Source organism: Astyanax mexicanus, chromosome 20, assembly GCF_023375975.1.
Source record: "Astyanax mexicanus isolate ESR-SI-001 chromosome 20, AstMex3_surface, whole genome shotgun sequence".
NCBI classification, from domain to species: domain Eukaryota; kingdom Metazoa; phylum Chordata; class Actinopteri; order Characiformes; family Acestrorhamphidae; genus Astyanax; species Astyanax mexicanus.
In genome coordinates this window covers 21,754,848-22,261,034 of record NC_064427.1, presented here as the reverse complement: position 1 = coordinate 22,261,034, position 506,187 = coordinate 21,754,848, and the positions used below count along the sequence as shown (strand labels likewise).

At 39.5% G+C, this 506,187-nt stretch overlaps 23 protein-coding genes and 1 long non-coding RNA gene across 40 annotated transcripts in view; 13 read left to right on the top strand and 11 right to left on the bottom strand.

Moving 5' to 3' along the window:
• Window positions 1-4,212: 4,212 nt before the first annotated feature.
• On the bottom strand, window positions 4,213-15,201 carry adrb3b (adrenoceptor beta 3b). The gene is made up of 5 exons (XM_007254968.4): window positions 14,978-15,201; window positions 9,830-10,203; window positions 8,673-9,025; window positions 7,770-8,262; window positions 4,213-6,058 (listed from the first exon to the last, which is right to left on the bottom strand). The coding sequence occupies exons 2-5, from the start codon at window positions 10,198-10,200 to the stop codon at window positions 6,046-6,048; spliced, it is 1,230 nt and encodes a 409-aa protein (XP_007255030.3). The 5' UTR covers window positions 10,201-10,203; window positions 14,978-15,201; the 3' UTR covers window positions 4,213-6,045.
• Window positions 15,202-24,993: 9,792 nt separating this feature from the next.
• On the bottom strand, window positions 24,994-39,437 carry anxa4 (annexin A4). The gene is made up of 13 exons (XM_007254967.4): window positions 39,254-39,437; window positions 36,356-36,402; window positions 35,144-35,231; window positions 33,657-33,751; window positions 31,975-32,088; window positions 30,983-31,073; window positions 28,918-28,997; window positions 27,996-28,052; window positions 27,571-27,664; window positions 26,976-27,071; window positions 26,706-26,764; window positions 26,459-26,581; window positions 24,994-25,202 (listed from the first exon to the last, which is right to left on the bottom strand). Exons 2-13 carry the CDS (start codon window positions 36,362-36,364, stop codon window positions 25,143-25,145), a joined length of 966 nt encoding a protein of 321 aa, XP_007255029.2. The 5' UTR covers window positions 36,365-36,402; window positions 39,254-39,437; the 3' UTR covers window positions 24,994-25,142.
• Window positions 39,438-40,808: 1,371 nt separating this feature from the next.
• On the top strand, window positions 40,809-76,238 carry aak1b (AP2 associated kinase 1b). Of its 2 annotated transcripts, none has more exons than XM_049468369.1 (21): window positions 40,809-42,335; window positions 45,287-45,405; window positions 46,222-46,330; window positions 50,973-51,115; window positions 52,382-52,503; window positions 52,812-52,893; window positions 53,994-54,126; window positions 54,573-54,676; window positions 54,876-54,961; window positions 55,648-55,817; window positions 56,358-56,437; window positions 56,561-56,833; window positions 57,305-57,480; window positions 57,693-57,961; window positions 58,152-58,232; window positions 60,305-60,364; window positions 60,467-60,571; window positions 61,189-61,281; window positions 61,827-61,937; window positions 62,049-62,150; window positions 71,499-76,238. In XM_049468369.1, the coding sequence occupies exons 1-21, from the start codon at window positions 42,173-42,175 to the stop codon at window positions 72,077-72,079; spliced, it is 3,162 nt and encodes a 1,053-aa protein (XP_049324326.1). In that variant the 5' UTR covers window positions 40,809-42,172; the 3' UTR covers window positions 72,080-76,238. The 2 variants fall into 2 exon arrangements, with proteins under 2 accessions (XP_049324326.1, XP_049324327.1); XM_049468370.1 differs by lacking the exon at window positions 71,499-76,238 and adding an exon at window positions 63,379-69,898 and having other exon boundaries at window positions 40,811-42,335.
• Window positions 76,239-79,150: 2,912 nt separating this feature from the next.
• antxr1b (ANTXR cell adhesion molecule 1b) lies at window positions 79,151-129,110 on the bottom strand. Of its 2 annotated transcripts, none has more exons than XM_007255028.4 (19): window positions 129,024-129,110; window positions 126,165-126,388; window positions 111,042-111,113; window positions 110,331-110,402; window positions 108,541-108,622; window positions 107,817-107,850; window positions 107,580-107,659; window positions 106,226-106,294; window positions 105,725-105,805; window positions 104,729-104,789; window positions 103,845-103,943; window positions 101,531-101,600; window positions 99,598-99,835; window positions 94,954-95,049; window positions 94,636-94,680; window positions 92,407-92,502; window positions 91,465-91,632; window positions 87,341-87,421; window positions 79,151-82,902 (listed from the first exon to the last, which is right to left on the bottom strand). In XM_007255028.4, exons 2-19 carry the CDS (start codon window positions 126,308-126,310, stop codon window positions 82,414-82,416), a joined length of 2,079 nt encoding a protein of 692 aa, XP_007255090.3. In that variant the 5' UTR covers window positions 126,311-126,388; window positions 129,024-129,110; the 3' UTR covers window positions 79,151-82,413. The 2 variants fall into 2 exon arrangements, with proteins under 2 accessions (XP_007255090.3, XP_049324329.1); XM_049468372.1 differs by having other exon boundaries at window positions 99,757-99,835.
• npffr1l1 (neuropeptide FF receptor 1 like 1) lies at window positions 128,798-133,230 on the top strand. Its single transcript, XM_007255027.4, has 3 exons — window positions 128,798-129,237; window positions 130,757-130,856; window positions 130,993-133,230. The coding sequence occupies exons 1-3, from the start codon at window positions 128,958-128,960 to the stop codon at window positions 131,795-131,797; spliced, it is 1,185 nt and encodes a 394-aa protein (XP_007255089.2). The 5' UTR covers window positions 128,798-128,957; the 3' UTR covers window positions 131,798-133,230.
• Window positions 133,231-135,131: 1,901 nt separating this feature from the next.
• bmp1b (bone morphogenetic protein 1b) lies at window positions 135,132-187,908 on the top strand. 2 transcript variants are annotated; one of them, XM_022680717.2, is made up of 20 exons: window positions 135,132-135,551; window positions 142,423-142,518; window positions 144,572-144,745; window positions 167,464-167,581; window positions 168,374-168,552; window positions 169,221-169,326; window positions 171,644-171,768; window positions 172,109-172,224; window positions 172,833-172,935; window positions 173,112-173,228; window positions 173,668-173,813; window positions 175,397-175,592; window positions 175,928-176,053; window positions 176,725-176,885; window positions 177,642-177,822; window positions 178,496-178,621; window positions 179,415-179,542; window positions 183,986-184,199; window positions 184,489-184,739; window positions 187,229-187,908. In XM_022680717.2, the coding sequence occupies exons 1-20, from the start codon at window positions 135,215-135,217 to the stop codon at window positions 187,361-187,363; spliced, it is 3,135 nt and encodes a 1,044-aa protein (XP_022536438.2). In that variant the 5' UTR covers window positions 135,132-135,214; the 3' UTR covers window positions 187,364-187,908. The 2 variants fall into 2 exon arrangements, with proteins under 2 accessions (XP_022536438.2, XP_049324328.1); XM_049468371.1 differs by having other exon boundaries at window positions 176,722-176,885.
• On the bottom strand, window positions 161,713-265,398 carry prnpb (prion protein b). 3 transcript variants are annotated; one of them, XR_007427345.1, is made up of 3 exons: window positions 265,177-265,397; window positions 261,844-264,345; window positions 161,713-162,273 (listed from the first exon to the last, which is right to left on the bottom strand). XR_007427345.1 is itself a non-coding variant. In XM_049468373.1 (3 exons), the coding sequence occupies exons 2-3, from the start codon at window positions 264,342-264,344 to the stop codon at window positions 262,344-262,346; spliced, it is 1,920 nt and encodes a 639-aa protein (XP_049324330.1). In that variant the 5' UTR covers window position 264,345; window positions 265,177-265,398; the 3' UTR covers window positions 260,460-262,343. The 3 variants fall into 3 exon arrangements, 2 of the variants coding, with proteins under 2 accessions (XP_049324330.1, XP_022536894.2); XM_049468373.1 differs by lacking the exon at window positions 161,713-162,273 and having other exon boundaries at window positions 260,460-263,386; window positions 263,468-264,345; window positions 265,177-265,398; XM_022681173.2 differs by lacking the exon at window positions 161,713-162,273 and having other exon boundaries at window positions 260,460-264,345.
• On the bottom strand, window positions 188,574-197,901 carry trim69 (tripartite motif containing 69). Its single transcript, XM_007254966.4, has 6 exons — window positions 197,207-197,901; window positions 196,169-196,264; window positions 194,720-194,953; window positions 193,360-193,382; window positions 193,135-193,250; window positions 188,574-192,200 (listed from the first exon to the last, which is right to left on the bottom strand). The coding sequence occupies exons 1-6, from the start codon at window positions 197,780-197,782 to the stop codon at window positions 191,656-191,658; spliced, it is 1,590 nt and encodes a 529-aa protein (XP_007255028.2). The 5' UTR covers window positions 197,783-197,901; the 3' UTR covers window positions 188,574-191,655.
• pcna (proliferating cell nuclear antigen) lies at window positions 216,514-221,078 on the top strand. Its single transcript, XM_007254965.4, has 6 exons — window positions 216,514-216,951; window positions 219,130-219,227; window positions 219,387-219,454; window positions 219,558-219,752; window positions 219,863-219,986; window positions 220,587-221,078. The coding sequence occupies exons 1-6, from the start codon at window positions 216,731-216,733 to the stop codon at window positions 220,661-220,663; spliced, it is 783 nt and encodes a 260-aa protein (XP_007255027.1). The 5' UTR covers window positions 216,514-216,730; the 3' UTR covers window positions 220,664-221,078.
• Window positions 229,743-246,121, top strand: kcnip3b (Kv channel interacting protein 3b, calsenilin). Of its 2 annotated transcripts, XM_007254963.4 has the most exons (9): window positions 229,743-229,805; window positions 235,682-235,832; window positions 242,338-242,462; window positions 242,576-242,645; window positions 243,513-243,583; window positions 243,778-243,885; window positions 243,966-244,070; window positions 244,470-244,532; window positions 244,855-246,121. In XM_007254963.4, the coding sequence occupies exons 1-9, from the start codon at window positions 229,800-229,802 to the stop codon at window positions 244,900-244,902; spliced, it is 747 nt and encodes a 248-aa protein (XP_007255025.1). In that variant the 5' UTR covers window positions 229,743-229,799; the 3' UTR covers window positions 244,903-246,121. The 2 variants fall into 2 exon arrangements, with proteins under 2 accessions (XP_007255025.1, XP_049324339.1); XM_049468382.1 differs by lacking the exons at window positions 229,743-229,805; window positions 235,682-235,832 and adding an exon at window positions 239,064-240,853.
• Window positions 248,112-254,593, top strand: rassf2b (Ras association domain family member 2b). 2 transcript variants are annotated; one of them, XM_007254961.4, is made up of 10 exons: window positions 248,112-248,292; window positions 250,067-250,174; window positions 250,276-250,351; window positions 251,213-251,358; window positions 251,460-251,554; window positions 251,789-251,931; window positions 252,174-252,327; window positions 253,144-253,265; window positions 253,768-253,865; window positions 254,094-254,593. In XM_007254961.4, the coding sequence occupies exons 2-10, from the start codon at window positions 250,116-250,118 to the stop codon at window positions 254,158-254,160; spliced, it is 960 nt and encodes a 319-aa protein (XP_007255023.3). In that variant the 5' UTR covers window positions 248,112-248,292; window positions 250,067-250,115; the 3' UTR covers window positions 254,161-254,593. The 2 variants fall into 2 exon arrangements, with proteins under 2 accessions (XP_007255023.3, XP_007255022.3); XM_007254960.4 differs by having other exon boundaries at window positions 248,149-248,292; window positions 250,038-250,174.
• sprn2 (shadow of prion protein 2) lies at window positions 255,751-260,132 on the top strand. Its single transcript, XM_007254959.3, has 2 exons — window positions 255,751-255,927; window positions 257,686-260,132. Exon 2 carries the CDS (start codon window positions 257,702-257,704, stop codon window positions 258,134-258,136), a length of 435 nt encoding a protein of 144 aa, XP_007255021.2. The 5' UTR covers window positions 255,751-255,927; window positions 257,686-257,701; the 3' UTR covers window positions 258,137-260,132.
• A 424-nt stretch (window positions 265,399-265,822) lies between the features above and the next one.
• Window positions 265,823-285,548, bottom strand: si:dkey-81j8.6 (serine/threonine-protein kinase 10). Of its 2 annotated transcripts, none has more exons than XM_049468366.1 (19): window positions 285,197-285,548; window positions 282,713-282,877; window positions 282,023-282,071; window positions 281,546-281,695; window positions 281,377-281,449; window positions 280,078-280,272; window positions 279,760-279,934; window positions 278,462-278,801; window positions 277,257-277,559; window positions 275,110-276,713; window positions 274,854-274,984; window positions 273,572-273,695; window positions 273,286-273,465; window positions 272,104-272,233; window positions 271,340-271,464; window positions 270,193-270,378; window positions 269,428-269,553; window positions 268,440-268,553; window positions 265,823-267,826 (listed from the first exon to the last, which is right to left on the bottom strand). In XM_049468366.1, exons 1-19 carry the CDS (start codon window positions 285,344-285,346, stop codon window positions 267,701-267,703), a joined length of 4,446 nt encoding a protein of 1,481 aa, XP_049324323.1. In that variant the 5' UTR covers window positions 285,347-285,548; the 3' UTR covers window positions 265,823-267,700. The 2 variants fall into 2 exon arrangements, with proteins under 2 accessions (XP_049324323.1, XP_049324324.1); XM_049468367.1 differs by having other exon boundaries at window positions 277,257-277,556.
• A 2,504-nt stretch (window positions 285,549-288,052) lies between these two features.
• Window positions 288,053-300,334, bottom strand: letm2 (leucine zipper-EF-hand containing transmembrane protein 2). The gene is made up of 11 exons (XM_007254956.4): window positions 299,987-300,334; window positions 297,951-298,010; window positions 297,330-297,759; window positions 296,155-296,298; window positions 295,703-295,840; window positions 294,618-294,821; window positions 294,381-294,500; window positions 293,540-293,659; window positions 292,363-292,467; window positions 292,091-292,156; window positions 288,053-291,236 (listed from the first exon to the last, which is right to left on the bottom strand). The coding sequence occupies exons 2-11, from the start codon at window positions 297,995-297,997 to the stop codon at window positions 291,183-291,185; spliced, it is 1,428 nt and encodes a 475-aa protein (XP_007255018.3). The 5' UTR covers window positions 297,998-298,010; window positions 299,987-300,334; the 3' UTR covers window positions 288,053-291,182.
• A 2,994-nt stretch (window positions 300,335-303,328) lies between these two features.
• nsd3 (nuclear receptor binding SET domain protein 3) lies at window positions 303,329-330,164 on the top strand. Of its 3 annotated transcripts, none has more exons than XM_049468364.1 (24): window positions 303,329-303,750; window positions 307,714-308,823; window positions 310,000-310,159; window positions 310,593-310,747; window positions 311,292-311,631; window positions 312,109-312,341; window positions 312,590-312,689; window positions 312,830-312,930; window positions 313,251-313,296; window positions 313,580-313,710; window positions 313,922-314,047; window positions 314,329-314,455; window positions 314,737-314,934; window positions 315,188-315,367; window positions 318,527-318,550; window positions 320,847-321,003; window positions 321,552-321,754; window positions 321,868-321,980; window positions 322,933-323,202; window positions 323,421-323,537; window positions 323,729-323,870; window positions 324,151-324,257; window positions 324,428-324,632; window positions 325,195-330,164. In XM_049468364.1, the coding sequence occupies exons 2-24, from the start codon at window positions 307,759-307,761 to the stop codon at window positions 325,509-325,511; spliced, it is 4,617 nt and encodes a 1,538-aa protein (XP_049324321.1). In that variant the 5' UTR covers window positions 303,329-303,750; window positions 307,714-307,758; the 3' UTR covers window positions 325,512-330,164. The 3 variants fall into 3 exon arrangements, with proteins under 3 accessions (XP_049324321.1, XP_049324320.1, XP_049324322.1); XM_049468363.1 differs by having other exon boundaries at window positions 318,401-318,550; XM_049468365.1 differs by lacking the exon at window positions 318,527-318,550.
• Window positions 330,165-333,638: 3,474 nt separating this feature from the next.
• Window positions 333,639-340,407, top strand: plpp5 (phospholipid phosphatase 5). Of its 3 annotated transcripts, none has more exons than XM_049468378.1 (8): window positions 333,639-333,849; window positions 335,132-335,244; window positions 336,174-336,282; window positions 336,383-336,473; window positions 337,367-337,430; window positions 338,150-338,274; window positions 338,508-338,678; window positions 339,957-340,407. In XM_049468378.1, the coding sequence occupies exons 2-8, from the start codon at window positions 335,174-335,176 to the stop codon at window positions 340,124-340,126; spliced, it is 801 nt and encodes a 266-aa protein (XP_049324335.1). In that variant the 5' UTR covers window positions 333,639-333,849; window positions 335,132-335,173; the 3' UTR covers window positions 340,127-340,407. The 3 variants fall into 3 exon arrangements, with proteins under 3 accessions (XP_049324335.1, XP_049324334.1, XP_007255015.3); XM_049468377.1 differs by lacking the exon at window positions 333,639-333,849 and adding an exon at window positions 333,856-333,944; XM_007254953.4 differs by lacking the exon at window positions 333,639-333,849 and adding an exon at window positions 333,856-333,983.
• Window positions 340,408-342,478: 2,071 nt separating this feature from the next.
• On the top strand, window positions 342,479-356,351 carry ddhd2 (DDHD domain containing 2). Its single transcript, XM_049468362.1, has 17 exons — window positions 342,479-342,584; window positions 344,686-344,859; window positions 345,729-345,922; window positions 347,234-347,323; window positions 347,540-347,654; window positions 348,034-348,123; window positions 348,254-348,395; window positions 349,327-349,535; window positions 350,309-350,376; window positions 350,534-350,677; window positions 351,457-351,543; window positions 351,978-352,103; window positions 352,534-352,689; window positions 353,168-353,273; window positions 353,409-353,555; window positions 353,967-354,111; window positions 354,462-356,351. The coding sequence occupies exons 1-17, from the start codon at window positions 342,557-342,559 to the stop codon at window positions 354,538-354,540; spliced, it is 2,100 nt and encodes a 699-aa protein (XP_049324319.1). The 5' UTR covers window positions 342,479-342,556; the 3' UTR covers window positions 354,541-356,351.
• LOC111195058 (uncharacterized) lies at window positions 349,530-353,490 on the bottom strand. Of its 2 annotated transcripts, XR_002651449.2 has the most exons (3): window positions 353,401-353,490; window positions 352,549-352,687; window positions 349,530-349,747 (listed from the first exon to the last, which is right to left on the bottom strand). It is a non-coding gene; the product is annotated as an uncharacterized LOC111195058 (long non-coding RNA). The 2 variants fall into 2 exon arrangements; XR_007427344.1 differs by lacking the exon at window positions 349,530-349,747 and having other exon boundaries at window positions 352,150-352,687.
• Window positions 356,352-366,241: 9,890 nt separating the features above from the next.
• On the top strand, window positions 366,242-415,290 carry tacc1 (transforming, acidic coiled-coil containing protein 1). 3 transcript variants are annotated; one of them, XM_022681172.2, is made up of 14 exons: window positions 366,242-366,449; window positions 389,069-389,172; window positions 396,996-398,094; window positions 398,858-398,893; window positions 402,238-402,298; window positions 405,426-405,549; window positions 406,929-406,981; window positions 410,379-410,507; window positions 410,634-410,710; window positions 410,821-410,864; window positions 410,984-411,144; window positions 411,267-411,373; window positions 412,361-412,481; window positions 412,725-415,290. In XM_022681172.2, exons 1-14 carry the CDS (start codon window positions 366,376-366,378, stop codon window positions 412,791-412,793), a joined length of 2,259 nt encoding a protein of 752 aa, XP_022536893.2. In that variant the 5' UTR covers window positions 366,242-366,375; the 3' UTR covers window positions 412,794-415,290. The 3 variants fall into 3 exon arrangements, with proteins under 3 accessions (XP_022536893.2, XP_022536892.2, XP_007255013.3); XM_022681171.2 differs by lacking the exon at window positions 366,242-366,449 and adding an exon at window positions 384,157-384,798; XM_007254951.4 differs by lacking the exons at window positions 366,242-366,449; window positions 398,858-398,893 and adding an exon at window positions 384,159-384,798.
• A 1,974-nt stretch (window positions 415,291-417,264) lies between these two features.
• On the top strand, window positions 417,265-422,633 carry si:ch211-113d22.2 (uncharacterized). 2 transcript variants are annotated; one of them, XM_049469115.1, is made up of 3 exons: window positions 417,265-417,363; window positions 418,550-418,663; window positions 420,829-422,633. In XM_049469115.1, exons 1-3 carry the CDS (start codon window positions 417,315-417,317, stop codon window positions 421,029-421,031), a joined length of 366 nt encoding a protein of 121 aa, XP_049325072.1. In that variant the 5' UTR covers window positions 417,265-417,314; the 3' UTR covers window positions 421,032-422,633. The 2 variants fall into 2 exon arrangements, with proteins under 2 accessions (XP_049325072.1, XP_049325071.1); XM_049469114.1 differs by having other exon boundaries at window positions 417,268-417,363; window positions 418,523-418,663.
• A 1,553-nt stretch (window positions 422,634-424,186) lies between these two features.
• On the top strand, window positions 424,187-478,619 carry loxl2a (lysyl oxidase-like 2a). Its single transcript, XM_049468656.1, has 14 exons — window positions 424,187-424,359; window positions 431,091-431,385; window positions 432,480-432,655; window positions 457,135-457,343; window positions 459,640-459,856; window positions 463,289-463,472; window positions 468,172-468,323; window positions 468,411-468,578; window positions 472,883-473,048; window positions 473,790-474,030; window positions 474,682-474,797; window positions 474,982-475,118; window positions 475,484-475,595; window positions 477,013-478,619. Exons 2-14 carry the CDS (start codon window positions 431,121-431,123, stop codon window positions 477,078-477,080), a joined length of 2,211 nt encoding a protein of 736 aa, XP_049324613.1. The 5' UTR covers window positions 424,187-424,359; window positions 431,091-431,120; the 3' UTR covers window positions 477,081-478,619.
• Window positions 478,620-485,782: 7,163 nt separating this feature from the next.
• On the bottom strand, window positions 485,783-497,175 carry LOC103047729 (plectin). Its single transcript, XM_007254946.4, has 9 exons — window positions 496,288-497,175; window positions 496,121-496,176; window positions 492,893-493,210; window positions 492,784-492,797; window positions 491,877-491,903; window positions 491,411-491,471; window positions 490,763-491,062; window positions 489,751-489,804; window positions 485,783-489,610 (listed from the first exon to the last, which is right to left on the bottom strand). The coding sequence occupies exons 2-9, from the start codon at window positions 496,137-496,139 to the stop codon at window positions 488,328-488,330; spliced, it is 2,076 nt and encodes a 691-aa protein (XP_007255008.3). The 5' UTR covers window positions 496,140-496,176; window positions 496,288-497,175; the 3' UTR covers window positions 485,783-488,327.
• A 79-nt stretch (window positions 497,176-497,254) lies between these two features.
• r3hcc1 (R3H domain and coiled-coil containing 1) lies at window positions 497,255-502,761 on the bottom strand. Its single transcript, XM_007254947.4, has 7 exons — window positions 502,613-502,761; window positions 501,763-501,889; window positions 500,811-501,486; window positions 500,076-500,251; window positions 498,920-498,990; window positions 498,368-498,463; window positions 497,255-497,470 (listed from the first exon to the last, which is right to left on the bottom strand). Exons 3-7 carry the CDS (start codon window positions 501,342-501,344, stop codon window positions 497,361-497,363), a joined length of 987 nt encoding a protein of 328 aa, XP_007255009.3. The 5' UTR covers window positions 501,345-501,486; window positions 501,763-501,889; window positions 502,613-502,761; the 3' UTR covers window positions 497,255-497,360.
• A 2,155-nt stretch (window positions 502,762-504,916) lies between these two features.
• The window catches only part of golga7 (golgin A7), a 5,377-nt gene continuing 4,106 nt past the window's right edge, over window positions 504,917-506,187 (bottom strand). Inside the window, exon 6 of the mRNA XM_007254945.4 lies at window positions 504,917-505,987. The gene's annotated coding sequence lies outside the window, so the exon portion shown is untranslated. The remainder of the gene's footprint in view (window positions 505,988-506,187) is intronic.

Here is a 506,187-nt window from a genome sequence, read left to right as displayed (position 1 = left end):
TTTAAACACCCCCAACTCCAGCTCTCTCTCACACACACACACACATACACACACACACATGCACACTTACACTCACAGCACAGTGTGATTGAATAGAAATACAGTCTGCATGATTCACTGATTCAGTTCAGCTCTGATTGACAGGGGGAGGGAGGGGCACGGGTTTACTCTCTGTCAGAGGATGAATCAATACTGATCAGAAATGATAAGTATAAAGTATAAAGATCATCTGCAGTTTTTAAACAGTATGTTAATTTAAAAATGTGACATCTGGGTTTTTTTTATTTACATAGACACTGTTATATTTCACACCATTAACATTAGCTACAGCTCTAATGTGTAGATTAAAGCTAAACAACTGACCAAATGTAGCCACTGACTGATGAATCACTGACTGAATCATTATCAGACTGAATCATTAGCTGACTGACACACTGACTGACTGAATAAATCACTGACAGTGTATGTGCCTGTCTTATTAACAGACTGAATCACTGACACATGAGTCACTTAGGGCTAAATGACTGACACAAGAAATACATCACAGACAAACTCATTGACTGACGAATGATTTACTGACCATCACTGACTGAGTGACTTATTAACTGACTGCCTCTTCGAGTAACTGACTGAAAAACTGACTGGCTAATTTATTTACTGACCCCCTCATTAACTAACTGACTGAAATACTGACTGACTGACTTATTTACTGACTCCCTTATCGAGTAACTGACTGAAATACTGACTGACTTACAGTATTTACTGACCCCTTCATCCATTAACTGACTGAAATACTGACTGATTGACTTATTTACTGACCCCCTCATCGACTAACTGACAGAAATACTGACTGACTGACTTATTTACTGACTCCCTTATCGAGTAACTGACTGATATACTGACTGACTGACTTACAGTATTTACTGACCCCTTCATCCATTAACTGACTGAAATACTGACTGATTGACTTATTTACTGACCCCCTCATCGACTAACTAATTGAAATACTGACTGACTGACTTATTTACTGACCCCCTCATTGATTAACTGACTGAAATACTGACTGACTTACATTATTTACTGACCCCTTCATCCATTAACTGACTGAAATACTGACTGACAGACTTATTTTCTGACCCCCTCATCAACTAACTGATTGAAATACTAACTGACTGACTTGTTTACTGACCCCCTCATCGACTAACTGACGGACGGAAATACTGACGGACTGACTCAACAGTGATTAACTGACTTGCTTACAGAGTCACTGACTGATAGGTGTCAGTGTTCTGGGTGATGAACAGTATACAGTATTATTACTGTAGTATCTCACAGAATCTTTAATAATCTTTCCTTTAATAATTATTGACATATACATATTATTAATCAATACAATTATTATAAATACACTGTATTATATTTAGTAAATCTGGGACATTTTTAACTTTAGCCACAGGGGGCGACAAAACCCCAGTTTTATAACCAGTACTCACACTCAGCACTGCTCATACAATCAGAACCAGATCCTCTAGAACAATTAATATATAAGTAATATATTTATTTTATATGTTATTTAGCTTATTTTACTCACTGCTATAATTATTTAGGTATCAATTACTGAACATGGCTCCTGATTCAGAATCTGCTCCTCTAAACAACAAATAACATCTTTTAATCAACAGCCAGAGCTGAGTGGTGCTCAGGAACTGGAGGGGAACTGGAGGAGCACTGTGGGAACACTGGTGGAGCAGGAGATGATGGGGATAAGCTGCTGATGGTATTCAGCTGAAGCTCCGGACTGAATCAGGTGCACCGCTGTTCCCCAACAGGTGCCAAACATGGCCTGATTATTAATAACGAGGGCAGTGGGAGGTGCTACCTGAGGACTCAGGGGAGGAGCCTGAGTGTGTGGTAGTCAATCAGATCTCTGTACTCCTGCTGCCATCAACATACAGAAGTTAGAGTGTGAGGAGAAGATGTTTGTTCCTCTGGCCTGAATGGGTCTTCAGGGACGGGGTAACTGGATGATAACATCCTAGAGCTTCATCAATCAGTAGAGCTTCATCAATCCATCTGTTCCTCCCAACAAAGTTCAACAAAACAGAGTCCAACAGAGCTTTACCTATCTAACTCATCCTAAAGATAATTAAGTTTTTCCAACACAACGTCCTAAAGAAACATGTTTTAATCAATTCATTAATCCAACTCATCCCAACAAAGTTCAATAAACCAATAGAACTTTACCAATCCAACTCATCCCGAAGGTAATCGGCGGTGTTACCAATTCAGCTCACCCCCCAAAAAATCTGCAAAACTTCATCCCTCCAACTCATCCTAAAGATAATCAACAGAACTTTACCAATCCAACCCATCCTAATTATAATCAACAAAACTTTACCAATCCAACTCATCCTAAAGATAATCAACAAAACTTTACCAATCCAAATCATCCTAAAGATAATCAACAGAACTTTACCAATCCAACTCATCCTAAAGATAATCAACAAAACTTTACCAATCCAACTCATCCTAAAGATAATCAACAGAACTTAACCAATCCAACTCATCCAAAAGAAAAAGGTTTAGAGGAGCTTTAAAATGAACTGAATTTTGCTTTATTACTGTGTTACAGCATTTTTACTACAGTAGCTCTGTTATAGGCTGATGTACACCTCTCTGTCACTGTATAAAGTTGTATTATTGATAGCTTTATAAGCTACAGTGATTAGTTTAGAAGGAAAGCTCCAGCAGCAGTGTCTCTGCGCTGTCTGATGCAAACTAATTAAGAATCTAATCTAATCTAATCTTCTCTTGACCTGGTTGTTGCTGAATGTCTCTGGAGCACTCTTGCTGTGCTGAGAGTCATGCCTGAGTGAGTGATTAATTTATCTGACTGACTATATATTTCTGTATTTTTATTTTTCTGTATTTTTATCATAATATCATAGGGAAAACTTTGTTATAATTTAGAGTGGTCAGTGTACAGCTTGTATATCAGTTTAGATTTACTGTTCTCTCACCTCAAAGTGAACATGTACAAACTGTGCCCAAAGTGTAAATATTTACTGTATTATTATTATGTAACACTGTTTTAATCCTCTTGAGCATGGAATTCACTAGAGCTTCACAGATTGTTACTGGAATCCTTTTCCACTTTTCCATGATGACATCACAGAGCTGGTGGACGGATGTTAGAGACCTTGTGCTTCTCCATCTTCCACTTGAGGATGCCCCCCAGGAGCTTAATTGGGTGTAAATCTGGAGACTTAAGCCCTATCCGGACAGGATTCGTTTCTTATGGGGGTGTCTATGAAAAATATTTTACACTTTTACTCAGTGGAACAACTCTTGCATCTGGACTGCAATTGAAAAAACAAGCGGACCAGTGAGTTTTTTGGTTTTCTTGGTCACATGACTTTGCGTTGTCACGTCATATCAGGTTTTGCACATGGACACTACAGCAGAGAAGAGACTCTGGCTCTTATTTTTTTTTTTTTATATTATTCTCTCAGCTATCTGGAGATGAATATGTATTTCCTATACTGAGAAATTGGTTCAGTAGCTCCTCCATTTCCACTCGCTGTTGTGTTTACATGGATTTGGATTTGTGAATAAAATCACAAAGGACCCCCTATAAAAAAGAAGATTACCCCAGAACCTCCTGAGAAACTAATCCTGTCCAGATAGGGCAATACTTGGCCAGTCCAGCACTTTTACCTTCAGCTTTCTCAGCAAGCAGTTGTGATCTTGGAGGTGTGTTTGTGTTTGGGATCATTATCGTATCGCTAAACTGCCATGCAGCCCAGTTTCTAAAGGGAGGTGATCTAAAGCTCTGCTTCATGATGTCACAGTAGATATTGAAATGCATCAACTTCCGAAGAGGCTCCCTTCTAGGACAGTTCCATGCAGACAGAGTTAAAGCAGTGTGTGCAGTGCTTTATGGTCTGAGCACTGCAGACTTACCTCCCACTTCTTCAACCTCTGCAGCAAAGCTGGCAGCACTCATGCTTCTATTTTTAATGCCATCTCATCTATAGAGCAACAATTTTGTTACTGATATCCTCAGAGAGTTATTTATCATGAGGTGGCATGTTAATTATTCTTTTGCCAGTATGAAAGAATTGAGCATAAAACACCAAATTAAACTGCTCTGCTCTCAATTCACACCTGACACCTTCTAACACTGACGTCACATGACTTTTAGGAACATACATTTATTATATACATTTTACATTACAGAAAATGAATTAATACATTAATACACTGTATATATTTTAACCTAAAACAAAAATAATAATACAGTCTGAAATAACAATGTCTAATACTGTTTTCCCACCTGAACATTTAACAGTTTTCATTAAATTACACAGTTTCATTGTTAAACAGTTCAGGTGGACATTCATTTACTGTAAAATTACTCTGCCGTTCTGTTTTCAAAGTCTGTCCTTCATCAGTGGAAGTCAGTCCAATTAAAACAACCGCAGTGATGCTACAAATAAATCGAAATAAATAACTATAAGGCTAATACACGGTGCTCACCTCACTGAGGAGAGATTTTATTTATTCTATAACATTCGTCTTTGTGCGGTCAGTCACTCCCAACATTCCTTTATTTATATTTCAGTAATCTCACAAAGTGCTCTATAAAAAAGTGCAATCAAACAAACTCGTGTCCAGCAGGTACCAGATCAGACCCAAACAGAGGTGAGAGATGTTTCTGCTGTGTGGGGAAACAGGCCGATTTTAATGCTTGTGAGACTGCTGTAATTGATTATTAGTTATTGATTATTGGTGTAACAGAGGTTCTGCTTCTGTCTGTTTCTTTAAAAGAGGAAGCTGGGGGATCTGTATTTGAAGCATGTCTCGATCAGGCTTTTGGGGTGTGTCACTCAGTGTTTGAGGCGTGTCTTCAGGCTTTGGGGCTGGGTAAGTTATTGAGGCATGGTCAGGCTTTGGGGTGTGTCATCAGGCTTTGGAGCGTGTCCCGGTCAGGCTTTGGGGTGTGTCGTCAGGTTTTGGGGCATCACTCAGTATTTGAGGCATGTCTTCAGGCTTCGGTCTGTTATTGGGGCGTGTCCCGGGCAAGCTTTAAAGTGTGTCATCAGGTTTTGGGGTGTGTCCTGGTAAGGCATTGGGGTGTGTCACTCAGTGTTTGGGGCGTATCTTCAGGCTTTAGGTGTGGTCAGGCTTTAGGGTGTGTCATCAGGCTTTGGGGGCGTGTCTTCAGGCTTTAGGCGTGGTCAGGCATTGGGGTGTGCCACTCAGTGTTTGTGGCGTGTCTTCAGATTTTAGGCATTGTCAGGCTTTGGAGTGTGTCACTCAGTGTTTGGGGTGTGTCTTCAAGCTTTAGGCGTGGTCAGGCTTTGGTGTGTCATCAGGCTTTGGGGCGTGTCTTCAGGCTTTAGGCGTGGTCAGGCACTGGGGTGTGTCACTCAGTGTTTGGGGCGTGTCTTCAGGCTTTAGGCGTGGTCAGGCTTTGGGGTTTTTCTTCAGGCTTTGCTGTGTAGTCAGGCTTTGGGGCGTGTCTTCAGGCTTTGGGGTTTGTCATCAGGCTTTGGGTGTGTCTTCAGGCTTTGGGGTGTGTCATCAGGCTTTGGGGCGTGTCTTCAGGCTTTAGGCGTGGTCAGGCACTGGGGTGTGTCACTCAGTGTTTGGGGCGTGTCTTCAGGCTTTAGGCGTTGTCAGGCTTTGGGATGTGTCACTCAGTGTTTGGGGTGTGTCTTCAAGCTTAAGGCGTGGTCAGGCTTTGGTGTGTCATCAGGCTTTGGGGCGTGTCTTCAGGCTTTAGGCGTGGTCAGGCACTGGGGTGTGTCACTCAGTGTTTGGGGCGTGTCTTCAGGCTTTAGGCGTTGTCAGGCTTTGGGATGTGTCACTCAGTGTTTGGGGTGTGTCTTCAAGCTTTAGGCGTGGTCAGGCTTTGGTGTGTTATCAGGCTTTGGGGCGTGTCTTCAGGCTTTGGTGTGTGGTCAGGCTTTGGGTCGTGTCTTCAGGCTTTGGTGTGTGGTCAGGCTTTGGGACATGTCCCAGTCAGGCTGCAGGACAGGGTCAGCTTAACGTCCTGTGGGAGAACAGTGATGAGCTGTTTTGGTTTAATATCATGTGACATCACTACAGCACATTTAATAACATGCATTAGTGTTCAAGATCCTAGTTTTAGTTTAATAATAGGGAAACAAAGTTGGTTGTAAAGTTAATATTTAGTATAATGTAGCGAGTGGAGTGTTGTGATTGGTCCAGATTGTTATTTTATGGATTTATATTATATATTTTTGAGTATAGTTCAGGGTGATATACACTGCTGGCTATATGAGAGCTGATCTGGGTGGCGGTTGGCACTGTATCAGCTGTTGTGGTTGGTTTATGCTCTGCCGGCAGAGGAACCATCACTTCCTACAGCTACAGCAAAGCGCCACTGCAAACCACATCTACCACCCACTCACAGCACTACGCCGTGAGAAGAACAGACCGGTGGCTTTCCCATCCACACACTCCTGCCATCACACACTCGGCACAACCCACACACCTGTCAATCATCTATTCACAATAAAACAATGTAAACAAACAGTACAAACTATACACACAACAGTACAAACAATACAAACTGTACAAACAATACAAACTGTAAAAAGAGTGCAAACAAACAGTACAAACTACAACAATACAAACAATACAAACAGTACAAACAATACAAACAGTACAAACAATACAACAGTACAAACAGTACAAACAATACAACAGTACAAACAGTGCAAACTACAACAATACAAATAGTACAAACAGTACAAACAATACAAACAGTACAAACAATACAACAGTACAAACAGTACAAACAGTACAAACTACAACAATACAAACAGTACAAGCTACAACAATACAAACAGTACAAACTACAACAATACAAACAGTACAAACTACAACAATACAAACAATACAAACAATACAAACAGTACAAACAATACAACAGTACAAACAGTACAAACAATACAACAGTACAAACAGTGTGAACAATACAAACAATACAAACAGTACAAACAATACAACAGTACAAACAGTGCAAACTACAACAATACAAATAGTACAAACAATACAAACAATACAAACAGTACAAACAATACAACAGTACAAACAGTACAAACAGTACAAACAATACAAACAGTACAAACAGTACAAACAATACAAACAGTACAAACAATACAACAGTACAAACAGTGCAAACTACAACAATACAAATAGTACAAACAATACAAACAATACAAACAGTACAAACAATACAACAGTACAAACAGTACAAACAGTACAAACAATACAAACAGTACAAACAGTACAAACAATACAAACAGTACAAACAGTACAAACAATACAAACAATACAAACAGTACAAACAGTACAAACAATACAACAGTACAAACAGTACAAACAGTACAAACAATACAAACAGTACAAACAGTACAAACAATACAAACAATACAAACAGTACAAACAATACAACAGTACAAACAGTGCGAACAATACAAACAATACAAACAGTACAAACAATACAACAGTACAAACAGTGCAAACTACAACAATACAAATAGTACAAACAGTGCAAACAATACAAACAATACAAACAGTACAAACAATACAACAGTACAAACAGTGCAAACTACAACAATACAAATAGTACAAACAGTGCAAACAAACAGTACAAACAACACCACATCATATACAGAAAATCAGAAATAATGAAAGTAAACAATACTATTGTAATTATTGATCATTTTACTTACGTTACTCCACTGCAGAAGACGGTAGTGCTGCTCTGAGGTTGCGTGGTGTTTTGGGTTCTGTCGCTTTGCAGGAATGCCTTTTGGTCTGAGCAGCTCACCCGGACCGTCCCAGATTTGGACAGGCAGGGGCAGCGCAGCCTGAGCCGCTTATAAAGCCCGGCCAGGCCGGTCCGCTTGGGCTTTAGGAGGTACAGCAGGCTGTGGAAGGCGGCGCGGTAGTCAGAGCTGTGGCAGTAGATGATGGGGTTCAGGCCGGAGTTGATGTATCCCAGCCAGTTCAGAGTCATCATGTTCCTCTGCAGGTCGCCGTCGTCCTCCTTTGCCTCAGTTCTGCTCGCCGACCTAAACGTCACCACGATGTTGGCCACGAAGAATGGCAGCCAGCACAGCATGAACGCACCCATGATGAAGCCCAGTGTCTTCAGGGCCCGGTGCTGGTGAACAATATTTCTGGATGACCTTCGGTTTGGATTCTGGGCCAGTTCTGCTGCTCCTGTGCTCAAAACAGTGACATATAAATATGACATACAATTTCAAAGTGCTTGTTATATTGGGTTGCTTAGTGGTTTCTATGCATAACTGGCATGGTACACCAGGTGGTTGCTATAGTGTTAAGTAGTTTCTAAGGTGTTGGTGGGTGGTTGCTAAGTGGTTACTCCTGTATTCCAGGTGGTTGCTTTGGTGTAGCTAGTCATTTGCTACAGTGTTGTTATGTGGTTGCTCAGGTATTGCTAGGTGGTCGCTTTGCAGATGCTATGGTATTCCAGGTACTTGTTATGGTGTTGCTACATGATTGACATGGTACACCAGGTGGATGCTATGGTGCTGCTTAGTAGTTTCTATGGTGTTGCTATGTGGTTGTTTTAGTGTTGCTTTTACTAGTGAGGTTGCTGGCCACCCTACCTGCAGACGGTTCCTCTGCGAGTTGGTAATCGTCGCTGCTTCTGAATCGCTGCCTGTCCTTAGCGATCATTTTCACCTGCCGGTTTGCGATGATAAACACCTGGCCGTACACGAAGATCATCACCAGAAGAGGAATGTAGAAGGAGATGATGGAGGAGACGATGGCGTAGGATTCGCTGGGCATGAAGTCACAGCACCTTGGGTCGTCCAAGCAGTTTTGGGTTTTGTCTGAAAGATCATCGGGAGCCCGGAAGTGACCGCCCATGATGGGGACGAAGGAGACGAAGACTGATATTGTCCACACAGTGCAGACAATGAATCTGGCTCTCCACTTGTTCAGAAGAGCCTTGTACCTGTAAGAAAAAAGGTGCAACCTTCAACCATTTTGAACAACCAATTGGTTTGCAGAGGTTTGCCCCGTTTACAGTCCCATCATGAGAATCCACAGGAGTATGAATGTATATGAGATTGATAATCATTTGTGGTGTGCTAGTTGGAAGAAAGGAGTTGTATAGGTCTAGGATAGTAATGTTAGGTGAGCTAACTTAGCCTAGCTGACTCTGTATGACTAAATGAATAAGTGAGGGGGGCTAAACTGCTGTAGATTGAATAAAAAAAACTGTAAGACTCTCCCTGTCGAACCCTGAGGGAATTGTGTGATCAGAAATCTGATCACAGGTGCTCACAGGAGACTCACAAAGCTATGTGCTTTGGCAATCACCTGTGGTTAGTCTCACCGGTCCGAATCAGTTGATGAGCTTGTTTACTTGGAGTATTTTCCATGTCGATTTGGTTTGTTTTCACACAGGCAAAGCCTACATACACCTTGTTGAGTGTATAATAGCTTAGCATGGAGCAGCAGCAGATTAGCATTAGTATATAGCTGTAGCAATTATCTGGATAATAAATCAGTATAAACTGCACCTGAACAGCCCCTTAGCTCAAACAGTATACAAAGTATACAGTATTTCATAGTCCGGTGGGATTGAGACTAAATCATGTTCTCACCACATACAGAATACAGAATTTAGAAATGGACAGAGACTATGTCCTCTTGCTTGTCTCTGTGCAGTTGTTTTGAAAATCTTACTTTCCCGGACCAAACAGTGCTAACGTGAAAACCCCCTAACACTAGTTTTCAGGTTCATATCACTTACCGCAGCGGTCTGGTGACGGCCACGTATCGGTCCACAGCGATAACGCAGAGGGTCTGAGTGCTGGCAGTCACACACAAGACGTCCACCGAGGTCCAGAGGTCACAGGCCCTCTTCCCGAGCAGCCAGTTTCCGGTCAGCAGCATGGTGGAGCCCAGGGGCTGGACCACACAGCCCACAATGAGGTCAGCGCAGGCCAGAGACATGATGAAGACACTGGTGATGTTCTGGAGCTGAGGGGTTCGCATCACAGCCAGGATTACCAGCAGGTTTCCAGCCACAGTCATGAAAATGATAAGAGCTATGGGCAGGCCCAGGAAAGACTGCAAGGGGTTGTGGTATGGGGCTGAGTTGGAGAAGTTGGAGACGTTCATTTTCTACAAAAACAGGAAAAGAAAAGAGTTTTCACGAAGTACTCAATTGCAAGCGACTGTACAACAGCCTGTAAGGGAAGGTGGTGGTGTTATTCATTATGCTGCCAGAACCACAATAGTAAAAACAAGTAAAATTGCATTTTCTATCATTTTGGACACAGTTCTAAATGCTGGGGTCCCTGTATTTTCTTTTTTAACATTTCACAAACAGATCTAAACTGTCCTGAATTCCAAGATCACTGTGCTCCTTTTTTTAGATTTTGAAACAGTTCTACATTCTGATTGGCCTTTATTTTGTCACTGTAAATTTATAAACAGTTCTAATGTTTAGAAGTTACAAAAAAGTCCCCCAATCTGAGAGCACTGTATTTCCTGGGTGTAATTTCGGAAGCAGTATGAATGTGTTACCTTGTTTGTAATCAATCCAGACTGTTCTCATACAGAGTTCCCCAATGGTGGAACAAACTTCCGTCCACTACCAGATCATGAGCGTTCCTTACTATCTTCAAGAAACTCCTGAAGACAGAGCTCTTCAAAGAGCACTTACTCTCTTAACACCTCTAACTAACTACCTACTTCTAATATAATTTCCTTCTCCCCCTACTCTACTCCTCTATCCTATTATTTCCCTTTCACCTCCTTTAGGTCCTATCTAAAGATGTTTTTACCTTTAACTTCTATTACTTTTGTACTTCACTATTGTAAGTCTTTTGGACAAAAGCGTCTGCCAAATGTAATGTAATGTAATGTAATATGAACTCCACTGAGCACTAAACTCCATCTTTTCCATTTTTGAAACAGGTCTATATTGCCATCACCCAATGCTTTCTACTTTGTAAAACTTTTCCAGGGACCTGTTTTCTCTCGTGGTATTTTCAGAAACTGATGTTACTGTCAGCTGTTTTTGTAATTTTGGAAAAAGTCATACTTAGATAGCAAGAAGAATCCGCAAAGCTTCAGTGGTATATGAGATCATTGACTGAAACTTGTCATCAGCCATGCAGAATTGAGCCAACTGTGGTTTATACTTTGCAACCAAGGGTGCTGGTGCTCAGGCTCAGGTTCAGGCTGATTCCTATATTATACTTGCATTTATGGTTTTGGCACATGCAGAACTCGGACCAGAACCTGTACATTCTTTGCCATTTCAGGAACATTCTATATACTGAAGTCCCTGTATTAGTTTAATATTTCTAGACCAGGGGTCGGCAATAGGTGGCCCGCGGGCCAGATGTGGCGTGCAAGCATGAAGCGTCTGGCCCGTGAGGTTGTTTGAACAATAATGAACGATAAAAAAAATGCTTCTCTGGTGAGCTTTTGTTTACATTCCTCCCCTGTCTCTTTGTTGTGCTCAGCGTAACTTCCACCCGTTCTTGGGCTCCCTATCTCCTTATTGGACCACGACCCTAATGACACGGGTTCGATCCCATGTGAGGAGTGGTGTGTTTATTAATTTCTTACCTGCTTTGAATTCAACTGTTCTGCAATTGGGTTCAACAACCCTCTGGGCTGGAGAGCTACTAGTCTGTAGCACTCCATCCCATTACACTTCATTTTACAAAACAGATTTTTTTTTGTGACCCGCCACGTAATGGTTTGGAAACTATCTGGACCATGGCCAAACTTAATTGCTGACCCCTCTTCTAGATCCATACGTTCTCTATTTTGTGATTTAGGACACAGCCCTTCAAGGACACTTTGTTTCTGTAAGTATTTTAGAAATAGTCCAAACCAATGAATACGTCTTTGTTTGTTTGTAATGGAATTATGAGTCATAAAGAACATCCGGACCAGACGCTTTCTGATGACTGACTGGTCGTGCAGAAATGAAAGTGTTGGGTAACTGGGTGCTGTGGGACTCTGTGTTGTGGGCTATAATCGGGATTATCTGGGTCACGGTGTCAGCAGATTTTCAGAGCCGGGAGAGTTAACAGCTCGTTCCTCTGAATCGGGTATCAGATAAACTGGGTTCTTCTGTTGTGAAAGTCTGATTGTAGTTTAGCTAAGGTTCACCCACAGCTCTGCAGCCAGTCTGACTCCCTACGAGTCGGGTTCATCTGCACTCACTGCGTGGAACTGATTACAAACTGCATCTGAATAGTCTGATTACTATCTCTTTATGTGTAGAGACTAACCCTCAATCAAAGTAGGTTAAAGGTGCCACGACAATAGTCTGAACCAGAGAACCATATTTGGTCTAGTGAAAAGAGTTGGTGTTTGTGGTGTTTGGTCCTGTTTGTTTACAGTGTGAAACACTTTTTTGGACATTTCGGACTTTTAGACCAATTGTAGAAAGTTTATGCAGGTGGTGGTAAATAAGGTATTAGTGCGTTTTTAAACACCTCAGTGTCACTGCTGCACTGAGGATAGTTCAACAACAGTATCCCGTGACCCCCGATTAAGGGCTAGAGCAGGGGTCAGCGATAGGCGGCCTTCGGGCCAGATGTGGCCCACAAGCATGAAACATCTGGCCCGAGAGGTTGTTTGAACTATAACGATTAATAATTTTTAAAAAATCCTTCTCTGGTGAGCTTTTGTGTACATTCCTCCCCTGGCCTCCCTGTCTCTATATGAGGGTGTTTTTTCCCGGCTGTGACCCAATTTACTAGCCGGGGCAGTGGTGGTGTATTGGAGCACGACCCTGACGACACGGATTCGATCCCGCGTGAGGAGCAGTGTATTTATTCATTTAGTTTTTCCTTTCTTCTTGGGTTTACCTGCTTTGAGATCAACTGTTCTAAAATTGGGTTCAACAACCCTCTAGGCTGGAGAGCTACTAGTCTGTAGAACTCTTTTCCACTATTACACTTTTTTTTCCAAAACAGAATTTCTTTTTTGTTGCCCGCCACATAATGGCTTGAAAAATATCTGCGCCGCGGCCAAACTTAATTGCAGACCCTTGAACTAGAGGATGATCAACACTATAAACTATGCAGAAACAGATTAGGGCATCTGTCTCCAACTTTACTTTATCTACAAGGTGAAGCAGCTGTAAGTAGGAGTGTGTAATAGAGTGGAGGACAGTGAGAGATTAAACACAGTGTCGAAAAACTCCAGCAGCACTGCTGTATCACATCCACTCACACCAGCACAACAGACACTAACACCTCATACACCACCACCATGCTAATCACTGCAAATCACTGCAGTGCTGAGAATAAATGACCCACCACCCAATAATAATAATAATAATAATAATAATAATAATAATAATAATAATAATATCAATAATAATGATAGCTGCTCTGTGGTGATTTTCTAGAATAATAAAGTATACAGAGAAACAGATACAGAACTCTATGGAACTACTAATCTCTGGAAAACTAATCTCTGGAAATAGTACTAAAATTAATACTTAAGTAAAAGTACTGGTACGCTCACATTCACTTAATTATTGTTTCTAATGAAATTTCTAATTAAAGAAATACCCGAATCACAGTAAAGAGTTTGTTAATAGAATTAAAAATTGCTACCGATTCACTCGAGTAACTAAAGTATAGTCTACAGCTAGACTGCAGTTTTCTACACTCTTAAAAAGAAATATATAATAATGGGTCCTCTGAACAATCCTGTACAAGAACCCCTTTTGGAATCATGTTTGTAAATAAATAAATAATCGCACTGTCCTTGCGTCAGTGTTCCAGAGCAGTAAACAGGTTCTGTAGCAAGACCCACTTAAAGCCCAACTGAACCTTCTAGAACAGCACATAAACAAAAGAACAATTAAACAAAGCTGTTCGCAGAGTTTCATGTAAAGAACACTTTTCCAACTGTGAAACATGGTGGTGGATGGATCACATTTTGGGCTTGTAGTGCTGCCAGTGGCCTGGTGAACATTAAACTAGTAGAGGAAAGAATGAGTTCAATGAAATATCAGCAAGATCTGAAAGTATGTTGAACTCCAGCTGTTTCAGAAGATTAACTAACACGTTCACTTGATTATCAGTTTTGATGAAAGTTCTAATTAAAGAAATACCCGAGTCAGAATAAACATTTTGTTAATAGAATAAAAAATTGCTACTGAATCTTTTAAGTAACTAAAATATAGTTTACAGCTAGACTGCAGTTTGCTACACTCTTAAAAATAAAGATAACACAAATGGTCTTCTGAACAATCCCATACAAGAACCCTTTTTGGAACCATATTTATAAATAAATAAATAATCACATTTTCCTGGCGTAGGTGTTCTAGAGCATTAAACAGGTTCTGTAGCAAGACCCACTTAAAGGCCAATTGAACCTTCTAGAACAGTACATAAACAAAAGAACAATCAAACAAAGCTGTTCGCAGAGTTTCATGTAAAGAACACTTTTCCAACTGTTAAACATGGTGGTGGATGGATCACATTCTGGGCCTGGTGAACATTTAACTAGTAGAGGAAAGAATGAGTTTAATCAAATATCAGCAAGATCTGAAAATAAGTTGAACTCCAGCTGTTTCAGAAGATTAACTAACACGTTCACATGATTATCAGTTTTAAAGAAAGTTCTTATTAAAGAAATACCCGAGTCAGAGTAAACAGTTCGTTAATAGAATGAAAAATTGCTACCGTTTCGGTCAAGTAACTAAAGTATAGTTTACAGCTAGACTGCAGTTTTCTACACTCTTAAAAATAAAGATAACACAAATGTTCTCTGAACAATCCTATACAAGAACCCCTTTTGGAACCATGCTTATAAATAAATTAAAAATCACATTGTTCTGGCGTAAGTGGTACAGAGCATTAAACAGGTTCTGCAGGCTGAGTGTAAACTCTGAGGGTGTAGTCAGACTTACCGGGCTGCCGTCGGTTTCATATCACCGGCGTTCTCCAGCCGGTTCCTCGCTCTTATTGTTCTGAGGGCCCTGATGAAGGAGATGGAGGCGATAGGAGCGAGGGTTGGGGTTTATCAGGCATGGTTATCACTCTGCCGGGCGAGTGATCAGCATTTCCAAGGCGGTTCTGCGTTTTGTGATCTGCGGCTGCAGTGTACACAGTGTTCTTACATCTACATCCTGTGGTTTCTCTGCTTGAGCAAAAGTTCATCCAGAAGACAACCTCAGCTGCCACTCTGCTATAGCTGCCACTAAGCTGTAGCTGCCACTCTGCTGTAGCTGCCACAAGAACACAGGCATTATTATTAGCAAGGAATAGCCTATGTAGCAACCACCTAATAACACGACAAGACATATGCATAGCAGTACCTTATCAATAGCTTAGCCACCTCTTAGTAACCAACCCTTCACGATAGCAGCACATACGATAGCAACCACCAAGCAACATTTTAGCAACAAACAGTTACGCCATAGCAATACCTTAGCTAGAGTACCAACAGCTATAACATTGCAACACTTTAGCAACCACTTAACAAACCCTGGGGAACCACTGCCTATACCATCACTGAAACTTTTGCAACCACCTAGTTACAGCTTAGAACCCTCTGCCAACACATTAGCAACCTTAATAACCAGATATAACATTGCAACACAACAGCAACTACTTTATAAAATCTTCACTACTTCACTAAAACCTTTGCAACCACCTAGTAACACCTTAGAACCCCCTGCCAACACATTAGCAACCTTAGCAACCAAATATAACATTGCAACACAACAGCAACCACTTAGGGCGTTTTCACACCAGCACTGTTTGGTCCGGTTAAAACGAACTCTGGTCCGTTTGTAACTTTAGTGCGGTTCGATTGAGCAGGTGTATAAACAGTAATCGCACTGGGGTGCGGATCAAAAGAACCGGACCGAGACCAGCTAGAGGAGGTGGTCTCGGTCCAGTACCAAACGAACTCTGGAGTGGTTCGCTTTGGTGAGAACGTGATCCGGTCTCGATCCGACCCAGCTATTAAATGTAGTCCATTTATTTGAGCTAAACGGCTGATATAACGCAGTCTAAACTGATATATTAGCCAGATAACGCTAATTACCACAGCTAAGAACAAACGCTGTGTCCGTGCGCGCCGCATTAGAAACGCTGTGTTTAAAAGCGCAACGTTTCAGCGTTCAGTGTTAAAACACATATATGCGCTGGAACACAGAATCTTCTCGCTATATTTACTTTTTTTGTTTATGTATATTTAATTCCACGCCAGACCACGCTCTGACCAATCAGAGGACACAGCCCGCTTGCGTGTTTATTGGTGCACATTTTGGTGCGTTTACATTTATGCCTGTGTGAAACTAAACAGAGGGAGAAAACGCTCCAAGTAAATGTCGTTGCATAAGCAAGATAACATTACAGAACAATTCATAAACAAAATAATAACTAAGCAAATGTGAATTTCATGCAAAGAACACATTTCCAACTGTTAAACATGGTGGTGGATGTATCGATCACACTCTGGGCTTATACTGCAGCCAGTGGCCTGGTGAACATTTAACTAGTAAAATGAGAAATAAGTTTAATCAAATATCAGCAAGATCTAAAAGCACATTGGACTCCAGCTGTTTCAGATGATTAACTAAGGCCCGATCACTGCTGGTTCGAATCCTGAATCATGCCTCTTCTCCTTTAAATAAAAAATAAAAATCACCATATTGATCATCACCATGTTTGTAGCTGTGCTGTGTTTCTAATATTTATTATATTACAGTCTGTATTGTAAATATTATTCTGTATTAATGAAAGTGCTTTAAATAGTGCAGTTAAAGGCAGAGACGCTGTGGCTGCACTTCCTGTGGAGCTGTGGGGACTTCCCCTCTTTAACTTCACTCAGAACAGGGTAGCTCCACATTGCAGTGAGGGGTTGATGGGTGTGGTCCTTCCACAGAGCTTTCAGGTGCTAATACTCTCAGTTCGTCTGGGTATTACATCTATAAACTTCCATAGAGATCTGTGTTGACATTTGTTTGGTTGTGATGCAGTTTATTTTAAGAAGAGCTGAATATAAGTGTGAAAACTTTTCACACTTCTTCTCAGTGATAAAACTCTTGCACCCGGACTGCAATAAAAAAAAAACAGAAGGAATAATGAGGGTTTTTTTTTTGGTAGGCTTTCTCAGTCACGACATTGCGTTCAGTAGCTCCTCCATTTCCACTCGCTGTTGTGTGACAGTGGACAAATAACTGTTTTATTAAATGCGAGGAGACAAAACTTAGAGATGTGCTTATGGACGGGACTAAAATTACCAGAGAACCACAAAGTTCAGAGGACGTCTGAGGAAAACACATACATGGTCGTTCCAAAAAGGAATAAAATAACAGAGGACCCCCCATAAAAGAGAAAAAAGACCCCAGGACCCCCTGAGAAACTAATCCCGATTTGCAACATCAAACTCTCTTAGATCAAGTGTAAATATCTGAATTCATCTCACTTTGACATTGTGATGACAATTTAATGAGATTATTCAACGTAATTCAGTAAAATTTTACAATAAGGGTCACAAATACCAATATTTAATTAGTAAAGACATTATTAATTAACCCTAGTTATGAAATTATTAAACATTACTAACATTACTTGTAAAGCTTTATCAAGATATAAATAATATTGAATTGAGACATTAGTTAAAAAATGTCAGTTAATACTGATATTTGTTGTGCTTTTTAAGCAAATTATCTGCGAATACACTCTTATACACTTTTAGCTAGAAATATTCATTTTTAATTCTCATAATAATACTTTAATAATCTCTCTTTTCTGTCCGTGTGTTTATTTACCTTCCTCTGCAAGTGCCCCCTTTTGCTTACCTGTTCTTTTAGCTCCGCCCCTTGTTACCCGGTCTCAGGTGTTTCCTGTTTCCTGTCCCCTTCTGTGTGTATAAAAGGAGTTGATGTCGCAAAGCAGCTTTACAGAAATTTGATAGTAGGACAAAGAACAAACATTGAATTTAGAACACAGAACCCTAGTGCCCAACAGTGGTGCAAGTGGAACTGATATAAGTATAATAGTGGAGGGCAGTGTCACCGTTACATAAAAACCGACCATATGGATTTAGCGGGTCACCCTTGGGCTGGATGCAGGCTGGCTATCCGTCACGCTCCCTTTGGGACCTCGCAGGATAATCAGAGGCCTTGAGGCCGAAGAAGGCCTCGGTCACGGCTCTCTAAGAGGTCCCTAACGGTTGGGGCTCTCGGCTTCGCTCCCAACCGCGGGGGAGGCAAGGCGGACAGAAACGCGGGCTGTGAGGACTCCTATTTCTGGGATTACGTGGACCTCCTCGCAGCCGCGTCCAGTTTGGAGGAAGAGGAGTACCCTCCGATGCGAGCCCACTTGCCGCTTCCTCCGGGGGCTGTCCTGCTCCAGCTAGCTTCTGAGACTAACCAGCTAGCACCTCCGGCGGCTGCAGCTCCAGGTTTATCCACGGCTAACGCAGTTAGCATCTCCTGCTACCACGGCTCTTGTTTCTTCGGCTGCTACGGCGCTCTCCTCGCCGGCTGCAGCGGCGCCCGCTTGTCCGACGGCTGCAGACCCAGCTTCCATGGCAGCCACCGAGCAGCGCTTCGAGTCACACGCGGCGGCAGCAGATCTTCGCTCCAGGATTTACATGGCAACGGCGCTACACTCCACTGCTCCTGCCGCCCCGGAACCTGAATACGCTGCAGTGAATTTTAGTCAAATCTCCGTGCTCTCTCCAGCAGCCCGAGTCTCCACGCAGACACCTACTGCCCAAGGGTCCAAGTCTGTTCACGTGAGTGTTACTGTGCCAGCGGTGCCCACCGCCAATGTGACTGTGCCAGCGGTGCCCACCGCCAATGTTCCTGTTCCAGCGGTGCCCACCGTCCATGCTCCGATGCCAGCGGTGCCCACCGCTCCTGCTATGATGCCAGCGGTGCCCGACACTGTCCATGTTCCTGTGCCAGCGGTGCCCACCGCCCATGTGCCGATGCCAGCGGTGCCCACCGCCCATGTTCCTATGCCAGCGGTGCCTACCGCTCCAGCGCCGACGCCAGCGATGCTCGTCATCATGCCGCGCCTTCAGCTCCAGCTGCCCGAGATGCCGCACTGCCAGTGCCTACTGTCCGAGTCGCTGCACCGCCAGCTCCTGCTGCCTGAGTCGCCGAGCCATCAGCTCCAGCTGCTCGAGATGCCGCAGCGCCAGTTCCTACTGCCCGAGTCGCTGCACCCTCAACTCCTGCTGCCCGAGACGCCGCACCGCCACCAGCTCCTGCTGCCCGAGTTGCTGCGCCTCCAGCTCCAGCTGCCCAAGCCGTCGCGTCGCCAGCGAGGCCCGTCACCACACCCACGCCAATTCCTGCACCCAGGACTTTGCCCAGGCTGGCTCCACGAACTACCCCTCTGACTTTAGCCAGTCCTGGGCTTCCCCAGGTCTTTCTTGTCCCCATGTCGCTCCCCGTTCTGGTCCCTGTGTCTGTCTGTGTGCCTGTTCCTGTCACCGTTTTCGTGTCTGTTCCTGTCAATGTTTTTGTTCCCGTTCCCATGTCTAGTTCTGTCCTGTTATGTCTCACGTCCAGTCATCATCCCCTGTCCAGTTTCCTGTCCAGTCTCCTGTCTCGCCCAATGTCCAGTCTCCAGTCACGTCCCCGGTTCAGTCTCCTTTCTTTGTCCAGTCTCTTGTCAAGTCTTCTGTCCAATCTCCTGTTTTGCCTCATGTCAAGTCCCCGGTCTTGTCTCTTGTTTTTCCCGGCCTCTCCCCGCCACCGCCCCCCCGGGGTTCGTTTTGACGCGCCTCCGGAGCTGCGCGTTTAGGGAGGGGCTTCTGTCATGCCCTCGCTATGTTTCCCTGTGTTTTTTCCCGTTTCCTAGTGTGTTTCTCCAGTAGTTTTCCGTCACGTGTGTGTAATTTGTAGCTCCCCTTCCCCAGGTGTTAAGTGTTTCATGTTACTATTTATAGCACTCTTTAGTCCATGTTTATCCGTCGGTCTTTGCACCTTCTCACATTGTCTGTCTCTTCACGTCATAGCTATAGTTTTGCCACGTTTCGTTATTGCCCTTCTCCACGTTTCTTGTTCTTTGTTTAGTTTGTATTATTTGTTTATATTCCTGGTTTTGTATATATTTACGTATTTATCCTTTGTATATATTCCCTAGCCCTATTTTGTTATTATCTGTTTAGTTTAGTCACTTATCTGTTTTACGTTACTCCTTGTTTGTTTGTTTATGTACATATATATATATATATTTGTTATTCCCTTATTTGTTTATTTGTTTATTTGTTATTTATTAAAGTCTTGTTCTTACCCGCGTATAAATCCGCCTCCCGTCTGTTCCACCATTACAGGCAGTACTGATATACAGTATTGTGCAAATGTTTTAGACACCTGTGGGAATTTTAAGTAAAAAAAAAAGCTTCTTATCTGTGAAGTATGTTTATTAGCGCAGTAAAACACTAAATTAGCATTACAATAAATACAAACAGCAATTTTACAAAAAGCAATGCTATTACAGCCCTGTTTCCTTAAAACAATTTCTAATATCTCCTCCTCATCTGAGTTTAATAGAGTTATTTCTAGTTGTTTTAAACAGTTTTCCCCAACTCTAATTCTGTAAAAATGAACTCTAATGCTGTAATCACTCTAATATATCATCTTTACATTCCCACATAAAAACTACATTACAACTATCAACTATCAGCTTCTCATTGCATTACAGTGTTTGTACTGGGACCTCCTGCTGCTTTAAAGCTGTGGGAGGTGGAGCAGTGAAAGCCCATCACTGCTAGAGAACAGAGTGACATTTTCTGACTGAAATTGATTTTGAAATGTGACAATTGACAGTTTTTAATTAGATATTTCTGTGCCAGTTTAAATACCACTAAGGTGGAACAAATGATTCCAAGAAAACATAAGAAAATCTAAAGCTGGATACACTGTATGTCCAAATGTTTGAATAAATGGAAGAATGTAACTTCTTTATGTTACACCCATTATTATTATTATTATTATTTTATTTTATTTTTATTATTATTCATTTATTTATTTATTTTGTAGAGTAGACAATCACAATATTGTTTGTAGTTTTATTGTTTTCTTTATTGTAATTTTCATCCCTATACAGGTACACCACAGCAACAATGGCAACGTAGCAATTAACCCATTACCATGGCAACCACGTAGCAACACCTTAACAGCAGTTAGTAACTCCTTAGCAGCCAACAACTGTTTGGTAACAACACCCTATCAACAATATATCATCACTTTAGCAACCAACACCTGTATCATAGCAACACCTTTGCAAAAAACAGCAAAAAAAAATTAGATTTCCCTGGACAGTAGAGAGTTACAACAACAAAAACAGAAAAAAATGTATACCCTTAATTGCAGAAAAAACTATAAGAATAAGCATATTATTATTATTTTATTATTAATATAGAATTGAATGTGCTGCTTAATGTAAAGCATGTGAAGATAAATGGTTAGGGTTGTTTAAATTCTAAAGAAATAAAGGCTTTTTATTAAACTAGAATCAGATTAAACCGGAATCCTGCAATGATTGAATCTGGATTGTATTCACTTCTGATTGTAATCTGGTTTATGGATAATGCTAATTGTTTTTGAGGTTCTTCAGTGACGTTTGAGCTGCTGAGTGTTATCAGCCCTCGCTGTCTGATCTGTGGGAAGGCAAGCAGATCAGCCGCAGTCTGATTATATAATTAATCATTTACATATCTTGTTGTGGTCGCTGTTTACTGAATCTGCAGAGCTTCACGCTGGTTAAATCGAAAGTGCATTGAGGACATTTTCCCACTCAGGTCAGAAGAGTTTGGAGATCGGCTGCATTTTAGTTTTTTCAGCTCCACTGATAAAATAGGATATTTTGGTGGATACGAGAAGATCAGATACAGAGTCCTGCCAGAGTCCTGAGAGAGCACAATTGGCCTTGCTCTCTCTCATCACTTCAAAGGGTGATGTCGATCAGCACAAGGCGTCTGTGAGCTGATGTATCAGAACCGAGTTTCCTCCGAGCGCGCTGTGATGCTACTCTGCAATGCTGCATCAGCAGCAGTTCAAAAAGAGGCGGAGTCTGACTTCATATGTAACGGAGGAGGCGTGTGCTAGTCTTCACCCTTCTGCTGTTGAAGCATCACTAGTAAAAGGGGGAGTCCTAATGAGTGGGTTTGGTAATTGGCCGTGTATGATTGTGGAGAAAATGGGATAAAATTTTGAAAACAAAAAACAAAACTAAACAAAACAAAACATGATATATATATATATATATATATGATTCACAACCATATTTCAACACCTTAGCAACCAACACTTTTATCATAGCAACCACTGCGCAACACAATAGCAAACAATGACATTATCAACAGTGTAGCTCCACCTTAACAATCAACAACTGTGTCATAGCAACACCTAAGTAACCAACCCACTGGACAATGCCCACAGGAAGCTGTTGGTGGACTGTGACACTGAGGTGTTTAAAAACTACAAAGTGATTGTAATAATGATTGATTTACAGTACATGGTGTATATTGCCAGAGTTGTGAGTTTCTTTGATTTTACCAAATTGAAAACCTCTGGAATATAATCAAGCCATCAAACCAACCTGAACTGCTTGAATGTTTGCACCACAAGTAAAGGCATAAAGTAATCCAAAAGCAGTGTGTAAGACTGGTGGAGAAGAACATGCAAATATAAATTAAAACTGTGATTAAAAACCAGGGTTATTCCACCAAATATTGATTTCTGAACTTTTAAAACTTTATGAATATGAATTAGTTTTTTGTATTATTTGAGGTCTGAAAGCTCTGCATCTTTTTTGTTACCTCAGCCATTTCTCATTTTCTGCAAATAGATGCTCTAAATTACAATATTTCCATTTGGAAGAAATGTCTGTAGTTTATAGAATAAAACAACAATGTTCATTTTACTCAAACATATAACTAAAATTGCTAAATCAGAGAAACAGATTTTTTGACACATTGTACATAACAAACAGATCTGTGATTGGAGTGTAATTCTGTTTCCTCTACAGTGAAAAGCAGGAGGAGACTCAGACTCGGGGTGGGCTAGAGATGGAGAGGAGGAGGGACAGGCAACAGAGCTGGAGATGCAGTTAATAGCTGGGTCTTAGTAAGTTATAAATACAGATACTTATATTTAATTATCCGGTTTGAGGAAGATTTCATGAGTTTGGTTATTAAACTTTTACAGTTGCAGTAAAACTAGCTGACTGACATTTATATTCGGTTGTACAGGAACAGGAACTCTGGGACATTTACAGAGGCATGAGAGAATTAAGACGCCACCCAGTGGCAACATAGCAAACCTGTCATTAAAGATCATCAGCCTGATAATTTTGGTTAAATTCTCTAATATTAAATTATACAAAAACAATGCAGTATTTATGCCTGATACGATTTCAAGCACCCCTAAAGTGGATCATGCCCTTCTATGTTAATAAGTATTTCTCTCTCCCTTACCTGCCTGCTGGATCATTATGGTCAGGTGTGTCTAAGTTAAGGTACACAAGCTGCTCGAGCTACAGTATTATGTGTAAGTAGCGCTTTCTTGTTAGCTTTTTTAAATATTCACTTTAAACATAAATTTCCTTACATAAATAACTGGCAAGAATTTACTATCCCACCTTAAAATCTGCTAATTTACCATTCCGCCTTAAATGCTGCTGTGGTGCAAAAAAAAAAGCAGTCCGGGCTGAAACATGAGTGGACGCAAAAAGTTTTACATTACATTACATTACATACAGTGCAAGGACAAGGTGTTAGGTGTTTCCAATAAAGTGGCCAGTTAGTAAAAAGACAAGTTGGAAGTGGTTTAAAATAAAGTGGCCAGTGACAAAGATAAGGCGTTACGTCAGGGGTGTCCAAACTACGGCCCGCGGGCCATTTCCGGCCCGTTTCCTTTTTTGGAGCGGCCCGGGTATTTTAAAAATAGAATGAAAGTTGGCCCGCGTTTAAGCAGGTTTTTATAATGTGAGATTCAAAGTTTGAACGCTAGGTGTCAGAAACGGGCCAAAGAAAGTCTAAAAGCGGAGAGGGTGCGCAATTCTAGCGCAGAAAAAAGGGGCAAAGAGTGTAAAAGTGGAGAGGGTGCGCATTTCTAGCGCAGAAAAACGTGCCAAAGAGTCTAAAAGCGGAGAGGGTGCACATTTTTTAGCGCAGAAAAACGTGCAAAAGAGTCTAAAAGTTGCTGTAAGTAAGGAGTTTAATATTAAGAGACATCATGAAATTAAACATCAATTTGAAAAATCTTAGTTTACGCAACACTGTCAAATATAAAGATAGTAAGTCAAGTAAAATGGTGTGTAAATGAAATAATCAGGAAAAAAGTATTATTTAAATTGGTATATTTCATTATTTGTTGTATTACAGAGTCTGTGGCCTGTGACTTCAAATATATTTCTCCTTCTGGCCCCAAACAAAAAAAGTTTGGACACCCCTGTGTTACGTGTTTCCAATAAAGTAGCCAGTGACTACAAGGACCAGGTGGTAGGTGTTTCCAATAAAGTGGCCAGTGAGTACAAGGATGATGTGGTAGAGGTTTCCAATAAGGTAGCCAGTGAGTAGCCAAACCAAATGTAATGCAAACCACTATATGGTTATATAATGTAAGTTGGGGGGGGGGCTTTTAGTTTAATAAGTTTAATTAGGTTAATTAGACTGTGTGTTTGGGGGCGTGGAGTTTTTGGGGGCGTGGTTCGTGTCTATACAGCTGAACTGGATTTACAGCAATGACTCTGTGATAAACAGGTTTACAGCGGAGAGTTCCAATTAACATAATTAAACGAGTCAATCAGGACGTCACGTTAAACAGATTGCATTCTGGCTAATTAAACAAATGCACTGAGGGTTTATTAATGACCGTCTCGAATCCGTACAGACTGGAACACGACTCCAGTGTCGACCTGCGGAGAAAAAAATCACCACACAGCCGTGTTTACAGCACCGGTCTTATTTTATTGGCATTAAAAAGTGTGAGAATCAGAGGAGCAGGCTGAAATGTGTTTAATCAGGCAGGAAGTGTTAGTTAGCGACGTGCTAATGAAGAGGGTCAGGGCTGAAGCTGATCGTCGACACATGATGGATCAGATCTCTTTTCCACAGAGCTCAAGCAGGATCTTACGGTAATCACCTGACGTATCACCCTGCAGGAAAACAGCAACAGAAAGGGTTACAACATACATACATGCATTCAATGTATTTATTTATTTTCCCTACATTGTAAATGAAAACTAAACTGATCCAGACTATGAAGGAATACATGTAGTAACTTAAAAGTGTTAAACAAACCAAAAATACTCTGTGAAGCATTTAGGTGATCTAATCTGGGGAGCTGTTAACTTGTGGTTTCTGAGGCTGGTAACTCTGATGAACTTATCCTGTACAACAGAGGAAACTCTTGCTCTTCTTTTCCTGTAATGGTCCTGATGAGAGCCTGTTTCATCATTATGACGTTTTTGAGGGTCTTTTTGTGACTGCACTTGAGAAAACATTCACATTTTTTTCTTTTCGGATCGATTGATTTTTTTTACTTAGTTGAATAGTTTTTGCTTTCTATAACATGGATTAGAACAGTTCTCAATTAGAGCTATTCTCTGTATACCAACTCTACCTCTTCACAGCTTTACAACTGATGCTCTCAAACACATTAAGGCGAGAAATTCAGTTAATTAATTCTAAACGATTTTGCTCCACGATGTGAAGCTCAAGCTCATCCAGAATCACCATCTCAGTTGATTAGGTTTAGATCAGTGGAGGACTAACACTTTTTTTTTATTGTTACTACATAATTCCATATGTGTCCCTTAATTGTTTTCATGTTTGTTTTTTTTCCCCATTTTCTCTCCAATTAACACGGCCAATTAACACGGCCAATGAACCAACTCACTCATTAGGACTTCCCCTATCACTAGTAATGCCCCAACACACCAGGAGGGTGAAGACTAACACATGCTTCCTCTGATACATGTGAAGTCAGCCACCGTTTTTTTTTTGAGTTGCTGCTGATGCAGCATTGCCGAGCAGCATCACAGTGCGCTTGGAGGAAAGCGCAGCGACTCGGTTCTGATACATCAGCTCACAGACGCCCTGTGCTGCAGACATCACCGTGGGAGTGATGTGGGGGGAGAGCGCCATCTACCCACCCGGAGGGAGCAGGGCCAATTGTGCTCCCTCTGAGCGCTGGCAGCTTGATGGCAAAGCTGCATGAGCTAGGGTTCGAACCTGCGACCTCCTGCTCATAGTGGCAGCGCCCGCCTGTTTTCATGTCTTTAATGAAAAATGTCTTTTACAATGTAGAAAATAAATTAAATAAAGAAAAAGAAAAACACTGAATGAGATAAGGGGGGGCTTTTGACTGTACTGTATGTGCAGTTTTACAGTGTTGTAATTGAAGCTTCACCTTGATGAAGGAGTGCAGGGATTTTCCGTATGTCTTCAGGAACTCAGCTTTGATGTCCTGCATGTCGATCTCAGAGCGGGAGACCATCACTCTGATCAGGATACTGTCTGTAGTACCTAAACCCTGCAGCACAAACACACACACAATAATAAGCTAATGTTGTAATTATTAGACACAAGGAGAAGTGAGGAGAAGTTGGGAGAAATAAAGAGAAGTATGAAGAGAAGAGGAGAAGTGAGGAGATCACCTTCATAGATTTATGGAGTCTCTCAGCGAAGAATCCCGGCTTACTCTTAATGCATCTCACTGCAGATCAAACACACAACATTCATCACATTAATAAAACAGCATAAATATTCATCAATTACTATTACTACTTTATTATAATATTTTTACAATAATGTTTTATAAGATCGGGTTGTTTGGGTTCAGTAAATAAAGTTATGTTGATCTCCTTAATGCACTTTCCATCCTGAACCCCGCCCACCCCATTAATCAGCCAATCAGCACCACCCACCTATAGCCAGGAAAACCTCCTCCAGGCAGCCGGACATCTCCCTCTTAATGCTGTCTTCGATATCCCGACCAGAGATCCGCTTATACTCCTCAAACACTGAAACACACACACACACACACACACACACGCTCAGCTACACATACTGCACTTACACTGACTCACCACAAGGGGGCAGCACACTTTCTTTATTTAAGAGGCTTTTATACTTAAAGACTGTTTATATTAAGGATGCACTACAAAAGGCAAAATAAGCACAGAACAATGATTAATGTATTGTACGTGTTTGTTAGTGTGTCTGTGGGGAATCTAAACATGTTTAGTGTTCAATAAATAATTTACAATTGCCTTTTCTTTAAAAGCCAAGATGAACTACATTTGGGGCACATAAAAAATGGGTTTGGTATCTGTATTTAACTTCAGGCCAAATGCTTTGTTTGGTTCAGTTTTGTTTTTTATCCCTCAGCTTAAAACTACAAAAACAATAACAAGCAAAAAATCCCTAAATTCTGTGTTTAGATGTGCCAAGCAGAGTCTAGCTTGGGGTATATATATATATATGTATAAACACAGTGTGTGTGGGTAGTGTGGACAGTACCTTTCAGTAAATGATTTCTGTTCCTCACACACAGAACTGTCAGAAACTTCACCTCATCTGTACCCCAGCGGGCCTCACCTGCCTCATATATCTCCTACACACACACACACACACACACACACACACACACACGCACATGGATAAATAAAACATAGACTTTGTATGAGGGAGGGATCTGTACCTTCTGCAAGTCAGCAGATGGGAGAAATATGTAAGAACTTTCAAATAAAGAGTTTTGCTCTTTCTTTTGCAGTTAAGCATGAACTAGCTACTAACACTAACATAATGTAAACACCAAGCATAAACATGGCACGTGCCCAGAAACAGATCGTTTACATAAAAGTGACATTACATTCATTACATTTTGTGTGTGTGTGTGTGTGTGTGTGTGTGTGTGTACGTGTGAGTGTGTAGTACTGGTTCACCTTGGCATCCTGTGCGGCTAAAGCCTGATCTACTGTATTGCTCTCATCCCGACCTGCCTGTAAACAAACAAACATTATAATAAAATATTTAGAAGATATTTTGTTTCTTATCTCCTTCCTTGTGTGTGTGTGTTTGTGTGTGTGTGTGTGTGTTTGTGTGTGTGTGTGCTTGGTGGTTAAGGTGAGATCCTGCAGCAGGTAAATGATTATACAGGTGCAGTCAGTCGTTCAGGAGCAGGAAACACACCTGTACAGGTGAGCGGCTGCAGAACTGATTTACAATGCAAATGTACAGGAGCGTCTCGTCCACTGGGTTACCCAGACAGCACGGCTACAGCTTTATTACACTTTAATATACTTTATTACACTTTATTATATCTGATAAATCACCTGTGGTAAAAAAAAAAAATCATAAACTCAATCAAATATAAAATAAAATGGCACAGTCAGAATACACCTGTATCCATCTTTTACCTTCACTCTCACTTTACACACAGCAACAGATATTCTATTCTCTATTTACATACTCACACATTATTTGAATAATGAGACTCAAAAACAAAATTCATTTTCCATAATAAAGCCTATGATATTTAGTCACTAGAACTGATACTAATAGCTAACATAAAAAGACTACACATTAACTACAGGAACATTTAAGGTGGAACTGATTAATTCTGTCAGACAAAAAGGAGGAAGTCCTAGCTGTTGTTTATGCTGAGAAGTTTAACAAACATATTTATGAAACTGTAACAGTTCTATATTCACACTGTAAACACACACATGCAGTCCAGATAAAAATCTGCTTACTGCTGGTGAAAAGTGGGAACAAGTGTGGAGGAGGAACTTAAGAAGATGCGAATGATGGTGTGTGTGTGTGTGAAAGATGATGTGATAGTGTGTGTGTGTGTGTGTGTATTACCGTGAGCAGAGACACCAGCACTCTCTTAAACATTCCTGATGTATCTCCACACACATCATCTTCCAGACTCTTCCCATACTCTACCATGGTCATAAGAAAATCAAATTAGTACATTTACATATTCAAATATTAAAGCCATTACGCAAAAATATATCCCAGACCTCAACTAACCAGCAGCCAATGAAAAATCCCACAGCAGCACTATCCTCAATATACTGTAGTACCTCTCAGTCATTTTGACAGACTGTAATACACTACAGGAAGCATAGGAGTCGCTCGATAATGCCCAATAATGTTCATATGATCCACACGCTCATTCTGACAGACTGTAATACACTACAAAAAGCATAGGGGGTGCTCTATAATGCTCTATAACAGGGGTGTCAAACTCATTTTGCCCGAGGGCCACATGGGATATTGGCTGTCCTCTGAGGGCCAGATGTAACTTATAAATGTAATAAAATGTAACCAAATGTAATATAAAATGAATGTAATTACTCCTTAATGTTAAATAACTCTCAATGGAAAATTTGTTTGCTTGTTGCTCTATTAACATAAATCCTTTTAATTTGTCATTTTATGAAATCCAAAAACTCCATCAATCAAGAACCAAACTATTCAAGTGAATAGAAATGACATCAAATACAAGTTATATTAACTTTGATCAAAACGTTTGATACTGAAAAGAGGCTTAATAAATATAAAATTAAAAATTGTTAGCTGTTAAGAGCATGTGACAGATTTAGCATTTCCTCAGATTTAGCAGTTCCTCATCCAACCACTAGTCGGAGCTGCAGCAGCAGCACAAGCCCGGAGTCTATACTGAGTCAGAGCTACAGCCCAGCCACGGGCTACAGGACTCAGCTGAGCCAGTCTGGAGCGTTTTTACAGTTTTTAAAGTTCTTTAAAGTCACTGCTGGGATTACATTATAAACAGGTCAGTTAGCGCGCTGCTAACCTCATGATGTTTATAACTAACGTTACGGAGTTTAGTGGACACACCACGGCTGCAAGGTTAGACTGTTGAAGGCTCCTGAAGACAAATAAAGGCTATTGGAGGTTATTGAAAGGGTTATTGGGGGCAGAAATCAGTACTGGCTGGTTAGATAAGTGATTCACCTCCTCGTCCTTTGCTGCGGTGAAACTGTGACTAGCGCTGTCACAGTGTTGTTTATTAACCTCATTAAAACAGATTTTGTCAGGTATTGTCTTATAAATATTTACACATAACTTATATCTCTCCTAAAAAGCGTTTATTTTGGTCAGTAACACTCTTCGTAACACAAAAGGCATACCGGTCTCTCGCCTTGAAGCACAGCCGTCCGTTTGCATCAACTTTTCTTTTTCTGGACATTATGGGATAAACATTTGTATGTCTCAAGTCCACCCGCGAAGTTACGCCTTCCCTCCGGCAGGGTTTCCACATCAATGACTACACTGCCGTGTAGTGGCAGTAAGCCGTAACTTCGCGGGTAACACAATCGACAAGCATTGTGGGAAATGTAGTTTTTGGTCAAAGCACGCTTCTGACCCATTTATTATAGACACTAAGATCTTACAAGCTCTCGCGGGCCACATAAAAGGACGTGGCGGGCCACATTTGGCCCGCGGGCCTTGTGTTTGACACATGTGCTCTATAATGTTCATATGATCCACACTGCTCATTCCGACAGACTGTTATATACTACAGGAAGTGTAGGGGCGCTCTATAATGTTCTATAATGTTCATATGATTCACACGCTCATTCTGACAGACTGTAATACACTACAGGAAGCATAGGGGTCACTCGATAAAGCCCAATTATGTTCATATGATCCACAGGCTTGTTCTGACAGACTGTAATACACTACATCAAGCGTAGGGGGTGCTCTATAATGCCCTATAATGTTCATATGATCCACAGGCTCGTTCTGACAGACTTTAATACACTACAAGAGGCATAGGGGGCACTCTATAATGCTCCATAATGTTCATATGATCCACACGCTCGTTCTGACAAACTGCAATACACTACAGGAAATGTAGGGGGCGCTCTATATTGCTCTATAATGCTTTAATATTTACCTTTATTATAGGTAGCAACGAGGGTTCTCATTTCAGAGCTGGTTCTGGAGGCAAGAATCTCGATCAGACACGCCTCATCCGTCCCAGCGCCCTGTATATTGATATAACACACACACACATTATTGATATAACAGACACACACACATTAGTTAAATGTCGAACACTGTAATTAATGTGTAACACTGTTAATGTGTGATCACTGTTTAAACACTCCAGGTCTGACAGTTTGTAGAGTGACCCTGACAGTAACTGATAAATAACAGGAACTAAACTGAACTACACTGGAGTTTTAATAGAGTGGAGCTTCTCTACAGTTTAAAGTTTACTTTATGATCAATTTCTATTGATTTTAGAAGTATGCAAGGCTTCCATTGTTCTTCCGCACAGATACGAGCCAACAGAATTCCAGATAAAACAAACACAGTCTGCCTCAGACCCCCATGACCGATAAAATACAGTATATGGTAAGTTTTAGGGGATTCGTCCAAAAACAAGCTGATGAAAAAGAATCAACATTTGAGCGCATCCAATGAATAACCATATATAGACCATTTCCTAATGAATTTTTTATTTTAAGGGTTTTCATTAATAAAGAAATATAAGTTTAAATAATATATTGTATATTTGAGAAAGAATATCTGATTTTACCCCAAGTGGGTCCTTGTTTCTACACTCATTATTTATTACTGTTTCAGCTCCACTGATCACATGTTTCACTCTGTAGTTCTGTATCTGTTTCTCTGCTCTCTCTGTTCTTCAATACTCCGGACCCAGAGGCTAGAAAAACACCACAGAGCAGCTATTGTTATTATTATTAATATTTGGGTGGTGGATCATTATTATTCTCAGCACAGCAGTGATTAGCACTGATTAGCATGGTGGTGGTGTATGAGGTGTTAGTGTGTGTTGTTCTGGTACGAGTGGATCAGAAGCAGAAGTGCTATAGAAAAATAGATAAATAGATAAACAGACAGAGAAATATCTGATCTGACCTTAATGGCGTTTCTCAGCTCGTAGGCGTCGTAAACTGGTGCTGTCATCAGCAGTCCGATCACCACCTTTTCAAAATTCCCCGTCAGCTCCGACTGCAGATCATCAGCCAGCTCCTTTAATCAGACACAGCAGATAATCAGCAGAATTAGATGAGTTATCAACACTGCCACTGTTTTCCTGTCTGATTATAACACCTCATCCTCAAACACCAGCCGAGACTGAGCACTGACACTCAAACGAAGAGCGTTTTCACAACAGCACTATTTAATCTGGTTAAATTAGATTCTAGTTCATGCCCAGCCGGATCAAGACCCTAGAAAGGAGGTTCCAAACCAACTCCGAAGTGATTCTCTTTATGGTGAGAACGTCATTCAAGCTCGTTACAACCCGAATATCAAAAATACTCCTCAGGTTTTGGGCTATATTGCTGTTCAGGTGCAGTTTAACCTGATTTTCAGTGTTAACGCAGTTCCACACTGCACAAATATACGCAAAACCAATGACAAGCAATTTAGGCAGAAACCAATCACATTCACATTCAATACAGGAGACCCCGCCCAAATATTCCACAGTTCAGTGCAGCACTATTTTGCTTCCATTCAACATGGCAAATGTCATGGGACACTATGCTAGTTCCTGTACCATTACTTTTGGCATGTCATTGCATTTAGCAGAAAAGAGAGAGAGAGCCCTGTATTCAGCACATTCTGATCCCACCCGAATGACTCACTGTTTCTGACCACACACACACACACACACACTCATACGTACACACTCTCACACACACACTCTCACACATATACACACACACAAAGACACACAAAGACATACACAAATACACACAGACAAACATCAGCCGGGCCACTCCAACACATACTCTCCATAAACTCACCCAAACACACACATATACACACAAACACACACAGACACACACTTTCTATTCACACACACACACACACACACACAGTCCATACAGACTGTCCATTAATCCTCATTCTGTTCAACCGGTTACAGTTTAACACACTTGTTTGGCTCTCTGAGAGTAAATGATTAACAGGTATAGATTTTTTAAACCTCATCTGGATCCATAAATGTATAAAAGCTAAAAGTGTTCCTCCTGTTATCTCCTTTCTCAGTGAACTGCAGCTGCAGAGTGAACCCGGAACCAGTAATACCTCACCATAAACCCGCCACAGCAGCTCTGACCAGGATCCTTATCTCCCATCATTAGCGGCTGAACTGCGTTTACTGTGTTTACAGCATGGCTAAGGCTGTCGTATATAAATACTGTACCATAAATCACTCTTACACTGAAGCTTCTCTCACACCTAACCTGGTCTGGGTCAGAGCCTGCTGCCACAAACCACAGTCCAGTGCTGGTGATTCTGTATCTACTGTAACTATAGATTAATCCTTATTTATAAACACAAATAAAAGAAATCTGTGGAGAATCTGTCCAGGTAAGAATTACTTCTACATTTTGAAGCACTTCTGTCAATAATTTATCTATCATTTAGTTTCTCTTTTGTTTTTGTATATTCTTTGTTTTTATTTAACCTCAACACTTAAATACTACTGTGTTTATTATCATCTTGTGGTTTTGTCTTATAATTTTGTACTTTAAATTTGAAATGCTGGAAAGTTAAATACGTTAATAAAAATGGCCAGCAGTGTCTCTCACCTTCCCCACGGCTCGTTTATACGACTCCTTTATCAGCTGCCTCTGAGCGATAGTGCGGTGCGGAAGGATGGAGATGATCGCAGCTTCATCAGTACCTGAAACAAAGAGGATAAAATATGATTATCTGTAATGTATGTAATTTGACTTGTAGGTAATTTGGACAGTCTGAGGTATGGTCAGTAATTCGGATGGTCAGTAGAAGCGTCAGTAAGTAATAGTTAGTAGGAGAGTCAGTAGACTATGCAGTCAGTTGCAGGATCAGTAACTTGGATGATCAGTAGGAGAGTCAGTAGCTTGGATGGTCAGTAATTTGGATGGTCAGTTGGAGAGTCAGTACCTTGGTTGGTCAGTAATTTGGATGGTCAGTAGGAGAGTCAGTACTTTGGTTGGTCAGTAATTTGGGTGAGCAGCAGGAGAGTCAATACCTTTGTTGGTCAGTAATTTGCATGGTCAGGAGGAGAGTCAGTACTTTGATTGGTCAGTAATTTGGATGGTCAGCAGGAGAATCATTAAGCTGGTGCAGAAAAAGGAGGGTAGGCAATTTGGTACTTTGGACAGTCAGAAGAAGGGTCAGTACCTAACCATAGACCATGTTAGCAACATTATTTCATTTTCAGAACATGTCTAGGCTGAATGTTCAGTCTCTGCTATTTCCCATGATTCACTGCTTCCCACTGACTGGCCTGTGTCCAGCTTAAACAATAGCGCTGAAACTGAGGCGTTTGTCTCGGGACAGAACTGACAGCACCGGCAGTGCTCACCTGGTTATCAGATAACCCCGTGACCCGGCTGGCACTGACAGTGTGAGCTGTGTATCAGTTAATTCACCTCACACTAAACTCAGCTGATGCCAATTACCATAATCTAACCTCCTCACTGTGCCAGCTCACAGTGCCCGCCGCGGTGTATGCCTGTAAAACACTAAACTTTTACAGCTGAGCTAGGATTTCCCAAACAGAGTCTAGAACAGGTCAGTAATCTGGGAAGTTTGAAAGATGGTCAGTAATTTGGATGAGGTATTTGGTCAGTCAGAGGGTAAGGTATTGGTTTAGTCAGTATGAGGGTAAGTAATTTGTCACAAAGAGTCAGTAATTTGAACAATTAGTAGAAGGATTAGTTATGTGTATGGTCAGAAGAAGGTCAGTAATTTGTAATGTCAATAGGAGGGTCAGTAATTTGTAATCTCAGTAGGAGGGTCAGTAATATCTAGAGTCAGTAGGAGGGTCAGTAATTTGTAGAGTCAGTAGGAGGGTGAGTAATTTGAACAATTAGTAGAAGGATTAGTTATTTGTATGGTCAGAAAGAAGGTCAGTAATTTGTAAAGTCAGTGGGAGGGTCAGTCAATTGCAACGTCAGTAGGAGGGTCAGTAATTTGTAAAGTCAGTAGGAAAGTCAGTCATTTGAACAATTACTAGCAGGATTAGTTATTTGAATGGTTAGAAAGGGGGTCAGTTTTTCTGGCGAGCCATCATTGTTATGTTCCTCACCTGCTCCTTTCATGGCTTTCCTCAGAGCTTCTGCATCCTGATCAGGGTTGAAGCCCGCCGCCTCCGTTACAGTACCGCGAGAACCCAACTGCAGCACAGAAACACACCTGAACCGCCTGCTCACAGTCATCACTTACTCCAACACCCAATTTTAGTTATCTATATCTAGAGCCTTTAACTGTGCACTGTGCAGGATTTAGATAGATGCAGGTTGATTTAGATAGATAGATGGACAATGCCCCCACATCCCGCGGGTCAAAGGGCCAGCAGTTCTTCACGGGAATAAACACGATATTCCTTGCTGCCCCGCATATTTACACTAAAAATATCCTTAGGATATAAATAAGATGCACACTAGACGTGTGTAGTAGCACAGAGACGATAAATGAAGGTAAAAAAACTCGAAAAAACACACAAAGGAGACGGAGCTACTGGAACAGGCAGCCACTCGTGTCGGCGCCGGAAGTGAACACATTTATGGCGTGTCAGTGTGTCTTTGCTATCGTAACGGTGGGAAAGGTACACATTGTGCAGCTAATTGTTATCTAATTAATAATGGGTGTGTTTTGGGCGTAACATGAAATAAACCAATCACCAGCATATCACTTGCCGTTCCCTTTAAGAGCCAGGTGTGCTCTGTCTTTGGCGGATTGCTATTTTAATGATGCAGTGCTTCTGTGTTTTCCATTGCCAAGATAGCAAAATGCAATCTTGAGGTGAACACACCTCTTTTTAGACCACCACGCCCATCAGTATATTCAGAAGCTTCGTTGATATTTAAACGATGCAATCGGAAAATGTAAAAGATAGTGTAAGATAGGGTTGTGGCGTGTTTTTAAACACTCAGTTGCCTAATCAGGTCTCAACTAAGCCAGACTTTTCACCACCCACACTACACCTAAATAACACTGACTTTATCCGAGAGGATTTGTATTTAAACAACAATAGTGGTAAGATAATAATTACAGTTACTTATCAGACTGTGTAACTGAGAAAAACAACAAAACTTGAATTAAAGTATATAATTTTGTCATTTTATTACTTCTACTTACGTAAATAGTGTTATAAACCAGATAATCATGTACACAGATATTTATATTAAAAATATAACTGTTAATAGAACTTCATACTGGATAACCCAAAATTCCCATAATGGAAAAAACAAACATGCATTTATTTCCAGTATGTACAGTAGATGTGGAGGACACTCACTGCTGCCATGGTTGCAGGACCAAACTGGAAATAAACAGCTGGAAAATCTGGAGGAGAAAATAAAACATCTGTTTGAAAAACTGCTGCCTTACAGGAGTGTAATATTACACACAATACATCAGATATACAGAGTTTCTTGTCGTTTTAGTTTTTCGTATTTTTTATCGGTTTGTATTTATCATGTTTTATAAACAAATAAACAGAGAAACAGTTGTACAGCTCTGTTATTTAGATATGATAAAACTTCTAAATAAAATAGTCATATTTTTGCTCACAATCAAAACCCTTGAACCTCCCATTTGTACTGTTTAGCACATTTCTGCATCATGTGACTCTGCCAGGTGTTTATTATTTTTCTTTTATTGGCTAAGAAATTGAAGAATCTACCAATAGAAATGCTTTAGAATTGCTTTTGCTTTATGTTTAATAATAAATGGATACAGCAAACATAATAAAGAATACAGCAGTGCTGCTGGGGTTTTTAAACACATTAGTGTCACTGCTGCAGTAAGATTAGAGCACCAACATTTAAATATATAATATTAATATATCATATTATATTGTAATATAATATTCTAATATATAATGCTTATATAGAGTCATTGGTGTGTAGCATCACTGTTACATCACTGTAGCAAAATGACCCGCTGACCAGCGTAAATAAATAATGCTGCTGCAACAAATTGACTGGTTCACCTTTACCCCCCATTAATGAGGAGAAACTTCCCTGTAATTACAACAATATCCTCTCAGCTTACAAACACACTATACCAACACACTACACACACACACACACACACACACACACACACACACACATAAACAAAGAGACTTCCCTAAAGGCCAGAGGGGCAGCTGGTGAGCTAATTTTGGACAGCAGAGTCTAAACACACATATATAATTAATAACACACGGTATAGCTATTATACACCCACCGGCCACTTTATTGGAAACTCCTCCCCTGTAGAGAGTATAGATCACCTGCTGAAGCACACCTGTACACTGAAGCCATCAGGTAGGTGTTTTCAATAAAGTGGCAACCAGTGAAGCACAAGGTAGTTACAGTTGGTGTTTCCAATAAAGTGGCCATCAGTGAGTGGAGCACAAGATAGTGAGTAGGTGTTTCTAATAAATTGGCCAGATAAGGTAGTGAGAAGGTGTTACAAATAAAGTGTCCAGAGAAGTAAGTAAGTAAATGTTTCTAATAAATTGGCCAGAGAAGGTAGTGAGTATGTGTTTATAATAAAGTGCCCAGAGAAGGTAGTGAGTAGATGTTTCTAATAAATTGGCCAGAGAAGGTAGTCAGTATGTTTCTAATAAAGTGTCCAGAGAAGGTAGTAAGTAGGTGTTTCTAATAAAGTGGCCAGTTAGTATAGAGTTTAATGTCGCTGTAAATAATTCACAACTTCTATTCACATATATATATATATATATATATATATATATATATATATATATATATATATATATATATATATATATATTTATATGTATTATATATATATATATATATATTTATAGTAAAGTGTACAGAGAAGCTAATGAGTAAACGTTTCCAATAAAATGGCCAGAAAAGGTATTGATAAGGGGTTTCTAATAAATTGTCAAGAGAAGCTAGTGAGTAGGTGTTTCTAATGAAATGGCTAGAGAAGGCAGTGAGTATGTGTTTCTAATAAAGTGGCCAAAGAAGGCAATTAGTAGGTGTTTCTAATAAAGTGGCCAGTTAGTATAAAGTTTAATGTTGCTGTAAATAATTTACAACTTTATAGAAATTAAACAGAAAGTGTTGACAGATGTGCTCACGTGATCACACATAAGCTATTAGCTCGCTCGTTCAAAAACCACTTGACCGTCGTTTCTTAAGACCTTTAACGTATAAAGTACGATTAATTTTGGTCAGTAACTTAACGTTTAATCATACCTACAACATGTCACGCTAAAATAAATAAATTTGACAAAACAGCACATTGTTCGTGAACTCTCCGTTCCACCTTAAAAAGCGATGTAGTTACAGTACATACGCCGTTACTTACCAGAGTTTAAACGCACTATAACCGCTGCCCATTTTAAGGTGGAACGAATCATTCGACGACAAACAGAAAGACAACCTTGACCACGTATATATTTCAGTGTTTTAAGTTTTTGTTATTTTTTAGAATCTTACCTGCTTTTGGCGAAGAAAAAGAAAAGGGTTATTTAGTCAGAGATGAAGCGTGACTTTAAATGTGTTTTTTTTACTAAGCAATATTAGCTAACTAGCTTTAACTAGAACCGTTTGGTGAATAAATATCAGCACTTGCCAACAGTTAGAGGGTCATGAGTTTAATAACTTGCTGTGAGCTGCTGACACAACTCTTTCTTTTTTGTATCTACTGACTGGCATATCTAGTGTGCTGGTTGCATAGAACGATAAATAAAATGAAAAAGTTATGTTTCATCTGCTATTTTGTTGCAACACGCTAACACGGTTTATTTAAGTACATTTTACGCACTGCTTTTTGGGGCGGATTGATACTGGAAACACACAAAAAAGCCTAATGATACAGAGTTATATTATTAAAATGCATTTATTCTTTTAAATGATCAAAACTAAAGAAATCTAAGATGTTCAGATTGTCTTTTATCTGCAAAAGCATCAAAACAAGATTTCTATATAAGATGTTAATGGCTACAGATGTGTTATTCAGACTGAGGGATAGAGAGTGATAGTTTGAGTGTAAGTGTAAACAGTATTTTTTTTTTCCACGACCTTTAACTTTAATCCAGCTGTTTAGAATGAATCATGTTAGTAATTCGTGTTTATAATGAACTGTGTGCCAAAACACTCCACCTTATACAGTCTGTATGTGAGAGAGAAAAGAGAAAAGAAGAGTAATGAAGAGCTCAGCAGTATCTTACCTGAGGAAAAGTTCTGGAGAACTTGTGGATGAGCAGCCGCACCCGGTGGAGAGGGAAATGGAGTGTACTCCTAAAGGAGGCTGGATTTTATTTACTCTGTGTGTGTATCCAGTGAGTGTGTGTGTGTGTTTGAATATGTGTCTGTGGGTGTTGGCTGGTCTGAATCGTATTATATTTCATTTCCTCATTGAAACTTACGGCCTCCACCTCTCCCCCAAAGCCTACCTCCTCCAACCCCTTTCAAACATTCCCCGCCCACCTCAGCTGTGATTGGTTAAAATTGTCCCAAGTCCTCACTCTGATTGGCTCGCCATTCATATACAAAAGCTGCCTACGCAATGGGTGAGGGTGGGGCGTGTTAGAATACGGGTGTAAAAGAAACTTTTAAGATTCATTGAACAAATATATAGTACTACATTTACGTGAAAATGTTATTTTTAAAAGCTTTTTGTTCGAAATATGTTAACATGTGTTAAATGTTTAAGGGACATACATGGCGTGATATGTACAATTCCTGCTTTATTATACATGACATGTTTTAAATGTAAGAAAAAACAGACACAAACACACACCAATGACTACTTTACATTCTGGTTACAGTCTAATTACAAATAGGTTGTGCATTCAGTACAGCCACTTTTACCTGATTTAGACTATCTGAAAGCCTATTTAGAAATCTGAAAACAGTTGCTGTAATACAGGGGCGTAGCAGCAAATTCTGGGCCCTGTACACTCTCAATGTCAGTGGGCCATGCCAGTACACAAGGAACGTGAGCAAAAAAAGGTCCACTTTTCCCACCACTACCCCGCCCATGCTTTTATAAACTGTATTTGACTACTGTACTATACTTATTTACTATAGTTCTACTTATACAACATTGTTTGTAAACAAAAAACACATGACACGTTTCAATAAATAGTGTATATAAAAATACTAAATAAAATCTACAGGGGAAATCTTGTCAAACGTTTTTTTACAGTGTAACTGTGTGTCTAAATAGTCATATTGGAAATTGAACCGAAAAGGCATTTTTACCCATCCATTTAGCATTAAATTTTAATGGGTAAATAAAACAATACAGAGTAAAAAGTGTGTTTTTACGGAGTCCCTAAAGTTACGTGTTTTTATTTTTTTGTGCTCACCACTTAGTAAGTGGTGCTCATCGCTTATTATATGATACTTAGTATGTGGAGCTCACCACTTAGTATCTGGTGCTCACAACTGAGTATGTGGTGCTTAGCATGTGGTGCTCACCACTTAATATGTAGTGCTTAGTATCTGGTCCTCACCACTTAGTATGTGGCGCTCGCCACTTTTTTCACCTAATAAAAATGCACCAAGTCTCTTCAGGCCCTAAATCAGTAACTAAATGTAAAAATACTGTAATGATGGGTTCTAAGTTCTGTTTTAAGACCCACTGTCCGGTTCTGCGCGAACCCAGTACAGCTGTGTTGCTGTGCCGAACATCTGGACTGCATTAATGCGCATCACACACACATCTGCTTGGTTCCGCTAATCTACAGACGCTGCGCTGCGCTGCACCGCGCATGTGTGTGATCTGTAGATCTGCGCTGCTCCAGCGCCCCGCCGGACTCTGACTCCGGCTCCTCTCTCAGAACCGCCGCAGCGCATCAGCCCGACCACAAGCTCCAGAACCAGCCCGGCCCGCTGCATGACCCAGCCCGCGCTGAGGAGCCGCAGTACACTGGACTCGCGCGGATACGCGCTGCACTTTTTACGGGTTTAGAGCGGCTGTGTGGGGCAGCGCGCTGTGAGGGCTGTTGGCTGCGGGTAGCTTCAGAGGCTAGCTAGCTAAAGCGCTAACTGCGATTTATCGCTTTAAAATCGCATATTTAAGTCGTTTTTTGCGAAACTCTGAGGTAAATGTCGTAGTTTAGAGGCGCGTGAAGGCGTTGTTAGAAGTGTAGTGTGTTTATGAGGGGCGGTCGTTGTACAAATCGTGTCATTTTGCGTGATTTTGATGGGGTAGAAAGCGTTAGGTGTTAGCTAAGCTAACTAGTTAGCTAGGCAGTTAGCAGCTAAGCTAACTAGCGTTAGGTAGCTCGCGAGCCCTGTCAAAACTGCGCTTTGGCTAGCCGTTAGCTTGCTAGGTAGGTTAGCTATTTTAGTTAGCCTAGCTGACAGATTTGGGGGTCGTTAGCAGATTATATATTAGCTAGTTTAGTGTATAGATACATGTATTGCTAGTTTATTAGTTGTAGACATTATTAGATCAGTGTAACCATTTTTACTAATAATTACAAGGCTGTAAACGTTTATAAGCTACATATATACACGGTTTTAAATTATAGCTAGCTACACCAGACACAATTAGCACTGGCTAGCTTATAAACAGCTGTTTGAATGACTGGCACAGGCCGAGTTTACAGATCTATTTCTCAAAATCTAAATAAAATAATTGATCACAATTAATGCTGATTATTTAACACAGCTGCTGACATCTCAAAAAACATGTTTAAGCTCATAAAAATGCAGGTAGGTTAGTGTCTCTCTTATCTGCAAAAAAGAAACACCAGAAAACATCAACATCAAGCTAACTAGCTAGCTAGCTAACAACATCTGGATGTAACCTATCTATCTAGCTACTGCTGGACAGATGTTGGATGGCAGTGGTGAGAAACACGGTGACCTTCTGCATCTCTTGTGTCTTGAGGGATTTCTGGACACACGTATAAATACACAGATATATAACCTAAACACTTGGTGGCGGTTGATGATTCAGCTGTAGCTCCTGCTGATTCAGCTCAGGGGCTTTAGGTCATTTGTTTACATACACACATCATACACAACAAACAATATACACGCACACACACACGCTTAGACCCCCACACAAATTCAAGAACAGGGTTCTGTTTTTGTTTTGTTTTTGTTAATTTTCTTCAAACCTAATTTGCACGATGAAGAAGTTCTTCGACTGCCGTAGAGAGCTGGTCAGTTCGGGCCCCGGGTCCGGAGGGGCTGGCGGGTCTGGAGGATCGAGCAGCGCCGGGGGAAACTTTATTGGACGTAATTTCACAGTGGGGCGGCACCAGGTGACCGTGGAGGAAACGCTGGCAGAAGGTGAGTAGGACAGAAGTTAAGTGTAATCTGTGGACACCTTAGGGTAATAATATCACAATATTTTAGGTATTCTCTGCTATAACAAAATATTAGTAATTTTTAAGTTTATTTCAAGAATATACTTTAACAAAGTATATTTTAACAGTCTCACACATTCAGTAGAAACCAAAAATCTATAAACTTTTGTCTGTTTTGTAAACAGACAGTAGCAGTCACCAAAACACTGGTTTTATATTAAAAAAAAAATAATAGTAACATATTTATTATGTAACAAAATTAAAAAATGAACAAAAATGAAGTAATGTAACAACAGAAATCATGTATATAAATGCAAACAAACAATTAAAAGCAAATACAGTAAATAAAACCACACATATATCACAATATGGTGTATTTTTTATTGTGTAACATTTTTTGTGATATTGTTTGCTGATTGGTTTGTATGTGTCCATGTGTCAGACATTGATGTGTTGTCATTTCAGCACCTTTTCAGGTGTTGTGCTGATTTCTTCCTCCCTGCCAGAATGCATCTCTAACCTGGTCTGTCCTGTGTAACAGATTCCCCTCTAAAATTTTTTATTTGTGTTCATAAAAAAGGGTTAATCTACAGTTACAGTAGATACAGAATCACCAGCATCGTAATCTGTTACACTTATTCTGCTGTGAATTGCACTTGCATATTGCCAAATGGAGTCTGATTTCAGCACAACATTGCAGTATTCTGCAGTAGCTCCATGATTTCTGAAAGTGAGATTGTCCAGTTAGTATTTAGAAGCTTGTTTGCTCTTTGGAATCTTGTTTTGTGAAGATCAGGATGGATGCTTGCTTCAGGTGGAGATTACTAATGGCCTGTAGAAAGTAACATGATTTTTTAAAATTATTTTTTTTATATTTCCATTTTAATTTAATTGTAAAGTAGTGAGTTTTAGATGTTGTAGCTGGATTGCCTACGGACACTTGAATACAGATCTTTGGCACTATGCTGGTTGGATAAGTCTTGATATTTGAACCTAAGGTGAAAAGTCTAGAATAGCATCTTGACTTGATCTTGAGTTATGTTCTGTAAAAATCATTATTTTGACTTATTTGATTGAATAATTTTAGTTTAGGTGCATCCCCTGCTAGAACACACCCTCACACGACTTAAATGCAAACAGTAAAGTCTTTCATCTTTAATGAAACTCTGTATTTTAACGTTAACCCCACTGACCCTGACTCGTCACTCATAAATCAGTGTTAATATATATGACTGGGCCAGCCCAACCACCCCCATTCACGGGGTCACATTGGGACATCCCTATTAAACGAGTACTGAATTGAGAGTTTTGTATTTTGTACTGGTACACTGATGTATTGTTATGAATCATAAAGTGTGAGTAAAGTGTCACGTGACCCCGGCGAGTGGTCAGAACAGCTTTGGCCTAAATCCTCTCTCTGAAATCCCTCGCCTGCTGCTGAGTAAATATTCAGCTCTGAGGGACTGCACTCATTCTATTATATTATTAGTTTTGTAATATGCATATGGAGTGTGTGTATATTGTGTGTGCGTGCTGAATGCAGTGTGTATACAATGTTTATATAGTACATTCAGGATGGATACTATTGCAAAATGTCTTCTATCTGTCTGTCTGTTTATCCATCTGCCTGTCTGTGTATGTACCTCGCTATCTGTCTGTCTATCTAAAATAGGTAGATATACTATATAGATATACATAGCCAACTATCAGTGATATTATAACACAGTGGAAGAGACTGGGAAGGACAGCGACTCTGTGCTCTGTTAATGTTAAATAAGAGAGAGGGGTCAGCAGATGTTGAGGAGCATGAGGAGCAGTGCATAATGAGAAACCAACTTTCTAGAGCCACTACATCACTACACACCTCCAAACTTCATGTAGCTTCAGATTAGATGAACAACAGTAGAGCATAGAGAGACTCATTGAATGGTGAGTTTCTATGACTGAGCAGCTCCATCCAAACCTCACATCACCAAACACAGCAATGCAGGCTAGCGGAGGATACTTTTAGAAATAAAGTGCATGCTTTGTTCAGGCTGTGTGTGGTGCATAGATATTATTTTCAGAGAGTATTTGGTGTGTGTACAGTGTATTGAGGGTGTGTGATTCTGAAGATCTCTCTGACTTTTTCAGTGTGCACTGTATGATCATATAAATTATATTTTCTGCTGTTTTTTCATCGTTTTCTTGTTTCTCAGAATCATGTTAATTTTGTTTTGTGACAGTGTGTTTTTGGATAGGCAGTGGGTGATCGTGTGATTGGTTGTATTGTTTGTTTGGTGGATCTTCTGTTTAATTTCATTTTCATGCCTGTGGTACATAGAAATAACCTGTTTGTACGTGTGCTGCATTTTGGAAACACTGGTTTATCAGGTTATCAGGCATGACTTTTATATCCGTTTACAATTTTGTAACTTCTACATTGCTTTCAGCAATAAAAATTGAAAAGGCAACAAAATGGAATGTGCGTACAGTTATACAGATATTTTTTCCTCGTGTTTGTTTGCAATATATTACTTATCCCATGATATGTGGATATAACTTTAATTATCTTTGCTGTCATCAGAATTTGTTTTTTTTTATCTCAGCAAGTAGAGCCCAAGAATGAGCTGGTTTGTTGACTTTCTTGTAAAACAGCATTTTTATTTAATATGAATTATATGAATATTATAATAGTTAAAATCGAATGCTCTTTAAAATAGTGCATTTCTCTTTTAACACTATTCTTGTGTCATGATAATAGTGTCAAAAAAGGTCTTAAAATGACAACATTGTTTATCTAAATTGATTCAGAATCAGTATATTGTGCAGACAAAAGTAGCTATCTTGGGGTCTAACTAGTATTTTTTGTTGCTATATTTAGTAAGTAAGAATTGTTGTTATTAATAATATTTAAAACGCGTATTTTGTTTTATTACTGTGTGTTTCCTGCAGGTGGTTTTGCTATTGTGTTCCTGGTGAGGACCAATCAGGGCGTTCGCTGTGCACTGAAAAGGATGTACGTGAATAACGAATATGACCTGCAGGTGTGTCGTCGTGAGATCCAGATCATGGTGAGTGTGTGTTCTCTGTCTCCTGAGCTTTCGTGCATTCCTGAGCTCTCTCTCACCTGAACTCTCTCTTATCTAAGCTCTCGCGCACACATGAGCTCTCACACACCTGAAGACCAGTTTAAAAGACCCATCACCCCAAAAAAACATTTTATAAAGAATTTCTCTTTCAAGAACTACTTGAGCCACTTCTGTCTGAACTTGGAAAAGCATGCGGGCTGATGTTCATCCAACATCCTGATCTTAGTAAGGCTCTTGAGGCTGAATGAAATCAAATCCTTACAGCAACATCAAGTAGAAAGTCTTCTCTGGACCTCTCTAACTAAAGCAGGATAAACTCTTTTAATGCCCTAAGTTCAGAATACAGCATTGAAGATGAGTCTTCCAGCATGACAATGACCTGAAACACAAAGCATATCAAGGTTCAAGAGAAGACAAGCCAATCTCCAGACTCAAACCCAATAGAAAATCTTTGGAGGGAGCTAAAACCAAGCGACAGCTGAAACCTAAAAGATCTGGAGAACATCTGTAGGGAGAAATGGGCCTAAATCCCTGTTGCAGTGAGTGCAAACATAGTCACAAACTATTCTATTGTATCAAATACTTATTTTCTAGATTTTATTTTTATATTGTCTCTCTCACAGTTGAACTGTACCTATGATAAAAATCACAGACCGTGCAAAAGCATATCAAATGCTTATTTTCCCCCCTTTTTTTCTGATATTGAATGTATAATAGATAGTTTTGTATATGTTTAGTTTATTATTAGATGATTATTCGTATTATAATGTTAATAATATGTAATGTGTGTGTGCACAGAGGGACCTGTCTGGCCATAAGAACATCGTGGGTTTCCTAGACTCCAGTGTGACGCAGGTGGGCGGAGGAGACGTGTGGGAGGTGTTCATCCTCATGGACTTCTGCAAAGGTCAGTTGCTTCACAGCTTTACACCACGACTTTCTGTGTATAATGTAGGCGTGTCTGTTGCGTTTCTGATGGTTCCAAGGTTGGCCCTACTGAAATTTAAATGCAAGTAATGTCTGAATTTCTCTTTTTATAGTCACAACAATATAAACATTTAACTTGTACTACTATTACAGCAGTAATATATTGATTCTGTCCAATTTGCTCCTTATTTTGTGAGGCCTATTACCCCACCCACTATTATATTAGGACTCCCCCTACCTCTGTCCCTGATAATTCCCACTCTATGCGTTTGTGTTCATACTGCTGCGTGACGCACTGCATGCAGAGGGGAGATGGATTTCAGTGCAACACCTATTCTTCTTCTTCTGGTTTGTTTAAAGAATGACTCAGCTTCCTGTAATTGGTCTGAAAGACTGAACCATTTAGAAAAAACATGATTCAGTAGATCCCTTTTGATGGGACTCAACTCTGGTGCTTTGGTCTGGAGTACAAGGATAAAGCAATGGTTTCTTAGGTTGGCCTACCTGAAATTTAAATGCAAGTAAAGTCTGAATTTCTCTCTTTCTAGTTATAACAACATGAAAATCAAATAATTACTACTATTACAGTAGTAATAGATTGATTCTGTGCAATTTCCTCCATTTTGTAAGGCCAATTATTCCACCCACTTATATATTAAGACTCCACCTACCTCTGTACCTGCTACAGTTTACTGTTACAGTAAATAAATTAATTTCCAGTCTGAACGTTTGTGTTCATACTGCTACGGGACACGCTGCATCAAGCGGAAACGGAATTAGGTTCAAGCCAAAACTGAAAAGCTTGAAAGTCTGGACCAAAATAACTGGGTTAGTTATTTATCCCTTAGATTATCCCTTAGAAAAAAGGCCTATAGCAAAACATAACTGATCGATCCTTCCATCCTTCCGTTTTTGAGCATTAAATATGTAGTATAAAATATAGATAAACTTGTGGTCTGTCCCAAAGTATTATATATTTTTTTATTTTTACTGTTAATAATGGCTGTTAGACAGTCTTCAGTGTTTATTTATTAAGAGGTGTTGCTTTTAGAATGTTATATACTGTATGTTATGTTTTTTCTGCACCTGAAGGACGAAACCACTAGAGGGCACCAACTCCTCAATATAAACAGTTTCTTCACTGTATCACGTGCTTCTCTCACCACACATTTCTCATTAGCCTCAGTGCGTGCCTAAAAGCAGGATGAAGCATGCAACTCCTCCTGAGCCCCCCACACACCCACACACACACAAATATATTTGTGCCAGTTCCTATTAGCAGATATTGTCCTTAACAGAATCCAGGAATTCCTCTCCCTTCTGTTAACACTCTGACCTCAGACTTGTTTTTCTTCTCCAGAAGTTTCCACACACTGATGTGGATTTCATGGTTATTTAGCGTGTACAGAGTGCGTGTTTGAAGTGTGTTCAGAGTGTGTGTTCGGAACCTGGTCACATGTTCAACAAAACAACAACAGCAGCAGCAGCAGGAGAGCTCGGGGTGGAAGTAATTTACTGCAGCAGCTTTAGAACTTGTGACAGTTTTACAGTAGCAGAAAAACACATTCCTGAGGAACCGGGGCTCTGCTGAGGTTCTGCTGTGTGCTGCAGTAAGAGACTAAGGGACTTTATGATGTTTACTGAAGAATCACTGAAGGTTCTGTGGGTCTGGCTGGAGTTGTTCTGTCTAATATTAATCTATAGTCTCAACACTGGGCACAGCACCTCACACCACCTCACCTTGGCATGTGAGGTTGCTAATTGGACCCAAGAGGTCTTGCAACATGTGTCATGGTCCAGTGAGTCGTGGTACCAGTTATTTCGGAGTGATGTTAGGGTTTGTGTGTGCTGCAGATCCCATGGATAAAGCCCTGGATCCTAGCTGTTAACAATGCACTGTGCTTTCACAGTGTTTCCACTGCTTTCACTGGTGTAACCTGCATTTCTCATTGTCTCTCTATCTCTATTGAGTGTTGACAGTATTGGATAACAGGCTTTACCAATGATCTTCCTTTAGCTCTAAATGATGCAAACGTTGTAATGTTTGCAGACGACACAACTGTGTCAATGTATGCATCTGCAAAAACACTAGTTGGTCTGACAGAGACATTAAATAATGTGTTAGAAGAAATAGAGGGTTGGGTAAAACAAAATAACTGGTCCTTAATTGATCTAAAACTGAAAATATTTTATTTGGTTCCAAGCATTTCTTAAAGCATGATCGGGGCAATTTGTTGTACCCAGGGCTAATACGAATTCCTTTCAACGTACAGTTCGATATAGAGCAATCACTGCATGGAACAAGATTCCAACTTTTATAACTGAAACAAATTCTAAGATCACCTTCAAACACGTGTAAAGAAGTATTTGGGAAAGGTTTATTGTCTTAGATAATTGTTTCCTATTTTTTAGTTTTTGCATTCATGTATTATTCTACGTTATGTGTGACATTGTCTATTTTTTTATATATGGTGTGTTTTTCTTTGTTGTGTTCTTTCCTTGTTTAAGCCTTTGTAGGTGGACTTGATAAAACTTTGATAGAATTATTTATTGTTATTGCTATAGGCATTGTGTTTTACTGTTGTAGTTGTTATTGTTATTATTATTATTATCATTATTATTATTTTTAGCAGGACCCCAGGAAGAATAGCAGGGGCATCTGCCCAAGCTAATGGGGATCCAGTAAATAAATAAATAAATGAATAAATAAATAAACAGTCACGTGTGTTTAATATACTTATCGTCACCACAGTGCTGCCATGTTTAAGGAATAACTTGCTTTTATAATCTTTGGAAAATTTATAGCAGTAAAACTGAAGAAACAGAAGTAAGTGAGGAAATTTCAGTTTCAGACAAGCTGAATTAAGGATACCAGTGACTACTTAAATTATAAATTATCATCTGTTTACAGTACTGATAAATATGCCCTGATTATGACAAGCTAACATCTGCTGCATCCAGACCTGTGACGTTACCTGAATATTACAGATACAGATAAATACAGATATCTTGTCTTTATGGGTTATTTTTGTTACACAAAGCTCTGCATGTATTTGACCAGTATATTTATGATATTTGATTTTAAGAACAAGTTTCAGACCCTAAATCTTCTCAAAACTCTGGTAAAACAGTGTCTTGGATATCAGAGGGTGTATTCATAGCTGTTCAGTGCAATAGCTTTATATGAGGGAGTTTTCAGAAATGTCCAGAAACGTGTGCTTAGAACAGCAGAGCAGACTTCACATCCAGACTGAGACCACCTGTTTGGGTAGTACCAAATTTTTGATCCGTGGTTCACAGATTGTATTCACACCTGCTATTTTAGTTCAGACTAAACGAGGTAGAAGGTGTGAAAGCAGAAAGCGAAAAGTGTACAGTGGTGATCTTTCTGATGTCTTCTAGCTGCTGATATTTCCATAACATTAAAGCGATTGGGGCCGTGTTCTGGCTGTTGTGAAAGTGTATATAACCTGGGGCTTGTATGTTAATGGAGACGAGAGTGAGACAAAAGGTAAAGGGGATTAAACAGAGAAAGCCGAGAGGAGAAAGCAGAGCCTCTCTCTGCGGATCATTACTGAGAGTGGATCTTAAGAGCTGAACGGGCTCTGCTGAGTGTTAATGGACCCTCAGCTGCTGCAGTTTTGAATGCTCTGAGGGCTCTACAGCTGTGAGCAGAATAAAGATCTACATCCAGATTTTAGATTTTTGCTGCAGCGAGACGATTCTGAGGCTCTTCACTAGGGGTGTGCCGTATCGTATCGTACGTAATAATATAGCCAACATATTTGAATATCATGAACGATATTATACCCTGAAATATTGTGCCATATCACCCATCCCTATTTATCACATCAGGGTACTACTTTTTCTTTTTTTAGCAAAATAAAAATTCACACTGTTCTCATTTCCCATTATATATCTACTAGAGACATATTATATCTGTCCAGTATAATTTATTTTACTTTAATCCTGGATATACGAAGATATTTGGAGTGCATTATTATTAGTCATGACATTCTGGATCATTGGCTTCTGTTAAAATCTGATGCAAATCTTGTATTTTTTAATATCTTAGATAGTGGTGTGCCATATCATATCATATATGCATTAATAAAATTACATTTTCATTTTGTTGCAGTAGTGTCTTCTTGAAATTAATATTATTTCCGTGTTACCGTGAAAATACCATGAATTATCGTGATATTATTTTAGGGCCATATTGCCCACCCCTACTCTTCACACACACTCGCTCACTCGCTCTCTCTGATCACTGATCAGAAACTGTTTTAATGTTCCTACAGTTACATTGCATTAACACTGCTGTAAACTCTTCGGCCTGCTTTAAATATTGTTGTGTTTTATTTTAATAGCTGAACTTTGAACTTTACTTGATTAAAAGTATGTACAGTACCAGTGAGAATTTGGACACACTTTCGAATTCAATGTTTTATTAAAAAAATTAAAATAAATCATAGTAAATGTATAGTGAAGTGATTCAGACTATGTAGAAACACAAAAGAAATCAAATAAGTGTTAAACAAACCAAAATACTCTGTGAGCTACCCTGCTAATATATATATATATGTGTGTGTGTGTGTGTGTGTGTGTGTGTGTTTGTGTAGGGGGTCAGGTGGTAAACCTGATGAACCAGCGTTTGCAGACCGGGTTCTCTGAGGCCGAGGTTCTACAGATCTTCTGCGACAGCTGCGAAGCCGTGGCTCAACTTCACCAATGCAAAACACCCATCATACACCGAGATTTAAAGGTACACACCCACTAACACACACACACACACACACATATTGTGTTGTGAGGTTTAAGCAGTGTTGGGAGTAACGGCGTTGAAATTACTTTTTTTCAGTAACGAGTAATCTAACTAATTACTCTGACTGTAGCTATAACGCCGTTACCATTTCTGACACCCGTTACTGCACGTTACTTTAGCCGCTCAATTAACTTTTTTTTTTTTTTTTTTTTTTTTTTTTTTTTTTTTACTTTGCCTTGCCCTGGCTAACCCCTCCTCTTTCCGGTGAACTTGAGCTTCTGGCCGCTGTGCCTGTAGGTTTACGTGGGTTGGCGTGGTGAAGTGAGGCACAATTGTGGCGATTTGCGTGCTCTAATCAATTCAGTGATTGCCGTGGACAGGCCAAGTTCCGATTTAAGGATGTTAAGCTCTTTTTAGCTGCTCCGGTTTTTGTGGTTCTGCTGTTTCTCTTTTGGTAAAGCTGTTTGATCCAGTTGTTAAACTGTTTTATTAATACCATTTTAACAGTCATTAGATAGTTTTTTTTGTCTATTCTTTTGTTTTGTTTATATACACATTTCCTTTGAGTGTGGCTTGGTTTGTTTAATTTCATCCCCAGGCACGTTTTTCAGTTTTTTTCCGTTTTTTTTTTTCAGTATTACAAGTCTTAGTAATTTTCTTTGGTTGTGTGGAGAATTTCATTTTTTTTTTATTTGTTAGATTAGATTTTTGTCAACATTTTGGGTTTATTTTCGTTTGTTATTTTTCTAATAATAGTAGTAAATACATAATTGATTTTCTTTCTTTTTTTATGGGCGAATAACAAAAGTAACACAATAGTTACTTTTACTGGTAACTAGTTACCTTTATAGTGGAGTAATTCCGTTCATTAGTTACTTTTTTGGAGAAGTAACGAGTAACTATAACTAATTACTTTTTCAAAATAACGTGCCCAACACTGGGTTTAAGTGTGTCAGGTTGTAAGTGTGTAAGGTTGTAAGGTTGTAAACATGCACGGTTGTAAAGCCTGTGAGGTTGTAAGCATGTGAGGTGTAAGTGTGAGAGATTGTAAGTGTGTAAGTATGTGAGGTTGTAAGTGTGTGAGGTAAGAGTGTGAGGTTGTAAGCACGTGAGGTGTAAGTGTGAGAGATTGTAAGTGTGTAAGTATGTGAGGTTGTAAGTGTGTGAGGTAAGCGTGTGAGGTTGTAAGCATGTGAGGTGTAAGTGTGAGAGATTGTAAGTGTGTAAGTATGTGAGGTTGTAAGTGTGTGTGTTGTGCTGTTTCAGGTGGAGAATATCCTGCTGCATGAGAAAGGGCACTATGTTCTGTGTGATTTCGGCAGCGCCACCAAGAAGTTCCAGAATCCTCAGAGTGAGGGCGTGACCATCGTAGAGGAGGAGATAAAGAAGTACACACACCTTCATTCTACTGTTCTTCTTCTCTCCTTAAAATGAGCTTAAATCAGTGGATTTTAAAATAGCACAGTCATATATCAGCAAGTATCTGCTTAAACAATATGTACACAAGGCAGTTTTTGATGATTTAAAAAAAAAAATGTGTGTAAAGACTTTAGAGTGTCCATGTTCTTATGAAACTAGGAAAAATGCTCTGTATGTACAAAGAGTAAATTACTGCATGATGTTAGGGTTAAAATTTCCAGATAGTATCATATTATTAATATTATTTGGTACTGTGTGTGTGGGTGGGCACGTGCAGGTATACCACTCTCTCCTATCGAGCTCCAGAGATGGTGAATCTGTATAATGGGAAAATCATCACCACCAAAGCAGATATCTGGGTCAGTATTATCTCCATATATTGAGTGATTTGTGTACACTACATCAATATCAGATTATTGAAGTTCTCGTAAACGTGCTGAACTGTTAATCATGAAAATCAGAGTTTCTGTAGTGATGTGATATAATATATATATTATTGTGGGGGAGACAGAGTGAGAGAAGATGAATCACTTCCCCCGCAGAGTATCCCTGTCAGTCTGGCCTCCGCACAAAGTAATATCAATATATAAAATAAACATAATATGTAATTTATTGCATGGAGAACGATCCCTTTCACAATGAAATGTTCAACACATTTTGCGACACCTCAGTAATCTGTTTAGTAGCTCAGTAATCGTGTTTATTTATGTTATATGATATATATACTCACCATTGCTTAGCAACTCGCCAATTAAACCTGCAAAGTTCAGCACAGGAGGAAGTCATTGCCATCAGTCTCTTTACTGATAAACATGCAAAACAGAAATGATGGGCAGTGTTTGTTTTTAGCTTGGCTTTTTTTTTTTTTTTTTTTTGCTTTTTTTTTTAATCATAATTTGTTTAAAAAATTCCACATACATTGTAGTGGCCCAGGGAACCAGGAGTTTCATAATAAAAGTCTAATTTGCAAATATAAGTTTAGATTATTTAATGCAGAGTCTCCATACTAATAACATTTTGTCTTTTTTTTTTACCTAAAATTAAGATCAAACACCTAAAATGTCGGATCTAACTGATGGCCATTAATCTTAAACAAAGGCTTACTGTTGCTGATTTCCACAAAAACTCCTCTTTGCATATAAAGAAATATAAACTTCTGTTATTAAGGTTGTTAGGACTGGGAATATGGTGTTTACATCAGCACTGCTTAATCAGATAGCTGCTGAAATCTGATAATGTTTTCACACTATGAGCACTATGAACTCGTGATGCTCATTGCAATCATACACCCACCAACAGCCTATTTTCACTCCTTCCTCCTGCATCATTTAAATAGCAGCAGTGCTTCTGATTGTATCTATACTGATAGGCATGGTGGTTCTGGTGTATTGCTATCTTGGTAACAGAAAACACAGGTCTTATACCCCTGATGCTTACTGATTGTGTGTTTGTGTCACAGGCTCTGGGCTGTCTGCTGTATAAGCTGTGTTATTTCTCGCTGCCGTTCGGAGAGAGTCAGGTGGCAATCTGCGACGGAAACTTTACCATCCCGGACAACTCGCGCTACTCTCACGACATGCACTGCCTGATCCGTGAGTCCCAACCAGAAACTTCTGCTCAGTTCTTTTCTGTTTCCTCAGAACAGATGTCAGAGCTCATAGATTTCTATATATTTGTATTTACTGCGGTGGAGTTAAAGGAAATTACACTCTTGGGCAGTAGGGTGAGCCAAACATGAAAATTCTCACACAGTGCTGCTTTAATTAAGTTACAATTTTTCATTAAAAAGAGTGTCTGTGTAACTACGAATCAAAACAAATGAATCAAATTGAATCATGTATAAATAAGTCTTTAACTGAATCATTTTAATCAGACTGAATCAGATCATTATCTGCTTCTGGGTTTTGCGGATTTATTTTTTTTGTATCCCTGATTTTCTTCCTTTCATCTCTTCTCCTTGGTGCTCTCTCTCTCCGTCTGTCTGTCTGTCTGTTTCTGTGTGTATGTCTGTGTGCGGATGGTGGTGGTGGTGTATTAGGCTATATGTTGGAGCCGGATCCTGATAAAAGGCCGGATATCTATCAAGTGTCCCACTTTGCTTTCAGGCTGGCCAGACGCGACTGTCCGGTCCAGAATGTGAAGGTCAGTCTAATCCTGCTGGTTCTGGTCGTTCGGGTTCTGTATGAGTTTCTAATATGATTAAAGTGATTGCTATCTTCTCCAGCTTTTTCCAGCTTTTCTCCAGTACTCTGGCATTGGTAGATGTGCTGCTTTGCTGATCTGCAGTTTTCTGATTCATTGTAATCCGCCCCTGAAATGTCTGTGTTTCCATGATTCCCAGAATTCCCCACTCCCTAATAAGCTTCCTGAGCCGGTGAGAGCGAGCGAGGCGGCAGCCAAGAAGAGCCAAACACAGACCAAGGCCAGGTACGGCTCCCAGCTTCTAAAACAAAGTAAAACAAAACATCATGATTCAATATCAGTATAATTTCTTGCACCCATAAACACTTGATTTATGGCTCGATTACCTGTACAGGGATTAAGCCTGTTCAAATACTATACTGACCCGTTAATGGAAAATTTTCATTTAAAATGCTACATCCAGACTATGAAGAAACACATAAGGAATCATGCAGTAACTTAAAAGTGTTAAACAAACCAAAATATGAAATAATATGTATTATTTAGGTGCTCTTATCCGGGGATATAGGTGCTCTTATCTGGGGATATAAAAAATAATAAAATAATGAAGAAACATAATTGTCCAAACTTCGTACTATATGTTAAAAAGATTTTGAGACAAATGTTTCAGACACGTTAATTGTTTCTTCTAAAATGAAAGGAATTTTTAAAAGTTTATACTGTTATAGAATCCCAAATGGTTGTCATCTGATCCAAGCTTTACATGTGATTATGGAACAAATAGAGCAGAAATGAGGAGCAGTGATTATAGTTTGTTTTTTAATAGACTTTAGCAGAATTTGCATTTGTTTCTAAAATCAAAATAATAATTAGATGCAGGCCAAATATTTAAAATGACCCGGGGTCTTGGGTAAGGCAGCTCTACAGATATGGACTGTAAGACTGTTGTACTAACTGTGAATTCTCTACAGACTTACAGACCCCATCCCCACCACTGAGACCTCCATCACCCCCCGGCAGCGGCCCAAAGCCGGACAGGCCCAGCCACAGCCTATAGGGGGCGTCCTGCCTATACAACCTGCTGCCCTAACGCCCCGCAGGAGAGCCAACCTGCCGGCCCAGAGTGCTGCGCAGTCCATAGGTACCAACACACGCACCTGCCACATCGCCCTCACCTGCCATACACACAACTGCCACATCGCTCTCACCTGCCACACACACAACTGCCACATCGCCCTCACCTGCCACATTGCCCTCTCCTTCCACACACACCTGCTGCATCGCACTTACCTGCACATTGCTCTCTCCTACACTCATCTGCCCCATCATCCTCACCTGTAACACACACACCTGCCATATTGCCCTCACCTGCCACATCGCCCTCGTCTGTCACAATGCACTTACCTGCCAATCGTCCTCACTATTGCACACACACCTGCCACATCGCCCTCACCTTCCATATCACAATCACTTGTCATATCATGCTCACCTGCCATATCACGCTCACCTGCCACATCGCCCTCACCTGCCACACACACACACCTCCTACATCATCCCCACCTGTCACAAACCTTTAAAATCACCTCCACCTGCCACACACCCCTTCTAAAATGCCCTTACCTGTCACACACACATCCCGCAACCCTTTAAACGTTTGACTAAGCTCTTTTTCTCTCTCTAGCTGTAAATTTGGCTCAGCCGGCCGCTGCACTGCAATCTCAACTCGCACAACCACAACCTGCCCCCACCCAGCCCAAACAGGTGAGCTGTTCCTGAATGTGTGTGTGTGTGTGTGTCTATAGGTGTGCTCACCCTGTGAGTGAAAATCTAAAATTGCTGACTGCTTCTTTTGCTTGTTTGTCTGTCTGTCTTTTGTTCTATCAGCCTGTCTGTCAGCCTGTTCAGCCGGTCCCTGTTTCAGCAGCAGCAGGAGGCGGAGCTCCAGCAGTGGCTAGCCCCGCCCCCCAGATAGCTACAGTGGCCCCTTCGAGTCCAGCTCCGCCCACGGCTCCTGCACGCACCGCCCGACGCAAACAAACTGCACAACAGCAGCAACAACCACAGCAGCTGCCACAGCAGCCCCCACAACAACCACAGCAGCCACCTCCATCTGCCCCCACTCCGGCCGTCCAACCGCCGTCCAGCACTGAGGAAACGGTAAACACATATGTGTGTTACAAATTAAAAACTGAAATTAAATATTTTTTTTTTATCCTAGTTAACCCTCACCTGCCACACACATACACACATACCTGCCACACAACAATCACCTTCACCTGCCACATAGCCCTCACCTGTCACACATTTGCCATATCACCCTTACTTGCCACATCAACCTTATCTGCCACACACACCTGTCACACCACACTCACTTGACACATCACCCACACCCACCACACACACGCCTGGGTTAAAGTAAAGTACTATGTATTGTTACCACTGAAGCGAGTGTGTTACAGCCACTAGCTGAGCAGGCTAAATAAACAGCGCTGATATCATACACACTTTTGAAATTTAGATAATTAGTAGCCTACTTTAATTCAAATTCACATCTGTCTTATACATTATTTTTTTTATTTTACTTAATTCTATTGATTTATTTATTTATTTTTACCTCCCTTCCTGCAGCCTGTGACGCCCGGTCTATCTCAGACCCCGCCCTCTTCCCCCCGGACGGCCCAGAAGGCGGGACACAGGCGGATCCAGAGTGATGTCACACACAGCTCCATGTTCGGAGTTCCCGTCAGCCAATCAACGCAGCAGCTGCAGGCCGCCAGCGCCGAGGCTAACCTCAACAAGTCCAAGTGAGAAACGTGCACTGAAAATTTTTTTTGTTGCAGTAATATATTCTTGAAATTAATAAAGTATTTTTTATTATTTGTGTTGTATCAGCAAGAATATTGTTACCACAAACATACTCTAAAACACTGTGATATATATAGATATATATAGAGCCGTGTTGCCCACCACTAATATCTACAGTACATATTGGTGTTACGACTCTCTGCTGTTGCAGGTCAGAGAGCGCCACTCCGTCCAACTCTCCACAGTCCTCTCAGCAGAGCGTGTATGAACCTGGCCAGCAGGGCGGCGCTGTAGCCCCCCCTTCCACCCCTGCCGCCCCCTCTACTCCTGCCACCCCCGCTGCCCCCCAGCCGGCCCCCACGGCCGTGAGTGTGAGCAGCCCCCCGGACCAGCCCTCCTGGAACCCCTTCGGAGACGACAACTTCTCCAAGCTGACGGCCGAGGAGCTTCTCAACAAAGACTTCGCCAAACTCGTCGATGGTAACACTCCTCTACATATATCAGTCATCTCAGTGTATCAGGTGACATTCCTGAACAGCCAATCAGATTTGTTTAGCTGTTTTGTTAATCAGAAATACTAAAATAAACAGGTGTGATGTGAGGTGAAGATCTTAAATTTTAAACGGAACAGTAAACGGAACTGAAAATAATTGTGTGTGTTTGTGTGTAGAATCTGCGGAGCCTCCCCTTGTTTGCACAGAGGAGCTTCTTCCTGGACTGGATGCTGTTGAACCCATCCCTCAACCTGCAGGTAAATTTACAGTACCAGTCAAAAGTTTCTGAGTTTCTTTCTTTTTTTTACATCGTAAATGTAATATTGAACACTATATTAAAGCTGTACAGGTACACATGCAGAATTATTTAGTAAAAAAAAGTGTTAAATAAACCAGAATATGTTTCATAATTTAAATTCTCCTATATAGGTCATTTATCTTTGAGGACAGATCTGCACACTCTTGGTATTTTAATCTCAGTGTCTTCATGAGGGAGAGTCACCTGGAATAGTTTTCTCAGTGTCTTGAAAAAGTTTCTGGAGGTGCTGAAAAATAGTTGCAGAAGCTCCAGCTCATCCCTATTAAATCACCTCAAATCACCATCTCAGTTCATCAGGTTTAGGTTTTACTGTTTACTGTAGGAGAGTTTACGTAATTCCATATGTGTCATTTAAATATCTTCATTATTAATCTACAATGTAGAAAATAAATTACCGTATTTTTCGGACTATAAGGCGCACCGTATTATAAGACGCACTATCAAAGAACGCCTATTTTCTGCTATTTTTCCATACATAGGGCGCATCGCATTATAAGGCGCGTTAAGTGACACTAGAAAGGGTGCCTATATCAAAGTGAACAGGGGTGGCGCCATGTTTCCCTTCCCCCACCGGGGGTGGTCGCTTGCCGGTGGAGCGTCTCCGTATACAAATCTAGCTCTTTCAAAGTCAAACGAGTGCTGGATATTAATCTACACAGATTCCTCTCCTGAAAACTGTTTATTTGGGTGAGTAACGTGCTTCAGTTTATTTACAGTAAGCTTAGATTTCCAGATGTCCACTAAGGCTTGCTGCACCAGCGTTAGCATAGCTATCCGCTAGCACGCTAGCTAGTCACCTAAACTAGTAAAGTTAACCCAAATTTAAACGACAGCGTTACACTGAGTAATCCTGCGTGTTCTGGTAAGACAGTGAGATATTAGCTAGCGATTCGTCCCCCGTAGCTTGTTTTAACACGGTAAACAAGCAGATTACAGGCTGATAAAACTCACCTCTGAGAGAGTTAGCGCTTAGCATCTAGCTAATGATAGCCAGGCAAAGCAGCACAGACTTACAGGCCGATAACTCACCTCTGAACGGTGAACGCTTAGCGATTAGCATCTAACTCTAATAATACTGCTCCAGCAGTATTAAAAGTGCTAAATTTAGAAAATACTGATCTCTGAACAGTGAAAAAGCTAGCTAGCTAAGCGGTTAGCATCTAGCTATTGCTGCTCCAGCCTCGGAGCGGCACGGCTCTGCACGGAGTGTGTGTTTACTGCTCCTTACACCTGACGGGTAAAATTTAGATAATACTGATCTCTGAACAGTGGATAAGCTAGCTAATGCTATTTGCTGCTCCAGCCTCGGAGCTGCACGGCTCTGGACTCTGTATAGCACTGAAACTCTGTATAACGCTGCACGGAGTGTGTGTTTACTGCTCCTTACAACCTGACGAGTAAAATTTAGATAATACTGATCTCAGTGAATAAGCTAGCTAGCTTAGCGGTTAGCATCTAGCTAATGCTATTGCTGCTCAGCCTCGGAGCTGCACGGCTCTGGACTCTGTATAGCACTGAAACTCTCTATAACGCTGCACGGAGTGTGTGTTTACTGCTCCTTACAACCTGACGAGTAAAATCCATACAAAAGGCGCACCGTATTATAAGACGCACTGTCAATTTTTGTGAAAATTAAAAGTTTTTAAGTGCGCCTTATAATCCGAAAAATACGGTAAATGAAAAAATACTGAAGAACACTGAATGAGAGAAGGTGTCCCAACTATAGACTGGTACAAAATGTGCAAAAGAAAATCACAAGCAGCGTATTTAATATAGTGGTAAATATGAAGAAAATGTTCAGTGTGCACAGATACTGAAATACTCCATCTGAGGAAATGCTGGAAGCACAGATACCTCTGAAATTCTTCTGTTATGTTGGTTATGTTTTTTCAGTCTCTGAGGTAGTGCAGTGGTTTTAGGCTGCAAATCAACTCAAAAACTCAAAACTATGAAATTATCCTTTAAGTAACTTCTTAATTATCTTTACCATCCCTCTTTCTCTTCCTACAGCTGAAAGACCTGCTGATATTCTGGGTTTGGACGGAGGTCCTGGGTTGTTGGCAGTTCCAGGTAAGTCAGCTGTGTGTGTGTAAGGGAGGAGGACAGTGTGAGATCAGTGTAATTGATCAGTATATGTAGTTTATTGATTATGATTGATGTGTTTTGGTATAGAGAAGCTGATCGAGGGGCTGAAGTCTCCGGACGCATCTCTGATGCTGCCGGATCTGCTGTCCATGTCTGACCCGTTCGGTAGCTCCGTGGAGGACTCCAGAGACGGTAAAGCACGACACTAACCTCGGGACTAGGGCATGGGAACGCCCACAGCTGTATAAGTTGTGAGGTGTTTGTTACCTTGTAAGTGGGTTTGATAGAACACGGGTCAGAGTGCCGGGGATGTCTGGCTAGAATTGTCCGTGTGAACAGCGACTAGTGACTCTGTTTGAAATCACATCCTGTCCTAAACCCTCTGTAAGGTGCGTCGTGATGCTCTTTGCTAGCCAGCATTCTATTTTTGCAACTTCCACCTGCATAGTTAAAAATTAGTACAGTGCGTGTGAATATATCTTGTTAATTGGCAATCCGCCAAAGTCAGAGTGCACCTGACTCTTAAAGGGAATGGTAAATGACTTGCTGATTGGTGTGATTTAATTAAGAGAATTAGTGCATGCTATTTGAACGTTTCGAGACGTGCAAAGTGTACTTTTCCTGTCGTTACAATAGCAAAGACACACTGACACACCCTTAATCAGGCTGCTTGGTGCACCTGTAGATTACACTGAAATATGGCTTTTGGTCTCTCTCTCCCTCTTTCTCTCTTCCTCTTTCTCTCTCCCTCTTTCTCTCTCTCTCTCTCTCTCTCTCTCCCTCCCTCTTTCTCTCTCTCTCTCCCTCAGGTCTGGTTGCTTGTGTGGACTCTTTGATTCCTGGGCTGGAGGCTCCTCAGGTTCATCCAGTGCAGATGGACGCAGGTGCAGCAGTAATAACAGGTAAATACAGGAGCAACATTAGAGCGGTTTAATGTAATAGTTTGCAAAGTTTTTTAGGTTTTCTCAGAAATTTTGTTACATTTTTTGGACTAAATAAATCCAGCTCATTGGAGTCACTAAATCATTTTAAACTTTTAATTTCAAACCATCTTTCGTCCTTTTGCTTGTCTTATTTCCTTTTTTTATCTTTTTATTTGATCTCTACCATTCACATTATTGTTTGATACAACCAGTCTTCTATTATTTTTTTGTTTTGTGTTCATTATTATTTATAAATTTAGCTTTTTATTGATCTCTAAATCTCTAAATTACTTCGATTTGTTTATGAAGTTTGTTATTATAGGTTAACATGATTTAAAAGTTGATTTTTATGTTAAAGTTAAAAATGTGAAAATATGTGTAAACTTCAATGTGTCCCAAGGTGAAAATAAGGATTGATTTATTGATATATTGATTGATTGGCCTGGGCAAGTGAACAATGTTTTATAATCTGGAATTTTAACATATTCCATTAAAAATCGAATTTCTTAATTTTCTGCCTCCAGACTCTCTGGTTGGTGAAGAGTCTCTTCTGGGAGGTCCTCTCACATCTGGCCCCGCCCCCTGCCTAGATGAGTTTGCACCTGTCTCAGGAGGCTCCTCCCAGAGCATGGCAGGTGAGGGGAAGATTGCTTAGTGGGAGAGAATATTACTCACACTTATAATAATAGGAATAATAATAATAATGTCATTATTATTATATAAACATTATATAAATTTTTGTGCAGACTCGTCCTGTTTGATCTCCGGCTTTGATGCTGCGAGCCCTGAGAAGAGCGCAGATGATGAGTTTGATCCGATTCCAGTGCTGGTTTCCAAAACCTCGCAAGGTAATCAGATCTGCTACATCACACCTTCCTAAACATCTCACATTAAATATATCATCTCATCTCATGATGAATAAATTTACAGCTCTGGTGTCTAATACAGAGCTGTCAGTAGAGATGTAACAGTGCTCTCTGATTCATTCTCAGCTGAAGGAATAAATAATTCTCCAAACTGGGTTTCTGTAAGTTTGACGCTGTCTCCGGAGTTTTAGCTTTAGCTGCTCGCATTCGTAAATACCTAAGATACAAACTCAGACTCGTAGTGTGCGGTTTGGGACACATCCATCTTTAAAACTCTTCAATTTGTAAACAATGACGACAATTATGTGGAAGGATTTCTGGCTGTTGGGAGTAAATGACTAGACTACTTATGCCTCCCTGTTTAAATAATAAAACTACATACAGCACCACCTAGTGCACTGAAGTAGCAACTTTTCCTGTTTGCAGTTTAAACCTTCATGCAGTCTTGTTGTTTAGTCTTTAGAAGGAGACTTTAGGGAGGCAGAGTTTCATAAGCTGAGTGAACATGCTTTTTTTGCAGCAGTATTGCTCCAACTATTTAACCTACGGCAGTGTAGACTGCATGTGTAAGACTTGTGTGTCTTGTGGAAGAAAGAGTGTAAAGAGCTTAACCCTATTAACCAGATTCCCCTCCACAGAGTGCATATTATAGCCAACACAGTGAGTAGCTATTAGCACAGCAACACAGCAGAGCTCACAAACATCACTAACCACAGAAACCTGCAGTGAATGCAGCAGATTAATCACATTTAAACTTCACCCAAAGTAAAGCCACTGGAATCACTCTTAGAAAAAACAAATTTATTGCTGGATAAGCAGCACTTTTTTACTTTGGAATCATCTGTTCCCACAAGTTTTCACCTTAGTGCATCATTACACCACAACTGAACATGACATAATCTTAAAACTGTTGAATAAATAATCAAATATCGTTTTTGATCAACACAAGGAACACAGGAAAATAATAGTAATGTTTATAGTTATTTTAGTGTGTAAAAATGTAAAGTATTAAAAGTTAAGGTGATGAACTGGAAAGCTCCTGAATTAAAGAGAAATTTCATTTGCGTAACTCTCGTTTTCTTTCTTCTTTCCTCTCTGTCTTTCTTATTCTCTTTTTATTTCTCTCTCACTCTTGTTCCTGCCCTCCTGCCTCCCCCCCTCTCCTATGCTCTTGCGCCCCCTTGTGGCTGTTTTATTGTTCTCCTCTCAGGAGGCTCCTCCCACAGCTCCAGCGGCGGTTCTGAGTCCAGTTTGCCGAGCCTGGCCCGTTCACTGCTGCTGGTGGACCAGCTGATCGACCTGTAGATCCGCACAGCCTGCAGAACTCTTCTCGCTTCTCCTCTCTTTATCTGTCAATCCAGCCATCTATTATCCCATCCCTCCATTCATTAGCCCATTCAATCTTCCGTTCTTTTGCCTGGCTTCCGTCCAACACCCGCCATTATCCCTCTCTTCCTTTTTTCTTTTCGCCATCGCTGTATCACCTTCTGCCTTTTCTTCCTTTTCTTATTCATCTGTTCGGGTTTCATCTCGCCTTCATTTTATCTTTTGTTCATCTTTTCATCACAGACTCGTTTTAGGTTTGTGCGCCACCTGCTGGGTGGTCACAATCATGTTCGTAATATATGAGTAAGGTTGTTTGGTTTCTGAAGAACTGTAGGATATATTTGTATTTTTCATATTTGAGTTGTGTTGGCCACAGGAGGTGTGTGTGTGTGTATTGTAAGAGTGTGTGTGTGTAAGAGTGTGAGTGTGTATTGTAAGAGTGTGAGTGTGTAAGAGTGTGAGTGTGTATTGTAAGAGTGTGAGTGTGTAAGAGTGTGAGTGTGTATTGTAAGAGTGTGAGTGTGTATTGTAAGAGTGTGAGTGTGTATTGTAAGAGTGTGAGTGTGTATTGTAAGAGTGTGAGTGTGTATTGTAAGAGTGTGAGTGTGTATTGTAAGAGTGTGAGTGTGTATTGTAAGAGTGTGAGTGTGTATTGTAAGAGTGTGAGTGTGTATTGTAAGAGTGTGAGTGTGTATTGTAAGAGTGTGAGTGTGTATTGTAAGAGTGTGAGTGTGTATTGTAAGAGTGTGAGTGTGTAAGAGTGTGAGTGTGTATTGTAAGAGTGTGAGTGTGTATTGTAAGAGTGTGAGTGTGTATTGTAAGAGTGTGAGTGTGTATTGTAAGAGTGTGAGTGTGTAAGAGTGAGTGTGTATTGTAAGAGTGTGAGTGTGTAAGAGTGTGAGTGTGTATTGTAAGAGTGTGAGTGTGTAAGAGTGTGAGTGTGTATTGTAAGAGTGTGAGTGTGTATTGTAAGAGTGTGAGTGTGTATTGTAAGTGTGTGTGTGTGTGTGTATCGTAACAGTGTGTGTGTGTATTGTAAGATTGTGTGTGTGTATTGTAAGAGTGTGAGTGTGTATTGTAAGATTGTGTGTGTGTATTGTAAGAGTGTGAGTGTGTATTGTAAGAGTGTGTGTGTGTTGTTGTAAGAGTGTGTGTGTGTATTGTTAGAGTGTGTGTGTATTGTAAGAGTGTGTGAGTGTGTATTGTAAGAGTGTGTGTGTATTGTAAGAGGGTGTGTGTGTGTGTGTGTGTGAATTGTAAGAGTGTGAGTGTGTATTGTAAGAGTGTGTGTTGCAGTGCTGAGCTAGTTAAGGCCGAAACATACTTCACACAAATATGTGAACGCAGGTGCTTCAAGCTACCTTGATTGGGATTTGTGTGTAGCTGCATTCTAAAATGTGTTATGATTCATTTTATAAAGCAATCGAATCTGCATTCTCAGAGGAGGCACTAGGGGGTGCTACTGCAAGAGCCAAGTTGGTTTATATTGCTGCTGTGCTTTTTGCAGTCAACTGTCGTAGTGGAATCCTATTTAGAGACACTATTATTTGTCTAGAGAAGGAAATATGGATTTCAGCTCATACAGTGAGTAGCTATTAACACAGCAACACAGCAGAGCTAACAAACATCACTAACCATAGAAACATTCTGCAAACGCAACAGATTCTAGCCCCTCCCTTGATCAGTATTTGTGATGAGCTCCGAAAACACTGATCGGTCCATCTCTAGATTTGTGCTCTAGCGCCCCCTTCTCAGCACTGAGTGCTTTTAATTGTACATTACCCTAAAAAAATACCTTTAGTAAGAACATATGTTGAGTTGTGTGTGTGTGTTTGGGTGAAGTATGTTTTGTGCCTTTGGCCCTGAGAGTAAATCGTGCCAACAAGTGAAGCTTGTTTTTGAAAAGACACAGGTGTGTTATTGTCACCTGTGTGAAGATGAGCGCATTCTGAGCCAAACATGTCAGGGATCAGTGTCAGCTTAGCATTAGCTAGTCTAGTCCCAAAGTCAGCAAGGCAGTTTCGAATTTGAGTAAAAGAAAACCTAAAAACATTTGGAGACGTTGACCTTCATGAGCCAAATGACCATCCTTTCTTTCTCGATTTGCAGCAGTTTAGCTCTACCATTCAACCTATAGCAGTTTAGATCTCCACCCATTCAGCCTACAGCAGTTCATAGCTTCATGTGATCAACCTACAGCAGCAGTTTAGCTCCACCCTCAGTAAAGTAAGTAAAAAAAAAACAGTAGGCTTCAGTATGTTTAGTTTGCTGTAAATCGACAAAGAATATTTGTAATATTTTCCTGTTTATTCATTTTTAAACCTTATAAAATCTGCAAAAGCCTTTTATTACACCTGTAATGAACATAAATCAACATTTATTCAGACATCAGTCATCGTAAAGGCTTAAGATGGAATAAGCCGTTAAATAGATCCCTGCGTACGTTTAGCTGTAACTTAAGAAAATCTTAGAAAATCAAAATGAAACTTTTGGCATCCCGCAGATTTCTACAGTCAGAGTCTTATAAAGCCGTTATAAGTGTGAGAATTAAAGGGCAGTGAGTCCCAAGGACTTTAATCATTTCCACACAATCATCGTCATCGATCTTCATCATAACTTCATAATCATTATCACCCTGCCTCCACCCCTCCGTCCCCTGTAAATAACTCTATTGATGTTGTACGTTGGTCCAGAATTGTAAATGTAAATTGATGTATATCTGCAATATCTGACCCCGCCCCCTTTAGTGATCTGTGCCCCTGTGTATAAATCAGTCTGCAGCTCTGTTTACACGGCTCAGCTTTACACTGGGAGCTCGGCTAACGGAGTTATTCAAAATAAGGTACAGGAACACGACAGTACCTATATTTCATGTCTGAGAGTGTGGGAACCTGTTGAGGTTCTCCACGTTTTCCACAGGCTTGTACAATCCGCACCACTCAAAACGACCTTTTTGAAATACAGGTTTCTTTGAGTTTTATATATTAGAAGCACCACTTTCAGTTCCAAAATAAAACTTCATAAAATATTAAATAAACTAAAGAAGTAGCTGTTCTGTAAGGTTTTGGTGAGAATAGATAAGAGCACTTTTAAAAGTACTTTTAAAACATGCATTGTGGTGCAGTCTTAATTCAGAGTGTATGAATCTGGTGATTCTAGCAAGAATTCCCAGCCAGAAAAATGTCCTGGGACCTACCAGACCACTTATTTAATCATTTTAAATGAATATATGTGGCTTTGCAGAATGGTAGAATAACATTATAAATATTATAATAATAATAAATTTTATAATGTTCAATTAAAATGTTCAAAAGGTTTAAAGATGTGGATTAAGGAACTAGAAACATGATAGAAACATCATATGAAGGTTCTTTCCACAAACAAATGGCTCCTTTATGGAACTAAAAGTGGTACCTATGACATCACCTACAGAAGAATTTTTCTTTTTGAGAAAAACAAAACCCAAGAAAGCTCATTTTCCACATTAATGCCACATAGGAAGAAAGTGTGCTCTGTTTAAAATGTCTAGAGAAGTGGATATGAAGATTTCTTAATGCCATCACTTATAGAACCCTTTGTAGAACCTTAAAGATATAATTGAAGGTATATGACATCAATGTGTAAACATTAATAATTCCACTGGCCCCACCTCCCTGTGTAAAACTGGCCCCGCCCAAACAGGGCTGTACCGTCCTGCATTCCTGCCCTTGTAGTAAATGATACAACAAATTGCTTTAAAGAAATATTTGATATATATGGTTAAGATTCTATGTGAATATGAATAGAGTGTAAGAGAATGAATGTATGAAATGAGTATCCATATAAATATAAATACAGATATATGTATATCAGTCATATAATATTGAGCAGATCTTTATTATCTTGGTCTTTATGTGTTGAGCCGTGTTTGCGAATGTAAAAAAAAAAAAAAAAATCCTGTTTTATTTCTTTATTTGCGTTTCCTCTGTGCTGCTGTTCCGCGAAAATGGAAAATGGGAAAAGGACAATCTTTATCCGGCGGCTGATTTTCCTTCTGTTGGATTTTGTTGGTTTATTTCAGTCTGTGGTGATGCTGTGTGTCTGTAGTGTCTGTAGGGGGCGCTGTGTAAACCCTTACTTGTACTGGGACAGAGGACGACTGCGGTACTGATTGGGTACCGATACGGACCATGTGAGCAGGAGAGAGAGAGAGTGTGTAAAGGTGTACGGAACTTCTCGCTCTCTTCCCAGCGTCTCTCCTTTACCGTCAGTGATCAACACGGCGTAAACTGGACGGGGAGGGGCGGGGCTAATGCTATGGACACACCCACGCTCGGACGACTGGACATTTGTATTGGTATCTACAGGAACTGTTGGGTCGAGATGATCGGAGTTTGTTTTGTTAATGGGGGAAATGCTGCAGAAGCTGAAACTGACAACGTTCTACAGGAGAACCTTTATTTACAGTATGTAAGCAGTACTGACCTGTGCAGAACCAGAACCAGAACCCTGAACTTTGTTATTACGGTTAACAGGGAACATATCAAAACAATCAAATCAATTCAAGAGAGTATAAAATTGTGTTGGGCGAATCAGTGCTGCTGCCAGTGCTGCTGCCAGTGCTGCTGCCAGTGCTGCTGCCAGTGCTGCTGCCAGTGGTCATATGGCAGTAAGAGTGCCAGTACTAGTAATGATGCCAGTGCCGGGTATGTGTCAGTGGCGGTATCTTTTTGCACATTTCTCTCAGAGCAGACGCATATCAGAACACAGCCCTGCTTTTGATTATTGAATTTAATCAAAACAATGTATTGATTGGTGTGTGTGTGTGTGTTACATGAAAGAGCTCTTAAAGATGTTACAGGCACCTCTACTATAAGCACAGCCTTCTCCTTTCTTCTCTGTTCTAATCGTCTTGTTCTTTATCTTCTCTTGAACTCATTTCTTACAGTATCTTCTCTTCTCATTTCACCGGATAGCTCTGTCACTCACCACATCTTGTCTGTTCTCATCCTGTTGACTCTCGTCTCACCTTGTCTCTTCTCTTCTTTTCTCGACTCATTTCGGGTTTTTTATATGGTGTCTCTTCTAGTCTCATCTCATCTCAACTTTTCTGTAATCATCTCTTCCTTCTCTCTTCTCGTCTCTTGTTTTCTCGTTTTAACTCGTCACACCTTTTCTGTTTTCTGTTTTCTCATTGCTTCTCATTTCATCTCTTCTCTTCTTGACTCGTCATCACATTTACTCTTTACTTATCTTGGCTCTTCTGGTCTCATCTCATCACTGCTTTTTCTCTTTTCTACTTGTCCCATCTATTTTCTTTTGTTCTCATCTCATCTTCTCTTGTCTCAGCTCAGCTTGTCTCTTTTCTCCTCTTTTCTCTTCTCTGCTCTTTTCTTCTCAGTGGGAGTAATAATGTGTCTGAGTGATGATGCTGAACTGTACATGTATAATGTTAGCTAGTCATAAACTGAGCCATTGATCCACATTATTGATCCTGATAGATGTTAATCATCTTTGATCTAAAGGGTGCTTGATGTTCTGCTGCGGGAGCTCTGGTCTCTCTGCTGGTTTTAACTGGGGGGGGGTCAGGATTCACCAGTTTCCTCTCGTTCTACAACCAAGACATATGTTTCCTTTAGTTTAGCTAATACTGGAGCTATGAAGCTGATGTTGCTAACCAGTTCTACATTTATATGTTAAGTTTCAGTCTGTGTGTTCAGTATTTAAAGAAACGTTTTGTTTGTTTTTTGCCCAAACGATCAATTTCAGTGCATTATTAATAAAACATGAAGGGCATGGACCTACAAAACCAGGACCTTAGCATGCAGCCTTTAGCCTTATTTAGCGATATAGCTTCAGTGCTAAAACTAAAGTACTTCAGATATCATTCATATCTTCTTGGATGATCGATATTGATGATGATGATGATGTAGAGATCTGAGAGTGGGGGAGCTGGTGGACCCTGATGTTCCTCCAGACTGTGGTGTTAAACAGTGAGTGTGCTGTAGCTGGTGCAGATGAAAGCGTTCCGTATTGAGGAGATTGAGCTGGTGTTCCCTCTGTACAGCTCTCGTTAACCCTATGCAATCCCGCCCATCTGCTCGTAGAAGCTCCACTGTAGTGCAGTAGAGGTCTTGCTGGTAGAGTTTTGACTCGTGTAGTTGTGCAAACGTTCCCAGGTTTCCTTTCGTGTGCTAAAGCTCTTCATGTTGGGAGGAAAAAATAATAATAAATGCTATTTATTACGCTGTTGATCGCTGGGGTTGGAACGGTCTCTGGGCTTCGTAGCAAAAATCCCCCCGAAAAAAGCCCCGCCCCCGTGTTAGAGCAGAGACGACTCCATGTGCACCTTCTATTTTTGTGAAAAACAAACAAAATAAACAAAGAAAAGGGGTGTTCAATAAACATGTACATGTGAAAGTAAAGTCTGACTCGTCTTTAATACCTTTGTTTTTTAATTCATGTATTATATCAAAAACTTGTGCTTCATTTACTGCTTTATACATTGTAACTTGATATAGATTGATATGAACAGTATGAAAGCCACTGCCTTTGCTGTGCATCCTCGGTTTTGAACAAAGGTTTCCTTAGTACTTAGTCAAAAAAAACAATTATACACCTGGATATTATTTTTTGTTGTTTATTTATTCATTAATGCTATCTAGCCTAAGGACTCTACTACTCTACTAGGAATACTACTGAGAATAGTCCACCAATCAGAAATATCCAGCAGTGTCTTGTGGGTGGCATCCTATGGCCAGAAATGCTGAGAGTAAGGTAAACATGTGGAGATGCTCTAAAGTCTGGTTCTACTTTAAAACATTCATCCACACTTTATTTATTCCACAACATCACTGTGCTCTCACTCTAAATCATGATTATTATTCATTGTTAAGTAATTGACACCACTAATATAAATACAATTTAATGTTGCTGATCCTGATGCTGATATTTCTTAAAGAGAGCTCTTAAAAACTAAACTGCGTCCAGAAGTATGCTTAAGGAAAAATATTTGTAGTTTAAGCACAAGTAATGCTGTTAAACAAATACGTTGTGTGGGAATAATTAGCCCTTTATGTTTTTTTTTTTTTTTTTGGTACAATTAAGAAAAAGGTGTCAAAAAACCGGCTGTTTGGGGATCGGTATTGAATTCATGTATGTTGGCTCGCTGTAGTCTTTAGGTTGCAGTTTTATCATGTTAACAATAAAAACAATATTTTTTTTTATGCGTTTACATTCCTGGTAACAGCCGTTATTATTCCAGGTAAGCTTTACTTCACCACACGCTCTGCTCATTATCTCTGTGCTGTATGATGATTTCTGCCAATCTCCTGTTATAGTGTGAATGCACTGCTCTCCATTATAATTGCTTTACTTGTTACTTACACACACTTCTTCTAAGCCAAGCCAATAAACTGCTCTGAAGCCTACAGAAATAAACAGTTTTACATGCAAATATCCCTCAAACAAACCCCCACTCTGAATGAGTTCATCTCTCAAACAAACCCCCACTCTGAACGAGTTTATCTCTCAAACAAACCCCCACTCTGAACGAGTCCATTTTTCAAACAACCCCCACACTAAACAAGTCCATCTTTCAAACAAACCCCCACTCTGAACGAGTCCATCTTTTAAACAAACCCCCACTCTGAACGAGTTCATCTCTCAAACCAAACCCCCACTCTAAAAGAGTCCATCTTTCAAACAAACCCCCACTCTGAAGGAGTCCATCTTTCAAACCTCTACTCTGAACGAGTCCATCTCTCAAACCTCCACTCTGAACTAGTCCATCTCTCAAACAAACCCCCACTCTGAACTAGTCTATCTCTTTAACAAACCCCCACTCTGAACGAGTGTATCTTTCAAACAAACCCCAACTCTGAACTAGTCTATCTCTATAACAAACCCCCACTCTGCACAAGCTCATCTCTCAAACAAACCCACACTCTGAACGAGTTAAGAAAACTCATCACTCTAAATGAGTTTCAATTTAGCTGATCAGTCTCTTCTTTCCTCTCTGTACAGGTGGTCCAGTTGGAGTGAACGGTTTTGTGTCAGACGGTTCTGGAGGTCCAAGTTTGGATCAGACTGCTGATTGGACGAGCCTGGCTGCTTTAGAGGATGCTCAGGCTACTTTGGCTTCCTGTGTTGACTCCATGCTGCCCCCTGCAGGTCTGGAACAGCGCTGCTCCCCAATAGACATTTTCTCCAGTGCTCCTTTCCCTCACGATGGGCGGGATGTGTTCACTAGCGCCCCCTTTCCCCAGCCGCAGAGAAATGCAGCTCAGGACATTTTCCTCCGGGCGCCATTCGGACCGCGTACCGACTCCTCCCTGCAGTTTCGGACTCAACCTGCGGGCGGAGAACCGGGTCTTGTGGCACACCCCCCGGTGTGGAGCCACATTCGGCCACCGCGCTGCCCTGATGCGGGCATCCTACAGCAGCCAATCGCAGCGCACCGCGTGGTGTCCAGCGTGGGTCAGCAGGCGGCGGTCAGCTCTGTCCCCGTCGGCCCGCTCCACTCGTGGACCATCGGACTTCGAGCCGTGATGGACCCGTTCCTATCTGCTCCCTTCCAGCCCAGAGGAACCCAAGGGAAGCCTTAAAACATCAGTCCAGCTAAAAACCCTAAATGCAGTCGAGCAGCTGATTCATGTCTGGTGCCTGAGGTTAGCATTGTTTTAGTGTGGGCGGAGTCATAGCATCGACCACACCCACTTTACTGATAGACTCTCTGGTGTTGATAATTGACAGTAGGTTCAGTGAAATGCAGCCAATGAGAGATGATAAGGGGTGTAACATTGATGGTTTAGAATACAGTTAGCGTCCGTTATGCTAATTGGTGGGTTATAAGCTTACATTATGAGCTACATTAGCGTCATTAGTACACATTAGCCTCATAGATCAATGACAAGTGGAGGATTTTGGCATGCAGTTAGCATCATGCTAATTGTTGGGCTATTACTGTAGCTTCCATTAGCAGACACATTAGCCTCATAGATCAGTGTATGGTGAAGGATTGTGGCATGCAGTTAGCACCATGTTAAATATTGGGCTTTTAGCTTTTATAAGCAGCTACATTAGCCTCATAGCTTGGTGTAATATGGATAATGTAGGTATGTAGTTTGCATTGTGCTAAATGTTGGGCTATTAGCTTCCATAAGCAGCTACTTTAGCCTACAATAGCCTCTTAGCTTGGTGTAATGTGGATCATTTAGGCATGCAGTTAGCACTATGCTAATTGTGGGATATAAGCTTTCATTAAGAGCTACATAAGCCAAGATTAGCCTCGTAGCTTGGTGTAATACAGATGATGTAGGCTTGCTGTAAGCACCATGCTAATTGATGGGCTGTAAGCTTTAATTAGTAGCTACATTAGTGTAGATTAGTGTCGTGGATCAGTGTAATGTAAAGGATTAAATATGCGGTTAGCACTATGCTAATTGGTGGGCTGTAAGCTTCCATTAGTGTCTAGCATTAGCCTCATAGCTCCAGTTTTAATCTACAGAAGCTTCAGATCAGACGTGCCTCAGGTGGTCGACTATATTGATGGGGGCTGGGCGAAGGGGGCGAGATTTAGCTGAATTCTCTGTTTGAGGGGGTGTTATGGGCAGTGCCTACCTCAGCTCCGCCCCCCTGCAGCACTTTACTCCTGCTTCTGCCAATCATACACACCCAGTACATCTCACACAGCCTCCCACAGAACTGATCAATAATACAATCGCTACAGGTGTGGGAATGGATGAGGATGGGGTATGGATGTGTTCGTTGGACAGCGACGACATGTGGGTATAGATGGTATAGATGTGGATCGAACGTTAACATTCGACGGATATTGAAGGGAATAAAAATGAATTAATTTGATCCTGTATCAATTGATGAGCTTCAATTAAAAACTAAAAGCTTCATTACTATACTAATACAGATACAGTTGAAAGAAAAAGTATGTGAACCCTTTGGGCTTACTTGGATTTCTGTATAAATTGGTCATTAAATGTGTTCTGATCTTCATCTAAGTCACAACAATAGACAAACACAGTCTGCTTAAACTAATAGCACACATAAAAAGTATATGTTTGCATGGTTTTATTGAACACAGCGTAATAACATTTACAGCACAGAGTGGAAAAAATATGTGAACCTTTGGATTTAATAACTGGTTGATTCTCCTTTGGCAGCAAAAACCTCGACCAAACATTTCCTGTAGTTGCAGATCAGACCTGCACAACAGTCAGGAGGAACTTTGGAGCATTCCTCTTCACAAAACTTCAGTTTCAGTTCAGCAATATTCTTGGGATGTCTGGTGTGAATCGCTCTCTTGAGGTCATCATGTCACAGCATCTCAATTGGGTTGAGGTCAGGACTCTCCAGAAGGCCCAGTATTTTCCACTGTTAAGGCCATTTGGTTGTTGATTTACTTCTATGTTTTGGGCCATTGTCCTGTTGCATCCTCTATCTTCTGTTGAGCTTCAGTTGGCGGAGAGATGGTCTTCCTGCAAAATGTCTTGGTAAACTTGGGAATTAGCTCTTAGAAAAGTCATTATCCTAGGGCAGGGGTCTTTAATTAGAATTCAGTACGGTCCAGTTGGAGAAAATTTTGTCAGTCCAAGGTCCGGACAGTAGCCAGTGTTAACTTGTGCATTTTATATATATATATATATATATATATATATATATATATATATATATATAATAAAATGCCTCTCGGGACAGATTTTTTGTACATTCCTTCCCTGTCTCTCTCTCTCTCTCGCACCTGGCGTGTCTTTAGTTTCCGCCCGTTCTCGTTTTTCCGCCAGTTCTCAAGCTACCTATCTCTTTATTAAGTCTGATTTTCCCGGCCGCAGCGGTCTGCACAGATCTGATTGGCAGAGGGGAGCACTGGATGTTTTAGCAGGGTTCACCGGGCGATAAAAAAAGAACAGCATCTGGTTCATACACAGCACTGAACTACAACTTTACACATGCTTGCTGGTGGGAGATAAACTGCATGCTCTTTCAGGCGACACGCCCCAAAGCGACAAGAGAAAGGGTGAGAAAGTGATTGGGACCAATGCTGCGTCGTTGTAGTGTGAACAAGAAATGTTACGCTGCGTTAAATGAACACTGTCTAAATTAAATCCTTCTCAGCAGTTTTTATCGGTTTGGGTCCGCATTGGACAACGTCTGGGTCCGGACCTGGACCGCGGTCCGCCTATTAGTGACCACTGTCCTAGGGGTTCAAATACTTTTTCTACCCTGCACTGTGAATGTTAACATGTTGTGTTCAATAAAACCATGCAAACATATAATTTTTTGTGTGGTATTAGTTAAAGTGTTTGTCTATTGTTGTGACTTAGATGAGAACACATTTAATAACCAATTTATGCAGAAATCTAACTAATCCCAAAGGGTTCACATACTTTTTCTTGCAACTGTATGTATCGCTTTCAGACGATACGCACACTTTCACTATCTGTAAGAGAAAACAGTTTTGTGCCATTTTTATTAATAACTGCTTATTAAAACTGTGTAATAACTCCTCAGTTGGGCAGATATATAATAAGAACATCTTGAGAAGCTGTTCCATTCTGTGATCAGTTATTACATATTATTGATTACTGTGCTGCAGGCCTATGGGTCTGATGTATTATATTATTATTATTATTATTATGGAACGATATATATATGCGGTGTATACCCTTTTTTATTATTTGTTAATGTGTATATCAAATCTGTATATAAATTATTTAACCATAACCTTATATATATCATTAGCAGTATTGTACGCATGTAGCCAGTGCTGAAACATGAAGGAAAATGTGAATATGAAGAAAATGCTGGATATTGTTTGTATTTGTATTGTTTTTATTTTTTTTATGATGATGTAATGCTGTACTGTGGCCGTGGGCTTGGCCGGCTGGTTGTCAGTAGAACCGGTACTGTAGTTGGAACAGTAAACAGAACCGCAGTGAGATTAATGTTGTGTATCGGGACTTAAAGCAATAGTACACTCGAGGTTCGCTCTATAACACTATAAAGTTTTACCACAGTTCCATTATCGCTGTTTATAGAACGCTTTTGAGTTAAAGAGGCAGTAAAAATATGATCTGTGATTGGTTATTAACACTCCGTCAGTTAAAATATTTCCATTTAATGGAATTATTGCTAAAACACAACACTACAACAGTCGAGGAACTTCATTACCCAATAGTAATCATTATTATAGAGGTAAATATACATAAATACAAAAACAACTATCTGTAAAACTGTATTTAGTACAAAACTATTGATTTTGTTGGATTGATTTGGATTCATTTAAAGCGTAATGAAACTATTGATGATATGAGGTTAAAAAAATGAAACATGGCTTATTGTAAGTATCAGGCTGGTCATTATTATCCTTCAGGTTTAGATTGAGACAAATGCTTTGGAAGCCAATAGATTTAATGAACTTTAATGAATTTTTTTGAACAGATGCCAATTACATCACACGGTTGAAGCAAACTTTGGTATATTAAACAATATCTGTGGCCAGAAGAAAGCGTGGGTTTGTAATGCTGGTCACAGAAAAACGTACGAAACCATTCTGAGTTTGTACCGCAGGACCGTTTGCCGTTGGCGTTCTTGTATTGAGAATGTTTTGCGACTTTGGACGCTGTGAGTTTTCTGTGCCTGTCTCTGTTTTTATTCTACCGTATGATTCTTATCTGGTCAGGATGTTCCTACTCATCGCTGTATTGATGATACTGTGTTCTGCTCAGATAAAGGCTTTTCAGATCAGAACTCTGAGTGTTGTCTCTTTTTTTCCCTGAAAAGCAGGTCAAAAACAAACAACCATCTTCCCACCAAATACGAAAGATAACAAACAGGATGAAAAGTATTAACATTAGCATTAGCATTTCTAAATGGAAAAGGGATAAAATATTGTGTGTAATGGTACCAGTGTGCTGGAACGACCATCACTGCTAAGCCTAATATATTCATTCAAAAAACTGGGGTGTCGGATCGGGAGTGTGTGGAGTTCTTCTTCTGGCCAGGAAACTCAGAGCTTAGTAGCTCATTCACCCATAGTAAAACAAACTAAGAAACGAAGGAATAAAATTTCTGACAGAATACTCTCTCTCTCTCTCTGACTAAACATAACCTGGAATTGGATTCATCCGCTCTGAAAGAAGATCGCATCACACCCGCCCAGTTTAAAATGATTCTTCCGCATGCTCGGTGCAATTACCCATTTTCACCAGAGGGGACCCTAAATCCCAAAACTTATGGACATGAGCTTTAAGTAGGGGAACAAAGTATTTGTCCTCTTTATTTCACACCTCTGGGTACTAAAGATACTAAAATGTGTGATTAATATGGAAACTTTAACTTTAATTGGTGACATATTGGTGGTTTTATTTAGCAGTGTCACTAATAATGAGGTCAGAAGGTACATTACTTTTTATTTATGCAAAAATGTGGATTAAATCTCCTAACTTACTCTTAATACACTTCCTGTTTCTCTCTTGTTTTCTCCTTTATTTCTGTCTCTCTCTCTCTCTCTCTCTATCTGACACACTGCTGAGCTCTCTGTTGGTTTTATAATCGTTTTTAGTTCAAACAACAAACACGTTTCTTTTTGGAGAACCTTCAGAACCCTGCGGTTCTGCTCGTCCATGCAGAGGAGTCAGAAGCTCATATTTGCAGAGCGCTGAGGTACAGACGGAAAGTTCCAGAAAACCACAGAACTGACTGCAGCCAACGATCCAGCATTACTCCACCACCCAGACATTCAACCCATAAACCCGACCCGCTCCAGCTCCAAACCACCGTCCGGAGAACCAGGGAACCGGCGCTCGGCTTCACACTGATCACACTGCTCTTACATAACCATCTAACCCTCCAATTAGACTGCAGAACCCAAACTACCGACTATAGTAGTGTATTAGGAAAAACATACAGAACCAGAACCTGGACTCCTGAGCCAGAACAGTGATTTTCATAGACCCGCCCTCTTCTTTAGAAATCCCAGACCAAACATTTGTCTCAGACCTCCTTCATTGAGTTTAAAGCATAGCGAATTTTCCTCCAGTATTATCAGTTCATCCCAGAGACTGTAAAAAAAGATGGACGCCGTGTCGCCGTTCTCATTCATTCAATGAAAATGAAGCCAAAATCTTCCGCCATGTTGGCGATCCTGATACCCGAGTCCGTGCAGTAGAGACCAGAGGAGGGAGAAAGACTGTGGAGACCTACTCATTTAAATAACCCCGCCCCTGAGGGCTGCCTCGAGGTCACAGGCTCCAGAGCGGAGCGGAGCTGACTGTCTGTTATTGGTCCCGCCCCTAACCAGCCCTCTTACAATAACCACACCTGTTTTAAATAGAGCTGAATAACGTTTTAAAAAATGAATTCTGTGGGGATATTAAAATTTGACAATATAAGCAGAGGTTACAGTAGCTGCTGCATTTAAATAAAGGAGGTAGAATTACAGTATATTAGAAAAAAACGTGATTGAAAGTTGTCTGTTTTGCCATTAAAACCTATGGGAATGTGTGGGGTTACACAGCTTTCTGAAAAGAAAGCAGGGGGCGCCCGACCTGTGGTGGCTTTACTCTTGAGAGACGATGCTCTGTCCAGCTATACACAGTCTATGGTTCATCCAGTGAAGGTCCTTTCACACCAAGTAGGATTTTTTTGGATGTAACAACCATATCAACATTTGTTTCGGATTCAGTATGAAGGTCATCATTAATATGCACGTTAAATTTTTTTAACACTTGACGTGCATTTTTCTTCCATAAAAATCAGACTCAGTTTAAAAAAGTCTTGAGAGTAATGTCTCAGTAAAAATGCCAAAAAAAAAATAACATTTCCATCTGGAAAAATGGGCGGGGCTGTTTTGTAATTGAAACATGGGCGGGGCTGAATATCATTCTACAACCAGCCAGCGGAGGTGCAAGACCTGTGGGGGCTCCAGTTTTGGAGACGCTGTGCTGTAAAAGCTATAGTGATTTACAGCCTGTGGTGTTGAAGTAGAGCAGAGGTCAGTTGGTGGTTTTGCTGCTCTGAACTCCTCCCTCTATAAAACTGTGGACTGTAATAAATTTAATCTGCTGAAATATAACAAATAAAACACTGTTTACTGTTTACTGCACTTTCCTCAGAACTCCAGGATCAGAACATTTATCTGCAGTCAATTTATCTACCTATTAATATAATATAATATAGTTTAATTTATGTTATTCTTCTATTGGTAAACTATTTTATATTTTTTGTCAGGTTTGTGCCCATTGGTCAGTTTGTAAGCTATGCTGCTCTTGGTCAATTTTAAACTGTATTATTCTCTTATTGGTTTATTTCTAACCATGCTGTGCTCCTATTGGTTGATTGTAAGCAATATTATTTTCCTATGAGTCAGTTTTAAGGTGTGCTATACTTATTTCCTACTATTTATTACCATGGCATTGGCATTGCATTGATTTTACCCATACTCTTCTCCTATTGGTCAACTTAGAGCAGCCCACCGGGAATTGTCCTGCGGATTCCTGAGCAGACTGCAGGATCAGGGTTTAAGAAACCACAGGAGGAACAGCAGCTAGAAAATAGGATGACTAATAACAGTAAAAATAAAATTATAATAAAACTTACCAGACTGCTCCTTTAAACTTTACAATCAACATTTAATTGTTTTTAATAAATCAACACCTGCATTTTAATAAAAAAAAACTTTTATTTAGAAAAAAGAATTGTACACATACATTCACTTTGAGATCGGTAAGAAAGTGTGTGTGTGTGTGTTTGTGTGTGTGTGTGTTGGGTCAGAACAGGAGTGTGTAAGTCATGCTCTTCGTTACATTAATGCCCCATATTGCACAAAGATCCACACAGACTGAATTAACACTTAACATCATCAGACTCTGCAGAGTCCAGAAGATAAACAAGTCTGATCACCTGATTTAAAGGAACAGTATGTATCAAATAACATCAAGCGTGTAAAATAGCTACTGGAGTCCGATTTCAAACACTGGAGAGAGTTGCTCCCCCGCCTTTTCTCCTCCCCAAGGTTGCCAGGTTGAGAACACTGAATCTATTTTGCGAAGAAGCGCAAAATAAGATTAAGAACTTTTTCAACGGTGACCGACAAGTTGATCTAATAAGCTAATGGTGTCTGCTAGCAGTTCACGTTAGCATATTGTAGCATGAATTGTGTTAGCCAGTCCGCAGTGGGCGGAATCAGAGGCTAAAACATAAACATATTTCTGCTTTGTAATGAGTCAACAATTCAAAGATACTAATTCAAGAAATGCCAAAACTAGCTTAAACTTAGCATTAAACTCTATCCTTATGATTCACATCATTTAATCGTTTAGTACACAAAATAACATACATACTGGTCCTTCAAACAGGAAAACATCATGGGATAAGTCGTAATAGAAGCCTTGTTTTGCTGTTTGCATCCTTGCTGTGCTGAGCATCTGCAAAGCCGCTAATAATAGAGATAATTACTGCCATATATACAATATACATATATATATTACAAGCCTGAAAGTTCTACAAAACTTCAAAGGTAAAACTCCCACCATTTATTTCTACATCTGTACGTTTCTGCTGCTCCCTCTGTTCTGTAACGATGTTCTCCTGGTATAAAGCAGCGATAAAGCAGAGCCTTGATGATCTGATCTCTCAAGTAAAATAGGATTAGCGTATTGCGTTCGCCCGCAATTCTATACATCGTCTTTATTATAGCACTGTGTGAGCCGAGCTGTTTAACTTAGAGAACCGTCACTGACGTAAACATTCTCTTCACCTACATCATTACACAGATATTGATGTGGAAAATCGTTCATGTGTAAAACCTTAGTCAATTCCCATCGATTTATCAGTTGTAATAATGATGTTTCTTTTAGAAACTAATGCTACTACTCCATTACTCACGTTCAGAACCAGCAGTAAGACCTTACCAAGCTTTATTCTATAACAGGGGCGTCCAGCTCTGGTTCTGGTGGCTCAAAAACCAGACGTGTGCTTCAGATAAAACGATAGACTGGAAAATTCATCACATACAGATGTGTTGGATTGAGTTAAAGCCGAATGTCTTGTGACTTGTAAGGTAACAACAACATTATTATTCGTATTCTCATTAATACTCAAGGGTATCCAGGGTGTTGTACCATATGTGAGGAATAGGTCGCGTAAGCACTCTGTTTCAGCTACTGCATGTTGCTATTAGTGATTGCTAAGACCACACCCACCTGCAACAACATACTCCAAAAGATTTTAATATATTAAGAGAAACATCAAGAAATAGTGAGAAACCTAAAGTTTGTTGCGTTGGCGCGTTTGTCAACACATTTATACAGATTTAAACTGATTGATTCTGAGAAAACATTCAGTGCTAAGGAGAGTTTGATACACTAAGACCCATCTCTACAAAGTTACAATAGAACTGTTATACTTTGTTCTGAATGTTTGGTGTGATTGTGGCCCAATCCAATTTCTAATTTGTACAGTACCCCTTATTTTGGAGTGTGATATTTACCCTTAGAACAGAGTTGTTATAAAGAGAATTACCATTAAACATTTAAACTACACATTAAACTATGGTACATAACTCTCTGTTTGGAGTGTTCCTTTAAAAAATCTCTGTGTGAAGGATCATGTAGCTCCAACATTTCCCCTAACCTACCCCTACAGACTAACGAGAATCCGGACCCCCTACCTCTAGACCTGAACACGCAAAACTGAGGGGCAACTGGGATTGGGCCTTAAAATTAATCCAGATAAATAACCCAACTATCCCACCTAGTTGACTGAATTATATTAGTTGCCAGCTAGGTCTGGTCAACTCTGACCTTCCAGAACTGATGCTGGACACCCTGATTCGTCTGATTTGACACATTGACATTTGTTGGTAATGTGACATGGACTTTGGTTATTACTGAGGATGTGTTGCAAATTAGTAAAATAACTCGATCAGTTGACTGAAGTTTGACTAGTTGGCAGGTCGCTACAACTGCTGTGCTCAACTCTGGCCTACCTTATTTAGAAATGAGTTGGAAGGAATTTACACTTTTTTAAAGTCTTAAAAATGCTCTAGATTTGTTAAAAAGTTTAGATTTTGAGTTGATGTTCACCGGAGAACACTGAGCTTGTCCAGACTGTTGTCTAAACAGGATGAAAAGCGCTGAAAAGATGGAAAGTTTCTGAAGCGTTCTGGTTTTTAAGGTAGATTTGTTTGCATCAGATTTGACTGAACATGAATTGAGTTGAACTTTTGTAGCAGAGAAGTTCCATATTAAGACAGATCTTTACAGAACCTAGACCAAATCATAAAACACCAACTACGCAAATCAGAAACGTTTGGTAGTGGGTATAATATGGATTTTAGCTGAACCACCACCACATTTCTTATGAATATAAAGTTTTGTTTGATGTAGCATTAACTTGATTAGGTGCCAATTAGTTAGTTAAATAACTCGACCAGTTGAGTTAATATGTTTCCAGATGTGTTCAAGTGTCTTCAAGCTGGGAAACAACCAAACTGTGCTCAACTCTAACCTTCGAGAACTGACCCTGGTCTGATTTGGAATGTACAGGAAGACATTTTTAAAAAGTTTTTTTTTTTTCAAATTCTCAAAAATTCTCAACCTTTGGCAAATTGTTTAGATGTTTAAAGAAAGTTTCCACTGGAGGTCCAGACCAATGTTCAGACAGGATGGAAAGCGTGGAAAGTCTCTGAAGCTTTTGGTTCTTTAGATGAATTTGAGCAGAGAAGTTGCGTATTTTGGACGGATCTTTCTAGAACCTCGTCCAGAACATAAAATCCCATCCATGTCCTGATCTGAGCCGATTGGTGGTCACATGATTGGTGGAGAACTTGGAGAAACCTGTAGATGGGTGGAGTAACTCGGACTGGATCCTCCAATTGGGTTGGAGAAGTTCCTCATTGTAAGATGGACCCTGCAAGACCCAATCAGTCCTGGAGATCGTCGTGGGAGGGGCGCGGTGGAGGGCGGGAGGGAGGAGGAGCTCTGCCAGGTGGGGCAGAATGAGGGGGCGGGGGCAGTGAGCCAGTCACTGATAGGGACAGACAGGCGGTTGGTGGAGAGGGGGGCGGGGCCAAAGTGAGAGTGAAGGAGGCTGGTGGTAAAGCTCTGGTGGGTGGAGGAGTGTAAGGGGGTGGACTAATGGATGTTGGGGGTGGGGTTAGAGGTAGGGGGGGCAATGAGGTGGTGGGGGAGTGGCAGGGGTAGGCGAGGTGGTCAGGGTAGTTGCAGGGCGGGTCTGTGGAGTGGGTGGGGTAGCAGGGCGGGGTTGGGGGCAGGTTGCTCTTTGGTGCAGGAGGGGCAGAGCTATGGGGCAGGCTGTATATGTGTCTGGATTGGTTGTCGATGGAGCTGTTGTTGCGGGGGTACCGAGGGGGCGGGTACGATTTGACCCGGGTGAAGTTCATACAGCGACCCTGTGGATCAGAACCAAAGACAACAGTCAACTCGGTTGTACACGGATCTATGGTTCCCTGAAGAAGAGGTAGCCAAGTCTACAGACCAGGATCAATCTTAGGTTTAGTCTATAGGTGAGGATTAAGCTTAGTTTAATCTATAGACAAAGGGGTTTTTAATCGTTTTTACTGCATGAAAACCTCAAACATTCTTTTACATTTGTATGTTTATTTTGATCAAGATTGAGACACAATGCTGCCAATCAGCACTTTAGGGACTGTAACAACAATACCGGATGAAACAAATAATGAATATTTTATTAAACATTATCAAAATGTGATCTTGTGATGTCAGCAATAAAGTACAACCATCTCCAGAAGCTTTGCAATACCACTTACAACTTTACTATTGTACACAACACAATATTTACCATGTCCAGAAGCTCCGCCCACTTCTCTAACGGACTCGGACCAAACTGGGATTTAAGATCATGTGATTGTATCAGTCAATAAGTCCGATAAGTGTTCCAGAATGTTCTAGGCGAATTGCTCAATGTTTTTCCTAATCTCTTAAAAATGGTTGAATTCATATTATTTTGAATTCATATTATTTTGAATTCATGGATCTTGAGTTCTTGGTGTTTCTTCCTTCTGCTTTTAAGAGGATCTTCTTCAGGTTCTTTGAGTTTCGGGTCATTTTTGTGGTTGTTCTTCTTCTTGAACAATGCTTGGAATTCCCTGGGTAGTTATATTGGACCTTCCCGTTTTGAGTCTTGCTTCCATTTAGTGTTCTTCTCTATTCTTCTCTAGTGTTCTTCTTCTATATTTTTTTACCAAGGTTATCTTTTGAACTTCTCACTGCTGTTAGCTGCTGTTCTCATCAAGTCTGATAAGTTGGGATATGATTACACCAGTTACCGTAGCATGGTGATTTTTTTGGTTTCTTTTGAAGAGAACAAAGAAGCAGTTAGTTGAAGTTTTAGTTTGAGATCTTGTCAGTAGAACTTCTGCTACAGTCGGCTCACTGTTGTTTCATTTCTTTTCTCTATTAGCGCTTGCTTTCATCTCTTCCAGCTTCTGAAAGAGCCTTTGTTGGTTTATCGGTCTCGGCTTTTTATATTCCGGTCTGATCTCTGGATTCCTGCTTTATCCGCCGTATCTCAGAGCGACGAGGCGGTCGGGCCGCAGGGTGAGTGTTTTGGGTCGAGTCGTGATGCATTAAGCAGATGGCACTGCATTCCTATACGAGCAGCATTATCTACAGTCGGCTTCAGCTTCGCTCAGAATCCTGATTACTAACATCTGGACTCTTTTCTCCTCTGGATTACCTAGTTCAGCTCGGCCCGGCTCAGCCGGTTCTGCAGGGAGTCCAGGGAATGATCTAATGGAGTCTCGATGGGGTCTGTTTTCAGCGTGACGTTTGGAGAGAAATAACAGCATTTACTGTAATACCCAGTGGGACAACAACACGACTAAAACGCAGAAATTAGATGCTCACAGAAAAGAAACCAAGATAAAGAATAGAAACAATAAATGATTATGAATTTATTCTGATATTTAGGGTAATATTTATTGATCTACACGAACAGAAGGCATCTTGGCATGGAGTTGTAGAGGTTCCTAATGTTCCTCCTGTGATAATCCATCCCATAATAGTTCCAGTTTTCTCACACAGTTCCTGCAGATTTTGGATTTGTGACACGTAACAACATACTTAGTGGTTCTTCTTCTCATGTTTTTAAGAGATCCCTCTTCCTTTTAGGGAGGTTCTACTTTTCAGTAACAGTTCCTTCTTACTTCTTAGTTCATTTTTTTCACCTTTTTAATTCTTCTTCAGGATTTTAGGGAGGTTCTTCTGTTGAGTCCTGTTTTTTGGTAGGTGTTTTGGTGAGGTCCTATTGTTTTAGTCCTGGTTTCTTTTTTTGTAGATCTTATTGGCGAGGGTCTCCAGTTGAGCCCTGATTTCTTTTTGTAGATGTTATTAGTGAGGTTCTCCTTTTATATCTTGGTTTCTTTTGGCAGATCTTTTGATGAGGTTCTCCTGTTACGTCTTGATTGATTTTGGCAGACTTTATTGTTGAAGGTATCCTGTTGAGTCTTGGTTTCTTTTGGTAGATGTTTTTGATGAGGTCCTACTGTTTTAGTCCTGTTTTTTTTGTAGATCTTATTGGTGAGGGTCTCCTGTTGAGTCCTGGTTACTTTTGTGTGGATATTTTGGTGGGGTTCTCCTGTTGGGTCCTGGTTTCTTTTTTGGTAGATGTTTTGGTGAGGGAATCCTGTTGAGTCTTGATTTATATTGGAAGACCTTTTTGGTAAGGGTCTCCCGTTGAGTCCTGTTTTCTTTTTTGGTAGGTGTTTTGGTGAGGTTCTCCTGTTGAGTCTTTATTTATTTTGGTGGCTCTTATTTCTTTTAGTAGATGTTTCTGTGAGGCTCTTTTTTAGAGTTCTGTTTTGTTTTTGACAGTGTTCTGTTGAGTCTTTATTCTTTTAAATGGTTCTTCCTTTTAGCTAATTTGGAAGTTCTAATGTTTACTGTTTTAGAAGTTCTGCTGCTTTATTCCACATCTCAGTAAACTGAGGAATTATAGTAGAAGATGCAGCACTGCTGATATTAGCAGTTCCCCCACGGAGGTAAGGGGTTCCACTACTCCTGAGATGTTTTAGTTAGATAAAACAGAAGGCAAAACATACATCTGACTTCCACTATGCTAAAAATTGCATCCATTTTTTCGTTTAAAAGAATCGTACATGGTGTGAAAAGGTTTTATGTGTTTATTGATAAATTGATCCCTGGCAAATTAACTTGCTTTCATTATAAACTAATGTTCTATTATGTTCTCCTCTATTGAAAGCTTCACGAGCTCGTCCTATCTGTTTAGAGGATTCCCTTTTATTTCCATTTACTCTCCTACCCATCATTTCCTAACAATGCTGCAATCATTGATATCTGATTTCCGCAGTAAATGATGCGCAGAGATGAGCCGGAGTTTAGAAGACTGTGTTTATCTTCATCAAAGGCAAGAGTTAAAAGCCTCTCATCATTGTCGGGGTTAAGAACCAACCTCGAACCAGGAGAAAAGCTGTCCTCACATGTCCCTCACGTCTGATATATAATTTTCCCGTCAATAAGAGGGAATAATGGGGCGGACAGAGCTTTTATACTTGTCCTTTGTGTCCAATCAGCAATCAGCCACTTCAGACAACTCCAGCTCGGCAGTGCTTTAGTCCACGTGAGTGTAATCAGACTCAGATGTTGTGTTATGAAACGCTGTAACGTGTAACGCTGTGATGTGCTGGATGGTTTTGTATTGATCAGTTATAGCAGTAAAACACGTTGTCCACGTTGTTTACGATGTTCTAAACAGGGATGGATTATTGAGAGTCTTAATCTTAAGATTTCACCACCACCAGATGTTTTGGCACCAAAGACATCATGTGATGAAGTGTTTCAGATGTTTAGTTATTTAATCCCATTCTTTATCCATTTTTGTCTTCCCCCCTCAAAAAAATAGAGTAATATTATCTGTAATACTGACTATTCTGAGCACACTGTGTACAACAGTCTATTTTTACTACTTCTGTCTTTAATCTTCATTGTTTAAATAGCAACGGTGCTTCTAAATATATCTACATTGATGGTCGTGGTGTTCTAGAAATGAGATGTATTTAGGTAAATATCTGGAGTATTGCTATCTTGGCAACGGAAAACACAGGTGCTCCACTAACGGAATACAACCTAGAAAGACGTCAACAGTCAAACGTTTATTGCTATCTTGGTAACACAGGCATGTCACACATAGGTATTAGTGAATATAGTAGTGAATATAGTAACTCTGTATTGTACAGAAGTGGGCGGAGCTTCTGGCCATGGTGAACTTTGTGTTGTTTGGCTTGTGTTGTTTCAAGCAAGTAAGTTGTAAGTGGTATTAGTAAATATAGTAACTCTGTATTGTAGTAGAGAAGTGGGCGGAGCTTCTGGACAGTGAACATAAGGCTTCTTTTGTTTTACGGTAAAGTTGTAAGTTGTATTAGTGAATATAGTAACTCTATATTATAGTAGAGAAGTGGGCGGAGCTTCTGGACATGGTGATTATAAGGCTTGTGTTGTGTACAGTAAAGTTGTAAGTGGTATTAGTGAATATAGTAACTCTGTATTGTAGTAGAGAAATGGGCGGAGCTTCTGGACATGGTGAACATAAGGGTAGTATTGTGTATAGTAAGGTTGTCGTCTGCAATCAAATGAAAGCCAAATTAAATGTGAGAAACACTGATTTTTTTTATTTTGTCATCTACGTCTGATTGAGGATTGTATTAATCATATGATGCGGTTCTGGTGCTGGAGGCATGTTGAACTTCTCTCTGAGAGTGTTGACCCTTATCTCTGTCCAGTCATTTCCCAGAAATCAGCGTGTAGCCTATAATTTGGGAACACTCAGTGCTGATTGGCTGATTGGCTTACCTTCTCTCCGGGCTGCGGCCTCATCACAGAAACACGATCATATCCTCTCCTCAACCACACCAACAGAGCGTCCAGCTTCCCCTGCAACACACACACACACACACACACAAAATAATTTTATTCTTTTGACCACTTTTTATATTTATAGAACTTTTACCCACACAGAAATCATATTTTTAGCTTTTTCTTTAAAGAATCTTTAAAACGAGAAAGAAATAATGAAGCTTCTGCTGCTTTCAGAACAACCCGGCCACTCCAGAATCCACACCTCAACGTTACTGGAACACATTGGAAGTTTGAGACGATTCTCATATTATACTCAGCAGTCGGGCGTCTTCATGTGCGGTAATTTTTTGAAGAAATTTTGTCTGCATTGTAAAAAAAAATGTGTCAAATCTGTTTTTTTTATGGCAGCTAGAAAAAAAAAACAGTTGAAAAGTGTAATTTTCCATAAGATACAAAATAGTAAATCGCTTTTTTTTACCTTTTTTTCCTGGCTCTCGAGATGCCAGAAAAAATATTTTTTCTGTAAAAGCACATGACCCAAAAAACTGTCTGTTTAGCCATTTTTTCAGACAACAATATTACAGGGACATACTGTAAATATTTCCTGTAAACAAATACATTTTACAGTGTGGGTAGCAACCACTTGGGGCACCAAAGCAATAACACCTTATCATCCACAAGAACATGCCTAACACCACCAAAACAGCCATTTGAAACACCCTAGTAACCACCTTGAATATCTTAACAGCTCTGTTCTAACACACAAACAACGACTTGGAGCACCACAGCAACTGGCAAGCAACACCCTAGCAATCAACAACAGCACCACGGCGACTATACTATATGGTACTATTATTAGCAACACCCCAGCAACCACATGAAAACACCTAAAAACACCATGGTAACTGTAAATCAACACCCTAAAAACCGCCTAAGATACTATAGCAACTGCATAGCAATTCCAAAACAGACACTTGGAATGCCCTAGCCACCAACTGGAAGGCCAAAGCATCTGCATAGCAACACTGCATTGAAACACCCTATTAATCATCTTTAATATATTAACAGCTGCATGCTAACATCCTAACAACCACCTGGAGCACCAAGGCAACTGGCAAGCAACACCCTAGCAACTAAGAATAGCACCACAGCAACTGCCTAGCAACACTATAGCAATCAACAGCAGAATGCACCTAGCAGAGAGCCTGGAACACCCTAGGAACCACCTGGAAGGCCAAAGCAACTAGATATCAACACTCTAGCAACCACCCTGAAATAGTTAAAACTGCACAAACACTGTTTTCTTCAGATTTCAACAGTTCTGGGGTGATTGGCTGCATCAGTGGGTGATCTGTTTGATGTTTAGCTGAATAATGACTTTCATACTGGTGGCGGTTCCGTGCGGAGCGTGCGCTTGTTACCGCAGTGACCTCCAGAACTCTGGCCCGGTTTCAGAAGCAGTCTGCCTGCCACAAACAGCGCCGTCCAATCAGATCTGACTCGAGCTCTGAGCTGGATTACGTGTGGAATGTGTTGAGCATGTGTTCGGCAGCGCTAACCGCTACCATACCACTCCCAGTTTATATACCGACCCACTACCAGACCAGTCCTCCCATTACACCACCTAGCTCCATCCTGCACCACAAGCTCAGACACAAAGTACAAACCAACACAGACCAGTACAGACCAACACAGACCAGTACAGACCAACACAGAACAACACAGACCAGTACAGACCAACACAGACTAGTGCAGACCAGCACAAACCAGTACAGACCAACACATACCAGTAAAGTCAAACACAGGCCATTAGTGACCAACACAGACCAACACAGACTAGTACAGATCAACACAGACCAGTACAGAAAAACACAGACCAAAACAGACCAGTAGAGACCAACACAAACCAACACAGAACACTACAGACCAACACAGACTAGTTCAGACCAACACAGACCCGTACAGAAAAACACAGAACAACACAGACCAGTAGAGACCAACACAGACCAGTACAGACACACACAGAACAACACAGACCAGTAGAGACCAACACAAACCAACACAGACCAGTACAGATCAACACAGACTAGTACAGACCAACACAGACCAGTACAGAACAACACAGACCAGTACAGACCAGTACAGATCAACACAGACCAGTACGGACACACACAGACCGGTAGAAACCAAAACAGACTAGTACAGACCAATACAGGCCAACACAGACAAGTACAGACCAACATAGACCAGTACAGACACACAAAGACCAGTAGAGACCAACACAGACTAGTACAGACCAACATAGACCAGTACAGACCAACACAGACTAACACAGGCCAGTACAGACCAACATACAAAGATTAATTAGTTTAGAGTAATGATATGGATCATGGCTGTATTTCACTCAAATCCTTAGTTATTGGCATGAGAGCAGACAACCAAGCACCAAGCCCGCAAGGGTTGATAAAGTTTAGCTATGATGCTAATAATCCAATTTAGCAGGTCTTGTGTGTTAGCCCTGATGCTAACTGTTTTTCTGAGCTGGATTAGAAAAGTTCACTTGAGTCCATAGTTATTGAACTCAGCATACTGGAATGCAACTAGTGGCTTAATGCTAGCTAATAGCTAGCTAAACTAGCCAGGTTTAACTTGTGATGCTAAAAGGAGATGCAGCAGTCAGTTATGACAGTGTTGGCGCAGTTTAGCTATGATGCTAGCCAGCCTTAGCAGGATTGGAGTGTGTTAGCCCTGATGCTAACTGTTTTTTTGAGATTGATTAACTGTGCATGGTTGTGCAAGCTGTTACCAGCTTATTGCAAACCTCAGGTGGATTTTGAGTGAAATTAAAATATAGAAATTTTGTTTTAGAATTATATCAGTCATTCTATCGCGATAAATATCGATGTTGTATTATTGTTTAGCCCTGTATTCAGACCAAACCTGCTCTTCTCACATCTCAGCTTTAGATTTATGTGAGGATTCAATGAAATTCCTCTTTGACACTTAAGATAAATAAACCCGGTCCATTCCAGCGTCAGTACCTGTCGGTCGCCTCGTGTCCCGGTCCGAACCGTCGCTCACCGGATCCCAGAGCGGGCCGTAAAGCTCTCAGCACAGAGCCAGAGGTATTTGTTTTGTTGGGACGAGACCCAGCCCTGCAGATCCAGTTCCCTGGGGTTAACCCAGTTCAGCGTCTGCTTCCAATTACCCCCCCCCCCCCCCCCCTCCAGCTGACAGAGGCATTATACAACAATGCCTGAACCTCGGCCCAAACCCGGCGCTCTCCCGGGCCCGAAGCTCCAGCGGGCCCTTACTGACCCACTCACTGGCCAGATGATGACCACACCGCTCACGGCCCCGCCAAACTGCTGCAGTCATCAGTGCAGATGAGGTGATGCTCATTAGCCTGAATACAAGACCAGAACCAGAGCAGAACCGAGCCGGCCATGCTGTCCTCATCACGCATTCTTCACCAATCCCAGAAGTTCTCTTTCTGCAGGCTCACGAAAGCCCTAACGAGCTTAATGTGTGTGTTACATTGTATTCTGTACTGTATTTAATCCAGTTAGTTTCAGTTTCACATTGCAGTTTAGTGACTTTGTGGGTCTTACTATACTTCAGAATTCATTGGTATACACTGATTAGTTCGTAGAATGTAGTGACTTTAGTGAGTTCCCTTGCCAGTTAGGTGTTGTGCCGAATTATGCCTTCTTGCCAGAATCGCCTCCTATCAAGTGCAGGAGCACACTATATAAATAAATGTTAATCTACAGTTACAGTAGATACAGAATCACCAGTACTGTAATCTGTTGTACCCATACTGCTGTGTGACACTCATTCGGCACAACACCACTACTTTTTGTTATTTTGTTTTTGTTATTTTATTGTTTAGTCAGAACTCTCTCGGACTCTGACTGCTGATTGAGAAGCAGCATAACCTACTGTACTCTCTATTTCGAACTCCGGCTACTGATGGAGAAGCAGCATGACCTACTATACTCTCTCTCTCTCGGGCTCCGGCTGCTGATGAAGAAGTAGCATGACCTACTGTACTCTCTCTCTGACTCCAGCTGCTGATGAAAAACACTAACATGGACCTGCACATGAATAGCTGGTACCTTAATGGGGGAGTACCACTTCTGTGGGCGGATGGGTTTGCGCATGCCGTTGTTGAGGGTTCGGGTCGGAGGGAACTCAAACTCCTCCTCGGGCATCTTCACACGGGCATTCTTCGGCAACTCCAGCTTCGCCCCTTCTTCTGTAGATCCCTTATCTCCCCACCGCACCTGTACCACACACACACACACACACATCAAATGATTTATACACTTACACAAATCAGCATAAGAATAAGAGTAAGTAACAATGAGGATCTGGTTCCAGCATTTTAGCTCCACCCACTCCAATGAATCAAGCATCCAGAAGGTCTGGTGTCATGGTGTTTGGAGGTGTAATTTGGTACAATGATGCAGGAATTTTAACAGCCTAACGTTACTAAGGTTAACAAGGTCCTGCATCCAGTGACTCTACCTGCACTGAACACTGAACACAATGCAGGACAATGCTCATCTACACACTGCTGCTGCTGTGTCTCAAGAGGTTTGAATCTTGAAGACACTGAAGATACTAAACCATGTCCAGCTGCTGTATCTCTAGATCTATCACTGATTATAGAAAATGTGTGGGATGTTATTCTATTGGACGCTCTATCAAAACTCCTGTACTCCTACCACACAATCTGCAGCCACTGTGTGAGAATATTGGAGCTGCATGAAATGGATTATCACAGGAAAACCATTAGGAACCTCTACAACTCCATGCTAAGACGTCTGGCATGTTGCAGCGTTACACATACATTACACATGCATTGCACATGTGTTACACATTACACTTCTTCTGTATCTTTAGATCAATAAATATTACCCTAGATATCAGTGTAAATGTATAATTATTTATTGATGCTGATCACTTTTATCTTCCTCCTGGGTGCAGATATTTCTGGTGCTTACTGTAGTGCAGCAGTACTGTGGATATGGGCTATTTAAGGTGTTCAACCTCACCTCCATGCGTTTAATGCCGCCGACTCCCCTCCCCCCATAATAAGAGGCGTCCACTGTCGGCCACTTCTTCTTCGGATAGCCGTCCTCCTCTTCATCCTGCAGAGATCAGAATGAAGCTCAGATAATAGAACTCATTACTCACAACTCCACAGTCCTGCTCAAGAGCTCTCAGCATCTGATCCCAGCACTCCAGATCAGAGCCAGAAGCTTTACAACAATCAGAACACACTCACACTACTGATACATCAACTACCGGTACGACTCGCCTTAAATTCAATGTTTTTTCATTATTTTGAAATGTGCTGCATTGTAGATTAATACTAAACTCTTTAAAGAAAAACATATACAATTATTTAGTAAACAAAAAGTGTTAAACAAACCAGAATAGGTTTTATATTTTACATTCTTCAAAGTAGCTCCCCTTGCTTAGACGACAGTTTTGCACATCTCTGCTGCATTTTCTCTGTCAGCTTTATGAGGTAGACTCACCTGGAATCCAGGCTTTCAGTTAACAGCTGTGCTGAACTCATCAAGAGTTAATTACTTAAATTTCTTGTCTCTTAATGTGTTTGAGAGCATCAGTTGTAAAGTAGTGAAGAGGTAGAGTTACAGGTATACAGTGAATAGCTCTATTTGAGTAATGTTCTAATCCATATAATGGCAAGAACTACTCAAATAAATAAATAAAAATATTCAGAAAAAGTGCTAGAAGTTTGAAAGTATCCTCAAGTACAGTGACTGCGAAGACCATCAGAAATGGTATGATGATGAAACTGGCCCTCATCAAGAGTGCCCGAGGAAAGGAAGAGCAACTATAGGCAAAAATAATCAATAAAAAACACTAAATTTAAAGATGTATCTAAACCTTTTTACTGGTTCTTTTACTTACTTACAAATTGAATATTATTAATATTATTATATTTTAGCTTTAATTAACTGTTCGCCCATATTGAAAAGCATTAATATTAAAACTCTGGCAGTAAATAAAAATTTTTATGTGTCCAGATTCAGATTCCAGATTCAAAGGATCAGGCTCAGGTTTACCTCTCAGTTCAGCCTGAGGCGTTTCTTCTTTCCAAAGATCTGGCAACCCATCCTCAAAGAGGAGGATTATTAAATCACACATTCCAAACCGTGTCCCTGAATTCCCTCAAACCTCCCTCATCATCCTCATCCTCGCCAACCATCACAACAGCAGCACATCTGGATCATTCCTGCCAGATCATCACCATAATATTGATATTAATGTGAGGCTGAGTGTGATTGAAGACTATCTCACCATCTCTCCCTGTTTAACTCTCACAGCGACGCTGACCTCACCTCTCAGAACCGCATGAGTCTGGGTTACACATCAGGTACTGATCCGGACAGGAAACCAGAACCATAAACCCCGACCAGCAGCGTTTATACAGACGGGAAGTAAAATACTGCAGATTCAGTAAAATAACACAAGCCTCATCATCAGGACACTCGGAGACAAGAGTCTGGAGTTCCTACCTTTCAACAGCTTGAGTTCAGGAGTAACAAAAGTTGGATATGAGGTCCTGAGTTTCACGTTTCAAGATTTTTATATTCTTGGCTTTAAGAGTCACAGTGTTTTAGAGTTTTACGGTTCAGAGAATTATAATTCCAATAATTCCAATTTTCTGTTTATAAATTTAGATTTTTGGAGTTCCAAATGTTCCAAATTTTAAATAGTAGAATTCAAATTCATTTTTTTTGTTTAAGAATAACAAAGAGTTTTGAGGGTTTAGGGATTTAAAATTCCAAATTGCAAAGACCTTGGCATTTTGAAGTATAAGTATTTGGGGATCTTGGAATTCTAGAAAGTCAAGATTTTAAAATGATGAGTTCCATAGTTTTATGATTTTGATTTTTAGTTTTATGAGATATTTAGAGTTGAGAGTTTTTGAGTTTAAGAGTTTCTAATTTTAAGAGTTTCTAATTTTAAGAGTTTCTGAGTTTACGAGTTTCTTTTTTCAGAGTTCCTGATTTTTAGAGTTTCTGAGATTTAGAGTTGAGAGTTTTTAAGTTTCTGAGTTTTAGAGCTGAGAATGCTTGAGTTTCAGAGTTGAGAGCTTCTGAGTTTAAGAGTTTTTGTGATTTAGAGTTGAGAGTTTTAGAGATTCTGTGTTTGTGATTTTTAGAGATACTGAGTTTAAGAGTTTCTGAGTAAGTTTAAGGGATTGGGGGCCTCAGGCAGTGCGAGTGATCTCAGCAGGGTCTTACCGAGCTGTCCTCCGGCGGTGGCGGAGGCGGGGGCTCGTGGATGATCTGGTGGGAGAAGAACACTATTAGAATTTGTGCTTTATAGAGTTTATACTTAGAGAATTAACTATAAACTCATCAAAGTCTTTAAAGCAGCGATCAAACATTTCAAACACCTTCCTTGCAAAAGTCTGTTGAGAGCATTGGCTAAAAGCACTGTATTTGGAAATGCTGGGGGAGAAAGGAGGTGGGCTATTCCGAACAATGTCGCTACAACCCAAATCCATTTAACACTGGATTTCTCCTTTAACTGGTCTGACTGAGAGGAGTTTAACTGACCACGGTGCAGCAGAGCGGCCAGAACCACCAGAGCAGAGCTACGGCCAGCAGCAACATCAGGATCAGCAGAGCAATGGCCAGAACCGTCCCGTCCACCTGCAAGCAGAACACACACAGATACACTCTGCAATAACACACAGGACTTCTACACACACTCTACAACACTGGAACAAACAGAAGAACATTTTAAAGCAAAAGTTTATCTAAGAAATCTAATTAACACACATTTCTTCAAACACAGAGTACTGGTAATAAATCTGGAGACCAGGCAGGAAAAGGAAGTACTGCATTCTGGTGGTGACGTTCCTGGGAAGCCCTGCTGTGTGTGGGTGAGCATTATCCTGCTGAAAAATGCTATCAGCTAGAAGATCTTCAATGAGACGCAGCAACACATGCTGGTCAAGATGTTCTGCACATATCACTGAGCTGTTAGTGTTCCTCCTATCAATACTAGGAGTGACCTATCATCAATCACAACAGCAGTTTGTTGGGGCAGTGTGTCGCTCCACAGCAAAGGCAGGATTGAAGCATCACAACCTCAAGATCTCCTTACTCAAACCTGATCATCATATTCAGATCCCAAACAAAACCTGCTAAAGATGTCCTCCATGTACCATGCAGCTTGATTTAGTGTGTCTTTGCTATCGTAACAATGGGAAAAGTACACATTGTGCAGCTTGAAATGCATAAAAGGTATGTACTAATTCTCTTAATTTATCAGGGGTGTGTTTTGGGTGTAACGTGAAAAAAAAATCAGAGTGTCTTTTGCTCATCATTCCCTTTAAGAGCCAGGTGCGCTCTGACTTTGGCGGATTGCTATTTTAACAGTGCAGCTACCTGGATGTGTTCAACGCTTCTCAGCAGAAGAAACTGTGCTGTGAAGGAGCTCCAGCAGCTCATGAGCGTCTGACTGTTGACGACGTTCTAGGTTTTATTCAGTCAGTGAAGCACCTGTGTTTTCCGTTACCAAGATAGCAATACGCCAGAAATTTACCTGAACACACCTCATTTCCATATCACCACACCTATCAGTGTAGATATATATTTATGAGCACTGTTGCTTTTTAAACGAGGCAGATTGAAGGTGAAAATAGCCTGTTGGTTAGCAATAAGCATCGTGACACACCTTGCACAGGGTGTACCAAGAAGCTTATTAAAAAGGAGGCAGGCTATGCGGAGTCTACAGTGCCCTCCATAATTATTGGCACCCCTGGTTAAGATGTGTTCTTTAGCTTCTCATAAATTGAGTTTTGTTCAAAATAATATAGGACCACGATGGAAAAAAAGAGTAAAATACAACCTTTAACTCAAGTGAATTTATTCAGTAGGAAAAAAATCCCACATTAAGAAATAATTATTTAACATCAAATCATGTGTGCCACAATTATTAGCACCCCTGATGTTAATACTTTGTACAACCCCCTTTTGCCAACAAAACAGCACCTAATCTTCTCCTGTAATGTTTCACAAGATGGGAGAATACAGAAAGAGGGATCTTTGACCATTCCTCTTTGCACATTCTCTCTAAATCATCCAACGACCTGGGTCCTCTCCTCTGCACTCTCCTCTTCAGCTCACCCCACAGGTTTTCAATGGGGTTGAGGTCTGGGAACTGAGATGGCCATGGGAGGAGCTTGATTCTGTGTGCGGTGAACCATTTCTGTGTAGATTTGGCCACATGTTTAGGGTCATTATCTTGCTGAAAGACCCAGTGACGACCCATCTTCAGCTTTCGGGCAGAAGCCACCAGATTTTGTTTTAAAATGTCCTGGTATTTTAGAGCATTCATGATGCCATGCACCCTAACAAGGTTCCCAGGGCCTTTAGAAGAGAAACAGGCCCACAGCATCACTGATCCCCCGCCGTATTTCACAGTGGGCATGAGGTGCTTTTCTGCATACTCAGCTCTTGTGTTACGCCAGACCCACTTAGAGCATTTGTTGCCAAAAAGCTCTATCTTTGTTTCATCTGACCAAAGCACACGGTCCCAGTTGAAGTCCCAGTACCGCTTAGCAAACTCCAAACGTTTGCGTTTATGATTGTGAGTGAGAAATGGTTTCTTCCGTGCATGCCTCCCAAACAGCTTGTTGGCATGTAGATAGCGCCTGATGGTTGTTTTGGAGACTTTGTGACCCCAAGAAGCTACCATTTGTTGCAATTCTGTAACAGTGAGCTTTGGAGAACTTTTTATTTCTCTTATCATCCTCCTCACTGTGCGTGGTGGCAAAATAAACTTGCGTCCTCGTCCAGGCTTGTTTACCACTGTTCCAGTTGTTTTAAACTTCTTAATAATTCCTCTGACAGTAGATATGGACAGGTGTAGGCGAGTAGCCATTGCCTGACTTGTGAAGGTCAACACACATCTGCCTCACTTGAATGGTATGTTCCTTTGTCTTTCCCATGTTGAAGATAAATGGCCTCTGTGTCACGTCATATTTATACCCCAGGGAAACAGGAAGTTGTGAATTACTAATTAAATGTTCCTACATACTCTGATCAACTTCGTAAACTACTGTAGAAGTGACAGAAATACTTTTATTAAATTTATTTCCTAAGAAATGTTAGGGGTGCCAATAATTGTGGAACAGGTGATTTTATGAAGAATAATTATTTCTTAGTCAGGGATTTTATTTCCCCCTTAAAATTTACTTGAGTTAAAGGTTGGACTTTACTTTTTTTTCCCATCGTGGTCCTATATTATTTTGAACAAAACTCAATTTATGAGAAGCTAAAGAACACATCTTAACCAGGGGTGCCAATAATTATGGAGGGCACTGTATGTATTTATATTTCTATGACATTATCAGTACAAAGATGGCGGCGCCCAGAGATTTACCTGCAGTATGGTATGTAAACAATGTTTTTATAATCTTCTTGTGCACTTTTTCAGTTATTAATGCCTTGTTTTAAATGTCAGGGCTCTCCGGATTCTGGAGCTTCTTTGAGCCTGGATAACGTTGTACAAAGTTCTGGGCAAAAAGTACAAAATTACTGTATGTCAGAAAGCTGTGGGAGGGCGGAGGTGTGCTTTTCAATGAAGGTACATTTTTTTATCATGTTTTACTACACCCAAAGTCCATTTTACACCGGAGTTCTCCTTTAATTGTGGTCGTGTTGTGTTCTGTGATGTTCACTTGTGTGAGATTTTTGTGTCTGTTTGCTGCCAGACAAAAAGAAAATTCCCAGTGTGGATTATTAAAATGAAGTATGAGTATAATAGATGGCTTCACAGTGTGTTGAAGGTCAGGTATTGTGTTTGTACTGAGAAAGGCTTTAGTGAATGGTGTGAAGACTGATAAACACTGATAAAGCTGCCCTCACACTCCTTACACTCGTCTCTATGTTATTTAACATGCCTTTACCAAAACACAGACACACACACACACACACCCCTGTGCAGTGTTTTCCCTGCTATTGCAGACCTGCTGCAGCTCATGCCAGGTATACTAATAATGAACGCTACAGACCTCTGCACCCTCCCACTCTTCTAATTAGTGTTAATTAGTTAACGAGTGGAATCAGGTGTGTCATTAGTGTCATTATGTAATTTCTTTCTTGCTTTCTTCTGTTTTTTCCCCCTTTCGTTTAAATGTAACCACATGCTCCTGCGTTTGGGTTTGTTAGCCCCTCCCCCTCATCTGCCCCCTGTTTTCGGTTTCAGTATTTATACACTATGTGTTTGGCACTGTTTGTTTGGAGCTAAGTTCTCTCCTGAGCCTCTATTACAAATAAACTCTATGAACAAAAGTATTCGCTGTTTATTCTTAAATCAGAGGGGTTTTAAAAGAGTTTATCCTGCTTTTGTTGGAGTAACTGTCTCTACTGTCCAGAGAAGACTTTCCACTAGATTCTGATCTCACATTGCTGTGAGGATTGGATGGCATTTAGTAGGGCTGCATGATATTGGTAAAATTTTACAGTGCAAAACCAGAGGAAAACAGCAAAACAACAGTAATCGGCCCTTTCATCAGGCATTTAAATGGCTTTTTAAAAGGTAAATAAGAGATTTTTTTCTGGGAATAAAAATGTGAATTCAGCTGTAACTGGAAATATCTGTGCAAAACTGTGCTGGACTGAGACGCACAGCGTTCGACACGTGCATTTACAAGCACGTGCCCAACCATGTGGATGGAGGCCATGCGGTTACCTCGCATTTACTCCCCCTCCCCCTTGCGCTTCCCAGGCAGCAGCAGCCTGTCACTCACACAGACACAGAGACAGCGCTGTGTATCTACAGTACTTTTTGTGTCAAGAATCAAAACATTGCAACATGACGTGTTTGATTTGTCTGAGTGACATTGCTCATTGCGCACATCGCGATGACTATGCTTAAATGATATATCGTGCAGCCCTAGCATTCAGCCACAATTCAAGTACTGGATGAAGCTCCATCATTCCAGAGAACACAGTTTCACTGTTACACAGCTCAATACTGGGGGTATATAACCCTCTAAAGCTCAAGCTTGGTATTAGACATGGTATGAGCTAATAGAGTCATATTTATTTATCTGGACCTAAAAGAGGTTAGCTCAGCAGGGAAAACACTGCACAGTTTAGGGGCGGGGGGGTTCAGCAGGGGTTCTACAGGTGTGGAGTCTGGGTTCCTGCAGGTGTAGAGAGCTGTGGACGGCGGTGGATACTGACTGTGAGCTGTGGGCAGACTGACGCTGGAGCTGAGCTAGTGGGCAGTGCGGCGGCGGTGCTGCTACTGGTACTGGTAGTAGTAGTAGTAGTAGTAGTGCTTGTGGTGGTACTGGTAGTGGTGCTGGTAGTGGAAGAGCCTGGAGACCGTACTGTACTCACACAGCGCAGTGTGGAGATGGTGATGGAGCTGGAAATAAAGCTCAGACCGTTGTTCATACTGACATGGAGGGAGGCGGACCTAAAAGGGACGAGAGACAGAAAGAGAAACAGACAGGAAGAGAGAGAGAGAATAACACACTCTAAATGTTGGTGTTCTGATATTATACACTAATAAAGCACTGCAGTGATTAGCATGGTAGTGGTGTATGAGGTGTTAGCGTGTGTTGTGCTGGTACAGTAAGTGGATCAGATACAGCAGTGCTGCTGGAGTTATTAAACACCTTAGAGACACGGCTGCACTGAGAATAGTCCACCAATAGTGTCCTGTGGGCAGAGGACATTACCATGCTAATCAGTGCTCTATCTAGAGGAGGATGTACATTCTGTAATTATTATAGAGTAAACTATATGATCAAGTTAAAATAATGTCTCCTCCTCTGGCTGCAGATGAGGCTCAGAAACAAACATATCTGATGTTTATGATCTAGTAGATGATGGATGAGTAGATGTCTGTGTAAACAGGAAGACATCACAAAACGCAAAGAAGCCCATCTATAAATCAACTGGATTAACCCCGCCTCTCACAGAGAGAGAGAAAAAAAGAGAGAGAGTGCAAGTGAGGAGGGGAAAGAGAGATGCTGATTGAGAGAGGAAATCTGGATGGGTTATAGAGGAGTTTATTGGAGGGGAAATGCAGGATCTCATTCTGGCTCCTAAACTTCTCTTTCCACTGAGCTGCACTTAATAACAGCTACACTCACTTATACTGAGCTACAGTGAGTTATAGTGGGCTATACAAAGCTACAGTGATATATAGTGAGCAATAGTGAGCTAGACTAAGCAATAGTGTGTTGTTTTTGTGAACTGTACTGAGCTACAGTGAATTATAGTGAGTTATCATGAGTGATCCAGAGCTATAGTGAGTTATATCGCACTATACTGAGTTATTATACTAAGCAACAGTGAGCTATACTGAGCTATACTGAGCTATAGTGACCTATATTGGGTGATTATAGTGCCCTATACTGAGTTATCAAAGTGAGCTATATTAGGCTATATGACCTATACTGAGTTATTATAGTGAGCTATATTAAGCTGTATGACCTATACTGAGTTATTATAGTGATTTATTATAGCTATAAATGGTCTATATTGAGCTACATGGAACAATACTGAGCTATAAATGAGCTATACTGAGCTATGTTGTGCTGTAGTAACCTATACTAAGTAATTACAGTTAGCTATAAATTAGATATAGGGTAGAATGCTGAGCTAAAGTAAGCTATTATGAGATATATTGTGCTATAATGACCTATACTAAGTTATTATAGTGAGCTATAAATGAGCTATATTGAGCTACATGGGACAAAACTGTGCTATAAATGAGCTATACTGAGCTATGCTGTGCTCTAGTGACCTTGACTGAGTTACTACAGTGAGCTTTAAATGAGCTACAGAAAGAATGCTGAAGTAAAGTGAGCAATACTGAGCAATAAATGAGCTACATTGCCTTGAGGTGCCATGAGTTAAATTAGCAATAATAAGCTATATTTTAGGTTTAGGGACTATTTTCTAAGTCACTTTTTAAGCCATATTGAGTTATATGACTCTCTCTAGTCATAATGAGATATATGGGTCTGAGTCTTTGTACTACTGTACTTGCATAAAAATACTGTGTGTCAGTTTGATCTATAGGAGAATCAGTGTTTAGGACGGTTTCCAGGTTTCTCAGGATCTCCTAAACTACTGTTTGTAGTATCTGACCAGCACTTACGTCCCCTCCTCCTTCAGCACCGGCGCTGGACAGAGCAGATACGTATCCTCCACCAGCAGCGGCCTCTTCACTGCAGAATACACACACACACACACAAACATCCATCTATTAATAGTCAGTGAAGGCTTTATCCAGAGCGCAGTCTGCAGACTCACTTCCTGTGCATCTGTTTGGAGACTCCAGCAGAGCTGACTCAGCTAAACCCAGCTCACATCCACCCCAAACACAATCCAGACCAGTTTCAGCTCATATTTATAAACATCCATATCAGAAATCAGAACATTTCAACAACCCTTTGTTTCTACACCCATTATTCATCTTTCTTCAGCTTCACTGATCATATAGTTCACTCTGTAGTTGTATAATAGTTACAGACTGTAGTTCTGTGTCTGTTTCTCTGCTGTTTACTTTATTATTCTCCTATATTCACCCTGTTCTTCAATAATCAGAAACCATAATATAGAAAACCACCACAGAGCAGTTATTATTATTATTATTTGGGTTGTGAGATAGAGTAGTGCTGCTGGAGTTTTTAAACAGTGTAAACATCACAAACACATTGAGTCTGATATTTACTTTAATATGTGTATCGAAATCCAATACATATCCTATTTGTTGCAGTGTGACTCTGTCTGATCGTAACTAAAGCTTTTTTTTTACTTTTACACAGAGAAAAGACAGATATCAGATATGGGTCACATTAAAAAGACTGTGTGAACGTAGTCTTAGACACTCCTACCTACAGCTGCTCCACCCTGTAGATAAAATAAAGTCAGAGACAGAAGATTATTCTCAGATATTCCCAGCAGTGACTCTACGGGGTTTAAAAACTCCAGCAGCACTGCTACACACTAACATCACACCTTAAACACCACCACCATGCTAATCAGTGCTAATCACTGCAGTGCTGAGAATAACTTCCCACCACCCAAATAATAATAATAATGTCAAATAATAATAATAATACTAATAGCTGCTCTGTGGTGGTTTTCTATCCTGTGGGTCCTGAGTATTGAAGAACAGGATAAAAGGAGGAGAATAATAAACTACAAACTGTCCTGTAGTCACAATTCCTCAACTTCTGACAATCTTAGAAGGAATAAAAGCAGCAGTAGAAGCTCTAAGCTTCTGAAAGTGTGTTTTTGCTGGCCCAGTCTCGGCCCAAATTCCCTCCTGAAAGCTGATCTTCACTAATAGCTTTAGCAGATGGGCGGAGGAACACAGGCAAACTCCAAAAATCATTAGGACACTGTGAACACCGCAGAGGGCCAAACTCTCCACCACTCCACCGTCCAAAACAAACCCAGCCTTCACCACCCTGCCTCGAGAAAAACACCATCCAGCCCTTCATCCACTAATATACACCCACCCATCCACTGGAATCTGCAGCGCTGCACTGAGAGCACAATTTAGCGGTTTAATAATCCCTTAGATCAGAGATGATTCGCCCATCTGCTGGAGAAGAGACTGGAGCAGGAGACGGAGGGTTGTGGGTTGGTTGGTTTCGTAATTGCACGATTAATACGATACTTTAAATCTGAATATAAAAAAAATACATAAATACATACATCAAATATTTGTGGACACCCATTCTGTTGAATGCATACAGTATATTCAGCAACTCAGCTTTTTAGCTACCCATTGCATTGCTGACACAGATGTGCAAATGCAGTTAATGCACACACAGACTCAATAATAGGACCTAATAAATAAACATAAACCTAATCTAATGCCAGGCCAATAGGTTGGAGAAGAAGCTAGTGTGATAACTTTAAGAGAGAGAGCATTGCACAAACACATAGCTTGTCTAGACTAGACTGTGAAAGCGAAGTATTGCCAACTCAATAGGACTCTCTGAAGTGAATAAACATGTGTAAGTCTGTTGGCTCCATGTCTAATACCAGGCATAAGCTATAGATGGTTTTAAACCTCCAGTAGTGAGCTGAGGAGCAGTGAAAAAAATGTGTTTTCAGGAATGATGGAGCTCCATATAATACTTTTGTGATGGGATTTTTGTATGGGGAGTCACTGAACGCAATCAAATCCTCATCAATCAAGTAGAAAGTAGAAAATCATCACTGGACAGTAGAGACAGATACTCCAACAAAAGCAGGATAAACGTTTTAATACCCTTCATTTCAGAGAAAATGATGATTAAGGAGCTGCCCCAATACTTTTGAACATATAATGTACTAAACTAATGAAGATTTGAAGAAGTTATGAGATGCTTTCCAACTAAGTTATTCTAGAATTAGAATTAGCCCAGGAAGAGGATGATGTGAGGTGAGGAAAAGAAGTGGTGAGTTTTGCTTACTGATGGTGACGGTGTCGTTGATATGGAAGCTGCAGAGTACCCGACTTGCATCCCGCGTGGAGAGGAAACCATTTCCCCTGACTACCACATCAAAGGATTCTAGGACAAGAGACAAAAAACAAATAGAAAATCTGATTATCTGGGGTTTATCTTCAGTAAACTGTTTGCAGGATTTCTTGTGCATCAGCTTCAGAAGAGGCTACCTACTAGGACAGTGCCATGCAGACAGAGTTGATGCTGTGTGCAGGGTGTATGGTCTGAGCATTGCAGGCTGACCTCCCACTTCTTCAACCTCTGCAGCAATGCTGGCAGCACTCATATGTCTTTGTTTTAAGGCCAATCTTTGGATATGAGACTGAACACATGGACTCTTTCTGGACCATCACATGGACGGTTTCTTTGGTTTATCTGTGGAGGAATGTTCTGAGTAGAACTTGTTCTGGGAAACTGCTGTATGATAATGGACATCACACTGTATTTCAGTTTAAGGGTGTTAGTAAATTTCTTATTGTCTAGGCCATCTTTATATAAAGCAACAATTCTCTTTCTCACATCTTCAGAGAGGTCTTTGCCATGAGGTGGCATGTTGAATGCTCAGAGAACTGAACCCAAAACATCTAACTAACCAACCCTGCTCCCCATTCACACCTGAGATCATATACAGTAAATCTAAACTGCTATATAAGTTGATCACTAACTACTGTAACTTATATCCAAGTTTAATTTCTATAGTGTTTTCCATGAAAATATTTATTAACATATGTACATAAATGTGATGGTGGGCTCAGAGATGAATAATGATACTCTGATTTTTGCTGAATTTCTTTTTTATAGAGTTTACACTGTATTTTGCTTGCTCAAAAGCAGTATTTAAGATTTCTGACCTCCTGCACAGATGGTGGATGGCTCAACGGCGAGGATCTCAATGCAGGACCTCTTCAGGATCTGGAATAAAGAGAATATATGAATAGAGATGAAAGGTCTGCTGGGTTATCGGCTCTCTCAGAGTGTCTACTAAAACTGAATGTTTTATACAGTGATAATGATTCATCCTGCTTCCTGTTTACAGAAGATGACAAATATTTATGGGGTGTTTATTGTTTACTAACCAATTTTACAGTATATTTCCCTGGAAGTTTTTAAGCAATTGTAACAAAACATCTGTAAACAGCATTTTCTGTTTAAAAAAAGTAGCAGTGTTCTTTAATGTTACAAAAATACACAAGTTATTATGCTGATATATATGATTGTCAATTACAGTTTATATATTTCAAACAAAATGCAAAAATATAATAAAAAAAACAGTAATGTTGTGGCAGTAGGAGTAAATATTTAATAAATATTATAATAAAATTACAGTTTCTACAAGTTGCTACAAGAAAACATGTTACTGGTTACATTTATTTATTTAATAGGGTATGAGTGTATGTTATAACTTGTTATAACTTTTAAAGTTTTGAAGAATTATTTTGAAGCAAAACTGTAATATTTCCAACTCTTAGAGCACTATTTTAGTGATCTATAGGCAAGCCGTGCGCAATGAACCTTGATTGAGGGCGTGTCGGTGTGTCTTTGCCAGCGGGAAAAGTACATCTTGCGCCCCTCAAAATACTGTTGACGTCTGTCTAGGTTGTATTCAGTCAGTGGAGCACCTGTGTTTTTCGTTGACAAGATAGCAATATGCCAGACATTTACCTGAACACACATCACCACGCCCATCAGTGTAGTTATATTCAGAAGCACTGTTACTATTTAAACGATGCAGACGAAAGGTATGAAACTAGACTGTTGGCGGGGTGTAAGATAGAGCCTATTATTTCCACACTAAATAGTGTATTTTAAGGTAGTTAAAAGTGTGTATATGTGTGCCAGTCACTTACTGAGTCAATGACGCCCTGCAGAGCCTCAAAGCCGTCGTTCACAGGGAAGACGTGCTCTTTACTGTCCGCTATCGTGGCCAACTATGATTAGGAGAAAGCAAATAACAGATATCAGACTTCCAAACATCAGATATCTGTGTAAAAGTATCATTACTAGAGCAAGGTACTGAAATTCAGTACTTTTATTGTAATTAGTGAATACTGCAAATGAACATCACTATACTTCCTCTCCATGGATCCTAAACAGTATAGAATAGAGCAGCCGTCTACAAGGAACATGTGTCACTATTTAGAACCATTTACTAAAGGTTTTCCAGGTTTTCTGAGGAAAACTTCAACCAGTGATTTTCACAAAATGTTTTTTCATAGTTGACTTCTTCAAATGACTTCTTCTCTATATTTACTAAAGTACCTCTTAAGAACCCCTGTGTTAAAAGTGTAGACAGTGTTAGATAATAAATCTGAGCTGGTTTTTAAATTCAGTCTGTGAGAGAAGCTCACCTGAGTTTCATTAAAGTCCTTCACTCCCACGCAGTACACTGTGGCTCCCAGCTGCCGCGACCGATCCGCCTGAAATTTACACATAGATCCAAGATTAGCACAGGGTTCTAGCAGATATGCTAACTTCTAAACTGCTAAACCACTAAACTGCTAAACCAGTGCTAAACTACTGAAGTGCTAAAGTGCTAAAATGATAAACTGCTAAAGTGATAAACTGCTAAAATAATAAACTGCTAAAATAATAAACTACTAAACTGCTAAAGTGCTAAACCGCTAAAGTAATAAACTGCGAAAGTGATAAACTGCTAAAATGCTAAAGTTATAAAGTGTTTAACTGCTCAACTGCTAAACCGTTAAGATGCTAAACTACTGAAGTGCTAAACTGCTAAAATGATAAACTGCTAAAATAATAAACTGTGAAAGTGATAAACTGCTAAACTGCTAAAGTTATAAAGTGTTTAACTGCTCAACTGCTAAACCACTAAGATGCTAAACTACTGAAGTGCTTAACTGCTAAAATGATAAACTGCTAAAATGATTACCTGCTAAAATTATAAACGACTAAAATAATAAACTGCTAAAATTATAAAATACTAAACCGCTGAAGTGCTCAACCACTAAAGTAATAAACTGTGAAAGTGTTAAACTGCTAAACTGCTAACATTAGTGATAAAGTGCTAAACCGCTAAAGTGATAAAATGTTAAACCACTAAACTGCTAAACTAATCATACTTCTTACTACTAAACTGCTAAAGCACAAAAGTGCTAAACTACTAAAGGGATAAACTACTAAACTGCTAAAGCACTAAAGTGCTAAACTACTAAAGGGCTAAACTACTGAACTGCTAAATTACTAAAATACTAAAGTGCTAATGTACTAAGTATTAAAGTGCTTAAACTACTAAACTGCTAAACTACTAAACTATTAAACTGCTAAAGCGCTAAAGTGCTAAACTGCTAACTGCTAAAGTGGTGAACTGCTAACTGCTAAAGTGGTGAACTGCTAAACTGTTAAAGTAATAACCTGCTAAAGTGCTAAAATGCAAAACCGCTAAAGTGATAAACTGCTAAACTGTTAAAGTAATAACCTGCTAAAGTGATGAACTGCTAAACTGTTAAAGTAATTACCTGCTAAAGTGATGAACTGTTAAACTGTTATAGTAAAAACCTGCTAAAGTGATGAACTGCTAAACTATTAAAGTTATAACCTGCTAAAGTGCTAAAATGCTAAACCACTAAAGTGATAAAAATGTTAAACCACTAAACTACTCATACTGCTAACTACTAAGCTACTAAAGAAATAAACTGCTAAAGCGGGGCTCCTATATTTGGGTGATGAGTGTGACTCTCTCACCTCTCGCGCTGCCAGGTCAAACTGAGTCTCGCGCAGTTCTCCATCCGTCAGAGCGATGATGACGCTGGCCATGCGGTACACTGAAGAGGAGAGAGAGAGTATATCAGGACATTTACACGATTATTGATCGCTGTATAAAGAGTATATTAAACATTAGTATTATTATTTTTGCTCCAAGTTTCACTTACACACCTACATGTACACCTATAATAACAGTTAATGTAAATTTGAACTCACCATCTCCTGTAGCGTAGTAGATCTGCTCACTGGCCTTAAAACATATTACAGTAAATTTACTCATTACAGTAAAGATATTAACCTGTTAAAAAATGAATCACTCAGTTTACTGACAACACATATACATATATAAATCCATCTTTTAGTCTACTGCAGTTCAGTCCAGGTGATTTTTATTATTTAAGCAAAAATCCGAGTCCGAGTCAAGGGTCATTTAAGTGTGAGTACAAGTTGCATCATGAGTCAATTAAGAGCCAATCTGAGTCAATGTGAGACTTTATTAAGTGCCAATTTAAGGTGAATCATTTTAGCATGAGTCAAGTTTCATGTTAAGAATCACATTGTCTGTTTAAGTTTGAGTCTGTGTCTGAATCAAGCTGAGAGTCATTTAAGCAGTCGAGTCAGGAATCAATTAAGCACTAATCTAAATGAGCTCTAGTTTAGACTTGAGTTATTTAAGTGTGAGACAAGTTGAGTAATGATTTATTTAAGCAAGAATCAGACTCAAATCATAAATCACTGAACCAAGTCACAGTAATTTGAGCCGGAAATGGAGTCAAGTTGAAAGTTAATTAAGTGCAAGTCCAAGTTGAGTCACAAGTAATTTAAGCACAAGTCAATTAGCATTAATCCATAACAAATGGCGTAAGTCATTTAAACAAGATTCAAAATCGTTTTAAGTGTGAGTCTGTGTCTCGAGTCTGTGTTGGACTCTCTGCCTCACCTTCTCAAAGCCCTTATGCATGAAGGTATCTCCTCCCGGCAACACCTGCATCAACTGTTCCAACCCAGCGCTGATCTGATCCCTACAACACACATATGCCCACACATACATTATATACACACAAAAACACACACACAATACACACACACACATTATATACACAAACATTATATATACACACACATAAACACATACACACGTTATACAGACACAAAAACACACACTCACACGTAAACACACATACATTATATACACACGCATATTATACACACACACAAACACAAACATATATACACATACACAAACCTTATATACACATTATACACACACAAACATTATACACATACACATAAACACACACATAATACACACACAAACACATACACACATTATACAGACACAAAAACACACTCACACGTAAACACACATACATTATACACACACATTACATACACACACATATTATACACACACACAAACACTAACATTATACACACACAAACACACCCATATAAACATGCACAAACCTTATATAAACACACATGTGAACATACACCTTATACACACACACACACACACACACACATTATACACATACACATAAACACACACATAATACACACACACTCCTGGTTTGGATGGATTGTGTGGCAGCATCTGGGAATATAATTATCCTGCAGGAACTGATTCCATAATAAATTAGAAATGAACTGTCAGAAAACATTCAGCACTTTCCATAAATTCCTTTCTGCACTTTCGGAAAAACTTCGGTGTTGTGAAAGTGGTGGTGCTTGGCAGAACAACACAAGATTGTGAAGTTACATTCCGTGTCAGATTAGTGTGATATCTGTGCGTTATTTCTTACCATCCGGAAAGACTTTTATTGTTATTGAGACCCAATAACCATATAGGGACTTTATATAAACATGGATGCTGTGGTTCCACTTCCTTCTTTTCAATAGAAATGAAGACAAAAACCTGTCCACCATGTCAATCAGCACAGTCAGAGTCAGATTTAATTCCTACTCAATTTGTAGACCCGCCTCTTCTCCCAGTCTCAGACTGCCTTCATTTAGTTTCCTCTGTTTACCACTGAGAATATCTAAAGCTACTATACTCCAGTTTAACCCCTGAGCTGCTGCAGAGAGTCAGAACTCACCAGTAATCATTAAAAGGGGCATATTGTACCATTTAAGTTAAAACAGGTCTATGTTCTGAACAAAACACAAAATTACGATCACATAAAGATAAAGATCTCACTATCTTTATTCTTAGTCCATTTCAAAATGAGCAGTGTAATGGCTTTATTACTTTTATGCAAATAAGCTGTTGCTGGCCATGCCCCATGTTTATGCTAAGCGTCTACCACACATTAGTGTTAGCCTGTGCTAAATGGCAAAACAAACAAGCTAGTTCATGCTTAACTGCAATAGAAGCACAAAACTCATCATTTGAAAGTTCTGACATCTCCCTCATCTACTGACAGTAGGTAAAGATCCCACCCTCAGATGAAGTCTGCTGGTTAATCTTGCTGTGTACAATAAGGGAGGAGGCTCATAGGAGCATATGATTCCTGACACCAAATGCTTTCAAGTGATTCACAGAAAACAGATGAATGGGAAGTGTTGGTGTTTCAAATGTATATACAGTCAGTGACCCACAAACAATGAGTTTTACATAATATGTCCCCTTTTTTACGTGGACCACAAACTACATAAATGTGACAAATCCAACACGGATAGCAGAATAAGGTTTATAAACTGATTTTACTGAAATATATAAAGTCTTGCCTGTTATCGGTTAGCTCCATCAAAGTCCGGCCCTCCGTTGAAAAAACGATAAAGGACATCCGGAGCTGAGGACTGGAGAAAAAAAAAAAGAGAGAGAGAAAATAATTACTCATCTAATGTCTCTCTGCCACTCATTCAGCCTACAGCAGTTTATAGCTCCACCTATTCAGCCTACAGCAGTTTATAGCTCCACCTATTCAGCCTACAGCAGTTTATAGCTCCACCCATTTAGCGTACAGCAGTTTATAGCTTAACCCATTCAGCCCACAGTAGATTGTCCCATGATGCGATTATTAATTATTGGGAATAATTAAAGGTTAAAGCTGGATTGTTCCTCAATTAACGTGGTGATGGATGGCAGTCTGAACCCCTGCCAGCTGTTAGAGGTATAAGGGGTCAATCCTGCTGCATTTTCTCCTGCAGATTTAATTTTACTGGAGAAAATTGATTTCCTGTCTCCCACTGATCAATCCAAACTCTATTATCCAACCAAAAGTCACAGCAATGTCAGTCTAACTACACTGATAAAATGCTGCATAAAAATAAAAGAATAAAATATAATATATATATATATATATATATTAGATTACCACTATTAAAACCAGGCTCTGATAAACAGAAATAATGTAATAAATTCATTTATATATTTTAAAAAGAAGTGAACAGTTAAATGCTGTGTACTGTGTTCTGTTAGTGGATGTGGTTCCGTACCTGATGAATTTGTGCGTCAGGTGATCCACAAAGTAATAAATCTCATTCCAGTGGTGTTTCACACTTCCAGACCTGTAAACCAGAACAGACAGATCAGTCTGTATCACTGCGGCTCATAAATAAATAATAATAGCCACCATAATTACATAAACAGTGCATTTTCTGAAGGTTTATAAAGCTGTATAATATAAAACTCAGACCCTTTAGTCTAATTGTCTCCTAAAATGAAAACGGTTGAGTCCAACAAAGCAAGAGAAGACTATAGATATGGAAGACAAAGAAGACCTTTTTTTCTGATTGACTGCGACAGATATTCAGGAAGTCTGATTATACTCTGGAATTGTGGTAGATTGGTCTACTGTTTAGCGACACCTGCACAAACATAAAACTACCTCCACCATGTTTGGAAGCTGAACTTTATTCTGGCTAGCTCTCACTGTAAGTTGCAGATAATGAAACTACCTCCACCATGTTTGGAAGCTGTGGAAAATGCATCAGAAAAAAACATTTGCCTGCCACTGTAGGTGGGTGTGTTTGTTTTTTGACACTGTATGAACTAAAAGGTTGTTGTTTTTTTTAATTATGACTTTTTGAGTAAAAGGCTTTTAACACGTTTCCACACTGTCTCTCTTTGTTGTAAAGAAGATAGAAGAAGCTGGAAAACGTGGATTATATTATAACTGTGTTTTTTTCTGCAGTTTTGATCTCCTGACCCTACACAGCAGCTCGGACAATACCTCAGTAATGAACTAAAAACCCCATTTGAGCCCATCACTACTGCATCACTTGAACAGCTCAGGGTATGGACAAGGACAGGGTAATCTCAGGTCTCTGGAGCATAATAATGGCTATTGTTGAGTCAGAGCTGATCATTTCAATCAATCTTTATACAGCTAATGCAGCAGAACACAGATATCAATCTATTGTAATCTGCTGTAACATGTAATTTAACATCAAACTGCCTAAAAATAGAGGAACTTTACTGCATTTTACTTTGTATCATATCCTGCCTAGCCCTCACTGTGAGTTGTAGATGATAAAACTTGAAACTACCTCCACCATGTGTGGAAGCTGTACTTTATCCTGGCTAGCTCTCACTATGAGTTGTAGATGATGAAATCTGAAACTACCTCCACCATGTTTGGAAGCTGTAATTTATCCTGGCTAGCTCTCACTATGAGCTGTAGAAACTTCAGTCTTCAGTTAAAATCTGGAGGAACATCTGCCTGAGTTTGGTCAGAATTGGTAGACAGCTTTGTTATGGAAACACAAGAAGATGACCACAAGCACATTCTACTGGAACCAGTTTAACCACATAGAATGCCTGTGTCACACTGAACTGTGTGCTGGTTTATTATGAGCCACTGTAACTTATAGTATATCCTGTATGTTCAGTAGGTCCCCTTTATAATAGGTGTCTATAATTACTGTGTAGTTACACATTAGAAATCCTGTGATAATAAAAAATGCACACTATTACTCTATTTCACTATTAAATGTGAAAAACACACACTATTAAATGTAAAAAACAAACAATATCACACATTAGAAACTCTGTAATAACTAAAAAACACACATTATTATTCGTGAAAAACACACTATTAAATGTAACAAACACACTATTACACAAAAAAACACAAATTATTACAAGTGAAAAACACAGTACTACATGAGAAAAACACATTAATACAAGTGAAGAACACGCTACTAAACTATTATGCAGAAAAAACACACACTATTACACACTTTCACAAGTAAAAAACACACAACTAGACATGAAAGACAGACACTATTACACATGAAAAACACACACTTACATGTGAAAAACACTATTAAATGTAAAAAAAGACATTATTACAAGTGAAAAAGTCGCTACTACACATGAAAAACACACATTATTGAAAGTGAAAAACACACTACTAAACGTGACACACCATTACACATGAAAAACCCACTTTTACACATGAAAAAACAGACACTATTATACATGAAAAACACACAACTACACATGACAAAACACTAGGGCTGGCCCGAATAGCGTTTTTTGAGCTCCGGATATTCGGCACTGATTCGAAGCGAATATTCGAATATTCGTTTTTAAAAAAAGAGGTAAAAAAAAATAAAATAAAAAAAGCAAATCACGGCCCCTTTAATCCACTGAAAAATGTTCAATTTGCTCTGACCGACGAGACATATTCACCCCGGATTTTTGGTGTTTTTATCCCGGATTTTTGTGTTTTCACCCCATATTTTTTCTGTGTTTTTATCCCAGATTTCTTTGTGTTTTCATCCCGGAATTTCTGATGCCCCACACCGCGGCTTATCCGCTGCCTAAGCAGGCTAGGAGGCTGCTGCTGCACGGTTTCTCCGCTGAGCAAGCCAGCCCAGTAAATTGCTGTTTGTGTTTTCACACTTAGGCTATTTGCTTAAAAAAACAAACAAAAAAAAAACGTTTGTTCAGGAAGTATTTTATATTCTTAAACATTGTTGATTATATTAGAGGACAATCATTGTAAACTGTACTTGGTCTATTTCGGTTAAAGGATTGTGCAGGGCATATTACTGATTTTGTATTTTTGCACTTGGGCTATAAGCTCAATATTAAATATTTCGTTTGTTTAGAAATTATTTTATATTTTTAAACCATGTTAAATTATATTAGAGTAGAGGAAAGTCATTGTTAATGACGTTATTGTACTTGGTCTATTTCGGTTTAAGGATTGTGCAGGGCATAGCCGTATTACTGATTTTGTATTTTTGCACTTGGGCTATAAGCTCAATATTAAATATTTTGTTTGCTTAGAAATTATTTTATATTTTTAAACCATTTTAAATTATATTAGATAAGAGGAAATTCGTTCAGACATCATTTTTGTAGGCCAGGCTTTTGTAACCGATTTAGCCCCTACTGTTGCCACATTACCCCTTACGTTTTATTACATAAATCAGTTTCGAAGAGCCTGCATTTTTTTTTATCATGTATAATAGAGGTCTGCGCGAGACTGATTTTTAAACCCACTCTTCCACGATCCCGCGTTTCTGTCTCGTTACCGCTCCGCAAAAAAATTGCTTCTTTTAATCCCGCGCCCGCCCACCACATACACATTTCTGCCGCTCCCGCCCCACGTTCCTAATATAAATTAAATAAACTACATTTAATGCTTCAAATTTACTTATATATTTATTAAAACAGCAGCACTGAATAGTGCGGTCCCGTTCCTTACCCCAGTCCAAACACCATCGGTGTGTGCGTGTGTGTGTCGGTCCATCCTGCGCGTTGAGAGTTTTCTTTAGGTTTTTTTTTTTTTACAATTATTACAGTTTTCTTAACTATTTATTAATTTGCTCCCGCATCGTCTGGATTAAACTCCCGCTCCAGCCAATAACAGTTCAGTTCTGTTCCGCGCGCAAGATATTCTGACGGGACCCGCGAAAACAGAAGTGGTTAGAGTGAGGTGGAACTCTGGAAAGGAGAAAAAAAACGAATATCCGAATACCAAAATTAAAAACCGAATACCTACTCAACGAACGAATATCCGAATACCCGAATATTCGGGTCCAGCCCTACAAAACACACATTATTACAAGTGAAAAAACACTATTACATACACATAAATGACCTAAAATACGCACACTATATGAAATCTGTAACAAGGCATATTTCACTGGTATTAAACTAGTTACTACAGGGTTATTACTGTGTAACTACACAGTTATTAGAGACTCTTATTATAAAGTGGATTCTAGGTGTCTGCTGAGAGGTAGTGGGTGCTTTTCCATTGTATTTAAAGTCTAAATTTAACGGTTTGGGTCTAAAATAAAGCGGGTCTGTTTTGGTGCTCTGAGCCGGTCCCGCTGCTCCAGCGTCTGGCGGAGGTTCTGCGGTTCAGACGGATCAGACGGGAATGTGTGCTTACGTAAGAACTTTCAGACTCAGTCAAACCTCACACACACACACACACACACACACACACTCAGACACTCACACACTCTAGAGAATTAGCTGTGGGCTATTATTACGATGCTAATGTTTTCAGCAGCTGCAGATCCAGAAATGAGTGATACAATAGCTTTTACAGTGGTGGCTGCAGACGCTAGCGCTAATGCTAACCAGAAAACTGCAATCTGAAGCTCTGCAGCCACGTCCAAACTATTTTGTGGCATCTGGACCAACAGCCTGTCCAGCATTCGTTAATAGCTACTGCTGTGAGCAGTTCTTAATGTGTGACCTTTAACACACATACCAACCCAAATCAGAATAAGTTGGCGTTTGATTGCATTATTTAATTGCATATGATATGAAACTTACACTTATAGATCTTACACCCTGTTAAAAGTGTGTCGTGATGCTCATTGCTATCATACACCCTATTAACCCCGTCTATTTTCACACCTTCCACCTGCATCATATAATTAGCAATGGTGCTTGTGAATATATCTATGCTGATGGACGTGGTGGTCTGGAAATGAGGGACAGATAACGAGGGGGCGGAGTAAGTGTCTATAATAAGTGTCTATAGTTACTGTGTAGTTGTACATTAAACATGAAAAACACCCATTAGAGAATTATCTGTGAGCTATTATTACGATGCTAACGTTTTCAGCAGCTGCAGATCCAGAAATGAGTGATACAGTAGCTTTTTCTGTGGCGGCAGATGCTAGCGCTAATGCTAACCAAGGGGCGGAGTTAGAAACTAGACACAGGTGTGAACACTGAAAAAAGGATGGGCTAGGTCAGAGACAAGACAGCAACAAAACAGAGCCATGTGCTCCGAAGAAACATACAGACAATACAGAAACAGACAGACAAAAAAGATGACAGGAACAGAAAAGACCAAGAAAAAGAGGAAACAGAGGTGTAACAGCTGGAAAATCACTGGTATAAAATAAACAAATACTGCTTTTTCTGTAATAAACTCAGACATAGACGCAGACAGGCACTGTGAGGGAAGCTCAGGGGAGAATTGTGGGATATGAGCTCTTAAAAAATAACATTCCTGAGGAAATAGTGCTAATAAAGTTCTGAACCTGAACCCGATCAAAACATTGACATCACAAAGCGAGAGAATTCCTCAGATTGCGTAAATGTCCCGGGACCGTACGGGAATGTGCTCAGGGTGACAGTCAGAGATGAGTGATGAGATCAGACTGAAGCTCTGGATCAAAAAACGCTGCTTTACTTCATCTGCACACTTATAAACAACCACTCCAAACAACGGATCTTTAAACAGCACCATTGCAGATCCACTGTTCACTTCATTTCTGTTAAAAAAAACTTTAAAATAGTAAAGAACCTTCAAATGGACATCTATCTCTACTGCATAAAAGGTTCTTCTATTGTTTTAAGCTATTTGTGATGCATGGACATTGCTAGAAAAGATGTGGTCCTGAGGACAGAATAAGTTGTTCTTAGTTCTTAGTGTACTTTGTTTGCATTAACACTGCATAAAAGAACCATGTTTTTTCTGTATTTTCTGAGAATAGTCTGTACCAGGAACATGTAGCACCTTTATTTTGAGGTGTATTTGGCCATGTAAACATCTATAAACTAGTGATTAGGTGACAAGTCACTTGTTGACTATTAGATTGACTATGTCCTTAAAATGGGTATCACAGTAGAACTGTTGTTGGCTAAATAAAAAAAACATTTTTGTTTCGAAAACTTAAAATTGGTGAAGAACCTTTGCATTGGCATGTTTGAACATAGTAAAGTCCTTTACACATTTATTCCTTTTGCATTTTTTTGTGAGCAACCAATTGTTTTTGTATGGTCTCACTTTGCTGCTTTTGTAATGTGTGCAGCATGTGGTTTAGCATTGTCTTGTTGAAAATGCATTCATTGACTATTTGTCCGAGTAACCTCCTACAATTTAAGGTTCAACAAAATGTTTTTTTCGAGTGCTGTTATTTCTCTTTTTTCCCATTTTCCAAAACCCACACATTAGGACACCCCCTATCCCCCAACACCAGGAGGGTGAGGGCTAGCACATGTCTCCTCCAATACATGTGAAGTCAGACTCCGCCTCTGCTGCTGATGCAGCATTGCTGAGTAGTTTCACAGTTTCACGGTTCCGATACATCAGCTCACAGACGCCTCGTGCTGAGCGGCATCACCCTTTTAAATTATGAGGGGAAAGAGCACCATCTACTGTACCCACTCATAGAGAGAGCAAGGCCAATTGTGCTCTCTCAGGGCTCAGGTAGCCGATGGTAAACAAAAACTACTTTATACCGAAAAAGCTTATAAAACAAATTGCTAGGCAAAAAAGTAGTCAAAGAAGCAAAACAGGGTCGTAAACAAAAGGTCAATAAACAAAAGAAAAAATGTGAGGTAGAAAAGCTATGAAACAGATTCAATACTGGGCGAGGAGTGAGTGAGTGCAAACAGGGGCTGTTTATACTAGGGAGTCCAGGTGTATGTAATGATTAGAAGCACGGCGAGCTGGAACACTGATGTGTCAGATGATCCGGCATGTCCAGAGGGTTGAGCACAGGTGCATTCTGGGAAATGCAGGAGTTTGCAGTCACAGGAGAACTAGAGTCAGTGGCAGGCAGACAGACAGTGACAGGACTGACATTTAACAGGAATGACTTCAAACCTTATACACTATGGTTCTACACATATACATAATTTATATGCTTTTTGCAAAAATGGTTCTTTGTGGAGCCAGAAAGACTGTAGCTTTATTTTAAGAGTATGCAACACTATTCGCTTATGTCTTATTGTTCCAAAAATTCCTGTGTAATTAACTTCAGTACAGTTTCTGTTCTGAGTTCTGAGGCTGAGCTTTCACTTCCTGGCATAAACAATAGCATCACAGTGCAGCGTTTCCAGTTTTTTTCCCTGTATCTGGACAGAGTTCAGGAGTATTGCGTTAGTTGTTAACCCTCTGCAGTGCTGCGTCACTCGCCTCTTATTCAATAGTTCTGGAAAAGATTATATCATTTAGTAAAGCCGTCACTGCAGTCCAGACTTATACAGTCCCACTGAACCCATAATAACTGCACCAGTCCCTCTGCCCAGAACGTCCAAACCCATCCAGCTAAAGCTCTGCAGAACCTGCCACCTATCCCAGCTCTCCCAGCTCTGGTACATGGAATTATAATAAAGAGCCCCTTTGTACTCGTCACATTAGTATATAAAACACAACCATTCCTGCATTACAGACCTGCTACATATTCCAAACACAGTTCCAAATGTTACCATTCCTTACACATAACCTATACGAGATGTTTAGGCACTGATTATACCAAGCAATGAAGTTATGAGGAGTTTCTTTAATATTACTAAATTGAAAAACCTCTGGAATATAATCAAGATGATCACGAGCCATTAAACCAAGCTGAACTGCTTAAATTCTTGCACCAGGAGTGAGTAGCATAAAGTTATCAAAAAGCAGTGTGTAAGACTGGTGGAGGAGAACATGCCAAGATGCATGAAAACTGTAATTAAAAACCAGGGTTATTCCACCAAATATTGATATCTGAATTCTTAAAACTAAATTCTTTGCATTATTTGAGGTCTGAAAGCTCTGCGTCTTTTTTGTTATTTCAGCCGTTTCTCATTTTTTGCAAACAAATGCTCTAAATGACAATATTTTTATTTGGAATTTGGGAGACATGTTGTCTATAGTTTATAGTTTATAGAATAAAACAACAATGTCTATTTTACTCAAACATATACCTATAAATAGCAAAATAAGAGAAACTAATTCAGAAACTGAAGTGGTCTCTTAATTTTTTCCAGAGCTGTATTTTCTGCATTAATGTTGCATCACAGAAGTTACTGACCCAAACTCCCCGTACCATGAACAACCTGACTACCTTTAATCTTGTTGAAATACTGATAACAGTCTGGATGTTTCTTTCCTGTCTTTTTTTTTTATTTGGTCTTGATTTTTTTTTTTTTTTTTTCAATTAAAAAATCTTTAATACTGATTAGTCTGACTACAATAATCTGTGTGTTCACTGTGTGAACACACAGCAGCACAAACCCAATTTTACATCAACAATAAACAAAATACTAAATAAAACTAGAAAAGGCAAAGTTCGTGAACGAACTTTAAGTTGGCTTGGAAAAGTACGCTAATAACGTTGAAAAGTTAAAATGGTTGCTAAGTGGTTGCTAGGCAGTTGTGATCATTTCTAAAGTGGTTGCTAAGCGTTTGCTAGGCAGTTGCTAACGTTTTCCAGGTGGTTGCTTAGGTGTTGCTAAGCAGTTGCTAGGCAGTTGCTAACGTATTCCACATGGTTGCTAAGCAGTTGCTAACGTCTTCCAAGTGGTGGCTAAAGTGTAGCTAACTGGTTGCTAGGCAGTTGCTATCATTTCTAAAGTGGTTGCTAAGCAGTTGCTAGGCAGTTGCTAACATATTCCACATGGTTGCTAAGTGGTTGCTAGGCAGTTGCTAACATTTTCCAGGTGGCTGATAAGATGTTGTTAAGTGGTTGCTAGGCAGTTGCTATAATTTCTAAAGTGGTTGCTAGGCAGTTGCTAACGTTTTCCTAGTGGTTGCTAAGGTGTTGCTAAGTGGTTGCTAGGCAGTTGCTATCATTACTAAAGTGGTTGCTAAGTGGTTGCTAGGCAGTTGCTAACGTTTTCCTAGTGGTTGCTAAGGTGTTGCTAAGTGGTTGCTAGGCAGTTGCTATCGTTTCTAAAGTGGTTGCTAAGTGGTTTCTAGGCCGTTGCTATCGTTTCTAAAGTGGTTGCTAAGCAGTTGCTAGGCAGTTGCTAACATATTCCACATGGTTGCTAAGTGGTTGCTAGGCAGTTGCTAACATTTTCCACGTGGTTGCTAAGATGTTGTTAAGTGGTTGCTAGGCAGTTGCTATAATTTCTAAAGTGGTTGCTAGGCAGTTGCTAACGTTTTCCTAGTGGTTGCTAAGGTGTTGCTAAGTGGTTGCTAGGCAGTTGCTATCATTACTAAAGTGGTTGCTAAGTGGTTGCTAGGCAGTTGCTAACGTTTTCCTAGTGGTTGCTAAGGTGTTGCTAAGTGGTTGCTAGGCAGTTGCTATCATTTCTAAAGTGGTTGCTAAGTGGTTGCTAGGCCGTTGCTATCGTTTCTAAAGTGGTTGCTAAGCAGTTGCTAGGCAGTTGCTAACATATTCCACATGGTTGCTAAGTGGTTGCTAGGCAGTTGCTAGTTTGCTCTAGGAGGAGATAGTGATTAAATTTTGCGAATAGAATAATAATAAGAAGAATAAGAAGATTACGAAGAACAATAAGTTGGCTTTTCCAAGCCAACTTAATAACATTGCTGTTCTCATAAATGAGCTGTTGACACACCCTCACAATGTGAATGAGCAGGACAATTTTCCCTGGACATGTCCAGGTAGTTGCACCGTTAAAATAGCAATTTGCCAAAGTAAAAACACACACTTAAAGGGAATGGCAAGTGACACACCGATTGGTTCATTTCATGTGTCCGAAGCACACCCATGATTAATTTTATCACCCTGTAATTAAAGGAAACTTAAAAACATCTGGGAAGAACAGTATTTTGTAGGTAATTATTTTATATATATCATTTAAGCCATGCCAGCTATTAATTTCTACACTGTAACAAATGCATCACACCTCTACAGATTATAATTTTATATCTATAACACACCAGAACCATTAACAGCCTTGTGCAAAATTAGATCAGTTAGATCGGTGGAATATACTGTTTCTAGTCCAACATCTGCTTTTACAATTAGCTTTTCATGACAGCGAGTGTCAAATCCTGCATAGTCCAGCCAACCTCACAGTGTCAAATATATAACCACATATGCACACACACGCAAGAGCACATTTTCTCAGTTTTCGGAGTGTGTGTATGTGTGTGTGTGTGTGTGTGTGTGTGTGTGTGCATGTGTGTGTAAGAGAGTGCTGTGCTGCAGCTCTGCAGCTCGGGAACAGCTGGTTCTGCTGGAGAAGAGGTTCAGAGACGCTGCTCTCATCTCTATTTATCTCAGACTGTTCTCATCTTTATATTTACAACCATATTTCTAAACATTTATACATTATTTACTCACAGAAATATAATTTTTTACATTTTTTCGCTCATTCTGACAGACTGTAATACACCACAGGAAGTGCAGGGGGCGCTCTATAATGCTTTATAATGTATACATGATCCACATGCTCATTCTGACAGACTATAATACATTACAGGAAGCATAGGGGGCGTTCAATAATGCTCTATAATGTTCATATGATCCACATGCTAATTCTGACAGACGGTAATACATTACAGGAAGCGTAGGAAGGGCCCTATAATGCTCTATAATCTTGATATAATAAACACAGACATTCTAACTGACTGCAAAACACTACAGGAAGAGTAGGGGGTGCTCTATAAAGCTCTATAATGTCCATATGATCCACACTGTCATTTTGGCAGACTGTAATACACTATATAAAGCATAGGGGGCACTCTATAATGTTCATATTATCCACGTGCTCATTTTGACAGACTTTAATACACTACAGGAAGCATAGGGGCTGCTTTATAATGCTCTATAATGTTTATTATATGATCAACACACTCATCCTGAGAGACTGTAACACACTACAGGAAGTGTAGGGGGTGCTCTATAAAGCTCTATAATGTCCACATGATCCACATGCTCGTTCTGACAGACTGTAATACATTACAATAAGCATAGGGGGTGCTCTATAATGCCCTATATTGTTTATATGATCCAAACGCTCATTCTAACAGACTGTAAAACTACAGGAAGCATAGAGGGCACACTATAATGTTCATATAATTAACACACTCATTCTGACAGAGTGTAATACACTACAGGAAGCGTAGGGGGTGCTCTATAATGCTTTATAATCTTCATATGAACCACACACTCATTCTGACAGACTGTAATACATTACAATGAGCATATGGGGTGCTCTATAATGCCCTATATTGTTTATATGATCCAAATGCTAATTCTGACAGACTGTAATACACTATAGGAAGCATAGGGGGCACTCTATAATGCTTTCTAATGTACATATGATCCACACGCAAATTCTGAAATACTGTAATACACTACAGGAAGTGTAGGGAGTGCTTTATAATGCTCTATAATTGTTTATTATATAATCAACACGCTCATTCTGACACTGTAATACACTACAGGAAGCGTAGAGGTGCTCTATAATGCTCTATAATATTCATATGATTCACACTCTCATTCTGACAGACTTTAATACACTACAGAAAGTGCAGGGAGCGCTCTATAATGCTCTATAATGTTCATATAATCAACACACACTTTCTGACAGACTGCAATACACTACAAGAAGTGTAGGGAGTGTACTATAATGCTAAATAGTGTTCAGATGACATTGTGACAGACTGAAATAAATCTAAATCTTAAAGATATTTAATCCAGATATTGTTTTCAATCGAATTGTAAATGATTTTACTAAATTAAAGCTCTTCTTTTGTATGCGGTGTTTTGTTTTAGCAGCAGCAACATCTCGTACTCTTTTCTAATTTCAAACGTTCCTAAACGAGAAGCTTAATATTTAACTGCGGAGTGTTTTTTAGTGCTTCTGGACTCATCATCAGTCCAGCTCGATTTATTCCGTTGTTTTCTCTCTGTTGTTGTTTTTTATGGTAAGCGGTTCCATACGCCGCGGTGCAGCCGGGGACTGAAGCGTTCTTTTCTTTAACGAAGTGGATCTGCTTTGTTCTCGGCTTCTAAAAAAAGATTCGAGCCTTCGCTTTTTCGTACACTGATCACACTCCCTGCAGCTCCAGGGTAAACACAGCTGTTTATTATTCACTATGTTTATCATCTTCGTTAATCTGTGCTACAGTTGCGCCATGTTTTTCTATACGCTCTATACTGCATGCTCTAACTGTGCGGGAAATTAAACGCTTAGAGTTCCTGAGGGTGTAAATCTGCTGCATGAATGGAAAGTAATTCACAACAATGGAGCTCATAAATAAACACTACATAGACTAAATAATTGCAACACCTGCTGTGCATTGTTTCTTCATGAAATTACCATAGGCATAAGGCACAGTGCCAATTTGGTTCCTATTATGTTTATCACAGTTACTTATGTTGAATTCGAGTGTCGGGAATTGGATAATGATATTTGTCTGACTTACAGCCCGTAAAGTTAAAGAAACACAAGTTTACAGGGCTTTTCTCCACAATTAGGAAGGCCATTACCCCACTCGCTCTTTAGTACTCTCTCAGACTCCGGCTGCTGATGGAGAAGCAGAATAACCTTCTATACTTTCTCTCTCAGACTCCGGCTGCTAATGGACAATAAGCATGACCTACTCTCTCTCTCCCGGACTCCAGCTGCTGATAGAGAAGCAGTATGACCTACTCTTACTGTACTCTCTCTCTCGGACTCCGGCTGCTGATAGAGAAGCAGCATAACCTACTGTACTCTCTCTCTCTCAGACTCCAATTGCTGATGAAGAAGCAGTATAATCTACTGTACTCTCTCTCAGACTCCGGCTGCTGATGGACAATCAACATGACCCACTGTACTCACTCTCTTTCTCGGACTCTGGCTGCTTATGAAGAAACAGTATGACCTAATGTATTCTCTCTCTCAGACTCCAGCTGCTGATGGAGAAGCAGTATGACCTACTCTACTCTCTCTCTCGGACTCCAGCTGCTGATGGACAATCAGCATGAGCTACTCTACTCTCTCTCTCGGACTCCAGCTGCTGATGGAGAAGCAGCATGACCCACTGTACTCTCTCTCTCAGACTCCGGCTGCTGATGGACAATCAGCATGAGCTACTTTACTCTCTCTCAGACTCCAGCTGCTGATAGAGACACAGCATGACCTACAGTTCCCACACTTCTGACCAGTTAGTGGTGGACCCTCTGAAGTCTGTTTTGAAGTTCTGAAGGCTCTCCTGCAGCAGTTTTCGGTTCTGAATCATCCTGAAACCCACTGACCCAAATTACACAGCTGAGCTTTAACTCCCGCGGCCTGTCCCACCTCTCACCTCTTTAAAAGCCCAGGACATGATTTATGATCCGAAAGCGCCGCTGGGTCAGAACCTTAACCCAGGCTGGTGTTTATCACCACAGACCCGAGAGAGTTCCTCACACTGTTCTTCAGAACAGCCTTAACAGTTCTGCTCTAAATCACTCAACCCGGACTAAATATTTACAGTACAGAACCACAGTGGCTTACCAATCTACGTACTGCTGTGTGTACTGCTAGTTAATTATATACAGATTTCTGTACTACTGTCCTCTCCTGAACCAAAGTCCTAAAACTAACTGATACAGTACATAACTATACACACACGCACACACTGTACTTAATACTAACTAGTAATACACTAATCATAATTAACCAATGCACAAGTAAAAGTAGTGCAGGACACTAGTTCATAACTCACATGTACACAAGAACACAATAGTGAATAACAATACACACTAGTAGTCTTGGTTTAAATAATACAATGATATTTTGATTAGGAAATGTCTAGAAATGTATTTTACTCATATACTGTCTAAGACTGTTTCATTTTATACAATATAAATATATATTGGTTGTTTATTGTCTTTCATTCATGTCTTTCTTTTACTTTTCTTTTTTCCTTTATTTTCTTTTACTTTCCTTTCCTTTCATTTTCTTTCCTTTATTTTCTTTAATTGCTTTCCATTTCTTTTATCTACTTTCCTTTCCTTTTTTATTTATTTTTCTTTTATTTTATTTTCCTTTATTTTCCTTTTATTTTATTTTGCTTTTATTTTATTTTCCTTTACTTTGTTTTGCTTTACTTTTCTTTTACTTTCTTTTCCTTTACTTTCCCTTTCTTTTATTTTCTTTTACTTTCCTATAGGAAAGTGTAGTATATTTTCCCTTTCTTTTATTTTTTTCTTTTCGTTGGATGGATGCACCAAATATTCATCAGCTAAAATGAATATAAAGAGTGAATCATTTATAGCAAAGTTTCACTAATTTTAAATCATTTTTTGTGAAATCAGACTGTTGTGAAATAAAAGATATTCAGAGTTGTTAAAATATTTTACAATCATAGTTTTGTTATCACTTTGAAGTCAATCAGTTATGAAGTTATGGCTATTCTTAGTAATATATATATATATATATATATATATATATATATATACATCTTAATATTATATAACTTATGTCCTGAACAAATGAGACAAACTGTAACAAATCTGAATATATCAATATGATATACTCCCTTCAAGAGGAAAAACTTCATAATACAGCCCATAATAATATTTTACTACTGATCCAGCTGATTCCTCACTTTCTCAGTGATTCATTTTTATACCACATGGAAAAAACCCTCATAAATCAATATAAACACAGAGTGTTATTGTAATAGCGTATACCTGCCACACGTGTCGCTGTTCTGCCCTTTCAGTCTCTATATACATTACCTAAACAATACATCTCACCTGCCTTAAATTCCTCTCTCCTCCTGACCCCTGACCCTTACCTGTCTGCCCTCTCACCTCCTGTCTGTCCTCTTACCTGTCTAACCTCTCACCTTTCTGTCCTCTCACTTTTCTGTCCTCTCACCTGTCTAACCTCTCACCTTTCTCTCACCTGTCCCCTCAACTCCTGTCTGTCCTCTTACCTTCTACCTGTCCCCTCACTTGTCCGAACCTCACCTGTCTGACCCCTGACTCTTACCTGTCTCATCCTCACCTGTCTGACCCCTGTCCCTCATCTGTCTGACCCTCAACTGTCTGACCGCTCACCTTTCTGACCCATGACTCTTACCTGTCTGACCCCTGTCCCTCATCTGCTGACCCTCAACTGTCTGACCTCTGACCTTTCTGACCCCTGACTCTTACCTGTCTAACCTTTCACCTGTCTGTCCTCTTACCTCCTGTCTCCCCTCTCACCTGTCTGTCCCCTTAACCCCTGTCTGTTTTTTCAACTCATGTCTGTTCCCTCACCTGTCTAACCCCTCACCTGTTTGACCCCTCACTTGTCTAGCCCTTCGCTTGCCTCAACCATTATCTATTTGACTCCTTACCTGTCTAACCCCTCACTGGTCTGACCCCTCACTTGCCTCAACGATTACCTATCTGACTCCTCATCTGTCTAACTCCTCACCTGTCTGACCCATTCTCTTTTTAAAGTAAAGCATGTGTAACTGAACTTACTTGTCCAGAACAAAGTAGAGGTCGAACCCGCCGTAGCACGATGACCCCGCCTCCCAACGCTGGTATACCTGTCCATCAGCTGCTCCGACCAGCAGCACCAGCAGCACCAGCACCCCAGCCAGCCTGGCCCAGTACACACACACCATCCCAGCTCAGCGACCAGCACAGAAACCAGCACAGCAACCAGCAGCTCAACTCTGCACCCAGAAACTTTCAGCTGCTCTCTAAAACAGAGGGAGGAGAAAAGAGAGAGAGAGAGAGAGAGAGTGAGAGAGTGTGTGAGAGAGAGGCAGAGAGATAGAGATAGAGACAGAGAGGAAGAGTGTGAGAGAGAGAAAGTGAGGGAGGGAGGAGAGAGAGAGAGAGACCTTCCTCATTAAAAAACCCTAAGACCTGAGAGTTACACATTCAAAATAAACAATATTCACAGAGAGATAAATACAGACATATTTCATTTTAATTCTAAAGGCATTTCTGTTTACACATTCATTGCAGACATTTTTCTACACACACAAAGAGCTGCTGGATGTTAGACACCTTGCAATTCTCTATGTACCATTTGAGGATGCCCCACCAAAGCTTAATTGGGTTTAAGTCTGCATATATAATTAGACATAATATCACCTTTATCTTCAGTTTCCTCAGCAGGGCAGTTAGAGTTGTCTTGGAGGTGAGTTTGTGATTAGGGTCGTTATCATGTTGAAAAACTGCCATGTGGCCCAGTTTCTGAAGGGAGGGGATCACACACTATTTCAGAATGTGCAGACCATGAGACTAACACCACCACCATGCTTGACTGTAGGCAAGGGGCAGTTTTGATCTTGGTACTCCTCACTAGAATGCCGCCACACATGCTGGACTTTATCTAAGCCAAACGACTTTATCTTTATCTTGATCCTGTCAGATTACATGGTATGGTTCCAGTAATCCATTCTCTTGGGCTACTCATCTTTAGCAAACTGTTTGCAGACTTTCTTGTGCATCAGCTTCAGAAGAGGCTTTTTTTCTAGAACAGTGCCATGCAGACAAAGTTGATGCAGTGTGTGCATGGTCTGAGCACTGCAGGCTGACCTCCCACTTCTTCAACCTCTGCAGTAACACTGGCAGCAGTAATATGTCTGGCTTTATGTAGAGCAACGATTCTGTTTCTTACATCCTTACAGAGAGTTCTTTGCCATGAGGTGGCATGTTACATGTCTAGTGGTCAGTATTTTTGTGCATTATGGAGCCAAACGCTACATACGTGCTCAAATGGTAATTAGACTTCAGTGTTCAGTATCCTCATAGGAGGCTTATCCTGCAGAAGCAGGTTAAACTCTATTTAATATCCCTGAGAGTTTATTAATTAAGCTTTCAGCAACAAATTATAAATAAATTAATCAGATTAATACAATCACACAAGAGTAGAGTAAATACACTCGGAATACCTGCAGCTCCATACTCCCTCTATCTCTCTCTTTATTCTAGTTCTGCACCAGCGCCACACAGTGGACACCAGCAGCAGCACATATTGCACATTATACTGCCCTTTAGTTTAGACAGACAGACAGACAGACAGACAGACAGACAGACAGACAGACAGACAGACAGACAGATAGATAGATAGATAGATAGATAGATAGATAGATAGATAGATAGATAGATCCCTGTCCCTCTCTATGAAAACACTGAAAGTAAGTTTGTCCTCATTTATTTCAAGCTGCAATGGAATTATAATTTAATACAGATAACAGATATCCTATTAAAAAAAATCTGTAACATCTGTAACATTACTGTTACATTTCTTTTGTGTGTATTAATGTGTTCTCAGTGCTCAGATGCACTGCATTTTACCCAGATTTACCAAATTCATTCAAATGCACCCAAATTCACCAAATTTCACCCAGTTCTGCTGCAATTCTCTTTCAGGGGACAAACATCAACATAAACATTAATACATCTAAGGTGGACTGTTTACAGTGTGTCCAACAGCCTCGGGATGGACATAGCTCATCACAGTGTGTGTGTATGTGTGCTCTCATGCGCTCGTGTTTTTGTGTGTGTGTATGTGTGGGTGACGTATGCAGCAGCGTGCTCTGAATGGGAAGCAGCAGCAGTTTGCGCTCTCGCGATCAGCACACACTGGAATCCTGCAGCAGGTACATCAGCTCACATTCACCTGTTTATTTACCAGCATTTACTCTGGATTTACTGGTGGTCATTGTTTCAATACAACTGTGTTTATACTATGTTTATGTACAGTGTTTCTGTCCATATTGTTCAGGTGTAGTTGTGATTTCTTGTGTGTCAATTCTGTTCATTTTTACTCATTACTGTGAAAACTTTATTCTGATTATCTATCTTTTTATTGTGCATGTGTATGTGTTTGTGTTAGGTTTGTTTATCAGTGTAAATTTTAAATCAGTGTCATTGTTTCTTTGAGTGTATTGTGATTGTCTTTGGATGTATCTGTGAATATTGTGTGTTTTTCTCCATATTGTGTGTCCTCCTCCATAATCATGGTTATTTATTGTGCTAGTTTATCTCTGCCTATCATCTGTAATTACTGTGTTTATTTATCTCTGTTTATTCTGTTTATTACTGTGTGATAATTGTGTTTAATTATCTGTGTGGTTATTTGATTTTTTTTTTTTTTTTCATTTTATATTTGTGTTTGTTGTGCTGTTACTTATTTTGTTTTATTTTTCTGTCTATTGTGTTCATTGTAATCAGACAGATTGGACATTCAATTATTAAGGCTTTTCTACTCTCCCTCTCATTCTCTCTCTCTTTCTCTCTCTCTTTTTCTCAGTGATGGATGCGAGTGAGGTGAATTGGACGGGGGGTGTAGAGTCTAATCTGACGCTGCTGCCGTATTACCTGCACTCCTCTGGGATGGCGCTGGGCTTCATCCTGTCATATCTGCTGGTTCTGCTGCTGTGTGTGGGCGGGAACGGACTGGTCTGTGTGGTGGTCCTGCGGAACAGGAACATGCGTTCCGTCACCAACCTCTTCATCCTCAACCTGGCCATCAGTGACCTGCTGGTGGGCGTGGTCTGTGTGCCCACCACGCTGATTGACAGCCTCATATCCGGTTGGTCTGCTGATTGGATAAGAAAGTTTTAGCAGATGATAATTAGTAAATATGAGAGATCAGAGATTTTTGACTTTCCTCTAAGTATATTGTGATGCTACATAGTGATGCTGCCCTCTAGTGATGTTGCCTAGTGATGCTACCTAATAATGCTTCCCTACTGATGCTACCCCACTAGCGATGCTGCCCTAGTGATACTGCCCAAGTAATACTGCATAGTGATGCTGCCTAGTAATGCTGCCTAGTGATTCTGCCCTATTAATGCTGCCCCCTATTAATGCTGCCCCCTATTGATGCTGCGCCCTAGGGATGCTGCCTAGTGATACTGCCTTAGCGATGATGCCCCATAGTGATGATGCCCCATAGTGATGCTGCACCATAGTGATGCTTCTAGTGATACTGCCCTAGTGATGCTTCTAGTGATGCTGCCTAGTTATGCTGCCTACGGTTGCTGTCTAGTGATTCTTTCCTAGTGATGCTGCCCTAGTGATACTGCTCTAGTGATGCTGCCCTCTAGTGATGCTGTGTAGTGATGCTGCCTAGTGATGCTGTGTAGTGATGGTGCCCTCTAGTGATGCTGCCTAGTGATACTACCCCAGTAATGTTGCCTAGTGGTACCACCTAGTGATGCTACCTAGTGATACTGCATAATGATGCTGCCCAAGTCATGCACCGTAGTGATGCTACATAGTGATGCTGTCCTAGTGATACTGTCCATAGTAAGTCCTACGGGAAGTGGGTTGGGTAGGTTACCTTTCAAATTGGGGAGAAATCAGCATAAAATGTTAAAAAATTTAAGATTAAAATAGATGCAGGGTTTTGGCGTCATGTAAGATGACAATGCAGTGAACATCGCAATGTGACTTGTGCAGGGTGTAAGATAGATCCATGAGAGTCTATTCACACCACACCTGTAATCATTTACATATCTGCCTGAGACAGATCTGCATGCAGCAATCTGATGTGTATTATTATTATTATTTTAGCGCCTTATAATGCCAAGCAGTTTTACCTAAGAACCTCACTGCGGCTACCTAGCAACTGGCAAGCCTATGCATAGCATACACTTCACTTCACTTCACTTTGTTGCTGGAGTTACAGTCATTTTTCAGGTCCTTTTCCTACAGTCTGGTGAAATAACGAGTAGTTCAAGTAAGGCACATCCTGCTGTTCTGGCCAATTTTCTTCACCAATTTCTTCCACTCTTTGACACTTTTTGACATTTTTTGAGATACCCTGTGAACTGACTGCTCCTGTGATCATCGGGTAATTATTCCTTTGACACTTAATAACAGCTGTTACTGTGAATGACACGCCCCCACTCAGCTTGCCAATTATCGCTCTCACCCTCGTTAGATACCTGAGGTGTAGTGAAGCTCACAGCGAGGTGCAGACACCCCTCAGCCAGGCTTCCTCTTTTCACTGCACGGCTCTGACATGACTGTACTAAAACTTTTGGACTGGTGTGAATATTAATGCACTGTGAAAATCAATTATGTGCTTTAATGTTTTTTTTCAGGCTGGCCTTTTAGTCAGACCACCTGCACCCTCAGCAACCTGGTCCAGGGCATGTCCGTCTCCGCATCCGTCTTCACACTCGTCGCCATCGCTGTGGACAGGTAAGAATTACTACCCATACCTTATTACCCTATTACACTCAGTGGCTACTTTATTGGAAACACCTACTTAATACCACCTTGTGATTCCACTATCAGATCACTGACTGTTTACATCTATTGTTTCTGTTGGTTGCAGATATACAGGCATCATGTACCCGTTCCGTCACCGACTGAGACCAATGACGGCTCTCTTCGCCATCTTCTTCATCTGGCTGCTAGCGTTCGCCATCATCTTCCCTTCGGCCACCACGCTGACTGTCATCCAACTGGAGGACACCTACATGATCCAAGACAACCAGATGTACCCGCTGTTCGTGTGTTACGAGGACTGGCCCAAAGCCGACATGCGACGCATCTACACCACCGTGATCTTCATCCACGTCTACCTGGCACCACTGGCCCTGATCAGCATCATGTACGGATGCATTTCCGCGAAGCTGTCGGGAAATCTGCAGCACCACGGGGGCTCCGAGGCCCGCAGGGGGCGCTCCCGGCGCAGGGTAAAGGTCATAAAGATGTTGATCATGGTGGCAGTGTTGTTCATGGTGTCATGGCTGCCGCTGTGGACACTAATGCTGCTGACGGACTACCAGGACCTGGACCAACAGCAGATCGACTTCCTCAGCAGCTACCTGTTCCCCGTCGCTCACTGGCTAGCCTTCTTTAACAGCGGCGTCAACCCCATCATCTACGGGTTCTTTAACGAGAACTTCCGCCGTGGGTTCCAGTCTGTAGTTGCCTGTCACTCTTGTGACACACCAATGATTGATATGCGCTCAAGAAGGTTTATGGTGCTGCCATCCAACCGGGTGTCCAGCGCTAACGGAGACGCCAAGAATCAGAAGAAAGAGCCGAGAGGACTCCCACTGCAGGCGATCCTACTGGAGGACCTGAACAGGCTAACAGGAGTCAAACAGATAAACAGAGCCTGGGCAGAGTGAGAACATTTTAAGTTTTACCAAATATACCTAAAATCAGTCAACAAGCTCCTACATATTGGGCAGCAAGTAAACAGTCAGTTCTTAAAGGTGATGATTGTTGTTGAAGCAGAAAAAATGGACATGAAGTGAAAGAATCTGAGACAATTTAACCAGAACCAAACTGTGATGTTCTAGACATTGACTGGGTCATAATAGTTCTTCAAAAAAAGGACAACCTCTGAACTTAAGAACTAGCAGCTACAGGGATGTTATGGGTGCTCAAGGCCTCCACCCATCTTACAACTTACAGGACTTGTAAGTTAAATGATCTACTGTAATGTAAGTTAATCTTGGTGCCAGGTGGGGACACATTCAGACTTCATTATAGGACATGCAGCTGAAGTTAATCTACACTCAAAATTAAACCATGCACAAAAATCTGGAACAATATTTGTCCGATTGGTGGAAAAATTGGTGGACAGTCTTGGTTAGGGTAGACAGAAAGATGACCAAAAGCACATTACATTAGCTGTGCACACAAAAAACAGGGTTGGTTTCTTGGACAGGATGTTTTTTACGTACAGAATGACGCACATTTCCAGAGATGCGAGTTTGTAATGTAAATGACGAGGAATAGCTGCCAGGTCAGAGCAGATATAGCAGAAATGGTGAGTGGCATCGAGGCCTCGAGTGGCCCCAAAAACACTGCAGGAGTCTGGAAGCCCCGAGCCCCCTAGCCACCCTGCTGCCATTTAGCCTGCCATTCAGCCTGCCAGTCTGCCGCTGTGCCCAAGAATGCCCCCCTGCCACCCGTCCCAAAGCACTGTTCCCTACTGCCAGAGCTCCGGACCTCTACTGCACACAACCAGAACAGAACACAAACCACCCACAAACCACACACACATATATACACACACACACTAACACATTTACACACACACACACAGCACGCCGTCCTCCCGTCACTCAGCTTAATTCTGTAACCCGGACACAGTATTATAACTCACTAAACTATATGCTTAACAATCACTGGCCACTTTATTAAACACAACTACATTGTGTTGAATGAAATTCACTGGCCACTTTACTGGAAACCTTTGAGCACAGATTGATTGGCCACTTTATAAAAAAAAAAACTTCTTATGCTTAAAGCTCACTGGCCACTTTATTGGAAACACCTCTGCTTGTACAGGGATGTATTTGTTAATCACGCACACGCAGGTTCCTGTACTGTGTTAATGTAAATACGTGTATAATGTATATTGAGTGCACTGTGTAAAGCGTTGTTATAGTGTATTGTTATTTATGTTTATGGGTTATGGATTGTGACAATGTGCAGAAAGATGTGAAACAGGGTGATTTAATGTATAATCTGTTTGTTTTACTGTACAGATCATTTGGGTTTATATTGTCTCTCTCTCTCTGTCTGCAGTAAAATGTTAGCATTGCTAATCGCTAAACGCCTCGATTGTGGCTATGTGAGATTTCTGTCAAAATAAAGGCATCACATACAGACACAGTGGTGCAGTTCTGGGAAGGTGGTTTAGATTCTCAGAGAAGTTATCTCCTATACACACATGGTGCTAATCTGAACCTATGCTAGTGGGTGTTTGGTTTCCTCCCAGAGGAAGATTTTGCTGCTCACGTGTTGCTCTTTAATGACACAAGAAACGTAATTTTTGATTCTCACGTTGGTTTCATTTAGAAACAAATGACAAATGTTTCTTCTAAAATTGCTTAGGAAAAACAGCATTTGCCAAAAATGAGACATGATATGAGATACTTCTGAGGTTAAAGGAGTAAAAACTGATCATTTGTCTTCAGACACAAATGAGATCTGAGGGGATTAACCTGAGTATCAAAGCCACAACCTCTTCATTGATAATATCCTAAAGCACAAACAACAATTACATTCCTCTTACTAAAACTCCTTGGCCACTTTATTGAAAATACTACCTTGTGTATAATAACTCACCCTGGCCACTTTATTGGAACCACCTACTACCTTGTGTATAAAAACACACACTGGTGGCCGCTTTACTGGACCTACTACCTTGTGTTTAATAACTCTCCCTCACCACTTTACTGGAAACCACAACTTAATAGCACCCACTGGCCATAGATCTACCTGGCGATGAAAAAAAATGTACCTTTTATTTCATCAACAGAAATAATTTTGTATAATAAAAAAATCATATTGAAGAAATAACAGCGGAATTCTTAATTCAAATGGCAGCAAATATTTTAGAATGCAGTATACTGTAGCATCAAAATAAAAAAAATACTTTGAGTGTCTGAATGAGAAATAATTGAGCTCATATCAGACTCCTCTCTTTAGTAAATTATTGTGTTTTTATGATTATGATTGTGGCAAACTAGAGCACAGTGTGAGACTTCCTTGAGATTTATGTCTAAGCAATAATACACTCAGCAAAGCAATAATACACTGTGCTGAAGATCAGCACAGCAATGCCAATATTACAGGTTATAGCACAAACCTCAAGTGCATTATTGCGATTATACCACAGTTCCATTATCACTGTTTATCAAAAGATTTTGAGTTAAACAGGACGAGAAAATACGATCTGTTTGGTTATAAACACTCCGCAAGTTAAAATAGTTCCACAGTTCCAAAACTGTGGAAATCTAAGCGTGCTGTAAATAAACGGATAAACGGAAGCGCTTTACTCACCCAGATAAACAGTTTTCAGGAGAGAAGTGTGTGTGGATTAAAGTGCTCGGTTGAATGAAAGAAAATGTTTTTTTTTTTAAGAATTAAAGTTTTGTTTACTTCTTGTTGGGGTCTCCCCACCCCCCCTGTACGAGTCCACCTTACAATCAGCTTAAAATACCCTATATTAACTGGAAAATATATACACTTTAGCTTTTATTTTAATAATAACAACTCTTAAAATGATATTGGTGGCTGATAATGTGTGTAATAATGCGTATTTTCGAATCGCTGGGCTTATTTATTTGTGGGATCGCGTCTTTGCCTGCGCCGCCTAATGGAGACATGGCGTTTCTGCACTGTGTCTATGGGATCCAGCACCTCCCAGTGGTGTTTAATGAAGATAAATATAATACTAGATAAAAATACTAACATAAAAATGTACCCCCAAACTACTACCCAATCACAGAGCTAAGAGCAGGACAGTAGCCAATCTCAACAGTAAGTGGCCGGGGTTTGAGTCTTTGTATCTGAATGCAGGTGTGAAATAATTAGGATTTAACTATAAACTATATTTGATTAAAAAAAAAAAACGATTTGATTAACTATTGATATAAACGGGAGTTTACCTTCAATTTCTAAATTACTATCCAATCACAGCGCTGGAAGCAGGACAGTAGCCAATCCCAGCAGCAGGTGGGCGGGGTTTCTCTGAGCGCAGGTGTGTGTGTTGTGGTGTGAGTACAGGTGTGAAGTGAAAGGTGAGTATGCAGTATGTAGTGTTCTGGCTCTGTGCCCCCTGGTTCTGGTTTTGGTGGTTCTGCTGGTTCTGGACTCTGAGGCAGCGGGAACTAGCAGAGGGAGTGTCCGCCTCCCGCCGCCCCAAAGCCCGCCCCAGTCCCAGCGCCGCCCGGTCCGGCCCAGCCCAGCCCAGCCGGGTCTGCCCAGAGCTTATCCGAACACATGCAGCAGCCATGCAGTCCCTGTGCTGGACCGCTCTCCTGCTGCAGCTGGGCCTGCTGCTCGGTACCGGGCTCGAGCTGCCGGTTTGGTCTGAACCCACTGATACCGAGGAGATCGACTACAAGGACCCGTGCAAAGCCGGTAAACCAATCACAGCCCTCCTCCTACCACTGCCTATACTACACTGCACTGTGTGTGTGTGTGTGTGTGTGTGTGTGTGTGTGTATGTGTGTGTGTGTGTGTGTGTGTGTGTGTGTGTGTTCCACGTGACAGCGTGAGAACTTGGAATAATAATAATTTTTCATCATACGGCTTTAGATTATTTAGATGTTTAGATGATTGGTTATCAGACCAGCTCAGATAACAAACTGCATGTACTGTAATATTAAAGACTGGAATCTGTAAAGTTCTTACTTGTATTTTTTATTTCTGGTAGTTTGTTTGTGTTCGTGTTTAACCCATTTAAACCCTCTACTCATACCTAGCTCTTCACTCTCAGAACTACACTACTAATACATTAATCTGCCTCAGTTTGGATTTATCCATGTAACGCATGTTTAAGTCTTTTTTTGTTTTAAAAAGTTAATTTAATTTTAATTTGGCTTGGTTTGGTATAGCTTTGTTTTGTTTGGTATAGATTTTGTTTGGGTAGGATTTGTTTTGTTTTGTTTGGTATAGATTTTGTTTGGGTAGGTTTTGTTTTGTTTTGTGTGGTGTAGTCTGATTTGGTGTAGTTATGTCTTCATTTTTTTATATGCTATAAATTTGGTCAGGTTTGAATAAATTTGTGTTTTTTTGTGTATTTTGCTTTGATTTAGTATTGGTATAGATTGGTTTAGGTAACTTGTTTGGGATAGTTTGGGTTGGTTTTGTTTTGTTTTATTTTGTATAGATTTGTTTTGTTTGTTTGTTTGCGTCTTGGTTTTTTGGTATAGGTTTGATTTTGATTTCGTTATGTATTTGTTTGTGTATATGCTATACATTTGGTCAGGTTTGTATAGATTTGTTTTTGTATGTGTGTTTTTGTTTTGCTTTGATTTTGTATGGGGTTGGCTTGGTTTTGGTTTGTTTGATATAGATTTGGGTCTGCTTGGTTTTGGTTTATTTGCTATAGATTTGGTTTAGGTTGACTTGGTTTGGGTTTATTTGGTATAGTTCAGTTTGTTTGATAGGTTTGTTATAGGTTTGAATTTGCTTTTGGCTAGTTTGGTATATTGTTTGGAATAGGTTTAAGTTTGCTTAATTTTGGTTTGTTTTTATGGACTTGTGTTATTGGTAAGAAAGTTGAGGTAGTTGAGAGAGTACAGTTTGATTGACACATTTGTTGCTAGTTAGACTGGTGTACCTGAGTTTGATGATTAAGCTGGTGAGATGGTTAACCTGTGAGGTCAAACTAGCTTAGTCAGGTGGGTCAGGCTGGTAGATCAACTAAACAATTGAACTTATCTGATTGAAACTGTCTTGCTGAAAGAAACAAGCTGTGCAGGGCTAGGATAGTAATTCAAGCTGTGCTAACTTAGTTTTAGCTTTTTTTTTTATTTGTTTACCAAATGACTGACAGCTTTTTTCTGTGTAAATTTCAGAGGAAGTTATCTAGCTACTTGTGATTTGAGAAGCACTACTGGGGTGAATTTATTAGAAATGCACTTCTGAGATGCTTGATTTGTGTTGATTGCATGTTTGCTTTGTTATTGTTTTTCTTAAAAAGCAATTCAAAAAAGTGTCTAGGAGATGTAATTTATTATGTAATTTAACACACTTGCTGTATATAAAATATTACAAGCAGTACAAAGAGTTTCTGACTGAGAGAAAGAGCAGAATTAGAAGAACCTGAAATCTAAACTTGCCAACAGCTAATCACAGCAGCTTCCCCCGCTACAACTGTCAGGTGCTAATAAATGTTAATGCTCTTTTTATAATTTGAGATATTCAGTGTTAATTGTGTTTGAGCTTGTGTGCAGTCAGCTGAGGTCACATCCTGCTAATTAAACCTGGCTGTTTTATAAATATTCGGAAAATGACCTTTTTAAATCATTTTTATCAGATGTTTTCACAGAAGCAGCGTTTCTTCAGTAATTCCTGTGATCTGTTGTGAATGAAAGCGGCTCAGCAGATTAAAGCCATGCAGCTGGTTTAGCCTGTAATTTAGGTCCTGTATAAATATAGCTTAGCGATGGCTAACTGTATTGTTATATTGAAGTTCGGTACAGGCGGAGGAGTATACACAGTGTGGGTCAGCAGTGCGGGCCTGAGCAGAACCGGGTCTGAAATACAGAGTCTACTCTGCTAATCACCAGATTTTCCGCTCGCTACTCCGATCACTCGGCCTGTCTGTTACTCTACTGGTTAGCCTGCTGTTTCTCCCAGGAGTGGAATGTCACTTTTAAAACATTTAATGCATTTAAAGCATTTTGGGCATTAGATAACTTAAATGCATTTTTGTCTTGCTTTTCAAACAAAACAATACAAAAACACAAGACATCACTCAATGCATTCACATCAGCAGTGCTATTCTAATCATACATTACCTCAGCAGTGCTATTCATATCATAAATTTACCCCAGCAGAGCTATTCTAATCATACATTTACCTCAGCACTGCTATTCGAATCATGAATTTACCCCAGCACTGCTATTCTAATCATGAATTTACCTCAGCAGTACTATTCTACTCATGAATTTGCTACAGTAATGCTACGCAAGTCACATGTAGGTAGCTAGCTTGAAATCTACACTGCGAAATGCATTCAGTTTTTTGGTAAACAAACAAATGCTAAGGCTAAGTTATCTCAGCTACACAAACATTACTATCCTAGACCTGTATAGCTTGTATCTTTCAGCTGAAAAACAGGCAGTTTAAGGTAGTAAACTGATAGTGAGTATAATGAGCCATTCTGTACATTTTATTTGGTTTAATTTATGTGAGGTGAGAATAAAAATAAACTTAAACCTGCCGTTTGTTGGCTCTCCCTGCCGCATCTCTCCCGCAGAACCTGCATTGTTCACAGCAGCGCTCTAATTCAGATATTAATATGTATATCATGTTTCTTTTGCAGTAAGAGTTTATAAACCACTTGTTATAGTCCATATATGAAAGCAAAATATTATTTATAATTTTTGGAGGATAGAGGCTCCAACAGGGTTTATACTAGAGCCTCCTTTCATTTGTTTTCAACAGTTTTCCCTAATACATTTTTATCTTTGTACTCTAACATATCATAATTACATTCACATAGATGAATATTCACTATATTATGACTCATATGCGTTCTTTCCTAATTTTGTTAGTAGATAAAGAGCTGGAGCTGGAGCTGCCGTGGGGAGTTCCTGTCATACACTGTGGCCGTTCTGTTCTGTTTACCCAGAGAGCCATATCATTATACTTGTATACTGGACACTGAGTACTGCAATTACTGCAAAAAAAGAAAGTGATGTGTCTCTTAGCCATGAGGACAGAGAGAGATTCAGGCTTCAAAGTGTTTCTTATAATTCTGGCAGAGATTTTACTGCATAAAAGTCTTAAGTCTTAACTTATTCACATGAAAACAGAGTATAAATTAGTTGCAGCAGGATTAAACAGATTAAAACTTTTTAATGAATTGTTTTAATATTTAAGGTGTGCCTGTGGGCTGTGGTCAAAATGAATTTATATCAAAATATTACTTCACACAGGTCAGTAATTAACAAACTACGTAAATAATTAATAGTGCACTTCTTAAAACTAGAAAGTTTCTATTTAAAGCAGTTTTTCAGATCAGTTAAAGTTTTGGCTCATAAAACATTTATCTGCTTTTTGATCTTCAAAATAACAAAAAGGAAAAAGTAGAAGTAAGGAAAATAAAAGAAAGTTTCACTTTAACAAAACTTTACATACAGCACCATATTATGCTTTAAAGTATTGTAGCTCCACCCATTCAGCCTACAGCAGTTTATAGCTCCACCCATTCAGCCTACAGCAGGTCATAGCCCCACCCACTCAGCCTACAGCAGGTCATAGCCCCACCCACTCAGCCTACAGCAGTTTATAGCTCCACACATTTAACCTACAGCAGTTTATGGCTCCACTCATTTATTCTGCCTACAGCAGTTTATAGCCCCACCTATTCAGCCTACAGCAGTTTATAGCTCCACCCATTTGCCCTACAGCAGTTTATAGCCCCACCCATTTAGCCTACAGCAGTTAATAGCTCCACACATTCAACCTACAGCAGTTTATAGCCCCACCCATTCAGCCTACAGCAGTTCATAGCTCCACCCATTTAACCTACAGCAGTTTATAGCCCCACCCATTCAGCCTACAGCAGTTTATAGCCCCACCCTTTCAGCCTACAGCAGTTCATAGCTCCACCCATTTAACCGACAGCAGTTTAGGAATTAGCATCATGTCTAATGACTTTTGCCATGCTCCACTGAAGCTAAAGAATGCTCCACTGACCTGTGGGATATATATGAGCGGGGTCTTCCGAATTGAATGTGGATGTGATTTCATCCAAGCTCACTCACAAGATAACACCTCACAACTTATGCAGTCCATCCACTGAGTGGGGCATGGCACTTGATGATCGGTTTACGTCTCATGAATTTTGGCGGTGTATTACACGTAAGCAGTATGCTGTAGTATAATCACAGTAAGATAAGTGTGTGTGTGTGTGTGTGTGTGTGTGTGTATGCATGTGTGCATGTTTGTGTGTGTGTTTCTGTATGTATGTGTGTGTGTGTGTGTGTGTGTGTGTATATATATATATATATATATATATATATATATATATGTGTATATGTGTGTGTGCTGCAGTGCCCCTAGTGGTGAACAGGGGAAACTGCAGGTCTGGGCTGAAACAGCTTTTCTGCACCAGTTCACTTTTTGTTCAGCGGATTTACTGCAGCTTATCCTGGCAGGAGGCAGAACTGCAATGGAATTCCATACTCAGTTCATTATTTATTTATTTATTTATTTATTAAATATTCCTTAGTTATTGTTCATTATGAATGTTTTATTATATTCTCTGTTTTATATTAAATACTGAGTGTTTTAGAAACCAGCTGCTAATCTCAGAAGAACTGTGTGTGTGTTTACACTTTAGACACACCTTCTAATTCAGTGTTTTTATTTATTATACTTTCCTACATTGTAAATTTATAGTGAAGTGATCCAGATTATAAAGGAACACATAAGGCATCAGTAACTTAAAAGTGTTAAACAAACCAAAATACTCTGTGAAGAAGCATTTAGGTTCTCTTATCTGGGGAGCTGATAACTTGGGTTTCTGAGGCTGGTCACTCTGATTAACTTATTCTGTGCAACAGAGGAAACTCTAGCTCTTCCTTTCCTGGAGCGTCCCGATGAGTGCCAGTTCCATTTTCATAAATGGTTTTGTTGGTCTTTTTTCCATGTGAAGATACTATCAAAGTTCTTAACTGACCTTTATTACTTAAAGTATTTTTTTACTTAGTTGAGTAGTTCTGTTTTTTCATAATATGGATTAGAACTTTACTAAAATAGAGCTATTCTCTGTATACCAACCCTACCTCTTCACAACTTTACAGCTGATGCTTTCAAACACATTAAGAGACAGGATGGTTACGATGGTTTTTCTGTGGCCAGGCATTCCTGACTGGCAGACCTTCTAGTCTACTATGTTGCTTATGTTGCCTATATGTTGCCTTTAAATAATTATAATATAATTTAGATGATAATGGTAATAAAGCATTGCACTGCAACCCCACAAATGATTGCACTTAGAATTTATAAGTGAGTGGGACACCCACAGCTTCCAAACCCTGTTTATAATCATAAAATAATCTGAAACTCCCTTTGAAATCCTGTGTATAACCTGCTGTTACTCACCCCCTCAGAGTGGCGTTAATTAAAACTATCCGCTTTGGGCTTATTCAGTGCTGGTTTCTATGACAAAAACAAAAAAAGAAATTTTGGCTAAAATTCTGTCTTCAATTGTTGCAGCGTACAAACATAGAGCATACAGATCATATAATAGCTTCATGATGCAGTTACACCCTTTTAAAGTTAGTATAGTTAGTATATATTAATGACTAGAATATCAATGCTGAGGTAAATGTATGATTTGAGGAGCACTGCTGAGGTAAATGTATGATTAGGATATCACTGCTGAGGTAAATGTATGACTAGAGTAGTAATGCTGAGGTAAATGTATGACTAGAATACCACTGCTGAGGTAAATGTATGATTAGAATAGCCCTGCTGAAGTAAATTTTTAATTAGAGTAGCACTTCTGAGGTAAATGTATGATTAGAATACCACTGCTTAGGTAAATGTATGATTAGAATAACACTGCTAAGGTCAATATATGATTAGAATAGCAATGCTGAGGTAAGTATATGACTAAAATAACCCTGCTGAGGTAAATATGATTAGAATAGCACCGCTGAGGTAAATGTATGTTTAGAATTGCACTGCTATCATACTGGTTCAGATAAGTTTTGATTATTGTCTCCTCAGTCTCTTCCACTCCTCCTCTGATTGGTTCCTGTATCGAGTGGTTGTCTGGGTGAAAGTCTCTGGTTCTGGTGTGTGTAAGTGTTGATTGAAGAAGGAGAGAAACTGGACTATTTTCTTTCATCTTCACAAGAGCCAATCAGAATCTGTTTCAATCATAGTATTGTTCTCTCTTTGACCTCATGTTGCTCATGTGTATCCCACACAGTCCAACACACTTACCCTCAGATATCTGGTGTCTGACGTTTATTTATTTTGAAGCCCTCCAGTTAGCATGGCACTAATTTCAGGTCAAAAACATCACACAATTTCCTGCACGACTAGGATGCCTTTCAGAAAAAGACTAGTCAAAGTTTCACTAGTCAGACTAGTCAAAGGAACTATCTATCAAATCCAGAGAGCTATCCAAAAAAATCTTGGAAGTCAGAGAACCATAACTAAAAGTGATCATGGATGTCATCACCTTTCATCTGATAGTAACCGCTTTTGTTGGAACACTCTCTGCGATGCTGATTTAAAACTGTCCTCGTTTCTGTTTCAGCCGCGTTCCTGGGGGACATCGCTCTGGACGAGGAGGATCTTCGCTATCTCAGACTGGACCAGGCTGGACCGGCTAGCTCTAACACCACTGACCCAGGTGTGTGTGTGGGAAACATATGTGTGAGTCTGACAGTAGTAGTGAGTTTATCTTATACAGGTTGGAGAGTTTGACCAGGCCAATACCAATCCTAATCCAAACCCAACCAGACTCATCCAACCCAAACCCAATCAGACCCATCCATACCTAGACCCAACCAGACCCATCCATACCTAAACCCAACCAGACCCATCCAACCCAAACCTAACTAGACCCATCCATACCTAAACCCAAACAGACCCATCCATACCTAAACCCAACCAGATCCATCCATACCTAAACCCAACCAGACCCATCCAACCCAAACCTAACTAGACCCATCCATACCTAAACCCAAACAGACCCATCCATACCTAAACCCAATCAGACCCATCCATACCTAAACCCAACCAGACCCATCCAACCCAAACCTAACTAGACCCATCCATACCTAAACCCAAACAGACCCATCCATACCTAAACCCAACCAGACCCATCCATACCTAAACCCAACCAGACCCATCCATACCTAAACCCAACCAGACCCATCCAACCCAAACCTAACTAGACCCATCCATACCTAAACCCAAACAGACCCATCCATACCTAAACCCAACCAGACCCATCCATACCTAAACCCAACCAGACCCATCCAACCCAAACCTAACTAGACCCATCCATACCTAAACCCAAACAGACCCATCCATACCTAAACCCAATCAGACCCATCCATACCTAAACCCAACCAGACCCATCCAACCCAAACCTAACTAGACCCATCCATACCTAAACCCAAACAGACCCATCCATACCTAAACCCAACCAGACCCATCCATACCTAAACCCAACCAGACGCATCCAACCCAAACCTAACTAGACCCATCCATACCTAAACCCAAACAGACCCATCCATACCTAAACCCAATCAGACCCATCCATACCTAAACCCAATCAGACCCATCCAACCCAAACTCTTCCCGACCCATCCAACCCAAACCCAACCTGTAAGAGCCATAAAGCAGAAAATATAGATATGTTGAAATATGTACAGTTTATATTTTATTTCCTTCTTAATTTATGTCATTGTGTAATTCATAATTCTAAGAAAATGGTTATTAATGCAACAAATGTTGACGCTCCCTCAGAGTGACGTAACTGAGCATGTGCAGCACGAGTTTAGTCAGAGCTGCAATAGATACGGGAGCATATAGTTTTCTTACCATACGTGAGTTCATTTGAAACCTTTTGATTTTCTAAGTAAAGACCCTAAATTTAAAGAACTTGTGTCGTGCGCGTAAAGAAGTTTCTGTGTCTGCAGCTCTAAGTGGTACTTTTTGAAACTGAAACTACACAACCCAACCCATCCAACCCAAACCCAACCAGACCCATCCAACCCAAACCCAACCAGACCCATCCAACCCTAACCCAACCCAAACCCAACCCGACCCATCCAACCCAAACCCAACCAGACCCATCCAACCCTAACCCAACCAGACCCATCCATACCTAAACCCAACCAGACCCACCCATACATAAACCCAACTAGACCCATCCATACCTAAACCCAGCCAGACCCATCCAAACCTAAACCCAATCAGACCCATCCATACCTAAACCCAGCCAGACCCAGCCAACCCAAACCCAATCAGACCCATCCATAACTAAACCCAGCCAGACCCATCCAAACCTAAACCCAATCAGACCCATCCAACCTAAACCCAATCAGACCCATCAAACCTAAACCCAACCAGACCATAAATTAACAGTACTTACAACAGAATATCACAACTTAATATTAATTGACACTAGACATTATCCGTAATTCGAATTTAACCAAAATATATAGTGATATGTTGACTTGTAATCCCTGTATCGTTTTGCATATCTTGCTGCCAAGTTCTTGCTCATACGCAGCACTCGATGCTGAGCTACAGTGAAGAATTGGGTTCTCAGGGTTGCATGTGTTTCTGTGAAGCTTGTCCAACTCATTTATGGTAGAGCAGCCTTGTGGGCGGAGCTTGGTGTAATCAGTGATATGTTTTCTGAACGTTGTACTAACGTTTCTCTGCTGTAGAAAACACAACACTAGGATACGGACCCACAGAGGCTAACGCTAACAGCAGCAGGGGCAACGGGTCGGTCTGGGATGGGACGGATCTTCCCCGCAGGAGGAGAGCGGCCACCGCCCGGTCCGAGAGGGTGTGGCCTGATGGGGTCATCCCGTATGTCATCAGCGGAAACTTCAGTGGTGAGACCTTCACTCAGCCAATCAGAACAGATCTCATTTGCATGCTGATTTGCATGGAAAATAGTGTCAAAAACACTACAAGTGAAACTGGTTCTGTGACCTGGTACTACTGATCAGAATATCTCCCCCACATCTTTAAGACTAGACTGAAGACATTGCCCTTTTAAACTGAAAATGTTTTGGGGGCATATTTCCTATTGATTTTTTCCCATATTAATATATTTGGTAACATTTTACAGTAAGGGCACATTAATTAAAATGATTTATGACAGAATGTCTCAACTAGTTATTAACTGACACTAGTTAATACATTATTAATTATTACATATTTTGGTAAAACCTTCTATGGATGTAATGTCTATTATACTACATAAGCATACTCAGACATAATGCATTTATAATGCATCATAAACAGGATTATACACATATATAAAAACGTATGACAAATTATAGACATGTTTATCAAGCATTATAAATTGTGATATTAATGTTTTATAATCCGTACTTGTTATATGTAATCTTGTAATATTTAAGATACACTACTCACAAAAAGTTAGGGATATTCAGCTTTAGGGTGAAATTTCAGGACGAGCCTAAAATTCATTTAAACCTTTACAGGTGAACTTAATGTGACCTACTCTAAGCTTTTGAATGCAAATGTCCAACTGTTAAATGGTTCAGTACTTTTTGCACAAGTTGCTGTTCTCTAACGAGGAGCTTAACCGCAAAATTCACAACAGGTGTTTGATCCTCGAATGGACCAATAAATGTCTTGGTTCAATTAGAGCTGGTGTTTAAACAGCTGTCCTCATCATGCTGTTCACATTTTGACATCATGAGACCAAGACGACACCTAACAATAGATCAACAGTACCTTGCTATTGCGATGCTTCAAACGGGACGTTCTCAGACCGAAGTGGCCACTGAGCTTAGAGTGTCACAGAGTGTCATCAGCAGGTTGCAACAGGGATACAGAGAGACTGGAAGAGTCACAGAAAGGCGTAGAAGTGGACGTCCTTTGGCCACATCCCAGGCTGATGACCGCTACATTGTGAACAATGCCCTGAGAAACCGGATGATGAATGCCACTCAACTCCAGGCACGTTTAAGGGAGGTGAGAGGCACTCAAGTGTCACGTCAGACCATTCGAAACCGTTTACATCAGCATGGTCTGCGTGCTAGACGACCTGCAAGGGTACCTGACCACACCACCAGGCACAGGCATCATCGTCTGTGTTTACTGAAATGATTCATAATCAATGACGTGTGATGATTCATAAACAATGACGACTATTAATGATATTACTTTTTGTTCTATGTGATGATAATGTGTACTGAACTGAACATTTTACCCTCAGTGAGCATCTCTGAAATGCTGAGTGAGAGTTTTCTCTATCTGGCGCCAGCAGTATGTGTCTGTGTGTGTGTGTGTGTTAAAGGAATGTACGTCACAGCTGTCGTATCTACAAGCCCTGGCGCCAGGGCCATCTTCCTCTCCTGCTTGCAGTATTTTGAGGACCAGCCTGAGATGCTCACTAAGGGATTATGTCATATCACATGTCAGAAGAAGTTGACGTGTCACAATGGTGGCACTGTGCCCATAATTGGGAAAGCAAGATAGTAAGGGTGGGGTATAAAGAGAGCTTGGCACTCTTGCAAGGCAGGAGTTCACTCTGTATTCATTACGTGTGGCTTCTCAATAAATCTTGTTACTCATTCTGATCAAGACTCAGAGACTCTGAATATTTCTTTCTTCCTGTCATTATTTTCCACCACAATTTGGCGTCACGGAACAGGATGAGCATGGTCTTGCGGCGGAGGGGGAGAGACTAGCACCTGCCGAGGACGCTCTCCAGCAAAACAGCTGGGCCCCAGAAGCAAGGGAAAATTCCACAGAATAAGGACAAAGTACCGCGGGGGTAAGTGCGGCCTCTCCCCCCCCACTCGCAAATCCAAGCCTCATCAACAAACATTGGTGGTGAGTGACAGGTTAACTAATTTACTCATTAGGGAAATTTTGAATGTAAAATTTGTTCTTAAATTAATTTACTCCCCTCCATCCTTCCTTCAGCACTCCGCCCTGGACAGTGTATAGTTACATGACGGTGTACAAGACTAGCCTGGTCGTGAGGCCTTTATTGATGTATGTAAATATATCTTTAAAGTAAAGAGAAGACTAGCCTGGTCGTGAGGCCTCTATTGATAGACGTGTCATTAGAGTATAGGTCCCGGGACCGTGGGGAGGAGTGCATAAATAATACTATAATAGTACAGGGTACTGATTGTGTATTAAGCAGGGATAGAAGAAGGAAGGTGAGACGTGATTATTGGGGCTAAATTACTCTGAGTCATTAAAATCGAATGAGAGAACAAAATGGGATCCCAAGTAACTAAAGAATTGAAACTTAATCCAAAAATTCATGATACAGCTCTTTTCAATCAAATGAGCCAAGACTATATGTGTATGTCTGTGTGTGTGTGTGTTTATGTAGTGTTGTTCAAAAGTTTGGAATCGTTAGCATATAAACACAATATACATATATTAAAGTAGGGCAGAATATTGAGCCATGCTGGTACTCTTCAATGTAACATGTTTCATTATCTCTATGGAGAATGCTGTAGAATTCGGAGGATGGCAGTTTAGTGAATATGTGAGACTGCTTCATGTTTAAATAGTAGTGATGAGTTATGTACAAATGTCCACATTGTGAAAGTCATCCCTGATTGAAACAGAAAAGAGATGAGGATTCCAGGCTTTTGATACAATGTGTGTGTGTGTGTTTCTGCGTGTGTTGAATAAAGCAGTGAGAGAGATAGACAAAACATCTCTTCTCTGCTATCTTCTATCACATTTGGTGTGTGTGTGTGTGTCTGTGCGTGTGTGTAAGTGTGTATGTTTCTAACATTTGTCTAACTCTGATATTCTATAAGCGAATCTAATGATGAATATAATGTGTGTGTGGCTGTGTCAGAATCGCTCCCTATTCCAGAAATAGTGCACTATATAGTGTAAAACCATTTTTGCAATACTGTTTAAAAACCGCAGCAGTACATTCTGTTCCCTATATAGTTCACTATGAAAAACCTAATGCATCACAAAATTTAGAAATTCCAAAATATACTATAATGCAATGCAGTGCTGTTGTATTAGACGTCCTCAGAGCAGGACAAACATGGTTTATTGTTTGGTTGTTCCATAATTCGTTTAGTAAATAGAAAATGCTACATAGTGAAAGAGTTAATGAGTGAGCCATTCTGAACACAGCTTCTGTCTTCATGTGGTTGAGGCCTTTTCTATTATTATTCTTTTTTTATTGAGACTGATTTCAGCTCAGTCTCAGCTGAATGAGATTTAAAGAATACACATATCTAATTTCTCTAGTGGTTCTCATGTATCTCAGTCTATGCTGATCTTTTGATTCTCTTAATGAGGATGGTAGATTTTAGAAACCAGTAAGGAAAGATCTTACTTTCTTTGGAAAGCTTTAACCCTTATGCCCTCCTCGGGCATTTTTGTACATTTTTTTCACCTTTTTTTTTTTCATTTGGTGATCATTTTGGCTATGTTGCAGCTAGTGGCATGAATTTTTGCAGAAAATCTGCTTTTTCATTAAATTTTTGAAATCTATTGTCTTTTACTCTTACACGTCATTCATACTCTCTGGATGCATTTTGCACCCTCTGGACACCTTCGTGGCAAAAATGTACACGCACCAAAAAACTGCTCTTAAATCATTATACATTAATTTTTTTTTCTGCTTTTTTTTTCATAAATCACTTAATCAATTTCAGACCTACTCAAAACTACCAAACATTAAATAATTTTCAGAATTTTAACCCTTTAAATGACAGTTTAATTATTTGAATTATTGCATTTTGTTTTGCAAAAAAACACGAAAAATGTATTATTTTCCATAAAACAAACAGTGGACAGATGGGGAATTGGTGGTAATTACAGTCTTGGATATGTCAAAGATTAGCAACAAAATTGTTTTGATTGCATTATTATTTTTTATGTAGTGCCAGATTTCAAATTTTGCACCCTCTGGACACCTTCGTGGCAAAAATGTACACGCACAAAATCAGCAATAAAATCCTCATATGTCAATATTTTTTTTGCTTTTTTTTTCATACATCACTTAATCAACTTCAGCCCTGATCAAAATGATCAAATATTCAATAATTTACAGGATTTTAACCCTTTAAATGACGGTTTAATTACATTAATTATTAATTATTCATTAAAAAACCCACAAAAATTTAATTATTTTCCATATAATAAATAGTAGATGGATGGGGCATTGGTGGAAATTAGAGTCTTGGATATGTCAAAGATTAGCAACAAAATTTATTTGATTGAATTATTACTTTTTATGTAGTGCCAAATACTCCCTCTGGACACCTTCATGGCCAAAAATGCCCCATTGACTTCCATTGAAACCACATTTTTTTATCTCACTGCAATTACAGTATAAAACCATGCATTCTGAAATGTTAGTATTTCATTTTGAAGAAAAGTAGTGATATTTGACATTTTTACTGTATTCCATTAGATTCAACAATTTTCCCATTTTAGGCTGATGAATTAAATTCTTGTCATTTTGCCAGTTATATTATGGAGCCATGTGACTAACAGGGGACCCCCTAGAGTGTGTGTGTGTGTGTGTGGGCCTGTGAGAAAGATAGAGATAATGAGAGTGTGTGTGTGAATCTGTAAGCACACACTGATATTTTTGGGGTGAAAAAAGGTCACCTTTGATGGATGTCTTTGAAGAGGTGATTGAGTAAAATCATGGCCTCTTGCCTTTGATGTAATCAAAAACAACAACAAAAAAACTATTAGTATGTTTATGCACCTGGCTGCTTTCACAGCCAAAGATAAACGTGCAGTTTGGCTGAGGGGTCATTTCATAGAGAGCAGAGAAGGAGAAAGACCTGCAGGAAAAATGAAGAGACATTTTAGTACAGAGGAAGCATTAGAAATGGTCATGCAGCCTTTATCTACAACCGAGCTGCAGGAATACTCTGAAGAAGACACAAGCTTCGACGCGGAGTCTAACACGGAATGGTCACTGGAGTCCTCCATTTCTGAGAGTGCCTCTGACCCTTCCTCTGAAAGTGAAGAGGACATTGAGGATCCTGCCCATCTTAACAGTGAGTGGACAGCGAAAAATGGGCAAGTTTGGTCTCCATCTCATTCCAAGACACTGCGCTACATTCAGGCACCCAGTGGCATGATTGCAGGGCCCACAAGATATGCCATAACCAGAATCCATGATGTGGCATCTTCTTTTGACCTTTTCTTCACTCCTGACATGATCCAGCTGATTTTACAAATGACAAACCTGCATGGGAGGCGTTCGGTGTCAGGATGGAGTGATGTAGATGAAACAGAGATTAGAGCATACATGGGACTTCTCATTCTGGCAGGTGTGTACCGGTCCAAAGGAGAATCTACCCGCAGCCTGTGGGATGACCAGAATGGGAGACCAGTCTTCAGAGCCACCATGTCCCACAAACGATTTCAATTGATAAGTGCCAGCCTCCGATTCGATGATCGACTCACCCGTCCTTGCCGACACAAAGAGGACAAGCTTTCTGCTTTCCGTAATATGTGGGACAAATGGGTGCAGCGTCTCCCACTCCTTTTTAATCCAGGGGAGAACATCTGCGTCGATGAGCAGCTTGTACCTTTCAGAGGCCGCTGCAAATTCCGGCAGTATATGCCCAGCAAGCCAGCGAAGTATGGGCTGAAAATCTGGGTTACCACAGACGTCGCCACATCATATGCCTGGAGGTGCCAGGTGTATACTGGAAAACCCGCTGGTGGAGCTCTAGAAATGGGCCAGGGAAAGAGAGTCATCCTGGATATGACTGAGGGGCTCAAGGGTGTCACAGTTACTTGTGACAATTTTTTCACTTCCTACTCACTTGCCCAGGAGCTTCTGAGGAAGAAGGTGGCTCTGGTAGGGACCATCAGAGCAAATAAGCCTGAGCTTCCCCCCAGATTGAAGCAGACAATTGTTCTTGGTTGTTCGTAGGTGGTCAGCACCTACAGCTGTAGGAGGCGGACCTCCCGGTGGCCTCTTGTCCTCTTCTTCAATTGCATCGATATCTCCGCCTTCAATGCTTTCGTGCTGTTCACTGCTGTGGTTCCCTCCTGGAACCAGCAAAGAACATTCAGACGGAGGCTGTTCTTAGAGGAGCTGGGGAAATCCATGGTGTCCTCAGAAATTGTGCGGAGACGGCACCCTCCACGTACAGCAGCTGCTGCTGCCATGGTGGTGGATTTACAGGCCCCTGTTGCTGCTCATACAGAAACAACTGATACTGCCATTGGCACTACTGCCACCAGAAAGAGAGGTGTGTGCTGGTTGTGCACAGGCCTAAAGAAGAGGTCCCCTACCACCTGCACCAAGTGTAACAGGTGTATTTGTAGAGAGCACCAGGTCACATGCTGCAGGGCCTGCTGGTCTGCTTGAAAGGAACTAAGCTAAACTTTTAGGAGCAAATTCAGAATTCTAATTCCATTGTACATTTGTGACAGCAATGCCAACAAAAGTGTTCTTTCTTTCTAAACTGATTGCACACACACACACTCTAGGGGGTCCCCTGTTAGTCACATGGCTCCATAATATAACTGGCAAAATTACAAGAATTTAATTCATCAGCCTAAAATGGGAAAATTGTTGAATCTAATGGAATACAGTAAAAATGTCAAATATCACTACTTTTCTTCAAAATGAAATACTAACATTTCAGAATGCATGGTTTTATACTGTAATTGCAGTGAGATAAAAAAATGTGGTTTCAATGGAAGTCAATGGGGCATTTTTGGCCATGAAGGTGTCCAGAGGGAGTATTTGGCACTACATAAAAAGTAATAATTCAATCAAATAAATTTTGTTGCTAATCTTTGACATATCCAAGACTCTAATTTCCACCAATGCCCCATCCATCTACTATTTATTATATGGAAAATAATTAAATTTTTGTGGGTTTTTTAATGAATAATTAATAATTAATGTAATTAAACCGTCATTTAAAGGGTTAAAATCCTGTAAATTATTGAATATTTGATCATTTTGATCAGGGCTGAAGTTGATTAAGTGATGTATGAAAAAAAAAGCAAAAAAAAATATTGACATATGAGGATTTTATTGCTGATTTTGTGCGTGTACTTTTTTGCCACGAAGGTGTCCAGAGGGTGCAAAATTTGAAATCTGGCACTACATAAAAAATAATAATGCAATCAAAACAATTTTGTTGCTAATCTTTGACATATCCAAGACTGTAATTACCACCAATTCCCCATCTGTCCACTGTTTGTTTTATGGAAAATAATACATTTTTCGTGTTTTTTTGCAAAACAAAATGCAATAATTCAAATAATTAAACTGTCATTTAAAGGGTTAAAATCCTGAAAATTATTTAATGTTTGGTAGTTTTGAGTAGGTCTGAAATTGATTAAGTGATTTATGAAAAAAAAAGCAGAAAAAAAAATTAATGTATAATGATTTAAGAGCAGTTTTTTGGTGCGTGTACATTTTTGCCACGAAGGTGTCCAGAGGGTGCAAAATTTGAGGAGGGCATGAGGGTTAATTTGACAAACTTAATATTGTATCTATTACGAGCTGCAGTGAATTGGGTCTCTCTTTCTGACTTTTAAACAAGGAGACATCAGATGTTTTAAAAAAAAAAAAAAAAATGGAGCTTTTTGTTTTGCTTTCCATATGTTTTCTATTTCTCGCAATGAAGAACTTGCTTGCATATTCTTGGCTATATTTTGAGTCCCCATCAGAGCACAACAATATAATGTTAATGTTTATACAGTTTAGAAATATCAAGCATCGTTTGGCTGGAAATAATTTTTGTTTTAGTTATTTCATGAGGCTAAACAATTTTTAACCATGTTAGAATTCCTTTCAGGATTTCTTTTTTATTATTATTTTTTTCTTTTAAGGTTTTTTTTGGAGGGATTTTTCTCTTTTGACTGATTGTTGCTCAGTGCTGTTTTCTGGGTGTTTGAGAAGGCGGGGGTGGTGCTCATCACAGGAGTTTTGACCCTCAGAGACAGGGTCCTCTGCAACAGTACTGTGAACATCATCTGAACCAGAGCACTTCATGAGGAGAGTCTCAGATGAGAGACTGTGTTTGGTCCAGCTGTCGGTCGATGGCTGGACTGCGTCTTCACCGGACCTGCTGTGATTGAAATGTTACAGCACTGGTCCAGGAAACTGGTTTCAGATCTGGAAGAACTGAGCGATCAGAGACCGCTTCAGACAGCACCTGCTCAACCATCAACACCACCCACCCCCAGCAGCCAATCAGCCCAGTGGATCCACCCCTCAGCCTGAGCCAGCAACAGAGACGTGAGACCAGATTTTTTATTTTTATGCCTGTTTACTTTTTTTCCATTAAAAGGAGTGATTTTATTTAATTTTTGATGTTTATGCCTCATGTAGAAAATGTTTGGTTAAACTTTAAATCTGGTGGTGACTCAAATTATGACTGTTTTACCTTTCTTTTTAAGGAAAAAAAAAAGGGAGGTTTTAGCTTTTTTTGTTTCTCTTTTAAATAGTGTTTCTCATCAAAAACTTTGATGAATTAAAAATAATATCTAGTTCAGGAAAAAAATCTTTAATTTCATTGTAAACAGTAGCCAAACATGGTTGCTGGGCAGATTAATACATTAGAGGCCTATCACACATTGGCCCTCAATTTTCACTGGAAAGTTTTTTTTAGGTTTACATTATGTAATTTATGTTGCCTAATGACTATGATTTGTATAAAACATTTTTAATAACAATCATCTCCATTAAGGCTTATGTAAGGGAAGTTGTTTACTGGCTTTTGACAAAATTAATACATATAAACTCAGATGTAGTTGTAACTAGCTAAAGTAACCAAGCATGCTGGCTTAAATAAAAATCAACCATTTAAAATCTTATTAATACATCAATGTAGACTATCAACTACAAAAAGAGCTTTGCTTGCTCCAAAAGTTTTTAAAAAATATATATATAGGGTAAGATAGAAATCTTTCTCTTATATGTGCATTAATATTAATGCTAAATTAATTCAATATATATAATAATAACTAGCTTGCTAAACCACCAGCTAACAGTCTTGCAACTATGCCAAACAAGTGAAACTTAAATATGTTTTTATTTTTTGCAATTAATTTACAGGTAGCACAGTTCGCAAAAATATATATTGGAACTGAACAAGGAAAATAAATATTAGGCCAATAACTTCAAACAGGACCACTGCAGCTCATAGCTTCAAAATCACTGTCATAGGAACTAGTTAGTCTAAACTTAGGTGGACCATGCCTACAACAGCTTGTGGACACAACTCCACACACATTTAAATTCTAACATCAGCCAAATGTTTTTAGACTCAAGTTAACAGATGGAAAATAAGTTTACGAAGGATATAGAGGAAATGCACTGACTGCATCATACTCATCAGTGTTTTGGAAGAACTGAACTCTCTACTCAATAACTAAAATAAAAAGGGGGTGTTTTATGCTCTTTGTGTGTTCGCCCTCAAATAACAGCACTAATCAGACTAAATATTCTGAACAATGCTTTAAGGATTTCTGAGTATGTGTAAAGTTGAGGATTGTTTGTCTACAGATTGGCATTAAGAATTTTGGCACATAACAAACTATTTTAAAATAAATAAAACTAAGATTAATCTGAAGTGCACAAATAAGTTTTAGATGTGCTTCAAAGGAAGAACTGGGTGATCCCTGATGGATATAAACTGATAGAGAGTTACAAATCTTTGGTGCATAAATACAGAATGCAACGCTAAATGTTCTCAACAAATGAGCTGGAATTGTCGATCTGTCAGGAGTCCTGATATATACTTAGCTGCTAAGCAGTTAAGAGATTTTTACACTTTTTACACTAAATGAATATTAAAATCCAATCTAAATAATCTTCTCTCTTTTTTATGTGTGTGAGTTAGAACTGTAGCTGCAGCATTTTGACCACGATGTAATTTGTAAATTGTAGAGAATAATAATTGTAATCCAGAGAATAATGCATTACAATACTCTAATCAAAACAAAGGTGTAGATCAGCTTCTCAGCATCTAGTGTAAGAAAATGTCTAATTAATGTATAAAAAATATATACATTATTGTGGTTGAAGATTAAATTAGACAATGTGAAAGGTTAAAAGAAAATATGAAGGCATTTGATAAATAAATGTTGAGACTATGTATTCTATAGTCTAGAGCGAAAACAGTGACAATGTTGAAAAACATTGACTTGATTTTAACACTTTTAAACTTCATGTTGTAATTCTGGAAAAAAAAAAAGAGAAAGTTAATGTAGTAAAATTTGTTTATGAATCTTCTCAGATCCATGGTGGGCATGACGAGGCAGGGAGAGTCCGGCGTGGGGACTGGTGTGCAATAGGCCCCAGCATGTCCACAGCTGAGATGAAGAAACACTTGTTCTCATACTCTGTATGCGGACACTTGTCATTACTCCCGGGGCTTCTTAGGCGTTATGTAGACCATCATGGAATCTTGGATGATTCCATTTGGTCTAGAAGGGGGGAGTGAAGGGTGTGATTGGAGATAACCACACCTTTAACCTTTACACTCTTATTCTTAAATGTTTTATACATTTATATATACAGTTATTATTTTTACTGTTCACTTTATAATTCACTTAATAACCTTATGATCTTTGCTCTCTTTTTAACTGTCACGGCGACACAAGGCTTTGGAGGTTGTTTTTACTTTTTCAGGAATCAGGAAGGTCAGAGTGTTTTCATCAACAATGAGAGCTGTGAGGAGAACGTGACCCTGAGTGGCAGAGAAGCTTCACTGCTGTTCTGCTGTTCTGGGACCAGTGCATATGAACTAGGAGACAACAAGTTATCTGAGTGAAGTGCTGGAAACCTCTCCTCAGATAGCCAGAAGATCTTTCCATCCACTCTTTTCCTCTGTCTCATCTTCTCACAGACTTTAGGACACTTAAGGACTGTCTGCTGTGTTCATGAAGGACACAGTGCTGAACAACATCATGATAAGAACTTGTTGCTCAGACAGGCTGGAGCTAATCACGTCATTAAAACTGGACAACATGCTGTTAACTGGACTCTGCTGACGTAATCATATTGATAAGTTCTGTACAATCACATGTCATTTGCAAAATGTATAACTGCTTGGATGAAGTATGAGGAATTCTCTCTGGCCCTCGACTGGCTTTAGTTTATTTCTTTCTTTCTCTCTCTCTCTCTCTCTCTCTCTCTCTCTCTCTCTCTCTCTCTCTCTCTCTCTCTCTCGCGCGAATGTGTTGACCTATCGAGATTTTATTTGTTGATGTACTTTTACTCTTTTCTAATATATATCTATTAATTTTTGTTCCGCCATATGCAGAAGAAAGGCCAGTTCCTGCAAGTTACAGTAGATACAATAGAGTTAGATACTGCATTTGGGCTAGACCGTTTGTTTAATGAAGGTAAATAAAATTAGCTGTAAAAAGAAAATTTCATTATTGATTCAGAATCAAAGGGGGGAGTGTGATGGAAAGTGTTTACTGAAATGATTCATAATCAATGACGTGTGATGATTCATAAACAATGACGACTATTAATGATATTACTTTTTGTTCTATGTGATGATAATGTGTACTGAACTGAACATTTTACCCTCAGTGAGCATCTCTGAAATGCTGAGTGAGAGTTTTCTCTATCTGGCGCCAGCAGTATGTGTCTGTGTGTGTGTGTGTGTTAAAGGAATGTACGTCACAGCTGTCGTATCTACAAGCCCTGGCGCCAGGGCCATCTTCCTCTCCTCCTTGCAGTATTTTGAGGACCAGCCTGAGATGCTCACTAAGGGATTATGTCATATCACATGTCAGAAGAAGTTGACGTGTCACAATGGTGGCACTGTGCCCATAATTGGGAAAGCAAGATAGTAAGGGTGGGGTATAAAGAGAGCTTGGCACTCTTGCAAGGCAGGAGTTCACTCTGTATTCATTACGTGTGGCTTCTCAATAAATCTTGTTACTCATTCTGATCAAGACTCAGAGACTCTGAATATTTCTTTCTTCCTGTCATTATTTTCCACCACACACTCAAGTGTCACGTCAGACCATTCGAAACCGTTTACATCAGCATGGTCTGCGTGCTAGACGACCTGCAAGGGTACCTGACCACACCACCAGGCACAGGCATCATCGTCTTGCATGGGCAAGGGAGCATTTACACTGGACGAGTGACCAGTGGGCCTCAGTGCTATTCTCTGATGAAAGTCGATTCACGTTGAGCAGAAATGATGGCCGGCAACGATGTTGGAGACGTCAAGGAGAGCGCTATGCATCAGCCACTGTTGTTACCAGACGAGCTTTTGGAGGTGGCGGTGTTACAGTGTGGGCAGGTGTGTCCAGTCAGTACAGAACTGCCCTACACTTTGTGAATGGTACAGTGACAAGCCCGTACTACCTGAATAACATCATTAATCCAGTGATTGTGCCCCTACATGAACAACACAGGCCTGATTTCATCTTCATGGACGACAACGCTCCAGCTCATCGAGGTATCATCAGGGAACGGCTGTTGGAGACTGGTGTACCTCAAATGGAATGGCCTGCACTTTCTCCAGACCTGAATCCTATTGAAAACCTGTGGGATCAGCTGAGTCGCCTTGTAGAGGCCCGAAATTCTGCACCCCAGAACCTCAATGACCTGAGGGCTGCCCTTCAAGAAGAGTGGGATGCCATGCCTCAGCAGACAATAAGTTGACTTGTGAACAGCATGAGACGTCGTTGTCAAACTGTAATTGATGCTCACGGGCACATGACAAGTTATTGAGACATTTAATTTTTTTTAATGGGGTTTACCCACCATTGTTGTTAACTTTTGTTTCAATAAATTGTTTGATTTGAGAAAATCACTAGCGCATCCTTTATGATATGATATCACTGTAGTGTGAACTTTTCACATTTTCCATAAATTTCACCTGAAAGCCAAATATCCTTAACTTTTTGTGAGTAGTGTAAGTATAGTTTTATGTTTTTTACTTTTATTTATTGACTTTTCACAGCTAACAGTATACAGTTAACACCCCTCTTTCCATTCCTGTTACACCAACTGGAAGTGACATTTTAATAGATGACAAAATACACAGTCGCAAAAAGTATTTAAACCTAAATTTTCTATATACAGTGCAAAAAAAACACAAAAATCCAGCATATACAGAAAGTGTTGTCACCCCTGAATTTTGTCCAAAAATGAAGTATTTCTCCCAGAAAATTATTGTAGTTACACACGTTTGTTATACACATGTTTATGTCCTTTGTGTGTATTGGAACAACACAAAAACAGAGGGGGAAAAAAAGGCAAATTTGACATAACTTTACACAAAACTCCAAAAATGAGGACAAAATTATTGGCACCTTTTCAAACTTTGTTTCAAGCATGTGATGCTCATTTAAACCCACCTGTGATAAGTAACAGGTGTGGGTTATTGAAAAATCACACCTGAAATAAGATAAAAAGGAGAGAAGTTGACTCAATCTTTGCATTGTGTGATCTCCAGAGATCTTGATGTTCTTTTGTCCCAATCAAGTTCCAAAGAAATTCAAGCTGTCCTGCAGGTGCAGGGTGTATCAGTGTCAGCTTGTACTATCCGTCGACATTTGAATGAAATGAAATGCTATGGCAGGAGCTTTTTGGTAAAGCGCATCATTCTACATTCTACAGAATGAGGCCTACAAAGAAAAGGACCTACAGTCAAATATGGTGGAGGTTCAAATATGCTTTGGGGTTGTTTTGCTGCCTCTGGAACTGGGTGTCTTATGCCTATGTGCAAGGCATCATAAAATCTGACGATTACCAAAGGATTTTGGGTTGCAACGTAGGGCCCAGTTTCAGAAAGCTGGGTCTGCGTCCTAGGTCATGGGTCTTCCAGCAGGACAATGACCCCAAACATACTTCAAAAAGCACCCGAAATGGATGGAAACAAAGCACTGGAGAGTTCTAAATTGGCCAGCAATGAGTCTGGATCTAAATCCCATTAAACACCTGTGGAGAGATCTAAAAATTGATGTTGGGAGAAGGCACCCTTCAAATATGAGAGACTTAGAGCAGTTTGCAAAAGAAAAGTGGTCCAAAATTCCAGTTGAGTGGTGTAAGAAGCTTGTTGATGGTTATAGGAAGCGATTGATTTTAGTTATTTTTTTGTAAAATTATGTCAAAGTTGCCTTTCTATTCCTCTGTTTTTTGTGTTGTTCCAATACACACAAAGAAAAATAAACATTGAGAAATACTTCATTTTCATTTTCGGCCATGACTGTCAAGCAAGTTGTAAATAAAATGGGATTTACATTTCTGTTATCCGGAAACTACCTTATATTTATAAACCTTAGTATATAGCAGTCATTTGTGATTGCTGTGATAATTAGTTTGTGGGGAGGTCTCAATAAAAGATTTCCAATAAGAATAAAATTTGGCTGTTGATGCTTGTAAAGTATACTCAATTTTTTCTAACTTTAGAATGAACATAATGTCTTTGAGCCAGGAGCTAACAGAAGGGGGCTTGTGAGATTATATTCTACACCAGGTTATACGGGAAGCAAAATTTTTAATATAAGTTGCAAACTGGAATCCAGAGTCCCAAAAATAGTGATAAGAAGAGATGGAGATATGTTGACGCTGATGATTTTGGACAAAATTTCGAAAATAGAGATCCAATAGGACTGGAGTTTGTGGCATGCCCAGAAAGTATGTGACAAATCAGCAGGAATGACACCTTACCAATTAAGTCTGATCTATGTGAGGATAAATCTTGGTAAGCCTAGCTCTAAAATAATGGACGTATGGAGCTTAAAATGGAAATAATGGAGCTTAAAACGTGCGCAAGATGCTGATGTGTGAACTCAATGTTTCTGTTTCTAAACAGAGCTGTTATCTTCATTAGTTAACATATAGTTGTATAATTGAGAAATGTGACCTTTTGGAGTATGTGTTAATTCAAATAGGAAAGATAAGTATAGTTAATAAGTGTTTCAAAATTATTATTATAAAATTATAAAATGTGCTCCCATCACATTCCTGTTATCTCCGGTACTCACAGAAGGCGAAAAAACACACACAGGCGCCAGGACCATACTAACCTGCGGCCACTAAAACAAACCACGCCCACTACTACCTCATTCTCTGTTGGGCTATGGAACTGCCAATCGGCTGTTAACAAAGCAGACTTTATCGCCTCTTATGCAAATCATCTGGCCTTACAACTGCTGGCCCTGACTGAAACTTGGATCAAACCTGAAAACACTGTTACTCCGGCGGCTCTTTCCAATAATTACTCCTTCTCCCATACTTCTCGTCCCTCAGGACGAGGAGGTGGAACTGTCCTATTAATCGCTAATGGCTTAAAACATACTCCACTACTACCTGCAAACTCATACAGTTCATTTTGAGTATCATGCCACACTGGTTAATACTCCAGAAAAACTTGCCATTATTGTTATCTACCGTCCTCCTGGACAAATGGGCGAGTTCACACACGAACTTGACATGCTACTGTCTTCTATCCCTGAGCAAGATTGTCCCATGCTCATTCTAGGGGATATGAACATCCACAACGACAGTACCAACTTTACAGACTTCTCATCCCTCATGCAGTCTTTCGAAATGGAGCAGGTCCCCAGCCCTCCAACACATAAAGCTGGCAAACATCTAGACCTGATTTTCACTCGTAAGTGTGACACCGACTCTTTAACTGTCACTCCTTTGCACCTCTCAGATCACTACTTCATGAAACTCAATATTCATATTTCAAACAAACCCACGGCTACTCCTACGATGGTCTCGTTCCGCCGAAATTTACGCAGACCAGTTCTCCTCGCTGGTGACTGACAACATGCCCCCACCAGGCTAATTTTCATCACTCAATGTAAATGATGCCACCGATACACTCTGCTCCACACTAAGCTCCTGTTTGGACAACCTCTGTCCTCTTACATCTCGAGCCATTAGCTCTAGCAAACCGCAGCCATGGCTAAAAAATAACTCACTGAGGGAACTACGTTCCAAACTCCGAGCTGCCGAAAGAAAATGGCATAAAAACCAAAAACAAGCAGACCTAAAAAACTACCAACTGCTCCTGGCTTCCTTCTCAGCCAGCATCACGACTGAACCCTCCTCCTCCTCCTCCGGCTACATGCCTTACTGCTGAAACACTTGCATCATTCTTTACTGGGAAAGTGGCAGCTATCAGCAACCAGTTTACTGATGTAACATGTAGCAGTCCTACTACATGCTCTGCAGCCCGGTGTCCCTCCACCGAAGGCGTTGCGCTCTCCTCGTTCACTTCTCTCACTGAGAACGAGACACTGGCTCTCCTAACACGTAGCCGTCCTACTACATGTCCGCTTGACCCAATTCCCTCAAACTTACTACAAACCATCGCACCTGCAATCATTCCGGCTATCACTCACACCATCAATGCCTCTTTAACTTCTGGTGTTTTCCCAACTGCTTTCAAACAAGCACATGTGACACCACTGCTTAAAAAGCCTTCTCTCAACCCCGCCCAGGTTGATAACTACAGTTACAGTTACAGTACAGTTTTCCTACCATTGCTTTGCTGATGACACCCAGCTATACCTGTCATTCTCACCTGAAGATAACTCAATCTCTGCACGGATATCGTCGTGTCTCTCTGACATATCCTCTTGGATGAAGGAGCATCACCTTCAATTAAATCTCTCAAAGACTGAACTTCTGGTTATACCAGCAAAACCATCTTTTCAACACAACCTCTCTATTAGCATCGACTCTCTCTCTCTCACCGACAAAGGTTGCTAGGAACCTGGGTGTTATGGTTGATGACCAGCTCTCCTTCACGCACCATGTGGCCTCGGTTGCTCGATCCTGCCGCTTCGCGCTTTATAACATCAGGAAAATTAGACAGTTTCTGATGCAACAGGCCACCCAACTCCTGGTACAAGCGGTCGTCATCTCACGCCTCGACTACTGCAGTGCCCTGCTAACTGGCCTCACGGCCTGCGTAGTAAAACCACTCCAAATGATCCAGAATGCAGCAGCACGTCTGGTCTTCAACCAACCAAAACGGGCACATGTCACCCCGCTGCTCATTGAGCTCCACTGGCTACCAGTTGATGCTCGCATCAAATTCAAAACTCTTACAATCGCCTACAAGGTGATGACAGAACAGCTCCTTCCTACCTGCACTCACTCCTGAAGGCTTATGCTACCTCCCGGCCGCTGCGCTCCTCCAATGAACGTCGCCTCGCTTTGCCAAACACTCACACAAAGCAATCCAGACTGTTCTCATACAGAGTTCCCCAATGGTGGAACAAACTACCTTCCACTACCAGATCAGGAGAATCTCTCGCTATCTTTAATAAACTCCTGAAGACAGAGCTCTTCAAAGAGCACTTACTCTCCTAACACCTCTAACACACTAACTACTTCTAACCCCATTTCCTTCTTCCCCTCCTTCACTTCTCTATCCCTTTATTTCCCTTCGACCTCCTTTAAGCCCTATCTAAAAATGGGTTATCTAAATTCCTATTACTTTTGTACTTCATTAGTGTAAGTCGCTTTGGACAAAAGCGTCTGCCAAATGAAATGTAATGTAATGTAATGTAGCCTGCTTTGTTAAGGAGGCTCTGCATGATTTAGGTACTTCATCGATCACTAAAACACATTAAATAACTCTCTTTCTGTTATTATTATACGATTCTCCTTATTAAGAAAGCTGAAGAGGTTGGAGATAAATTAGTTTTACATAATTATTGTTTATTATCTCAGTTCATTCTCTTCAGCTCTTTGGGCTGGTATCTCAAACATTACATTTTATTAATTTAATTAAACACAAAGGTTTTTATATAGTGCTTTTTACAACAAATGTCACAAAGCAGCTTTACAGAGATGAGATGAGTTACACCACAGTGAAAGTGGCATCAGTGGCAAAAAAAAAAACCTGAAAAACTAAAAACATCCTGAATGAAGATGTTTCACTGGTTGGAAAGCCTCCGAGATTATTTCCCTCCCATGAGAAGCTGCCAGTCAATAGGTCAGAGCTGGCACTCCACTGCATTTCACACTCAAATATCTTACTGTAAATTCTGTTTTAACTCATCTGCATGATTTCGTTACTTCATCCATCACTGAAACACATTAAACAACTCCCTCACACAGCAGTTCAGTCAGACTCAGCGTTCACTTTCATCGTGTTTATTATTACATTGAAGTGCATAAAATTAGTTGCTATAAGTATAATGAATTTTATATTTTCTATAGAATTAGTTTTACATTTTCTCAGGAAGGCAAACAACAGTAAATATTAAAGAAACAAACAAATTTACATATCTTCCTTGCTGAGTTTGACTCTATGTGAGGTGTGAAGAATAAAGACAGGATTAAGAGAAAAGTATTTATTACACCTCTTTAATCAGGATGCCGTACGGACGGATGGACTCTTTTGCAATCTTCTTTTTTTCTTCTGCTGTGGCATTGCGGTCAATTTTAATGAGCCAATAGTCTTTCACTTTTGTGTGCTCTCTTTTCTCAGGGTTGATCCTGTTCTGCATCACAACTTCGTAAGTCTTTCCATCTGTTTCAGATGTGAACTTCTTTTTCAATGCGTACTCTTCTGCAGTTTTGATATTAGGAGTGGAGTAGATGCCGTACCCGTGCACAGCTCCTTCCCCCGGTTTATAATACCCCTCAGTGATTCTTATGGCTCCCTGAAGGCCGGTCCCATGGAAGCTCACAGGCCACTCCCCGGTTGAAGAGTTGTTCCTCCATCCAGGAGACCCCAGCCAGGTGTTTCCTTCAGGGTACCTATCCTTCACCTTCAGAGCGAAGCGGTACCATCCCCAGGGTCGAGTGTACGGCTCGTCACCACGGTAGCACTCTGATGGGTCTTTTGAGCCCCTGAAATCGTAATTATACTCTGGGCTGAAGAATTCCTCTGTTTTTACAAACTTCTTTTTCAGAGCTGCGAAGTCATCTGGACCAATGTCTATAGAGTTTTGTGAAAGGAAACGTGCCAGAGGCTGAAATGTCTCAGGAAAAAAGATTGTAGAGATGAGGTTTTCAATGGTCAGTTCGTTCGGTGAAGTGAATCCATTCAGGCCGAAGTCTTGGACGGCTGGTTGATCATTGCTGGTTGTCAGACTGTTGAATCGAGAGATAAATGCTGGGATTTCTTCTCCTGAATATCCATCATCTGGGAAGCCTCCAGCCAGACAGGGCTTCACCGTACACCCAGTGAGAGCAGAGAGTGCCTCTAGAGCAATGTTCTGGTCCATCTCTGGAACAGTTTCTCCAACTTGGCCTGCAGGCAGGAGTGTGAGAACTCTGATGTACAGTCGGTGGGCTCAGCTATTTATATTCTCTCAGATGCAGCTTTACTTCTTCCAGTTTCAGTTTCATTATGTGTACATGCCTCTTATGTCTCCCTTCCCCTATTGGGAGTTCACTCACTGTTACAAAGGGCTTGGTGTTTGTGTTATTATTTGAACTTTATTAAACACTATTAATGCTGAATGTCACACTCTTTAGTCTCTCTGCTTTTTGATCTTCTTTTTGTAGCGGCTCAGTGGTTTAATACCTGGTGCTAATTGAGATGTTGAAATATTTTTTAATTGGGCGCCAGTTATTAAATTAATTTAATTAGATTAATTAATTAATTAATTAATTAATCAAATTAATTAATAACACAAGACATCTCAGGGTGTGGTTTCTACAGGTGACAGAAATTTTCATAACCAAGTTATCCAGAAAAACACACTGAAATGACAGGTTTTGTAAAATAAAAGTATTTATTAAATCACACAGATATGAGTAAATAATTCATTAAAAAGTCATAAATGTAGCCATTAGCTATCAAATCATAGTGTAGAATGATAAATGAGAAATAAAAGAACAAACACGTTATAATGCTGATATGAAAGGAATAAAGATTAATATAACTATTAAGTGAGTATTTCTAAATAAGGGTCTAAGGCATTTTAAGTCTACGAAACCAATTCTTATTTCCAACCAAGCAACTCAAAATGAGTCATCTATACTAAAGACGCTCTATTAAAGACCCGACCAAACCATGACCAACAGACACCATCTGCCGAAAGATTAAACCCAGCTCTGCCTTACTCTGAGTTGTTGAAGTGGGCCTTGGTGACGTCCGCCTGGGTTGGTCGTCTGATGCTTCACCCCGAAAAAGGATCACGTGAGCCTGTCTGCAGGGTGGTTTGACTTCCTGTGTCAGCACGGAGCCCCATTAGAACCCACAGGATAAATCCCCACTCTCAGCTGGCTTGCTGGTGGCCTCCGGACCGCAGGTTTCTGGGTTGGATCTGGCGGATCTCTTTTTCAGCTGTACTTTAGCTAAACTTAGATGGAATAATGCTTGGCTTCGTAGATTGTAAAATAACCTTAGATATTTTAACTAGGATAGCTAATAGTATTATACTTGAAGATTAAATGCACTAGTCTAAGAAAACTAACTTAAGATGACTAAACTAACAGTCTATCCTTTCTCCATCTCTGGGCTCCCTAACCTCTCTCCTCTCTCCTCTAACTGTTTTCCTCAACTCATCTTCTCCAACTCCTTCTCTAACTGCTTCTCCTCCAACTGCTCTGACCTGAACTCCCAAAACTCAACTGGAAACTCTAAACTGGAAACTGAACTGTGTCTGCCCAGTTTAACTATTAGTCTCTGTGGCCTGTTTGGCCCCTGAGCTATGATTGGCCCTGTGGCCCAAGTGTCTGTGTTTTGATTGGTCTAGGAGCAATTTCAAACTTTGGTGGGGAAGATGATCTTATTCACAAAGGGCCATAAACCCCCCCCCCCCCTCACATGGTCAGCATGCATCAGCTAGTGGTCTATTTTTCTAATAGACCCAACCAAAAGAAAACTCAACTAAACAGTGGATCAAAATACATTTTTCAGCATATCAGTTTGTGATGATAAATTCAGGAAACAACAATCTTACAATTGAATCACAATAAATGTAATATATATATATTGCCCACAAACAGTTTTGTAATACTCAAGATAATCTTAGAAATACAATGATGGATGGTACTCTGTCAGAAAGAGATCAAGAGTCATGATATTATTTAAACCCAATTAAATCACTTAAAAGAAAATACATGGTTAAACCACTGATAACCAAATAAAGCTAAATTATCAAATGCTAGTTAAACCTTGTTGATTCAGACTTGAATGTGTAGGAAAATTTAAATCAGGACACATCCAGACACATATACCATATACCAGACACATATACCATTATTTAGTAAACATTCTATAAAACACCTTTTTTATATAGTCAATTTATATGTATTTTAAGCAAAATCTTCTTAGTGAGAAATTTCTCCCCCCTCTGCTGTGTTTAGATAAGCGGCTGGCATCGGAATTTACGATGGTGGGGGAAGGAGTTCTTTCTGCACCCCACAGAATTTGAGCCTGCAATGTTGAAATTGGAATCCCAAGCTTAGAACATTTCTCTTAATTTCATTAATCTTATTTCTAAGTGATTGCAGAAATAACTAGGCACAAACCCCTAAATTGGTACAACATTTGGTGAATTAACAATTTCCAAGGCATTAATTAAGTTTTGACACTCTCTTAAGTCCGCAGTCCCGTCCTAGTGATGGTGTTGCAAATGTTCCAAATGTTTACATTAACTCCGAGGTTTATGACTTGGAGGAATGTAAACAGAATTTTACCCTAAACTCGCATTTAGGGCTCTCGAGCGAGGCTGAGTGAAGAAATAGTCAGTAAATGTCATTTTGAAATTTAAGGTTGTTTGAAAAAGATTACTCCAAGGTTTTTTTAGAGTGTTCTTCTGGGGTGATTGTAAAGTTAGAACATTCCTTTTAGACCATAAGATGGGGGTAGTGTGTGTGTGTGTCCAAGCCATGAAGAAATCCTCTGGTTAATCCACTACATTTTACTATAGCACAAACTATGTGCAAAGTCAGCAGCATGTCTTTATTGAACTGGTTTTCTGGGAACATTCTGGGAAGTTTCAGGGGATCTCCAGAATTTGGATTTGAAATGAAAGTGAAAGTTGTTTAGTTATTTTCAGAGCTCTCTATATGTGTTGCGAAAATTATGGAATGTGGCAGGAGGACGCTCTCCACTTGGACAGCTGCAGCTCGTCTGGCAAACGTATCCAGCAGTATTTAAGCACAGATTTCGCTGGCCATAAACATGTTAGCCTCCGGGCTAGGAAGCCTGTGGGATTTTAAAGTTTCAGTACTGGAGCAAGTTGTGGCCTGTCATGTGGCCTGGAACCGTATCATCTTTATTGAAGAATCTAGGTTCTGTTTGAGATCTGACAATGGTCAGATTTGATTATAGATGCTTATAGTGACGCTTCAATCCTGCCTTTGCTTTGGAGCGACACACCGCCCCAACCAACTACTGCTGTGATTGGTGATCTAAGGAGCATCTCATATGACAGTCGGTCACCCCTAATAATGATACGAGGAATACTAACAGCTCAGTGATATGTGTAAAACATTCTGCAGACACATGTACTACCTCTTATGGCAGAACTTCCATCTGATAGCATTTTCTTTCTGCAGGATAATGCTCACCCACACACAGCAAGGGTTTCCAGGAACGTCTCCAGCAGATTGCAGCACTTCCTTGTCCTGCCCGACCTCCAGATTTATTACCAAAATGTTGTGTTTCTCCAGGCAGCCAGAGGGCGATCTTTAAGCAGGCCATGCGTCACTGGGAGAAACACACCTGCGTCACTTTCACTGAGCGAGCCGGAGAGGAGAGCTACATCGTCTTCACCTACAGACCATGCGGGTGAGATACACCTCACTGTTTAAAAACACAAACACACCTGTGTATCACACAGCTGCTTATCAGTACATACACCTGTAAACACACACCAGTAAATCCTGTACCTCACACACCTGCACACACCTGTCTATCAGTACATCACGCATACCAGTACATAGCCCTGTATACAAACTCCTGTACAACACACAACGTTTTATCAGTACATCACACACATGTATAGACCTGTGTATCACACAGCTGCTTATCAGTACATACACCTGTAAACACCAGTAAATCATGTACATCACACACCTGCACACACCTGTCTATCAGTACATCACACACCTGTACATTTACATCCCTGTACCTGAATACCAGATCATGTATAAAAAATCCTGTACAACACACACCTGTATTTCAGTACTTCACACACCTGTACATTTACACCCCTGTACACCGGTGTACATCAGTACATCACACACCTTTACACACCTGTACATTTACACCTCTGTACATCACACACCTGTACATCAAATACCTTTACACCTCTGTACATCACACACCTTTACACACCTGTACATTAACATACCTGTACATTGACACCTCTGTACATCACATACCTGTACATCACACAACTGTACACACCTGTACATTTACACCCCTGTACACACACCTGTACATAACACACCTTTACACACCTGTAAATTTACACCTCTGCACACCACACATCTTCACACACACACACCTTCACACATGCACACACTTTAACACATTTACACACCTGCACACAATCACACTCATTTTCTTCACCCACAGCTGTTGTTCGTATGTGGGGCGGCGGGGCGGGGGTCCTCAGGCCATCTCCATCGGCAAGAACTGCGACAAATTCGGCATAGTGGTTCACGAGCTGGGTCACGTGATCGGCTTCTGGCACGAACACACGCGACCCGACCGAGATGCACACGTCAGCATCATCAGAGAGAACATCCAGCCAGGTAACACACACACACACACACACACCTATACCTGTCTGTACCACACACCTGTGGCCAAAAGTGCGTGGACACCTTTGATTCCTCTGAAATTTAGGAGAATGATCTGGAAAGACCTTACACTAGATGTTGGAACATCTAGTGATTTGATTGAATTCAGCCTTGTGAGGTTGAGAATAAAAATCAGGTCAGATTAGTTCTGCCACTACAGTCATAAAACCAGGCATGGGCTATTAGGCACTGTGGAGCAGAGGAACTGTGTTCTCTGGAATGATGGAGATCTATCCAATAAATTAGGATACAGAAAGGAGTTGGGATGGTAATTGTATCCACATTGCTAACCCGGGACAATACTAACAGTGCTAACATATAAAAAGTGCGACATATTTTGTTTGGATTTGCCACAAAACCCTTGGAAATGATTGTCAAGTTATTTATTTATCTTTATTTATGGTAAACTCACATCTTTAGCTAACTTCATTATCTATAAATGTGGTAAATTAAATTTATGGTAAAATGATGGGGATATTGTTATGTTGTCAACTGTTTCCCAGATTCGATTTCTAAGGTCAATGAAACGCAGCACGTTTCTGCAAATATAGATCCATCGCTGTAGGTTTAAAGATGTTTGTGTAGTTGTGTAATTGTGTGAGCGTGTGTGTGTGTTTCAGGGCAGGAGTATAATTTCCTGAAGATGGAGCCGGGGGAGGTGAATTCGCTGGGGGAGGTGTATGATTTCGACAGCATCATGCATTACGCTCGCAACACCTTCTCCAGGTGTGTGTGTTTGTATAAGTGTGTGTGTGTGTTTGTGTAATGACAGCATTCTTACACCTTTACACAATCACATCTTCACTCACACACACTTCTCTCACACTCAATCTGCCAAAACAATGTGACAGTATATTCAATTTCACACTCACTGATGGGATGGACTGAATTTACCTGAACTGTTTTTAACCCTGTAGTTCCTCACGTTCCTCACTTTAGTGGTCAGCCCTCTTCAGTTTATTATTGACTGTATTGTGCACTAGTGCTGTTTTCTAAAGGTTAGGGATGCACAGATATTATGTAGCTAAAAAAAACAGGTCAAATAAGGGACAAGACCAAATAATTCATTAAATCGAACATTACACAACTCATTTAATGTAATTTATTTAAGTCATACTGCAGTGTTTACGCCAGGATTCTTACTACAATCCAAAACACGAAAGAGAACTTTGACCTGCCATCAACTAACACAGAGTAATCCAGCTCAAAAAAAGTTAGCAGTTGCAGCTAACCCTCTTCAACCCACGACAGGCTGCTGTGTTAGCATTGCTAGCATTGTATATATATATATATATATGGAAAGTTCATACAGCTTTAATTCAGACTGATACAGAATAGCTAGCATTATGTGTATGTTAGCATTGGAGCTTTTATACTGACTGCACCCAACTGTTAGCATTACTGCTAATTCCCTCAAACTCAACCATTGCCAGATGCTATATCTGTTAGCATTACAGATTCAACCCTGTGCAGCTTCACTCAAGCATTTTGCTTCTAAATGATGAGTTTAAATTAGTATTATAATATTTGATTCAGAGAGAAACAGAACAAGGAGGATCATGGTAAATGAGCCATTTGGATGACACCTTCCTTTTTGTGATGTCACAATAAGGGAACCTGCATAGAACCACTCTGTCTCCATCCCTCGCCAGCCTCCACCAGAGGACCTCAGACTGTACACAGCAGGGATAGCCAGCAGACTTTGTCTAAGGGAGGAATCTGTACCTACTGTCAGTGACTGGTCAGCTTGTTCATGTTTTGCTTTTTAGCACAAGCTAACACTAACATATGGTAAACGCTGAGCCTAATCATGGGATGTGGCCAAGAACAGGTTTTTTTTGCATAAAAGTGGTAAGATTAGAGCTGGTGTGTAGAACACAGATGTACTGTATTCTAGTTTGTGTAAAAAGAGCTATTATATAATTTCAGTGCATCTCTACTGAAGGTATAACATTTATTATATTTATTTACTCTTGACTTTTGCTTCTTGCTGTAGAAAGAATGGTCTGAACTTTACAGCAGAAAGTTTCTGTATTTCTCTTGTTTTGTTGTTGCAGCTTCACTACCTGCACCTTTCCTACCATGCAGTGTATACTAAAGCATAAGCCTAGCGACAGCCTAGCAACTGTCTCGGTTATTATAGCAACCACATAGCAACAACCTTGATCACTGTCTATGTCTCCACCTGTGCCCTTTTATATTGTGCTGCTCTATTTCAATAGCTCTTTTTCTGCAGTAAAAAAAAGTGAGAAATGTAATAAAAAATGTTAAATTAAAATAATTATTTTGATGTTCAGTTGAGTGAATGTATAAGGAGTTTGTTTGAAAAAAAAAAAAACAGAAAAAGAGTTTAAGTAGAAGGAATAGCAGAACCAGGTTGAGAATTTCAGACACTCAAGCCCCTATTTAATTGATCTATAGTGAACAGTGCATCATGCAGCTTCACTTATTGCATGTCAAAGTGTCTTTGCTTTCGTAACGATGCGGCTCAAAATGCACAAAAGGCATGTACTAATTCTGTTAATTAATTGTGAGTGTGGTTAATTTTGGGCATAACATAAAATAAACCAATCAGCGTGTCTCTTTCCATGCTCTTTAAGAGCCAGGTGAGCTCGGACTTTGGCGGATTGCTATTTTAATGGCGCAGCCTGGATGTGTCCAATGCTTCTCAGCAGAAGATACTGACCTGCTCGTTCACACTGTGAAGGTGCACCAGTAGCTCATTTACGGGAACAGCAGTGTTTTTTTGTATTTAGGATTCTGTTTATTGTTGATGTAAAAGTTGGGTTTGTACACACTTTTACACACTCTGTGTGTCTGCAGTGGCAGGAAGGCAATGAACATCTGACTGTTGACGTCTGTCTTGGTTGTATTTAGTCAGTGGTGCACCTGTGTTTTCGATTGCCAAGATAGCAATACACCAGAAATGTACCTGAACACACCTAATTTACAGACCACCACACCCATCAGTGTAGATATATTCAGAAGCACTGTTGCTATTTAAACAATGCAGCTTTAATTTCTAATTTTCTGTTTTTAACAGAGGCATTTTTCTGGATACGATTCTGCCACGCTATGATGTAAATGGGGCCCGGCCTCCGATTGGTCAGCGGACAAGGCTAAGTAAAGGGGACATCGCTCAGGCCAGGAAACTCTACAATTGTCCCAGTGGGTGTTTATTTTTTGTTTGTTTTTACATCCATGGATGCAGATTCTTATTATGTAAGATTGATTTTAACAGAGTAAGAGTTACAACAGTCTCTATACCCAGTACAGTACATTATTTATATCAATCCCTCAGCTAAATTAAATTAATTAGCATTAGTCATTTACGGTACTTACAAATACTGCACGCTTGTAGGAACAGGCTTGTTGTTTTATTTAATGATTGTGTTAATTAGCACTTAAACTTCATTTATAAGCAAATGAGCAGTCAATTTATCATATTTCAGATTTGTGATCTGGGGTAAAGGTCTTAGAGATGTTGTTTGTTTTGTTTTGTGGTCAGAGTGCGGTGAAACTCTGCAAGAAAGTTCTGGGAACTTCTCGTCTCCTGGGTTCCCCAACGGCTACAGCGCATATTCCCACTGCATCTGGAGCATCTCCGTCACCCCAGGCGAGAAGGTACAACAGAGCCATTAACACTGCAGGAGATCCACCTCCCAGGAGAGATCAGATTCAAGAGATCCACCATTCTTTAGTAGAGCTTAGCACATGAAGCTTCATAACTTCCTAGATATTACGTCCTGGGAATCCTCTGCTCCATCAAGTTTAGATCCTGGAGATTCACCACTTATATTTTTTTAACTCCTGGAGATCCACTACTACAGAGAGATTAGAACCTATGTATCCAACATGAAATCATGGGAATCTACTACTCTATAGGGTTTACTTCCTGGAGATCCACTATTCTATAGTAGAGTTTAGCAAATAAGGATTCACTAGTTCCTATATATTATTAGGACTGGAGATCCACTGCTTCATCAAGTTTATGTCTTGGAGATCCACTTCACCATAGAGTTTACACCCTGGAGGTCCACCATTCTGTAGTAGTTTAGCACATGAGGATTCACCACTTCCTAGATATTATAAGAACTGGAGATCCACTGCTCCATCAAGTATATGTCTTGGAGATCCACTTCACCATAAAGTTTACATCCTAGAGATCCACCATTCAGAGTGTATCAGAGTGTAATCTGATAATTTATTTGTCTTAATTTTTTATGTATCAGATCGTCCTGAACTTCACCTCCATGGACCTGTACCGGAGCCACCTGTGCTGGTATGATCACGTGGAGGTTCGAGACGGGTACTGGAGAAAAGCTGCTTTGAAAGGTTTATTTTTTCCCATTAGCATTAAATTAGCATAGTTTTAAAATCAAATAGGCCAACATTAGCATCGAATTAGCATCGCAGTTCACCGGACTGACCTCACTGCTACCCCTGACCGACTGACCAACTGCCCTTTGATTGTTTTTGTGGTTGTGTTGTTTTGCTATGTTACTCTTCAGGTCGTTACTGTGGAGACCAGCTTCCAGAGCCAATCATCTCCACAGACAGTCAGCTGTGGGTGGAGTTTCGCAGCAGCAGTAACTGGGTGGGGAAGGGATTCTCTGCTGTATATGAAGGTACAAAACTGCCTTATATATCAGTGTATATCCAATACATATCACCATATATAAGGGAGAGAGAGAGAGAGAGAGAGAGAGAGAGAAACACTATGACCAAGAATTATGCACGTTTGTTGTATAAAATTACTGTAGACTGTAGTTCTGTTTATGTATTTCTTGCTGTTACAAGTGGATCAGACACTGCAGCAGTGCTGCTGGAGTTTTTTAAAAGTAAAGTAAAAGTTACTACTTACTACTTACAGGACATCAATCACATTCCCCCACCCACAGAATGCTACTTAAAGGTGTTTAAATACTCCAGCAGCACTGCTGTATCTGATCCACTCACTGTACCAGCACAACACACACTAATACCACCATGCTAATCAGTGCTAATATGCTAATAATAAATAATGTTAATGTTAATAATGTTAATAACTGTCTGATCTGATCTTAGCAATTTGTGGAGGGTCTGTTAAGAGGGACAGTGGTCAGATCCAGTCGCCAAACTACCCCGACGACTATCGCCCGAATAAAGTGTGTGTGTGGAAGATAACGGTGGCTCAGGGATTCAACGTGGGGCTTCACTTCCAATCGTTTGAGGTGAGGGATAATTTTTGACCAAATCCTAAGATCAAATACAGGACACAGCGGTGCTAGAAAGTTTGTGAAGAGTTTTCGGTATTTCTGCATAATTATAACAGCATGTAAACCTTTAGGATTAGCAGTTAGTTTGAAGGTGAAGATCACATGGTCAAGAAACAAGACTACTGGAAGAGTGATTTGTAGACGGATGAGACCAAAATAGAAAGTTTAGGTTTAAATTAAAAGTGTTACACTGCATTCCCATCTGTAAAACATGGTGGTGGTAGTATCATGATTTGGGGCTGTTTGCTGCATTTGTGTCAGGACTGCTTGCCTTCATTGATGAAATAGTTCATTCTAATTATATCAGAGAATTCTAAAGGCAATGTCAGAAAATCTGTCCATTAACTGAATCTCAAGAAAAGGTGGGTTATGCAACAAGACAGTGACTCTAAGGACACAAGTCGTTCTACCAAAGAATGTTTTAAGAATAAAATTAATGTGTTGCAAAGGGGCTAACCTTATTCCAATGGAAATGTTGTGGAAGGAAATCCACCTACATCCTATAGTTAAAGCTGTCCTGTACAGAGGGATGGGCTAAAAATCGAGATGAGTTAATGGTGCAAAGGAGGGAAATACACAACGGATACTTAAAGCAAAGCTTCACATACTTTTACCTTCACAAATATGTAATATTACAGTTAGTAACCAATCTGATTGGTTGAGAAGTGATCTAGCCGTGATGATATTTCGTGATAACATCACGGCCTTCTCACACTAAACTTGTATCTCTCCGCCGACGCGTTGCCGAGTAACGGCGTAAACACACAGGACACCCGCAGCAGCGTTAGCTTAGCACAGACTAGCGCTCAGCCGCGGCACGCTCGCCTGCAGCGCTGGCTCGTCTTTCGTGGAAAAAAGGGAACGAAAATCGCTCGGTTAATGCCGTCTTACAGCCAGAACGCTAACCAGCCAGGCTAGGCTAAGCTAAGTTAATCCTGAGCTAAAGCAAGCTACGCTAACCTAACCACAGTCCAGCCAGCTAGTTAAAACCAACACCACCCAGGAAAATAAGCAGAAATGCTAAAATTCGCGGCTTTCACCTGAAGACGACTCCACGGAGCAGGAGAGGAGAGTATTAGCGTTATTTCACGCTCCTAACGTTACCATCTTCACTATTCCCAATTTTGCTTTCAAGCTAACTTTCGTGGTGTTAGTCTGCCTGAACCATACACTGTTTTGTAGTTAAGTTGTGGTGGAACTACTTTTTGGCGGAAGGCTCAGTCCATATTAAAGCATATTCAAACTGAATTTCTTAAAGTTCTTTGATTTATTTTCTTTATTTATTTAGTAAAAAAAGAAACTGTTGTATAAAAGCAATAGAACACTCGAGGTCGTGTGTTATCGCGAATAACATCACGGCTGTGATTTGGTCGCAGATCATTGTTATTTCGCGATAACACACTCCCTCTCGTGTTCTATTGCTTAATTAGATCATATCCTCAATAAATAAATAAATAAAAATAAATGAGCAAATATAATATTTGTCTAATTGTCTAATTTGTTGAACTTCTTGACTCTGGTAACGCATGATCTCTCAGGTTGAGCGTCACGACAGCTGTGCGTACGACTATCTGGAGGTTCGGGATGGAAATTCTGAGAGCAGCCCGCTGATTGGACGATTCTGTGGCTACGACAAACCTGGCGACATTAAGAGCAGTTCCAACCGGCTGTGGATGAAGTTTGTCTCTGATGCTTCTGTCAACAAAGCGGGATTCTCTGCTAACTTCTTTAAAGGTCAGAGGGTTACAGTAACAGTTCAGCACAAAATCTTATTTATCTTTGCGCACCGCCCCCCAAACCCCTGCAGAATCACTGAGTGCCTTCTTAGCCCTTTCTAAGGTGGAACTAAAGGTTCACATAAGCCAGATTAACTGGATTTGGGTTAAGTGGTGCAGCAATTACATGGTACTTGAAGCTCTCTCTCTGTCTCTCTCTCTCTCTCTCTGTCTCTCTCTCTCTCTCTCTCTGTCTCTCTCTCTTTCTCTGTCTCTCTCTCTCTCTCTCTCTTTCTCTGTCTCTCTCTCTCTCTCTTTCTCTGTCTCTCTCACTCTCTGTCTGTCTCTCTGTAGAGACGGATGAGTGTGCCAGGCCTGATAGAGGGCAATGTAAGCAGCGCTGTATAAACACTCTGGGTAGTTATCGCTGTGGGTGTGATCCAGGATTTGAACTGGCCTCGGACCGTCGCAGCTGCGAGGGTGAGTGCACTAAATATCAGATATTTTAAACAGTTTTCTACACTAATCTCGAGTTGTTTCACTCTAATATACAGTTGCAAGAAAAAGTATGCGAACCATTTGGAATTACTTAGATTTCTGCATAAATTGGTCATCAAATGTCACAACAATAGACAAACACAGTCTGCTTAAACTAATACCACACAAAAAAATCATATGTTTGCATGGTTCGCAGCACAGGGTGAAAAAGTATGTGAACCTTTGGATTTAAAGTCAACTATTCTTGATTGTAGGTCTTCTGAGAGCTATTTTGTGTGATGCATGGTTTGCATCAATGAGTGTCTCTTAAGAACAGTAAACTCAAAACTGTTGTGTGTTTTTGGCTCCAATCAGCTCTTAGAAAAGTCATTAGCTTAGGGGTTCACATATTTTTTCCCCTCACTGTGGATGTTAACATGTTGTGTTTATTAAAACACAATTTTTTTGTGTGGTATTAGTTTAAGTAGACTGTGTTTGTATATTGTTTTGACTAAGATGAAGATCAGAACACATTTAATGACCAATTTATGCAGAAATCCAAGTAATCCCAAAGGGTTCTCATACTTTTTCTTGCAACTGTATCATCATTACATTCACACAGATAAGCGTTCAGTACATCAACTTACCTCCAACCCTGTATTTGACCCCAGCAGCTGCGTGTGGGGGGTTTATTACGAAGCTGAACGGCTCCTTCAGCAGCCCCGGCTGGCCCAAAGAGTACCCCCCCAATAAGAACTGTGTGTGGCAGCTGGTGGCGCCGGCACAGCACCGCATCACTCTGCTGTTCGACAGTTTCGACGTGGAGGGCAATGATGTGAGTTATTTAAGAATATAACATTAGCTCCACCCATTCAGCCTACAGCAGTTTATATACCCACCCATTTAGCCTACAGCAGTTTATATACCCACCCATTCAACCTACAGCAGTTTATATACCCACCCATTTAGCCTACAGCAGTTTATATACCCACCCATTCAACCTACAGCAGTTTATATACCCACCCATTTAGCCTACAGCAGTTTATATACCCACCCATTCAGCCTACAGCAGTTTATAGCTCCACCCATTCAGCCTACAGCAGTTTATAGCTCCACCCATTCAGCCTACAGCAGTTTATAGCTCCACTCATTCAGCCTACAGCAGTTTATATACCCACCCATTCAGCCTACGGCAGTTTATATACCCACCCATTCAGCCTACAGCAGTTTATAGCTCCACTCATTCAGCCTACAGCAGTTTATAGCTCCACCCATTCAGCCTACAGCAGTTTATAGCTCCACCCAGTCAACCTACAGCAGTTTATAGCTCCACCCATTTAGCCAACAGCAGTTTATAGCTCCACCCATTCTGCCTACAGCAGTTTGTAGCTTCACCCAGTCAACCTACATCAGTTTATAGCCCAAACCATTCAGCCTACAGCAATTTATAGCTCCACCCAGTCAACCTACAGCAGTTTAAATCCCCATCCAATCAGCCTACAGCAGTTTATAGCTCCACCCATTCAGCCTACAGCAGTTTATAGTTCCTTGTAGCTCCACTGCAGGTAACATTTCCTCTGCTGTGTTTCAGGTGTGTAAGTATGATTATGTGGAGGTACACAGTGGTCTCTCTTCCGACTCCAAGCTCCATGGCAGGTTCTGCGGTTCTACTAAGCTAGACCCGATCACCTCCCACTCCAACAACATGCGGATCGAGTTCAAGTCCGACAACACCGTCTCCAAACGAGGCTTCAAGGCTCACTTCTTCTCTGGTGAGCAGAGAAAGCTTCTAACAAACCATTCAGCCAGTTTCCGTCCTCTCTCAAGACATTGTTATACTCTGTCTGTCTATCCGTCCATGCATCCATTTGTCTATTTATCAGTCTGTATATTCCTACACCCATTCGTCCTTACATCCATTTATCCTTTTGTCCGTCCATACATACTTACATTTGGCATCCATTCTTCCATACATACATCCATCCATACGTTTGTTCATTCATCTGTCAATAAACCATCCAACCATACATGCGTTCATCTGTCCATCTGTCCTTCCACCCATCAATCCATCCATCCACCCCTGATATCAGACCTCTCTCCAACTCTCATTATTCACCTGGCCTTACCATGAGTAGGTTTCCACTGACCAGTGTTCAAACAGACTCACTCACAAGATAACACCTCACAGCATATACAGGTGTGGACGTTCCCAAGCGAAGCTGTCCCAGTTCTAACTTCTGTTTTTTTCCCCACCCACTAAGCTATAATCCCTGAAGGGGGCGCTATAGAGCTGCAGATTAAACAGCTCCTCTGACTGACAGGCAGACAGAGAGCACAGGCCTGTGATTGGTTAAGCCGTGTGATTAAAGCCCAGTGTTGTGTGAGAGAAGATGCTGTCTGACATTTCGGTGACTTTTTGTTTTATTATATATTAATTTTCTGCAGATAGGGATGAATGCTCGAAGGAGAACGGCGGCTGTCAGCACGAGTGCGTCAACACCTTCGGGAGCTACACCTGCCAGTGTCGCATCGGATTCTCCCTGCATGATAATAAACACGACTGCAAGGAAGGTATAACCCCCCCCCCCCCCCCCCCAAACATACACACACACACACTACACACACACACACACTCAAACACACACACACTATCTATAATAATCCTGTAATAGAGAGGGATAAAGGTCAGATTGCTTTCTGCTGTTTGTGTTTGAAATAGAAATGAAAGAGATAGCTGCTTTCCTAAATTCTTGTCATCATTCAGTGTTTAAAATTCTTTACAATTTGCAGGAAAAGGACAGAATATCAATATCCACAAGGTGGTGCTATAATCAAATAAATAGTGTAAACCTGCTCCTAGTATGTGTTAAGTTAGGAGTATTTTATTCTTTTAAGTTGCAGAGATGCAATTAATTATTGCAGTATTGTGATACTTTCATTATCATGATGATTCTTTGCTTTTGCATTTAAGCCTTCACTTGTTGAGATTTATTTTAGAATATTTTTAGTGAAGTACACAGCAATAAATAGTGGATATAGTAAACTAATGTCTGAAAGCAGTGTCTGTTTTACAGTCTGATGCTAAATAGTACAGTAGAATATGCTGAATAATACATAGTGGATACTAAATTATACAGCGTGGATACAAAATAGATACATAATAGAGGAAGAATAGTGAAAAATCATAGATGCTAAATAGTTCATAGTGGATATTAAGTTATTCAAACTGGATACCAAAGACTGTACAGCACTTCAGTTGTATTGCAATTATAATGTAACATCTTTATCATAGGAACAGAAGAACTTGATTGTTTTATTGTCTAATTAAATCAATTAAATAATTTGTTTGTTTGTTTGTTTGCAGCCGGCTGTGATCAGGTCATCACCAGTGTTTCCGGCACCATCACCAGCCCCAACTGGCCAGATAAATACCCCAGTAAAAAAGCCTGTAGCTGGGCCCTGTCCACCACACCTGGACACCGCATCAAACTGGTACATCCAGCCTCATAGTCATAGTCTCTCTCTCTCACTCCGTTTTCTCTCTTTGGCTTTGTCTTGCTCTTTTTCTCTGTCTCTTTCTCTCTCTCTCTCTCTCTCTCTCTCTCTCTCTCTCTCTCTGTGTCTCTCTGTCTCTCTCTGTCTCTTGCTCTCTCTCTCTCTCTCTTTCACTCTCTCACTCTCTCTCTCTCTCTTGCTCTCTCTGTCTCTTGCTCTCTCTGTCTCTTGCTCTCTCTCTCTCTCGCTCTTTCTCTTTCTCGCTCTCTCTCTCGTTTCAATTAAATTCAATTCAATTCACTTCAATTCAAGTTGGCTTTATTAGCATAACTGTTTTGAAAACAATGTTGCCAAAGCACACAAATGTCAAAAACTAAACATATAGTAACACATCAATGAAAATATTAACAGAACCATCAATAAAAAGAAACAATGAAAATAATAAAAACAATAATAACAAAAGTAATAGTTCTAACATAGGACTAGATTGCACAATCCCTTATTGATTGCACCCCTGAGATTTGAGGTGGTTTGATGCAGTAACCTGTAGGAGGTTAAGAAATAAGGTGCTGTCTGTGTAACAATAGGGTTTGGAGCTTCATTGGAGTCATCAGGTGGGCACCCTCCTTCACTGGTGTTTCGATGACAAACCCACTACACCTCCAGAGAGCTCATCGGCGACACCTGGCGTCCCAGATGTGCCCCCCTCAGCTCTTAGCCCTCCTGCGTCACAGATGCTATTTTGGGGCCCAGGTGGCATCTTTCCTCTTTAGCCAGAGCCACCGGCTTGCCTGCTCCGCTGTGCTCGAGAGGGCTCTGATGGTTTGGCGCTGAGTATGGCCTCGAATTCCCAGTTCCCCAAGAAGCCTGGTAGTCGTTTTTCCCACGAAGCCTCTGCAGCCAACTTCCACTGGACAAACCTTGGCTTTCCAGCCACGTTGCTCAGAATCAGCTGCCAGTTCAGCGTACTTAAGGCTCTTTCTTTCGTAGGCCTCCTCAACAGAATCCTCCCAGGGCACAGTAAGCTCAATAATGTAAACCTTACGCAGTGATGTGGACCAGAGCACGAGGTCTGGTCTGAGACTTGTACTGGCAATCTCCACTGGAAAGCATAGCCTTTGGTTTAGGTCCGCCGCTAGCATCCAATCTCGTGCTCCTCCCAACTGACCAAAGTCTGATGCTGTACTGGCCTTGGTCTTGTTTGGCTTAGCACCTTCACGGATGAAGTCTTTTGCAGTTACACAATGGGATGGTGCAGGTAGGGCATTGACGGCTGTTCGTCTAGCGTCTAGCGTAGCTGCAAGACATTTCAGAACTTGGTTGTGCCGCCAAGTGTACCGGCCTTGTGTCAGGCTTGCCTTGCAGCCAACCAGGATGTGCTTAAGGTTTGCTGGAGATGGACAGAGTGGGCACGTTGAGTCTTCCCCATACCATTGCTTCAGATTACTGGTAGTTGGCAGGACATCATATGTTGCTCGCAAGATAAAGCTGATGTGAAATGCTTCCATGCTCCACAACTCCTTCCAAGAGAATCTTCTTCTCTCCACCCCTTCCCATCTCATCCACTGACCCTGCTGCGCTTGGGAGACAGCCTTTGCGCACCTTGCTGCCTGCTCCTGCCGGCGCACCTCCTCCACAACTAGACCTCTGCGCTGAGATGGAGCTGCCTTGTACCAAGATGGATTACTCTTTCCCAGGCCAAAACCTCCTCTCCCCTGTTGCACATGTCCTACGATGTCACGATGCCTTAGGTCTGCCTTTGCTTGCTGTATAGCTAAACTTGCGGACCACTTCTTTCCGGTCACGAGGGTCGGCGCTGTTTGGGCTACACATGGATCCTGGGATTCTAAGAGTGTCATCTCCAGCCTTACTTTAGAGCTCTTAAATTCTTCAGTAAGACTGGACACAGGAAGTTCAAGAATGCCTTTTCCATACAGCCCTACGTTGCTGAAGCATCTGGGAAGACCCAACCATCTTTTAGCAAATGAGCCAATCAACCTCTCCAATTTTTCTACCTTTGAGATTGGGACCTCATAGATGGTAAGAGGCCACATCATTCGGGGTAGCAGACCGAATTGAAAGCACCAAAGCTTTAGCCTGCCAGGGAGTAGGGACTTGTCAATACTCTCCAGGCCACTAATTGTGTCCTGCCTGATCTGGTCCACTTGATCCCTGTCTTTGAGGTTGGCGTCATACCAGCGTCCTAGGCTCTTTACTGGCTTATCAGACACTGTGGGTATAGGTTCCCCTCCAATATAAAAATGTTGCTCTGTCAACTTGCCCTTGACCACTGATATGCTCCTGGATTTGCTTGGCTTAATCTCCATCCTGGCCCATTTGATGTTCTCCTGGAGCTTTTCCAGCAGACGCCTTGTACATGGCAGGGTTGTTGTGAGTGTGGTCATGTCATCCATATATGCTCTGATAGGAGGGAGACGAAGGCCAGCTTTAAGCTGCTGACCTCCTACCACCCATCGTGAGGCTCGGATGATGACTTCCATTGCCATGGTGAAAGCCAGTGGGGAAATGGTGCAGCCTGCCATGATCCCTATCTCTAACCGCTGCCATGCTGTGGTGTACCTCTCAGTGGTGATGCAGAGCTGTATGTCCTCAAAGTAGGATTTGACCAGAGTAGTAATAGCCTGTGGAACACTGAAAAGATCAAAAGCATTCCACACAAGACTATGAGGAACAGACCCAAAGGCGTTTGCAAGGTCCAGGAACACAACATGTAAGTCACTTTGCTCCTTTTTAGCGACTTGGATTTGATGCCATATCATGTTTGTGTGCTCCAAGCAGCCTGAAAAGCCTGGGATCCCTGCTTTCTGCACAGTTGTATCAATGTATTTGTTCCTTTCTAGGTAACCAGCCAGTCTGTGAGCTATGACACTGAAGAAGATTTTACCTTCAACGTTCAAGAGGCTGATGTGACGGAACTGGTTGATTTCCGTTGCATCCTTTTCTTTAGGGATTAGGATGCCCCCTGCCCTTCGCCACACCACTGGTATTGTTTGCTTCCGCCATACCACCTTCATCATTCTCCAGAGAAACCGTAGGATATCTGGTGCATTTTTATAAAGCTTGTATGGGACTCCATTAGGCCCAGGGGAGGATGCAGCTCTTGCTCGACGCACGGTTCTTTCCACTTCACTCCACTTGGGAGGATCTATGTCTAGCTGATGTTCCGGAGGGAGTATTGGTGGCATATCCGCTGGAAGGGTACTCTGTTTGCCACGGTAGCTGTCAGTGTGGATTCTTTTCAGATGCGCTTCGAGATCTTCTCTTGATACTTTTAGACTGCCGCTTTTCTCTTTCTTGAAGAGGCTCTTTGCAAATTTGAAGGGGTTTTTAAAGAAGCTCGATCTTGCATGCTCCTTCCTCTTACGCCTCCTTCTTAGGTTCTCAGCTCTTCTCAGAGTTGACAGTCTGCTCGTAATTCTTTCCTGCAGCAAGTTTAATCCCTCCTTCTCCTCTTCTGGGGCTTTCCTCCACTGTTTCTTCAACTGTCTTCTCTCCTTCACCAGTTGCTCTATCTCCTGCTGTCTCCTGGACTTCATTGTACTGGTTGATGATGTCTTCCTTTCTTCAATGATTCCAAAATGCTCCACACCATAGTTGTATATCAGATCCTCCATCTTCTCCAGCTTCTTAATGGCCGTTCCCTTCAGTTGTTCCAGAAGTTTGCTGATGTCCAGATTAACCGCATCCCACTCTTTCCTCTGACAGGATTTGGGCCACTTGATTAGTGGCTTTCGCCCCAGGATCTTTGTTTCTGTTGCACGCTGGGGTAAGCTAGGCTCTAGGTGCTCTATTGTGCTTGACCTCTCTTCCTCTGCAACAGGGGGATTGACGTCCTGCAGACTTTGGTTTTTGTCCTGCTGCTGAACTTCACTTGACTGACTCGACTTGCTTCGCAAGAAGTAGTGGTCGATGCAAGGTCCCTGTCTGATGCCCTTCAAGCACTTTTTCCGCCCTTGATGTATTCTTAGGCCTGCAGTTGATGTCATTTTGGCCCAGCCACAGCTGCATCTTTGAAATTTGATTCCTGGGGTAACAGTCTCAGGTGGTGTGTCAATCATCTCTCTCATTGTACTTTTCGTTCCTAGGTCGATTGCCGGGTTGTCTACCAATGAGTCATCTTCCGCCCCCGCTCTCGCTGACTCTGGGGGTATTCTTCTTGAACTTTTAGAAGCCAATAAGTGGGTGGAACCTATACGCTACTGCCAGGTTCCTCCTACCATAGGTAGCTAGCCTATGGCAGGCCCGATGGGGTCTTTCCCTCCTGCCAGCTGTCTCTCCAGGCTGTCACTAGGTCTTTCCCTAATAATAATAATAATAATAATAATTTGTGTAATTAGAATGGACTAATATAAAAATGTGATTTAACTGTTTATAATAATGAACTTTTTTTCTCTCTCTCTCTCTCTCTCTCTCTCTCAGGCGTTTAATGAGATAGATATGGAGAGTCATCTGGAGTGCTCGTATGATCATGTGGAGGTGTATGATGGTGGTAACGGGAGGGCTCCCAGTCTGGGTCGGTTCTGTGGGGGTAAAAAGCCTTCGCCGGTCTTCTCCAGCATGAACACGATGTTCCTGCGCTTCTTCTCTGATAACTCCGTTCAGAAGAGAGGATTCCAGGCTTCTCATAGCTCAGGTACCTCGTCATGATTGAGTGAACTGATACTGATGCTTTATTAAGTTTAATTTATGTGAGCAGAGAGTAAAAATGAACTTAAACCTGCCGTTTAACAGCACGCTCTGCCAGCATTGTGTACAGTGGCGATCTGATTTGCATATTTCTCCCTCTATATCCCATAATATCATCCAACCTTTCAATGAATAAGTGTGAACCCTCGTATCTCCAGTGTAAATCTGTGTTGGGGGTAATGGGGATGCTATGTGATCTTTGGCTGATGTATGGGTTTAATGTTCTTGTTGATTAGAGTGTGGTGGAGGTCTGAAGGCGGAGGTGAAGACTCGGGATTTTTACTCTCATGCTCAGTTCGGGGATAATAACTACCCCGCGGCAGCGGACTGTGAGTGGGTGATCTCGGCGGAGAAGGGTTACGGGGTGGAGCTTATCTTCCAGACCTTCGAGCTGGAGGAGGAGGCGGACTGTGGATACGACTTCGTAGATCTGTTCGACGGATCCGACGCTAAAGCTCCACGACTCGGACGCTACTGCGGATCCGGGGTAAAACTGATCACTGCAAATCACCAGAGATCTATAAAGTAATAGAGATTCAGAATTGAGTAAAAGTAAAAGTCTTTCATCAAAAAAGTGAGTTGAGTAGAAGATGAAGTGTTCTCTAAGCTCCACACTTGAGTAGAAGTACTTAAGTATTCCATATTTTCTGTACTTAAGTAGTTTATTGTAGAATGTAGTACTGAAAGTAAAATTACAGTACTGTTGTAATAGTCCAGTAGATACAGATACAGTATTTTAGTACTTAAGTACAGTAGTGAAGTAAAAATAATACTCCAGTAGATACAGACACAGCATTTTAGTACTTAAGTACAGTAGTGAAGTAAAAATAATACTCCAGTAGAGTACAGAGACAGCATTTTAGTACTTAAGTACAGTAGTGAAGTAAAAATAATACTCCAGTAAATACAGATACAGCATTTTAGTACTTAAGTACAGTAGTGTAGTAAAAATAATACTCCAGTAGATACAAATACAGTATTTTAGTACTTAAGTAAATTAGTGAAGTACCTCTGAGCTTTTATTATTATTTAAAGATGAGACAAAACATTATGATCATTATGATGTACAGTAATACGCTGCTGTTCTTTGATGTTCATTGGTTTAAAAGTATTTAATTTGATATTGAGACACCTGCTCATCTTTATTGTTTATTTTTCTGAAATTAAAGGATTTTATCCTGCTGTTGTTAAAGTAACTGTCTCTACTGTCCAGAGAAGTCTTACTCTTAGATTTTTGTATTAAAAAAACATTGCTCTGAGGATTTGATTTCTTTCAGCCACCAGAGCAAAAGTTAAGGTGAGCTCCCCCAACTCATCCCTGTCTCTTGATGTACTGGATGGAGTTCCATCATTTCAGAGAACACAGTTCCACTGCTCCGCAGTGTTCTCAATACTGGAGATTATACCCTTCTAATACTCTTCTTGTATGACTACAGTGACTAGCCAAGCTGTGTGATCCCTGGGAGAAGTGCATTCAGACAATAGTTCATCCTACTGACCACTTGAGGGCAGCATTTACCATTATTACTTTTTAATAACGCTATAATGTATTCTGCCCAAATGTTTGTGGACACCACTAATAATGAACATACTTTTCAGTATGTGGCAGTCAATAAAAATACAGATGTTCAGCTGCAAATGCACACACACAGCTTGTCTAGTCTCTGGCTGATAAACCAACATGAAGATGTTGTCATATACTGTCCCAGAAACATTACACAAAACAATATTACTGTGATATTATTTTAAGACACATTATTTTATGTCACAAATACAATTACAATAAAACAGCTTAATTATAAGAAGCTCTGTCAATAGATTAGGAGTCTCTGGACATGAAAAACCATGAAGCTGTTGGCTCCATGCTAAATCTAGTATAATTTGTGAGCAACAGAGGGGTATAAATCCATCAGCAGCCAGAGTCAGAGAGAGACTACAATAGGTCGTGCTGCTTCTCCATCAGAAGCCAGAGTCTGAGAAAGAGAGCGAGAGAGAGAGAGAGAGAGAGAGAGAGAGAGAGAGAGAGAGAGAGAGAGGACAGTAGGTTATGCTGCTTCTCCATCAGCAGCTGGAGTCTGAGAGAGAGAGAGAGAGAGACTACAATAGATTGTGCTGCATCTCCATCAGCAGCCAGAGTCTGAGAGAGAGAAAGTACAGTAGGTCATGCTGCTTCTCCATCAGCAGCCAGAGACTGAGAGAGAGAAAGTACAGTAGGTCATGCTGCTTCTCCATCAGCAGCCAGAGTCTGAGAGAGAGAGTACAGTAGGTCATGCTGCTTCTCTATCAGCAGCCAGAGTCCGAGAGAGAGAGAGAGTACAGTAGGTCATGCTGCTTCTCCATCAGCAGCCAGAGTCTGAGAGAGAGAGAGAGAGAGAGAGACTACAATAGATTGTGCTGCTTCTCCATCAGCAGCCAGAGTCTGAGAGAGAGAGAGTACAGTAGGTCATGCTGCTTCTCCATCAGCAGCCAGAGTCAGAGAGAGAGAGAGAGTACAGTAGGTCATGCTGCTTCTCCATCAGCAGCCAGAGTCTGAGAGAGAGAGAGTACAGTAGGTCATGCTGCTTCTCCATCAGCAGCCAGAGTCTGAGAGAGAGAGAGTACAGTAGGTCATGCTGCTTCTCCATCAGCAGCCAGAGTCTGAGAGAGAGAGTACAGTAGGTCATGCTGCTTCTCCATCAGCAGCCAGAGTCAGAGAGAGAGAGAGAGTACAGTAGGTCATGCTGCTTCTCCATCAGCAGCCAGAGTCTGAGAGAGAGAGTACAGTAGGTCCTGCTGCTTCTCCATCAGCAGCCAGAGTCCGAGAGAGAGAGAGAGTACAGTAGGTCCTGCTGCTTCTCCATTAGCTTTTTCTAGTTTTTGATTCTAGTTTGATTTTAGAAAAAGCGAAGATTTAAACAAGTGTCTCAATACTTTTGATGTCTACTCATCAACTATGGATTTAATATGAATATCGTAATTACTCTTGTTATTTTTCAGCCCCCAGAGGAAATCTACTCAGCCGGCGACGCCATCGTTCTCAGGTTCCACTCAGACGACTCCATCAGTAAGAAGGGCTTCCACGTTCGCTACACCAGTACAAAGTTTCAGGACACACTGCACACCAGTAAGTGAATACCAGTTCTCAAACTGGGGGAGGAGCTTCGGTAAAGAAGAACACAGCACGGATTTTAACTGGTTTTAACACTTTTAGCTCTGAAAGGAGGGGCGGAGCAGCCATAAGAGGGCGGGGCATGACCACACAGTGCCCCCTAGCGAGTCTGTCAAGGTTTATGTATAGCATGATTTTAAACTGATGGTGAGTGAGCGAGTGAGGGATGACCCATGTTGCTGATAAATGGGCGGAGCCATGGAGTAAGCACCCAGACCTCTCCAGGCTCCGCCCACTGCTGTGTTTCTTAATAGGTACTGTTGGGAGACTGGAGCTCCGCCTGCCTCTCTCTCACACCTCCAGGATCTTCTGCCCAAAGATTGAGATGTTTGAGAGTTTTTTTTAATTTGTGAGATTTTCACATATTTTTGGCTGGTTTATAAAAATCTCCTGCACTTAAACTGAGAGAATTGTGATCAAACACACACTGATCAGTGTTACAGGAAAAAAAGAAGGATAATCAGTGTTATTTTAAAGAACTAATAAAAAAAAACTCTTTCAAAATTAAGCTGCCTTGTTATTTATTTCTATTAATGTTTATTTATTTATAGGATGTAGTTGAATGTTGTGTGTAAAATACTGAATTATATCAAAACATACAGTACCAGTCAAAAGTTTGGACACACCTCTTCTGATTCAGTGTGTTTTTCTTTCTTTTTATTGTAAATGTTATTGTATATTTTAGGAACACATGCTTAATTATTCTGTAAACTTAAAAAAACTGAATATGTTTTATTCTTTAGATTCTTCTTTAAGGACAGATCTGCACACTCACACTTGGTATTGTAATCTCAGTGTCTTCATGAGGGAGAGTCTCCTGGCTGGAATAGTTTTCTCAGCGTCTTGAAGGAAGGAGTTCCTGGAGGGGCTGAACAATAGTTGCTGCTTTTTTCTTCACGCTGTGAAGCTCCAGCTCATCACTAATCACCTCAAATCACCATCTCAGTTCATCAGGTTTAGATCAGGGGATTAATGTGGAGGACAAACACTTTTTTACTGTTTACGTAATTCCATATGGCCCCCTTAAATGTTTTAATGTCTATAATATTAATCTACAATGTAGGAAATACATTAAATGAAGAAAAACTAAAAGAATTGGACATTTCCAAACTAATAAAAGCTCAGACCTGTAGAATAATAGGATCTACAGAATAACACTGCTGAACTCAAGAGTTTACACACATGCTAATTTTATTGAGTGTAAAAAAGTGGAACACAACCGTACAGACAGTATATAATCACAATACTGGATCTATGATACGACTTTACTGCCCCCTACAGGAGCAGCTTTCAGACCAGCAACAGGTCTTGCCTGGTCCACTACATTCTGGTTTACATTCTGGACTACACTGTTCAAAACATGAAGGGAACACCTCAATAAAGATTAAAGTTAAAAGCTTTATTGAAATAAATTTGTTTAGTTCGTTCATACCATTTTTGCTTCACTACATATTTTGAATGAGTTCAAAACTTTTACTCTAATTACTTGTTTATGTGCTGCGTTGTTACTCGTTACAATTATAAAAATGTTAGGAATCATTCCAAACCCACATTATCACTGTGATCAAGCTGATCTTATAAGAAGACCTTGCTGCTCCCGTTCTGCCTTTTGCACTGCTTTCTGCAATAACTTCATAACAGTACATTTTACAACAAAACAAAGATTTTTTTAATACTTAAGTACTTCTATTTGAGTGTGGAGCTTAAAGAACACGTCTATTCTACTCAAGTCACTTTTTTAATAGAGCACTTTTATTTTTTATTTTTTTTACTTTTACTCAGATCTCTGATGAAGTCTGGATCTCTAGTACTTTATACTTGTCTGATCGTGCTACCAGTTCTATTTTCGACGATATATATTGCGATATTAAACAATGCAGGGGCGCGCTGTCTTGCGTCTGGAGCGATCAAGAGCTTAAACAGCACCGAGCACTCAAAACCCCAGGAAAACAGCAAATCAAAAGTAATCTGCCCTTTAATCAGGCATTTAAATGGCTTTTTAAAAGGTAAATAAGAGTGTTTTTCTAGGATTAAAAGCCTGAATTCAGCTGTAACTGGAAATGTCTGCGCTGCAAAACTGTGCTGGACTGAGGTGCTCAGCTTTCCACACGTGCGTTTATAAGGACATGCCCAACCATGTGGATGTAGGCCATGTGGTTACCTCGTGTTTACCCTCGCCCTCACGCTTCTCAGGCAGCAGCAGCCTCTCACTCACACAGACACAGAGACAGCGCTGTGTATCTACTTCTTGTGTCAAGAACCGAAACATTGCAACATTACGTGTTTGATTTAATTGCCTTAGGTGACATTGCACGATATATTGTGAAGAAACAATCAGTCAGTCGGGAGCGATAAGGAGAGAGTAACAGTCTGTTGCATCACCTGCTAAACCTCTCTCTTTTGAGGGGTGTGTCTTGTATCTGTTGTCGCCCTGGATCACCTGTTCTCTCGTTCATTTACACCAAAGCAGATGAACTCAATTTAAATTACTAATGATTCCGTACTGGTCAGATTAATATTCCTAAAGTTTAACTGATAAATTAAACTGTGATAGTGTTCCCTCCATTTCTTTGAGCAGTGTGTGTATATATTGTGTATATATATATTCCTAGTTTTACTTCAGAGTCAAAACCTCTTCATTAGAAACTGAAAATCTAAATCCATCACAGCTGTCAGTCTATTAGTGATATTAAACAGTCTGTTCATTCAGATCAAAACACAAATATTAAAAATGACGCACAGTTTAAAAGACGTATGACACAGGGATCTGACATAATCTGGCCCAGGACCAGCCTGGGAGCATTAATAATAATCATAATCATAATAATAATTAATAATTATAGAGCATTTTCATACATAGAATGCAGCTCAAAGTGCTTTACAAAAAAATGAAGGTAATTAAAAAGGTGTAAAAGTGTAGATGTCCCAATACTTTTCTCCATATGATATATAAACAAATACGGCACAGATTCTATATTATCTATATTCTAACAGTCTATGATTTTGAGGCACAGCGGTGAATGCCCATCACTGATAATTGAGTATACTACCCATCAGAAGTTTGGGTACACTTCATTTTTCACTCATCGTAACCTGACCTTTAAGACAATGCCCATTTTCAGTTCTTCCCTTGTTGTGATGTCAAAACAAGGTCATGTGTTTAATCCATTTTTTTGGGCCAAAAAAGCTTCAGTCCGTTCTGGTTTCTTACTGTGTTCTTTAACCCAATTCCTCCCTATGTTAGTTTAGGCAGTGGTAGGGCTTTATTTTGGTGGTTCATTTTGGATTCCTCATAATAACATTCAATTAAATGTCTGAATGTCTATTGAATGCAACTTAACTCATAGTTGAATGTCAATGATTCTCAACAGAAACTTTACACCATGAATCAACCCAAAAACCTAACCCTAATCCAATATTTAATCTAAACATTACATTTTTAGGGTAAGGTTTAGGGTTAGATTTAGATTTAGTAAGAATAGAGTTTGGTTAAAATCCTTTACTTTCATGTTAGGGTTAAGTTGCATTTGATAGACATGAAATTGAATGTTAGTTAAGCATCTCTAATAGATGATCCAAATAAAGAGAATTCTAGCCAGTTAATAGCCAGTAATAATATCCAAAATAATAGTATACAGTACAAGCCAAAAGTATAGACGCACCTTCTCTTTTTCGATGCATTTTCTTTAGTTTCATTATTATTTATACTGAAGGCTTCAAAACTATGAATTTACACATGTGGAGTTTTATGTACTTTACAAAAAAGGTGAAATAACATATATATATATATATATATATATATTAGTTTCTTTAAAATAGCCACCCTTTGCTCTGATTACTGCTTTGCACACTCTTGGCATCATTCTCTCAATGAGCTTCAAGAGGTGGTCACCTGGAATGGTTTTCCAACAGTCTTGAAGGAAGGAGTTCCAAGAGGTGTTTAGCACTTGTTGGCTCTTTTGCCTTCTTCACTATGTGGTCCAGCTCACCCCAAACCATCTGGATTGGGTTCAGGTCCGGTGACTGTGGAGGCCAGGTCATTTTTTGTTAAGTAAATAAAACTCCACATGAGTTCATTCATATTTTTGATGCCTTCAGTGAGAATCTTTTATGTAAATAGTCAGGAAAATAAAAAAAATGCATTGAATGTGTGTCCAAACTTTTGGCCTGTACTGTATATATGATAAAATATTATATATTTGAGAAAAACCATAGAAAATAACAAAACCAAGTTTCAGAAGATGACATTCAGAGTTTAGATTTTGGGCATGAAGACTTTCAGGGGTTCGTTCTCGTGCACTTTGTCCAGAAAGCCCAGGTTGAAGTAGGGGTAGAGCGTTTCGGTGAAGGTTTCTCGGAAGGTGTAGAGGTGGGTCATGCTCTCGGCGTTGTAGAACGAGACCAGGCCCCGCCTGTAGTCCAGGTACACCCCGATGCGGTCCAGCTGCTCATCCAGCGACAGGACCGTAGGGGGCGATGTCCCGGCCATGTACTGCACGCCGTATGACAGTGAAATGGTCCAGAAGCCGTTGACTGGCATGGCCTTAATGACTCCTTTCCGGGGGACGGACTCTCTGGCCACGCCCACCGTCCACACGGCGCTGCTGTAGACCTCGATCTCCCAGTAGTGTCGTCCGTGGGTGAAGCCCTGGCTGCCGAGCAGCGACAGTGCGGCGTTAAAGCGTTGCGGGTTGTCCTGCACTGAGCTGTTGAAGGTCTGGTACCGGACGCAGGTCAGAGATGGGGTCAGGCTAAGCCACGGATTCGCCGTGCTGGAGTTAAAGGTGATGGCAGACGGGACTGCACACAATAAATGATAAAAAAAAGTGTTAAACAAACCTGAATATTTTAGGTTTTATATTTTGCATTCTTTAAAGTAGCACCTCTTGCTTAGATTAAACAGTTTTGCACATCTCTGCTGCATTTTCTCAGTCAGCTTTATCAAGTAGACTCACCTGGAATGTAAGCTTTCAGTTAACAGCTGTGTAATTCAAGTTAATTACTTGAATTTCTTTTCCTCTTAATAAAGTGTTTGAGAGCATCAGTTGTAAAGTTGTGAAGAGGTAGAGTTGGTATACAGTGAATAGCTCTATTTGAGTATCGTTCTAATCCATATCATTGCAAAAACTAAAAATTTAACTAAGTAAATTAAAAAATCCCATAACGAAATGAAGGTCAGTCAATCAGAAACATTTAATAAACTTATCCTAAGAAAGTAACCTAGTGCAGTCGCAAAGACCATCAATGACCATAAGTCATGATGCTTATTGTGCTTGTGAATACATCTACACAAACCCAACTTTCACATTAACAATAAACAGAATACTAAACAAAATAACATTGCTGTTCTCATAAATGAGCTGTTGGAGCTCCTTCACAGCGTAAACGAGCAGCTCAGTTTCCTCTGCTGAGAAGCGTTGGAAACGTCAAGGTAGCTGCGCAGTTAAAATAGCAATCCGCCAAAGTCAGAGCTCACCTGGCTTCTAAAAGGAATGATAAGCAAGGGACACGCTGATTGATTTATTTCATGTTGCACCTAAAACGCACCTGTAATTAAGAGAATTAGTACATGCCTTATGCATGTTTCGTTTCCACGCAGAGTGTTTTTTTTCTGTCGTTACGATAGCAAAGTCACACTGACACGTCCTAAATCAAGCTGCATCAAGATAGCTAAAATAGGTCACTTAGTGTGTTATACAATGGGTCATTAATGGCCACTCTTCATTGTTCTAACCTGGGTAGATGCTTCCTTTTAGGGATTTCCAGACCCGGTACTGCAGGGGTCCGGCGAACCGGCCCTCACACAGCTGAGGGGGGGTCAGCGCCGGCCTCTCGAACTTCAGCGGCTGCCTGCACCACAAATAAAACAAGAAAACAGCTCAGTAAACACTCTTAGCAACTCAGGAAGCATAATGTGAATGATTCGGTTCTGGTTCTGAGAGCAGCAGGTCCAGCTTACCTCTGCAGCATGGTCTTGATATTCTGTAGAAAGACAGGAAACAAAGCTGATTAGTTTGGCTCGGGTTCGAGAAAAAACGAAAGGAGACGTTTTTTCCATATGAGATCAGACCTCACACCCTCTCTCTTTCTCTAACTCTCTCTCTCTCTTTCTCTCTCTCTCTCCCTCTCTTTGGAAATCCCCCTCTCAGGCTGAACTGGGCTTTATCTCCTGTATCGGCAGAGATGATTACATCATTAAATGGGATCCTGCTGTTGTTCGTCCTCACGCACAGTTTCCCCTCTTCTGCTCCAATAACGTCAAAACCCACAAGACACTCAGCAATCTGTCCAAGTGTTCTCATTGGCTTAAAACAATACACACATTTACAGCCCGTCCTCTAGATCAGTGGTTCTCAAACCTTTTATACTGTGTATCATCAATGACCAAACTAAAACTTCCAAGTAGCTCCTACAATCCATTTCACAGGAACACAGTATTATAGACGTGTAATCGACATAAACACATCCTTATATATTTTTCCAATTGTTCTTCACATATTGTGTGGAGCTTTCCCGCTTTTACAGTCTGTATAGTAGAATTTATGGTAAGTTGTTTAATTGATTATTGTTTTTTGTTTAATACAGTATTCCTACTGAGATGTAGACGCGCAGACAACATACAACATCAGCAGTGCAATGCAATTTATGCATCAAGATCTATTTCAAACTCATTATATATCTCTGGACAAAAATATGAAACCACTTAAAAATTATGAGTATCTTTGATTTTACCAAACTGAAAACCACTGGAATATAACCAAGAGGAAGATGGATGATCACAAGCCCTGAAAACGAGCTGAAAGGCATAAAGTTATCCAAAAGCAGTGTGTACGACTGGTGGAGGAGAATGTGCCAAGGAAAAAATGTGATTTAAAAAAACAGGTTATTCATCCAAATATTGATTTCTAAACTCTTAAAACGTTATGAATATGAACTTGTGGGGTTTTTTTTTGAGTTGTGAAAGCTCTGCTTTTTTTTTGTAATTTCAGCCATTTCGTATTTTGTGCAAATAAATGCTCTAAATGACTATATTTTTATTTGGAATTTGAGAGAAATGTTCATTTTACTTGAACATATACCTATAAACAGCAAAATCAAAGAAACTGATTCAGAAACTGAAGTGGTCTCTTAATTCTTTTCAGAGCTGTTTATACATAAATGAACTAATTTCCTATTGGCTGCCCTGTTTTGTCACTCCCACTGTCACACAGCTGCTATATGATTGCTATGGGATTCCAGGTGGCTGCTGTGGTGTTGCTGAGTGGTTTCTAGATTGTTTAGATTGTTGTGTGTGTGTGTGTGTGTGTGTGTAGACTGACCCTGAGGAGTGTGTAGGGGTCCTGCTCTCTGAGTTTGTCCTCTATGTCTGCGAGGGCGCGGCGGAGGCGGGATATTTCCACGCACAGCAGAGCTTTGTGCTCGTCCAGCCGGATCAGCTCCCGCCTTTCCTCCGTCTTCAGCTTCACCTGCAGCAGCTTCTCCTCCTGGTACAGGAACTGATGCAGGTCACTGAACTGGGCCTCGATCCTCTGCTTCAGATCCGCCGTGTGTTCCTGCAGAACCACAGAGCACAGCTAGAACCTTACTAGGCGGAGTAATAGAGCATCGTTTTAAAGCAGATTAACTTTTAACTCACAGTAAGAGCTAGCAAGACTAAAGTACAGATTCCAAACATAGAGGAGGTAGTTTAATCATCTACAACTTAGAATGAGGGCTAGCCAGGATAAAGTACAGCTTTTAAACGTGCTGGAGGTAGTTTAATCGTCAGAAACTAACAGTAAGAGCTAGCCAAGATAAAGTTCAGCTTCCAAAGATGGTGGGGGTAGTTTAATCATCGACAACTCACAGTGAGAGCTAGCCAGGATAAACTACAGCTTCCAAACGTAGTGGAGGTAGTTTCATAATCTATATCTCACAGTGAGAGCTAGCTAGGCTAAAGTACAGCTTCCAAACGTGGTGGAGGTAGTTTCATCATCTATATCTTACAGTGAGAGCTAGCTAGGATAAAGTACAACTTTCAAACGTGGTGGAGGTAGTTTAATCATCGAAAAACTTACAGTAAGAGCTAGCCAGAATAAAGTACAGCTTCCAAACATGGTGGAGGTAGTTTCATAATCTATATCTCACAGTGAGAGCTAGCTAGGCTAAAGTACAGCTTCTAAACGTAGTGGAGGTAGTTTCATTAACAATTCACAGGGAGGTGCTTCCCCACTGTCTTATAAAAATAATTTACCTCTTGGTGAGAAATTGGTATCACTATTAATAGTGATAAGAGAATCACTGACAGCTCAATGATATGTGCAGAACATCCTGCAAACATGTGCTGCTGATCCTTATGGCAGAACTTCCAACTGATAGCATTTTTCAGCAGGATAATGTTCACTCACACACAGCAAGGGTTTCCCAGAAATAGAGGGATGTCTCCCCCAGATTGCAGCACTTCCTTGTTCTGCCTCATTTCAAGATTTATCACAAATCCAGCATTTATAAAACAGCTGAGACGCAGCTTCAGCTTCGACCTACGAGAGTAGAGCAGGATCTACAGGTCCAGCTGTAGCAACATCTGTGGGTAAATGTGCTGCAGGATCCATACAGAACCTGTAGAACCTCCATACCCAACCTTCTCAATCTCATCTTCTATCCAGGATAGAGGATCAAACAGGGGTTTAGAGGATCCTTTCAGTTGCTTTAAATTAATCTTTATTCCTTTTACTCTAACATTTGTTACATGTTATGGTTTGAGAATTACGACTTCTGTTTATTATTACCTTCAGTTTCTTCACCTCGTCCTCGGTTTCTCTCTCGCACTGCAGCGCTGTGTTTAGCTCCGCCTGCAGAGCTGTGGCCGAGTTGTTCAGAGACGTCTATCCAACAAAAAGAGTTAGAGATAAATCACCCAAAAACAAGCAGAAACATCTGCAGAATAATCATCTTAATTCATCACAGACTCAACAGGGGGCTGATCTGCTGAGCTAAGCAGATTCTGCTGGAAAATCTGATCTAAGCCTGGTCTTACTTTCCACTCATTGGTGGTCATTTTATTGGAAACACCTTCTTACAACCACCTTGTGCTTTTACTCCCTGGTTGATCACTTTATTAGAAACACCTACCAACTATATTACCTTGTGCTTCCACTTACTGATTGGCCACTTTATTAGAAACACCTACTCACTACTACCTTGTGCTTTCACTCACTGATTTGGCCACTGTATTGGAAACACCTACCAACTACCACATTGTGCTTCCACTCCCTGATTGGGCAACTTATTGGAAACACCTACTTACTACAGTTCCTTGTGCTGCCTCACACTGATTTGGCTACTTTATTGGAAACACCTTCTTACTACTTCCACATTGTGCATCCACTTACTGATTAGCCACTTTATTGGAAACACGTACCAACTAGCACCTTGTGCTTTCACTCACTTATTGGCCACTTTATCAGAAACACCTACATACTGATTGGCCACTTTATTGGAAACACCTACTTACTACTTCCACCCTGTGCTTCCACTCCCTGAAATCCCACTTTATTAGAAATACCTACTTATAACCAACTTGTGCTTTCACTCACTGTTGGCCACTTTATTGGAAACACCTACTCACTACCAACATGTGCTTCCACTCACTGCTGGCCACTTTATTGGAAACATCTTCTAACTACCTTTACTCCATTCATCACTAGTCTCACTAGTTTCTGACGGTAGTTTTTGTGCTGCTGTTCAGCTGATATTGCTGACCTGACGCGGCCATGCAGGTACTGATGGTGCTGATGGTGCTAATGGTTGTGATGTTCAGCTCTTACCCTGTGATTCTGGTGAGCATCCTGAACACACGCTAGTGTGTGTGCGCGGTGTTCCTGGGAGACGCCGCAGACGAGGCACACCAGCTCCTGGTCCTCTTCGCAGTAGAGCTTTAGTTCCTCACAGTGGCGTCCACAACGCGGCACGGGCATCATCGAGGTCACCGGGGTCACCACGTCCAGCCGGCCGCCGCTCTCCTCCAGGCCCTGGCAGTAGCTCTCCACGATGTTGGCTACGATGCGGTTGGGCCTGTAGCTTTGCCCGTGAAAGATCTTGCGGCACTGTGGGCAGGACCCGGTTCCGGGCTGACCCGGCGCCCTGGGCCCATTCCAGTAGCCCACAATGCAGGCCTGGCAGAAGGTGTGGTCGCAGGGCAGAGATACAGGCTGCTTGAACAGGTCCAGACAGATGGAGCAGGTCAGGTCCCGGCTCAGTCGTTGGGCAGGACCTTTGGCCACCAGGCTGGACACCTCCGGTCTCTTGGGTTTCTCAGTCTTGTCGTGGCTGGGCATTTTGGTCCGGTTGCTGGATACCAGATCGGGCTTTTCGGGCTCTTTTCTGGACCACGAAGCGCTCATGTGGACGGCTGTTGTGTCGGCTGCTGGAGGACTGTGGAGGGATTTGAGTTTAGAGTGTTTCTTCTCTTTCGTCACCCTTTGCTCTCTTGTGCGCTCTCTCTCTCTCTCTCTCTCTCTCTCTCTCTCTCTCTCTCTCACTCTCATTCGCTCTTGGCAGGCTCGGCCCAGTCTTCCTGTTGACTGTGGGAAAGGAAAAGGGGGAGCCGAGTGGGCGGTGGACTTAAGTCTTCTAGAGAGTGCGTGTATATGTGTGTGTGTGTGTCATGTCCACGAACATTCAATGAAAAACAAGAAAACAAGTAACAAACAAATCAGTTTTAAGTCATATTGGGGACTGTGTTTATATAGAAATCATATAGTTCACTCTGTAGTTCTATATTTACAGACTGTAGTTCTGTATCTGCTTCTCTGCATAGTTTATTATTCTGCTACTTTCACCCTGTTTTTCAATACTCTGAAGTGTTTAAAAACTCCAGCAGCACTGTGGTATCTGATCTACTCACTGTACCAGTAGAACACACAGAACACACTCCTCATACACCACCACCATGCTAATCAGTGCTAATCACTGCAGTGCTGAGAATAAACAACCCACCACCAAAATTACTATAGCTGTTTTGTGGTGGTATATCCTGAGTTTGAAGAACAGGGTAAAAGGAGAATAATAAAGTATGCAGAGAAATTGATACAGGACAACAGTCGCATTTTACCAGATAAATATCTCACTTTAATAGAAGTGAGATATTTGAGTTTGTGTGAGTTTCTACCTTAACTCTCCTACATTTCAAAGTGCAAATAGTTCAGAAAAGTACAAAAAACCAATACATAACATTAACCAATTACATTTACCTCACTGCTGTATTACTGTAACACAGTTTTTCAAAGCACTTCTTCTAAACACCATACAGTGTGTGTGTTACCCCCGTCCACTGGCTGGTTGACGTCAGCTCTCTGGTCAGGAAACTTGAGACATGAAACGTCCCGGCAGATGGTATCTGTCTTGTTTATTTCTGGCCTCTGAAAGTCTGGCTGATGGAGGATACAGTGTTTACACAAATTTTGAGCTGAAATGACTTTTATCGTCTTCAAAGAGTAGAACTGACAGGATGGTTGCTTAGCAAATGTGGTTCCCACTGGTTGCCAATGTATTCCAAGCGGTTGCTACGATGTTGATAAGTTGTTGTTACAGTAAGAGTTGCTAGATGGTTGCTATGGTATACCAAGTCATTTCTAGTGATGGTTTCCATTTAGCTGGATTTTGGCTAAATGTTGGAGTGCAAATTACTTAGCATGACCAATAAGAATTATTAAATTTATCTCACTATCTGACAGCTTGACTACAACAACTCGGCTAGCTTACTCCACCTAATGTAGGCCAATCAGTTTGTTCCAGCTAAGGGGATCACTTCTACTTTAAGTGTTGCCCCGCCTTCTACTTACGATATAGCAGAATAAAGGTATAAATTACAGAGCCCCTAAGGTGACATCATGTACAAAAAAATAATAATGCGTGGCCATGCTTTATTAAAGTGTGGGAACAAGATCATTAATGTGTGGCCACAACTTATTAAGGTGGGGGAATGAGTTAATTAAATCATAGCCATTAAGGTGTGACCACAAGGTCCTTTTGTTTCACAGCTAACAAAGCAAGCAGCTCTCAGGGGTTATGCACAATATGACTGCCAAAGAAAGGTAAACGGGTCTGCATACTGTATTGGAAACACCTACCAACTACCACATTGTGCTTCCACTCCCTGATTGGCCACCTTATTGGAAACACCTTCTTACTACAGTTCCTTGTGCTGCCTCACACTGATTTGGCCACTTTATTGGATACACCTTCTTACTACTTCCACATTGTGCATCTACTTACTGATTAGCCACTTTATTGGAAACACCTGCCAACTAGCACCTTGTGCTTTCACTCACTTATTGGCCACTTTATCAGAAACACCTACATACTGCACATATGACTGCCTAAGAAAGGTATGCATACTGTCTGCATCCGAGCCAGCTTTTAGTGTGAGAATTAAGCATATTTTACTTAGAATTACACCATCTCTCACTGTAAGAGACTCTATAATTCATTCCAAGATGAAAAAAAACAATTCTACATTTTCTTACTAAAGATTTCTCCTGGATTAGAGCTTTGATGTAATATTCTTCATGGGCATTAATTTAGAGAAAAGCAAGCTTCTGTATCTAGCTGTCTTGTTTCCATCACACATTTTTTTTTTTTTTTACATGATGTCACCTTAGGGGCTCCATAATAAATTAATACCAGCACGGACAAAATTATTTGCTGGAATGAGTTGGACATGGAGATGAAAAGATGGAAAAATATGAAAAATGGGCAAGGCTGTTTTGTAATTGAAATGTATGGGAATAGGTGAGGCGACACGTCATACTGCAACCAGCCAGCAGAGACGCTAGACCTGTGATGGCTTTAGAGTACTTAGAGTAGTTGAGCTTGCTATGCTTTAAACAGTCACTGTGTTTGTTCAGTAAGATCAGCACAAGTATAGCGTGTTAGCTTAGCATAATAATGCACAGTTAAACTCAAGAGCTCTGTCTGGAATTCAGTGCTGGTACAGCGTCTCGGGCTGTTTCAATTCTCTGGGATTTAGCAGAAATCTCCTTCAGCCCTTCAGTGTGACTGTGGATGTGTCAGCAGATCTCTGAGTCAAACCAGATGTGTCCTACTTTCCCCCCCAGTGTTCCTCACAGACCAGGACCCAGAGAGGGATCAGCAGACTGAAGGAAAACACAGGAATAGCTGCAGTAGGTGGATAAAGAGGCCTACAGCCTAACACGAGTAGAATAATTACTCCACTGCAATTACAACTGCAGTAAAAGTAAAAGTAGCCCAGCTAAACCCAGACTGAGGTCTGTGGTTCCCCTCTAGAACTGTAGAGGAGGTTCTCAAGATCATCCAGCATCTTTCAGAAAAGGAGCTGAAGTGTGTTAGATCCGGTCATAATCCGATTACCTCAGAACACAGTGGAGTTTCTGCAGTAATCCAATCAACACCTTTACATGAACTTGGTTAGTCAGATGAACCAGACAAGAATCAGATTTTTGCTTTGCAACCAGCCAATAATCTCATGGAATAAGACATGGCGTAAACATCACACACAACCAGAAACTTAGTGTCGCTCACTGACAAGGCAACATGTCAGAATTGGACAAGCTAGCTTTTGTAAGATACTCTAATATAATCCTCTGCATAGGATACTAGCCAACCAAACATTTTTTTCTGATACGGACTGTGCTGTGTTAGTGCTAATTAGCTAGCTAGTCACTCCCTGATTCAATCCATAAAATGGCTGCAATACAGTACCAGTCCAAATATTTTAAACACACCTTAAATTCAGTGGGGTTTTTTTTTTCATTATTTTAAAATTTTATGTATTGTAAATGAATACTAAAATCAGTCAAACAATGGGCAAAAATTGAGTTAAGTAAACATATAAGTGTAAAACAAACCAGAATATGTTTTATATTTTACATTCTTTAAAGTAGCACCTCTTGCTTAGATGACAGTTTTGCACATCTGCATTTTCTCAGTCAGCTTTATGAGGTAGAGTCAACTGGAATTCAGGCTTTCAGTTAACAGCTGTGCTGAACTTGTCAAGAGTTAATTACTTGAATTCTTTGCCTCTTAATGTGTTTGAGAGCATCAGTTGTAAAGTCGTAAAGAGGTAAAGTTGGTATACAGTGCATAGCTCTATTTGAGTAATGGTATAATCCATATTATGGCAAGAACTACTCAACTGAGTAAAGAAGAAAATTACTAAAAAATGCCATCAGTTCCATCAATCCGAAACATTTTAAGAACTTTGAACGTATCCTCAAGTGCAGTCACCGCAAAAACCATGAAAAACACTATAATGATGGAACTGGCACTCATCATGACTGCCCCAGGAAAGGAAGAGCAAGAGTTTTCTCTGTTGTACAGGATAAGTTCACCAGAGTTACCAGCCTCAGAAACTCCAAGTTAACATCACTAAAGATAAGAGCACCTACATGCTTCACAGATTATTTGAGTTTGTTAAACCCTTTTAAGTTACTACATGATTCCTTAAACAGAATTCCTTCATAGTCTGGATTCATTCACTGTTCATTTACAGTGTAGGGGAAAAATCCAAACGTTTGACTGGTACTGTGTATATTATGATGTGTGAAATGTTAGAATACGTGAGTGGAGGTAATATATCACTGGAATATCCTATGTTTAAAGTGATGTATGTGGGTTGAGTCAGTGAGGGAGCTGCTGTGCTCTGTAATAAGTGTAGATTATTACAGTGTAATTACAGATGCTGAGCAGTAATTAGAGTTTAACAGCTCTACATATAAAACAGCAGAGCTGCTGAACTGCAGTCAGACACATTTATATAGCTCCAATCCAATCCTCCACATACACTGCTGATCTCAGGTTATTTTCAGAAACAGAGGTCAGACGTCCGCCACCAAACCCCCCCCCCCACCCCCCCCCCGCACCACATACACACCCCACACTCCCCCCCACACACACACAAACACCAAATCCTACGACCTCACTTCCTGTGCTGCCTCGCTCATTGTCTGGCTGCAGTTCGGTATATCCTGTCTCACTTTACAGCGTCTAACAATGTGCAGTTTCTCACCCAACATTAATATTTTGTATTATATTACTGCATAATTACTGCAGATAACTCAGATTTAAACTGATCTGCCATAACATTAACACAACTAGCATGTAAAGTAAGTAACAGTGATTATCTGGTGAAAGCAAAAACTGTGTATGAGCATAAACACTGTGGTTCTTAAAGTTTGTTTACTTTGTGTTGGATATTCTTGTTCTGCATCATTAATATAGATTATAACCACAGTGATAACAAGTTTGATAATAAACTTTAAATCGGCTTCAAAAAGTGTGCTATTAATGCTGAAAATAGTTCCTATGGAATCCCAGGTTGTTGCTTATTTGGTGCTATGTTGCTATGGTTTACTGATTATTTGATAAGGTGTTGTTAATTTGTTGCTATAATATTGCAGGTGCTTGCTTAGGTTTTGCTAAGCTGTTGATAGGTGGTTGCTATCATATCTGTGGTCATTGGTAAGGTGTTGCTAGGCAGTCACTAAGGTAATACAGGTAGTTACTAAGGTGTTGCTAACACGTCAAATGCCGAACTACATCCAAAGCTTTCCACCATTTAGATAATTGTTTGTGTAATCCAACATTTAGTTAAATATTAGTGTGTAAAACATAGCAACACTTTAGCTGCCACCTAGCAAGACCTTAGCAACAGACTACCAGCACTTTTGCAGCAACCTGTTACCATAGGAACCAACAGTTAAATTTCAGCAACACTTTTGCAACCACCTTGCCACTTCTTAGTAGCCGACATCTATATCATAGCAACATCTTCACAGCCACTTATCAGCACCTTAGCATCCAACTCCTATACCATAGCAACATCTTAGTACCCACCTAGTAACATCTTAGCAAGCACCAAGCAATGTACGTTTGACACCGTAGTGACACCTTAGCAACACTTTAGCAACCAATCAAAAGTTTCACAGGAACACTACTGAGCTGCAGTCATACTAGTAGCTTTTGCAGCTTTTTTCTGCACTCTTTAGTTGTCCTAAATTTATTTCGGGATAAATAAAGCATCCATCCATCCATCCATCCATCCATACTGCTTGTTAGCTACATTAGCGTTCTAGCTCTAGAGATTATTGGTGGGTATTATCTTACAGTATTTTTTACCTACATTAGCCTTATTAAAACAATATAAAGACGTTTGTGCTTTGTACCAACATTTAGACAAAGGTAATAGCATAACAAATAGCAACACCTTAGCAACCACCTAGCAAGTGAGGTGTATTTCTGTACTATGGATGTCCACCACTTCTTGTTCGGAGGAGCTCTCTCCCACACTTTGCTTCTGATTGAAATAAATATTTATTCCGGTTAAGAAGACAGTGTGTACTGAGTTATATTTCAAGAAACAACAGCCTTCCAAGAACACCCAAAGAGGAGTCCACAAGAAACAAGAAGACACAACACAAGCCCAAGGAAGAGTCTAGCAATACTGTAGCGGCAACCTGTTACCATAGCAACCACCTTACCATCCAACTGTTTGCTACATGAGCGCCCTAGCTCTAGAGATTATTGGTGGGTTTATTAGCTTCCAGTATTTGTTAGCTACATTAGCCTCTAAGCTTCTGAGGTAAAGTAAGGAAGCACCAACAAGTCTTCGCTAATAAATTCCATTTGAGGCCATTTATGAGCAAAATACAAACGTAAGTAAATGAACTAAGATGTAGTTCATCTTTAGGAAAAAGTTAATAATGTGTTCGAGTTTATTGACCCTCGGTTTCATCAGCCGTGTGCAGCCGGTCGGTCGATCTGCTGTTGATCCTACTTCTCTCTGAGTGTCTGAGGAGGCTGTAATTCACTCCGGGTGGAAAAGCTGAAGCATGACGTCGCCGGATCTCCCAGCAGCCTGTTTACAGTCGCCGGGAAATTCCAGCTCCGTGTGGGGAATCTGCGGTGCCGCGCAGGGCTGGATGATACCGCCAAAAACATTATTATTACAAACTCTTCTGTATAGAGAGCAACGAGTTCAGCACATAACTGTAAAACTGTGTGAAAATGTGAGAAACACAAATATTGGGACGTTTTTATACCGCGGTCACGCCATCTGCACTTAGAAAACGCTCGGTCGCGCTATCTACACCGAAAACTGAAGTGCGCGTCTAAACCGTGTTTTACTGTAGCAGCGTGCACAGCGCACCCGGAGGAGCGGAGACTGGCGCTTCTCGTGCAGAGACTTAAAATGGAACAGAAACTAGTTTTACACCTAAATAAAAATGATTTAAAGAGATCTAATCCACAAATATACACCAGAAAGACCACTTCTTATCTGTAGAACAGTGTAACGTTTTGAAAAGGTTTGGAGTGTTATTAAATAAGTAAATCAAATTGTTATGAAATCACATCCCTAAATTCTTAAAGATCTTATTCTCATGTATCCCAGATATATGTTTGAAGTGATATTACTGTATCATTTTTGAGTAATTGAATACCAAAACTATCTATTCGGTTTTGTATAAAAGGGATTTCGGAGTGCTATAAATCTAAAAGAAAATCTAATTCTTCTTAAATCAGAACATGAAATCCTTAAAGAATACCTTCCATACTATTTATGTCATGCATGTATACAGATTGTACAGTATCATTTTGGAGTAAATGAATACCAAACTTAGGAAAAATGTATATTCGGTTGTGCATAAACCAGATTTCGGTGTCCTATAAAACCTTCAAATCAAATTGTTATCCAATGAAACCAAGAAAGTCTTGAAGAAAACATTCCATTCTATTAATGACATGAGTAACAAGTGATATTACTGTATCATTCTGGAGTAATTGAATACCAAACATAGGAAAAATGTCTATTCGGTTGTGCATAAAACCACATTTCAGAGTCCTATAAAACCAGCAAATCAAATTGTTATCCAATGCCACCAAGACAGTCTTGAAAAACACATTCCATACTATTAATGACATGAGTAACAAGTGATTTTACTGTACCATTTTGGAGTAATTAAATATCAAACATACGAAAAATGTTGATTCACTTTTGCATAAACCAGATTTCAGTCCTACAAACCATTAAAACAAATTGTTATCCAATGCCACTGATAAAGTCTTGAAAAGCACATTCTATACTATTATTGACATGAGTATCAAGTGATTTTACTGTATCATTTTGAAATAATTGGATACCAAACTTGGAAAAAATGTCTATTCGGTTGTGCATAAACCACATTTCAGAGTCCTATAAAACCAGCAAATCAAACCGTTATCCAATGGCACTAACAAAGTCTTGAAGAACACATTCTATACTATTATTGACATGAGTATCAAGTGATTTTACTGTATCATTTTGGAGTAATTGAATACCAGACTTAGGAAAAATTTCTGTTCGGTTGTGCATAAACCAGATTTTAAGGTCCCATAAAACCAGCAAATTAAATTGTTATCCAATGCCACCAAGACAGTCTTGAAGAACACATTGCAAACTATTAATGACATGAGTAACAAATGATATTACTGTATCATTCTGGAGTAATTGGATACCAAGCTTAGGAAAAATGTCTGTTCGGTTGTGCACAAACCAGATTTTAAGGTCCCATAAAACCAGCATATTAAATTGTTATCCAATGCCACCAAGACATTCTTGAAAATCACATTCCATACTATTAATGACATGAGTAACAAATGATATTACTGTATCATTCTGGAGTAATTGAATACCAAACTTAGGAAAAATGTCTATTCGGTTGTGCATAAACCACATTTCAGAGTCCTAGAAAACCAGCAAATCAAATTGTTATCCAATGGCACTAACAAAGGCTTGGAAAACACATTCTATACTATTAATAACATATGTATCAAGTGATTTTACTGTACCATTTTGGAGTAATTAAATATCAAACATACGAAAAATGTTAATTCACTTTTGCATGAACCAGATTTCAGAGTCCTATAAAACCAGCAAATCAAATTGTTATCCAATGCCACTGAGATAGGCTTAAAGAAGACATTTCATACTACGCATGACATGAGTAACAAAGAATATTACTGTATCATTTTGGAGTAATTGGATACCAAACCTAGGAAAAATGTATATTCGGTTGTTCATAAACCAGATTTCGGAGTCCTATAAAACCAGCAAATCAAATTGTTATCCAATGCCACCAATACAGCCTTAAATAACACATTCCATGTTATTAATGACATGAGTAACATAGAATATTACTGTATAATTTTGGAGTAATTGGATACCAAACTTAGGAAAAAATTCTATTTGGTTGTGCATAAACTAGATTTGGGAGTCCTATAAAACCAGCAAGTCAAATTGTTATCCAATGCCACTGAGACAGCCTTAAAGAAGACATTTCATACTATGAATGACATGAGTAACAAAGAATATTACTGTATCATTTTAGAGTAATTGGATACCAAACCTAGGAAAAATGTATATTCAGTTGTTCATAAACCAGATTTCGGAGTCCTATAAAACCAGCAAATCAAATTGTTATCCAATGCCACCAATACAGCCTTAAATAACACATTCCATGTTATTAATGACATGAGTAACATAGAATATTACTGTATAATTTTGGAGTAATTGGATACCAAACTTAGGAAAAAATTCTATTTGGTTGTGCATAAACTAGATTTGGGAGTCCTATAAAACCAGCAAATCAAATTGTTATCCAATGCCACTGAGACAGCCTTAAAGAAGACATTTCATACTATGCATGACATGAGTAACAAAGAATATTACTGTATCATTTTAGAGTAATTGGATACCAAACCTAAGAAAAATGTATATTCAGTTGTTCATAAACCAGATTTCGGAGTCCTATAAAACCAGTAAGTCAAATTGTTATCCAATGCCACTGAGACAGCCTTAAAGAAGACATTCCATAGTATGCATGACATGAGTATCAAGTGATTTTACTGTATCATTTTGGAGTACTTGGATACCAAACATAGAAAAAAATTATATTCGGTTGTGCATAAACCAGATTTCGGAGTCCTATAAAACCAGCAAATCAAATTGTTATTCAATGCCTTTGAGACAGTCTTGAAGAACACATTCTATACTATTATTGACATGAGTAACAAATGATATTACTGTATCATTTTGGAGTAATTGGATACCAAACTTAGAAAAAATGTCTATTCGGTTGTGCATAAACCAGATTTTAAGGTCCCATAAAACCAGCAAATCCAATTTTTATCCAATTCCACTGAGACAGTCTTGCAGAACACATTCTATACTATTATTGACATGAGTAACAAGTGATATTACTGTATCATTTTGGAATAATTGGATACCAAACTTAGAAAAAATGTCTATTCGGTTGTGCATAAACCAGATTTTAAGATCCCATAAAACCAGCAAATCAAATTGTTATCCAATGGCACAGCCTTAAAGAACACATTCCTTACTGTTAATCACATGAATAACGAAGGATATTACTGTATCATTTTGGAGTAATTGGATACCAAGCTCAGGAAAAATGTCTATTCGGTTGTGGAAAAACATGATTTCGGAGTCCCATAAAACCAGCAAATCCAATTTTTATCCAATTCCACTGAGACAGTCTTGCAGAACACATTCTATACTATTATTGACATGAGTAACAAGTGATATTACTGTATCATTTTGGAATAATTGGATACCAAACTTAGAAAAAATGTCTATTCGGTTGTGCATAAACCAGATTTTAAGATCCCATAAAACCAGCAAATCAAATTGTTATCCAATGGCACAGCCTTAAAGAACACATTCCTTACTGTTAATCACATGAATAACGAAGGATATTACTGTATCATTTTGGAGTAATTGGATACCAAGCTCAGGAAAAATGTCTATTCGGTTGTGGAAAAACATGATTTCGGAGTCCTATAAAACCAGCAAATTAAATTGTTATCAAATGATACCAAGACAGTTTTGAAGAACACATTCCATACTATTAATGACATGAGTAACAAAGAATATTACTGTATAATTTTGGAATAATTGAATACCAAACTAAGGAAAAATGTCTATTCGGTTGTGCATAAACCAGATTTCAGAGTCCTATAGAACCAGTAAATCAAATTGTTATCCAATGCCACTAACAAGGTCTTGAAAAACACATTCTATACTATTAATGTTATGAGTATCGAGTCATATTACTGTATCATTTTGGAATAATTGAATACCAAACATAGGAAAAATGTCTATTCGTTTGTGCATAAACCAAATCCTATAAAACCAGTAAATCAAATTGTTGTCTAATAAAACCAAACTAGTCTTGAAGAAAATATTCCAATCTACCTAGAACATTAGTCACAAGTGATATTACTGTGTCATTTTGGAGTAATTGGATAGCAAATTTAGGAAAAAATGCCTGTTCAGTTGTGCATAAACCAGATTTTGGAGTCCTATAATCAAATTGTTATCCAATGGAACTTCTTGATAAACACATTCCATACTAGTTTTATAGGACCCCGAAATCTGGTTTATTCACAACCAAATAGACATTTTTTTTAAAGTTTGGCATCTAATTCATCCAAAATCATACAGTAATATTCTTTGTTACTCATGTCATTAATAGTATGGAATGTGTTCTTCAAAACGGTCTTGGTATCATTTGATAACAATTTAATTTGCTGGTTTTATAGGACTCCGAAATCATGTTTTTCCACAACCGAATAGACATTTTTTCCTGAGCTTGGTATCCAATTACTCCAAAATGATACAGTAATATCCTTCGTTATTCATGTAATTAACAGTAAGGAATGTGTTCTTTAAGGCTGTGCCATTGGATAACAATTTGATTTGCTGGTTTTATGGGATCTTAAAATCTGGTTTATGCACAACCGAATAGACATTTTTTCTAAGTTTGGTATCCAATTATTCCAAAATGATACAGTAATATCACTTGTTACTCATGTCAATAATAGTATAGAATGTGTTCTGCAAGACTGTCTCAGTGGAATTGGATAAAAATTTGATTTGCTGGTTTTATGGGACCTTAAAATCTGGTTTATGCACAACCGAATAGACATTTTTTCTAAGTTTGGTATCCAATTACTCCAAATTGATACAGTAATATCACTTGTTACTCATGTCAATAATAGTATAGAATGTGTTCTTCAAGACTGTCTCAAAGGCATTGAATAACAATTTGATTTGCTGGTTTTATGGGACTCCCAAATCTGGTTTATGTACAACCGAATATAATTTTTTTCTATGTTTGGTATCCAAGTACTCCAAAATGATACAGTAAAATCACTTGATACTCATGTCATGCATACTATGGAATGTCTTCTTTAAGGCTGTCTCAGTGGCATTGGATAACAATTTGACTTACTGGTTTTATAGGACTCCGAAATCCGGTTTATGCACAACCAAAGATACATTTTTCCTAGGTTTGGTATCCAATTACTCTAAAATGATACAGTAATATTCTTTGTTACTCATGTCATGCATAGTATGAAATGTCTTCTTTAAGGCTGTCTCAGTGGCATTGGATAACAATTTGATTTGCTGGTTTTATAGGACTCCCAAATCTAGTTTATGCACAACCAAATAGAATTTTTTCCTAAGTTTGGTATCCAATTACTCCAAAATTATACAGTAATATTCTTTGTTACTCACGTCATTAATAACATGGAATGTGTTATTTAAGGCTGTATTGGTGGCATTGGATAACAATTTGATTTGCTGGTTTTATAGGACTCCGAAATCTGGTTTATGAACAACTGAATATACATTTTTCCTAGGTTTGGTATCCAATTACTCTAAAATGATACAGTAATATTCTTTGTTACTCATGTCATGCATAGTATGAAATGTCTTCTTTAAGGCTGTCTCAGTGGCATTGGATAACAATTTGACTTGCTGGTTTTATAGGACTCCCAAATCTAGTTTATGCACAACCAAATAGAATTTTTTCCTAAGTTTGGTATCCAATTACTCCAAAATTATACAGTAATATACAGTAATATTCTATGTTACTCATGTCATTAATAACATGGCATGTGTTATTTAAGGCTGTATTGGTGGCATTGGATAACAATTTGATTTGCTGGTTTTATAGAACTCCGAAATCTGGTTTATGAACAACCGAATATACATTTTTCCTAGGTTTGGTATCCAATTACTCTAAAATGATACAGTAATATTCTTTGTTACTCATGTCATGCATAGTATGAAATGTCTTCTTTAAGGCTGTCTCAGTGGCATTGGATAAAAATTTGATTTGCTGGTTTTATAGGACTCCCAAATCTAGTTTATGCACAACCAAATAGAATTTTTTCCTAAGTTTGGTATCCAATTACTCCAAAATTATACAGTAATATTCTTTGTTACTCACGTCATTAATAACATGGAATGTGTTATTTAAGGCTGTATTGGTGGCATTGGATAACAATTTGATTTGCTGGTTTTATAGGACTCTGAAATCTGGTTTATGAACAACTGAATATACATTTTTCCTAGGTTTGGTATCCAATTACTCTAAAATGAAAGTAATATTCTTTGTTACTCATGTCATGCATAGTATGAAATGTCTTCTTTAAGGCTGTCTCAGTGGCATTGGATAACAATTTGACTTGCTGGTTTTATAGGACTCTGAAATCTGGTTCATGCAAAAGTGAATTAACATTTTTCGTATGTTTGATATTTAATTACTCCAAAATGGTACAGTAAAATCACTTGATACATATGTTATTAATAGTATAGAATGTGTTTTCCAAGCCTTTGTTAGTGCCATTGGATAACAATTTGATTTGCTGGTTTTCTAGGACCCTGAAATGTGGTTTATGCCCAACCGAATAGACATTTTTCCTAAGTTTGGTATCCAATTACTCCAGAATGATACAGTAATATCATTTGTTACTCAAGTCATTAATAGTTTGGAATGTGTTTTTCAAGACTGTCTTGGTGGCATTGGATAACAATTTAATTTGCTGGTTTTATAGGACTCTGAAATCAGGTTTTTTCACAACTGAATAGACATTTTTCCTAAGCTTGGTATCCAATTATTTCAAAATGATACAGTAAAATCACTTGATACTCATGTCAATAATAGTATAGAATGTGCGTTTCAAGACTTTATCAGTGGCATTGGATAACAATTTGTTTTAATGGTTTGTAGGACTGAAATCTGGTTTATGCAAAAGTGAATCAACATTTTTCGTATTTTTGATATTTAATTACTCCAAAATGGTACAGTAAAATCACTTGTTACTCATGTCATTAATAGTATGGAATGTGTTCTTCAAAACTGTCTTGGTATCATTTGATAACAATTTAATTTGCTGGTTTTATAGGACTCCGAAATCATGTTTTTCCACAACCGAATAGACATTTTTCCTGAGCTTGGTATCCAATTACTCCAAAATGATACAGTAATATCCTTCGTTATTCATGTGATTAACAGTAAGGAATGTGTTCTTTAAGGCTGTGCCATTGGATAACAATTTGATTTGCTGGTTTTATGGGATCTTAAAATCTGGTTTATGCACAACCGAATAGACATTTTTTCTAAGTTTGGAATCCAATTATTCCAAAATGATACAGTAATATCACTTGTTACTCATGTCAATAATAGTATAGAATGTGTTCTTCAAGACTGTCTCAAAGGCATTGAATAACAATTTGATTTGCTGGTTTTATGGGACTCCCAAATCTGGTTTATGCACAACCGAATATAATTTTTTTCTATGTTTGGTATCCAATTACTCCAAAATGATACAGTAATGTTCTTTGTTACTCATGTCATTAATAACATGGAATGTGTTCTTTAAGGCTGTCTTGGTGGTATTGGATAACATTTGGATTTGCTGGTTTTATAGGACTCTGAAATCTGGTTTATGCACAACCGAATATACATTTTTCCTATGTTTGGTATCCAATTACTCCAAAATGATACAGTAAAATCACTTGATACTCATGTCATGCATACTATGGAATGTCTTCTTTAAGGCTGTCTCAGTGGCTTTGGATAACAAACTGGTTTTATAGGACTCCGAAATCCGGTTTATGCACAACCAAAGATACATTTTTCCTAGGTTTGGTATCCAATTACTCCATAATGATACAGTAATATCCTTTGTTACTCACGTCACTAATAGTATGTATGTGTTCTTCAAGAATGTCTTAGTCGCATTGGATAACAATTTGATTTGCTGGTTTTATAGGACTCCCAAATCTAGTTTATGCACAACCAAATAGAATGTTTTCCTAAGTTTGGTATCCAATTACTCCAAAATTATACAGTAATATTCTATGTTACTCATGTCATTAATAACATGGAATGTGTTATTTAAGGCTGTATTGGTGGCATTGGATAACAATTTGATTTGCTGGTTTTATAGGACTCCGAAATCTGGTTTATGAACAACCGAATATACATTTTTCCTAGGTTTGGTATCCAATTACTCCAAAATGATACAGTAATATTCTTTGTTACTCATGTCATGCATAGTATGAAATGTCTTCTTTAAGCCTATCTCAGTGGCATTGGATAACAATTTGATTTGCTGGTTTTATAGGACTCCGAAATCTGGTTTATGCACAACCAAAGATAAATTTTTCCTAGGTTTGGTATCCAATTACTCCAAAATGATACAGTAATATTCTTTGTTACTCATGTCATGCATAGTATGAAATGTCTTCTTTAAGCCTATCTCAGTGGCATTGGATAACAATTTGATTTGCTGGTTTTATAGGACTCCCAAATCTAGTTTATGCACAACCAAATAGAATTTTTTCCTAAGTTTGGTATCCAATTACTCCAAAATGATACAGTAATATTCTTTGTTACTCATGTCATGCATAGTATGAAATGTCTTCTTTAAGGCTGTCTCAGTGGCATTGGATAACAATTTGACTTGTTTTTGACTTGGTTTTATAGGACTCTGAAATCTGGTTCATGCAAAAGTGAATTAACATTTTACGTATGTTTGATATTTAATTACTCCAAAATGGTACAGTAAAATCACTTGATACATATGTTATTAATAGTATAGAATGTGTTTTCCAAGCCTTTGTTAGTGCCATTGGATAACAATTTGATTTGCTGGTTTTCTAGGACTCTGAAATGTGGTTTATGCACAACCGAATAGACATTTTTCCTAGGTTTGGTATTCAATTACTCCAGAATGATACAGTAATATCATTTGTTACTCATGTCATTAATAGTATGGAATGTGTTCTTCAAGACTGTCTTGGTGGCATTGGATAACAATTTAATTTGCTGGTTTTATGGGACCTTAAAATCTGGTTTGTGCACAACCGAACAGACATTTTTCCTAAGCTTGGTATCCAATTACTCCAGAATGATACAGTAATATCATTTGTTACTCATGTCATTAATAGTTTGCAATGTGTTCTTCAAGACTGTCTTGGTGGCATTGGATAACAATTTAATTTGCTGGTTTTATGGGACCTTAAAATCTGGTTTATGCACAACCGAACAGAAATTTTTCCTAAGTCTGGTATTCAATTACTCCAAAATGATACAGTAAAATCACTTGATACTCATGTCAATAATAGTATAGAATGTGTTCTTCAAGACTTTGTTAGTGCCATTGGATAACGATTTGATTTGCTGGTTTTATAGGACTCTGAAATGTGGCATTTAATTAGCATTGCTGTGAGGATTTGATTGCGTTCAGTGCAGTGACAAGAGTGTTCCCAACTTCTCACAAAAGCATTGAATGTGTGAGAGGGAAATAATTTGTATATTTAGTTCATTATAAGTTAGTGTTTATATTATAGTTTAAAAATAGTAGTTAAAATATTAAAGTTAAAATGTGAGGTGATAATGTACAACTGTTATAATAATTCCTGTAGCATAATATTACAACTGTGATGTTTAGTTCCTAAGGCCAGACTTTCCAGGGGGGAGTAATTAAGGGACACACACCCACCCACACACACACACACACACACCCACAGACACATACCCTCAGAGCGAGACCTACAGACACACACAGAGGAAGAGGGAGAAAAAGAGTGTTAGCTGGCTTATGCTAATGTTACTGTCCAGAGCCGTACGGTGTGAAATAAACAGAGTTTTCCTTTAACTTTGTAACCCGACCATTTTTCCACCCATCAGAAGAAGAGACTTGGAGTTATAAGGAATAACACACAAACTTTGAGGGTTACAAATGGAGCTCCATCATTCTACATCAGTGTCAGGAAAGTGTGCAACTTATTGCGAGTACAGTAGCTGAATAAATGCATTAATTTAATATATTGTATATTTCTTTGTCCATAGTATATGTCTATATATTGTTGTATATTTGTCTCTGTATTTTTATTCTGCATTTGGTCCGATCAAATTTAATTAAATATTCATTTTCACTTTTAAAGTAAAATGACACACAATAGGACGCCCCCAAGTGTTCAAAAATGGTCCTGCAGGCCAGAGCACAGTCTGACCAATTACAACAAAATAACAAAAATAAATAAATATCTAAAAATATATTTAAAAATCTGTAATGTCTGCTTATAAACTCAAGCCATGCTATAATTACTTATAATTACTCATGAAAATTATAATAGCTTATCGTCGTAAGATTGTGTATTGTAACGTCTGTAAATGTGATAAGAGCGCTGACCAAGATGTATAACTACACTAATGATAACTGACTGGTTAAAATTTAATTAGCTAGATTACACTGCCCATTTAAAATATTTTAAACATTAATCAGACTTTACTAACATTAAGTTAAAACTGTAATCAACTTACGATCTCAAACAGTAACTATTAGGAATTAAAAGATACAACAATAATTATTTATAAACGGTTATATTTTACTAAAATGTTACTAAATAATTAAAAACAGTTATTTTAAGTAATATTTTAAAAATTTTAAGTAAGGAGAATAAAACACTATATTTTATTTTGTATGTTATGGTTAAGTCTCTTTGCTAGATCTCGGCGTGAAAATTGAATTGTTGAGAAACAGCGACACCGCGTGGCCGCGCAGCAGAATTACACGCTGCCTGATCCTGCAGGCGGAGCCACAGGGGAAAGGAAGTTACGTCATAACATCGAAAAGCGCGCGCAAAAAGCACATTTTGGGGCCCGTGGATGTAGGGGGCGGAGTTAAGCGGCACCAAAGAGTTTTTAATAGATATTTTTTATCAATTCTATAATTAATCATTATAACAGATCTGTTTTACAGAAACAAACATATTTCCTCAAATAAACATTATATAGGACAGAGGGTAGGGAGAAAAAATAATAATAATGTAAATAAATATATATTGGTTTGTCTGCTGGCATGAGATGTTAAGAGATTTTAAAATATTTATAGTTTTTTAAAACATTATTGTATGTTTTTGTAGGCATACATCAGTAGCCTGATAAACAACCTTTGACTATAAAAGAAAACGTATTGAGAAAAACGTATTTTCACATCAAACAAAAACTATATTATTTCATGTCTTAAAGTCAACATTAAATCTATGCAAAATACAAATTTGTTATTATTTGTCCTTTAATTTTCATTCTTAAAACTCCCCTTTATGTAATAGGTAACTAGGAAACAACTCTTGCGTTTTAGGCAGAAATATACAAAAATAACAAACTAAATAAATGAAGAAATAAAAAAGGAAAGAAAGAAAGAATAAAAGGAATAATAAAAAGCACTGCACGTGTGTGTATAATCATTTTAGTATAGTTTCTATAATTTAATGTATTATTTATCTATTTATTAACAACTGTGATGTGCAATAAAAACAAAAATCCATACTTATTTTTTATTGTTTTTTTTCTATTTAATTTGTTAACAAAAATGCAAGGTGTGTACAACAATATTTGGTTAAAAAGAAAACATATTGAGGGGTAGAAAGTATTATTATTACAACATTTCATATTCACCTCAAACATTACAATATATATATATTTCAGATTATTTATATATAAATGAATTATTATGTTATGTATTTATAAAACAAAATTAGTAGTACAAAATAGTGCAAATTAGTGATTATATTTCCTTTCGTTTAGGTCATCCACTATATCTTCCTGTGGTTAAATGGGAAAACAGCGCCATCGCGTGGCAGCGCGGCTGAAATGCGCTACTTTAGTTTTTGACCGAGGCGGAGTTTCGGGGAGGAAGTTGCGTGGGCCGGTCCGCAGCCATCAAAAGTGCACGGAAAGCGCGCGCAGGAGACGCACTTTCGGAGCCTCGTGGAGCAGGAGGACTGACAGCATCCTCTCGAACTTTGTTCAGCTCTTAGTAGATCATTTATATTGATTGTAGCTGATAAATCAGATCTGCTGCTCTGATTTTTATAAGCACTAACTGAAGCTACAGGGAGCTGCTCTTATTTTTCCTCTGTGTCCGTAAACAACCAAACAAACAGCACGATGTTCGAGGCAAGACTTGTGCAGGGCTCCATCCTGAAGAAGGTGCTGGAGGCTCTGAAGGACCTGATCACCGAGGCCTGCTGGGACGTGAGCTCCTCCGGGATCTCCCTGCAGAGCATGGACTCGTCCCACGTGTCTCTGGTGCAGCTCACCCTCCGCAGCGACGGCTTCGACTCCTACCGCTGCGACAGGAACCTCGCCATGGGGGTCAACCTCAGCAGGTACCATCTAACGTCTAACTACTGCCCTGAGACCAGTCAGGTACTGAGTCAGTGCATGACATTGCGTAACACTTTAACAACATTTGTGTAACGTTATTGCAATAAACGTGATTACAACATGCAGTTTGAACATTGTGTAAATGTCCGTTCCACCTTAAAATGTGCAGCTGTTCCATTCTGGCGCCAGAGTTGTTCAGCCTCGCACAAAGAGCATGATGGGTGTTGTAGTTTTTTCTGCCGGCTACTCACCATACACTGCATTGTAAAGTCATCGAATAGAAACTACAACTGCAGGAGTTATGATTATCTTAAATACAATTTCTAAAAAGTTATTCATTTTACATGCATATTACTCGTTAATGTCTCTGTATAAATGTAGATCTTAAAAAATGGGTTAAGTAGCCATTTAATTGTACTTTAAATGTAATGTTGTGCAAATTTGTTTTTTTATTAATAACAGTCCTAGACAGTTATAGAAGTACCATAGTTCATTGGGAACCATCTTAAAACGTGCTTATTGTTCAAATAGAACGTTACTTCTTTCTTCCTTAGCTCGGTTAACTAAAAAATGCAGCTGTTCTATTCTGGCGCCAGAGTTGACCTCACAAAGAGGATCATGGGTGTTGTAGTTTTTGTGGCAGCTACTCAGCATATACTGTGTTGTAAGGTCTCGGGTTAAAAACTACACCTTGGAGAAAAAAATAATTATCTAAGATTTTTTTCATGTAAAACCATAGTTTTAGCCATAATTGAGTTCTTAAAACGTAGTAGAGTAGTTTATTCGTTTTATATACATTGTATTTCAGGCCTGTGTTTTATAAGTGTAGTTAAAATATTTGGTTAAATATGTTTAATTGTACTTTTTGTTCAATGACGGCCCTACAAAAAGTCGAAAATAAATCAGAACTAACTTGAAACTTGCTTATTGTTAGAATCGGTCAGTCCTCTTTAAATGGTGGTTTAAGTTAGTGGTTTTAGGGCTTCTTTAGGATAAATATATTGAATAGGTCAGATTGATGATAAGCGAACATTTCGATTGCAAGCTGGCATGTAACGTTATACGTCAAATTATTAGTTAAAATCTTAATTTTTTTTGTTATACAAAAGAATAAATGCTCGTATAAAGAAAAGTCTGAAACTAGTCTGTGGCGCCAGAATAGGAAATGCTGCGCCATTTAAGGTGGAACGGATAATTCCAACAAGCCAGACTTGCAGAGAATTTGACGCCTGTAACACGATTGTTATCGATGAAAGAGAGCGTTTTATTGTATTTAATCCACATTAATTTGTTTTTAAACACTTATTGGCTGTTATTTTGAAGAATATCTGCTTTATTAAATAGAGTACAGACATGTTCGTACATGCCCGGGTAATCCACCATCGCGCGCCATTTATCCGCCTGCGCAGTGTTATCTAATAAATATCTAATAATTACACAACCCGCTTAACGTTTAACACGTATTAATAACATAAAATATAAGTCATAGTAACCAATAAAACCGTTTAAAACTGACGGAGAAAAATAATAAACTATTGTTATATGAAGTTATCTCGCTCTGCTTGTGACGTCATGACGTCACTTTCGCGCGCTCCCCTCGTCGTTTGGCGGGAAAGGCGGGGAGGTGGGGAGAAGGAGGCTAACTGAGGAAGCTAATCGAGATTATATGGGTTTGATAACATTTTATAAATAATTTAAAACGTATTAGTACATATTGAAATGTGGATAAATAATGTATTGAATTCATACAGGGTGTTCATGTGTGTAAAAGTGTTAAAGCATAACAAAATGTGAAAATCCTCACAGAAATTGTTCAAGTGTGTGAATTTTTTTTTTTACTGTAGATGTATAATTATACAAATACTTACAGAATGCGGCATATTTCATTTCCCCCTCATATTGTACTAGTATATTATATTCGAAGTGTGAATGTATACAGATATGCATGTGTATTAATAAAGAATTTTTATATCTAGGTCCTAATATAAACACTGTTTAGGTGATATTTTAATTTATGTATTTTGTCTTTTCAGCCTCACACTATGAAAACAGTTAAGGTTAATATTTAGATAAACTGTTAATTAAAAAAAACTTATTTACATAATTTTATATAAAAGTATTTTGCTAATTGTTCTGTTTTGTTTGTTGTCGTCTAACCATGAGCTTACTGTTTTTTCCAGTATGTCAAAGATCCTGAAGTGTGCTGGAAATGAGGACATCATTACTCTGCGGGCGGAGGACAACGCTGACTCTCTGGCTCTGGTGTTTGAGACGCTCAGTGAGTAAAGTTTAGTTTTAGCTTTATTTAAACAATGATTTTTCTAGATGTAAGCATATTTACTTTAGTTCATACATGTATTATGATATGATGTTCTTATTAGTAATTGATTCTCTTGGTGAGTTACTTTACTAATGTTATGTATATTATTGTCTTCAGATCAGGAGAAAGTCTCTGATTATGAAATGAAGCTGATGGACTTGGATGTGGAGCAGCTTGGAATTCCAGTAAGTTTTCACTGCTCTTTGGTTCAGGGTGGGGCTTCATAACTCATGTTCACTCATTAGCTAGTTTTATTTAAACTGTCTTGGTTTTCATTTATGCTTTTAGGAGCAGGAGTACAGCTGTGTGGTGAAGATGCCCTCAGGAGAGTTCGCCCGTATCTGCAGAGACCTGTCACAGATCGGAGATGCCGTCATGATCTCCTGCGCCAAAGATGGAGTGAAGTTCTCCGCCAGCGGTGAGCTCGGCACCGGCAACATCAAACTGTCCCAGACCAGCAATGTAGACAAGGAGGAAGAGGCTGTAAGTGCTTTTCGCTGGCTCTGTAGCAGTTATATTCCATTATTTGTTTAAATTATTTATAGGCTCTGTGGTAATGGAGAAATGTAAATTTGTGTGTCTGTTTTTTTTAGGTGACTATTGAGATGAATGAACCAGTACAGCTGATTTTTGCTCTGAACTACCTCAACTTCTTCACCAAGGCCACACCCCTGTCCAAAACAGTCACACTTAGCATGTCTGCAGACATTCCTCTTGGTAAGATACTTAATCAGCTCCATTTACAGATTATAATGTTTAGTGTTAAAACAGCTTTTCACAAACATCTGAGTATAAGTTATGAATTTATTGGAAGAGCTATTAGTCAAGAAAAACATATGAGGAAACATTGTTCTGCGTATTTGGAAATTGAGACTAAAATCAATTTTAGCAAATTCATACATTTATTTATAGTCAGAGGTCTGTTTTGTAGAAGAGTTTTGCACAGTGAAATTGACATGTCTGTCAAAAGATTTTCTATAGAAAGGGTTTAACCTAGTGTGATTATTGCCAAAAAATAAATTAAACTTCAAATATGGCAATTATGGTTTTACATTTTCAGTTCTTACATAAACTTAGTTTATTATGGTCAAGCTGATACTACTTTTTCATTTTAGTGAAATTTTTTATGAAAAATATATAAAAGCTGTTGGGTTAAAGGAGTTTGTATTTTGTTTTTATTGATGAGCTAAAAGTTAAGTTTGCAAATATCTGACATTTTCCAAACTAACATGGTAGATAATGGTTAAAGGCTGATCACTGGTGAAAGTTGCTACTCTATAGACAGTTACTAATGCTCCTGCTGTCTATTTGTTTCAGTGGTGGAGTACAAGATCGCAGATATGGGTCATGTAAAATACTACCTGGCTCCCAAGATCGACGAGGAGTCGTCCTAAACCGTCCACTCGGAAACTGAAGATGCTCCAGCTCTGTGATTCAGAACTTGTCTGCAGAGCTTCTGGGGTGTTTTACTCAGCGCTGGTTCACATGTCTAGAGCCCACGCAACACTGACTGTTCAAACCACGAGAATCCTGGAGATATGACCCAGCAACTCCCATCATTACCCACGGGCTGCAGGGTCTTTACCGGGGGCAGTAATACGGTGGATTGTGTGCTCAGGTGCAGTCTATAGATCCAGTCTGTATTTCAGGTTTTTCAGTTTATCCTCCAAGCCCTTCTCCCTCTTCCCCTCTGCCTACAAGCACTCTGTTTATTCCTCTCATTCCAATATGTAGATAATTGTCTTTCTGTAAATATGCTAATTGGACTCTTCATTCTGTTGCCCTCTAATAAAATCTTTTTGTAATGGATTTTCTGTTTAGTGGATTTTTTTTTGTCATGTGAAGAATTCATAAGGAAACGCCTTGAAATGGTGGTCAATATTTATTCAATAAATAATTTATTCAATTATTTAAAATCCTGCCAAAACAGATTTTAAAGTAAAGAGTAGGTTCCAAGTTTTTGTAAAGTAAATGTGCATTTCAAATGACTGTTCTCCTGTGTTATAATGCATTTATACTCAAAATGAATGTTGGGTTAATGAATGTAGTATTTATATTTAAATTAGGAATACTTATTTGTCATGAGAAGTTTAAAGCCTTGTACAATTTTTCTTTACACGTGGTGATATATCTATTAATGTATGGGTTAAAACTATTGATTACATGGCCACTAGAGGGAGCCAGTACAGCTTATTTTAGCTTTCATAAGTGTCCCTTTTTCTTATACTGTGATCCAATAATACTCTATATACCATGCAAAAACATTTGAGCAATAAGTTGGGTATTAAGATAAGTGGATAAACTTGATTTATCTTAATGCCTTTCATAGAACATTGTTTTTTATGGAGGTTATTAAAACTTGCATCTTGCTCACCTTACCTTACTGGGCTTTCATAAAGGATCTGATGTAATGTTAGGAAAATATGTAATTCACTAAATCTAAATTTACACAAGTACTTCAACAAAACAAACAGCAGGGAGAGTAAAAAAAAAAGGGGCCTGTGCAAATTACTGTCCCTCAAAGATGGGTTTTAAGCTGACCTGTTCAGTAATAGACAGGTGGTTTTATCGTTATGGCTGGAGTGTTGAGGGAACAGTTTAAATAGCAGGATGCTCTGATATGGAAATTAAAAATAGTTCATTAATCTTTAGGCTTTATTAGCTGATAGTCAGAGTGTGGGTGTGTGAAGGCTTTAATTGGCCTGTGGCTGATTAGAGGGGATTAAGCTGATTAGTCTGGTGGGAGATGAATGCCCTGTACATCCTGTAGAATTAAACACAGTCTGCTCTCAAGGTTTAGAAATGTTTATACAAAATTTTACATTTATTTTCAGAGAGTAGAGAGACTGCTTCATAAATATTTTTATTTAAATGAATACAGTAAAAATACAAGAACATACATTTTTATTTCTGTATTGTAAACATCAATTTACCAATTAATAGAATGTTTCTACTTTAATTATCCGTTGGTGCTGAATTTTGTAATGTTGTAATGTATTTTTCAGTACTTCAATTTGTACTAAAAGTACAGAATGCTAAGTATCTGTTAGCAGTGCAGTGCAGTCTGCAGGAGCTGTGGGTCTGATTTTCATCACAACCCAGATCTGACATATCATCCATCAACTAGCTCATCTGTCTTCACTGGAGGAACGGTGGAGATGATGGACTCAACAAAAACACACCTCCATCAAAATGATCAAAAAACCCAATACAAACAGCTTTCACACCTGAACATCCCGATCTCTATACTTCACAATGATTGGTCTGTAGAATTATGTCAGTTCAGCAAGTATCTTTTCCAGGTGTTGTGCTGAATTCTGCGTTCCTTCCACAATGAGACTCCTTTTAAAGTGCAGGTTTGTCCCGCAGTAGAATGAGTGTTACAGATTCCCCTCTTGATTCTTTTTATTTTTGTTTATAAATCAGGGTTAATCTACGGGGCCAACAAAAACCCAACACACTGCAAATTAAAAACAAGCTGCATAAGCACAAAACATTTCCATCAAAATGACACCAGCACTTCATTTAACAACGCAGCTGGCACACAACTGACCTTCAACCTTGAAATGTGGTTGATATATAATTTTGGTAATGTCTGTTGTTTTAACATTGAAATATTTAATGTTAAATGGTTGTGCAAATGTTATATTTTTACATTGAACATTCAAACTTAATGTCCTTAACCTTCTGCCTTAGCATTTTATATTGTCAACATCATATCATTTCTAAAAGTAATTGCTTTTTATTTGGCACAAATTCTTTACACTATCTGGGGGAATGCTTATGTTCAGCTAGTTTTACTGTTGTTTAAGATCAAATGTGCAGTCAGTCTAGTAGTGGTGGATAACATTCTTTATACTCAGATAAACTTGCAGTGATGCAAGTTTACTGTTAACACTCTTACCCATAGGATTTTCTAGTTTTAGTGAGCTATGGTTTATTAAAGGTTGAACAAACATTGAAACATCATTGCCATGTCAACATTGATTCACTTTTCAAAATCAACACCAAATCCAACATTGATTTAATCACAACATCATTGATGATTCAACGTTGCAATGCCAGCTGGGAAACGTGATGCAAACTCACAGCAGAGCTTGCACTTCTGTATTTGCATTGGGTTTCTAAGTTTACAGCCTAATATCAAATCAAAATTATTTCTAGGGTGATTTTTACAACTGTTGTAACAAAGCAGATTTACAGAAATACGATCAAAGGACAGAGAATCAGACAAAACATTTAAAGCAGCACTGGGTATGATTTTCTTGATTTTTGATCTTTTTAAAGAAGTAAAATTACAGCTTGAAACTTACTGCAGCGCTCCATTGAGGTGTAATAGGAGGAATGGCGGTGCTCTCGTGTCTGTGCCGGAGCTCCTCTGAGTTCAAACCAGACTCAAACTGTGCGTTTTCCGAGGCGGCCGCGACCAACGCTCGCGAGAACTGCGACCTGCTTTCCGACCTTTAGTTCTAACAGTTCTACAAGGACTACTGGTTCATTCTTTACAAACTAACATACAGACACTCTGGCAGAAGCTGGAAAGAGATTGAATATGTCTGTGAAAGCCAGAAAACGAGAAAGAGAAACTAATCCGCCTGAAACATTTATTACACTCTACAACTGTAGGGGTAGCCCGCGAGCACAAAATCTCAATTCTACCTAGTGGAGCTTTAACATACAGAAAAGAACCTCCAGTGAGCACAGCCATAACAGTGCAGAGTATTTACAAGCGTGCAAAAAATACATGAAAAATAAATAAATAACCTCTGAACAGAGACAAAGCCTATGACCCCCCACTCTACAAAGGATGGACTCACCCAGGTAAGTATAGCTCAGGGATTTGGGCACTGATACTGTTTTTGGGACTGTTCAGGTAAGTATGAACAGTGCTAACTTAACACAGGTAAGTATATGCACACAGTTGTCTATATGGTAATGTGTAAGGGTACCTAACATCATTAAAATCATTATGCAGCCACGAAGATCTAATATATTTAGGTGTATTGCAACATCAGCAATGAAAGCAGTTAGAGTTCATATGAATTTAGATGTAATTGGTAGTGGAAAGTGAGCAACCAGTCTGAGGCATGTTGTAAAATCTGGATGATGGGGGAAGCTGAATTCCAGAAACTTCCATTAGTCTGGCCGGACAGGGAACAGGAGAATATACACTATATAGACAAATGTATTGGGACACCTGCCCATATATTGTTTATTGACCTCTTTGTTTTCTCTCTCTCTCTCTCTCTCTCTCTCTCTCTCCCTCTCCATCACTCTCTTACACAGCTTTATCTTCTTCCCCCTTGGTCATCCATCATCGTCTTGTCTTCTTCTGTTTGTCAAATTCATCATCCCTCTTTCTCTTGCTTTGGTTCTGTACTGGAATAGTAATCATATCTCTCTGATACCAGTCAGCACTTTCTGAATCATTTTTAATATCAGACTGAAAGCTGCTATGGACTGCGTTATTACTGAGTGGGTATTTAAATTCTCTGGTGTATAAATAATAAGTACATTATATTAATACTGAATAGAAAACTTCAAGTGTTGATGTTTCACTACAAAGTCCAGTAAAGAAGTGGGCGGAGCTTCTGGACATGGTGAACATAAGGCTTGTGTTGTGTACAGTAAAGTTGTAAGTGGTATTAGTGAATATAGTAACTCTGTATTGTAGTAGAGAAGTGGACGGAGCTTCTGAACATGGTGTACATAATGTAAGGCTTGTGTTGTGTACAGTAAAGCTGTAAGTGGTAATAGTGAATATAGTAACTCTGTATTGTGGTGCTTGTTGGTGATAAAGGTGTAGAGTACAGTAATCTCTGGTTCATGTGGTTTTATCAGCTGTTGTTAAATGATTGTTTTTGATGAAATAAGAGGTTTCAGATTACAATATCGCCCAGGTCTAATATTAATAAATGAAATGTATTTATTAAACATGAAATATCTTGGTTTCACACTGTCTGCAATCCAATACATCTTAATCTGTATTTTTATATATTACTACTAGAACACTGTTCCTCTGCCCTCGCTCTGTCCTCTATCAGAACCGACCATTTCTGGGCTAAATCTGGGCTGTTCTTCTCCAGTTTCTGCTGGTGAAAGAGAAGCCGGGGGACAGTGGGGTCCTAATGAGGAAGTGATCGATCGCTCTGTAATCTGGGATTGATTTAATGGATGGAGATAGTGTTGCTGGGACTAAAGCTAGAGGAGATATCAGAGCTCAGAGTAAGGTTAAAGATAGGACAGTACCGGCACTCAGGTACAACAGTTATACAGTGGAAACACAGTAAGATCATAGCAGTCAGAATATTGTTTTTACAAATTTTTTTTAATGTTTCAGCTCTACTGATTATATTGGACACTTTGTAGTTCTATACATATAATGTTGGTACGATCAGATGCAGCAGTGCTGCTGGAGTCTTTATACACTGTGTTAAATCTCTCACTGTCCTCCACTCTATTACACTCTCCTACCTATAGCTGCTAAAGTAAAGTCAGAGATAGAAGCTCTGAATCTAACAATGAGGTGTTTAAAAACTCCAGCAGCACTGCTGTATCTAATCCACTCACTGTACCATCAGCACAACACACACGGACACCTCACACCACCACCATGCTAATCAGTGCTAATTACTGCAGTGCTGAGAATAACCACCCACCACCCAAATATTAGCTGCTTTGTGGTGATCTCTGAGGTCCTGAGTATTGAAAAACAGGGTAAAAGGAGGATAATAATAAAGTATGCAGAGAAACAGAAGGGGTGTCCACAATTATTTGGACATATATTGTATTTGACTTTCACTGAACTGTAAATGGTTGGATGTGGAGTTCTCTCAGGCATCCAGAGAGGGAAGGAAAGCTTCCACTAATTAAGCCTGGGGAAATCCTAAGAGATTTACTGATTATTTTTTAATTATTTAATTAGCCCAAGCAGGGGGGTCAGTGTACCTTTTAATTATTTATTTATCTGACTGAGGCTAAATGCAAAAACAGAAAATTGGATTAAAAAAAAATCATTATTGTTTTTTTTATGTAGTGCAGTGTACAAGAAATAGGTTTTTATCCATTTTCCAATTTTAGTTTTCTCACCTCTGCACCTCACAACTAGATTTTCAGGAAAAAAATTAATCTTATTTATTTTCTAATTTTTCAAATTTTTAAGGATTATACAATCAGATTTGTCTTACAAGATACAAGATACACGCTCATACCATTTCTTTTTCACTCTACTTAATTGTAAAAAATAATGATTAGGTTTTTAACCATTTTGCTTGATACAGCCAGAAAATTAAACTGCTAAACATTACACTGACCCAGTGGCCTTTCATTTACCTGACTTCTTACCTTTTCAGTAAAAATATCCAAATAAACAGCATTTTGAAGAATTTTGAGTTGATGGTCTACACTTGTTCATAAATTCATAAATTTTACACAAAAATAATTTATACTTACATGCCACTCAAATGATAACAAAATTGGTTATGCTTTGGCACCCCACACTGCCATAAAATTATTTTTTGGTTATCTGTTTATAAGTTATTTTAATACCTTAATACTCTGAACTAAAAAATAATAAAATTGACTACTGGAATAATAAGATAACTGCAGAATCTGGTTATGAACAGGGGTATAAACACACTTAAGGAATCATACAGTGTCTGAAACTACATACTTAAGTCTATTAGAGATTACTGAATAAGTATGCAATGATGATTAAGGCCTGTAGTTAGCGTTAGCTAACCTGATTTATCACGAGATGATGGTCTAGAGCTGTTATCCAGCACTGCAGTTGAGCTGGAAGTATGATGACTAATGTATGAGTGTGATTCTTCATGCATGGATGCTGTTCTATCTTTCAGAGAACCGTGTTTACTGTATTGTTCTGAGGTGGAACATGCATGTATTCATCACCCCTGAGGCCACCATTGTTTCCTGTCTGTAACAGATGCACTCGAAGGGCTGTGTGATGACCTTGCCTGTGTCCAAACCCCCCACTGTAATAATATACTGTACATACTGTTAAAAACAATACATTGCTGATGATGATGCGCTGTTAAATATAGAGACACAAATCAGAAAAAAACATTCGCTTTAGTTGTTATGTAATTGCAAAAAGTATGAACCCAAGATATTTCATTATTTATCTGCTCAACTGCTCTGTAATGTTGTTACTACCCTGCATGGGGATTTCAGGTTTATGTAAGGCTAAGTAGTGAGGTGTATGGGTGTGAGTTGGACCGTAAAGTGAATTGGCTCCAGAGATTGGGTGCAAACACAAATAATTAACAGAAAACTCGAAAAGACATACAAAAAGATTTTACAAACCGAAAAGTAATGGGTAGTGGAGATCATACAGTATAAACATATACACTTTTTACACACTTTTTTCAATGTTTTATGGCAATGTTCTTCATAACAATCGTTTAAAATAAATCGCTAGTAGTTCGTCTCAGTAGCTAGCTAAGATAGATACCTAAACTTACCATTTCACCTTAAATGGCGCAACAGACAGCAGAGGCTGCAACATCTAGGGTGGACCAAAATAGACAATGATTATTAATTGCTGCACCACCTGCCCTCTTTCTGAAGACATACGATTAACCCAATAGTTAACTAATTAAGCAGCAGCAGCAGCAGCTAGGTTGCTGAACTTTAGCGTTCACCGCTATCATCACATCAGCCCAGCAGGGTTGCCTATTGACTACCGTTAGTAGCCTGCTAATGAAGCAGTTTTATTTATTTATTGTTAAGTGGCAAATGTCAAACGGTTTGAAGGGTTGACCCAATTCTGAAAAGAGTAAGCACCTTTTCCTCCCCATCTGTGGATCCTCTTAACTGCACCCATTTAGACCCCCAGCCACCTTAAAGAAAAGAACAAGAGGTATACAACTACACTCACACACACTATCATCCCATACTTTATGGTGATGGGGTGAACTGTCTATCATCACAGATCATTTAATTTAATAATATACATCCATTCCTGCATTTCAGCCTCAAAACACCTTCCGAAAGGAGGTTCCGAGTTGGGACAGAAAAGCACTTTTCACTGCTGTGCCCAGTCTATGCCTGTAATGTGTGCAGCATATGGTTTAGCACTGTCTTGCTGCATAACATGCATGGACATCTCTGTGAAAGATGTGGTGTTAAGTCTGGTTTAATCCAGACCAGATTTAGATCAATACACCGCGTTTCCACTGAGTGATGGTCCATTATCCCACTGAGTCCATGTAGAGCTTGTTGGTAATAAAGGTGTAGAGTAAAGTAATCTCTTGTTCATGTGATTCTATCAGCTGCTGTTAAAGGACGGTTTATAAAGCCGTGCTGTTTGCTAACCTCTGCACCGCAGTGACGTTAGTAACGGCTCCCGGACGACGATGAGGAGGATGGTCTGGGAATTTAACCAGCATTGCTTTGGCCAGGACTGGGTAACCACTGCACTCATCATATCAATTATTTAAGCTCCTCACACGGCTGTTGATGCTGCGCTGTTTCTACTGTCACTGCTGCCACATCAAAGCACTTCAGCGTTTTCATGTTTTCACTCATTTTCACTAATTTCTAATCATTTTCTATTCGTAACTGAAAGGATTTCCTTTTTCCAGCTCCACCAAAACACCTTTATCCTCATCAAACACCAGCGCTGGAGACTATTCTTAGAAACTTCACACTACAGGAAGGAGAGAATGCTGTGTTCAGTCACCCTGCACATCTTTAGCATGTGATATAGAATACTGTACGTGCACATATTTACACACCCCTTTAAATGAACACTATGTATCTATGGCTTCACAGTTGGTTACTAAGCTATGGACAGGTGGTTGCAATGGCATTGCTAGGTGGTTGCTGAGGTGTTACCTGGTGCTTGCTATGGTGTTGCTATTGCGGTTGTGTTACTACATGTGTGCTGTGGTTGGTAGGTGATTGCTGTGATATTCCAGGTGATTGCTGTGGTGTTGCTTGTGGGTTGCTATGGTGTTGATAGGTGGTTGGTATGACATCCAAGATAGTTGCTATGATGTTGCTAAACTGTTCCTTTGTGGTTGCTATGGTTTCCATGGTGATTGCTATTGTTGCTAGTTTATTGCTATGGTGTTGCTTATAGGTTGTTATGGCAACCAATATGGTTGCTGTGGTTGCTTTGAGGTTGCTATGGTTTCCATGGTGATTGATATTGTATTAAATACAAGGTACAAACTTAATTTACTTTATAACTGTAACCGGGATGCGGTCAATACTTTAAACAGAAAAGACGCTGTGGTGACGTTTCACCACGTGAATCATAAACACCAATAAAGTACAGTTAATGTGTTATTATATTTATATAAATGCTGATTTTTAAATAGTTAAATGTTTTCTCTATCTTTTAATTTAAAACAATAAAAAACGCTGGAATCGCTCATCTCCCGCGAATCGATTCATTGGACTCATTTTAAAAGATTCGATTCCTTCTGGTCTCCTCCTCCTGCGCGTGCAGTGAGAGATCAGAGAGCGCGAGCGGAGTGGCGGAGCGCGAGACCCCTGGACAGCATGCAGGTAGGACCGCGCTTTATTACCGGTATCGGTACCGGAGACTGACTGATTCATTGATTCTTACTGGAAACTTCAAACCAGGATTATACACTATTGATAATCTAAAGCCAGCACGAGCATCTTTCAGAGTACAGACACTACAGAGGACACACACATAGTCACAATCAGTAATTACCTGTTTTTTTAAAGAGTTTAACCTTATTATTGAAACTTTAATATTTAGGTGAGTTTGTGGATCTTAAATGGTGGCATGGATCTATATGTGTGTATTTAATGAATTAATTCATATTCACACACATTCAAAACACGTGAGCATCATAACAATGTAAATTGGTAAAATTTGCAGTTGAAAAAATAAATGGCTGAATAACAATAAAAAAACAAAACTAGAGTTTAGGCCAAAGGTGAAAATTTGATTTCAATGTATTTCTCTAAAAATATATGCATCTTAAATGTTTAACCTGAAAATTGCTATGGTGGCTGTTTGTTTAAGGTGCTTTAGAGGTGTTTTGTGCTTAAGAGATATTCTAATACTGTTCTTGTTTATCTCAGGGTTCTGTCAGTGTGCTCTCTGAATCCCAGCAGAACTCAGAGAGACATTTAGAGAATCATTCAGAGAGTCATTCAGAAAGTCCTCAGAGAGTCATTCAGAGTGAAAATTAGAGTTTATAACTTCTGCTTCTCCTTAAGAGATACACTATAATTACAGTAAAGTCACTTTTTCTCAGTTTAGTTTAGCTTTTATTGGAGTAAATTACACCCTCAAACTTTTTGGAAGGTCGTTCGAAAAATATGTCATTTAAAGCATCCACAAGTCTCTAAACATAACATTCATGGAGTTTAGTATCCAGAAGAACAAACTACTTCCTAAATAATGACCAAACTAATTATTAAAGTCAGTGGTGCACAGTCAGCCATAATCAGGTAAACAGGTTCAGTAATAAATAGACTCAGTAGTGATCAGACTCTGTAGTAAACAGGCTCAGTATTGAGTGAACTCAGTGATGTATAGTAAGCCATACTCAGGTGAACAGGCTCAGTAGTGAACAGAAATAACAGTGAACGTCCTTTCAAATGCATGTTAATGCAGTTGCACACTTTAAAAAGCAACAACCCTTATATATTTTTATGATTTATTTTTATTATGTTGGGATTCACCAAAACCACTTCTTTTCCGATATTAATACTAATGCCAGATTTTTCAGTATCTGCCGATAGCAAACAGAGATACAGACACAAACTGTGACTGTTATATCTGTTCTGTTTTCTATAAGTTTTATGTATAATTCATTCTGTATCCTAAATAAGATATATAATATAAGGTAGATAGGCATATCGGAATACTAATACTTAATAGTATCAGTGCTCTATGTTGCTTATGGTGTGTAATTGCCAGTATCAATGCCAACACCATTAAGAATAATGACACTGGAACTGGAATAAAGAATTTATTAAAATTCTATTTTTTCTTTGCTAAAATGTCACTTTAAAATCCATCGGAGTAGAGTAAGGTTAGCATAGTGTATAGTTTTGGGAAACAGAGGTAGCTGGAGTTGTCAGAAAGGGAACAAATAAAGTTTAGTGTTTAAATAGAGTGCAGCCGAGCCTTTATTTAATCATTATTAAATAATCTCCTACAGCCTTGACCAGCTTCCCCGACGGGGACCTTATCGACTGAACCAGGGGAGCTGGGCCTGTATCACAGCACAGCAGCACGGGAATTATAGAGTGTGTGTACAATGTGTGTGTCTGTGTGTGAGAGTATGCGATAGTAAGGGCATTGTGGGAGTTTATTTTCGTGACGGCTGATTATTTTAGTTGCTGGGTTTTAGCTCTCCAACCCCCTCAGTGTGCTTCAAGTGTGTGCGTGCTATAGATTTCACTTACTTATAGTGTGTTTATAGACTTAGATTTATGTGTGTTATATTGTATTCTGTTCTGTATTTAATCCGTTTAGTTTCAATTTCACACTGCAGTTTGGTGACTGAGCGACTAAAAAACTTTACTACATTCTCTCATCTTCACCTCTACGTGGGAATAGTTTCGTTATACTTCACACTGATTGTTTTGTAGAATGTTTCCAGGTGTTGTGCTGAATTCTGCCTCCCTGCCAGAATGTGTCTCTATCAAGGTTTGTCCCGTAGCAAAATGAGTGTAACAGATTCCCCTCACATTCGTGTTTATAAATAAGAGTTAATCTACAGTTACAGTAGATACAGAATCACCCGCACTGTAATATGTTGTACTGCTCTGTACTGCTCCGTAATTAATCTACAGTTACAGTAGATACAGAATCACCAGCACTGTAATCTGTTGTACTTATACTGCTCTGTAATTAATCTACAGTTACAGAAGATACAGAATCACCAGCACTGTAATCTGTTGTACCCATACTGCTCTGTAATTAATCTACAGTTACAGTAGATACAGAATCATCAGCACTGTAATCTGTTGTACTTATACTGCTCTGTAATTAATCTACAGTTGCAGTAGATACAGAATCACCAGCACTGTAATCTGTTGTACCCATACTGATCTGTAATTAATCTACAGTTACAGTAGATACAGACTCACCAGCACTGTAATCTGTTGTATCCATACTGCTCTGTAATTAATCTACAGTTACAGTAGATACAGACTCACCAGCACTGTAATCTGTTGTATCCATACTGCTCTGTAATTAATCTACAGTTACAGTAGATTCAGAATCACCAGCACTGTAATCTGTACCCATACTGTTGTGTGACGCTCATGCACATCACCAAGGCGAGACAGATTTCAGCACAACAACTCTTACTTCTATTGTTTTAATAAGTGAGAGACTCAAAAGAACTGTGGTTCAGCTGATCCAGATCGAGAACATCTCAGAGAACATCTCCAAGAATGTTTTAGGCTGTTGGGCAGAACAAACTGTGACAGACGTTGTGCTGTCCATTTTAGATATGGGCAGTTGTATATGTGACCTCTCCTGAAGACGACTCTGATTTTAGAGATTTGGGTCTGGGAGTCCTGCCAGCGAGACAGACAGAGAGAGAGAGAAAGAGAGGGATAGAAAGAGATAGAGGGAGAAAGAAGAAAGAGAAAGAGTGATAGAGAGACATTAATGTAATTAAAGGAGAGATGAGTGTGAAGGGCAGATAGAGGGCAGTGTTTGAATCTCTCTGAGTAAAACAACAATGAAAATAACAACAGAGAACTGTGTTTTCTCCTGGTTCTGATGTTGCTAAAAGGTCACACACTGCACGAATGGAGCTCCTGCAGGCTGTGTGTGTGTGTGAGTGTGTGTGTGTGTGTGTGTGTGTGTGTGTGTGTGTGTATGTGTATGTGTGTGCACTGCCAGCAACGTTCATGCAGCAGAAACTATTAATCCCTCTCAGAACCTGCAGAGTGTCCAACTGTCACACACACAAACACACAGCCTCATCTTTACTGTATTAATAATGCAGCAGGTGCCAGAACCCGTAGGACAAACACACTTGTCCTACTCATAAGGTACACACACACACACACACACACACACACAGTGGAACTAGTGTTTACGGGCCACTGTGTAGGGCCCCACAAATTAACGAAGGCCCTCAGTTCCCCTTGCATCAAGATAGTAGCCTTTTTTTATTAGAGTTTTTTTTACATCATTATTTATTTAATTGTTTTATTTTTTAATTTATTTTATATATTTTTGCTTTCGAGCCCTGGAGCAGTCCAGCGTACCAATCCTGAGTTCTCCTGAACATAGTGGTCTGGGGTTCACTTCAGGTGGTCCGAGCCCAGGCTCCCCCTGGGAGCTTGTGCTATTAATTCATTTTGTAAAACAGTTTTGAAACACAGCCTATTTACAGCTGCTCATGCATGGCTGTACGCTGACAGTAATAATATGGACAAAACTAGCTACAATGCTATATCTATAGTAATAGAACTGCAGATTAATACTGTGACTTTATGACTTTATGAACTTTATAAAGTTAGCCCTTTTAGGCTAATCTCAGCCTGTTAGCAAGCTAGCAAGTAGGTTATATAACAAACTAATTTTACTGACAGGATGTGAAAAACTGGGAAAAAAAGACAGTTTACTGTGTGATCAGCATTCAGGTAATCGATGGTGAACTTGTGATGGTTCTTCTCGAAGTTTGTTAAGAAATAATAGAATAGGAGACAATATACAGCCATGGAAGCTATTTAGAGGTGCACACAGGCTCTCCTTTAAAAGCCTTGCACCGCCACAGTAAATATAAATCAAGCAAAATAGAGTGAACACACACTGGTAGTTTTATACTGTCCAGTACTAATTTAATCTCCTTACTATTCCATTCAACCTTAAAAAGTGAAGTAGTGGAGATTGCTGGTTCAAAAATCCTGTTCATGTAGTTTGACATTGGCTATCAGAGCTCTCTCTAGGTGGGTAGACGGTACTCTCTCCATCACTGCGTCCGAGCACGCTGTAATGCTACTCGGCAATGCTTTATTAGCAGCAGTTGGAGAAGAGGCGGAGTCTGACTTCACATGTGTCAGAGGAGGCATGTGCTAGTCTTCACCCTCCTGGTGTTGGGGCATCACTAGTAATAAGGGGAGTCCTAATGAGTGTGTTAGGTAATTGGCCATGTAAATTGGGGAGAAAATTAGATGTGAAGTAGTTTAATTTAAGTGATGACTTAAGTTCTACAAAGTATCAGTTCCACCTTAAATGCTGCTGCTAAATTCACACAATCACAGTTAATAAGTTAATAAACAGCAACAATGATCCTCTTTGGTTCTGTTCCACCTCAAGTGCTGCTGATTTTATAAGATTATTGTTTGCCAGATGTTTTTTTTTTTTCTGTTCTACCTTAAATCGTGAAGGAGTAAAATTCAAGTGCAACAGCTTACCTTTATACTGTTATAGATATATTTTCCACCTTAACTTCTGTGCATGCATGGGTAAATGTGTTTATATATTTGTGAATCTGAACAGGAAGTAAAACTCTGTGTGTGTGTGTGTGTGTGTGTGTGTGTGGAGGCCCTCCAAGCTGTTGTTTTATTGAAGCTGTGTTTAAAGATGGTAAATTATTGATGCCAGTCTCAGTTCACCAAATACATTCTATTCATATTCACTCTCACACACACACACACACACACACACACACACACACAAACACACACACACACACACACACACACACACAGTCACACTTACAGTGTTTATTCTATTTACATTTGATTGACATTTGTTTATTGTGAACATATTGAACCCAGTCTTTATTGATGAAAGCTTTGTTAAGGGTTAATTAGGAGTGCTTGGCCTTGTTAAAGTATTTAAGCCAATTAGGCGGGTTAATTGTGTTAGCAGATTGCCAATATAGGACTGACTGAACTCTTTCTTTCTGTGTCTCTTTCTCTCTCTGTCTCTCTCTCTCTCTCTCTCTCTCTTTCTTTCTCTCTCTTTCTCTCTGTCTTCCTGTTTCTCTTTCTCTCTCTCTCTATCTTTCTTTTTTCTCTCTCTCTCTACCTGTTTCTTTCTCTCTTTGTCTCTCTCTCTTTCTGCCTGTCTCTCTGTCTTTGTTTCTCTTTCTCTCTTTTTTTCTCTCTCTGCCTGTCTCTCTGTCTCTCTCTCTTTCTGCTTGTCTCTCTGTCTTTCTGTTTTTTTCTTTCTCTCTCTATCTCTCATTTTCTCTCTCTCTGTCTCTTTCCCTCTGTCTCCCTCTTTTTCTGCCTGTTTCTCTGTCTTTCTGTCTCTCTCTTACTATCTGTCTATCTGTCTGTCACTCTCTCTTTCTCTTTCTCTCTCTTTTACTCTCTCTTATTATCTATCTGTCTCTCTCTGTCTCTCTCTCTCTCTCTCTCTCTCTCTCTCTCTCTCTCTCTCTCTCTCTCTCTCGCTCGCTCTCTCTCTCTCTCTCTCTCAGTCTGATGGTCAGAGAGTGGACGCTCTGCCGGATGGAGCCCCCAGTGGGCCGCAGGAGGGAAAATGGCAGAAACCTCGGATCTCCCGCAAGAGTTTAATGAAGTGCTGCCTGGTGAAGTGGATCATCAGCAACACCGCACCACAGGGACCAGGTACACACACACACACACACAAACTATACATACAGTATATTTCCAGATACAGTGGCAGGTTAAATAAAATAATATGAGCTCTTTAAAAAAGCTTTTAGATGTCATGGAGAAATTGTGTTCACTTGATTTTTGGCTGAACTGTGGTTTTACAGTACAGTAGTTTTATCTGTTTAACACTGCCCTCTAGTGACTGTTGGGGTTTGTATCACAGATGAGGTGAGACAGACAGGTGAGTGTGGTGTAAACAAAAAAAAAATAATAATAAAAGAATAAGTCAATAATAATAATAATAATGTTATAGTTCATTTCATATAAAATAAATGCCTTTGCGAATACATTTGAAAAGTATGAAAATGGCCATAAAATATGTTTTATAATGTATTCATTAAAATTAAAACCCACAACAAACGCTGCATCAAAATTATATATTCTAATAATGAATAATAATTAGCAACAGTAGGTTAGTAGAATAAAAGATAATTAACACAATTCAAAAAGCAAATGTAAGCCTTGTTAATTGTTTACGTATTTAAAAGTTGGACAAGAAACACCTGAGAGTAATGATAAGAGGGCGGGGCTGCAGATGAGAGAGGCAAAGCAAGAGACGCAAACAAAAACAGATGAAAATGCACAATAAATAGAGTTTTATCCAGATACCCCAAGTCCAAACTGTATATTATGTGTATTATATTGTATTGCATGTATTTATAGTAATTATTATTTTTGCAGTACATTGTAAAGAAACAGTAAGTTGTCTGATATAGATAATAGATTATATAGATAATAATTTGAAGCAGTGATATTACATTGCAAAGTAAGAGACACCAACATTTTGCATTGTTTTTATTACAGTTTATTATAGAAACATTTAACTGAATCTGTGAAGTGAGTAGTTCGTATCTCTGTTTGTGTGCGGTTTAGAGCAGTGCTGGACTGTAACTGGTTCAGCACTGCTCTAAACTGCTTCAGCACTGCTCATTAGTCTCTGTGCCGCCTGTTAAACCCCGGTGGAGATGAGCAGAAGCTGCTGATGCTCTGAGTTTATTTTCTTAAGAGCATCACCTCCTCTCTGCAGCCTTTACTGCTGCTTAGGAGGCATAACCCACATCTGAATTATTAAATACAGATACTCTTTCTGAGTGAAAAGGAGATCTCACACACTTACACACTGCATCTTCCCAACTTTAGACTCACCTAAAGTTTACCTAAGATCAACACCGGTCAGCTCAGGTCATAACAGTCACGTGGTTTCTGTCAGGTGTGTGTCAGAGCTTTGCTATATACAGTGCAGAAAGTGAGAGCCAAAAAACGGCATGATTAAGTTCATTTGTACTTTCAACTCATGTAAAGTAAACAAAATAAAGCATTCAGTATTGCCTTTCGTGCTCATGATCAGTATACTCAGCTTATTCCTTTTTACTAACAGCTAAAAGATATGAGCTGTACAGGACTAGGATAGTAGTTTTTATGTGTAAATGTGTTGACTGCCTTCTAATGAATGCTACATTTAGCTATTTTAAGTTGCTCCAATTGCTGACATAGATGTACAGATGCACACCCACACAAACACACACACACAGCTTGTCTAGTCCCTGTAGAAGAGAAGTACTGGCAGTAGATTAGTACTCATGCCTAATCTAGTTCTCAGTTTGGGCTATAGAGGGGTATAAACCCTCATTTTTTTATTGCTGTGGAGCAGTGAAATTAGAAATGAAAGAACAGTGAAAAGAAAGAACTGTGCTCTCTGGAACGAAGGATCTCCATCCAATACTTTAATCCCTATAGCGAGTGTATCAGCATTGATTGTGTTGAGCTAGAATAGTTTAGCTGGTATCTGATCGGGGTTTACAGGCTGGTTTACAGGCTGGTGTAAAGCTGCAGAACGTTCTTCTGCTGAAGCTGCAGAATCTGATCAGTGTTTATTAGCCTCTTTAATACCAAGCTTAAGTACAGCGGAGATGGAGGAGGTTGGATGGATGCCAGTTTTAGACTTAAACACTTCTCTTCTCTAATAGCTTATGCTTTCGCTTATGTCTGGCTTTTTGGGCTGTATTAGCGAATTTTTGGAAGTGTGTTTACTTTTGTAGTTGGACTATAGCTTCTGTAAACCCAGCATCTAGAGAATTGCAGGCCTGCAAAACGCTGCACTGATACTACAGGGTTCTGCACCGGTTCTGAGGGTTCTTTAACCTAAATTCTGTAAAACAGAATCATTTCTGTGATTTAGTGAGTAAATGATAAAACTCACAACTAAAGATTCACAACTAGACTCTCCTGATGTGGCTACTGTTGATATTTTTGTAAACCTACTCTTTTACTTTGCCTCACCAGGTTCAGCTCTACAGCAGCTCAAACACACGTAACAGAACATTAGAAGTTTGTTAGTAATTTGCATCACAACGTTATTAGAACATTTTTCACAAAAAAGTTAATCTAGAAAACTTGGCAGAATGTTAGAATGTTAACTGCAACGTTCAAAAAATATATAAAAAAACAAATATTGTTGCCTGGGAAAACCCTATACTATGGACAAAAGTGACACAATCGCAAAATTGAGGTGTTTGATTCTGTCTCATTTTCCCAGGTGTATTACACCTAGCCCCTAGACATGCAGTCTACCTGTACAGACATTATTGAGAGTGGGTGGAGCTAAAAAGCTGACTTGAACTGCTATTTTTTGCTGTAATAGGATTGCACCACTGTAACTGTCAGCTGGTGAAATGTACATCTCTGTCATTGACATCATATATAAATGTGCACCAGCAGTTAAATAGCATTGGTTTGTTCATACCAGCACTACATCACAGAGTGCAATGCCAAGAGCTTATGTAAAAACCAAAACACTACCATGTTCGGCAGAGTTAAGGATTATGATCTCACAGTCTGTTGCATGAGTCTGGGTTGAGCCAAAAGAACGTTACCTTCCTGGCTGGCACTGTGCCATCTGTAAAGTTTGGTGGAGGGGGGATAATGATGCAAGGTTGTTTTTCAGGAGTCTGCCTCTTAGATCCCTTAGTTCCATATAGATATTTTAGTAGTGCAGAAAGCAAGCAAACCAAAAAGGTATGGTTGTGTGAGTTTGGTGTGCAACACAGCCCAAAGGGGACCATATTAATATAAGTATTAATACCTCTGGGTTTAGAACTGGATGCCATAAAAGCCCCATAGAGTGTAATGCTTAGTGAATCTAATTAAATGAAATAATAGTACAGTCATTTTTTTTCTTTTCTTACTGGTATGGTCCAAAGTGGGATGGGTTGCCTTTTCGTCTCATCATCCTCTTGAGAATCTTCTGATGGAGTTTTGGTTCCTCACATGTTTTTCTCTAGAAGGTTTTAGCAGAAAGCTTACCCACCTTTACTGCAGTATACAGGGGTTGGACAATGAAACTGAATCACCTGGATTTAGACCACAATAATTTATTGTTGTGACGAACAGTTCTGGTGGAAACCGAGAGTTGAGCTGCACATTGAATTCTGCTGTGATTTGGGCAGCCGTGGTTTTATGTTTTTGGAGACAATCCGGGTAAGCACCCGAACATCCCTTTCAGACAGCTTCCTCTTGCGTCCACAGTAAATCCTGTTGGATGTGGTTGGTCCTTCTTGGTGGTATGCTGACATTACCCTGGATACTGTGGCTCTTGATACATCACAAAGTCTCTACTCTTCTGGGAAAGCCTTACTTTTTGCTTTATTAGATGTTGGAACATTGCTGTGAGTAGGGTTTGATTGCTATCAGCACATTTTAAACATCTTGGCTGATCAATTGTATTTGGGGTAAGAGTAAAGCTCTAAATCAGATGAATTTGCTGAACTTTTACTTCAGAAGAAAGAGCCTGTTAAAGTGGGGAAGGGTAGTGGGTGAGAGAGAAAGGGAGAGAGAAAGAGAGCATTAAGTGGGGTTATAGGAGTAATAGCTGGGCGGGGAGTGCTCTGTATAGAAGCTGTAGTGAAGTTGGCACATGGTGAAGCTCAGATGGACTTTAGGACGGAGAGAAAGTGAAGGTTCACAGAAAGTTCCGGGAATCATTCCGAGTGGACGAGCGAGGACATGGTGCACTGGAGATACGGGGTTTTTCTGAAAAACTTAAGGATGACAATTTATTGGAAACTCTGACCAACTGCTTGAACTAAAGCTCTTTTAGAACCGAATGAAGAAGCAATTCAGGAAGTTTTGAGGGTTTTCCCACTTTTATTCTCTGACGGAATCTTCTGGAAAAGCCGAAGATGGTGATTTAATGGAAAATCTGATCATCTGTTTGAGCAAAACCTTTCCGGGACTCATTTAAAGACCAGCCGGACGATGGTTAGAGCTTGTTAAGATTAACTTTTAATGCTAATACTTGAGCTAAAATCCAATCTGCACCACAATTAGTAAATTAGAAAAAAATTAGAATGCTATCAATAAAACTGGTTGAAAAACTATCTAATTGGAATGATACTAATGAAACTAGACCAAAATCTAAAAAGAAGTGCTTTGATATTAATCTGGTCTTAAATCCAGTTCAGAATACTGTTACTGAAACTGTGTCACAATCTGGTTTGGACTGCTGTCATTGAAATTGGATCAAAATCCAGTGCGGTTGTTGATTAATGTAAATTGAATAAAAATCTGTTTCAACTGCTGTTAAAGACACTGGATTAAAATGCTATTTATGAAACTGGATCAAATAAAACTGGATTTATTTGGATTGCTTTTAGTTAATCTGGATCAAAACCCAGATTGAATCACAACCGATAATACTTAAAAAAAATAGTGTGGCCCCATTCAGACTTCTACTAATGAACTGATTTGAACTTTTTTTGAGACTGATCTTAAATAGAGCTGACCTGAAATTGGATTCCTGTGGAAGGAAGAACCGGTTTAAAAACCGGTTTGGACTGTAAATAACGGGTATAATCAGCAGTTGTGTGATGATGCACTGATGCAGGGTATGGAGCTGATGGCCGTGGGCGTAGTCATCGTCCTGTTCTACCTGGTTCTGAAGCAGTTTGGACTGTGGGAGCCTCTGTCTCTGGATGGTAAGGGGTGTGGCCTGGCGGGGGGTGGTCGGACCCTGGTTTGCGGAGGGACACAAGCTGTGTGCTGTAATGGTGATAATCTAAGCATCTTAATCTGAAGTTAACATGTTTGTTTCATTCTTTTTCACCTTCTCTTCATCTGTTCTTGCTATTTTTCACCCATTCTGTTGTGTTTTCTGTTCTGTAGATGGTGAGTGCATGTCTTCACCCCTCACCCTGACTGTGTGTAGTCCTGAAGTTCTGCATGGTTTTCATTTCCTCATTATTCTGCCTCTATATTCTAGAATTTAGTAGGACAAAGTCCAGCCCTTCAGCAAAAACAACCAATCGGCTTGCTGGTTGTGAAGAGATTGGAGGAGAGTAACTGTGCTGGTGGGGAATTCACCCTGAGCTGTGGAGATCTGCGCAGGCACAGTAGCCAAAACATTTTCGAGTCGAATGCTAGTGGTCCTCCAAAACATGTCATTGACCGGTGGCCACAATATAGGCCTGTCACAATAATACTTCAACTTATCGTACAGTATATGGAAATTACCTCAATAACTTTATTTATCAAGGTGAATCAATCGTGAGAAGAGCCTGTTTACAAAAAATGGTTTTACTTTTTTATTTAAACCTTTTTCTAAATCCATTTTTAATCTTTAAATATTAGTTATTATCAGAAAATGTATGCATTAAGGGAGTAAATACATTATATTATTATCATTAAATGTATTAATGATAAGGATAAACAATTATTTCTGGAACAATGTATCATCCAAAAAAATATTATTGAGACAGGCCTACTGATGGTTGTCCAAAACTGGTTTGAAGATCATTCTAGAGAGTTCTGATAAATGGTGTGGCCTCTACATACCCGCCTGACAAAATCCTAATCAAGCATTTACAGTATATGATATTTGGAGGACCATTCCATTCCACCTGAGATCCTGCACCTACTACTTTCCGAGGACGGTGACCCAACATCCCTCAAGACGTTTCCCATCCACTTGTGGAATCAATGCCTTTTTTTGTTGCCCCATTTCTCCAAGCTAGAGGACTTACATGATACTATATCCTGTCCCATCATTTTTTTGCCAACTGTAGAACATGAACTAAAGTTCAGAGCATGAAGCCTGTATTGCGTTTAGACTTTAGTCCATGTTTTTCAGAAAGTCAGAAACTGTTTGAGGAGCGCATGTGCTGATTTAGAGAATTAGCTGTGCTGTTAGCATCGTGCTAATCGGTGAGGTATACTTTATTCCATGGTTAGCTACGTTACTCTCACAGCTTCAAACAGGTCGATAGGTTAAATGGGAGAACTGTGTGAGAAGTTGATTTTCTCCAAACTCTTGCTTTATTCTGGTTCTGAAGCTTCCCCCCCATCCTCCTCTATATCCTCTATATTTTCCTGCTCGATCCCCTGTCTTACCAACACTCGCCCTGCCTGTCTCCCTCCTCCCTGTCTCCCTGCCTCTCTCTCTCTCTCTCTCTCTCTCGGGCAGACAGCAGTGATGGGGAGCTGGAGCTGTCGATGGTGAGACACCAGCCGGAAGGTCTGGAGGAGCTGCAGGCTCAGACCCAGTTCACCAGGAAGGAGCTGCAGTCTCTCTACAGGGGCTTCAAAAACGTGAGAACCAACAACCTGCTCACTAAACATCTAGTTAATCTGGTCGATCATCATGACCACCATGACCAAGCTGGTTAATCTCTCTCTCTCTTGCTCTCTCTTTCTCTGTTCAGGAGTGTCCCAGTGGGTTGGTTGATGAGGAAACCTTTAAGACCATCTACTCCCAGTTCTTCCCTCAAGGAGGTCAGCTGTTTAACTAATGTATTGATCGGTTAATAAAGGAACATATAGTGGTGCTTGAAAGTTGTGAATTTTCTATATTTCTGCATAAATTTGATCTAAAACATTATCAGAGTTTCTAACAAAGCCTTAAAGTATATAAAGAGAACCTGATTAAACAAATGAGACAAAACTATTATATTTGGTCATTTATTTATTTAGGAAAATGATTCAATAGTATATGTTTGTGAGTGAAAAAAGTAATAGGACTTTTTGGTTTCAAAGAAAAACATGTTTGGATAACCATGAACTCTGAATTATATTAGAGAATATCAGAGGAAAATGTCAGGACATCTGCCCATGAACTGAATCTCAAGAGACGGTGGGTCATGCAGCAAGACAATGACTCTTAGCACACAAGATGTTCTACCACAGAATGGTTCACCAAGGATAAAGTTAATGTTTTGGCATGGGGCCAAGTCACAATTCTGACCTTAATCCAGTAGAAATGTTGTGGACTGAGCTGAAGCAAGAAATTAATGTGAGGAAACCCACCAACATCCCAGAGTTGAAGCTGTTCTGTACAGAAGAATGGAGTTCTTCTAAGCCGGTGTGCAGAACTGATCTACAGTTACTTGGAACTTTTTTTCAATTATTGCTGTAAAGGAGTGAAATAACACCAGATAATGGAAAAAAACTTTGGAATACTGTGTTTAAATGGATTGCTGGTTTTGAATGAATGGTCTGTTTGTTCAGTTCATTTTTCATAATCTAATCTGTTTATTAATAAAAGAGGACCTGGAGTGGTATAACGAGCACATTATCTACAGGTGCATGAGGGGTACAAGTAAAGTTTTAATCCAAGTGTTTCTGTTTTAATCTTGTGTTCAGATGCGACAACATATGCTCACTTCCTCTTCAATGCCTTTGATGTGGACCGGAATGGCTCCATACGTTTCGAGGTCATCTCTTTATGTATTATGTGTTTATATTTGTGTCTATATTTGTTTCATTTAGTATGACCTTTTTAAATAGAAATTGCTGTTTTTATTTTTTTATAAAGAATTTTGGGGGGATATAATAATCTATGGTAAATTATTCATGCTAATATTCTTGTTTAGAGTAAAATATTAGTGCTTTTTTACATTATATGCAGGACTTTGTGATTGGTCTGTCAGTTTTGTTGCGCGGGTCTGTAACGGAGAAACTGCGCTGGGCCTTTAATCTGTACGATATTAATAAGGATGGATACATCACTAAAGAGGTACACAGAGCTCCACCCCTTACATCGTGTGTCCACACACCCAACCACACCCCCTCGCTGACTCCGCCTCTGCCCCGCAGGAAATGCTGGCCATCATGAAGTCCATATATGATATGATGGGGCGCTACACTTCCCCCAGCGTCAAGGAGGACGCTCCGTTCGAACACGTGGAGAAATTCTTCCAGGTCATTCATATCTTTATATAACCAGCATTCATTCATTCAATTATTCATTCATTCATTTATTTATTCATTTATTCACTAACTCACTTATTCTTTGATTAACTTATTCATTAATTCATTCACTAAATAACTAATTTATTCATTAATTTATTTATTAATTCACTAACACACTCATTTGTTTATTAATTTACGTACATATTCATTCATTCGTTTATTCACTAACTCATTATTTAATTAATTCACTCAGTTTTATTCATTAATTAATTTCTTATCCTTTCATTAATTAACTTTCTGTTTCGTTCACTCACTCATTTACTCACTGACTCACTTATTTATTCATTCACTAACTCTGATTGGATGCTTATCTCTCAGTATGTTAACGTGTGTTAATGTGTTTTACAGAAGATGGACAGGAACAGAGATGGCGTGGTGACCATTGAGGAGTTCATCGAGACGTGCCAAAAGGTGCATGACTCATTCATAAACCGCACTGATTATAAATAATTACAATACAATACAGCAACACTCGGTACAGTGAATTAACTTTCACACAGCTGGACTGATACTGTAATCTTTGGAACTATTTTTGTTGCACTACACCTTGTGGTATGTACGTATCCCTCCACATTTTTAAAGATATGCGATTTTGAAAAATTTAAAGGGTAAAATTATCTAGAATTAAGCATCACTTCAATTATGCAGGGAATTCTGATAAATGGGTGGAATTTTGCTTTAATATTTGTCTTAGGAATTATGTGTTTACTGTCTCACTCTGTCTCTCTCTTAGGACGAGAGTATAATGAGCTCCATGCAGCTGTTTGAGAACGTTATCTGAACTTCGCTGGATGTCCGAAGTGTTTTCCCTCCAAGTGGAGCTGTTGGAGACCCCAACCCACTGGGGATTTCCCACTGCATGAGAATGAAGATAAAGAATAAAATGATACTTTGTTTGAAAATTATATCTACAGATTTCCTTAAACAGCTAAAAATTGAACGACCTTCAGTTTTACCTAATGCTAATATGGCTAAAATGTGATGGATGCTAATGTACACCAGTTAGCATCATGCCAAATAATAAATACACCAGAGCTACAAAGCTAATTTATATTTAATATTTAATTTATACATAATATAATTATGAGTGAATATAGTTATTAACAATGCTGGCATACTTCAATCTATATTCTAGATTCTGTATAACAGTTTAGAGTTTTAACTACAATATCAGGATCTACATAATCAATTGTAAAAAAAAAACTAGAGTTTAGTTTCTGTAGAAACTCCACTGCGAGTGTGATTGCAGTGCTGATTATTTAGGGGGACAAAAAACAAGAGATGTAAAAAAAAACGACAAATAGAGGAGTACATCAAGTTTGGTTGATTTAGGAATACAGAAACTTTGTGGCTTGATCGTATGTGAAAATTAATGGGAGTAAGTAAGAGCAAGGAGGCATGAAAAAAACAAAAGGATTTCCAAGCCCAATGCATGTTTTAGAGTTGGAATGTAGTCAATATCTCCTACTGCAATCACACTAATTTACTCCAAAATTTTACCACAGTGTGTCAATTTGAATTTGCAGTTAGCATCATGCTAAGTGGTGGCTTATTAGCTTTCATTGCTTCCTTTGCTAAATAGCAATATTACTGTTGTAGCCCTGGTGCGAATCTAAATAAATAACCTTTAGGCATTCAAATATTTAAACTAATAAATTATGGGATGGATTTTAGGCTCCTTATTATTGTATATAAGCTTCTAGTTCTATCGGTTAGTTAACTAGCTGCATTAGCTTCAGTGCTAAATCTGAAGAAACAAACCACACTAGTCATGTTAAATTGACTATTTGAAGTAAATGGTGGAATATATGATGTATATAAGACTTTATTTGAACTATCACTTTAACATAAGGAAGATGTTTTGGGTTCCACAGAGACTAAGATGTCAGTACGCTGTTAGCGGATGCTGTTAGCAGTTGCTAGCTGTGTGTTTGTATATATCTGTAAATACTGAGATTATCTGGATGTATAACATCAAATAAACAAGCGATTGCATGCTTAAACAAGCGATTGCATGCAATGCAATGCATTTCATCTGTATTTAGTGTGTTTATTTATTATTATTAATGTATATGTATCACATTTAACCCATATTTTTTATGATAAGTGGAGAAAATTGGTATATAAAATACAGTATTGCATTTAAATGTATAGTTTCATGATAAGTAAATATAAACCACAGTCACAAAACACACCTAGTTCTTTGCATATAGTTTTTCTACAAATAAAATCGTGTTTTTACCTAATGTCAAATACAATAATATGTAAATAGATAAAACAATTATTCACTCATTGTTCTCACCATAATCTAATTCCAAACCTTAAGTAATTTGGCTATGGTAAAACAGCAACTTATTTATTACTTTGTGGTAATAACTACAAAGTTTATTTCCTGAAGGAAACTCTGATTTGTAACACTAAAGCTAAAGTGGTTTCCATTGCCATTTTTTTGCTAGGTGGTTGCTATGGTGTAGCTGGAAGGTTGCATATTGTTGCTAAAGGTGTTTATTGGTTGGTGGGTGGTCGCTGTGATATCTTAGGTGGGTAATGTGATGTTGCTGGGAGGTTTCTATGAGGCTGTTTATCAGTTGCTGGGTGGTAAATGTGGTACCCTAGGTGGATGATTTGGTGTTTGGGTTGTGATTTGCAGTGCACAATCATGATCATGATTTTGTTAAGGTATTTATTTTGCAGCCAGAGGTGGGTGTATATACTCTTGCTACCGCTAGATGGCAGCATTGTGCTGTTTGTAAATAGCACAGTCAGAACTACAGACCTACTGGCCATTTTATTAGAAACCCCTGTCTTGTAGATCTTCTGATACACAGAGTGTGTTATCCACCCACTGGAGGACACTTTATCAAAAACCATTGACCAGTGAGTAAAAGCAAGAGGTGGCGAGTAGTGAGTTTTAAGGTGTGTTTATCTTGTTGAGATATTTGACATTGACTATAAAAAATTGTCAACACCAAGTTCATTGTTGAGGCATCATTAATGTGTGATGGAGCACAATCTTCACTCCGTGGGAGGGGTACTTTGAAGATCTCCAACACTCAGCTCATTTTCTGTGTCTCCAAACATGTAAACACACCAGATAAGGGACAAGATAACAGCCATGCTCGCTGTACATCAGCTCATTATACATTTAAACATATTCTCAGCATTTAAATCAAACTTTTAGTGGCTTCTGCTGGTTCCTGAGAGATAGAGAAAACAGAGAGTGAAAGTCTGTATAAAACCTGTACATCAAAAGCTTTAACTCATCCAATATCTAAGGTTGCTTTAGATGTTTACAACACAATATATTTTGATTTTGACCGGTGCAATTTAGGCTTTTTGTCAACTGTGAGAAATATAAAACACACCTTTAAATTTTCACCCACATCTATCAAACAAGCCCAGTTTTCAAACCTGTCAACTCAGGATATAGAGGCAGTTCAAGAGCGCAATACAAAGATAAATATTAATACTACAAAAAGTAAATAAATGTACAAATAATATAGAAATAATAAACTAACATGAAATTTACATGAATTAAAAAAAACATTGAGTACTTTTTTAAATGAATACATTCCCGCTCAGTAGAAGAGATTCCTCACAATAGAAGAGATTGATTACATTTTTGATCATTGTTAAAAATTACATATAAATTCTGTTATTTGCATCCTATCTGAATTCATATTTAAGTAGAATTTCCTTAAAAAAATAAAAACATTCTGCAGGTGTGAATCACCTATAATATGATATAAGATCTATGTCAAGATATCTAAAAGTTTAGCTTGGAAGATGCAGTGGAAACACAAATGGAGGCCATGATAAAAACAATCACGATTAATCAACTAATAAAAAAAAAATAGTCGTCAGAGTCGTCGCCTACTAACATAGTCGTTAGTTGCAGTCCAAGAGTGTGTGCTGCAGAGTGTTTCCTGTGTGTGTGTGTGTGTGTGTGTGTGAGTTATCAGTGTATCTCTGTTTAGCTGCTGCTGCTGACAGGAAGTTCAAATGCAAGTGAAAAAAATAGCCTCCACTTCCTGTGTGAACACTTCTTAGGGAGGGGCCACTCACACACACACACACGTTCTTCTGGACAGATCGATTCCTCGGTACCGGTTCTGGTTCTGCTGCACCTGTTACCCACTATCTTCCTCCGGGTTCGAGCGTCTGGCCTACAGTAAGTCCTGCCTGCTTCCTCTAACCTTACACTGACCTCATGGTGATCCTGAACCTCCACCTGATGTTCAGAAGGTGCTCTTTAAAAGATTGGTTCTTTGGATGTTCTTCAGATGTTCTTCAGTGAGTATAACCTGTAAAAACCTTTAGTTTAAAAAAAAAAAGCTCATCTGTCACAGAGAAGAACCATTTAAACAGTCACATGTTCTTTGACTGTTTATATTTCTTTCTAGAACCATCACCATTGCGACACAAGACACATTGCGACACAAAATACATGCAACATAGAAGCATGCAGCTGACATGGTTTCCACTTCCTGGCAGTTTCTTGGCTGTTACAATACAGTCATATATTTGCCACACGGTAGCTACTGCATGGTGTAGCTACAGGATGGTTGCTCTGGCATCCTAGGTGGTTGCTATGATATCCATGGTGACTGATATGGTGTTGCTTAACAGATTCTAGGTGGCTTCAAGGGTTAGTGTTAGGGTCTCTAATAAAACATACAGTATAGAGAACTCGAACTCTAAATAGTTTAAAGTTATTGTTTTTGATTGTTTAAGCTTCTGTCTGAAACCATCACCTTATCTGAAGAACACCCTAAGTATCATTAGTAGGGATGAACATTTTAAATCCATTTTGGTGTTACATAGAACAATTTTAAAACATTATTTACTACACCATATAAAGAAGCATTTAAAGCTGATGTCTGTAAGTTTTGGTATTTAGGGCCCTCTCTGGTGAGAATGGGTAATTGCACCGAGCATGCGGAAGAACAATTTTAAACTGGGCGGGTGTGATACAGTCTCCTTTCAGAGCAAATAAATCCGATTCCAGGTTATGTTCAGTCAGAGAGAGAGAGAGAGTGCGCTCATTCAAAAATTTCACTTCTTCATTCCTTTGGTTTTACTATGGGTGAATGAGCTACTGAGCTCTGAGTTTCCCCTTCTGAAGTCTCCATTGCTCCACCAGCTGCTCGCGTTCACTAAAACCAAGCCAAATCCTCTTTTAGAAGCTGTACGTGTGACGTAAGTACATAAAGACGTGTGAGGTGGCCAGAAGAACTCCTGTGAAAAGTGACCTGACACCCCAGTTGTTAGAATGAATATATATTTTTAGGCTTAGCAGGGATGGTCGTTCCAACACACTGTTAAACCATTAAACACAATATTTTGTGCCTTTTCCACTCAGAAATGCTTCTGCTTTCAGTTTAGAAACAAAATAATAGGGACTTCCACTATAACCAGGGAGATAAGCATATTAAGTTTTAGTCTCTTTGCGTTGAGTTGTTGATTAGCCAGCAGACTTCGTCTGAGGGAGGGATCTGTACCTACTGTCTGTGTCGAGTCAGCAGATGTACTTTTAAATAATGAGTTTCGTCGCCAGCAACAGCTTATTTGCATAACGGTGACAGAGCCTTAAGCAGCTCATTTGAAAAGGGACTGAAACTGGTGAGAATAGAGCTTGTGAGATCACTTTATGTGAGAGTGATTTTGTGTATAGAACTTCATGAACATGTTTTGTTTAGAGCATAGACCTACAGTGTTCTTACTTGTGTAAAAAGAGGCATGATACGTCCCCTTTAAAGTGTACTAGAGAGCAGTAGGGCTTTTCAGTGGGATTTTGAAGTTCACCCTGTAAATACTCTCACTGTGTGTATATGTGTGTGTGTGTTTGTTTTTGGCCTGGAGCTGTTTTTGGAGTCATGAAGTGAATCACAAGACTCGTTTCGTGCATGTTTACAGATCTACTGTCCTACTGCTCCTCTCAACAGTACTGCAGTGTTCTGGTGGTTCTGGTGGCACCAGGTGGTGGTGGTGATAATGGCTGGTGAGCAGGACTCGGAGCAGGTGCAGATAGGTGAAAATAAATTCATCAGCAAGTACGTATCATCTCGTTTCTTCAACATTACTGCTGTTTTAATGAAGCATGCTGTGGAGTTTTTGCTGTTCTGGTCTGTATGCTGTGATGTTTGTGTTTCAGGAGTGTGATACTCTCTCACCTCAAAACCTACAACCTTTACTACGAGGGTGAGGCTCTGCAGCTGCGCCACAGAGAGGTCAGTAACACATGTTTACACTGCAGTTCTCTATCAGCAGCCAGAGTCCGAGAGAGAGTGTAGTAGGTCATGCTCTTTCTGGGGGAGTACAGTCAGTAGGTGGCGCTCTGTCCCCTCATCACTCCTATTGTGCCCCATGCTGGCCGGCACAGGCATCTGTTAGCTGATGTACCAAAGCTAGGACTTGTTGGTTTCTCTCACTATAGTTAAGCAAGGTCTTCCTGCGAGACACCAATGGAGCTCAACACGTTTGGAGGAGTATGCTAACTGCTAATGTAACAGATTTCTGCTGGCCAGCATTGCTCATAGTTACCCTACATTCACAGTGGAGGACGAAAGAGCTACTGGTGACCATTCATTTCCTGTGGGAGGACACAATATGTAGCCAGGGTTGCCCCCCTGCCCGTATAATACGGAATTGTCCTTTATTTGGCAACTAAATGTTGCATCTCAATCCACATGTCTGTCTCACACAAACAGCTTATTTCTCACAAATATATTCAGTTTGACGCAAAATACACTGAAATCTCAAATGTACAATTTTTTTTGTACAGATTTCTGTGTATTTTGTGTCAAAATATTTATATTTTTGAGGAATACAGTATCCAGTGATCTTACATAAAATATTATAATAAGCGGTTTACTAAAAACGCCCATGGGGAACGGGAACGACTTATCGCCTGCCAGTGTGAATGCAGGGTCAGGGATGGTGAAGAGGGAGGGCCATCCTACTAACCCAGAGAGTCACATGAAAGTAAGACTCTACTCGACTCCCGGACACTGACGTATGGCTGTGGCAGCTCTGGTACACTCTGCCCGGTAATCAGAGTATTATACCGATCACAGTGTTCTGTACTGCAGGAGGAAGGAGAGCTGATCATCGAGGGCTTACTGAACATCTTCTGGGGACTGCAGCGTCCAATCAGACTGCAGATGCAAGATGGCAAGGAGCCAATCAGACTTGGTCCTTCCCCCGAGGGGCATGGCACAAGCCCTGCAGAGTCTGAGTATGCTCTTAATACTTTACTGACAGTCTGAATGCAAATCTATAAAACTGTTATTAACACTGTTATTAACATCGTTAATAAAACTACATCCTCTTCTTTAGAAAAGACCAAATAAAACTGGCTCCACCCACCATTGAGGTCACAGGCCCTGTGGACCAATCAAAAGACAACAACAGTGAGACAGCAGAAGAGACAGGTGAGTGAATATGATTAATTTGATTGCCTTATGGAGAGACTGATTTGACTGGCTCTTGTGATGAGGGAAATAAATTTGATTTGATTGGCTATTTTGGAAAAACTTATTGGCTACTAGAGTGACTGCTTTGATATGCTGCTGGACGTCATGCATTTGAGTGGCTGTTTCACTGAAGGATTTGATTGGCTAACGGAGTGACTGAATGATTGGCTATGGTTGTGCCCTATGTCACAGGTGAGGAGGAGGAGTCAGCACACCTGCAGAGGACCAGGAGTGATGTGGGTGTGAGGAGACTTGGTGGGCGGACAGCACTTGGCAACCATCGACGAATCAGGAGACACAGATGTTCATTTAATGGGCATTACTATAACCACAAGGTACGAGATTTACACTACTACTACTATACTCCAACTGTCACTATGATCTACAGATCATGGGTTTGGTAGAGTTCAGTACAGTAGGTCATGCTGCTTCTCCATCAGCAGCCGGAGTCCAAGAGAAAGAGTACAGTAGGTCCTTATGAGTGGGGGGATTATTGGCTCAGCTAAAGTGGGGAGAAGAATTTGGTATAAATGTGTAAAGATCTCATTTTACTGTTTTTTGTGTTGTCCTTTCTCAGACGGCAATTTTCACGCCAGCATATGGCTCCGTCACTAACGTTCGCATCAACAGCTCAATGACGACGGTGCAGGTTCTTCGGGTCCTTCTCAACAAGTTTAAGATCGAGAACAGTCCAGAAGAGTTCAGTCTTTTCCTCCTGCACACCAGCGGAGGTGAGCTATAGATCTGTGGATACGCTAATTTAATTATATAACTTAATTATCTTAATCATACCTTAATTTTTTGCATATTCATGTGCAATGCATAAAATTCTTTTAATACTCCTAATTTTGGAAGAAACAGTGAATGAGCAGCTGAATGAGCAGCAGATGTTGTAAGTGGAAAGTTGATGGTGAACAGAAGTGGAATGTTATGAAAGGAGTGTTGGATATTGGGCCATTTATTATGCAACATTTGCTTTATGATCCAAAGACAATTATCTCTAATTCTGCATTAAATATTTATCACAGCTCTTTACTGCAAACACAAACAAGCCCGGATCAGGTGACCCAGACTCTGCTTCTGCTCGTAATGGGTGTTTACAGTTTTGCAATTTAGTGATGGTTCTGTACTGACAGTCTGATTCTGTGAGGTTTTGAATGGTTCTGTCCTGATGTGGCTCTGTTTGGTTCTGTACTTACAGTCTGGTTCTGCACTGACGGTGTGATTCTGTGTGGTTTTGTTTTGTTCTGTACTGACTGTCTGGTTCTGTGTGGATCTGTTTGGTTCTGTACTGACGGTGTGATTCTGTGTGGTTTTGTGTCATGGTTCTGTACTGATAGTCTGGTTTTGTGATGGTTCTGTACTGACGGTCTGGTTCTGTACTGACGGTTTGGTTCTGTTTGATGGTTCTGTACTGATAGTCTGGTTCTGTAATGGTTCTGTACTGACGGTCTGGTTCTGTGATGGTTCTGTACTGACAGTCTGGTTCTGTTTGGTTCTGTACTGACATCCTGGTTCTGTTTGGTTCTTTATGGTTCTGTGTTCAGAGCGGGTCCAGCTAAAGCGAGATGATCACCCGCTGTCCGTTCGGGTTCTGCAGGGTCCGTGTGAACAGGTCAGCAAAATCTTTCTAATGGAACCGGACCAGGTGGAGGAGATCACCTACGACGTAAGATACTCTCATCTCATAGTGATTATAGTGATTGTAGTGATTATAGTTATTATAGAATAAGCATTCCAGTTATAGTGGTTATATAACTGTAACAGTGGTTATAGCAATTCTACTAATTATAGCAATTATAGTAATTATAGCAATTTAGGGGTTATTGTGGTTGTGGTGATTATAGTAATTATTGTGGTTTTAGTTGTTATAGAGATTATAGAGGTTATAGACATTGTAGTAATTATTGAGGTTATAGTTGTTATAGTGATTATAGTGATTTTAGTTATATACAGGAGTAATACAGGAGTAATTGTATGTAATGTTACTTGTTAATGTAATTATTAGTGTGGAAAATGTGACAATTACTTAATATTAATTAATATTATCAATATTTAATGACATTAATTAATTAAATTCTGAAAATGATGAGAAACAGAAACTACCAGCCACAGGAAACCAGCAGACCAGCAGTGGTGTGTACTGAACCGTGTGTGTGTGTGTGTTACAGGTGGCGCAGTATATTAAGCTGGAGATGCCAGTGCTGCAGAGTTTTATTAATAAGCTGAAGGAGGAGGAGCTTAGAGAGATGAACAAACTGAAACAGAGGTAAACCACAGAAACTACAACATCTGTACACAAGTTTCATACTGGAGACTAATCAATGCACAGTAGATACTTAATGATTTATACTGGCTACCGAATTACGTGTAGGATATGTGAAACACTGAATAGATAATAAACAATTCATAGTACATAATGTATAATTTATCATAAATTCTGAATAATTCATACTGGATACTGTGTGTGTGTGTGTGTGTGTGTGTGTGTGTGCAGGTACAGTGATATGCGCAGTGTTATTAAGAAGCACATGCAGAGTTTGGCGGGTGAGACGGTGTGTTAGAGTCTACATACTGTCTCTGTCTTTCTCATCATTCTTATTAATATCATTTTAAGAGATTTACACAACTACCATTTACCCCGTAACAAATGTTCATACATAGTTTAATACTTGTTTAATTACAGTTATTAATCAGGTCAAACACACCTAACAAATAATTAATAAGCAGTAATAACTTATTAATTAAAACGACAACTGCATTTTACATTCATTTACAGTCAGTGTTAGATAAATACAGTATATTTTTCTACAGATGTATGAATCATTGTGCAGAATTATATTTGTAAGTGTAATATAATATTCAAAACTGTAACAGTGCTGGTGATGTTATGTTGTGTACAGTGTGTAATTTTAAGTGACAGTGTATAGTAAGTTTCTTGGCTTATGTATAACGATGGTACTTTTTAATTGTTAATAAAATATATTTATATAAATATTAACGTCTTAGTGTGTTTCACTCTGAGGAAAAATATTAAAACCTAGCAACACCATAGCAACCACCTGAGATAACATATTAGCCACCCTGCAACACCATAGAAACTACTAAGCAACTTTATTGCAAAAATCTAGTAATTACCTGGGATACTATATCAGTCATCTAGCAACACCATGGTAACCACTGAGCAACACCATGGCAACCACATAGCACTACATAGCAATTTACACAAAAAAACACAGATACTGCCCAGCAACCACACAGCAACATCCTGGCGACCACTTAGCAAATCCATAGCATACTTAGCAACAAATTACCAACCACCTTTGATGCCATAGCAACCACTTCGCAGCATAATGCTTCAACAACCACCTGCCTGCTACATAGCATAATAGAATTAACACCATACCAACAGCAGCATGATGGCAGCAACATACCTAGCAACACATAGGAAAAAACAAGCAATTACCGGGCAGCGACCATAGAATCTATGGGAATACCAGAGCAACCAACCCAAGTACCATATCAACCATTTAGTAGCATGATAGCAACAACCTTCCAACTCTAAAACATCTCGTGACCAGTACACCAAGCAACTACCTAGCAGGTAGAGAGCATAGAAATAACCTGGTATACCATAGCAACAACCTATCTATCAGCACCACATCAACGTCATTAGAAACACCATAGCAACCTAGCTTGATAATTATGCCAACATTTAGCAGCATGATGTCATCAAACTCCCTAGCAACCACCTAGCAACTACTTGGCAACATCATAAAAAACACCAGGAATACCACAGCAACCACCAAACATAAACACCATAGATTTCAAAACAATGGTTGGTGAATATTTTTTATTTTTTTATTTTTTTTATTAATTTCAGTAAAGTATCTATCGATCTGTAAATGGACAGTAAATTAAGCTGCTCAATCATTCCATTTCTAATCGCTCCATCAATCACTATTGATCAGTAACCAATCCACCATTTAGTTATTTCCTCTTTAAATATCGTAACATAACTATGAAACCCTGTTGCCATGTCAGCAGCCTGTTGCCATAACTACGGGATCAGCCGGAGTAACGGGGAGGGGTGCGGGAAGTGATGCTGATCATCCAGTCCAGTATTTACCATCATCTTCACAACCAGAGCCTCTGGTACCAGCAGCCCCTCCGCCACAGCACTGCTATTGTTCTGGTGCTGAGCCGTGATTGGCTGCTGTGTGTTGATTGACAGCTGTGGGGGCGGGACAGTGAGGGTGTGGATTGGATTTACACTGAAGAGACAGATCAGCTCGTGACCAGAGAGAGAGGAGCATCAGATTATCAGACAGGTACGATCAATCAGACTGATTCACTTATCAATCATTATGATTCTTTAGATTATTTTTATTCTTTACATTCTTTATAATTCTTTAGATAATTTTTTATTCTTCAGATTCTTTATGATTTTTTAGATTCTTTATCATTTAGTTTGATATTTTTTGTGCTTTTTTATATGTTAGCCCTTTGATGTTATGATCTCAATGTATTAATTAAAAGTCTTAGAATATTAACATTTTATTATTATAGTCATGATTTACACATTGTAAGAAATAATATATGTAAGATTGTACAGTAATTGTTCATATTGGAAAAAATAAAATAAAGTGACAAGAATACACTGTTTATAGTGTGCAGTATTGTAATACATATATTGTTATTTTACAATGAAAACATGCATCTCCAAAATGGTGACTTTACAAAAGAAGGCAAACAAAAAATTTACTTTTGACGAAAGTAAAATACAAATTTTTCATTTTAGAGCAGTTATATTGGTCTGTTCATTCCAATTTATTGATGCAGTGTGCAGATCCGATACAGGGTTCAAACCATGAAGAAAAACATAAAATAAAATTCATTTCATTTCCATTGGAATTAAAACGCACCATGCTTTAAAATATTTTATCATTTATTTATTTTATATCGGAACACAGTCTGAAATTGAACTGAATTCATATTTTAATTAATATTATATTGCACAAATATACTATTATAACTGAATATAATTTATATCTAAGTCAATAATGTGATGCTGCTGAACACAAACACATCACGACTCATTTCTACACTTCCCCTCAGCTCACAGTAACAGATGGGCTGAGCTGTGGGGGGGAACCTGATCCTCTCTATTCATCTGCTTTAATACAGGAGAACAATACGGCTGTTTACTGACCAGTAAACCCGATAATACACCCAGTTATATTCTTCATATACAGAGAATTTAATAATAAACTTCATTTTCTCCCTGTTTACTATGAGCTGAATGAGGTAATGGAGCTGAACTGGTCTGTGTGTGACTGGCTGATGCCCAGTATAGGTCTGTACTGGTGATGTGAGATGGATGTATTACCCATTGTGTAAGAGCTGCTGAGGGTCATGTGACTGTGCGAGTTGTAGAGTTGTTTCTGGATGTGGTTATTAGAACACATCTAGAATGTACCTCCTCTCTCGTGCCTTCCTGCTGGTTTTGTTTGTTCTATTGAAGTGCATCAGAGCGAGAAGCCCCCTCCCCCCCTCCCACTGTAATTGTGTAATATGGTGAAGGGGGGGGGGTTGTTGGTGAAATACATTGTATCACACAGTGCGAGAGAATCTGCAGATCTAAGCAGATTAGAGTATTTAACTCTTATTGTGACTGTTCAACCTCACAAGATAGCACCTCACAATGTATACAGGTGTGGGTGTTCCTATATTTATATAACAGTTTTAAAGGTGCAGTAACAAGAACAACCTGTTTAAATATACACATATTAACAGTCAATATGCAAATTTGTGCTTCCACTCACGGGCTGGCCACTTTATTGGAAACACCTACTAACTACCACATTGTGCTGCCACTCATTGGTTGGCCACTTTATTGGAAACACCTGTTCACTACCACCTTGTGCTTCCACTCATTGATCGGCCACTTTATTGGAAACACCTGGAGTCTAAAACACAGTTTTGTTTTTGTCTCTAAGTTAGCACCTACAATAGGTGGAGCTACACAAAAATGTTTCTATTAAAGTGGCCATTGTCCTCTAACCTAACCTGTCGGTCTCTTTCTGCAGGTGAGATCAGGTGATCATGCTGGGACGCCGGACGCTGACGCTGGTTTGGGTGTGGATGTTGCTGGTGGCCTCTCTCTGCCCCTGGGCGTCTGGGAAGAAAGGGGGCATGTTCGGTGGGCGGGGAAAAGGCGTAGGGATGGGAGGCAAGACTCCGCCCACTCAGAGCAAGGGTTCCTCTAAGCAGGGGCTGAAGATGGCCGGGGCGGCGGCTGCTGGTGCGATCGGCGGGGCGGCTATCGGCTACGGCCTCGGCTCTCTGGGAAGACCAAGGTACGGTCACGGCTACGGTTATGACTACTCCGAAGAGGACAGGCGGTACCACCACCCCGACGGACCGGGGTACTACAACCGCTCTGATCTGAGGTACTATAAGGGTGGAGGCAGCTCAGGGCCCATCCTGAACACCCTGCTCATAATCGGATCGGTGCTTAGCATCTTCATGTTGGGCTGAAACGAACTTGAGGTGTCGCTATGCTAACATCAATCATCTGATGATCATCGGAGCTGCAGAAAGCCAACTATAGAAACTATAATAACTGTAATAAAGGTAATCATACGCTGGAACAGGGTTGAGATTTAAGAGGCGTGGCCTAATGGACAGACGGTAAGGGTGATGATGTCAGGTGCTGATTGTCTGTAGGATAGCATTCAATAGCATTCAATGCTAAAGTACTCAAAGCAAAAATGCATCTAATCAATTCTTCTATATCTTTAACTTAGTGCCTATAAACTTAAAGAACTAGTTTGGTAATGACGTACAATATCATGTTTGATCTATGATCCCAAAATCAGTTGATTAGTTAAGAAAGGTTTGGTGTCTGATGTGTAGAGGTGGGTCAGCATGCTAATGAAGAAAGCCCCCTCACTTTCCTTGCTGTGGAGATCTGCGTAAGTGCAGCAGCCAGAGCAAGCCAAAAAAAATCTACATTTTTGCATTATTAATCCATTAATAATGTTTTTAACAGATTTCTGAAGCAAATGTATTACATTTCCGTGGGCTGGTGTTTGCAGGGATGAGGTGGGTGATTTTTTGTCTAAATCCAGTGTTAGCTCAGCTCAGATACCAAAACAAAACTCAAAATTAATCAACTGAATCTGGGTTTACAGATTAATCATAAAACGTATGTTGATTATAAGTTGTTTTAGTGACCTGCTCTTAAAATCTGCTCAAAAGCATTGCATAAAGACCTATTTCCATGCCAAAAAGAAATATATAGTCATGTATTTATCAATATGTGAAATACATTTCAAATGCATTTTAAATATATTTTAAAATTATATAATCGTTGCACTATATTACGAAATAATGCATATTTTGGCCACATTTTCAAATATATTAAATATACAAATACATTTAATTGAATACATTTATATATATTTCTATTCACATGGGTTTTCTTATCAGTGAGGCACTATTGTAAGAACATTTTTGTAACTTTTCAGTAATTCATTTTTTACTAATTCAGGTTTCTTTGCTGTTTAAATTCATTATAGAGTGGAAATGTTTAAGCTTAAAATTAGTGAACGCTTATGTTGTGTATTGACTAGCATCAATGCTAATAGCATGAAGACATTAAATGCAGTGTACTGATTTGCCTAAATCTATTTTTAAATCTTTTCTTTTCAGGCGTTAATTTGGGTAATAAAGTTAAGCTCTCAAAAAAACTCTTCAGTTTAGTAACTTAAGTCCCCTATGTAGGCAATAGGGAACAAAGCATGAGATATTCAGACAGACCCAAAGTGGCCCAGTTATTTAGAAGGTGGTAAAGTGCAGGGCACAATCTAACACATCTGTAAACATAATTAACAGTTAAAATGACCTTAAAAACTGTTGTAGACAACATTACCACCCACAGTGGACAGAGCAGTAGGGGGTAATGATGGGGACCGGCAGCTTCTGGCGAGAATAGTCCAGTGCAGGAGACCACGCATACATATCATGGCAAAAGTCACGGAACGCGAGGTAGGCTTTTGGTTATTATTTATATATATTTAACAAATACACCAAAATAACATGTACATGAATATAATCAAATATTCAGCAGTCAGTCAAGCTGAGGAGCTGAAATTGAACAGAAAATTGAACTGAAAGTTTAGAAGAAAGAAATCCTATTTATTTTACTATTTTGTACTGTTTTAATTTCTCACTGTGTTATAAGAGTGTGAATATGATGTGATGGATTATTTCTGCTGGTTTAATGTTTTTATATTTGCCAGTGATGTTCTTAAAGGGCTGATTTTACAGTGATTTTTTGCAAATATATGTTATTTTTATGCTCTGATTATTATTATTATTATTATTATTATTATTATTATTATAATGGTTGCTGCCGTGATATAATGCAGTTAGTTATTATTCTTGTGGTTATAATGTGCAGTAGGATGGTGTGTATGTGTGTTATTAATGATGTTTTTGCTCAGACTGAATAAACACTGATGAGCTCTGAGTTCCTGTCCTCCAGCCTCTTATTACCTCTAAATCTAACCACTCTCTCTCTCTCTTTCTATTACTCTCTTTATCTCTATATCTCTATCTTTCTATCTATTTCTCTCCCTACCTCTGTTTTCCCCCATATATATATATATATATATATATGTATGTATATAAAACCCTGGCTACCACATCAAAGAAAACTGTAATAAAGATATTATGAAGTGTATATTAATAAATGTATGTATAAATGTATCATCAAAAAAACAGATTTCCACCATTCTATATGTCAACAACATGCCAATATTTATTTATAAACAAATGTCATTATATCAGTACATCATTAGTGCAAGTCTTTAATTACTGAGGAAAGTACAGTTAATCTTTAAGAAGACACAGTTGATAGTAATTCTAATTCAAATACATTCTCTCTCTCTCTCTCTCTCTCTCTCTCTCTCTCTGCAACAATGCTAAGAGAAATAGCCAGTCTGCTAATATATTAGTAATGATGAGAGATGAAGCAGAGACTCAGATTATTAATGAGAAGATCAGCCACTGACTGCAATATTAACTGGGAGTTCTCATACCCCTAATCATGGCGTCAATATAAGGATAAAGTCCTCCCTTTTGAAAAAAATGAGCTGGAAACCCCATCCCCATTCACTGTGAGATCTGCATAAGCGCAATAGTAATACCAAGCCGAAAAATCTTGTTTTTATTCTGATTTTATCCGTGATTTAAAATATGTGTCTAAAATGGTAATCTGATGTTAGATTTCCACTATTTTGGTGTCTACCCATTTAAAAAGATGGAAGGCAGCTCTTGCATGACTGGAAATAAGCACATGGTCACGTTGCATTGATTGTAGCAGAGTGAGCTGACTTTGGTTGCAGTCAAACAGCCTCACCCAACATCACTGCTGCAGCATTAGCACACTGGCTAGCAAACATGCTTACACAATGGTAGCGATGTGAGATGAGGTCAGTAGCCCACATAATAAAGCTGCGTTAGCGATGCTGGACAACACATGAAGCCGGTATGCTAGCACTGCAGTACTGATGCTGGATGAGCATGCGACAGCTCTCCACGTTGGAATGAATAGGAAATGCGTTGAAGTGAAATGTTACATGGACACGTAGCGCAAGACTGAGGCTGAGCAAACAGAGGAACCAGAAGAACCTCACACAGCAGGTAAAAGTGGCCCAAATCGGCGCTGAGTGGTCCAGTGGTCTAAGGTTCGAACCCTCCAAGAATAGTTAGAAAATTAGGTTACAGAATTGTGTCGCAACCACTCAGTGTTTCTAATGACATGGATGACTGCAGCCACAGGACATGGCCTAAAAGTTGGCTGTGGCTAAATAATGAGCTCTTTTTTTACAGCGAGCCTCAAGTGTATTTTCGCTGATCAGCATCTACAGCCTGAACTCATTCAGTAGAACCAACACTTTAAGTGTAGGCTTACGCTACCTCGCGGCCGCTGCGCTCCTCCAATGTACGTCGCCTCGCTTTGCCAAACACTCACACAAAGCAATCCAGACTGTTCTCATACAGAGTTCCCCAATGGTGGAACAAACTACCTTCTACTACCAGATCAGGAGAATCTCTCGCTATCTTTAAGAGACTCCTGAAGACAGAGCTCTTCAAAGAGCACTTACTCCCCTAACACCTCTAACACACTAACTACTTCTAACCCCATTTCCTTCTCTATCCCTTTATTTCCCTTCGACCTCCTTTAAGCCCTTTTAAAAATGGGTTATCTAAATTCCTATTACTTTTGTACTTCATTATTGTAAGTCGCTTTGGACAAAAGCGTCTGCCAAATGAAATGTAATGTAATGTAATGTAATGTAAAAGTGAAGCCTTACTCAATGCTGCATTGGTTACACCGTGCAGACTGTTCAGATCAATACCAGATATGGGTCACATTAAAAAGATTTAGTAGAAGATTTAATCAGATTTAGTGAGAAACTTATTGATGAAAAGTGGGGCTTTTGGGAGATTTAATCAAATGAACCAACTGATTCGGAAAAAGATTAGATCTTTTTTAATATCCTTACATTTCACAAATGCTAATGGTTTTACGTGGTTTTCTCCACAAAAAATGCTTTTCATCTCTTTTAAAGTGTATGTGTGGCAATGAGATCACAGATAATTTTTTTTACTTTTAATTTAGAAACATTTTGGGACAACATGCTGTGTGAATGAAGCTCAAGCCATGTCCTTGCTTTTACTGCAGCAAGAGGGCGCTGCTGATGGATATGATGAGAGTGCTCAGCAGTAGGCGTGGACTTGAGGCAGATGACTCTTTTGGGGCTGTCTGCTTTTGAAGGAAGCCTTCGGAATACGCCATGTACAACTGCACACACTTACGAGCCTTCATCTGCAGGATGAGTGCAGGATACCCAATCTCTGTGATGCTCACCGTGTCGTCATCACTTTCCTGAAGTCCAGCAGGCACAAGAACACTATCAAGAGTGCCGTTAGCAGGAGCAGGAGATTCGCTGTCTTTCTGGGGGCTGTTAACACTACCGCCCACAGAGTCAGGTCTATCAAGGCTGCCGGTATCAAGTGCAGAAGATCCAGAAATAGATTCATCTTTTAGGACGTTCCCAATGCTGCTACCTGCAGGGTCAGGTCTCTGAAGAATGCTGGTATTAAGAGTGCGAGCAGGAGATTGAGGGATCTTTCTCTCAAAGTTTCTGGTCTTCTTGTCCTGATCTTGTAGAAGGTCAGTTCTGTTCATGCAAGTGTCCATGTATTTCTCATAACTCTGTGCTTCAGGTGGTGGCTTGTAGACATAGTCTCGACCGTAATCGTTCTTGTCGGTAGATTTGGTGCCATAGCGCTTGTACATGTAGTGGTTGTAGTAGCGCTCCTCTTGTGGACTGCTGACGCTGAAGTGGGGCTTTGGGAAGCGTCCCAGGCCATAACCTACTGCCATCCCTGCAACCGCTCCAACTCCAGCTGCTACCATTGCCTTTTTTGCAAAACCTTTGGACTTTGGTGAGGGGCCGTAACCCATGTTATGCACTGACCGTGAAAAGGGAGAACCACCGATTCCGTGTCCAGTGCCTCCAAACCCTCCCCCATAGCGAGGACTAAGGATCTTGTTGTTGGGGTTCCAGTTGGGATAAGACCCTCCTGGATTTACGCCACCTCTTGCAGGGTACTGACCACCGGCTGGGTAACCTCCCCCTGCAGGGTACTGGTTGGGATACCCTCCTGGATTTATGCCACCTCTTGCAGGGTACTGACCACCGGCTGGATAACCTCCCCCTGCAGGGTACTGATTGGGATACCCTCCTGGATTTATGCCACCTCTTGCAGGGTACTGACCACCGGCTGGGTAACCTCCTCCTGCAGGGTACTGGTTGGGATACCCTCCTGGATTTACACCTCCTCTTCCTGGAGACTGATTTGGGTAGCCACCAGCAGCAGGGTACTGGTTGGGATAGCTTCCAGGACTACTGCCCCCTTGCCCAGGATACTGGCCTCCCGCTGGATAACTCCCACCAGCAGGGTTTTGATTGGGGTATCCTCCAGGGTTTGAGCCTCCACGTCCTGGATACTGGCCTCCAGCTGGATAACTACCACCAGCAGGGTACTGATTGGGGTATCCACCAGGGTTTGAGCCTCCATGTCCTGGATACTGGCCTCCAGCTGGATAACTCCCACCGGCAGGGTTCTGATTGGGGTATCCACCAGGGTTTGAGCCTCCATGTCCTGGATACTGGCCTCCAGCTGGATAACTCCCACCAGCAGGGTTCTGATTGGGGTATCCACCAGGGTTTGAGCCTCCACGTCCTGGATACTGGCCTCCAGCTGGATAACTCCCACCAGCAGGGTTCTGATTGGGGTATCCACCAGGGTTTGAGCCTCCACGTCCTGGATACTGTCCTCCAGCTGGATAACTCCCACCAGCAGGGTTCTGATTGGGGTATCCACCAGGCTTTGAGCTTCCACGTCCTGGATACTGGCCTCCAGCTGGATAACTCCCACCGGCAGGTTGCCTGGGATAGTTGACCTTTGTGCTTGTTCCCTTGGAAGATGTTGTCCCTTTACTAGACGATGATGTTCCTTTACTAGACGTTGATGTTCCTTTGCTAGATGATGAAGATGTTCCTTTGCTAGATGATGAAGATGATGATCCTCTCCTCCCTTCTGATATGTCATGTAGTGAAGCCATGACAGCCAGACACAGCAACACGAAGCGGCACAGTTGCCTCATCCTGCAACCAGAGATCAAGGTGTTAAATCACGTTCATAAGAAACACGAAACATTAATATGTCTATTTTATAAGTACAAAACATGTAGAATATATATATATATATATATATATATATATATATATATATATATATATATATATATATATATGGCGACACAACAAAATATTAAATTAACAAAATTTGTTACCGTCTCACCATCAGTGCTGAACTGATGGATGCAGCACCATTCATTAGAAGGTGTGTCTATAGTTTAGACATATATTTTATATATTTATACATTCAGACATGTAGTATATATTGACCTCATTTTTACTGCATAATTAACTTAATCAAAACATCTTTATCTCTATATCTCCATGTTGTTAAGCTGACATATCAATGCTGAATACAGTTTATAACTGCCCGAAAACAAGCAAACAAAATATTCTAAAAATACGGAGGTATCAGAAAATTTGCCACTTTTTTACAGTTGTATTTTGACAGTGTGTAATATAACTTCATTATCAGCATCAGCATCTTCTGCAGCCTCTGGCCACACCCTACTCAGATAATCAACACATATTACACATATTTACATAATACATTTTAGTAAATAAAATGCTATACCTGTAAATAAACCCATATACACCAATGTGCTATGAGAGCTTGGAGAAACAACACTGTTCTTTCAGATATCACATCACATTTCATAATAACCACTTATAGTCACATTTACACTGTTTTAAACCATTATATATAATTTCTTGCTCTATAACTCTGTTCTATAAGATGTTGTAGGGTCTGTTCTAATCTCAGGGTTCTAGATAATCATTAATGTCCTGTTTTATTACCTGGCAGTGCGGTGAGATGTGCCCGGAGTATCTCACACTGGATCTCCTGCTGCTCTTTACTGGAAGCAGATTAATGTGTTAGAGAGGGGTGGTTTCCTTTTCTCTACAAAGGAAGTGTGCTTAATGGCTGTGTTTCAATCCCCTCCTCCCTGCTTCAGCCTGGGGTTAGCAGCACTGTTTCCATCTCATGATCTCAGACATTTACCAGCTTTTCCCACTGAAACAGAACCCCAGACCAGATTTAGCCTCTGGGTCATAGTGCCTTTCATATCACCACCTTCCTTTTTCTACAGCCATCATATTGGACAATTTATAGTTCTGTAAATATGGACTGGAGGGTGGAGCAGCTGGGAAGAAGAGTCTAACATTAAATTAAGGCATTATAACTATTATAAGGGATTATAAACTATAATTTGATATGTTTTTTATACAGAAGATGTATACTGGTGGAAATGGCCGCAATTTGTTAGCTAGGTTTCTAAATTATACTAAGATAACCATCTAGACTGGATTCTGCATGTTGAAATGGATAAACTTACTGATATACTGATGGAACTGGCACTAATTTGGGATTCTAGTCGACCAAGCTCTGTTTTCCATTCAAAACTGTGCAAGAAAATCCAAGAATACTTTAAAACTCATAGAATAGTTTGTTATACTTCTTTTATTTTCTTAAAACATTTATTTTCTTATTTCTACATGAAAACAGACAAACATGATTATCAACAGATCAGCTGGGCAGGAAGCCACACGCTGACACAGCTTATACACATGCGTAGCAAAACAAAGTCTATATATATATTTTTTTATATATATATAATGTCTTTGAGCAAAATTTCCAATAAAACACAGTCGCATAAAACACCTTGAGTGAATACTTTTCCTTGAGATTGCCCTTAACAAACCCTTAAAGATCAGTATGTTGCAGAAAAAATGTGTTTATCTAAAGTGTTTCTAGACTTTCTAGTGGTTTTAGGGAAACCCCTAAATGTTCCTTTAAGTCCTGAATTTAATCTTTGATCCTAACCCTTGAAAAACTGAGAATAGGGATGAGTTTTTGAGATAAATGAGTTATATATTCTACAGTTATTAATTCATCAAGTTGGAGTGCAACAAATATGTTCAATTCAGTTCATAAACGTGAATAAACATAACGTAAAGTAGGAGAAACTTCAGTGTTTATACATGTTCACTCCTGTTCTTTGCATGGATGTGAGGAGGATGCATTTGAAAGCCACTGACATGCAATGCCATATGTTAATGGACAGGAATCAGTATCGTGTCCCATGACTTTTGGCATGTCCCATGGAGTCTAAAAAACAATGCAATGTTCTAGGTTAACATATTTAATACTGTGCCAGGTTAGCACTGTTAGCAGTGTTACCACTGTCCCAGGTTAGCATTGTTATCACTGTCCTAGGTTAGCGCTGTTCCAAGTTAGCACTGTTAGAACTGTTCCAGGTAAGCACTGTTAGCACTGTTGCAGGTTAGCATTGTTATCACTGTCCTAGGTTAGCGCTGTTAGCACTGTTTCACGTTAGCACTGTTAGCACTGTTAGCACTGTCCCAGGTTAGCCGTGTTAGGAGTGTTCCAGGTAAGCACTGTTAGCACTGTTCCAGGTTAGCATTGTTATCACTGTCCTAGGTTAGCACTGTTAGCTCTGCCACAGGTTAGCACTGTTATCACTGTTATACACACTGAGAAAAGTAAGTACAGATTTGTACCTAAAAGAGTACAAAGCTTGTCGCTGGGGTTGTACCTCATATGAGGTACAAAAAATTACCTTTCAGTGAAAGTCCTTTTTTGTACCCATATTTTGTGCCAGTAAAGATTATAAAGATTGTAAACATTATCATGAACTAAATATGTGTCAAAAACATGATGATCTAAAATTGTCTGGCTTTCAAATGAAAAATATGCAATTAAAATATATATTGTTTATTAGTACAGTGATACAGAATACTGAATGTACCATTTGGCTGGTTAAATGGTACAAATCTGTACTTATTGCTGTTAGGAATTACTTTGTACTTCAAAGGGAACAAATCTGACCAATTTTGTACCATTTAAGGTACAATTATAAAGAATGTACCTTTGAGTACAAAAAAGTACTCATTTCGTACCTCTGTTTTTTTAGAGTGTAGGTTAGCCCTGTTAGCATTTTCCCAGGATAGCATCGTCAGAGATGCCAGTTGACAACAATGTATTATGGAGAATTCTGCACACCTAAACACAATGGCAACAGATAACTATCATCAGTTTACAAATTGCTGTCCCATGACTTTTGGCATGTCAGTGTAAAAGTCAGTGCTAACTAGCTTAGCATGTAATTAATAATCTATATACATATGTTTACAGTTGTCCCCGAGTCGAGGTGTGTATGTAAGGTTCTGTACATATTTTAACATTTATATATTATACATTCTATAACAGAAGCTGTGGAGCTTCTGTTATAGCTGGGTGGAGCTGTAAGGGGGCGGAGCTGTGAGGGGTGTGGCTACGATGGGGGTGGGGCTGTCTGGTTCAGGAGAAGCTCAGGCTGGGGAAGAACCGGGCGCGCCGGGCCTGGAACCGGGACTCGGGTTCACTGCCCCGCCTCCTACTGCCTTCATATTCCCTCCTCTTACGAGCCAGGTCTTCCTCTAATGCCTACACACACACACACACACATGTTCAGGGAGAGACAGTTAGGTACACATCTGGGCACTTTATTAGAAACACCTACTTACTAATTTCTACATATAGGACCCTATTTTAGTGATCTATGGGTGAGCCGTGCACCGGGCAGCTTAATTTTTAAGGCGTGTCAGTGTGTCTTTGCTATCATAACGACAGGAAAAGTACACCTTGTGCTGTTTGAAATGTGCAAAAGGCATGTACTAATTCTGTTAATTAATCATGGGTGTGTTTAGGATGTAATGTAAAATAAACCAATTAATGTATCATTTGCTCATCATTCCCTTTAAGAGCCAGATGCGCTCTGAATTTGGTGGATTGCTATTTAATGGCGCAGCTACCTGGATGTGTCCATTGCTTCTCAGCAGAGGAAACTGAGCTGCTCGTTCACGCTGTGAAGAAGCTCAAGCAGCTCTTTTACATGCACAGCAATGTTATTTAATTTAGTATTCTGTTTATTGTTGATATGTAAGTTGGGTTTGTGCTGCTGTCTAGGTTGTATTTAATCAGTGGAGCACCTGTGTTTTCTGTTGCCAAGATAGCAATACACTAAACTGCTGGTAGTGTGTAAGATAGGGCCCAATACCTCCTTCCTGCAGGCAAGTTTATCCCTCCACTCGTTCAGCTCCAGTGTGTGCTCATCTTCCAGACATTTGATCTTCTTCTTCTCCATCTCCACCAGAACCTGCAGCTTCTCGTTCTGAAACACAACACAGATATGCTGCAGCTAAACACACATATATCAACCCTATGACAACAAAGGGGCCTTCATTTTTCTTTATTTTGTATTAAAACTTCCAGTGTTGATATAGATTAAACCCACAGAGACGGGGGTGTTGAAGGGTTCTATATACCTTATAACCACCTCCTTTCACAGAAGGGGAGCTGCGTCTGTGGTTGAAGGAGCTAAATTTAAAACATCCACCCAAACGTCCATACGTCGCCTCTTTCCAATTCCGTTAATCTCCTTCAACCACAGACGCAGCTCCTCCTCTGTGGACAGTGGTGGATATACAGTACTGTGTAAAAGTTAAGCACCTATTAGGCACCTATGCACATTGCTCAAAATCATTAATCTCAGCAAATAGAATGTATTTGCCTGAAAAAAACCCACATATTATGTGAACAGATTCGGAGATGTTTTAATGAACACTGATGATATACCCCTACTTTTAGTATGAATTTGCTTGTATTGTAATTTGTAATTAATACTAGTGTTTTACTGTGCTAATAAACACTTACTCCGCAGGAAAGGAGTTTAATTTTTTTTTAAATTGTGCCTAGAACTTTTGCACAGTAGTGTAATTATTAGGAAAGTCCTCAGTCCCCATATCTTTGTGTGTGAAAGTTGGTTAGCTATGTTGCTAAAAGCTGTAAATATGGTTAAATAGCCTTATTTGGGGTAGCTTATCTAGTTCACAACTGTAGCTCCTTTAGACTGCATTTACTTTAAATATGATACGACCAGAAACCATCTAATATCAACTGGCCAGATATTCTAACACAAATGCAGCAGAAACAAACTCTTGAAAGTATGTGGCACAGAATAAGTTTATAATCTTTGTTGTGGATACCTGCAGCTGCTGGAGTTCGGTGATGTTAGCGTCGCATTGCTCCTGCACCTCCTTCAGCTGACTCTCCTGCGTCTCCTGCAGCTGACTGCGCTCCTGCTTCTGCCTGGACTCCTCCTCCGCCAGGAACTAAACAGACACAATGCACCACACATCAGACACCACATAAACAGAGACCGGAAGTCTGATAGTGAGTCCCAAAGGTGTGAAAGGTATTCCCATTTCTACTCTGTAGGTAGAAGAATAGATACTAAGGTTTAAAATACTTCTGTAGAAGTTGAAGTATCAACTCAAGCTTTTTAATCTTTAAGTAAATGTGTAAAAGTACTGGTTTCAAAACGACTTAAAAGTAATGGACAAAAAAGGACAAAAGCTTAGGCTGAACCACAGAGTCTTATAGTGCACTAACCTCCCCAAAAAACAAAAAAATTCTAAAAGCCATACTGACTATAATGCTATGTTATATTCAAGGGACAAGGGACACCTGTAGAAGTAACAAGGGGGCGGGGTTACAAACGAGGCAGGAGGGATTACAGCTGACAGGGCGGGGCTAAGGCGGGGACAAGACCAAAACCAAAACAGAGCCATGTGAAGCACATGGGGAGGTAAACAAAACAAAAGATCAGAGGACAGGAGCAGGAAGGACCAAAAAAGGGAAAACATTGGACAGACACAGGCTAAAGTGTGACATATATTGTGTCTGAAGACGATTCTACTGAAGTTCTACTAGGCTTTCTACATGATCACGTGATCATCATCTTAGCACACCTGTGTGATTTTGTGTCTCTGCTCGGGTCCGGTGAGCCCCTGCTTCCTGAGCTCCTGGCGGTACTGGGCCAGGCGGGTTTTGGACTCGGCGCGCTGGGCTTTGAGGAGTCGGCCTCTCTCCTGAGCCTGAGCCGACTTCTGCTCCTCCACAAGAGACTGCTGGAACCGACTCGCCCGCTCCATATCCTGACCATCAAAGCAATCCATCAGAATACCAGTAAACAGTAATAGTATACAATGATCTTTAACAAGAAATAAAGTGTTATATCGCTGAAGATATATGCCAGGGAATTTTTTCAATAAATAATAAAAATAGTAAATTATTTTTCCTAAATAATAAAATGTTTCTTGTTGCTATTATTTTACCTCCTGTTTTAATAGACAGCGTGTTTAAATGTGCAAATTTATTATTTGCCCTTATTATTCCCACTGCAAGGAAATTTGGAATATTGCAGCAGCGCAAAAGAAAGGACAAAAGCGTTAGGAAAACATAAACATTTGCCTTCAACTATAAGATTAGAAAAAAACATGGTTCCCCAGTATGTACAGTACATGTTGAAAGTTAACGACAAATACATAGCAAAACACACCTAATAAGTAGTGATATTCAATTTAACAGCATTGGTACAAACTTAAACTTAAATCTTATAACAACTTAAATATTTTTAAATAAGGATATAAGGCCCTATTTTAGAGATCTATAGGTGGGCTGTGCACCGTGCAGTTTGATTTAGGGCGTGTCAGTGTGACTTTGCTATCGTAACGATGGGAAAAGTACACCTTGTGCAGCTTGAAATGTGCAAAAGGCATGTATTAATTCTCTTAATTAATCATGGGTGTGGTTAACTTTGAGCGTACCGTAAAATAAACCGATCAGCGTGTCACTTGCCATTACCTTTAAGTGTGTCAAGTGAGTCAAGTGTGCTCTGACTTTGGCGGATTGCTATTTTAACGGTGCAGCTACCTAGGTGTTTTTTAACACTTCTCAGCGAGGTGTCTTCCTTTGCAATGATAGAAATAAGGCAGAAATTTACCAGAACACACCTCATTTCAAGACCTCCATGCAAATCTACGTAGATATATTCACACGCACTGTTGCTATTTAAACAACGCAGATAGACTGTGCTATAAAAGCTGTGTGGTTCACCTTGTTGTGTCTCTTGCTGAGCTGCTGGCGCTGTAGAGAGTACTGCTCCTTCACCTGCTGCTTAAACAGGTGGTACTTCTCCTGCAGGTGGCGCTGTTCCAGCTCCCAGATCACAGACTCTCGCGCTGCAGGGAAATATTTGATTGTATTAGAATCAGAGCTGGATGGGAACAAACCTGACATTTATGTCAGGATTCTCCACATGGGGGTGCTGTTCCCCTGTAATGAGGCTTATGTGAAATACTGAAAGGGAGGAAACTGGCACAAACACACACAAGCAGGAAAAACACAAAAACACAGATTTAAAATTGAGTACATATGTGCCTCTGATTATGCAGAAAAATGCAGAAAAAAAGATTTACTACATTACATACACACACCAAGGAGTTTCCCAGAAAGGGACTAAGTCTTGTCTTGAAATACACAGTATTTTAAATGATTTTCCACTAGGCTTAATTCATCTAGGGATCTATCTAAGAAACTGCCCGTAGTTCATTTGAGATATTTACAGATTAACATGAAATGATGGGGTGAAGTTATTGTGTAGCATAACCAATAGCCTATAATATATAACGTATGTTATGAACAAATAGATGCTAATTTTCGAACTAAAATTTCATTATTACTATAAGTGGATTATAAGACTATAAGATTGATGTAGTAAAGTTACATTACTCCTCCTTCCCAGGTAAAATAATAATAATAATCCGATTGGACTCCTTAGTTTCTCCAATAGATAGTATGTAGCTGAATGAGGACTGTACCTCTCTTCAGCTGCTGTGATTTGACTGTAACCTCCCAGTCCATGGAGGCCACTTTCCTCTTGTGTTCCTGTACGGCTTTCTGAAGAGCATCGTTCAGCTCCTGCTGCTGCTTCTGCAGAAATCGCTGCTCCTGCAACACCAATGCAACTTTTACAAACGTGTACAGTCATTTCTGCACAATTGAACCTGCTCTGTGAAAGTCAGTTCCTCTTTAGGGGCAATGGGGCTTTTCTAAGGACAGTAATGTAGTCAGTTTTTCTTTGGGGTCAGTAAAAATGCTCTGAAGTCCTATTTGGGGTCAGTGAGGATGTCCAGAGGTCAGTACTGCGGCCAATAACCCTTTTGGTTTCAGTATGGCTGTTCTGTGGTCAGTATTTTTTGGGGGGTCAGTAAGGCTATTCTGTGGTCAGTGCCTCTTGGGAGTCAGTAAGAATGTTCAGAGGTCAGTACCTATTTGGGGTCAGTGAGAATGTTCAGAGGTCAGTAATGTAGTCAATACCTCTTTTGATGTCAGTATGGCATTTGTTTGTTTGTCAGCACTTCTTTGGGCTCATTGAGGCTGTTCTGTGGTCAGTATTTCTTTGGGGTCAGTAAAAATGCTCTGAGATCAGTACCCATGTGGGGTCAGTAAGGATGTTTGGAGGTCAGTAATGCAGTCAATACGTTTTTTGGTATCAGTAAGGCTGTTCTGTGGTGAGTATTCTTTGGGGCCAGTAAGGCTGTTTTGTGGTCAGTACGTCTTTGGGGCCAGTGAGGCTGTTCTGTGATCAGTACGTATTTGGGATCAGTGGGGATGTTTAGAGGTCAGTAATGCAGTCAATATCTCTTTTGGTTTCAGTACGGTTGTTCTGTGGTTAGTACTTCTATGGGAAAAGTAAGGCTGTTCTGTGGTCAGTACTTCTATGGGAAAAGTAAGGCTGTTCTGTGGTCAGTACTTCTATGGGAAAAGTAAGGCTGTTCTGTAGTCACTACCTCTTTGGAGTCATTGGGACAAGTCTGAGGTTAGTAAGGTGGACAGATCAGCACATCATATGGGTCATATGGTCATATGAGGGTACTTTGAAGTCAGTACTTATTTGGTGTTTGTTCTGAGGTCAGTAACTCTGTTCTGAGGTCAGTGCAGTGGTCAGTACTTCTATAAAGTCAGTAACTCTGTTCTGAGGTCAGTGCAGGGGTCTGTACCTCCACTGGGTCTGATTTGAGGGTGCTGCTTTTGCGGTGCAGCTCTTTCTCCTGCTGGGTTTTGAGGCGGCGGGCCTCCTCCTGCAGCCGCTGGGTGTGTTCAGTCTCCATCCTCACACTCTGCTGCTGATACTGCTTCTCCAACCGCTCCAGCTCCCCGTCATAGTACTGCTTCTTACTCTGCAGCCAGCAGGGGGCGATAAAACACACAGAAAATAATAATACTTATTTTATTATTATTATTATTAGTAGTAGTAGTAGTAGTAGTAGTAGTATTGATACTCACGCTCATTTCCTGTTCGATGTGGCGGAACATCTGCTCCCGCTGCTGCTGCAGCTTCTGCTCCAACTGAGTAAACTCCCTCTGCTCCTCACGCTGAAGCTGCTTCAGAGCATGCAGCTCCTGACGCCTGCACACACACACACACACATTTTTTCATTTACACACCTGGGCGTGCTGACTAAGGCAATAGCGTGGGAATACTGAAAAAATACTGAGAAAATAATAAGGAAATACTTAGGAAAATTTAAAGAAATACTGAGGAAATACAGAGGAAGCACTGTGGAAATACTGAGGAAATAATAAGGAAATGTTGAGAAAATACTGAGGAAATACTGAGGGCATATTAAAGGAATAATGCAAGAGTATTGCAGCAATATTTCTGAAATATTTTAAGGACACTATTACAGGAATACAGCAGGAATATTTTGGGAATAGTAAAGAAATAACTGACTATATAAGCAGCACAGTGAGGCTGCTCTGAGGTGTGTGTCTTTTCGTGGTCAGTAAGGCTGATCACTGATGAAATATATGGAATATTGAGGGAATAACAAGGGACTAGTGTGGAAATATTGAAGGAATAATAAGGGAATATTGAATGAATATTAAGGGAATTTTTCAGGAATAATATGGAAACATTTCTGTAATACTGTGGGAATATTTCAGGAATGATAAGGGAATATTTTAGGAATACTGTGGGAATATTTCAGGAATGATAAGGGAATATTTCAGGAATATGGTGGGAATATTTCAGGAATAATGTGGAAATATTTCAGCAATACTGTGGGAACATTTAAAAAATACTGTGGGAATATTTCAGGAATACGGTGGGAATATTTCAGGAATAATGTGGGAATATTTCAGGAATACTGTGGGAATCATTTAGGAATACTGTGGGAATATTTAAGGAATACGGTGGGAATATTTCAGGAATAATGTGAGAATATTTCAGGAATATTGTTGGAATATTTCAGGAATACGGTGGGATTTTTTTTAGGAATGATGAGGGAATATTTCAGGAATACTGTGGGAATATTTCAGGAATACTGTGAGAATATTTCAGGAATGATAAGGGAATCTTTTATGAATACTCTGGGAATGTTTTATGAATACTCTGGGAATATTTCAGGAATAATGTGAGAATATTTCAGGAATACTGTTGAAACATTACAAGAATAATGTGGGAATATTTCAGGAATACTGTGAAAATATTTCAGGAATACTGTGGGAATATTTCAGGAATAATAAGGGAATATTTCAGGAATAATGTGAGAATATATTTTGGTACCTGACTGAGCGCATCTGCTCCTCTTTACTGTCTTTCTCACTGATGACCTTTGATGTCGTAACACTGACCTCTCGCCCGTCCACCATGAACTTACGAGTCTTCTTCACTGTCCTGCGGTTCATGGACAAAACCTGAAAATAGACACACACCCCACACACACACACAACCAAACACACACACACAGACAAGACAGTAAGCACTTCATCACCTCACACAGTGTATAGTGGTTTACACTTAGCACACAGAGTGGACTCACCCCTTCATCAGTAGGAGACAGTGGTGGAGGTGGACCGTTCTTCTCGTGGTCAGTGTTGGAGGAGATGGACAGTACTGTGGGTTTTTGGAGGTTCTGATGAAGAGTCCCGTTCGTCTCGGTGTTAACTGGTTCTGCTTTATTCCCCACAGATCCTCCGTTACCGATACAGCCCGACCCGTCAACCCCCTCCCCCGCCTCCCGATTGTCCGGCTCTCCGGCGAAGCTCACCTGCTTACTGACTTTAATCACCTTCTCTCCCGAGGAATCCTGCTTAGTCTTCCCAGACTCTACCTCACGAGGTTCTGAGGTACTGCTCACAGCTGTACCTTCAGAACCAGAACTTTCAGGAAGATTTATGCTTTGAGGACGCTCTGATTTGTCAGTTTCTGTGGTTTTATCTTTATTTTCCTCACCTTGTACCTTATCATCCTCTCGCATCAATTCCTCACCTTTCATGTCTTCTTCAATCTGTACCTCTTTTACTTTTTCAAAGCCACTTTTAAGTACATTGATGCTTTGATGTTGGTCTGATTTGTCAGTTTCTTGTCTGTTGTCATCTCTATTTTCTTTATCTTCTACCTCATCCTTCTGCCTCAATTCCTCACTTGTCTTCTCTTCTTTGATCTTTACCTCGTTTACCACTTCAGAGCCAGAACTATTGGGAAGACTGACACTTTGATGTTGGTCTAATTTGTCAGTTTTTGGAGTTGTATCTTTATTTTCTTCACTTTGTGCTTCATCCTCATGCCTCAATTCCTGATCTATCATGTCTTCTTTGATCTTTACCTCGTTTACTACTTCAGAGCCACAACTTTTGGGAAGACTGACACTTTGATGTTGAACTGATTTGTCAGTTATTCTGGTTTTATCCTTAGTTTCCTCACCTTCTAGCTCATCCTCATTCCTCACCACCTGATCTATTTTATCTTCGTTGATCTTCACCTCATTGTCTTTGAGGTAAACTTGTTCAGAATCGTTTAGAGGAGATTCCTGCTCTTCCAGCTCTTCCTTGCCGTTGCTGGAGGAGGTAACTTCCATTATTTGTGGTGCTTCTTCAGCACTTTCTTTTGTTATTATATTGTCACTTGGACTCTCAGCATCTGAGAGATGGTTCTCCACACTTTCAAAATCTTTATCTGTCTCTGATTTATCCTCCAAACCTTCTTTAAAGTCTTTAGTATCTTGAGTTTCTGCTCCTCCATCTTCTTCTATTCTTCCTGTGTCAGTTTTCTCTTCTTTGTTCGCCTGATCAGAAGTGTAAGTCGGGTTCTCCGCCTGTTTCTGATGTTCCTGGTGTTCCTCGCAGGTATTTGTACTCTCTTTCTCCACTGCTGGGCTTCTGCTAAGCTCTTCTTTAGTGAAGGAAAGCTGAGCCTGTGATGTAAATCCGGCTAAATCCAGGTAATCGTGTGAACGGTGCTTTTTCGCTTCAACTGGTTCACTTCTGTTTGATGTATCCAAACTCAGAGCCTCGGTCAGGAGATCTGTATCATCCTGGTTCTTTTCGTTGGTTGTCGAGTCAGGAGGGTGGAGGCATCTCCAGAATGCTGGTTCCTGATTGGCTCCATCCTCAACCACAGCTTTAGCTTCTGCACTACACTGCTCTGTAAAGTATATTAAGGGTATATTAGGTATTGCAGTGATTTATACATTTATACTTTCCCTTCACTATAAACTAAAATATAAGGGTGTTATTTTATTTTTGCACCATGTTTAATATAAAAGCTGCTGTAAGGCTGAAAGAGTTGCTCACTCTTCCAAATATTTTTTTTTTTATTTCATACTAGTTTTATTGTGCTGCATGGTTTGTATAACTGATGGCTCTAAATGGTGCCGTCTGTTACTATTTCGGCTGATCTATTATTTAAAAAATGTATAAAACTGTCTTCACTTTAATGGCTATATAAGATTTAAAATATAGAAATAGTCAGGAATTGTTATATATTTTTATATATACTGTATATATAACATTTTACATATTAATAATATATATTGAAGAATATTAACATTTTTTTTTTTACAATATCGCATAGCTCTAATAATGAGTATACCGTTATTTATTCTTAGTTTATTTTTGAATAAAAGTTCAGTGTAATTTTTGTGTCATTTCAGCAGACATTTCTGTGTAAGTTTAGAATTTTTCTTACTCAGTATTCGTTCTTCTTCCTCTGTATGTTCAGCTTCCTCTCTGGTAGTATCTAGTGTTTCTCCTTGCTGTTGGGTCTCTTCTGCTTTGAGACAGTTTGCATCTTCTTTAGCGCTCCTGCACTGGCCATCAGGCTCTGCCCCCTCTTTGGTGTCAGTGTTGTCTTTGGCCTGACTGGCTGAAGTTTGATGATCAGACTCAGGTGTTTCCTCCCTTCCTCCCTTACTGCTCCCTCCATCACTGTGGTGTGAAACGTCCAGAGCTTCTGTTCCAGCTTCTGAATGTTCTTCGCTCCGACCTTCTGCTGTACCAACAGTCAGAGGCAGTAATTAGTATTACTGATGTTTAATGTGTAATGGACGGAGAATCACAGGGCATCTAATAATACAATACTATTATGATATGTTGCCAACTATATGGTATTATTACAATACATTGCCCAAGATACAAATTTATTACAATACGCTGACCACTATACAATAATATCACGATACACTGCCCACAATAATCAAGATATGAAGCCAATGATACAATATTATTACGATATGTTGCCCATTATTATATCACAATATATTGTCCATAATAACTATTCATATCACAATATGTTGTCCAAAATATGAAATTATAACGATACATTGCCCACAATACACTGCCCATGATAATGATAATATCATATGTACCCCATGATGCAATATTAATACGATATTTTGCCCATGATGTGATATTATTAAAATACATTGCCCATGATAACAACAATATCATGATACATTGACCACGATAAAAATTATATCATGCTACATTACTCACAATAATGTAAGATATATTATGTAACAATATTAGTACGATATATTGCCCATAATACGACATTATTACAATATATATGATACTTCACAGCATCTGTGTTACTGAAAAGGATATAATACTCCAAAATAATCAAATATCAGGAATTATGGATTCATTGGCGTCAGTTTCACAAAATTTAACAACCAATATTCTTCACCACAGGTTTATTAACAATATTCATTTGATTACAGCGCCACCATGTGGATGAATCAAGCAGTAGTTAGGTAGTTTAGAAAACCAGCAGTTTCCATAAAAAAATCATACAGTATTTGGTGCCACCTTTTGATAATATATTGCAAATGAAAAACAATATGATATTACAATATCGATCATTTTTTCCACCTCTAATTTTAGTTTACCCACCTTTATCCATGTCCTGCTGCTCCTGGTTCCCCTCAGGTTTCAATGCGTCGCCCCAGAACCCGGACTTGCACCTGCGGGAGCCGCCGGTGAAGAAGGACAGCAGGTTTCCGGGCATAGAGAGACGCCGCACCAGCTTCTGGGCTCTATCCGGGGCGCTGGACGCTCGGCGGGTCACTTTAACCCCTTTACTGACCTCAGGGTCAGGCTGAGACGCTGCCGGTTCCTCGGATGGAGCTGTCTGAGGAACTGGGGGTGGATCTGTTCCTGGGTCCGGCTGAGCTGGAGGGTCCGTGTCGGACGGTCCTGCTTCGTCAACAGAACACCGGAGATCCGATAGTAACTAAAATAAGAAAAATGAAGATGTCCGGTTAGAACTCTGATAGAACAGTGTCTCAGGCATCAGACAGTGTATTTACAACCATTAGGTGTTGGGCTGTGTGTTGGCAAGAGTTCAATATATCACAATATATTAAGTACTTATTTTTTGGGAAATAAAACATAGTAGTATGTTTAAAGTATATAAACATTTTTATTTTATTTTATTTTATAATTATCTGAATAAAAGAAATCTTTATTTTTTTTATAAAATTAGAACAGTGGGATTTAATAACACAGTAAAACACTGTCATCTAGTGTGTGGGGTTTAAAAACAACACTAAATGAACCACCTCTGACACCAATCTTTACACCTAAACTAAAAATTAAACTATAATAAACTATAATAACCTATTGTAATTTAGGATTAGTATTCTTCAGTAATCTTCACTAGTCTTCAGTAGTATTCATTATTCTTCAGTAGTCTTTTCTAGTATTCAGTATACTTCAGTAGTATTCCTCATTAGTCTTCACTAGTATTAAGAAGTCTTCAGTACTACTCAGCAGTAATCTTTTGTAGTATTCAGTAGTGTTCAGTAGACTCCAGTAATCCTTAGTAGTCTTCAGTAGTATTAGGCAGTATTAAGTAGCCTTCAATAGTATTAGGTAGTATAAAGTAGTCTTCAGTAGTCTTCATTAGTATTAGGTAGTATTAAGTAGCCTTCACTAGTATTAGGTAGTATAAAGTAGTCTTCAGTAGTCTTCAGTAGTATTAGGTAGTATTAAGTAGCCTTCAATAGTATTAGGTAGTATAAAGTAGTCTTCAGTAGTATTAGGTAGTATTAAGTAGCCTTCACTAGTATTAGGTAGTATAAAGTAGTCTTCAGTAGTCTTCAGTAGTATTAGGCAGTATTAAGTATATAACTGATATTAAACTGATACTAACGACAGTTTACGTTAGTTTGTGACTGTGGTTCGGTTACCTCTGCCTCTATGACCTCTGTGACCTCGGCTTTAGCCTCGGCTATGAGCTCCTTCAGGGCTCGACCGTCACGACCGGCGTAGGCGAATGGGTGGGCCAGCAGCTGCTGAGCTCCCCAACGGGACTCCGGGTTCTTCTGCAGCGCCCTCCGCAGGAAGTCCTGGAAATGGGAGGACCTGAAAACACAAATCAGAAAAAGATAAATACTGTATATACATACACTGATTATAACATAACATTAGGGCCACCTCCTTGTTTAAGTATATAAATGTATGAATATATAAACATTGTTGTGTAGAGGAGTAGTAATGGTGCTGACCAGCGGCGTGGGTGGGTCAGTGTGGGCGGGGGGGATTTGGTGATCTTTAGTAGGACCCTCATGGGGTTGAGGGAGTGGTGGGGCGGCTCCATCTCTGCTGCTTCAATCAGAGTGATGCCCAGAGACCAGATATCAGCTTTACTGCTGTATGGAGTATCCTTCGACGTCTCACACATGATCACCTCCGGAGCCATCCTGCACACACACCGGATTACCACACACACAGATATGCATTACCAAACACACACCTGCATTACCACACACACCTTCATTACTATTACAATATTACTAATACAATAGTGATACATGTTTTAGAAAGGGTAATATGTATAATAGCAATAATGCAGTGCTTTCAATGGACTGTCAATGGAAAAAGTATTTTACATTTTATACATTAAAGTATTTTACATTTTATTCCAAGTAATTCTGGAGAATGTATATTGGTCCATCTATTCCAAATTGTTTACATCATTTTAATACTCAATTTAACAGACAAAATAGCAACTAGGGTTTTTAATTACACGTTGTGTACAGTATGGTGTAGCTACTATATTATAGTGTAAAATAGCACAGAACAGTACTGTGCAATATAGCCCAGTATAGTTAAGACCAGTATAGTATCGTGTAGTATACTGTATAATAATGTATAGTATTGTGTACCATAGCCTAGTATAGTATAGTAAAGTATGGTCTGATCTGGTCTAGTATAGTACAGCACAGAATAGTATAATATAGTCCAGCCTAGCATAGTATAGTATAACATAGCCTAGCATAGTATAGTATAGTATAGTATAGAATAGTATAGTTTAGTTTAGTATAGTTTAGAATGGTCTGATCTGATCTGGCCTAGTGTAGTAAAGCAAAGAATAGTATAAAATAGTCCAGCCTAGCATAGTATAGTATAATACTGGCCTATTATAGTACAGCACAGAATTGTATAATATAGCCTAGCCTAGTACCGTGAAGCATTGTGCGTAATAGCAAATTATAGCCTAGTATAGTGTAACATAGTAGGCTATAATTTGCTATTACGCACAATGCTTCACAGTATAATCTGACAATCTGACCTGGTATAGAATGGTACAGTATAATACATGACAGCACAGAATAGTGTAGTCTGGCCTAGCATAGTATAAAGCAGTATAGTATAGCCTAGCATAGTATCGTATAGTGCGGAATAGTACAGTATTGCCTAGTTCAATATAGTATAGTACAGTGTAGCACAGCATAACATAGCACAGCATAGTACAGAGTAGTATGGTAAGTGATATCTCTGTAACAATGTTGTAAATATCTCACCAGTACGGAGTTCCTATGAACGTGGCTCGTCTCTGCAGGGTGTTGTCGTTTTTTGCAGAAACTCCAAAATCAGCTGAAAGAAACCAGATACAACCTGAATAAATCCCACATTTACTGTATACTAATCATTTATACAGTGTGTATAAAGTGCACGTGTGTAGTTTTTTACCCAGTTTGATGTGTCCCTCCATGGTGAGCAGGATGTTTCCAGCCTTCAGGTCTCGGTGGATCATGTGGTGCTGGTGCAGGTAGGACAGAGCCTGCAGAGTCTGACAGCACACCTCACTGATCTGCTGCTCCGTCAGACCACGCTCCAGCTCTACACACACACACACACACACACACCATATACATAATTTACATATAGTATAATATTTGTGTAGTGTAGTACAATTTAATACAGCATAATATGGTATAGTGATGTATACTATAATACTATGTATAGTATATTATGCTATAATACAGTTAAATACAGTGTAATATTAAGTAAATTAATAAAATATATGCTAATATATATAGAATCACATGCTGTATTATTATTTAATTCAGTATAATAAGGGATAGTATGTTTTAGTTTAATATAGTATAGTATAGTATAGTATAGTATAGTATAGTATAGTATAGTGTAATATAAGGGTGGACTCACCTAACATGATGTCGTCCAGTGCTCCTCCAGGACAGAACTCAATGAGGATCTAAAGAAACAGAGGAACCAGTTAACCTGGGTTAAACTGGGTTTAGTTTAGTGGTTATTTGTTTAGGTTTAACGTTGGCTATGTTAAACAATAGAAGAAGAAAAAGAAGAGATCCGTCTCCACTTAGTGATGTGCAGGAGCATCATGCAGCAGTTTGGGTACAACAGATTACAGTGCTGGTGATTCTGTATCTACTGTAACTGTAGATTAATTACAGAGCAGTAGGGGTACAACAGATTACAGTGCTGGTTATTCTGTATCTACTGTAACTGTAGATTAATTACAGAGCAGTAGGGGTACAACAGATTACAGTGCTGATGATTCTGTATCTACAGTAACTGTAGATTAACCCTTATTTATAAACACAAATAAGAAATCCGAGGGGAATCTTTTACATTCATTCTGCTGTGGGACAAACCTGCACTCGAAAAATAATGACGCATTCTGGCAGAGAGACAGAATTCAGCACATTACCTAGAAGGTGACTCATTAAACGGACAATATTCTACAAACCAATCAGCAAGAAGTACAAGGAGACTCCGCCCACGTAAGTAAATATGTCAGAATGTAGTAAAATTGTTTAGTGCGCTCAGTCAATAAACTGCAGTGTGAAACCAAAACTGTGGAAACTCCCCACTTACCCAAAGCCATCCCTCAAAGTATACGGCCTCCAGCAGGGAGATGATGTGGGCGTGACGACATTCTGCCAGGATGTTGATCTCAGTGATGTAATCCTCCAGCTGCTCCTCACTGCGTACCTCCATCACCTTAACCGCACCCATCACACCACTAACCCTGTTCTGAGCCTGATACACAAACACAAACACAAACACACATACACACACACAAACACACACATTCAATATATTCAATGTTGCTATGTTTTTAGCATTTGCGGCTAATTGTTTTACTTGTTTGCTAAGGATTACAATATCATCTTTTTAATACAGATATCACAGAAAGGCAAATATAACAGGTTTTGGTTTCCAATAAAGTGGCCAATCAGGGAGTGGAAGCACAAGGTAGGAGTTAGTAGGTGTTTCCAGTAAAGTGGCCAACAGTGAGTGGAAGCACGAGGTAGTAGTTGAAAGGTGTTTCCAATAAAGTGGACACCAGTGAGTGGAATCACAAGTTAGTAGTTAGTAGTTGTATCCAATAAAGTGGCCACCAGTGAGTGGAAACACAAGATAGTAGTTAGTAGGTGTTTCCAATAAGGTGGCCCCAGTGAGTGAAAACTCACAGTAGTTATTAGATGTTTCTGTATTTAAACAGTGTAAACATAGAGTAGTGTTTTCTCTCTTTCTCTGATTGAAGAACGTTAAAAACAGCAGTACAAAACCTGTACAGGAAGTCATTTCTTACATTTAAGTCGTACAGGAAGTGACAAAACCACAACACAGGCCTGAACCGTCACCTAGGAAACCCGAAACATAACGCTATTGTAAATACAGCACGGTGCCGAGCTATTATTACTGTTGTGGTGGATTAACTATTCTGATTATATTAATTATAAACGATTATAAGGAACTCACTCACTGATTTAAAAAATTGTTGAGCAAGACAGGGGCATAGTTAGTCACTGATGAACTGAAACAAGTATTCAAACCTTAGAAATCATGTAATTAAACAGAACACCCTCTCATACAAACCATTTTTTTGTCTAACAGCACTCTTTATTTATTATTTAATTTTTTAATTTTTATTTTTTCCCATTTTCTCCCCAATTTATATGGCCAATTACCCAAACCACTCATTAGGACCCCCTCTCACTAACACCAGAAGGGTGAAGACTAGCACACGCCACCTTCAATACATATTTAGTCAGACTCCGCCTCTTTTCGAACTGCCGAGTAGCATCACAGCGTTCTTGGATGAAAGCACAGCGACTCGGTTCTGATACATCAGCTCACAGACGCCTTGTGCTGATCGACATCACATTAGGAGTGATGAGGAGAAAGAGCGCCATCTACTCTACCCACCCAGAGAGAGGAAGACCAATTGTGCTCCCCCCAGCTGGCCACCAACTTCAATAGATGTTAGTTATGACATCAGATGACAAACATTTTATTTCAGGATGACATCTAATACTATTATGTGCCTGCAGGGAGGGCTCCGGCAGCTGATGGCAAGCTACATGAACAGGATTCGAACCGGCTATCTCCTGATCATAGTGGCAGCGCTTAGCCCGCTGGACCATTCCGAACCCCAGCACTCTTTATTTATTACACAAATGCTTCAGAACAAATAACAATTTTTGGTTAGTAGAACGTTGTCTGAACATTACAGTTAGTGTTCTTAGAATCTGTCAAGTTATCTGGGTGTTCTTAGAAATTCGTTTTTTTTTTGTTTTTTTTTAAATCATACCACAGTTAGTTCCGACTCTGCAGTGTGATTGGCTGAAAGGTGTTTTATGAGTGCCATGATCAGCTGGTAACGCACTGTAACCGAAGCTCTCTGTGTATTGCTCCGCTACATACAGGTAACCTAGCAGCTACAAACAGAACAGCAATGGAACTAGTTTTTTATAACCAAACATATCATATTTTCTTGTCCTCTTTGTGAATTAAGCGTAACATGAAACAAACCAATCGAGAGCCAGGTGCACTCTGACTTTGGTGGATTGCTATTTTTACGATGCAGCTACCTGGACGTGTCCAACACTTCTCAGCAGAGGATTCTGACCTGCTTGTTTAACTAATATAACAATGACCTACAGTCATTACACCAGTCTTACACACTACTTTCGGAAACTTTATGCCACTTCTGGTGCAAAAATTCAAGCAGTTCAGCTTGGTTTGATGGCTTGTGATCATCCATCTTCTTCTCAATTATATTCCAGAGGTTTTCAATTTGGATAAATCAAAGAAACTCATCATTTTTAACTGGTCTCTTATTTACTCATACCTCTTAGTCGTAGAGGCACAGATGTCTAGCAGTCAATGATCTCTCACCAGGAGGTACACTACACTATGCAAAACATCTATGAAGAATTTTTTTTATAGGTAATTTGGGGAAAAGGCATTTTTACGCCCTCTTGTGGTAAGACCCAGTGTCTAATCAAACCACACCTGTAATCATTTACTTATCTGCCTGAGATAATAAGCGTATCGTCTCAAAGATCTCACCTTGTAGACTTTTCCGAACGCTCCATCGCCCAGTTCCCCCAAGGTCTCCCAGCTCTCACGAGGATCCACATCCCTCTTCAGATGTTCATACTGCCTCACTCGCTTCTTCTCCACTCCTAGACGGAACAGTCGCATCAGGAGGGTCGCCATCGTGTCCCCCACCACACACTGCCACCCTCACCCACCGAGAGTCCAAACACTCCAAACACTCCAAAGAATCTGGAGAACTTCCTGTAGAACCTCCAGTGTGGCCACGGCCGTGCCCTACACACACACACACACACGCTCACATACACACTCTCTGAGACAGAGAGAAAACTGTTGATTGGTAACTTTTACATCTACACACACTCACGCATACACACACACACACACTTACACGTATGTCTCGCAGTGTGTCAGGAAGCTGCTATGAAAACCACATCCGCCGCACAGCAGCGTAGGATGCCCTGCAACTCAGACACAGCACCAGCATCTCCATCTGACTACACACACCTCTGACTACTTAACAAATAACAGTGTAATTCACGGTGAAAACACACTTATTGTAATTAATCATGTAAAAAAAAGGTTCATAATCATATTATTGCAGTTATCTGATTATTTACTCTTCATATAAACAACATACTCCTATTACAACAGACTAAGAACTAAACATTTGATGCAGAGCTGTATTTTAGCTCAGTAATCAGATTTCTCAGTGTGTGTGTATACTTAAAATCTGAGTATTGTTGGGTTTCTCAGACTAAGTTCTAAAAATGGGTGTTGTCAGTTGATTGAAACATCCATCCTGATCTGAAATAGCAGGCTTGCTATAAAGTTACTGTCTAAAGTAAGAATGCATTAGAATGTGTCATACAAAATATTTACTCTTCTACAAGTCACATTTTTCAAGTTACAAATATCAAATATCTAAAAAAAAGCAATGTTGTAAACATTTTATAACATGTTACTTTTCATGTAATTATTAAAGACATGCCAAAATCATTTTGAATAGTTTGAATGCAGTTTCATAATGAGTAGGTTGGTTCTGAGATGTGTGTTTGCCTATGGCCTTCTTATGATGGTTTCAGAACATACACACAAACACACACACACACACGAACACGAGCAGGTGTCAGGGTTTTTCCATTACAGCAGATTACAACATATTTTCTTTAGAAATATATAAACTAAAAACTATGAAAAAAATATTTAAAACTACAATTAATTTCTTTAAGGAGCCTTAAACACTGTTTTTTATGTCCATCTCAGATTTAGGTAGGAAATGTATTGTTACGCAAATTTGCTGAATGTGCTGAATTTTCCACTGCTGAGAACTTCTGATCATGCTGATGGATTAGCACCTTCAGTTTTGATGTATCTGTGATGAAATATTTCCATTTCACCCACCATTTTGCTGCCTACTATAACCTGCAGTTCATCAGTTCAACCACTAGAGGCCACCAGTGGACTAAAGATCAGCACATACAAAACTGAAGTTCAAAAGTTTGTTTCTAATCAAATCTCTAAACTACAAATATAATTATTTTGACAGACATGTTATGAAATATAAGGCTTGTGTACACTGCCAATAAACATTTTAACCACTTAAGATGTTTTCAGTTTTTTAATGAAATCACGATCAATGTATGTCTAACATAAGGGTAGAAATATATACAGCTCTGGAAAAACAAAAACAAAAGATCACTTAAAAATGAAGTTACTTCGATTTTACCAAATAAAAACTTCGGAATAAAATCAAGAGGAATATGGATGATCACAAGCCATCAAACCAAGCTGAACTGCTTAAATTTTTGCACCAGGAGCGGCATAAAGTTATCCAAAAGCAGTGTGTAAGACTGGTGGAAGAGAACATGCCAAGATGCATGAAAAGTGTGATTAAAAACCAGTTATTCTACCAAATATTGAATTCTGAACTCTTAAAACTTTATGAATATGAACTTGTTTTCTTTGCATTATTTGAGGTCTGTATCCTTTTTGGTACTTCAGCCATTTCACATTTTCTGCAAATAAATACTCTAAATGACTTGATTAGTAGTTTATAGTATAAAACAATAATGTCCATTTTACTCAAACATATACCTATAAATAGCAAAATCAGAGAAACTGATACAGAAACTGAAATGGTCTAATTTTTGGTCTTTTTCCAGAGCTGTAAAACATTTTTAATTTAAGTAACATTACTTTATGGAATACCATAATTCACCTGGTGACTTATTTAAAGCTTTCTGAAGAACAGGTTTTGGCTAAAACTGAAACAGAACAAGTGCTATTCTATTCATTAATATCTTTCTGTCGTGCTACTCTTGTCATACATTTAGCTAGCTAACTTATCAGTGTCGTTATATTTATAAATTTATCTCAGCAGTAACATAATTTAAAAAATTACCTCTATGGTGCTAATCATAAATTTGTGCCACGCATTTAACTATCTAGTTACCTCAGCAGTGCAATTTTACTCATTAGTTTACATCAGTAATGCTACTTTAGTGGTAGGTTTAGTTTAGCAGTGTGGTGGTTATACCGTTTTCTAGATAGCTCAGCAGTGCCTTAATAATGCTAATATTTTAAATATTATTTTCTTGCCTAATATAAGCATATACATCTCAATTTAAATCATATTTTGTCTAGTTAAGCCAGTAGACTTTTACAATGTATATAAATAAAATGCAATAATAAAAATAAGCAAACTCGTTTATGTGGTGGACTCTATTCAATTTACAGTGTATGAATACAGGACTAGTAATTATAAGCCTCTCTATAAATTGCAATACATTAAATACAGCACTGAATTTTAATAATGATTCTGATGCTCAGACACGCACACAAAAAAAAAATCAGAACATCGCTTGGTTTCACTGTCAAAATCTGTTTATTTCCACAGCAATCTGAGAGCTACAGTGCTGGTCTGACAGTGTTTTTAACGTTATAGTTAAAAAAAAAAAAAAAAAAATATATATATATATATATATATATATATATATAACACTTCTGCATCTTTTTTTTTCTTTCTCACAGAGGTTTGAGGAAAGCAGCTCTGAAGCACAGTGGGCTGTCGACAGGTCGGTTCAGGGTCTGGAGCGTTTCACTGGTTACGTTCATATCCATTCTTAAAAATGTGCACCAAAGAAAAAGGCATGAACACGGTTCTGACTGTCCAACAAGAAGTGCAAAAGTGTGTCTCTTGCAATGTTTTGCAAGTGAATCTACTCATTAATAGTTCCTACTAAACACTGAATTTCCAGTTAAACATTTCACACAATTTCACAAAATATTTGATTTTGTTTTTTGAAGTTTGCCAAATCTTGAAAACAGTAGCTTCAGGAGAACAAATCTGAAGGAGGAGCATGTCGGTTCAGATCAGATCACATTTTACAATCCGAAACAGTCAAAGAAGGTAAAAACAACACAAGGCAATGCATGAGAGGGATCTCACCACAGTGATAAGTTGTATTTTTAGCAACAGAGACGCAAAAACAGCCGCAATGAGGAATTGTTTATAAAGTACGATCTGTAAAGATCACCACACAAAATGCGTTTAAACTAGCATTACCAAAGCTACGTCCAGAACCTGCATTCAAGCAGCATTTCCATGGCTAGCTCCGGAATCGGCATTTCCACAGCTAGCTCTATGATTAGCATTTTCACAGATAGTCATGAATTTAGCATTTTCAGAGATCGACATCAATTTTGCATTTCTACAGTCTCACAGGAAAAGCGATGGAAATCTGTGACTCTAGCTTTAGCAGAGTTTTTGACCTAGCATTTCCAGAACTAGCTCTAGAATCTGTATTCCCACAGACATTTTAAGGGTCGCTTGAAAGCCAGTGGCTTTTTACAGCTAGTTGTGGACCTAGCATTTAAACAACTAGCTCTAAATAGCGCATTTCTACAGCTAGTTCTAGCTCAATTGTTTCTTATTTGCATAATGTTTCATATTTGCAATCAAGTTGTAAACATTATATTTTAGTGCTTATTAGTATCACGTTTGGTGCTCAATCTGCTGTTGTAGGAGCGAGTTGATTCCTGATTGGGGCTTCAATAGGCTGCGTTCAAACAGCAGGTTAAAAAAAAAAGACCAAATCCGACCTTTTACATCAAATGTGGCACAGATCTGTTTTCAGTGTGGCAGTTTGAATTACGTAAACAAACTGAATCTGGCATTTTCATGATTCACAGAAATGCAATATTTATATCAATGCACATTCTCAACACTAGTCATAAATGTGTGATAAAGAAAAAAAGATTTTGTGAGAAAATCGGATCTGGTTTGCTTTATGTGCTGCCATAGCATACCTGTCAAGTTTTATATTTAAAAATAAGGGATATTTTCCTCCGTCCGCTTAAAGTCGTCCCACCAGCCCAACCAAGATTTAGTATTCCTTACATTTTAAAACAGGTTTACAAGAAATCTAAAATAACCACATGTGAACCACTTACACACTAAATTTAGATTATCAGAATCTGATATACCTCTGCGCTCCGCGAAACCAGCAAGCTGATTGGCTGTTTCTCCTGAAAGGCGAGACTTTCTCCTTGAACCGGCACCACGATTGGTTAAGAGACACAGATCGGTCAGTGCCCTGTCTCCTCAATAATAAAGTTTTTTTAATTTTAATATAATACGGGAAATTTACGGGAAAATATTAATACGGGAGGACGGCGGGAAAGAGGAGTAAAATACGGTAGTTTCCCGGCCAAAACGGGAGACTTGACAGGTATGCCATAGTGTCCAGTATTTTACATGCATATTAAAACATCTACCCTGATCCAATTTGTTAGAAAAAAACAACAGAAAAAAAGCAGCCGTTCCGTTTCTGTTACAACATTTTTAAACCTTTAGATATCACACTTACTTTAGGACACTGCAACAAGATTATAAGCACAGGGATGCACCGACTTAACAAACTGAAATTAAACATTGACTAAAACTGGAATACAGCATACCAAGATTTGTTAATTTTGTCACTTTTCCCACAAATATATTGAAATTAAGTTTTAAAAATGTTTTATTGCTTTTTAAAATAAAAGCAATTCCAAATTTCACATATTCACCAAACACTGATTATTTTTAACCTCCGTGAAGATTTTACCAAAAAGCACAATAAGACTCAATCAAGTCATCTGTTGCATAATAAGACCGATCAAACCGAACAAACACCGAAGTGAAATTATTTCATTTTCATTTTTGATTTTTGGTTGCCAAAAGTCCAGTGCATCCCTGATCACAAGTAATATAAACTCTCAAATTCAGCTACAGCTTGTGCCAGTCATCGTTTTACACAGGTAAGAGCATCTCCAAAAGGAGCGAACTTTGCATTCCCTCGCTGGAGGAAACAAACAAAACACGCAAAACCAGCACAACATTCTGTTATGCAGACAAAACAAAAAAAACAAAAACGATAAACGCAGTATGACGTTCTCCCAGACCTTTCAGATTACATACAGCACAGCTGAGTGTCCAAAGCAGTAGCACTTCATCATCATATTAACAATTATTTTAATAATATGCAAATATTTTACAGTGTATTTACAAAATGTACACAAAATTCAGGCTGAAGATCGTTATCCGTTAGCATGCACGCTCCTCGCGATCTTCAGGTAATGCAATCTGGTTTGTTTGTGGCGGATTCTGGCTGAACCTGAGGTTCTGCAGAGTGAAGGTTCTGGTTGGTGAGGCGGTAGGTGAGGACTGCAGTCACAACCTCCTCATACACTCAAACTCTTTCTTTCTCTCACTCTCGTTCTTTCTCTCTCTTTCTCCATTAAAGGGCGAATGGGTCGCAGGAAAAAAAACAGGAGTCCAGGGTTTGAGCTCATAGTGGTTCCGCTCTCTTGTAATGAGATGGAGACACATCCTGGATTGTGTTAATATGAGAGAGACAGACAGAAAGAAAGGGAGGAAAACGAGAGCAGGAGCAACATCTGAGGAGAAGGACGAGGATGAACGCTGATCTTTCTCGACTGCAGCAAAAAAGGCCTCTTACAATCCGTTGGCGCTCATCTTGGATTTCTGGGAAATCTCTGCTCCTTTAGCCTGACGGGAAACAAGCAGGAAAAATATATTGATACAAGCAAAGAGCAAAACAAATTAAAAAAACATTAAGAAAACATCAAAAATATCCTGTTATAGTTATAAACATCCAGAATAAAGAACTAATAACAACATCCTCCTGGGACAATTAATTTGTAATATGTTTAAAGTTGTAATAAGACAAAAAAAAAAAAAAAAAAAAATCACTAGTGACTTTAGTGGCTTTGCTTAAAGAGGATATTATTATTATATTATTATTATTTATTTTAATTTAATTATTTATTATTATTATTATTATTATTATTTTATCAGTGGCATAAAATGCTTTTAAAATGCCCATATTATTGTCGCAATTATTTCTGGCACAAAATATGGTCCACACTAAAGTAGTTATCATAACAGAACTACAGGGGCCAGGATTTTAAAGACTGGGGAAGCTTTCCTGATTCTCACAAACTTCTTCAGTGGCTTTATCCGAAGAAGAGATGCAGCTGCCGAGGTGTGTGAAGTGGTCTGTTTTTACCATCTGATGTGTTTCAGGTCATGTTTTCTATTTTATTGCTGTTCAGCTTTAACCAGACCTGTGGTTACTTCACTTACTCCACTTCACTTATGCAATCTGTCATCATTTTCTGTGCATGCTTCCAACAGAGTCCACAATGAAAGGTCATGAACACCAGATCAAAGTTACAGGACTTCACGAAGGAAAGCTTTAAAGAGTACATCAGCTCTAATCCAAGCTGGCACTGAACCCCTGCAGCATGGGGTCAAACCGGGGTTACATAGTTACAGATCAGTGTCCCAGCACCAGGAACAGTCTCACACACACTTAAACACATTTAAACACACACACTCACGTGTATTAACTGAGCCTCTGGTGACGGCATGTCCAAACCGCGAGGCTTCTCTGCCAACTCCTCACCCTATAAAACACCACACACAGAGTCAGCCAATCAGAATCCAAAACCGGCAACCAGCATGACAAAAACACAGCAGGTAAAGCAGAAATGCTGCTCCTTCGGTCAGCTACATTTTGGTTAGTTTTTGTGTTAATCCTGCTATTTTGGTTCAGATCAACAAAATCCCAATACTGCACAATCATTTCCCTTAATTTTAACGAAGATCTTACCTTCCGGTCTTTGATGACGGGGGCGGAGTCAACCAGAACCTCCACAGAGGCGGAGAGGGGCTTCCCTGTAGCCGAGGCTTCAGATTCAGCAGCAGCTGGAGCTTTCTGTTACACAGAAATACATACATATTATGTATTAGACTAGTAACTTATCCTGTGTTAACTCTTGCTCTTCCTTTTCTGGGGCGGACCTGATGAGTGCCAGTTCCATCGTTATAATGGTTTTTAAAGTATCTTCAATTGCAGCCACTGCAAATACCATTGAAGTTCTTACAATTCTTGTTTTAGGATTAGCTGACAGTATTTTTTTCTTTACTTGAGTAGTTGAGTAGTTCTTTACAACAGATGCTCTCAAACACACTAAGAGGCAAGAAATTCAAGTAATTAACTCTTGACGAGTTCAGCACTGCTGTTAACTGAAAGCCTGAATTCCAGGTGACTCCACCTCATAAAGATGACTTAGAAAATGCAGAGATGTGCAAAGCTGTCACCTAAGCAAAAGGAGCTACTTTGAAGTATGTAAAATATAAAATATATTCTGGTTTGTTTAGCACTTTTTCTTTTTACTAAATAATCCCATATGTTTTTCTTCATATTTGGAGAAGTTCAGCATTATTCTACAATGCAGAACATTTTAAAATAATAAAAAAACACTGAATTTAAGGAATGTATGAGCATGTCTAGAGTACTGCCAAGTATTGCCAATAGAATAGGACTCTTAACAACATGTACTGTTAGCAAGAACTGGCACGAAGCCTAATACCAGAAAATGACCCCCCACACTGACAACACATCTTATTCCAGTGGTGGGGCTGTATTATTTACACAAACATAATGACTGGGGAGTGGTCCCTCAGTCAAAAATAACCCTGATCAGGTTATTTTTGTCCCCAATTGGATCCAATCAACCATTTAGACTACAGTAGGTTACAGAACGATCAATGAGCAGATTATGTAAAAATACTCTCTTCAGATGCACTATGATAAGCTGTATCAGTCAGGGGTTAAACTATAGCGCTCAAGTCTCAAGGGTCAGAAATGCTGAGGAGCTTCGGCAGCTCCCAGAACTACTTTTACTCTCTAAAATAAATTCTAAACAAAGCAAACTTTAAATTTAAATTACATTTGGCTAATATAACAGTGTGTATTTGGTGTGTGTGTGTGTGTGTGTGTGTACCTCCAGTTTAGGTACAGGGGGGATAACAGGGGCTTTGGGTTTGAGGTCGGTGAGGTACATGGCACGGGACAGCAGCAGCAGAGACGGAGGAACGTTCTCCTTGAGGTGCAGATCCAACCACTGTAACACACGCAGTTATAAAAACACACACATTACAATTCTAAACACACATTCACAAGGTGTGACGAGACACTCATCTCAGCTCACAAGACATGACAAGACACGAGATTCTATACTTTTTTTTTTTATATAAAAGAAGAAAAATATTAAAACTCCAAAAATGAAAAACTGCAGGAGATTTTTTTTTTACATTTTGTTAGTAACCATATTTAGTTTGCACTGACAGAAGAATAAACAGGCAGCTGCATAAGGCACTTGCACAGACTACGATGTGTGTGTATGTGTGTGTGTGTGTGTGTGTGTGACTTATCTGCCTCCGTATCTCTCATTCAGGTTTTTGTATCAGGTGATGTAAGCATGACTGGAGTATGAAGGGTGTATAATAGTACTATAGTGAAGCTGGATCAGACCAGAGCTGCTGTTTAGCGCCATAATGGCCAAACATTTGTTTTGGTTACCTGTGCATAAGTCTTACGAGACACATTTAACACCTGACAAGTCACATCATACCACTTTTATCTTGCGAGATTTCATGGGATGAGATCTGTATTAGGGAGTCTTTAAGAGTATTTCTTTATAACTGTTTATGTTTGCAGTTTATATTCATGCCCTAAATATTGTGGTAGAATTTTTTATGGTATGTTTAAAAAAAAAAAAAGTACATTATTATGACATCCAAAAAATCTAGCGATTCTGGATTTTGGGGTAACTGTAACTGTACCTGCTGGAGCTGCTGGCGGAGCTGGTCTGTGGTCAGACCCAAAGACCTCATCCCCCGACTCCTACTCGCCGCCTGCAGCTCCGCCACAGTCATCGCTGCTAGGCCCTCCTTAGAGATCATCTGCACACACAGAGACAGAATTATATACTGATTCATCAGTGGCCTCATTAATATAACAAATAAAAATAATCTAACTTATAAATTAGGTGGACCCAGTTCTGATCGTCTCTCTCTCACCTCGTCATCGGTTTTGATGGTGCGCAGCTGCATCATTAGCTGGAAGCGCAGCAGGTTATTGGTGCCGATGGGCTGCAGCTCCAGCAGTTTACACAGAGCCACCAGCTGTGGGCGCTCCAAATGTTCCAGCGTGAGCTCGTCCTCAAACAGCTTGGAGAACTTTACAATGTCTTTCGTCGTGGGCTGTTCTCCTGTGTGCCGGACCTGCAGACAGAAAGACAAGACAGTCAGTCAGTCAGTCAGACAGACAGGCATAATTATGACAGAATGCAGACAGACAGAAAGCAAAACTATAAAACTATTTTGCTCACTACAGAAACGAAATTGAAACAAAACAGAAAGGATAAAACTAGTTTCCCTCTTCAAAACACGATTTTTAGTAAAGTATTTATCCATGAGATCTTTAAGAACCCAGCCGTTAGTCTACAGTTATACTCAACAAAACCAGATATCTGACCTGAGAATTTGCATTTTGCACTTTTGGATCTTAAAAAGGTTCTAAGTAATGCTTTAAGAAGATTAAAGCTTCAGTTGATGAAAAGCTTAAGAGCACAGTCTTTGAAGGCCAAAATGTACAAACAATGGGATGTCATGTAATTTTCTGTCACTACATACACACTCAAGACCTTCATCAAATGGCAAAAGAAGAAAAGCTCTCTGATTTTGAATGTGGTAAGATAGATGAGCAGCATAAGCAAGACCTCCCACAATGTGCCATCTCTGCTGAGGTAGCTCTTAGTAAGAAAGTTATCTTGCATTTATTTTAGAAATCTTACTATTTTTAAACTGGTCTTTAAGGTTATAATCAGCAGTGTATATGAGAGCATTGACTGATCTGCAGAGTTATAAATGAGTTAGTGTACTGCTGTTCTCTTTCAAATACAGAAATAACCATCTGCAAAAAAGTTTAAACCAGGAAGCTACAGAATGTTTGATGAACCTGTTGTAAACGTCTCAAGTGTTTATATGGCCGGAGCAGCTGTTTAACACTCTGCAGTGCCAGAACTTCCTGTGGGACAGTGGGAACTGTATACTGCATTACCAGCAGAGTACTGAGAACCAGAGCAGCGTATCTTGGTACTGACCTGCTGTACATAGGTGGAGAACTGCTGTGTTTCATCTCCAACCGCCGCCTTGTTCCTACGGGCCATCTCTGCTATCGTCTCCTGCAGGAACTTGGCCAGCTCCAGTTTAGCAGCGAGACCTTTCTTCTGCTTCTCCTCCTTTATAGAGTAAACACACGGTCAACCCACACAGAACCAGCACAGACTTAAATGTTAAATTTACCTCAGTAGAGCTATTCTAATCATACATTTACCTCAATAGTCCTATTCTAATCATATATGTGCTATTCTAATCGTACAATTACCTCAGCAGTGCTATTCTAATCATGCATTTAAAATAACTGTTCTCATTGTTTTCATTTATATCAACTGCCAAATATTCAGTGTATTCCTATATAAATAGCTCTTTTCACTGAGGTAACTCATAGTACTGTATAAAGTACTCTATAATAACAGTATAAAACAGGACGTGCCTTCTTGGACTCGGTCTCGAAGGTAGAGGGCAGCATCTCAGGGAACAGTTTGAGGAACACAGGCAGCAGGAACTCCATGAAGGGGACAATGATGAAGACCATGAAGGGGACGAGCCGGAACAGGTCCGCACACGTCCGCATCAACTGCAGGACAACAGATCAGAACAGCGTTAACCAATACACTAAACACAGTGTCCCAGGACAGCGGGGGAACGCCCCTCTTTTATCATGTAAACTGGCTTTTATGCAGCTGCCTTTCTGCAGCCAGGCACTATGGCCAATCTGTGGTGATCCCTATAGAGGACAGATGAAGGTTACACTCATCCAGCAGCAGATAATCAATCACTCCACTGATTAGTGAACAGCAGGGAGAACAGTGTCTTTCTGTGAAAGATCATACATTAAATTAATAATGTTAATTGTGTGGCTCCTCATATTCCATAATGACAAAATATTATAATTTGAAATTCTTTCAACTTTTATGGTATTAAAGAAACATACAATACAAAAAACCAACTATGTTAGGAATTTAATATTTCATGATGAATAGGTTAAAAGAAAGGATTTGTAAGGCTGTGTTTACAGTATCAGGCTGAAGTGATTTTTTCTGGCTGGGCTGAGTCTTGTTTATATGTGAGAATAGGTTGGATGCATATCTAATTGGCGGGCATTTGGCACAACAACAACAACAATAATAATAATAATAATAATAATAATAATAATAATAAAGAAGTTAATTGCTATTTATTTGTCTGGTTCATCTCATGAAGAATGTCTTTTATGATTTAGACAAACAAATAAAATTCTAACAAAAGTTAAGTTCAGATGGGACATATCGTCACTGTCCAATGAAAAACAGGCATTTCTGTTTTGTTTATTTCTAGTTTACTAAATAATTTTAGTAAACAAACATACACATCCCATACACTATGTCTAAATTTAATAAGGAATGGACCAATAGAATAGAAAGTCCCCAAGATGACCTGAATTAAATGAAATAAAATATTTTTACATTGACTTCCATTGAAAGTTAAGGTGGTTTGTCTATCTTGGGTAAAGTTGCAGTTTTGGAGATGCATGGTTTTCATTGGACAGCAACGATATACATACTCAATACTCGGTAATCTGATAAAAGCTGTTTGAAACATGGTATAACATGGTGTAACAGTGCATACCCTCCGGCGTTCCCTGCGGGTGAGCTGCTGGCCGTGCAGGAGCCTCCACACCATCCGGCCGGCGATCTTGGTGTCGATGCCCAGCAGTCGGAAGCCGTGGTAGTAGTGCTTTAGCTCGTCCAGAACCCGCTGACCCAGAGACTTCCGGGCCACTGCCTTACTCTGCGTCTCGGCCGGCACAGAGTCCGCTTTCGCCTCGGGCCCGGCGGTGGGGTCCCTTAGCTCCTGCAGCCAGGCGCCGGAGCCGTGCAGCGTCCGGCAGGGCACGCAGGTGGGTTGCAGCAGGGCAGCGCTGCAGGTGGGCGGGTACACAGCCCTTGGGGCACGGATTGGCTGAGCAGAGCGGCCTGAGAGCTCAGAGTGGTAGCGGATGCAGGCGGTGGAGGGCAGCGGGGCACAGCCATGCCGCTTGGAGAGCAGATAGGAGCCCCTACAGCCAGAAACACAACATGCACTTAGCACCCGGCACGCAAGGTATTCACATTAAAACACATCACACACACGTCATGTGACCGACCAGGGGCCTCAGAAAGTAAGTCACGATTTTTGTTTTTTAAACTTACTGTACTTACATACACACATATACATATACACACATATACATGTGTCACAGAAGCTTACCTGGATCTGGTCACAGCCAGCAGCACCTGAGAACTGAACACTGCCATGATAAGGCAAATTCTGCAAACACACACACACACACACACATTAAAATTAACAGGAAACAGCTTTTACCCCAATAAAACCTGACACACATGCCGTAAAACCTCCTCAAACATCAAGCCAAAGGCTAAAGCAGGTCTTAAAGTTATAAAGCAGCAATTTAAATTCTTTCATCAAAACTGAAACTGAAGAACATTTGGCTGAAATACAAATACCAAACTTTTTTTCTCAAGTTATCATAAATTCCATTCATTAAACAGTCTAAATCTACAAAAGCATTTTTTTTTACATATTACACACAATACCTATGCAATAACCATATTTTAACATCCCAGCAGACAATCCAACAAAGCAAACACAGTTCAGCATAAATGATTGAGTCTTCACTTATTTTTGCAATTTTCTTACTCAGACGATGGAATGAATAATATTTACATATACTAACCAATAAAACATGGATAAACCAAATCTCACGTATTTTAGTGTTTTTGATATATATTGAGGTTTTGATCATGTTATATAAGAGTACTGTATGAAAAGCTGATATAAAAGTGTAATATCAGATATTGGCATCATCCCAAAATCCCCATATTAGTGTTTTCCTAAAACAATAGTTCCCGAAGAAAACCTAACTATTCAGATGTTTCACTAGTTTCCCATCATCATCATTACATACAAAACTCAATAGTTGTGTGGAGGTTCACTGGTGTATTCATACAGTTAATAGTCAATCTAGAATTCTGAATTGTAGAAGATTTATGTTTATCTGTGTACAGCTGTGTGAAATCCCCCCACATTGCTTTCAGTTTGTTGTTTACAATGACTCGCCCATTCAGAACTGCGGGGAAACGGCACCTCCTCCGGTCAGACCGGCGCACTGCACCCACACACAAACACGTGTTTAAGTGGAAGCGCAGCTCCAGCACAGTAATATACACACACACACAGCAGAATAAGGCCTAACACACACTCCCTGCACTTTTCACCAAGTCAAACTAAACTATGCCGAAAAAAATCCGAATATACCAACACGTACAAGTACACGACTATTAACACTGGGACACTTCCATAACTGTCCCAACTTGTTGCATAACGATCTATCGGAAAATCAGAGCTGGAATAATGGCGAGTGATAACAGTAAGCGGCCCAAAATAAAATAAACAGATAAAAATACACTCAACTATTAGGTTTTAAGCATTTATACATGTTATTTAGGATACGTATCATATACATGTTCTATAGGATACACAACGCGTTGTTTGTCTGAGTGTCTAAAAAAATCTAAAATCAAAAAAACTGTTCCAGACAAGAAAAAAATGTAGCTTAAGTTAGCAAACTAGCTAATCTAAACAAGAACAAAGAATCGATTCTAATGAGTCATGAGTCACGATACACACTAAAGTTAAATATTAGAGTTATCTATATGATTTAAAATAAACATATTACAGCACTGTGGAAGTTGAGTCAATTCTAAATCATATAAACTCGTTAACATAAAGATAAAATAGCTTGAATAAACAAAACGATTCACTGAATCGTGAACGGTGAACTGAGCGATTCTGCGAGTCGAAGAAATTGATTCAAATCATTTCACGGTATTAAGTAAGCGGCAATTATTGCAAGAGTCGATTCAATGAGATTAATCGTTTTGGTTTTGAGCAGGCCGTGCTAAGCTAACCCTAGTTTACCTACCTCAATCAGCCGAAGTGTCAGGTCAGTGGAAAGAAAAAAGAATTTTAGCACAAAACGTAGGTGAATAATTACTATTAACACAAATATTAAACGTCTTACATCAGTAATACTTTTAAAACAAGCTAATAAAACGAATAGAAAAGAATAACGCTTAGCAAATCTAAGCGTTATGTCATGTCTAACATGACAGAAATGTCCAAATGTCCAAAACAACAAAATGTATCAAATGTCCAAAACAACAAGCACCTAACCACTCTAATATTATCTAATATTCGTTTTAAAATGAGAGTAAATAAAGTACCTGGGTGTAAAATTCGTGTCCTTGGAGGTCTTCGTTAGCTAGATTTATCATTTGACTCGTGAACCGATTCAGGCAGGCTGGGCTCGGCGGTGCTGTTCTCCTCCCGGACCGGCGGCTCAAATTTCCTTGTTGTCGACGATAAAGCAGCAAAAATGGCCTTTTTACAGTGGAACCGAGCCATTCACAACCGCTAGGCACTCCTTAACACGACATTAACTCCGTAACATTAACAGAATCCCGTTTTTAACGCGTTTAATCGGTTCTGTCTCCGGGCCTGCTGCTGTTACTCCGGTAAAGCCTCGGTGTTGGGATCACGGAGCTCCGCTCTGAAGCTTCCATAGGTGGGTGGGACTCTGTATGTGATGGACAAGCCTCTCCCCTCTGCACCAATCAGAGTCGTGTGTCGCCTAAGTGACGGTTACGTAGACCAATGAACTCTCTGAAATTGAACACTCTAAGGCGTTTTTTGCAAAAGTGACGGCCTGCCACAACCCTTGTGACGCTGAGCGAGTTCTAGCCAATCAGTTGCGTGGTTTGAGACAGGCGATGTGGGTAGTCCCGCCCCCGTGCGGTCATGGAGCTGTGTTTGAGCGCTGGTCTGCGGTCAGTTTTTACGCAATAAAAAAAATAAAGCTGCTGGTAAAAATGGGCTGTGCACTGATCTCAGACCTGCTGTCAACGATAAATCTCACATTTCTGTCTTGAAATGGCTGGAGTTACCCTAACTGGGGTGTTTTGTTGCCCGTAGCAACAGAAAACATTTTTATTGTGCAACGTCACTAAAGATGGCTGAGCCGAAAATGCGCAGTCTTGTTGTTGTTTTATAATATAATTAATACTATTACAGTACAGAATAGGCAAATTAATAAAAAAAGCAAAGATTAACTACTATAATGTATTTTTTTATTTGACTCTCCTTTATTTTATTCTTGCAGCATCATCATATTATAATATGTTAAAAATTTATTTTAATTTATTTTATTATATAGCTTTTACTTATGTGCACTATGTGCAATAAAATATGTTATTCGCTGCTGTGTTTGCCATTTCTAAACCTTGGCTGTGTTCTTTATCACTGGAATTAAAGTGATAAAGTGATCTACCCTTCTCTCTTTTTCTATAAGATAGTGATGAATTTGTATAGGGAATAATATATTAAAATATTTAAAAAGAGAAACGTGTAGAAACACATATATGCAGCACTAGTCCATTTAAGATTATTATAAAATATTCTGCATTGTAGATTAATAGTAAAGGCATCCAAACTTTGAAAAAAAAAACATATGGAATTATTTTGTACAAAAAAGTGTTAAACAAATCAGAATATATTTTATATTTTACATTCTTCAAAGTAGCAGCTCTTGCTTAGATGACAGCTTTGTACTCAGTCTAGATCACTTCATTATTCATTTACAATGTAGGGAAAAAAGGAAAAAAAACGTTGAATGAGAAGGTGTGGGTAGTACTGTATATAAAGCCTGTTTAATGTAATTTATCTTATCCGCAAGTTTAAAGTTTAATACATAAGTTTGTTAATAAGTTCGTTTTTTTTTTTTCAGTTTTTTTAACTGTAAGTAAAACAATTATAGAAATAGATGAAAGTTGAGTGTTTTATATTAGGCTATATGTTAGAAGAGTACAGCACACAGAACCACAGACTCGGCCTAATAGATATTAATGACTGCACTGTAACGTACATAGCTCACACTTTAGGCCACGTGCCACTGTGCTCTATATTAAGCTGTGGGCTAAAAGCAGCCAGTATTATTTTCATACAGTTAAAGACATTTATACTGAGTTCATGACCTGTAATGTACATATTTCTGTAAATCCAAAATTCTGTAAAATTGGTGCATTACTCAGTGTTTGAGATGAGGTCACTATAGATAAAATTACTTATTCTAAATTATTTACAGTGGTGGTGAATAGACCATAGATACATAGATATGTATGTCTTGTAATCACTCCAATTTATCATTATTACATTCATAGATATAACACACATTAAAAAATCAGTAGATACATTTTTGGTCAGTGAGTGTACAACTACAAAAGTATTATAACACAATAACACAATATGACTTTTACCACCTATGCTCTCATTTAGCTTACATTCTGGCACCTTCCTAAAATAATTGGCAATTTTTTTATTTTCTTAACCCTCAGCTGATCAGATTATTTGATTGTACCCCTTTAGGATAATGGCATATGTTAATTTGTGAATTAAGCCAATTTATTATTCCTAATCAAAATAATAGCATTCCAAGACTAGACTACCCTTACTGAACTAAATAAAAAATTCAGGACTTGTCTTGAATCTTATTTAGTCTTAATTTTTGAGTTTTATTAAGTTTCTTAGTCTGCATTTTTAGTAAAATATCTAAGCCCATAAAGCTAGCGAGAAATGCTCTACAGTTTGTGGCTGTTAAAATTTTGACTAGGATTAAGGTTACTGGTTATTTCTACTGCTCGACTGTATGAAAAACTATCCCCTTAAACCATTGCTTATTTTTAAATAGCCATAATAACTGCCATACTATCTATCTATGTTTTTTTTTTTTTTTTTTGCTTTTCTTGAAAAACTTGAACAAATGTGTTTTTGAGGTGACTATTTTAGGAAGGTGTCGGCAGATTAATAATATTATAAATTATTTACTATAACTACACTACTGATTTTTTTCTTTCTGCTGATTGCTTCATATAAGGCTACGTTCATATTACTTAAATACGATTTTTGCTATTGGATTTAGCTTTCACAAATGTAAGTGACCCGTATCTGTACATGCGCACATTGATATGTATATAAATGTCGACTTCTTTACCAGTTTGAGAGACCATATTTGAGAGACGGCTCGTAGCGTTACAATGTGAAAAGGATGCGTTAGATATGTGGAGCATCTTTTGCTTGAGCAGAGAGCAAACGGCTGGTCTGAAGTAATGCTTAGGTCGAGAAGGTGAAAAAGGCCAGCTGTGCGTACAAGAGAGAGAAGCACACAGCACATGCTCAAGATAAAAAAGATGCATGAATTCCGATTTGACCATTCACAATCATGTCGCATGTCCATGGATCGGATACGTATCTGATTTAGGACCACATATGGAAGTGGCTCAGGTCTGATTTGAAAAAAAAAAAAATCAGATTTGACACATTCTCACAGCAATGAAAATATCAGATCAGAGCCACAATGAGCAAAAAAAATCGGATTTGAGTCAACTCATCCTGCTAATGTGAATGTAGCCTAAATATTCAAACAAAATTACCTTAAATAAAAACTACACTTCCCAGCAGGCCAAGCGCATCTCTTCACACCTCCCAGCCAATCAGGGAGGCTTTTGTTTTGGCGCTGAGCGCAGGGGGGGGCTTTTGTTGGAGCCGTGGAGACACACAGCACAGGCTGGAATTAAATATATGGCAGACAGATTTCCCCCCGGTCTGCAAAACCCCGCAGATAAACACAGGAACAGAGGGAAAAGCGGGAACGGCGGAGCGGGGCCTGTCCCGATCCCACAGCCTGCAGCTTTCCCAGCGTGGAGACCCGGAGCGCGGACTGAGCTAGCCCCGCTTACCGCCAGCCGAATAGCGCTGTAGAAACAAACGCTGTTTATTCAGCTTGTTTACCCTTTGTGTGCTTATATATACACATATATACATATATATATCGGTGTAAAGATTTGTTATATATGTGTATATAGTGATATTTACGTTCACTGCCTCTGGAGTCACGTTATTTCGCTGTATTTGTTTAGGATGGAACACGCTGAAGGTATTGAGATTTTTTAAAACCATTTCCCGTCGTTTTAGATAGCGCATCCTTTTCTTTTGGCTTTGCGTGGATTGCAGCACTGCATGCTTTTGTGTTTTTGACCATATTAAAGCATATTAAACATTAAATGCTCGTGTTTTATCCCACATTTCTCTCTCTTTCTGCTTTAGCGTTAATCCGGCCAATTCGATTTAAAGGGGCACCGGCAGCCATGTTAACTAACCTAACTAGCCCACAGTGCTCATAATGCTCCACTCCCCCGTTTACCTGCATGTTTCAGCCCTCTAAACAATCCGAATTCCTACAATAAAACGTTTACACTTAAGAACATCACCATTGAAATAAACAAACGCTTTGTTTGTGTCTGTAATGTCACGTTAAACTGAACTTAACACAACAACGTCCTATCCTTTCGGTTTTCACCTCCTCACTCCGCTTTAGCTAACTAGCCTGGGTGCTAGTTAGCTTAGCATAGTTGAGCTAGCAAACGCTAAAGGCCCCTTCACTAAGCTTATGCTAACGCAGAATTAGTCGATGCGTTTTCACCGAATTTAATTCTGTTTAAACCAAAATACACACATCAAATTATACCAAAACGGTTTAAAACACTATTCTATAACATAAAACGTTTCTAAATGTGGGTTAAGCCGTGCGTAAACAGCTTGATTTGGGTTTTCTGTGCGACATTACAAACCCAAGCTAATGCTAACTAGCTAATGCTAATGCGGATTTGTTTTCTTGCACATGAAACGGACTCTCCGTTCACACCATTCAGAATAAAACGCTTTTCTCCACAAATCGGTTGTTTGTGCTTAGCCAACTAACTAAGAAATAGTACGGAGCAGCTTGGCGCGTGTTTAGGTGGTTTTATTTAAAATTTAAATGTATTAATGATGAGTTAATTCAGGTTATGTCTCTGATGTGAGTTAATGAAGCAGTAGGAGTTTGATTGTTGCTGTTGCTAATTCACATTTACTGCTGCCCGCCGAGTTCACACGTCTATTGTTAATTATCCAGATTAATTAAACGCTGAATTGTTTACAGCAGTCACATTACATTAGTGATTAGGATAAATTATTGAGCTGTGGTTTACATTTTAGATTAGGAGCAAAATTACAAAAAAATCTGAAATTGAACTAAATTAAACATTATGTGCATTCAAGATGTTTTACGTTGAAGCGAGTTGTTTCTATATTAATTCAGATATGTCCCTGATGTTAGTTAGTTAATCAAGCAGTGGTGTATGTGATTGTTGCTGTAGCTAATTCACATTTACTGAATTAAAACAGTAAGCTGCATACAATGTTCACATACATTTAATATTAACTATCCAGATTAATCATTTGTAAAGTAGTTTGCAGTTGTGATTAGTAATTATTAGTGCTAGTATCATCGTTGGAATGCACTTGGATTTACTCATCATATAGTTTTTAATTTGATGAAGATGTTTTGGCCAAAACTGAACAAAATTCAGACCACGTTTTCTCACAGGTTTTCATTCATTTTTCCACCATTGCATAATTTAAATAACTTAATAAGCTGTGGATGTTTTGGTGTCCAAGACGAGGACTAAACCTAGTCTTGGTCTAAACCGTATTTTAAATGGAAATTTTCCATTGAAGGGAAAATATAGTTTATGACTAGCCTCAATCCATGTAGAGGAAACACTATTTGTTTTTTGGGCCAAGTCATTTCAGATGCTGAATATTTGTTACATCCCTGATTGAATTAGGTGTGTTGCCCTAAAGAGCTGGAATAGAAAATATATATCTCACTGAATATATCCGCTTTAGTGTCTCATTGATAAAATAATAGTTAACAGTGTTGAATTTGAAGAGCTTATATGTCCAGGTGGCCAGTTTCCATATGGCTTAAGTAATGATAAAAGAATGGATTTGATTTAGATCTGGATCAGATCTGTTCTGAAACTGAACTGTGTGATTGACTAAGTAGTCTGGGTGTGGCAATGTACTTATTAAATACTGGTTTTAAATGAAGCATTTCAGTTTTCAAGTATACGATTAACTGATATGGGTTAAATATAATTGTTATGTATCATCATATTGAATGTTTCTGACATCTGATACGTTATGGCTGATTGTAATAAAGGGTGCAGTAGGTACAAAGTATGGCATCCTTGTGCTATCTTTAAAATAATATTTATCCAGAAATACATGATCAAAATGAGCCTGCAATTTCTATATTATCGCATCAGTTCTGTAGATATACTATATTTTTAACAAAATTCTGCGGTAGTTGTAGGTAAACAAAACTTACTGACTTATACGATTGTAAAGTATTAGTAATCTTACTTCTTAGTAATCTTATTACTTCTTAATTTGAATAATTAACAGATAAAAATACACTGTAACACTGAAGTTGGAGCCTTAGATATCAGTCTGTTACTCGGTTTATTCTTATTTCTACAGTTTTTAATTTTTTTTTTTATTTATTGTTTATTTATCTGCAGATATGCAGAGAAACAGTATTGGATATTGCCTCAGACTTTTATTAATGCCCCACTACTGCAGATGCTAATGTCGATTTATAATGTACAGAGAGAATAGACACCCCTGTTTAACTTTTAAACTAAGAAAATAAATAAAAACAAGCTGAAATCAATGGATTTTAATGTAGCACTGCCAGTATCGACCAACTGTAATAGTGTGGCCAACATCTTTTTACAGCTTCCATTAAATATTGTAGCAAATACCGATATAATTCTGAGTTCAATTAATCAAATAAATTCAATCAACCTCTCAGCCCTAATATATAATGTTACTGCAGAAATGTATGTCACAGTGTATTTCTCAATTGTAAGTATTGCTGTACAAATCCAATGCTGATATGTACAATATGTACGTACAAACTTCTGCAGTATCAGAAATGTATATAAAGTAAGTCAAATATTTATTGAAATATTTCTTTCACAATACGTATTGATACTGAATTATTGCTCAGTTACTTACCAATACAGTTGTCTTCCAATACGATACAAATACTGTTTTGATAGTATTATTATAGTACATTACTAATAATCACTATACACACAAAACAGCATTAAATCCTAAAATAAATACTTTAAACCTTTTTTCTGACCACACTTAATACTGAAGTGGGCAGGGCGTCCCGGTTTAGTTTAATACACAGTACAGGATCATCTTCAGCTTTACACAGCTGATCTAGCGATTCAGATCATCCACACTCGTTCACAGCACCGCCTGAGCTCACCTGTGTAATCAGACTGCATGGCTTATGTCCGTCTGTACTGCAGTGAGGTTCTTGTGATGAAAATTTATTATTATTATAATGTACAATGTACATATGAGTGCAAAATATTTGTGCATGTTTGTGTGAAACTTTTTTCAATGTTTTCTGCTTATTTAGTGAATTTAACAGATTGAAAAATATAATTTGTTTTAGTTTTAATGCTTAGTTTGATCAGTAAATAATAATTATGCGTTAAAGAGCTCATATCACAGAATTGGCTACCGGGTATTGTGCATGCTTAAACACCTAACTTCAGTGTGAATGTGCTGTGCTGAACTACAGTAAACAACAGGGTTTACACATGGATCACATACTTTTCATTTATTTTTCTGTGAAATGGGCTCTTTAAGGTATAATTACTATTTATTTATTGAGCTGAACTCAATTAAGTGTACAAATATTTTACCACATTTTCTATGCTTTACTATTTTTCAGTCTGGTAAAAAAAAAAATTGTGGGTGATATACACCCTATGTATTCTAGTTAAATGTCTTGTGTGTAAGTGCATGTAAATGTACAAATATATATATATATTTTAAGAACAATAAAATTTGGTCTACCACATCATAATATTTTTTGTAAAGAAATAGTTTATGTACAGATTTGCATGGGATGGGCCCTTTAAAGCACCATTATTCTCGTTTTGCCTGTTTGCCATTTTAACCTGTTTGTTTTGTGTCCGTCTTTTCGCAGACCCTGTAAGAAAAAGGGAAACTTAAAGGATGCTGGAGCAGAACAATGGATTTCTCCTTCTCTTTCATGCAAGGGATCATGGGAAACACAATTCAGCAACCCCCTCAGCTCATTGACTCGGCCAACATCAGACAGGAGGACGTATACGATGCCATCAGTGAACCAGGGGACGAGGGCGGACCCCCCACGTACGAATCTCCGCTGGAGTCCGGTTTCTCCTACCCTCCTGAAGACCTGCCCGTGGTCGCCAACGGCTACCCGACGGGGATCGGCACTTACGAGCACCAGGCCAAGTTCGCCCTGTACTCGCAGTACCCCAACGGCTCGGCCAATGGCTACGGTGCCATCCGCAACTACAGTGACCACGGCCTGCTGCTCGGCGAGGGAACCGTGCTGAGAACGCCGGTGGTCCAGGAGAAGCCGTCATCACACATCTCCTCTCCTCCACCTCCAGCTCACTCCCACCTTCATCACCAGCCTCATCCTGCTCACACTCACCCTCACCATCAGCACCAACAGCAGCACCATCAGCATCAGCAGCACCATCACCCGCCCAACCCGCAGCTCATACCTCAGCAGCACCACCACCACCACCCTCCTCATCCTCCTGCCCAGTCCTCGCACCTCCTTCCTTCTGTTTTCCCTCCTCCGCCTCCTCTGCTCCTCCCCACCTCTCCTCCCCCTCAACCCGTCCACAACACCAACGCCGCCGCCTCCCACCCCCTCGCACACCACTCCGCCGTTGTCACCCCGAGAAAGACGGAAAAAAGCTCCCCAGAAATCAAGATCAAAATCATCAAGACGTACCAGAACGGCCGGGAGCTGTTTGAGTCATCGCTGTGCGGGGACCTGCTACAGGAGTTCCAGGCCAACCAGACGTCCCCCAGGAGGCACGAGCAGAAGAAGGAGAAGAGAAAAAAACGAAGCGGGCGACAGGCTGCTGCTCTCGGCGTTGCCGCCGCCGCAGTCGCCTTTCCCGAGCAGGTCGAGCAGGACAGAACGGACCAAATCCCCGGCCCACCTCAGCTCAGCGAGGGGCACAGCGTGTTGCAGGAACCGCAACCTGTGGTGACCATCAGGAGCCCAAACGCAGAACCCAAGGAACTCAAGGTGAGAAAGTGAGGGTTCTACGATATACTGTACTACCCTTTACTCTCTACAATAGAGGTGCCACATCGTATGCAATAACATCATTTTTTGAATATCATGAACGATACTATACCCTAAAATATCGTGTTGTATCACCCACCCCTAAATATCAGATCAGGACACTACTTTTTTTTCTGTTTTAGCAAAAGAAAAATTCACACTGTTCTTATTTCTCATTATATATCTACTAGAGACAGATTATATCTGTCCAGTATCATTATTCTTTTACTTCAATCCTAAATATATGGAGATATTTGGAGTGCATTATTAGTCTCTGGCATTCTGAATCATTGTCTTATGTTACAAATCTGAAAAAAAATCTTGTGTTTTTTAATTTATCAGTTAGGGACATGCCAATTGCAAGCAATAATAAAATTTTATTTTAATTTTGTTGCAGTAGTGCATTCTTGAAATATTTTTTTTTAATTCAGTGTTTTGTCATATCGCCAAGAGTATCACTATCACGAAAATACCATGAAATATTGTGATTTTTTTTTGCATTACATTTGGCAGATGCTTTTTTCCAAAGCGACCTACAATAATGATGTACATAGAGTAATACAAGTTCAAAGGGCCATATTGCCCACACTTCTACTCTACACTACCATATTTTACATCCCTTTACTACCATAAAACCCCATATATTACCCTATACTATACTATCTTTGATTATACCCTAAACTACTTTATGCTCCCAAAAGAACCCTATACTTCATATACTACCATATAAGGCCCTATACTCCACTCTATACTCCCTATACTACTTCCTACTCCTCTATTTCGCCCCTACTGACTGATGGCATTCAACAGCCAGTGATAATGGCAGTTCACTGTGTAAATACCAGCTGTGTTCATGATTGATATAATTTATTTAAAGCATTTGTTATGTCTTTCACTTGTTCTCATTAGACATCATGTGATCAGGAGCCAGATGGCTGTGTATAGGAGAGTGTGGTTAGCTGCTGTGTGAGATTAGTTTTTTAAGGTCTTCAGATTGATCAGCAGGGCAGCAGATACCAGCTTTTATCTGTAATTACAGTGAACCCGGTCTGGCCCGCCGGCTCCTTATGCGAGTCTTCTGGCTCATATAGCGTTTCTCCTGGCTCAGGCTCCTGTGCGCTGTGTGTGTGTTTGCAGGTGGAGAAGCACTTCCCGTCGGTCATCACCAGCACAGGAGTGTGTGTGGAGTACGAGATCGGGGACCTGGTGTGGGCTAAAGTGGGAACGTTTCCATGGTGGCCCTGCATGGTCTCCTCAGACCCCCAGCTGAAGGTCCACATTCGCATTAACACCAGAGGTACGCTTCATTACTCACTCAGCACTCAGCGAGTAATCCAGCCTGAAGAAAGGCCAGCTGCTGTGTCTGATAGGGACAAGGGCTTAGGGCTAATGACCAGGAATAGGGGTTAACGATAACTTTAATCAATCTAAACTTTTAATAGAACTGTTATTGAATGTGTTTATTATAAGGATATAACAAAAACTATGATTTCAAAACAGACTGTATTTAAGCTCTTTTATTCTTGAACAGTTTAGTAAATTACTGTACCAGTCTGGAATAGGTGTGGGACAATAAAGCAATATCACAATATATTGTATAATTTTCGTTTGCGATACTGTATCAGTACGGTGCATCAAATGTGTTTATTTTTATAGAAAAATAGGCACTATAAACTCCCTAATATTGTGTGTGTGTGTCTGTGTTTGTGTCTGTGTCTGTGTGTATGCAGGTCACAGAGAGTACCACGTTCAGTTTTTCGGCAGTGTGGCGGAGCGGGCATGGATCCATGAGAAAAGGATTGTGGTTTATAAGGGAGCGAGTCAGTTTGAGGAACTTCAGGCAGAAACACTTCGCAAAACCACCAACCCCACTGAGAGGCAGAAGGTCAGCTCTACTACTACTGTAAACACCAACAAGCTGCCTCCACTTTATCAGTAATATTTTGGGCAAAAACGAATAAACTAATACTAAACAGTTCATATAATAATACTGAACAATTCATATTGAATACAAAACAATTTTTTGTAAGCACTCAGCCTGTAAATATTGAACAATCTGTAGTGGATACTGAACAATTCATAGTGGATACTTAAGTTATAGTGGGCACTGAAGGATTCATAGCAGATAATGAACAGTTAATAGTGGATACTGAACAGTTTACAATGAAAACTAAACAATTCAAAGTGGAGATACTGAACAATTCATAGTTCATAGTGCATACAGAACAGTTTATAGTGAACACTAAAAAAATAATTGCGAATACTACTAAACAATTTTTAGTTAAAATACTGAACAATTCATAATAAATACTACTAGACAATTAATAGAGAATACATCTAAACAATTCATAGTGGATACAAAAAAATTCATAGAGAATACTGAAAGATTCATACTGGATGCTAAAGAGTGTTTTGGCGTGTCCCTGCAGCTGCTGAAGCCTCAGTCTCAGCGTGAGCGTGCTCAGTGGGAGGTGGGTGTCGGCCACGCGGAGTCGGCGCTGCTAATGTCCCGCGAGGAACGCAACGAGAATTACACCTTCATCTATATCGACAAGCAGCCCGGCGACGAGCCCGAGCCTGTCTCCTCCCCCACCACCAAGACCAAAAAGCTGGCCCGGCCCGAGCGTCGCGCCCGCCGCTCCCGCAGCGCTAGGGAGGAAGTGCTGCCACGGCGACAACAGCCCCGCCGCCAGTGCAGCATCACCAGCGCCGAGGAGCACAGCTCATCCAATCAGGCGGATGCGGACGACTCGGACCACAGTCATGAAGGTAAGCTCGTCTTACACTCTGCTTTTCTGAGGAGCACCATTTCACAGCTGGGGCTGTACTAAAATAATGTCATAAATGTTTTAGTCAATCAAATATCAGCAGATTTTAACGTTTAAATGTCTCCCAGCTTAGAAGCCTTATTTTTCGCTATTTTTTAACATGTTTCAGTTTTTTCAGGAATTTTCTGGTTGGGAGGTGCTCTTTCCTCCAACAGCTCACAGACAAAAAAATTCCTTAAACTTATGTTCTAACTTATAATAAAGAATAAACATCACATTATTAACCTTTTCTGTTAATCTTTTATAAAAAAAAAAATAATAATAATTTTATGTTTAATCTCCTATTGTTCCATTAATTGATGTTTTGAATTTTTGCCGTGGTATCATTTCAGTATCAGTATTGAGATTTTTAGTCAGGTATCGTATCGAAAGTCATAATTTTGGTACTGTGATAACACTACTCTCATCCGACCCTTAGATGAGCCTCCAAGTCCTGAAGAAAGCACACCAAGCCCCCGGGAGCCGTCGCCCCCGCCGGTCCGGACCCCCTGGAAGACTGCCGCCGCCCGCAAGCTCCTCCCACTCTCAATCACCATGAAGAAGCTCAATGTGGAGATCATTAAATGCGACTGGCAGCTGCCCAAAGTGAAGGTGGAGCCTTTGCCCAAGCAGGTGGAGGAAGAGGAGAGAACCATGGTCCAATCACCAGAGGTCAGAGTCCTTTATTGTTGCTGAGGTTGTGCATTTTAAATCAAGGGCCCTCTCCTACAACCTACCAACAGTCTTGTTCTTGCAATAGATTTTTGCTGTCATTTGTCTTATAGAAACAAATAATGTTACAATGTTACAAAAACTCTAGAAACACGCAGCCAACTAAATTGTGTACGACAACAACCACTGAACAACCACCTGCTGCAGAAAACATAATTAAAATTGTTGTATGATGTTTAATGTTTCAGGGCTCGAGTGATAAAGCGGAGGCGTGCTCCAGTGAAGAGGAGCGAGCAGCTTCACCCACAACCTGGAGCGACCCGGAGAGTGGAGAACACGCATCTACAGGTACACACACACACACACACACACACACACACAAACTCGTTCATCGTAGATTTTAGCTTTCTGAGTTTGAATACATATCTTTGTGCATGCGTGTGTGTGTGATAATTGTGGGTGTGTGCGCGTGTGTGTTCTAAACACAGAAACCAGTGAGAGGAAGTTGCAGCGACGGTGTGTACGGAGTCGCTCCGAGTCTGAGAAACACGTTGAACCCGTCCCAAAGAAGAAAGTGAAGAAAGAACAGGTAGAGTACAGTTATGATTGTACTATATTTACTTTTAATTGTTTATTTTGAAGTTTTGTTTATAATAAATGTTTAAAACTATTCAAGATACACTAAATAAAACTTACTTATATTTTATTTTGTTTCAGGCATATATTCTCGAAATGAATAAAAAATAGAAAATAAAAAAATCAGTTTTTCGTATCACATTATTTTAAGTTCATATCAACCACACCTAGTACAGATTTTCCATCATTCTTTGTTGATTTTAGTGCTTTAAAGTGCTACAATGTGCTCTGTTAATGTAATACATTTGATTAACATTGTATTTGTATACACAGGCGGAAACGGCACCTCAGATAGACTTTAAGACGGGATCTCAGAAAGGTAAAATATGCTTACTAAACCTGAAAATACACTATATGTACTGTATATTCCCATATTCTGTTAATTTTACATGTGTTATATGATTCTACATGATTTTACATGATGTTATTTGTGTAAATCTTTAGCAAAAAGTATGATCATTTTGACTGGTAATATATGGTAATATATAAACAGGCACTCTAAAAAGTTTCTTTAAAAAAATGGTCTGATTTCTCTTTACTTATGTAACTGTGCTATAGAGGGTTAAATGTTCGTGCACGTTTGTGTATCTGTGCTCCTGCAGGGGCGAGTGAAATTTCGGACTCGTGTAAGCCACTGAAAAAGCGCAGCCGGGCCTCGACGGATGTGGAGATGGCCAGCTCTCTGTACCGAGACACGTCCGACTCCGACTCCAGAGGACTGAACGACCCGCAGGTAAAACACTCTCCTTGACTTACCTGGTGTTATTATGCTGTTGGCTTCACTGTATATCTTTTTGCTATGAGTCTTATGCTGTGAAACTCAACCAAAATGTGGAGCTGAGCACTGCACTCAACGCCAAGCACTCAAGATCCCAAAAAAAATCAGAAAAACAACAGCAATCTGCCCTTTAATCAGGCATTTTAAATGTGTGTATTGTGTGCAGGGGGGGTTTGGGAAGCGCTCAGACAGTCCTGCTACACTGGATCCTGATGGTTCTGACGCCCAGTCAGTCGACTCCAATGTCTCTCGCCAGGGCAGCAGCTCCTCCAAGAAGGACTCGGTGTGCCATGTGAGTCACACATACACACACTCTATACACACACACACACACACACACTACACACATATGAACACACCTTATATACACACTAAGCGGTGTAAGAAAATATTGATATCATATCCCACAGTAATGTGAGAGTGGCCATATTAATTCTCAGAAGTCACAGAAATCACTGGCAGTACTGTATCTGGGATTGTCCTGCTCCAGACGCTCACTCAGGGCTCAGCTGTTCTCCTGCGTCAGAGAAACCACCTGCAGCCCTGCTCAGACCTGTGTGTGTGTGTATACAGGTGTGTGAGGTGTTTGGGGACTCCCTGCTGAGCTGTGAGGGAGACTGTAACAGACTGTTTCACCCCGAGTGTCTGACCTCCGCCGGCGGGACAGAGGGAGAGACCATCTGCACCGAGTGCAGGACAGGTCTGACTAATAACCAACACTATTTTTATTATTATTATTATTATTATTGTTGGTATTATTAATATTATTGCAGTATAATCAATCAGTGTTCTTACCATAATTAGTATTACTATGGCTTTAAAGATTTTAGTTCTTCTTTTTTTTTTGGTCAATTTTCTATTTTTGTCTTGTTTCTTTCTATTTTCTGTCTCTTTTTCACTTCTCCTTTTTCTTTCTGTGTTTCTCTCTCTCTCTCTCTCTCTCTCTCTCTCTCTCTGTGTCTGTCTGTCTCTCGGCCGCAGGTGTGCACCCGTGTTTCTGCTGTAAGGTATCTGAGGGGGATGTGAAGCGCTGCTCGGTGACGGGATGTGGTCGGTATTACCATGAGACGTGTGCCCGTAAATACCCGGGCAGCGCCGCCGAGCCACGCGGCCTGCGCTGCCCTCAGCACAGCTGTGCCACCTGCTGTCTGGAGAGAGACCTGCACAAGGCCAACAAAGGTCTGCCACACTCAACACTGAGCGCTTAGAAAGTCACTCCACTTTCAGTACCAGCAATAACCATAAGAACTAATGGAGGCAGAGCTTAACAATGATCAGGCAGGCTGTTAGAGCTTAAAGTCAGCATATTTCCTTAATATCTGATGATATACCCTGCTTATGTAAGGAGTTCCTATAGAAAATATAATTCTTAATGGTCCTTTAAATTGTTATATTAATAAAATATGGCTCTTTTAATACTGTGTTCTCGCAGGCCGGATGATGCGCTGTATCCGCTGTCCCGTGGCGTATCACACCGGAGACGGCTGCATTGCGGCCGGCAGCGTGGCCATCACCCCCCACATCATCATCTGCAGCAACCACTCCAGTTCCCGCAGGAATGGGCACCTCTGCTCGCCCGTAAACGTAGGCTGGTGTTTCATATGCGCCCGAGGTAAGCCTGGCCCCTCACCCATACCCTCATACAGCCAGTCAGCCAATCAGTTGCCACAGTCAGCAGCCGGTTAGCATACGCAGCACCAACCCCTGTACTCAGATATATTGATATAAACAGCATTTAAGTGTACTTTCTACTATATATTTATCAGCAGAACGTGTGAAGTGCATGCCTTTCTCTGTTATTAATATTAACATAGACATTACTGATTATTACTGTTATTAATACTTCTCATACAGTATCAATAACCAGTATGAACTGCCTCTGGTTCAGTGTTGTCTCTGTCGATGTTGATGTTCTTTTCTAACTGTAGGGACACTTTTTGAATGCCGTTTCTAACCTTTCTTCCCCTTTTTCCGTCTAATCTTTTTTCCTTTTAGATGTACTGTGTGTTCGTAAACCATCGGAGTGTGTTTGTTTCATGATAACCTGTAAACTATTCATTCTGTCTGTGATTCTGCAGAAGTGTGACTGAGGTTAAAGTGGACTTAAACAGACGTTCCCTTACGAATCAAACAGTTCGTTTCCTCTCAAGTGTGTTTGATTACATGGCTATGAAGGTGCCATCAGTGATTTATTTTAAATTTTCTTCCCAATTTGAAAGAATAATGAATAATTACTCCACCCATTCATTAGGACTCGCTTCAGACTCCGCCTCTTTCCACCTGCCACCAATCAGTGCAGCATCACTAGGCAACATCACAGCGCCAACACAGATACATTAGCTAACAGATGCCTGTACTGACTAGCATCACAATAGTAGTGATGTAGAGTTTATATTTTCTGCCCAAACCAAAAGTAGGTGTGCATGATGTAGGCCTGCGTTTTTAATACTTTTGGATTGTCCAACACTTCTCTGTAGAAAAAATATAAGTACAGTAGATAATGCTGATTTCCCATCAGCAGCTGGAGTCCAGGAGAGAGTACAGTAGGTTATACTGCTTTCCATCAGCAGCGAGAGTTTGAGAGAGAGTACAGTAGGTTATGCTACTTTTCCATCAGCAGCCAGAGTCTGAGTGAGAGTACAGTAGGCGCCCTCTCCCCTCATTGATTCCATTGTGATGCTGGATCTGGTGCTTTCCTCCGAGCGCGTTGATAGTGCCTAGTGATGCTGCACTGATTGGTGGCAGTTGAAAAAGAGGCAGAGCCTGACCTCACATCTGGGTAGGTGTGTTCTGGTCCCGAACCTTCCAGTGTACTAGAGAGCATCACTACTAGTGATGGGAGGAGTTTTATCAATAAATGATTCATATCACAGAAATCATGATTAATATGTGTGAGGTCATATCAGGTATAAATACTTGATTCTATAAAAACATACAGTATACTGATAAATCCCCATATGCTACAAAAACAACTGAAATCATATTGTTGACACATTTACGTGACTTCAGCTTATACAAACAACTTGTATCTCCAAAACTGCAGCTTTACATAATAAAGTAATAAATAAAGCAGATAGAATCAAATGAAAATATAAAATTATTTGTTGTACACTAAACAATGAGAAATTTATTATTCAAAGCCATATTACATATTTCCTTTAATGTTTGATTTTTTTTCAGCTGTTGTTGCACACCCAACGCACTAAAAATTACGATTGCGGTGAGGTAGTAAAGTCAGTATTAGAAAAATAAATATTTTGTTACATCATTAGTTATTTAGTCATTTTAGATCATTTCTATTGGTCCATTCATAAAGAAATTCAGAAACATAGTAAAGAACAACTGAGAGATTAATAATATGACAAAAATGTATTGTGTCAATGCAGCGATGTACAGTATAAACCTAGAAGACATGATAAAGGTTGAGTTTAAAATGAATTGGTAAAAAACTTTTACAAGTCTAATCAGTAAAGATACACTGTGTTGTTTTTCTGTGATAAGGGTCTTTTCTAACAAACATAATTCTTTTTAAAATATCACTGATTGCACCTTCAGCCGTTAGTACTCATACACTCCTCCTCCTCTGCCTCAGTAGCCTTACACTCTCTCCTTTAATGAGTAGGTTAGGATCTTATGATAAGTAGAGGATGCTGACACTTCTTCTGTATTATCTGTAGAAATCTGATGGTGGAGGGGTGTTGGCATGGAAACAGAGGCAGCTGATTATCAGTTTTGGCTTTGTTTTGTAGAAAAGTAAGAACAACATTTATTATTTTTTTTGATATTTAGTGCAAACAACAGCAAAATTAAAAAATAGCTGTACCCAGATGGAACTAAACAACAGCAGTGAATGGGTTTGGACAGGTATATTTGACACCATGAGACATGCGTCTGATTCAAGTTTTATGCTCGGCTGGTCATGTGACGTTATAAAGTCTCAGAATGGAAGCAGTGATGCCCTCCATGATTCATGCTGTTAGTGTCAGCACCATTGGCAGACGGCTGCATAGTGCAGAACAACTGTATTACAACATCATAATCATCCATCCCTCATTTTAGAAAATGTGTGGGATGTTATCCTACTGGACCTTCTATCAACACTCCTATGCCCCTACCACACAATCTGCAGGAACTTTGTGAGAATATTGGAGCTATTATGGGATAGATTATAACAGGAGGAATATTAGGAACCTCTACAACTCTACACGCTGAGACGTCTGGAACATTCATTACACACTACTTATTACCCATGTCAATTCTAAATTTCTAATCATTTATTGTTCCTGCAAACTTTTGTCTTACTTCTGGGTGCAGATATTTTTCTGACGATGATTCATGAGTTCGTAATCTGATGATAATCATCCGCTGCTTTGTTAGTATTAGCATTAGCATTAGCAACATAGCTATAATATAGCATTCTAGCCTCCAATATTCTTAAGATTCCCAGACAGACTCTGTAGGAACACCCCTCCACACATGGGATTTATGTTTTCTTTTCCTCCAGGACCTCCTCCTCCTCTTTAGTGTGAGTCTGATTGTGTGTGGTGTGTGTGTGCAGTGTGTGTGTTACGTGTTCTCTGTGTGTATTTCGGGGATGGTGGGTAGTGTGTGATTGCTGATGGATTCTCCTGTTTGTCTCGTGTAGGGCTCTTAGTGCACGACCACACTGACACCGTATTAAGTTCTTATACCTTTAAGTCTCACTACCTTCTGACTGAGTCAAATCGTGCTGAGTTGATGAAATTACCTATGATTCCTTCTTCTTCGTCAGCTACCAAAAAGAATGTCGGAAAAGGTAACGGATCACATTTTCTTGGTATATTTAGTGTTCACTGTTTGTGTGCTTCTCCCTGTTTATTTATTTGTTTATTTTCCACCCTTCGTTTTGGCTCCTTCCTCCTTTTGTTTGTTTAGTTTGCCGAGTTTTCCCATAATTCTGCAGTTACTAATGCAAACGCTGGACTTGAAATAACTCAAATCAGCTCAGTGTGGAGTAGCTCGGTGTCCAGATTATTAGCTCCACCCACCTTGTAGCTACATTTATTGGCCATTTTATTTGAAAGCTTACCCTATGCAGTCTTTCTGTGAACAAGCAAGCACCAAACTTGTGACACCTTGACTAATCCCAATTAAAGGGAGGTCCCAGAACAAACAGCATAGTCATTGGGCTTTTGGGGAGGTTTTACATGATGATTAGAACCAATCACAGCCAGAGGGAAGGAGCCTTAAGACAACAAGGCGGGGATAGCGACTGTTTACAATCTGGGACAGATCACTTTGAACATTTGTGGTGGGGAATTGGGACCAATAACAGCGACAAAGATGAGTTTTAGAACAAAGACAGCGGTGATTTGGACCAATCACAGTTAGGGGGAGGTCTCAGACAGTAATTAGAACCAGTCACAGTCAGGAGGATGCCTCAAACAGTGATTATTTCTAACAGATGAGGCAGTGACTAGGACCAATTACAATTGGAGGAGGAGTCACAGAACAAAAAAAAAAGTATAATTAGGGGGAGGAGTCTCAGAACAAGAAATCAAGCATTAGGACCGGTTACAGTTTATGGGAGGAGTCTCTGAGCAAACAAGGTGGGGATTAGCAATAAGATCTCTAACTGTTCATCTGTTCACTATAGTACAGCAGTGGGGTAGGTGTTTCTGATAAAGTGGCCATTGAGTGTAGCTCTAAAGCTAGTGGACGTAATGAACTGGACATCATTGGTTCATATATACACACAGTCAATACTGTAAACACCTCAGGTCCTCAGATTTCTCAGATTTGCCCACCTGGTGCAGGTGAGGGTGCAGGTGGTTATTTTGAGTCCTGGAGCTGCTCGGCTGTAGGCTTGCTGTAAATCACCTTGTCTGCTTCAGCACATCCCTCTGTTCCCCAAATCCAGGCGTATTTTGGATGGCAGCATGCAGATTATTCATGTTTCCCCCCACTGGTTTTTCTTTGATGTTGCTCACCGTTGATTTGTGCCATCCAGAATAAAGGCTTTGTGTTGCTGCTGGTAGTTTGGGTATATAAACGCGGGCATGCGCCTCATCGTCCTCTGTGTGTGATCCTGCGGCTGCTTCGCTAATCAGGCGGCACTAAAGCTTATTGATTTTATAATCAGATTTTATATTCCTCAGACTTCACCCTGCAGCATGCATGCCCGAACTGGTCCCACCCACCAATATTATTTAGCTCATATTCCTGAAAAGCAAAATACACGTCCTGATCTGTAATAAAGATGCTGTAACAAAACCCAACATTCATAGATAAACGATAAACACATGAATAGGAATAAAAGTCACACTTGATCTGCATTTTATCTTTAGTAATAATAATAATTATAGTCTCATAATGATCTAAACTGTGCTCTGAATGAGTTTAAACTCACATTTACTTATGGGGGAAAACATAGCGCATCCAACAAGAACCAAAGCCCTGCCTATCTCTCATACAGCAGTAAAACAGTGATTTAGCTCACAGAAAGCTCTGTTGGCTGCAGAAGCCACATCATTGTTTTGCTATTGTACTGTTACTATACTCATTGTATCTGTGGCATAAAATTGTGTATCACAATTATTTGTCCAAATTCTGTCTAAAAAGGTACAGAAGGGGTTCTATGAAGCACCAAAAAATGTTTTTTTTTTTTTTACTTAATTAAGGTGCTGTATAGAACCATGTACTTATATACCGTATATTGAGAATAACTTTTTCTATTCACAGTGTGGAATTGAGATCAACTAATTCCATTCAAAGTGAGGGTTTGAGATTTTAAAGTCATTCAGAGTGGGTGTTTGAGATTATAGTCATTTTTGTAGTGAGTGTTTGTTTGAGATGAGCTTGTTATCAGAGTGGGGGTTTAAGGCATAGAAATAGAGAATTGTACTCCACCCCTAATTTCCCAAACCCCACTTAAACCACTAAACCCCTGCATTTATTCCTCGTTGAGTTCGGGACAGGTATGCTGCTATTGGGTGAGGTTTGGTGAATAGCGCCCTCTAGTCTTTGCTAGCTGACTGGCACACAGTAACAATGTGTGCCCCTTTTGTGTATGTGTCTCTTGTGTGTGTGTGTATGTGTGTGTATGTGTGTAGGAGGAAGACTGCTGTGTTGTGAAGCATGCCCTGCCTCCTTCCACCCCTCCTGCCTGAACATTGAGATGCCGGAGGGGGTGTGGCTTTGCAGTGAGTGCAGGGCGGGCAAGAAACCCCACTACAAACAGATCGTCTGGGTCAAACTGGGCAACTACAGGTATGTGCATGGCTAGAAACTTGAATTCTGTGATAAAAGCTGTCTCAAAAATGATAAAAATATATTTGTGGACTATTTTAAATGACGAAAACAAGACAACAAACTATTACTTGAGGTGAAAAAATACTGACGATGTGCATTGTGGGAACATAGAGTTCCATAAGGTCACAATCCCAGTGATGCAGCCTGAGAACCAGTGGGCGTAAGCTAAGGGCGGAGGATATGTCAGTAATTTTTGACTGAACCCATTACACAAGCTAAATAAAAGTAAAAAGTCACCAAAAAGTGAAAATAGAGTACAGCTACACAAAAAATACTGTTTATGTGGGAGTAATACATTTTTATATGTCTATTGTTACTTGCCGCTTGGACAATGATATTTTCACTGCAATGTGCATTGTTACACCCCTAATTTTTTAATATATATTTTTTGTTGCAGTAGTATTTTCTTAAAAATAATTTAACAAATAAATTTTAGCGCGTGGAATGTAGCATATAATCATGCTAAAATGTCCTCTCTGTGTATGTGTGTGTTGTCCTGGCTGTAGGTGGTGGCCTGCTGAAATCTGCAACCCTCGTCTGGTTCCGTCTAACATCCAAAGTCTGAAACACGATGTTGGAGACTTTCCTGTCTTCTTCTTCGGTTCTCACGACTACTACTGGATCCACCAGGGCCGGGTGTTCCCGTATGTGGAGAGCGACAAGAACTTTGCTGAGGGACAAGTCGGCATTAACAAGACCTTTAAGAAGGGTACAAGTTATTTCACACTGCAGATATTCAGTGGATATTAAACTTAAGGTATATTAAATAATAAATATTAATATTATTTAATATTAATTCTATTTATTTGTGTGTGTGCACAGCTCTTGAGGAGGCAGCGAAGAGGTTCCAGGAGCTGAAGGCTCAGCGTGAGACAAAAGAAGCTCTGGAACAGGAGAGGAACTCCCGCAGACCTCCACCATACAAACTCATTAAGGTACAACAAACACTTCCCTCATACATCACACATAAATAACATAAAACCTTCATTTTCAATGGAAATCAATGTTAAAAAAAAGTTTATTTCAAGACTTTCTAGAGTCTTATGCTCCACAAGGTGATATTTGGAGATGACTTGAACATAGTAATGGGAAAATCACTACTGTTATTAGTAATTATTCCAATATTAGCGTTTTATAGAGCTCGTACACACTTAATGCCTAGATTGTAATTTCCACAGTACACACTTTTGCACAGTACAGTATGTCGTCGCTGTCTAGTGGAAAAAATGTATCTATTTTTGCCTCTTTTTTTTTTTTTTGTTTATTACATGATTTGAAGACGCATCTGTTTCTCAAACTGTGTCTGAATTTCTTGATGAATGGATGAATAGAAATCCTTCAAAATGAACTAAAACTAACTTATTTTACATTGATAGTTCTCTAGCTTACTGGATATGAATTACTTTCGTAAAACTTATCATTCATTTGTCAATACTTTCTATTGATCAAAAACTTTTTTTGGCAGAAACTCTTATTTTACCAAACTTTTACCAAACTCCTGACTTGCCTGAACTTAATATTATCCATTGTGTTTACTTAGCGTGCAGGTCCTATTCATGTTGTTTATGCCCATTGTGTAGCATTAGCTAAAATCTAGCATTATGTTTTATTACGACACTTAAATGTTCTCGTAATTCGGAGGCTCCTGCAATGTTTAGGAGGAAAATGTATTCAGAGCTAAACGCGAAGGGTTCTGAGCGTATTCTTTCACCACAAAATGTGATAGAGGCGATTTTTGAAAAGCCCATTCATTAACAACATGACACCCACTACAAAATGACCACACATCTGCAGTAGTCTGTTTTGATACAACTGTATATATGAGTTTATTTCTTGTTGAAAGTTAAAGGTTAATAAATAGTCTCCTTCTCCACCTCTTGCTCTCAGGCCAATAAGCCGGTTGGGAAGGTGCAGGTCCATGTGGCCGATCTGTCAGAAGTCCCTCGCTGTAACTGCAGGCCGACAGACGAGCGGCCGTGTGGGCAGGACTCGCAGTGTTTGAACCGCATGCTGCAGTACGAGTGCCACCCCCAGGTGTGTCCGGCCGCCGAGCGCTGCCTCAACCAAAGCTTCTCCAAACGCGTCTACCCCGACACCGAGGTCATCAAAACCAGCGGCCGAGGGTGGGGCCTCAAAACCAAACAGGACCTGAAGAAGGTCAGTCATAAACAGTTTTTGAACAGCATTTGAAATGAAATAATCTAAACTATATCGCCCCCTGCGCTCCCTGTAGTGTATTACAGTGGTTCAGAATGAGAGTGTGCATCATATGATCATTAAAGTGCATTATAGAACAATTAAACACTTAACAATTAATTAGCATTTTGTTATCATTCTAATTCAAATTTGTAATTTTATTATATTTGTATTTACAGGGAGATTTTATAATGGAATACGTCGGAGAGCTGATTGACTTGGAAGAGTGTCGTCAGCGAATAAGCCACGCAAACAAGAACCACATAACCAACTTTTACATGCTGACCCTCACCAAGGTATTTTAATTAATGTTTTAAAAATAAAAATAAGAAATATTACCCTTTGGCAGACATACAACAATAGAATGCATTCATCTGTTTTCTGCTGGAACCTTTTTGTTATAGATATATATGTATATATATATTTTTTTTTCATCAATTTTGCTACTAATTTTACTTTATTTTACTTCTTTTTTTTTTTTTGTCAGGATCGTGTGATAGACGCTGGACCCAAAGGAAATCTCTCTCGCTTCATGAACCACAGCTGCAGCCCTAACTGTGAGACACAGAAGTGGACTGTGAACGGGGATATTCGCATTGGCCTCTTCACACTATGTGACATCGCAGCGGGTATGTAAATACTCTGTGAAGCATTTAGGTGCTCTTAGGGGGAGCTGTTAACGTACAGTTTCATAGACTGGTAACTCTGATTAACTTACACCGTGCAACAGAGGGAACTCTTGCTCTTCCTTTCCTGGGGCAGTCCTGATGAGTGCCAGTTCGATCATTATAACTTTTTGTTTTTCTCTCGGATTGACTGACTGACCTAAATCTTGAAGTATTAAGATCAGGTTTAGAATAGCTAACATCTAATTGGTTTTAATATGGAAATCCTGTGTGTTTTGTGCAGATACTGAGCTGACGTTTAACTATAACCTGGATTGTCTGGGGAACGGGAGGACGTCGTGCCACTGCGGGGCTGAAAACTGCAGCGGCTTCCTGGGAGTTCGGCCCAAGGTATGGGTACCTTACATATCACCGTGTGCTTACATCACATCATCACAGTTGTGTTTTTACTGGTAATTATTAGATTAGATTGGAAATCCTGTTTACAGCGTGAATTTGTATTAAAGCTGTGGTTGTTCTGGTTTGGGGGTGTGTAACTTTATGCTGTGGTGGTTCTGCAGAGCGCGGTGGTGATGGAGAGGGAAGAGAAGGTGAAGAACTCCAAGCTGAAGGCCAAGAAGCGTAAGCTGAAGCTGGAGAGCAGACAAACCCACGAGTATTACTGCTTCTGCTGCGGCGAGGGCGGCGAGCTCGTCATGTGCGACAGGAAGGACTGCCCTAAAGCCTATCACCTGCTCTGCCTCAACCTCACCAAGCCTCCCTATGGTATGCTACCTTGTTCAACATTATAGAATTTATAGAGCGACCTCTACGCTTCCTGTATTGTATAACAGTCTGTCAGAATGAGCGTGTTGTTAATATAATGAACAATAAAGAGCATTATAGAGCGCCCCCTGTGCTTGCTGTAGTTCATTACAGTCTTTTAGAATGAGCGTGTGGGTCATATAATGAACAATAAAGAGCATTATAGAGCGCCCCCTGTGCTTGCTGTAGTTTATTACAGTCTGTCAGAATGAGTGTGTTGATCATATAATGAACATTATAGAGCGCCCCCTGTGCTTGCTGTAGTTCATTACAGTCTTTTAGAATGAGCGCGTGGGTCATATAATGAACAATAAAGAGCGTTATAGAGCGCCCCTGTGCTTCCTGTAGTTTATTACAGTCTGTCAGAATGAGCGTGTTGATCATGTAATGAACAATAAAGAGCGTTATAGAGCGCCCCCTGTGCCTGCTGTAGTGTATAACAGTCTGAACATTATAAGAGATCTGTGTTTTGAGTAAATTATGCAACAACAATAAATCTACTTTTTAATTTGTGTGTGTTCAGGTCGCTGGGAGTGCCCGTGGCACCAGTGCAGTGTATGCCAGCGCCCTGCCTCTGCTTCCTGCCAGTTCTGCCCCGAATCGTTCTGCCGTGAACACGAGGCGGGTCAGCTGAAGGTCTCGGCCCAAGACGGCCTACCCTGCTGCTCGAAACACGACCCAGCCCAAACCGGCCAGGCCCGAGTGAAACAGGAGCCACCAGAGCCCGGAGAGGAGGAGGCGGAGGAGGAGGAAGAGGAGGAGTTAGAATCGGGAGGCGGAGCTAAAGGTGGAGATAAAGAGAAAGGGGGAGGAGGAAAGGGAGAGGACGTGCGCAAGTAACTGAGCATGAGACTAAAAAACCAAACCCGGTGACTGGAGATAAAATGAAAGAAACAAAAAAAAAACATACCCTCCAAGCAGCCAGGAGCCGCTGTGATCGATCAGAAATCAAATAGATACAAGTGTTATTTGTTATCCATTCCAGGTGTGCTGCGGCAGCTGGCGCTTTTTTGAGCCGTGACGTCACGGTTTTACGACATAGCTTCTTTGGAAACAGCACGTTATGGGTCGGCAGATGGACACAGGATGGGGGATCAACTAAACGTCACTTTACCAATGTTTTTTTTTTTCTTTCTTGGGCCGTATGGGAAGCCTCGAGGCTTTTAAACCACGGCAGCTCGGTTTCAATCCCGACACGGTACCTGCATCACACTCCAGAACTCCAGACTCGATTTTATGTACCTCATGTAAATAGAAAGGATTCCGCGTAGGACGAGACGCGTAGTTCCTCATAAAAAAACGCAAGGAAGGAGTTCGCTGCAAATTCCGAAGTCAGCTGACTGGGAGCGGTACTGTTTGACAAAGGAAGACAAAAACAGACCGGACTGGTTGTGGCTGAGGTTTGGTTACGTGCTGCCACTTCATACCCGTGTGTTTGTGATTTGTAAGATATATATCATTATTAATATATTTATGACTATGTTTACATCCACTCACAAGTGTACAGTATTGTTCATTGGTATTAGTGAGTTTGATATAACTATTCTTAATGTTGTAAATGTGCCCTTTTTGTCAGCGAAATGATGATTAGCCTTCTTCATCGCTTGGCCTTCTTCCTTTTTCTGTTGTTTTTGCGCCACTTTCTCTCTCTCTCACACTCTGTATTTCTCTTTTCGTAAGATAATGTTCAGAATTCACACCGCATATATTACAAATCATGATCTACAGTAATGCTCAAACACGGCTAGCACTTGTTCACATCTTTACACTTTACACTTTATCTTCTTGCCTGAGATACGAGGTTTCTTCAGTGTTATTACCAGCTTTACCAGCGAAAATGCGAAACCTCGTAACAAATCAAAACTTAGTAACATGGAAACCTCGATCTGGCCATCGCAGATAATAACCCGAACACTGCCATCTTGCCAAATTTCGCCGTCGTTAGTATTGTGCCAATATGAGTATCCCGTAGGAAATGGTTTGTTTCATTTGAGCACTGCTGTACGATGTAATTTACACATTTAGCGCAGTAACGCGTTAAATGTTGTGTTTCTTACGGACGTGTTTGTAAATACGATCTCTGTTTAGTTTATTTTCGGTGGCGTTGTAATCATCTCTTGTATCATCATGCATATTGTACAATAGTGACGACATTTTGTCGCTTTCATGTTCGAAGCGTGCCGTACGTAATTTCCCAGAGCTCATTTTTTAGTCTCAAACGGTCAGTGTTTTTGTACCACATTTTGTCTTAATGACGTAATGCAGAAAACTGTTGCTAAAGGAGAAAAGGGAGATCTCTGAAATCTTTGGACGTGACCTGGATTTCGGAGTTGCGTGGTCTGCGGCAGAGTGTAGCATAAACCTGGATAACGTAATTTCTACTTCTCGATGTAAATCTGAGTGATAATTAAAACCTCCATAGCGGCGGCGGTGTTCCCCCTGCTCAGCGTAACGGTGTCGTGACTCCGCGCTCGGTAGATCTGTGATGTGCAGTACTGTGCTTGAGAACTCGTTCATCTCTCTTTAGGCTGCGTTTACCAAACAGCAGTAGAAGCACTTCACTAATTTCTGACTCATTTCACCCTCGTCTCCTCCCAGGACTGTGTGCGGTACTGTGTGCGCTGTATTCATGCAACCCGAGCCTCAGTGTGACTTGTTTTTTTTTCTTTTCCTAATCATGTTACAATTTTTTTTTCAGTATTCCTCTTTAAACCCTCTTATAAATAATCCGGGCCACATTTATTGTTCCCTAAAGAGGTTTTTAATTAATTAAGAAAAGCTGCTTTTATTTACTTAAAAATAGAGATTTATTAATAAAAAAGGACTGTTTTATTCTTTTAGTTTCCACAGAGAATCTTAGTATTACAGATTATCTTCACATAATAAAAAAAAGCTCAGTTTAAAACTCACTATTTAAACTATGTTAGAGTCAGCTCAGAATTTGTGCCCAATATGCCATACTAAAGAAGGTTTAATTTTAACCAGAGGGGGCGACAAAAACACTTTTTAACCTGCAATTAGAAAGCTATTATAATGGTATTAACAACTTTTATAAAATGAATCAGCAACTGCTGTGCTGCTTATGATGTTTCATTAAAACCTGAAAGGAAAAATTGGCAAACATACGTCATTAAATATATAACATTTATTTTTTAAAAAAGCACAGAATTATGCCAGATTTGTGTCTGGTATCTCCCACTGGGGCAGTTTTCTTGTTCACCAGAGGGGGCGACAAAAACACAATTTAATAGTTACATTTTATAAAATATAAAATACAAATAAATGAATTTTGCCATTCTCCAAATCTGCAAACCTTTTCATTATAAATATGAATTTAAATAAAATTCGAAAAATTAGCAAAAAATCTATTGATTTATACAGTTTTACCCAAAGCATCTTAGTATTACAGATCGTGTTGACTGGTAAAGAGAGAGAGAGAGAGAGAGAGAGAGAGAGAAAGTGAGTGTTTAGTGTGATGATTGCTTAACCATTTGTGCCCAGCATGTCTTACTGTGGCAGTTCACCAGAGGGGGTGTCAAATGCACCCTTTAAGTACAATTATCAAATATGAAATACAAAGTTAATTTTAGACAATTTTGCCACTTTTCAAAACTGTAAACTTCCACAACACTATTAAAATGATAAAAGTCTAAATAAACTAGTATTACTCCCAGAAGACCATAGTGTGGTTCGATATCAGTTGTAGCCGCTTCCTCCTAAAATTGGGCCAAGAACCCATTTTTATTATTATTATTATTATTATTATTATTATTATTATAATTATTAAGAGTGGAAACGGTCCAGCTCTAAAGTTTATCACACTGTGTTCATCAATGGGAGACAAACATGTTGCCAGTTTTGAGTTTATTTGAATCACTTTTTCCTTGTTTTCTTCTTTTTTTTATGTATACATCTGTTTAATGTTGGATGCATGTCGGTGAAGTGTGCATCCACATTTCTGCCAAACCGAAGCTTTTATTCACCATGTATTACTTTCTACCGTTATCTGTGCGCTGTTTCTACCATCCCAATCTGCATTTTGTTATGTTTAAAAGGGGAACTCCACCAAAATTAAATTCCTAAATAATTCCGTTTCACATGAACTTTGAATTCAGAGTGGGGGTTTGAGATTATGTATTTGTAACAGGTGATTGTACAATAGTGTAACATCTGAACTTTTTTTTGGCTCACCACGCCTCATGTTGTATTCCTTCACCATTTCAATGATATGCAATTTTAAAAACAAGTTTTAAAGCCAAAATATTCTTAGAACTCTGAGAAAGCAGTGTGTTGGGTAACAAGCAGTGTATTTATAACCATTTACTGTAATAACTTTCAATGGGGACGGGGCTTAGAACTTAGACGTTATATCTGATTATCTAGAATGAGGAGATTAATGAGCCACTGACTGCAATATGAATAAGATTTTTCTTGTAACCCTATTCATGGTGCCTGTTTATGGATAAAATCCTGTCCTTTATCAAAAGCAGCCAATCAGCTTGCTGGTTGTGGCAAAAGCAGAGGAGATCTGTGCAAGTGCAGCAGAAACACATTTTAGTGCATTTTTAAGTGAAACGCTACAAACTAATCATGAGGTTTTATAATATTTGTATCTGGGATTTTAAATATGTTTTTGACCTTTAGTTTCCAGTATTTTGACTGAGAAAACTGACTTTTGTATAAGAAGTTTGCACCAAACCTACTCTGAATGTTCATAATGTCAACCATTTCATTGTGGTGGAATTTAGCAATTTTAGTGGAGTTCCTCTTTAAAAATGAAGCGCTGTTTAAGTCTCATGCACTTTTCCTTTTTTTGTGTTCTGTTATGTTGGCCTTAACAATGATTTTACTCTCATGTACGATATTTGTAAACTTTTTTATCATCATTTAGCACTTTCCTCCACTTTTTTTCTAAAGACCAATGTGTTCTTCATGTATGTGTGTATGTATGTATGTATGTGAATGATGTGTATGTGTGGTAACGGTTCGTCCGTGTGGGAGGAACGCTCAGAGGCGGCGGCAGAACGTTTCACCATGTACGGTGGTGTCGTCGTTCGGTTGTGGTGCGTTCCTCTGGGAGAGAGTTCTGCTTTGGTATCCCAGCATGTAATACTCCAACCTCTACAGGCTCCGCCCTGACTCGTCGCTGTTTATTTCTTTATTTTATATATATTTTTTGGACTGATGCACAATAATGCCTTGTTTATTTTCTGTTTTTTGCTTTTATTTCATGTTTATTCCACAGTTAGTCGTAGTATTTCTGATATTTCTGAAATGCAGTTCTTTGTTACTCGTGCGGTGGCTCTCTTTTATTGTTTCATTAGAATTATATACGAAATGTCGTACATTTCAGGAGCCCCTTTTTATTTCTGCCATATCAGCTGTTTAACGTTTTGTATACCTCCTTAAAGCTGTTCCGAGTGTTAGTGCACTGTACTTCATCCTTTTTTATATGAATATGTGATTTAAAGTGTCATAAACATCTTGTGCTTATTCACGCATGGTGGTGCCTGTTCTTTTATATCAGGGGTTCTTAACCTTTTTAGGGTTAAAAAATATATAAAACAACAAACCAAAACATCAATATATCATTTAAAATTGACAGTATTTGCTAAACTTAACTTTTTACTTTACTGAACTTTATTAAATTTTAAATTGAGGCACAATTATGCCTAGTTCAAGCATCTCCTTTCAATACTAAGTGCTGCTTTAGGGACCGTGGGAAAATACTGGACAAGTAATGAATAAATCTTGTCAAACCAACAGTGAAATACAGATATGTACACATATATAGCTTACTGTTCATTTGAAATCACCAGGTCACATTTTGCAAAAGTTTTGTAGATTAAGTCATTGCTCATTTTGTTAATTTGTCCGATAGTTTTCCTACGGACCCTAAAATGCAGCTCAGCACTGAAAACAGTACAGGGCGGTGGTCATTGTTTGAATGTTTAAACCACAAGTTAAGAGTTCCAGTCACATACACAGCACATAAAGCATCACTCTAGGCAACCTCCTAGAAGAACACAGAAGGGTTGCAACCTCCAGTTTAAGAACCCCTGTTTAGTATGACCTCACCAGTTACACATGAGGTGCCTACACACACTAGACGATGCCAGGGTTAAGTGGTGGATGCATATGCATGCAGATATTTCCATTTAAAAGGCATGTACCAGGCTGGATTAGGGGAGAAGCTTGTCTAAGAAGTTTAAAATACAGCATGGAAACAGCATATAATAATTTTTTGTGTATTTGCTGTGGAATGCTAACTTAAATAATGACAAACCGAAACGTAAACATCTTACAGAACCAGGAAAACGTACACCACACTGGTTAACCTCTCCGCCATATTGGATTTTCCTCTGTTGTTTGCCTGTGCCCACCTACCCTATTTGTTTATTATATACATCTGTTGAATTAGACATGGGTGGTATGACCACCAATCAGAGGAATAGGGGCAGAGCTTGTACAGTTTTAAAACAAAAAACATGCTGAAAACAGGATACAACTCTCGTCTAGTTGTTGTGTGATGTTAACCTGATAAACATGATAAGGCCATGACAGGCCAGACTGCTGTTCAATAACGAATCGTACACATCTTTATGTTCAGTAAAATAAAGCCAGGAAAAGTGCTGCTATCGTAGTAACTTAATGATAGAACATAAATGCCATCATTTGCAACCTGAATTTAACGTATTTGTAAATGAGAAACATGCATTTTTACATGAGTCCAGACTTTGACTCTTTGAGTTGGGGGAGTGTCGATAATAATAGGTAAACACCAAGCCAATTGTTTAATGCTTTACTCTCAAAATAGCAGTAACTGTAAGTATGTTTTTTGGACTCTTTAGTGAAAGAAAAATGTAAGATATGAGTAAGCATGTTCGTTTTATTTTATACTAAAAACTGTGAAATCATGTCAAAAGTACAACATACCAATTAGCCTTTCCGCCATCTTGGATTTTCGTTTATTATCTGACCTTGCCTGCCTATCCTATTTGTTTCTGTTGGTTTATCTTTTTCTATTTCAGAATTCGTAGAACTAGAGTTGGTCGATATGACCTCAGATTAGGCTGTGGGTTTGAGTGTTCTTCCATGTTGATCCTATATTGCACACTGCATGGGGCAGAGTCAAGGGTGGAGTCATAGGGTGAAGTCATGTGTAACTGAATAAAAAAATATATAAACGATACGGCTAATGTTTTGGTGTCAAGTCAATGCAGAATCTCTGATGTAGACTACGGTTGTTTGGTACACAGCTATATATGTGTACATTTGACTTAGAATCTTAATTTGGCCTTTCAGAGATTCCAAATGTCCGTTTCTATTAAATGTCCAGCCCTAGGTTGATATTTTTTAACGTACAAGCATATACTTTACATGTACATTTTAGTCTTAAAGATCTTTTAAATTGGCACTTCGTCCACCTCCAGTGTGTGTAGGCACCCTAACAGTTTATTTGTGTTCAAGTGTTAATCTCACATTTTATAAAATCGATGTATGTATATAAGAAAGAAGCATATCAGACTGTTTTTATCGGAATCTCGGTCCCGGATGTTTTTCCGGTCCAATGTTTTTTGTGTAAAGTTTCAGTGTTAATGTAAATTTATCTCCGTGCACATCCACTCCATGTACTCCACTCGACCTGAGAAATGAACTAAAGTATCTTAAACGTGATTTCCTGGGTAGAATGAACGTCCTCTCCGAGTTTTTTACCGATGTAAATTAGCCCGTGTTCTGACCCGTTTCATTGACTGTGTACGAGAATGATGCTTGTCCAGCTGTAAATAGTAGAAGGCCACGCCCCCTGGGCTGTCGCTCTGTTGTCGTGTCTCTGAAGAATGCCTGTAAATTTACTCTGAATGTTTGTGAACGTAGGCACATTTTTGTACGTTTCTTTCACTGTATTTTTATTTCAACTAACTTTTGAGATGTTTTCTCTTCAGAATTCATCATTTATTCAGAGTATTTTAAGCGACATTCCACAGATTTACTCGGACTTTCAGACTTGCCTGGTTTGACTTCAATAAAACTGTACTGAATGTTCAAATCCCTTCATCACCATTGTGTGTGCAATCCTGGGGGCCTAGAACAGAAAAGTCTGTTATCATAGGGACCTGTAACAAAAGCATTCTAAAGCACATCAACCAAGCATTATAGAAAACAAATCATAGTATTCTATAATACAAGTATTCACTGTCCAAGCATTCTTGTGCAACACACTTAATCCCAGGGGCCTAGAACACAAGTGAGTGCTGTCCTGGGCCCTAGAACACAAGCATTTTAGAAAACAAGTGTTTTCTGTCCTATTTCCCAAGCATTTTATAACACAAATGCACACTTGTTCCTAGGGGCCTAGAACACAAGCATTCTTGGACACAAGCCTACACTATTCAAACATTCTAGAACAAAGTACATGCTACAACACAATCAGTCTATAACACAAGTCCTAGCATTCTAGAACACAAATGTACACTATCCAAGCATTCTTGTTCGTAGGGGCCTACAACCCAGGTCTTCTAGAATCAAAGTGAGTGATGTCCTGGGGGCCTAGAACACAAGCATTCTATAACACAAGTCCTAGCATTCTAGAACACAAGTGTACACTTTACAAGCATTCTTGTGCAACACAGTTGTTTGTAGGAGCCAAGAACACAATCATCCTGTTACACACGTGTACAATATCCAAGCATACTTGTTCAACACACTATTTTGTAGGGGCCTTAAACACAAGCATTCTATAACACAAGTGTACACTATCCAAGCATTTTGTGTGCAACACAGTTGTGCATAGGGGCCTAGAACACAAGAATTCTATAACACAACTGTGTACACTATCCAAGCATTCTTGTGCAACACTCTTGTTCATCGGGGCCTAGAACACAAGCATTCTATAACTACAAGTGCACACTATCTAATTGGAACGCGGCCACGCCGGTGTTTCCCCTCAGCGGCCGCTAGAGGGCGCCGGTTTTAGCGTGACGTGTTCATGGACCCGCCAGTCCGGTTTTCTTCCCCTACAGGTTTGAGATGAGGATGAGGAGGATGAAGGGGATGATTTTCGCATTTTAACGAATTTTTCTGCGATGTTTTTGCCTGAGAGTCGGTGAGAGGCGCATGCCGGAGCCCAGCAGCGCAGTGCGGCGCCGGTTTAACCGCAGGCGGAGCGGGAACGGAGGTCTGTACGAAACTGTGCGAACCGGACAAAAGCCGAGGAGGAGGATGATGATGATGATGGTGATGATGATGATGATGAAGGTGGCGATGATGATGGTGAACTCGGTCCCGTGTTTGCGGGGATGTTCTTTACTCGTAAGACCAGAAAATTCGGCTCCTCCAGCTGTTTATAGCACTTTTAGCTGGGCTTGTTTTCGGATTATACGTTCTACCTTAAATGTTGCAGCAGTTTCGTTGTGGTGCGTCTATTTAAGGTGGGACGGATAATTCTGGACTTGTATTTAGGTTGTTTAAACTTCTTTGGGGGAGCATTAATAATAAAAATAACACCATAGTACACCTTAGTCCTTTATATTACCTTTTTACGGACACTAACCTAATAATTGAATTTATTTCTTCCCTGTAAGTTATTCCTTTATAACTGGCCTTTGATTCTTTCCACCTTAAATTGTGTTGCTGTTTAGGAGCCAGAAAAAAACCGCTGCACCATTTAAGGTGGAACGGATAATTTTGGGGGCTTTAAAATATAAAATAACACCATATTTCTACGCTTTATTCTTTTATCTTTATTTTTTCGCACACTGGTGACTTTAATAATGGGATTTTTTTTTCTTTTTTCCTTTACGAAACGTGGATTTCCGCAGCTTGTATAACTTTTAAAAATATCACTTTTATTTATTTTATGTCTTTTTAAAAGGTGGCAGATCAGGTTCCTTCTCATCATCACCATTATTATCTCACTAACCTTCTGCTTTTGTGGTTTAATGGGACTTTTAACTTTCTTAGCTATTTACATGACATTACATTGCTTACATATACTAAACTTTTGAAGACGTAACAATAACTTGCAGTAGACATTTTAATTGCAATAAACAATAATAATATCAGATCATTAAACACGCTATATTGCCAAAAGTACACTTAAGTGATATTTTCTCTTTTTTGACTTTTATTTTCTTTATAAAAGACAATAATTTGGATTTTGTGATTTTATGAAATGTTTTAAATGTGATCAGAGATTTTACTCTTAGATTTAGCTGTCTACATTACTCTAAAACTGGTAGTGTTTGTTTCTTATAAACACCTATTTTAAATATGTGACTGAAATCATGGCATCAGTTTTGATGCGTGTTGTTCATGATGAAACTCGTGCGTGTTCCTCCTGTAATTAGTATAATCCCCTGTCCTTAAAAGGCCTGTAGTGTCTAAACCACACCCACTAAAATAGTCCTGATTACAGTGAAGAAGTGAAGTGTGAACCTGTATTTGCGTCTCACCTGCAGGCTTCAGGTGGAGCAGACAGCGGTAACACACCTGGCCTGAAGATGAGGAAGAGTGTGGACAGTGGGTTTATCTCTGAAGTTATCGTCCGGCTGCTGCTGCTGGCTGTCTTCCTGTAAGTCTGCTCGCTCAAAGCTAAATACTTATACTGGCATGCCAAAAGTCATGGGACTAGTTAGTACTAGTCCCTGTCCTGGAACTGTAGGCATAAAAACACAGCAAGAGATCTATATATATGAATATATGTTAAAGGGGATATATGATGTTTAAACGATCTGGATGGGATTAGTTTCTTAGTTGGAAGTCAGTGAAAAATATTTCTTACTTCTACTAGTGAAAAAAACTTATCTATATCACCTATCCGGAGTGCAATTGAAAAAACTGGAGGACCAGTGAGTTTTTAGGCTTTCTCGGTCACGACATCAAGTTCAGTAGTCCACGCTGGTTCTGAATGGAGTTTTCACCAACGCTGTGAAGCTCACTGTAGGAAGGTGAGTTTCCACTCGCTGTTGTGTTTACGTGGATCTCCATGGAAACGCGTGCACAAAGTGTAATGATGGTGCGTGGCAGCAGACAAATAGCTAATTTAGGGAGGACCACGGAGTTCAGCAAAAAACAGTAGATAATTCAGCCTGTAATTTCTCAGAGGCCATCTGAGAAAACACATACATGGTCATTCCAGACAGGAATAAAATCACAGAGAAAATTACCCCAGGACCCCCTAAATAACTAATCCTGTCCGAATAGGGCTTATCTCAGTTTTTGTGTGTTTCTGTATAAACATGGCGTGTGGCCTGCAACCCTTTATCTTATTTGCATAAACATTCTGACAGGGATGGAAGCTGGTAAGAATAGAGCTGGTGAGATCTTTATCTTTATGTGGGAGGGATTTTGTGTAAAGGCCTTCATGAACATGTTTTGTACAGAGCATAGGCCTATTGTATTCTGACGTGTAAAAAGTGGATTTTCTTAGGTACACCACCTTTAATATATGGATTAACAGTGTGTTCTGTAGTGAGAGCTGTGGTGCTGGTGTGTTTACAGAGTGACGGAGGAGCTGGATCCATTCAGCCGGCAGATCCAGCCTGAGGAACTGTGGCTCTATAAGTTCCACCATGTAAAGAATGATCGCGTTCCCACCTCCTGGATGTTCGTAAGTGGTTCATACCTTTCTCCTGTTGTGTAGAGGGTTGGTTAAATTTCTAGACTTGTTTACATGTTTTAATTTTGTTGTGGTTCTGTCTCTGCTGTAGAGCATCGCTCTCTTCACCCCCCTCGCCACCATCCTGATATTTGCCTTCCTGAAACAAACTGAAAAAGGTGACGTCAGAGAAGCATCTCTGGGTGAGTGTCAGTGAGATACACCAACCAGCCACTTCATTAACACCAGCTCCTTGTTTCTGCACTTGATATCTTACTTTGTTTTTAGCTCTGTTCATACTATATTTCACTCTGTAGTTGTATAATAATGACAGACTGTAGTCCTGTATCTGTTTCTCTGCATACTTTATTATTATCCTCCTTTCACTCTGTTCTTTAATATTCAGAACCCACAGGATAGAAAACCACCATAGAGCAGCTATTATTATTTGGGTGGTGGGTCGTTATTCTCAGCACAGCATACACTTAGGCACAAACCCATTTCTTTTTTATACCCCTACCCCTTGTCAAGTAAAACCTTATAAAAGAATTAGGAAACCCTTAATTCTCCTGATAGAAATATAGTGTTATAGCAGTGGAGTGCTAAAGTTCAGCAACCTAGCTGCTGCTGCTTAACTAGTTTACTTTTGGAATATATGTTGTATGTCCTCAGTTATGGAGAGCTGAACTGAGCTATTATTAGCTTTTATTTTTATGTTCCACCTTAAATACAGCAGCCTCTGCTGTCTGTTGCACCATTTAAGGTGGAACAGGAAATTTAGCTAGCTATCTAGCTCTTGACATGAACTGCTAGTGATTTTTTGTTATTCTTGTTATAAAGAAAGTGATCATAAACATTGAAACTACACCTTTAACTATGATAAAATACTAAGATTAGTGGGATTCTTTGATTGCTTGTGTGGCACCATTTTGCCAGTTATTCTCATAGCCCTCTGTTTGGAGTGTTCCTCTGAAAAATCTCAGTTTGCAGGACCATGTAGCCCCAACAATTCTCCAGAATCTCCACAGACTGACCCCAGTTCTGAGCAGTATCTGTAAAGAAACAACATTTTTTTTGTGTGTGTGTGTTTCCTCAGCTGTGACATTGACGCTGGTTCTGAATGGAGTTTTCACCAACGCTGTGAAGCTCACTGTGGGAAGGTGAGTTCTGAAATCCATGATTTTGTACAGGAGTTTTTACACCTGAATATCCAAGTCAGAATCCCACCTGAGGTTCACATGTTTGTTACATATTTCATGTGTACTGTAACATTCTATTGTGGTTTGTTTTTGTATTACACCTATATTTTACACTGATTGGTGGTAGAATATTGTCAATCCAGTGAGTTGCCTTTTACAATGTTGTGCCAAATTCTGCCCCCCCCCCCCCCCCTCCCCCCGCCAAAATCCTTATTCTTGAAGTGCAGGTTTGTCCTGCAGCAGAATTAGTGTAACAGATTCCCCTCAGATTCCTTAAATTTGTGTTTATAAATAAGGGTTATCTACAGTACAGTAGATACAGAATCACCAGCACCGTAATCTGTGGTACCATACTGCTGCACATCACCAAGGGGAGACGGATTTCAGCACAACACCCCTTCTTTTTCTTCTTCTATTCTTTAATGGGTGATAGTAGCTGGACTCAACTTCCTGTAATTGATCTGGATAAAGTCAGAACTGTCCAATAAATAGTGTTTCATGCTGTAAACCAACCAAATTTTGACCAACATTCTGTTCCTTTAGCACTTTTTCCACCTGCTGTTTTGTTTCATGCCAAACTGACAAGGCAGTTTATCTGGAACAAACAAGGCCTGTGTGAAAGCTCCACTAGTTAAGCCTGTTTTGATGGATCTGTAACAGCTCTTCTCCTCTTTCTCCAGGCCGAGACCAGATTTCTTCTACCGATGTTTCCCGGACGGTCAGATGAACCCGGAGCTGCGCTGTACTGGTGATCCGGACGTCGTTACAGAGGGCAGGAAGAGTTTCCCCAGCGGACATTCATCCTGTAATTATACTTACTGGCCGTTTCATTGGAAACACCTGCTCACTACCACCTTGTGCTTCCACTCACTGATTGGCCACTTTATCGGAAACATCTACTCACTACTTCCTGTGTTTCTACTTACTGACTGGCCATTTTATTGTAAACATCTACTCACTATCACCTTGTGTTTCTACTTACTGATTGGCCACTTTATTATCTCTCTCTCTCTCTGTCTGTCTCTGTTCTGTGTTCAGTTGCGTTTGCGGGTCTGGGCTTCACAGCGCTGTATATCGCTGGTAAGCTGCAGTGCTTCAGTCCGGCTGGTCGTGGTAAAGCCTGGAGACTGTGTGCCTTTCTCACCCCGCTCCTCTTCGCCATCATGATCGCCCTTTCCAGAACTTGCGACTACAAACACCACTGGCAAGGTGATCAGTGATCAATATTTACAGTATTATCTCCTTTAAGCAGCTCTAGAAAGTAACATTTTGGGCAAAAAATGTAATCAAGCTTTGGGACACACCTTAAATTCAATGTTTTTTCATTATTTTAAAATGTTCTACATTGTAAATGAATTCTAAACTCATCCAAACTATGCGGAAAAACATATGGAATTATTATTATTATTATTATTATTATTATTATTATTATTATTATTATTAAACAAAAAAAGTGTTAAACAAACCAGAATATGATTAATGTTTTACATTCTTCAAAGTAGCACCTCTTGCTTGCAACATCTTTGTTGGATTTTCTCAGTCCACTTTATGAGGTAGAATCACCTGGAATTCAGGCTTTCAGTTAACAGCTGTGCTGAACTCATTAAGAGTTAATTACTTGAATTTCTTGTCCTCTAAACCCTCCTGTTATGTTTATTTGTCAAAATGAGCAATAGTGTTACTGGGTTTTTTCATGTTTCACTACTTTACTTTTGAAAGACGTATAACACACAATGTGAGACACAATAGTTTGACATTGCAATTTTGTTTTAGTTTTAGTTTTTGCAGGGGATGCAAATATTAAGATGAACCATTTTTATATTATATGTTGATTACACTAATTAAGGCAAGCATAAGAAGTTTTATACTGAAAAATACTTTTAACTATTTTTTCTAGATCTTCAAACTTTAAAATGGGTAAATTTGACCTGTAACAAAACATGAAGGTTAATGTGTTTGAGAGCATCAGTTGTAGAGTTGTGAAGTGAATAGCTCTATTTGAGTAATGTTCTAATCTATACTATGGCAAGAACTACTTAACTATTGAAGAAAAAATACGGTACGAGAAAACAAAGGTGTCAATCCAAAAAGAAGAATTTTAGGAACTTTGAAAGTATCCTCAAGTGCAGACACTGAAAACACAATCAAAATGTTATAATGATGAAACTGGCACTCATCAGGACCACACCAGGAAAGGAGGGAAAAGAGTTGTACAGGATGAATTCATCGAAGTTACCAGCCACAGAAACCTCAAGTTAACAAACAGCTCTGCAGATAAAAGCATCTAAATGCAACTAATTGCTTTACAAAGTATTTTGGTTTGTTTAACACTTTTAAGTTACTACATGATTCCTTATGTGTTCCTTCATAGTCTGGACCATTTCACTATTTATTTATGATGTAGGAAAAAACACTAACACTGTGTTCTCTCTCTCTCTCTCTCTCTCTCTCTCTCTCTCTCTCTGTCTCTCTGTGTGGTTTGTGTAGATGTGCTGGTGGGCTCTCTGCTGGGATTGTGTTTCTCCTACCTGTGTTACCGGCAGCACTACCCGGCGCTAAGCGAGTTGGACTGCCACCGGCCGCTCCGGCTCCGGGAGAAGAACCCGGCAGCACAGGAGCGCAAACAGGGCAACCCAGGCTACCTCCTACCTGTATGACCCAGCGTTAGCTCTTACACACCCGGGAGATAGAACGTGTGGAAATATGTTCTATGGGAGATGTGCATTTTTGGTATATACATTTTTTGTATAAAAAAACGAACTGTAAAGGCGTGGGGGCAGAGCTACCGACCACTTCTGCATCAAACACTGCCGACAGGCTAATGCTGCCAGTTTCTATCCTGTGTGTGTGTTTACATGTCTGAGTGTGTTTCCTATGATCTATGAGGACCAATATCCGTTTTAGAATGTTAGACATTAAAAAAAATATATATATATATATTTATCCAGGCTCCGCCCATTTGTGTTTTGTTTCGTTTTTGTTAAAACCTAAGGATTATGGAGTCATATTTTAAATTGTGAAAAATATGGAAAAAAATCTTCCACTGACTATAATTGGTTCTGTTTGTTTCTTTTTTTTTTATTGAGACTCCTCCCCTGACTGTGGGTATTCATAATAATCAAAATTATCTAAATGTAGGTATTGTGATATACATTTGAGGTAGTGGAGCTAAAGTCTCTAATTAGCATGAATATTCAAGACAAGTCAAAAGTTTGAATAGTTTGAATGGTTTCTGAGGCTGGTAACTCTGATTAACTTATCCTGTGCAACAGAAAAAATAAACAATTGCTCTTCCTTTTCTGGGGCGGTCCTGATGAGGGCCAGTTTCATTACTATTTTTGATGGTCTTTGTGGCGACTGCACGTGAGAATACCTTCAAACTTATTGAAACATTTTGAATTGTCTGGCCTTCATTTGATCTTAAAATATTTTTTTTCTTTACTTAGTTGAGTAGTTCTTGCTTCTCATAATCTGGATTAAAACATTACTCAAATAGAGCTAAATAGAGTATACTAACTCTACCTCTTCACAACTTTACAACTGATGCTCTCATTAAGAGGCAAGAAATTCGAGTAATTTACTCTTGTTCAGCACAGCTGTTAACTGAAAGCCTGATTTCCAGGTGACTCTACCTCATAAAGCTGACTGAGAAAATGTCCAAAATAAGCAAGATGTGCTATTTGAAGAAACTAAAATGTAAAACATACTCTGGTTTGTTTAACATTTTTGTTTACTAAATAATTCCATATGTTTTAGTTTAGTATGAATCTACAATGTAGAACATTTTAAAATAATGAAAAAACACTGAGTTTAAGGTGTGTTAAAACTTTGGACCGGTACCATATATAATATATATAAGACTTTAAAGGTAGCTATTGTGATAAACAATATAAAGTCAGTGTGTTAGTGAAGGTAAATATTAATAAAGTATATCAGTCCACCTGTCTGATAGTAAATCATTATCATGTGTTGGGAATTTTAGAAGGGAATCTCCCAGGCAGGGAACACCCCTGTGCAGACTGACATTGTGAAAATCTGACCTTTCACCCGGTTATATTTGTGATGTCAGGATCTTGGATGATCATTCCCCATCTATCCTATCCAGAAGTATTGTATAAAAATTGTGTGTGGGTGTGTTTAAATGTTTTGATGTAATGAAATCATACCACATTACAGGCATTTCCGCTATCAAAGGTTAAACAGTGGGACGATTAGACACTTGTGAATCATCTGCCCATAAAGGAGCTGCTGCTGTAAACTTGCCCTACTAAACTCCAGAGACCTGCATACATATCCAGATATACATTTTTAGGTTCCTAGAGTAGATCTTTCTCTTAATCACTACTTATAGCAGATCATAGTATTTCCTAATGTTTAAATGGGTCAAAATTAAAACCTGTGGTCTTGTAAGCATCTCAACATACATAGATAAGATAATGATATTAGCAATGCTAATGCTCCCCAATTTTCTTCTCAATGTAGAAGGCCAGTTACCCAGTCCACTAACCATAGAGCACTACGTACTGTATTCTCTCGGACTCCGGCAACTAATGGAGAAGCAGCATGATCTACTGTAATCTCTCTCAGACTTCGGCTGCTGATGGAGAAGCAGCATGACCTACTGCTCTTTCTCATACTTGTCGCATCTACCCACCTAGAGAGAGCAAGGCCAATTGCGCTCTTAGGGCTCCGGTAGCTGATGGCAAGCTGCATGAAAGGGATTCGAACGTGCAATCCTCTGATCACAGTGACAGCGCTTTAGACCCCTGGAGCACACACCCCTTCAAAACAATTAAAAAAGAATTTCAACACTAACTGATAAAAGTAATGTTTATTAATTGTATTTGCTCTCAGGACCATAACTTACACACACAGTCATCCTGTCCAGAAATTATGATCTGATTATGATCTGATTATGATGACTCATTGATCAGATCAGTGAATGACCTCATGCTGTCACGTGGTCTGATGGGCGTCTGGTTTGGCCTGAGGTGACCTTTCACCTGGTTCAGGTCTGATATAAACACTCAGGAGCTCGCGCAGCTTCAGATCAGTCTGAAACGCCGTTCTCGCGCTTTCTGGGCCTGATGAGTACCCGTATGTCGGAGCTGGAGGGTAAGGCTGTGTTTATATCTGTTAAAGTCTGATTTTCTGCTCCTGTAGTGTGTAATTAGATCTGCGGTCTGATTAATACAGAACTGATCTGATTACCCGGCTGATCCGAGTCTAATCAGACTGTGGGAAGGTCTTTAACGCGGTGTAGAGTTATATAGTTATATTTATATTACAGGGTTTAAAGCGCTGTGCTGTAGTGCTGATTTTATCTGTAGCAGAGCTGTTAGATTATCACTTTTATATTTTACATGTTTCGGGTTTTTAATATTAAAAACACTATATTTGTAGTTATCAGCATGTTTCTGTCCGTCTTTTATTCACTTATTTATTTATTATTTATTTTTATGGCGTAAACAGGACCTTCAGCTGTCCTCCACTCCTTAGCTTCAGCTGCCTTAGCTTCTTTAGCATTAGCTGCTGGTTTGTTTATCTTCTTTATAGTGTTTATTTCTCGTTTGTTTACCTCACAAACAGCTTTGCCAACACCACAGATTATTAATTTACAAATCTGTGGTCATTATTAGCTATTGGTTATGTTGTTGTTAATCTAATTGTGTCATTCTAATAGCCTTTATAATATATAATAATGCAAATAAAAAGGAATATGTAAAGTTATATAATAATAACTAGGGGCATAAACACACTTGTTACTCAAATCCTTGTTGTTTAATTTAAACCTAGTTTAAATATTTAAGATATCTGAAAGAAAATTAGAACATCATTGAAAAGTAATTCAATTCAAACTGTGAAACTCATATATTATATAGATGTATTACACACAGAGTGATCTAATTTAAGTGATTCTTTATTTTATTGTTGATTATGTTTATGGCTTTTAGCCAATGAAAACCCTAACATCTGTGTCTCAGAAAATTTAAATATTATATAAGACCAATTGGTACATTTGGCTGTGTGGGCAGTGTGCCAAGTCCTGCTGGAAAATAAAATCCAAATCTCCATAAAAGTTGTCAGCAGAGGGAAGATTTTCTGGGAAAATATCTCGATATAACACAGTGGACCAACACCAGCAGACGACATGACTCTCCAAAACATCACTGATCATCAGTAAATTTTACATTTTATTTGGAAATCAAGGGAGCAGAGTCTGGAGGAAGAGTGGAGAGACACACAGTCCAAACTGCTTGAGGTCTATTGTGAATTTTCCATAATCAGTTAATGGTTTGGGGAGCCGTGTCATCTGCTAAGTATTTTGCTGCAACTTTTCAAAAAAGCTGAACATGACTATTGTATTATGTAACCTGGCTAAAAGAGAATTTGGCTAACTGTGGGAAAAACACCCTGCTGACGCACAATGATAACGTAGTCAAGTATTGCTCTATACACAGATTTTCAGACACCGAGACAAAAGGTTGTGTGTGTGTGTGTGTGTGTGTGAGAGTGTGAGAGCGAGAGAGCGAGAGATTTTGGTTGCTTCACAGCTGTTACATTCTCAGTCTACAGTATTAAACTGCAGTGACCTGAATTTTCACATTTTAAAACCTTATTACACCACAAAACAGGTAATCTTAAATGCCACTAGTCTATGAATACAGTGGCCTTTTATAACTGTGTAATATACCTTATAAGTAAAATGTTTTCATAATAAACAACCTGTAATATAAAAAAATGGTTCAACCCCATCATTTTGCCCAAAATATTGTGTCTTTTCCTATACAAAACACATGCATTTTTTTTAGTAAAAAAAAGTGTTAAACAATCAAATATGTTAAATAATTTAGATTCTTCTAAGTATTACATTTATCTTTGAGGACAGATCTGCACACTCTTGGTATTTTAATCTCAGTGTCTGGAAAAGTTTTTTCAGCATTTTGAAGGAAGGAGTCCTGGAGGTGCTGAACAATAGCTGCAGTTTTTTTTTTTCATGCTGTGAAGCTCCAGCTCATCCCAATTAAATCACCTCAAATCACCATCTTAGTTCATCAGGTTTAGATTAGGGGATTAATGTGGAGGAGAAACACTGTTTACTATTTACCACATAATTTCATATTTGTCTCAATATTTACAATATTAAATGTACAGTTTAAAAAATCGTAAAAAGAAAGAAAACACATTGAATGAGAAGTTTTGTGATATGTTGCAGGCCTAGGCTCTGAGGGAGGAGGTGGTGGTCCGGACTGGATCATGCTGGACCCCCCAGAGCCGTATGAACCGGTTCAGCACCACTGGTTCTACAACCAGACGTCTGAGGGCAGGGACTGCTGGCAGCCCTTCAGCTATGAGGATTCTCACAGACTCGAGGACGCCTTCACTGGTGGTCTGTAGGACTTTTATTCTACATTAAGTAAAACAGTATAAACTCATTATCAGAACAATATCTGCACCCAGATGAAGATAAAAGTTAGCAGGAACAATAGATGATTAGAAATTTAGACTGATATTTATGGTAATATTTATTTATTTATATCTACACATACCTGCAACATGCCAGACGTCTCAGCATGAAGAAAGTGGTAGAGGTGCCTAATGTTCCTCCTGTGATAATCTATCCCATAATAGCTCCAATATTCTAACTTAGTTCCTGCAGATTGTGTGGTAGGAGTACAGGAGTGTTGATAAAGCGTCCAATAGAATAACATCCCACACATTTTCTATAATGAGGGATAGATCTGGAGATACATCAGCTGGACATGGTTTAGTATCTGCAGTGTCTTGAAGACTCAAAGCTCTTGAGACGCAGCAGCAGCAGTGTGTGGAAGAGCACCGTAGAGCACAATAGAGCACATAGAGAGTGTTCAGTAAAGGTAGAGTCTCTGGTTTCAGAACATCATTAACTTCAGTAACGTTGGGCTGTTAAAGTTCCTGTAATGAAGAGTAAAGGTTTTTTGCCATAATAGCAAAAATCCTGTTGGTTGATTCGTTCTGGGTGCAGCTATTCTTTGACTATGAGTGTATAAATGTATAATTATATAGATTTATGCAGTACTATTACATAGCAATAATAATTAATGAAGTTTACACTCTGTGTGACTTTTATTAGTAATATTTCAATATTTTATTAATGCTTCTAATACAATATTCAGTCACTAAAGCATTAAAAGTAATAGAAAAATAAAGTCAGCGTCTGCAGTTTCTATTAATATTGCATACTGTACATTTATTTACGTTATATATTGTGTGTTATAGTGGGTGAGAGTGAGGGGGAGGTGGTGGTGGCTACAGAGGGAAGGCGTTATGATGTATGTGTGAAAGAGAGGAGGCGGTATGCTGTTTATTGGGACCAGACCTCATCGGAGGTTTGCCGCTGCTCCTGGTTCCATAAGGGTAGTAAAGAGATAAGCTACACCCCCCACACTGAGGACATCAGCAGCCTGCTGGAGGTGAGCCGCACCCACCCCTACTTCAACATCCATTGCTTTCGGTAATAAATATTATACAGTTGAAGTCTGTTAATTTCTCTCTTAAAGGAGAACTCTGGTGTAAAATTGACTTTCGGTGTAGTAAAACATGATAAAAAAGTACTTACCTTTGGTGAATAGCCCACCACTGCTCTCCTACACCTTTTTGAGATCCAGTAATTTTGTGCTGATAAAATAGCTTTTTCCACTGTTATCCAGGCTCAAAGTAGCTCCACATCTCCTTGCTAGAATCCGGAGGTCCCTGACATTTAAAATGAGGCATTAGTAACTTAAAAAGTACACAAGAAGTTTGTCAAAAACCACTGTTTACATCCTGTGCTGCTAGCTTTCATCTTCAAAGAGGTGTGGAGCTAACGGTGTAAAAAGCATTTTATGCGATAGCGATGCGAGTGCTTGGCAAAAAGCACAAAATAACTGGATCTCAGGAAGCTGCAGGAGAGCTGAGGTGTGCTATTCAAATGGTAAGTACTTTTTATCATGTTTTACTACACCAAAAGATCATTTTACACTGGAGTTCTCCTTTAAATGGAGCCACATTTGTGAGAAACATGTATTTGTGATTTGAGCAGTAGAGCTGATATTTTATGTGGGTTTATTCTGCCATTGAGTTGTTTGGTGATTGAGGATTTTCTTGGGACTTCTTGAGTCTCTGATAACCCCTCTTATATGTTTTGTGGAACACAAGCCTAAAGTTGCCCTACAGAACGGACCCCATCTATATCCAGATCAATCAAACGTGGCATTATGCAAATTCTTGGAGCAGCAGATACCTACTGAACACTGTTTAAGAGCCCATGATCACAGGTGCAGCACCTGGGAAGCCAGAGGCTCAAAACAAACATCAATAACAACTGTTTGACTTTGGCAGAGAAGCTTTGACTATTTTTTTCATGGGTTTAATCCACATACTCTGCTCTGCTGCTCATCCCACAAATGCATGTTCCTTACAAATGCGGCTTTATTTAAAATGGAAATTAACAGACTTTGCAACAGTATACGATTTTTGTTTTTGTTAAAGATTCATTGTTACAACAAAGAAATAATCAGCCAAATACAAATTTCCTTACTTTTTGTGCTGGGTGTATATAATTACATCTCTATGAATTGTATTTTCTTATTCCAAATTGTTATTTATTTACTTATGCATGTTTTCTATATTGAGATTTTTGGTTTTAAATGATCATATATAGTACCAAAAAGAGTTCCTCAGAAAATATGAGTTATGTAATGTAGTTTACAGTCTGAATGACCTGAATGATCTGTATTAAACAGGATGCGTATATGATCGCCGTGACTCTGGGAGAATGGAAGAGTAACCTGGAGCTGCCCACAGGAGAAACAGTCATTCTGCACAACCCAAAGGTCTCACTTTCAGCAGATCAACTATCACTCTGATAGTTTGCAATCTTAGTAAAAGACAGTAAATTAGAGATGGTGGGAGTAAGAGTGTATCTGCTCTTATTATTCTAAAAACAATGTGTATTTTAATGTGTATACACTGTGTTAAATGTATGTTATTTAAGCTAGAATTATATTATGAATTAATATTGCTAATTGGTGAACCCTGTACTTTTTTAGCTGATGACGCAGCACCCAAACTACTTCAAGGACTTTCCTCCATCCCCCGGGGAACGCAGCCAGCCCAGAACCCTAAAGAGAGGGATCGAGAATATCCCAGTAGAAATCCCAGAGGGTGAGCATCCAAACACAGATTGCACACAGATCGCAGAGCTATAACAAGCCTGGTTAGCACCCCACCACATCCCCCCCCAACACTGTACTTTATTCTGGCTAGCTCTTACTGTGAGTTTAAGTTGATTGGCTTCTATTGTGCCACCAAGTGAAGACTCAAATAACATAAAAGTGAATGTTTGGTCATCAAACACTACATCGCTCATCTAAAACTGTGTCAAAATTACGTGTTATATGGGAACTTCATTATTATTAATGAGCTCATAATAAACCTAATTATGTGCTTTCTGGCACTCTATAATTCACTGTTATCTGTAAAATGGACTTGAATATTAAAATCACAGCTAAACAGTGATTATTAATTGTGAGTGTTTCTGTAGGAGAGCCCGACATGGTGGATCATCTGGTGTTCATGGTGCACGGGATTGGTCCGGCATGTGACCTGCGCCTCAGAGGCATCGTCCAGTGTGGTGAGTTCAAACGTTCATCATTCAGCAAATACATGAAAACAGACTGAGGTTATTATTCAGTGTCTGAGATGTTAGTGTTTGTTTTTAAGGTTCTTTAATTTCATTATCTTTTATTCTGTTGTGTTTTTAGTAAACGAGTTCCGCAGTGCCTCTCTGGCGCTCATCAGCAGCCACTTCAGCCCCGCCGAGGTCCACCGCTCCATCGGCCGTGTGGAGTTCCTGCCGGTCAACTGGCACAAAGTTCTGCACGGAGAGAGCACCGGAGTGGACCGGTCTGTTAAGAATACATTTCTTTTTATTTCTCCTGTAAAGATAAAAATATAAAACCTTTTAAATCAGGATTAATCAGGAGGGAAGAGCTCTAGAAGTCGTCATCATCATCAGTCCTCACAACAAACTCTCCAACTACGCATTAATATCCACACTACACATTTTATATCATAAAATATTGTAATATAATTATAAATATTACATGTTTTAATGAAAAGAAACATTATAAAAAATTACATATTTGTGTTATATATAATATTAGATATTTTAAACACTTATTATATGCACATAAGATACTTTTAAACATTTCAAAATGTAAAAAGCAACACTAATTATTATTGTGTTATAATTGGGTTAATGGTTAATTTTATTAATGACCAGAACATTTACCTCATCATAATATCATAATATGTGTTTATAGAGGTTTATTTTACAGAACAGTAAACATCTGTTAGAAACAGCAATAATTAAGGCCCAATATTTTAAATTTTTTCCCTTTTTTTCGTATTTTTCCCTCCTTTCACATTTTTATTTTAACTAAAATTATTCTGTGATTCCAGACCATGTTCTTCATCATTAAAGAATGAAAAATAATCCCTAAATAATACTGTCAATATTAATATAATCAATATCACATGTGATCAGATTTTTACAATTTATTTTATATGTTTAAAGTTTTTATATGTATCACAGTTTTACTAGTTAATACACAAAATAAATAAATAGAAAACCCACACATCCAATCCCTCACATTTGATATACAGAACAATAATGTATTTGTATCTTTATTTTTAATTTTATCTTTTTAAATTGATCCCAACAGTGTGTTACTAAAGAGGTTTTAAACATGTATAAAAATGTTTAAAAATATTCTTCCTGTATTCTGTATTCATCCTTGGTTAACCCGAGTGTCCCTCTTCTCCTGTTAAACAGAGATATCGAGCGGATCACGTTGCCCAGCATCAGCCGTCTGAGACAGTTCAGCAATGACACGGTGCTGGACCTGTTCTTCTACAACAGCCCCACCTACTGCCAGACCATAGTGGACACAGTAGCGTCTGAGATAAACCGCCTGCACAGCCTGTTTCTGCTCCGGCACCCAAACTTCTCCGGCGCCGTGTCTGTGGCCGGGCACAGTCTGGGTCAGTACCTCTTAGATTATAGTTCACTTATTGGGACTCTGAATGGAGCAGCCGTTTAAGTGTTGACTCTGTTCTCGGGAGTTCGCTGGTGATACCCCAGCCATACGTCAGTGATTGGGAGTGTGGAAGTCCCAGAGAGTATAACTGTCCACTCTCTGTTTGTTTGGGTTTGTAAGACAGTCCTCCCTCCTCAAATCATTTAGCATGAGAATCTGTTGGCGAACAGAACAGAATTTACATTAGTGTTCTCCTCCAAGCGTTTTTGATCTGCAGTGATATTATGTTACAAACTGTAAAATACTGTTGAGAAAAATGTAGTATACTACATTTATATATATATTGTATATTATAAGTATTGCCAATAGAAAAGTACCCTTTGCAATAGATAAACAAATTATTTAAAGCTATTGGTACCATGCCTAATACTCACATTAGTTTGGTAATTTGATGCTGAATGCCATCATATCAGAATCTAGTCAAAATCTTCTTTGGACAGCAGAAACATTTACTTCAACTAAAGCTTATTTTAATAGTCTAATAGAAAAATATATATGACTGTGTGCATATAGTGTAGCATCATGTGATTAGAGAGCTCTAGATAATAGGGAAGGGACTAGAATTTAATAAACTGGGGAGTTGAAATTAATATTCAGGCTGTAACGAAGCCAGACTGTGAAATTATGTGTATAAAGATAAGATATATTTTATTATTGTTAATATTAATCTTAGAAACAATTCAAAGGCATTTGATGTAGTTTTTAATTATTTTGCAGGCTCTTTGATCCTGTTTGACCTTCTGACCAATCAGAAAGCAGCATCAGAGACCTCCGAGCCAGAAGAGGTTTGTAATGGATTTTTTATATTTTTTTTGTACATTCATTTCATTTTACAGTAAATACACGGACATGCCAAAAGTCATTTGCCATGTTTTAAAGCAGCCAACCTCTGGAAGATGAACTTGAAATTCACTTTTTTAAGTGGGACTTTGTATCTTTTAGGTCTCAGAGAACACAGAAGACTTCAGCTCCTCCTCAGAGCCACCCTGCAGTTCCTCAGACAGCCTGGAGGAGGTGCTGACGAGCATGGGGCTGGAGGAACATCTGAGAAAATTGCAGAAAGAGCAAGTGGACATGGAGGCTCTGGTGAGGCTTCAGTGGTGAATTAGGTTTTAATTAATTAGGACTAGAGATTTGACTGTGACTCAGGACGTCTTAAGACTAGCCTTGATGCAGACTCATGCTTTAGACTTGTACCCACAGACTTAAAACTTGGACTTCACTCAAGACTCAGGAATAGACTCAGACTCTGCAGGAACATGAGGCTTAAAACTCGTACCCCAGACTCATACCCAGACTCACAATGGTACTCTGTTTCAAGACTAATCATTCGGTCGAGTCAGTCTCCCACTTCAGACTCATACACAAAGACTCAAATCTTGAATCGACTCAAGACTTGAGTCACACTTAAGATTTGAGTCAGATTCGAGTCTAGACTTCCTCCTGAAGGTGAGTCTCAGTATAGACTCATGCTTCAGACTCAAAACATTGCTCAGACTAGCACCTAAAGACTAGTTTCTTAACACAGACTCCCACTTCAGATTCATACCTTCAAAAATAATCTCAGACTTATAGCTAAAGATGAGTCTTGAGATGAGGCTTGAGAGTTGACTCAAGACTCTCATCCAGACTTTTGAGATATTCAAATCAGGGACACCAAACGTTTCACAATACAGGAGAACAATCACAGACTGGTCCTTCTGGTCCTACACAGTTCACACTTCGTCTACTATATCTGGAACCACACTAGGACCTGTAGCATGTAGTGAAATGTGGTGAGATGGTAGTGTGTATGTGGTGCTGATTCGAGGGTTCTGGTGTGACCCGGTTTCTCACGTTGACCCTCCCATCTCTCTGGTGTGCAGATGCTGTGTTCTGAGGGGGATCTAAAGGAGCTGGGGATCCCACTCGGCCCTCGCAAGAAGATCCTGCACTGTGTGAAGAAGTGGAAGGTGAGGCTGTGATTTGATTGATAATGTGGTTCTGCAGCTTTAACTGTGGGCTGAGGGAACCGGGCTGAGTCGAGCCGGGACAGGGACACTTCCTGAGACTGGGCAGATTGGGCGGTGCTGGGGGAGGGTTGGGGTGTTCATCTGGAAACCGAGGCTGATAACCGCTATTGTTTCAGCATTCCTCCTCTGACTCTGCGAAACGTCTTGGCACGATGAATGATAATACGTAAATCTACAGTAGTTCATAAACCACTTTATTGTCTCTCAATAAAGTGTTGCTGGAAGGTTATTTAACATATTTGTGAACAGTTTAAAGATACTTTATCCAAAAAAAGGTGTTATTGCTCCACTTGTGTATTGAGCACTTTTGAGATGTGAGATATGAGATAAATCTAGTAAAACATTTCATTTTTGTTCGTTCGCTCTTGATCCAGCTCCAGGCTCCTGCTGTCCAAACTGACAAACATTCCCAGAATTCATCTAAACTCCAGACCATCCAGGAGACCCCTCCCACCACCAGTGCTGTGGACTACCAGCACTTTGACGTCGGCATCGGACAGGTAATACATCACCTGCTTGAGCTGCAGCTCAAATCAAAGTGCAGAATTAATGATTTGATTATTTTTTTTATTTGGAACTTTAGTTTGATCTGCTGAACTACAGAAAATTATATACAGAACTGTGATGTTATAACTATGTAGCGTAGAGTAGAGTAATCTACAGAGTGGTAGAGTAGAGTACAATAGAGTAATCTACAGGGTTGTAGAATACAGTAGAGTACAGTAGAGTAGAGTACAGTGGAGTATTCTACAGGGTTGTAGAATACAGTAGAGTACTCTACAGAGTTGTAGAGTACAGACCTTATGAGGTCTGCGTATTTTGATTGCATGATTTAGCTCCACATAAGAAATCTTACAGATGTCAAAAGTCCAGTAAAAGAAAAATGTTCAATTCAGGCTTTTAAAAGAGGAGTCCTGCTCTGTCCTGCAGGTGTCGATCGATTACCCCCAGCTGGTGTTCCACCCGCAGGCCTTCTTCGCCTTCGGATCACCCATAGGAATGTTCCTGACAGTCAGAGGGCTGAAGAGGATCCACCCCAACTACAGCTTCCCCACCTGCAGGAGCTTCTACAACATCTTCCATCCTGTAAGAGCAAAATTATTAAAGTGTATATAGTGGTAATTTGTTTTATTATACCGATTTGCTATATTAGTTTTATTTGACATTAGTCATGCTTTTAAAATAAACTTAAAGCACTAGTCCTTAATTTTGTTTCTTTTAAATTGAAAATAGTGTTTCTAACTGGGGAGAGGGAAACATATTATAATAAATCTTAAACATGGTGGTCTAATGGGTACCAAAACCTACAGAAACCTTTTTCTGTCCATGACAGCTTTTGCAGGTCATGTGTCCAACTAGGATACTGCTAATCCTTTGCTAAAATAACAATATTCATTTACTCTGAAAAAAGATTATGCCACAATGCATGTTTTAAAAGTACCTTTTAGCATGATCTGTGCACATCTGTTACACATCTGACCAAAAACAGACTAACACCTTTTAACCTTTTAATGCATTCATTTAAAACATTTCTGATGATAATCTGACATCTGCTCGTGCTCAGTTCGACCCGGTGGCATATCGGATAGAGCCCATGATTCTGTCTCCAGATATGGACGTCCCACCCATGCTGATGCCCCACCACAAAGGGAGGAAGAGGATGCACCTGGGTAACTTATCACTTTGTTAACAAAATGCAAACATCTGTAACAGGAGTGTGAATACATTTGATTGTTATTATAATAGGAACAACAATGAAAAAGTAGTGATGTTTTGTGTGTGTTTGTATGTATATACTGTAACAGAGCTGAAGGAGGGTCTAACTCGCGTGGGTTCGGATCTTCTGGGCTCGTTACGGACGGTGTGGCAGAGCTTTTCCCAGCTGCCTGTTCCAGCATTGGCTGAAGGGGGCGCTACAGCAGCAGCAGCACATCTAAATGAGGATATGGAGAGTAAGTATTCAGGATTTTTTTTTTATTTTTTTTTATCCCATTTCTCCCCAATTTTAAAGGCCAGTTACCCAACCCATTGATTAGGACACTCCCTATCACTAGTGATGCCCCAACACACCAGGAGCGTGAAGACTAGCACACACCTCCTTGATACATGTGAAGTCAGACTCCGCCTCTTTACGCATTACTGCTGATGCAGCATTACAGAGTAGCATCACAGCGTGCTCGGAGGAAAGCGCAGAGACTCAGCTCACAGACGCCTTGTGCTGATCCACATCACCCTAGGAGTGATTAGGGGAAAGAGCGCCATCTACACACCCAGAGAGATGGCATCCATTGCTGCTGACACAGATGTGCAGAAGTACAGAAGTATTGTGAATAGAATAAGACTCCTTTGTCCTTTTTTTTCAGCGTCTGTGATGGAGAACGAGGACAGGAAGGAGGTGACTGTAGGGAAGCTGAACGGTGGTCGACGGATTGATTACGTCCTTCAGGAGACACCGATCGAGAGCTTTAACGAGTACCTGTTCGCCATCCAGAGTCACCTGTGCTACTGGTGAGACAGACACACAGACACAGAGTACAGTAAGTCATGCTGCTTCTACATCAGCAGCCGGAGTCTGAGAGAGTGTACAGTAAGATTATGCTGCTTCTCCATCAGCAGCCGGAGTCTGAGAGAGAGATAGTACCGAAGATGATGCTGTTTTTCTCTGGTTAGGTATACTAGTACAGTAGGTGGTGCTCTCCCCCCTCATCACTCCCATTTTGATGCTGGTTGGTACAGGCGTCTGTTAGCTGATGTATCAGAGCTGGTGATACCAGCAGTCCTGACCATATAAGTGCAGTGTTAGCCTAGCATCTCCTGCTGTAGAACATCTTATAAACACTGCTTATTTATTTCTGCAGGGAGTCTGAAGACACAGCGCTGCTGGTTCTGAAGGAGATCTACGGGAACGGTCCGTCCGGAACTTCTGCTCAGCAGTAGCAGGTCCAGTCCAGGAGTCTTCTGTGTGTGTAATGAAGACGTGTGGTGTTACACTGCCAAAACCTTGTGTGCTCGCTTGTGCTCCATGTTGATGTTTACATATGTAACCACTGACTGGCAATACTCCGCTTCCTGTCCTGATGGGCCAAGTGTGACTTCCAGTCCCCTAACCTGCATAAAACCAGCAGCACAAACTGGTTAAAAAAGGGGAACAACAACAGTTTTCAACAACAGCTAATCTTGGTTATTCAGATCTTTTTCACAGACTGTGATTTTACCACGTTTCCCTGAACTTACTCTGACATCAGCGAAATCTGGACAGCCAGAAACAACATGTAATTTTAGCTAAGCAGATCCAAAGCACAATTAAAGATGGTTTAAAATGAAAACATAATCATATTTGTAAAGACGTGACAAACAGAAAACCTGCTAAACAAGTGCGAGTGAGAGTCCTAATCCAGTTTTTGCTTCTCCAATCTGATCTATGTATTTAATCTCGAAGTATCAATGCAGAATATCGTCCAACACCAATCTGAACCAAGTACTTAATGCTAAATAGCGTTCAATAGAAATCTGATCTAAGTACTTTAACACAGTGTATCGTCCAATAGCAACCTAATCCAAGTATTTTAATGCTAATTATTGTTCAATAAAAATCTGATACAAGTACCATAATGTAGAGTATCATTCCGTAGCAGTCTCTTCAGTGTATTTTAATTCTGAATATCGGTTAATACCGATCTGATAAAAGTACTTTAATTTTGAGTATCGATTACAACCAATGTTGTCCAGTACCAATCTAAACAGAATACTTGTTGAGTAATTAATACCAACCCAATTCGAGTACTTTAATGTTGCGTATCGGTAAATACTGATCTGACCCGAGTACATTAATGTAGATTATTATTTAATAGAAGTCTGTTCAGAGTATTCTAATTCTGAATATTGATGAATACTGATCTGATCAAAGTACTTTAATATTGAGTATAGGTAAATACCGATCCAATTCAAGTACTCCAATGTTGAGTAACGCTCAGTACTGTTATGATCCATGTATCTTAATTCTCAGTATTGTCCAATTACCCATTCAAAGTTCTTTAATGTTGAGTAATGTTCAATACTGATCTGATCTGGCAACGTCTGGTTCTCAGCAGAACGTCAGCAGGTTTTCTGTTCTGTTTTAAGTTCAGGGAGACGAGCTGTTAAACCAGCTGTCTGTGCTAAATAATTATGAGCTACAGATTAATCAGATCAGGATTAGACTGAGAAACACTGGATGGATTATTCCGTTAATGACCTGCCAGTGATCAGATAAGCAGAACCGCATTTGGATCCGTGATCCAGGTTTGAGTACCTCTGTTTTTCTTTGCCACGTTTTCAGCGAGGCCAGTGATCCGTTCCAGGTTTTCCTCTCAGCCCCTAACACTAAATCAGAACCTCCATCTCGGGTTCTGAGACCTGACGCATGGCACGTGTGCATTACCCTGCTCCGGCATGCCTGAACCAGCTCGCAAGGGCTGTAATAACCTGGCCAGATGTGCCAGGTGTGCTGGAGCAGCCCCTGCAGTAGGAGGTAGACATGGGTGCTGGGTTTCACCTGTCAGTATCGTGAAGATGAGCTGAACAATGGAGACCCTGCGCTCAGTCTGCCCCGCTGTGTAAACTGAACCTCATTTATGTGTGTAAACACTATTTATTGCCTCTGTAACCATAACCAGTGTTTTTGTAATTTTTCCATGAAAAAATAATGAAGATTGCTCACACTGTATGCATTATGTATGAAGTTTTATATTAAATATTTTACTAATCTATTCACTATGTCTTGTATTGTCCTGTTTGATGCTAGTTTACAGTATTATTTAAATTCTGGGAACTGTAAGGGTGCTGAATTTGAGAACTCCCATGACTTGATTATGGAAGCTTGGGTTGTTGGTTCACAGGCCGGGACAATTGTTTAAACCATAAGTCAACAGCAACAATTTGTTCAGGGGAACTGTGGAAGCCAAGATCTCAGAAAGAGACTACTCATATGCTGCTAAGATAGGCAAATCCAAACCTGCATGAAAGTGGCATAAAATATGACCTCTGTTAAATTTCATGCAGTAATTCATGTGCGCTTATTTGGTACAGGACTCAAGCCTTGCTCTTAGAACCTCAGGATGCAGACCATATGTGTCTGTTTCTAAGACAGGGATTATACATGTCATTCCCTATGTTTTTCTTTCAATGAAAAATCTTCATTCAAAATGCTGTTTAGTCCAAAGCTATACTTAAACCATGTATAGCAAACTGCATCTACATTTACTAGTGTTTACAATATTTATGTACATTTACTGTATTTGCTATATTTACATGACTTATGACCAACACTAGAGTAATGCTGGGCAAGGCTAATGTTGCGATAGAGATACTAATATCACGGTAGCAATGCTGGATTAAGCCTACAGTTGCTGCTGATAAAGATTTATGCATAAACAACCTATCAAAAGTTTAGACACACTGAATTTAGTGTGTTTTCCTTGTTTATACTCTTTAAACTATGAAAAAAAACATGGAGTTATGTAGTAATCAAAAAAGTGTTAAAAAAAACAGAATGTTTTATATTTTACATTCTTCAAAGTAGCACATCTTGCTTAGATGACAGCTTTGCACATCTTTGCATTTTCTTAGTCAGCTTCATGAGGTAGAGTCACCGGAAATGTCTTTCAGTTAACAGCTGTGCTAAACTCGTCAACTTGAAGTATCTTCAAGTGCAGTTGCAAACACCATTGAACATTATGATGAAACTGGCTCTCATCAGGAACACTCCAGTAAAAGAACACATCAGATTGCAGTGGTGATGATTCTATATCTACTGTAACTGTAGATTAACTCTTATTTATAAACACCAATAGACAGAAAGACTCCACCCACATAGATGACGATGAGATGTAGAATGACGTAGCAAAGTTGTTTAGTCGCTTAGTCACTAAACTGCAGTGTGAAACCCAAACTAACTGGACTGAAAACAGAACAGATTAAAAAGCTTAGTTTGGACTTTCAGATGTGAACATGCACTCAGTCAGTCATGAAAAGTAAAGTTGTCTTTTCTAGTTGCCTGCTGGTCTGGTAGGTGGCAATAATAGTAAACATGTACAATATCAGATATGGGCCCTTTAAAGCGGACTTGTCTCTTTAAAGGCACATTCCTAGCATATCCAGCAGCCCAGCGGGAAACTCCAATCATTTCCCATATTACCAAACATCCTCTTCCTTACAGAGGCATGTTGGCCTGCCTACTCTCACCCTCACACACACACACACACACTCTCACACGCACACTCACACACTTCAGTCTGCTTTACTTCTCATTCATACACACACACACACTCACACGCTCTGCTCCACTTTTCCTGTTAGCGGATCAGCAGACCAGCCAAAGCTCTTTAACTCCGGAAAGCTCAGAAACTTCTGATCCCCAAACTCTTCTGTACTCTTCAAAACTCTCCAGAACTTTTCAAAACTCTAGAGAACTCTTCAGAACTCTACAGAAATCTTCAGAACTCTTCAAAACTCCACAGAACTCTACAAAACTCTACAGATCTCTTTAGAACTATTAAACATTCTAGAGAACCCAACTGTTCAGAACCCAACAGAAATCTACAGACATCTAAAGGACTCTTCTGAACTCTACAAAAATCTAAAGAACCCTTCAGAACTCTTCAAAACTCTACAAATCTCTCCAGAACTCTTCAGAAATCCACAGAACTCTTCCTAACACATTAAAGCTCTACAATCTTCTGAACTCTTAAAACTCTACAGACATCTTTTCAAAACTGTACAGAAATCTTCAGAACTCTACAGACAGTGGTGAGTAGTGTCTGATCTCTGATTTAATCAGATCTAGAAACATCAGATTTAGAAATGAATTACCTATATTGGAAAAATATGGGAGATTCACAGTGTTCTGTGGTTCACAGCTATAAGAGCAAAAAACATTGACCCCAGTTTGATCCACTACCTGTTGCTTCCTGATGTACTCTACGCTCATTACTATAAATGAACAGTGCATTGTGGGATTTTCAGGTGTTGATTTAGATATACGTAGAAGCCTAAACAAGAATCTGTTTTGGTCACAGTCTGTGTTAGCTTTTCACACTGTTTCTATGATGACCTTCAGGTTTCATGTCTCAGTGTTTAATTATCATTTGCACAACGTGTCCGGACACTGTTCATGCATACATTGAAAGGTTATGGTGTATGGTGGGGTAGTCTGCATCAGGGAAGCACTAATATACTTATATACTAAATATATACTAATTAAACAGAAATATAATGATATATATTGATATATATTGATAGAAATATATATGAAATATAATGATATATGTATATATACAGGATCTTCTTGTTTCTTGTTAATTATATATATATATAATTAACAAGAAACAAGAGGATCCTGTATATATACATATATCATAAATTAGTTTTAGCAGTTTTTTTTAGTTCTTTACACAGGATCCTCTTGTTTCTTGTTAATTATATATATATATAATTAACAAGAAACAAGAGGATCCTGTGTAAAGAACTAAAAAAAACTGCTAAAACTAATTTAGAACTCCATAGCAGTAAAATTATACAATATAGAAATAATAGTATAATGTCAGAGTGAAATGGTTTTGAGGCACTCATAGCTATATGAGTGGTTGGTAAGGACCTAGTAGGCTAACTGATGCTAGCTGAATTCTATCTCTAATGCACACTTTAAACTTTTGCACCAGTTTTGATGAGCTGTTGTCATTTTTGTAGCATTTTTTGACAACACTGGTTTACTGTACCGCTTATTCCCTCAAAGCTGGGGTTTTATTTTTCATCTCAAACTTTGGGTTTGGTTCTGATGTGAATTCATGGTATTTTTAACTTTTAAAAGGAAAATTACCCTTCACAGAGTGAAGCCTATCCATGTGGGAGAGCTGCTGTTTTTATAGCCTTGCTGTTTCTGGACCTGGAGCCTCAGACACAATGTTTACATTCAGAACCTCTGAGTCGTTTTCATAACGGAGTTACCTGAACAGAACCCAGTGTTCTAACAGCCTTTTACAACTGTACACTTCATCCACACAAATCAACACTGTGGAAATCTGTGGAAATTATTGTCTTCTGTTGAGTGTATACTGGAGAATATGGATTGCACAACTCATATATTTTTTAATTAGTTGGCTAGTTAGGCCTGTTTAAACTAGTAGACTCTTTGAAATTCTGAAGTTTTTCTTTTTTTCGTTTGTGCTGTTTAATGCTATTTGACAACAGCAATGAATGTTGCAACACAAGCTGTAAAATATACTTTCACTTTCAATGCTTCTGAGGTTATGTTTTTAAAAAGTAAAATAAATACATGTACAGTAATACTGCATAGAACCTAACTGTACACCTTCTCTCTCTTATTGTGGATATTTAAATATGAAACAAATGTGAATTGTAATATTCCTTAAATATCCTCCTTCTATAGTCAACAATTACTGAATACTTTACTCACTTTCAGCATCGTCACAGCTTCATAGAGAAAGATGTTCATACATCGGTAGTAGGTAAGACACTATTGGTTTCCCAAATAGGCATTTTCTTTTTACTGTAAATGACATTGTGTGACAGTGTATTGTAGGATTTTTGTGTTTATAGATCTTAATTAATAGTACCCTAAATAGGGTTTCGGTAATTTTGGTCACAGCCTGTTTTAGCTTTTGACACTGTCCATAATGACCTTCAAGTTTCAAGTAACAAAGTTTATTTATCCTTTGCAAGTAGTTGAGACACTATGGGTTGGTTTCCTGGATAGGCATTAAGCCTGTAGAGTTCTGGAGATTTTTGAACAGTTCTGGAGAGTTTGGGAGAATTTTGTAGAGCGTTGGAGTGTTCTGGAGAGTTCTGGAGAGTGTTGGAGAGTTCTAGAGTGTTTTGGAGAATTTTGTCGAGCGATGGAGTGTTCTGTAGAGTTCTGGAGAGTTTTGTAGAGTTCTCTAGAGTTCAGTAGACGTTTAGAGGGTTGTTGTAGAGTTTTCTATAGAGTTCTATAGAGTTTTAGAGAGTTCTGAATACTTAAATAGAGTTCTGTAGTGTTTTGAAGAGATCTATAGAGTCTTCAAATCATTTTTTCTTTCAGTGGGAAACTGAACTAGTGCAGTAGTGATGCTCTCTGGACTAGTGGTGGGTTTAGTTGTTATGTAGGTAACAGTTGCTAAGGCTTACAAAGGGAGACGACTAACAGGAAAGGAAAGACTGGAAAGACTAAGTCATGTTCATGGAAGCAGTCCAATGATGTCAAGACATACATATTTGGCACTGAACAATCAGTAAGTTTAAAAATATCGTAATTTTTAGTTTTAGCGCTCAATACCGCCCACCAAAAACCTGAACACTGAACCAGAAGCTGAAGTTCAGCCTCCTGACTCAAACTGGACCACTCAGTCCATACACTGAGAAACACACTGCAGACCTCTGACCTCTGTCTGAAAGGCCTTCAGTGTCCACCCACTCTCTAGGGTCTGCCGAGGTTTTTCCCTAAAGGCCTCAGAAACACTCAGAACAGCAGCTGTGTGGAACACAGTGTTTCAGTGTTCTTAATAATGTGCAACCTTCTTCAAAGACAGTTCCCGGAATCCACAGGAATATGAGCTTACAGCCCTGTTGCATCATATAACTTCATTCACTGTTTCCAGACTGTCCCCACCGGTGCTGTGGCCATGCAGCTGTAGGGAAAAGGCTAATGTTTTAAAGTTAAAGTTTAGCAATGAGGATAGACTTTCAAATTGTTACAGCTAGTAGTGAGGAGAACCTAGCAGTTGTTAAGTTGTTGGGCTAAAACTGAGGGAAGGCTAACTATAGAAAAATACTGGCAATTGCAAAGGCTAACAGTGTGCAGTGAGGATAGACTATAAAATGGCTGTTTTTTGGCTTACAGTGAGGAAAGGCTAGCACTGGGAATCGATAGCAGGTGATTTTAGGGCTAATAGTAAAGAAAATCTAGACTAGAAGCTTTTAGAGCAAACAATGAGGAAAGGCTAGGTTAACTTTGGGAAAATGATAGCAGTTGTTGAGTTTAGTAGTGAGAATAGACCATCAGTTATTACAGCTAGCAGTGAGAAAATGCTAGCAGTGAGGATAAGCTAAAAAGGGAAAGCTAGAATTTGATAAGACTAAAAGTGACTAGCAGTCGTTAAGTCTAACTGTGAGTCACTTCTAGAAGTGGGGAAACTTATAAGACTAACTGTGGGAAAATGCTAGCAGTTGATTTGGCTAACAGTTTTAAGGCTAACAATAAGAGTAGAGTAGAGGCTAACAATGAGGAAAGGCTAGGTTAACTATGGAACTATGGACAGCACAGCTAGCATTGAGGAAAGGCTAAAAGTTAGAAAAAGCTAGCAGTGAAGATAAGCTAAAAGGAAAGGCTAGCAGGTGTTTGGGCTAACAATGAAGCAGTACGGAAAGGTTAACAGTGAACAAAGGCTAGAAGTTGTTACAGCTAACAATGAGAAAAGGTTAAAAGTAAGTAGCTAGCAGTTTCTAAGGCTAGCAGTGAAGGAAAAAGACGACCAGTGAGGAAAGGCTAGCAGTGGGGCTAAATTTACATTTACCCTAAACATTTGAGTTTTAGTATTATTATTATTAAGACTGAACAGAACAATCAGAAATGCTAATTTAGCCTAGCTGAGCATAGCACACTTCATATCTCTGTGGGCGTTGAGATTATGGGATGTTGATAAACCATGAAGATGTGTAGTGAAGTGTGAAACGAGTCCGAGACCCAAAGGAAGTTACGGGGCGAGGTTGAGTAAACAGGCCGATGTTTCCCAGACTCGAATCGCTTATGCTCCTGTAGTTCTGAAAGGCCCCAAATCCTCTTCTCCTCCCGACCCCCCCTCGAATCCGGGCGTCTGAGAGGATCTTCGCTGGAGCGCTAATTTAAGTAATCACAGTTCCTTAAAGCTCTTCCTTTCATCTGTCTGTGGTCAGGCTTCTGCTTTCCCTGAACAAGTAGTAAAACTAAAGTAGTTTAACAGTTTATTAAAGTGGGGGATCTCACTATGTAATGCACAAGATGTTTAAGTGATAATAAAATGATGGAACTTCACATATCTACACCCTAGCAACACCGCAGCAACCACCTAGCAATTTACTTTGCAAAACCATAGCAGTCTGCTGGAATAACCTAGCAACCACATAGCCAAACCCTATTAAAGCAACTGGAACACCCTTTTAATCACATAGTCAAACCATATCAACCACCTATCAGCACACTAGCAACCAGCTGAGATATCCTAGAAAAAGAATTGATTCTTCTTTGAGTGTATGCAAAGTTCTTACCGAAACGAAATGTTGGATTACCATTTCAAAAACATATTTTAAATCACTGATAAAATCTGATTAAAACATCCTAAACAATTTATAGGGTTCCACTCTATAATGCACTTAAAATATAATTTGGCTACTGCACCTGCACAGATCTCCACGGCGAGAGAGGGTTTCTCTACCTACACACACTCTGGACAACAAGCAACATGCTAAAAAAAACAAAAAAACAATGCTAAAGTGATCCAGACTATGAAGGAACACATAATAAATCATGTAGTTAATGTGTTAAACAAACCAAAAATACTCTTTGAAGCATTTAGGTCCTCTAATCTGGGGAGCTGTTAACTTGCCGTTTCTGAGGCGGTAACTTTGATGAACGTATCCTGTGCAACAGAGGGAACTATTTCTCTTATTTTCCTGGGGCGGTCCTGGTGAGAGCCAGTTTCATCAATATGTTTTTGATGGTCTTTTTCGGTGACTGCACTTGAGTTTACTTTCAAAGTTACTTTGAAAATACTTAAAGTATTTTTTAGTTGCTTAGTTGAGTAGGTAACTCTACCTTGTAAAGCTGGTGTATGTAGATATGCTGCACTTGCTCTTTGTGACCAGCAGGTGTCAGTGTTTGCGTAGTGTTCTGCTTAATATGATTATGATTTCACATGGGTGTCTAAAAAGTGAGTGTGTTTGAGTGTGTGTAGTGTGTGAAATATATCACAACTGTGTGATTCTCTCTCTTTCTCTCTCTCTCTCTCTCTCTCTCTCTCTCTCTCTCTCTCTCTCTCTCTCTCTATGCTCCCTGATGGATGTATTGGCAGGTCTTATTCAGCACCCAGTTGCTTGCTGATTAGTGCTGGGTTTGTGTGTGTGTGTTTATTAGAACTGCTGTCTCACAGTATCAGAATCCACATAGGCCTGCAGTTAGCACCTTGCTAATTGGTGAACATAAGCTTTTACTACTTGTTAGCTACATTAGCCTCATTAATAATAAGATTCTTATTCTGCAGATCTGTGGTTATGTTTAACTGGACTGTGTGGGTTTTCTGGGTCATTAGAACCAGTCTGTCCAGTTTGAGTCGTGACGTGGCAGGGCTTTTTGATGTCTCGATGTTGTCTTTGGAAGGGCGTAGGACTTTGCATGTCCCAAGTGATCCGTGGCTATCTGTGAGATTTTGCATGCCAGCCTGCTCTGATCTGATCCTGCCCCACACCTTTCGACTTCAATCATAAAAAAATGAATTTAAATGTTTAAATGCAGTGAGATGTATTTTTATTATTTTAAAATGTCCTGTATTGTAGATTAATATTAAAGTCATCCAAACTATGAAGAAAGGCTAGAGACTTACTTGCTGTTACTGACATATTTGTGTTATACTCATACAGTGACCTTGTATGTGTGTTTTGTGCGTGTCTTTCAGTTCAGTTCTGGTCCGGAGCTAAGTGCTGTGGTTCTTTTTGGTTCTGGGCCAGAGCTGAGTGCTGTGGTTCTGTTTGGTTCTGGGCCAGAGCTGAGTGCTGTGGTTCTGTTTGGTTCTGGGCCAGAGCTGAGTGCTGTGGTTCTGTTTGGTTCTGGTCCGGAGTTGAGTGCTGTACTTCTGTTTGGTTCTGGTCCAGAGTTGAGTGCTGTTGTTCTGTTCGGTTCTGGTCCAGAGCTGAGTGCTGTTGTTCTGTTCGGTTCTGGTCCAGAGCTGAGTGATGTGGTTCTGTTTGATTCTGGGCCAGAGCTGAGTGCTGTTGCTTTGTTTTGTATAGTTCTGGTCCGGAGTTCAGTGCTGTGGTTCTGTTTGGTTCTGGTCCAGAGCTGAGTGCTGTTGTCCTGTTTGGTTCTGGACCAGAGCTGAGTGCTGTTGTTCTGTTCGGTTCTGGTCCGGAATTGAGTGCTGTGGTTCTGTTCGGTTCTGTTTCAGATTGAGTGCTGTGGTTCTGTTCGGTTCTGTTTCAGAGTTGAGTGCTGTGGTTCTGTTCGGTTCTGTTTCAGAGTTGAGTGCTGTGGTTCTGTTTGGGGCTGGTCCAGAGCTGAGTGCTGTGGTTCTGAGTGAGGTGAGCAGTATCTGGGTGAGGGCCAAGAAAAGAACAGCTAATGAGTTCTGACCCACATTACAGACATGAGCCGCTCTCAGGAGAACTGGGTTCTTCAGAGTTGTTCATTTTACACCCAGCCTTAAAGGAGGGGTGGGACCAGGTTTGACCTTTGACCCCGGCCACATGCCAGTCTGGGTTAATGCAGGTCTGAAGCCGATCACTTCAGATTTTCAATGAGATTAATCCAATCAGAGCAAACAGCCGGTATGAATTTAGAGCTGCTGAGAGGGTAGAACAACACAGTGGAATATTTCACATCAGACTGTAACACCAGTGTGTGTTTGTGTGTGTGTGTGTGTAATCCGATGGAATGGTAGTGACACTTAATAGTGATTTGCTACATTCACACTGTAGGTCAAATACGAAAATCCGATGTTGGTTTTAGTTTGTTCACATCTTTTAGGATGTTTTCATACCACTACTATTTGTTATGGTTAAATCAGATCTAGTTGGTTTGTCCTCTTGATGTCCTCTCTCAAATATACTCCTCATGTTTGAGCTAAACAGCTGTTCAGTTGCAGTTTAACCTGATAAATCTCTCCACCCAGATAAAGTAACCCTGAACCACATCACGCCACACTCGAACAAGAACATAGCAGACATATGTAGCCTAGTATAAGGATGATCCGTGCAGAGACTCAAGAGAACTCGAAACAAACGTCCAACTAAGCTTCTTTAATATATTTACATTCTACTTAAATACATTCATTTACAATAGTGCATTAATGCAGCTGAAACAGGGAACAGCCTAGTGCATCTCAAATTTATTGACATTAACATTTTAATATAACATTATAGTCATTATGGCTTTTAGAAAAATGTGTACCCTTACATTATTTTTACTTTTATACTTTAATTAGTTTTGAAACCAGTACTTTTACACTTTTACTTAAAGAGTAAAAAGCTTGAGTTGATACCCTTGTGTCTAAACTTCTACATACAGAGGAATGAATGGAGACACTTTTCTCATCTTTGATATTCAGTACAATATGAATATGATGTTTATAAGCTGTGTTATCAGTAATTAATGTGATATTAGATGTTTATATCGACTCATGGCATGTGGAGGTGTGTATAGGTGGTAGGGGGTGTTTGCTTGTGTTTAACAAGTGCATTGATTATTATATAGCTATTTTAAGTGTGTGTGTGTTTAAGAAATACGTTAATAGTGCTGTGTGTGTGTGTGTGCGAGTAAGCAATTGATGGAGGAGGTAGGTAGGTAGGTGGAGTTAGTGAAAGTGTGTGTGTGTGTGTGTGTGTGTGTGAGAAGTTGGCCGAGTTCCAGCTGTCGAGTGTTTCTGTGCTGTGTCACTGCTGCTGCTCCACCGGACTCACACAGCTACTCAACACTCAACATGAACCGGACCTGATCACACACTTACACAAACTCACACTCACACACACACACACACTCGCCACGGCACTATCATGGGGGGATCTTTTTCCCAAAACAAGAAAACCGACGGGGTCGTGACCTCTCTGAGGCAGAAGAGCACCAGTCTGTAAGTGTCCGTTTTTATTATTATTATTAATAAATTATTAATACTCTAATAGAGTCAGACAGTCTGATTATTAATACAGCAGCTGGTTGCTGAACTTTACTGTATCTGTTGTGTGTTGCCTGAGTTGTGTTTGGTTTCTAATTGAGTTGCATGTTTATGATTGTAAAATAACAGTATTAGGAAAGCTTATATTAAGTAACATTTCATAAAAAATCAACCTTTTAGAACCATCAGAATCATGTTAATACATGTCCGTACACTTGCTGTATTTAAGGGAGAATAGCAGTTCTATCAGTGCTAATCCTGGTCGGAGTGCTGCCAACTGCACTACGTAACTCTGGTAAAACATCACAAAAACGCTCTCCAGTGAAACTGTATAACCCAAGTCATATTATTGTTTAATCTTATAATATTAACCACTCCAGTTCATATGCTTCTCTCATTTCCAATGATGCTTCTGTATCTCTCAGCTTGTCCAGAAAAGTATGTGTAAAGCACATCCTTTAGATAAGATTAAAAACGGATAAGCCTTAATTAATCCCACAGCGGGGAAACTTGCAATGTTACTGCAGTGCAGAGGATAAAACAGAAGTGTCAGAAAATATACAACAATATAAAATCTCTATATAAAAATTTACAATACAAGAGATGTAATAATACTAAAAAATATATAGTTCTGGAAACATTAAGATTAAAGGAAGCATGGTTTCCCAATACGCATTGTAACCAATGTTCTTGCACATTATGAATAGAAGATATATAGTAAACAAGTGATGATTTTGCACATATTGTTGCTAATAATCAGATTATGCTACATTGGTGAATTTAGCTATTGCACATAGTAAAACACTAGAGCAGTAAACATTAAACTGTTTTTATTCTTAATAAAGCATAACGAGAAATACGTGATTTTTATTACTGACAAATTAATAGAAACAAATAGAAATAATAGATATTTGCAGCCTTAAAATCAACAGACACTCTCAGCAGGGCATGCTGAGACGTTCAGTAATCTGTAATAAACGTGATAACATGGTGTCTGGCCCTGTTGTGGTGTACTTTACCCCATGTTTACAGATAACAGTGAGTGACACACTGTCAGAAACCTTGTAAACATCTGTGTGTTAACCTCTTAACTCCAGTGCTGAACTGTTAAAACACATTTCAGATACCTCGGAAGGAAATTAAATGTCAGTAAATTGGATTTATTTAAAGTAATCTCTCTCTGTTTGAGCTGTAGCTCTGACGTGATCTCATGCATCCAGCTTTTTTATGGTGTGTGTAACTGAACCCTGCTGTATAAACAGCTCCACACCTATATACCACAATAAGATGAACTCCACTGTATAACTCTTCAGTACACGGATGTTTCGGCTCGGCTTTGTTTACACAGCGTTCAAACCTGATCCTGCACGTGTGTTCTTTTGGAAATGTTTCAGGTTTAAACCTTGTTAGGATTGAAATAAACTTCTTTTTTGATAAGTGGATTATAGAGTTTGAGCTGAGCTGTGTGGACTGTGTGTCATGAGTTTGCCTTTGAGCCAACAATTACAACTCTGAGTACGTTTTCCCATTACTCCTCCATTAGGCTCTCTGTGTTGAGTTTGTCGACATCTGTTGGCCAGGCAGGGTACTGCACTCCCTTTAACTCCGGTGTAAAATGGACTGTAAAACATGCTAAAAAGGACATACCTTTGATGAATAGCACACCTCCCACAGCTTCCCTTCAGACTCACACCTCCAAACACCCTTCAGATAAAGATTAGCTTTTTCCACCGTTATCCAGCTCAAAGTAGCTCTGCAGCTAGAATCCAGAGAGCCCTGACAATTGAAACAAGGCATTAATAACTTAAAAAATGCACAAGAAGCTTATTAAATACCACTGTTTATATCCTGTAATGCTAGCTTCAGCTCCGTGCGCCGCCATATTTGTATTGATAATGTCATAGACATGTATATAGACTGCGCATGGCGTAGCATATATACATACATAGACTCTGCATAGCGCCAGGAGGCAGGCTATGCAGAGTCTATGTATGTATATATGTCTACAATATGCAAAACATTTTAAAATAATAACAAAACAGTGAATTTAGGTTGTGTTCAAACTTTTAATTGGTACAGTATAACATTGTACCTTACAACAGAATTTTGAGAATAATTTATTCCCCCTACTGACTGTAATGAGTGGAGAATAGCATTTCTGTTGCTACTTGAGGTCAAAATGCTGCTAACTGCACTTTTGGAACATTTTAGTAAAGCTGTGCAGAAATGCGTAACAGTATGTAACCTGAGTCGTATTTGTGTAAGATCCTGTAATAATACTCTACTCCCTCAGTCCAAAGGCTTCTTTCACATTCAGTGATGCTTCTGTATCTCTTAGCTTGTCCAGGAATGCGTGTGTAAAGCGTGTTGTTTTTGCTATTTACACTCTGGAACTCTGAACTGGGAGTTTGGTGCTTTGGTTCTGCACCTTTTGGTTAAGACCAAAAGAGGTAGAAGTGAAGGCGTCCTCAAAACAAGGTCAAATTCTGTTGTCATATATTTTTGCATATGCAAATACACTCCACACACTCCCCAGGTTTATGAGTATGTAAAACTCTGCTGAGGTCATGACCAGACTGCAGTATGTTGAGCAGTACATGACTATGATCAGTTAACTGTAGAAAACTCTTGTGTCCACAAACTGACCTCGGTCAGTTTAAGACTCAGATGATTTAATTTCTGTAATAAATTTAATTCAGAATAGAAAATTTGACAGATGTCGTTTCTAGTTAAGACAAAAAGAGGAATTTGGATTCCCAGTTGATTAAAATGTAAGGTCAGGTTCTCTTGAGCACAAAGGAGGAACCATTTAGAGCAATAAGATCTGAGAAGAACCAAGACTCACAAGGAGAAATTTTGTAAGAGTGTGAGGAACTAAATCTTAAACAAAGCACTATAACAGCATGACATAATTAAACAATGAAAAAACTCTCTAATAGCATTAGCTAGAACTGCATAAAGGAATTGAGACTCAAAAGGAGAACCACGCAGAAAGCATGAAATAAGGCAAACCAGGACTGAAAACTACAACTTTTCTAATAGTAAAAGGAGAGGAACCAAGATTTAAAAGAGAACATCAATAAAAACTTAAAGAACCATGTCTGAAAAGAAGCTTAACTTTTCTATGAGCATCAAGAATAACTGAGAAGAACCAGGACTTATCATTCCCAGATTCTACAGATCAACAGTCAGTCTGCTGGACCTGCAGTTCCAGGCTTTGGTGTTCTGGAGCTTTGAATAGATGTGCAGTTCTGGTTATAAATCAGACTGGACCTCAGTTCCAGTTAAGCTGTGATGTTTTTGAGTGACCACTAGATGGTGCCAGAAGCCCATCCTGATGCTGCAGTGCTGAGAGACTGAGGCTTTAGTGTTTACTGACTGTGTGGATGATGTGGGTCAGAACCAACAGAATCCCTTCAACTCCCTGGAGTTCTGTTCTGATATGCAGATCATCTGAGATAGATTCTATATCTGATGAGGTTATTTGCATTATTCTGAGCCAAATAAAGCCTTAAGTTGAGTTAGTTTAGCCACAGTCTTTTACATAATTGTTTTATTAGTAATAAATAATAAATAAATTGTTTTTATTATTATTATTATTATTATTATTATAAATGTTACAAATTTTATCCTATTGAGATATTAACAGCAGGTTAGCTCCACCCATTCAGCCTACAGCAGTTTATAGCTCCAACCATTCAGCCTTCAGCAGTTTATATCTAGATCTATCCAAAGAGCTTATTCTTATATATCAATCTTTAAGGCACAGTCCTATTAATTCTGTTAGATAGAGATATAATAATAATATCTCATATAATAATAAATAATATATAATATAATAATAATAAAAAAGAAAGTGTAGTACAAGGGACTTTTAATGTGAATAGGATTAAATGTGACTACATAAATAATTACCGTCTGTCTGATTAAATCTGATCTGATCTGTGTGGAATGTGTGATGTGGTCGTGGACGGAGTGAATGTGTTTATTTATAGAGTTTATTTCAGTGTTTAAGGCCTGGAGAAGCCAGATCACATAAACATTCAGCATGGTGTGAAACCGGACACACCCCCCGGATCATTATTACATCAGGTCCTATTACAGTACAGCCTGTGTGCTGTGTGTTTATTCAGATTACACGCTCTGTCAGCTGATTTTAGTGCAAACACTGTCACTGTGGTTTATTCTGTATTGATGTTGTGTAAGTGATATGCTAAAAGATAAGTGTATTTGCTCTAAATAGTGATTTTAATTTTTTCTGCCAGAAAAAAGAAGTTCCAGCTGCTTAGAGTAAATAGGCCGATGTTGTTGCTTGGCAGCCATTATTTACTTCTGCTTGTGAGATGAACTTGTGAGTGGGAGTTTGAGATTAACTGATATTGATAAATCGATAGTTTAATTATTGTGACAGGCCTATTAATAAAAATGAATTGAATACTCTGATCTATACAAAACATGTTCATGAAGTTCTTTACAATGCATCACTCTCACATAAAGAGATCTCACCAGCTCTATTCTTACCAGTTTCAGACCCTTCAGAATGAACCATTTAAAGGCTTGGTCACTTTTATGCAAACAAGCTATTGCTGGCTACGCCCTCTATTTACTCTTTGTTTATTTGTGTTTAAAAACACAAACAAGCTAGTTCATACTAAACTGTAATAGAAGCCCAAACTAATTATTTAAAAGTTCTTTCATCTCCTTCATCTGCCGACTCGGCTCAGACAGTAGGTACAGATCCCTCCCTTAGACGAAGTCTGCTGGCTAATCCTGCGGTCTGAGGTTCTCAACCAGCAAATGGGGTTTCTTCAACAAATTTAGTGGATGTGACTCTGGTGAGGGTTGATAGGTAGGGGGTGAGGCCTAACTCTTTTAGCTAATTTACAGAAAACAGATGGATGGATGTTTGGTGTTTTGAGTCTTTATAAGAGCAGAGAGACACAAGTGAAAATATAAAAACACTCTAAAAGTGAGTTTTGTATAATATGTCCGCTTTAAGAACTAAACTTTATTGTATTGTTTGAGTATTGTCCCTGTTCTCTCTCTCACACACACACACACACACACACAAACACACACACACTCTCTCTCTTGTCTCCCCAGCTATTTCTGGCTCCACAGGGACATTGGTTAAGAGTTTCTTGGCTCTCCTGTTCACTTCCTGTTCTTCTGCCCCAGTCAGGCCTGTTTCCCTCCGTTATTCACCCCAGCACTTCCTGTGACCCGGGCAGGCCCGCAGTGGGCCACAGTCTGTGTGTGTGTGTGTGTGTGTGTAAAACAGCTGTGTAAAAGCCTGTAAAAACAGATAATATAGTCTGATCTTTCTGACCTCATCCCATTCCCTTTAATCTCGGATAGATTTTCTCAACTAATCAAAATAAAAGCACTGGCCTACTTCATACAAAAGGTTCTGCAGCTGCCCGGTCCGACCCGTCTGGCTAAAATCACACACTGGGCTCTGCAGGCTTCTGCTTGGTTTCAGCTAACCTAAAAGTACAGCAGCATATATATATATATATATATATATATATATTAGGGTTGCAACGGTATGAGATTTTCACGGTATGATAACCGTCTCGGAAAATACCGCGGTATCACGGTTATCACGGTATCACAGTTTGTTACATATATTATTAAACTGACCCTTAAAGAAATTACAACAAAGGTTTTTTGTTCAATTAACTATTTATTGTAGAAACTACACCATCAGGTGAAGGAAACCATGTTTTTCCACTACTCTTAAGGGCATTAAGAGTGTATATGGTAACACTTTATAATACTGTTCCATAGTTAATAGGTAACTAAGCAGTAACTAAGCAGTAACTAATTAATAGTGCTGCATTAACACCTAAATATTTTCTATTAACTACCAGGGAGTACTGAATAATTACTCAGTAGATAGTACTGAACTAATGATTATAGTAGTTCACTATTAACTTCACATTAATTACTGAGACTTACATATCTCCTGGAGAACTACTTACTAATGATGTCTCCTTTATAATAACTATTCATTAATTACTGCTCAAATCAACATTAACTACTGAAAACCCTTACATGCCACCTGGGGAACTATAGATCTAAATCAGTCTACACAAACAATTATTCTATCAGTGGTGATATTAAAGGCATATTTGAGTGACACCATTTGTAGTAGTAGTAACCTTAATTACCTTATTATCATCATTATCTTCCAAATATTAGCAACATATAGTGACATACTACAGTGTGTCGTAATCTGCTTAAACCCCATTTTTAAAAGAAAAAAAAAAAACGTAATATTATTACATAGTAGACATTATTTATGTTCTCCAGAAGACTCTAAGACTGACTGTACTCAATTTTGTTTTAATGGTAACTGCTTTAATTTTCAGCACCAACCTTATAAACGTTCATCTTTAGCCTTGCAGTCTCACAGACTTTTAGTGCCCATTATTAGGGTAATTACGGTAATTCCACAGCGCCGGACCGCTAGCCTCTATCAGTGTGTTTATCTGCTGCTGCAGGTTATTCTATCAGTGGTAATATTAAAGTCGGTGACACCACTTATCATATATTAACCTTACTTACCTTAGTATGCTCAATATCTTCCAAATGTTAGACACACTGAAATGTGCAGTAGTCTGCTTAACCCCCATTTTTGTAATGTTCTGTCAGTGTGTTACAGGTGTTTATTCTAAACCTGTGCTCTTCTTCAGTCCTCCTGGAGATGTGCTCAGTAGAAGTGATGGCTCACATACAGCTTTACTCTAGGTTGTGTCCAACATCCTTATTATGGGGGAAATCATGTTTAAATGAATAAATATTTGTGTTAGATAACGAACTAGGTATCCCTGTGTTCTTCATAGATAATTAATAAGGGGTCCCTGTCTTCTTTTTTCGGGAGTTAACAGCAGCACATGGTAACCCATTACTAATGACTGAGCAGTTACTGTGTTCTTCTTTAGGAGTTACTGTAAATCATACCACAGTATTATAAAGTGAGAAACATGTTAACTAATTACTAATTACTGAGGAGTTACTGCAGATCATGTCACAGTATTATAAAGTGAGAAACATGGTAACTAATTACTAATTACTGAGGAGTTACTGCAGATCATGTCACAGTATTATAAAGTGAGAAACATGGTAACTAATTACTAATTACTGAGGAGTTACTGTGTTCTTCTTTAGGAGTTACTGCAGATCATGTCACAGTATTATAAAGGGAAATATACATTAATAATAATAATAATAATAATAATAATAATAACACACATTTAACCTAGCCAACTAACACACACACATTTAACCTAGTTAACACAATTAACCTAGCTAACACACACACATTTCCCCTAGCTAACTTAGCTTGCTAACTTACACACATTTAACCTAGCTAACTGACACACACACATTTAACTTGCTAACACACATATAACCTAGCTAACTAACCCACACATAAAAGTTAACTTAGCTAGCAAACGAACACACATAACCTAGCTAACTAACACACATTTAAACTAGCTAACTAACACACACATAACCTAGCTAACTTAGCCAGTTAACTAACACACACATAACCTAGCTAACTTAGCTAGCTAACACACATTCTAAAGCTGGTTAACAACCCACAAAGAGTCCTCCTCTGATCCGGGGGTAAAATAAGCTGGAAAAGATCTCAATATCTTGATTACTAGTTTATTTTCAATCAAATACAGAAATATGAAAGCAGCAGAGTTTCTCTTAATCCTCTTCCAGCAGCAGCAGTAGCAGCAGCAGCAGCGCACAGCAGAGAATTTACACGAAGGACCAGGAGAGCTGCGGCCGCTGTGAAATTACCGTAATTACCCTAATAATGCGCAGTTAAATAAATCTCTGTGAGACTGCAAAGGGTGAAGATGCACTTTTATAAGGCTGATACCTAATATTAAAGCAATGATTGTTACATTATTACTGTCTTACAGTCATTCTTAGAGTCTTAGATGCCTTCTGGAGAACTTTCATCAATGTCTTCTATGCAATAATATTACGTTATAATGTTGTTTTTTTCTTCCAAAAATGATGGTTAAGCAGAGTAATACACACTGAAGTATTTTACTATATGTTGCTAATATTTGGAAGGAACTGAGGATAATAAGGTAATTAAGGTTACCACTACTACAAATGGTGTCACTTGCTTAATTCAAATATGCCTTCAGTTATTATGCATTTAACTCAAATATGCCTGATTTAGATCTATAGTTCCCCAGGTGGGATGTAAGGGTTTTCAGTAGTTAATGTTGATTTGAGCAGTAATTAATAAGTAGTTATTATAAAGAAGACATAATTAGTAAGTAGTTCTCTGAGAGATATGTAAGTCTCAGTAATTATTGTGGAGTTAATAGTGAACTACTATAATCATTAGTTCAGTACTATCTACTGAGTAATTATTTAGTACTCCCTGGTAGTTAATAGAAAATATTTAGGTGTTAATGCAGCACTATTAATTAGTTACTGCTTAGTTCCTGCTTAGTTACCTATTAACTATGGAACAGTATTATAAAGTGTTACCGTGTATATATATATATAAAAAAAGTTGGTATATAACCAGATACTGCAGAAAGAGGGGATTTATTTCTGACATGATCCTCACAATAGAGATTTCTATTTTAAGGCTTTCACACCTTAAAACCTTCAACATATGAAAAACAGGCACGTCAGAATTTTAAAATTAACGCATGTAAATGAATGGCGTCTTTCACATCCAGTCCGGCCAGGACCTTTACACTAGAGGTGGGCAGATCGATCCAAATTTCGATAATATCGATACCAACGCTGGTATTGGTATTGAGCAATACTCGTGTAAAAATATCGATATTCAAGCTTTTTTCTCTGCCGCACGCACTGACTGCTTCGCACGAGATTCACCACAGTCTACTCTCTGGTCTCTTGTTGTTGCACAGGGGTCACATGGCTCAGCAAAGCCAGCCAAACCGCCATGCAGGTAGGCTCAGCCTGGCCCCGCCCACTCAGCGCTCTCCTCCAGTCCACACGCCTCTACCTCAGGAGATTTGTGTTGAGTGATATTTTTTTACACTCTGTTTATTTAAGAAAAACTTGCATTTGAATTGCACTGAAAGGAAGACAATTCCTTATTTTTTATTGTTTTTCCAAATGACAATTCTATTAAAAAAAGAAACAAAGAAACAAAGAACTAGAAAAGATGTCTAGTGAGGGGAGAATTTTTATTTTATTTTTTTATATTTTTTTATTTTATATTTAAACTTTGTTTTGTTACTGTTCCATTGTTTCTAAAAAAAAAATGTTGATTGTGATACTAAAGTATTTTGTTATCACTTACAATGTTTGGTGAAATTATATCCTAGGTTTTTGGATCATTTGGATCTATAAAGCTTAAATATTAAAAAGTATCGGTATCAGTATCGATATTGGCAATACTGGCCCTGCGTTTACTTGGTATCGGATCGATACCAAAATTCCCGGTATCGCCCACCTCTACTTTACACGGACACGTGAATCCATCGTAGCACGCACTTCACGCCTGTACCTGCGTGCCCAAATTTCGGATAACTCAGCGCTTTTGCGGGCGCTTACCGCATGGGTTCTGCACGACTACAAAGAAGTTTTATTTAGGTTATTTAGGTAAAATTATAAACTGAACACATACTTTGCGCTGCACAGCGGGGTGGTGTTCTCGGAGATGGGAGAACAGGTTTGATGTATTTCCTCCTTTAGCTGTGACTACGGCCACATTGATTACAAGCTTGTTGATTACAAGATTACAAGTCTGTTTTCAGGCTGTTTGAATGAGCGAAATATGATCAGAATTATGTTAATTAACACTAACATAGAAGCATAGAACTATTATTTAATAAAAATGATTTTTAAGAACAGCTAAACACAGTGCGGAGAAGTTCACGTGCGAGAGAGAGAGACACAGAGAGAGAGAGAGATTTGCGTGTTCTGATGTGAGCTACTCACAGGTAAAGGTTCTCTTTTATCTCCTCGTGCTCATTTTAGTCCAATTCATAATTCTGCAGTTTCTCAGCGTTTTCTGTCGTATTTTGCGGCTAGCGCGAGCGCTTACAACTAACACCGCGGACCGCGAGGTGCAGCCGCGCTGCCGCTGTTATGCTGAATCCGACTCCCTGCTCAATCCGACTCCCGCTTCGCGGACAGAATCGGCACAACACCTCCCGCTGTAGAACTGCGGGAGTGAAAACAGCGCTTATAAATAGGTTAGTTAAGTTTCACTTTCAGTTTTCGTTATTTGGTTCGTTTTCATTAACAATAATAATTGGTTACTTAGCATTAACATTGTGATTATCACACCAGAGCTTTATTTTATAAATAAAATATATAATTAAAAAACAGATGCCTACATCTCAGACTATTTTCTGGAGCCCAACCCGACCCGGCCCGAGGAATGTGGTGGGAAATCTCGGCCCGAACGGACCCGATTTCGGGTCGGTCCTCGGGTCAGGTCTGGTTCGGGCAGAGAATCTAAGCTCTAGTCTGATGCACTGTCTGCCATTCTCACCGCTGTGTGCTGAGTAGCTGAAGCGGAGCAGAGTTGCGCATGCGCGGGTGACTTTCTCCGCTGGCTTGCGTTTTACCGGTAATAAGCAAACACACACGGTATGATAACCGTGCATTTTAATACCACGGTATACCGTGAAACCGGTTACTGCTGCAACCCTAATATATATATATATATATATATATATATATATATATATATATATATATATATATATATATATAAATACTGATAATGAAGTGTTACCACAGGGGACAGCCTGGCTTGGCAACACCCACACCTGTAATAGGGCTGCACGATATTGGAAAAAATTTACATTGCAAATGTTGTTTTTCGCGTCTGCACCGATCAATAGAGACAGCGCCAAGCATTTAAAACCCGAGAAAATTGGCAAAACAACAGTAATGGGCCTTTAATCAGGCATTTCATTGGCTTTTAAAAATAAAATAGTTTTTTTGGAAAACGTTAAATTTAGCTGTAACTATCTGCGCAAAACTGTGCTGGACTGAGGTGCACAGCTTTCGAAATGTGCGTTTACAAGCACGTGCCCAACCATGTGGATGGAGGACATGTGGTTACCTTGTGTTTACCTGCCTATAATTGTTTGTGTGAACAGCAAGTAGTGAATTTTTATCCACTTTCAATGAAGTAGAACCCCGTCCACACATCCCACAGCTCAGTTTTCTTTGTCTTCCATGGAGCATAGTTACTATTTTTCTTTTCACATGTCAGTGTACATAATAGCTCCACATTATCTCTCTGTTCTGTTGTTTTGTTCTGTTATTTGTTTGTACTGAGCGGGTCAACCCTGAGGGGGATGGGTTCCTCTGACTGAGTCTTGGTTCCTTCCAAGGTTTCTTCCTCTTAAAGGGAGTTTTTCCTTGCCACTGTGTCACCACAATAATTGGCATCTCTGTGGTGCTGCTCATAAGAGGTGTGGATCCGTTTTTCTTTGTAAAGCTGCTTTGTGACAACTTCAAAAAAATGAATTGAAGTGAGTGGAATATCACCAACTCCTAATATTAATTAAAATGTGTGTGTGTGTCAATCCATATATAACTCATTATACAGATTTGCCTGTAAATCAGTATCAGTAGGAATACTCCCCTCAGTCTGGCTTTTTGAAATTCCTCACATTTTCTGTTCCAGTTCAGCTACTTTCCTCACCCATAAAGAGCAGAGGGGTGTAACCTGCCTGGGCGGACCCTGAGTACAACATTAAAGCGATAGTTTGGCATAGAATCCCCTATAACTCCTGAAATGTAGTATCTCAGTGGTAGAGCACTGGGCCTTTGACAACAAGGTTGTGGGTTTAATACCCTGGTTTATAGCAGTTTAGCCCTTTCTAATGTACACATTCAGCTACTTTAAGTTGGACCTATTGCTGACACAGATGTGCAAATGAACACACAGCTTGTCTAGTCCCTGTAATAGTATAGAAGTATTGCCAGTAGAATAGGATTCTCTAGAGCAGATAAACAGTACAACAGCATATCTAATGCCATCTGTGTTCTCTGGAATGATGGAGCTCCATCCAATACTTTTGGATGGGATGAGTTGGCACTGCTAGCACGTCTGTGAGGATTTTATTGCATTCAGTGACCAAACCATTTCTGAATGAATGAGTCAAAATTAATGAGCAGGTATCTCATTTTTTTGTCCATATAGCATAGCGACACTAGCCTCGTAGCTTCAGTGTAAAGAAGCTCCAAACATGTTGAGTAGATTTGGGGTCAGAGGGGGAAACTCGGGTTTGCCGAGCCCAGCAGATTTTCCCTACTCTGTAATTAGAAGTCCAGACACACACACACACACACACACACACACACTCAGGCCTCGGGTCATTTCTCTGGACGGGGCTCAGTGTTCTGAGAAAGTTCTGCCTGGCCTTTGTTCTCGGGCCGGCTCCTTGTCCCGGTTATTTTAGTCCCGCGTTCCTCGGGGGCATGTTGTTGTGATTTTGCAGCTCCTGTGGAGGCTCCTGCCAGGCGTCCCGCGGCCGTGCAGCCGTTTGAAATGTGAGCCCTGCTCGTGTGGTTCTGCTTCGGCTGCATAATGGAATCTCAGCCTCATATCCTCCTCGGAAAAAATGCTCCACTCCAGAAAAAAGAGGGTCTGGGTGGCTCAGAGTGAGGAACGAGCTCCAGCTCCACTCATAACAACACACTTACTGACTTACAGTATACACAGAGTTCAGTTCATCCGGCCTGCACTAACTCTAACAACTCTAATAACTCTAATGAATGTAATTACCATCACTCTTTACTTTAAATGAAATCATATCCTCGTTGTCAAATGAAAAGCAAGTATGTCCATTTTGACGATTTTTAGTTCTCTACATAATTTATACACACGCACTGTCCCTTACACTGTGTCTAATTTTCCTAATGAAAGGATCAATAGAAATCCTCCAAAATTACCTGAAATATACTTACAAACTTACAACGACTTCCATTAAAAGTTAAGAATGATTTATCTCTCACCTTTAAAGTTGTTGTTTTGGAGATTTTTTGGATAAGTTGCTTTAATTAAAATTTTTGAGGAAACCTGTTGCCTTAAAAAAGTTAAGTAATGGGTAATGAAACCTTAAGTTAGTATAGCTTAGAACATCAAGTTATTACAACTAAAGGGGAAGTTGATTTAACTTTTTTATTTTTGTTATATTGTAAGACCGGAAAAGTTGAGTTTACTTAACTTTTTTAAGGCAGCCGGTTTGCATATATTAAGACGTCAAGTTATTAAAACTAAAGGGGAACTTAATTTATTTCTAAGGTAGCCCAGGGGGAATCACTACACACTGATGGTGAGTGTCTGTCAGAAACTGTTGGACACACCCAGTATGCAAATAGTGACAGAGGCCAATGGAAAAGAAGCTGCCCATGACAACGGACTAAACTCAGTTTTTATAAGTTGGTTCAACTCAAAGATCTCTGTTTGAATGTATATATGTGCCCACAAATGTTTAACTAACTCAAAATATTTGAGTATTGTTTAGAAATATCCAATTTGATGTAAAACAGACTTAAATCATTTGAGGTTAAACAATGTATGCGCTTACAGTGTGGGAAAAAAATCTATATTCATATGTATTTATTAGTTCTGTCAACATCAACACGTTAACCCAAGCAATCAATCCGGAAACTTTTAATACGTTTGCCAAATTTTGCCGCAGCTTCCCCCCAGATTTACCACCAATCCAGCATGTATGTGAGCAGCACTTAAGCCTCACCTATTTTTCAGTTCTTACTGGTTTTCCAGTCTAAGCTGCAGTACAGGAAAGGAGTAGAGGTGATTTCCATATCTGAGTGATAAAGGTACAATAAAAGAAACAGTGAGTGTAACTGAACTGAAAGGGTCGAAGAGAGGTTGATGTAAATGATTTAGTCATAGAGTTTTTTTCGGCATTCTAATCGTACATTAGTAAGTGTACATAAGGTTCCATTAGTTTGTTAGCCACATTAGCCTTAGGGCAAAAAAAATTAGGCAAACTGTCCCTTTAAGAAAAATGCTATGTTTGTGTTTATAAATGCAGTGTGGGATGATGATAATGAGCTAAATTTGTTGTATAATGGTTCTGATTGGACTGTTTTTCTCATTTTCCTGCTCCTCTGGTTTTCCCTGGGTTAACGGTCTCTATGAGCAGTTCTGGCCCGAGGCCCGGCTGAGCTCTGACGTGGAACTGATCTGAGTTTAGTTACATAAGCGAATCAAGGCTCCTGCAGACCTCCTCTGTGTTCCTAACCCGTCTGAGCAGAAATGTTCTGATGTTCTGATTCTGTCTCTTTCTGCAGCTACAGGAACAATCACATTACAGCAATCTCTGTTTATATAACCCAGCATCTGACGACAATAAAAATATCATTTATAATTATAAATTAGATTTCATAATTGAAATATATATATTCTTATTCTTATAATTTTTTTCTAATATTCTTCTTCTTCTACTTGTTATTATTATTGTTATTATTATTATTATTATTATTATTAATGTTAACAGCTACAAGAATCATAATCGGACTAATAACACTATCAAGAATGTCTGTAAATGTAACTCCTGTATCACCTGTCACACAAAGCAAATATTAGTAATAATATAGTAATAATGGTTAAAATAACCCAGCACCTTTTAAATATACAGATACACAGAACAACAACAATAATATGTTATATATATGAATAATATGAATAATCAGAATACTAATAATATTAAGAATCTCAGTTTGTGTAACACTACACCTGTCTACAAAAACTATAACAACAATAATGTAAATAAATACATATTATTTAATATAACTAACGTAATAATTATTTCAGTAAGACTTTGTGTTTAAACAACCCAGCATGTTTATACAGCTTTTTTAATAAATTGTAAAAGCAATTAAATGAAGATCATGAGGGCGTCTTTACAAGGGCAACATTTGTACATTTTCGACAGTCTAATGTAGATATTAATTAGAATCCACAATTATTTTTCACAGAACTTCTCCTTTAAAGTCTGAGAAACAGACTTATTAAAGTTTTCATGTAAAAATAATGGCATTTAAACAGATACAGATGGTATAGAAGCATTTAATAGTAAGCAGTAAAGATTTATTACTTTTCAGTGTTTTTTTAGTTTCAGTATTCCTTTAAAACAAAAAAAGACTTATTTAATAAAGTGATGATTCAGACTATCATGAAGATCAAAGTTGTGAAGCGGTCAGAAATAAGTGAAACAGAGCAGTAGAGCAGATAATAAACGTTGCTGAAGCTGCTCAGATGTTCTCCTGCTGCCCTTTAGCGTGTGATGGTATTGTTTGTGGTGGATAGCATAGCAACACACACACACACATATGCACACACACACACACACTTTATTTTTAGAGTGTTTATGGAGTGGAGAATGTGGTCTGCTTTGCTGGGGCACTTTAGAGAATCCACAAAGAATAGCAGCTCTAATACATCCTCCACACCAGCGGGTTAGTAAGAACTGGGCCAGATGGTAATAGTGTTATGAAACTCCTAGTCTATTGCTGCACCTTAAACTCCTCTGGCTTTAAAGGTGTCCTTCTACTAAAATCCACTTTTTCTTGTTCTTTGTGAAATACAGTTGGTCTCTCTAAATTGTATATGATGCTGCACATGAAACTCTTCCTTAACTTTTGTTGTGTGCAGTAGCTAGTAAAAGAAAATATTCAGAAAAGATCAGTTGATCAGAAAAAGCATTGTGTCTACTCAACCCGTGATTTAGTATTCATGGCCCCGCCCACTTTGGATTAGTAAGTGTTTTAAACTCAGATTAAAGTTATGTTGTTGGGGGTGTTTGGTTTCGGATGGTTGTGGCATCACCATGGATCAAACCAGTAACCTTAATGATGTTTTTATCTTTTTAATGGAAATACATCAAATGCTAGGCTAGGCTAACTAGCTAGGAGTAAGTGTTTATGAAATAAGTCAGAAAAAGAGAATGACTCAGAACAGTGAATCGTTCAGCTCATGGAATCTTCAGCTGTCTGATTCGTCTCTCTGCAACATTGAGGAGCTGTTTTTAGCATGTTGTGCTAACTAGCATCTCAATGCTAATGATCCACTATTGCTGGACTGTAGCACCTGCCTGTGTGTGTGGCTGTTTGTGTGTGTGTGTGTGTGTGAATAGTGTGTTGTGTGTATATTGTATGTGTGTGTGTGTGTGTGAATAGTGTGTTGTGTGAGAGTGTGTATATTGTGTGTGTGTGAGGGAGGTTTGGGAGTAGGGAGGAGGATGTTTCTCAGGCAGGGCGCCAGGGCGTGCTGAACAGGTGTGTGGGAGCGAAAGTGTTAGGACAGGTTTTTCAGGTGTGTGTGTGTGTGTGTGTGTGTGTAATATGGTGCAGGCCTTGCTGGTGCTGAGGGCAGTGAGACGGTTAAATCGGGCTGCATTCCACAGCCGCTCCACTGTTACCATGCACACACATTATACACACACAGTGTGTCTCTCTAACTTCCTCTCTTTCTTTCTCTCTGCTTATTGCGTCTCCCTTTTTTCTGTCTCTCTCTCACTAGGTCTGTCTCTTACTTTTTGAAAATTTATCTCTCTCAATAGTACACTCTTTTAACTACACCTATTGCTAATATCTCTCACTCTCTCTATTTTTCTTTCACTAGTACTGTCTCTCCAATTCTCTCTTATAGCTAATATCTCTTTATCTTTTTCTCTCACTAGTTATCTCTCTCTTTCTTTCACTAGTATTGTCTCTCTCAATCTCACTTCTCGCTAATATCTGTCTCTCACTAGTACTCTCTTTTAACTAGAACTCTCACTTCTTGCAAGTACCTCTCTTTCACTAGTACTGTCTCTCTCTTCCACTAGTAGTGTCTCTTACTCTTGTTTTCACTCTTCCTCTTCCTCTTAATTGTTGCTAATATCTCACTCTCATTAGTACTCTCTCTTTAACTAGTACTCTCACTTATTGTGCATATATATTTTTTCCACACACTTGTTGCTAATAACTCTCTTACTAGTGCTCTCTCACTATAAGTAGCTCAGTATTATTGCTAATATCTCTTTTCCTACACAAATGTTACATTTTTCTCTTTTTTTCTGAACTTACTTAGAATGTTTGTATTTAACTTGTGTAATTTTTGTTAGTGTATTGGGAATGTTACTTTAACATTTCCATAATGGTAGTATTCATCTAGCTGAGAAAGTTAAGTGATAAACATTCTAATAATATAAACCATTATTATTTCACGCATTTTCACAACATTTCTGAGCATTACTTCTGTAACGTAACAGGCTAATCTTTCTGAAACCTTTTCAAAACGTTGATAAACGTTCTTATATCGTTCTCTGTTAGCTCGGACTCTTTCTTATCTTTTTTTAAGTAGTACTCTCTCTCATTAGAAAAGCAGAAGAGAGGTAAACAAACAGAGCGAGCCAGAGACAGCGAGAGAGAGAGAAAGAGCACATGCTGTCTGATGGAATCTACCATTCTGACTGAGTGTGGGTGGAGGGATGTTTAACCCTAAAGTCTAAATCCAGCCTTTTCTCTTAAAGTGCAGAACTTCCCCTCTTTCCTCCTAAAACCCCCCTTCAAAATAGTCCTGCCTCTTAGGGGGAGGAGGGGGCGACCAGCTGATCACTGCTGAGGCATTCAGAGCTAGAAAGAGAGAGAGAGAGAGAGAGACCAACTCAGAGAGAGAGAGTTCAGTCTGAGCCAGAAAGAAAGAGAGATAGAGAGAGAGAGACTAACTCACAGAGAGAGAGAGAGAGAGAGTTCAGTTTGAGCCAGAAAAAGAGAGAGAGAAACTCAGGGAGAGGAGGAGGGGGAGAGAGAGAGAGAGAGAGAGAGAGAGAGAGAGGAAGCCTCCCTCGCTCGCTGCAGTAGATTGAGGAAGCAGCTCCAGTTGAGAAGTTGCTGCACGAGGTGAAGGAGGAAGAGGCTGTGAGCGCGCGCCATGAGCCCCAGCCTGAGGACCTGAGGAGCTGCCAGCTGCTGAAAACATCTGGAGGAGGGTCAAGAGACACTGTGGCACTGTGGGAAAGAGAGCGAGAGAGAGTCGGTGTCTCAGACTGGGTGGATCAGACTGGACTGTTTTTATCCACACAGCAGAGGAGTGTGTGTGTGTGCTGAGCTGAATTGGAGCAGTGTGTGTGTGAGTGTGTTATTGAGCGGCGATGTCGTGGCTGTCGCCCGTTCAGTGGGCTAAGTGGACGTGGTCGGCTGTTAGGGGAGCGGGTGAGGAAGAGGATGGAGAGATGCGCGAGGAAGAGGAGGATTGTCCGCAAGAGGGAGACGAGGAAGAGGAGAAATCCCAGAGCTACAGGCAAGACCAGCAAACTACAGACAAACAACAACAACTACAGGGTTTAACAAAAACTACAAGGTGTATCTGTAAACTACTGGATTTTACTAAAAACATACAGAATTGAACCACAAACTACAGAATTCAAACAAAAACTTCAGGGTCTTTCCAGAAACTACAGCATCTCACTAAAAAACTACAGGGTCTATGCAGAAACTACAGTATCTAACAAAAAAACTACAGCATCTTACTAAAAAATGCAGGGTCTTTCCAGAAACTACAGCATCTCAGTTAAAACTACAGGGTCTATCCAGAAACTATAGTATTTAACTAAAAACTACAGGGTCTATCCAGAAACTACATAATCTAACAAAAAAAGACAGGGTCTATCCAGAAACTACAGTATCTAACAAAAAACTACAGGGTCTATCCAGAAACTACAGTATCTAACAAAAAACTACAGGGTCTATCCAGAAACGACATCATCTAACTAAAAACTACAGGGTCTATCCAGAAACTACATCATCTAACTAAAAACTACAGCATCTTACTAAAAACTACAGGGTCTTTCCAGAAACTACAGCATCTCAGTTAAAACTACAGGGTCTTTCCAGAAACTACAGTATCTAACTAAAAACTACAGGATCTATCCAGAAACTACAGAATCTAGCTAAAAACTACAGGGTCTAATCTGAGTCTACAAGACCTAACTGGAACTACATAATTTATGTTAAACTACAGGATTTAAAATTACATGGTCTAACCAATAACTACAGCCTTGAACTACAAACTTCAGGGTTTAACCGAAAACAATGCCATTTACTCACAAACTACAAACATGATAATTAACTACAGACTTTTGCTCAGATCTATTTACTGGATGGGAATAAAACAACAGGATTTAACAATTTAACAATTGACAGTGTTTAACTACAAACTACTGGGTTTTAGTTAAACTACGTGCTGTATGTTTACAAACATGATGTTTTGGTCCAGATGGATGGATGAATGGAAGGATATATGGATGGGTGGATGAATGAATTGATGGATAAATGGGTGAGTGGATAGATGTATAGATGGATAATTGGATGGATTACTGCTGGACACATGGATAAATGTTTTGAAAAAAGGAAGGAAAAAAGGATAAATTGATAGAAAGATGGCTGGGTGGAAGGAATGAAAGAAGGAAGGAAGAATGGATTGATATATAGATGGAAGATAGATAGATGGGTGTATAGAAGGATGATGTTATTAATAATAAACGTGTGTGAATAATAGTTATGTAACTGAAGACGAGCTGTGTGTGTGTGTGTGTTTGTGTAGGGATATTTATATGTATGCTTTGGCGCACAGAGTGTGTGTGTGTGTGTTCCTACAGATGTCTGTGGGTGCCCTGGTAACGGTTGGCAGAAGTCACGTGTTAGTGCATGAATTTGTGTGTGTGTAAATGTGTGTGTGTGTGTGTGTGTGTGTGTGATGAGTGCATGGGTATTTTTAGATTTATGTGTATTATATCCCCCTGAGTTTTACTCACAGCAGCTGTTTCTATTACTGTATCATTAACATCGGTATATGTAAATGTGCTTTGTTTCAATTGGATGCCTTGTATTGTTCTAAATCTGCAAAAAACTTAACTAATGCTGCTGTAGGCTGAATGGGTGGAGCTATAAACTGCTGTAGGCTGAATGGGTGGAGCTATAAACTGCTGTAGGCTGAATAGGTGGAGCTATTAACTGCTATAGGCTGAATGGGTGGAGCTATAAACTGCTGTAGGCTGAATGGGTGGAGCTATAAACTGCTATAGGCTGAGTGGGTGGAGCTATAAACTGCTATAGGCTAAATGGGTGGGGCTAAAAGGCTATAGGCTAAATATTTAGGCCTCTCTCTTTCTGTCTTTTTTTCTCTTTCTTTATATTGTGCCTTTCTTTATCTTTTTCTTTCTTTCCTTTTCTCCTTATATTTTGAATATCTCTCTCTCTATCTTCCTCTCTCCGTCTCTCACTTTCTCTATCTTCTCAGTGTTGTGTCTGTATGTATGTGTGACGTTGCAGCTGCAGTTTGGCTGTTTACTCTGCTTTAACTGTCGCCTCACACACAGTGTGTGTGTGTTTTGTTGACATCCTGTCTTTGTGGTGTGTGTGAACATTCCTTTTAGGAGAGCTGCTTTCTTCCCTTGTGTGTGAAAAGAAACACACACACACACACACACACACACACACAGACAATAGATCTAGTAGCACTTCTTTAAACGGGAGGGAACTGAGAGACACAATTAGAAAAGCAAAAACACACACACACACTGTGTCTCTCTCTCTGCTGGAAGTGAGTCAGAGCTGCTCAGAAACAAACACAGCTTAGACCAGTCATCCTGTGGGAAGGCTAGTGTGTGTGAGCGAGAGTGTGTGTTTGTGTGTGTTTGTGGGTTTGGTACATTAAGTTTGCTTTTACATGTACCAAACCCACATGCTTTTACAATCATAAACAACCACAACCATCAGTTTTTCCATTTCCTTTGGCTTTTATTAAGTTGCAGACAGTATAACCCCCAAGATATTTAATGTTTTATCTGCTTGACTTTCATTTATTAATAAAAATCAATTCCTGCATTCAGACCCAAAACACATTCCAAACAAAGTTAAAAAAGCATTTGGGCACTGTTGATACCAAGTAATGAAGAGTTTCTGATGTTTTTTCCCCCCATACATGTAAAAATGTATTAATGGCTGTCACAGTGCAGGATCATTACTACATTATTCATTTTAAAATTCTCCATACATTCTGTACTGGGGACAGATCAGGACTGCAAGCAGGCCAGTCCAATACTATAAAATATATATTTGTACCCTCTTCTAGTTCCATAGCAAAGCCTTTATAGTAATGTGTGCAGCTTGTGGTTCAGCATTGCCTTGTTAAAAAATGCATGGCCATCCATGGCTGGACTTTTTATCTTTGGAGCAGGAAAGGATGTATATTAATAAATCAAATGAATAGAGATAAAATGTAAAATATCTTAGATTCATACTGTCTTAATCAAATAAAAATTACAGGATTTTTTTTATCAACATTTTCCATACAGTCCCAATTATGAAACAGTAATCCTAATTCTCATATCAGAACATTGCGATTTGCAAAAAGAATTTGTGTGTGTGTGTTCAGTAATCAGACTCACTGATCTGACTATGTTTAAAGCCAGAATGAGACAGAAAACTGTGTGTGTTGTGCTACTGGTTAGTACCCTGCAGGCAGTCGTGAGCTGCAGGTGGCCTGTCTCTCTCTCTCTCTCTCTCTCTCTCTCTCTGTCTGTCTCTCTCTCTCTTGTACACATAATTACCATTCCTCTCATTTAACCTCAGGCTCCATGAGGCCCCAGCCCCATGAATGCTAGTTGTGTGTGTCTCTGTGTGTGCGTGTGTGTGAGAGAGAACTGTAATCCAGTATTTCCGTATTATATAGTCCTGTTCTGCACCTGTACAGGTGTGTTCCTGGTCTAGCTGCAGGAGAAGTGAACTCCAGTTTATTCACTCATAATGTGTCCAATAATATAAAATATGCTGTTTAGTATGCTTAGTCCATAATTGTCAGGGATGTTGATATGAAATGGACAATATTTCAAACTGATATTTGCTATTATATTTATTGTATGCTGGAAAGGATCAAGTGATGCTGCCACGGTACTACAAATTGCTGACACTGACCATGATACTTTAAAATCTATTGATTGGTCCATCCCTAATCATTTGTATAGGTTTTATACACTTTTTGAACCTTATTTTGTATCACACATTATATCTGTACACTGATTAGTAGAACACTTTTTATTATATGCTTAGTAAATGTTTTTGTGTTCTGTTTAGTATAACATTTAGTAGCAGTGACCTCTACTGCCAGTTCTGATCAACCATAACATTAAAACCACCTGTCTGATAATGTGTATTTGACACTTTGGGCCACAATAATAAACAATCAGCGTGTCACTTGCTCATTATTCCCTTTTAAAGCCAGGTGCGCTCTGACTTTGGTGGATTGCTATTTTAACAGCGCAGCTATCTGAACATGTCCAATGCTTCTTGGCAGAGGAAACTGACCTGCTCTGACGCACCTTATGCAGGGTGTAAGATAGGGCCCAGTGCCTCATACTGTTGTTCTTTTTTCCCTGCTTTGAGAATCTGCTGTTACCCAACTCAGCTAGGAGTGATTTCCTGTCCTGTGGTTCGGATCTATCCGAGGTGGTAATTTTGGTTTGTTTTGTTCTGTCTGACCCCTATCTCTTCCTGTCTCTCTCTCTCTGCAGCACGGACTCAGAGGGTCAGTTTGAGACGCCCGAAACGGAGACGCCTGTCCACCACGCACTCACCGACCCAGCAGCACTGGCTCCGCCCACTGGAGAGCCTGCAGGTACGCTGACCTCACTGTACACTTTAAACCAGTGTTCTACAACTTCGTCCAATCTAACGTCTCAAATCCGACTCGAACTAAAAGTATGCAGTAGATCTGCTAAGCAGTGCTTACTGTCTGAAGCTTGCTTCTTAAGATTTAGCTCTGAAGCTACAAGGCTAATATAGTTAATGAAGTTTATACCCTACCAATTAGCACTGGAGCTATGTAGCTAATGTTGCTTAAAATATTTTGAAAGCTTATACTCCACCTATTAGCAGAGTAGCTGCTAATGTTGCTAAGAAGTAAATGAAGGAATTGCCAGTGTGCAGATTGCTTTAATGCTGGTTGGTCGAGCACATGAAAGGGATTCTCTGAGGTTTGACAGCACCTGTAGCTGCACACGCTTCAGTATCTTCATACTCTCTCTCCACTGTTGCTATGGCAACAAGAGAAGATCAAAAAGCCTGTTGTCTCTCATACAGCATCTCTCAGTGTGGCTGTGTGGTGTGAACGAGTGTGTGTGAATGAATGTGTGTGTGTGTGTGTGTGTGATTGGTGTGACTAAAGTGACCTTTATAGTGGAGCCTTGTAATATTTTAACACTGTGGGTCAGTTTCCTGGGCAGAGAATAGGTCTACTCTTAAATTTCCATTGAGTTCAAGACTAGGCTTAGTCCCTGTCTGGGTACTGACGCTTCAGTCTTCATTATTTATATTTAGTAATCATATTTCATAGGGGATACTAAATAATTCATAGTAGATATTAGATAATTTGTAGTGAATACTAATTAAATTACAATGCATTGTAATATGAATATCTGCTATAAATATATTTCTGCTATAAATATATATCTACGATTAATTCTACTATTATTAAGTATTAACTATGAATAATGATACTGAGTAATTCATAGTGGATACTGAATAAGTCATAGTGGATACTGAATAAGTCATAGTGGATACTGAATAATTCATAGAGGATACTGAATAAGTCATAGTAGACACTAAATAAGTCATAGTGGATACTGATTTGTTGTATTTCCATATTATTTATTTAGTTTCTACTATTAAATCTGTTTCTAATATTTAATTGTAGTAATAATGCATAGTGGATACTGAATAAGTCATAGTAGATTCTGAATAAGTCATAGTAGATACTAAATAAGTTATAGTTGATACTGAATAATTCATAGTAGATCCAAAATAAGTCATAGTGAATACTAGATAGTTGAATTTCACTGTTATTTATTTAGTTTCTACTTTTAAATCTGTTTTTAATATTTAATTGTTGTAACTGAATAATACATAGTGGATACTGGATAAGTCATAGTGGATATCAAAAAAGTCATAGTGGATACTGACTAACTTATAATGAATACTGGATAGTTGTATTTCACTATTATTTATTCAGTTTCTACTATTAAATCTGTTTCCAATATTTAATTGTAGTAACTAAATAAGTTATAGTAGATACTAAATAAGTTATAGTGGATACTGAACAATTCATAGTAGGTACGGAATAATACATAATAGATACTAAGTAAATCATAATAGATACCGAATAATTCATAGTGAATACTAAATAAGTCATATTGGATACTGGATAGTTGTTTTTCCCCATGATCTATTTAGTATCTACTATTAAAACTCTACCTAATATTTCATTGTAGTAAGTGAATAATTCAAAGTGGATTTTATTATTTTAAGGCAGCTTTATTTAAACACTCCTGTATCCAGCCCTCCATCCCCCACCCCCCTGTCTGACTCAGGCTGGCCAGGTGGAGGCAGTGTGTGGAGGGTAATTGGAGGCAGATGTGTGACTGCTGGTCTGTTAAGTTGTTTATGTTGCTGTTAAACGCCTGTAAAAGTGTATTGGCGCTACCACGCAGCAGCAGCTCCCAAACACAGAGCGGGCCAAGCGCTAGAACTCATCATCCCACACGAGAACCGGACCACACCGACCCTTTCACTTTCAGCGGGATGAATGGCATCAGATACTCTTAAGATATTCTAGCATCTAATATAAAGGCTTCCTGGTATAGTTCTTGCCTTGTCTTGAAATACACTTTATTTCCAGTATGCAAATACAACTACAACCTGGTCTTCCTCATTCACACTATACCTCACACTGAACTATTCACTATATGCGTAATCACCCACAGCGTGAACTAGCAGGTCAGTTTTCTCTGCTGAGAAGTGTGGTAGCTGCGCCCATAAAACAGCAATCTGCCAAAGTCAGAGCGTACCTGGCTCTCAAAGAGAATGATGACACGCTAATTAGTTTATTTAACGTTAAACACATCCAAAACACACCTATGATAAATTACGAGAATTAATACATGCCTTTTGTGTTGCGTTTTAAGCCACACAAGGTGTACTTTTCCTGTTGTTATGATAGCAGACACACTGACACGCCCTAAATCAAGCTGCACGGTGCACAGTTGATGGTTATAGATCATTAAAATAGGGCCCTATCTTTGCACTTATTTATATCTTAGGGATGCACAGCGATATCAAAATTATATTGGCATCAGCTGAAAGTTGCTTTTTTTTTAGAATTATTGGAAGATGTTGGTTGTCAAACTACAGTTGACTGACATTGGCTGCGCTAATTCATTGATTTAAGCAAATCTTTATTTATTTGTATTAGGTTCAATAAATCTATGGTTTTATTTAACCTTTTATTTAAAAAAGGTGTTTAAAGCTGTAAACAGTCTGTGTAAGAACCAGTTAGCTAAAGTGTAAACAAATGAAAACTAATTTGTCAGGGGATAATTTGTATTATTTATTGTTTGTATACAGCTAGATGAAAGCTAAAGTGTAAGGATATAAATGTTTACATTTGTTTATAGAGCTATACCAGGGTGTGTAGTCTCTCTGTAAGTTATATAAATGGGTAAAATTGCAAATCATCCCAGAATTCCCGAAATCAGTGCAGTATCATAATGGCAATAAATCTGAATTGCATTGAATTGAATAAGCAGTTTAACAGACTTAAAGCAGAGAGAGTGAAGCTGGGATTACAGAGCGCAGTCGGGTGGAAGAGAGTAAAAAACTGGGATGGGGGGTGGGAATTGGGGGGGGTTCGGCCCTGTGTGTGTGTTTGTGTGTGTGTGTGTATGTGTGGGAAAAACCTTGGGTTTGGAACTAAAAGCTCAGCTTGGAACAAAAGCTGCTGCTCTTCTCTGAGCTGAGTTATCAATGGCCAAGGCCTCCGCAGAGCCACGTCATGTGATCTGGGAGTTTTTATACACACATTCTTACACACGCACACACACACACACAGGGCCGACCCCCCTATTTCCACCCTCCTAAGTTACATTGATTCACACTATGGTATATATGGTATATAATGCTGTATGTATACTGATTGTATATTATTTTGCTCTTCTAATACAATTTAAACATAAGTGCCCAATTAAACACACTACTAACACTTTAAAAGTGTGTTAAAAATCGTCCTTGTTATTCTATCACTGTGCTCTTTAATCACATGAGTATGTCTAGTCATGTAGTCCCATGCTATATATAACATAATTAATATATTACACATATATAAGTATTTCAGTCAAACGCTTTTCTAATTTTTACACTAAGGTTTTGATATACTATGCACAATTAATACAAAAAGTTTTGTAATCATTTATTACACATATATTAGTAATAAATAGACGATTATTATTATTATAAATTATATGTTTTTTTTTTACACGGGTCGATGCATTTAATTACACTGTCCATCAGTATATTATAAGGCTGGTTCAATGTAAAACAACTCATATTCTTCTTGGCTTTTGTTGAAATGTTATCTTTAATTCAAGTCTAGTAAGTAATTGTAGAGAAAAAATGAAAAAAAAAAAACATAGATAAAGAATATTTTTTCCATAAATAATAAACAGGACTAAAAGAGAATAAGTAGAGTTAGCCAACAGCTAAAACAGATACTGATAGAACTAGCAGAACTAAAAGAGCTAACATTGCTATTTTTTTTTAGAACTTTTATTAGAACATTTATTAAATTTTTTAAAGTTTATCAGAACAGTACCAAGCCATTAATATTTTTCAGAGCACTGCTAATGGGCTAACAGAGCTAACAACTAATAGTAGAAACTTATTCCAGATTAAAATACGTTGGTAAATCTGAGTAAAATAATGTGTATATGTGTGAAATAGAGAGAGAGAGACAGAGAGAGTGTGTGGGCTGTTTGATGTACAGATGGAGTGTACACGTGTCTCTGGTTGAAATGACTTGTACAGACACACCACATCTGTGTGTGTGGCATGTGTGTGTGTGTGTGTGTGTGTGTGTGTGTGTGTTTGTGATTTGTGTGTCCAGCATTGAGAGTCTGCTACCAACATAAACATCTTCTCCCCATCCTCATTACACACACACACACACACACACACACACACACACACACACTCTCCCTCTCTCTCTCTTTCTGTTCTGGACCGTGAGCTGGTAGTTATATAAGCTCCAGCTGAGTTTTTTTCATGTGTGCCCCTCCCACAGACTAAAGTACTGTCCTTCTGAAAATCCAGCTCAGGACCAGCTTCTGCTGGAAGATGGTTTCAGATTGTCTTTGATAGTAAAAGTAGATGCATTTCTTTTCTCCCAGACTAAAGATCTAAGCTGGTCAACCAATCCATCAGTACTTTATCAGTTTGTTTTAATGGAAAACAGCTCATATTGTTTTTGTGGCTTTGTGATATTTTACCTTTAATTCAAGTCTAGCAAATCAAATAATAAGTTGTATATTATGGCACTCTCACGTCAGCACTTTGTTGCTTAGCGTAGTGCTGCATGGCATGTTAGCTGTGCTATCTTTGTTAGGCTCTTTTAACTATGATGGCTCTGTTAGCTGTTAGCTATTAGCTTTGTTGGCTGTTTTGGTTTTGATAGCTTGTTAGATGCTTTAGCTCTGTTTGTTAGTTGCCTTAGCACTGTTAGCTTTGTAAACTATGTTAGTTGTGTTAGGCTCTGTTAGATGTGATTACTGTGTTAGCTGTGTTAACTCTGTTAAAGCCCTTTCACACTGATACAAATATTTTACGGATGTAAAGTCTGATGCTGTGTTAGTTGTGTTAAGCTCTGTTAGGTCTGTGACCTGTGTTGACTGGGTTAACTCTTTTAAAGCCCTTTCACACTGATATTGTTTTTTTACATAAAAAGCAGAAATAAACCAAGTCTGATGCTGTGTTAGCTGTGTTGGCTCTGTTAGCTTTGTAAACTATGTTAGTTGTGTTAGGCTCTGTAAGATTTGATTTCTGTGTTAACTCTGTTAAAGCCCTTTTACACTGATACAAATATTTTACGGATGTAAAAAACAGACATACACCAAGTCTGATGCTGTGTTAGTTGTGTTAAGCTCTGTTAGGTCTGTGAACTGTGTTGACTGGGTTAACTCTTTTAAAGCCCTTTCACACTGATATTGTTTTTTTTTTTTCATAAAAAGCAAAAATAAACCAAGTCTGATTCTGTGTTAGCTGTGTTGGCTCTGTTAGCTTTGTAAACTATGTTAGCTGTGTTAGGCTCTGATAGGTCTGTTAACTGTGTTGGCTGTGTTAACTCTGTTAGAGCCCTTTTACACTGATCCAATTTTTTAAGTAAGTAAAAGGCATGCATACACAAAGTCTCATGCTGTGTTGGCTGTTAGCTGTGTTAGCCTTGTGTGTTGTGTTAGCCTGTGCTAACGGTGTATACCATCTTGGCCATGCTGTCCATTCTGATTTTCATCTCTAATAGCTTTGTTGGCTCTGTTAGGCCTAGACTGAAGTGCATTGTGAGAAATGTTCAACATCAGTCCTGTAGAAGCTCACAGCTGGACACATACACAAACTATACACACAGATACACAAACTCTTACAACGCACTTCCTAACAGCACACACACACACACTCACACACACACAGTCTCTCTCTGTGGTCAGTACTGGGCCTTCTTTCTCCGGGACCAACGCCCCACAGCCTCTAAACCCAAACACACCCAAAACCCAACCATCTCATCTCTGACCTCACACTCCTCACACACACCCTCTGCTCCTCCGAGAAAGAAAGTGTGTGTGTATGTGTGTGTGTGTGTGTGTGTGTGTGTGTGTGTGTGTGTGAGAATACTGAGGAAGTGAGAGGTTGGCTTGTGGTGAATCTGCTGATAGAGAAACACTGCTGAGACTAAAGATCCTACTTCCTGTTTTTGTAACAGACCTGAAACTGTGTTAGAAAAATAAATTAAACCAATAATCTGCTAAATACCTACTCCATTAGTTACAATAAGTTACTTATACCCTATTTCTTGTTTTCATTACATACACAGTACTTATACTTAAACATTATGTATTATATATTTATTACTTATAAGCTATCCCAATTATTTTTCTCAATTACATCCACGTACCTTCACATTAGTTAGTTATACCCCAATAGTTATACCCAGTTACTTTCACTAAATTGACTTGCTTACTCACGCATTATTTATACCTCATTATTGATAATCAGTTACGTATACCACATTATTTTTACATAATATCTACTTTATTATTTATTATTAAATACCTATACATTGATTACACCTCATTAATTACTTACCCCATTGTTTACATTCAGTTACTTATTAGGTATCATGTATAACTTATACCTATACATTATTTTACGTATACTCAGTAACTTATACATAACTTATACTCCATTACTTATAAATAATTGCCTATAATTTCACTCAATTACTTATGCACAGTAACTTATACCCCATTACTTTTACAAGAAGTTGTTTATAACTCATTAATTACTTTTACCCCATTACTTAGACACCATTACATAAATACATAATTTATTCCGCATAACTTATACTTAATTGTTTAGGATTCTTGTTAAATATTATTTATACGTTTATTATATATTACTTGTACTTTATTACTTATAATCAATTACTTATAGCCCATTACTTTTACAGAAATGTACATGAATGCGTATATTCTAATAACTATACACTGATTATGTTTCGTTAATTACTTTGACCCCATTGTTTACATTCAGTTACTTAGACAGCATTACTTATACTCCATAATTTATATTCAATTACTTATAACTAAGCTCCATTACTTGTATATGCGATTGATTATCCATCAATTCAGTGTACTTTGGTCAGTGTTGATAGGTGCGTGTGTTGTGTGTGTTATACGTGTGTATGTGTATGATACACTGCAGTTATAAATAGAGGCCGTCCTCAGCTGTAACCTAGCAACAGGCCACTGCAGCAGATCTATTGGACGGTGGTGGGTTTAGGAGTGTTTTTTATAACAGGAAGTGAGGTTTTCTGTGTTTACTGTGTGTTTACTGTGTGTTTACTGAGCGCAGTGTGTCCGGGCTATGCTCCTCGTGGCGCTGAGCTGAGCCGGGTTTCCTGCCCGACCCGAGGAGTCAGCCCGGCGGGGCGACTGCTCAGACCCTGCGGGGGGGCGGGGTTATATTCTCTAAGAACACTTACACCCCTCCACAGCTGTGCGATATGTGGGCGGGGTCACCTGCACTAAATGTGCTAAGAGAGTTACTTGAGGCTAGTCGCTATACACATGGACAGTTCTAGCCAGAACTCAAGCACAAGATATCACTTCACAGCATATACAGCTGTGGACAGCTTGGAGTTTCCAAGCCAAGCTGTACCCTGGGCTAATGGTTCATGATCAATTTGCATACTGTTGTCCCATAACTTTTGCTGCAGACCCTTCATGCTCTGGCCTTTAGCTTAGTGGCTTGTGTTAGCGCCCCCTGGTGGCCTGGAGTGTAAAACATTAGCCCATATGCTATAAATGTAACTCTGTTTCATCGCTCTCTTTCTCTTTTTAGGTATAGATCTGGACGACGATGATCAGGAGATTCCCGTTACCAAGGAAACCGAGCAGATCTCCATCCTGTCTGAACCGGACCCCCAGCATTACAGCCCGATCCCAAAGCCTGAAGACCCCCAACCTCTGCCCTCCATCATGACCGTAGAGACAGCAGAAGATCCAACCCACACTCTTTCTTCTCAGCCTGTCTGTAACGGCCACCTTCCAGAACGTTCCCAGACCTCGGTTCCCAAAGCACGACCTCCGTCTCTAAAGATGAAGTCTCCTCTGAACGCCGTCGACCCCAACGAGGTGGACGACGAGCCTCCACCGCTGCCGAAGGGCAGCTACAGTTTTGACCCGAATCAGTGCGATTTGAACTCCAATCCGTTTGCTAGCGGCAGCTCCAAAATGCAGAATTCCCCGGTGCTTCCGAAGGGCACGTACAATTTTGACCCGGACAACTTTGACTCCTTGGAGTCCTTGGATCCTTTTAAGTCTTCGTCAAAAGGTTTGGCTTTGAGCAGTGACTCGGCTAAAGCAGAAACTGATCCCCTCCCTGCATCTTCCAGCATCCCAAAAGCACAGCTTCCAGACCCTGAATCCAATTCCCAGTCGGAAGCCGGGGAGGAAAACCTAGGATCCAAGAGAATTCTGCAACAGAAACAAGGGAAAAGGCCAGGAACTAAAGTTACCCCCAAGAAACAGAGAGCTAAAGCTTTAACGGATAAGTCAGAAGTATCAGAGCAGCCCTCCCACCCAGAGTGCGACTCGTCCGCTCCTCTGAACGTGGACGATATTCCCATTTCCAAAAAATCTTACAAATTCGACCCCAACCAGTGGGACGACCCCAATTTTAACCCGTTTGGTGGAACTAGCAAAATGAGCAACTCCCCGACCCTTTCCAAAGGGGCGTACACTTTTGATCCGGACAACTTTGATGACTCTGTGGATCCTTTCAAACCGAGTAAAGCTTTCGGACCTAGCAATGACTCTACAAAAGCAGAAACAGAGATCAGTGTGGATATACTCGATAAACAAACAAACCAAGAGCGCCCTCTAGTGGAGGAGAGGAAGGCACGCCAGTCGCCCAAGAAGAACAAGGACAGAATCATCACGTAAGTGGAGTTTTGTGACATGGTGTGTGCTGACAGATGTACGCATGTGTTTGTGTGTTTATGTTTGTTTATTCTAATTTAGAATTTGGACATTAAAGCAACAATTCGGCCCAAAATAAAATGTGTTCAATCAAAGTTGCTTTGAAGCTGAGAGCAGGTGTCAGAAAACATATAATCAGCCTGTTTTGATCCTTGGTGTGAAAATGCTCGAACCCGATAGCATGAAGAATTGGCCTGTGCTCAGCTGATATATGGTTGCATCGACTGATACTCCACATTGGCTGTGCATAATAGGGCTGTTGACACCTCGTTCAGGCTGATTCTCATAATACACTCAGCAGCAGGGGTATTCAGGAAGTAAGGAAAGGTTTGATTGGCCAAAGTATTGCTTTAATAATAATTCCCAGAGGCTGGCACTGAGGCTGGCACCGAGGCTGGCACTCTGGCTGGCACTGAAGCCAGCATTGAGGCTGGCACTAAAGCTGGTGTGTCGAGTTCTGCAGTAAGGACTCCAAAGATTCATCACTGCAGTCTCCTGCTGGGCTCTAGGGGTTTAGTTTGCATCTTTACTGTTCCGTGTTTTCTGTCCTGTCCCATTTCCTGTTCTCAGCATTACTGTCCTGTTTCTGTCTGATCTAATCCCGTCCAGCTCACACTGCTTTTCTCTTTCTCTTCCTCCGTCCCACACCTGTCCCAATATTAACACTCCATCACCCTCCTCCTTATGTCCTCCCCCTGTCTGCCTGTTAACCGTTACCATTAGGACCACTGAGCAAGTTCGGTTTCTCTGCTTGCTCCTGTAAGTATCGTCTCTTCTCTTTTCTTGTCTTCCTCATCTCTCTTCTCTTCTAATTTCTCTTTTCTTGTTTTGTCTTTTCTCTTGTCTTTTCCTTGATTCACTTCTTTTCTCAGTTATTTTTTTCTGTCTTCTCATTTCCTTTCTCTTTTTCTCATTTTTCTTTTCTTATCTTCTATTCTCATCATTCCCATCCATCATTTTCTTCCCTTTTATTTTATAATTTCTTTTCTCATTTCTCTTTTGCTTTCTTCTCCTCATTTGTCATAATTTATATCTTCTCATCTCATCTCTTCTTCTTTCTTTTTCTCTTCTCATACCCTTCTTTCTCATCTCATTTTTTCTCCTCTTCACCTCTCTTCTCATCTAGTCTCCTCCCTTACTTCTCTTTTGTTGTCTCTTTTTTGTCTCTTCTCTTCTCTTCCTGTTTATCTGTGGTTTAACCCTCGCTGTCTCCCTGCATGCTGTGGTGTTGTATGTATGTGGGTAATTAGAGTTGCACGGTGTACCGAAGGTTCGATTCTTTTTCGATACTACGTCATCACAAACGATTCGGTTCTTTAGCGTTCGATGCTTTCGATACTGTATATAGCCCAGTCACTAGCTTCAAATGAGTCAAATTAGTAGGCGCGATTTGATTCAGTTCATAAGAAAACTGATTCACACCGCAGCAGTCGGTGTGGCAGGATTCAGATAAACTTAGTGTTCTGAACAAATGAATCGATTCACGCGCAAGCCAGCAGAGCAGCAGCGAGTGTAGAATGGCGACGGCTAAAATAACAGATGTCTCTCGTCCGCGACTTGTGGACATGGGCGTGGTAGTGGGGGGAAAAGTGGACCTGACTACCCAGGGCCCGAGTAGGGAGAGGGGCCCATGAAAATCCTGATTTTTTTTTCGCTCACTTTCCTTTGTTTACTGGCATGGATAGGGGCCCATTAACATAGAGGGTGTACAGGGCCCAGAATTTGCTGCTACGCCCCTGCTTGTGGACAAAACGGGCGCGAGGAGTGAAGTGTGGGAAAATAGTCTGAGATGTAGGCATCTGTTTTTTATTTATATTTTTATTTTTAAATAAAATAACGAAAATAACGAAAACTGAAAATGAAACTAAACTACTTTATTTATTAGCGCTGTTTTCACTCCCGCAGTTGTACAGCGGGGGGTGTTGTGCCGATTCTGTCCGCGAAGCGGGAGTCGGATTCAGTAGCGGATTCGGCACAAGCGCGGCGGCACCTCGTGGCGGTGTTAGTTGTAAGCGCTCGCGCTAGCCGCAAAATACGACAGAAAACACTGAGGGAGCTGCAGACTTATGTGTGGGACTAGAACACGCAAATCTCTCTCACTCTCACTCTCTCTGTTTCTCTCTCTCTCGCACGTGAACGCCTCCGCGTTTGACCTGCAGCACTGTGTTTAGCTGTTCTTAAAAATCATTTAAATTAAATAATAGTTCTATGCTTCTATGTTACAGTGTTATTTAACATAATAGCAGACAAGCACCCAGATCTCTACAAAGAGCTGAGAAGTCGACAGGTTAGTGGAGTTAGTCAAGATACACTCTGTCTGTAGCTTTACTAAGATTTACTAGCGACTGCTTATTAAAAACGGTAAACGGTTGATTAATAAAACGGAGCAGTGAGTGTTAAAATGAACATAACATTGTAATGTTCTTCTGTCTCTTTATTTTTCTTATTCAGAACTTAACTTCTGCCCGCCCGTCAGGTTCACATAATCAGGCTACCATTACCTCTGGTTTTAGTTTTAGTTTTTAGGAAGTGTTGTTTCATTTTAGAACAAAAACGTTTGCACCTATTGTTCAGTGTTCAATCCAGTTCAGTCAAAAATAAACATTTTATGTTCAGATATTTTTATTGTTTTTTTTTTCTTCCAAGTATCGTTTTGGTATCGAGAATCGTGATACTACAGTTGGTATCGGTATCGAAGTCAAAATTTTGATATCGTGACAACCCTATGGGTAATTAGGCCATGTTCCCCTCTCTGTTTGATATTTTGGAGTTGAGGTCAGGAGTTATTGATTAGTCTGATAGGAATTGATTGTCCTTTGTGTTCTGCAGGCTGTTTATTGATTTTTGTACAGTATTAAAGTCAGTGAGGGTCAGGCCTGCACTCCACTGCCCTCCGTCTCAACTTACAGTGAGGTTTACAGCATCGCTCAGAGACACAGTGAGGCTACAAACACTGTACAGAGGGAGATTTAGCATACATGCTAACACGCTAATAGTGAACAAAAACTGAAGCTGTGTTATGATATTAGACCAGCAGATTCAGAATCATGCTGGTGGTACCATTCACTGCCTATAATAGAGAAAGAAATCTTATCAATGACTTTATTACTGCATTTTTCACCCTTCAGACCTAATTCTTCTCTTCTCTGCTGAAACTGAGACTTAGTCCTTAATCATGTTAATCTGAGCTAAAGGCTAAAGCTGTTGTTTCCATGTGGGTCAGCCAGACATCTTCCTGTAGCAGTTTTCTCCAGTTTCCTCCAGTCTTTTGAAGATGTAGGAAACAGTACGCACCGTACTCATGGCTTCATCTGTAATTTCTCTAAAGAAAAGACTTTTACTTTTAAAAGTTACAGAGTTCTCTGTGTCTTTATTTAACGTTATGTTTTTTCAGGTTTTTTAATATAATTTTTTCAGTAGTGTATATTTTATGTGAAATTTACTAGAGATGATCAGTGTTTATGGGGCTGATTACCGTTTTCTAATCATCTTTCAGCTTGATTGACAATACAACATTAACATTTTCAGATGTGTTGTCATGCAGCCTATGCACTGTATGGGCTGAAAGATGAGGGGGTGGGGGTATCCAGTTAGTGGGTTATTATTCTCTTTCCTTCATGAGATGTGTTAGTCTTACACATTCTACACAAATGAATGGCAGAAACAAGGGGACAACCGAATAGAAGGAATATAATCATATCACGTATTTTACGCCTAAAATCAATTGATTAGCGTTTGAATGTTCACATAGACAAGACATAGCCTAAAACCAACTAATGGGCACTAACTGCAAAGGATGTTAGAGACAGTGCTGTATTATCACACTGATATTAATAGAAACATCAAGATGTGCCAGCACATGTGTTGACACTTTATGCAAATTGGTAGTGAAGCAATGTATTGATCATCAGCGAGAACAGAGTAGAACATGCTTTATTTTCACCACAGTGGATCAGAGCCTCTCTCAGATATCTGATCTAAACTCACTGTGCTGAGTCACTCTGCTCAAATGACCTGACACTGAGGTCAAGTTTCTGGTTCCAGACACTGATACTAACTGTCTGTCTGTCTGTCTCTCTGTCCGTCTGTCTGTCTCTCTACAGGAACACCTGTAAAGTGAAGAAGTATGAGAACAAGTCATTAGTGCAGGACGTCTGCAGCCAGGTGAGATCCATTTGACAGATGTCTTGTTTCGGATCTACTGATCCACGGTTGGTTTATAGTGTGAAACACTGTATGTATTGGATGGTTCTGACTTACCGTATTTTTCGGGCTATAAGGCGCACTTAAAATACTTATTTTTTCCCAAAAATCGTCATTGCGCCTTATAATGCAGTGCGCCTTGTGTATGGATTTTGCTTGTGTTTACTGACCTCGATTTTTATGTGGTACACGGCGCTCTGTTGTGCAGAATTCCTCACCCACGCCAGAAAAAGATCCCCCTCTTGGGCTAGCGCGCGGTTACCTTTGACTGCCGTACTGCCTCTCGGCTGTGGTTCAGGGTAGCTAGTTTCCACTGTAGCTCCGTGGCCAGAACAAGGTGCCGGTAAACTTTCCTTTCCACCCGTTCTGGGGTAATAGCACAAACTGTTTCTTATTAGCGCCCACTTCTAAGTAAAGTTAACCTCTTAACACGCGCTGGCCCACCGGCGGGCCAGAAATATTTAATATTTCATAACTGACTGTGTTTCTGAATAGTTATGAACAGTTACAGGTTCAATATAGACATCCAATATACCATTTTAAAGCTTAGAATCTCTGCTTTTGAGCTATTTAGCCTATTTAGCGGAATATCTTTTCAGAAAATAAACATTTAGGGCGAAATATGCCTTGGTTATGATTTTAATAATTCATAACTCTCATATTTGCGTTTATCGTTCGTCCATATTTCATCGAATGCGGTCATGTCATACACCATTCGAACCGTCTGGCTCTCCGGATTCCAGAACTGTGCTTTTACTGTAGGATGTATGTTTCATGAATTAGAGCTGCGTCAGAGCGCATGTTTCCAGTAATAAAAGGCTCTCCTTTTGTCCTGGGGTAACCTCCGGTCACTGCCGCCACCCCCCGAACACACACCCGCGCTCAGCCACAGGTCCTACCTTCAAAACGCGTCCAGACTAAAGAGAATCCATCAATCCAGTCTCCTGTAATCCACAGTTATATCCAAACAGCGCTGGAAATCACTTCATCCAGAAATGAAACTTATCCAATCTTTATCTCTGTTTTAAAACCGTTTTATTCACCGAATTCGGCACAACACGCTATTATAGTCAGAAGCCTCGCGGAGTAATGCGGTACTTGCTGTGCTTCAACATAATATTATGGTCTGTCGGAGCGTTGCGGCTACCGTTGTCAGGAGCGTCGCGGAGTAATACGTACTTGCTGTGCTTCAACATAATATTATGGTCTGTCGGAGCGTTGCGGCTACCGTTGTCAGGAGCGTCGCGGAGTAATACGTACTTGCTGTGCTTGTTGATTTATTGCTCAGAGATGTTGTTATATTTCTCAGATATTGTGAAGGATTTATTGCTCAGAGTTATTGTTACTGATATAAATAAAGTTTCATTTAGTGCGCCTTATAATCCAGTGCGCCTTGTGTGTGGACTAACACTAAAAATAGACCGTTCACTCATCGTGCGCCTTATAATACGGTGCGCCTTATAGTCCGAAAAATACGGTAATTAAGATCAATTACAGGAAGTTTATAGAGTCACCCAGGCAATCGTCACCCATTAATAAACAATAGAAGAAGCAAAAGAAGAGGTGTTGTGCTGAAATCTGTCTCTCCTTGGTGATGTGCAGGAGCGCCACGCAGGAGTATGAGTATAACAGATTACAGTGCTGGTGATTCTGTATCTATTGTAACTGTAGATTAACTCTTATTTTTAAACACTAATTAAAGGAATCCGAGGGGAATCTGTTACACTCATTCTGCTGCGGGAAAAAACTGCACTCGAAGGATAGAGACACATTTGGGCAGGGAGGCAGAACACCTGATAACATTCTACAAACCGATCAGTGGGAGGTACAGTGAGACTCTGCCCACATAGGTGAGAATGACAGGATGTAGAAAAGGTGCTTAGTCGCTCTGTCACTAAAAACTGCAGTGTGAAACCAAAACTAACCGGATCAAATACAGAACAGAATACAGTGTAACACACACATGGAGATGGGTTCAGACTTTCATGTGTTAAAATGGGCTCTATTATTCCTCTGTAGATACTGTGGATCCTCTAAAGGGCTGATTCACTCACTGTGATATTACTGCAGTGACTCAGCAAAGGTCCCTCTCTCTCTTCCTCTCTCTTTCTCTCTCTCTCTCTCTCTCTCTCATCTCTCCCTCTCTCATTGTCCTTATCTCTCTCTCTGTATTGTCCTCTTGCTCTCTCTTCTCTCTCTCCGTTTTTCATTCTCTCTCTTTCATCGTCTCTCTCTACCTCTCTCTGTCAATGTCCCTATCTCTTTCTCTCCCGCTCTATTTTGTCCTCTTTCTCTCCTAGTCTCTTTCTTTCTCTCATCTCTCTGTTTCGTCCTCTCTCCCTCCCTCTCTCTCATCGTCTCTCTCTCTCTCTCTCTCTCTCTCTCTGTTATTGTCCCTATCTCTCTCTTTCCTCTTTTTTGTCCTCTCTTTCTCGCTCTCTCTCTCTCTCTCGCTCTCTCTCTCGCTCTCTCTCTGTATTGATCTGGTTTGGCTTTGGATCAGGTTTGTGATTCATCTCTGGAAAATCTGTTTAATAGGGGGTTTGTCTCGCTTTACTGCAGTAACAACATTCTCTACTGTTCTGGAAATTCTGTATTCATCCCCACAAGAACAAAAGCATTAGTGATGTCGGGTTCTGATGTTTGATGATTAGTCCTGACACTCCAACTCATCTAATCCCATCCACAGAATCCTACTGCCAAATACTCAGGACCCACAGGATAGAAAAACACCACAGAGCAGCTATTATTATTATTATTATTATTATTATTATTATTATTATTTGGGTGAATGGTAATTTACTGTGAGCACTCCAGTGATTAGCACTGATTAGTGTGTGTTGAGCTGGTACAGAGAGTGGATCAGAAGCAGCAGTGCCGCTGGTGTTTTTAAACACTGTTTTTATCTCTCACTGTCCTCCACTCTATTACACACTCCCGCCTACAGCTGAAACACACTGTAGATAAAGTAAAGTCAGAGACAGAAGCTCTGAATCTGTTGCTGTACTGTGTTTGTACACATTATTAAAGATCTACAAAAAAATATAGAATGGAAAGGAATAATAACTGTGTGTGTGTGTGTGTGCAGGGTGAGGAGGTGCAGGAGGAGCCGGTGAGTCCTCTGGAGCTGCCGGTACAGCACGCCACAGATGAGGAGAAGTTAGCATCCACAGGGATGGTGCAGAAAGAGCCGAACGAGAAGAACACAGACGGTGAGAAAACTTTAACAAGAGGTTCTTTAAAGGTTTCTTTAGTGAAAGCAATGGTTCTGTGTGAAAAACACGTCCTTACTTAACTGCTGCACCCTGAGAAAACAGTTAATGATCATGTTTTTTTATACTGCTGTCCCATAACTTGTACCACTCTACATAGGAATGAACTTCACCAATATTTTAGTAAGGCTCAAATTGGCAGTGGGCAGTAAATCAATAACACTGCATCTCTCTCTCCCTCTCTCTCCCTTTATCTCTCTATCTCTAGCTCTCTCTATATATCTTTCTTTATATATATATATATATATATATCTCCCTCTAACTCTCTGTACAACTCTCCTTCTATAGCTCTCTTTAAATCTTTCTCTCCCTCTAGCTCTCTTTATATATATATATATATATATATATATATATATATATATATATATATATATATATATATATATATACACATGTATATACATATATATATGTATATACATGTAGCATTACATGGAAAAAAATGGCAATAATTTGTTTTACTTTTATACTGTCAAAAACTAAATAGTTATTGTGTGCTGTTGTGTCCTGTCTAAGAAGATTATATGTTGTCCTCAAGCGTTGGTTTTCTATGTTCTAACAGTAGATTAAAACTCGGGACACAAAAGCTTGTGTGAGTTTTCGCTCTGGCAGCTTCGTCAGCGCTCATAACCGAGCTTCAGTCTGAAACACTGAGCGTATTGAGTCTCTCTGTCTGTTAATGAGGCCGGGCCGGTCCGGCCCGATCTGAACAGCATTCTGCTCCAATCTCCAAACACAGAGCTCCTCTCTACCCAACACACACTCTCCCTCTGTCTACCCAACACACCAACCCGGCCTTAATTCACCCACTAACACTGCTACACAAACTCACACAATCTAATCAACTCCCTGCCCTGTGATTACACTCACTGTGGCCACTTTATTAAAAACACATACAGTACCAACAAAAAACTCTATAAACTCTTCAGTATCTACCATTAATTATTCAGAATACACTATTAATTTTGTTTATTATCGACTATTTATTATACAAAGTTAACTATGAACTGTTTAGTTTCTACAATGAACTTTTCAGTACCTGCTATGAATTATTCAATATTTACATTAAATGATTCGGCAGCCACTATGATTTGTTTGATATTCACCCGTATCCACTATGAATTAGGCATTATTCAGTACACACTATGAATAATTTAACATTTACTGTGGATATAGTTTAGTATCTAAGCATTTGTATTTGAATATTACTCCTCTGCCTCCCCCTGGTGGTTGTATAGAATTGTACACTCAGTGTGAGTTTTCTGTCTGTGTAGAAGTGTAGAATTTAATAAAAATCTGTTTTTTTTTATTTCTAACAGATCTACCAGTGGGGGAAACTGATCATTTTAGTGAAAAGGAAATATGCACTCCTGTAAGTACTCTTTTATTTATCTGTGTGTGTTTAGTATCTACTATGAATTATTCAGTATCTACTGCAACGTATTCATTGTCCAATATCCTCAAAATATGGTACTACTATTAAATATTTTATTTTTGCCATAAACTTTTCATTATCTACTATTAATTACTTGATATTCATACTTTATAATTCAGTATCCACTAAGAACTATTAACTCTATAAACTCTTCAGTGTCTACCATTAATTATACAGTATACACTATGAATTAAATGGGATCTATTATTTATTATCTATTATTGAGTATTAATTATTTGCTCTTCACTACATAATCAGTATGAACTCTTTAATATCTACTATGAATAAATCAGTATCCACTATGAATTAAAACACATAAACAGTAGCTCTGTACTGCTGTGTGTGATTCCAGGCTTTGGGAGTAGTTCATATGTACCGGTCAGTGTATGATTCATGGTGCAGTATAGTGTAGTATTGCTGGATGGGAGGGAGTATTACCCCACTGGGCTGGGCTGTGTTGTGGGTGGGGCTGCGAGGTGGGCGTGGTCACTGATGAGCCGATGTCAGGCTGTGCCACGGCTCCTTGGGAATGCTGGACTGTGATTGGCAAAGAAACATAATCATATCACCTAATGCAGATTAACTCTTATAATCTGCACAAGGACATGGGGTGACCCGGCCCACGCCGCAGCTAATAACCAGGTCAGAACCAAGGGGACAGTCTGAGATCATAATAAACACTGAGTTTACTATTAAATATTAATAACATAAAATTACATATTTATTTTTATATATAAAATAATATATATATATATACAGTGCCCTCCATAATTATTGGCACCCCTGGTTAAGATGTGTTCTTTAGCATCTCATAAATTGAGTTTTGTTCAAAATAATATAGGACCACGATGGGAAAAAAAAGTAAAGTCCAACCTTTAACTCAAGTAAATTTTAAGGGGGAAATAAAATCCCTGACTAAGAAATAATTATTCTTCATAAAATCACCTGTTCCACAATTATTGGCACCCCTAACAATTCTTAGGAAATAAATTTAATAAAAGTATTTCTGTCACTTCTACAGTAGTTTACGAAGTTGATCAGAGTATGTAGGAACATTTAATTAGTAATTCACAACTTCCTGTTTCCCTGGGGTATAAATATGACGTGACACAGAGGCCATTTATCTTCAACATGGGAAAGACAAAGGAACATACCATTCAAGTGAGGCAGATGTGTGTTGACCTTCACAAGTCAGGCAATGGCTACTCGCCTACACCTGTCCATATCTACTGTCAGAGGAATTATTAAGAAGTTTAAAACAACTGGAACAGTGGTAAACAAGCCTGGACGAGGACGCAAGTTTATTTTGCCACCACGCACAGTGAGGAGGATGATAAGAGAAATAAAAAGTTCTCCAAAGCTCACTGTTACAGAATTGCAACAAATGGTAGCTTCTTGGGGTCACAAAGTCTCCAAAACAACCATCAGGCGCTATCTACATGCCAACAAGCTGTTTGGGAGGCATGCACGGAAGAAACCATTTCTCACTCACAATCATAAACGCAAACGTTTGGAGTTTGCTAAGCGGTACTGGGACTTCAACTGGGACCGTGTGCTTTGGTCAGATGAAACAAAGATAGAGCTTTTTGGCAACAAATGCTCTAAGTGGGTCTGGCGTAACACAAGAGCTGAGTATGCAGAAAAGCACCTCATGCCCACTGTGAAATACGGCGGGGGATCAGTGATGCTGTGGGCCTGTTTCTCTTCTAAAGGCCCTGGGAACCTTGTTAGGGTGCATGGCATCATGAATGCTCTAAAATACCAGGACATTTTAAAACAAAATCTGGTGGCTTCTGCCCGAAAGCTGAAGATGGGTCGTCACTGGGTCTTTCAGCAAGATAATGACCCTAAACATGTGGCCAAATCTACACAGAAATGGTTCACCGCACACAGAATCAAGCTCCTCCCATGGCCATCTCAGTTCCCAGACCTCAACCCCATTGAAAACCTGTGGGGTGAGCTGAAGAGGAGAGTGCAGAGGAGAGGACCCAGGTCGTTGGATGATTTAGAGAGAATGTGCAAAGAGGAATGGTCAAAGATCCCTCTTTCTGTATTCTCCCATCTTGTGAAACATTACAGGAGAAGATTAGGTGCTGTTTTGTTGGCAAAAGGGGGTTGTACAAAGTATTAACATCAGGGGTGTTAAAGGTTAAAGGTTGTATTTTACTCTTTTTTCCATCGTGGTCCTATATTATTTTGAACAAAACTCAATTTATGAGAAGCTAAAGAACACATCTTAACCAGGGGTGCCAATAATTATGGAGGGCACTGTATATATATATATATATATATATATATATATATATATATATATATATTATTTTTATAATAATATAAAAATAAATAATAACAAATACAGCTCTGGAAAAAAATAAGAGTTTCTTTGACTTTACCAAATTGAAAACCTCTGGAATAAATCAAGAGGAAGATGGATGATCACAAGCCATTAAAACCACCAAGCTGAACTGCTTGAATTTTTGCACCAGGAGTAAAGGCATAAAGTTATCCAAAAGCAGTGTGTAAGACTGGTGGAGGAGAACATGCCAAGATACATAAAAACTGTGATTAAAAACTAGGGTTATTCCACCAAATATTGATTTTCTAAACTCTTAAAAACTTTATATATGTGAACTTTTCTTTGCATTATTTAAGGTCTTAAAGCTCTGCATCTTTTTGTCATTTCAGCTATTTCTATTTTTTTGCAAATAAATGCTCTAAATGACAATATTTTTATTTGGAATTTGGGAGAAATGTTGTCCGTAGTTTATAGAATCAAACAAATAAAACAACAATGTTCATTTTACTTAAACATTTACCTATAAATAGCTAAATCAGAGAAACTGATTTAGAAACTGAAGTTGTCTTAATTTTTTCAGAGCTGTATCCAGTCCAGTGCAGTTGAGTTTTCCCCTAAAAACTGTTGTGTGTCATATAAATCACACTTTAAAATGTGTGCAGCAAATAATCAAATATCAGGAATTATGAATTTATTGATGTCAGTTTCACAGAATTTAACAACCAATATTCTTCAACTCAGATTTATTAACCCTATTTATTTGATTATAGTGACACCAAGTTCACAACCACACGAAATATCAAATGAAATGAATTAATAAATGTTCAGCTAAGCATTGTAGTCTAAGTACAAACTAATTTACAACTTTTGTAAATTAAAAGTTTTTATCATTTATATTTTATTTATTGAACTCATCTAAATATATATTATTTCCGTTATTTAATGAAATTATATTATTTACCTATCATATGCATCTACTGTACATACGATATTACTTAAACCCAGTATAACTGTAAAAGTGTGTGTGTTTGTTTGCAGACAGAGGGCCTGTGTAAGTCCCAGGCTCTGATTGGCTGTGAGAAGATGGAGAAGGTTTCTCCAAGTCTGGACTCTATCCCCCTCAGTGAGATGGACAAAGCAGCTGTACTGACCCTTATCAGAGAGGAGGTATCACCAGTCAAATCACATTTATTATTTATTTATTATTAGTAAATGTATAATACATAAATTAATGTGTTTATGTACAACATTATGTCGGAAACCAGCTTTGTTACGGAGTTCCTGTCTCCACAGATCATCTCTAAAGAGATTGAGGCCAACGAGTGGAAGAGGAAGTACGAAGACAGCAGGATGGAGTTAACAGAAATGAGGTATAGCAAAAACTACAACTCCCATAATGCACTGCCTTCATTCAGGAATAGATGTAGATGGTCTCAAGTGAAAAATGAAATAATGCTTGTGTGTTTTTGTCTTTGGATAGGAAAATCGTGGCTGAATATGAGAAGACTGTAGCACAGATGATCGGTGGGTTATGTTTTCGACTTGTTTAATGGGACAGTTTGATTAAAAATAAGTTGCACAGTGCACTCACATCACGTGTTGCTTTAAAATGTATGTATGGTATGCCTTGGTTTCCCCTATAGAAGATGAGCAGAGGAAGACTATGGGCTCCCAGAAGAGTGTCCAGCAGCTGACCCTGGAGAGAGACCAGGCCCTGGCTGACCTCAACTCAGTGGAGCGGTCACTGTCCGACCTCTTCAGGCGCTATGAGAACATGAAGACCGTGCTGGAGGGATTTAAGAAGGTGAGAACGACAAAGCTGCAGCTAAATTATGTTTCCATGTAAAAATAACATCTGCCTGTTCCTCCTATAATCTGGTTAATCTGTTCACAGATTGAGCTAATAGTTCTCTTTTGTTTCCACAGAATGAGGAGGTGTTGAAGAAGTGTGCCCAGGAGTATCTGGCACGGGTTAAACAGGAGGAGCAGCGATATCATACCCTCAAACTGCATGCAGAGGAGAAACTTGACAAGTAAGACTGTCCCTCATTATCCAACACCCATTAACTTTTAGCCATTATTCATTATCCATCACCCAACACCTATTATCTATAACCGCTATTCATTATCCATCACCCATAATCTATTATCCACCTAACATTCATTATCCATCACCTATTTTCCACAACCAAACACCTCTTATCTATAACCCAACATCCATTGTCCATCAGCCAATGTCCATTGTCCATTACTCATCATCGATTGTATATCAGCCAACATCCATCACCTGACACCTATTATCTATAACCCAACATTTACTATCCATCACCCATTATTCATCATCTATTACCCATTATCCATCCCCCAACACACATTGTCCATTACACATCATCCATTATCCATCTCCAATCATCCACTATCCATCCCCTTTTATCTTTCACCAAACACCTATTATCTATAACCCAACATACATTATCCATCCTCCCTTACCCATTGTCCATTACGCATCATCCATTGTCCATCAGATCCATCACTAATCATCCATTATCCATCCCCTATTATCCATCACTAAACACCTATTATCTATAACCCATCATCCATTGTCCATCAGCCAACATCCATTATCCATCACCAATCATCCATTGTCCATCCCCTATTATCCATCAACCAACACCTATTATCTATAACCAAACCGTATTTAAAACCCAAAATTCATTATCCATCCCCCTAACATCCTTTGTCCATCCCCAACATTCCTAATCCACCGCCAACATTTATTATCCACCCCCCAACATCCATTATCCACCCCTAACTTTTATTATCCACCCCCCAAACTCCATTATTCACCCCTAACATTCATTATCCACACCAACATTCATAATCCACCTCCAACATTCATTATTCATTCCCCCAACGTCCATTGTCCATCAGCCAACATCCATTGTCCATAAGTGTGTGTTTGTTTAGTTTAGGTGTGTGTAGCTCAGGTTTGTGTGACGTTGGGCTTTGTGCTTCTGCAGGGCGAATGAGGAGATCGCTCAGGTGCGTTCAAGGGCGAATGCGGAGAGTGTGGCTCTGAACGCAAGTCTGAGGAAAGAGCAGATGAAGGTGGAGTCTCTGGAGAGAGCACTCGAACAGAAGGTAACTTATACACTAAAACATCTCACAGACCTGCTCTAACATACCTGATGGATCATTTAAGTTAGACCTGGAGCTGATTCCCATAATTCTGGGATCTATTTATGTAATTAAGATTTCAAGATTTCATTTATTAATTTATTAACAGTTAATAAACAGATTTTTAAAAAGACAACACTGTTACTAGCACTCTATGAACTTTCAGATCAAAGTCATTGACATGATGTCATTTTCTCTTTTTCTCAGAATCAGGAGATGGAGGAGCTGACAAAGATTTGTGACGAACTCATAGCAAAATTGGGCACAACAGACTGAAACCCAACAAGAAAAACTCTTCAAGCCCCACCCCCAGCTGCTCAAACTGTGCTTTAATCCAGATGACACGCCCCAAACCTTCCCACAACAAACACCCTTAGAAAAATGCAGTTTTCGTTTTGGGGAAAAATGATCTGTACACTGATACATACAAATTATTATATTCCTTGCTCTATTCCAGCTTTGCTAATGCCGTTAATCCTAAAGGGGGCGCTATCAAACTCACTCCTTGTATTGTAATAGCAAAATCGCCCGACTCCAACAGCTCAAACTGCACTTTAATCAAGCTGACACGCCCCCAAACCTGCCCACAAGACACACCCCAAAACCTACCCACAAAAACATATCCTCAAACCTGCCCACAAGACACAAGAAAAAGGATGTTCCATTTTGGGAGAAATTATCCATACACTCCTTTTTCCATCCCTCTAGTCCAGTTTTGCTCATGCTGCTGCTGATCCTGAAGGGGGTGCCATCACACTCACTCCTTTTACTGTAAATAAGAGACTTGTTTTTTGTTGTATCGTTGTTTTAGACGTTGTTTTGGACGTTATTTTACAGGTTCTGTTGTGGGTCGTACTGTAACCCCGTCATGGTAGACCACAGTAAATGAGTGGGAACAAAAGTGTGTTTTCAGTGTTTACACACTTTGGGATTTGAGTTACAGTGGTTGTGTTTATCGTTAATAGTCACGGTCTGATTTTAATCATCAAAATGTGTGAAGTTATGAATTGTTACGTTGAGTGAGATGATGTAAAGCAACAGGGAGATCAAATAGAACCAACTGAAATACTGTATTATGAACAGATCTTTTTACACAGGTGGAAAAGCTCAATGTGGGAAGCTAAATGCTAGTGTAAACAGCAGCTACAACAACAATGCTCCATGCTAACTTTTAAACCACTTAACATCACACTGTTAGTAGCTGGCAAATGCGCTTTAGGTTGTTTTAAACCTGTTTTTACTTTACAGTACAATACAGTTTGGCAGGAACGATTTTGCACATTTTTAGCATTTAGCCCAAATGTATCGGACAAGCTAAGCCATGTTAGCCCAGGTTACATGCTAGTTTTGGGGCTTACACAGGTGGAAGTTCCAGGTGGGCATGGGATCTTATTGGTTTGTAATTGTGTTGTAACTAGAATTCAGTTATTTCCTTAGATTTACACTGAAGCTACCACACTAATGTAGTATTTATTGTAGAATAACATCCTAGAATAAACTCTGTAAATTAAATACAGTAAGATTTTCTCCACTAGAATGTCTTAAGCCGCATTAAAAAACATAAACCAGTACAACAGAATAGGTATTCAAATATCTACATATCTACATTTGTAAATGTTGTGGCAATACGCTTATTTTTTAAAAATTATAATTTACTTTAAATGTGTAAATCAGCATTAAACTGGTAGAATTCTGTCAGAAAAGACATTTAATACATGACAACAAGCAAGAAAATCAGCTCAAACGAGCACAGTATGCTAAAGTACACCTTGTTACAATCAATATATACATTAAAACACATTTGAATGTACAGGCTCATTTGAGTCTGTATGGAATAGCAATAATGGAACCACAAAAAAATAATACTTACAAGTAAAAATAACAATAAAACATGAGTTTTGTCATAAAATGAAGCTTATCTCCTTTTAAAAATGTGATTTTAATAACTGCGCCTAACAATTGTGGTAAAATAAGGTGCAGATATGCTAGCTAAGTGCTAACTGAAAACTTATGGACTAATTGGTTAGTTACCACCATGATGCTAACTAAATGTCTTAAGTCATCACACAATCTTCACAAAGTTTGAGTAATATTATCTAGTCTACAGTGGATACTATAATTATGAGGCTTCTGACAGAATATATCTGTTATTAAACTATATAAATAAGCAAAAGTTCTGTAGCATGGCTAAAAACATCCAGCTAGCTGTTAGCTGGTGTTAGCTACATTAGCCTGGTAGCTTCAGTTTCAGGAAAAAAACAAACGGAGGTAAAAACATGTCTTTGCTGATCAGTTACTTTTGGGATAAGGAGATAAAAAGTGTGTATATTTGATATTATTGTCATTTGTGCCATTTCTGAGTTACTTTTCCTGCTAAACTGAGTTTTATCTCTCAGACAAAGCCTTGAAGTTTACTGCCTTTATTTCACACAGTGTTAATTCTGAAATCATGCTAAATGCTAAACGACAATCTGCGCTGCTGAATTAGCTCTGTGCCTGTTTGCCAAAGTGACCAAGCTGATCCAGCGTCTGTTAGGATATATCGCCCATTCTGTATACGCAGCGGTCCGAACCGCGGAAACTGCCCTGCCGCAGTCAGTGGTAAAGGTGTGTGACGGTCCAGTGTGTATTTTTATGAGAGTGATATTTCTCTGTTATTTTCCTCTCATTGATGTTTGTAAAGTGGAAGAGAGAGCTGCACAGAAATCATGTTTACTAATATATATTTTGTGCATAAGGCATTCGCCAAAATAAAAGTGATAATTATAGCTTGTTCTGTTGTGACTTTGATGCGTTTTCATTAATGTTAGAAAGCAGTAATACATTTTGTATTGTCTATTATATTTGTCTTTGCTTTAAACACCTTTTTAGCACATTCTGATCAAACATTTCATAAGAAAGGACATCCTAGCAATGCTGCCAAACAGTTAATGTCTTATACAGCTCTGGAAAAAAATAAGAGACCAAATTTGATGAGTTTCTTTGATTTTACCAAATTGAAAACCGCTGAATGTAATCGAGAGAAAGATGGATGATCACAAGCCATCAAACCAAGCTGAACTGCTTGAATTTTTGCACCAGGAGTGAAGGCATAAAATTATCCAAAAGCAGTGTGTAAGACTGGCCAAATACTGATTTCTGAACTCCTAAAACTTTATGAATATAAAATTGTTTTCTTTGCATTATTTGAGGTCTGAAAGCTCGGCATCTTTTTTGTTATTTTCTGCAAATAAATGCTCTAAATGACAATATTTTTATTTGGGAGAAATATTGTCTGTAGTTTATAGAATTTAAAAAAGCGTTAATTTTACTCAAATATATACCTATAAATAACAAAATAGGAGAACTTGATTCAGAAAATGAAGTGGCCTCTTAATTTTTTTTCAAAGCTGTATCATGAAAGACCAGCCTTCTACACCTACAGGTCCATAAATATTTGGACAGTGAAACTATCTTTATATTTTGGGTTCTGTATTCCACCACAATGCATTTGAAATTTCACTATTGAGATGCGATTAATGAGTAGATTTTCAGGTTCAATCCAAGGGGTTCAATAAAAATATCCTATAAAGGGTTTAGGAATTACAACATTTTTAAACAAAGTCTCTTTTTTTCAGGGGCTCAAAAGTAATTGGACAAATGATCACAAAAGCTATTTTATGGGCTGTATTCTGTAACTGTATATAACTACTCTCCAGAGAACACTGTCTACTAGATATTGGAGCACTGTTTTCAGGATTAAGTTGTATTCAGTGGAAGATTACAGTATTATATGGATACATTGGATTGAGCTCAACAGCTCAATGAGGTTCATGTTTGTTCTATTTTATTGGCAGAACTTTTCTACAAAAACTAGATAAGCTGTGAATTGGCATAGTCAGTGCTCTGGCTGTGCAGGACTAAGCTGGAGTGAGGAATGAGGTCATGTGACGGGGATGACCGGTGTTTAACTGGAGCATTAGGATTGTCCTTCTGGTAATTGCTGATGAGTAATGTGTCTCAGTAGGTCTGATTACTTCACCTTTACCATCATATCTGACCAGATAAACCTTCTGTATCACTTCTCATACACTGACCATCAATAGTATCAATAGTTTGGGGATACTTTGCTTTATTTTAAAATTTTGACAGATTAAAGGGTGAAAATATGTGGTGTGCTGAGTACTTGTGATGACGCTTCAATCCTGCCTTTGCTGTGGAGCAACACACTGACACAACAAACTGCTGGTGTGATAAATATTCTGAAAAGCATCTCACCCCTTATAGTGATACGAGGAACACTAACAGCTCATTGATATGTGCAGAAACATTAAATATTGTCAATCTAGAGCATTTATTTGCAGAAAGTGAGAAATGGCGGAAATAACAAAAAGATGCAGAGCTTTCAGACCTCAAATAATGCAAAGAAAAGAATTTCATATTCAGAAATAATTATTTGGTGGAATAACCCTGGTTTTTATGCATCTTGGCATGTTCTCCTCCACCAGTCTTACGCACTGCCTTTGGATAACTTTATGGCACTCCTGGTGCAAAAATTCAAGCAGTTCAGCTTGGTTTGTTGGTTTGTGATCATCCATCTTCCTCTTGATTATATTCCAGAGATTTTAGTTTGGTAAAATCAAAGAAACTCAGAGCTGTATATATCTTATCATTATCACCATCACTCTCTCTCTGATGATGATGATGTGCTGATGATGGTCAGGGGGCATTAGGGTGAGTTAATCTGAGGAAGGTGGGATTAGGAAGATCCGCAGGATCACACACACTTACACACACACTCACACACTCCTGCTCAACATGAGGACTGTACTGGCTCTGCTGCTGCTGCTAGCCTCCGTGCTACACAGTACGTATCTCAGCTTTTAATATTAATTATATTAATGCAGATAGTTATGATGGGTTTCATTCTTCAGCTCAGTAACCAGAAATAACACAGACAAGCCAAACATACCACAATACAAAAACATAGAATTATTCATTTACTTTTTTATAAAGGGTACTAGGTTTAGGAAAATGTCATATTAATTACACTGGAAACTGTTCTAAATTAAACTAGATAAACTTCGATACTGGATATTATTTAGAATTTTATACTGTATGTTACTGTATTAGAATTTTTAATTAGAAATTTATACTGAAAATAATTTATTAGAATTTCATTCCAGATTTAAATTTTATTTGAAATTTATACTTTTTTTTTTTTTTGGGAATTTCGTTCCAGATTTCAGTTGTATTACAACTACATGCAGAATCAAATTATTTATGCTTTTTTATTTAATCTTTGGGGTTTGTTTATTCGTACTTTGTCTCCTCCTGTAGATTAGTGCAGATGCTCTCCTCAGTTGTGTTTTAATCATTATTTCCTGATTCTCTTTACTTATGTAATTAATTAATTGATTAATTAGATAGATTAAATAAAAGTGTCCTCTTCATCCTGCATAATTATCTAACAGTGTTTGGTTAGTAGAACATTTTCTGAACTTTACAATCACGATTAACAGTTTTTCGTAACATTGTTATGGTAAGATTGTGGTACCATCTGCATAATAATGAAAGAGACACAGACAGAGTGAGAGTTGGATGGTGGGGGAAAGGAGGGTTCTTGCCTATTTTCATGTATTTGAATGAGCTTCCTCTTCTGAAGTCTCTATTGCTCCATCAGCCGCTTGTGTGACATAAGTATGTAAAGAAGCTTGACGTGGCCAGAAGAAGAACTCATGCGAAAAGCGATCCGACACCCCAGTTTATACAATGAATACATTAGGCTTAGCAGGGATGGTTGTTTCAGCAAACTGGTACCATTAAACACAATATTTGCCACTTTAATATTAACATCTAAAATGTAGAAATTAGCTAACATAAAGAAATAAAGAAAAACATTGAATGGAAAGTGTGTCCAAACCTGTGACTGGTACTGTAGGTATGCATGAGAGTGTGTTTGTGTGTGTGTGTGTGTGTGTGTGTGTGTGCTGTAAATCTGTCTCTGCATGTTAATCTAAGTACAGCTGTGTGTTCTTGTACGGTGTGTGAAGGCGAGGCACTGAAATGTCACACCTGCGTCGCCGTCAACCAGGAGGACTGCGACAGACAGGGGTCATCGGTGTGTCCGGCTAATGCTGATGCATGCTCCACCATCATCGGGCCCAGTGAGTACACACACACACACACACAGATTAACCTCACTCATTTTTTCATGGTGTGTGCCAACTGCTTACTACACACTAATACTATATATACAGCTATGGGAAAAATAAGAGACCATTTAAAAATGATGAGTTTCTTTAATTTTACCAAATTGAAAACCTCTGGAATATAATCAAGAGGAAGATGGATGTTCACAAGCCATCAAACCAAGCTGAACTGCTTGAATTTTTGTACCAGGAGTGGCGTAAAGTTATCCAAAATCAGTGTGTAAGACTGGTGGAAGAGAACATGCCAAGATGCATAAAAATTGTGCTAAAAACAGGGTTATTCCAACAAATATTGATTTCTGAACTCTTAAAACTTTTTGTCATTTCAGCCATTTCTCATTTTCTGCAAAAAAATGCTCTAAATGACTATTTTTATGTTTGGAATTTGGAAGAAATGTTGAAAGTAGTTTATAGAATAAAACATCAATGTTCATTTTACTTAAACATATACCTATAAATAGCAAAATCAGAGAAACTAATTTAGAAATTGAAGTGGTCTCTTATTTTTTTCCCAGAGCTGTACTGTGTGTACATAGAGTATACTATATACTACTACAATACACTACTATTAATAGTGCAGGTTTTTACTTCTATACTAATCTACTTTGCAGTTCTTGATACTATGTCAGAATAAACATGTACTAGATTTACGGGAAACTCCATCAATTATATTTAATTATCTGTATAAAACTACTTTTCCTGTGTTTATCTAGGTATTGAGTACTCTAGGGGTGTGACAACGCATTTCTTACATTTCAGACACAGGAAAAGGTCAACAGAGTATGCCAGGTTTAATCATTTAAATCGTACGTAAAGATGCAGTTCCCCGAGTGTCCACACGATGGAGCCAAAATACAAATTTAAATACTCTTCCAGCATTCATTCTAAAACAGAGGGTCACACGTGGGATTTTACCCACCTTTACTGCAGTAAAAGCATCTACTTTTTAGGAAAGACTTTATACTTGAAGTTTGCTGTGAGGAAGAATTGATTGTAGTTTAGCCTCATTAGAGCACTGGGGTATTTTGTTGTTTTGTTGCCAGGAGCTCCGTTACTTTATAGAACCTAGTAAAAAAAACTAGGGAACCTTCCATCTTCGCTTTCCATCACTTTTGCTTAAATATTATAAAATCCAAAACAATTATCATTAGTACTTTAATTTAATCCGCTTGTTTGTTTTTTCTCTACATTGTAAATGAATAGAGAGGTGATCCAGATTATGAAGGAACACATAAGGAATCATGTAGTAACTTAAAAGTGTTAAACAAACCAAAATACTCTGTGAAGCATTTAGATGCTCTTATCTGGGGAGGCTGTTAACTTTAAGGCTGATAAATAGAGGTACCTCTTACTCTTCCTTTCCTGTGGTGGTCCTGATGAGTGCCAGTTTTGTCATTATAATGATTTTGATGTTTTTTGCAGTGACTGCACTTGAGAATTCGTTCAAAGTTTTTGAAATGCTTCTTTTCGAATTGTCTGCTTTTTATTTTTTTCTTAAAGTATTTTTTTTATATTTATGTAGTTGAGTAGTTCTTACAATAATGTGCCGCTTTACAACACAACTGATGCTCTCAAACACATTGAAAGGCAAGAAATTCAGGTAATTAACTCTTGATGAGTTCAGCACAGCTGTTAACTGAAAGCCTGAATTCCAGGTGACTCTACCTCATAAAACTGACTGAGAAAATGTTCAAAGCTGTAATCTAAACAATTGGTGCTACTTTGGTTACCAAATAATTCTATATTTTTCTTCATAGTTTGGATTAGTTTAGTTTAGTATAATCTACAGTGCAGAATATTTTAAAACAGTTGATGTAAAAGTGCTAATATTAATGATTAATGATGGTGACCGGCAGCATCTGGCTTCCATGGGGATACCAAAAGTCATGGGACACGACACTAGTTCCTGTCTGAGGGTTCTCCAGAGCAGTACAGTAGTAAAGTGATAAAGCAGATGTTGTGGGATATATGATGTAGTCGGTTTTGCTGTAAATGAGAAAACCAAGTGGATCATAAACGCTCAGTAAGTCTGGGGGGAGAGGATGGGGGAATTAACCACAGCCCCCCAGCGCCACACCACTACCCCTGCCTCACTGTTTCCATCTCTTCCTCCTCCTCAGACTCGGTGATGAAGTCCTGCTCCTACAAGTCTTTCTGTGAGAAGGCCCACATGAGCGTCGGGGGGGTGAAGCTGGAGTGCTGCTTCAACGACGACTGTAACGGACCTCACCGCGCCCACAGTCACGGCGAGCACAGCGGTGCTCACACGCTCGGCTACAGTGCCACCCTGCTGCTGGGCACACTACTTCTCAGAGCCCTGTAACCTCACACTAACCTCACACTAACCACACACACCTCACACACTAACACAGGTCACATGACGAGCCGGTGAGGGACTGATTCGTTAAACTTTTTAAACTGTTAAAGATCCCGTTACATTAAAACATACTTAGCTAATTAGCTAATTAAGAGTAACCACAGTTTAGCCCATCCCATTTGTCTTACAGATATTTAGCCCCACCCATATATTCTACAGCAGTTTAGCCCCTCCCATATAGCCTACAACAGTTCAGCCCCACCCATTTTGCCTACAACAGTTAAACCCCACCCATTTATCCTATCACAGTTTTACTTAAACCCTTAATCAATAACTTCATTGATTCATAACTTAATCATTATCGGATTAGCCCCATCCTACAGATGAGTCTATAGATGTTTAGTCATGATTAGTCATGACTCCTCCTATTTAATCAATACAGGTTTAGCCCCACCCTACAGGCAAGCCTATAGACGTTCAACTCTGTCTGTTTAGCTCAACCCATTTGGTTTAAACACTTTTGCCCCACCCATTTAGCCTTTAAGTTTAACTTAAACCCCTCCCATTTAATCAATATATGATTAGCCCCACCCTACAGATGAGTCTATAGACATTTAAATACTATAGCCTACAGCAGTCTAGCCCCATTTATTTAGTAAAAAAAATAGGTTTTTATTTATAGGCATTAATAAAGGTAAATAAAAAAAATACAGCATATATTACAAGGAATTATGTGTTTCTTAATCCACATATATGTCATGAGTTAACCTCAGGGAAAATAAATAAGAAGAATAAATAAATGCATGTATAGGATGTGCGTGTAGTGTATGGGCCCTTTAAACTACTTCATTCTCTACGTCCACATCCCGAGGCTTACTGTTCATTCAAAGCAATGCACACTGACTCCACCCCATTTAGAGGAATGGAAATCAGTTTAAGAGTTTAAGGGGTTATTTATTTATAGGATTATAATTCAGTTATTCATTTTACTTACTTGATACTTACTGTATTTATTCAGAAACGATGATTGTACCTTTTAAGTTCTTTAGTTAAATGACCCAAAATATACTTCATGCAAGTATGCAAACGCTGTAGGAACTCAAGCGTACATTCTTGCAATTCAATACACATGGGGGTGCTAGAGGACAAATCCTAGTGTCATGACTGTTGACTGGACAGTTAACACTGGTGATGCAAGATAGCTTCGTTGTTTGTTACTGTAGCGCCCCCTTGTGGCTCAGCTCAGAATGCAGCTCGCACTTGTGTTGTATTGTGAAATTGGTTGACACATTGTTTGTAGAAAAGCTCAAAGCATTTGCGTTTATGTCCTTGTGTGAAGTATATTTAAGGCCAATTAGTGTTACATTATTAAGGTTATCTAACTTAGATACACTTTTGTACTTCTGACTGCATAGACCACCTAGTTACCTGAACTTACTACTGCATTATGCTGTATATTTAAGGGATGTCAGAAACTGGGAAATTGTACTATTTATAATGTTTCTTGATTGGTACACAGATTCACAAGTTTGCTAAATGCAGCACCACACTCTTTGCTGTATTATTTATAGATAAATAAAGCTAAATAAATCTAAATAAAGCTGATAACTGTGTCATGTTTTATTATTTTGGCCACTTTTATTATGCAGTGTGCGTTGTGTAGTCGTGTGTTATTCTATAGTCCTATGCTGGGTCTATATTAGGAGCTGTGGGTCTGATCTCACCCTGTGCTAAACTGGTAAACACACACATTCCAAACCACTTACCATCAGTCCTGTCTACATTCCCCCTGAATGTCTCTGGATTCTCTGAATTAAACACTCATTAAGCATCTACATATACAGTTCTCTCCAAAGGTAGTGGAACAGTGAGGCCTATACTACTTCCTATTCTTTCTATACTTCCTACTCACCTCATTAATAATGGTTTTAATATTTTAGTGAAGTCTCTGTACTTTTGTTCATGAAGTCTTTTTTTCTGTGAAAAGTGATACCTTCACTCCTGCCTTTTGGGGGTGGTTGCTGATTTTACTACAGGTAGACCAATTTCCCTTGGTCTACCTGTTTATCACCTGTTATTTAATACACCAGTGACGACTTTCTTCTTCAGGACATTCCAAACTGTTGTTCTGGCAATGACTGTAAGAATAATGGCTTTCCTCTTCTATTGTGCATCCATTTAGTGTGTTGATTATGCTTGTCTTTAGAAATGACTGTAACATGTACACAGGATGCAGTACACACAAAAATGCTAAGGGGGCGGTGCAGGCACTCGGCAACGCGAAACGCAAAAGAAAATTGCTTGATTATGGGGAGGCTACCCAGTTCCTATCTCTGCAGTTATATAAGAAAATAACTGCAAAATAGAGCTAGAGGGAGCCCATGAGTGAGTCAAAAATGAATGGGGTGAATATGGAGCTAAACAGCAAAATATATATATATATATAAAAAATAGTAGTATCTATTTGGCCAGGATTCTACACTTTTTCTACAGTAAGGGGTTTTAGACAATGGATTTATTTGCTAGCGGCTAGAGTATCACCGCAAAGACAATCAAAAACATGATCATAAAAATGATGAAACTGGCACCCCAGAAAATAATGGAAGAGCAAGAGTTTCCCCTGCTGTACAGGATAAGTTAATCAGAGTTACCAGCCTCAGAAACCACAAGTTAAAAGAGTATTCTGATTTGTTTAACACTTTTAAGTTACTATAGGATTCCTTATGTGTTCCTTCATAGTCTTGATTACTTCAGTATTTATTTACTATGTAAAAAGATGTGGTGCTTCAGATCAAGTTAACTATACACCCCAGTGTGTGTCTAATTTTTTTTAGTTTATTTTTTTTAATAAAAAGTTAGATCATGGGTTATGGACCCTTTTTGTTACACACCTAACAGTGCATGGTAATACAGTGTGTGTATAATAAATTATCAGTTATTTTATTACTACTACTAATATTAGCCCAGCAGGCTGGTTGATGTTTCTGGATGGCTTCTGCAGGGTTTTGGATCTGATGTGTCAGTTCTGCTGGATGTTGAAGGAAAGGGCTGTTCCTTATAAGTTGGTAAGATTCTGAGGGGGCTTGGGGGTGTGGCTGTGGGTGTGGTTATGGATGCAGAGGGCGGGGTGAGGGGTTAAAAGAGGAGGAGCAGAGGGGGAGTGCTGGAGGAACAGCAGCAGCAGCAGCAGCAGCTTACATTCATTCCAACCACTCCAACAACTCCAACAACTACTAAACTACTACATCTACAGCAACATCAACCACTACAGCAGCTTCATCTACAAGATCTACATCTGACAACTACAGCTTCAGCTTTACCTACAGCTACAGAGGTGAGTCTGGACTCCACACACTTTCTGCAGCTCAGTGTTTGCTGGGTAAACTGTGTGTTGGGCTGTATGTTTTGGGGGAATTTGGGCTCTGAAACACTGTAGGAATTCAGACTGTAGAGAAGAACCTCTGTCTTCTCTGTGAGAAGCTGATCTAAAGGTCTGCTGGAACAATGTTCTGGGCTGATCTTCAGAGATGAAACTGTGCAGATGTGTAGATCGTTGTTGTATCTCTGCATTCCTTCCTTTACACAGTCTGTTCAGCACTGGGCTGGAGAACTCTGTTGGTATTCATACAGTAATGATGTTGGTATTTGGACCATTCCTGTATATTTAACTCACTTTCTGTACTTTGCTAAAACAGAGCTATGAGTGATATGCTCCCTAAAGTAATATTTTTATTGTTATGTCGAGTTTTCACATTAAACACCAACGTTTAACAGCAGACTGCAGTCACATGACCTAACTAGACTGGAGGCAGAGTGAGGTAACAATGTAAAGTTTAGCTTCTCTGTCAGCCTAAAGACCACACAAAAATCACCTTTTCAGCTAAACAACAATATTATAGGGCTGTACGCTAATTCATATTTTTATTGTTGTTGGTTTCTATAGTAAACATATTAAAAGAGCTGCGATAGAGGTGTGAATAACAGCTTGACAACTCAAACTGTATTTACTCATGTGCAGCAACAAAGGGACTTCTTTACACTGCAGGCTGTGCTCATCTGACATAACAAGACTGGATGTAGAGTGAGGCAGAGCAAGCCATAGTAAAGCTAAGTGAGGTAGAGTAAGGCAGAGTGAGGTAAAATGAGATAGGACAAGGTAAAACGAGACTGTGTAAGAGAAAGGGTGTGAGGGAGAGCGAGGGCGAGTAAGGTAGAGCAAGGAATAACAAGACATTGTGAGGTAAAGTGATTTAGGGTTAGGTAGGGTGTGAAGTAGAGTGAGATCTAGCATTGTAGACTAGAGTGTGGTAGTGTGAGGTAGAGTGAGAGTAAGAGTAAGGGTAGAGTGTGGTAGAGTGAGGATGATGTGAGGTAGAGTGAGTGTAGAGTAAGGTAGAGGTAGAGTGAGGATGATATGAGGTGGAGTGAGGATGGTGTGAGGTGTAGTGATGGTAGAGTGAGGTAGAGGTAGAGTAAAGATAATGTAAGGTAGAGTAAGGATTATGTGAGGTAAAGTGAGGGTATAGTGAGGTAGAGGTAGAGTGAGGATGATGTGAGGTATAGTGAGGTAGAGGTAGAGTGAGGATGATGTGAGGGTAGAGTGTGTTGGAGCAAGGATAGGGTGGGGATAGGGTGAGGTAGAGGTAGAGTGAGGATGATGTGAGGTAGAATAAGGGTATAGTGTGGTAGAGAGAAGATAGTTTAAGGGTACAGTGAAGTAAAGTGATTATCTAACTATAGGAGTGTGAAACAGAATCCTGTAGATCCTCGGCACTGGTGACCCCGGTGGTGACCTGGTGATTATGTGGTTGGGGTTGAGTGACAGTAGTGAGTGTATAAGTGGAGGTGCTGAATAATGAGGCTGTGTTTAGTGAAGGTAATACGCCGAGTGACTTCATACTAATGGAATGTGAGTATAGAATAGCCTAAAGTACTATACGCTCAGAACCTCACCTGTGGACAGGTATTCAGTTTCATCAGCAGGGAGGAGGGTCACAGAGTTCATACAGCAGATTTTTTCCTTTCCAGGAAAAAAACTCCCCCTGTATAACAGTATTAAATACAAACATTTCTGTACTTACACAATTACTCATAGTGGATACTGAGTAATTTATAGCTTATACAGAATAATTCATAATGGATACTGAGTAATTAATAATGGATACTGAGTAATTAATAGTTTATACAGAATAAATCATAGTGAATACTAAATAATTAATAGTGGATACTGAGTAATTAATAGTTTATACAGAATAATTCATAGTGGATACTGAGTAATTAATAATGGATACTGAGTAATTAATAGTTTATACAGAATAATTCATAGTGGATACTGAGTAATTAATAGCTTATACTGAATAAATCATAGTGAATACTAAATAATTAATAGTGGATACTGAGTAATTCATAGTGGATACTAAGTCATTCATAGCTTATACAGAATAAATCATAGTGGATACTAAATTATTGATATTGGATGCTGAATAATTAATATCTTAGACAGAATAATTCATGGTAGATACTGAGTAATCCATGATGGTTACTAAGTAATTAATATCATATATGCAACAAAAAAACATGGAAGACACTGAATAATTCATAATAGATACTGAATAATTCAAAGATATACAGAATAATTAAAATAGATTCTGAATAATTTATAATGCAAACTAAATTATAAATAGATATATTTCAGACATTTACTGAATCAATATTTTTATGGAATAGTCTTTCATTTTATTGAAATAAAATAGGTTGTTCTTTAACCGTGGAACAGTATTAAAGATTTTATTGTGTTTTTAATATATTTGTACTGTAACACATACTGTATATCACAACCAAAATATGCATTCGTATAGTGAAATGTGTTATGTGTTTTCTATTACATAACGCTGCAGTTAAAGATGTTAAATTAATTTAGCTGGTTCTCAGATTCTGTATGTTTTGCTGTTCAGGCTGTAAAGAGGCCGCTGGGCAGTGAGTGGTCAAACAAAGGGCCGGTGGATTCCTTTCTCTTGGCAAAGCACACCGTAGTAGATACCGAGCATGTGTGTGGGTGTGTGTATGGGGGGGTGATTTAATGGTTTGGACAGAAGGTTGGACGTGTTGCAGTACAGTCAGAGCTGTATGATATGGACAGAATTCCAGTATTGTTATTATAAAGCTGCACTATTCGGACAATCTTATATAAGGATGTCCTGCTCATGTTATTTTGCCCACAATCCAATTTAAGTCTATTTATACTGTAGATCAATCAATCGATCGATTCCGATACAATCCAGTCTTTATAAAACAGTCATGCTTTGATGTTTCACTGCAAAATAGTTTCACACTGCAGACTCTAACCCAACATATCGAGATATCTTTGCTTGGGGTGGGCGATATGGCCCTAAAATAATATCACAATATTTCATGGTATTTTTGCGATAACGATACTCTTTGAGATATGACAAAACACTGGATTAAAAAAAAAAAATTAAGAATACACTACTGCAACAAAATGAAAACTACACATTTCTTATTGCATATGTTATGATATTGCACACCACTAACTGAGATATTAAAAAAATACAATCATTTTATCAGATTTGTAACAGAAGTAATTGATCCAGAATGACATTATACTAAGAATTCACTCCATATATCTCCATATATCCAGGATTAAAGTACAATAAAATGATACTGGATGGACATAATCTGTCTCTAGTAGATATATAGTGGTAAATAAGAACAGTGTGAATGTTTCTTTAGCTAAAAACAGCAAAAAGTAGCACCCTGATGTGATAATTAGGGGTGGGTGATATGGCACGATATTTCAGCGTATGATATTGTTCACGAAATTCAGAGATATTGGTGATATTATTGCATACGATACGATATGGCACACCCCTAATTATTGTTATCATGGGCAGCCTATTGTAACAATATCATAAAGTGGGCAATTTATCAAAATATCATCGCTATTGTGAGCAACGTATCATGATAATATCATATTGTGAGATTCTGTGATTGGTTGGTGACTCATTTGCATACAGTAGCGTCCTGATATTGTATGAATTCAGCAGTATGCAGAGTGTGAGCTGCTGTTATCAGTGTTTTTCTGTGCTGGAGAATATCTGGTGGCTTTTTTAAAGAATTTGAGAGTTTGATGGGCCAAATGGCAGAGTTGTGATTTCTCGTTATAATTCTTTGCTGGCTGTTAAAGCAGCTGAATGCAGCGCTCGTTCGTGTGAACGTATAAATGTTGGCGTTCCTATTGTGAAGAATGCAGTGGTGTTATTGATATCGAGTTATAGAGTTTAATATTGTAGCTGCTCTGTTTTTCCGTGTTTGATCAGCGGTGGTTTGGGTGGTTTTGGATCGGCTGGACTGTACTGCAGTAAAAGTGCAGATCCAGCAGTGAGGGAAAGTTCAGCCTGGTGATTACGGGTTTTCAGCTCTGACTCGCTACTCTAAAGCCCACCTCTGCTGACACTTTGATGGCTTGTCTGAAGTAAAAGGGCTGGAAGGGTTCAGGCCCCACTCATCAGTCCCAGCCGAACCCTGTAATCTGTCCTGGACGGACCCTCAGGCCAGAGCGAGATTAGGCCAGTCAGCTGGAGGATTTGTTAAGGATTTCTTCCTTGTCATTGTTGCGCAGGAGCTTTACAATCACATATTTTGTTAGCATGTCAGGGATGCCATTAATCATAATATTGTTCTTCTTGGCTGATTCTCAACATCATCTGCTTTCGAAGCACAGTTGACCAGGGCTCCAATTTTGTTTTATTCACCGTGCTTAGTAGACATCGAAGTAACAGCATTGGTGTTACTAGAATTCAACCTTAAAGGTGAATGTTCAGCCATCTCTTCATGACCTCAAGCTCAGGTGTACTTGGGTTCTGCAGCAGGACGATGATTCAAAGCACACAAAACAAGTACACCTCTAAAAAAAAAAAACTAAATGAAGGTTTTGGTGGGTCTAGTTAAAGTCCGATTGAGATGCTGTGGATGATCTTAAACAGGACGTTTATACGGTGGCCCTGAAGTGCAAAACAAATTAACATGTCAGAAAACAAAATTACAAAAACTAAAACACATTTACAAAACTTAAAACAAATTTACAAGACGCAAAACACTTTTACAAATACTGAAACACTTTTACAAACGCTGAAACACTTTTACAAACTGCGATTTCTGACGGAAAGGGAGGGTCTAACACACAGGAAGTGCTTGATGCGGACCCTCCTTGTCAGTCAAGCTGCGTTACGATGAGAGAGTTGAGTTATGAACATCAAACTATGTTTTGTGGCACGTATTTTAGCAGCAGCAGTAAATACTTAAACTATCCCTGTCCTGTTGCTACCCCCGCCGCGGGGTTCACCTAATGCCCGGCGGCCATCAGCCACTGCCCCCGCCGCGGGGTTCAGCTAATACCCCAGGGGTTCAGCCACTGCCCCGCGGTTATCAGCCACTGCCCCCGGCGCGGTGTTAACCTAATACCCTGGGGGTTCAGCCACTGCCCCTCGGTTATCAGTCACTGCCCCCGCCGCGGGGTTCAGCTAATGCCCGGCGGGCATCAGCCACTGCCCCGCGGTTATCAGTCACTGCCCCCCCCGCCGCGGGGTTCAGCTAATGCCCGGCGGCCATCAGCCACTGCCCCGCGGGGTTCAGGTAATACAGTACAGGAGTGGCTGAACCCCGCGGGGCAGTGGCTGAACTCCGTGGGGCATTAGCTGAACCCCGCGGCGGCGGGGGCAGTGACTGATAACCGAGGGGCAGTGGCTGAACCCCCGGGGTATTAGGTGAACCCCGCGGCGGGGGCATTAGCTGATGGCCGCGGGGCAGTGACTGAACTCCGTGGGGTATTAGCTGAACCCCGCAGCGGGGGCATTAGCTGATGGCCGCGTGGCATTAGCTGAACCCCGCGGCGGGGGCAGTGGCTGATGGCCGCGTGGCATTAGCTGAACCCCGCGGCGGGGGCAGTGGCTGATGGCCGCGTGGCATTAGCTGAACCCCGTGGCGGGGGCAGTGGCTGATGGCCGCGTGGCATTAGCTGAACCCCGCGGCGGGGGCAGTGGCTGATGGCCGCGTGGCATTAGCTGAACCCCGTGGCGGGGGCAGGCTGATAACCGGGGGGCAGTGGCTGAACCCCGCGGCGGGGGCAGTGGCTGATGGCCGCGTGGCATTAGCTGAACCCCCGGGGTATTAGGTGAACCCCGCGGCGGGGGCAGTGGCTGATGGCCGCGTGGCATTAGCTGAACCCCCGGGGTATTAGGTGAACCCCGCGGCGGGGGTAGCAACAGGACATAAAACATAGTGTAGTGTCCATAACTCCACTCTCTCATCGTAACGCAGCTTGACTGACAAGGAGGGATCGCATCAAGCACTTCCTGTGTGTTAGACCCTCCCTTTCCGTCAGAAATCGCAGTTTGTAAAAGTGTTTCAGCGTTTGTAAAAGTGTTTTAGCGTTTGTAAAAGTGTTTCAGCGTTTGTAAAACTGTTTTAGCGTTTGTAAAAGTGTTTTAGTGCTGGTAAAAGTGTTTCAGCATTTGTAAAAGTGTTTCAGTGCTGGGAAAAGTGTTTTGCGTCTTGTAAATTTGTTTTAAGTTTTGTAAATGTGTTTTAGTTTTTGTAATTTTGTTTTCTGACATGTTAATTTGTTTTGCACTTCAGGGCCACCGTACGTTTATGCTGGAAAACCCTCCAATGTGTCTGAATTAAAACAATTCTGTAAAGAAGAGTGGAACAAAATTCCTCCACAGAGATGAGAAAGACTCATTGACAGTTATTGCTAAAGTTTGATTGCAGTTGTTGCTGCCAAGAGTGACACAACCAAGTTATTAGATTTGGGGGTATATACTTTTTCACACAGGTATAGTTTTTTTCCTAAATAAAATTATCCTTAAAAAAGTGATTTTTTATATTTACTTTGGTTATCTGTAAAAGTTTCGTTGATAATCAGAAAAATATAAGTATGACAAAAAGCAAAAGCAAAATAAACCCTTATTTCTTCTGATAAAGAAAGCAGTACTGAAGGTAATATAAATCAGATGTATTGGACTGATCTGTATGTTCTCTCCGCAGGTTCTGCTTCACTGAGGTGTGTGTGAGACGATGGCGGTGCTGTCCGGCTGTCTGCTGGTCGTGGTGGGTGTGTTGGGGGTGATGTCGGACCCCCCGGCCCCCCGGATCCAGCTGCGTCTGGCCGGGGATAAGCGTAAACACTATGAGGGCCGGGTGGAGGTGCTGTATAATAACGAGTGGGGAACGGTGTGCGACGACGACTTCGACATGTCCGCTGCCCACGTGGTCTGCAGGGAGCTCGGGTACCTGGGAGCCGTGTCCTGGTCTCCCTCTGCCAAATTCGGAAAAGGAGAAGGTGGGTGGGTCAGGATTTCACGGATGAGTATTGGATCAGTATTGGACAATATTCAGTGCAGTCTATGGTACCTAAAACATGGAGAAGCAGTTATGAGTTTCATTATGTAATCCCTGGAAAGTCATGTTTTACTCATTAGAGAGATTTGATTTAGTCCGAAAGAGCGGAAACTGAACTTATAGACCCAGACACATACATACATACACACACACACTTAGCCTGGTCCATCTACATGCTTCTGCTTAACATCACGACCAGGTAATGACCATCACACATCTGGCACAGGGTCATAAATCTGTTTCTGAACATATTACACAGCAAGTCAACAGAACTACAGAGCTACATATTGGTGGCATATAAGATTTAATTATTTTAGCATCATAGCCACAGTGCTAATTGCCAATTTATTAGCATTTGTTGCTTATTAGCCTCATTGGATTATTGTCTCCAAGTTTTTCATTGTGTTTTAGCTGCATTAGCCTTGTTAATCTAGTGATGAATGGTGAGGTATGCTTTACTAGCTATGATCACTAACTAGCTAGATTAGCCTTTTAGCTCCAATGCTAATAGATGCTAATGGATACAAGATAAAGCTACTTGTGAGCTACAAAATCTTTGTAGCTGCGGAGCGTATTGGTCATATTTGGAGCCGTATCTTAGCTATCAGTGTAGATATATTCTGCAGCACCATTGCTATTAAAATGAGGCGTGTTACCTGTTAAATAAAGTAATCTCAAGGAACTACTTCTAAATTAATGTGGCATAATCATCTATTGCTTATTAGCTAAACTGGCTGCAAGGTTCAAGTTTTAACTGGTGAATATACTTACCGTTTCTATTACGTGTTAGCTACATTAGCCTCAAGTGCTCCAGTGCTAATTGATGAATTATACAGTACCGTATATAAGCTTCTATTATTTGTTAGCTACGTTAGCCTTGCAGCTCAAGTCTAACTAAAGAATCCATTGTTCAGACTGGGAACGTGTCCTGGCTGATTGACTGTGTTGGGGTTAAAGGTTTAGGGAATGTTGGGAATGCTGAAGGTGAAGGGTTAAGTTCAGGAACGCTCAGATCTGATGTTCCTGTTCCTTCAGGGCGGATATGGCTGGATAACGTCCACTGCACGGGCAGGGAGACGTCTCTAGCTGACTGTCCGTCAAACGGCTTGGGCGTGTCCGACTGCAGACACTCTGAGGATGTGGGTGTGGTCTGCACCCAGAAACGAATCCCGGGCTTCCAGTTCATCAGCAGCACCAGCAACGACGTGGAGGTAACGTTAAGATCTGCTCACACGAACAATCACACTCATTAACTTAACCACATCTGTTAAGATGGGGTTATTGTGTGTGAAAACAGCAACTCATAACATGAAGCTTATTTGAACTGTGTGTGTGCGGTACATTATGGTAATTGTTAAAGGGTTTTATCCCTTGGACCTGTATACCTCCATTCCCTCAGTCCCATTTCCACCCTCAGGGTTGCCAGGTATAGAACAGAACAGCACGCGAACAGTGTGTTGCAGCAATGGAAAACAGTGAGCTTGGGTTATTTTTCTGCTGAACAGGTAATCACTGAGCTTCAGGAAGGTTTGCTAATCATAGCTGGGCAATTGACCACAACCTTTAGCATAGTAGAGATCTGGCAACCTGCATAAGCTTTCCAGAAAGCTCTTTCCAGTGTTTGAAAATTGGACTTCTATACACTTTTTACACACTTATATTTATTACTGGGTTGAAAGCTCTCTCCAGAAATTGAAAAGAAGCTTGCCGTAAACCACGCAATAAAATAATTCAGTTACACGGAGAAACACCAGTTCGCCATGAAAAGCTTTAGCAGGCTCAAACCATCACCCTGTTTCACAAAAGATGAGATTACACTGAGAACTTAGTCTTAAAAAGTCTTAAATTTAACAAGGCTTTCCCCCAAAATAAACCAAGCCCAGAACTAGTGCTGGGAACAGTTGCGGAATCATGTATTTAGTACAAGTTCTCAAATTCTTACTGTATACTTACTCAAATACTTAAGAATAAGATATTAATTTAATGTACAAAAGTTAATGTAAAGACAATGACGCAGCCATGCCCATTCGTAGCATAAATCAGTCTGATTTGAGCTGCTGTGCTGTAGATTATGTAACACTGTGGTGAGTGTGTTCGGTTAGCTTCTCCAGTTCTGGATCTGAAGCTGTTTCTGGAAGGAACGGAGAGAACACGAGTCCGGGGGGAGGAATTCCCTCTGGTGTCCAACAGAACAAATATCTCAGTGTACAGGATTTGTTCCGAAACCCCCAACACACCCATTACAGCCGGAGCAGCGGTACGACCTCGCTCTGCTCCTCAACAAGATCTACAGCTTCCTGTAACAAACTGAGATAGAGCAGCTCTGCAGACGCTCATCTGGATATAATACAGGATTTCCCATATTACAACCCCCCAACACACACACACACACACACTGACTTTAATCAGACAGCCTGACAAATAATCAGACTTACCAAACTCCCTCTTAAACAATATCTATTTATTTAATCAGACAAAGACTCTGATCTCCACTTCTTTAGTTTGGTGCTGGACTAATTTTTGGAGGAACTGTTTCTACTTTTTGGTGGTTGGTGTGAAGCAGTGGATAACACTGGAGACTTCAGACTCTGAAACATGTCATGTGTTGGTTGATTGACAGCGTGTGGGGTGAGATGAGGAAACAGTATACATGCAATTTGTCCTCCTGAGCGATCATCTCAAGATGTTCCGTAAGCTCTTTTGGCTCTGCGTTGGTGGGATTTCGCAGCTTTGCGGTCGTCCATATGGTTCTGATGGAGGATCTGATGAGTCAGGGCTTCGGTACTGGGGATCATCTTTCCACCACTGTCTTTACGGCCTGAGCCCACTGTACGCCGGAGCGATGACCTCATGTCTGTGGTGATTCAGAAAGGAAACATGTAGCTCACATGTGCTGCCTGGTGTTTGGCATCATCTGAGATCATTTAAAGATCACTGAGAAAAAAATAACTCTGTAAGAAGTTGATAGTGTGAATGTATTTAATATTTATCTGTGTGAATATTATTATAAAATTGGTTCCTTTGTCCTGGATACAAAACGAGACTGAGATGGTTGGGTATGGAGGAGGTTCTACAGGTTCTGTATGGATCCTGCAGCACATTTAACCACAGATGTTGCTACAGCTGGACCTGTAGATCCTGCTCTACACTTGTTGGTTTGAGCTGAAGCTGCAGAGTCCCCGCTGCTCCATTCATGCTGGATTGGTGATAAATCTGGAGACCGAACAGGACAAGGTAGTCTGCTGAATTCACTATAAGTATAAGTCTCACCAGGAGGTACACTACCCAAAAGTATCCCCTCAGAGGAAAGCGCAGCGACTCGGTTCTGATACATCAGCTCACAGAAACCTTGTGCTGATCGACATCACCCTAGAAGTGATAAGGGGAAAGAGCGCCATCTACTGTACCCATCCAGAGAGAGCACGGCCAATTGTGCTCTCTCGGGGCTACAGCAGCTGATGGCAAGATACATGAACAGGATTTGAACCGGTGATCTCCTAATCATAGTGGCAGTGTTTAACCTATAGGCTAAATTTAAAGCTCGATCTCATGTTTAAATTAATCAATATTGCATAATTTTAAAAGAAGCTCCATCTGAACCAAAAAATATATTTTTTAAACTTACCCCTACACCATGGAGGGTGCTTTTGCCAGACTTTCAACCACCGTGGCAGAGGCATGTATAGTAATCAGCAGTTTCTCATCAGGAGGTACACTACCTGTCTTTGGGGAAAGAAGCACACTTATGCTTTCTTGTCGCATCCAAAAGCATTCCAGAGAACACAGTTCCACTGCCCCACACAATTCTGTTGGCAGTACTTCTCTTCTACATGGACTGTTGTTGATTTGCGTTCATTAATACTCAATATTTGTCATTTTGAGAGAGGGAACACACTGTCCTCACTGTGCTGAGCAGTTCCCATCATAAACCGTTGATTCAAAGCAGGAATTTGTTTATTGTTTATTTGTTGTTTGCTCTCCGGTGGCTCCGCCCACATTCCCCAGCATTACCGAGTGTTCCTGAGTGTTCCCTCACGCCGTACTGCTCTCGCACGTGTGCATGTTTGACTGTTTGTGGCGTTGTCACGGCAACCGCGGTGATCAAAGAGCCGTAATGTTCCTTTTTTCCACTGTTTTCTCTTCGAGTAATGACTTTACCACAGTCCCTCCCCCCCACAGACCCCCGGCCCTCGACGGGCCCTCGCTCGGCCCCCGTCCCCCTCAGGAATGCCAGTGGTCGGCAGGGGTAAAGTTGCTGACTGCTGGAAGGAATGACGTGATTGGTGGGAAATCCCGACGTGCAGACGAAGAGAAGACCCTTTTTACAGCGAAAAACGGAAAGACAGGGTGGGGGGGGGGTGTCTGAGGAAAAGTGAGGGAATCTCTTCCAGACAACCTTCGGAAGCCAGACCCCTCCACACACACAGCTCTGTTATGGCTACGCTGTGAAAAACGTGAAGTTTTGGAATGATACAGTAACTGATTACACTGGGTTTTTTGAGTTAACTCAACTCCAGTTTTAGTCTAAAGTTCTCCTCACTCACTTTATAACATTGATGATTGGTCACGTTGCATCTCAGTTTAATCAAGAATGCACATTGATTTAACCTTAAAAAACATTAGCAAATGATCTGAAATTGATTTAATACAGCAGCAAACTTTTTTGAGTTAACTCAACTTATCTAAAGTTCTCCCAACTCACATTTTTACCTTCTGTTTCTCAGTTTATTCAGTGACTACACTGTAAAGAATGTGAGGTCCGACCCAAAATGATACAGTAACTGATAACACAGGATTTTTTTGAGTTAACTTAACTTACTTCAATCTACAGTTCTCCTAACCTACATTTTGTACTTCTGTAACTCAGAAGTTACTTGTTTGATCAATGGCTAAACTGTAAAAGATAAAGTCAGACCGACTTGAAGTGATGCAGTGTTTGATTAGACAGTGTTTTTGAGCTGAAACTGATTAAATATTGTTTTTGATTACGGAGGATTTTTTTGAGTGAACTCAATTTTAATTTCTGAATCTCAGTTTGACCAATGGCTAAACTGTAAAAAACTGTGCTACAGAAACACACTTTAGAATCCCAAATCATAGCACATTTATCCATTATAAACCAGTTATTACACATCAATTGATCAATCAGATATCAATCTAGAGTGTAAACCACCACACAAAAGGTCAGAAGTAACATAATTCAAGGTTACTTTAGTTATTTTGATCACCAAAGATTGTGTCAGTTGTTTCGAAATTGTAAGATTGGGTTATGTTGGTTATTTCAAAGGATACACAATGTTGTCAGTTATTTTGATTGTGAAAACTCATGCTGTTTATTTTAATAACACACATTTTCTCAGGATTATGTTGCATAGAGTTTGTGAATGTAGGTTTTCTAAAACATTTTTAATGAATTGCTCAGAGCTAGTTTGCGTTTATATGTTTTTTTTAGTGCTGATTAGGTGCCGGTTGTTCAGTCTGAGACTTCAGAGGTTCTGAGATCCCTCAGTAGCCGAGCTGAAGGTCCAGACGGGCCGGATTCCTGTGGGCGTCTCTCCAGTGTCCCTGTTTTTATAAGGAAGAGCAAATCAGCTTTGTGTACTTTACTCACCAATGGACAATTTAGTGTCTCACACACACACACACACACACACACACACACACACACACAGAGCGTCCTTACACAGCTGACCTAGAAACTGTAAAATATCTTCACAAATATTATTAGATTAGTAGAAAATAGATCAGAGGGCTCGTTCTGCTGTTTACTGAACACACACTCAGTTTACACCCCTGTGTTTCTACATCGTGCAAAATGTTGTGTGTGTGTGTGTGTGTGTGTGAGCTGAAGCAGAATCTACTCACAATGCTCCTACAGAACCCTGCTCTCCTTCTCTGATACTGCAGGAACACCAGCTGTCAATTTCAGTCTGTCTTTATTATGATTGCTGACCCACTCAGTACTCAATATAATCTAATTAGTAATCTTACTTAAAAAAAAAAAAACACAAACCAATTATCTTAGAAAATGTTACACAATGAGTTAACACTTGGGTTTAACTAACTTTTAAAATAATAATTAATAATAATTACTATTCCAAGCAGCTTAATCGTTTAAAGTAAATTTGACATCATTTAGTTTTACAATTTTGAGTAGTTGTTTTTACTTCACATTGGGTACGGTAGCCCTGGGGGAGTGACTACACACTGACAGTAATTGTCAATGACAGCAGGGCATGCCCACCATATACAGTACCGGTCTAAAGTTTGGACACACCTTAAATTCAGTGTTTTTTCATTATTTTAAAAATGTTCTGCATTTTAGTAAACTAAAGAAAAAAACATATGAAATGTACTAAACAAAAACATGTTAAATTAACCAGAATATGTATTATATTTTACATCTCCGCTGGATTTTCTCAGTCAGTTTTATGAGGTAGAGTCACCTGGAATTCAGACATTCAGTTAACAGCTGTGCTGAACTCGATTTAATTACTTGAATTTCTTGTCTCTTAATAAAGTGTTTGAGAGCATCAGATGTAAAGTTGTGAAGAGGTAGAGTTGGTGTACAGTGAATAGCTCTATTTGAGTAACGTTCTAATCCATATTATAAGAAGCAAGAAAAAAATGACTTTAAGAAAAAATTACGGTCAGTCAATCCGAAACATTTTAAGAAATGTTTCGGATTATAATGATAAAACCGGCTCTCATCAGAACTGCCACAGGAAAGGAAGAGCAAGAGCTACATTGCATTACACTTTAAGGTACTACATGATTCCTTATGTGTTCCTTCATAGTCACCTGAAGACCCTGAGGGTTCTCCAGACTGTGTGATGAGCTGGTTTTGGGGTTCTGGGTCGAAGGGTCGTGGGTCGATGTTAGTGGAAGTTGCTGTATGAGTGTAACAGCTGTTCGGACCTGAGCAGTGTTTGTTTTTGTTTTGAGGTTAAAGGTCATTCCACACTGTGACCTCGTCTTCCTCACGTTTTAGTGCTGCTATAAACCGACCGTGGTCCTGTTCACCCTCAGCCTGACCAACTGCTCGGCTTCTACACACACCAAACACCAGAGTCCGGCACAGGTTACTCCACACAGTGTGTGACACACACCACCAGTCCATCTCAGTGACAGTGTCTAAAATAAGGTGGTATATATTAGGCGGCGAGTGAACAGTCAGTTCTTGAAGTCAATGCATTCATTTTGCTATCTGTTTCCTGTCCTACCTATTTGTTTGTGCTCGTCAGTCAACTTTGCATGCAATCAAATCCTCACACCAATGTTTTTACTTCAGAATTTAGTAGAAATTCTTCTCTGGACAGTAGACACAGTAACTAAGTTTCAGGAAGAATCTATAAAACATTGAGGAGGTGTCCCATGACTTTTGTCCATGGTGTGTCTGTTAGGAAGTGTCTTTTAGGTCCTGGTTATTGTAGATCTTCCATCAGTTATCTTCTGTAAACAGCAGATGAAGTGATGATGTCACAGAATGGCAGATGCTACATCTGCATAAACATGCAATGGGCAAAGAGTGTGTTTAGTAACAACGCTGGGTGTACACACACACACACACACACACACACACACACACACGTGAATTCCATTGCTCACTGTGGGAGAGTTTCCACCACCTGTTTACAAGCAGAAATGACTCAAACCGCTTCAGATTTAATCAGATTTATATCCGATGGCGTTTCTGTAATTCCCACTGCTCAAAACTCTTCGCAGAACTAATGTGACTGAGTCATGTTACTGTTATATCCTTTAGTATTATTCTACTGACCATGAGGGGGCGCTCAAAGTAAGGTATGTATTCACTGTAGGGCACGTTCAAACTTCCCAGCGTATTTTGCTTCAGTATTTTGTCGCCACATGGATCCTAGGGTATTCCAAGCATTTGCAAAAATGATGCTAAGCGTTTCCCACGTGGTTGCTGTGGTGTTGTTAAGTGGTTGCTATGTTGTTGCTATTGTATCCCAAATGGAAGTGGTTGCTATGGAATTCCAGGTGAGTGACATGGTTTCGCATTAGTATGGTTTTGCTTCTACATGGTTGCAACGTGGTCCCTGGCATTTATTTAGACTTTGCTAAGCGGTTTCTATGTAGTTACAATGGTATCCTAGGCTGTTGCTAGGTGGCTGATATGGCAGTAGTTAATGCAAAGTGGAAGTGGTGGCTAAGGAATTCCAGGTGGTTGCTACAGTGGTTACTAGGTAGTTGCAATAATATTACAAGCAGTGCCTCATTTTAATTGTCAGGGCCTCCTTATTCTACCAATGAAGTGTGGAGTTTCTTTGAGCTTGTTAATGGATGTAAAAATAGTGATTTTCTTGCATCAAATACTCTGCAGTGGTGATCAAGTGCACTTTCCTTTCCTTCCTCCCATCGTGAGATGCTCCACCTCCACCATGTTTGACAGATGCTGTTCAGATGTTACAGTCACAGGTTAAAGTATAGGTGCAGCTGAAATATTGCTGACTCACTGTAATTCAGCAGAGGCGGAGATACGTCACAGTAATTAATCCTCATGTCTGACTGTTTATAAGCTGTTTCACATTCTGTAGAAAGAGAGAGAGGAATCCAGCCTGCTGAAGATCTGCAGAGTGACGCAGACGCTCTGACATACTGTAAACATCTCCGGTCCCAGCATAAATACTGTCTGACCACTGGTTATACTGGACATACCACTGATCAGCATGAAGATCTGACCAACACCTCTCCATGAAGATCTGATCGAAGTGAAGATGCTCCATATTAAAATACAATCCAACTCAGTTTGACCCAGGAACATTACCTCTATTCCATACAGTGGGAGTCTTCCAAAAGTAGTTTCTTTAAAAATCTAGGTGGTTGCTGTGGTGTTGCTATGTGGCTGCAAGGTTTTTGCTATAATATCCCAAATGGAAGTGTTTTTTATGGAATTCCAAGGGGTTGCAATGGTTTTGCTTTAGTAAGTGGTCACTACAGGGGTTGCTATGGAATTCCAGTGTTTCCAGTAGTTGCTGTGGTAGTTGCTTTAGGATCCTAAATGAAAGTGGATGCTATAGAATTCCAGGTGGCTGCTACAATGATGCTTAGTGGTTTCTAGGTAGTTGCAATGGTATCCCAGGCAGTTGCTAGGTAGCTGCTGTTGTGTTGCAGACTGGTTGCTGTGGTAGTTGTTATGGTCTCCCAAATGGAAGTGGTCCCTATGGAATTTTAGTCAGTTGCTACTATGTTGCTTATTTGTTTCCAGGTAGTTGCAATGGCATCCCAGGCAGTTGCTGCTGTATGTGGTTCCTATTATTGTGTTGCTAGATGGTCGCCCTGTCTGTCTGTCTGTCAGTCTGTACATCATCAGTATACACCAGAGATCCAATTCTACTGAAAGCAATACAGGCACATATTGTAACACTGCCGCCACCATGTTTAATTGACAAATCCCTCACTGTATGAATTTATTGACACAGTAAGTTCAGGAGTTCACATTTCTGTGGTTCTCTGGAGTTCTGAGCACAAAAGGAGCATGTTTGGGCAAAAACCCAGTAAATGGAGAGGAGAGGGGGAGCAGGGGAGCAGGCAGGGTGCGTCCGCGGTTACGTTCTGGGGTGATCAGTGGAATTCTACAGAATTCAGATATCACTTCTACAGAAAACAGCTGCACTCTCCCACACTGAACTCCAGAACCTCTAATACTGCAACAACTGGCCATCATTTCATTCATTAGGAACACCTAGTACAGTTACAGCCTCAGAGCTTTTTTTGTGTGTGTGTATGTATGTTAATGTGTGTGTGTGTGTATGTGTGAGCTGAAAGGGTAAAGGTCCAGTTTGAGACAACCTGTTGACCCTCTGCTGAGTCTCACACACACACACACACTGACCTCTCCCTGACTCAGTGATGAACCCAGGAGACTGCAGACGGGCCGGGTTTGGTATAGTGGTGTGATAATGTGGTGGACGTGAGTGTGTGTGTGTGTGTGTGTGTGTGTGTGTGAGTGTGTGATATTTTCATATTTAGCTGTTGTTCCACGCTGATAATAAGACAAAAACTGACAAAACAGCTTCCACTATTTCTCTCTTTCTCTCTCTCTCTTTCTTTTCTTCTTTCTTTTTTTCTTTGTCTTTCTCTCTCATTCTGTCTCCCTCTGTCTCTCTCTCTCTCTCTCTCTCTCTCTCTCTCTCTCTTTCTCTCGTTCTGTAACGGGCACGTTTTTGGCCAACGTGACTCGGTTGGACCACAGGAAGTGAATAAGGGGGAGACGTCTGGCACGGCGTCTGTTCACACACACACACACACACACACACACACACACTCTCTCTCTCTCTCTCTCTCTCTCTCTCTGAGAAGTCGTATAAAGCAGTGTTATAAGTATGTTAATGTAAAAGTTCTAATCCAGATCGGGTTCTGTTGGGTTCTGTAGTAAAGGCAGTGGTTCTGTACAGAACGTTTTCACCCAGCTGTTCCATTAGAACAAAACAACAACAACAAATACATACTGGATCCCTGAGTATCTATTAATTCCATTTAAGTGAGCTGGAACAGGATCACTACATGTCCAGCCAATTACAGAACACTGCAGGTTCATATTGGATTATTTTTACCACTCAGTTATTATACACTGAAGATTTGTACTGGATTACTGTCAACACTCAATTACAACTGTCAGACTAAAGAAACTACACTCTTCAGATGTATACTGGATAATAATACTCACACTGCAGATTCACACTGGACAATTGTGATTCATAGTGGATTAACAGCACATCTCCATGACAATAAAATCTATACAGTGCAGATTCATACTAGACTGTAACTGCATCACAGTGATTTCTGCTACACTGTGGACACTACTCTCGGGAATTCTACAAATTCATACTGGATGGAATCTACAGAAGGCAGAATCAATATATCTATTATCTGACTGCACTGTACAGTACAGACTGCCAAACAGTAGAACACACACACCTCCTTGTCTCCAGTCATCTGTTCCTCACCTCATTTCCACCCAAGGAAACAGTGCGAGTGTGTGTGAATGAATAGGTGTGGTTGCTGTGTGTGTGAATGTGTGTGTGTGTGAATAGGTGTGGTTGCTGTGTGTCTGGCAGTGGCGTGTGAGTTAACACCAATCACACACACTTCATCCATCGCTCAAAAACAGACGGACACAACAGGGGCCTGCTCACATTCTCTAAATTAGAATAAAAGCTCCATTAATGCTGAGTTGAATTAAGTTGAGTGAGCCGTCAACCGTGCACTGTGCAGTTTGATTTTCTCTATCATAACGATGAGAAAAGTACACATTGCATGACTTGAAGCGCAAAAAATGCATGTACTAATTCTCTTGATTAATCAGTGGTGTGTTTTGGGCGTAACGTGAAATAAACCAATCCGCATGTTACTTGCTTATCATTTCCTTTAGGAGCCAGGTGAGCTCTGTTTTGGCGGATTGCTATTTTAACAGCACAGCTACCTGGACGTGTCCAACACTTCTCAGCAGAGGAAACTGCGCTGCTGGTTCACGCTGTGAAGGAGCTCCAGCAGCTTATTTACGGGAACAGTAATTTTATTTTATTTAGTGTTGTGTTTATTGTTGATGTAAAAGTTGCTGCCAAGATAGTAATACGCCAGAAGTTTACCTGAACACACCTCATTTTCAGACCACCACGCCCATCAGTGTAGATATATTTGTGAACTTCATCGCTATTTAAACGATGCAGGCAGAAGGCTTGAAAATAGACTGTAAGTGGTGTGTAAGATAGTAATGAGCATCACAATATATCACATAGTGCACTGCAGACACTAGAAGCTGCTCTGCTAGAGCACAGCGGTAAAAACAAAGGATCAGAATTGAAACAGTTTCCCTACATTCAGAATAGCTTAAGGATTTGTGGCATTCTTTTATTTTAGTCCCAGTGTAAACTATAGAAGTCAAACTTAACAAACTTTAAAAGTGAGCTGGTAAAGGGAGGTTATATATTTGTCTTAAAGGAGTACTCTGGTGTAAAATGGACTTTTGGTCAGTGACTGTAGTAAAACATGATAAAAAGGCGACGCCCGGAGCTTTAAATAAGCGCTATAGGATTTGAACAGTGGTTTTTAATACGCTCCTTGTGCAGTTTTAAAGTTATTAATGCCTCGTTTTAAATGTCAGTGCTCTCCCAATTCTAGTAAGGAGGTGTGGAGCTACTTTGAGCTGGATAACGGTGGAAAAAGCGATTTATCTGGGAAAAATATGCCCCAATACAGCCGTTGTACAGAGTGCTGAGCAAAAAGCACAAAATTACTGTATCTCAGAAGCTGTAGGAGAGCGGAGGTGTGCTATTTAACAAAGGTAAGTACTTTTTTATCATGTTTTACTACAACAAAAGTCTATTTTACACTGGAGTTCTCCTTTAAGATGGATAGTGTTGTAGATGATGTTTTTGGCTGAACTATCGCTTTAATAGTCCTGTTTCCAGCAGTAGTTTAGTAGACCGCTGGTTTGGTATGGTGTTGTGGTGCTGCCGGTGGGTGACCTCTCGCAGTCCTGCTTTATTTGGCTCTTGTTTTTTAACACCATTCTCTGAATTTAGCGCTCAGTTCCCATTACAGGGTGGGGAAAACCATTAACTGGAGCGACTCGCTATTAAACACCTTTAATATATATATGCTTAGGCTGGAGTCCAGAAACACAGTGTGCTGCTGAGCCTCTGCTGCTGTTTTTACCATTTAAACAACATTTTACAACATAAATGCTTCATTTTACTGCACTTTATTTAACCATTGGGCTGTAATAGTAGCCTATAGCCTTAATTTTCTATTAAACGGCTCATATCCTACATTTTTCTCATATTACATTTTTCCCCAGATGCCAAATTCATTACACTCTACTATTAAAGCTTTAATTATAGTAGTTTTACTACATTTGATAACTTATTATAAATATCAAATATGGGCTTTACTATTTATAAATATATATCTACAGATTCTAGTAGATCAGTGGAGCGAGAGAATTCGATTTTCTAACATTCTCCTCTGTCAGACCTGTCAGTGAGTCAGTGTGAGGTTAATTAGACTGGTCTTCAGTACTGGTCTCTACTTGTCCAGTCTTAAGCCTGTGGGCTTATCTCAGGATTGATGGTGTCGGCTGAATCCTGAACGTTGGTTCTGTAGATAGTAGATAGTTCTGGATCTTCTGAAGTCAAGTCTTTAATGTTGGAAACACATTAAAACACTGTGGTCCACGCTAGACATGTTCAGAACGGTTCCATACATGATTTATGGAGCTTAATCTGGAACTTGATGATTGAAGATCATGATTAAAGTGCTTCTGTGAGGTCGGAGATCTTTAGGTATTCATGTTTTTAATTTCCTCATCTAGCGCACGTGAGAGTTTATGACACCAAATTGGTCATAATTCATTTTAACTTGGCAATTTTCCATGTTCCTTTGTTCTGTTGCTGTGCCTGAGCTGGACTGTGATTGGCTGCTCTGTACTGTACCTCACTGAGTGTAACATTCTTTATATCTTTAGCTTGAGTGGGTACCCTACTTGTATTGGATTCAGGTGAAATGTAGCCTCTGCCTAGAAGCTAAAGGAGGTGGTGGAATGTGGTGGAATGTAATGAAAGCTAACAGAAGGTGATGAGCACTGATGGAATACTAATTGAAGGTGATGGAATCTAATGGATGGTAATAAAAACTGATAGAAGGTGGTGGAAGGCTTATAGAAGGTTATAAAAAGTGATGAAAGTTAAGGGAAAGTTGATAAAATGCTTATAGAAGCTGATCGAAGCTTATGAAAGGCAATAAAGGTAATGGCAGGTTATGGAAGGTAATGGAAGGTGGTTAAAGGTGATGGAAAGTTATAAAAGCTAATGGAAGGTCATAAAAAGTTAAAAGGTTAAAGGTAATGGAAGCCAATGGACCGTGGTTGACTGTGATGGAAGGTAATGGAATGATGGCAAATGATGGTGGAATATAATGAAAGGTAATAAAAAGCTAATGGATAGGGATTAAAGCAAACTAAAGATAAAGAACGCTGATAGAAGATGATGGAAGGCTGTTGGAATGTGATGGAAGCCAATTGAAAGTGGTTGGCTGTGATAGATTGGCTGATAAAAAGATTAAGGAAAATAATGGAAAGTAGTAGGTGCTGATAGAAGTGATAGAAGCTTATAACTCATGGAAGGTGATAAAAGGCTAATAGAAGCTTGTGGAAGGTTATGGAAATTGATAGAGGGTCATTGAAGGCTTTTAAGCCTATTGAGAGCCTGACAGGAGGCTGATAGAAGCTTGTGGAAGGTGATTGAATTGATGGAAGGTAATATTGGGTCATTGAAGGCTGTTGAGGGGCTGATAAAACGCTAATGGAAGCCTGTAAAAGATGATGGAAGGTGATAAAAGACCATTGAAGGCTGTTGAGAGGCTGATAGAAGCTTGTGGAAGGTGATGGAAGGTGATAGAGTGTTATTCAAGACAGCTGAGAGGCTGACAGGAGGCTTATAGAAGCTAGTGGAAGGTGATGGAACTGATGGAAGGTGATACAGGGTCATTGAAGGCTGTTAAGAGGCTGATAGAAGCTTGTGGAAGGTGATGGAAGGTGATAAAAGATCTTTGAAGGCTGTTGAGAGGCTGATAGAAGCTTGTGGAAGGTGATGGAATGTGATATAAGGTCATTGAAGGCTGTTGAGAGGGTGATAGAAGCTTGTGGAAGGTGATGGAATGTGATATAAGGTCATTGAAGGCTGTTGAGAGGCTGATAGAAGCTTATTAAAGGTGATGGAAGGTCATTGAAGGCTGTTAAGAGGCTGATAGAAGCTTGTGAAATGTGATGTAATGTGATAGAGGGTCATTGAAGGCTGTTAAAAGGCTGATAGAAGCTTGTGGAAGGTGATGGAAGGTCATTGAAGGCTGTTAAGAGGCTGATAGAAGCTTGTGGAAGGTGATGGAAGGTGATAGAAGGTATTTGAAGGCTGTTGAGAGGCTGATAGAAGCTTATGGAAGGTGATGAAATGTGATAGAAGGTATTTGAAGGCTGTTGAGAGGCTGATAGAAGCTTATGGAAGGTGATGAAATGTGATAGAAGGTATTTGAAGGCTGTTGAGAGGCTGATAGAAGCTTGTGGATGGGAATAGAAAGTAAAAGAGGGTAATTGAAGGCTGTTGAGAGGCTGATAGAAGCTTGAAGGAAGCTGATGGAAGATGATACAGGGTTATTAAAGGCAGTTGAGAGGCTGACAGGAGGCTGATAGAAGCTAGTGGAAGGTGATGGAAGGTGATAGAGGGTCATTGAAGGCTGTTAAAAGGCTGGTAGAAGCTAGTGGAAGGTGATAGAAGGTCATTGAAGGCTGTTGAGAGGCTGATAGAAGCTTGTGGAAGGTGATGGAAGGTGACAGAGGGTCATTGAAGGCTGTTAAAAGGCTGACAGAAGGCTGATAGAAGCTTGTGGAAGGTGATGGAAGGTGATAGAGGGTCATTGAAGGCTGTTAAAAGGCTGACAGAAGTCTGATAGAAGCTAGTGGTGTCGTGGAAATCGACAAAGACAGTCAACGAGCCGGGATGCCAAAAAGAGAAGGTTTTTATTTTGAAGTTGCAAAAAGCAAAAATAAAGCGAAAGCAATGGATGAAGAATGAGAGTAGTCAGGAAAGTCGGAAAAGCCCCTTTCTGTGTCGACTGGGCATTTTTATACAGTCCCCCCCTGCATACATGAGGCAATCCCCTCGTGATCTGTTTTGGAACAGGTCACTACCAAATATAAAAAGAGGAACAGAAACTGCACGTACCAGAAGATAAGCTTTTTAGGAGAGAATAATTCATGAATCAGAAAGCTCTATTTTACTATGACAAAACAGTTTCCAGGCAAACCTGATTTTCATTCCTTGAGGAGAGAATAATTCATAAATCAGAAAACACCATTTGCTATGACCCGCTAGTCTCCAGGCAGAACTCAATTTTCATCTCTTTAGGCCTCAAATCTGAGCCTGTATGTCCCAGGAGCAGAGAATACACAGTTCACATAAAATCAATGATAACATACTGATTGAATGATTAACAGGATGAATATTGAATGATTAACAGTAATAATCAGTATAATTGATTATGAATACATGAAGTAAATCAGGAATACATGGAATAAATGTTGATTTTCCCCCACATTTCCCCCCTTTTAATCAAAAATTTTCATTTTGATTATACAATAATAAAAAAAAAAAAATAATAATAATAATAATTTTCAACACATAAATGCTGATTACAATGATATCTGTGATGGTCAAATGCACAATGTCCTGCTGTTGTCCTGCTCCCAGAGCAACAAGGAAAAAATACATGAAAATCATCGTCTATAGTGGTTTGGCTTCCTTTTTCTCGTAGACTACCTCAGCCCCACGTACGAAGAGCTTTATTCTGGCTTTTGATGTCTGCAATATCAGTGAATGAAAAGTATGAGTTGGTGTGTGATAAGACTATGTGTGTTTTTAATGAGATGTGTTAAGAGTCTTTGTATGTAGTGTACTTTGACGCAAACGAAACGTTGCTGAATGAGTTACTTCCTCAATTTCGCTCCTCGGTCACAGCCAGGCACTGACGCCCCTGCTGTGTGCTGTCTGCTGCTGTGGGCAATTTCAGCTGCCCCTCCTTCCTGCTGCGGCCTTCGTCTGAGTCAGACGATTCAGCTGCTGCTGTCTCATCTCCTCCCGCTTGCTCTGTGAGCGATCTCTGTTGCTGCACAGCTGTAGAACCCTCGCCTTTCAGTTGATCTGCGTGCGTTGTTCTCTCAGTCACCTGGAAAGGCTCAATCCAGCCATGCTCGTTCCCCTTTCGTGCGCAATGGCGGAGTAGCCCTCACTCTGTGTCTGGACTGGTCCACCTTTGCACCACGTTCTCCTTCTCCCCCTGTGTAAACAGATCTGAAACAAGACTTTCGATTCGTTATAATCATGTTTAAGGTTCTCTATTCATTTTGGAAGTCTGTTAAGGGGTCCTCCGTGTCTCCTTCCTGCAAGTTAAAATACATGGTTAAAATACATTTATCACACTTAACTTGAGCTCTAATTTCCCCTTGGAAGTTAATTATTTCATATTTAAATTTTGTCTGTGCACAGATTTCAGCCCAATTTTGTTTTCTTACCTTCTTCGGTTGTCCTTATTTTCAGTTATACTCAATCATGATCTTTTACTGTCAAAAGTGCTTTAAATCCCTAACATTTAGTCATTTTTCAATTTTAAATTGCAACATTTAATTATCATCACCATTAATTACTGTTTTTTTTTTTTTTTTTCCCTTACTTTTGTTCACATTCCTTTCCCTTTTAGTGTAACTGCTTCCCCATGGCTATAACTAATCTCTTATAGCCAAATTAGCTTTTACAAACACTTCCAATTTTCACCACCTAGTTTACCACTAGACACACACTATGTCTCATGCACACACACAAACACACACACAAGTACACATAAACAAACTCAAACACTTCTACTTCCACTCTCACAAACACTAACCAAGCTAAAGATCACACACCTCAATTCTGCACCATCATTGTACAGACCATATTTTACTGCTTCACAGCCCAAAGCTGCTGCTTTAAACGCACCTGCTGTTAAACCTACCACTGAATGCTTCCTGCATATCCTCTTATATTGTATTGATAGTGCTACATAGATAATAAATAAGGAACAAACATATGGAAATATATCTGAATCATGTTTATTATCATTGCTCCATGCAAAGTTTTAATGATCAGCTGCTCTATTCTCCCATTCATCTCCACACTGATTGATAGAATATCAGGGCCCAAAGTTTTAAACTCTGCACAAACTACACATAATGTGGCTTTTGTCTCAGGAATGGTTCCATGTTGATGTACTGGGCTTTCTTGGGTTACTTTTGCTTTAACTTTTGCATCACCGCTTGTGGCTATATTATTTTACCTGCCACTTTAATTTTCTGCGGTGTGCTATTTATTAAGAAATTATGATTCTGACTTTATTCAGTTCCCAAGATTTTTATAAAGCCTTGATTTCTAGTTTTAGTTGATTTTATTTAGTGCTTTAAGAATTGGGATAAGTGGAACGTGATTATTTTTCTCTGTATCAATCGTTCCATTACAGACAATAATATTATCAATATTAATAAACACAGATGTTATGCTTTGCTTTGTCCACGTTATTATAGCAAGTAAATCCGAGCAATGCTTTACATTTACTTTTCAATATTTTCAATATGTATTTATGCATATACAATGCCAAGCAGATTGCTTTTCACAATTATCAACAATACATATATTTCCTTAAACAATTTATCAAATCCCACTTACTGTTTCCCTTGCTCCAAAAGTGGCTCACATGTTGAATAGTGAAAGTTCAATTTTGTGATTTCTAAGTTTCTTATTTCTTCTTTTTAAATTAGGATTGGGTGTGTCTTAAAGTTAAGACTGTTACAATATTGCTGAGAGTAATTGCTCATCTGCATAGAGGTTGTTTTAAAACCAAACTTTAAAAGATAAAACAAGCTAAAAGTTTAAAAAATGCTCTATATCTATAAAATAATTATTGGGCAAATAATGGTGGTAATAATGATCATCTATTTACCTCTCCCCCTTTTTCTGAAACAGAATTTCTGTTTCAGAGAACTTAACACAAAATTGCTTCACCCTCTTTACTGTCCATTGGGCCGGTCTGCCCTGCCCAGGCCTCCACTGAACACACAGCCCATCACGTCATTCATCCACTCACTCTCCCCCTGGGCTGCGCTTCCCTTCCACGATGTTTTCTCCGTTTTCTGTTGAAATGCATGTGGTGGTCAGATCGAGACTGTGCCTGTCTTAGGTTGTCCCTGTGTAATATGTTGGGATCTTACCCGTCTTTGGCTAACCAGCCTAGCCCACTGAACCACACACAGCGTAGCAGCACTGCTTTATCAACATTCAGTGCTGTAGTGTTTCTGCAGGGAGCACAAACCCAGGTATGTCACACTGTCACAAACTCACACTCTGGTGTTCGCCGTGAAAGCCTGTGCAAGGCACCGAGTACCCATGGTTTATTATTTGTTATTATTGTATACAGATTTTCCTTATTACCATCAGTATCACCCTTTCTCTCCCACTGAATTTAGCTTAAATTATTTGCTTTGATAACACTGCTCTGGAATAGACCCAAAAGAGTGCATGTCAATGGATAATTATTCAGATTTGGCATCTGTATCTCACAGATGTACCACAAGGTTAAATTTTGGTCCAGTTTTATTTAATATATACATAAATTATATTGCTGGCTCTGCTTCTCAGATTGCAAACTTTACCATTATGCAGATGAAACAATTTTATATTGCTTAGCTGATTTTGTTCATGCTACAGCCAGAAAATTATGCATTTGTTTTATAGATGGCATTGTATAAGCATGAAAACTAAATCTATGCCGTTTTCCAGATCTCTTTCTAGTCTAATTTAATACTGTAAAGCAAAACAGAGAGCTGCATTTTCAAACACATTTTATTTCCCCTTATTTAAAATGAGAAAGACCCAATTCACTAAAGCTTGTAGTTTCATTTTCAAATAAATAAGGTTTTTTTCTCATTGGTTTCTGAAATCAACTATCCCTCTTATGAGGATCAAAATGTAACATAGAGAAATTAGATATTACATCCGTCTTATATAAGTCTCATTCAGCTAGGACTGAACTGAGATCAGTCTGAATGAGAAACGAATAGTAAGATAATTGACTAAATCACCTGATAAAAAGCTGTGTTTGGAATGGCTCACTCATTAATTCATTCACTATTCACTATGTAGCATTTTCTATTTATTAAACTTATTTATTTAACAATCAAACAAGAAACCATGTTTATTTGTCCTGCTCTGAGGACATCTGACACAGCAGTACTGCATGGCATAGTATATTTTGGAATTTCCAGTTACTTTTATTTTTAATTTGTTTTGCTAACCAACCCCATAATCCCTTTATTAAATTCTATAAATTCTATCCAGTCACATACCTCTCCGACATTATTCAACAACTTAATTATTTATATTAACATTTTTCCCAACCTTGCTTACGTTAAAGTACACTGTACTCATGATTGGGTATTCACATTTTCACATTTTTATTTTAGAACTGTCTTATAGCGTATGCATATGTATATTATATTATATTTCTATTTCACATTAGTCACTGTCATAATAGATGTCATTGCACTTTACTCTGTTAATTATTTAATTATTTATGACCATTAGTAACATCTACCGCACTGCTCCGTTTACAGATAGATCTTCACCTTGTATAGTTAGGGTTTTTTATATCCTTATATTTTCTTATATGTATATATATATATATATATCTACCCATACAAAAGCCTTTTTCCCCTGTTTTCACTGTGTATTATTCTATTTCCCTACTGAACTTATGTTCTATTTTCTATGATATCTCACAAGCGTTAATTCACAAATAACCAACCTCTCAGTCTAAAACCAATATTCTGGACCAACTCCACCTACTTCACCTTGGACTCCTCCCCTGCAGTGGGACTCATCCATTTCCTATTTCGTTGTCACTCACGACTTCGTACACACACTCTTTAATTCGCTGCCATACACTTTCTCACTCACTGCCACACACACATTCTTTCTCTCCGCCAACACAAGATACACATTTTCTGTTTCTCTCTCAGGAAAACTGGACCCGCACACTTTCACACTCACAGGTACACTTTTAATCCCTTTAACAGACACTCGTACACCCTTTTCTTTTCCTCTCTGTCAGTCGCACTGTCGCACACACTTCTGTTTCACTCACTCTAAACAGGAAAAGACGAGAGGATAAAACCCAGACAGAAAAATTTAGAAGTGAGAAAAGAACGGAAGCGGTGCGGAGCAAAGCCAAAAAAAATTTAGATAGCAAAAAAATTTTTATAAGACACTTGTCTTTCGGCATCCCCGTTCATTTTCCCTTAGAAAAATGTACTTTAACAAAGTTTCCCCTCTGGCCCGAAACCCCCCGCTCTCAACACACAGATGAGGGATCGATCCATTTTTCTTCACCAGCAGGTTCGCGACTCTATCGCTGTGCCTATGTGCTCACAGCCCCGTCAGACTGTGCCCTCCGTTTTCTCACAAAAAACCAGGGGAAAAAATCTTTAACCTTTAAATATCGTCATACAAAGGCGGGTTATCCGGCCCCAGGAACCAGTTTCTCTGGGTTATGCCCCAAATCTCGGATTGAGGCAAACACACAGCACCAAAGAATTACAGGTTCCTCCTTTTGCCTCTAACCTCTTCACATCAACTCAGACTGTGTGCCAGGGGGCTCAAACCAGACGAAGAAAGATATAAAAATATACTCACACGTGGTGCGGCTGCAGCGGCCCCGGACACCCCTCGACCCCCAGAGAAAACGCCTTTTCCTCTAAAAAACAGTTGAGGTTCTAAGGTTGGGTTTCTTTTTTTTTTTTAACCCAAGAGCGTCCTCCGCTTTTCTTGCAGGGTCTAGAGGTCCCGGTGCACGAGCAGCCCACCCAGGGACGCCAATTTGTCGTGGAAATCGACAAAGACAGTCAACGAGCCGGGATGCCAAAAAGAGAAGGTTTTTATTTTGAAGTTGCAAAAAGCAAAAATAAAGCGAAAGCAATGGATGAAGAATGAGAGTAGTCAGGAAAGTCGGAAAAGCCCCTTTCTGTGTCGACTGGGCATTTTTATACAGTCCCCCCCTGCATACATGAGGCAATCCCCTCGTGATCTGTTTTGGAACAGGTCACTACCAAATATAAAAAGAGGAACAGAAACTGCACGTACCAGAAGATAAGCTTTTTAGGAGAGAATAATTCATGAATCAGAAAGCTCTATTTTACTATGACAAAACAGTTTCCAGGCAAACCTGATTTTCATTCCTTGAGGAGAGAATAATTCATAAATCAGAAAACACCATTTGCTATGACCCGCTAGTCTCCAGGCAGAACTCAATTTTCATCTCTTTAGGCCTCAAATCTGAGCCTGTATGTCCCAGGAGCAGAGAATACACAGTTCACATAAAATCAATGATAACATACTGATTGAATGATTAACAGGATGAATATTGAATGATTAACAGTAATAATCAGTATAATTGATTATGAATACATGAAGTAAATCAGGAATACATGGAATAAATGTTGATTTTCCCCCACAGTGGAAGGTGATGGAAGGTGACAGAGGGTCATTGAAGGCTGTTAAAAGGCTGACAGAAGTCTGATAGAAGCTAGTGGAAGGTGATGGAAGGTGATCCAGGTTCATGCAGCTGGTAAAACTCGAGACTGATCAAACAGGGTGTAACTTCAGTCTTAGTCACTTTCTGTTTGGTCTGGTCTTTAGGCGGAGGTCACACTGCCGGGTGCTGTTCCGCTGCCCCTCACCGTACACACTCCACTCTTTGGTTTACTGCTGGAACTCCAGCCAGAACACACAGAGGTGGGAGAACACCTCCCCCCAACCAAACGTCTGGACTCTTCGACTCACAAAGCACTCAGCCTTACTCTGACTGCTTTACTGTTCCTTTATAATTATAGGCCCTACAATACATCACAGTATATCACTATATATTAAAATATATCACAGTATATCACTATATATGACGATTTTCTTTCCAATCTTTTCATTAGAACAGATAATGATTCTGGTGCTCAGACATTCAATTTAGTTTTAATTTAAGTGGTGGAGAAACGAATGGTGGATCTCACAGTGAGATCTAGCCATAATAAAGTACAGCTTCCAAACATGGTGGAGGTAGTTACATCACCTACTACTCATAGTGAGAGCTAGCCATGATAGAGTATAGCTTCTTCAGCTTTACTGTGTGGTTTTACTGTTACTTTATAAATATATGCCCCACAGTATATCACAATATATCATATATTTTTTAGACCTTTTCATAACTAATAGCAAAATCGTGCACAATAATACTGTATATGAAAGAGCCTTAGTGGTCCATAAAAATCTATTAAGATTGAGAAAAGTTAAAATAATGATTCTGGTGCTCAAATACTCAATTGAATTTCTTAAATTTGTTGTAGACTTTACACAACTTCACTTTTTTAGTTTTACACTAAATCTGTTTTATATAATTCAAAAACTGTTCTTTTCACTTTTTTTGGTGCCACGTAGAATAGTTTTGAAGTTGTATAAATATTACCTGGCGTGCAAAACTTAATGAATTGTTTCTGGTGCATAAACTCTCTCACACATTCCTGTGCCTGTGCTCCAGTGAAAGTGGACTGTAATGTGAGGAAAATGAGGAAAATGTTGGATATAGGCTTTTTTAGATGAATGAAAAACATATTTTCAGTCAGGCGTGTCCGAACACTTGTCTGGAGCGGTGTTTACGTTAGAACCTGTTCCCCTCATGTCTGCGAGACCACCGCATTCCTCCGGCCTCACGCTTCACAGTCTGAGTTTCATTTAGATTCCGGCCCCCCGCCCCCGGCCTGCCCGTGCCTGCCCCCTGCCCGGCGTGATGGCTGGCGTGGTCAGTTGGAAACACTCACCTTCCCTGTGGGCCGAGCGGCATTACTGCTAAAATCAGGCTTTAAATCGCTCCTTTGAGCCGATGCCACTGCAGCAAAAACAAGCCCCTGTTTGTGAGGAGAATATTTCTACATTTCTGGAAGCACGTAGGCCGAGGGGTCCTTCTGCAGATGCTATGATAGCAAGCGTGTAAATATACACCCATCCATAAACATATCAATATACAGGTATATATATATATATTTATATATATATATATATATATATATATATATATATATATATATATATATATATATATATATATATATATATATATTTATAGCTCTGGAAAAAATAAGAGACCACTTAATGATGATGTTGTTCCTCTGGAATATGGATGAGGATGAAGATGATCACAAGCCATCAAATCAAGCTGAACTGCTTGAATTTTTTTAATCAGCAGAGGCATAAAATTATCCAAAAGCAGTGTGTAAGACTGGTGGAGGGAAAAATGCCAAGATGCATGAAAACTGTGATTTAAATACAGGGTTATTCCACCCAATATTGATTTCTGAACTCTTAAAACTTTATGAATATGAACTTGTTTTCCTTGCATCATTTAAGGTCTGAAATCTTTGCATCTTTGTTTGTTATTTCAGCCATTTCTCATTTTCTGCAAATAAATGCTCTAAAGGACAATATGTTTGGGGGAATTTGGGAGAAATGTTGTCTGTAGTTTATAGAATGAAACAACAATGTTCATTTTATGCAAACACATACCTATAAATAGCAAAACATAGAGCTGTTTAAATATATATACTATACAGTGCTGTGGAAATAGTACTTGCCCTCTACAGATTACAGCAAGTAATTGCAGCAATGCAGCCTCAGACCATCACACTACACCACCATGTTTTACATTCAGTATTATGTTCTTTTACTGCAATTATGTGTTAGTTTTACACCAGATGTTAAGGGTACGCACACCTTCCAAAAAGTTCCACTTTTGTCTGGTCAGTCCAAAGATATTTTCCCACAGTACTGGGAGTCATCAAGATGTTTGTTGGTAAATGTGAGATATTGTGTTCTTTTTGGTCAGCAGTGGTTTTTAGCTTTGGAACTCTCCCATGGAGACCATCTTTCTTATTATTAAATCATTAACACTGACCTTAACTGAGACAAGTGAGACCTGCAGTTCTTTAGATGTGGTTCTGGGTTTTTTTGTGACCTCCTGGATGAGTTGTCCTTGCCCTTTTGTGCAGACTGTCCTGCAGACACGTGTGTTGCTGCGTCTTTTATGGCAGAACTTCCAAGTAATTCCATTTTCTTTCAGCAGGATAATGCTCACCCACACACAGCAGGGGTTTCCCACTCTTTTGTGGGTGTGCTGTGCTGCATGAAGCTGGTCAGTATCTCAGCTGGTTCTGCTCCGTTCTGCTGTATAAAGTGAGGAATGTGAAGCGTCCTGGTGGCCTGGCATCAGTGAATGTTATACTTTAGAATAGATGGGACTGGGCTTGTTGTATTGAGGCTGTTCTGGGGTCAGAGGGGGCGTGGCCTTTGTCACTGTAGTGTTCTTCAGTAAAGATGAAAGCAGCACTGATCTCCAGGCTTTATAGGTTTTTATAAAAAGAGGAGACCACCCAGTGTTCCCAGCCTCTGCGGTGAAGGGTCAGCAGTACTGGGTCAGTGGTTGGTTTGACCCTAGGTTTGTAGAGCCTGTAAATTATTCTTTGGCCTCCAGCGGCTTTGTTTAAGCTTTAATTGTTGTGTTTTAACTTTCTTTACTAAGCACTTTTAATAGATTTGAGAAAAGCAAAGGACTTTTTAGCTAAACAGCACTAATGACTTACACTTTAACACAAACTGATCTGTTTTAAACGTCTACAGAAAATTCCAATGGGTTTTAGTGACTGAAATGTGTGTAGAATGCACAGAATCCACTAAAATATTATTTGAATCTCCTGTAGGTGGCGTAATAGAGCATATTTTAAAACCAGATCAACTTTACTTCACAGTGAGATCTAGCCAGAATAAAGTATAGCTTCCAAACATGGTGGAGGTAATTATATCATCTACAACTCACAGTGAGAGCTAGCCAGGATAAAGTACAGCCTCAAAACATGGCGGTGGTAGTGTTTATACTGTATATGGATTTGCCAGATTGTTTAGTGGCTGGTACAGGTCTGGAACATGTAAACTATATAGAATTAATTCAGTAACTGTAGCTATAAATCTTCTGTTTTTTTCTGTGTTCTCAGACTCTGGACGTTCGGGTGGAGGATGTTCGTATCCGGGCGACGTATTCCCAGCGTAAACGTGTTCCCATCACAGAGGGCTTTGTGGAGCTGAAGGATGGTGGGAAATGGAGGCAGATTTGTGACGAGGATTGGAACATGATGAACAGCAGGGTTGTGTGCGGGATGTACGGCTTTCCTGGAGTCAAGGGCTTCAACACCAGAGCCTACAAGTGAGTATTTCTTATCTACTGTGATGATATTTCATGATATATATATATATATATATATATATATATATATATAATCACAAAATGTTGTATACAGTATCATAAGATCTATAATCATTGAGTTCCGTTTTTGCCAATTGTATGTTGCTTTCAGTTGCTTTCAGTTTGGGACTATAAATTGTAAATAGTAGTGGTCCTAGAACCGAGCCCTGAGGGATACCGTACTGTACTTTCATTACTGTTCACCAAAGTTCACCTTTATAAGCTGAGAGTGAGTAGTAAGTGTGAGCTTTAATTGTTGTGTTTTGGTTTGTACCCTTTCCTGTTATAACTTTCTTTACCTAGCACTTTTAATATATTTGAAAAAAACAACGACTTGTTAGCTAAACAGCACTACTGTCCAACACAAACTGATCTGTTTTAAATGTCTACAGAAAATTCCAAAGGTTAAAGTAGGTGTAGAATTTACAGAATCTATTAAAATATTAAAGAAAAATATTATAGAATCTTTTAAAATATATATCTCATGTAGGTGGCCTAATAGAGCATCATGTAGAATCAGATTAAGTTTACTTCACAGTGAGAGCTAGCCAGGATAAGGTACAGCTTCCAAACATGGTGGAGGTAGTTATATCCTCTACATCTCACAGTGAGAGCAAGCAAAAATGTTTTGTTTTCTACTGGATTCTGTAAGTTTTTAGAATATTGCAACTGCTCTCAGTTTTGGACTATAAACTGAAAATAGTAGTGGTCCTAGAACCGAGCCCTGAGGGATACCGTAATGTACATTTATTACTGTTCACCAAAGCTTTACTGTTAACCTTTATAAGTTGAGTGTAGTGAGTGTGAGTGGCTAAGAGGCATCCCCATTTCCACCAACATTTCACTGTTAAAATGCAGGATTGCTTCAGACTGTTCTCTAAACAGCAGCAGATAAACAAATGACATCTTTGTAAACTGGTGAATAACAGATGTGAGCAGCATTCGCTTCATAGCCTCATGTTTTTACGTTGGGAAACATGAATGGTTGAGGGAGTAACAAAGTGTCTTCTGATTTAGCCACTCGCTAATATCCAGCTGTTTCTCAGAGTTAAGCTGCAGGGTTGCTTTAGCCTGTTCTCCAAACAACAGCAGATAAACGTCTTGCATCTCAGTAAAGTGATGAATAACAGATGTTAGCACCATGCTAATGGCTGTGGAATAAGTTCCCACTGTTTGTGAGGAACATTCGTTTCATAGCTCCACATTTTCAAGGGTGAGAAATATGAGTATTACATTTATAACATCATAACCCTACATTGTTGTGGTTGGGAAACATGAACAGTTGAGGTAGCATCTTTACAAATTCAATTTTGCATAGAAAGAGTTTATGTTTCTTCAAATGTTCTCAACATTCACCCGATTCAGCCACTAATAATGTCCAGGTGCTAAATCTCTCTGCTAATCTCAGTGCTAAACTGTGGGGTTGTGTTGCCTGTTGTCGAAACAACAGTAGATAAAAATCTGATTGTACGTCTCAATGAAGCACTAAAGAACAGATTTTCCCCTTGTTTTGTGGTCATGTTCCCGGACCTGTGGAAATGAGATCTTTCCAATTGCTTAGATTGTTTTGCAATTGAATGCACCTGCATTAGCTGCACCTAAAATCAGGGTAAATTCAACCACAAAATATGTCTTATAAATGTCTTATATCCCTCTCCCATGGTCTCAAAAATGCCACATTTTTGTGCATTGCATTTCACAATTTCCAAATTTGCTACGCATATTAGTTTGCTAATTTAATGTCAGAATGAACCAAACAGAACCAACCAGTTGGTCTCTCACATTGTTCAGAGCACAGTTAATTCAGTTCATTCATTTTAGAATCAAAATCTTTTTATTCAAGAAGGAATTAACAACTAAGGACTTGTTAACAGAACCACCCTGGCTCCACCCTTCAGAAGACTTCTTCTGAGGGTGGGATCTGTACCTGCTGTCTGTTGCGAGTCAGCAGATGGGGAAGCTGTAAGAACTTGTAAATAATAAAGAGTTTTATTTTTCTATTAAAGGTAAGCATGAACTAGCTGGTTCATGTTTTGTAGTGAAAAGTGATGGGTCGACTCTTTGAAATGAACGACAGGAGCCAGCTCCTGAGAGCCGCATGTGTAAAAAGATAAGGATTCAAGGATTCATGTAAACTATTGTCTTGTCATCATAACATCATATCATCATCGAAACATTTTCCAACCTGAGAGCTTTATAGCAGGAGCCGGCGCTGATCGGTGTGATTAGTTGTGATGTGTTGCGGTTGCTCCCGCAGGCTGCTGTCCCAGCGCAGGAAGAAGAACTACTGGGGGTACTCGGTGAACTGCACGGGGAACGAGGCGCACCTGTCCTCCTGCAGGATGGGGAAGGCAGTGAAGCTGGTGGGGAACAGCACCTGTGTGAAGGGGATGCCCGTGGTGGTCAGCTGTGTCCCGGGACGAGCTTTCGCCCCCACACACTCCGCCGGCTTCAGGAAGGCTTACAGACCTGAGGTACACACACACACACACACACACGTATAAATATATTCCATTCCGTTACCCTATTGGTCTACAGATCTGAACAGAACAGGAGGAATAAACATTCAGACTGCAATATCGTATAATCTTTTATGATGATGAAAAATACGCATTGATTCAGGATGAAGCTGGAATGTTCCAGTGAACAGTAAACAGCAGACATGTTCTTCCTCCACATGAAACACACTTTTCCACAGTGGAGAGACTGAAGCCTCGTTTTACACTCGATCACCAGTTCCTCCAACCACAGGCCCCCCCAGATCCCTCACCATCAGCACGAGTCTACAGGACGTCTCGCTCTTTCAGATACGGAGCCTGGAGCTTAAATTTACCTTAAATCATCTACAGTTTATCCCTCTGGAACCTGCAGCAGTTCCTAGACAGCTCAGCCAGCAGCTCTGAACTACTCAGTGTTACCACACTACCACACATTACCTCACACCACCACACTACCATACATCACTACCATACACCACTACACTACTATACATCACTACCACACACAACGTTACCACTAGGGGTGGGAATCGATTACTATCTCACGATTCGATTCGATTCCGATTTTGGGGGCCACGATTCGATTCAAAATCGATTTTTGATTCAAAACGATTTGAATTATAAAAATTTCTGCTTCTGGCTTATGAATCGTATTGAAAAAAAACCCTCCATAATATACACTGGTCCTGGAGCAAGTAATGTGTTACAAAAACAATAAAATGTGCAGGAATGTGGGTCCTCAGTGACAGAGGAATCACTGGGATATCACAATGACGTTAATGAACAATAAATAAATAAATAATAAATAACACTGCTTTATTACCAGGCTACTAGCGGTGGTGTGTAGGTGACGCTGCTGGGCTGATGTGATGATAGCAGTGGAGCGCTAAAGTTCAGGAGCAGCTGCTGATTAACTAGTTAATTTAAGGTGGTTGTATTTCTTCAGAAAGGGGGCAGGAGGTGGAGAAATTAATTCATATTGTCCATTCCTTAATTCCTCTGTGATGAGGAGCTGAAATTAGCTCTGATTAGCTTATTGTTATTTTTCCGTTCCGCCTTAAATGCTGCAGCCCGCTGCCACCTGTAGCGTTATTTAAGGTGGAACTGGAAAGTTAGCTAGTTAGCTAGCTAACAGTTACTGAAACTAACTACTAGCGATCTTTTTTATGCTTGTTATGAAGCATTCTGCCATAAAACATTGAAACTACACGTTAATCTAAGGTAATATAGTGCTTGTTCTGCCATCTTACCGGTGATTCTCATACACCTACGCTCTGTGTGGGTCTGACGGTAAGTACAAACTGCAGCGGCCACTTGTCGCTTTGGGCAGTGGGAGGCGGAGCGAAAAACGCTTCGTGCCGCTGCAGTGTGAACTTACCGTGAGGGGTAGGGCCAAGGGAAGACATGGGATTGGACCTTAGAATCGATTTTGGGACATTTTAAATCGATTCTGAATCGTAGTAAATGAGAATCAAGATTCTTATGTGAATCGATTTTTTGGCACACCTCTAGTTACCACACACCACCTCTACCAACAAACCACACACTACCTCACATCACCACACTACCATACATCACTTACACCACATCAGTACTACACAGTATCTACCACATCACTGCCACACATCAGTACCACATACTACCACATCACTACCACACTCCACATGTTTCCACAGACCACCCCCTCTACCACACAGTACCTCACACCCCTAACACACGTTACCACACACCACCACCTCTACCACCAAACCACACACTACCTCACAGTACCACACTATCATACACCACTACCACACATCAGTACTACACACTACCATGCACCACTACCACACATCAGTACCACACACTACAAAACACTGCTACTACACATCACTACCACACACCACAGTACCACACACCACCCCCTTTACCACCAAACCACACACTACTTAAAACAAATACCACACACTGCCATCACTACCACACACTACCTCACACTGCTACCAGACATCAGTACCACACACCACATGTAACCACACACCACCCCTTCTACCACCAAACCACACACTACCTCTCACACTACCATCACACTATCACATCACTACCACACACAACCACCTCTACCACTTAAACACCATCACCTCACTATCACACACCACTATCCATCACATATCACTCTCCACCGCACACCACTGCACACCAACACAAACCACCAACACATACCATTACCAAACACTATTACACATCTCTACCACCCACCTCCACCAGTAGCACAGCTTCCAGGAAACTGCTCAGGACATTCAGAACACTATGGAACAGAGGAAGGGTCCGTGTGGATGTGGAGCTCGTGCACGGTGTTGGGAGGATGTGATGGGATGTTTATACAGCAGGCTGATGTGGGGTAGATGTTTATTCAGTGTGTGGAGTGATGAGTCTTCCAGCTACAGGCCATCATCTGGAACAGCTCTGAAAGAGCAGCGGGTCCAGCATGAATAAACAGGCTTTAATCAGGAGCTGCAGTTCAGACTGTCCTGAGATCAGCTTTTACAGGAAAGCACAGGATGCTTTCTCAGGGTAGTGGAGGGGTTGGACTCAGGCCCAGGGATGGATCTGAGCCAACGTTAAAATAAATGTAGCAGATCTGATCAACATCTGCAAATACTGGCTGTAGTTCTGCAACATCATTTTCCTAAACATGAACCAGCGACGTGTCTGTAGAACATTGTCTTTATGTTGCGAGTAAACTATGCTAACAACACCCTAGCAACCATGAGGTATAAAATATAATACCGAAGCAACCACCATCTAGAAACGTAGCAACCACCATGACGATCAATTAAAAAAAATGAAATAGCAAACAACTGATTTCTCTATAAAGATGTAGCGGATAAAGGCATTCTGAGCAGAGAACGAAGCCACACCCCCTATGTGGGTGTGGTCTCTTCACTTTGTCTTCATATCTGGTCCATTTACATGTTCATGTTAGCCCCTCCCCACAGAACAGAACAGGACAGTGACCGCCCACACTGCATAGCCACAGTGCCAACAGCCATGCTCTGAAGGGTAGGAGCCGAGATGCTAACAGACATACAGTACAGTAGCAGTTGGGCTCAAAATGCTTTTAGATGGCTATGTGATTATGCTAGTTAGATGCTAACTAGATATAGAACGCTAACACCTGGCCTTGGCAGAGTTTAGCTGCGGTGCTAACAACTGAAATTAGTAGGGTTTGGTCAATTTTGAGCAGACGAATGGGATGGAAACGGGCCGTGACCTAATATGAGGCATTTTTTGTTTGGTCTGAGGTGCTGGTGCTCTAGTGTGACATCTACTGGTAGAAACTATGCACTACTTCTTTGATGTGTGATTACACAGCTATTACTACTGCTGATTTAGATTTTAACACCTTTGTTGTTGTTTTTTTCCCAGCAACCCCTGGTGCGTCTGCGGGGCGGGGCTAACGTGGGAGAGGGGCGGGTGGAGGTGCTGAAGAACGGCGTGTGGGGGACGGTGTGTGATGATAACTGGGACCTGAGGGCCGCTACAGTGGTGTGCAGAGAACTGGGCTTCGGCTCGGCCAAGGAGGCGCTGACCGGAGCTCGAATGGGCCAGGGTGGGTACTTATACACGCACATGCACACATACACACACACACACACACACATACACATGTGTGTGTGTGTAGTGCACAGCTGGCTTTAGTAAAAGGCTGAACAGAAGCAGCAGACATGAAGATTCTGAGCAGGTCCAGCTGCAAACATCTGTTCCTTAAACACGGCCAAAAACACTGTGTGTGAGACTGTGTGTTGATATCAGATGGACTTGTGTAATGTTTTCAGAAACTGTAACTTTTAGGTGAAGGAAAAATGCAAATATAAATCCAAAAATCTTATACAAATAATTCATAGTGGACACAAAATGTGTACTTATTGGTAGATACTGAATAATTAAGAGCAGATACTAAAAAATATATTATAGATACTAAACAATACTAAGTCAATTACTGAGTATTCAGTCAATCATTCATAATGGATACTAAACAATACAGAGTATTTAGTCAATAATTCATAATGGAGAGTGATGAATTCATAGCAGATACTGATTAATACAGAGTAGATCCTAAATAATTCATAGCAGATACTGAATAATACCTATTGAAAACTAAATTTGTATCGGAGGAAACATAATCCTCAGTAGATACTAAATAATTATTAATGGATATTAAATAATTCATAGTATATAATGAAGAATTCATAATGTATACTGAACAATTCATAGTAGATACAAACTATTTCATAGTACATAATGAATAACTCATAGTTAATACTGAACAATTCATAGTGGATACTGAATAATTCATAGAAGATCCTAAACAATTCATAATGGAAATTAAATATGTACTGGTGAATACATAATTCATAGTAGGTACTGAATATTTCCAATTGTAAACTAAATAATTTATATTGGAAACTAAATATGTATTGGGGAATACATAATTGATAGTAGGTACTAAATAATTCCTATTTGAATCTGAATAATTCATAGTATATAATGAATAACTCATAACGGATACAGAACAGTTCATAACAGACACTGAATAATGTGTATTTTAGACAGATACAGTGTACAGTATTTGTACAGTATTGCTTGGAGAAACAGTGAGGGTATAAATCTGTATTAAGACCGTGGCGGGAGAGGCCTAAAAAAAAAAAGTCTAAAATAGACAATAGTTTGGATTAATTTTTTTACTCACTGTTTGTAATTCCATATTTTATATTTCAAAGCTTCAGTTTTTCCTCTATTATTCTAAACTGTGGAAAATCGAGAATAATAAAGATATATTATATGTATTAATAACCTGACAGGTGTTAGAGTTTAGAAACGCACTGAAAGCTCCAGCAGATCTGGAAACAAAAACACAGTTATAAAGCCCAGTTCACGGTTCTCCTGCTGATATAGGAATGTTCCGGCACGTTCTCCCGTTGGTACTTCGGTTCTGCGTGTTGTTTTATCCTGAATTTCAGCTTTTAGTTCTTTCCCTCACTGACCCTGTTATTATTATTATTATCCTAATAGTGAATCAGATAATCAGAATATATGAACTATGAACTCAGTGTCCACTACAAATTGTTTAATATATCTACCATTATTACCATAATTTCTCTATTATACATTGTTCAGTAGCTGCTATGAATTATCTAGTATTTATTATTTTTAATCAGGTTCCACTATGTGTCATTCACCATAGTATTCACTAGTATATATGGTTTTGTATTCACTATACATTATTCTTTACACAGTATAAAATATTGAGTACTGACTATGAATTATCCAGTATCTACTAAGAGTGTTACATTATGTGCTATGAATTATCCAGTATCCTACTGTATATACTTTTACACATCCAGTATGAATTATTTAGCATCCACTGTGTATTATTTAGTATTCACTAAGGCTGATTTAGGATCTACTATAAACTATTCAGCATATACTATGTATTATTTAGTATCCTCTAAGATTGATTCAGTATCCACTGTGAATTATTCAGTATCAAGTAGTGCATATTATTCAGTATCCTCTATGGATTTTCCAGTATCCACTAAGAATGATTCAGTATCCACTATGAATTATTCAGTATCTATTATATTTTCAGCATCTACAATGTATTTGTAGTGCACCATATGATTCAGTATCCACAAATAATTATTTAGTATCCACTGTGAATAGCTCAGTATCCTCTAAGAATGATTCATTATCTAGTATACATTATTCTGTATCCAGTATGAATTGTCTCTGAGGAGTGCTGCTGTGGCGGGTGAACTCTTGTGTGTAGCTGTTCAGTGTTTGACGTTTTTTTGTTATCACAACTGTTCTCCATCATCATCATCAGCTCTGGAGCTCATTACTCACAGCTTACCCACAATCCCCAACCCGACCAGCGCCAAACGGACCAGCAGGCCGGCGGAAATCCTGCCACTCCACACTCAGGCTCATCTCACTCAGCCATGCATAAAAACACCAGAGAATTAACTGTTACTCTGAATCCCAATCCCAATCAAACACCTGATACTGACCCACAACATCCTCACTCAACCACCGCCAGCTAGGGTGACCAGATGTCCCGCTTTGTGCGGGACAGTCACGCAATTTCATTACTTTTCATGCGTCCCGCAAATTGAGACGCTGTCCCGCATTAGTGGCAATCAGACTCCAGTTTTAAAATGCGTGTTTTGTAATCTGGCATTTATTAAACGGCTGTGTGGGGAAAGCAGTGAAGGCTGTCAGCAGGGGGCGTGCTGCCCTGTTTTCTCTCTTTTTTTCCAAAACGCGATAAACGCCAGTCTTGTTTTCCCGCAGAACGCCACATCTCCACTCATCCAATCACAGGGCAGCATTCCACGAGCTATCTTATGTAAACACGGGCGCTGTTGAGCGTGCCGGTATTTCGTGTAGCCTACTTTCAGTTTCGTTTTTCACTCTCAAAGTCCGCGAAAATGAGCGGTTTTGATGGTATAGAGGAGCCTGTTCGTGAAGCAGTTATTGAAAAAAAAGAGAAAGCCATCAAAAGAGTCTCCTGTACGAGAAAAGGTAAAGAAAATGAGGCATTCAGGAGGGGGGAAATGCCCGCTGTCATCTGCAGTTCACACAAACACACACACACACACACACTATACTACACCACACTACACTACACTACACTACACTACAGCACATTAATGTAACGTGATTTTGGGGATTTTATAGTGTTAATGTCTTGTTCATTAATGAAATTTTGCACTTTTTTGAAAAGAAATGTTTTAAAATTTGTGTTTTTAGGCCCAATGGTTAAACTATTATATTCAGATGTACAATTTACTGTTATTTAGTATTGTATTTTGCACATAATTAGTAAAATATATATATATTGATGCCAAAGGATATATAAGACATTTTGAAAAAAAAAACTTGGCATGGATTTATTGCGTTTTGCGAAAAAACGAATTATTTTTCAAAATAAATCTTTAAATATTAAAATCTTGATTTGATTTTTTTGTGTTATTTTAACCTTAGTATGGTATTTGATAGTTTGAAACAGAAAACGGTGGTTTTCAGCCTACCACTTTCTTGCTAAAGAAAACCCTTTTTTACTCAAATTGATAAAAATGGATTTATAGCGTTTTGGAACCAAACTCTTCATATATATATATATATACACACATACATACATACATATAGGCTACACACATTTTTTATTTGTTTCGACTGCCTCGATGCATTGGTGTCCCACATTGTCCCACACAAAAATAGTCTTTGTCCCACATCTGTTGAATTGGAATCTGGTCACCCTACCGCCAGCACACAGTATGAATTAATACTCATACTGGAGACTGAACAATGCATAGTAAATAGCCAATGGATGCTGAGTAATTTATAGTTAATTGAGAATAACTCATAGTGGATGCTGAACAAACTACAGTAAACTCTGAGTTAACTCATTTCAGATAGTGAATAACTCTTGGTTACTAAGAAAATAATTTGTATTAGACGTTAAATAAATCATAGTGGATACTAAATCATTCATAGAGATTACTAAACAGTTAACTCATTGCAGATTGTGAATAACTATTGGGGTATATTAAATATAATTCTCAGTAGTTACTGAAAAATTCATAGTGGATACAGAATACTTAATGGTACTTCAATACTTCAATAGATCACTGAATAACTCATACTGGGCAGTGAATAACTTGTGAAAAAAAATATATATAGATTAATATAGAAGATTGAGAATAATTTGTAGTAGACATTGAATAACTCATAGTGGATACTGAATCATTCATAGTGGGTACTGAATAGTTAACTTATTGCAGATGAATAACTCTTGGGGGATATTGAACATAATTCTCAGTAGATACTAAAAATTCATAGTGGATACAGAATACTTAATATAGATTCAGTAGATCACTGAATGATTTATACTGGGCAATGAATAACTTACATAATAATTTATATAAAATAATAAAATATATTGAATATATATTACTGGATTCTGAGTAATTCATAGTGAGTGCTGTAAAATTTCATAGAAGCTTGAGAATAATTTGTAGTAGACATTGAATAACTCATAGTGGATATTAAATCATTCATAGTGGGTACTGAACAGTTAACTCATTGCAGATAGTGAATCACTCTAGGTGGATATTAAATATAATTCTCAGTAGATACTGAACAATTCAGAGTGGATGCAGAATAATTCATGTAAATTCAATAGGTCTTTGAATAATTCATCCAGTCACACTAAATGCTGATGAAATGTGTGTATGTTTGTGCAGGAATGGGTTTGGTGCATATGAACGAGGTGGAGTGTTCCGGGTTCGAGAAGTCGGTGACGGAGTGCTTCTTTAACAAAGAGGCTCTGGGCTGCAGTCACGAGGAGGACGCGGCGGTCCGCTGCAACGTTCCGGCCATGGGCTTCCATAACCGGGTCAGAACCCCCTGCAGCTCTTCCTGGACCTTTAATGTTTAACCCGTTCCTGTAACTGTATTTTAACCCCGGCTTTCCTCTCTGCAGCTGCGTCTGGCTGGGGGCCGGAACCCGTACGAGGGCCGGGTGGAGGTTCTGAACGAGAGGAACGGGTCTCTGGTCTGGGGGACGGTGTGCAGCGAGAGCTGGGGGATAATGGAGGCCATGGTGGTCTGCAGACAGCTGGGACTGGGATTCGCCAGCCATTCCTTCCAGGTAAATGTCCAGAGACCCTTATTCATAGCTGAAGACTGAAAGCATATTTAATCAAAACATTATGAATAAAAAAAAACTCTCATTGTGGAACCATCAGAGAATAATATGACTAAAATCAATCAATAGCATGACATTATTATCAAGCAATCACCTATTACAGGCATAATGGCTACAAATCCCAGGACAATCTACCAATAGAAGAGAATTATGGCTACAAATTCAACAGTGGCAGGACATTATGACTACAAATTCATAAATAGCAGGTCATTAGAGCTAAAATCCACCAACAGAAGAGGATTGGGACTAAAATCCACCAATAGCAGGACATTATGACCAGAAACCTGTCCATAAGAGGACATAATGGCTACAAATTCACCAGTAGCAGGACATTATAACTACAAATTCACCAGTAGCAGGACATTATAACTACAAATTCACCAGTAGCAGGACCTTATGGCTACAAATTTATAAATAACAGGACATTGGAACTAAAATCCACCAACAGAAGAGGATTAGGAGTAAAATCCACCAATAGCAGGACATAAATGCTGCAAATGCACTAGTAACAAGGTATTATGACCAAAAATTTACCAATAACAGGACACTATGGGTACAAATCTACAAACAGCAGGACATTGCGGCTATAAATCTGCCAATTACAGGACATTAATGGTGCAAATGCACCAATAGCAGGACATTATGGCTACAATTCCACCAATAACAGGAGATTATGGCTACAAATCCACCAATATCAAGACATTATGGCTACAAATCCACCACTAACATGACATTAATGGTGCAAATCCACCAATAGCAGGACATTATGGCTTGAATTCCACCAATAGCAGGACTTTATGGCTATAAATCTACCAATAACAAGACATTATGGTTACAAATCTACCAATAACAGAACTTTATGGATATAATTCGACCAAAAAACAGAAGATTAAGGCTATAATCTCAGAACAGGAAAGTTTCTTGAGATAAATGATGGATCAGTTCTGAACATGTGTATGATAAGCTGATTGTTAGCTGGTTAATAAACCAGCTAACAATCGGAAAAGCGTTAATAAACTGAAGTTCTGTTATTTATCCGCTCTTGTTCTTCTGGCTGTGTTGGTTTGGGCGGAGGGCCAGGCTGAGCTTCAGTTCTACAGTATTTATACAGACGCTGTTCTGGACCGACACCATCACAAATCTGCCTGCCAGAAACCCCGTCCAACCCCTAATGAGCTCCCAGCCCTAACGAGGGTTAATTAACTAAACCTGCACTGCTGCTGACTGTGACCGCAGTGTGAAGTGTGTGTGTGTTTGTGTAAAGTGTGTGTGTGTTTAAAGCTGTAGTGTGTAAGTGAACATGTGATGCTCGTAAAGATAAGCTCGCAGTCTGTTCAGTTCCTTTGAAGTTTAGTCAGATCACCAGCTTTTTCATCCACGTCCTCACTGTCCACATCACCCACACACGTCACATGACCCCGAGCACCTAACACCTTCACAACAGTAAAAAAGTACTGAACAGTGTGGCTTAAAATTCACCAATTAGACCTAAAATCAACTAAAAGTAGAACAGTATTGCTTAAAATCCACCAATAGTAGAACAGTATGGCTTAAGATCCACCAATTATGGCTAAAGTCCACTAAAATGTGGCTTAAAATACACCAATAGTAGAAGAGTGTCACTTAAAATCCAACAGTAGTAGAACAGTGTGGCTTGAAATCCACCAACAGTAGAACAGTATGGCTTAAAATCCACCAATTAGAGTTAGAATCCACTAAAAGTAGAACAGCGTGGCTTAAAATCCAGCAAATAGAGTTAAAATTCACAAATAGTTGAATAGTATGGATTAAAATCCACCAATTATGGCTAAATTCCACTAAAATTAGAACAGTATGACTTAAAATCCACCAATTAGAGCTAAAATTCACTAAAAGTAAAACAGTATGGCTTAAAACCCACCAATAGTAGAACAACATGGCTTAAAATCCACTAGTTTTACCTAAAATCCACCAATAGTTGAACAGTATGGCTTAAAATCCACCAATCATGGCTAAAATCCATCGATAGTAGAACAGTATGGCTTAAAATCCACCAATTATTGCTAGAATCCACTAATAGTAGAACGGTATGGTTTAAAATCCAGCAGCAGGAGGCAGTGCTGAGGTAATTCCAGTGCAGTAGTATAATTAGCGGGACGCTGGCAGCGCGGGCAGGGTATTAATGATGGCAGCGCCGGGCCGGGGTCGATTTGGACGTTTATGAGTGGAAACTGGACGGCGCTGAAGCGGTTCTGCAGGACCGGGACGTAATCCAGTCTCATTATCAGTGTTAAACTGCCCTCAGTCCGGGAGGGGGATAATGGCCTCAGGATCCAATAACACGGTTCTGCTGGTTGTGTAATCAGAGCAGCAGCAGCAGCTCTACTCCTCACGTACTGGAACATTGCTGTGAGGAAGATTTGATTGCATTAAGGATTGCGAGGGTGAGAGCGTCAGTAAGTGTGTTTACATGCACGCAAAATCTGTTCATAATCAGATTTCTGCAGCAGTTACATAAACAGTAACAAAATATCAATATTGAATCGTTTTGCAATACTATATCGTTTTTGAAAAACATAGTATCAGTTTTTATTCATTAATTTAGATTTAAAGGCTGGTGCCAGAAGTGGTTTGTTTAGTGTTGAGTTTTGATTGGATGGAAAGTAAAACATACCATGGTAGTAGTAATAAGAGCACAGTGTTTAACACAGCACTCAGTGTGTTTTACCTGATGTGTACATCACGTCTTATTCTGTGATTTTATTGGCTGGCGGCAAAGCAAAATTTTGATTATTGTCAGACTGACGTTAACACTGGAATTTTCTATTATCGGATTACACAAGTTGATGTAAACACATTGATCTGACTACTACTATGTTCTGCAGTGATCAGATTTTAAAGAGCACGTGTGTCCTAATAGTTTTGGCACTGCAGAGTTTGTTAAAGCTGTTGGTCACGTTTTCAGCACATGCACACAGACAGGAAGTCCACATGGAGTCAATCCTTAAACAAAGTCTGGACTCGAATCCGTGGCCAGACACAGCACAGCAGAGTGTTTCAGCAGAGCGGAGAGAGGGAAAGAGGGAGAGGGGGAGAGAGGGAGAGACGGAGCATATGGAAAATCTGTCGCACCCCCCTGAGGGTTTATACATGCTGCTGCCAGCTTCACACAGGGGGGGCTGAGTCATCACCACACACGCACCATACACACACACACACACATTATACACATATACAGCAATATTGGACAGAACTACATTTATTACAGAACCATAGACAGAGAGACAGACAGATAGATGTACAGACAGACAATTACAGGGATATACACACAGGCAGTAAGAGAGATAGATAGATAGACAGGCTATTAGAGATAGACGGATTGACTGCTAGAGAGATAGACAGACTGTTAAAGATATACAGACAGACCATAAGAGAGACAGACAGACCGTTAGAGATATATACAGACATACTGTTAGATAGATAGAAAGACAGACTGGTAGAGAGGTAGACAGACAGACAGTTACAGAGAAAACATGACAGACTGTTAGAGATATACAGGCAGACTATTAGAGAGATAGACAGACAGACTGTTAAAGAGATAAACAGTCATACTGTTAGGGAGATAGCAAGACAGACTGTTAGAGATATACAGACTGTTAGAGAGGTAAACAGACAGACTGTTAGAGAGATAGACATACAGAAATAATGTTAGAGAGATAGACTGTTACAAAGGTAGACAGACAGACTGTTAGAGAGATAGAAAGACTGTTAGAGAGGTACACAGGAAGACCATTAGAGAGATAAACAGTGAGAGGGAGAGAGAAAGACAGACTGTTAGAGAGGTAAACAGAAAGACTGTTAGAGAGATAGACATACAGAAATAATGTTAGAGAGATAGACTGTTACAAAGGTAGACAGACAGACTGTTAGAGAGATAGAAAGACTGTTAAAGAGGTACACAGGAAGACCATTAGAGAGATAAACAGTGAGAGGGAGAGAGAAAGACAGACTGTTTGAGAGATATACAGACATACTGTTAGAGAGACAGACATATGTATGTACAGATACAGACAGGTACAGGATGGTTACAGCAGTGTGTTGAGTTGGTATAAAGTGCTGTTATAGCTCCCTCTAGTGGTGACTGCATGTTCTAACAGCTGTTCTTTACTTAAGGTTATAGCTTTGCTCCCTCTAGTGGTTAATCAGGTGAAAGTTCATATTTAACCCTTATCATTAATCTGTTTTTGTGTGTGTGTGTGTTTGTGTAGGAGACGTGGTACTGGCCCGGTGATGTCAGTGCGGACGGGGTGGTGATGAGCGGGGTCCGGTGTTCTGGTACTGAGATGAGTCTGTCTCAGTGTCTCCATCACGGTAAACACGTCAGCTGCCCTAAAGGAGGCGGACGCTTCGCTGCGGGGGTCTCCTGCTCTCACAGTAAGACCCTCACACTGTTTAATCACATCCTTTATTCTGTGTTTTATTGTTGTGTCCATATTTTTTATTGTCAGATTCTTACAAACCTGCCAACTGCTTAGGAACCATCAGATATCAAAGAGTAGCACCTACCAGTCTTTAAACCAGAACCTAGCAACACCCTAACAACCACCTGCTACGCTGTTGCATAGTAACAATTTGCATGTTGCATAGTAACTACAGCAGCAACTACTTATCAACTGCATAGCAAACATCTGTAACACCGTAGCAACTACTTACAGCAACAACTCAGTGATTACTGTACCTGGAACTGCTAAACAAATTCTCATCGACTGCATAGCAACCATTTGTGATACCACAGCAACTGTTTTACAACTGCACAGTAAATACCTAAACCTTAGAACAACTGTTTAGCAGTTGCATAGCAACCATCAGTTTCACCATAGCAACTACTTACTGTAGCAATGACTCAGTAAATACTGTACCTGGAGCTGCTAAACAAATTTTCATCGATTGCATGACAACCATTTGCCTAGCAACTGCATGATAAACATTTGTGACACCACAGCAGCTGATTAGCAACATTATAGCAGTCCCCAGGGACACCATAAACTATTCATTTTTTGAATAGTTTAAGCTGTGCAGTAAAAAATCATAGTTATAAAAATGTTTAAATATAGATGTGATTGATTACAGTAATTGAATAACTAATTGATGGATTGATTCTCATTATTCTTCCAGCTGCTCCGGACCTGGTGCTGAACGCAGAGGTGGTTGAACACACCACCTACCTGGAGGACCGCCCCATGTACGCGCTGCAGTGCGCCCATGAGGAGAACTGCCTGTCCAGCACGGCCAACGCCGCCGACCACGCCTCCTACCGACGCCTTCTCCGCTTCTCCTCCCAGATCCACAACAACGGCCAGTCTGACTTCAGACCCCGAGCCGGACAGAACTCCTGGATCTGGCACGAGTGCCACAGGTCAGAACCTCACACTGAACAGAACCAGAGTCATGCTGCTTCTCCATCAGCAGCCAGAGTCTGAGAGAGAGTACAGGAGATCGAGCTGCTTCTCCATCAGCAGCCAGAGTCTAAGAGAGAGAAAGAACAACAGGTCATGCTGCTTCTCTATCAGCAGCCAGAGTCCGAGAGAGAGAGTACAGTAGGACATGCTGCTTCTCCACCAGCAGCCAGAGTCCGAGAGAGAGAGTACAGTAGGTCATGCTGCTTCTCCACCAGCAGCCAAAGTCCGAGAGACAGAGTACAGTAGGTAATGTTGCTTCTCCATCACCAGCTAGAGTCTAAGAGAGAGAAAGAACAGCAAGTCATGCTACTACTCCATCAGCAGCCAGAGTCTGAGGGAGAGAGTACAGTAGGTCATGCTGCTTTTCTATTAGCAGCCTGAGTTGGCTGTAGTTGAAAAAGAAGCAGAGTCTTGGAATCCTTTCCAGGCTGCTATCGGAAGTGATATAGTCAACACCACTTCAGAAATTATCTTTGACTGTAAATTAACCTTCATAAAGCTATATATCTCAATAATAAAACAATAATAAACAGTTCTGTTATCTAAATAATATCAACTCTACCAAAGCTTGACTAATTGTTTGTTTGTTTGTTTGTTTGTGTAAACAGGCACTACCACAGTATGGAGGTGTTCACTCACTACGATCTTCTGAGTCTGAACGGCACTAAAGTGGCTGAAGGTCACAAGGCCAGCTTCTGCCTGGAGGATACGGAGTGTGATGAAGGTCAGTATCCATCCCATAATATCACTTTGCCTTTCTTAATCCAGCTCTAAATCTCAATCTTTTACTTTTACACATGTTTTCTTCTATTAGATATATTATTATTATTATTATTATTATTAAATAAACAGTAGGGAATGTAATTGTTGTATACTGTAATGCTGTAATCAGCTGTTTTCTCTGACAGGTATCCAGAAGAGATACGCCTGTGCGAACTTCGGTCAGCAGGGAATCACTGTGGGCTGCTGGGACACTTACAGACATGACATCGACTGCCAGTGGATCGACATCACCGACATTAAACCAGGAAATTATATCTTCCAGGTGATGATTTCTGATATTTCTGCTACTCATTCAGTCATCCAGACTATTACTCAAATAGAGCTATTCACTGTATACCTGTAACTCTACCTCTTCACTACTCTCAAACACTTTATTAAGAGGCAAGAAATTCAAGTAATTAACTCTTGACGACTGTCATCTAAGCAAAAGGTGCTTCTTTAAAGAATGTCAAACATTTTCTGGGTATTTAACACTTTTTTGTTAAAGGTATATTTAGGTACTAAACGAATACCACAGTATATAACTGATCTGTGACATAATAAATCTGATTTGATAAGATGTTAGATGAATACATTGCTCTGTACATGTGCTGATATCAACATTAGTCCTGTTTCTGTTTCCTGCAGGTCGTTATTAACCCCAATTATGAAGTAGCAGAGTCTGATTACACCAACAACATCATGAGGTGTAAATGCCGCTACGATGGACATCGGATATGGACGTATAACTGTCATATAGGTGAGCTGGAGTCTACTGTACATCATACCTGAAGACTGGAGCACTGAACCCTCCTGATAAACATAATAAATAATAAATAATTATTATTAGATACTGTACATCTCAACATCTAAAGTGGTGTTAAGTAATCTGTATTAGACCTATGTGGTTACATAATGTGTTGTGGAAGCTTTATGATATTATCATGATACACTTGCCTCGATACGATGTTCACGATATTTATACAATATATTATGAAATATGATATTATCACAATACATTGCCCACAATACGATATTACCACGGTACTATATCACGATACGATATTATCACGGTACCATATCACGATACGATATTATCACGGTACTATATCACGTTACGATATTATCACGGTACTATATCACGTTACGATATTATCACGGTACTATATCACGGTACAATATTATCACGGTACGTTGCCTATGATACGATATTATCGCGGTACTATATCACGGTACGATATTATCACGGTACTATATCACGGTACGATATTATCACGGTACTATATCGCGGTATGATATCACGGTACTATATCACGGTACGATATTATCATGGTACTATATCACGATACGATATTATCACGGTACTATATCATAGTACGATATTATCACGGTACGATATTATCACAGTACGTTGCCTATGATACGATATTATCACGGTACGTTGCCTATGATACGATATTATCACGGTACGATATTATCACAGTACGTTGCCTATGATACGATATTATCACAGTACGTTGCCTATGATACGATATTATCACGGTACGTTGCCTATGATACGATATTATCACGGTCCTCTATCATGATACAATATTATCACTGTACATTGTCTATGATACAATATTATCATAATGCGATTTTATCATGATACGCAACCCACAATATGATATAATGATGCTTTGCCCACTTTACGATATTATCACAATACACTCTCCATGATACAGTATTATCACGATATGTTGTCCACGACACAATATCACTATACACTTCCCACGATATGATATTATCACGATACGATATTATCACGATACATTGCCTACATTACGATATTAACACGATATGATATTATCATGATATAATGTATGCAATGTGATACCATCACGATACACGATACAAAAATATTACAATACAATATTATCATAATACATTGCCTATAATATTATGATACAATTATTCGAAAATATCATAGTATGCTGCCCACCATATAATACTGATACCATATAATAACAATATCATATTATTACAAAACATTGCCCACAATATTATTTATTTTAAACATTTTCCATGATACAATATTATCACGATTCAGCGATTTTATGATACTCGATATAAAGTAAGACGTCTGTTTTTATTCATTACCATGACTTATTATGTTAATATTTGCTTATGTTCTGTAGGTGGTTCTCGGAGCTCAGATATGGATGAGTTTACAGGAATACTGACCAATCAGCTGCAGCGCAGGTAGAGCGGACGCACGAGTTATACCAAGACCAACCACTATGGGGGAGTGTTAGCCATGCTGCAGTGAACGACTCGTACCTCGCACCAATCCCAGAACTGTCTACAGTCTACGATCCATCGCTGGAGCTGGAACTGAGGAGCTCATCCTCTACGTCTTTTACATCATGAGAAAACCTCTTAACTACGTTTTTTTACACAAGTTCCATTAGGGGTAAATTTATGCTTCTGCGTCAGACCTGCAGTAGCCTACAGGTAGCTGTGTACTCTGCACCATAGCCTAATGTACACCTTTCCAACACTGTGATTGGTCCACTTAAGCATTGTGTGAAAGTCAACCCAACTGGCATAGAAAATGCATTACCAACTAGGCCTGTCACGATAATTACAATATCGATATATCGTATTATATATCGACACAACCTCAATTATTTTACTTTGCGAGCAGAATCAAATTAACCAATTAACATGAATAAACCTCTATTTTGACTTTTTAACAGTGATTTTATTCTCTTCATGGTTTATTTTTAGTATAATCGTTAATGGTTAAAAAATCATTGCACTTTAAAAGTAATACCAATCTAAATGCATTATACCAAAGCACAGTTACAATATGATTATATCATTATACCATAAAATGATCTTAAAATGACAATAATATTGTCTATCGCAAAAAATTTGTAAACTATATTTTGTGCAAAAAAGTTTTTAGCATTTTATCATGACAGGCATATCGCCACCTAGTGTTTCGGAGGTGTAATTGCAAGTGTAATGCTCACAGTGGTGTGGGAGGCTCGCACAGAATACTACGAAGACTCTTCGTAGATTTGATGTAGAAGCATAAACTGGCCTTAAGAGATGTTACCTTTATATGGTAATTAGGGTTGTTGTGGTATACTGGTCTTAGATACAGTGATCAAGCATAACATTATGACCACCTCCTTGTTTCTACACCCATTATACATTTTTTTTATTTTTTCAGATCCACTGCCGAAAAAAGAACAAGAGTTCTTTAGGTTTCGTTCCCACAGCAGTGCTGCTGGAGTTTTTAAACACTGTGTTTACTTACTCACTGTCCTCCACTCTATTACACACTCCTACCTACAGCTGAAACACCTTCTAGATAAAGTAAAGTCAGAGACAGAAGCTCTGAATCTGTTGCTGCACAGTTTACAGTGTTGATCATCCTCTAGTTCATCAGTGGTTAAAAAAAGCTGCCCACATGATAGAGCCTATTGTGCACTATTGTTGCACTATTCTCAGTGCTGCAGTGACACTGAGGTGTTTAAAAACTCCAGCAGCACTGCTGTTCCTGATCCACTCATACTACATAATAATTATAATAGTATTATGAAATAATAAAAATAAAGTATGCAGAGAAACAGAAGTAGAACTACAGACTGTAATTATTATAAGACTACAGAGTGAACTATATGATCAGTGGAGCTGAAAATTAATGTATAATGGATGAAGAAAATGCCCTGTTATTTTTTCTGTAACAATAATAATAACTAGAAAAGGCAAAGTTCGTGAACGAACTTTAAGTTGGCTTGGAAAAGTACGCTAATAACGTTGAAAAGTTAAAATGGTTGCTAAGTGGTTGCTAGGTAGTTGTGATCATTACTAAAGTGGTTGCTAAGCGTTTGCTAGGCAGTTGCTAACGTTTTCCAGGTGGTTGCTTAGGTGTTGCTAAGCAGTTGCTAGGCAGTTGCTAACGTATTCCACACGGTTGCTAAGCAGTTGCTAACGTTTTCCAAGTGGTGGCTAAAGTATAGCTAACTGGTTGCTAGGCAGTTGCTATCATTTCTAAAGTGGTTGCTAAGCAGTTGCTAGGCAGTTGCTAACATATTCCACATGGTTGCCAAGTGGTTGCTAGGCAGTTGCTAACATTTTCCAGGTGGCTGATAAGATGTTGTTAAGTGGTTGCTAGGCAGTTGCTATAATTTCTAAAGTGGTTGCTAGGCAGTTGCTATAATTTCTAAAGTGGTTGCTAGGCAGTTGCTAACGTTTTCCTAGTGGTTGCTAAGGTGTTGCTAAGTGGTTGCTAGGCAGTTGCTATCATTACTAAAGTGGTTGCTAAGTGGTTGCTAGGCAGTTGCTAACGTTTTCCTAGTGGTTGCTAAGGTGTTGCTAAGTGGTTGCTAGGCAGTTGCTATCGGTTCTAAAGTGGTTGCTAAGCAGTTGCTAGGCAGTTGCTAACATATTCCACATGGTTGCTAAGTGGTTGCTAGGCAGTTGCTAACATTTTCCAGGTGGTTGCTAAGATGTTGTTAAGTGGTTGCTAGGCAGTTGCTATAATTTCTAAAGTGGTTGCTAGGCAGTTTCTAACATTTGCCTAGTGGTTGCTAAGGTGTTGCTAAGTGGTTGCTAGGCAGTTGCTAACGTTTTCCTAGTGGTTGCTAAGGTGTTGCTAAGTGGTTGCTAGGCAGTTGCTAACGTTTTCCAAGTGGTTGCTAAGGTGTAGCTAACTGGTTGCTAGGCAGTTGCTATAATTTCTAAAGTGGTTGCTAGGCAGTTGCTAACGTTTTCCTAGTGGTTGCTAAGGTGTTGCTAAGTGGTTGCTAGGCAGTTGCTATCGGTTCTAAAGTGGTTGCTAAGCAGTTGCTAGGCAGTTGCTAACATATTCCACATGGTTGCTAAGTGGTTGCTAGGCAGTTGCTAACATTTTCCAGGTGGTTGCTAAGATGTTGTTAAGTGGTTGCTAGGCAGTTGCTATAATTTCTAAAGTGTTTGCTAGGCAGTTTCTAACGTTTCCCTAGTGGTTGCTAAGGTGTTGCTAAGTGGTTGCTAGGCAGTTGCTATCATTACTTATGTGGTTGCTAAGCAGTTGCTAACGTTTTCCTAGTGGTTGCTAAGGTGTTGCTAAGTGGTTGCTAGGCAGTTGCTATCATTACTAAAGTGGTTGCTAAGTGGTTGCAAGGCAGTTACTAACGTTTTCCTAGTGGTTGCTAAGGTGTTGCTAAGTGGTTGCTAGGCAGTTGCTAATGTTTTCCTAGTGGTTGCTAAGGTGTTGCTAAGTGGTTGCTAGGTAGTTGCTATCATTTCTAAAGTGGTTGCTAAGTGGTTGCTAGGCAGTTGCTAACGTTTTCCAAGTGGTTGCTAAGGTGTAGCTAACTGGTTGCTAGGCAGTTGCTATCATTTCTAAAGTGGTTGCTAAGTGGTTGCTAGGCAGTTGCTAACGTTTTCCAAGTGGTTGCTAAGGTGTAGCTAACTGGTTGCTAGGCAGTTGCTATCATTTTTAAAGTAGTTGCTAGGCAGTTGCCAACACATTCCACATAGTTGCTAAGTGGTTGCTAGACAGTTTGCTATCATTTCTAAAGTGGTTGCTAAGCGGTTGCTAGGCAGTTGCTAACCTTTTCCAGGTGGTTGCTAAGGTGTAGCTAACTGGTTGCTAGGCAGTTGCCAACACATTCCACATAGTTGCTAAGTGGTTGCTAGACAGTTTGCTATCATTTCTAAAGTGGTTGCTAAGCGGTTGCTAGGCAGTTGCTAACCTTTTCCAGGTGGTTGCTAAGGTGTTGCTAACTGGTTGCTAGGCAGTTGCCATCATTTCTAAAGTGGTTGCTAAATGGTTGCTAGGCAGTTGCTAACATTTTCCAGGTGGTTGCTAAGGTGTAGCTAACTGGTTGCTAGGCAGCTGCTATTATTTTTAAAGTAGTTGCTAGGCAGTTGCTAACGTATTCCACATGGTTGCTAAGTGGTTGCTAGACAGTTGCTATCATTTCTAAAGTGGTTGCTAAGTGGTTGCTAGGCAGTTGCTAACGTTTTCCGGGTGGTTGCTAAGGCAGTTGCTAAGGCAGCAGCTAACTGGTTGCTAGGCAGTTGCTATCAATTTAAAGTAGTTGCTAGGCAGTTGCCAACATATTCCACATGGTTGCTAAGTGGTTGCTAGACAGTTGCTGTCATTTCTAAAGTGGTTGCTAAGCAGTTGCTAGGCAGTTGCTAACGTTTTCCAGGTGGTTGCTAACTGGTTGCTAGGCAGTTGCTAATTTATTCCACATGGTTGCTACGTGGTTGCTAGGCAGTTTCTAATATTTTCCAGGTGGTTGCTAAGGTGTTGCAAGGCAGTTGCCATCATTTCTAAAGTGGTTGCTAAGTGGTTGCTAGGCAGTTGCTAAAGTTTTCCAGGTGGTTGCTAAGGTGGTTGCTAAGCAGTTAATAGGTGGTTGCAAAGCCCTGGCTTAGGGTGCCGGGGTGTCCAAACTTTTGACTGATAGCTGCTCCATACAGCAGCTCCTCCATACACTCACAGTACTGGAGGAGCAGGGGAGAGAAGGGGTTCCGTGCGCAGAGCTGCTTGTGTGCGAGATGGAACTCTGGGCCCCCCATTCATTTCTATGGGGCAACTTCGTACGACATTTGTACGAAATCCGTACGACATATCGTTTCGTAAAGCATATTTTCGGAAAGAACTCACTAAGTTCTATAGACCATCCGAATTTCGTCTTCGTATCTCAAAAATTGTGACGCTCACAGCCATTCAAAATTCTTCTAGTTCATTGTCTATGGAAAAAAGGGCGTACGTTTACGAAGTTTTTACGAAAATCGTACGATGTATCGCTCCAAAAAGCACAAGCACACCCCGCGGCTATAAGTTCTACCATCGTGTGAAGTTTCGTGGTTCTAGCTCGAAAGCTCTAGGAGGAGTAGTTGTTTATAAAACGTGGCGAGAATAATAATAATAATAACTAGAAAAGGCAAAGTTCGTGAACGAACTTTAAGTTGGCTTGGAAAAAAGCGCTAATAACGTTGAAAAGTTTAAATGGTTGTTAAGCTGTTTCTGTCTGAAGAGTGTGAAGAGTCGTTGATATGCTGTTAACTTTTGGCTAAAAGCTAAATGCCAAAAACGCGGAAATCTAAAAACGTTTGGTTAAACGCTGAAATCTAAAGACGTTTGGTTAAATGCTAAAATCTAGAAACGTTAAGCTGTTGCTAACGGGTTGCTAACATATACCAGGTGGTTGCTAAGCTGTTGCTAGGCAGTTGCTCTTATATTCCACATGGTTGCTAAGGTGTTGCTAACTGGTTGCTAGGAAGTTGCTATAATTTCTAAAGTGGTTGCTAAGATGTTGCTAAGTGGTTGCTAGGCAGTTGCTATCATTTCTAAAGTGGTTGCTAAGTGGTTCATAGACAGTTGCTAATGTTTTCCTAGTGGTTGTTAAGGTGTTGCTAAGTGGTTGCTAGGCAGTTGCTATCATTTCTAAAGTGGTTACTTAGTGGTTGCTAGGCACTTGCTAACGTTTTTGATGTGGTTGCTAGGCAGTTGCTATCATTTCTAAAGTGGTTGCTAAGTGGTTGTTAGGCCGTTGCTAACGTCTTCCATGTGGTTGCTAACTGGTTGCTAGGCAGTTGCTATCATTTCTGAAGTGTTTGCTAAGTGGTTGCTAGGCAGTTGCTAGCGTTTTCCATGTGGTTGCTAAGTGTTTGCTAAGTGGTCGCTTGGCAGTTGCTATCATTCCTAAAGTGGTTGCCAGGCAGTTGCTAACGTTTTCCACATGGTTGCTAGGCAGTTGCTATCATTTCTAAAGTGGTTGCTAAGTGGTTGTTAGGCAGTTGCTAACGTTTTCCATGTGGTTACTAAGTGGTTGCTAAGCTGTTGCTAGGCAGTTGCTAATGTTTTCCAGGTGGTTGCTAAGGTGTTGCTAACTGGTTGCTAGGTAGTTGCTATCATTTCTGAAGTGTTTGCTAAGTGGTTGCTAGGCAGTTGCTAGCGTTTTCCATGTGGTTGCTAAGTGTTTGCTAAGTGGTCGCTTGGCAGTTGCTATCATTCCTAAAGTGGTTGCCAGGCAGTTGCTAACGTTTTCCACATGGTTGCTAGGCAGTTGCTATCATTTCTAAAGTGGTTGCTAAGTGGTTGTTAGGCAGTTGCTAACGTTTTCCATGTGGTTACTAAGTGGTTGCTAAGCTGTTGCTAGGCAGTTGCTAATGTTTTCCAGGTGGTTGCTAAGGTGTTGCTAACTGGTTGCTAGGCAGTTGCTATAATTTCTAAAGTGGTTGCTAAGTGATTGCTAGGCAGTTGCCAACGTTTTCCAGGTGGTTGCTAAGGTGTTGCTAACTGGTTGTGGTGTGGGTTGTAGAGTGTGTGTGGTGTTGAGCGTGTGTGGTGTTGAGCGTGTGTGGTGTTGAGCGTGTGTGGTGTGGGGCGTGAGTGGAGAGCATGGTGTGGTGTGGCAAAGGTGTTGCTAACTGGTTGTGGTGTGGACTGTAGAGTGTGTGTGGTGTGGAGTGTGTTGGGTGTGGAGTTTGTGGGGTGTGTAGAGTGCGTGGTGTGGTGTGGGGTGTGTGGTGGAGTGTGTGTGTGTGTGGTATGGAGTGTGTGTGGTGTGGGGTGTGTCAGGTGTGGAGTGTGTGTGGTGTGGGGTAGGTGTGGTGTGAACTGTGTGTGGTATGTGTGGGGTGGAGTATGTATGGTGTGGTGTGTATGTGGTGTGGAGTGTGTGGTGTGGTGTATGTGTGGTGGAGTGTGGGAGTGTGGGGTGTGTGTCAGGTGTATGTGTGGTGGAGTGTGGGGTGTGTGTCAGGTGTGGAGTGTGTGTGGTGTGGGGTATGTGTGGTGTGAACTGTGTGTGGTATGTGTGGTGTGGAGTGTGTGGTGTGGGGTGTGAATTGTGTGTGGTATGTGTGGGGTGGTGTGTGTGTGTGGTGTGGGCTATGTGAGCTGTGGAGTGTGTGTGGTGTGGGGTATGTGTGGTTTGAAGTGTGTGTGGTGTGGGGTATGTGTGGTTTGAAGTGTGTGTGGTGTGGGGTTTGTGTGGTTTGAAGTGTGTGTGGTGTGGGGTATGTGTGGTTTGAAGTGAGTGTGGTGTGGGGTATGTGTGGTTTGAAGTGAGTGGTGTGGGGTATGTGTGGTTTGAAGTGTGTGTGGTGTGGGGTTTGTGTGGTTTGAAGTGTGTGTGGTGTGGGGTTTGTGTGGTTTGAAGTGTGTGTGGTGTGGGGTTTGTGTGGTGTGGAGTGTGTGTGGTGTGGGGTATGTGTGGTTTGAAGTGTGTGTGGTGTGGGGTATGTGAGCTGTGGAGTGTGTGTGTGGTATGGAGTGTGTGTGGTGTGTGTGCTGTGGAGTGTGTGTGTGGTATGGAGTGTGTGGGGTGTGGGGTATGTGTGGTGTGGAGTGTGTGTGGTGTAGGGTATATGAGCTGTGGAGTTTGTGTGTGGTTTAAAGTGTATGTGGTGTGGGGTATGTGTGGTGTGGAGTGTGTGGTGTGGGGTGTGAAGTGTGTGGTATGTGTGGGGTGGAGTGTGTGGTGTGGGGTATGTGAGCTGTGGAATGTGTGTGGTTTAAAGTGTGTGTGGTGTGGGGTTTGTGTGGTGTGGAGTGTGTGTGGTGTGGGGTATGCGTGGATTGAAGTGTGTGTGGTGTGGGGTATGTGTGGTTTGAAGTGTGTGTGGTGTGGGGTTTGAAGTGTGTGTGGTGTGGGGTTTGTGTGGTGTGGAGTGTGTGTGGTGTGGGGTATGTGTGGTTTGAAGTGTGTGTGGTGTGGGGTATGTGAGCTGTGGAGTGTGTGTGTGGTATGGAGTGTGTGGGGTGTGGGGTATGTGTGCTGTGGAGTGTGTGTGGTATGGAGTGTGTGGGGTGTGGGGTATGTGTGGTGTGGAGTGTGTGTGGTGTGGGGTATATGAGCTGTGGAGTTTGTGTGTGGGTTAAAGTGTATGTGGTGTGGGGTATGTGTGGTGTGGAGTGTGTGGTGTGGGGTGTGAACTGTGTGGTATGTGTGGGGTGGAGTGTGTGGTGTGGGGTATGTGAGCTGTGGAGTGTGTGTGGTTTAAAGTGTGTGTGTGGTGTGGGGTTTGTGTGGTGTGGAGTGTGTGTGGTGTGGGGTATGTGTGGATTGAAGTGTGGTGTGGGGTATGTGTGGTTTGAAGTGTGTGTGGTGTGGGGTTTGAAGTGTGTGTGGTGTGGGGTTTGTGTTTTGTGGAGTGTGTGTGGTGTGGGGTATGTGTGGTTTGAAGTGTGGTTTAAAGTGTGTGTGGGGTGGAGTGTGTGTGGTGTGGGGTATGTGTGGTGTGGAGTGTGTGGGGTGGAGTGTGTTTGGTGTGGGGTATGTGTGGTGTGGAATGTGTGTAAGGTGTGGTGTGGTGTATGTGTGGTGTGCTGTGTGTGTAGTGTGGTATTGGTTCTGGTGTGGGTTGTGTTCAGCAGTATCTTCTCCATACAGATACAGTACAGAGGAGCAGGGCAGAGAGGGGGGCCGTGCGCAGGATCGGCTGGTGTGTGTGAGATGGCCAACATTCCGCCCATTCATTCCTATGGGGAAAGTTCGTACGATAATTTTACGAAAACCGTAAATCGTATCGGTGAGATCAGCATATCGTCTGAAACGTCTCTGCAAGTTCTGTATGTCTTGTGAATTTCGTGATTCTAGCTCAAAAATTGTGACTTTTAGAGCCGTTTGAAAAAAGTGTGAATGGAAGTCTATGGGAAAAAATCTGACTTTGGCGGACCACCAATCGGACCCTGGTGGTCCGATCACTTAGAAAAGCACAAGCACACCCCGCGGCAATAGGTTCTATCATCTTGTGAAGTTTCGTGGTTCTGGCTTGAAAACTGTAGGAGGAGAAACTGTTTATAAAATTTACCGAGAATAATAATAATAATAATAAGATTTCGAAGAACAATAAGTTGGCTTTTCCAAGCCAACTTAATAATAATAATAATAATAAAAAAAATAAGAAGATTACGAAGAACAATAAGTTGGCTTTTCCAAGCCAACTTAATAATATCAACATTAACAAAAGGAAGAATTGTGAAATACTGTATACTGTGATACCGCAAAATTACCGTGATGTTTTATTGATGCATCATACAGTTGCAACCCTAATTGTGACGTGATCTCTTTTAAGGTAAAAACACACCACCAGAACTGTTTACCAGATATTAAATATGATTGCAATAGTGAATTGTGTATTTTCAAAGGTGCTAAATTAAGATTTTTGTTCTTTTTTTTATCTACAAAGTTTGCGATTTACATTACACCAGATGTTCCACCTCTGTCCCTGTGCATTAGGGAGTATGTACTGTACTGAAGAAGAGTCACTTGAAGTCGTAGGTGTGTATATTGGGACGGACCCGTATCCCTGCGCGGCAGCAGAACTGCTGGCTTTACTGTAATCGCTCTATACCCACAGCTCGCTTTCACACCCGATCACCTGTACTATGCCCCGTCCCCACGCTGTCCGCCCTCTGCCTATTACATACTCGCCAAGCATGTCCAGTAACTTATTCCGACCAATCAGGGACTTACGTTTAAAGTGTCTTTTTATTATTATTATTTTAAATCTGCATTTCTTGTGAAGCTTTTGTTGATCCATCGCTCTCCGTTTTACGAGGGCGACTAAACCCATCTGATTGATTACTGCATAAAAAATCTGTTTACTTTTATTCAATAGACAATAAACATGTGCCTCGTTGTTTTATACAATAAAAGACAAGAACAGTGTGTTTTATTTGAGTTATTGGGTATTATATTTTCTCTTACATTGTTCAAATCAAAATTTCAAATGGGATGTTTTCAAATCAAATAGGGCCTTGTGATCGCTGTAGTAGATTTAGATGGTAAATACCAGATAACTAATTGACACATCAGCGTCAATCACATCAATGACACATATTTTACTATTTATACAGCTCTGGAAGAAAAATAAGAGACCACTTAAGTTAAAAATGATGAGTTTCTTTGATTTTTACCAAACTAAAAACCTCTGGAATATAATAAAGTAGAAGATGGATGATCACAAGCCATCAAACCAAGCAGAACTGCTTGAAATTTTGCACCAGGAGTGGCATAAATGTATCCAAAAGCAGTGTGTAAGACTGGTGGAAGAGAACATGCCAAAATGCATGAAAACTGTGATTAAAAACCAGGATTATTCCACCAAATATTGATTTCTGAACTCTTAAATCTTTATGAATATGAACTTGTTTTCTTTGAATTATTTGAGGTCTGAAAGCTCTGCATCTTTTTGTTATTTTCTGCAAATAAATTTTCTAAATGACAATATGTTTATTTGGAATTCGTGAGAAATGTTGTCCATAGACTCAGAAACTGAGGTGCTCTCATATATATATATATATATATATATATATAGGTGCTCTATATATCATTATACAGTACCAGGCAAAGGTTTGGACACACCTTAATACTGAAGTGATCCATATTATGAAGGAACACATAAGCAATCATGTAGTAAGTTAAAAGTGTTAAACAAACCAAATTACTCTGTGAAGCATTTACATTCTCTTATCTGTGAGCTGTTAACTTGCAGATAGGCTGATAATTCTGATGAACTTATCCTTTAAAACAGAGGGAACTCTTGCTCCTCCTTTCCTGGGGCGGATGAGTGCCAGTTCCTGACCTTCATTTTTGCTTAAAGTCATTTTTTTCTTTACTTAGTTGAATAGTTATTGCTTCTCATAATATGGATTAGAACATTACTCTAATTGAGCTATTCACTGTATACCTGTAACTCTACCTCTACACTACTTTACAACTGATGCTCTCAAACACTTTAAGAGGCAAGAAATTCAAGTAATTAACTCTTGAGGAGTTCAGCACAGCTGTTAACTGAAAGCCTGAATTCCAGTTGACTCTACCTCATAAAGCTGACTAAGAAAATGCAGCAGAGATGTGCAAAACTGTCATCTAAGGAAGAGGTGCTTCTTTGAAGAATGTAAAATAGAAAATATATTCTGGTTTGTTTTACAGTTTTATTGTTTCCTGAATAATTTGACTGAACAACTGAATGTTTTCTTTCATAGTTTGCATGAGTTTAGTATTAATCTACAAGGTAAAACATTTTAAAATAATGACTGGAACTGTACATTATAAAATGTACAAATATTTCACATATTAAAAATGATATATTTTAAATACACATGTCTAAACTTTATAAAACATCTTCACCAAAAAAAAAACTACTAAGATCTTACTCCCTTTATATTGACCTAAATAAGTCATAATACTTCAGCTTCTACATACAGACTATCAGATTTCATAAAACTGATTTCTTCCTCCGTTCTTTAAATTATTTCCATTCACACATAGAAAAGAAACATTAGCATAAGCTTGTAAGAGAACTGTATTTGAGTCTTTCACTACTTAGGGAGTAATTTGGGATTTGACCTTTTTTTTTCATTCTTTACGGTGTGTCTCACTTAATGAGGACCTATCGCCCCCTACAGGACTAGTATGCTCCTACAGGTGTGTTTGACTCCATATGAAGCGCAGTAAATGTAAACTGACTTATTGATTAAATCTGATTACTGATCTGATTGAGTGTTTAGTACTGGATCACTGAGTATTTTCCAAAAACAGCTAAATAGTCCTGGCTGTTGAGTGTCAATCTGAGGCTCATCTCTTTGAGCTGGTGTCATCTCCTGGAGTCTTATTCTCAGTCGCTCCATCTCCCTGTCCTTCTCCTTCAATCGAATGTCCAGATCTTTCTGCTTCTCTGCCACGAGTTCCAGTGTCCTCAGCTTGAGTTCAGGCAGGATATTCTTTCTGAGGACTCGCTCCGCCTTCATCTGGGCTTCTCCTTCATACACCTCCCTAATCTCCTCCATCTCCTGTTGGTGTCTCTCCTCCATCGCCCTCCGGTCCCTCTCAGTCTGTTCTTTCAGTCTCTGAAGCTCCCCCTGAAGCTTGTTTCTCTGCTGAACCTCTCGCTCCAAATGGTTCTCCAGCTCTAACTTCCGTTTTTCATCCCGCTCCTCCTTCACCTTCGTTTCCAGAGTCGTAATTCGGACTTCGTGCTGATTTATCTGTTCCCGAAACTGAGCCGTAGACTCTCGGAACTGGACTTCGGACTTGCGGACGTTCCTCTGCCGTTTCTCCTCGGCTTCTCTCTCCTGCTTCTCTCGTATCTCCTCTCGCTCTCTTACCACTCTTTCCTCGATCTCTCGGATGTGAGCCTCCGCCTCCAGATAGACCTCGCTGCTGTAGAACTTGTCTCTGTGTCCACCCACCATCTCCTCCACCTTCTTTAGAAGCTCACAGATCTCCGACTCGTCCACACCTCCGTCGCCCAAGTGGAGACAGTGATACCTTTCCTCACATTTCTCCACAAGTCTCCGCACCTCCTCGTTTCCTGACCGAACAAACTCGTCAACATCCTCCACCTGATCTTCCTCCGTCACCACGACAACCATAGTGTTCCTCCAGCACCTCTCCCCGAATATCTCCCCCATCCTCTCCAGCATCCCCACCTCCTCTCCAGTAGACTCCTCCTCCACCTGCCTCACCGGTACGACCAGCAGGAAGGCGTGAGGTCCTGGTGAGGACAGATTGATGCAGACTCCTACGTCGTTCCTCAGCGCCTCCTGAGACAGTACAGGAGAGAACCAATCAAGAGTGTCCACCACGGTTACCTGCCTCCCAGACACCACTCCCCGCCTCACATCACTCTGCTCCCTCACTATAGGCTCTCTAGCCTGGCTCCTCCTCTTTTCGCCAAAGATGGCGGCTCCTATGGAGCTCTTCATGTCTTCACCGTGCTCGGTCCGACCCAACAGAACCAGCCGGAGCTCCAACAGGGCTTCTCTCACTGGAAATGAACAATATGAAAGGTTAGAATCATTTAGAATCATTTACTTATGTGGATGATAATTTATAGCTAATATTATTCAGTGAAACAAATATTTACAAATATTGTAAAGTGAATTATATGAAAATATAATTACTTACTTCTTGGAGGAATCCCTTCTTTACTGTGTCTCCTGCGTGGTCTTGCTGGAATTACTAAAATCACAGTAAAATAGAAAATGCTCTTTAGTTTAGAAGGTTAAAGTACATTCAAATGGGGGATGTTGATGCAACAATTATTTATTATTGTACCATTCAAATTTCTTGAAGATAGAGAGCAGAGGTCAGCTGTTGACTGTGAAGAATACTGTCATAATGCATTGAAAATGCATTCAACTTAAAATTTCCTATGTTTATTATAAAGTAAAACTATAGCCCTATCCAGACGAGATTGGTTTCTCAGGGGGACGTCTATGAAAAATATTTTTAGAAGGTTTTTTTTGGGGCTTTCTCGGTCACATGACATCATGTTCAGTAGCTCCTCCATTTTCACTCGCTGTTGTGTTTACGTGGATCTCCGTGGAAGTGTAATTATGGTGCGTAGCAGTGGACAAATAGCTATTTTATTAAATGAGGTGATAAAACTCTGAGATGTGCGTCCAGACGGGACTAAGATTACCAAGGGCCACAGAGTTCAGAGAAAAACAGTAGATAATTCAGCCTCTAATTTTTTCAGAGGACGTCTGAGAAAAACATGTACATGGTTGTTCCAGACAGGAATAAAATCACAGAGGACCCACATAAAAGAGAAAATTACCCCAGGACCACCTGAGAAACTAATCCTGTCCGGACAGGGCTATTACAGGGTTTTTGGTCTTGCTGGTCATTTCTTACAAGCATGAGCTGTTATTCTGCACTACTAGTATAATTATTGTCCAATGTTCCACATAACATTTTTCCAAATTTGCACTGCTAAATTATTATATAATTGCGTACTTGAACTGTCTGTATGGCTGATATCAGTCATTCTCTTAATATGCACAGCAATCTATCTATCTGAGTTTTAGGCATATGTGGTGAAAAGGGTTTGGGCCAATCGGCTATTTTGCTGCTGCTTTCAGGTTCAACATGAAAGGGCCTTTAGTCAGGTGTCTTTGTTTTAGATGTTACGTACCATCTTGAGGATCCAGCTCCACTGATCCTGACTGAGGTACAGCCGGAGGCAACATACACTCCATCTCCTGTAGTTTCCTGTTCTTTTTCTTCAGTTCCTCTTCAATTCTCTCCAGCTGCTTTTTACTGTGTTCCAGCTCTGTCTCCATGTTCTTCACTGCAGTATCTTTCTCCTGAAGCTGCTGCTGAGTCTCTCCGAGCTCTTGCTGTAGTCTGCTCTTTTCCTCCATAATTAGTGTCTTCTCCTTTTCCAGCTTCTTGTTCTTCATCTCAAGTGACTGTGTGGCATCTGCTGATAATTCTGTAAAACATTAGTGTAGACTTTTGGGATACATTGAATTTATAGATTGTCATGCTATAAGACAGAATATAAGACAGAAACCACTACCCACAAAGTTTCAGGTCAGATAATAATCTCCATAATGGTCATTATGTTTTAGCTCATGGGTGTAGTATACCTCTACTGCAGGGTTCGGCAACAGGCGGCCTGCGGGCCTGAAATGGCCCGCAAGCATGAAACATCTGGCCTGTGATGTTGTGTTGTGTTGTTTGAACTATAATAAATGATAATGAAAAAAAATAAAAATAAAATGTACAAAACGAATTGCCGACCCCTGCTTTACTGTATATAGCTTCATTTAAGACTTACCAATGATCAAAGCAGATTCCTCCATCTTTTTTCTTTCATCTTCTGTCCATTTCCTGTCCCTCTGTGGAAGTGAACACAATAGTGTAAAAAATCCAGTTGTGATGTCATTAATTCAGTACAGATAGCTCAGTATGAATGACATAGAGCTAATAAATATTATAATTAAAGGAGCTGGAATCATTACTTCATATAATTACTGGGACCTATTATATACAGAGAACCCTATTCTATCAATACTGTATAATTACACTAAATTACTCAATTACTACAGCTTCTCTCCACAGCACAGCTACTCCTGATCACAATCCACTGGCTGAGGGTGGCTGTAAATTGTAGAACCTCTTGCTCTTTAAAAGCAGGAGAACCGCTTGCTGATAATACTCTGCTATTAAACAAAACATATATTTTATATCCATTTATACTTCAGAAGTATATTTACATAAATATTAATTTTAACAGTACTCACGTCTTGCAAAATGTAAGCACCCAAACCCTGGAGAGAAAAAACACAGGAGTGAATACGTTTAATAAAACTGATCTTATAAAGAAAAGTATTGGAATGGTTTGATAAATAAGTTCCTGAAGAATGTTTGACATTAATGAGCACGAATAATTTATTCAACTTATTTCAATACTTTAATACTGTTATTGTAATTATACATCTCCACGATTAAAGCTAATGTTCTTCTATTATCCTGAATTCAGCAGATCTTTCTCTATAGGGATCAGTCTCTAACTCACCAATTATCCTTATCTCATTATCTGACCTTTTTATTTAATTAGCTGCAAATGAAAAATACCATTTACAGCTCTGAATGTGAACAGATAGATAGATCAAGCTATGATCAGATATGATCAAACTGCAAACATGAGAAGTAAAAATGTGTGTTATAAGAACTTGTGACTAAAATAAATTCAGATAACTCAAAAACTAAGCAAAATATATGTAATTTGAGATGTACATGCTTATAGTAAGCAAATAAATTTAAGGAATAATTTGATTCTATGGAGTAAGCTAATTATATTTAGTATGAGTCTCAAAATTAGTAAATTAAAACTTCAATCAAGCAAAGAACACTAAATTCTGGCTTAAATTTGGACACAATAATCAGAATAAGGTTGCTTTTGTGCTTATTTTTAGTTTAAATCACTTAAAATAAGGTGAACATTTTAAGTAAGGGTGATTAAGAAAATTAATCCTAAAATGAGTTTAATAATCTCACACTTACAAAATGCTTATTAAGACAAAAAAAATCCAATTAAAGAAAAAATAAGATTTAAGGTTAAATAAGATCATAATATAATCTTAATAATAATATAATATAATCAGTTATTTTAATCAGTGGGAGGAGTCAGAACATGTATTTACATACCTCTGTGGGATCATCTGTGTAAAATAACAGACAGAAAAAACAATTAAACACAAAAACTTAAGTATAAAATGGGCATTATTATAACTCACTGGAGTTCAGCAGTACATACCCAGTCCCACAGTAAACTCTGCTGTAGTTTCTTTGTTGGACACCTGACACAGGTAATCATCACCTGTCCAGCTGTAGTCTCTGATTATCAGTGAGACATTTCCTTTCTCCAGCTCCTGAGAAAACAGACTGATCCGCCCCTCGTAGCCCCGCCCCACAGTCATCCTCCCATCTTTATACAGGCAGATACACTCCGTCCCCCTGAACCACCTGACAGTCATCTCCACCGCGCTGCGCTCAGGATGCAGGTAACAGGGGAGGATGACCACCGAGCCGGACTGAACATCTCCACCAGACGGCCGGTACAACTTAAAATCAGCTGTGCACAAAAACACACACAGATATACACAGATTTAACACTCGTTCAAAAAAGAAGAGTACTGGTATAGTTAAATATAAAACCTGCCCAATATAATGTCATTAATTTTACTCCAAATGTTTTAATACAGAGGACAATTATATATACAGCTCTGGAGAAAAATAAGAGACCTCTTAAAAATGATGAGTTTCTTTGATTTTACCAAAGTGACAACCTCTGGAATATAATCAATCAATACCAAGATGGATGATCATATGCCATCAAACCAAGCTGAAGTGCTTGAATTTTTGCACCAGGAGTAAAGGCATAAAGTTATCCAAAAGCAGTGTGTAAGACTGGTGGTGGAGGAGAACATGATGCCAATATGCATGAAAAAACTGTGATTAAAAACCAGGATTATTCCACCAAATAATGATTTCTGAATTCTTAAAACTTTATCATTATAAATTTGTTTTCTTTGCATTATTTGAGATCTGAAAGCTCTCCATCTTTTTTGTTCTTTCAGCCATTTCTCATTTTCTGCAAATAAATGCTCTAAATTACTATATTTTAATTTTATAGAAGTTTATAGAAAAAGTTTATAGAATAAAACAACAATGTTTATTTTATTCAAACATATACCTATAAATAGCAAAATCAGAGAACCTGATTCAGAAACTGAAGTGGATATATATTATTGATTCAATTGATTTCTGGAGAATATCAAAGGACAGTAAAATAGTCTTTTTTTTTCCAAAATTCAGACACTTTTCTATTTAATTTCCTGTTGTTTTACATTCAATGCATTTGCACGAATTATCATCCTACAAAAATAACCTCTCACATGGATGAATCTGATGCCAAATGTCCTTCTGAGAAAATCCAAATATACAATTAAGCAATTAAACTGGGTTCAGTCAGCTTGATTAACTTTTCTGTCTATGCACGCTTATAAACTTAATTGGCTTATTCATTGTATTGATCTCACAGTGCTGAGAAGAAGATAAAAAAATACTGAGGTTGTGCACATTTACTGTACGATAATTGATAATGTAAATATCACAACTGGTCTAGGTCATTCTGGTCACACTGGTGGACTAGCTTGGTTAGATGGGACAAGCTTGTAGAAATTAGCACACCACACCACTCAATATCTGACCTGCTCAACCAGCTAAACCCAGATAAATCAGTCTGATCTGGTTATTCTGTTGATTTTAGTTAGAAATACAGTGCGGCTTGAAAGTATGTGAACTAGTTGAGGAGTTTAGATTTTGCCTTTGTTTTACCACAAATCTTTTATTTTATCATCACCGGTTTTTGTATATGAAATGTTAGGTTTATGGTGATCGATTCCATTTACTTATTTTGAGGGAAATGTGTGAGTTGCAAGCAGGGCTATATAAAACATAGACACATCAGAGCATGTGCAAAAGTAAATGAACCACATCTGCACTGGTAAAGTCAGTTAAGTAAAAGACTCAGGTGAAACACATGTGCTCAAGTAATCTATTAAGCAGACCTAACAAATGGGACATCCTTGAGAAAGGTTTTGAGCCACACTGGTTAAAAGGGAGAGGAAACCAACCAAACCACTGTTGTGTCAAGGTATAAAGCAGAGATCAACACTGCCGAAAGGAAAAGAGACATCTGAGGACATCAGGAAGAACATGGTGACAGCCCATCAGTCTGGGGAAAGCTACAAGACAATCTCCAAAAGATTCCAGCTTAATCCAGATAGATAGATAGATAGATACTATTTTATCCCAAAGGAATTTTAGGAAATTAATCCATCCACTGTAAGACAAATCATTTCCAAATGGAGGACACTCAGCATCACCGCAACTTTGCCCAAAAGTGGACGGCCATCAAACCTTACACCAAGAAGCACCAGAAAACTAATAATGCAGGTAAAGGCCAACCCACGCATCACCTCCAGAGAGTTGCTGACCTCTCTGTCGGCATCTGGTATAAATGTACATGCGTCTACAATCAGGCGAAATATCAATAAACATGGCATTAATGGGTGAGTTGCTAGAAGGAAGACTCTGCTCTCAAAAAATAACAAAGTTGCACATTTAAACTTTGCCAGAGAGCACTTGGACAAACTAGAGGCTTTCTGGAAGTCCATTCTCTGCACGGATGAGTCCAAACTTGAATCATTTGGCCACAATCACAGACGCCATGTTTGGAGAAAAGTCAACATTTGCATTTAAAGAGGAAAAACCTCCTCCCAAAAGTGAAGCATGGTGGTGGAAATGTTAACGTCTGGGCCTGCTTTTCTGCCTCCGGACCTGGGCGACTCCAAATTATCCAGGGAACCATCAATTCCCAGGACTATCAACAAATTCTTAACCAGAATCTCCTGCTGTTGGTCAGGAAGTTGAGGCTGGGATTGAAACGGATTATGCAACAAGACAACGACCCAAAGCATTCCAGCAAAACTACCAAGGAATGGTTTAAGAGAAAGAAGATTCGCACTATGGATTGGCGCGGTCAAAGTCTGGACCTCAATCCCTTAGAAATGCTGTGGCAAGATCTGAAGCGGGCGCTATATGCCAGATGTCTCTCCAAATTTCTTTACTGGCAGAGTGTTGCAAGGAAGAGTGGAAAAAATCCCAAAAAGCACATGTGAGGCACTCGTTTGTGGTTCCAGAAGACGCTTGGTTGAAGTAATGGCTGCAAAAGGAGGTGCCACAAGCTACAAACTAAAAGAGTTCACATACTTTTGCACAGATAAAATACTTTTGTTAAATAAATAATGAAATTATATATCTTTTTTTCTTTGTGTCCCTTATTTGAAAGGTCTGCTTTACATTTTGAGATTTGCATGTTCATGTCATATGATTATTATAATTTTTCTTTAGGAAACAATGACCATGTTTGGGTGGTTCACAAACTTTCAAGCAGCACTGTATGTGGAAGTTGACTTACTGTTGCTGGCAGAAGCCATCCTGATCTCCTTCTGCAGATTTACACTGATCAAAGGCCTAAAAAACACAAAAAAAAACAGAACAGACAGGAAGGGGTTACATAATTCACACTGCTGTTCTGAAGAGCCTACAGACCTGTAACATGAGTCACTAACCCCCCTTACTTACCTTCACTAATCCTTATGCAGCTCCAGATCTTCACATTCTACAGCTTCCAGTCTTATTACTACAATATATCCCATTTATAGCTTTCACACACATTACACACACTCTAACCTTCACCCTTATTCAGCAGCCTGATTTACTTTCACTTTGCACTTTGCTTCCTTACAGCATTGTCTGGGTTGCCAGATATTGCTTTGAGGCCTACGGGTTGCCTAATAACTATTTTTCAATCCTACTCCTGATTTTTACAATCTTCAACAGACCGTTGATAGTTGGAATGTAGAGAGTTACTGCACTCTTTATTGCAGCATTTACACACACACAGCACGTTCACACTTTCATCATAATAACTAGAAAAAGACACAGAAACACAGATAAAACTCTTCTGGTGCAAGAATTCTTCAGCTTGGTTCGACGGCTTTGGTCATCCATCTTCCTCTTGATTATATTCCAGAGGTTTTTAATTTGATAAAAAAATATATATATATTATTTTATATATTTTATATATGTATATAAAATCATAATTTTTAAGTGATCTCTTATTTTGTGTGTGTATGTACATGAAGTTTATTTATATATTATACAATTATAAGTTCTAAATAAAGAAAAACTTAAAATACAAAAAATGGTGATCCGACCACTAGAGGGCAGCAGCACACAACTCTTTATTTAAAACCCCAAATGTTTGGTGGTTCATTTTAACACTATATGGGCAAAAGTATTTTATGTCTACTCACTCATTTCTACTAATGTCTTCTAAAATTAGGGGAATTAATTAGGGTTTATTCTGCTATTGTTAGAGTAATTGTCTTTACTGTCCAGAGAAGAATTTCAATTAGACTCTGGATTTGGATTAGCATTGCTATGAAGAATTAAAGTATGTATTTAAATCATTAAACCATGAAGTGGGGTCAGAATATAACATATGGGGTAAGAAAATATATGATCACATACATACAATCACATATATAAAACCAAATACTCGACTTTATTCTGTGTTGTCAGGGAAGTGCACAAGTTTCACAACTTCATAAAAACATAAAACAAACGAACAAAACAGACATAAAACACACGGTCAGCAGCGTTTTCCTCTGAATCCGCCCCTCAGGCCCAGAGCTCTGGTCACCATCCTGCTGGCCACCGCCGTGTCCGTGGGCGGCCTCTCCTTCACCGGCTGAATGAACTCTGGATCAGAGGAAAATTGGATACAATATAAATAAATAATATATTTGTCTAATATAAAGTAAAAAAAAAACAAACAAACAAAAAAACAACTCATTTTTAATAGTCAATCTATAGGGGTATGTATTTAAATATAAAAACATAAAAGCATAGTCCACAATTCATTCATCCAAGGTCCAGAACATGATCTGTAATTTACTTTACGCTTTAGTGTCTTATCCTGTTTATCCTGTACACCGAAGTAGCCTAGCAGTTATATCAACATTTTTGTATTCCACAACTGAATGTCAACTCAAATTTTATTTACTATTCAATACTAGTGCATTTTGAATAATTGGAATATCATTGAAAAGTTACTGTATTTCAGTAATTCAGTTTAAAATGTGAAACTCATATATTATATAGATGTATTACACACAGAGTGATCTATTTTAAGTGTTTATGTCTTTTATTGTTAATGATTATGACTTACAGACAACTAAAACTCAAAAATCAGTATCTCAGAAATGTGGAATATTATATAAGATCAACTGGTACTTTCAGCAGTGTGGGCAGTGAGCCAAGTCCTGCTGGAAAATGAAATCTGCATCTACATAAAAGTTGTCAGCAGAGGGAAAACACTGCACTGACTTTGGACTTGATGTAACACAGAGGACCATCACTGATCATCAGTAAATTTTACATTTTATTTGTAAAATAAGGGACCAGAGTCTGGAGGAAGAGTGGAGAGACACAGTCTAAACTGCTTGAGGTCTAGTGTGAAGTTTCCACAATCAGGAGATCAGGACTGTATGTTCAGGTCCTAATCATACAGAGAAACTACTAATGGAGGGAGTAGGGAGCCATTTCAGTCACAGCCACAAACTCTCCAGGTAATGATGAAGCGCTCTGAGAACGTACCTGCTCGTCTCACTGCTTTACACTTCGACTTTCTGCTCCCGTTGGACAACATCCTGGTTTTTAGTAACGGGTGATTAATGGAAAGAGCCTGTGTTGCTGCATGGGGGGAGAAAAAAAACAAAAAATCATTAAACAACATTAAACACTGAACTATTGTTCAGCACCTCCAGAAACTCCTTCAAGACGCTGAGAAAACTAATTCAGCTGACTCTACCTTAAAAATACCAAGAGTGTGCAGATCTGTCCTCAAAGAAATGTGCTAAATGTGCTACTCAGAAGAATCTAAAGTATAAAACATATTCTGCATGTGTTCCTGTATAGCTTTAATATGGTCTTTAACATAGTAAATAATACATTTAGAATATAAAAAAATCATTAACAGAAAGAAAACACACTGAATAAGAAGAAGTGAGTCCAAACTTTTGACTGGTACTGTATTTATATGTAAATCATTGTGTGCTGCGTGGCAACCACAGGCAAATGTAACTGCTCTGTTTGCTGAATATCATAATAATACAGCTGATTTATTAACAGGGATATTGTTATTTTTACCTGCTGATGCACTTGAGAACACTCCAAGAGCATGAGTGTTATCCACCCACTTAATCTTCATCCCTCCTTCACTAAAAACACAAAATTAAACACTATTACAGTTTCATCCCCAAAACAAACTTATGGAAGAAAGGTGAGATATAACAGGAGCCTGTAAGAATATACACATATACAGGCTGTCAGCCTATCACAGCTGTACAACACTGTGTGTGCTACTTAAATATTTTATATATTTTTTTTTACCTAGTTTCTACAGGTTTGTTGTTTTATTTGGCTTGTCAATTTAATAAAGAAGGTTTAAAGCTGTGAACAGTCTATATTAGAACCAGTTAACTAAATATGAAAACTATTTTTTTAGGATAAATATTTCATTACATTGTTTGTATACAGTTGGCTGAAAGCTAAAATGTAAGGGAAATAAATGTAACTTTGGTTTATGAAGATATCGCGGGTTCCCACGTTGGTGCATGCCTAATATATGTAAGGAATTCTCAATGACTTATTTTTTACTAGTAATATATTACTTTATTTTTTGGTAGATGAGACAAAGAACATTTAGAGCCAGAAAATATGCATATGCAAATCATTATCTCTTATTTTATATAATTTTATTTCTGATTTTCCCCATTTTTTCACCCAATTTGGTTATCCAAATGTCCCACCCCTTTGTGCGTCCCCATCACCGGAGGCACCTGCGACTCTTGGAGGATGCGGACGAAAACACGCCTCCTCCGACACGTGTGAAGTCAATCACCCCTTTTTTCCAGCTGCTGCTGATTAATCATTGCCTGATCAGCATCACAGCGCGCTCGGAGGAAAGCACAGCGGCTAGGTTCCGATTTATCCGCTCACAGACGCCTTGTGCCGCCTGGCGCCACCTTTAAGCGTGATGGGGAGAGAGCGCCATCTACCCACCCGGAGGGAGCAAGGCCAATTGTGCTCCCTCTAAGCACCGGCAGCTGATGGTAAAGCTGCATGAGTGGGGGTTCGAACCTGCTACCTCCTGCTCATAGTGGCAGCGAATTAGACCGCTAGACCACTCGGCGCCCCAGATTTATTTTTAAGGGAGTTTAAAAACATGCTGCACAATAAAAATGTAAAAATTTCTCTTTTTAACTAAGTCATGACTCTAGCCGTCAGTATGAGGTGTAATCACCTGTAGCTGGCGAAAGCGCTCAGCAGGTCGTCGGTTTTGAATATGGCTGGAAAGCCGTAGATCTCGATGATGTGAGCGAACTCTTCAGTGATGTTAACCTGCATGTTCTGGAAGCTGGAGTAATCACACTGCGCTTCCTCCATCATCACCTCGCCCGTCTGCAGCTGCGCCGTGATCTAAACACAAGGCAAAAACTCAGAACCAGGTCATGACTCTCCAAACAACCCCAAACAAACAGAGCTAAACACAGAGGATCCATCAGCACCTTCTGCAATATGAACAGCATCTTTCAGCACAGTCATTACAAAACATCCAGCTTACAGCGCTGTAATGTACTAGTGCCTCTCAAAAAATAATAATATTATTTAAAATTTACTTTATTTCAGTGATTCAGTTCAAAATGTGAAACTAAAAATATTATATACATTTATTACACACAGAGTAATCTATTTTATCGCTTATTTCTTTTATTGTTAATGATTACGCCTTACAGCCAATGAAACCTATGAGTCAGTTTTTCAGAAATTGGACAATTATATAAGAGCAATTGGTATTTTTGTCAGTATGGGCCAAAGTCAGTGCAGTGATTTCTTGGGGAAAATTTTACAGCACTTCATACTTCCCAAACTTTAAACTGGTACTGTATACTGATGTACCAAACCATTTTAAATCAAATTCTAATCAACTGTTTGAGAGGCAAGAGAGGATGATGGGAGTGATTATTACACTCTGTACCTCGGAGTAGATGTCGCTGATCTCCTCGCTGCTCTGTGGTTGGCTGGATGGTTCTGTGGGCATGATGATTTCATTACTGCAGTCTCGCTCCGCTCCATCCTCCAAGCTCATCTTCGTAAAGCAGGAGACGGTCTGCTGCCAGGCTGGAGGCCAGGGCTGCATTCTTGACCTGGAACCCTCTGTAAACAAGTCCGGCTCACTCACCGATTCGTCAGTGCTGTAAAATGCTGGCTCCTGATTGCCTGAGGGGGGCTCTGCGGGGAGATCTGTAGTGTTGGAGCTGGACTCCTCTGTGGCACTGAGGCAGCTGCTGGAGGAAGTGCGACTGGGCCCATTAGAACCATCAGAACTTTCAGACAGCTTCTGTCTCAAAGCCCGGGGGACGTAGATGGCTTTATCTGGTCTCCTGTTTCCTCTGCTGTGGTTGTACCTGTGCCCGGCCCGACCGCCTGATCGTCCCTGCCTCCGCCGGTCCGAACCGTACGGATGTTCGTATAAACTACTGTCCGTGTCACTGCTGTCCAGCTTGGGCATTAACCTGAGGTGGGCGTGGCAGACAACGACCCTGCGGCTCCAGTCCTCCCCAACAGAGAACGTGCTCAGGTTCGGGTGCTTCTCTGCTGCCTGGTGGATAAGGAAGCGAAGCCGATTTGGGAGAGGTGGGAACAGCAGGACGCTAGAGAAAGAAAAACATAAACAATTAATTAAATAAAACACACGTTTTACCAACTCATCCCACAGGTACTGAAATAACAAACATACCAACTCAAGCTTTTACTCTTGGGTTGGTACTGGTTGCAAAACTACTTAAAGTATAAAAGTAAACGTTGGCAGAGTCACAGGGTCCAGGGTCCTATAGTGCACTACATATAAGTGTAAAATATACATGTACATGTACATATACATATAAATGTAAAAAAAAAATAACAAAACAAATGAATGGAACAATTACCTTTTTTCATTATCTTTCTGCTGAAAGGCATCCAGATCTTCAAGAACTTTATGGATAAATTTACATTCCTCCTTGGGGAGATAGCTGCCATCATAACTGGTAAGCGCCAGGGTGATGAGAAGATGAGCTACACATACACATTAAAATATGTAAGAAAGAGAGACAGATGTAGAAAAAGAAAGAGAGAGAAAGTTAGAGAGAAATATAAAAAGAGGAAAAAAAATATAAAGAGAGAGAAAGAGACAGAAAGAGAAAGATTGGAAGAGAGATATAGAGAGAAAAAGAAGGGGAAGGAGAGAGAGAGAGAAAGATAGAAAAGGATAGGGAGAGAAAAATTATAGAGAAAAATAAAGAGAGATACAGAGATATAGATACAGAGAAAGTGACAGACGCAGAAAGAGAAATACAGGGAGAGAGAGAGATATAGACAAATATAGAATGAGAGAGAGGGACAGATATAGAGTGAGAGAGGGAGAGAGAGGGGGAGAGAGTTATTCTACATACTTTACTGTAAATATAGAAGTTGTAATTAACTTACAGTTTATCCAGGTAATGATGCAGAAACAGGCAGAGCTAAGCTAGTGAGCATTAGCTAACTAATGATCACAGTTTCAGCTTCTACAATCACAACATTAAGATTAAATACATAATAACAGATCAATTTAACACTAAAATCAGACAGAGGACAGTCAGAACCCGCTCAGGTCTTAAGAACCGACCCAGTTTAGCTTAGCATGCTAGTTTTAGTGTTAGCTAGGCTAGGCTAGCTAATCTGACTGGAAGGAAAACGCCCCCTCGCCCCAAACACATATTTTCCTCTTTTTAAACTAAAAACTCCCTCATTACTCACCTCCAGCAGAGCCCGTGACCCGAACCTGCCGCTTAAAATAACAATAAAACAATAAAAACGGTTAAAAATGCCGCTTACTGAAGTTTCTCAGCGGCGCGTACTTTAAATCTAATGTTAAAACTGAAGCTAATACTGAAACACAGCGAAGGATTTTAGCGGAGCCCAGCGGCCGGAGGGGGAACTGCAGCTGCAGCCAGGCCTAGTTCATCACTGCTACCAGAACCAAAACCAGAACCACAGCAGAACTGTACCGGGTCTATACAAATCCGTGTATCATTCGTTCATTTGATATTCAATTGAGAATCAAAATCGGAAAATTAAAAAACCAATTCGTTTTTTCGTTTTTCGTTTTTGAATATAATACCAAAAAACGAATAACGGCTTGTATTTTGTATTTTTATTTGGTTATCCAAACAAAAATTGGAAATTTAAAAAACGGACCAGGAGCCGAATTTGATTTTGATTTTGAACTTGACCCATTTGTGTGCCCCGGAAGTTACTGATTTGTTTATTCTTGGTGGGTTTCTGTTGCGCGGGAGTTCACTGCAGTGTTATCTACACAGTCTGTATTGCTGTAGGCTTTGGATGGAGTTGAGGATGGAGAGTTTTATCTTGTTCAGAGGAACTAAACGCGTTGCAGTGAAAGAAGACGATATGACAACAGAAAATACATGTCTTTTTCGCTTAAGGTCGTGTTGAACACAGAACCTTCTAACACTCATTGCAGAACATCGCTGGATCCCCATTTGCTGCAACGTGCACGAAATCTCTTCATGCGTCTTACCACCTTCAAAAAGATCTTTAATTAGGCCAGAATGTGGTTCCAGTCCGGCCATGCTGCCTACAGCAATACAGACTGTGTAGATAACACTGCAGTGAACTCCCGCGCAACAGAAACCCACCAAGAATAAACAAATCAGTAACTTCCGGGGCACACAAATGGGTCAAGTTCAAAATCAAAATCAAATTCGGCTCCTGGTCCGTTTTTTAAATTTCCAATTTTTGTTTGGATAACCAAATAAAAATACAAAATACAAGCCGTTATTCGTTTTTTGGTATTATATTCAAAAACGAAAAAACGAAAAAACGAATTGGTTTTTTAATTTTCCGATTTTGATTCTCAATTGAATATCAAATGAACGAATGATACACGGATTTATACACCACACCAGTGGTGGATATTCAGTCTAACCTACATATGAAAGAGAGAGAGAGAAAGAGACAGACAGAGAGAAAAACAAATAGACAGAGAGAGAGAGACAGACAACTCAATCCGGACAGGATTAGATTGTCAGGGGGTCCTGGGGTAATTTACTCTTTTATAGGGGTCCTCTGTGATTTTATTCCTGTCCGGAACAACCATGTATGTGTTTTTCTCCGGTAATTTTAATCCCGTCCAGATCCACATCTCTGAGTTTCGTCTCCTCGTGTTTAATAAAATAGCTATTTGTCCTCTGCCACACGCCTTAATTACACTTTGGGCGTGTTTCCACAGAGATAAATGTAAAAACAACAGCAAGTGCAAATGGAGGAGCTATTGAACGTGATGTCATGTGACCAAGAAAGCCTAAATACTCACTGGTCCTCCTGTTTTTCAATTGCAGTCCGGACCCAAGAGTTTTATCACTGAGTATAGATGGGAAATTGTTTTTACAGACGTCCCCCTGAGAAACTTATTCTGTCCAGGGCTAAACAGAGCCAGACAGAAAGACAGAGAGAAATAGAGAGAGACCGAGAGAAACAGATAGACAGAGAGGAAGAGACTGACAAAGGAAGACGTATAGAAAGAGGGAGAGAAAGAGATAGACAAAGAAACAGCTCGACAGAAAGGGTAAGAAAAAGGGAGAGAAAGAGATACAGAGAGGGAGAGACAGAGCGAGGGACAGAGAAAAGAAAGGGAGAGACAGATGGAGGTTTAAAAAAAAAAAACTGTTTTTGATTTCAGCCTCTAACAGATTTAATAAATAAATTAACAGAAGTATTTACCTTTAAATATATTCATATTTTTTAATTTATATTAATATTTTGGTGCAACATGCCTTTTGTCAATGGAGAAAATAAGTATTTGATACTGCAATTTTCTAACCTACAAAGAACTTAAGAACATAAGCCTTTTATTTTTATCATAGGTACCTTTCAAATATGATTACTCAAATTACAGACCTATTCATTCTTTGTAGGTGGGAAATCTTGCAAAATCAACATTATATAATCCTTATCATATACTTATTTAACCCACTGTATGTGTTTTGCAAATAACAGGTAAAATTGAAACTTGAAACACTTCAAATCAACACAACAAAGTGAAGGAAAGTTTAATTTATTACGATACATGTTTATTAAATAAGATGATTGAAGGCGTTTAAAGAAAAGACAGTAATAATTCAATATGATACAACAAAAGTTACAAACGGCAGAGTTCAGGTTTAATAACTGGATGGAACCGTCACCTGAAATGTATGATTATTATTTATTTATTTATTTTAATGTTCAGCACGGGTGCAGAAAGAGAGACAGAGCACAGAGGACAGTGTGATCAGCTAAACAAGAATAAAGACTCAGTAATTACTGCATTTAAAATAGAACAGGGGTTCAGGGGTCCAATCAGAGTCCAGGACCAGGTTAACCACCCTCACAGCCCTGCGTCCACCCTGTAGTGTTTCTTATTCTTCATTATAACTAAGCCTTGGTAATAATAATCTCACATACTGAAAATGGTCACACAATCTGAGAAAAGTCGTTGTGGAATGAGGCATTAATGATGCGATTATGGAATTAAAATGCACATTATATCAAAATCAGCATCATATAATTTATTTTACACACTATTATCAGTGATCGTCATCATCAGAACGTCAGTTCGCCAGTTTAAAAGCCGGCACAGACTCCGATCCTCCGAGACAATTTTCACTATGTGGACACCGAACACTGCGACCGAGCGGCGAGTCAACACTGTGCACTTTACCCACAGGTACATCATATATACAGAAAAAACAGAGGAGATACAAGGATTCAACAGAACAAACTGAACCAGAGTTCAGAAGGCGCAATATAAAACACATGGCACATAATAATAATATTAACAATAATATTCTAGCTTTAAAATGAATCTCCATTCAGTAAGACAACAGTTTACATAGAAATCCTGACAGCTGAGTGATCAGGAGCTCTGCGTCAGACGAGGATCTGCAGACCACCATATCGTTCTTCTGTGAGGGGAAAGAAGCAGAAAGAACAGAGAAAGAGGAGGAATAGAAGTGTAGAACGAAAGAGGACGCCTCTACATTCAGACGCAGACAGGCAGGATGAAGAGGGCAAGAAGGAACCCGGTTTTCAATCCAGCAGGCCAGTGATTAATGTGTCCAATACATTCTCCTGCAGAATAAAATAAACAAAATAAACAATTACAATTAAATACAAGGTAATTATTAAAAACACATTGTAATTACCAGAAAGCCCTCCACAGTGCTGTGAAAGCTGGAGGGGTAAGTTAGGGGATGTTTTAGGGTTACATGGTCCTTCCAATAAAGGTTTCAAGAGGCACACTCCAAACAAAGGACTATCACTGAGAATCA

Bases quoted from the DNA above. Each gene is read 5' to 3' on its own strand.
- rassf2b (XM_007254961.4), top strand. From the start codon at position 250,116: ATGGCTGGTGAGCAGGACTCGGAGCAGGTGCAGATAGGTGAAAATAAA. The intron at 251,555-251,788 runs GTGAGTGAATAT...CCTATGTCACAG, and splicing joins TGAGACAGCAGAAGAGACAG to GTGAGGAGGAGGAGTCAGCA. The intron at 252,328-253,143 runs GTGAGCTATAGA...TTCTGTGTTCAG, and splicing joins CCTCCTGCACACCAGCGGAG to AGCGGGTCCAGCTAAAGCGA.
- sprn2 (XM_007254959.3), top strand. From the start codon at position 257,702: ATGCTGGGACGCCGGACGCTGACGCTGGTTTGGGTGTGGATGTTGCTG.
- si:dkey-81j8.6 (XM_049468366.1), bottom strand. From the start codon at position 285,346: ATGGCGACCCTCCTGATGCGACTGTTCCGTCTAGGAGTGGAGAAGAAG. The intron at 272,234-273,285 runs GTACAGACCCCT...TTGGTGTTGCAG, and splicing joins TCAAATCAGACCCAGTGGAG to GAGCAGCGATTTCTGCAGAA. The intron at 270,379-271,339 runs GTGAACCACACA...TTTGATGGTCAG, and splicing joins TCAGCAAGAGACACAACAAG to GATATGGAGCGGGCGAGTCG.
- si:ch211-113d22.2 (XM_049469114.1), top strand. From the start codon at position 417,315: ATGAGGACTGTACTGGCTCTGCTGCTGCTGCTAGCCTCCGTGCTACAC. The intron at 417,364-418,522 runs GTACGTATCTCA...ATCTAAGTACAG, and splicing joins GCTAGCCTCCGTGCTACACA to CTGTGTGTTCTTGTACGGTG. The intron at 418,664-420,828 runs GTGAGTACACAC...CCTCCTCCTCAG, and splicing joins CTCCACCATCATCGGGCCCA to ACTCGGTGATGAAGTCCTGC.
- nsd3 (XM_049468363.1), top strand. From the start codon at position 307,759: ATGGATTTCTCCTTCTCTTTCATGCAAGGGATCATGGGAAACACAATT. The intron at 310,160-310,592 runs GTACGCTTCATT...GTGTGTATGCAG, and splicing joins CATTCGCATTAACACCAGAG to GTCACAGAGAGTACCACGTT. The intron at 321,981-322,932 runs GTACAACAAACA...TCTTGCTCTCAG, and splicing joins CACCATACAAACTCATTAAG to GCCAATAAGCCGGTTGGGAA.
- antxr1b (XM_007255028.4), bottom strand. From the start codon at position 126,310: ATGGTGTGTGTGTACTGGGCCAGGCTGGCTGGGGTGCTGGTGCTGCTG. The intron at 106,295-107,579 runs GTGAGAGAGTCA...TGTAAATTTCAG, and splicing joins TTGACCTGGCAGCGCGAGAG to GCGGATCGGTCGCGGCAGCT. The intron at 105,806-106,225 runs GTGAGCTTCTCT...TCCTAATCATAG, and splicing joins AGGACTTTAATGAAACTCAG to TTGGCCACGATAGCGGACAG.
- letm2 (XM_007254956.4), bottom strand. From the start codon at position 297,997: ATGGCAGTGTTCAGTTCTCAGGTGCTGCTGGCTGTGACCAGATCCAG. The intron at 296,299-297,329 runs GTATGCACTGTT...GTTGTCCTGCAG, and splicing joins CCCGCAGGGAACGCCGGAGG to TTGATGCGGACGTGTGCGGA. The intron at 295,841-296,154 runs GCACGTCCTGTT...TACTCTATAAAG, and splicing joins TCGAGACCGAGTCCAAGAAG to GAGGAGAAGCAGAAGAAAGG.
- plpp5 (XM_007254953.4), top strand. From the start codon at position 333,894: ATGATGATGATGATGGTGATGATGATGATGATGAAGGTGGCGATGATG. The intron at 336,283-336,382 runs GTAAGTGGTTCA...TCTCTGCTGTAG, and splicing joins TTCCCACCTCCTGGATGTTC to AGCATCGCTCTCTTCACCCC. The intron at 337,431-338,149 runs GTGAGTTCTGAA...CTCTTTCTCCAG, and splicing joins GTGAAGCTCACTGTGGGAAG to GCCGAGACCAGATTTCTTCT.
- anxa4 (XM_007254967.4), bottom strand. The intron at 32,089-33,656 runs GTGAGAGACACT...GTCTGATTAAAG, and splicing joins ATAAACGAGCCGTGGGGAAG to GAGCTGGCTGATGATCTGCA. The intron at 27,665-27,995 runs GTGAACCAGTAC...GTGTGTGTGTAG, and splicing joins TAGCCGCACAGGATGCCAAG to GAGATATATGAGGCAGGTGA.
- loxl2a (XM_049468656.1), top strand. From the start codon at position 431,121: ATGGCGGTGCTGTCCGGCTGTCTGCTGGTCGTGGTGGGTGTGTTGGGG. The intron at 431,386-432,479 runs GTGGGTGGGTCA...CTGTTCCTTCAG, and splicing joins CAAATTCGGAAAAGGAGAAG to GGCGGATATGGCTGGATAAC. The intron at 475,596-477,012 runs GTGAGCTGGAGT...TATGTTCTGTAG, and splicing joins GACGTATAACTGTCATATAG to GTGGTTCTCGGAGCTCAGAT.
- kcnip3b (XM_007254963.4), top strand. The intron at 242,646-243,512 runs GTCAGCTGTTTA...TCTTGTGTTCAG, and splicing joins CCAGTTCTTCCCTCAAGGAG to ATGCGACAACATATGCTCAC. The intron at 244,533-244,854 runs GTGCATGACTCA...TCTCTCTCTTAG, and splicing joins TCATCGAGACGTGCCAAAAG to GACGAGAGTATAATGAGCTC.
- prnpb (XM_022681173.2), bottom strand. From the start codon at position 264,344: ATGAGGCAACTGTGCCGCTTCGTGTTGCTGTGTCTGGCTGTCATGGCT.
- aak1b (XM_049468369.1), top strand. From the start codon at position 42,173: ATGAAGAAGTTCTTCGACTGCCGTAGAGAGCTGGTCAGTTCGGGCCCC. The intron at 51,116-52,381 runs GTACACACCCAC...GTGCTGTTTCAG, and splicing joins TCATACACCGAGATTTAAAG to GTGGAGAATATCCTGCTGCA. The intron at 57,481-57,692 runs GTGAGAAACGTG...CTGCTGTTGCAG, and splicing joins GCTAACCTCAACAAGTCCAA to GTCAGAGAGCGCCACTCCGT.
- LOC103047729 (XM_007254946.4), bottom strand. The intron at 491,063-491,410 runs GTAAGTCTTAAA...AATGTTTTACAG, and splicing joins GGAATCTGCTTTGATCATTG to AATTATCAGCAGATGCCACA. The intron at 489,611-489,750 runs GTAAGTAATTAT...GTTCATTTCCAG, and splicing joins AGAAGGGATTCCTCCAAGAA to TGAGAGAAGCCCTGTTGGAG.
- npffr1l1 (XM_007255027.4), top strand. From the start codon at position 128,958: ATGGATGCGAGTGAGGTGAATTGGACGGGGGGTGTAGAGTCTAATCTG. The intron at 129,238-130,756 runs GTTGGTCTGCTG...GTTTTTTTTCAG, and splicing joins GATTGACAGCCTCATATCCG to GCTGGCCTTTTAGTCAGACC. The intron at 130,857-130,992 runs GTAAGAATTACT...TGTTGGTTGCAG, and splicing joins GTCGCCATCGCTGTGGACAG to ATATACAGGCATCATGTACC.
- tacc1 (XM_022681171.2), top strand. From the start codon at position 384,650: ATGTCGTGGCTGTCGCCCGTTCAGTGGGCTAAGTGGACGTGGTCGGCT. The intron at 405,550-406,928 runs GTGAGAAAACTT...TATTTCTAACAG, and splicing joins GAACGAGAAGAACACAGACG to ATCTACCAGTGGGGGAAACT. The intron at 406,982-410,378 runs GTAAGTACTCTT...GTTTGTTTGCAG, and splicing joins AAAAGGAAATATGCACTCCT to ACAGAGGGCCTGTGTAAGTC.
- bmp1b (XM_049468371.1), top strand. From the start codon at position 135,215: ATGCAGTATGTAGTGTTCTGGCTCTGTGCCCCCTGGTTCTGGTTTTGG. The intron at 171,769-172,108 runs GTGGGTGTTTAT...TTTTGTGGTCAG, and splicing joins GAAACTCTACAATTGTCCCA to AGTGCGGTGAAACTCTGCAA. The intron at 175,593-175,927 runs GTCAGAGGGTTA...GTCTCTCTGTAG, and splicing joins CTCTGCTAACTTCTTTAAAG to AGACGGATGAGTGTGCCAGG.
- trim69 (XM_007254966.4), bottom strand. From the start codon at position 197,782: ATGAGCGCTTCGTGGTCCAGAAAAGAGCCCGAAAAGCCCGATCTGGTA. The intron at 196,265-197,206 runs GTAAGAGCTGAA...TTTGTTGGATAG, and splicing joins ATGCTCACCAGAATCACAGG to ACGTCTCTGAACAACTCGGC. The intron at 193,383-194,719 runs GTCAGTCTACAC...GTCTTTCTACAG, and splicing joins ACCCCTACACACTCCTCAGG to AATATCAAGACCATGCTGCA.
- ddhd2 (XM_049468362.1), top strand. From the start codon at position 342,557: ATGAGTACCCGTATGTCGGAGCTGGAGG. The intron at 348,124-348,253 runs GTGAGTTCAAAC...TTGTGTTTTTAG, and splicing joins CAGAGGCATCGTCCAGTGTG to TAAACGAGTTCCGCAGTGCC. The intron at 350,377-350,533 runs GTTTGTAATGGA...TGTATCTTTTAG, and splicing joins AGACCTCCGAGCCAGAAGAG to GTCTCAGAGAACACAGAAGA.
- adrb3b (XM_007254968.4), bottom strand. From the start codon at position 10,200: ATGAACGTCTCCAACTTCTCCAACTCAGCCCCATACCACAACCCCTTG. The intron at 9,026-9,829 runs GTAAGTGATATG...TTTTTCTTACAG, and splicing joins GCCGTCACCAGACCGCTGCG to GTACAAGGCTCTTCTGAACA. The intron at 8,263-8,672 runs GTAGGGTGGCCA...TTTTGAGCACAG, and splicing joins CGCAGAGGAACCGTCTGCAG to GAGCAGCAGAACTGGCCCAG.
- r3hcc1 (XM_007254947.4), bottom strand. From the start codon at position 501,344: ATGCCCAAGCTGGACAGCAGTGACACGGACAGTAGTTTATACGAACAT. The intron at 500,252-500,810 runs GTACAGAGTGTA...CCTTGTGTTTAG, and splicing joins TCAGCGACATCTACTCCGAG to ATCACGGCGCAGCTGCAGAC. The intron at 497,471-498,367 runs GTACGTTCTCAG...CCTCTGATCCAG, and splicing joins TAAAGCAGTGAGACGAGCAG to AGTTCATTCAGCCGGTGAAG.
- pcna (XM_007254965.4), top strand. From the start codon at position 216,731: ATGTTCGAGGCAAGACTTGTGCAGGGCTCCATCCTGAAGAAGGTGCTG. The intron at 219,455-219,557 runs GTAAGTTTTCAC...TTATGCTTTTAG, and splicing joins TGGAGCAGCTTGGAATTCCA to GAGCAGGAGTACAGCTGTGT. The intron at 219,987-220,586 runs GTAAGATACTTA...TATTTGTTTCAG, and splicing joins GTCTGCAGACATTCCTCTTG to TGGTGGAGTACAAGATCGCA.